A 505,688-nucleotide genomic window follows, 5' to 3' on the forward strand; every position below is an offset into this window, starting at 1 on the left:
CAATGCGTATGTGCTACGTCGATGTGCAGGCCAGAGGGGAACTTTCCTGGAATTTCTAATCTTTAGGGACCAGGAAGGGGGGGCACCCAGTACTTCTGGAAGCGAGGCCACACGCATCGTACCAGGGCAACACTTTCCAGGAGAAGGTCCCCAAACCGGTGGAAAGGGAAAGAGTCAAAAGAGGTGCAGAGTCTGCTATAAGAGGGGGATAAGGAAGAACACAATATACCAATGTGACACGTGTCCCGAAAAACCAGGGTTCTGTATAAAAGATTGTTTTAAAATGTATCATACATCCCTTGATTTTTAATTTACCCTGATGCACTCCGCACAGCTTACCCCCCTCATCTTTCCCTTCTGAGCCCTGCCGTATGCCCAGGCAGCTGATAACAGCCACATGTAGGGTATTGTCGTACCCAGGAGAACCCACATTACAATTTAAGGGGTGTATATCTCCGGTGGCGCATGCTGGGCACACTATATTGGACACTGAAATGGCATATACATATATAAAATTGCAAATCTCACACTGCACCATCTGCTGCGCATTATCTTTTACACAGTACCTGTGGGGTCAAAATGCTCACTACACCTCTAGATGAATGTCTTAAGGGGTGTAGTTTTTAAAATGGGGTCACTTCTCGGGGGTTTCAACTGTACTGGTACCTCAGGGGCTTCTGCACACATGACTTAGCACCAGAAAAGCTCCAGTAGGCCAAATGGTGGTCCTTTCCTTCTGAGCCCTCCCATGGGCCCAAAGGGCAGTTTATCACCACAAATGGGGTATTGCCGCACTAAGGACAAATTGGGCAACAAAATGGGGTATGTTGTTCCTTGTGAAAATAAGAAATTTTGATCAAAAATGACATCTTATTGGAAAAAATATCATTTTTTTCATTTCACAGCCCAATTCAAATAGGTGCTGTGAAAAAACTGTGCAGTCAAAATGATAACAAAAACCATAAATGAATTCCTTGAGGGGTGTAGTTTCCAAAATGGGGTCACTTCTGGTGGGTTTCCATTGCTTTGATACCTCTGGGGCTCTGCAAATGCAACATGGCACCCGAAAACCAATCCTGCAAAATCTGGACTCCAACAAACACATAGCGCTCCTTTCCGTCTGAGCCCTCCCATGGGCCCAAACGGCAGTTTATCACCACAAATGGGGTATTGCCGCACTAAGGACAAATTGGGCAACAAAATGGGGTATGTTGTTCCCTGTGAAAATAAGAAATTTTGATCAAAAATGACATCTTATTGGAAAAAATATCATTTTTTTCATTTCACAGCCCAATTCAAATAGGTGCTGTGAAAAACCTGTGCGGTCAAAATGATAACAAAAACCATAAATGAATTCCTTGAGGGGTGTAGTTTCCAAAATGGGGTCACTTCTGGTGGGTTTCCATTGTTTTGATACCTCAACGCCTCTTCAAACCTGGCATGCTGCCTAAAATATATTCTAATAAAAAAGAGGCCTCAAAATGCACTAGGTGCTTCTTTGCTTCTAGGGCTTGTGTTTTAGTCCACGAGCGCAGTAGGGCCACATGTGGGACATTTCTAAAAACTGCAGAATCTGGACAATACATATTTAGTAGTGTTTCTCTGGTAAAACCTTCTCTGTTACTAAAAAAAAATTGAATAAAATTGAAATTCAGCAGAAAAAATGAAATTTGCAAATTTCATTTCCAATTTGCTTTAATTCCTGTGAAATGCCTGAAGGGTTAAAAAACTTTCTATATGCTGTTTTGAATACTTTGAGGGGTCTAGTTTTTAAAATGGGGTGTTTTATGGGGGTTTATCATACATAGGCCCCTCAAATCCACTTCAGAACTGAACTGGCACCTTCAAAAAAAGGCTTTTGAAATTTTCTTAAGAATATGAGAAATTGCTGTTTATGTTCTAAACCTTGTAACGTCCAAGAAAAATAAAATAATGTTCAAAAAACGATGCCAATCTAAAGTAGACATATGGGAAATGTGAACTAGTAACTATTTTGGGTGGTATAACCGTCTGTTTTTCAAGCAGATGCATTTAAATTCTGAAAAATGCTATTTTTTGTAAATTTTCTCTAAATTTTGCAATTTTTCACAAATAAAGACTGAATATATCGACCAAATTTTACCACGAACATGAAGCCCAAAGTGTCACGAGAAAACAATCTCAGAATCGCTTGGATAGGTTTAAGCATTCCGACGTTATTACCACATAAAGTGAAATATGTCAGATTTGAAAAATGGGCTCTGAGCCTTAAGGCCCAAACTAGGCAGCGTCCTTAAGGGGTTAATATTGAGATCACTTAATTTACATACATAGAAAAGAGGAGGCCCCATAGAAAAAAAACATCAAAACGGGGCTACCCTACTGGTTCTCATTCACACTGCTATCACTATCCCAGAACATCTCTGCCTCCTTGACCCTATGTAGGAGAGAAGGGTGACAACATTCCCCATTCCCTAGTTTATTAAAATTACATTGTTTGGAGGAGTAAAGGGAGATCAAGTGTGGGTGCACTCTGGGGCATATGACTGCTGTGTAGGGGGACTATGGAGGCATGATACTGTATTGGGGCACTACGGGGTCATGATACTATGTGGGGGTGTTACGAGGCCATCATATTATGTGTGTGGAGCTTTACTGGGGCATTCTACTGTGTGGGGGCATTACTGGGGGATGGTACTGTGTTGGGGCACTATGGGGGCATAATACTGTGTGTTGGCACTTAGGGGGCATCATTACTGTGAGCTATCATCATTATAAAATAACCACAGGTTTATCCAATTAATTAACTCAGATAATGCAATAAATATCACACGGTGCCGTCCAGGGCAAAGTGAAGACTATGAAAAAACAATAAACAAAAAAAAGTATTCCTGGACAAAACCAGCACACTCGGAGTAGAAAAAGATTTAAAATTATTGATTTACTATAAATGAAATATCATAAGTTTATTGAATTTAAAAAAAAGAAAACGTTTGTATCTGTACTCTGCCCCTTCTAGATAGTGCCGCAAAAACACACACACACACACACACACAATGCTTCCTTTAGATGATTCCACACACAGTGCCCCCTCTAGATAGTGCCACAAACAGCTCCCCCTCTAGATAGTGCCACACACAAAGTGCTCCATCTAGACAGTGCCACACAAACAGAGCCCCCTCTAGATAGTTTCTCGCACACACAGTGCTAACTCTAAATATAGCCATACACACACAGAGCACCCTCTGGATAGTGCCACACACAGTGCCCCCCCCCCCTACATAGTGCATCACAGAAAAAGCGCCAAATGGTGGGGAAAGGAACTGATCATCCCCTTGCACCCACCAGCGCTAGTCAAATTGTTCAATTGCGTCTGCTTTCTAAATCCTGCTTCTCTGCCTTTTATCTTAACAATCGATTTGGAGAAGAGGTTGGTTCTCACCCCTGGGTCCATTGCCACCAATTGCCAATCTAAAACTGGCAGAGAAGCCGTGATTATTTATATTAGTATTTTTCTAATCAGGAGATGCTGGTAGAAAAATTGAAGAACAAGTATACCCTAAGTATGAGATGAGGAGGATAGGAAGAGAAGTAGGGGAAAATGTTGTCTCCAAATATTGGGATATGCTAAAACTGGACCCTAAATATGGTACCATGTTTCGTGCATATCCACGATTCGTTTATAAAGAAGAAAAATAATTAACAAATCAATTAGTGTGGGCCGATTTAAAACTACATAAAAACTCTAAACAGAACTTTTTAAGAACTCAAAAAATGTTTACTTTTCTATGTCTGGCATGTCAAAACGGCACCTCCATTGTAAAGGGTGGTATTTTTGTCAATGAAAGGTACTCAAATTAGTGTAAAAGGAAATTTTAAATGTAATTCAATAAATATTATATACATGCTAAAATGCCCATGTGGGAGATTGTGGGGGAGTGTACATTGAACAGACTTTGCAGTTTATTAACCCCTTCACGACTGCCATACGGCTATATACGTTCCAACTGCCGATGCCCTGTGTAGTTGTCACGTATATAAATGTTGGCAGCGTGCATCGGGGTTTAATGAGTGCAGAGCTGCTTCAGTGTGAGCGGCTCTGCACTAATCTATGTGCCGGCTCTCTCTACAAGTGCCGACACATCTTCCACTTAGTTTCATAAAACAAACGTGTTTTTTTAATGAAACTAAGTTAAGAAGTACAGCGCTGCTCACACTGAAGCAGTGATACACTTTTCTATATCTACCTGATTTCTCCCCTCGGCACCTTCCCCCTCCTCCTCCCTCGGTCCACGGCTTCTGCCCAGAGACAACGGAGCCAGTAAAGCTTGTTATCTGGGCAGATAAGGAGCTGATGATCACCATGACAGTCTAATCATGGTGATCATAGAAAAGTTTGTTTGCTTAACAAACTTTTAAAGTAGCCCTGAAATCTTAGCATTCTTCAGTCTCCCCCCACAGAGATCTAGAAGAGAGAAGAAGACTAATTGTCACAGAGCTGCAACAATATATATATACAGTGAAGGAAATAAGTATTTGATCCCTTGCTGATTTTGTAAGTTTGCCCACTGTCAAAGACATGAACAGTCTAGAATTTTTAGGCTAGGTTAATTTTACCAGTGAGAGATAGATTATATAAAAAAAAAAAAAAGAAAATCACATAGTCAAAATTATATATATTTATTCGCATTGTGCACAGAGAAATAAGTATTTGATCCCCTACCAACCATTAAGAGTTCATCCTCCTCCAGACCAGTTACACGCTCCAAATCAACTTGGTGCCTGCATTAAAGACAGCTGTCTTACATGGTCACCTGTATAAAAGACTCCTGTCCACAGACTCAATTAATCAGTCTGACTCTAACCTCTACAACATGGGCAAGACCAAAGAGCTTTCTAAGGATGTCAGGGACAAGATCATAGACCTGCACAAGGCTGGAATGGGCTACAAAACCATAAGTAAGACGCTGGGTGAGAAGGAGACAACTGTTGGTGCAAATGGAAGACATACAAAATGACTGTCAATCGACATCGATCTGGGGCTCCATGCAAAATCTTAATCCTGAGGAAGGTGAGAGCTCGGCCGAAAACTACACGGGGGGATCTTGTTAATGATCTCAAGGCAGCTGGGACCACAGTCACCAAGAAAACCATTGGTAACACATTACGCCGTAATGGATTAAAATCCTGCAGTGCCCGCAAGGTCCCCCTGCTCAAGAAGGCACATGTACAGGCCCGTCTGAAGTTTGCAAATGAACATCTGGATGATTCTGAGAGTGATTGGGAGAAGGTGCTGTGGTCAGATAAGACTAAAATTGAGCTCTTTGGCATTTACTCTACTCGCCGTGTTTGGAGGAAGAGAAATGCTGCCTGTGACCCAAAGAACACCATCCCCACTGTCAAGCATGGAGGTAGAAACATTATGTTTTGGGGGTGTTTCTCTGCTAAGGGCACAGGACTACTTCACCGCATCAATGGGAGAATGGATGGAGCCATGTACCGTCAAATCCAGAGTGACAACCTCCTTCCCTCCACCAGGACATTAAAAATGGCTCGTGGCTGGGTCTTCCAGCACGACAATGACCCGAAAAATACAGCCAAGGCAACAAAGGAGTGGCTCAAAAAGAAGCACATTAAGGTCATGGAGTGGCCTAGCCAGTCTCCAGACCTTAATCCCATCGAAAACTTATGGAGGGGGCTGAAGATCCGAGTTGCCAAACGACAGCCTCGAAATCTTAATGATTTACAGATGATCTGCAAAGAGGAGTGGGCCAAAATTCCATCTAACATGTGTGCAAACCCCATCATCAACTACAAAAAATGTCTGACTGCTGTGCTTGCCAAAAAGGGTTTTGCCACCAAGTATTACGTCTTGTTTGCCAAAGGGATCAAATACTTATTTCTCTGTGCACAATGCAAATAAATATATATAATTTTGACAATGTGATTTTCAGTTTTTAAAAAAAAATATAATCTATCTCTCACTGGTAAAATTAACCTAGCCTAAAAATTCTAGACTGTTCATGTCTTTGACAGTGGGCAAACTTACAAAATCAGCAAGGGATCAAATACTTATTTCCTTCACTGAATATATATATATATATATATATATATATATATATATATATATATAAAAATACTCACATATATAAATAGCTAAGATAAATATATACAAAAAAATACAAAAGTGTTTTTTATTTTTATTTTTTGTGATTTGTCTGCTCATAATAGAAATTAAAAGGATTGAATTAATTAAACTAATCTAGAAAATGAAAGCCTTGTAAAAAAAACAAAGTAAAAATTGTTCTGATATTCAAAGCGGTTCTTTAAATTATATTATCACTTAAAGAAGTGCATATCAGGAATTGAAGATTTGACCAGGACACAGGGGTATCAATGACTCTTGGTCATAAAAGCGTTAAACTACGCCTTAATGAACACCGGTCAGCAATTAGAATATTACAGCAAAAAATGAAAGAGGAGTAAAAAGAACTAAGGAAAGTTCTACATAAAGAAAAAAACAAACAACAAAAAACGTTTGGTGAGACAACCATTGCCAGACATTTCTTTGAGATGGCACATAAATATTTGATTTGAGATGGCCGGTATAAGAAAAAGTAGATGGAAGTGAGGATGAGCAGATAAAAAACACGGTTACTTCAAAGAGAAGTTTGTTGTATTTTTACATTTGACTCTTTGAGTCCTAAAGAGTTAATTGAAAACTGCAAATTCGGTGTGTATTTATAGGTACCTGTCCAACCATGTTGAACGAAAGGCTGGGTTCAAACCTGCGTTGCTACATTCTGTTGATCTGCTCCGATGCACAATGTTTATTAGGTTCCGTCGGCTTTCCGTCAGGGTGTCCCTAATTTTACCGGACACAATAGCGCAGCATGCTGCTCTAGTGACTCCGGTAAACTCCGGTAATCCCTGCCAGATCTCCGACGTAAGGCCCCTAACGCTGCTTCCGACGTAGTTGTGAATGAAGCCTAAGAAACATACACTATTGGATCTAGCGCTTGTGGAAAGACAGAGATACATTGTTTAATATTGAATATTTTGATAATATAAGTTGCAATATAACTATTATTATATAAATCTAACTATAATGATAGTCACATTACTAGCGGTGTTTTGTCGGGATGTTGATGCAACAGTCATGTTACATGGAAGGTTACATCATGGCGCTGCAATAAATGTGAAATTGTCACTGTATTCCTACAGATGTCCTGCCACTCGCTTGCACATGAACCAGATGTTTTGTTTATCTATTTAAATAGGGTTTTTTGCCATTAGAAAAAAAAGCCTAGCGATTAATTACACTTGTTATATAGTTACCGCCAAGGTTGGAAATAAGTGCAACATCTAAAATCTTCCACCGAAAACCAAAAGGCAAGAGTAAACAATTCCAAAAGCTGTAATTAAGCTTCAAGGATCCTGGACTTTCCCGGTGTATCACCAACTAGTCCATTGTTTCTCCCCTTAATTTAATTTGCTCCTACAGTTTAAAAACATATTGTCAGTATAATACTTTCATTTTTAACTATTCCAGTGATATATGATTATCTCCAGATTATATCCATAGTACTTTGGTATGTGCATTCTTATACATAGAGGACAGTATTATAATAGTTATATTCTTGTACATAGGGGCAGTATTATAGTAGTTATATTCTTGTTCATAGGGGGCAGTATTATAGTAGTTATATTCTTGTACATAGGGAGCAGTATTATAGTAGTTATATTCTTGTACATAGGTGGCAGTAATATAGTAGTTATATACTTGTACATAGGGGGCAGTATTATAGTAGTTATATTCTTATATATAGGAGCAGTATTATAGTAGTTATATTCTTATACATAGGAGCAGTATTATAGTAATTATATTCTTGTACATAGGAGTAGTATTATAGTAGTTATATTCTTGTACATAGTGGCAGTATTATAGTAGTTATATTCTTGTATATAGGAGCAGTATTATAGTAATTATATTCTTGTACATAGGAGGCAGTATTATGGTAGTTATATTCTTGTACATAGCAGTATTATAGTAGTTATATTCTTGCAGAAAGGGGGCAATATTATAGTAGTAATATTCTTGTACATAGGGAGAAGTATTATAGTAGTTATATTCTTGTACATAGGAGCAGTATTATAGTAATTATATTCTTGTACATAGGAGGCAGTATTATAGTAGTTATATTCTTGTACATAGCAGTATTATAGTAGTTATATTCTTGCAGAAAGGGGGCAATATTATAGTAGTAATATTCTTGTACATAGGGAGAAGTATTATAGTAGTTATATTCTTGTACATAGCAGTATTATAGTAGTTATATTCTTGCAGAAAGGGGGCAATATTATAGTAGTAATATTCTTGTACATAGGGAGAAGTATTATAGTAGTTATATTCTTGTACATAGGAGCAGTATTATAGTAGTTATATTATTGTACATAGGAGGCAGTATTATAGTAGTTATATTATTGTACATAGGGAGAAGTATTATAGTAGTTATATTCTTGTACATAGGGGCAATATTATAATAGTAATATTCTTGTACATAGTAGACCGTATTATAGTAGTTATATTCTTGTACATAGGGGGTAGTATTATAGTAGTTTTATTCTTGTATATAGGAGGCAGTATTATAGTAGTTATATTATTGTACATAGGAGGCAGTATTATAGTAGTTATATTCTTGTACATAGGAGGCAGTATTATAGTAGTTATATTATTGTACATAGGGAGAAGTATTATAGTAGTTATATTCTTGTACATAGGAGCAGAATTATAGTAATTATATTCTTGTACATAGGAGGTAGTATTATAGTAGTTATATTCTTGTATATAGGGGGCAGTATTGTAGTAGTTTTATTCTTGTATATAGGAGGCAGTATTATTGTAGTTATATTATTGTACATAGGCGGCAGGATTATAGTAGTTATATTCTTGTATATAGGGGGCAGAATTGTAGTAGTTTTATTCTTGTATATAGGAGGCAGTATTATAGTAGTTATATTATTGTACATAGGCGGCAGGATTATAGTAGTTATATTCTTGTACATAGGAGGCAGTATTATGTAGTTATATTCTTGTATATAGCAGGCAGTATTATAGTAGTTATATTATTGTACATAGGGAGAAGTATTATAGTAGTTATATTATTGTACATAGGGGCAGTATTATAGTAGTTATATTATTGTATATAGGGACCGTATTATTGTATTTATATTCTTGTACATAGGAGCAGTATTATAGTAGTTATATTCTTGTACATAGGAGGCAGTATTATAGTAGTTATATTCTTGTACATAAGGGCAGTATTATAGTAGTTATATTCTTATACATAGGAGCAGTATTATAGTAATTATATTCTTGTACATAGGAGTAGTATTATAGTAGTTATATTCTTGTACATAGGGGCAGTATTATAGTAGTTATATTCTTGTATATAGGAGCAGTATTATAGTAATTATATTCTTGTACATAGGAGGCAGTATTATGGTAGTTATATTCTTGTACATAGCAGTATTATAGTAGTTATATTCTTGCAGAAAGGGGGCAATATTATAGTAGTAACATTCTTGTACATAGGGAGAAGTATTATAGTAGTTATATTCTTGTACATAGGAGCAGTATTATAGTAATTATATTCTTGTACATAGGAGGCAGTATTATAGTAGTTATATTCTTGTACATAGCAGTATTATAGTAGTTATATTCTTGCAGAAAGGGGGCAATATTATAGTAGTAATATTCTTGTACATAGGGAGAAGTATTATAGTAGTTATATTCTTGTACATAGGAGCAGTATTATAGTAGTTATATTCTTGTACATAGGAGGCAGTATTATAGTAGTTATATTATTGTACATAGGAGGCAGTATTATAGTAGTTATATTATTGTACATAGGGAGAAGTATTATAGTAGTTATATTCTTGTACATAGGGGCAATATTATAATAGTAATATTCTTGTACATAGTAGACCGTATTATAGTAGTTATATTCTTGTACATAGGGGGTAGTATTATAGTAGTTTTATTCTTGTATATAGGAGGCAGTATTATAGTAGTTATATTATTGTACATAGGAGGCAGTATTATAGTAGTTATATTCTTGTACATAGGAGGCAGTATTATAGTAGTTATATTATTGTACATAGGGAGAAGTATTATAGTAGTTATATTCTTGTACATAGGAGCAGAATTATAGTAATTATATTCTTGTACATAGGAGGCAGTATTATAGTCGTTATATTCTTGTATATAGGGGGCAGTATTGTAGTAGTTTTATTCTTGTATATAGGAGGCAGTATTATTGTAGTTATATTATTGTACATAGGCGGCAGGATTATAGTAGTTATATTCTTGTATATAGGGGGCAGAATTGTAGTAGTTTTATTCTTGTATATAGGAGGCAGTATTATAGTAGTTATATTATTGTACATAGGCGGCAGGATTATAGTAGTTATATTCTTGTACATAGGAGGCAGTATTATGTAGTTATATTCTTGTATATAGCAGGCAGTATTATAGTAGTTATATTATTGTACATAGGGAGAAGTATTATAGTAGTTATATTATTGTACATAGGGGCAGTATTATAGTAGTTATATTATTGTATATAGGGACCGTATTATTGTATTTATATTCTTGTACATAGGAGCAGTATTATAGTAGTTATATTCTTGTACATAGGAGGCAGTATTATAGTAGTTATATTCTTGTACATAAGGGCAGTATTATAGTAGTTATATTCTTATACATAGGAGCAGTATTATAGTAATTATATTCTTGTACATAGGAGTAGTATTATAGTAGTTATATTCTTGTACATAGGGGCAGTATTATAGTAGTTATATTCTTGTATATAGGAGCAGTATTATAGTAATTATATTCTTGTACATAGGAGGCAGTATTATGGTAGTTATATTCTTGTACATAGCAGTATTATAGTAGTTATATTCTTGCAGAAAGGGGGCAATATTATAGTAGTAACATTCTTGTACATAGGGAGAAGTATTATAGTAGTTATATTCTTGTACATAGGAGCAGTATTATAGTAATTATATTCTTGTACATAGGAGGCAGTATTATAGTAGTTATATTCTTGTACATAGCAGTATTATAGTAGTTATATTCTTGCAGAAAGGGGGCAATATTATAGTAGTAATATTCTTGTACATAGGGAGAAGTATTATAGTAGTTATATTCTTTTACATAGGAGCAGTACTATAGTAGTTATATTCTTGTACATAGGAGGCAGTATTATAGTAGTTATATTATTGTACATAGGAGGCAGTATTATAGTAGTTATATTATTGTACATAGGGAGAAGTATTATAGTAGTTATATTCTTGTACATAGGGGCAATATTATAATAGTAATATTCTTGTACATAGTAGACCGTATTATAGTAGTTATATTCTTGTACATAGGGGGTAGTATTATAGTAGTTTTATTCTTGTATATAGGAGGCAGTATTATAGTAGTTATATTATTGTACATAGGAGGCAGTATTATAGTAGTTATATTCTTGTACATAGGAGGCAGTATTATAGTAGTTATATTATTGTACATAGGGAGAAGTATTATAGTAGTTATATTCTTGTACATAGGAGCAGAATTATAGTAATTATATTCTTGTACATAGGAGGCAGTATTATAGTCGTTATATTCTTGTATATAGGGGGCAGTATTGTAGTAGTTTTATTCTTGTATATAGGAGGCAGTATTATTGTAGTTATATTATTGTACATAGGCGGCAGGATTATAGTAGTTATATTCTTGTATATAGGGGGCAGAATTGTAGTAGTTTTATTCTTGTATATAGGAGGCAGTATTATAGTAGTTATATTATTGTACATAGGCGGCAGGATTATAGTAGTTATATTCTTGTACATAGGAGGCAGTATTATGTAGTTATATTCTTGTATATAGCAGGCAGTATTATAGTAGTTATATTATTGTACATAGGGAGAAGTATTATAGTAGTTATATTATTGTACATAGGGGCAGTATTATAGTAGTTATATTATTGTATATAGGGACCGTATTATTGTATTTATATTCTTGTACATAGGAGCAGTATTATAGTAGTTATATTCTTGTACATAGGAGGCAGTATTATAGTAGTTATATTCTTGTACATAAGGGCAGTATTATAGTAGTTATATTCTTGTACATAGGAGGCAGTATTATAGTAGTTATATTCTTGTGCATAGGAGGCAGTATTATAGTAGTTATATTATTGTACATAGGGAGAAGTATTATAGTAGTTATATTCTTGTACATAAGAGCAGTATTATAGTAGTTATATTCTTGAACATAGCGGGTGTAACGTCCGTGGTCGCTGACCACAAACTCCTTCCATCCAGTTGACGCCCTTCTCTCCAGAGATGTCTGCACATGCGGCCGTCATGTTCCACAGGGACCACAAGGGTGCGCTCGCGAGCTCAGTCCAGACAAGGAGCCAGGTTGCACACAGGTGGGAGATTGAGCTGATTGCTCCCAGAGCACCCTGGACTATAAGTCTTTCCATTTTGATTGATTTCATTTTTATTTCTAACAGCACGTAAAACGTTGTCTTTTTGCTTGAAGTGAGGAATTCTACAAATGACTTTTCTCGGGGAGCTGGGTTAAGTAACCTAGAGCGAAATTCTCTATGAATACAGTCCAATTTAATGGGAGGGACGATTTTCTATTTTGCCAATTTGGTTGACGATGTCTGCTATTTGCACTGTTTGCTCTTCAAGGACCAATTTTTAGTCAGCCAAATGGGTAAAGATGGTGTCCTGGGATTTATCTATAGCATCCACCCTATGGCTGAGAGTCTGGATTTCCTGCCATTGGGCCTCTCGGTCCTGCTTATGCATCTCCTCAATGCGGTGCCACCATTTGCTCTAGAATCTCTTTAGTGGGAATGGCCCCTAGGTGGTTTTCCAAATCCCATTCACCTGGGTCATCATCCGTATCTGCGCCCCATACTGCTTTATTAATAGTTTCTGAAGATACGCATTCAGATAAAAGAAGACTTACCTAGAGAGCAGGACCTAACTAAAAAGTACTGCACCCTATATCAAAACTTTAAACTCCAAAATATATTCAGACACTAGAACCCAAAATTAATCAGACCCCAGACAAGACCCATCAATTATTTCAGACTACAGACCAGACCACTAAATTCATCAGACCCCAGACTAGACCTCCAAAATTATTCAGACTCAATTTCAAACCCCTAAATATATAGACTAGACCTTTAAATGAATGTTATACTGCCACACACTGTGCCCTCTGAATATAAAACTTGCTCACACTGTGCCCTCTGAATACAATACTGCCACATACGGTGCCCTCTGAATACAATACTGCCACATACGGTGCCCTCTGAATATAATAGTATTACATGGTGCATCCTCAGTATCCTGCTTCTCCCGGGTTCTGTAAACCTACTGTTACTTTAACAGCTGCTGGGGAGAACTGGCCAATTACAGTGGGATCGACCGACGATCTAATGTCTAATGTTTTTGAGGGACTCCCGATTCTCCCCTAATGGCAGATGTCAAGGGACGTAAGAATCCTGTAAGTTGGATCCTTTGTTTCCATGGAAGATAAGTCGCTTTCAGAACGGTCAGACAGCGGCTTATTCCCCTCTCCCTAATAAAATAAACATGCATGCTCAGATGAGCCGAGCATGTATGTAGGGCAGTCAGTAGGAATAACTGTCGGCCAACCACACTTTAGATAGTTATTTAATGTTTATGGCCAGCTTTACACTCTTCCAGGCAGCTTCTCCATATGTTCAATTGACATATATTCAAGTATATACATGTATCTCATTCATACAGTGAAGTTCCCAAGACCCGAGAACCTGATAAATAAATTATCCCAACATGTAGCATTCCCCCAAAATCAGTTCTCAGCACAACATATATTACAGAATGAGAACACTATCGGAGCCATCTTGGTTCATCATAACTCATAGGAACATTCTAAAAAAAATCTAAAAAACAGATTGTCCCATGTCCTGTAATGGCGGCGCTCATTCCAACAGGAAGGACTGGTGACCTCAGCTCTGGGATTTTTTGTAGCTGACTTTGTATGGGACTATATATAATATTCTATTAATCTTGAGTTGGTTGCTCGTAACAAGAATTGTCTCCCTTGAACTGGAAAAACAAGATCCATTCACTACTACAGGCCCAGGTCTGGAGTTAAATGGCACACTAATGAAAAAGACCAGCACTTTACAGTTTAAAATTTCTTCACAAGCCATCGACCATTGTGTCCACAAACCTATGACACCGTTTTATCCGATAACGGCAGCAACCACTGCAATACTAGATGAGGCTGCATGAAAGGTGGAGACAATTCACTTTATGTCCTTCCCAAGAAGCTGAAGACAAAAACTTGTCCTATATGGTTTATAACTCGTTACTGCATACAACGCAAAGTCATAGACAAAAAATAATCTTCTCTGTGGTTTTATGGAATTGTTCTGTAAATAAATCCTGAATTCAATAACCTTCTGCTATTTACTATGTTATAAGTGCATATGAGATTACACCGACATCCCTTCATTAACATTTCACTTTTGTATTTGTTATATTTCTTTCCATTTTATTTGTAACTACAGTAAAAGTAATTTAATTCAGCACTTCATAGTCCAGAAATTCTGATAATCCACAATGCAACAAAAAACCCGTGCAGAATTAACAGAGGTTCACCTGATAACCCGGCATTTAGTGGGTTGTGTTAGATCTTCAGTCCATGATGTACCTTCAATAGCTCAATGGCCTCTCCAGAAGATGATAATGAAATATCTAATGTAAGCAATGGCATTAAAAAAAATATGTGCTATCTCTCTATTGTCAGCACATCAGTACCAGGGACTTTATTGCTACCTTCAAGAGTCACCATATGTTGCCACATATATATATTTGTATGTACTATGTGTACGTGTACTGGCATCTCATGGAATTTTTAATATATATATATATATGGTGTATATATATATATATATATATATATATATAGAATGTATACATATATTTATATATATATATAGATATATATATATATATATATATATATATATATATACACCAGTTAAATGACTTCTAACGCTAGTATTGTGACCTCACAGCATGTTATGGCAACTTATAGAACACTTTGACTTCACAGTATGAAATTTGTCAAGGTAGCTTGTAGAACCCTGGTGCTTTGACCTAACAAAAAAAAAATATGTCATAAGTGTAGTGATGACTTCATCACGTTCTATACCACATTTACGTCTCTTGAAGAAAATCACTGCCTTACAGACTCCCAAGGGTAAGGCAGTAGCTATGCGTTTCGTGATAAACGAAGCCAAAATGGATTGTGTAATGGAGAAACAGAAGAGGAGAAGAACCCAAAGAGAACGGGTTCTGATACAGAGGAGGGGAATTAATGAACAGCAGGAACCATTGTTCGCTTTAGGGCGAAATGACAATCAACCACCTGATATGGACAATGACACCTCAGAAATGGCGTCTAAAAGACAGAATTTGGAGAGATTAAGAAAGATCAAGAGACATGAAATGCTTACAGAGAAAAGGAAAATGGAGAACCTCATGGAATCTGACTCAGCAAACTCCGCCGATGAAGAACTTCAAATGACGATCCTTAACACCAGAAAGGAAATCAGAGAACTGATCGCTGATAGAAGGAGGACAAACAACGATAAAATCCTCCAAAAGCGGAGAAATATGATCAGCACAGAGTTAGAGCTGGAGGAGGTTTTCCCAGAAACACCAAGCCATGTCCCATTCTCCAGATCTGTAAGCCGAGAAACAGCAAACCTACAAAGTGAGGCAAGCCTGAAGAGAATCAAAAACAACAGAGACTGGGTTGTCCAATGTAGGAGGCGTCTCATATATGCAAGACCGATAGTGAATGGAAATGGTGCTTTAAGAAGGTCCAGATCATCAGCTATAAACATGTCCTTCACGAAGCCCAAACAAGACCCATGGGATGCTTCTAAACCCAAAAGTTCATTTGACAAAGATGCACCAGGTAAGATGGAAATAATTCAGTATAATAAGAGTGGAGGGGATGAGGTGGGGTCTACTCTTAATATTATGCATCATTATATAAAACATAAAATATAATATATTTTCATTCTTTGCTTTTCTTTCTACATTTTTTACAAGAATATAATTCAAGTAAGTCAGTTTATGACCTGGATTTAGTAATGAACCTTCTTTCATTTTAGCAGATGGAAGCTTTAAACTAACCTCTGACATAGCGGTGATGCCAGTAGAAGACCTTGGTTATGCCAGTAGCCGTACTCCATCCCCAAAAGAATTGGTCAACACAATGAAACCTATTGACCTTGACAATCTCAAATTTCTGAAAATCCTTGGAGAGGGGAACTACGGAAAAGTAGGTGGCCAAAACTTGTAATAAACTTCTTCTAGTCATTAGACACCACTTTTACACATCATAGAGTTTGGTCTGACCTGTTTTGGTCCTTCTCCAGGTCATCTTGGCATCAGATCCAGTCAGTGAAGAACTGCTGGCTGTTAAAATCATGGCCAAGAGTCAAACTGTGGACAAAATCTTTGCAGAGCTGGAAGTACTGGAAATTGCCGCTGGAAGCAGCTTTCTAACATCTATGCGGGCATCTATAGAGACACCAAGTGATTATATCATTGTAATGGACTATATGGCTGGAGGAGACCTATTTAACTTAATGGCAGAATGGATGCCGTTTGATATACAGAACACAAGGTAAATTTCTTATAGCTGAATCCTATAAATCTGCTGCATGTTACATTGTAGTCCTAGAGCAATGGACAAAAACAGGAGAAGATGAAGACATGAGGAGGACACTTCTTATGTTTTCTGAATGATTTTGTATGTAACCCTTGTTAAATCCTCTACTTTCTACTCCATAGATTGTTTGCGGCAGAGATGGTCTGCGGACTCCAATACTTGCATGAGCATGGCGTCATACATCGGTAATTACTTATATCTTTAGACATTAAAATATCACCGTTGGCTTCTTAGTTGTCATCTTACAGATCTTGTCATTACAGTCTTACCAGAAAGGGATATTTTTTTCTCAATTTTTAAAACATAATTTCCTATTGTTTAACCCCTTGACGCACCATGACGTACCGGCACATCATAATGCAGGGGGAGAAGTATGGAGCGAGCTCACAGGCTGAGCGCGCTCCACATGCTGCGGGTGTCGGCAGTGTTTTACAGCCAATACCCAGGAGTAACAGCCGGGATCGCAACCGCAGCATCTGAGGTGTTATAGAGAGGGGGCACCCCCCTTCAACAGCGCATCGGCGGCCCCATAGCACAATCGAGGGTCGCCAATGATTGTCATGGCAGCCCAGGAGGCCTAATGAAGGTGCCCTGGACTGCCTTTACTTCCGCCTCTGTTAAGCCCTGCTTATGGCTTAACAGAAGCCTGTAAAAATGACTATACACTGGAATACATTAGTATTGCACTGTATTGTGCCAGTGATCTAACAATCACAGCTTCAAGTCCCCTAGGGGGACTAATGAAATGTGTAAAAAAAAAAAAAAGTTAAATAAAGTTTTTAGTAGTGAAAAAAAATTCAAGAAATTAGAAGTTCCAAAAACTTTCCTTTTCCCATTTTTCTCTAAAGTAATGTAAAAAATAAAAAAATAAACAAAATTGGTATCGCTGTGTCCGTAAAAGTCTGAACTATAACAATATAGCATTATTTAATTAGCAAGGTGAACGCCGTAAAAAGAAAAAAATCTAAAACAACAGAATCGCTGTTTTTTGGTCGACTTAGCGATACATTTTTTTAATAAAAAGTGTTCAAAAAGTCGTATGTATCAAAAAATTGTACCAATAAAACCCACAGCTCGTGCCGTAAAAAATAAGCCCTCATATTGCTCAATCGAAGAAGAAATAAAGAAAATCATGGCTTACAGAATGTGGTGACACAAATAATTTTTTTTTCGAACAAATCGTTTTTACTTTGTAAAAGGAGTAAAACATTAAGAAAACGATATAAATTTAGTATCACCGTAATCATATTGACCAGCAGAAAAAGGCTAAATTATTGTTTTTGACGTACGGTGAAAGACCTAAAAACGAAACCCAAAAGAAAATGGAGGAATCACAGTTTTTTACAATTCCACACCACAAATAATTTTTTTTCCGTTCCCCAGTATTATACGGTACTTCAAACAGTGCCAGTAGAAACTACAACTTCTCCTGCAAAAACTAAGCACTCACACCACTCCATTGACGGAAAAATAAAAAAGTTATGGCTCATAGAAGGTGGGGAGTGAAAAACGAAAATCAAAAATCAAAAAATGGCTTGGACTTCAAAGGGGTTAAAATATCTTTCATGAATTATCCATAGAAATAAGTGTCTGCTCTTTCTCTCCGCAGTGACCTGAAGCCTGAAAATATTCTCCTCGATGACGTCGGACACATCAAAATCGCCGACTTTGGCTTATCAGCAGTGAATGTGTTTGGGGAGGACACAATATATGACTTTTTAGGCTCTACTGGTTACGTTGCTCCAGAGGTAAGGAACATTCCTGTCTGGATTACGCAGATAGTAGGATTGAGTAGTTATCTGATACTTACAACCTCTTATATATAACTTTCTAAATGACCCAATAGAATTCCTACCTATCTTTCTTATATCTAATCACAAACCAGTCCTCATAGCCCCCTGTGTGTAAAGCCCCTCACCAGTATATTCAGCCGATCTTCTATTTGATGTTTTACCAGGTGATGAACGGTGAACACTACAACCATCTGGTGGACTCCTTTTCCTTTGGCGTCATCTTATTTACAATGAGTGTAGGTGAGCAGCCATTCAATGGCTATGGCTCACTGGACGATTATGATCAATCACTAGAGGAGGATGTCCCTTCATTTCTACCTGGGATGTGTCCAGTTATCATAGAATTCATAGAAGGGGTAAGTAGAATTGGTAGAGGGGAAGAGGATTATAAAAAAGGAAAGAACATAAAAGTTGAACAGCTGGTAGACATTTCACCCAGAACAAGATGGTGTTAAATAAGATGTTTCCATTTATTTTGATTCTCAATTTCATACTTCCCCATATTCTCCTACAGATCCTTATAATATTATCATCAATAATACATGAATATAATGCTTTCTCTCACTTTTCAGCTCCTCAGTAAATCTCCATGCAGCCGGCTGGCAATAACATCGTCCATCAGATCTCACCCGTTCTTCCGCTCAATAGACTGGGGCGATGTGGAGTCCGGCAGGGCCCAGCCGCCATTTCAATGGGACTTTGTAAGTATAACACCAAGGGACATCCATAGTGTCAGAATAGCTCAGTAACGCACACATACACTGTAACCTTATCATTATATTAGCTTACGGTCTAGATCCTCACTTACTACACTTTCATAGCGACATGTTTTGTATTATATTTTCCAGATGTGGGTGTAATGAGAAATACATTTCACTTATTTGTAAGTAAAGGGTCTTCCACTTACAGTAAAATTTGTTATAGTACTTTACTTACACAACTTGAAAACCCCCAGTTATACAGTATATATGTAAAGAGCTGATTCTTAGACATGTATATTTTTCTTCTTACAGGAGTAGGCTGCTATAAATCAGCCCCATTCCAGTAACATCAAGGAATGAATTAGTCTTCTTCTACTGACAATAGAAGACCAAAAGGAAACAATAGTCAGACAAGGAAGCTGCTGAGACAAAAGACAGCTCCTTTTCCCGTTGACCATAGACACCCAAAAGGTTGCTGCTAAGATAGAAAGCAGCATCTTCACCTACCGACGATGGGCAGACAGAAGTAAGCTGCTGAAACAAATAAAGCAGCTCCTTTACCTACTGCCCATAGACAGACAGAAGGAAGCTGCTAAGATAAAAAGCAGCTCCTTCACCTACCAAAAATGGTCAGACAGAAGGAAGCTGCTGAGTCAACAAACAGCTCCTTCTCCTACTGACCATAGAGACTCAGAAGGAAGATGCTGAGATTAAAAAAAAGCAGCTCCTTCACATACCGACAATGGTCAGTCAGAAAAAAAGTTGTTAATAAAGAAAACAGCTCCTTCTGCTACTGACCATAGACACCCTGAAGGAAACTGCTGAGGTAGAAAGCAGCTCCTTTACCTACCGACAATGGGCAGAGAGAAGGAAGCTGCTGAGAGAGAAAACAGCTCCTTTACCCACTGCCCATAGACAGACAGAAGGAAGGTGCTGAGAGAAAAAACACAAAAAAGCAGCTCCTTCACCTATCATTCTTGGACAGACAGAAGGCCGAATGGTTGTAGGAAGAATTTATAGAGGAATCCAGGGAAAACTCCAACTAGACAGGTCACACTGCAAACATTCCTGCTCTTTTCCTCTCCATCACGTGTGATCCAGATCTGGACTTCCAAAGACAACATACAAGTTTATGCCAAGGCCTGAAGAGCGGAATCAACATCATCTGCTCCTTTTTTTTGGAAATGACTAACTCTAAAGTCTTTCCTTCTTTGCGTGATGATAACAACTTCCATGCATGAATAAAAATATAAACATCTCTGAAGGTTTTGGTGAAATTCTTTCCTTATACAGAACTTATTTTACAATTTTTTGTAATGATTATCATAAAAAGATACGATTTTGCGGGGGGAGCAAGATAAGATCAATATCCATTTTATTTTTGCAAAGTTGTGTCAAGTAAGGCAATGGAAACCACCAGTCTGGTCATTCCGGAACATGATCGACCATCTATGACCTCCTTCTCATGGTTGGCTATATTGAGGCCCTTTAATATATCATTATAAGACTTCTGTAGCTCAATATATGCTGGATGAGGCAGAAAGAACAAAAAGAAGGCAATGGGCGAGGGACATATTGGTATATAAATATTTTGCTTGTGCCTGCTCAGTGGCGTAACTACCGCCGTAGCAGCCGTAGCGGCTGCTACGGGGCCCGCGGCATTAGGGGGCCCGTGTCACCCGCCGGCACTGGCCCCCACAATGGCCGCAGGCTCCGCTAGCAGCCGCTATGGCTACTACAGCGTGACGCCACTGAACACTACGGCAGAGCAGGGAGGTATCTCCCCGCTCTGCCATTAAACAAAAGACATGTATCCCCTATCCACAGGATCTCCACAGGACAGGGGATACATGTGTGATCGCTGGCAGCGATAGGGAGAATGGGGGACTGAAAGTCCCCTGAAGTTCTCCATCACAAATCTCGGACTTCCGGGGTCTGTGTCGGCAGCTCCGTAGAAATGAATGGAGCGCCGGTCGCGCTTGTGCCGCATGTGTGACCAGCGTTCCTTTCATTTTTATTAAGCTGCCGACACAGACGCCGGAAGTCAGAACTTAGTCATGGAAAACTTCAAGAAACTTTCAGTCCCCCGTTCTCCCTATCAATGCCAGCGATCACACATGTATCCCCTATCCTGTGGATAGGGGATGCATGTTATTTGTAGGACACACTATAGGTCGCATTTTTTTTTGGGGGGGGGGCTGTATGGCGTTCCCTACAGGGGGGAGGGCTGTATGGCGTTCACTGCAGGGGGGGGCTGTATGGCGTTCCCTGCAGGGGGGGCGCTGTATGGCGTTCCCTGCAGGGGGGGTGCTGTATGGCGTTCCCTACAGGGGGTGGGCGCTGTATGGCATTCCCTGCAGGGGGGGCGCTGTATGGCGTTCCCTGCAGGGGGGGGCGCTGTATGGCGTTCCCTGCAGGGGGGTGCTGTATGGCGTTCCCTGCAGGGGGGGCGCTGTATGGCGTTCCCTACAGGGGGGCGCTGTATGGCGTTCCCTACAGGGGGGGCGCTGTGTGGTGTTCCCTGCAGGGGGGGCGCTGTATGGTGTTCCCTGCAGGGGGGGGGGCGCTGTATGGCGTTCCCTGCAGGGGGGGCTATATGGCGTTTCCTGCAGGGGGCGCTGTATGGCGTTCCATGCAGGGGGGGCTGTATGGCGTTCCCTACAGGGGGGCTGTATGGCGTTCTCTACAGTGGGGGCTGTACGGCGTTAGCGCCATACAGCCCCCTCTGTAGAGAACGCCATACAGTCCCCCTGTAGATAACGCCATACAGTCCCCCCTGTAGATAACGCCACACAGCCCCCCTTGTAGATAACGCCACACAGTCCCTCCTGTAGATAACGCCACACAACCCCCCCTGTAGATAACGCCACACAGTCCCTCCTGTAGATAACGCCACACAGTCCCCCCTGTAGATAACGTCACACAGTCCCACCTGTAGATAACGCCACACAGTCCCCCCAGTAGATAACGCCACACAGTCCCCCCTGTAGATAACGCCACACAGTCCCCCCTGTAGATAACGCCACACAGTCCCCCTGTAGATAACGCCACACAGTCCCCCCTGTAGATAACGCCACACAGTCCCCCCTGTAGATAACGCCATACAGTCTACAGGGGGGGCTGTATGGCGTTATCTACCGAGGGGGCTGTAAGGCGTTATCTACAGGGGGGGCGCTGTATGGCGTTATCTAAAGGGGGGTGCTGTATGGCGTCATCTACAGGGGGGGCTGTAAAAAAGGCACTATCTATAAGGGGGGGGGGTTGTGTGACACCCAGGGGAGGGGGGGCCCCAGTCAAAAGTTTGCTATGGGGCCCAATCTTTCCTAGTTACGCCCCTGTGCCTGCTGTTAGCAAGAAGCTGACTTCAGTATCCTCAGTCTGTTGTTTTGCTATACAATGTTCACATTACCATGTTATATATAGAGTACTAGCACCAGGCAGTGTGGTAAATGCGCCATTCACTGCCCAAATACAGAACGCCCATGATAGAGCCGTGTCATTCTCTTTTGTTCAAAAATGTTCAGGTTTTTGAAACACTTGGTGGCAGAGGTGTAACTTAAAGCTCCTGGGTCCCAATGCAAAATCTATATGAGGGCCCCTCTCGTACTAAGCGCTATTCATAATACTGGTGTTTTCTATGTGACCGATGCTTCTAAGGCCCGCAACTGCTACCACTGCACCTCTTCTAGCTACACCCATGGTTATTGGACAACTAATATGGCCATCATTATGGCCCCCATAGAGGTCGTCACCAAACTTTCCAAGTTCCTATAACATGTCTGCCTAGTTCTGCAGTGATACATCCGCCAATTCTATATACAGGTAGATTTAATAATCTTTATTAATATGGCGCCAACATATTTCGCAGCACTTTACAATTCAGATTTGCCAATCAGGCCACCAGATATAATTATGATAGACGAACTTGCCTACCGGCATGCATCTTTTGGCAACCCCCAAGCCAATTACCCTTCCTTCCCACAGGATGAACTGGATGTCGCTTAGAGCTACAAGAGCTCTGTGTGTCCTGGTAAAGAGAAGAGAATTATCTTACCCACCATTAATGGGTAAGATAATTCCAGATTAAGGAACTGGATGAAATAGCAGAATGCCCCCCAGTTACTGGTCTCTGCTGCAGGGAATTCATCAGCAACATCACTGCTGCAGGGTATTTGTTGCTTCGCACTAACATTAGCACTGTTCCTGAGGGTCCACACTGTGGCTATCACTGTATAAGGTAACACTATACTGTCGACCCTCAGGTTACAATATTTATTGGTTCTGGGACAACCATTGTAACTTGAGACCATAACTCTATGGAAAACTAGTAATTGGTTCCAAAGCCCCTAAAATGTCAACTAAAATTATTATTATTAATAATAATAATTAAAAAAATTAGATAAAGCAAATAACTAACACAGATAAAGTCAAAATAGCTGCTGGAAGCTGTTAATCGCGTTCTATGATGAGGACAGGAGTTTCTTCAGAGTCCTTTACAGCACAGTGTGCCAGAAAAATAATATGGAGCCGCCCTCACCTGGTGTCCAAAGGATCAACTCATCCTGGCACAGGTAAAGAGTCATACAGGACATGTAGTACTGTATTGTACTGTAGAGAGGCGCTCATGGCCAATGTGTCTGGCACTATATATGCATGCGCCTTTCATTGTACAGACAGCCCATTGTTAGTAATATTATATTGAGGGGCACACTTTGTAGGTGGCACTGTATGGGAGCAGAATCTGACTGGCCCTGTTGCCACTATATAACATGCCTCAGCTGCTGCAGGCCCTCATCTTGAATAATTTCATGTTATTCAATCAGTGATATGAATATTATTTATCTATCTATCTATCTATCTGTCTGTATGTCTGTCTGTCTGTCTGTCTGTCTGTCTGTCTATCTATCTATCTATCTATCTATCATCTATCCATCTATCATCTATCTATCTATCTAACTAATTTTTATCTATCTATCTAATTTGCTTGTAGGGACATAATCAAAAAATAATCTTAAAGAACATCTTAATAAAGAATATAAGATTCACCTTTTTTTTTAGACTTATCTGATAAAAGCAAAATTAATATCGATGAAGTTAATTTCATGTCAGTTATTTATTCTGAGGTTCCATACTTTTAATGTAAATTGCATGTACTTTTCTTGGACCGAACAATAATCCAGAATATGTAGCAATCCAGAAATGCTGGATTAAATACATTTTTAGGAGATAAAAGGAACACACATACCTTGCCCCATTTAAACTGTATTTTCACTATATTTCTCTTAACCAAAGAAAAGAAAATGCTCCTTGATATCATTCATAGAACAAGATATCAGTAAACTGAATGAGCCTTATTAATTGGACTTGTGGTGAACTCAGTCTAGTGTATGTCATGAGGAAATATGAGAGATCCAGTTGCGTAACTACCAGTGGCGGATTAAGTAGACGATGGGCCCTGTGCTCTTTCCCAAACATGGGCCCCCCTTCCGCACCGCCGCCCTTCAGCGCCGTAACTATTTTTAACACTACCTTTTTGGGCAGGCATTAACAAATGGGTGTTACGGATTCCGCTTGTCACAGGGCTGTGTCCCTACATACTGACAGTATCACACTGTGCAGGGACACATCCTCCTGACAAGGGGAATTGTCTATCAGTCCTGGACTGCAGAAAGACTTTTTGTGAAATACAAGGATTTCCTATAATAAACATGTCAGGAGAGGCGACAGATTCTCTATAAATCTAGTGACTCACATGTGACGACGTCTCAGATTCTAGTAGTTTTTTTCCTCTTTTCTTCTCCATCCGGTCCAGAGCACATGACGACTTCTCCCAGCCATGACTAATTTCTGCAGAATTTGCCACTCAGATGTCTGCGGCTCCTCACTTTTCCAACATTTCCACGCCTATAAATGAAAATAAAGTTATTATGGTGCCACATACTGTACCCCTAAATATAATAGCACCAAACACTTTGCAGCTGAATATAATAATACCAAACACTGTAAAACACCACATACACACAGCCCCCTGTACATAGCGCCACACACAGCCCCCTGTACATAGCGTCACACACAGCCCCCTGTACATAGCGCCACACACAGCCCCCTGTACATAGTGCCACACACAGCCCCCTGTAGATATTACACACCCCCATAGATAGCGTCACACACAGCCCCCTGTACATAGCGCCACACACAGCCCCCTGTACATAGTGCCACACACAGCCCCTGGATATTACACACCCCCATAGATAGCGCCACACACAGCCCCCTGTACATAGCGCCACACACAGCCCCCTGTACATAGTGCCACTTAGAGCCCCCTGTACATAGTGCCACACACAGCCCCTGTGGATATTACACACCCCCATAGATAGCGTCACACACAGCCCCCTGTACATATCACACATCCCCCCTTAGAGAGCGTTACACACAGCCCCCTATAGATATGAATATCCCCCCAAACGGAAATCTTTAGCAAAGTTTCTATCACCATTGAGATCAATGGTGATGCAAACGACAGTTAAGGTTTCTATTTGCCTTTCCATTGAGGTGTTAACCAGACGGAACCCCTCAATGGAAGGGCAGCGGTGCTGTGAAGATGGCCCATGTGCATGTGTGATACTGTTTGTTGGACCCTGTATCTAAGCCTAAGGTAGGCTTAGATACAGGGTGCAGCAGACAGTATTCCTATGCAGTATAAACTGGGGCCCTGTATCTAAGCCTAACACATGGTAGGCTTTAAAGGTTGTCCAGTCCCTAAACATTGATGGCCTATCTTCAGTATAGGCCATCAATAGCTGATGGGTTGGGGTCAGACACCCGGGACCCCCGCCAATCAGCTGTTTTGAATGGGTTGCAGCCGCTCGTACGTGTGCTGCTTCCCCTTCATTTCCATCACTTGCTCACACTGTAAATCGCTGACACGACCGTGTCGGCGATTAAGTGTGCGAAACTGACCGGAATGAAGGGGAAGTAGCGCTCGTACGAGCGGCTGCAACCCCTTCAAAACAGCGGATTGGCAGGGGTCCCGGGTGTCGGACCCCAACCCATCAGCTTCAGCAAGACACTAGAATTAAACTTACCTCCTCTTCGGCCGCAGGTCCTCACTCCATCAAGTGTCGTGACGTTATGCGCTGCACACAGCACACAACGCTATAACGTCAGAACCTCCGATGCGCTCTAGGAAGAGGAGGGGTAAGTACTGTCAGTTACTATAGTAACAGGGGCTCGTGTAGTTTATTACATAGGCCCCAGTTACTTTAGTAACTTTTCATTGATGTGTGAATGTGGCTGCCGCTAGCACCGGGGTCCCCTCCGGTGCTAGCGATGCCCCATCGGGCAAGAGGGGGGCCGTGCGATCATGTGTGGTTCGGCCGGCCATGGGCCCACCGGGAGCCTTGGGCTCCGGACGGCCGCCCGAACCGCCCTAATGATTATCCGCCACTGGTAACTACCACTGTATCAGCCATAGCGGAATGCTACGAGGCCCACGGCATGAGGGGGCCCATGCTGCCCACCGTCTCGGGCCCCCCTTATGTCGGTGGCTCTGCTAGCTGTCACTATGGCTGATACAGTGGTAGCAACGCCACATTTAATAGTATCTGCATCCTTAGGATGCAGATATTATTAATCACTATGGAAGAGCAGGGAGGTATCCAGCATGATGACGTCACTGAATCACGCTTTCCTATGCATGAATCCAGTCGGCGTTGAGGAGCAGCTCCATACGTCGCGGGAACGTGGCCTAGGTAAGTAGAACGTTTTTTGTTTTATTTGTTTTGGGGGCAATATATGGCACTATCTACAAGGGGGGCTGTATAGCACTATCTACAGGTGGGCTGCACAGCACTATCTACAAGGGGGGGCCGTATATAACTGTCTACAGGGGGTCTGTATAGCACAATCTACAGGGGGAGCTGTAAAGCACAATCTACAGGGGAGTACTATCTACAAAGGAGGGCTATGTGTAGCACCCAGGGGAGGGGAGAGGGGCAGTCAAAAGTTTGCTATGGGGCCCAGTGTTTCCTAATTACGCCCCTGGAGAGATCAATACATTGCCAAAAGGCTTAAGAAACAATGAAGAAGGTAAATGATGGCTGGCTTTTGTATCTCTAAGAGTCATTTATAAAATTATAAAACTGTGTAGAAAAAGTTCTGCTAAATATGGAATTTTGTCATGAACATGAAGGACAGTAAATGCTGCTAGGTTATTTCCATATTAAGTGAAGGGATTTTACCACTAAAGTAAGAACTAGAATATGCCATCACTTACTGATGGATAGAGGTCCAAGTGCCGGGACCCCCATAGATCTTTCCGGATTTTCCCTGTGCAGTGATGCTCCCATACAACCATTATTCAGGGAACTACAACACAGGAGGTGGATGGCATCAACTCTGGGCAGGTGAAAAAAAGCAGAATGTCCGTTCATTTTTTGGATTGGCAGGGACCCCGGAGAAAATACCCCCACCAATCAGAATTATAGCAAAATGCCATAACCATTATATGATGTTAATTGCTTTTTAAGCAAAGAATGTTACACTACAACATAGGTTTACCTTTCCTGAACCAATACGTTTATAGTAGGTAAGTGCATGAATAACAATTTCCTAACAAGGTCTTAATATTGAGATCACTTAATTTACATACATAGAAAAGAGGAGGCCCCATAGAAAAAAAACATCAAAAAGGGGCTACCCTACTGGTTCTCATTCACACTGCTATCACTATCCCAGGACATCTCTGCCTCCTTGAACCTATGTAGGAGAGAAGGGAGACAAGATTCCCCATTCTCTAGTTTATTAAAATTACATTGTTTTTCAGGAGTAAAGGGAGATCAAGTGTGGGGGCACTCTGGGGCATATGACTGCTGTGTAGGGGGACTATGGAGGCATGATACTGTATTGGGGCACTACGGGGGCATGATGCTATGTGGGGGTGTTACAAGGCCATCATATTATATGTGTGGAGCTTTACTGGGGCATTCTACTGTGTGGGGGCATTACTGGGGGATGGTACTGTGTTGGGGTACTATGGGTGCATAATACTGTGTGTTGGCACTTAGGGGGCATCATTACTGTGAGCTATCATCATTATAAAATAACCACAGGTTTATCCAATTAATTAACTCAGATAATGCAATAAATATTACACAGTGCCGTCCAGGGCAAAGTGAAGACTATGAAAAAACAATAAACAAAAAATAGTATTCCTGGACAAAACTAGCACACTCGGAGTAGAAAAAGATTTAAAATTATTGATTTACTATAAATGAAATATCATAAGTTTATTGAATTAAAAAAAAGAAAACGTTTGTATCTGTACACTGCCCCTTCTAGATAGTGCCGCCAACGCACACACACACACACACACACACACACACACACACACAAAAACACACAGTGCTTCCTTTAGATGATTCCACACACAGTGCCCCCTCTAGATAGTGCCACAAACAGCTCCCCCTCTAGATAGTGCCACACACAAAGTGCTCCATCTAGACAGTGCCACACACACAGCCCCCTCTAGATAGTTTCTCACACACACAGTGCTAACTCTAAATATAGCCATATACACACAGAGCCCCCTCTGGATAGTGCCACACACAGTGCCCCCCTCCTACATAGTGCATCACATAAAAAGCGCCAAATGGTGGGGAAAGGAACTGATCATTCCCTTGCACCTCACACTTTTTCTGATTTGGCTGCTCATAATAAAAATTAAAAGGATTGAATTAAGTAAACTAATCTAGAAAATGAAAGCCACATAAGTCTTGTAAAAAAAAACTAAGTAAAAACAGTTGTGATATTCAAAGCGGTTGCAAAGATATTATCATTTAAAGAAGTGCATATCAGAAATTGAAGATTTGACCAGGACACAGGGGTATCAATGACCCTTGGTCATAAAAGCGTTAAACTACGCCTAATGAACACCGGTCAGCAATTAGAAGATTAAAGCAAAAAATGAAAGAGGAGTAAAAAGTACTAAGGAAAGTTCTACATAAAGAAAAAGACAAACAACAAAAAATGTTTGGTGAGACAACCATTGCCAGACATTTCTTTGAGATGGCACATAAATATTTGATTTGAGATGGCCGGTATAAGAAAAAGTAGATGGAAGTGAAGATGAGCAGATAAAAAACACGGTTACTCCAAAGAGAAGTTTGTTGGATTTTTACACTTGACTCTTTGAGTCCTAAAGAGTTAATTGAAAACTGCAAATTCGGTGTGTATTTATAGGTTCCTGTCCAACCATGTTGAACGAAAGGCTGGGTTCAAACCTGCGCTGTTACATTCTGTTGATCTGCTCCGATGCACAATGGACAAAGCTGGTTGCCGACGGAACGAACCCATTGCCTTTATTAGGTTCCGTCGGCTTTCCGTCAGGGTGTCCCTAATTTTACCGGACACAATAGCGCAGCATACTGCTCTAGTGTCTCCGGTAAACTCCGGTAATCCCTGCCAGATTTCCGACGTAAGGCCCCTAACGCTGCTTCTGACGTAGATGTGAGTGAAGCCTAAGAAACATACACTATTAGATCGAGCGATTGTGGAAAGACAGAGATACATTGTTTAATATTGAATATTTTGATAATATAAGTTGCAATATAACTATTATTATATAGATGTAACTATAATGATAGTCACATTACTAGCGGTGTTTTGTCGGGATGTTGCTGCAACAGTCATGTTACATGGAAGGTTACATCATGGCGCTGCAATAAATGTGAAATTGTCACTGTATTCCTACAGATGTCCTGACACTCGCTTGCACATGAACCAGATGTTTTGTTTATCTATTTAAATAGGGTTTTCTGCCATTAGAAAAAAAGCCTAGCGATTAATTACACTTGTTATATAGTTACCGCCAAGGTTGGAAATAAGTGCAACATCTAAAATCTTCCACCGAAAACCAAAAGGCAAGAGTAAACAATTCCAAAAGCTGTAATTAAGCTTCAAGGATCCTGGACTTTCCCGGTGTATCACCAACTAGTCCTTATTGTTTCTCCCCTTAATTTAATTTGCTCCTACAGTTTAAAAACATATTGTCAGTATAATACTTTCATTTTTAACTATTCCAGTGATATATGATTATCTTCAGATTATATCCATAGTACTTTGGTATGTGCATTCTTATACATAGAGGACAGTATTATAATAGTTATATTCTTGTACATAGGGGCAGTATTATAGTAGTTATATTCTTGTACATAGGTGGCAGTAATATAGTAGTTATATACTTGTACATAGGGGGGCAGTATTATAGAAGTTATATTCTTGTACATAGGAGCAGTATTATAGTAATTATATTCTTATATATAGGAGCAGTATTATAGTAATTATATTCTTGTACATAGGAGTAGTATTATAGTAGTTATATTCTTGTACATAGGGGCAGTATTATAGTAGTTATATTCTTGTACATAGGAGCAGTATTATAGTAATTATATTCTTGTACATAGGAGGCAGTATTATGGTAGTTATATTCTTGTACATAGGGGGGCAGTATTATAGTAGTTATATTCTTATATATAGGAGCAGTATTATAGTAGTTATATACTTGTACATAGGGGGGCAGTATTATAGTAGTTATATTCTTATATATAGGAGCAGTATTATAGTAGTTATATTCTTATACATAGGAGCAGTATTATAGTAATTATATTCTTGTACATAGGAGTAGTATTATAGTAGTTATATTCTTGTACATAGGGGCAGTATTATAGTAGTTATATTCTTGTACATAGGAGCAGTATTATAGTAATTATATTCTTGTACATAGGAGGCAGTATTATGGTAGTTATATTCTTGTACATAGCAGTATTATAGTAGTTATATTCTTGCAGAAAGGGGGCAATATTATAGTGGTAATATTCTTGTACATAGGGAGAAGTATTATAGTAGTTATATTCTTGTACATAGGAGCAGCATTATAGTAATTATCTTCTTGTACATAGGAGGCAGTATTATAGTAGTTATATTCTTGTACATAGCAGTATTATAGTAGTTATATTCTTGCAGAAAGGGGGCAATATTATAGTAGTAATATTCTTGTACATAGGGAGAAGTATTATAGTAGTTATATTCTTGTACATAGGAGCAGTATTATAGTAGTTATATTCTTGTACATAGGGGGAAGTACTATAGTAGTTATATTATTGTACATAGGAGGCAGTATTATAGTAGTTATATTATTGTACATAGGAGGCAGTATTATAGTAGTTATATTATTGTACATAGGGAGAAGTATTATAGTAGTTATATTCTTGTACATAGGGGCAATATTATAGTAGTAATATTCTTGTACATAGTAGACCGTATTATAGTAGTTTTATTCTTGTATATAGGAGGCAGTATTATAGTAGTTATATTATTGTACATAGGAGGCAGTATTATAGTAGTTATATTCTTGTACATAGGAGGCAGTATTATAGTAGTTATATTATTGTACATAGGGAGAAGTATTATAGTAGTTATATTCTTGTACATAGGAGCAGAATTATAGTAATTATATTCTTGTACATAGGAGGCAGTATTATAGTCGTCATATTCTTGTATATAGGGGGCAGTATTGTAGTAGTTTTATTCTTGTATATAGGAGGCAGTATTATTGTAGTTATATTATTGTACATAGGCGGCAGGATTATAGTAGTTATATTCTTGTATATAGGGGGCAGAATTGTAGTCGTTTTATTCTTGTATATAGGAGGCAGTATTATAGTAGTTATATTATTGTACATAGGCGGCAGGATTATAGTAGTTATATTCTTGTACATAGGAGGCAGTATTATGTAGTTATATTCTTGTATATAGCAGGCAGTATTATAGTAGTTATATTATTGTACATAGGGAGAAGTATTATAGTAGTTATATTATTGTACATAGGGGCAGTATTATAGTAGTTATATTATTGTATATAGGGACCGTATTATTGTATTTATATTCTTGTACATAGGAGCAGTATTATAGTAGTTATATTCTTGTACATAGGAGGCAGTATTATAGTAGTTATATTCTTGTACATAAGGGCAGTATTATAGTAGTTATATTCTTGTACATAGGAGGCAGTATTATAGTAGTTATATTCTTGTGCATAGGAGGCAGTATTATAGTAGTTATATTATTGTACATAGGGAGAAGTATTATAGTAGTTATATTCTTGTACATAAGAGCAGTATTATAGTAGTTATATTCTTGAACATAGCGGGTGTAACGTCCGTGGTCGCTGACCACAAACTCCTTCCATCCAGTTGACGCCCTTCTCTCCAGAGATGTCTGCACATGCGGCCGTCATGTTCCACAGGGACCACAAGGGTGCGCTCGCGAGCTCAGTCCAGACAAGGAGCCAGGTTGCACACAGGTGGGAGATTGAGCTGATTGCTCCCAGAGCACCCTGGACTATAAGTCTTTCCATTTTGATTGATTTCATTTTTATTTCTAACAGCACGTAAAACGTTGTCTTTTTGCTTGAAGTGAGGAATTCTACAAATGACTTTTCTCGGGGAGCTGGGTTAAGTAACCTAGAGTGAAATTCTCTATGAATACAGTCCAATTTAATGGGAGGGACGATTTTCTATTTTGCCAATTTGGTTGACGATGTCTGCTATTTGCACTGTTTGCTCTTCAAGGACCAATTTTTAGTCAGCCAAATGGGTAAAGATGGTATCCTGGGATTTATCTATAGCATCCACCCTATGGCTGAGAGTCTGGATTTCCTGCCATTGGGCCTCTCGGTCCTGCTTATGCATCTCCTCAATGCGGTGCCACCATTTGCTCTAGAATCTCTTTAGTGGGAATGGCCCCTAGGTGGTTTTCCAAATCCCATTCACCTGGGTCATCATCCGTATCTGCGCCCCATACTGCTTTATTAATAGTTTCTGAAGATACTCATTCAGATAAAAGAAGACTTATCTAGAGAGCAGGACCTAACTAAAAAGTACTGCACCCCATAGCAAAACTTTAAACTCCAAAATATATTCAGACACTAGAACCCAAAATTAATCAGACCCCAGACAAGACCCATCAATTATTTCAGACTACAGACCAGACCACTAAATTCATCAGACCCCAGACTAGACCTCCAAAATTATTCAGACTCAATTTCAAACCCCTAAATATATAGACTAGACCTTTAAATGAATGTTATACTGCCACACACTGTGCCCTCTGAATATAAAACTTGCTCACACTGTGCCCTCTGAATACAATACTGCCACATACGGTGCCCTCTGAATATAATAGTATTACATGGTGCATCCTCAGTATCCTGCTTCTCCCGGGTTCTGTAAACCTACTGTTACTTTAACAGCTGCTGGGGAGAACCGGCCAATTACAGTGGGATCGACCGACGATCTAATGTCTAATGTTTATGAGGGACTCCCGATTCTCCCCTAATGGCAGATGTCAAGGGACGTAAGAATCCTGTATGTTGGATCCTTTGTTTCCATGGAAGATAAGTCGCTTTCAGAACGGTCAGACAGCGGCTTATTCCCCTCTCCCTAATAAAATAAACATGCATGCTCAGATGAGCCGAGCATGTATAAGGGGCAGTCAGTAGGAATAACTGTCGGTCTACCGCACTTTAGATAGTTATTTAATGTTTATGGCCAGCTTTACACTCCTCCAGGCAGCTTCTCCATATGTTCAATTGACATATATTCAAGTATATACATGTATCTCATTCATACAGTGAAGTTCCCAGGACCCGAGAACCTGATAAATAAATTATCCCAACATGTAGCATTCCCCCAAGATGAGTTCTCAGCACAACATATATTCTAGAATGAGAACACTATCGGAGCCATCTTGGTTCATCATAACTCATAGGAACATTCTAAAAAAAATCTAAAAAACAGATTGTCCCATGTCCTGTAATGGCGGCGCTCATTCCAACAGGAAGGACTGGTGACCTCAGCATGGGATTTTTTGTAGCTGACTTTGTATGGGACTATATATGATATTCTATTAATCTTGAGTTGGTTGCTCGTAACAAGTATTGTCTCCCTTGAACTGGAAAAACAAGATCCATTCACTACTACAGGCCCAGGTCTGGAGTTAAATGGCACACTAATGAAAAAGACCAGCACTTTACAGTTTAAAATTTCTTCACAAGCCATCGACCATTGTGTCCACAAACCTATGACACCGTTTTATCCGATAACGGCAGCAACCACTGCAATACTACATGAGGCTGCATGAAAGGTGGAGACAATTCACTTTATGTCCTTCCCAAGAAGCTGAAGACAAAAACTTGTCCTATATGGTTTGTAACTCGTTACTGCATACAACGCAAAGTCATAGACAAAAAATAATCTTCTCTGTGGTTTTATGGAATTGTTCTGTAAATAAATCCTGAATTCAATAACCTTCTGCTATTTACTATGTTATAAGTGCATATGAGATTACACCGACATCCCTTCATTAACATTTCACTTTTATATTTGTTATATTTCTTTCCATTTTATTTGTAACTACAGTAAAAGTAATTTAATTCAGCACTTCATAGTCCAGAAATTCTGATAATCCACAATGCAACAAAAAACCCCTGCAGAATTAACAGAGGTTCACCTGATAACCCGGCATTTAGTGGTTTGTGTTAGATCTTCACTCCATGATGTACCTTCAATAGCTCAATGGCCTCTCCAGAAGATGATAATGAAATACCTAATGTAAGCAATGGCATTAAAAAAAATACGTGCTATCTCTCTATTGTCAGCACATCAGTACCAGGGACTTTATTGCTACCTGCAAGAGCCACCATATTTTGCCATATATATATATATATATATATATATATATATATATATATATATATTTGTATGTACTATGTGTATGTGTACAAGCATCTCATGGAATGTCTGATAATTCAGAACATTAGAGGATGCTGGATTATTAGTTTTACTATACACTATTTTGAGTTGGGTATTAGGGTGCTCAAAATGTGATAAACATCTAATATTTATTCTTAATATATATATATATATATATATGTATATATATATATATATATATACACCAGTTAGATGACTTCTAACGCTAGTATTGTGACCTCACAGCATGTCATGGTAACTTATAGAACACTTTGACTTCACAGTATGAAATTTGTCAAGGTAGCTTGTAGAACCCTGGTGCTTTGACCTAACAAAAAAAAAAATGTCATAAGTGTAGTGATGACTTCATCACGTTCTATACCACATTTACGTCTCTTGAAGAAAATCACTGCCTTACAGACTCCCAAGGGTAAGGCAGTAGCTATGCGTTTCGTGATAAACGAAGCCAAAATGGATTGTGTAATGGAGGAACAGAAGAGGAGAAGAACCCAAAGAGAACGGGTTCTGATACAGAGGAGGGGAATTAATGAACAGCAGGAACCATTGTTCGCTTTAGGGCGAAATGACAATCAACCACCTGATATGGACAATGACGCCTCAGAAATGGCGTCTAAAAGACAGAATTTGGAGAGATTAAGAAAGATCAAGAGACATGAAATGCTTACAGAGAAAAGGAAAATGGAGAACCTCATGGAATCTGACTCAGCAAACTCCGCCGATGAAGGACTTCAAATGACGATCCTTAACACCAGAAAGGAAATCAGAGAACTGATCGCTGATAGAAGGAGGACAAACCACGATAAAATCCTCCAGCGGAGAAATATGATCAGCACAGAGTTAGAGCTGGAGGAGGTTTTCCCAGAAACACCAAGCCATGTCCCATTCTCCAGATCTGTAAGCCGAGAAACACCAAACCTACAAAGTGAGGCAAGCCAGAAGAGAATCAAAAACAACAGAGACTGGGTTGTCCAATGTAGGAGGCGTCTCATATATGCAAGACCGATAGTGAATGGAAATGGTGCTTTAAGAAGGTCCAGATCATCAGCTATAAACATGTCCTTCACGAAGCCCAAACAAGACCCATGGGATGCTTCTAAACCCAAAAGTTCATTTGACAAAGATGCACCAGGTAAGATGGAAATAATTCAATATAATAAGAGTGGAGGGGATGAGGTGGGGTCTACTCTTAATATTATGCATCATTATATAAAACATAATATAAAATATAATATATTTTCTTTCTTTGCTTTTCTTTCTACATTTTTTTGCAAGAATATAATTCAAGTAAGTCAGTTTATGACCTGGATTTAGTAATGAACCTTCTTACATTTCAGCAGAAGGAAGCTTTAAACTAACCTCCGACATAGCGGTGATGCCAGTAGAAGACCTTGGTTATGCCAGTAGCCGTACTCCATCCCCAAAAGAATTGGTCAACACAATGAAACCTATTGACCTTGACAATCTCAAATTTCAGAAAATCCTTGGAGAGGGGAACTACGGAAAAGTAGGTGGCCAAAACTTGTAATAAACTTCTTCTAGTCATTAGACACCACTTTTACACATCATAGAGTTTGGTCTGACCTGTTTTGGTCCTTCTCCAGGTCATCTTGGCATCACATCCAGTCAGTGAAGAACTGCTGGCTGTTAAAATCATGGCCAAGAGTCAAACTGTGGACAAAATCTTTGCAGAGCTGGAAGTACTGGAAATTGCCGCTGGAAGCCGCTTCCTAACATCTATGCGGGCATCTATAGAGACACCAAGTGATTATATCATTGTAATGGACTATATGGCTGGAGGAGACCTATTTAACTTAATGGCAGAATGGATGCCGTTTGATATACAGAACACAAGGTAAATTTCTTATAGCTGAATCCTATAAATCTGCTGCATGTAAATTGTAGTCCTAGAGCAATGGACAAAAACAGGAGAAGATGAAGACATGAGTAGGACACTTCTTATGTTTTCTGAATGATTTTGTATGTAACCCTTGTTAAATCCTCTACTTTCTACTCCATAGATTGTTTGCGGCAGAGATGGTCTGCGGACTCCAATACTTGCATGAGCATGGCGTCATACATCGGTAATTACTTATATCTTTAGACATTAAAATATCACCGTTGGCTCTTTAGTTGTCATCTTACAGATCTTGTCATTGCAGTCTTACCAGAAAGGGATATTTTTTTCTCAATTTTTAAAACATAATTTCCTATTGTTTAACCCCTTGACGCACCATGACGTACCGGCACATCATAATGCAGGGGGAAAAGTATGGAGCGAGCTCACAGGCTGAGCGCGCTCCACATGCTGCGGGTGTCGGCAGTGTTTTACAGCCAATACCCAGGAGTAACAGCCGGGATCGCAACCGCAGCATCTGAGGTGTTATAGAGAGGGGGCACCCCCCTTCAACAGCGCATCGGCGGCCCCATAGCACAATCGAGGGTCGCCAATGATTGTCATGGCAGCCCAGGAGGCCTAATGAAGGTGCCCTGGACTGCCTTTACTTCTGCCTCTGTTAAGCCCTGCTTATGGCTTAACAGAAGCCTGTAAAAATTACTATACACTGGAATACATTAGTATTGCAGTGTATTGTGCCAGTGATCTAACAATCACTGCTTCAAGTCCCCTAGGGGGACTAATGAAATGTGTAAAAAAAAAAAAAAGTTAAATAAAGTTTTTAGTAGTGAAAAAAAATTCAAAAAATTAGAAGTTCCAAAAACTTTCCTTTTCCCATTTTTCTCTAAAGTAATGTAAAAAATAAAAAAATAAACAAAATTGGTATCGCTGTGTCCGTAAAAGTCTGAACTATAACAATATAGCATTATTTAATTAGCAAGGTGAACGCCGTAAAAAGAAAAAAATCTAAAACAACAGAATCGCTGTTTTTTGGTCGACTTAGCGATACATTTTTTTAATAAAAAGTGTTCAAAAAGTCGTATGTATCAAAAAATTGTACCAATAAAACCCACAGCTCGTGCCGTAAAAAATAAGCCCTCATATCGCTCAATCGACAAAGAAATAAAGAAAATTATGGCTTACAGGATGTGGTGACACAAATAATTTTTTTTTCGAACAAATCGTTTTTTCTTTGTAAAAGGAGTAAAACATTAAGAAAACGATATAAATTTAGTATCACCGTAATCATATTGACCAGCAGAAAAAGGCTAAATTATTGTTTTTGACGTACGGTGAAAGACCTAAAAACGAAACCCAAAAGAAAATGGAGGAATCACAGTTTTTTACAATTCCACACCACAAATAATTTTTTTTCCGTTCCCCAGTATTATACGGTACTTCAAACAGTGCCAGTAGAAACTACAACTTCTCCTGCAAAAACTAAGCACTCACACCACTCCATTGACGGAAAAATAAAAAAGTTATGGCTCATAGAAGGTGGGGAGTGAAAAACGAAAATCAAAAATCAAAAAATGGCTTGGACTTCAAAGGGGTTAAAATATCTTTCATGAATTATCCATAGAAATAAGTGTCTGCTCTTTCTCTCCGCAGTGACCTGAAGCCTGAAAATATTCTCCTCGATGACGTCGGACACATCAAAATCGCCGACTTTGGCTTATCAGCAGTGAATGTGTTTGTGGAGGACACAATATATGACTTTTTAGGCTCTACTGGTTACGTTGCTCCAGAGGTAAGGAACATTCCTGTCTGGATTACGCAGATAGTAGGATTGAGTAGTTATCTGATACTTACAACCTCTTATATATAACTTTCTAAATGACCCAATAGAATTCCTACCTATCTTTCTTATATCTAATCACAAACCAGTCCTCATAGCCCCCTGTGTGTAAAGCCCCTCACCAGTATATTCAGCCGATCTTCTATTTGATGTTTTACCAGGTGATGAACGGTGAACACTACAACCATCTGGTGGACTCCTTTTCCTTTGGCGTCATCTTATTTACAATGAGCGTAGGTGAGCAGCCATTCAATGGCTATGGTTCACTGGACGATTACGATCAGTCACTAGAGGAGGATGTCCCTTCATTTCTACCTGGGATGTGTCCAGTTATCATAGAATTCATAGAAGGGGTAAGTAGAATTGGTAGAGGGGAAGAGGATTATAAAAAAGGAAAGAACATAAAAGTTGAACAGCTGGTAGACATTTCACCCAGAACAAGATGGTGTTAAATAAGATGTTTCCATTTATTTTGATTCTCAATTTCATACTTCCCCATATTCTCCTACAGATCCTTATAATATTATCATCAATAATACATGAGTATAATGCTTTCTCTCACTTTTCAGCTCCTCAGTAAATCTCCATGCAGCCGGCTGGCAATAACATCGTCCATCAGATCTCACCCGTTCTTCCGCTCAATAGACTGGGGCGATGTGGAGTCCGGCAGGGCCCAGCCGCCATTTCAATGGGACTTTGTAAGTATAACACCAAGGGACATCCATAGTGTCAGAATAGCTCAGTAACGCACACATGCACTGTAACCTTATCATTATATTAGCTTACGGTCTAGATCCTCACTTACTACACTTTCATAGCGACATGTTTTGTATTATATTTTCCAGATGTGGGTGTAATGATAAATACATTTCACTTATTTGTAAGTAAAGGGTCTTCCACTTACAGTAAAATTTGTTATAGTCCTTTACTTACACAACTTGAAAACCCCCAGTTATACAGTATATATGTAAAGAGCTGATTCTTAGACATGTATATTTTTCTTCTTACAGGAGTAGGCTGCTATAAATCAGCCCCATTCCAGTAACATCAAGGAATGAATTAGTCTTTACCGATTTGTGACAAATTTACAGAGATTCCACCACTGAACACAACGCCTTCTTCTACTGACAATAGAAGACCAAAAGGAAACAATGGTCAGACAAGGAAGCTGCTGAGACAAAAGACAGCTCCTTTTCCTGTTGACCATAGACACCCAAAAGGTAGCTGCTAAGATAGAAAGCAGCATCTTCACCTACCGACGATGGGCAGACAGAAGTAAGCTGCTGAAACAAAAAAAAACAGCTCCTTTACCTACTGCCCATAGACAGACAGAAGGAAGCTGCTAAGATAAAAAGCAGCTCCTTCACCTACCAAAAATGGTCAGACAGAAGGAAGCTGCGGAGTCAACAAACAGCTCCTTCTCCTACTGACCATAGAGACTCAGAAGGAAGATGCTGAGATTAAAAAAAAGCAGCTCCTTCACATACCGACAATGGTCAGTCAGAAAAAAAGTTGTTAAAAAAGAAAACAGCTTCTTCTGCTACTGACCATAGACACCCTGAAGGAACCTGCTGAGGTAGAAAGCAGCTCCTTTACCTACCGACAATGGGCAGAGATAAGGAAGCTGCTGAGAAAGAAAACAGCTCCTTTACCCACTGCCCATAGACAGACAGAAGGAAGCTGCAGAGAGAAAAAAAACAAAAAAGCAGCTCCTTCACCTATCATTCTTGGACAGACAGAAGGCCGAATGGTTGTAGGAAGAATTTATAGAGGAATCCAGGGAAAACTCCAACTAGACAGGTCACACTGCAAACATTCCTGCTCTTTTCCTCTCCATCACGTGTGATCCAGATCTGGACTTCCAAAGACAACATACAAGTTTATGCCAAGGCCTGAAGAGCGGAATCAACATCATCTGCTCCTTTTTTTTGGAAATGACTAACTCTAAAGTCTTTCCTTCTTTGCGTGATGATAACAACTTCCATGCATGAATAAAAATATAAACATCTCTGTTTTACAATTTTTTGTAATGATTATCATAAAAAGATAAGATTTTGCGGGGGGAGCAAGATAAGACCAATATCCATTTTATTTTTGCATAGTTGTGTCAAGTAAGGCAATGGAAACCACCAGTCTGGTCATTCCGGAACATGATCGACCATCTATGACCTCCTGCTCATGGTTGGCTATATTGAGGCCCTTTAATATATCATTATAAGACTTCTGTAGCTCAATATATGCTGGATGAGGCAGAAAGAACAAAAAGAAGGCAATGGGCAAGGGACATATTGGTATATAAATATTTTGCTTGTGCCTGCTCAGTGGCGCGGCATTAGGGGGCCCGTGTCAACCGCCGGCACGGGCCCCCACAATGGCCGCAGGCTCCGCTAGCAGCCGCTATGGCTACTACAGCGCGACGCCACTGAACACTACGGCAGAGCAGGGAGGTATCTCCCCGCTCTGCCATTAAACAAAAGACATGTATCCCCTATCCACAGGATCTCCACAGGACAGGGGATACATGTGTGATCGCTGGCAGCGATAGGGAGAATGGGGGACTGAAAGTCCCCTGAAGTTCTCCATCACAAACCTCGGACTTCCGGGGTCTGTGTCGGCAGCTCCGTAGAAATGAATGGAGCGCCGGTCGTGCTTGTGCGCATGCGTGACCAGCGTTCCTTTCATTTTTATTAAGCTGCCGACACAGACGCCGGAAGTCAGAGCTTAGTCATGGAAAACTTCAGGAAACTTTCAGTCCCCCGTTCTCCCTATCAATGCCAGCGATCACACATGTATCCCCTATCCTGTGGATAGGGGATGCATGTTATTTGTAGGACACACTATAGGTCGCATTTTTTTTTGGGGGGGGGGGCTGTATGGGGTTCCCTACAGGGGGGAGGGCTGTATGGCGTTCCCTGCAGGGGGGGCTGTATGGCGTTCCCTGCAGGGGGGGCGCTGTATGGCGTTCCCTGCAGGGGGGGGTGCTGTACGGCGTTCCCTACAGGGGGCGGGCGCTGTATGGCATTCCCTGCAGGGGGGGGCGCTGTATGGCGTTCCCTGCAGGGGGGGCGCTGTATGGCGTTCCCTGCAGGGGGGGGTGCTGTACGGCGTTCCCTACAGGGGGCGGGCGCTGTATGGCATTCCCTGCAGGGGGGGGGCGCTGTATGGCGTTCCCTGCAGGGGGGGCGCTGTATGGCGTTCCCTGCAGGGGGGGTGCTGTATGGCGTTCCCTGCAGGGGGGGGCGCTGTATGGCGTTCCCTACAGGGGGGGCGCTGTATGGCGTTACCTACAGGGCGGGCGCTGTATGGTGTTCCCTGCAGGGGGGGCGCTGTATGGTGTTCCCTGCAGGGGGGGGCGCTGTATGGCGTTCCCTGCAGGGGGGGCTATATGGCGTTCCCTGCAGGGGGCGCTGTATGGCGTTCCATGCAGGGGGGGCTGTATGGCGTTCCCTACAGGGGGGCTGTATGGCGTTCTCTACAGTGGGGGCTGTATGGCGTTAGCGCCATACAGCCCCCTCTGTAGAGAACGCCATACAGTCCCCCTGTAGATAACGCCATACAGTCCCCCCTGTAGATAACGCCACACAGCCCCCCTGTAGATAACGCCACACAGTCCCTCCTGTAGATAACGCCACACAGCCCCCCTGTAGATAATGCCACACAGTCCCTCCTGTAGATAACGCCACACAGTCCCCCCTGTAGATAACGCCACACAGTCCCACCTGTAGATAACGCCACACAGTCCCCCCTGTAGATAATGCCACACAGTCCCCCCTGTAGATAACGCCACACAGTCCCACCTGTAGATAACGCCACACAGTCTCCCCTGTAGATAACGCCACACAGTCCCCCCTGTAGATAACGCCACACAGTCCCCCCTGTAGATAACGCCACACAGTCCCCCCTGTAGATAACGCCATACAGTCTACAGGGGGGGCTGTATGGCGTTATCTACCGAGGGGGCTGTAAGGCGTTATCTACAGGGGGGGCGCTGTATGACGTTATCTAAAGGGGGTGCTGTATGGCGTCATCTACAGGGGGGGCTGTAAAAAAGGCACTATCTATAAGGGCGGGGGGGGTTGTGTGACACCCAGGGGAGGGGGGGTCCAGTCAAAAGTTTGCTATGGGGCCCAATCTTTCCTAGTTACGCCCCTGTGCCTGCTGTTAGCAAGAAGCTAACTTCAGTATCCTCAGTCTGTTGTTTTGCTATACAATGTTCACATTACCATGTTATATATAGAGTACTAGCACCAGGCAGTGTGGTAAATGTGCCATTCACTGCCCAAATACAGAACGCCCATGATAGAGCCGTGTCATTCTCTTTTGTTCAAAAATGTTCAGGTTTTTGAAACACTTGGTGGCAGAGGTGTAACTTAAAGCTCCTGGGTCCCAATGCAAAATCTATATGAGGGCCCCTCTCGTATTAAGTGCTATTCATAATACTGGTGTTTTCTATGTGACCGATGCCTCTAAGGCCCGCAACTGCTACCACTGCACCTCTTCTAGCTACACCCCTGGTTATTGGACAACTAATATGGCCATCATTATGGCCCCCATAGAGGTCGTCACCAAACTTTCCAAGTTCCTATAACATGTCTGCCTAGTTCTGCAGTGATACATCCGCCAGTTCTATATACAGGTAGATTTAATAATCTTTATTAATATGGCGCCAACATATTCCGGAGCACTTTACAATTCAGATTTGCCATTCAGGCCACCAGATATATTTATGATAGACGAACTTACCTACTGCCATGCATCTTTTGGCAACCCCCAAGCCCATTACCCTTCCTTCCCTCATGATGAACTGGACGTCGCTTAGAGCTACAAGAGCTCTGTATGTCCTGGTAAAGAGAAGGGAATTATCTTACCCACCATTAATGGGTAAGATAATTCCAGATTAAGGAACTGGAGGAAATAGCAGAATGCCCCCCAGTTACTGGTCTCTGCTGCAGGGACTTCATCAGCAACATCACTGCTGCAGGATATTTGTTGCTTCGCACTACCATTAACACTGTTCCTGAGGGTCCACACTGTGGCTGTCACAGTATAAGGTAACACTATACTGTGGACCCTCAAGTTACAATATTTATTGGTTCTGGGACAACCATTGTAACTTGAGACCATAACTCTATGGAAAACTAGTAATTGGTTCCAAAGCCCCTAAAATGTCAACTAAAATTATTATTATGATTAATAATAATAATAATAATAATAATAATAATAATAATAAAAATTAGATAAAGCAAATAACTAACAGATAAAGTCAGAAATAGCTGCTGGAAGCTGTTAATCACGTTCTATGATGAGGACAGGAGTTTATTCAGAGTCCTGTACAGCACAGTGTGCCAGAAAAATAACAAGGGGCCGCCCTCACCTGGTGTCCAAAGGAGCAACTCATCCTGGCACAGGTAAAGAGTCATACAGGACATGTAGTACTGTATTGTACTGTAGAGAGGCGCTCATGGCCAATGTGTCTGGCACTTAATATGCGCCTTTCATTGTACAGACAGCCCATTGTTAGTAATATTATATTGAGGGGCACACTTTGTAGGTGGCACTGTATGGGAGCAGAATCTGACTGGCCCTGTTGCCACTATATAGCATGCCTCAGCTGCTGCAGGCCCTCATCTTGAATAATTTCATATTATTCAATCAGTGATATAAATATTATTTCTTTATCTATCATCTATCTATCTATCTATCTATCTATCTCATATCTATCTATCTATCTATCTATCTATCTATCTATCTATCTATCTATCTATCTATCTATCTATCTATCTATCTATCTATCTATCTATCTATCTATCTATCTGTCTGTCTGTCTGTCTGTCTGTCTGTCTGTCTATCTGTCTATCTATCTATCTATCTATCTATCTATCCATCTATCTAATTTTTATCTATCTATCTAATTTGCTTGTAGGGACATAATTAAAAAATAATCTTAAAGAACATCTTAATAAAGAATATAAGATTCACCTTTTTTTTTAGACTTATCTGATAAAAGCAAAATTAATATCGATGAAGTTAATTTCATGTCAGTTATTTATTCTGAGGTTCCATACTTTTAAGGTAAATTGAATGTACTTTTCTTGGACCGAACAATAATCCAGAATATGTAGCAATCCAGAAATGCTGGATTAAATAAATTTTTAGGAGATAAAAGGAACACACATACCTTGCCCCATTTAAACTGTATTTTCACTATATTTCTCTTAACCAAAGAAAAGAAAATGCTCCTTGATATCATTCATAGAACAAGAGAAACTGAATGAGCCTTATTAATTGGACTTGTTGTGAAATCAGTCTTGTGTATGTCATGAGGAAATATGAGAGATCCAGTGGCGTAAGTACCAGTGGCGGATTAAGTAGACGATGGGCCCTGTGCTCTTTCCCAAACATGGGCCCCCCTTCCGCACCGCCACCCTTCAGCGCCGTAACTATTTTTAACACTACCTTTTTGGGCAGGCATTAACAAATGGGTGTTACGGATTCCCCTTGTCAAAGGGCTGTGTCCCTACATACTGACAGTATCACACTGTGCAGGGACACATCCTCCTGACAAGGGGAATTGTCTGTCAGTCCTGGACTGCAGAAAGACTTTTTGTCAAATACAAGGATTTCCTATAATAAACATGTCAGGAGAGGTGACAGATTCTCTATAAATCTAGTGACTCACAGGTGACGACGTCTCAGATTCTAGTAGTTATTTCCTCTTTTCTTCTCCATCCGGTCCAGAGCACATGACGACTTCTGCCGGCCATGACTGATTTCTGCAGAATTTGCCACTCAGATGTCTGCGGCTCCTCACTTTTCCAACATTTCCACGCCTAGAAATGAAAATAAATATATCATGGTGCCACATACTGTACCCCTAAATATAATAGCACCAAACACTTCGCACCTGAATATAATAATACCACACACTGTAAAACACCACATACACACAGCCCCCTGTACATAGCGCCACACACAGCCCCCCGTACATAGTGCCACACACAGCCCCCTGTACATAGTGCCACAAACAGCCCCTGTGGATATTACACACCCCCATAGATAGCGCCACACACAGCCCCCTGTACATATCACACATCCCCCCGTAGAGAGCGTTACACACAGCCCCCTATAGATACAAATGAATATCCCCCCAAATGGAAATCTTTAGCAAAGTTTCCATCACCATTGAGATCAATGGTGATGCAAACGGAAGTTAAGGTTTCCATTTGCCTTTCCGTTGAGGGGTTAACCAGACGGAACCCCTCAATGGAAGGGCAGCGGTGATGTGAAGAGGGCCCATGTGCATGTGTGATACTGTTTGTTGGACCCTGTATCTAAGCCTAAGGTAGGCTTAGATACAGGGTCCAGCAGACAGTATTCTTATGCAGTATAAGCTGGGGCCCTGTATCTAAGCCTAACACATGGTAGGCTTTAAAGGTTGTCCAGTCCCTAAACATTGATGGCCTATCTTCAGTATAGGCCATCAATAGCTGATGGGTTGGGGTCAAACACCCGGGACCCCCGCCAATCAGCTGTTTTGAATGGGTTGCAGCCGCTCGTATGAGTGCTGCTTCCCCTTCATTTCCATCACTTGCTCACACTATTAAACTTACCTCCTCTTCAGCCGGAATTTGGTCATGAACGTGAAGGACAGTAAATGCTGCTAGGTTATTTCCATACTAAGTGAAGGGATTTTACCACTAAAGTAAGAACTAGAATATGCCATCACTTACTGATGAATAGAGGTCCAATTGCCGGGACCCCCATAGATCTTTCTGGATTTTCCCTGTGCAGTGATGCACCCATACACCCATTATTCTGGGAACTACAACACAGGAGGTGGATGGCATCAACTCTGGGCAGGTGAAAAAAGGCAGAATGTCCGTTCATTTTTTGGATTGGCAGGGACCCCGGAGAAAATACCCCCACCAATCAGAATTATAGCAAAATGACATAACCATTATATGATGTTAATTGCTTTTTAAGCAAAGAATGTTACACTACAACATAGGTTTACCTTTCCTGAACCAATAAGTTTATAGTAGGTGAGTGCATGAATAACAATTTCCTAACAAGGTCTTAATATTGAGATCACTTAATTTACATACATAGAAAAGAGGAGGACCCATAGAAAAAAAACATCAAAAAGGGGCTACCCTACTGGTTCTCATTCACACTGCTATCACTATCCCAGAACATCTCTGCCTCCTTGACCCTATGTAGGTGAGAAGGGTGACAAGATTCCCCATTCCCTAGTTTATTAAAATTACATTGTTTGGAGGAGTAAAGGGAGATCAAGTGTGGGGGCACTCTGGGGCATATGACTGCTGTGTAGGGGGACTATGGAGGCATGATACTGTATTGGGGCACTACGGGGGCATGATACTATGTGGGGGTGTTACGAGGCCATCATATTATGTGTGTGGAGCTTTACTGGGGCATTCTACTGTGTGGGGGAATTACTGGGGGATGGTACTGTGTTGGGGCACTATGGGGGCATAATACTGTGTGTTGGCACTTAGGGGGCATCATTACTGTGAGCTATCATCATTATAAAATAACCACAGGTTTATTAACTCAGATAATGCAATAAATATTACACGGTGCCGTCCAGGGCAAAGTGAAGACTATGAAAAAACAATAAACAAAAAATTGTATTCCTGGACAAAACCAGCACACTCGGAGTAGAAAAAGATTTAAAATGATTGATTTACTATAAATGAAATATCATAAGTTTATTGAATTTAAAAAAAAGAAAACGTTTGTATCTGTACACTGCCCCTTCTAGATAGTGCCGCATACACACACACACACACACACACACACACACACACACACACACACACACACACACACAATGCTTCCTTTAGATGATTCCACACACAGTGCCCCCTCTAGATAGTGCCACAAACAGCTCCCTCTCTAGATAGTGCCACACACAAAGTGCTCCATCTAGACAGTGCCACACACACAGAGCCCCCTCTAGATAGTTTCTCACACACACAGTGCTAACTCTAAATATAGCCATACACACACAGAGCCCCCTCTGGATAGTGCCACACAGTGCCCCCCCCCCCTACATAGTGCATCACAGAAAAAGCGCCAAATGATGGGGAAAGGAACTGATCATTCCCTTGCACCCACCAGCGCTAGTCAAATTGTTCAATTGTGTCTGCTTTCTAAATCCTGCTTCTCTGCCTTTTATCTTAACAATCGATTTGGAGAAGAGGTTGGTTCTCACCCCTGGGTCCATTGCCACCAATTGCCAATCTAAAACTGGCAGAGAAGCCGTGATTATTTATATTAGTATTTTTCTAATCAGGAGATGCTGGTAGAAAAATTGAAGAACAAGTATACCCTAAGTATGAAATGAGGAGGATAGGAAGAGAAGTAAGGGCAAAATGTTTCTCCAAATATTGGGATATGCTAAAACTGGACCCTAAATATGGTACCATGTTTCGTGCATATCCACGATTCGTTTATAAAGAAGAAAAATATGTAACAAATCAATTAGTGTGGGCCGATTTAAAACGACATAAAAACTCTAAACAGAACTTTTTAAGAACTCATAAAATGTTTACTTTTCTATGTTTGGCATGTCAAAACGACACCTCCAATGTAAAGGGTGGTATTTTTGTCAATGAAAGGTACTCAAATTAGTGTAAAAGGAAATTTGACATGTAATTCAATAAATATTATATACATGCTAAAATGCCCATGTGGGAGCGTGTGGGGGAGTGTACATTGAACAGACTTTGCAGTTTATTAACCCCTTCACGACTGCCATACGGCTATATACGTTCCAACTGCCGATGCCCTGTGTAGTTGTCACGTATATAAATGTTGGCAGCGTGCATCGGGGTTTAATGAGTGCAGAGCTGCTTCAGTGTGAGCGGCTCTGCACTAATCTATGTGCCGGCTCTCTCTACAAGTGCCGACACATCTTCCACTTAGTTTCATAAAACAAACGTGTTTTTTTAATGAAACTAAGTTAAGAAGTACAGCGCTGCTCACACTGAAGCAGTGATACACTTTTCTATATCTACCTGATTTCTCCCCTCGGCACCTTCCCCCTCCTCCTCCCTCGGTCCACGGCTTCTGCCCAGAGACAACGGAGCCAGTAAAGCTTGTTATCTGGGCAGATAAGGAGCTGATGATCACCATGACAGTCTAATCATGGTGATCATAGAAAAGTTTGTTTGCTTAACAAACTTTTAAAGTAGCCCTTAAATCTTAGCATTCTTCACTCTCCCCTCACAGAGATCCAGAAGAGAGAAGAAGACTAATTGTCACAGAGCTGCAACAATATATATATCCAGTGAAGGAAATAAGTATTTGATCCCTTGCTGATTTTGTAAGTTTGCCCACTGTCAAAGACATGAACAGTCTTGAATTTTTAGGCTAGGTTAATTTTACCAGTGAGAGATAGATTATATAAAAAAAAAAAAGAAAATCACATAGTCAAAATTATATATATTTATTCGCATTGTGCACAGAGAAATAAGTATTTGATCCCCTACCAACCATTAAGAGTTCAGCCTCCTCCATACCAGTTACACGCTCCAAATCAACTTGGTGCCTGCATTAAAGACAGCTGTCTTACATGGTCACCTGTATAAAAGACTCCTGTCCACAGACTCAATTAATCAGTCTGACTCTAACCTCTACAACATGGGCAAGACCAAAGAGCTTTCTAAGGATGTCAGGGACAAGATCATAGACCTGCACAAGGCTGGAATGGGCTACAAAACCATAAGTAAGACGCTGGGTGAGAAGGAGACAACTGTTGGTGCAATAGTAAGAAAATGGAAGACATACAAAATGACAGTCAATGGACATCGATCTGGGGCTCCATGCAAAATCTCACCTCGTGGGGTATCCTTGATCCTGAGGAAGGTGAGAGCTCAGCCGAAAACTACACGGGGGGAACTTGTTAATGATCTCAAGGCAGCTGGGACCACAGTCACCAAGAAAACCATTGGTAACACATTACGCCGCAATGGATTAAAATCCTGCAGTGCCCGCAAGGTCCCCTGCTCAAGAAGGCACATGTACAGGCCCGTTTGACGTTTGCAAATGAACATCTGGATGATTCTGAGAGGGATTGGGAGAAGGTGCTGTGGTCAGATGAGACTAAAATTGAGCTCTTTGGCATTAACTCTACTCGCCGTGTTTGGAGGAAGAGAAATGCTGCCTATGACCCAAAGAACACCATCCCCACTGTCAAGCATGGAGGTGGAAACATTATGTTTTGGGGGTGTTTCTCTGCTAAGGGCACAGGACTACTTCACCACATCAATGGGAGAATGGATGGAGCCATGTACCGTCAAATCCAGAGTGACAACCTCCTTCCCTCCACCAGCACATTAAAAATGGCTCGTGGCTGGGTCTTCCAGCACGACAATGACCCGAAACATACAGCCAAGGCAACAAAGGAGTGGCTCAAAAAGAAGCACATTAAGGTCATGGAGTGGCCTAGCCAGTCTCCAGACCTTAATCCCATCGAAAACTTATGGAGGGGGCTAAAGATCCAATTTGCCAAACGACAGCCTCGAAATCTTAATGATTTACAGATGATCTGCAAAGAGGAGTGGGTCAAAATTCCATCTAACATGTGTGCAAACCCCATCATCAACTACAAAAAACGTCTGACTGCTGTGCTTGCCAACAAGGGTTTTGCCACCAAGTATTAAGTCTTGTTTGCCAAAGGGATCAAATACTTATTTCTCTGTGCACAATGCAAATAAATATATATAATTTTGACAATGTGATTTTCTGTTGTTTTTTTTTAATATAATCTATCTCTCACTGGTAAAATTAACCTAGCCTAAAAATTCTAGACTGTAAATGTCTTTGACAGTGGGCAAACTTACAAAATCAGCAAGGGATCAAATACTTATTTCCTTCACTGTGTGTGTGTGTATATATATATATATATATATATATATATATATATATATATATATATATATATATTTATATAAAAATACTCACATATATAAATAGCTAAGATAAATATATACAAAAAAATACAAAAGTGGTTTTTTTTCTCATTTTTTGTGATTTGTCTGCTCATAATAAAAATTAAAAGGATTGAATTAATTAAACTAATCTAAATAATGAAAGCCTTGTAAAAAAAAAAAAAAAAAAACAAAGTAAAAATAGTTGTGATATTCAAAGCGGTTCTTTAAATTATATTATCACTTAAAGAAGTGCATATCAGAAATTGAAAATTTGACCAGGACACAGGGGTATCAATGACCCTTGGTCATAAAAGCGTTAAACTACGCCTTAATGAACACCGGTCAGCAATTAGAAGATTACAGCAAAAAATGAAAGAGGAGTAAAAAGAACTAAGGAAAGTTCTACATAAAGAAAAAGACAAACAACAAAAAATGTTTGGTGAGACAACCATTGCCAGACATTTCTTTGAGATGGCACATAAATATTTGATTTGAGATGGCCGGTATAAGAAAAAGGAGATGGAAGTGAAGATGAGCAGATAAAAAACACGGTTACTTCAAAGAGAAGTTTGTTGGATTTTTACATTTGACTCTTTGAGTCCTATAGAGTTAATTGTAAACTGCAAATTCGGTGTGTATTTATAGGTTCCTGCCCAACCATGTTGAACGAAAGGCTGGGTTCAAACCTGCGTTGCTACATTCTGTTGATCTGCTCCGATGCACAATGTTTATTAGATTCCGTCGGCTTTCCGTCAGGGTGTCCCTAATTTTACCGGACACAATAACGCAGCATGCTGCTCTAGTGTCTCCGGTAAACTCCGGTAATCCCTGCCAGATCTCCGACGTAAGGCCCCTAACGCTGCTTCCGACGTAGTTGTGAATGAAGCCTAAGAAACATACACTATTGGATCTAGCGCTTGTGGAAAGACAGAGATACATTGTTTAATATTGAATATTTTGATAATATAAGTTGCAATATAACTATTATTATATAAATGTAACTATAATGATAGTCACATTACTAGCGGTGTTTTGTCGGGATGTTGCTGCAACAGTCATGTTACATGGAAGGTTACATCATGGCGCTGCAATAAATGTGAAATTGTCATTGTATTCCTACAGATGTCCTGACACTCGCTTGCACATGAACCAGATGTTTTGTTTATCTATTTAAATAGGGTTTTCTGCCATTAGAAAAAAAGCCTAGCGATTAATTACACTTGTTATATAGTTACCGCCAAGGTTGGAAATAAGTGCAACATCTAAAATCTTCCACCGAAAACCAAAAGGCAAGAGTAAACAATTCCAAAAGCTGTAATTAAGCTTCAAGGATCCTGGACTTTCCCGGTGTATCACCAACTAGTCCTTATTGTTTCTCCCCTTAATTTAATTTGCTCCTACAGTTTAAAAACATATTGTCAGTATAATACTTTCATTTTAACTATTCCAGTGATATATGATTATCTTCAGATTATATCCATAGTACTTTGGTATGTGCATTCTTATACATAGAGGACAGTATTATAATAGTTATATTCTAATACATAGGGGCAGTATTATAGTAGTTATATTCTTGTTCATAGGGGGCAGTATTATAATAGTTATATTCTTATACATAGGGGCAGTATTATAGTAGTTATATTCTTGTACATAGGTGGCAGTAATATAGTAGTTATATACTTGTACATAGGGGCAGTATTATAGTAGTTATATTCTTGTACATAGGGGCAGTATTATAGTAGTTATATTCTTGTACATAGGAGCAGTATTATAGTAATTATATTCTTGTACATAGGAGGCAGTATTATAGTAGTTATATTCTTGTACATAGGAGCAGTATTATAGTAATTATATTCTTGTACATAGGAGGCAGTATTATAGTAGTTACATTCTTGTACATAGCAGTATTATAGTAGTTATATTCTTGCAGAAAGGGGGCAATATTATAGTAGTAATATTCGTGTACATAGGGAGAAGTATTATAGTAGTTATATTCTTGTACATAGGAGCAGTATTATAGTAGTTATATTCTTGAACATAGCGGGTGTAACGTCCGTGGTCGCTGACCACAAACTCCTTCCATCCAGTTGACTCCCTTCTCTCCAGAGATGTCTGCACATGCGGCCGTCATGTTCCACAGGGACCACAAGGGTGCGCTCGCGAGCTCAGTCCAGACAAGGAGCCAGGTTGCACACAGGTGGGAGATTGAGCTGATTGCTCCCAGAGCACCCTGGACTATAAGTCTTTCCATTTTGATTGATTTCATTTTTATTTCTAACAGCACGTAAAACGTTGTCTTTTTGCTTGAAGTGAGGAATTCTACAAATGACTTTTCTCGGGGAGCTGGGTTAAGTAACCTAGAGCGCAATTCTCTATGAATACAGTCCAATATAATTGGAGGGACGATTTTCTATTTTGCCAATTTGGTTGACGATGTCTGCTATTTGCACTGTGTGCTCTTCAAGGACCAATTTTTAGTCAGCCAAATGGGTAAAGATGGTATCCTGGGATTTATCTATAGCATTTACCCTATGGCAGAGAGTCTGGATTTCCTGCCATTGGGCCTCTCGGTCCTGCTTATGCATCTCCTCAATGTGGCGCCACCATTTGCTCTAGAATCTCTTTAGTGGGAATGGCCCCTAGGTGGTTTTCCAAATCCCATTCACCTGGGTCATCATCCGTATCTGCGCCCCATACTGCTTTATTAATAGTTTCTGAAGATACGCATTCAGATAAAGGAAGACTTATCTAGAGAGCAGGACCTAACTAAAAAGTACTGCACCCCATAGCAAACCTTTAAACTCCAAAATATATTCAGACACTAGAACCCAAAATTAATCAGACCCCAGACAAGACCCATCAATTATTTCAGACTACAAACCAGACCACTAAATTCATCAGACCCCAGACTAGACCTCCAAAATTATTCAGACTCAATTTCAAACCCCTAAATATATAGACAAGACCTTTAAATGAATGTTATACTGCCACACACTGTGCCGTCTGAATATAAAACTTGCTCACACTGTGCCCTCTGAATACAATACTGCCACATACTCTGCCCTCTGAATTTAATAGTACTACAAGGTGCATCCTCAGTATCCTGCTTCTCCCGGGTTCTGTAAACCTATTGTTACTTTAACAGCTGTTGGGGAGAACCGGCCAATTACAGTGGGATCGACCGACGATCTAATGTCTAATGTTTATGTGGGACTCCTGATTCTCCCACAATGGCAGATGTCAAGCGACGTAAGAATCCTGTATGTTGGATCCTTTGTTTCCATGAACACTTTCAAAGCGGTCAGACAGCGGCTTATTCCCCTCTCCCTAATAAAATAAACATGCATGCTCAGATGAGCCGAGCATGTATATGGGGCAGTCAATAGGAATAACTGTCGGCCAACCACACTTTAGATAGTTATTTAATGTTTATGGCCAGCTTTACACTCTTCCAGGCAGCGTCTCCATATGTTCAATTGAAATATATTCAAGTATATACATGTATCTCATTCATACAGTGAAGTTCCCAGGACCCAAGAATCTGATAAATAAAGGATCCCAACATGTAGCATTCCCCCAAAATCAGTTCTCAGCACAACATATATTACAGAATGAGAACACTATCGGAGCCATCTTGGTTCATCATAACTCATAGGAACATTCTAAAAAAAATCTAAAAAACAGATTGTCCCATGTCCTGTAATGGCGGCGCTAATTCCAACAGGAAGGACTGGTGACCTCAGCTCTGGGATTTGTTGTAGGGACTTTTTATGGGACTATATATGATACTCTATCAATCTTGAGTTGGTTGCTCGTAACAAGAATTGTCTCCCTTGAACTGGAAAAACAAGGTCCATTCACTACTACAGGCCCAGGTCTGGAGTTAAATGGCACACTAATGAAAAAGACCAGCACTTTACAGTTTAAAATTTCTTCACAGGCCAGCGACCATTGTGTCCACAAACCTATGACACCGTTTTATCCGATAACGGCAGCAACCACTGCAATACTACATGAGGCTGCATGAAAGGTGGAGACAATTCACTTTATGTCCTTCCCAAGAAGCTGAAGACAAAAACTTGTCCTATATGGTTTATAACTCGTTACTGCATACAACGCAAAGTCATAGACAAAAAATAATCTTCTCTGTGGTTTTATGGAATTGTTCTGTAAATAAATGCTGAATTCAATAACCTTCTGCTATTTACTATGTTATAAGTGCATATGAGATTACACCGACATCCCTTTATTAACATTTCACTTTTATATTTGTTATATTTCTTCCCATTTTATTTGTAACTACAGTAAAAGTAATTTAATTCAGCACTTCATAGTCCAGAAATTCTGATAATCCACAATACAACAAAAAACCCCTGCAGAATTAACAGAGGTTCACCTGATAACCCGGCATTTAGTGGGTTGTGTTAGATCTTCACTCCATGATGTACCTTCAATAGCTCAATGGCCTCTCCAGAAGATGATAATGAAATATCTAACGTAAGCAATGGCATTAAAAAAAAAAAGTGCTATCTCTCTATTGTCAGCACATCAGTACCAGGGACTTTATTGCTACCTGCAAGAGCCACCATATGTTGCCACATATATATATATTTGTATGTACTATGTGTATGTGTACAAGCATCTCATGGAATGTCTGATAATTCAGAACATTAGAGGATGCTGGATTATTAGTTTTACTATACACTATTTTGAGTTGGGTATTAGGGTGCTCAAAATGTGATAAACATCTAATATTTATTCTTAATATATATATATATAGTATATATATATATATATATATATATATATATATATATATATATATAAAATGTATACATACATATATATGTATATATATATATATATATATATATATATATATATATATATATATATATATATATATACACCAGTTAAATGATGTCTAACGCTAGTATTGTGACCTCACAGCATGTCATGGCAACTTATAGAACACTTTGACTTCACAGTATGAAATTTGTCAAGTTAGCTTGTAGAACCCTGGTGCTTTGACCTAACAAAAAAAAAATATGTCATAAGTGTAGTGATGACTTCATCACGTTCTATACCACATTTACGTCTCTTGAAGAAAATCACTGCCTTACAGACTCCCAAGGGTAAGGCAGTAGCTATGCGTTTCGTGATAAACGAAGCCAAAATGGATTGTGTAATGGAGGAACAGAAGAGGAGAAGAACCCAAAGAGAACGGGTTCTGATACAGAGGAGGGGAATTAATGAACAGCAGGAACCATTGTTCGCTTTAGGGCGAAATGACAATCAACTACCTGATATAGACAATGACGCCTCAGAAATGGTGTCTAAAAGACAGAATTTGGAGAGATTAAGAAAGATCAAGAGACATGAAATGCTTACAGAGAAAAGGAAAATGGAGAACCTCATGGAATCTGACTCAGCAAACTCCGCCGATGAAGGACTTCAAATGACGATCCTTAACACCAGAAAGGAAATCAGAGAACTGATCGCTGATAGAAGGAGGACAAACAACGATAAAATCCTCCAAAAGCGGAGAAATATGATCAGCACAGAGTTAGAGCTGGAGGAGGTTTTCCCAGAAACACCAAGCCATGTCTCATTCTCCAGATCTGTAAGCCGAGAAACACCAAACCTACAAAGTGAGGCAAGCCAGAAGAGAATCAAAAACAACAGAGACTGGGTTGTCCAATGTAGGAGGCGTCTCATATATGCAAGACCGATAGTGAATGGAAATGGTGCTTTAAGAAGGTCCAGATCATCAGCTATAAACATGTCCTTCACGAAGCCCAAACAAGACCCATGGGATGCTTCTAAACCTAAAAGTTCATTTGACAAAGATGCACCAGGTAAGATGGAAATAATTCAATATAATAAGACTGGAGGGGATGAGGTGGGGTCTACTCTTAATATTATGCATCATTATATAAAACATAAAATATCATATATTTTCATTCTTTGCTTTTCTTTCTACATTTTTTACAAGAATATAATTAAAGTAAGTCAGTTTATGACCTGGATTTAGTAATGAACCTTCTTTCATTTTAGCAGATGGAAGCTTTAAACTAACCTCCGACATAGCGGTGATGCCAGTAGAAGACCTTGGTTATGCCAGTAGCCGTACTCCATCCCCAAAAGAATTGGTCAACACAATGAAACCTATTGACCTTGACAATCTCAAATTTCAGAAAATCCTTGGAGAGGGGAACTACGGAAAAGTAGGTGGCCAAAACTTGTAATAAACTTCTTCTAGTCATTAGACACCACTTTTACACATCATAGAGTTTGGTCTGACCTGTTTTGGTCCTTCTCCAGGTCATCTTGGCATCAGATCCAGTCAGTGAAGAACTGCTGGCTGTTAAAATCATGGCCAAGAGTCAAACTGTGGACAAAATCTTTGCAGAGCTGGAAGTACTGGAAATTGCCGCTGGAAGCCGCTTTCTAACATCTATGCGGGCATCTATAGAGACACCAAGTGATTATATCATTGTAATGGACTATATGGCTGGAGGAGACCTATTTAACTTAATGGCAGAATGGATGCCGTTTGATATACAGAACACAAGGTAAATTTCTTATAGCTGAATCCTATAAATCTGCTGCATGTTACATTGTAGTCCTAGAGCAATGGACAAAAACAGGAGAAGATGAAGACATGAGTAGGACACTTCTTATGTTTTCTGAATGATTTTGTATGTAACCCTTGTTAAATCCTCTACTTTCTACTCCATAGATTGTTTGCGGCAGAGATGGTCTGCGGACTCCAATACTTGCATGAGCATGGCGTCATACATCGGTAATTACTTATATCTTTAGACATTAAAATATCACCGTTGGCTCCTTAGTTGTCATCTTACAGATCTTGTCATTACAGTCTTACCAGAAAGGGATATTTTTTTTCTCAATTCTTAAAACATAATTTCCTATTGTTTAACCCCTTGACGCACCATGACGTACCGGCACATCATAATGCAGGGGGAGAAGTATGGAGCGAGCTCACAGGCTGTGCGCGCTCCATATGCTGCGGGTGTTGGCACTGTTTTACAGCCAATACCCAGGAGTAACAGCCGGGATCGCAACCGCAGCATCTGAGGTGTTATAGAGAGGGGGCACCCCCCTTCAACAGCGCATCGGCGGCCCCATAGCACAATCGAGGATCGCCAATGATTGTCATGGCAGCCCAGGAGGCCTAATGAAGGTGCCCTGGACTGCCTTTACTTCTGCCTCTGTTAAGCCCTGCTTATGGCTTAACAGAAGCCTGTAAAAATGACTATACACTGGAATACATTAGTATTGCAGTGTATTGTGCCAGTGATCTAACAATCACTGCTTCAAGTCCCCTAGGGGGACTAATGAAATGTGTAAAAAAAAAAAAAAGTTAAATAAAGTTTTTAGTAGTGAAAAAAAATTTAAAAAATTAGAAGTTCCAAAAACATTCCTTTTCCCATTTTTCTCTAAAGTAATGTAAAAAATAAAAAAATAAACAAAATTGGTATCGCTGTGTCCGTAAAAGTCTGAACTATAACAATATAGCATTATTTAATTAGCAAGGTGAACGCCGTAAAAAGAAAAAAATATAAAACAACAGAATCGCTGTTTTTTGGTCGACTTAGCGATACATTTTTTTAATAAAAAGTGTTCAAAAAGTCGTATGTATCAAAAAATTGTACCAATAAAACCCACAGCTCGTGCCGCAAAAAATAAGCCCTCATATTGCTCAATCGAAGAAGAAATAAAGAAAATCATGGCTTACAGAATGTGGTGACACAAATATATTTTTTTTCGAACAAATCGTTTTTTCTTTGTAAAAGGAGTGAAACATTAAGAAAACTATATAAATTTAGTATCACCGTAATCATATTGACCAGCAAATAAAGGCTAAATTATTATTTTTGACGTACGGTGAAAGACCTAAAAACGAAACCCAAAAGAAAATGGAGGAATCACAGTTTTTTACAATTCCACGCCACAAATAATTTTTTTTCCGTTCCCCAGTATTATACGGTACTTTAAACAGTGCCAGTAGAAACTACAACTTCTCCTGCAAAAACTAAGCACTCACACCACTCCATTGACGGAAAAATAAAAAAGTTATGGCTCATAGAAGGTGGGGAGTGAAAAACGAAAATCAAAAATCAAAAAATGGCTTGGACTTCAAAGGGGTTAAAATATCTTTCATGAATTATCCATAGAAATAACTGTCTGCTCTTTCTCTCCGCAGTGACCTGAAGCCTGAAAATATTCTCCTCGATGACATCGGACACATCAAAATCGCCGACTTTGGCTTATCAGCAGTGAATGTGTTTGGGGAGGACACAATATATGACTTTTTAGGCTCTACTGGTTACGTTGCTCCAGAGGTAAGGAACATTCCTGTCTGGATTACGCAGATGGTAGGATTGAGTAGTTATCTGATACTTACAACCTCTTATATATAACTTTCTAAATGACCCAATAGAATTCCTACCTATCTTTCTTATATCTAATCACAAACCAGTCCTCATAGCCCCCTGTGTGTAAAGCCCCTCACCAGTATATTCAGCCGATCTTCTATTTGATGTTTTACCAGGTGATGAACGGTGAACACTACAACCATCTGGTGGACTCCTTTTCCTTTGGCGTCATTTTATTTACAATGAGCGTAGGTGAGCAGCCATTCAATGGCTATGGCTCACTGGACGATTACGATCAGTCACTAGAGGAGGATGTCCCTTCATTTCTACCTGGGATGTGTCCAGTTATCATAGAATTCATAGAAGGGGTAAGTAGAATTGGTAGAGGGGAAGAGGATTATAAAAAAGGAAAGAACATAAAAGTTGAACAGCTGGTAGACATTTCACCCAGAACAAGATATCATCAATAATACATGAATATAATGCTTTCTTTCACTTTTCAGCTCCTCAGTAAATCTCCATGCAGCCGGCTGGCAATAACATCGTCCATCAGATCTCACCCGTTCTTCCGCTCAATAGACTGGGACGATGTGGAGTCCGGCAGGGCCCAGCCGCCATTTCAATGGGACTTTGTAAGTATAACACCAAGGGACATCCATAGTGTCAGAATAGCTCAGTAACGCACACATGCACTGTAACCTTATCATTATATTAGCTTACGGTCTAGATCCTCACTTACTACACTTTCATAGCGACATGTTTTGTATTATATTTTCCAGATGTGGGTGTAATGATAAATACATTTCACTTATTTGTAAGTAAAGGGTCTTCCACTTACAGTAAAATTTGTTATAGTACTTTACTTACACAACTTGAAAAACCCCAGTTATACAGTATATATGTAAAGAGCTGATTCTTAGACATGTATATTTTTCTTCTTACAGGAGTAAGTGGCTGCTATAAATCAGCCCCATTCCAGTAACATCAAGGAATGAATTAGTCTTTACCGATTTGTGACAAATTTACAGAGATTCCACCACTGAACACAACTCCTTCTTCTACTGACAATAGACAACCAAAAGGAAACAATGGTCAGACAAGGAAGCTGCTGAGACAAAAGACAGCTCCTTTTCCTGTTGACCATAGACACCCAAAAGGTTGCTGCTAAGATAGAAAGCAGCATCTTCACCTACCGACGATGGGCAGACAGAAGTAAGCTGCTGAAACAAATAAAACAGCTCCTTTACTTACTGCCCATAGACAGACAGAAGGAAGCTGCTAAGATAAAAAGCAGCTCCTTCACCTACCAAAAATGGTCAGACAGAAGGAAGCTGCTGAGTCAACAAACAGCTCCTTCTCCTACTGACCATAGAGACTCAGAAGGAAGATGCTGAGATTAAAAAAAAAGCAGCTCCTTCACATACCGACAATGGTCAGTCAGAAAAAAAGCTGTTAAAAAAGAAAACAGCTTCTTCTGCTTCTGACCATAGACACCCTGAAGGAAACTGCTGAGGTCGAAAGCAGCTCCTTTACCTACCGACAATGGGCAGAGAGAAGAAAGCTGCTGAGAAAGAAAACAGCTCCTTTACCCACTGCCCATAGACAGACAGAAGGAAGGTGCTGAGAGAAAAAAAACAAAAAAGCAGCTCCTTCACCTATCATTCTTGGACAGACAGAAGGCCGAATGGTTGTAGGAAGAATTTATAGAGGAATCCAGGGAAAACTCCAACTAGACAGGTCACACTGCAAACATTCCTGCTCTTTTCCTCTCCATCACGTGTGATCCAGATCTGGACTTCCAAAGACAACATACAAGTGTATGCCAAGGCCTGAAGAGCGGAATCAACATCATCTGCTCCTTTTTTTGGGAAATGACTAACTCTAAAGTCTTTCCTTCTTTGCGTGATGATAACAACTTCCATGCATGAATAAAAATCTAAACATCTCTGAAGGTTTTGGTGAAATTCTTTCCATATACAGAACTTATTTTACAATTTTTTTGTAATGATTATCATAAAAAGATACGATTTTGCGGGGGGGAGCAAGATAAGACCAATATCCATTTGATTTTTGCATAGTTGTGTCAAGTAAGGCAATGGAAACCACCAGTCTGGTCATTCTAGAACATGATCGACCATCTATGACCTCCTGCTCATGGTTGGCTATATTGAGGCCCTTTAATATATCATTATAAGACTTCTGTAGCTCAATATATGCTGGATGAGGCAGAAAGAACAAAAAGAAGGCAATGGGCGAGGGACATATTGGTATATAAGTGTTTTGCTTGTGCCTGCTGTTAGCAAGAAGCTAACTTCAGTATCCTCATTCTGTTGTTTTGCTATACAATGTTCACATTACCATGTTATATATAGAGTACTAGCGCCAGGCAGTGTGGTAAATGTGCCATTCACTGCCCAAATACAGAACGCCCATGATAGAGCCGTGTCATTCTCTTTTGTTCAAAAATGTTCAGGTTTTTGAAACACTTGGTGGCAGAGGTGTAACTTAAAGCTCCTGGGTCCCAATGCAAAATCTATATGAGGGCCCCTCTCGTACTAAGCGCTATTCATAATACTGGTGTTTTCTATGTGACCGATGCCTCTAAGGCCCGCAACTGCTACCACTGCACCTCTTCTAGCTACACCCCTGGTTATTGGACAACTAATATGGCCATCATTATGGCCCCCATAGAGGTCGTCACCAAACTTTCCAAGTTCCTACAACACGTCTGCCTAGTTCTGCAGTGATACATCAGCCAGTTCTATATACAGGCAGATCTAATAATCTTTATTAATATGGCGCCAACATATTCCGGAGCACTTTAGAATTCAGATTTGCCATTGAGGCCACCAGATATATTTATGATAGACGAACTTGCCTACCGGCATGCATCTTTTGGCAACCCCCAAGCCCATTACCCTTCCTTCCCTCATGATGAACTGGACGTCGCTTAGAGCTACAAGAGCTCTGTGTGTCCTGGTAAAGAGAAGAGAATTATCTTACCCACCATTAATGGGTAAGATAATTCCAGATTAAGGAACTGGAGGAAATAGCAGAATGCCCCCCAGTTACTGGTCTCTGCTGCAGGGACTTCATCACCAACATCACTGCTGCAGGATATTTGTTGCTTCGCACTACCATTAACACTGTTCCTGAGGGTCCACACTGTGGCTGTCACAGTATAAGGTAACACTATACTGTGGACCCTCAAGTTACAATATTTATTGGTTCTGGGACAACCATTGTAACTTGAGACCATAACTCTATGGAAAACTAGTAATTGGTTCCAAAGCCCTTAAAATGTCAACTAAAATTATTATTATGATTAATAATAATAATAATAATAATAATAAAAATTAGATAAAGCAAATAACTAACAGATAAAGTCAGAAATAGCTGCTAGAAGCTGTTAATCACGTTCTATGATGAGGACAGGAGTTTATTCAGAGTCCTGTACAGCACAATGTGCCAGAAAAATAACAAGGGGCCGCCCTCACCTGGTGTCCAAAGTAGCAACTAATTCTGTCACAGGTAAAGAGTCATACAGGACAGTGGCGTAATTACCGCTATAGCAGCCGCTGTAGCCGCTATGGCTGCTACAGCGCGACGCCACTGAAGGGGTTGTTTCCACAAAAGACATGCATCCCCTATCCACAGGATAGGGGATACATGTGTGATCGCTGGGATGTCCAGCAATAAGGAGAACGAGGGACTGAAAGTCCCTCGAAGTTCTCCATGACAAACCTCGGACTTCCGGGGTCTGTCTGCAGCTCCATATAAATGAATTGTGCACTGGTCGCGCTTGTGCGCATGCGTGACCAGCGCACCTTTCATTTTTATTGAACTGTGCAGACTCCGGAAGTCCAAGGTTAGTCATGGAGAACTTAGGGGGACTTTCGGTCCCCCGTTCTCCTTATCGCTGCCAGTGATCACACATGTATCCCCTATCCTGTGGATAGGGGATACATCTCTTTTGTAGGACAAACTATAGGCCGTTTTTTTTTGGGGGGAAGCGATATGGCGTTATCTACAGGGGGGGTCTGTATGGCGTTATCTACGGGGGGGGTTCTGTATGGTGTTATCTACAGGGCGGGTCTGTATGGCGTTATCTCCAGGGGGGTCTGTATGGCATTATCTACAGGGGGGGTCTGTATGGTGTTATCTACAGAGGGGGTCTGTATGGCGTTATCTACAGGGGGGTCTGTATGGCGTTACCTACAGGGGGGACTCTGTATGGTGTTATCTACAGGGGGGGGTCTGTATGGCATTATCTACAGGGGGGTCTCTGTATGGCGTTATCTACAGGGGGTCTGTATGGCATTATCTACAGGGGGGACTCTGTATAGCATTATCTACAGGGGGACTCTGTATGGCGTTATCTACAGGGGGGACTCTGTATGCCGTTATCTACAGGGGGGACACTGTATGGCGTTATCTACAGGGGGGACTCTGTATGGCGTTATCTACAGAGGGGACTCAGTATGACGTTATCTACAGGGGGGGGTCTGTATGGCATTATCTACAGGGGGGTCTGTATGGCGTTATCTACAGGGGGGGTCTGTATGGCGTTATCTACAGGGGGGGTCTGTATGGCGTTATCTACAGAGGTGGTCTGTATGGCGTTATCTACAGAGGTGGTCTGTATGGCGTTATCTACAGGGGGGTCTGTGTGTTGTCACTTAGGGGGCATCACTACTGTGATGGGGCACTAAGGAGCTATCATCATTAAAAAATAACCATAGGTTTATCCAATTAATTAACTCAGATAATGCAATAAATATCACACGGTGCCGTCCAGGGCAAAGTGAAGACTATGAAAAAACCAAAAACAAAAAATAGTATTCCTGGACAAAACCAGCACACTCAGAGTATAAAAAGATTTAAAATTATTGATTTACTATAAATTAAATATCAAAAGTTTATTAAATTTAAAAAAAAAAAAACGTTTGTATTTGTATCTCTACACTGCCCCTTCTAGATTGTGCCGCAAACACACACACACACACACACACACACTGCTTCCTTTAAATGATTCCACACACAGTGCCCCCTATAGATAGTGCCACAAACAGCTCCCCCTCTAGATAGAGCCACACACATAGTGCTCCATCTAGACAGTGCCACACACACAGAGTCCCCTCTAGATAGTTTCTCACACACACAGTACAAAATCTAAATATAGCCATGCACACACAGTGCCCCCCCCCCTACATAGTACCACACACAGTGACCCCTCTACATAGTGCCACATACATTGCTCAACTGTCCCTGTTACCACGTTGTCATCCAGGTCTGATCCTGCGGGACGACGCAGGCGGCACAATGACGTCATCGAGCTGCCTGCATCACAGAAAAAGCGCCAAATGGTGGGGAAGGGAACTGATCATTCCCTTGCACCCACCAGCGCTAGTCAAATTGTTCAATTGTGTCTACTTTCTAAATCCCGTTTCTCTGGCTTTTATCTTAACAATCAATTTGGAGAAGATAATGGTTCTCACCCCTGGGTCCATTGCCTCCCATTGCCTATCTAAAACTGGCAGAGAAGCCGTGATTATTTATATTAGTATTTTTCTAATCAGGAGACGCTGGTAGAAAAATTGAAGAACGAGTATACCCTAAGTATGAGATGAGGAGGATAGGAAGAGAAGTAGGGGAAAATGTTGTCTCCAAATATTGGGATATGCTAAAACTGGACCCTAAATATTGGACCATGTTTCGTGCATATCCACGATTCGTTTTTAAAGAAGAAAATTATGTAACAAATCAATTAGTGTGGGCCGATTTAAAACTACATAAAAACTCTAAACAGAACTTTTTAAGAACTCAAAAAATGTTTACTTTTCTATGTTTGGCATGTCAAAACGGCACCTCCATTGTAAAGGGTGGTATTTTTGTCAATGAAAGGTACTCAAATTAGTGTAAAAGGAAATTTTACATGTAATTCAATAAATATTATATACATGCTAAAATGCCCATGTTGGAGAGTGTGGGGGAGTGTACATTGAACAGACTTTGCGGTTTATTAACCCATTCACGACTGCCATACGGCTATATACGTTCCAACTGCCGATGCCCTGTGTAGTTGTCACGTATATGAGCGTTGGCAGCGTGCATCAGGGTTTAATGAGTGCAGAGCTGCTTCAGTGTGAGCGGCTCTGCACTAATCTATGTGCCGGCTCTCTCTACAAGTGCCGACACATCTTCCACTTAGTTTCATAACACAAACGTGTGTTTTTTTTATGAAGCTAAGTTTAGAAGTACAGCGCTGCTCACACTGAAGCAGTGCTGCACTTTTCTATCTCTCCCTGCTTTCTCCCCTGTGTGTCGGCACCTTCCCCGTCCTCCTCCCTCGGTCCACGGCTTCTCCCCAGAGACAACGGAGCCAGTAAAGCTCGTTATCTGGGCAGAAAAGGAGCAGATGATCACCATGACAGTCTAATCATGGTGATCATAGAAAAGTTTGTTTGCTTAACAAACTTTTAAAGCAGCTCTGAACTCTTAGCATTCTTCACAACGCAGATTCTGTGCGGCATTGATGCGGACAGTTGCGGAGGAAATCCGCCACGTGTGGGCATGCCCTAATTGTTACAGAGCTGCAACAGTGTGTGTATATATATATATATATATATATATATATATACCCACATATTTAAATAGCATAGATACATATATAAATAAAAAATTACAAAAGGTTTTTTTTTCTCATTTTTTGTGATTTGGCTGCTCATAATAAAAATTAAAAGGATGGAATTCATTAGACTAATCTAGAAAATGAAAGCCTCATAAGTCCTGTAAAAAAACAAATTAAAATAGTTAATAGTTGTGATATTCAAAGCGGTTGCAAAGATATTATCGTTTAAAGAAGTGCATATCAGAAATGGAAAATTTGACCAGGACACAGGGGTATCAATGACCCTTGGTTATAAAAGCGTTAAACTACGCCTAATGAACACCGGTCAGCAATTAGAAGATTAAAGCAAAAAATGAAAGAGGAGTAAAAAAATAACTAAGGAAAGTTCTACATAAAGAAAAAGACAAACAACAAAAAACGTTTGGTGAGACAACCATTGCCAGACATTTCTTTGAGATGGCACATAAATATTTGATTTGAGATGGCCGGTATAAGAAAAAGCAGATGGAAGTGAAGATGAGCAGATAAAAAACACGGTTACTTCAAAGAGAAGTTTGTTGGATTTTTACACTTGACTCTTTGAGTCCTAAAGAGTTAATTGAAAACTGCAAATTCGGTGTGTATTTATAGGTTCCTGTCCAACCATGTTGAACGAAAGGCTGGGTTCAAACCTGCGTTGTTATATTCTGTTGATCTGCTCCGATGCACAATAGACAAAGCCGGTTGCCGACGGTACGAACCCATTGACTTTATTAGGTTCCGTCGGCTTTCCGTCAGGGTGTCCCTAATTTTACCGGACACAATAGCGCAGCATGCTGCTCTAGTGACTCCGGTAAACTCCGGTAATCCCTGCCAGATCTCCGACCGTAAGGCCCCTAACGCTGCTTCCGACGTAGATGTGAATGAAGCCTAAGAAACATACACTATTGGATCGAGCGATTGTGGAAAGACAGAGATACATTGTTTAATATTGAATATTTTGATAATATAAGTTGCAATATAACTATTATTATATAAATCTAACTATAATGATAGTCACATTACTAGCGGTGTTTTGTCGGGATGTTGCTGCAACAGTCATGTTACATGGAAGGTTACATCATGGCGCTGCAATAAATGTGAAATTGTCATTGTATTCCTACAGATGTCCTGACACTCGCTTGCACATGAACCAAATGTTTTGTTTGTCTATTTAAATAGGGTTTTCTGCCATTAGAAAAAAAAGCCTAGCGATTAATTACACTTGTTATATAGTTACCGCCAAGGTTGGAAATAAGTGCAACATCTAAAATCTTCCACCGAAAACCAAAAGGCAAGAGTAAACAATTCCAAAAGCTGTAATTAAGCTTCAAGGATCCTGGACTTTCCCGGTGTATCACCAACTAGTCCTTATTGTTTCTCCCCTTAATTTAATTTGCTCCTACAGTTTAAAAACATATTGTCAGTATAATACTTTCATTTTTAACTATTCCAGTGATATATGATTATCTTCAGATTATATCCATAGTACTTTGATATTTGCATTCTTATACATAGAGGACAGTATTATAATAGTAATATTCTTATACATATAGGACAGTATTATAATAGTTATATTCTTGTACATAGGGGGAGTATTATAGTAGATATATTCTTGCACATATGAGGCAGTATTATAGTAGTTATATTCTTGTACATAGGAGCAGTATTATAGTAGCTATATTCTTGTACATATGGGCAATATTATAGTAGTAATATTCTTGTACATAGGAGCAGTATTATAGTAGTTATATTCTTGTATATAGGGGCAGTATTATAGTAGTTTTATTCTTGTACATAGGGGGAGTATTATAGTAGTTATATTCTTGTACATAGGAGCAGTATTATAGTAGTTATATTCTTGTACATAGGAGCAGTATTATAATAGTTATATTCTTGTACATAGGGGGAGTATTATAGTAGTTATATTCTTGTACATAGGAGCAGTATTATAGTAGTTATATTCTTGTACATATGGGCAATATTATAGTAGTAATATTATTGTACATAGGAGCAGTATTATAGTAGTTATATTCTTGTATATAGGGGGCAGTATTATAGTAGTTTTATTCTTGTACATATGGGCAATATTATAGTAGTAATATTCTTGCACATAGTAGACCGTATTATAGTAGTTATATTCTTGTATATAGGAGGCAGTATTATAGTAGTTTTATTCTTGTATATAGGTGGCAGTATTATAGTAGTTATATTATTGTACATAGGGAGAAGTATTATAGTAGTTATATTCTTGTACATAGGAGCAGTATTATAGTAGTTATATTCTTGTACATAGCGGGTGTAACGTCCATGGTCGCTGACCACGAACTCCTTCCATTCGGTCAACGCCCTTCTCTCCAGAGATGTCTGCACATGCGGCCGTCCTGTTCCACACTGACCACCAGGGTCTGTCCAGACAAGGAGCCAGGTCGCACACAGGTGGGAGGTTGAGCTGATTGCTCCCAGAGCACCTTGGACTATAAGAAAGGCTTTGCCCCTCCCAATAATGCCTGAGTCTTGTTGTCGTTATCCCAGTATGTCTATGCAAATGGTCTCCTAGTGTTTTCTAGTTCCCAGTGTTCCCCGTTCCTGCCACCTGTAACCTGTATCCCGTGCTATCCTGGTCAAGTGCCATGTTGAGCTGAAGTCGTCCTGTGCTGTGTACCATGCCTGTCCTGCTGCGCGACGCCTGGCGCCTGCCTGCTGCCTAGTTCCAGCCGAGCCTGTCTTGCTACTGTCTGAGCTACCACAGGTACACTTTATACGAACTATAGGCTGTGACCAGTGTCCTTTTGGCTAGCTGACATACCGTCAAGGCGGTACGGCGCAGTGGGTCCACATTCCCAATGGGACAGTAGGCTCAGGCCATGGACCCCGCTGGTCAATCCAAGACCATGACGACATCACAGGAAATGCGGGCGGATATGCTAGACCTCCGGTCTCGACAGGACCAACTTCTCCAGGCATTGAACATTATTGCACGTCGGCTGGAGGTGCAAGTTGCCGATACTTCAACTACACCTCCTGGCAGTACTGATCCTCCGACTGCACCTCCTGGTAGTGCTGATCCCCGATTTTCTTTGCCGCTTCCTGACCACTATGATGGAGACGCGAGTACCTGCCATGGATTTTTGAACCAGTGCCAGATCCACTTTAGCCTGTATGCAAGGGCATTCTCGTCTGATGGCACAAGGGTCGCGTTCATCGTCTCTCTCCTCACTGGCAGGGACCTTGCATGGGCGAACCCTATCTGGGAGAGACCAGAACCAGACACCTGTGACTTCCAGGTGTTCCTACGGACATTTCGCACGGTGTTTGAGGAGCCTGGACGAGTCTCGTCTGCAGCCGCCTCCTTGCTGAACCTACAACAGGGAGACACCTCCGTCAGCGAGTATGCCATCCACTTCCGCACCCCAACTGTTGTGGAACTGTTGTGGAACAATGAGGCCCTGGTGGCTACATTCTGGCAGGGACTGTCTCCTAGGATTAAGGATGAGCTGGCCGCCCAAGATCTACCATCTACCCTGGATGCCCTCATTCGTCTGGCTGCCCGGATTGATATAAGGAAGAAGCTCATCGGGAGGGAGGACTCCCTAGTCCGATTCCTACTTTGCAGCAACCCCTGCTGTCATCAGATGCTGATCCTCCTATGGAGTCTGTGAGGATGGCCCAGTTTAAGCTGTCTACCCAGGAGACACAACGCAGACGTACCTCGGGACTCTGTCTATATTGTGGCCTCGGAAATGATCTTGTGCGTCTGTATCCCCAAAAGCCCCAGAGCCTGGGGTAGTTGGGAGAGACAACACTGGGTAAAGAAGGACTTTCGTTTAAATTATCCATCCCCGTGACCATAGTGTCCGGCAAGAAAACGCATCGGGTCTCTGCGTATCTGGAATCTGGATCTGCTGCTAATTTCATTCGTAGAGACCTGGTGGATCTTCTCCAATTGCCTACAACGTCTCTGGAGAGGCCGTTGATAGTTGCATCTGTGAATGGACTACCTCTGCCAGACCCAATTGTAGCTGTGACCAAGGCGCTGAGGCTCCAAGTGGGAGCCCTCCATTCCGAGCTCCTTTCGTTCTTTGTCCTGGCTAAAGCTGTCAATCCTGTGGTGCTGGGTCTGCCCTGGCTCCGACTACATGCCCAGTCCCGGACTGGAATTCTGGAGAGGTTCCCCAGTGGGGTCCCGATTGTCTCAACCGCTGCCTGGTACAGAATCGTTTGGCTCAGCCTCCTCTGCCTCAGTCCTTGGCAGGATTGCCTGGTCATTATTCTGCATTCTCGGATGTCTTCAGCAAGAAAGAGGCATAGTCGCTGCCCCCACACTGGGCGTATGACAGTCCTATTGACCTAGTTCCTGGTGCATCCCTTCCCCCTTGTAGGGTATATCCTCTGTCCTTGCCAGAGACTCTGTCCATGTCTGCCTATGTTAAGGAGAACTTGGAGAGGGGCTTCATACAGAAATCTTCCTCCCCGGCAGGAGCCGGGTTCTTCTTCATCAAGAAAAAGGATGGTTCTCTGCATCCTTGCATCAACTACCGGGGTCTCAACCAGATCACGGTAAAAAATAGGTATCCGTTGCCTTTGATTTCTGAACTGTTTGATCGCATACGTGAAGCCAAGATTTTTTCAAAGCTAGACCTGCATGGGGCTTACAACCTAATCCGGATTCGCCGGGGTGACGACTGGAAGACGGCATTTAACACCCGTGACGGACACTATGAATATCTAGTAATGCCCTTCGGTCTGTGTAATGCTCCCGCGGTCTTCCAAGAGTTCGTTAATGACATCTTCTGTGACCTCCTGTATGTATGTGTTGTGGTCTATCTTGATGACATCTTGATTTTTTCTCAAGATCCAATGACTCATCGGAGACATGTCCGTCAAGTTTTGCTACGGTTAAGGGAGAATCGTCTGTATGCCAAGTTGGAGAAGTGCGTGTTTGAGAAAGATGCTCTACCCTTCCTGGGGTACATCATCTCGAATCAAGGTCTCAAGATGGATCCTGAAAAGGTAAAGGCCTTCCTGGAATGGCCATGCCCTCAAGTCTTGAGGGCCATACAGCGCTTCCTGGGATTCGCCAATTTCTACAGACAGTTCATTCCAAACTTTTCGTCACTGACATCTCCTATCTCTAACCTCACCAAGAAAGGCATGAACGCCAAGGTGTAGACTCCAGAGGCGGAAGCCGCATTTAATAGCCTGAAGAGTGGCTTCACATCAGCCTCGATCCTCCATCATAAAGATGTTTCTTGATAATTCTCGTTGGAGGTGGACGCCTCCTCTGTCGGTGCTGGTGCACTCCTGTTCCAGATAGGTTTCAAGGGCAAGTCAATGGTATGTGGCTATTACTCCAAGCTCTTCTCTTCCGCAGAACGCAACTACTCGATTGGGGATCGGGAGTAACTGGCCATCAAATTGGCTCTGGAGGAGTGGGGACATCTATTAGAGGTCACAGTTCATCCTATCTTGATATTTACGGACCACAAGAACGTCACTTATCTCCAGACGGCCCAACGACTGAATCTCCGTCAGGCCAGGTGGTCGCTGTTCTTTGCACGGTTCCAGTTTGCGCTCCACTACTATCCGGCCGACAAGAATGTGAGGACCGATGCCATGTCCAGGTTGTTTGAGACAGAGGACACTATGGAGTTTCCACAGAATATTATTAATCCATCCTGCATCATCCCTGTCAACCCTCTGCAAGTTAGAAACATTTCCCCGGGGAGGACTTTTGTGCGTCTGGCAGACAGAAGAAGAATCCTCCGCTGGGGACACAGTTCCAAACTGGCAGGTCACGCGGGTGTCCGTAAGACCCAAGACTTGATCGCTCGTCAGTTCTGGTGGCCCACGCTGCCCAAAGACATCACAGACTTTGTCTCCTCCTGCACGGTGTGCGCAGCAAATAAAGTTGCCCACTCCAAACCGGCGGGCCTGCTCCAGCCGCTGCATGTGCTTGATGCCCATGGCAATATATTGCTATGGACTTTCTCACGGACCTGCCTCCCTCTGCGGGATGCAGTGTGGTCTGGGTGGTGGTGGACCGATTTTCAAAGATGGCTCACTTCGTTCCGCTGACCGGTCTTCCTTCTGCATCTCGACTGGCCGCCTTCTTCATCCAACACATCTTCCGCCTGCATGGCTTGCCTATGTGTATTCTGTCTGATCGGGGGGTTTAGTTCACCTCGACGTACTGGGGAGCCCTCTGCGGTCTCCTCGGTGTGAAGTTGGACTTTTCCTCAGCCTACCATCCTCAGTCCAATGGTCAAGTCGATATGATCAACCAAATCATGGAGAACTACCTATGACACTTCATCTCCAAGCAGCATGATGACTGGGTGCAGCTTCTTCCTTGGGCTGAGTTCTCGTATATTAATCATACCAGCGAATCCACAAGTAATACACCATTCTTCATAGTTCACGGCCAACACCCACGTCTCCCTCTTCCGGTGTCCGTTATCTCCGAAGTGCCCGCAGCTGATTCTGCTTTTAGGGACTTCCTTCGGATCTGGTAGCAGACCCGATCCTGCATTCTGTTGGCGGTGGACCGCATGAAACGTAAGGCAGACACAAGGAGAAGAGAACCTCCCCAGTTTTCTCCAGGTACCAAGGTCTGGCTGTCCTCCAGAAATATCCGGCTGAGGGTGCCATCTTACAAGTTTGCTCCCAGGTTCCTTGGACCCTTCAAGATTTTTCAACAAATCAACCCTGTCTCCTACAAGCTTCGGCTGCCTCCTACCCTCAAGATCCCCAACTCCTTCTATGTCTCCCTGTTGAAGCCTGTAATCTTGAACCGCTACTCCAAGACTTCCACTCCTGCAGTGGCTCCCAGCGGTTCATCAGATACTTTTGAGGTTAAGGAGATACTGGACACTAAAAAAGTAAGAAGAAGAACCTTTTATTTAGTGGATTGTAGGGGTTTGGTCCGGAGGAGAGGTCCTGGGAGCCAGAAGAGAATCTCAATGCTCCTACCCTCATTAAGAAGTTTCTCTCTCGTTCTGGTCCCAAGAGGAGGGGGCATAAGAGGGGGGATACTGTAAGGTCCGTGGTCGCTGACCACAAACTCCTTCCATCCGGTCGACGCCCTTCTCTCCAGAGATGTCTGCACATGCGGCCGTCCTGTTCCACAGTGACCACGAGGGTGCGCTCGCGAGCTCGGTCCAGACAAGGAGACAGGTCACACACAGGTGGGAGATTGAGCTGATTGCTCCCAGAGCACCCTGGACTATAAGAAGGGCTGTGCCCCTTCCTATAATGCCTGAGCCTTGTTGTCGTTATCCTAATATGTCTATGCAAATGGTCTCCTAGTGTTTTCCAGTTCCCAGTGTTCCCCATTCCTGCTACATGTAACCTGTATCCCGTGCTATCCTGGTCAAGTGCCGTGTTGAGCTGAAGTCGTGCTGTGCTGTGTACCACGCCTGTCCTGTTGCTCCACGCCTGGCGCCTGCCTGCTGCCTAGTCCCAGACGAGCCTGTCTTGCTACTCTGAGCTACCACAGGTACACTATATGAACTATAGACTGTGACCTGGGTCCTGTTGGCCAGCTGCCATACTGTCAAGGCGGTACGGCCCAGTGGGTCCACATACCCAACATGACAGCGGGCAGTATTATAGTAGTTATATTCTTGTACATAGGTGGCAGTATTATAGTAGTTATCTTCTTGTACATAGAGGGCGGTGTTATAGTAGTTATATTCTTGTATATAGCGCAGTATTATAGTAGTTATATTCTTGTACATCGGGGGCAGTACTATAGTAGTTATATTCTTGTATATAGAGGGCAATATCATAGTAGTTATATTCTTGTGCATAGGGGACAGTATTATAGTAGTTATATTCTTGTCCATAGGAGAGGATAGACGTGTGCTTGTGAGCTCCCTGTTAGGACTATGCATGGCTTCTGACCCAGGTGGAGGGGAGGGGTCCTGGGCTGATGATCCTGGGAAAGCCCAGAGTCTGGAGTTTGGCCTGCAGCATGGAGATGGTGGAGGTGATGATCTGGAAATGGTGGCTGGTGAGTCAACTGAATCTCATGATGTTGGTGAATTGTGCACAAAAATGACAAAGAAAAATATCTTTAAAATGGAAATGCAAGTTCGCAAATTGAGAACTGAAATGAACCAAGAGACTGATCCAAAGGCAAAGCTGATGAAATGTGAGTGTCTGGATGTTTTCACACGTGAGCTGGTGATATTGAAGGAGAGATTGCAGAAAGAATCATGCACAGTACCCAAAATAAAGAACTGGGCAATTGAGAACAAAAGGGAGACCAGAGCCCAAACTGTGAAGAGAAAAAATATCATTGCAAAAAAAGACACTGACTATAAGACTGTGTATAATATTGTGGCACAGGGAAACCCTGGAAGATATGAGTGTGCGGTGGCTGGAGGATCACATCTCTCATCATGTGTGGGGTCTGTGCAATCAGTCAACAAAAATGCTGCCAAAGCTGCAGAGAAATGTGTGCCAGCTGACGAGGGGTTAACTGCAGTAGACTCTATGTGCAGTACTGATGAAGTGAATGCGAGTGGCACTCCTGGGAGTGAGCAAGAAAGTGCCTCATGTCCTGATATTATAAGTGATACCTCGCTCAGCGCGGTGATTGACAGTCTATCTGATGAACCAGCGGCACAGGCTGAGGTGGACATTGCAGACCCTGTTCTGGAGGTTCAGCCGTCCGCAGTGTCAGTGAATGGAGTGCAGGTTACACAGCGATCAGGAGCAGACACAGGAGGATCTGCAGTACAATCAGCTGAGGAGAGGTCCAGTCCTGACCCACCTGCTGACAGACCTCAGTACAGGAGACTGTTCTCCAGCATCACAAGACCGACTAACCCCCCACCTCAGAGGAGGAACGCGGTCAGAATCAGGTACTCGGGACCAGAGGAAAACCTCCCCTCCAGACTCCACATTGGGAAAGTTTTGTTGAAGGAGTTTATGAAGTTTAAAGCTTCTGAGGTGTTCGCTCTGATCCACGTTCCCTCCAGCAGGAATTATGACATCAGTTTCAGCTGCAATATAGTCTAGATTTATTCTGGAGTATTTATAACGATACAAAGGAGCACGCGATGTGGGAGCATCTACATGTCATCCAGCTGACTAAACCCCAGGTAGTCACCGCCACCGTCCTGTTCCAGTCTGAGGTGGTGGCTCTGGCAGATTTGCAGCACTGGTTGAGCAGATATTGTGAGGTGAAGAGACTGCCAACAAAGATCTATGATGAGGAGGAGATCTGGAATGGAGGATATTCTGTCAAGATCCAGCTGGTTCAGGAGAATGGAGTGACCAGACATCTGCCGCACTCCTTCTACCTGGGCTCGGAGAGAGGTGTATGTTACTACCCTGGTCAACCGCGACTGTGCCATAGATGTGGGGGCAGACACCTGGCATTCAACTGTTCCCGTATTAAGTGCTCACTATGTGCTCAGTTTGGGCATGTGAAGGACGATTGTACAGGACCTGTCATCTGTAACCTGTGCTTAGGACCTGGACATACATTCCGGGAGTGTCCACATGCAGAACATAATAAGTATTATAGATTGATAGGTATTACCCTCATACAATTTTATATATAATATGTTGGAGCAATGAGATTCACACTAGGTGTACACCACCGATTTATGATATATGTATAGTAACAGGAAAGGGAAAGAGGAAAGTAGTGTGATCAAATAATATTGAAAATAATAAATTCTTTATTAGTAAATAGTTAAAATAACAATGTTAGCTGAAAATTTGCCGTGTACTCTCTCTCATTTGACCGTGCTCAGCACTGTACATTGTATGCTGATCTGGTCTATGTGCAACTTGACAGACACGCAGTGACTGTCACTTTACTAGGTTCCTCCATCGCTGGGCTAACATTACAGCCCGATGAAGGAACCTTCAGCACAGCATTATAGAGAATTGTGTACCACTACAACCAACTCAAGTTAATGCTCTAGCAGTGTAATTTCCACAACACTTTGCTTTAGCATATACAACTGTGGGCTAATCAATATATCAATATACATCTAAGATTTAGGCTACTTGTCCCATTACTCGCATATTTCCCCAACGGAGTAAGAATAATTAAGACATTTATTTGTCTATAGTGTCAAGTGAGGGGTCATTGGCACTACAAATTTTCAGCTAACATTGTTATTTTAACTATTTACTAATAAAGAATTTATTATTTTCAATATTATTTGATCACACTACTTTCCTCTTTCCCTTTCCTGTTACTATACACAGAACATAATAAGGAGGAGACCTTTAAAGAAACCATGGAGGAAGACCAGGAGGATGTCTCCATATGTGTAGATACAACCCCAGAACCTGGAAACCCCAACGATCACGTGAGCCAAAGTACCAGAGACCCTGCTCCAGAGACGAATGTCCCATCTGTGGATGCTGCACAAGTGACACCAGCCACTGAAAATAGAGGTCATGCTAAAAGCAAAATATCCAGTCATTCTGTCACCAAAACATCTAAACATCTGCCCAACACCAGTAAGGAACCAGCTGATCCAGCCGCAGCGACCAGTAAAAAACCAGCTGGGCCAGCCGCAGCGACCAGTAAAGAACCAGATGATCTAGCCGCAGCGGCCAGTATCGATGAGGAGGGATTTCAGACGGTTAAAAGGAGAAGTAAAACAGATGATTCTTCTAGGAAAAAAATCACTACTGCAAAGAAATCACCGGAGTCTCCAGTGCTGGCGATAACTGGGGGACGTTACTGTGCGCTGGGGGAAGATGACCAGGAAGAAGAAGCAGAGATGGAGCAAGTCTCCTCACACAACCCAGATGACGAACCTCAGGATGAAGATGCTGACCCCCCAATGTCCACCAAAAGATGGGGTGTTACAGGACATAGCAGTGGAAGAAGGAAAAAAAGTAGGAAAGACATGTAACCAGGATGAGGCTGAAAATCACCTCCTATTAACGTGAACAGCGTGAAGAATAGGAGCAGGCGGCGGGCGATATTCCAGCGTCTGTCTGACGACAAAACCAATGTCATCTTTATACAAGAGACTTATCTACAGAGTAATGTCCCTGCTGTGTCCCTGCAGTCACCACATCTAGTGGGACAGTGAAACTCTCAGCTGCTGTATGGAGACTTCTAGCCCGAACTCCGTTTATATCATAGAGGTTCACTATATGTCATAAATGTGGTGACCGTGTACCCTCTGTGGTGTGCGCGATGCTGCCCGGTCACCAATAAAGAAGAACTCTCCTGTAATACTGTCTAGAATAATATCATGAAAAATAGTTGAAACAATCTATACTGGAGCAATATTCATATATTATGGTTTGTTTAATGATTGTGATGTTATTAAGAGACATACGTTTATTTTCTTTATCTGTTATGAGTGTATTGCAAAGGTATTGTAATAATTTGTTGCAAGTTTTCAAATAAAAAAGATAATTATAGTAGTTATATTCTTGTACATAGAGGGCATAATTATAGACGTTTTATTCCTGGACATAGGGGGAATTATTATATTGCTCATATTCTTTTGAATGAATTATTATAGTGGCTAGTAAAGTAAAACTGTTCTGCTCAATTGGTCTTGCTAACAAATTTTCGGACATGAGAGGACTCATGGAGGGTATATTGTAAAACCATGTGCATGTTTTTTATGTATGTTTTGTAGTTTGTGAAGGTTTACTGTATTAGTGTTAACTTCAATTGTGCTCCTAATGTTTCCTATCCAAAGCCAGGAATTGTTTATTGATGTTTGAGTGTCATCTATAATATTTACTGATAGAGAAGAAAGCCCCTCTTATAATTACTCAGCTATTATTATAAATTAATGTTAGAACTGTTTCTTTATTTTATTTTGGAAACTTGTGACAGGAAAGAGACGTCTTCCGTTAAATTATACATCATCATAACATTTATATTACAACTAGTGAAAGTCTGTAGTGGCGAGAAAACCACTTGTTTCCTGTTCTCAGAAAAATTGCAACTTAACAATGGAAATTACCAGTCAAGAAGAGCAAAAGTGAAATTTTATTCCCTATAAAATAACAATTCTAGTGCATCTTTTCTTAGAAATCTGTGTTGTGCTGTTTCTCTGTTATCCCTCCTGGAAATGAATGAATATATTCCCAACTATTTATATTCCCCTTGTTAATAAGGTGTGTCCCTACATACCCTGACACTGTCCAATCAATGCTGACACATCGTATTGACAAGGGTAACGGTAAAGACCAGTTGTCATTTTATTCATACATGTCAAATAGCTACATTTTCCAAATTTGCTGACAAATGATCAAAATTTGCAACAACCAATCAAACTAATTTAGTGTTTAAGTTGTATACAGACAACTAATAATTGATGAATAATCAATTTTTTTAGAGTACTCTATCTCTCATTTCAGGTGCCCTGTAAACTAGCTGATCGCAGAGTCTCCTGTTGTGTGGAGACCTACACTGTGGCCATTGAACTCATTTTGCTGTACCTTTCTCTGCATCAACACTCAAGGATAATAGTTTGAACTAGGCTGTCATCTGCGGCCCACTGACCACCGAAGCTCTCAAGACATCCTCGGGACAGCAGAGAGAAGGCTGAAGGAGGAGCACCACACACAAACCCCTTTTAGATAGCGCCCCACAAAGCACCCTGTAGATAGTGCCACCCACCTGTAGATAGCGACCCACACACCCCACCCTGTTGACAGAGCTACACCCCTCCTCCCTGTAGATAGCTCCCTCTAGGAGTGGAATCCCCAGCCAGAGCATTTCTGACGCTCTAGCCGGGGATTTCTCCCCTTAAGGTGCCCCTGAATTCACTGTCCATATATGTGGCACTATCTACAGAGGGCATTGTGGCAATATCTACAGAGGACACTGTAGAATTATCTACAGAGGGCACTGTGGCATTATCTAGGAGGTGGCACTATCTAGAGAGGGCACTGTGGCACTATCCACAGGGGGCACTGGCATTATCTACAGAGGGCACTGTGGCATTATCTACATAGGACATTGGCATTATCTACAAAGGGCACTGTGGCACCATAAACAGAGGGCACTGTGGCACCATCTACAGGGGGCACTGTGACACTATCTACAGAGTGCACTGTGGCATTATCTGTGTGGGGGTGGGCAGTATCTACAGAGGGTACTGTGGCAATATCTACAGAGGGTACTGTGGCAATATCTACAGAGGGCACTGTGGCACTATCTGAAAAGGGGCTGCCCAATTTTGATATTCTTGTGTCTACCAAATGCTGCCAACTGAGCAGCCAGGCTGCATTTAGCGACACTTAGACTGGAAAACTGCATTGTTAAAATAAGCACGTGTAGTAAACTCGAAAAATTTCGGCTACGTTTAAACCTAGCGGTATTAATATAGTAATGTAGTATTGTTATAGTAATGTAATATTATAGTAATGTAATGTATTATTATAGTAATGTAGTATTATTATAGTAATGTAGTAATGTTATAGTAATGTAGTATTATAGTAACGTAGTATTGTTATAGTAATGTAGTATTATAATAATGTAGTATTATTATAGTATTGTAGTATTATGTATTATAGTGATGTAGTATTATTATAGTAATGTAGTTGTAATGATGGGGGTAGGGAAACAGACAAGTGAGCCCTAATCTACCCGCCACTCAGTCCCTGCCTACTTGCAACGACCCGCCCTAGGCGACGGGGTACAACTGGGCGACGGTCCCTACGCTCAGTAAGTGCACGACAGACAAACAGACAAGTGTACACAAAGCTAAGGGAAATGGGGCAGTTGCCCACGGCAACACCGTGAGCAACTAGAGTGGTAAACGAGCCGAGTCAAACCAGGAGTGTACGAGGTACCAAACGCAGAGCAGGAGAGTAGTGAACAAGCCGAGTCAAACCAGGAGTGTACGATGGAGTCAGTCTCACAGACATAGAATCAGGTGCAGACTGATTACCTATGGGCATTGACACAGAAGCTGTGCCTGCCAGATCCTTTACAGTACCCCCCCTTTTATCAGGGGCCACCGGACCCTTTCTAGGTGGACCTGGCTTATTGGGGAAGCAAAGATGGAACCTCCTGAGCAATACCCCAGCGTGAACATCCCGGGCGGGTACCCAAGTCCTCTCCTCAGGCCCGTATCCTCTCCAATGGACCAGGAACTGGAGGGAGCCTTGGACCATCTTGCTGTCCAGAATCTTGGCCACCTCAAATTCCACCCCCTTAGGGGTGAGAACGGGGACAAGAGGTTTCCTTGAGGGAGCCAAGGACAGGGAGCAGCGTTTAAGGAGGGAGGCATGAAACACGTCGTGTACTCGAAAAGATGGGGGCAACTCCAGTCGGAAGGAGACAGGATTGAGGACTTCAATGACCTTGTACGGCCCTATAAACCGGGGAGCAAACTTCTCGGACGGGACCTTAAGGCACAAGTTCTTAGACGATAGCCACACCAGATCCCCAACCATAAACAAGGGGTTAGCAGAACGTCTTCTATCTGCCTGAGTTTTTTGTATGCTCTGGGACGCCTCTAGGTTCTTCTGAACCTGGGCCCAGACTGTGCACAGTTCCCGATGAACGACCTCTACCTCGGGAGTGTTGGAACTACCAGGTGAAACGGAGGAGAACCGTGGATTAAACCCAAAATTACAGAAAAAGGGGGAGACCCCTGACGAGTTACTGACCCGGTTATTAAGGGAAAATTCGGCGAGGGGAATGAATGAGACCCAATCATATTGACAGTCAGAGATAAAACACCTTAAATATTGTTCTAGAGACTGATTAGTCCTCTCAGTTTAGCCATTAGTTTCAGGATGGAAGGCAGAGGAGAAGGACAGATCAATCTCCAACTTTTTACAGAAGGCTCTCCAAAACAATGAAACAAATTGTACGCCTCTGTCCGAAACAATATTGACAGGGACCCCATGGAGACGCAGGATGTGTTTGACAAACAAGGTAGCTAACATCTTAGCATTGGGTAGCTTCTTGAGGGGCACAAAGTGGCACATCTTACTGAAGCGGTCTACTACAACCCACACCACCGACTTGCCTTGAGATGGAGGCAAATCGGTGATAAAATCCATGGAGATATGGGTCCAAGGTCTCTGGGGAATGTAGTAAGCCCGCTGGTCGGGACCTGGGAGTCTTGGACCTAGCACAAACCTCACAAGCGGCGACGTAGGCCTTAACGTCTTTAGGCAACCCAGGCCACCAATAGTTTCTGGCAATGAGGTGCTTGGTACCCAGGATGCCTGGATGACCAGATAGTGCGGAGTCATGATTTTCCCTAAGTACCCTTAGCCGGAATTGCAGGGGAACAAACAGCTTGTTCTCAGGAAGGTTCCCGGGAGCTGAACCTTGATCAGCCGCAATTTCAGAGACTAAATCAGAATCAATAGAGGAAATGATTATACCTGGAGGCAAAATACAAGCAGGATCTTCCTCCGAAGGAGGGCTGGCCATGAAGCTATGTGACAGTGCATCAGCCTTAATATTTTTAGACCCAGCCCTATAGGTAATCAAAAAGTTGAATCTGGTAAAAAATAACGCCCTTCGAGCTTGTCTCGGGTTTAGCCTCCGTGCAGATTCTAGGAAAACCAGATTCTTGTGGTCGGTAAGGACCGTTACCTGGAGACTAGCCCCCTCCAGGAAGTGGCGCGACTCTTCAAATGCCCATTTAATGGCTAAGAGTTCGCGGTTGCCAATATCACAGTTACTCTCAGTGGGCGAAAACTTCCTGGAGAAGTAGGCACAGGGACGGAGATGGGTGAGGGACCTGGTACCCTGGGACAAGACAGCCCCCACTCCCACCTCGGATGCGTCAACCTCCACGATAAATGGCTCCATTTGGTTAGGCTGAACCAGCACTGGGGCCGAGATAAAGCACTTCTTAAGGACCTCAAAAGCCTGGACAGCCTCAGGAGGCCAGTGGAGGAGATCAGCACCTTTGCGAGTGAGGTCCGTAAGAGGCTTAGCGATGACCGAGAAGTTAGCAATAAATCTCCTGTAATAATTAGCGAACCCCAAGAAACACTGTAACGCCTTCAGGGAGGCAGGTTGGACCCATTCCGCCACAGCCTGGACCTTGGTGGGGTCCATGCGGAATTCATGAGGAGTGAGGATTTGACCCAAAAATGGTATCTCCTGCACCCCAAACACACATTTTTCGGTCTTCGCAAACAGTTTGTTATCCCGAAGGACCTGGAGCACCTTCCTGACATGCTCAATGTGGGAGGACCAGTCCTTGGAAAACACAAGTATGTCATCAAGGTACACTACAAGAAATACCCCCAGGTAATCTCTTAAAATCTCATTTATGAAATTCTGGAAGACCGCGGGAGCATTACACAACCCAAAGGGCATGACGAGGTATTCGAAATGACCTTCGGGCGTGTTAAACGCAGTCTTCCACTCATCCCCCTCTTTGATGTGGATAAGGTTATACGCCCCCCGTAGATCAAACTTAGAGAACCATTGGGCCCCCTGAACCTGATTAAAGAGATCAGGAATCAAAGGAAGGGGATACTGGTTCCTTACAGTGACCTTATTCAAGTTACAGTAGTCAATGCATGGCCTAAGACCTCCATCCTTCTTCCCTTCGAAGAAGAAGCCGGCACCTAACGGAGAAGTAGAGGGGCGAATGTAACCCTTGGCCAGGCATTCCTGGATATACTCTCTCATGGCTTCACGTTCAGGACAAGAGAGATTAAATATCCTACCCTTAGGGAGCTTAGCTCCTGGTACCAAATCGATAGCGCAATCGTATTCTCTATGAGGAGGTAACACTTCGGAGGCCTCCTTAGAGAAAACATCAGCGAAGTCCTGAACAAACTCAGGTAGCGTGTTCACCTCCTCAGGGGGAGAAATAGAATTAGCAGAAAAACATGACGTCAAGCATTCATTACCCCATTTGGTAAGATCCCCAGTATTCCAGTCAAACGTGGGATTATGCAACTGCAACCAGGGAAGGCCTAAAGCCAAATCGGACGATAATCCCTGCATCAACAGTACAGAGCACTGCTCCAAATGCATGGAGCCAACAAGGAGTTAAAAAACAGGGGTATGCTGTGTAAAATAACCATTAGCAAGAGGAGTGGCGTCGATACCCACTACCGGGACAGGTTTAGGCAAATCATTCAAAGGCATAGCTAGAGAAATAGCAAATTCCACAGACATGATATTAGCAGAAGACCCTGAATCCACGAAGGCACTGCCGGTAGCAGACCTACCAGCAAAAGAGACCTGAAAGGGAAGCAAGATTTTATTACGTTTCATATTTACGGGAAATACCTGTGCGCCCAAGTGACCTCCCCGATGATCACTTAGGCGCGGAAGTTTTCCGGCTGCTTATTCTTACGCCTAGTACAGGTGTTCACTTGACGCTTGTCATCCCCACAATAGAAGCAGAGACCATTCTTCCTGCGGAACTCTCTACGTTGTTGGGGGGACACGGAGGCCCCGAGTTGTATAGGTACCTCCGAGTCTTCCGTGGAAGAGCGAAGCAACGGTACCTCGGGAGGCATCATGGGGGAGTCAGAGGGGAAAACACAAAAACGTTCAAGTTGTCGTTCCCTGAGACGTCGGTCAAGTCGTACCGCTAAAGCCATAACCTGGTCTAGGGAGTCAGAAGAGGGATAGCTAACTAGCAGGTCTTTCAGGGCGTTCGACAGACCCAACCTAAACTGGCACCTTAAGGCAGGGTCATTCCACCGAGAAGCTACGCACCACTTCCTAAAGTCAGAACAATACTCCTCAACAGGTCTCTTACCCTGACGCAAGGTCACCAGCTGACTCTCGGCAAAGGCAGTCCTGTCAGTCTCGTCATAAATGAGTCCGAGAGCAGAAAAGAAAAGATCAACGGAGGAAAGTTCAGGGGCGTCAGGAACCAAGGAGAAGGCCCATTCTTGGGGCCCTTCCTGGAGCCGGGACATAATTATACCCACCCACTGGCTCTCAGAACCTGAGGAGTTAGGCTTTAAGCGAAAATAGAGCCTACAACTCTCCCGAAAGGAGAGAAAAGTCTTCCGGTCCCCTGAGCACCAGTCAGGCAACTTGAGGTGGGGTTCAAGAGGTGAGGTGAGGGGCACTACCATGGTAGCGTCAGGCTGGTTGACCCTCTGAGCCAGGGCCTGGACCTGTAGGGAGAGACCCTGCATTTGCTGAGCCAGGGTCTCAAGGTGGTTTATAGTAGTGTGAGGGACCAGGGTAGCCTAGGTATATGGGCTTGTGATTATGTAATGATGGGGGTAGGGAAACAGACAAGTGAGCCCTAATCTACCCGCCACTCAGTCCCTGCCTACTTGCAACGACCCGCCCTAGGCGACGGGGTACAACTGGGCGACGGTCCCTACGCTCAGTAAGTGCACGACAGACAAACAGACAAGGGTACACAAAGCTAAGGGAAATGGGGCAGTTGCCCACGGCAACACCGTGAGCAACAAGAGTGGTAAACGAGCCGAGTCAAACCAGGAGTGTACGAGGTGCCAAACGCAGAGCAGGAGAGTAGTGAACAAGTCGAGTCAAACCAGGAGTGTACGAGGTACCAAACGCAGAGCAGGAGAGTAGTCAGTAAGCCAGGGTCAGTATGAAGCAGGGTCAAATAGTTCAGAAGCTGCAGCAGGGCCAGGAAACCAAACGAGAAGAATCACAAGCAAGGAGCAACAGGAAAGGCAGGTATAAATAGACAGAGGGCGGGAGCTAGCTCCGTCTGGCCAGGCTGTGATAGGCTCTCCCACTCCTAAGCCTGCCATCCTGAGTGGTGGAAGATGGAGTCAGTCTCACAGACATAGAAGCAGGTGCCTGGCCGATCCTTTACAGTAGTATTATTATAGTCATGTAATGTATTATTATTATAGTAATGTAGTTGTTATGATCTGTGGGTATGTGGACCCACTGAGCCATACCGCCGTAGCGGTATAGCAGCTGGCCAAACAGGGTACAAAGTCAATGTCTATAGTTCGGATAAAGGTACCTGTGGCAATTCAGACAGTAGCGATGGTTTAGGCTCGGATGGAACTCAGGCAGCAGGCAGACAACAGGTGCGGTGAAACACAGCGGGTGTAGTAGGCAACACAACACGACTCCAACTCTGTACAGCACAGGAACACGGTAGCACGGGATACAGGATACAGGTAGCAGGAACTGGAACACTGGGAACTGGAAAACACTCAAGGGACCATTTGCAAAGACTAACACAGGTAGCTGCAAACAACGCTCAGGCAATGAAGGAAGGGGCAGGGTCCTTCTTATAGTCTAGGATGATCTGGGAGTAATCAGCTCGATCTCACACATGTGTACGCTATGGCTCTTTAAGGCTGGACTGAACTCGCACTCGCACCCTAGTGTCACTGCGGGACAGGACGGATGCATGTGCTGTCATCTCTGGAGAGAAAGGCGTCGGTAGGATGAGAGGAGTTCATGGTCAGCGACCGCGGACGTTACAGTAGTATTGTTATAGTAATGTAGTAGTATAGTAATGTAGTATTATTATAGTAATGTAGTATTATTATAGTAATGTAGTATTATTATAGTAAATTAGTATTGTTATAGTAATGTAGTATTATAGTAATGTAGTAATATTATAGTAATGTAGTATTATAGTAATGTAGTATTGTTACAGTAATGTAGCATTATAGTAATAAAGTAATATTATAGTAATGTAGTATTATTTTAGTAATGTAGTATTGTTATAGTAATGTATTATTATTATAGCCAGTGGCATAACTACTGCGGTAGCAGCCGTAGCGGCTGCTACTGGGCCCACGGCTTGAAGGGGCCCGTGCCGCCAGTCGACACGACACCCCCCATATGCCCGGTGGCGCCGCTAGCAGCCGTTATGGCTGCTACAGCAGTAGCGCTGCTACTATGGGGCCCGCACCGCCTAGCCTCCAAGTATGGGCCGGGCAACACAGGCCCTCTCATGCTTGTAGGCGTTGCTAGCACCGGAGGGGGCCCCGGTGCTAGCGACAGCTAAATACATGCATTAGCGCTGAATGGCCGGGCATGTTCCGTGCCCGACCATTCAGCGCCTTACAATGACGCTGATTGACTAGCGGCGCGATGACGTCACGCTTCCATGCTTGAAAGACTCTGATTGATGGGGCAAGTCATTCTGCCCCGCCAATCAGCGTCATTGGACGACGCTCGTTCAGCTCCAGCAGACCTGCCACAGCGTGGGAACGGGATCATGTGAGTATGTAAAGTTTTTTGTTTTTTTCTCATAAAACTGTGAGTGCCATTATATATAGTGGGGGCTCTATCTACAGGGGGGTCGTCTATATGTGCGCCACTATACACAGGGGGGTCTATATGTTGTGCACTAGCTACAGGGGTGGTCTGTATATGGGGATGTGGGGCACAGTCTACAGGGGGTGTCTATATGTGGGGATGTGGGCCACTATATACAGAGGGGGTCTATATGTGGCCCACTATCTACAGGGGGGCCTATATGTGGGAATGTAGGGCACTATCTACGGGGGGTTTATATGTGGGGCACTATATACAGGGGCAGCTATATGTGAGACTATATAGGGTGGGCTATATGTAGAGCACTATCTACAGGGAAGCTTTTTTGTTAGGCCACTTTCTATAGGGGTGGGCTATATGTGGGAAACTATATACAGGGGTGGGTTACCTGTGGGGCACTAGCAACAGGGTGGCTATATGTAAGGCATTGTCTACAGGGGTGGGCTATATGTGGGACACTATACAAGGGAAGCTATATGTGAGACTATCTACAGGGGTGGGCTATATGTGAAGCACTGTCTATAGGGGAAGCTATATGTAGGGCAGCACGGTGGCACAGTGGTTAGAACTATTGCCTTGCAGCTCTGGAGTCCATATGTGGGCACTATCTAGAGAGGGTTGTATGTGGGACACTATCTAGAGGGGCTTCTATGTAGGTCACTATCTACAGGGGGCTATGGGGGCACTATCTACAGGGGGCACGGTGTGTGTGGGACACAGTGTATGGTACTATTATAATCAGGGACACAGTGTATGGCGCTATTATAGTTAGAGGAGCAGTTTATGGTGCTTTATTATATTTAGAGGTGTTGAGTATTTTAACTTCGTTTATAGGTGCAGAAATGTTTTAAAAATGTGAAGCTGAAGACATCTGAGCGGAAAACTGCAGAAAAGGGTCATGGCCGGTAGAAATCCATCATAGAAGTCTGGACCAGAGGGAGAAGAAAAGAACTAGAATCTGAGACATCATGGGTGAGTCACTAAATGTAAATGTTTATTCTGCCTCTAATCAGTAATGTAGTCACTGTATGATCTGCAGCGAGATGATGGTAGTATGATTTTTTTTTGGTGAAACAGCATCTCCCAGCATATCCTCACCATTGTTCGGGCCATGCTGGGAGCTGTAGTTTTACACCGTACAAACCTATACGGCAGGGGTTGCACTAAATTGAGCTGTATTTGTTCTGGTGTTGTATATATGATCTTGGTTCTGATTCTGTATGTAAGTACTGAGCTTGGTTCTGGTGCTGTATTTATGTACTGAGCTTGGTGCTAGTGCTGTATATATGTACTGAGCTTCGTTCTGGTGCTGTATTTATGCACTGAGCTTGGTTCTAGTGCTGTATATATGTACTGAGCTTTGTTCTGGTGCTGTATATATGTCAATGCTTGGTTCTAGTGCTGTATTTATGTACTGAGCTTGGTGCTAATGCTGTATATATGTACTGAGCTTTGTTCTGGTGCTGTATTTATGTACTGAGCTTGGTTCTAGTGCTGTATATATGTACTGAGCTTGGTTCTAGTGCTGTATATATGTACTGAGCTTTGTTCTGGTGCTGTATATATGTCAATGCTTGGTTCTAGTGGTGTATTTATGTACTTAGTGTAGCGTCCATTGCCGCGGGCCGTCGGGTTTACCGCAGCCATGGATCCGTGAGCACTGGTCCCCATCTCCTTCCTAGGAGACGCCAGCACTCACTTCCGCTCCGGTCTGCTGTGTCCCGTAGGGTGCGAGTGCACGCTCGTGCCCGGCCTTAAAGGGCCAGCGCGCGCATAAAGGAAATCATCATCATCATCAACTGCCAGGATTTCCTGGTCTATAAGAAGGCCCCAGGCCTTCTGATCCTTGCCTGAGCATTGTTAGTTTTCCCAGTCTGTCTTGCAAATGGTCCCTTAGTGTTTCCCGTTCCAGTTGTTACCCGTGCCTTGTTACCTGTTCCTGTTTCCCGTGCTGTGCCTCTAGTTTTGAGCCACGTCCAGAGGAATCTGCCACGTCCTGTGTCATCTGCCACATCCAGAGGAATCCGCTACGTCCTGTGTCATCTGCCATGTCCGGAGGAATCTGCCACGTCCAGAGGAATCCGCCACGTCCTGTGTCATCTGCCACGTCCGGAGGAATCCGCCACTTCTGGCGCAACCTGCGGAACCTGTGTCATCCGCCACATTTGGCGTTATCTGCTGCACCCATCTCCATCAGTGCCAGAGCTGCGGCCACTGTCTGGACTATCTAGGTACCCTTGTGCGGGACATTGTATTACTGGGGTTTCCTGTTGTTTGGCCAGCTGCCTCCCCGCTACGGCGGTACGGCCTAGTGGGTTCACTAACCCGCTTCGTGACACTTAGCTTGGTTCTAGTGCTGTATTTATGTACTGAGCTTGGTTGTGGTGCTGTATATATGTCAGAGCTTGGTTCTGGATCTCTAATATTATAGAATATAATTATAATAACGAAATTGCAGGGCAGATGGAATTGTTCTCAATTCATGGTATATTTAATGGGAATCTGTCAGGTAGTTTTAACCCCTTGAACCACCACCATGCGGTGATACATGACCTGACAATATTTCCAAATATTCCCTTGTATGTTTTTTTGAGATGCAGCAAAATCCTTCAAATCCACTTTTAAAACGGCACACACTATATGCTAATTACTCATTAGAGGGTCATGGGGCGGTGCCGCTATCCTGAAGAGTCACATAGTCCTGCCTCCAAACCCACCTTTCTATGTTTGAGTGACATCTCCCTGGCTGATACAACTTTCTCGGAAGCACCATTGCCTTGTGGCACTATACACATGGGGGAACTGTATGGCGCTATTTACAAGGGGAGGGCTGTGGCACAATCTACAGGGGTCCGTGTGTGGCACTTTCTACTAAGGGGGGCTGTGTGGCACTATATACAAGGGAGCTGTATAGTGCTATATACAGTGGGGGCATGTCGATATCAACAGGGGGGCTGTATGGCACTATCTACAAGGGGGAGGTGGGGGCACTATCTACCAATGTGGTGTGACACTGTCTATAGGTGGGGCTATATAGCACTGTCTACAGGGGGCTGTATGGCACATTCTACAGGGGGCACTATTTATAAGGGGGGCTGCTTGTAGTATTATAGTAATGTAGTGGGATTATAGTAATGTATTATTATAGTAATGTAGTATTTATTTATTTCAGTTACTTTTATTGCGCCAACATATTACGCAGCGCTGTACAGAGGTCCTCTTTTTTTTACTGTCCCCATTGGAGCTCACAATCTAAATTCCCTATTGGTATGTTTTTGGGGTGTGGGAGGAAACCGGGGTACCCAGAGGAACCCCACGCAAACACGGGAAGAACATACAAACTCCATGCAGATGTTGTCCTTAGTTGGATTTTGAACCCAGGACCCCAGCGCTGCAAGGCAATGGTGATAACCACTGAGCCACCGTGCTGCCCATTGTCATAGTAATGTAGTATTATACAAATGTAGTATTGTTATAGTGATGAAGTATTATAGTAATGTAGTGTTATTATAGTAATGTAGTATTATAGTAATGTAGTATTATTATAGTAATGTAGTAGTGTTATAGTAGTGTTGAATTATTATAGTAATGTAGTATTATAGTAATGTAGTATTGTTATAGTAATGTAGTATTATAGTAATGTAGTAATATTATAGTAATGTAGTATTATAGTAACGTAGTAATATTATAGTAATGTAGTATTGTTATAGTAATATAATATTATTATAGTAATGTAGTGTTATTATAGTAATGTAGTAACATTATAGTAATGTAGTATTGTTATAGTAATGTAATATTATTCTAGTAATGTAGTATTATAGTAATGTAGTATTGTTATAGTAATGTAGTATTGTTATAGTAATGTAATATTATTCTAGTAATGTAGTATTATAGTAATGTAGTATTGTTATAGTAATGTAGTATTATAATAATGTATTATTATAGTATTGTAATATTATTATAGTAATGTAGTGGGATTATAGTAATGTAATAATAAACTAATATTATAGTAATGTAGTATTATTATAGTAATGTAGTAGTGTTATAGTAATGTATTGTTATTATAGTAATGTAGTATTGTTATAGTAATGTAGTATTATAGTAATGTAATATTATAGTAGTGTAGTATTATTATAGTAATGTAGTAGTATTATAGTAATGTAGTAGTATTATAGTAATGTAGTATTATTATAGTAATGTAGTAGTGTTATAGTAATGTAGTGTTATAGTAATGTAATATTATAGTAATGTAGTATTATTATAGTAATGTAGTATTATAGTAATGTAGTAGTGTTATAGTAATCTAGTATTATAGTAATGTAATATTATAGTAGTGTAGTATTATTATAGTAATGTAGTAGTATTATAGTAATGTAGTATTATTATAGTAATGTAGTAGTGTTATAGTAATGTAGTGTTATAGTAATGTAATATTATAGTAATGTAGTATTATAGTAATGTAGTATTATAGTAATGTAGTAGTGTTATAGTAATGTATTGTTATTATAGTAATGTAGTATTATTATAGTAATGTAGTAGTGTTATAGTAATGTATTGTTATTATAGTAATGTAGTATTATAGTAATGTAGTATTATAGTAATGTAGTAGTGTTATAGTAATGTATTGTTATTATAGTAATGTAGTATTGTTATTGCATTTAAAATAACTAATTGATTAACAATAATTTTGGATTGAAATTAATGCGGCCCGACAACTTCCCATTTTTTCTATATGCGGCCCACTTACCCGGCCGAGTTTGAGACCCCTGAACTAGATGGACTTGTGTCTTTTTTCAAATTTACTATGTAACTATATAATCTAGCTTAAAGGGCTGTAACTATTGGATAACGTGGGGTGCAGACAACCCAAGTGAGGAGTCTACCACCTCCAGCAGTGAGATCTGGTACTGTTCATTTAGAGAGAAATTTTGAACTAAAGTACTCTCAAAGGAGGAGTGCCAAGTACTGAAAACCTGAAGGAAAATCTTAAGTAGCAATAGACTTACATAAGAAATAATTTGTCATATATTGAGCAATTTCACATACAGCACACAGAATTATCTATTATATTATATAGGACTTTCTCCAAATGTTTGCTGTGACTAATCATGTTGTTTAAAAAAATCAATGTACAGATTTTTTTTCATACATGAATAAATGGACACGGCCTGGGCAATGTGAATGCTACCTAATCTTCATAAAAAGTTCAGTCAGTTTGTAAATACATTACTTATCCTGTACTTATCCTCATACTGAGTTACAGCCTGTGTTAGACCTCCTTCACACAAATATTTTTTCTTCTTCTGGGTTTTACAATACATGTAAAGAATGCCATGCATTTTAAGCGTGCTTTTATAGCATTTTTTTACTTGCATTTTTAGTGGAGTTTTTTTTATTTTGTGACATTTTGTATAGTACAAGTGTTTTTTTCTCTTGTGTTTGAAGTCCTATGGAGAATAATGCCAGAAAAAAGGCTATGCATAGAGCATGCTGTGTTTTGATAAAAATGCCACTGACTCAATAACTAACACATTTTTATGTGTATGTAAGCTTTCTCATATTTCACATCTGGCCCCCGTGTTTCTGACCCCCCCAAAGGAGCGTGGAAAAAGAACCAAGAAAAACCCCACTGAAAACGCGTCAAAAGTAATGTGAAACTCCAGAGCTGCAGTCAAAATTCTTCAGAGTTCAGAACTGATATCTCCCATTTTCTCTGCTTGTTCAGTGCCTGCACAGAGCTTGGTCTGGTAATTTGCATCCTGCGAAGTGTCAACTTAGATTAGGCATTGTACAGTCATCTGATGTAGGAAATTCTAAATGTCCCCTTGCATTTCAGGACCTCAGCTAAGCTGTTAGGGGTGTGTCTGTCAAGAGGCTTGTTGACTGTATCGAGTAACAACCAGCAGAATTGTGAATGCAGCTCTGTGGTATAATACAGGCTGTAACTCAGGATCAGTCAAGATAAGTAATGTAATGTATGTACACAGTGACTCCACCAGCAGAATAGTCAGTGAAGCTGTGGAGTATAATACAGGCTGTAACTCAGGATCAGTACATGATAAGCAATGTAATGTATTTTACAGTGACTAAAAAGGCTATGTAAATCTTTGAAAGATATTCTTTTTTAAATAAAAATGTGTATCAGTGTGTTTGGAGCAACTTTCAAATTAGTTTTTATTAAAAATTATTTTTACTTTTTGACATACAGCTGCTTTGTATGCTGTATACAGAGCAGCTGTATCATTCGCTAAGACCTAAATCCGTCAGGTCTTGGGACTTATGGGTTCAGTGTCATACCTCCGACCCGCAGGCTCCACTTGTAATTGATCACATCAGTTATAAATTTGATAAGATGTGATGGATAAGAGGTGAATCCTGCATGTCAGAGACACACAGGACCCACTTTCACTAAACCCGTCTGTCCCGTGGACTTGACGGGTACAGGATTCAGCGAACGATACATCTGCTCTGTATACAGGATACAGAGCAGCTGTATCTCAAAAAGTAAAAATAATTTACAATAAAAACTCATTTCAAAGTTGCACCAAACACACTAACAGACATTTTTATTTAAAAAAAAAATTACTTTCAAAGGTTTACATATCCTTTAACTATTTATGTAGATTATAACCATATAAAAACTGTAGTTATGTTAAGCATGATAAGGACCATGCACTGTAATCGCTTTATAGAACATGCAATTGAGCAGGTCAGGTGCCTGTTTGTCTCTGACCCTGAAGAGTAGACGGAAGCGGTTTATTATTAAGAGAGAAGCGGTTTATTATTGCTTCTGACCTTACTTTTACACACTAAATAGACTTTTCGCTGTCTCTATTGGACCAGTGGTTGCGTCACAGATCACAAACCACTTGGTGTCCTCCTGCATGGCATAGCTGCTGGGTCATAGTAGACCCAGATCAGCTCTGTCTGTAACTAATGTCACCTTGCGGGGCTATGGATGTCCCAGCTACAGTGGAAAGCAGAATTTTAAGTCTGGATGTCCACCAGAGGTCTTTTATGACATCTTGGGGAACATATTGGATAAAAAAAAACATATGCAAAAATAAGTTAAGAAAAACACACAATGCCACTGTCAACTCAAAAAGTACCCATAGCACTCCCCGATCATCCAAAACTACATACAGTATGTCAAAATACCTAAAAACAAAACAGAGAACCCATTTGAATACTTTACAGTGTGAATTAACAAAATTAAAAATGGATGTAAAAAAAATACATTTTTGGACTTCCAGTTCCGGGCCGGCATGTGAGGACGTGCAGAGACAGAGCTCCGGCCTCCGCTCCAAGTATCCTTCTGTCTCATCATTTTGACAGATACAGACGACGGTGTGCAACTCACCTTATTGCTTCAGCAAAGTGTCGTGGGGTTAATGGACAGATTTATCTCTGTCATGGGCAAATCGAGGACCCAAACTAAGCGTCTGGCCGACCAGCAACCAATTTGATATCATATATCTCCAATCTCAAAATTTTAGCCAGGGTCTTAGATTGGCTTATGCACATTTCCAAACACAACCGACATCGGTAAATAAAGAAAAGTGGCAGAAGGTGAAACAGGATTATGAGCTGTGGATGGATAGGGATGTAAAATTAGAAAGATTGGCTATGGAAGCCAGACTTTTCCGTTTTGGAAATAAATGAGGTAGATTAATAACTAGATTGACAAAACCGACTTGGTCCTCTGGGTTTATAGCGAGAATGAGAGATTCTACGGGAAAAGCACATGTTCATCCTCATACTATCAATGACATATTGCAGGATTTTTATACTAAATTGTATGCCAGTCCTCTTACCAGCGGACCCCTTTTAGCTAACCCCTTCACTACATTAAGATGACTTACTCTTACGGCAGCTGAGAATGAGCTGCTAAATGCGCCTATAACTGTGGAAGAATTTCAAACTACTATCTCACGCCTTAAAGATCAGAAGGCACCAGGTCCGGATGGATATTCCAATGAATACTATAAAATATTGAAAGATCAGGTGATGCCTTGTTTAGTTTCAATATATAATGGTTACCTAACAGGTAACCCTATACCCGAATCCTCAAATACTGCTTATATTAAGGTTCTTCATAGCAGCGTCATACCATGCCATTTCATTAATAAATGCTGACATGAAGATAATGTCTAAAATTATGTCTGATAGGTTAGCTATCATTCTCCCGAAATTGATATCTCTCAGCCAGGTAGGATTCGTAAAAGGGCGCTCTGCAGTTTCCAACATCCGCAAACTTATTGGTGTCTTAGATGACATCAAGTTAAATTCCGCAGCACATCCGTCCCCAGCCCTCCTTTCTATCGATGCAGAAAAAGCTTTTGATATGGTGGACTGGAGATGGCTGGGGAAGGTATTACACTCCATGCAGGTTAGTGGGCCGTTTCGTTCTTATTTAAAAGCTATATACACTTGTCCTAAATCCAGGATATATACTCCAGGTTTTCTTTCTCCATCTATTTCTCTGTTTAAAGGCACACAACAGGGGTGCCCCTTTCGCCCTTGTTATTTAACATCGCTTTGGAGCCTTTTATTAGGGCACTAGATGGGGATCAACGTATTGAAGGTATAAGAGTGGGTTCGGAGGTAATCAAGGCGACGTGTTTTGCAGATGATGTCTTGTTATTCTTGTCTAATCCTGTAAGAGATCTTCCATATATTTTTGCATTGATCGAATTGTATGGACAACATTCAGGCTTCAAGGTTAATGTGGCCAAATGTGAACTTTTGGATTTATCGAACTGAATTCGTGCGGATGAATGGTCTGCGATGGGTATTCCCGTAACAATTGCTAAATCGTCTATTAAATATCTGGGAATACACATTGGAAGAACTCCTGAATCCCTTTAGATACTTAACTATCCTCCCCTGATAAAAAAAAAATTATTCTGAATTAAATAAGTGGAAATATCTACCATTGTCATTTCTAGGCAAGTGTCATTTGATTAAAATGATGAGCTTTCCCAAACTTTTATATCCTATGCAGATCATTCCTCTGTTGCTAAAGCATATTGCATTGAACTCGATTTTCTCGAACTTTATATGGTTTAACAAACAGGCCTAGAATAGCGTTCTGAAAGTTAATACTTCCAAAATCGGTAGGGGGACTTAATTTACCTGATGTACGTAGCTATAATCTGTCCTGCCTCTTTCGACATTGTATAGATTGGATACAACAATCTAATTATTATTCCAATTATACTCTGGAAGCTGGAATAGCACAACACTGGCATCTGTCATCTTTGTTACATACTGCTCTGTCTGGATTGCCAAAATACATAAAACATAGATTGTTATTTAGAGATACTATAATGACATGGAAAATAGTTTGAACATCACTCAACTTATCCTTTCGAGTGTCTAAACATATGTATTTATGGGGTCACCCGGAGTTTCCCCAGGGAAGGGACAATGCTCATTTTCGTACATGGCGTGGGTTAGGTATCACTACTGTTCGACATCTTACACATAACTCAGAAAGGAGATATATGACTTTTGTAAAAATGTCCTCCAGTCTGGACATACCACTACATCATTTGGCATATTGTCAATTCCTTTTTGCGATCCAAATTAGGGGACATCTCTCAGGAGTGTATAGGGAATGTCTTGGATCGTCTGATTGTACAATCCAATACAAAAAGTTCTCTGTTATATATCTTGCTATAAGAGAGAGCTTAGCTAAATTTGCTTCAGCTGATATGTTCAGACAGTGGAACAAATATAACAGATTCACAACTTTCCCTTAGAATATTAGAAGGTTAGGCTAAGGTTAAGAAGGCTGTCATTTGTGAACAGTGGAGAGAAACACATTTGAAATTTATACATAGAGCAATCTATGGATTTCATATACCTCGAAATCCGCAGACATTGGATAGGTTGATAGCATGCCCTAGGTGTGATTTACCGAAGTCAAACTTGTTTCATGGCATGTGGACCTGCCCACTTATAAAACCATACTGGGAGGACATCATATCGTTAATGAAGGATACATGGGACATAACATTGGAAAATTGCCCATTGCCTTTATTATTTAATTCATTTTCAGAATCTTGTCCTGGCCCTTTGGCAATACATGCCTTGTTACTTGTAGCCAAGAGGTGTGTACTTACACATTGGCTTACATCGCAAATACCGTCCGTCAATGAAGTTTTGGTACAAATGAAGAGATAAATTTTAATGGATAGATTGGAAACGGAGAGGGTGGCAGAAACGCAGACTACAAAATTCTTTCAAAAATGGAAGACATATATCTGTAAATATTTCCAAACAAGTGTTGTAGAATTGTTGACATCCTTTAGGCAAACTTCATGGTACAATACAGAGAACTTGGCAGCTACATTGGGAAGGTTGAAACAATGATATTTGGGGATGGAGAGTTTTTCACGGTCTGGAATGATTATTTTTGTTCTGACATATATGGTTTGATGTACGCTTGAGATCCATTTGCATTGGGGGGTGGGGGGGAATACTTTGGGTAAGGTTAAGTTGTATTTTTTTTGTCAAAATCATTATACTTTATTCATAAGGCAATATATAATTTTTTGCTATGTGACCCTAATGTGAGGTGTAATTATTGTATTATGCCCAGTCAAAGTGTATATATTGTAGAAATATATATTGTTTTCTATTTTCTCGAAAATCTAATTCAAAAATATTTTTAAAAAAACAAAAACACATTTTTGGTAATTTCTACCAAATTTACATGAATAAAATGAAAAAATAAAAAAATTATTCCTATAAAATTATTTAAAAAAAACCACAAGAACAATTAAAAAATTCCCCAAAACAACTACACAAAAATTATTTTGGTTGCCCAACAAAAAGTGTAAAACCTCTAAAAAGAGTCTGATCACTACAGACTAAAACATTCAGGTCATTAGACTGTACACCATACAGTCACAGTTTGCAATGTCCTGTCATAAAGTATATAAATACGCCGAATTGTCTCTTAGGAGGACCGGATACAATACTTACAATAATATCAGTCGTGCATTCATCACAGTACACACAAAATGCCACTCTCGATTCAAGCAGTCACATGACAGAACTCAAGGAGATTTCCACAACGCACAAGTTTATCCATAAAAATAAATTCCTGAATGTATTCTAGTTTTCACATGTGAGAATATACAATCAAATTACATTTCCCGTGTTCTTCAGCTCACTCTTCAGCTTTACTGTGTAGACTGGGACATTAACACAGCAGAATCATCTCAGTATCATTGGCGGGGGAGATTAATGACAGAGGACGGCTCAATTGTACTGCTGGAGGTCTAGATAAGGCAGGATAGTAACACTATACACACAGATAAGGCTCTGTATGCAACTCCCATGTCACTCCATGGTCTCTGGGGAAGGGTTGTACACAGGGGTGGGATTCAAATTTGTAACAACAGGTTCCATGTTTTTCGGACCAAGACATATGCGCCGCAGGGGAGGGGGGTCACAGTGTTTTGCGGTGTATCGCGCCATTGAAAATTATTCTAATAATAAAATAATAATAATAAAATAAAACAATTACGATATTCCAAATACCCCCTACATTAAAGTTGACTCTAAATAAAGAAATTCCCTGTCCAGAATGCTTTAGTGTGGATTGCCACACTATGTATATAATTACATAAGCGTACAGACCTACCCACACATTAAATTAAACTCACCCATTACGTATAGGCCTATATGCGCACATTCAATATCCTAAGCGTGCTCAGCCCATTTAGTTAGGCTGTGCACATGAGAAGGGTGGAGAACAGTGCGGCGTGCACAGTAAGCAACTCTCCCGGCTAATGCACAGATAGAGTGCCAGGAGCAAGCTCAGTACATATATACAGCACCAGAACCAAGTTCAGTACATATATACAGCACCAGAACAAAGCTCAGTACAAATATACAGCACCAGAACAAAGCTCAGTACATAAGTACAACACCAGAACCGAGCTCAGTACATAAATACAGCACCAGAACAAAGCTCGATACATAAATACAACACCATAACCAAGCTCAGTACATAAATGCAACACCAGAACCAAGCTCAGTACATATATACAACACCAGAACCAAGCTCAGTACATAAATACAGCACCAGAACCAAGCTCAGCACATAAAAAAAAGCACCAGAACAAAGCTCAGTACATAAATACAGCACCAGAACAAAACTCAGTACATAAATACAGCACCAGAACCGAGCTCAGTACATAAATACAGCACCAGAACAAAGCTCGATACATAAATACAACACCATAACCAAGCTCAGTACATAAATGCAACACCAGAACCAAGCTCAGTACATATATACAACACCAGAACCAAGCTCAGTACATAAATACAGCACCAGAACCAAGCTCAGCACATAAAAAAAAGCACCAGAACAAAGCTCAGTACATAAATACAGCACCAGAACAAAACTCAGTACATAAATACAGCACCAGAACCAAGCTCAGTACATAAATACAGCAGCAGAACCAAGATTAGTACATATATACAGCACCAGAACAAAGCTCAGTACATATATACAACACCAAAACCAAGCTTAGTACCTAAATACAACACAGGAACCAAGTTAAGTACATATATACAGCACCAGAACCAAGCTCAGTACATATATACAGCACCAGAACCAAGCTCAGTACATATATACAGCACCAGAACCAAGCTCAGTACATATATACAGCACCAGAACAAAGTAAGGAACTTATATACAGCACCAGAACAAAGCTCAGTACATATAAATATACAACACCAGAACAAAGCTCAGTATATATACTAGTCCTTCTCAATGAATTAGAATATCATCAAAAGTTAATTGATTTCAGTAATTCAATTCAAAAAGTGTCTCTCATATATTATATAGATTCATTACACACAGAGTGATCTATTTCCAACATTTTTTCTTGTAATGTTGATGATTATGGGAACAGTTCATGAAATCCCAAAATTTAAGTCACTCAGAAAATTATAATATTATATAAGCCCAATTTCAAAAAATGATTTTTAATGCCAAAATGTTGTCCTACTAAAAAGTATGTCCTTTATATGCCCTCAATACTTGGTCGGGGCTCCTTTTGCATGAATTACTGCATAAATGCGGTGTGGCATGGAGGCGATCAGCCTGTGGCACTGCTGAGGTATTATCAATGCGGCGTGGCATGGAGGCGATCAGCCTGTGGCACTGCTGAGGTGTTATGGAAGCCCAGGTTGCTTTGATAGCGGCCTTCAGCTCGTCTGCATTGTTGGGTCTGGTGTCTCATCTTCCTCTTGACAATACCCTATAGATTCTCTGTGGGGTTTAGGTCAGACGAGTTTGCTGGCCAATCAAGCGCAGTGATACTGTGATTATTACACCAGGTATTGGTAGTTTTGGCAGTGTGGGCAGGTGCCAAGTCCTGCTGGAAAATGAAATCAGCATCTCCATAAAGCTTGTCAGCAGAGGAAAGCAAGAAGTGCTGGGAAATGTCCTGCTAGACGTTACGCTGACTCTGGACTTGATATAACACAGTGGACCAACACCAGCAGATGACATGACTCCCCAAACCATCACTGACTGGAAACTTCACACTGGACCGCAAGCAACTTGGATTGATGCCTCTCCACCGTTCCTCCAGACTCTGGGACTGAGATTTCAAAATGAAATGCAAAATTTACTTTGTGAAGTTTCCACAGTCATTGATGAAGCAACCAGGGCTTCCATAACACTTCAGCAGTGCCACAGGCTGATCACCTCCATGCTACGCCGCAATGATAACACCTCAGCAGTGCCACAGGCTGATTGCCTCCACCATGCCACGCCGCATTGATAACACCTCAGCAGTGCCGCAGGCTAATAACCTCCATGCCACGCAGCATTGATAATTCCTCAGCAGTGCCACAGGCTGATCACCTCTATGCCACGCCGCATTGATAAAACCTCAGCAGTGCCACAGGCTGATCGCCTCCATGCCACGCCACATTGATGCAGTAACTCATGTAGAATCGGAGCCCCGACCAAGTATTGAGGGCAGATACTGGGGATACATGTGTGATCGCTGGCATTGATTGGGAGAACGGGGGACTGAAAGTCCCCTGAAGTTCTCCATCACAAACCTCGGACTTCCGGGTTCTGTGTCGGCAGCTCCGTAGAAATGAATGGAGCGCCGGTCGCGCTTGTGCACATGCGTGACCAGCGCTCCTTTCATTTTTATTGAGCTGCGCAGATGCTGGAAGTCAGAGGTTAGTCATGGAGAACTTGGGGGACTTTCGGTCCCCCGTTCTCCCTATCGCTGACAGCGATCACACATGTATCCCCTATCCTGTGGATAGGGGATACATGTCTTTTCACACTGTAGGTCGCATTTTTTTGGGGGGTTGAGGACGCTGTATGGCGTTCCCTACAGGGGGTGCTGTATGGCGTTCCCTACAGGGGGGGCTGTATGGCGTTCCCTACAGGGAGGGGGGCTGTATGGCGTTCCCTACAGGGGGGGCTGTATGGCGTTCCCTACAGGGGGGCTGTATGGCGTTCCCTACAGGGGGGGCTGTATGGCGTTCCCTACAGGGGGGCTGTATGGCGTTCCCTACAGGGGGGGCTGTATGGCATTCCCTACAGACCCCCCTGTAGGGAACGCCATACAGACCCCCTGTAGATAACGCCATACAGCCCCCCTGTAGATAGCGCCATACAGCCCCCCCCCCCCCTGTAGATAATGCCATACAGCTCCCTTTGTAGATATCTACAGAAGGGGCTGTATGGCGTTATGTACAGGGGGGACTGTGTGGCGTTATCTACAGAGGGGGCTGTATGGCACTATCTACAGAGGGGGCTGTAAAAAAGGCACTATCTACAAGGGGGGGGTTGTGTGACACCCAGGGGAGGGGGGCCCCAGTCAAAAGTTTGCTATGGGGCCCAGTCTTTCCTAGTTACGCCCCTGGCAGTAGGAGTTCAATTTCCCCACAACAGGGGAAATGAAGCATTACACTGTGCCCATTTATATCAATGGGTTCTCTGTGTAACACAGGACAGGTCCTTCAAAGAGAGAGAGAGACACGCTCTTTGTAACCGCTCTCCACTCTGACCCCCTGTAATCTGTGGAGAAGCCTGGCAGTAAGAGTTTAATTTCCCTGCAGCACCACCACAGGGAAAATTAAGCATTACACTGTGCCCATTTATATCAATAGGTTGTCTGTGTAAGAGAGAGAGAGAGAGACGCTTTGTAACCGATCTCCACTCTGACCAAGATTTGAGGATCTTGAAAAGGGACCCCCCCCCCCCCCCCCCCCACTCTATTAACTCAGAATTCCCTAAGAGGCCTAGTTCACACAGAGTTTTTTGCAGGTGGTAAAGATCTGCCTCAAAATTCCTTCAGGAACTTTAAGGCAGATTTTGACCTGCTTGCGCTTTTTTGCGGCGTTTTTTACCCGCAGCCATTGAAGGCCACGGGCAAAAAAAACAGGCGAAAAACGCTCAGAACCGGGCACCGCTGGTTTTTCTGCTTCTCATTAATTTCAATGAAAGGTCAGATGCAGACCCGCAGCAAGAAAGAACATTTCGCCTTTTTTTCCCGTTAGCGGCTAAAAGCCATCCGGGAAAAAAAACACCTCCTCCTCCTCACGTACATCAAGATGTCACATCACATGACTATGGCCACCAATCATGGCACGGCCCTATGCACCCAGATCTAAGAAACCCCTTTAATGAAATTTAAATTCATGATACTGTCCCTTTAAAAAAATATTTTTATACAAATAATGCACTACAATTTTTGAAATGTATAGGACTTTCCTCATCGCTTTCTTTTGGGATCTGTTTCCACTTTTTCCAAAACCTTAATAAATCGTCATTTGCCAGGATTCATGCCACGAATTACTGGAATTGCTATTCAAGCAATTTTCTACTCTATTTTAGTAGCTCATATGTGGAACTCCGCTGAAAGCTCACAAATTGGAGACTAAATGCATGTACTACATGTATTCCAGAGTAAAAAAAAATCACTATTCCCCTATTTTTTTCTTTTAGGGAAAATCCCAAGTGACGGCAATGTTCCCTCCTTGTTACAGGCAGCCATCGCAGCTGTACAGTGCGAGGACCCCATTAAGCAGCTCCTCATATCTCAGCTTCCTGCACTTGTGCAACTCAGGCAAAGAGTAGGTGGTACATTTAGGTCATATGGATTTTCTGATTTTCTGTGAATAATTAGGGGTGAGCTATAGAGAGTGCAGAGGTAGCAGCCGCATCTGGAACCCGGTGACATTATATTCCTCACCATGTTCAATATATCTGCTTGCTGTCAGTGAATAGGAGCATTCTTGTTTATATCCAGTGGCTAAAAACCTTGACTAAGGGATTATAGAGTTCTGATCATAAGCAGTGCAAACCCAACCAACAGGTCCCCAAATTATTTTCCTACCACCCCATCACCTATCGTCAGGAATAAAACACAGAGACCTTGGATTGGATTGACTTGGCCACAGCAGCCGATTTAATGACAAAGAAACAGGTCAATAATAAATATTCAAACAATATAATTTACAATCACACCACTGACATACTTTGCGTTAAAAAATTGACCTAGACGGAAATGAGGTGCTTCTAGCTAACTGAAGGATCTGGCACCAATCAGCCCATACCTCTTTTGTACCCCCAGTTGCTTCCCTACAGACTCAGGGGCAGCGTGACCAACTGCAGGTGGCTAAAGAATTACATCTGTTCCTCAGGATACCACTCAGAAGCATACTTCACAACTTTCCAGGATTACTAAATTTTCCCCTGTTAAGCTTCACCTCTAACCCCGCCCATACACACCCAGTTCAGCCCACACAGTATAATGCCCCCATAGCTGCTCCACACAGTATAATGCCCCTATTGTGGCCTCCTCATAGTATAATGCCCCCATAGCTGCCCCACACAGTATAATGCCCCCATAGCTGCTCCACACAGTATAATGCCCCTATTGTGGCCTCCTCATAGTATAATGCCCCCATAGCTGCCCCCACACAGTATAATGTCCCCATAGTGGCCACCACACAGTATAATGTCCCTATAGCTGCCCAACACACACAGTATAATTCCCTACTAGCTGCCCTTTATCCAGTATAATACCCCCATAGTGCCTAATGAAATTAATAAAATAAGTTATGAGCAATTTTAGATTTATGCTAATTAGTTTCTAAATGCCCAACTGGGCGTTTTTTAACTTTTGACCAAGTGGGCATTGTAAAGAGAAGTGTATGACACTGACCAATCAGTGACCAATCAGCTTCATACACTTCTCTCCATTCATGTCCATCTGTATTCACTGCACAGCGTGATCTCGCGAGATCACGCTGTGCTGTCACATACACCCACATTAACTTTACTGAAGTGTCTTGAGAGTGAATAGAGATCACCTCCAGCCAGGACGCGATGTCTATTCACAATACCGACACTTCGGTAATGTTTGTGTGGGACTTAATCATGCTGTGCTGTGTGATTAAGTCCCACAAAAACTTTAACGAAATGTCAGCAGTGTGAATAGACATCGCGTCCTGGCTGGAGGTGATCTCTATTCACTCTCATGACACTTCAGTAAAGTTAATGTAGGTGTATGTGACAGCACACGCTATGCTGAGTATAAATTGTCATGAATGGAGTGTATGATGCTGATTAGTTAAAAAACGCCCAGTTGTCTACTAAGAAACTAATTAGCATAAATCTAAAATTGCTCATAACTTGCTAAAAAATTATCGTTTTTCAAAATAAAAAACACTGTTGTCATCTACAATACAGCGCCGATCATATTATGTAGGAGATAGGGCACTTATAATCTGGTGACAGAGCCTCTTTAAACTCCGGTCGCTGACTGGCCTCCCCACCGATCCACCCCTAACTCCTCCTCCTCCTATCTTCCTTTTCATGTGGTTTTTCCCCAGGGTTTGCAGCCCAGTTCTAGCCTGTCTGTAAAAATCGAATACTTCTCGCTTCTTCTTGTTACAAATGTATCCAATTTAGACAATTCTCTGTGAGCGAAACACATCAGCAGCACAAATCCCTCTCCTGTCGTGATGGTTTGTTACAATGTATCAGTGTAAAAGTAAAGTAAGTAAAGCTCAGGCTGTTTAGCTCACAGATAACGTTCTAGACTGGATTATAATAGCAAACCTTTAGCTACGAGAAACAGTTAAAGCTTTTAGCCTGTAAACAAGACCTTTGTCATTCACTGACAGCAAGCAGACATTTTGAAAATGGTGAGGATTTAAAAAACAAAGTATATTAGGAAGTTGCAGAACTTTACATTATGCAATGATTCAGCTTTAGTTGCACCTAACAGAAAACTCCCTGTAACTATGGTTACACCTGAATTTTGGTGATTTCAGTGGAGTTTGGCTAGAAAGTAGCTGCCAGGTGGAGCTTCATGGTGCTGTATATATGGAGAAGCGTCACTCAGGTGTGTAAGTGCAGTTCTCTACTGGGAGGAGGGAATATTTACATTGAAGATACGTGGTAAGAGTAGTTCCGGTTTTATATGAATGGGATGAAATATGAGCAGCAATAAGTTATTACAGAGCGGTCTGTCTCATGTCCCACATCCTGCATCTGCTCTGACTATTCTACTTCCTCCAGCGATCACTATATAATTATTGCCTTGATTACTACTACGGCTTCTCTGATTGGCCCAGAAAGAACACCTCATGTCCTGAGCTATTTGTACAGCTCTGATTGGTGGAATAAGTGCGAATGTTACCTGTGGGTTTAGGGAAGGTCAATGACTGCTGGTAACCCGGAGCTTACAATTCTCATGCATTCTTTGGCTGCCTCGGTGACTTGAAATATGAGCAGTTCACAGGCGGCCTCTCTTGGAGGTATTACACATAAAAGTCTTTTTTAAGAGAATATTTTTTTTTAACTTCATACCACTAATAAATCCTCTGAATGACTTTATTGTACTTGCATCAAACTTTATTAGTTTACACCAGATGGAATATGATTGGACATTTTTTCTTTTTTAAGAGCGTTTCCACTTTAAATCAGAAACTTTGTCAAAAATGCTAAGCATTCAGTTCTTAGTAATATCTATTTTTGGGAACGTAAATGGGGGTTTTCATTAAGCTTTTCCAAATGACAAATCTTCAGTTAAGAAGAAATGCATTCCCCCCTGCCGTTCAGGGGTCTGGGAAAGCTGGATGACAACCTCTGTAGGGAGCTGAGAGACAACCAGCTTGGGCGTGGGGGGGGTGGTGGGACCACGGCTACTGAACACCAGCTTGTGGGGAGTGAGACCGCGGCTACCGAACACCAGCTTAGGGGGGTGAGACGGCGGCTACTGAACGTAAGCTTGGGGAGGTACTCCTAGGAGAAATATACAAGAAAAATTGGTTCGCTCACTACTCATTCGAAGTAAAGACGCCACATTCCATGATTATTCGGTTCACGGGCAAGAGAGCTACGTCAGGAGTAGGTAGAAATCCAAGGAAATTTTTTTAGAGGTCCAGCACACAATATGTTGTGAAAAAATACAAAACTGTTTATTTAAGTCAAAATTAAAACAAGAAATTAAAAAATCCCAGGAGAGAACACCTACACGTTTCAAACTTTTCAGTTCTTAATCATAGCTAATGTATTTTTTCACATCATATCGTGTGCTGGACCTCTAAAAACGTTTCCCTTGTACTCCTAGGAGAGACCACAGTTACTGAAAGGGGAGGGGGGTGCGGATAGGAGAGAGAGCTGCCAATTTTTGTTAACTTTTTCTTTTACAGATTGGTTACTGAATTCCGTCCATACGGCGCAGAGCACCAGGAGAGAGCAGCGCTTCATTATGTGCTTTGTGATGCTGAACACCAGGCGAGATTGCATTGTATGCTTGTGTACCTGTGTTCAGCGCCTCCAAGCGCACAATGAAGCTCCGCTCTCTTTACCTGTGTTCAGCGCCACCAAGCACACAACAGAACTGGACACCGGGAGAGGGAATTATGCCAGAAAACCATGCCCCATGTGTCGGGTGCGACTCCGGTGCCACAGGTTGCTAACCCCTGGCCTATGTCTTATTTGCCTGATTGGTGCGGGTCCCACCTCTGGAACACTCGCCTATCAGGAGAACATGGACGCTCACGTAACTGGAGAAGGGGTTTCACAAACAGAGCCCGATTCTTTCCATAACTCCCGTAGGCTTCAATGGAGGGGGCTGCACACAAGCGTGGCCACCTCTCCATTGGAGTGTATGAAGAATGTGGCAGCCGGAAATCATCAAACGAGGCTCTGCGGACCCCCACTGACCCAGTAGGCGAGGGTCCCAGAGGTGGGAACTGCACCTATCAGGCATTTATTGCAAGATGGGATTACCACTTTAAGCATCTCCATACATAATTCTCTATTTTTATGGAACTTCCCCTTCAAGAAGCTGATGCGCAAAATATGTGTTTAAAGTCAATTAATTAGTATGTCATTATATCTGATATTCACTCCTGTTGTACTTGACGCATTAGGAAATTCACATGACGATTGTAGTATTGCCAAGGGTGTTAATTTTGCATGTGAATGCTGCCAAGTAGTACACGATTACCAGCAAAACATAGACTTCAGTAATGATTGAAGGAGAATCAATGAAATCGGGCGTAACTACTGTAAATAGAAACTTTCCCAGTGTCACTTACTATGCAGTGCCTTAAAGGAACACTCCAGGTATAACTGTGTTATGTCTAGTTCAGAGCCTGAAGGGGCGGAGCATGACACATAGATTCAAAGAACATCAAAGAAAGAATCCCTGTGCCATGCTCCACCAACTCAGTCTTTGTAATAGGCATAGCACACTGTATTACTTTTGGTTGGAATGTTCCTTTAATTTATCTTTTGAATAGATCAATGGAAGGCCAACGGTGATGTGAACAGGCCCTAAGACCTCTTTACAAAACATCATATTAGAAGTTTAATTCTCCTTTAACAAAGAAAGGGGAAATAAAAAATAAAAAAGTCTGCCCTTTTATGTGTTTTTTTAATTAATTTTGTGCTCTCTTTGTTTTTATTTTTTTGTTTTGTGTTTTGATTCAATCTCTTGACCTAGAAAATAAATTGGTCTATTTCATGCCTGTTTGGAATCTAATATTGTCTTATCCCCCTTGGTTATCCGGAGGATATCAGCCAACAGGTGATAATAAATTATAAAACACACATGTTTTCTGCAGCACATGTGATCTAGTCCTGCGTCATCCACAAGCATATTGAAATATGTTCAAGAAGAAGGTTACCGGCCTATCGGACCTACCTGTAATATCACCAGACTCTGTGTATACAAAGCAGATTGTGTGACAAGACAAAGCTGAGCATTCAGTCTTACTCCAGGCTGCATTCCCCAGATATTCGTCAAATTCTTACTCATAACAGGTTGTATGAGTTCTGATGAATGAGATCACCTCACCGATCAGAAGTCAGAAAATGCCCCCTACTGGAATGAATATGGAAGCGCTCTGAGGCCAATGGTAAATTTTAACTCCACTCATACCTTGAAGCTCAGGTTTGAATGCAATTAAAGGGACTGTCTCATGATAGACATTGGTGGTATATTGCTAGGATATGCCACTAATGCCAATCAGCTCTGCCGGTGGGGTCCAACTGCTCTGACCCCCGCTAGAACAAAGTGGCTGGGGTTCCAGGAAAGCACTGTGCAAATTCATGTCCTGTCAGCTCTGCTCAGCAATTTCCAGGCAGCCGCATGAAGGGCCAATGTAGTCAACAAGAGCAATTAAGAGACAAAGTAGCAGGACGGTTTGCTAGCGCAACTTCCGTTTTGTTCAACCGATCAGACAACCCCTTTATCTCCACTCTCCAAGCAATATAACGTTAAACCTAGATGGCGACATGAAAATCATAGATGTAATGTGGCTTCAATTGTTGGAGATATAATTCTTGCAATTAGTAAAAAAAAAAATTGAGATGTGGCGTCACAACCACAACTTTACAGTGATTCACACACGAATAGCAAACTTTCGGAATATATTTACCTTTAGGATTTCTCTCTGTTTCCTCAGCTGCCCCAAATTATGGACTACACAATACTGCAGCAGGTAGCGATTGGCGCAGCCACTCACATCACGTGACGTGAGCATGCTGTATTTTTTTAAAAAAATCTTTGCATTCTGTGAAAGTCGTACAGTTGTCAACCGCACTGTGTGAATGGGATTTTATAGTTACTACAGTTACAATAGGGTGCTCAGATCTTGGACATGGCTGAAAATGTAAAGCAACTACCAGGCCAACTAAGCAAATGCTAACACACACATAGACAATTTATACATTTTGCATGGAGCTGCCTTTTAAAATATTTTTTGTACCCTTTTTGGGGTTAGATAGGAGTATATATTTATTTTGAAATGTGATAAAGTTTTTTGATAACATAAAATTAAAACATCAATCAAATTGTAAGATCACATCAATCCAAAGACAGCAAAGCAAAGTTTTATTCTTATGGCAGAGGAACCAGAGGAATGCATTAAATAACAGGCCCGTCCCATGGACAATAATAAGGATTCTTATTTATTGGAGAGGAAAGAAATCATTTTCCTGACCTCCATTCTTCATCCTTGTGACCTCTGATACACAGAAAATGTTCACACAATATCATTCAGTTCTTACTTTTACATTACAATTGCTTACAGGGCAATTGCATCTTACATGTCCCTGCTCGACTCCCTTAAAATAGCCCTGAAATGACTTTTTTTATGCAAATTTGCCAAAGCCCCACCACTTTTGAGGTCTGGTTTGCAGGAACAAAAGATGCTAAGCATATTTAGAGAAAAATTCTGGCCAACTTCATCCTAAAATTCTGCCCTTGAATGCCATTTTTTTTTAAAACAATCTGTCCTGATTAATTTCTTAATATAACTTTATAGCGGTTGAAGCGCTTTTTTTCTGACACGGATCTCAAAAATTCCCTGCATAGACTTGGATTTAGAAGATAACATTCTGGCTGCGTGCAGCTGCCACTAGAGGGAGATGAGGAGCTTACTGCATACTGTTTATACATTGAACTCAATGGTAACACAGTATACAGTAAGCTCCCTCTAGTGGTAACTGTAGGTAGCCAGCATGTTATGTGTTAAATGAATGTCTGTGCAAGGGATTTGGTGCTCTGTATCACAAAATCAGAACTCCGTCCTCTATAAAGATATATTATGAAAGTAATCAGCACCTGCCTACTCTGTGTTACAGTAACAGCACTAGTATTGCAAGTCATTTATAGAATACAACATATATAAAATATTTTCACTACTCATTACTGACACTTTATGAGTCAAATGACACACCTCACTTGGCGTGAAATTCTGCCATAGGTGTGTCATTCTGACCGATATTACTGCAACTCCCTCTAATTTTCTAAATCTTTATGTTATTTTATTGATTGACCTACTGTAACGTCCGTGGCTGCGGTCTGTCAGCTCCAGCCTCCCGCTGACAGCCGCAGCCACGAGTCGGCAAGCGCTGGCCCCAGCCTCCTCCTCAGGAGACGCCAGCGCTTGCATCCACTCACCTTCGCCGGAGCCCGCAGGGTGCGCACGCACGCTCGTCCCCGCTCTTAAAAGGGCAGCGCGCGCATGGACATCTTGAACGACCTTTGACCCGTGAGTACCCTGGGCTATAAGAGGTGTCCAGCCCCCTAGTTCGATGCCTGAGCGTTGTTAGTTTTCCCAGTCTGTCTTGCAAATGGTCCCTTAGTGTTTCCCGTTCCTGTTGTTACCCGTACCTTGTTCCCCGTTCCTGTTTCCGTGCTTTGCCCTAGTATCTAGTCGTGCCACGTCCAGAGGAATCTGCCACGTCCTGTGTCATCTGCCACGTCCAGAGGAATCTGCCACGTCCTGTGTCATCTGCCACGTCCTGTGTCATCTGCCACGCCCTGTGTCATCTGCCACGTCTGGAGGAATCCGCCACGTCCTGTGTCATCTGCCACGTCTGGAGGAATCCGCCACGTCTAGAGGAATCCGCCACGTCCTGTGTCATCTGCCACGTCCGGAGGAATCCGCCACGTCTGGCGCAACTTGCGGCTCCTGTGTCATCCGCCACGTTTGGCGCCATCTGCTGCACCCATCTCATCTGTGCCAGAGCTGCGGCCACCATCTGGTCTATTCAGGTACCCTTGTGCGGGACATTGTATTTCTGGGGTGTCCTGTTGTTTGGCCAGCTGCCTCCCCGCTGCGGCGGTACGGCCTAGTGGGTCCACTAACCAGCTTTGTGACAGTACGCTCAGGCCATGGACCCCGCTGGTCAACCTGCGACGTTGTCTACACAAGCCATGCTGGCTGAGATGGTGGATCTCCAGTCACGACAAGACCAGCTCCTCCTGTCGGTGAACGCCATAGCCCATCGGCTGCTTGCTCCGTCCACAGTCATCACCGCACCCGTTCCTGCGATTCCGCCTGCTACACTTCCTGTCTGTACCAGTGTTTCTTGCCGCTACCTCCACGCTATGACGGAGATCCGAGGTGCTGCAGGGGATTTTTGAATCAGTGCCTGATCCATTTCAGACTACATGCCAGGTCCTTCTGTTCGGATGAAGTCAGGATCGCCTTTATCATCTCTCTCCTTACCGGCAAAGCCCTGGCATGGGCCAATCCTCTGTGGGAACATCAGGGACCAGAGACCCGGGACTTGCAGTGCTTCTTACAGACCTTCCGCTCGATCTTTGAGGAACCTGGGAGAGTTTCTTCGGCTGCTGCATCCTTGCTGACCCTACACCAGGGAGACCTCTCCGTGGGCGAGTATGCCATTCAGTTCCGTATCCTGGCTGCTGAATTGACCTGGAACAACGAGGCTTTGGTGGCTACATTCTGGCAGGGACTGTCTTCAGGGATCAAGGACGAGCTGGCTGCTCACGATCTGCCATCTACCCTGGACGATCTTATCCTACTCGCCTCCCGTGTCGACATGAGGATCCGGGAACGTTCCCAAGAGGTTCTCCGGGGAAGAGAACTTCCCAGGCTGGATTTTGCAGTCCCGCAATCCTCCTCAGTCGTCCCACCAGAGGACCCGATGCAGAGTAATTATGTTAAATTGTCTACCCAGGAGAGACAACGCAGACGCACTTTTGGACTTTGTTTGTATTGCGGCCATGGAGGCCATGTTGTGCGTCTGTGCCCCCAGAGGCCGGAGAGACCCCATTGCCTGGGATTGGTTGGAGAGACAACACTAGGTGGAACAGAATCTAACAGAGGATTCGCTTCCAAACTGAATATTCCTGTGACCCTGGTATCCGGCGACAGGACGCATCAAGTCTCTGCCTATCTTGACTCTGGCTCTGCTGCAAATTTCATCCAGAAAGAGCTTGTGGATCATCTTCAGCTGCCCACAGTTCCTCTGGAGACATCTTTGGCTGTTGCCTCAGTTAATGGACTGCCTCTGCCTGATCCCATTACCTCTAGAACCAAGCCGTTGAAGCTCCAGGTTGGAGTACTTCATTCTGAATTTATTTCGTTCCTTGTTTTGCCCAAAGCCATCAATCATCCCAGTCCTGGACTGGAATTCTGGAGAGGTTCTCCAATGGGGCTCCAAGTGCCATGGTCGTTGTCTGCTGCAGATCCATCCTGTCAAGCCTTCTCTGCCTCAGTCGCTGTCGGGACTGCCTCCCCATTTTGCTCAGTATACAGATGTTTTCAGCAAAAAGGAGCCTGAGACGCTGCCTCCACATCGCACCTATGACTGCCCCATTGAACTGGTTCCTAATGCCTCTATTCCCCGTGGACGGGTATATCCTCTCTCCCTGCCTGAGTCTCTATCCATGTCGGCCTATATAAAGGAGAATCTGGAGGAAAATCTTCCTCCCCGGCCGGGGCCGGATTCTTCTTCGTTAAAAAGAAGGATGGATCCCTTCGTCCCTGCATTGACTACAGGGGCCTCAACCTGATCACAGTCAAGAACAAATACCCGTTGCCACTCATCTCTGAGCTATTTGATCGCATATGAGGGGGCAAAAAATTTTCTAAGCTAGACCTGCGTGGGGCTTACAATCTAGTCCGGATTCGCCGGGGTGACGAATCGAAGACGGCATTTAACACCCGGGACAGACACTACGAATACCTGGTGATGCCCTTCGGACTGTGTAACGCTCCCGCAGTGTTTCAGGAGTTCGTTAACGACATCTTCCGAGATCTACTCTATGTCTGTGTTGTTGTTTATCTCGATGATATTTTAATTTTCTCCCCAGATCAGACGACTCATCGGAGGCATGTTCGTCAGGTTCTACTACGATTGAGGGAGAATCATTTATACGCCAGACTGGAGAAGTGCGTCTTTGAGAAGAGTTCTCTGCCCTTCCTGGGCTACATCATCTCGGATCAAGGCCTCAAGATGGATCCTGAGAAAGTGAAGGCTGTCCTGGAGTGGCCACGTCCCCAAGGCTTAAGGGCCATACAGCGGTTCCTGGGATTCGCCAATTTCTACCGGCAGTTTATTCCTAACTTCTCTTCTCTGTCGTCTCCCATCTCGACCCTTACCAAGAAGGGTGTGAACGCCAAAGTGTGGACTCCAGAGGCAGAGTCTGCATTTAATAGCCTGAAGAGTGCCTTCACTTCAGCCTCGATCCTCCATCATCCTGACGTATCTCGGCAGTTCTCACTGGAAGTGGACGCTTCCTCGATCGGTGCAGGTGCACTCCTGTTCCAGAGGAGCTCCAAAGGAAAGGCAGTAGTATGTGGCTACTACTCTAGACTGTTTTCTTCTGCTGAGCGCAATTACTCCATTGGAGATCGGGAGCTGCTGGCCATCAAATTGGCTCTGGAGGAGTGGAGACATCTTCTGGAGGGCGCTGCTCACCCCATCCTGATCTTCACTGACCACAAGAACCTCACTTACCTTCAGTCCGCTCAAAGACTTAATCCTCGTCAAGCCAGGTGGTCGCTGTTCTTCACCCGTTTTCTGTTTGCGCTCCACTACCGTCCCGCAGACAAGAATGTGAGGGCCGATGCCCTGTCCAGATCGTTTGAGACGGAAGACACGGTGGAGTCCCTCCAGACCATCATAGACCCGTCCTGCATCGTCACTGCTAATCCTCTGCAGGTTAGAGACATCCCTCCTGGGAGGACTTTTGTTCGTTTGGCGGACAGGAGTAGAATTCTCCGCTGGGGACATAGTTCTAAACTTGCTGGGCACGCCGGTGTCCGTAAAACCCGAGACCTAATTGCTCATCACTTTTGGTGGTCCACGCTACCTAAGGATGTTCTGGACTTTGTCTCTGCTTGCACGGTGTGTGCCTCTAACAAAGTGACTAACTCCAAGCCTGCCGGCCTGCTTCAACCTCTGCCTGTACCTAATGCCCCCTGGCAGCCCATTGCGATGGACTTCGTCACAGACCTTCCCCCCTCAGCAGGATGTAACACTGTCTGGGTGGTGGTGGACCGGTTCTCTAAGATGGCTCATTTTATCCCGCTGACCGGCCTACCTTCTGCTCCTCGTCTGGCAAGTCTCTTCATTCAGCACATCTTCCGCTTGCATGGCTTGCCTCTTCACATTGTGTCCGACCGGGGGGGTTCAGTTTACCTCTAAGTTCTGGAGAGCCCTCTGTAAACTCCTGGATGTGAGATTGGACTTTTCCTCTGCCTATCACCCCCAATCCAATGGGCAAGTTGAGAGGATCAACCAGATCATGGAAAATTATCTCCGCCATTTCATCTCTTCACAGCACGATAACTGGGTACAGCTTCTACCATGGGCCGAATTTTCTTACAACAACCACACAAGTGAGTCCACCACTTCCACTCCGTTTCACATCGTGTACAGTCAACATCCCAGAGTTCCTCTCCCTGTGTCGACTTCATCTCAGGTTCCCGCTGCTGACTCTGCATATGGGGACTTCCTGCAAATCTGGCAACAGACCCGGTCCTCTATTTTGCTGGCAGTAGATCGCATGAAGCGAAAGGCAGATATTAAGAGAAAAGAGCCGCCTCAGTATCTTCCAGGGACTAAAGTCTGGCTGTCCTCTCGGAACATTCGCTTGAAGGTGCCTTCATACAAGTTCGCTTCCAGGTTCCTTGGACCATTCGAGGTCCTGCAGCAGATCAACCCTGTCGTCTACAAGCTTCGGCTGCCTCCTACCCTCAGGATTCCCAACTCCTTCCACGTCTCCCTCCTGAAGCCTGTGATCCTAAACCGCTATTCCAAGACTCCCAGCCCTGCGGTTGCTCCCAGCGGCTCCTCTGACATCTTTGAGGTAAAGGAGATCTTGGACACCAAGAGAGTAAGGGGAAAGACCTTGTATTTGGTGGATTGGAGGGGGTTTGGTCCCGAAGAGAGGTCCTGGGAGCCAGAGGAGAACCTCAATGCCCCTACTCTTCTAAAGAAGTTTCTCTCTCGCTCCGGTCCCAAGAAGAGGGGGGATACTGTAAAGTCCGTGGCTGCGGGCTGTCAGCACAAGCCTCCCGCTGACAGCCGCAGCCACAAGTCGGCAAGCGCTGGCCCCAGCCTCCTCCTCAGGAGACGCCAGCGCTTGCATCCACTCACCTTCGCTGGAGCCCGCATGCTCGTCCCCGCTCTTAAAGGGGCAGTGCGCGCACCGGACATCTTGAACGACCTTTGACCCGTGAGTTTCCTGGGCTATAAGAGGGGTCCAGCCCCCTAGTTCGATGCCTGAGCGTTGTTAGTTTTCCCAGTCTGTCTTGCAAATGGTCCCTTAGTGTTTCCCGTTCTTGTTGTTACCCGTACCTTGTTCCCCGTTCCTGTTTCCGTGCTTTGCCCTAGTATCTAGTCGTGCCACGTCCAGAGGAATCTGCCACGTCCTGTGTCATCTGCCATGTCCTGTGTCATATGCCACGTCCTGTGTCATCTGCCACGTCCTGTGTCATCTGCCACGTCCTGTGTCATCTGCCACGTCCTGTGTCATCTGCCACGTCTGGAGGAATCCGCCACGTCCTGTGTCATCTGCCACGTCCGGAGGAATCCGCCACGTCCTGTGTCATCTGCCACATCCGGAGGAATCCGCCACGTCTGGCGCAACTTGCGGCTCCTGTGTCATCCGCCACGTTTGGCGCCATCTGCTGCACCCATCTCATCTGTGCCAGAGCTGCGGCCACCATCTGGACTATTCAGGTACCCTTGTGCGGGACATTGTATTTCTGGGGTGTCCTGTTGTTTGGCCAGCTGCCTCCCCGCTCCGTCAGTACGGCCTAGTGGGTCCACTAACCCGCTTCGTGACACCTACATTATGACAATGTTCTTTTGTTTTAATACAGCAATAATCATACAAAAATGACTTCCTCATCTTTGTTTCTATTCCATATATGCTATTTTCTAATCTAAGAAAAAAAAAGCCTAAATATATGTCCATATTTGTAGTGAAAAATTATGTCATCACTGCCACCCCATACCATATATATATATATATATATATATATATATATATATATATATATATATATATATATATATATATATATATATATATATACAGTAAATAATGTGTATATTTGATATATAAGCTGATGCATTATACAATTATAATTTCAGAACTATATGAGAGTATTACTTGAAAGGAGTGCATTATAAGGCCCCCTGCACATGACCGTGCCCGTAATCACTGTCCGTGATTACGGGCTTGGCTGGCCGCTTACGACTGGGGACAGCCACCCGCATTAGCGGGCCCAGTTAGCATGGGAGTATGGGAGCACGGTCCGTAAAAAGCAAAACAAATATACATGTCCTATCTATTGCGGAGCCTTTCTACGGCACAGACACCTTCCTGTAAATATACGGGAAGGTGTCCATGGGCAATAGAAGTGAATGGGTCCGTAATTACGGATGAATTCTATGGTCGTATGCATGGGGCAAGGGGAATCTTTTTTACACACTATATGGTAGCATTACCTGAGCATTAATTGTCACGTGATTCATGACAATATGAGTATATTATTTATGCACTTTATGGTGGTATTAGACAGTCGAGTCACATTATTATGACCACCATCTAATATCCTGAGTAACGGACGTGTGCAGCATGGACAGCAGCTAGACGGGCTGTCAGTGACTCAATAAGGTGCTGGTAGGTTGTCTCCGGTATCTGGAGCCATGCTGACTGCAGTGCATCGCACATTTGCTGGAGGGTACGTGGGGGAGGATCCATAGAGCGAACAAGAGGATCGAGGTGGCCCCACAGATGATCAATTGGGTTCAAGTCTGGCGAATTAGGGGGCCAGGGAAGTACTTGGATGTCTTGGTCGTGCTCTTCCAACCAATGTCAGACATTTCTAGCTGTGTGGCATGTCGCATTGTCTTGGAAGATTTCATCTGCCCCGGAGAAGACAAACAGCACGTATGGGTGGACGTAATCTGCAACCAGTGGCGGATCATCATATAGGCAGTTCGGGCACCCGAACCGCACATCAATTTAAAAAACAGCATTGCAGCGCACTAGTGCCGCTAATGGGGAGGAGGGCGGTCTGGGAATAGGGGTGGGAATAGGGACGCTGCTAAAGGGCAGGGCCGTACCGTCCGGGCTGCTGCCTCGCTGAGGGGGTGGCGGTGCACCTGAAACCAGCAGCCGCCACCCTCTCATGCACTAATTGTACCTGCGTCTATAGAACACAGGTACAATAAGCGCTGAATGGCCGGGTACGTTCTGTGACCGACCATTCAGCACCTTACAATGACGATGATTGACAGTCATTCTGCCCTGCCAATCAACGACGCTAGCGGCGCGATCACGTAATCGCACTGCTTCCGTTGTTGAAGGGCGCTGATTGACGGGGCATGTCATTCTGCCCTGCCAATTAGCGCCTTTCAATGACGCAAGCGGCGCAATAGCATCATCACGCCACTTGCGTCGCTCAGCCCCAGCAGACCACCTCAGAAGTGAGCAGGCCTGCATTGACACAGGACGGCATGGGAACGAGATCACAGTGAGTATGTAACGTTTGTTGTTTTCAACAAAAAATTGTGGGTGGCATTATCTACGGGAGGGGGGAGCTATATGTGGGGCATAATCTAGAGGGGAGGTTTTATGTGGGACACAATCTATAAGGGGACTATATGTAGGGCACTATATACAGGGAGCGCTATATGTAGAGCGCTATCATTAGGGGGCTGCAAGTAGAACGATATCAACAGGGGGGCTATTTGTGGGGCACTATCTACAGAAGGCTCTATGGGGGCACTGTCTACAGGGGGCTCTATGGGGCACTATCTACAGGGAGCACTGTGCGCGCGTGTGTGTGTGTGTGTGTGTGTGTGTGTGTGTGTGTGTGTGTGTGGGACACGGTGTATGGTGCTATTATAATCAGGGACACAGTGTATGGTGTTATTATAATCGGGGACACCGTGTATGGTGCTATTATAATCATGGAAAGAGTGTATGGTGCTATTATAATCAGGGATGGTGTATGGCGTTATCATAATTAGAGGTGAAGTGTATGGTACTATTATACATAGGGACATATTGTGCGGCACCATGAAAACGTTATCTTTGTTTATGTGGCGTTGGGTTCGTGGACCCACTGGGCCGTACTGCCTTGGCGGTATGGCAGCTGGCCAACAGGGCGCAGGTTACAGTCTATAGTTCATATAGGGTACCTGTGGCAGCTCGGACGGTAAAAAGGCAGGCTCGGCTGGGACTAGGCAGCAGGTAGATGTCAGGCGTGGTGTAGCAGGAGAGGCGTGATATACAGCACAGCACGACTTCAGCTCAGCACGGCACTTGACCAGGATAGCACGAGATACAGGATACAGGAGCAGGGAACACTGGAAACTAGGAAACACTAGAAGACCATTTTCATAGACAAACTTAGGGTATATTACAACAACGCTCAGGCGTGGGAGCCCTTCTTATAGTCCAGGGGTGCTATGGGCTAATTAAACATGAAAGTCCGGTGTGCGCGCTGTCCCTACGGGACCCGGCCGAGGTGAGCGGAAGTGAGCGCTGGCGTCTCCTGAGGAGGAGACTGGGGCCAGCACTTGCAGATCCATGGCTGCGGGCATCAGGAGGTGAGTAAGCCTGAAGGCCCACGGCCATGGGCATGACAGTTTATAGATGCAGAAATGTTTGAAAAGTGAGAAGCTGAAGACATCTGAGCGGAATACTGCAGAAATGAGCTGTGGCCCGGAGAAGTCATCACAGAGGTCTGGACCGGACAGAGAAGAAAAGAGATAAAGAAGAACTAGAATCTGAAATGAAGTCACCGGTGAGTCACTTAATGTAAATGTTTATTCTGCCTCTAATCAGTACTATAGTCACTGTATGATCTGCAGCGAGATAATGGGTGGTATGGCATTTTTTGGGGGGGGGAAACCGCAACTCCCAGCATATCCTTACCATTGTTCGGATCATGCTGGGAGCTGTAGTTTTATCCGTACAAACCTATACGTCAGTGGTTGCACTAAATTGAGCTGTACACCGCATTCCAAATTATTATGCAAATGTTATTTTTCGCTGATTTTCCTAACTAGTCGATGCAAATGACAGTCAGTATAATCTTCAAGCCATCAACCGTTGGAGTATAATGCGAATTTTATTGAACAAATTTCCTAATGATAACAGATTTTTTTTAAGAAGTAAAAAACTCAAAATGCGCTGTTTCAAATTATTATGCACAACAGAGATCAAAACATTTTAAAGGTTGTAAAGAGAACTAAAATGGTAATTTGTTGAATTTGCAGCATCAGGAGGTCATATTTACAGAAATCAAAAGCTCTTTCAATCAAAAAAAAACTTAACAGGCCAAGTTACATGTTAACATAGGACCCCTTCTTTGATTTCACCTTCACAATTCTTGCATCCATTTAATTTGTGCGTATTTGGACAGTTTCTGCTTGAATATCTTTGAAGGATGTCAGAATAACCTCCCAGAGCTTCTGTTTTGATGTGATGCTCCAAAGGTTCTCAATAGGGTTGAGGTCAGGGGAACATGGGAGCCACACCATGAGTTTCTCTCCTTTTATGCCCATAGCAGCCAATGACACAGAGGTATTCTTTGCAGCATGAGATGGTGCATTGTCATGCATGAAGATAATTTTGCTACGTAAGGCACGGTTCTTCTTTTTGTACCACGGAAGAAAGTGGTAAGTCCTAAACTCTACGTACTTTGCAGAGGTCATTTTCACACCGTCAGGGACCCTAAAGGGGCCTACCAGCTCTCTCCCCATGATTCCAGCCCAAAACATGACTCCGTCACCTCCTTGATGACGTCGCAGCCTTGTTGGGACATGGTGGCCATTCACCAACCACTCACTACTCCATCCATCCAGGGTTGCACGGCACTCATCAGTAAACAACACGGTTTGAAAATTAGTCTTCATGTATTTCTGAGCCCACTTCAACCGTTTCTGCTTATGAGCATTGTTTAGGGGTGGCCGAATAATAGCTTTATGCACACTTGCAAACCTCTGGAGGATCCTACACCTTGAGGTTCGCGGGACTCCAGAAGCACCAGCGGCTTCAAATACCTGTTTGCTGCTTTGCAATGGCATTTTAGCAGCTGCTCTCCTAATCCTATTAATTTGTCTAGCAGAAACCTTCTCATTATGCCTTTACCTGAATGAACCCGTCTGTGCTCTGAATCAGCCACAAATCTTTTCACAGTACGATGATCACGCTTAAGTTTTCTTGAAATATCCAATGTTTTCATACCTTGTCCAAGGTATTGCACCATTTCACGCTTTTCGGCAGCAGAGAGATCCTTTTTCTTTCCCATATTGCTTGAAACCTGTGGCCTGCTTAATAATGTGGAACGTCCTTAAGTAGTTTTCCTTTGATTGGGCACACCTGGCAAACTAATTATCACAGGTGTCTGAGATTGATTACAATGATCCAAAGAGCCCTAAGGGTATGTGCACACGATGAGAGGCTTTTACGTCTGAAAAGACAGACTGTTTTCAGGAGAAAACAGCTGCCTCGTTTCACACGTAAAAGCTCCTCCTCGCATTATGCGAGGCGTCTGTGACGCTCGTAAATCTTGAGCTACTCTTCATTGACTTCAATGAAGAACGGCTCAAATTACGTTGCAAAGAAGTGTCCTGCACTTCTTTGCCGAGGCAGTCATTTTACAGCTGTCAAACGACGACGCGTAAATGACAGATCGTCTGCACAGTACGTCGGCAAACCCATTCAAATGAATGGGCAGATGTTTGCCAACGTATTGGAGCCCTATTTTCAGACGTAGATCGAGGCATAATACGCCTTGTTTACGTCTGAAAATAGGTCGTGTGAACACAGCCTTAGACACAATACCATCCATGAGCTTAATTGAAAAACAAATAATTAAATGTTTATGACACTTAAATCCATTGTGCATAATAATTTGGAACACGGTGTATTTGTGCTGGTGTTGTATTTATGTGTGAGCTCAGTTCTGGAGCTGTATTTATGTACTGAGCTTGGTTCTGGAGCTGTATTTATGTACTGAGCTTAGTTCTAGTGCTGTATTTATGTACTGAGCTTGGTCCTGGAGCTGTATTTATCTTGGTTCTGGTGTTGTATATATGTATTGAGGTTTGTTCTGGTGTTGTATATATGTACTGAGCTTTGTTCTGGTACTGTATATATGTAATGAGCTTGGTTCTGTAGCTGTATATATGTATTGAGCTTGCTTCTGGAGCCGTATATGTCAGAGCTTGGTTCTGGAGCTGTAATTATATAGAATATATTTATAATAACAAAATTGCAGGGCAGATGGAATGGTTTTCAGGGGTAGTTTTAACCCCTTCAACCACCACCATGCGGTGATACATGACCTGACAATTTTTACAAACATTCCCTTGTATGTTTTTTTCAGATGCAGCAAAATCTATAAAATGAACTTTTAAAACGGCGCACAGTGTATGCTAATTACTCATTAAAGGGTCATGGGACAGTGCCGCATAGTGCTGCCTCCAAACCCACCTTTCCATGCTTGATTAACATCCCTCTAGCTGTTATACATCACTACCAGTCTCCTCCAACTTTCTCGGATGCGCGATTGCCTTGTACTACTTGGTCACGCACCGTGCAGCGAGGTGTACTCTGCCCGGTTGCACCGTGCATGCCAGTACAAGGCAACGGCGCATCCGCAAGAGTTGGAGGAGGCTGCTAGTGATGTAGAACAGCCAGGGGGATGTCAATCAAAATCTGGGGGGCTGCCATTTCAATTTTCGCCTCAGCCAGCAGAAAAGCTATAATCTGACCTGGGGGAAGGACAGCATTTGCAGGGGCGGGATAGGGCTAGCAGACGTGCATCACAATAGGCACGTCTGCTAGTAGTAGAAGTTAGAACACGCCTCTCTGACGATGCACGCACCGCAAGAGACTAACAGGAAATCAGGGTGGTGGTCACGCGGTGAGGTTAGTGTGGTATTCGCCTCCTGCCCCAGCAAGCTGAACGGCCAACGCTAGGGAGGGATTCGAATAATTATATAGCCAGTGGGGGTCCATCTAAATCACTGCAGAGGACTCTATGGGGGATAATAATATCCCCGCATAGAGCACTCAGCAGTCAGACGCTCAACCGCCCCCTGCTGTATAATAAATACTGAGGGCTCTATTGGGGATGGGGGGATTACTCCCCCCTTCATAGAGTCCTCGGCAGTCACTTATATGGTTAGACCTCCCTTTCAGTATAATCCCCCCCTACCCATAGAGCCCTCAGTAGTTACTAATATATTGCAAGGGGAGATTGTCTGACTGACTGCTGGGGGCTCCATAGGGGGGGTCTGAGCGACAAACTACTGAGGTATCTATGGGAGGGATATCACCCCCAGAGACGTCTGACACTCAATCCCCCCTATAGAGCCCTCAGCAGTCAGTCAGACAATCTGACCTCCCCTTGCAATATAATCTCCCCATACAGCCCTCAGTACTTATTTTACTACAAGGGGAGGGGTGTCTGACTACTTAAAGGGGTTTTCCCACCAGAGACATTTATGACATATCCCCAGGATACGTCATAAATGTCAGATAGATGCGTGTCCCATCTCTGGGACCCGCACCTATCTCTAGAACGGGGCCCCCTAAACCCCGTTCTACATCTTTCTGCTCTCGCTGCCTCCCGGCTCTTTCCTGACTTCATGGTCGGGAGTTACGAAAACAGCGTAGCATGCTGAGCTACACTGTTTCCATAAGTCCCATAGAACTGAATGGTAATTACGGAAACAGCGTAGCTGGCAAGCTACGCTGCTTCCGTAACTGCCATTCACTACTATGAGAGTTACGATAAGTCCATGGTCAGGTAGTAGCCGAGAGGCAGTGATAACAGAAAGAGGTAGAACAGGGTTTAGGGGGCCCGGTTCTAGAGATAGGGGCAGGTCCCAGAGGTGAGACTTGCAGCTATTCGACAGGATCATAGTGGCTGTCATAGTGAAAAGTCAGAAGTTTTGATCAGTGGGGTCCGAGCACTGGGACCCCCATGGATCGCTAAAAGAAAGTGGCAGAAGCGCTCAGGTGACTGCTGTGCCGCTTCGTTTCTGCTCTGCTTTTCTCGGAAAGCCGAGCAACCAGTTTACGGAAATACACCGCCCCGAGGCATGCCGATCAGAAACGAAGCTGCGCAGCATTCAATCGTGTACTTCTGCCGCTTCACTTTAGTGATCAGTGGGGGTCTTAGTACTCGGACCCCCCACCGATTAAAAGTTCTGACATATCACTATGACATGTCAAAAGTTTGTTAAAAGTTTAGTTACACTTTAAAGAGAGGTGTTATAATTTTTTTATATTATTGTTATTATTATTTATTTTTCTTTAATAAAACAGTGTATCAGTGTGTTTGGTGGAACTTTCTAAATACTTTTTATTAAAAATTATTTTTACTTTCTGAGATACAGCTGCTTTATATCCTGAATACAGAGTAGCTGTATCTAGTGCTAAAACCTGTATCCATCAGGTCATTGACACAGTGTCAGCGGCTTGGGGGGTTGAATTGCATGTGAGAGGGAAGGAGGGGGGCCAAGTTGTGTCAACAGCCCAGGGGCCATGGTACACTTAATCTGCCACTGTCTGCAACGATGGATACCTAAATCCCCATGTGATAACGCTGTCGCCAGCAGCTTGTGTTCTTTCCGCAATGGTTGCAGGGTATTTGTTCTCTGATATTTCTCGCCTGACATGCCAACGTCCATCCGTTCAATAAAGCAGAAAATGTGACTCATCGGAGAAAGCAACCCTTTGCCGATCATCGGTGGTCCAATCCCGATACTGCCGTGCAAATTTAAGCCTTTTTTTCTGATGCAGCTTTGTTAGCATAGGAGCAGTGACCATCCGTCAGCTTCGGAGCCCCATACGCAGTAGGGTTCGCTGAACTGTTGTTTTAGACACACGTTTGGTAGCCCCCTGGTTGATTTTCACGGGGAGCTGCTCTACTGTAGAGTGTCGTTCGGCCCACGTGCACCTTCATAGCCGACGTTCACCTCTCACATCAATGGCACGTGGTGCTCTGCAGTTTCCACGTCAGTTATTCCCAATGGTGCCATTTGTCTACTCACGATACACATTCACCACAGCAGCACGTGAACAGTTCACAAACTGCGCTGTTTGAGCAATGCTGCCACCCTTGGCCTGAAAGTCAATAATCATCCCCTTTTACCCATGGCAGCAACGAGCAAAATGTGTTCAGACAGCCTTTAGCACACCTTATATACCCACTGAGCCAGTCCACGACACATCACTTCCTTCATGGGCTACGCACTGCCGACGTCTAAAGTAGGTGGTGGTCATGATAACGTGACTCGACTGTTTATTTACAGAATATATACTGGTATTATTTACTGTATGGCGGTATTATTTGGACACTGTATGGTGGTATTTTTTCCATGCTATATGGTTGTATTTTCATACTATATGCTGGTAATTATTTACCATATGGCAGTATTATTTATGCACTGTATGGTGGTATTTGCATACTATATTGTTGTATTAATTATGTGCCATATGATGGTATTGATTGGGCACAGTATGATGTATTATTTTTATGCACAGTATAACGGGATTTGAACGGTACTTTACTATGCTACTTGTTTAAAACAAATTTTTGCTGTGTGTCTTTGAGGAGTTGATATTAAAAAAAAAAGTCTGACATGTCTGGTGATGTCATGTGTCACATGACGCATTGTGAAGTTAAATTAAATATTAAAGCTAATCTCTACTTTGGGGGAAATTTACCTGCACTTTCTCTTGCAGCATAAAGTGGGGAGTGGGGTGGCCATCATAATTTATAAAAGTTTTCTTTAACTTTTCTGGATTTCTAAAAGTGGTAGTAAACAACGCCAGAGGCAACCTGACATTGTTCAGTAGTGAGCAGCAATATTGCCAGCTATAGTGCCTATGTACCATCCATTGTACAATGCTACCCATGTAACAGGGCCAACCAGTTCATTGTGTGAGTTGTTTGAACCAATAAAAATAGTTAATGGATGATACTTCTCAGCATCGATCCTATGCTGTTCCAACCACTCTCTCTTTTGCCATATAGTAGACCCAGCCACAATACCCAAACAACGGTGCCACCCAATATGATTATTTAATAGTAACTGCTTGTGACTTTGTAGCATTGACAACCATGGTGCCCAAATACAAGCATTACCAATAGTTCACATACAAGTTCCAGTCAAGGAGAGAATAAAAAAGACTAATTACGTTAAGGAACAGTAACTGGTTGTAGCCATCAAATCTATTGTTTTGTTTTTTTAATGAGTTTGGCTAATGTTCAATGAGAAAATGGATGTTTTTTCAGACTTTGACATCTTGAAAATCCCCGATGAATTTACCATACATTTTACAGTACTAACAAGAACCCCCTCATTAGTTTCTGCATCATTTGTGACCCCCTGCCGGCTCCTAGGCCCCTCACTCAAATATAATTAACCCATTCCCGACATTTGACGTATCCATACGTCATAGTCGGGTAGGGGAAGTATGGAACGGGCTCACAGAGTGAACCCGCTCCATACGATGCGGGTGCCGGCTGTATGATACAGCCGACACTTCAGAGTAACGGTCGCGATCCTGCTAGTTTAACCCGTTAAATGCCGTGGTCAATAGACCGCAGAATTTAAATTGTTAGAAAGAGGGGGGTGACCCCCTCTATCAGCTCATCGCTCCCCCCGCAATGCAATCGCGGAGGGGGTGATGGTTGCTATTGCTGCCTGGGGGCCTAATGAAGGCCCCCAAGTCCGCCATCTTTGTGCTCCTATTAAAGGGAATGTGTCGCTAGAAATGTTTTTTTATTTTTTTTCAGTTAAACAATTAGCATTTAAGTGATTACACATTGTTTTAATTTTTTCACAAGTCAGGAAATATTATAAATTAGATTCTAATTTATAACATTTCCATGTGCTGGCCACTAGAGGGAGCAGTTCCCAAAATTGCAGCATCGTCACTGTGGTAAAGCAACCTCATTGATTTATGCTGCAAATTTGGGGTGGAAACACTCTCCTCTAGTGTCCTCACACAATCCCCCCTCCCTTCTTCTGGCTAGTGCCAGGAGAAGGAAGAGTTTCAATGTCTTCAAACCTCCTACATCCATTTTCTGAGTGACTGCACAGTGTAGGAGGATTAGATACAGGGCTCAGCAGACAGTATAACACGAACATACACGAACATAATACACACATCACATACACGAACATAAATTACCTGCTCCTGCCGCCGCCGGTCTACGCTTCTATTCCTTGCGCCTTCGCTTCGTTGAACATATGGAAATGGCGCCGGATTTCGCTCTATGCACGAGCTTCGTTTTGGTCTGTGTGGGAGCGGCGCATGTGCCGTTCCCATACAGACGACGTATGCTTCTGTGAATGGAACGGCTCCCATTGGCATTCTCTATGGGGATGTTTGTGCCGTATTCCATCTCTGTATGTGTCGTTAATCGACACATACAGGGATGAAAAAAAATGGCAGCCCCCATAGAGAAGTAAAAGTAAAAAACGAGAACACAATTAAATTAAATTTAAAAAAAATAAATCATGACACCTTCCCTTTAAGGCCTGCCTCTGGCAGGGCTTAATAGAAGACTGTCAGAATCACGATATACTGCAATACATTAGTACATTAGTCGCCGATTGAAATCCCCTAGGGGGACTAATAAAAAAAGTAAACTTTAGTCAAATAAAGTTATTTTTTTTTGTAAAAAAAAATAACATTAAATTACTAAAAGTTCAAAAAACCCCCCTTTTCCCATTTCCCCCTAGAGCATAGTAAAAAAAAAAAAAAAATAAACATAATTGGTATCGCCGCATCCGTAAAGGTCTGAACTATTACAACATATCATTATTTAACCCGCACGTTGAACGCTGTAAAAAACAAACAAACAAACAAACATGTAAACGCCAGATTCTCTATTTTTTGGTCACCTCATCTCCTACAAAAAAATCAAATAAAAAGTGTTCAAAACATCGTATGTACCCCAAAATTGTATCATTAAAAACTACCGCTTATTCTTCAAAAAATAAGCCCTCATACCACTTAATCAACTGAAAAATAAAGAAGTTATGGCTCTCAGAATTTGGCAACACAAAATAATTTTAATTCTTTTTACACTTAGGTTTTTACTTGTAAAAGTAGTAAAATATAGAAAAAACTATATATATTTGGTATCGCCGTAATCGTATTGACCCACAGAATAAAGTTAACATGTTGTTTTAATTGCACAGTGAATTCCGTAAATATGAAGCTTAGATACAACGGTAATAGAGTGTAGCTCAAAACTTATTCTCAAATGCTACCTTTGGTCTCTGAAATAAACCCTTTGTCAACTAGTCTGCCTGGTATTTGTAGTAGTTCAGGTCACATTACTTTTATAAATCATTTTGATTTTAATATGAATTTTTCTCCCATCATGCGTCAGGATGGACACAGATTTCATACGCTATTTACGCTTGTAGGAGTTTTCTCCTGTGCTTATTGGCACTGCATGCTAAACTTTTCCCTTCACATAATTGGAAAATAAGTTAGTACCATAAAAGTGCTTGTCACTTTAATAGCCAATTCAGCCAAAGCCTGAAAAATAAAGGGCTTATGCTTGGCCGTATTATGGCCATGTACAAGAATATAACTACTATAATACTGCCCCCTATGTACAAGAAAATAACTACTATAATACTGTCCCCTTTGTACAGGAATATAACTACTATAATACTGCTCCTATGTACAAGAATATAACTACTATAATACTGCTCCTATGTACAAGAATATAACTACTATAATACTGCCTCCTATGTACAAGAATATAACTACTATAATACTGCTCCTATGTACAAGAATATAACTACTATAATACTGCCCCCTATATACAAGAATATAACTACTATAATACTGCCTCCTATGTACAAGAATATAGCTACTATAATACTGCCCCTATGTACAAGAATATAACTTCTATAATACTGCCCCTATGTACAAGAATATACCCACTATAATACTGCCCACTATGTACAAGAATATAACTACTAAAATACTGCCACCTATATACAAGAATATAACTACTATAATACTGCCTCCTATGTACAAGAATATAACTACTATAATATTGCCCCCTATATACAAGAATATAACTACTATAATACTGCTCCTATGTACAAGAATATAACTACTATAATACTGCCCCCTATATACAAGAATATAACTACTATAATACTGCCTCCTATGTACAAGAATATAGCTACTATAATACTGCCCCTATGTACAAGAATATAACTTCTATAATACTGCCCCTATGTACAAGAATATACCCACTATAATACTGCCCACTATGTACAAGAATATAACTACTAAAATACTGCCACCTATATACAAGAATATAACTACTATAATATTGCCCCTTTGTCCAAGAATATAACTACTATAAAACTGGCATCTATGTACAAGAATATAACTACTAGAATACTGCCCATATGTACAAGTATATAACGGCTATAATACTGCCCCCTATGTTCAAGAATATAACTACTAAAATACTGACCCCCTCTGCACAAGAATAGAACTACTATAATACTGCCTCCTATGTACAATATAACTACTATAATACTGCCCCTGTGTACAAGAATTTAACTAATATAAAACTGTTGCCTATGTACAAGAATATAACTATTATAATACTGCCCCCTACTATAATAATGCTCCCTATGTACAAGAATATAACTACTATCATACTGCTCCTATGTACAACAATATAACTACTATAATACTGTCCCCTTTGTACAAGAATATAACTACTATAATACTTCCCCCTATATACAAGAATATAACTACTATAATACTACCTCCTATGTACAAGAATATAACTACTATAATACTGCTCTTATGTACAAGAATATAACTACTATAATACTGCCACCTATGTACAAGAATATAACTACTATAATACTGCCCCTATGTATAAGAATATAACTACTATTATACTTCCCCCTATATACAAGAATATAACTACTATAATACTACCTCCTATGTACAAGAATATAACTACTATAATACTGCTCCTATGTACAACAATATAACTACTATAATACTGTCCCCTTTAGCAACAATATAACTACTATAAAAGCTACATTTATTTTGTATATTATATGAATGTGAAAATGATAATTAATTGGACAGACACTAAAGTTTAGATAGCAGCACCATCTGGAGGCAAGAGTGGTACTACAGGTTTTTTTTATTATATGTTCTATTATCTGGCCTGTGTTTTGAGAGGGTTGTTGTATTAAAAAAAATGTGATCAGAGTTCAGTTCTCCTTATGTAGATGTGTTTTCTACTTTAGACATAAGCTAGTTCACAAATTCCCCATTTCTATAAATATACATAATATATGTCTTTATGTCTTAGTTACAGATGTATTAGCGCCGTCCTAATATATAAAGTTGAGTACCAGAGTATTTGATTATACCCTTGGTAACAGTACTAATAGAGATCTCCACTTTATTAGGTCAAGCCGTACTTAAGTGTTGAGGGTTGAGAGTCTCTTGAAAAACATTTATCGAAAAATAATCTTTTTAACCTTGGTTACAGGAGTCTCACCAAATACTGGGGCACTCAGACCTGTACACAAACCTTCTAATAAGTACAACCTGAGAGGCCTAGATCCTGCTGAGTAAATATCATGATAAGCATGTGTCAATAATAAGTAAATACGTGATTGAGTGTTTGAGCCAATACAAGCAGTCCGTGGTGGGACAACCTTGGCACAGAGCTGTCAAAACGAACCTTATTTATTTAGACCTCCCGCCCCTGCTGTCCTGAGACTTTAGTGCCTCGCTCCATGCCAATAGTTTATGTCTAGTGGTTCTGTCCTCCAGTTTTCGATGTCTGGTCTCCAATCTACTGGTTTGACTCCATAGTCCCTGTTGTGCTAGAGTCACTTATGTCCAATGATTTAGTGGCCCAGTCGTGGTGTATAAGTGGTTTGATGTTCCAGTAAGTGGTGTCCACCAGTGACAGTTAAGCACCCTCACCCTAACGTCTTATGGTTTAAGGCTGTTTCCCAGTGTCTTAATGTCCCAGTCCACAGTGTCCAGTGATTCTCAATCTTGTGAGAACCTCTTAAATAATGTCCCCTCCCAGAGACCTACTACTCCCACCTCAACCCTAATGTACAAATTATGGCTCTTCTGGGGAAACCCTAAAAAAACCTCTAAGGAACCTGAGGTTTCCAGTAAGCCCTAGTTGAGAAACCAGTCTACTGGCTTAGCGCCAGCGTCGAGTGCCCACTTATTTATCTGGAAATTCACGCACTGGAATTTTAAGGAGACTTTGTGGGCAATTTAACAGACTTTCTACATCAGTTTTCTGGTGTAAAAAAGGCGCAAAAGGGCCCATTCATTGCAAACTTTAACCTTATTGCGCTACACTCGGTGCTTTTGTGGAAAGGAGGTGTGTCATCGGGAAAAGGGGGCGTGGCCCCCACGACCCAACAAATGGATCGTAATTTACCTTTAGAAAACTGGCGTAAATTATAGCAGAAATTGACGTTACCTCTTAGCTGACGTAGAGTTCACTCTATAGGACGTAGCAAGGTAGAGGCCCATGCTAGGACCCTATCTTACCACCCCCAAATGGACTAGCCCCCCCCTCCCCCCTTTCTATTGGACAGTTAAATAAAAAAATTATACTCACCGCTGCTCTTCTCCCAGGCTCCCTCATCACTCCAGTGCAGCTCATACAATGTAATGACGGCTGACAGCCTCAGGACATTGTATGCGACGCTGCGCTAAGGACATTGAAGTACTGCGGTGCACAGCATCAGGTCCTTAAATGAGCAGTGCCGGAATGATAAATGATGGAGCTGGAGAGAGGAGAAGAGGAGCGCTGTGGTGAGTGTTTTTTTGTTTTTTCTTGGCCGAAGGGTGCGGATATTATGGCACGTAGACGCGGTCGTTGCGCCACGTTGGCGCACGACCCACCTCAAAGAGGCAACACATTTATTAAGAGGCTATTGCCTCTTAATAAATGTGTCAAAGTTTACTCCAACTTTTCAGTCTGTTAAGCGTATGAAAAGCCAGTCTTAATAAATTCCCCCTTGATAGGGTTTGTCTTGTGGCTGCTTTTTGGAAAAGCTGGAGAACCTCATCTAACATATTCTAGCATCTCGTCTCTGGTAGGAAATAAATTCTCGTTCTAACAGGTACTTACATTGAAACCATCCAAACTTCCCACAAGAAGAGAATAGTTCACTATCACATCAGTTACAGGAATGTTTATTGAGTGACCTCGGCTTCCTGGCTCGCATATTTATTTTATTGGTCGGGTGACATAGTGTTATCTCCATAATGAACATACACTGGTGGAATTGTTCTTCTCAGATACAAAGGGGTTGATAAGAAAAATATGACTGCTTTTTTTCCAGAAACAGCGCCACATCTGTCTGCGGGCTGATATTGCCGATCAGCTGCATTCAAGTGAATGGGGCGGAGCTGCAATATCATGCTGTGCGCAGGTATGGCGCTTTTTCTGGGAAAAAAGCAGCCATATTTTTCTAATCCTGGACATCCCCTTTAAGGAAAAGCGCAAACTATTTATAGGATCCATATTCCTTTAATAATACTGGGATCTGATTGGCTTCCAGAGTTCATTTAACAACACAAAACAGTTCCATCAACCCAAAGTTGGAAATTGACTTTTCTGATAATTGGCACCACACAAGACTTTGTATAAACTTTAAATAAGCAGGAGTTTGAAATATTAGTCTTGGCGCCAGCTATATTTTGTTGCCAGACACAAGCAAATTATGATCATTGAGATCACTGGGCATTGAGATAAAACATCCGAAGGTGAGTGATGGGCAAGTTTGGCACTTCCATCCAAGTGGTTAAATCTATTTCAGAAGTTAAAGGTTTACTACGTTTAATTACTACGTCCATTTTTTTTTTTTTTTAAGCAGAAAATATGCTGATGATAACCAAACATACAGCAATGTGATCATACCCTCAGAGAGACAAAAGTATTCATATGGAGCTCTTTCTGACCATGATATGGAGGCGATAGCGATCACAACTAGTACCAGAGCCAATTCGAAACTATGATCTCTCGATCTAATGTTGCCATAAATGTAAGTTAGCTGACTCCTTATGTCACACAGGAATGGTGTACGTCCCCATTTATTCTGTAACCTGTGCATTAGCGTACAGACATGGTGTACAAAGTGGCCCCTTATTCTTGCCATACACATAAGATAGTGGTCTTCTTACCACTCGGATGACAGCTATCCCCCTTAATTCTCCAGCCTCCACCATGTTTATTTCTATAGGGAGAGGGGAATAGCCTGTTGTCAGACACCTCCCATTTCTTAAAGGAGCAAAGGATCAAATCTTTCCTTTTCTGCAACATCTGACAGCAGACACCAGTGGACAGTTAAAGTTAAAGGGGTTGTCCAGGCACAGACAACCGATGACCCATCCACAGGATAGGTCATCAGTATACGATCGAAGGGGGTCCGACACCTGGACCCTGCTCCGATTAGCTGCTCCGGCTGCCTATGGGCACCGGATGTCCATGCAGTTAGCAGATGGCTCCGGTCATGTAATAGTGGCTGAGCTGCAGTACTGCAGCTCGGCTCCTATTCAAGTGGATAGGAGCAGTGTTCCTGTTTTGCAGCATGCAGTGCACGGAACGGAGCAATCTGCTACTGGTTCCGAATACGTCATACCCTGCATAACATCTGGTGCCCATAGGCAGCCGGCGCAACTGATTGGTGTGGAGTCTGTGTATCGGACCCCCACCAATCATATACTGATGACCTATCCTGTGGATAGGTCATCAGTTGTCCGTGCCCCTAATAAATAACTCATATATAACTGAATTGTCTTAAGCATTATTAACTAATCTACATCTATTATGCCAGGTACACACATGGAATATTTATGCAGTTTTGATGCTTTTTTTTTTTTTTTTTTTTATAGCCAAAGCCAGGAGGAGCTGTAAAAAGTGTCTGGACTTTGCGGACGGCATCTTATCTGCTGTTCTCACCACTTGCATCACTCCTGATAGTGAAAATGGGCTCTCCTGTCTTAAAGAGACTCTGTCATCACATTAGAAGTGCCCTGTCTTCTACATAATGTGATTGGCGCTGTAATGTAGATAACAGCAGTGTTTTTTAGCTTTTGACCAAGTGGACGTTGTAAAGAGAAGTGCATGATGCTGACCAATCAGTGACCAATCAGCGTCATACACTGCTCTCCATTCATGTACTCAAACATTGTGATCTTGCTAGATCATGATGTTCTGTCACTTACTCACACATTAACTTTACTGAAGTGTCTTGAGAGTGAATAGACATCACCTCCAGCCAGGACGCGATGTCTGTTCACAATCCCGACACTTCGGTAACGTTTGTGTGTCACTTACTCACACAGCACATCGAGATCACGCTGTGCTGTCATTTAAAGCGAGATTACGCTTGCTGTCATTAAGTCCCACACAAACATCACCGAAGTGTCGGGATTGTGAATAGACATTGCGTCCTGGCTGGAAGTGACGTCTATTCACTCTCAAGACACTTCAGTAAAGTTAATGTGTGAGTAAGTGACAGCACATCGTGATCTCGCAAGATCACAATGTTTGAGTACATGACTGGAGAGAAGTGTATGACGCTGATTGGTCACTGACTGGTCAGCGTCATACACTTCTCTTTACAACGTCAACTTGGTCAAAAAGTAAAAACACGCCCAGTTGGGCATTAAGAAAGTAATTCGCATAAATCTAAAATAGGTCATAACTCAAAATTGATAGTTTTTCTAAATAAAAAAACACTGATGTGATCTACATTACAGCGCTGATCACATTATGTAGAAGATAGGGCACTTATAATGTGGTGACAGAGCCTCTTTAATGCCCTTACACCAGCCAATTATCGGACAAACGAGTGTTCACAGAATGCTCATGCCCGATCATTGCCCTGTGTAAACAGGACAACGATCAGCCGATCATATCGTTTATGCAGCTGAAAATATTATCGTTGTCAGCAGCACATCTCCCTATGTAAACATGAAGATGTGCTGCCAACATGATGGAACTGTATAGGGAAGGTAGTAATGAGCGCTCGTCCCCATACATAGCTCCTTGTGAAAGGAGCAAACGAGCGTCGATCAAGGAGCGGTCTTATTGATCGACGCTCATTTACACGGCCGTGTAAGAAGACACTTATATTCATAAATCTTAATAACTGTACAATGTAAAGCTCAGCCACTTTCTAATATACTTTGTGTATTAATTCTTCATCATTTTCAAGATTTCTTCTTGCTGTTGATGAATCCAAAAATTATTTTTTACATTTACTGCTTGAAAAATTCCAACCTGGTCAAGTCCTGCTTACAGAGCTGAGAGTTTGTTACAATGTATCAATGAGGGCAATCCTCTTTGATTGTGTCTCAACACAAATGTCTCTCCTGTACTAAGACTAAATTCACAGCACGTTTTCGCGCTTTTGTCTTTCTTCAGACGGATTATAATATATACTATGCGAATGTACTGTATAGTGTACATGTCTGATACTGACACCAACTCATTATAAAGAATAATGGCCCCATAAAGTATCTTTTTTTCTTTTTTTAAATGTAGAACCAAATAATGTAATCATTTATAAATCTTAGTACTTAAAAAAAAAAAAAGAAGCATATGTAAATCTTCCAATTATCTGCTAACAGGACAAACCTATGGGAATATGTGGACAGAGATTTACTGACACTGATACGTTGTAATAATTAACAAATCCATAGTTGTGAGCAGGACTATGTCAAGATAAAGAAAATACAAATGTTTCCATTCACTGGCAGCAAGCAGAGGTCTTAGACATTTTGTAGAATTGAAATAGAAGCCTATAAGAAAGTTGTAGAACTTTTCATTAAGCTTTATTTGCCTTTAAGATACTCCATTGACCACATATTCTGTCCTAAACACATTGAGTTAACTCCTACATTTTAGGAGATCCAAGCCAATTCGAATATTAATCCTCAGGCCTTTGAAGTTGACCTTAGACACATAAGCACACTGGAATCCCATGGAAACAATAGGGCTCTATTTGCTGAGGGGTCTGAGACTGTGAAGTTGGACAAATATTTTCATCCTTTCTTATTAAACTAATTAATCTCCTTTTAATGTACATGATTTCTCTTGCCCCCCAAGTCGAGTCCCTAAGGGTCTGGATCCAGTTCAAAAAAAGTATTGGAACTTTTGTGATATAAAGCCTGTGCCTTTTTTGTCCCCGCTACTAGGTAACATATACACAATAGATTTGGACGATTGCCAGTCTATCTCGCTGCTAGATACTGAAATTACCCAATAATCGTCTCTCCAGAGATCTCATTACGGACATGACCTGAGCCCGGCAATCACTGCGTACTGCAAATGTGTCAAAGGGAATCTTCATGCAGAATATCTCCCCTCCAGAAGGACAAAAAAAGTCTCTCTAGTGCCACCTATAGGGGACTGCCCTGTAAGTCAATGTGAGACTCTAGAGCAGGGGTCTCAAACTCGGCCGGGTAAGTGGGCCGCATATAGAAAAAATGGGAAGTTGACGGGCCGCATTACTTTCAAATTTGATACAATACAAAATTATTATTAATCAATTCGTTATTTGAACTACAATAACACTATATTACTATAATAATAATACATTACTATAATAATACCGCTAGGTTTAAAATTTGAGCTATTTCTCCACATGCTTATTTCAACAATGCAGTTTTCCAGTTTAAGTGTCGCTAAATGCAGTCCGGAGGCTCAGTTAGCAGCGTTTGGCAGACACACATGTCAAGATTGGGCAGCCCCTTTTTAGATAGTGCCACAGTGCCCATCGGTGGAAGCTGCCGCAGTGCCCTCGGTGGATGCTGCCGCAGTGCCCTCGGTGGATGCTGCCGCAGAGTCCTCGGTGGATGCTGCCGCAGAGTCCTCGGTGGATAAGGCCACAGTGCCCTCTGTAGATAAGGCCACAGTGCCCTCCGCAGATGCTCCCACAGTGATGTCAGGGTCTTGCCCAGAGCTGGAGTCCCGGAGCAGAGCCGCTTCTAGCACTCAAACTACAGTAGATTTGTGACTGCAGCTCTGGATTTGTTTGGAGTATGGGACCTGATGGTACAGTACAGTTGTGACTGCAGCACTGGATGTGACTGGAGTATAGGACATGATGTTACAGTAGAGTTATGACTGCAGCTCTGGATGTGGCTTGAGTATAACACATGATGTTACACTAGAGTTGTGACTGCAGCTCTGGATGTGACTGGAGTATAGCACATTATATAATAGTAGAGTTGTGACTGGAGCTCTGGATTTGTTTGGAGTATAAGACAAGATGTTTGCATCTGCATCTACTGATCTTGCAGTAGAGTTGTGAGTGTAGCTGTGGATGTCTCTGGAGTATAGTACATGATGTTACAGTAGAGTTGTGAATGCAGCTCTGGATGTAACTGGAGTAAATACATGATATAATAGTAGAGTTGTGAGTGCAGCCTGGGATTCCAGCTCTGCTCCTGACATCACTGTCCATATATGGACAGAGATGTCAGGGGCAACCCCAGAGCTGGTGTCCCAGGCAGAGCGCTAGTACGCTCTTCCTGGGACTCCAGCTGTGCTCCTGACATCACTGGGACTCCTGCTCTGGGGAAGACCCTGACACACTCTCCATATACGGACAGTGATGTCAGGGAATTCCACAGAGTCCCGGAGCAAAGCGTATACTAGCGCTCTGCCCGGGACTCCGCTCTGGGGAAGACCCTGACACACTGTCCATATATGGGCAGCGATGTCAGGGCATTCCACAGAGTCCCGGAGCAGAGCCTGTACTAGCGCTCTGCACGGGACTCCGGCTCTGGGGAAGCCCCAGACATCGTGTGTCCAAACATGGACAGCGATGTCAGGGAATTCCACAGAATCCCGGAGCAGAGCCGATACTAGCGCTCTGCCCGGGACTCCACTCTGGGGAAGACCCGGACACACTGTCCATATATGGGCAGCGACGTCAGGGAATTCCACAGAGTCCTGGAGCAGAGCCGATACTAGCGCTATGCCCGGGACTCCGCTCTGGGGAAGACCCTGACACTGTCCATATATGGGCAGCGATGTCAGGGAATTCCAGAGTCCCGGAGAAGAGCCGATACTAGCGCTCTGCCCGGGACTCTGCTCTGGGGAAGACCCTAACACACTGTCCATATATGGACAGCGATGTCAGGGAATTCCACAGAGTCCTGGAGCAGAGCCTGTACTAGCGCTCTGCCCGGGACTCCGGCTCTGGGGAAGCCCCAGACATCGCTGTTCATATGTGGACAGCAATGTCAGGGAATTCCAGAGTCTCGGAGCAGAGCCGATACTAGCGGCTGTGTCCCGCGGGCCGCAGATGACAGCCCCAGGGGCCGCATGCGGCCCGCAGGCCGCGTGCTTGAGACCCCTGCTCTAGAGCCTAGAGTCATCCATCTGAAGACAGCACTGTTTTATAGTTGTTGCTCCTCATATCTGAAACATTGCTGTCTACAGATGGGTGTCTCTGGTTTGGTGATTAATTCAAGTAATGTTTCAAGGCATTCTATAGGCTCAGACATTGACTTCCAGGGTAATTAACTATAGGTGGCACTAGACTAGAGAGACAGTTTTTTTCCTACTTGAGGAGAGCTATTTTGTATATTTTTTCCCAGAGAGCATTGCCACTAAGTCTGCCGGCATCCTGGATCTCCGCAAGGAGAATCGGTACAAAAGGGAATTTTTATAAAGACTGTTTACCTAGTTTTTCATATTTGTTTCCCCCTAATTGTTACTTTAGGAATGGTGAAATAAGTAGTAAAACATAATAAAATATATATAAATTTGGTATTGCAGTAATCATAACGACCCGTAGAATAAAGTTAGCATGTCATTTATACCGCATGGTAAAGACCGTAAAAATAAATCCCCCAAAAAATTGTGACATTGCTGGCTTTTTTTCCATTCCCCCAAAAAATATTAATAAAAGTTATTCAATATCATATGTACCCAAAAATGGTTTGTATAAAAACTATAATTCATCCCACAAGCTACAAGGTCTCATACAGCTTCATAGAGGGAAAAATAAGAAAAGTTATGACACCTGGAACATAGAAGGGACATTTTGTTTTACTGGTCCTTATAGAAGCACTCCCATGAAAAATTGTATTGCTTTGCCCTTTTGTAATGGGCATCTTGTACATGTATAGGCTTTTTATTTGCTCACCGAGCGTCTAGTTTCCAAAACACAGGCTCAGTTCTGCTCCCCCATGAGGTCACTTGATCTCTAATCTGGCTGGCCGATTCACACAGCCTCTTATGTGTGGACTGGAAGCCAGTTTCTCTATGTAAGTCTATGAGACTCACATTCTGAGTCCCGCCATATAATGACTGAATAACCCCACCATACGGTTACTGAATAATACCTCCACAACATGACCACATATTACCACCACATAATGACTGAATAATACCACCATACTGTTACTGAATAATACCTCCACATCATGGCCACATATTACCACCACATAGTGACTGAATAATACTACCATACTGTTACTGAATAATACCTCCACACCATAACCACATAGTGACTAAATAATACCCCTGTACTGTTACGGATTAGTACAGCTAAACCATGAACACATTAAATCACATAGTAATTAAATAATACCATCAAACAGTTACTGAATAAAAACCACTATACAAAGACCAATATTACCACCACATAGTAACCATATAGTGGTAGATACCAGTCCTACACAGGCGCTCTGCAGACCATATAAGTGATTACAGTACAATTAAATCCAGTGACTTACAGATGACGTCATCTTAGATTGGAGTCTTTGGAATTTCTCTTTATCCGGGTAAGAACGCCATAAGGACTTGTTCCAGCCACAACTTGTCTCTTCAGAATTTACATCACAGACATCTTTGGCTTCTTGATTTTCCAGCATTCTCAAACATTAATAGTGCTCCTCTTAATTCCCCACAAAGTAATAGTGGTCCCCAAACAGTAAAAGTACCACTACACGGTAGTAATGTCCCCTTTTGTGCTTCCCACACAGTAATAGTTCTCTTTTGTGCCCCATATATGTGCCTCCATATAGTAGTTTGTCGCCCCATATAGTATATAGATACCCTCATATAGTAGATAGGCCATCCGATAGTCGTTAGGCCCCCATATAGTAATTAGGCCCCAATATAGTATAAAGGTGCTCCCATTTAGCAGATCAGTACCCCGATATAGTAGATTGGTGCCCCCATATAGTAGATAGGCCCCAATATAGTAGTTAGATGCCCCTATATATTTGATAGGTGTCCCCATGTTGTAAATAGAGGCCTCCATATAGTAGTTAGAGCTACATATAGTAGATAGGCCCCCCTCCATTAATAGTGCTCCCTTTCATGCCAATGAACATTTTTTAAAAAGTAAACTCACCTACACCTGTTCCCACGACAAACTGCTGCGTCTTTGGCCTGCTGCCCGGCACAGACGGTGCGATGTAATGAGGTCTGAGTTGGACATTCTTAGCGTCCTCAGTAGCCTTACTAGAGTAAGTGATGGTGCAGGGAGCCAATGGCTCTCTGCTCCGTCATAAAAAACTAAGTGGCGTTTGCATGGCAGGCCCCTTCCTCTGCGCACGGTTGCGGTCACACCCCCTGCGACAGCGATTGTTATGCCTCTGGATAGTGTTAAGACCCACTTTCTTGGAAGATAAGACAAGAGATAATGAGTAATCCTTCCTCCTACATAAAAGTAAAGTATCAGTGCTACACTATATTCTGCAAGTAAGGTTAACCAGAGTTACTGCTGTTATTACTACCTTTATTGTTGCTGTTACAAGTCAGGTAAAACGGTCCCTCAAGGATTTGGATTCAGACTGTGTTGGCCACTCTGTGGCCTGGGACCGTACTCTTTTTGCACTACTGTTGCGCAGTGTGTTGTGTGACATGCATACTGCATGTTCGCATCTGTCGGCGGAGTCCTTGAAAGGTAGTGACGTAGTGGCCACGAGGACCCACAGAGGCGCAGCCAGTGTACTCCCATACTAAGTGATTGGACTAATACCACAAGTTGCGTGTAGGTGGGGTAAGCTGTGGTAGGGCGTAGCCTGTCAAAGATCCAGAACGGCACTGTTAGATGGGCAAAAGCCGACAGTCACTTTGGGGTACAACATGACCTTGGTGGACCCGCTGGCATATCTCACAGTCTACGGTGAGAACAGCTTTGTATTTCATTCAGTGTTTCGCATGACAAGTTTCGTGGCTCTGTTGTGAAGAGAATACAATTTATCTATTCAACCACAACTGACTCTTCTGCTGCATTCCTTAAAAAGGGGAGCCCCCAGTACACTGGCAGGGTACCCATGTTTAAACAATAAGTTGGATGTTACAGTACATAACATGACTACACATGATGGCTGCACGTGTGCTGGGACATCTGGTAAGGGATCATCTGCAACTACTTTTTTCCCCCATGTATTAAACCTAAAGATAAAAGAAAACAATTCATACATGAAAGCAGCAACCATTATCATAGACAGGGATCGCCGGCGCACAGCTGGGAGAGGTTTGTGGAGGAACCGGTCACATAAACCCAGTTCCCTGTTCTGATGTTTGATCAGCTGCTTTTCCGTGTATTCCTGGGATTTCCAAACATTGTCAGGGTATGTTCACACACAAACTCAAAAACGTCTGAAAAAACGGAGCTGTTTTCAAGGGAAAACAGCTCGTGATTTTCAGACGTTTTTTTTAGTAACTCGCGTTTTTCACTGCTTTTTTTTACGGCCGTTTTTTTAGAGTCAATGAAAAATGGCTACAAAAAACAGTTCAAGAAATCACATGCACTTATTTTTCGCTGGCATTTTTTTTATGCGGCCGTTTTTTAAAACGGGCGCATAAAAAACAGCCTGTCGGAACAGAACGCGTTTTCCCATTGAAATCAATGGGCAGATGTCTGGAGGCATTCTGCTTCCAATTTTTCGGCCCGAAAAATGCCCGAAAATAAGCCGTGTGAACATACCCTAAAGATCATAGAAACATGAAGGAAAGCAAAGAAACCACTTGAGGTAGTGATGAAACAACGGTGATTGATTACTCATTAGCGCCGCCCTACTGGTTGTTGCTTTTTGCCTGTCTCCCCTATGTTACCATCACCGATTGATATACCTTCTGACATTTAAACTTCCTCTCAGCCAATGAAAAGTGACATTTACATTAAATCAGAAAACCCATTTAAAGGAAATTAACGCAGAATTTGCTGTTAAATTGAAAAGTTCTAAAATTTTCTATTATACTTATACATAAAGATCTCTGCTTGCTGTGAATGTAAATAAGACAGTTCTTATTCACTGACCGCAAACAAGTATCTGAAAAATGATGAGGAATTGAAACAAAGTTTATTAGAAAGTTGTAGAACTTTGAATTTATATGATTAACCTTTATGGGGCATTTGATAAAAATTGGAGCAGCATTTTATTAGTCTGCATCGTATATTTGTCCCATTGAACTGAGCACATGATGTTTGATCCTGCAGTCATACTCCTTTCCTTCTGTCCCCTACTTCTAAGGCAGTCACATATATTTTGAGGCATAATTTTGGAGCGTTTTCTTAGCTTCAATGGAAAAAAAATCAGCTCATAAAACACTTAGGCTGGATTCACACGAGCATGTTTGGTCCGTAAAGGAGAGAACGTATTTCGGCCGCAAGTCCCGGACCGAACACACTGCAGGGAGCCGGGCTCCTAGCATCATAGTTATGTACGACGCTAGGAGTCCCTGCCTCTCCGTGGAACTACTGTCCCGTACTGAAAACATGATTACAGTACTGGACAGTTGTCCCGCAGCGAGGCAGGGACTCCTAGCGTCGTACATAACTATGATGCTAGGAGCTCGGCTCCCTGCAGTGTGTTCGGTCCGGGACATGCGGCCGAAATACGTTCCGTCCATTACGGACCGAACATGCTCGTGTGAACCCAGCCTTATCATGTGACGTCACTTCTTTTTCACAAAGCATACTTTTAAGTGGCATTTAATTCAGTGCCGTATGAACTACACAAGGTATTTCTCATTAAAATCAATGCAGACATATTTCAAGTGTGTCTCGTGACACATAATACGCATGTTTTATGCACCGAATTATGATTGAAATACGCGTGAATGTGGCCTAACAGAAAATGGGCAGGTTATAAAACATAGGATATAGATGGAATAGAATATGACTGCAGAATCAGACTACACAGCGTTTGTTGGCATTTTGTAACACATGGCGACACATAGGCCTGCATAGAAGCTGCATACACAAAACGGTAAAAAAAAATTAATCAAGACTTATTGCAATGCTGCTTTATTTTTTATGTTAGATGCATTGCAGCAACGGTTGTGAAGGTGGGCAGTAAAGTTCATGATCGCATCACCACATTTGCAGCCTCTTAATCAGCAAAACGATTGAGAGATCACTGTAGGCAGAAGATGGTGACATCACTAGATAAGAAAATCAGTGTTACGATGGAATTATCGTTGCAAGACTGAACTACATATGATGTGATATGTCGCGATGGATTGGTCCATTTCTAATTATAGGAGGGGAGAATAAGCCTCATCTGCTTCCTCTTATTGACAGAGGATACATCTGGTACTATGATGAGGCTTTGTGTAATGATACTGAGAAATCGAGATATTTACAGCCATATCCGCTTAACCCTTTCATCATCTGGCACTCATTTTTTTACATCAGAGGCTAAAAACTGTCCCAACCTAATCCTGCTCACACAGCTGAAGGCCTGTTAGGGTATGTTCACACGGCCTATTTACGGACGTAATTCGGGCGTTTTTGCCCCGAATTACGTCTGAAAATAGCGCCTCAATAGCGCTGACAAACATCTGCCCATTGAAAGCAATGGGCAGACGTTTGTCTGTTCACACGAGGCGTATATTTACGCGCCGCTGTCAAATGACGGCGCGTAAATAGACGCCCGCGTAGAAGAAGTGACCTGTCACTTCTTTGGCCGTAATTGGAGCCGCTATTCATTGACTCCAATGAATAGCAGCGCCAATTACGGCCGTAATTGACGCGGCGTTCAAGCGCCTGCACATGCCGGTACGGCTGAAATTACGGGGATGTTTTCAGGCTGAAACATCCCCGTAATTTCAGCCGTTACGGACCCCCGCCGTGTGAACATACCCTTACAATGTTACATAGTAGTGAAAAGGATTTAAGACTCCCATTTACACTGTGCAGCGCCCAGTGTAACGAAAAGTGACAACAGGAAATAATTAGGGTATGTTCACAAGCAAACGCAAAATACGTCTGAAATTACGGGGCTGTTTTCAGGCGAAAACAGCTCCTGAATTTCAGACGTTTTTGCAAGTACTGGCGTTTTTCGCGGCGTCCATTACGGACGTAATTGGAGCGGTTTTTCAATGAAGTCAATGAAAAACGGCTCCAAAAACGTCCCAAGAAGTGTCCTGAACTTCTTTGACGCGGGCGTCTTTTTACGCACAGTCTTTCGACAGCGACGCGTAAAATTACAACTCGTCTGAACAGAACATCGTAAAACCCATTGCAAGCAACGGGCAGATGTTTGCAGGAATAATGGAGCCGTCTTTTCAGGCGTAATTCGAGGCGTAAAACGCCTGAAAATAGGTGGTGTGCACATACCCTAAGGGTATGTGCACACACACTAATTACGTCCGTAATTGCCGGACGTATTTCGGCTGCAAGTACCGGACCGAACACAGTGCAGGGAGCCGGGCTCCTAGCATCATAGTTATGTACGACGCTAGGAGTCCCTGCCTCTCTGCAGGACAACTGTCCCGTACTGAAAACATGATTACAGTACGGGACAGTAGTTCCACGGAGAGGCAGGGACTCCTAGCATCGTACCTAAGTATGATGCTAGGAGCCCGGCTCCCTGCACTGTGTTCGGTCCGGGACTTGCGGCCGAAATACGTCCGTCAATTACGGACGTAATTAGTGTGTGTGCACATACCCTAATTGTTACACAGATTTCCAGGACTCATGAATAGCAAGACCGTCTAAACCAATCAAGCAGAATTACCGTTCAGGAATCTAGGAAAGCTCGGTGGCAACCTCAGCAGGAGCTGTATTAGCGGCTATACTAGTCACCCAGCTTTTCCAAGAACAGATATAACCGAGAAATAACTAAAAATAATCTATAACCATTTAGAGCCATAAGACGGTGGAACCTGGAGACATTTCTTTGTCCAGCAATATCCACAGATGGTGCTGAGGGTTATTTCCAATTTTTGACAAACTTAAGGCCGTCATTCCAATTTACTCCTTATTTCTCATCTTTGAGAGAACTGGTGTTTACAGGGGGAGTGTGACGGGATAATAGGAGATATTGCTGCTCCTGGCAGCCAATCTGGATATGTCATTTTATGTAATAGCAGGCAACGTTCAGCTCAAGTTTCCATGGCCTGAGCGGTGGCCTGACTCCCCGGCATCCAATCTGTGCAGTTATTTGTGGGAAGACAGAACTCAGCTATGCCAAGTGACTCCTTCTGGTGGAGTGTGAAAATGATAACGGGGCACAGACGTCAGAACCAGATGTGTGAGCAGAACACAGCAAGAAATAATACACTGACAGCAGAAATGATTAATAATAACATATGCATCTCTATCATACATCAGAGGTAGGCAACCTTTTTTGCACAGCGTGCCGATAAACTTAAAATCAGTGGTGAAGTACTCAGTGTATCATGCAAACGTGAAAGCCATAGAAGATAAACTGTTGCCACGTATGTGACATAAACCGATTCGTCAGTTCATTAAACTTACATACTTGTCCCTGACTTAGCAAAGATGATCCATCTGTGGTGCACACGAGGGGACTGACCCCTGCCATGCACTATCCAAATCACTGCTATTCGGGGGACGCAGCACACAAGCTGGAAATAGACTGTAAGGGTATGTTCACACCGCCTATTTTCAGACGTTTTTCGGGCCGAAAATACGCGGGCTGAACGCCTCCAAACAACTGCCCATCGATTTCAATAGGAAAAACAGCATTTCGTTCCCATGGGGGCTTTTACGCAACCGATTGTAAACAGCGCGTAAAAAAACGCTGCGTAAAAAAGAAGTGCATGTCACTTCTTGAGCCGTTGCAGGAGCAGTTTTTCATGGTCTCAATAGAACAGCTCCAAAAACGGCCGTAAAAAAACAAAATTTAAAAACCGCTTGATGCATAAAAACAGCTGAAAATCAGAGGCTGTTTTCCCTTGAAAACAACTCCGTATTCTACAGTCGTTTTTTGTTAAAGGGACTCTGTCACCACATTATAAGTGCCCTGTCACCTACATAATCTGATCAGCGCTGTAATGTAGGTGACAGTAATGCTTTTTATTTTTTTTAAAAACTATTTTTACCACTTTATTGGCGTTTTTAGCTTTATGCTAATGAGTTGCTTAATGCCCAACTGGGCGTGTTTTTACTTTAGACCAAGTGGGCGTTGTACAGGGGAGTGTATGACGCTGACCAATCAGCGTTATACACTCCTCTCCATTCATTTACTCAGCGCATAGGGATCCTGTTAGATCCTTATGTGCTATCTTAGGCTGGGTTTACACGAGCGTGTGCGTTCTGCGCACGCAAAAAAACATGGCGCTTTGCGTGCGCAAAAGGCACTTAACAGCTCCTTTTCGCGCAGCCGCCATCATTATGACACTCCATTTGGATGTTTGTAAACAGAACAGCACGTGGTGCTTTTCTGTTTACATTCAGTTTGACAGCTGTTGCGCGAATCACGCTCGTCCCACGGAAGTGCTTCCGTGTGACATGCGTGATATTCACGCACCCATTGACTTCAATGGGTGCGTGATGCGCGAAAAACGCTGAAATATAGGACATGTCGTGAGTTTTACGCAACGGACTCACACTGCGCAAAAATCACTGACAGTCTGCACTACCCCATAGACTAGAATAGGTCCGTACGACACACCTGAAAATCACTCGTGTTGCACGGACGTATAACACGCTCGTGTAAATGAGCCCTTATACGAACACATTAACAATACTGAAGTGTTTAAACAAACTGTGAATAGACATCCCGTGGAATGTCACTATCTCTGCACTTCGTTACTCTGTCTCTGGTAGTTACAGAAGAGGACGCGTAATCCCACGAGAGTACGCAGTAAATGACAGGTTACGAGATTACACTTCCTCTGCTGCAACTACCATAGAAACAGTAACGAAGTGCAGGGATTGTGAATAGACATCCCGTGGAATGTCTATTCACTGTCTAAACACTTCAGTATTGTTAATGTGTTAGTATAAGACCGCACATAAGGATCTAACAGGATCCCTATGCGCTGACTAAATCAATGGAGAGGAGTGCATGATGCCGATTGGTCAGCGTCATACACTCCTCTGTACAACGCCCACTTGGTCTAAAGTAAAAATATGCCTACTTGGGCATTAAGCAACTCATTAGCATAAATCAAAAAACCACTAATAAAGTGGTAAAAATAGATTGTTTATTTAAATATAAAGCACTGCTGTCACCTACATTATAGCGCCCATCTCCTTATGTACGAGACAGGGCACTTATAATGTGGTGACAGAGCCTCTTAAAAGCGTGTGAACATACCCGAAATAATGGAGGCATCATAATCATGGCCAACAATCTGCCTCCAATATGCATCTGGTAACAATCTGCACAAATACATTACTACAGTGTGGAGGAAAAAATGAAGCACTTTTTCATCAGACTTTCTTAGAAATAACCAAACACCTAAAATAATTACAAATTCTCCTACATATTTGTAGATGGGGGCAGTATTAGGCCTGATTCACACGAGCGTGTTCGGTCCGTGATATACGGTCCGTGTGTCGGCCGCATTTCCCGGACCAAACACACTGCAGGGAGTAGTTATATTCTTGTTCATAGGAGGCAGTATTATAGTAGTTATATTCTTGTATATAGGAGCAGTATTATAGTAGTAATAGTCTTGTATATAGGGGGCAGTATTATAGTAGTTATATTCTTGTACATAGGTGGTAATATTATAGTAGTTATATTCTTGTTCATAGGAGGCAGTATTATAGTAGTTATATTCTTGTACATAGGAGGCAGTATTATAGTAGTTATATTCTTGTACATAGGAGGCAGTATTATAGTAGTTATATTCTTGTACATAGGGGCAGTATTATAGTAGTTATATTCTTGTACATAGGAGGCAGTATTATAGTAGTTATATTCTTGTACATTGGAGGCAGTATTATAGTAGTTATATTCTTGTACATAGGGGCAGTATTATAGTAGTTATATTCTTGTACATAGGAGCAGTATTATAGTGGTTATATTCTTGTACATAGGAGCAGTATTATAGTGGTTATATTCTTGTACATAGGGGCAGTATTATAGTAGTTATATTCTTGTACATAGGGGGCAGTATTATAGTAGTTATATTCTTGCACATAGGAGGCAGTATTATAGTAGTTATATTCTTGTACATAGGAGGCAGTATTATACGGTAGTAGTTATATTCTTGTTCATAGGAGGCAGTATTATAGTAGTTATATTCTTGTATATAGGAGCAGTATTATAGTAGTAATATTCTTGTATATAGGGGGCAGTATTATAGTAGTTATATTCTTGTACATAGGTGGTAATATTATAGTAGTTATATTCTTGTTCATAGGAGGCAGTATTATAGTAGTTATATTCTTGTACATAGGAGGCAGTATTATAGTAGTTATATTCTTGTTCATAGGAGGCAGTATTATAGTAGTTATATTCTTGTACAATGGGAGGCAGTATTATAGTAGTTATATTCTTGTACATAGAGGGCAGTATTATAGTAGAGGTAGAAAGGAAGTTAAATCCAGCGCTTTGGTAGAGGTAAAACGGAAGGAATTTCCAAGTTTAATGAAGTTCCATTAAAAAGTCCATTGAAGTATGGTCCTGGTGTGTAGGTAATGGGAGGAATGATCCTGTAAAGCCTACGCGTTTCGGACGATAGCGACGTCCTTAGACACTACAGCCAAGTCTAAGGACGTCGCTATCGTCCGAAACGCGTAGGCTTTACAGGATCATTCCTCCCATTACCTACACACCAGGACCATACTTCAATGGACTTTTTAATGGAACTTCATTAAACTTGGAAATTCCTTCCGTTTTACCTCTACCAAAGCGCTGGATTTAACTTCCTTTCTACCTCTGCTCCTGCTACGTGTGCCGACACGAAAAAGATCCAGGCGCTGACAGCGACACTCACATTGTGTCAGGTGAGCTGGAGGATTCCTCCCTTTGTTTCCTACCAGTATTATAGTAGTTATATTCTTGTACATAGGGGGCAGTATTATAGTAGTTATATTCTTGTACATAGAGGGCAGTATTATAGTAGTTATATACTTGTACATAGAGGGCAGTGTTATAGTAGTCATACGGTTTCCTTTCCCTTTCTACAAGAATATAATAAATGACACATTAGGCAGGGGCTCTCTTAGTATTTGTATTGGGGCCCAAAAGCTTTATGCTACGAATGTAAATTTGTATTAGAGAATACCCCCTGGAGAATAAGCTTCTTAAATAAATGGTTAAACTACAAATAGTGAGGTTGGGAGTAAAAACTTGAAAATCCTCTGACAAAAGACAACAGGTTCTGCAAGATTAACTCTGTACATAGCGTAACGGCAGCCATTTGTGAATGAATGGACCATGTGGAGGAAGCCGTGCGTCATTCGTTTAGTGTCCGGATTAAAGCTCCAGCCCTACAAGAATAATGCAATGGTGCAGAAAGATGACGTGAGCAGATGGCGGCAAGGGTGAGCGGAATTCATTAGAATATATGAATAATTCATTAGGCCTGTGCCACCTGGTTTATAGTATAAGCAGCGACAAACACATATTTATATGATCAAATGAAACAAAATTTTATAGAATATTGGACTGTGGTCCATGATCTGGTCAATTTAAGAAAAATCTTTCCATGTATGAAGCTTTTTAGCTCATTAAAAATATTTGTATAATCTCATGTAAAGAAAATGTAGATCTTAAAAACAAATGTCACAATGACCATTTCCCCCTTTCTACGGCTGTGCGCATAAGGGTGGTCACTTTGCATATGTCTGCACAGAATAACTAGATCCCGGTGGTAGTGATGGCCACCAATGTGGCTGTGACTTCAGCTACTACTGCCCTACCGAGGCAATATGGTGGAAGCAGTATACAGAGATGTTCCTTAACTGTGTAGTTAAAAAAAAACCTCAGCGCAGCGTAAGGCTAGGTTCACACTCTTAGCAAAAAATGTCTGAAAATACAGAGCGGTTTTCAAGGGAAAACAGCTCCTGATTTTCAGCAGTTTTTTGTGCAAATCGTGTTTTTCACGGCCGTTTACAGAGCGTTTATGCTATAAAGTCAATGAAAACCGGCTCCAAAAACAGCTCAAGTGACATGCTCTTGTTTCACGCAACCGTTTTTGAAAACGGCCGTATAAAAAAAACGGAACGCCGTTTTTCCCATTGAAATCAATGGGCAGATGTTTGGAGGCATTCTGCTTCAGATTTTTCTGCCCCTTAAAACTACCGAAAATGAGCTGTGTGAACATACCCTAAAAGAGAATGTGCCGAGAGCAGGAAGAGGCGCTTAATATAATTATATATCTATTTTCATCATGTTTATTCTAGCTTTAAATTATAATTTTTTTACATATATGGCAGTATAGTGATTTTGTTAGGCTGTCACTATATAACATGAATTGCCAATGAGGATGCTGGAAATCAGAGTACTGAGCCCCCTCTCCCTTGGTCAGCATTGCTATGAACAAAGGGGTGCAATAGCATTAAAGTGTAGCTCGACTTACGAAGATCACCAGCTCTCCTGCCTAGTATTACCCATCACTGACACCCTGGCTATGGCAGCCACTAGGTCCAGTCTTTGGCTGAAATAATTATGTTTTTGGCTGTCAGGACATGCTGGGAGTTATAGTTTCACAACAGCTGGTGTGTCATAGGTTGCAGACCTCGGTACTAGGATCTGTGCAAATGGGAATCAGAACAGATCCCAATGACTCTTAATGGGTCAACAGCAATCAAATGGCAAGAGGTCAGCAGAGCAATAGACAAGTCTTTACTCCATTAGATGATTGAAGATTTAGAGAGGAGAAATGGATGTTCTACTCAGAACAACCAGATTCAATTTTTCCAATGCCGGTTAGGCTATGCAAGCAATGAGCTGATTGGTTGGTGACATAATAATATGTAGGGGTCAAGGATGCTCATCGTAGGTCTGGATGTCCAGCATTGAATAGTAAGCGACTGCCATCAGGTGAGAATACAACAGGCAAATGCTGCCATCTAGTGGTAACTTCTATTATTGATTTATTTCAATTCAGAAATTAAAGGGGAACTCGAGCAAACTGAAGTCTACCGTTGTAATTGTCCGTGCAGGAGTTTTAAGTCCAGGCAACTAACCAGCAACAAGTGCAGCCAACAGAATACAGCACCTGTGTGCACTTCCCCTCCCAAGGGTTTGTTTGGCTCGAAATCATTTCAATGCATGTCAGTATCGGGTACTTACTAAACACAGTCAAATGAAATGATATGGAGCCACCGTGCTGTACAAAGCATGGCAGAAAGTACTCGCAAGTCAAAACTAGTAGCGGGTGCAAAACACAGAAGAGGTGGAAAGCTTTCCATTATACTTTCTCTGTGTAGTTTAACTCCTGTTTTGGCTGCCAAATACGGACCAAAGTACGGCTGTGTGAAAGTGGCGTAAGGCGAGGATCACACTGGCAATGTTGATGCAGTTTTCTGCAATTTTTATTTATTTTTTTACCAAAGGCAAAAAAATCTGAACCACAATCTGCGTCAAAACTACATGATATTCAATAGGGATGCAAACCCCGCAACAGAAAGCCAAGTGTTGCGAATTCTGCGGCATAATTGCAACTCGAGGGAGGAGAGCGGAAAAAAAAAAAAAAAGACAAAAACAAACTTACCCAGAACGCCCTCCTTCCTGCAGTCCATCCTCCTGGGATGACGTTTCATCCCATGTGACCGCTGCAGCGTCACATGCCCTGCAACGTCATCTTAGGAGGCCGGACTATGCACAGAGAAGAGGGAGGGGGTAAATCATCAACTTTTTTTTACACCCCAATCACTGATCTTCGCAGCGGAAACTCCGTCCGAAATAGCGCAACACAATGTGGTGCGATTTTTTGGATGGAACGTGCAGCGGGTTCCAGGTGGAATACGCTGCGCAGTTCTCACACAGCGTATCCAACCGGTTAGAATCCGGCCTAAGTCCCAGTTTACATTGAGTTTTTTTTAGAGCTGATTTTGACAGAGGAAGCCGCTCAAAAAAAGATTAAAAAATATAACACATAACCGCCTCCCATTGATTTCAATGGGAGGCAGAGGTGATTATTTTTTTACCGAGCGGCTTTTAGCTGCTCTCGTGGAAAAAAAAAAAAAACTGCATGTTCTTTCTTGCTGCGGTTCTGCCTCTGACCTCCCATTGAAATCAATGGGAGGCAGAAAAATCATTTTTCATGGCGTATATTGCCTGCGGTGCTCAATGGCCCCGGACAAAAACTGCAGCAAGAAAGTGCAGGCAGAACAAATTCTGCCTTAAAATTCCTGACGGAATTTTGAGGCAGATTTTTTCTGCCTGCAAAATACTCCCTTGTGTGAACAGAGCCTAAGGGCAAACACAAGAAAGCAATATTACAGGTAGCATTAGGGCTTATTCAGACAAGCGTATTTCATGCCCGTGTGTCCAACGGTCTGCGCACAAACTCATCAGGGTATGTTCACACGGCCTATTTTCAGACGTAATTCGGGCGTTCTACGCCTCGAATTACGCCTGAAAGGACGGCTCCATTACGCCTGCAAACATCTGCCCATTGCTTGCAATGGGTTTTACGATGTTCTGTTCAGATGAGGTGTAATTTTACGCTTCGCTATCAAACTACGGCGTGTAAAAAGATGCCCGCGTCAAAGAAGTGCATGTCACTTCTTTGGAGCCGTTTTTTATTGACTCCATTGAAAAACAGCTCCAATTACGTCCGTAATGGACGCCGCGAAAAACGCGAGTACTTGCAAAAAAGTCTGAAATTCAGGAGCTGTTTTTGCCTGAAAACCGCTCCGTAATGTCAGAAGTTTTTGCTCACTGCGTGTGAACATACCCTCATAGTCAATGCGTCCATGGGGCTATTCACACGTCTGTTTCTTGTTGTTTTTTCCCCATGGACCAATGTGCGTTGGGGGAAAAAAAAAAAGAAAAAATAAAAAGATACAGCTGCATGCACTACTTTCTAGAATCGCCTATTCTAGTCAATGGGGATGCACAAAAACGGACGGAAAAAGAATAACGGCACTAGGAAGCAGCAGAGCCGTGGACGAGGAAAATGTATGACATGCAGAAGTAAAAATACGAACACACGGAACGCAGACTGATACAACACGGAAAAACACGAAAAAAACCACCAGAAAAAACCAACATTTCCATTGTTTGCAAACGCAAAAAAGACACGCTCGTCTGAACAAGCCCTTAGGCTGGGGGTCCACAGGGACTAATAGAATGCAATATTTTGCTATGCAATCTCACACTGTAAAATCACATGCAAGAAGTTTTCAATTTTATGCTATCACACAATGCAGAACATTGCATGCGTAAAAAATAAATAAAAGGCTCGTTATTTAACATACGATTGAAGAAAAAGGAAGAGGGAGAATCTCACAATGACTGGTGGTAGAAGGAGAGCTGAGAGATGGCAGGAGATTGTAGGGCTTGAGCTTGGCCGGTAGACCGGTACAGGAGCTAGTATGGCTGACAGGAAGTATCTTCCACCAGTCCTAGAAGGAGGAAGTGCAGAAAGGACCCCACCTAATACCCCCAAGTTTGCCACCTTTGTAAATACTTTCAGTATAAGTCACAAATACAGTATATTACAACCAGCAACAATTCAGTGTATACAAAATCATCAAGTGGTGTTCGCCTTTAAATCCCATTTTATTCTTTATGAAGGCACTGGTTCAGTAGTCAAGCCCTTATTTACTGTGGTCAGTTATTTTTTACATTCCTGATATCACAAGACCCAGATATTAATCTATAGCAGCGGTCTCTACCTTGTTGCTCTCCCGCTGATGTAAAACTACAGCTCCCAGAATGCCCAGTTGTAGTTTTGCCACAGTTAGAGACCACATAACTTTATAATCTTAAGGCTACATAACAAATCAACACATGGTATAACAGACGGCAGAAAGCAGACTAAACTTGGCTATAGCAAATGGTCTTAGACAGGTGGTAGAGGTTGGATGACCCTCGTGTCATATTGTGGGGTCCCCTACCTACAGGCTATGAGGGTGCTTAACTGAAGTAGCTGGAAGCCCTTTAATCAGATGTATGTAGCAGGGGAGCTGCAATGTTTATGCCCTTTATGTGCAAAAGACAAGGTCATTGCAGTAATGATAGCACCCCCAGGAGGGCGTCAAAACTTTTGCAAATGCAGAGACGATGGACACACATTTCATTCTATGTCTTAATCGGTCATTTAAACAGCATATTTGGTAGAAAACCTTATCAAACCACCAATTCAAGATTTTTACCAAGTGGAAATCATGCAACTAAATGCAAATTGTTGCGGCTTAATAAAGCAAAAGTTCAATTACTGTATATGGAGTAAATGTATACTAGCATTTATAAGCCAGCGACTGCCAGACCAATGCTGAGGGTTGTAGTTGAACAGCTGGAAAGCCACATGTTGCAGACCACAGCTGTAGATCTATGCGTTTCTGTACTTGCCTGTTTCCTTTACAAACAGCGCCACCTACAGTTACAAAATGAGAATACAAACAAGGTAATAGTCCCAGTTCAGTATCCCGGCTCATGTTCCTAGAAGCGTTCGATTGATAAAAGTACTGTATTAGTGAGCACTGGGCATCCAGTCACCTGTATTTAGCATTTACTGATCATAGGCGGCACAAGTCAGCGGTCTTGTTCTATAGGATTTTATCGTGGATATATGGCTCAAGACACCACGAGGCACATCGGGGTAGCGTTACTTTATAACAGCTCATATTGTTCATTGATCTCAATGGTGCAGACAGGAGGGGGTTAAACAACATTCTCTAGAATGATGGCGATACCCTGACCTCCGCCGATACAAGCCGAGCCCACTGCGTATTTACCACCACGACGTCTGAGGGGAAAAAAATCAAAATTAAAAAAAAAGTTTAAAAATACTAAATTTCACATAAATTCATTTTTATGGGTTCAAACAATGAAACACACCGCAGTTCATGAGTCAGATGAGCGATGATTCGGGATCCGGAAGCAGCCAGCGGGTGTCCTAGGGCGATTGCTCCACCATTGACATTAGTCTTCTCACGGTCCAGGCCTAACGCTTTCTCCACTGATAAGTACTGAGCAGCAAAAGCCTCATTTACCTGTGGATGGAAAATGTACTGGAATTTAAAACAGCAGAACCAACTCCAATTTGCAAAGTCCATACAGAAATTATGGAGGTGAACGGAGGATATAGAAAAAGAGGTGATCGCAGCGGTTCTGAGGTGCATAAAAGCAATAGGAATTTATGAAGCATTGTGCAGGAAAAGGTACATAAATCAGGAGGACACGCAGTTCCCATTGCCCTGACTGCAGCCTCTCTGCAAGTGTTCGGTTCAGTTCACACGTTGCATAAATACTACAGAATTTGTGGCGGAAAATTCCCAGCATAATAGAGTAGCAGCAAAGTGGATGAGATAGAACAAACCTCATCCACAGGCTGCGTAAATACTGAGGAGAAAAGAAACAGAAATTTACATGCGGTGCAGAATTTTATTCTGCAGGATGTCAATTATATTTGCTTAAAAGCGGCTTATTTGTTGCGGGTTTCCCCCACTGAATTCAATGGGAGGTAAAACCCAAAACAAACAGTATCTGCCGCAAAAAATCGCAACTCATAAAAAGAAAAAAAATAAATAAATATCTCATACTCCAGGCCGGCCTGCTGGGATGATGCATTATCCCATGTGACCGCTGCAGCCAACCACAGGCTGTAGCGGCGGTCGCATGGAACGAAACATCCCAGGAAGCTGGCCTGCTAAATACTGGAGTTTTCCCGCAGTGGACATTCCGAGTGAAAAACTGCACCAGTTTGGAGAGTTTTTTTCCCCAGCAATTCCCTGCGGTGGACAGGGCTTTTACGCAGAATATGTGCCCCATGTGAACTCAGCCTTAAACTTCCCTATTAACCACAAAAGAGGGGCAGGGGAGGGGCAGCTGAAGGAGAGAGCACAAAGACACAGACATGCTGCCCATAAGATGTCTATGGAAAAAGGGAAAAGCAGGTGCAGAGTGAGAAAAACACATGGACATGCTGCAGCTTCCTGGTAAGTGTTAGGGTATGTTCACACGCAGTGGTTTCAGACGTAATTCGGGCCGTTTACGCCTGAAAAAACGGCACCATTACGCCTCCAAACATCTGCCCATTGCTTGCAATGTGTTTTACGGTGTTCTGTTCCGACGAGGCTTAATTTTACACGTCGCTGTCAAAATACGGCACGTAAAAATGCGCCCACGAAAAAGACATGCATGACATTTCTTGGGACGTTTTTGGAGCAGTTTTTTTTATTCAGTCCATTGAAAAACCGCTCCAATAACGGCCGTAAAATACGCCGTGAAAAACGCGAGTTGATACAAAAACGTCTGAAAATCAGGAGTGGTTTTCGCTTGAAAACGGCTTCGGATTTTCAGACGTATTTTGCTAAGCGTGTGAACATACCCTTAGGGTCTCACCCCCAGTGCTGGATTCACAGCTACACCGCTGTATAATGTTCTCCAGGCTGCTGCTATATATGTGATGGATAGAAATGAGGAGGATTTTCCTCCTCTATACGGGTGCAGCGCTATCATGTCTTCTATACAGTTAGACTCCGGCCACTAGCTCAGAGACTACTCAGAGTTAGAGAGAGAGCCTGCAGAGGGGAAAACTGCTAAATAATGCAGAATACAACTAAAGTAATGGGCAGAAATCATGTTCTCATTTACACACAGTTTATTCTGAGAAGTCCCCAGAAAAGTTAGGTAGGTTTAAAGATATTTACTGGGGATCATTTTAGGAGGACATATTCATTACTCATTTCGAAATGGTCTAATATTAGTGCTCATATACCAATCTTTATACCAATTTCTTAGCTCAGGTCCCAGAATTTCATGTATTATGGATAAGTATAAATGTGAAACTACAGCAGCTGTAAGGCAACTCTGGCACCACCTGTCCCCAGGAGAAATAAAGGATAGGGTGGGTGTGGACACTGTCTGCAAGGTCCCATAGACCAAAAGCTGGACATATGGACCCACTGATTTCAGACAGATAGGCCAACAATTCAATGTGAATAGGGGAATTTTGATCCTTTGTTCCCCCGGGAGATAAGCTGCTGCTGGGGCATTATCACCTCTCCTTATAGAAAAAAACGTACCCTCAGCCGATGCCGTTTATGGGGGAGTCGGGAGAGATGTGTGACCGTTCTATAATGTCTACTAACAGCACAGGTAAATATAAACCTGCTCTTACCTCTACCAAATCCATGTCCTTCAGGGTCAGACCGGCTTTCTTTAGTGCTTCAGTAATAGCAGGAACAGGACCTAGAAAAATGACATCAGAGATGTAGGTGACATGGCACTTATTTCTCCTCACTTTCCTCCTATTACATGAACGTGGTGCAGCATGTACAGGTAATAAGGAGTCATTAAAGGGTTATTTTTTTTCCATTAATTCACCCCATATGAGAGATATATTATATAGAGTTGTGTCAATATTGCATCCCTATAAGATGCTATGGATGGAATTTATACAATGGCATATACAACAATGATGCTCAATATCACTCCTCCTCGTTATGTGGCATTAGGAAGTGGCAGTGTATGACATTTGTGGCCTACCCACCCCTGTTCTCTCTATCTGGGGCTTCCACCCATTATTTATGGCTTATCCTGTGGATATACCATAAACGTCTGACGTGAGAAAACTCCTATAACCTTATGGGGACAACAGAATTTTTCTATTTTTGAGGCCTTGCATCTCACCAGCCATAACTTTATTTATTTGTTGATCTAGTAGTAGGTGGTGTTTTTTTTTTACTAGTACCATTTTGGGGAACATATAAGTTAGAATTTAAATACTAGCAATTTGCTTTGCAAATATATACACGTTTTGTTAACTTTACAGTAAAAAAAAAAAAAAAAATCATCAACTAAATATTGTACTGTAATAGTATTGGAAAATGTGTGTATTACCATACATTATTGCCTATAAATATAAAACACCCAGGAATCTGCTGGAATATACCCAAGTTATGATTACTGGACAGCCCTGGCAACCTTACAACGAGCTGTCAGTATAAGGGTATGTTCACACAACCTATTTTCAGCCGTTTTTCGGGCCGTAAACGCCAAATATCTGATTGATTTCAATGGGTTTAAAAACGGTCACGTAAAAAATTGCCTTTTTGGGCCATTTTTGGAGCGGTTTTTCATGGTCTCAGTAGAAAAACAGCTCCAAAAACGTCCGTAAAAATGCATCAAACACCTGATGCTTCTGATGAAAACTGCTGTAAAATACGGAGCTGTTTTTCGTTTGCCGTGTGAACATAGCCCTAGGCCTAATGCACACGGCCGTATTACGGCTTCATTTTGTATGCAGACATAACAGGGCTGCTGCAGGAGGTACATAGGGCCTATACTGTACCTCCGTAGTCCTAGAGTTTTATTTGTGGCATGCTTTATCGGATTCTGTATGTACGGAGGCATTCTGCTCTAGTAGTATTACATCTAGAGGCGACCATCTCTGCAACACCTGATAAAGCCCGAGCAGGAACAAATGGAGGTCATGCGTCTCCATACAGCCTAAACCAGTCAGCGTCAGCAATAGCAATGGCCAGCCCCCTCTCACTTGGTTTTCACCTCAGATGCCATGATCAGTATTGAGGGGGTTAAACATTTGGGATTGTAGTTGTTTTCTCGGATTCCACCCATTACAGTAGGAGTGCGGCTGTCAATTGGTGATTTTGCAGGTTAAATTCTAAAAATATCACAACTGATTGTGGCAATTTTTGAGCCACCCCAAGGAAGTGTGCAGTCTCTTATGTGGCCGGCTTTACCCATGACAGAAGATATTTTCTTACCGATGCCCATGATCTTGGGGTCACATCCTGACACATGGTAAGCTACAATCCTAGCGAGTGGAGTCAGCTTGTGTTTGGCGGTGGCTTCCTCGCTGGCTACAATCACTACCCCAGCTCCATCGCAGATCCCCTGCAGAAAAGAAGATTATTACTACTTCCGTCCTCGCACAATAACCGCAGACATTTCACCCGTATTTACGGACCCGTAAAAAAAAAAAAAAAAAAAAAAAAAAGAGGGGGCAGGAAATGTCACAAGGGTCACATGATTGCTGAGACGCCATTTTCTCTGCTTCTCTTTATTCAAAAATTTAAATCGCCCGACGTCGCCTAGCAACGCTCCCGTAATCACGGGTGCACACACGTAGCCACCCGTAATTACGGAAGCCCCATAGACATCTATGGGCCTGCCCGTGCCGTAAATACGGCATGAAATAGGACATGTTCTATATTTTTCCAACGGCACGGGCACCTTCCCATACGCAAACAGGAAGGTACCCGTGGCCAATAGAAGTCTATGGGCCCGTAATTACGGTCGCGTGCATGGGGCCTTACTGTACATCTCGCCTATTTTGGTTACTTAACCGTTTAGTAACCAGTTTATTTTGGCCCTTAAAGAGGCCGCGATTTTTTAAGTTTTTTAAGCGTCGCTTTTCAAACGCCATACATTTTTTATTTCTCCGTAAGCCTAGCCGTAGGCCTTGTGTTTTGCGGCACAAGTTGCATTTTTCATTGGCACCATTTTTGGGTACATAATTTATTGATTAACTTTTATAAAAGTTTTTTTTGCCGGGGTGAAGAAAAAAATGTAAACATAAAATAAATCAATTCACCCTTTTTGCGTCCTAAGTTTACACCGTTTACCGCGTGGTATAAATAACATTCTAACACTATTCTGCGGGTTGCTATGATTACAGTGATACCAAATTTTTATCGTTTTTTTTTTATATATATTTTACTACTTTTGCACAATGAAATGTTTTGGTTTTTTTTCTTTTAAGTATTGTTTCGCTAGATTCTAAGACTCGGTGTCGATGGGGTGGCAGAGGGAGCGCCCTTCCTCTAAAACCAATTAGATGCCACGGTCGCTATTGACCTGGGGTATTGAAGGCGTTAAACGGACAGGATCAAATGTAACTTTAGACAGCCCAGCACGGCACACCCATGCCCCCTTTTCACGACGCTGTAGCATAAATACTCTGAATGACTGGTGTGAAGAGGCGTATGAGCGGTCATTAAGGTGTTAAAGAAATGCAAAGAAAGTCACAATCTGAACTTAAAGAGGACCTGCCAGCTCTCTTGAAATGTTTATTTTAGTAAATAATTGTATTTTCCATAAAAAAAACTATTCTGAAGAATCCTCTCCTAGAACTATGCGTTGTGCCGTTCCTCTGTCATTCCTCCTGGAAAGGTATGAATACATATACACCTGGGAGTTACCAGTTAGGGGTGAGTCCCTACAGTCTGACACTGTTAAAACTCTGATTAAACAAAGCAAAGCTGGTGCATTCTATTTCATCCAGAATACAAGCACTTACTAAAATAGACACGTCAGGAGAGACGACAGCTCCTCTTTAACCCCTTCCTGCCGCAGCCATTTTGCAGATTTTAATTTTCGTTTTTTTCCTCCCCACTTTCCAAAAGCCATAACTTTATTTTTTCGTCGATATAGTCCTAGGAGGGCTTGATTTTTGCAGGACAAAGTTAGTTTTTCGTAGCACCATTTATTGTGCCATATAATGTACTAGGAAACGGGGATTCCTACATTGTTTTTTGCGCTTCGTTTTTATAGAATTCACTGGGCAATTAACACATTTTAACTTTATTCTGTGGGTCAATACGATTACGGCGATACCAAATATATATAGTTTTTTCTATATTTTACAAGTAAAAACCTAAGTGTAAAAAATAAAATTAATTTTGTGTTGCCAAATTCTGAGAGCCATAACTTTTTTATTTTTCCGTCGATTAAGTTGTATGGGGGCTTATTTTTTGCGGGATAAGCTGTCGTTTTTAATAATACCATTTTGGGGTACATGCAACGTTTTGATCACTTTTGTGGGAGAGGAGGGGGACCAAGAAATAGCGATTCTGGCATTTACGCTTGTTTTTTTTTACGGCGTTCACCGTGCGGGTTAAATAATGATACACTGTAATAATTCAGACTTCCACGGATGCGGCGATACCAATTATGTTTATTTTTTTTTTACTAAGCTCTAGGGGGAAAATGGGTAAAGGTTTTTTTTTTTTTTACTTTTAATATTTTTTTTACATAGAAAACAAAACCTTTTTTACTCTTTTGCTTTTTTTTTTTTTTATTAGTCCCCCTAGGGGACTTCAACCAGTGATCGTTAGATCGCGTGGACTATATACTGCAATACTAATGTATTGCAGTATATCGTGATTCTGAGGGGCAGGGCTTAATAGGAGCACAAAGATGGCAGACCTGGGGGCCTTCATTAGGCCCCCAGGCAGCCATAGCAACCCCGCGATTGCATTGCGGAGGGCGCGATGAGCGATTAGAGGGGGTCGCCCCCCTCTTTCTATCGATTTTAAATGCCACAGTCACCATTGAACACGGCATTTAACAAGTTAAACGATCCCGCTCATTACTCTGAAGTGTCGGCTGTAACATACAGCAGACACCGGAATTGTATGGAGCGGGTTCACTCCGTGAGCCCGTTCCATACTTCCCCTACCCGACTAGGACGTATGGATACGTCAAATGTTGGGAAGGGGTTAAAGGGTCTTCTGTGTATATGTTAACAAAACCTTATCACTGTATAATGAGAAGTTCTAAAACTTTAATATTCTTTGGGGCTCATTTATCAAAACGGTCTAATAGAAAAACTGGCCTTGTTGTCCATAGATCAGCTTTCATTTAATAAACTGCTGTGGAGAAATGAAAGCTGCATCGTGATTGGTCGTTATGGGCAACAAGGCCAGAGTTTCTATTAGACAGTTTTGATAAATAAGGCTAATTGGCAGGGATTTATTAAACACTGAACGAGTGGCAAAAAAAGTAGCAAATTTTGGCGTTCGCCAAACTACAGCAGGGTTCCAGTCATTTGGCGGGGAAGCAGACTAGGAACATTCATTCTCAGGATTAGAGAGGCTCTGTCACCACATAAGTGGCCTATATTGTACATAATGTGATCGGCGCTGTAATGTAGATGACAGCAGTGTTTTTTATTAAGAAAAACGATTTTTTACGGAGTTTTGACCTATATTAGCTTTATGCTAATGAGTTTCCTAATGGACAACTGGGCGTGTTTTACTTTTTGGCCAAGTGGGCGTTGGAGAAAAGTGTATGACGCTGACCAATCAGTGACCAATCAGCGTCATACACTTCTCTCCATTCATTTACACAGCACTAGCGATATAGCTATATCACTATGTGCAGCCACATACACTAACATTACTGCAGTGTCCTGACAATGAATATACATCACTACCAGCCAGGACGGGATGTGTATTCAGAATCCTGACCACTTCTCTGCACTATTCTGTGATTTACAGCACAGTAGGCGTAGTCTCGCGAGATTACGCTGTAAGCTGTCATTTACAGTGAGATCTCGCTGTGCTGTGCATCACAGAGAAGTGGTCAGGATTCTGAATACACATCACGTCCTGGCTGGAGGTAATGTATATTCATTGTCAGGACACTGCAGTAGCGTTAGAGTGTGTTTATGTGGCAGCACATAGCGATATCGCTATGTGCTGTATAAATGAATGGAGAGAAGTATATGACCCTGATTGGTCACCGATTGGTCAGCGTCATACACTCCTCTCCACAACGCCCACTTGGCCATATAGTAAAACAATCCCAGTTGTCCATTGAGAAACTCATTAGCATAAAGCTAAAATAGGTCATAACTCCGTCAAAAATGATCGTTTTTCTAAATAAAAAACACTGCTGTAATCTACATTCCAGCGCCGATCACATCATGTACAAGATAGGCCACTTATAATGTGGTGACAGAGCCTCTTTAATGTGGGTCCTGGCAGTCGGACCCCCACTGATCATAAAGTATTATATAGATCGGAAATCCCTTTGAGCTTTGTTTACATAAGACCGAAAATGCCTATAACCCCTTAATGACCAGCCTATTTTGGACCTTAATGACAAAGCTATTTTTTACGTTTTTCAATCGTCGCATTCCAAGAGCTATAACCTTTTTATTTTTGCGTCGACATCGCTGTATAAGGTCGTTTTTTGCGGGACAAGTTGTATTTTTTAATAGCACCATTTTGGGGGACATTATTGATTAACTTTTATTAACTTTTTTTGTGGGGGGGGGGGAATAGAAAAAAAATCTGAAATTTCGCCACTCTTTTTTGCGTCCTAAATCTACGCCGTTTACCGTGTGGTATAAATAACACAATAACTTTATTCAGCGGGTTGTTACGATTGCAACGATACCAAATCTGTATAGGTTTTGTATGTTTTACTACTTGTACACAGTAAAAACGCTTTTTTTGCTAAATTATTTGTTTTTGTGTCTCCATATTTGAAGAGCCGTAACGTTTTTATTTTTTCGCCGATCCGGTTGTATGAGGCCTTTTTTTTTGCGGGACGACTTGTAGTTTTTATTGGTACCATTTTGGAGTAGATGCGACTTTTTGATCACTTTTTATCACACATTTTTTTTAAAGTCAGTATTCACAGAAAAAGCTATTTTTCCATAGTTTATTAATTTTTTTACGGCGTTCACCGTGCGTGTTAAATAATGTAATAGATTTATAGTTGGGGTCGTTACGGATGCGGCGATATCATATATGTGTAACTTTTTAACTTTATTTTGTTTTTTTAATCGTAAAGCATTTTGTAAGGGGAAAAGCTGGGTTTTTCAAAAAAAAATTTGTAATTAACTTTAAACTTTTTTTTCACTTTTTTACTAGTCCCATTAGGGGACTATAATATGCGATTCTGCGATCGCTATTATAATACACTGCAATACTTTTATATTGCAGTGTATTACTGCCTGTCCGTTTAACACAGACAGGCATCTGCTAGGTCATGCCTGCATGCCGCAGGCATTCACTCCAGGCAGACCTGGGGGCCTTTATTAGACCCCCAGCTGCCATTAGAGACACAGACACTCGGCGGGTGTTGGTGGGGGAGAGAGGGAGCTCCCTCCCTCTCTCCAAAACCACTCAGATGCTGTGCTCGCTATTGAGCACCGCATCTGAGGGGTTAAACGTGTGAGATCGATACTAATATCGATCTCACCCGGCAGAGCAGGGACGCTCCCAGCCCTCAGCTGCCTCTAGCAGCTGAGAGCAGGGAGATTTGACAGCTCCCTGCTCTGTTTACTTATTCCGATGCCGCGACGTAAAAAGTCTATGGCATCGGAATAAGGCCCGTTAGTGACCGACGTAGAAACACTATGGGCCGGTCACTAACGGGTTAATATCCTAGAAGCCTGAGAGCAATATAATAAACTATACAGTAACATAAGAGTAATAATAATAATTATAATATTAATCCTCACAGATGCATTTCCAGCGGTCACAACACCTTCTTTCTTGAATACTGTGGGTAGTTTTGCCATCTGTTCTTGGGTGGTCTGTGGTCTTGGGTGTTCATCCTGTTCCATTTTGGTGGGTCCCTTCTTTGACTTTAACTCAATAGGAGCCATCTCAGCTGTAAAGTATCCGGCATCCTGGGCTGAAGGAAAAAAAAAAAGTTGTAGATTATATTATAACCCAATACTAATTTCTAAACAGATCTCTAGGTTTAAAAAACATTTCTATCAACAGGAATTATGGTCCAAATCAACATTTATAAAGGTCTTTTCCATAGAACTTTTTGGAATAAGTTTAACGTGCACGACGGGATAAAGCTTCCAGGCGTATCTGTTAGACATAGGCTGTGACGGATTCCCTAGCAGTAGCATCCAACACCCATAGACTATAATGGTATCCGTTTAACGGATCTGTCATGAAAAACTATTGAAAAGCCCATAACGTATATGTTAAAATGTATAGCTGTGATGTATGCCATACAGAGGTATTCAGCGTCCATAGGCTCCCTTGTAAGGAGATTCTTTTTTGCGGGATCCAGTGGAATGTAAAAACGTAGCATACTACACTTTTCTAACCTTTTAAAAAAAAAAAAAGTTATACTCACATACCAGCCCGAAGGCTGCCAATAGAAACTCTTTTGGGGCTAATGGAGCCATTTAGCGTGCGTGCTAGAAGGTTTCGTGACAAACGCTGTACAGACATCACAACATTTATGTGAACACAGCCGAATATTCATTTCCCAACTAAATAAATTTGTAGGCAGGGGGCTCCCACTAACGGTCGCTGCAATCATTAAAGGTGTATTCCAGGACCGTAAAATTGATGGCCCATCCATAGGATAGACCATCGATAACTGATCCGATCATCTGGCACAGTGCTGTATATTTGGTTGTGGCTGTGCTTGGTCCTGCAGCTCAGTCCTGCAGCTCAGTCCTGCAGCTCAGTCCTGCAGCTCACTTCAATGCGATCTGCAGAACCAGCACAGGCAACAAGAAACAGGATGCACCGTTCCTGCTGCTGCCCATTTAACCAGCTCATCGGCAGGAACGCCAGGCATTAGACCCCACCGATAAGAGAATAAGCCATCAATATTACAGCCCAGGAAAATTGCTTTAAAGAGGCTCTGTCACCAGTTTATCAATTCCCTATCTCCTAACTAACCTAACAGGCGCTTTGCTGCTGAAAAATAGTGATATTTTTTAAATGTGGTAATGTAGCTCTAATAGCCAAATAGGAGGTGACTTTTTCACTCGGGGCGGTGTAATTTTTTGTGTATGACGCTGGCCAATCAGCATGCAGCTTCTCCCCCTTCCCTGCCCAGGAACACTATGTGGTCATATAGTATGCAGCTTCCACTCCTGACTGTGTTTTCAACTGGTGATATCTCCGGTTGTGTCACAGCTAGAACTGCAATCCTGGTGTCCTATGAAAGGTTAGACTCATGATTTATATAACACCAGAACCGCTGGTCCACAGCATGAGATATGGCTGTTTGAAGTGATCCCCCTTCATTCCAGCCTCAGTCTCTCACACTGTGTGAAGCAGCTTCATGCTGATAGGACAGCGTCAGAGGCTGTGAGGAAGCTCCATCTTACGCTGCTGTTACACCCACCTGTATAGTATAGCCTTATTTGCATATTTAGAATAAAAGCTCATAACTTTTAAAATAAGCGTTATGGGACACAATTTTCACTAGCATGATCAGTGTGACAGCGCCTATTAGATTAGCTAGGAGATTAGGTATTACTAAACTCGTGACAGATCTTCTTTAAGGCTGTCTGAAGAGAAGCAGGGGAATTCCTAATAAAATGAATGTAATTATCTCTTCAATCTCCACACGAGCCTAGAATACTAAAGATCAACTATGGTGCTTGGAAATATTCACACCAAGACACAGGCGGAGATGCTCCTCCACCTTATAGGAGACCTGTAGTTAGTTAATGTAGGCCCCTGTTTGGGAGCTCAATAGATTAATTTTACTCGGATCTCATATCTATTAATTATGTCTGCCTGCTGGAAAGCCCAGACAGACTATCAGGTCAGAGTTTTGCTAACCCGGCATCAACTATTTTTCCAGACGAAGTAAAATTTTACTGTATTGTGAAATGAATTAGCGCATAATTTTGGGCCTATTTGGACTAATTTCACGTTTATTGGAAATTGAAATGAACTGAAGCAAAAACTCACCGGCTTTCCACCTCTGCTGAGTCTGGAAGGAATATTTATCACAATCCTGTCTGGAGATGCCATATTTTTCTGCCAGATTTTCGGCAGTGATGGCCATGGGGGTCTTAATGAGAGAATCTGTAAGCCCGGCCCACAGGGTGTCTTCCATCTGAAATAAACAAAGTTTTACATTTTACAATATATTTTTATAATTTTTAGCATAGTGACCTTGAAGCCACCGTGTGTCTACTGTTACAGTTTTGCTGCTGATGGTACCAGGAATTTGATTTCCCCGCTGCAGCCCTTCTGTATTGAGTCTGGTTAACGGATACAGTAATAAGGCAATTGCCTCAGACTTGTAGGTGAACTTTTTAATTACATTTTTTTTCAAAAACCCGCAAAGCATGAATACTTTGAAGCATACTCCCGAAACAATAATATAAGCCTCGGGAGCTTTGCTTCCTTAGTACAGAGCACTCTTCCCTCATTGCCACAGTCAAAAAGTCGCTAGGGGGCCATCTGTATGAAACAAATATTCAGGTGAATAGGAGCCATTTACAGATCACCCTCTAGTGGTAGCAACAGTTTGCCAAGATTTTTACAAGTCTGCGTGTGGTGGAGAAGAGGACATGACGTCACTTTAGGATCGGTGAGGGTCCGACCTTTGGGACCACACGATACAGAGAATGACGGGGGCGCAGCGATAAATTAATCGCTGCGTCACCTAAGTTTACTGCAGGTAAAAACAGCGAAGGGGGACATAGCACTAAATCATTGCTCATTCTCAGGATTGGTGGGGTTACCAGAGTTTTAACTTCTTTATCAAGAAATGGTCTTCGCAGTGAGATAGGTCCTGGGAATATGCTCCGAAGACGCATTGCAATGCTCACCCAAATCTCTCAGCCCTGGCTACGATTGTGTAAGGATCGGAGAACATAGTGTGAACCAATAGCTACAGGGGCTCATTAATAGTGATCCCCAGTACTGGCCCTTCAAGCATAAGCTAACAGAAAAGGATGAAACATGGCGGCAGTTAAGCGTCCTGAGAAATAAATGGAGGTCACCGGACATGCCCTTAGTCCATACAGAAAAATGGAGTAGTCCATGGGCCTCACCATTCAACTATTCTGACACAGGGGCTTCCGGCACGGTATGTAGAGGAGATTTTGAACTGAAATATAATGACATGATACAATGAAAACTGGAAAAAGATAATCATTTCCCTACCTTAATATCTGCTCCCAACTTGGTACCAAATCGAATGTTCCGCACGGCATATGGGGCTTGGCTCATGCTCTCGGATCCTCCGCACAAAACAATTTCGGACTCCCTTAGAGCAATTTCCTGAGGTAAGAAACATAAAACAATGAACTAAAAGGATTGAGAGAGAGGACAGAGATAGATGGAGGGGGATACGGGATGGACTATTGGGGTTCTGTGGGACACCGGTGGTACGGCTGAGGGGCCCAGCACAAAATGGCTTAGTGATGAGTGTAACTTTGTAAAATAGTTTTTATTAAAGGCTAAGTACACCTTTGAGGGCACTATTTTCATTTATTTTTCTAATGAATAGTCTGATTAGGGTTACATTGTAAATATTTTTTTTTTATTAAAAATTCCTTTTATCTTGGAAAAGTCCTGCGATTCCCCCTCACCTGGTTAAGTCTAAGCTGGATAGGATAATGGTTAATGCCCGATTTCCTTATCTGAGACCATACAGTGTAGAGCTCTTCCTTCAAGTGTGGCAACCATGGCTCAGATATCTTGGGACGATCTCTTAGGTTCATTTTTCCTGGAGGACATTTGACCCTTTTTTCTGTATCCCCCCCTTTTTTCTTATATTTTCGGTGTATAGCAATATTTGGACTATATTTGTCTGTTACGATTCGACTTACCGGGAATGGCCCCGACTGTTTGCTCTGTTTGATGTATAGTTTGTCTTACTTGAAATCCTTCAATAAAAATCATTGAAACATAAAAATTCCTTTTACTTTTGGAGATACAGCTGTTCTGTATTCTCTATACAGAACGGCTGTATTGCTCGTATTACACTGAATCCGTCACTCCCGTGGACCTGACAGGTTCAGTGTCTGCAGGTCTTACGTGTCTGACACGCAGGATCTACCTGGAATCCATCACATCTAAGTTATGAACTTAGATTTCATAGTTTACAGGTGGATCCTGTGTGGACTCGCCAACACTAAACCCATCAGGTCCGCGGGATTGACGGATTCAGCGTAAAACGAGCAACACAGCTGTTCTGTATAGAGAATACAGAACAGCTGTATCTACAAAAGTAAAAGGAATTTTTTATAAAAAAAACATTTACAAAGTTACACTAATCACACTGAATATTTTTTTTTTAAAAACCTGAAAGGTGTACCCAGCAGTTAAGCCACAGCTATGCTCAGTGACTTCAACTTAGCTGCATCGTTTATTCGTTTTGAAAATCAGTAGTTCAAGCTGCTGTATCTCTCCCCATGCTTTACACTACATCTCTGCTTGTTCATATTGGCTGCTGTCTATAAGAGCAGGCCCATTTGGTACCCATTTACTTACCTGACACCCATTGATGATGGACTGGAAACCAGAGCCACAGAGTCTGTTGACTGTCAGTGCTGGGACAGGTATAGGTACCCCTGAACGGATAGCGACATGTCGGGTCAGGTATATGGCATCGGTCGCTGTCTACAACATCAAACACATTAGGGACCATAGCTTTACTAATCATACAATGCAAAAAATAATCAAAAAAAAAAACATTACATAATTAGGGTTGGTTCACACAGGGTGAATATGCCATGTAAAAGCACACAGCGTATCTGCCTTAAGCGCCGCAGGGAATTCCGGCCGAAAAACCGTACTAAGTTGCGGTGCTGTTTTTTGGCCGGAATGTCAGTTTTTCCTGAGTTGAGATTTTTGCAGCCGAATCGCAGCTTTTCCGACACAAAAATCACAACAGGTTATTTGTTGTAGGTTTTACCAGCAACAAACCCACAACACAAAAGCAGCGATTACGCAAATACAATTGACATGCTGTGGATTTAAAAAAAAAAAACGCACCGCAGATCAATTTGAGAGTTTTATTCCACTTCTCGTTTATGCAGCGCGTGGATGAGATCTGTTCACATCTCATCCACTCTGCTGCTACTGTATTATGCTGCGGATTATCCGCAACTAAATCAGTTGAGGAAAATCCGCAGTATTTACGTGGCCCATTTTATTATATGGACTTGATGTTGGAATGATTGGTTAGTTTCGACATAAAGCGATGACATCACTATACTTCATACCTGAGCAACATTGCCGAATATCACACTGTCAATGGCATCGGGGGTGACATTCCCAGCAGCAAGGGCAGCTTTCGCAGCTATTTCACCCAAGTCGGTTGCAGTGTGATCTTTCAGCACTCCCCCATAAGTGCCAAATGGCGTTCTTTTAGCCGCAACTACAAAAATACCTGTGAAAGCAAAAAGGGTTAAATCAAAGGCCATGTAAACCTTTGAATGGCATTTCTTTTAATTAAAAAAAAAAAAAAAAAGTCACTCTGATAGGTGGAACTTTATAAATATTTTTTACTAAAAATGCTTTACTTTTTGAGATATAGCTGCTCGGTATATTGGATACAAAGCAGCTGTACCTAAAAGCAAAATTTATTTTTAATAAGAACTATTTATAAAGTTGAACCAATCACACCGATACACGTTTTATTTAAATAAAGGGTTTCAAAGGGTTACATAGATAGATCAGTGGTCTGCAGCTCTCCAGCTGTTGTAAGACTACAACTCCCAGCATGCGCTGTCAGGGCGTGCTAAACGTCTTAGTTCATATTAATTTAAAAAAAATAAAAAAAAAAAGGGGGGGGGGTATTTCATTGAAGCAGAGTATTTAAGCAGAAGTGTGCTGATCTTGTGCACAGCAGCGACCTGTCCACTCATGCAATGATGTTACTGAGGACAGTGCTGTGATGGCTATGACAGGAAGAAAGCGGCAAATGGGAGTAAACGGCAAGGAAGAAACAAAGTTCCCAGCAGCACAGAGTATTTCAGCAGAAGTGTGCTGATCTTGTGCGAAGCAGCGACCTATCTACTAGTGATGTTACTGAGGACAGTGGTGTATATGATGGGGCAGGACTGTAGCTGGAGTAGAGACAAGTGGGAGGAACAAGGTCCCAGCAGCACAGTATTTTAGGAGAAGATTGCACTTGATCTTGTTGGAAGCAGTGACCTTTCCACTTATATGATTAAGTTAGTGGCTGCATGTGGCAGGGCAGAGGAATGATGGGAAGTCGCTCCAGGGGCAGATATTACACAGTATGGGAAGCTTCTAGCTTTGGCATTGCTAAAAATGTAATTCCACTTTTTGTGTCATGCCTAGTTCAGGGCCTGAGGGGCAGTGCCTGACACAGGAATCTCTCTCTCTTTGCTGTTACATACATTAGTTACACAGCACGGTTCAAAGAAAAGACACGACCACCAAGACCACGCAGGGGATAGGTGAAGGGTGGTAAGGGCTGTTTTGCCCCCCTTAGGCCCTGCACTGTGCATTACAGAGTGTATACATTTTAGCTGGAGTGTTCCTCTACCATGTAAATGTCTTCTGCCTGAAGCAAGACGCTGCGTAAACTTTGGAATAGCAATGCATGAGATTAATCTATGTAAGGCCCCATGCACACGAACGTGCTTTTGCGGCCGCAATTTCCCCGAAAATCCATGGGAGAATTGCGGCCCCATTCATTCCTATGGGGCCATGCACACGACCGTGGTTTCCACGGTCCGTGCATGGCCCCGAAGCCCGGACGGCAGAAAGAACGGGCAAATCTTATTAAGGCCGTGTTCTGCGGTCCGGGGCTCATTGAAAATAATGGCCGCGGCGCGATATGCGGGCGGCTCGCGGCTGACACTCCGTGGCCGGCCGACCCGAAAATTACGACCGTGCACATGGCTACGGTCGTGTGCATGAGGCCTAACTGACCTTTGTACATATTAGTATGGAAGCACTGGGATAAAGATTGTGAGATCCTATAGGGGGAGGGGTGTGTGTGTTATATATATATATATATATATATATATATATATATATATATATATAGACACACACACACAATTAGAATATCAAAAACTTAATTTATTTCAGTAATTCCATTCAAAAAGTGAAACTCATATTCTGTAGATTCATTTCACACAGAGGGATCTATTTCCAGCATTTTTGCTTTTAATGTTGACGATTATGGGAACAGTTAATGAAAACCCCAAATTTAGTGTCTCAGAAAATTTGAATATTATATAAGCCCGATTTCAAAAATTATTTTTAATACTGAAACGTTGTCCTACTGAAAAGTATGTACTGTATATGCCCTCAATACTTGGTCAGGGCTCCTGTTGCATGAATTACTGCATCAATGCGGCGTGGCATGGAGGCGATCAGCCTGTGGCACTTCTGAGGTGTTATTAATGCGGCGTGGCATGGAGGCGATCAGCCTGTGGCACTGCTGAGGTGTTATCAATGCGGCGTGGCATGGAGGTGATCAGCCTGTGGCACTTCTGAGGTGTTATGGAAGCCCAGGTTGATTTGATATCGGCCTTCAGCTTGTCTCCATTGTTGGGTCTGGTGTCTCATCTTCCTCTTGACAATACCCTATAGATTCTCTATGGGGTTTAGGTCAGGTGACTTTGCTGGCCAATCAAGCTGTGTGATATTCTGGTTATTACACGGGGTATTGGTAGTTTTGGCAGTGTGGGCAGGTGACAAGTCCTGCTGGAAAATGAAATCAGCATCTCCATAAAGCTTGTCAGCAGAGGGAAGCATGAAGTGCTCGAAAATTCCTGCTAGACGCTGCGCTGATTCTGGACTTGATATAACACAGTGGACCAACACCAGCAGATGACACGGCCCCCAAACCATCACTGACTGTGGAAACTTCACACTGGACCGCAAGAAACTTGGATTGACGCCTCTCCACTCTTCCTCCAGACTCTGGGACCGAGATTTCCAAATGAAATGCAAAATTTACTTTCATCCGAAAATAGGACTTTGGACACTGAGCAGCAGTGCTGGTCCACTGTGTTATATCAAGTCCAAAGTCAACGTTAAAGGAATCAACATTAACCCCTTTACGACGAATGACGGATATATCCGTCCTCTGATCGTGTGGGTACTGCCAGCGTACCCACGCGATCAGCGGCAGCAGCATGGCTGTTACACAGCCTGGCTCCTGCTGCAACTGCCGGAAGCGAAGCGCGCTCAGATTCCAGAAGTTTAACCCATTCAATTCAGCTGTCAATAGCGACAGCGACATCCGTGTTTGACAGAGGGAGGGAGCTCCCTCTGTCACCCCATCGGTGCCCCCGCAAAGAAATCGCGGGGCGCCGTCTGATTTCCATGGCAGCCGGGGGACTAACAAAGGCCCCCAGGTCTGCCTTCAGCAAATGCCTGTTAGGCCATGCCGGAGGCATGGCCTAATAGATTGCCTGTCAGTTTTAGGCCGTATTTACACGAGCGTGTGCGTTTTGCGCACGGCGAAAGGTACTTAACAGCTCCGTGTGTCAGCCCAGTATGATGCGTGGCTGCGTGATGTTTACGCAGCCGCCATCATTATGACACTCGGTTTGTATGTTTTTAAACAGAAAAGCACGTGGCGCTTTTCGGTTTTCATTCATACTTTTAACTGCTGTTGCGCGAATCACGCGCGTCACACAGAAGTGCTTCCGTGTGCTGTGCGTGATTTTCACGCACTAATTGACTGCAATGGGTGTGTGATGCGCGATCAACGCACAAATATAGGACATGTCGTGAGTTTTACGGACAGTCTTAATGGCCCCATAGACTAACATAGGTCCGTGCGAGGCACGTGAAAATCACACGCGTTGCACGGACGTATTACACGTTCGTCTAAATAAGCCCTTACACTGACAGGCAATAATGCTTTTGGTATACTAAGTAGATCGCATAGTGAAGTCCCCTGGTGGGACTAAAAAACAAAAACAAAAAAAAAAAAAAAAAAAAAACTATGTAAAGCAGTTAAATAAAGTTTGTGGGGAAAAAAAAACCAAAAACTTTTTTTTACCCAAAAAATAGTTTTATTTAGTTAAAGTGTCAAAACAAATAACACACATATATGGCATCCCTGTGATGTCTATTCATTGTCAGGACACTTCAGTAACGTTATAGTGTGTTTATGTGACTGCACATAGTGATCTAGCTAGATCACTATGCGCTGTTAAATGAATGGAGAGAAGTGTATGACGCTGATTAGTCACTGATTGGTCAGCGTCATACACTCCTCTGTACAACACCCAGTTGGTCAAGTAAAACACGCCCAGTTGTCCATTAAGAAATCCATTAGCATAAAGCTAATATAGGTCATAACTCCGTCAAAAATTATCGTTTTTCTAAATAAAAAACACAGCTGTAATCTACATTCCAGCGCCGATCAGACTTATGTAGGAGACTGTCACCACATTATAAGTGGCCTGTCTCTTTAACATGTTATTTACGCCGCATAGTAAACGGCGTAAATTTATAACGTGAAAATCAATGCTGGAATAGCTGCTTATTTTCAAATATCTCCTAAAATAAAATTAATAAATTAAGTTAATCGGCAACCACCGCATGGGTACAGCTCCTGTACCGCCACCATAACGGAGATGTACGTCACCTGGTTGGAATGACCCGCTCACCACAAGCTAGTAGTATGTTGTAGGGTGGGAAGAGGTTAAAGTCAACGAGCGGTCACATACACCGGTCTATGATCCATGTCAAATAGGAATGCGTGTGATACAGGCCCGTAATACGCCACTCATACAACTCTATGGGCCCATACTATACCATTTGAGTGCTGCAAACTTTTGAATGCAGCTTTGGAAGTAACTGGAGGATAATATACGCTACAACTGCGCACGTCAGAAGTGTTTGCAAAGTCACATCAATGCGGAAAATCTCACGGAATTCTATGCAGTTTTTGCTGCGCAGAAGTGACGCAATTTAGTGTTGCTACACTTCTGTTATGCCTAAAGGGACTTAAAAACGCATGGAGCACTATAAGACATGCCAAAAAAAAAACATAAAAGGTGGAACTGCCCTTTAAGAGCACTCATCGGCATTTGCATTGGGCAAAAGCTTGCCGTGAACCACCGGAATGGCAGCAGTACAGTTACCTCTGAGCAGGGCCATGTTGGAAGCGTGTTGCCGGGATAAGGTCAGTACGAGCGCGGCCTTTTCTCCTTCACAGCCTTATTATCACTAACACAGTCAAAGCCAAGGTCCTCCCGTCCCTGCCCGGTCACAAGCCACGCCTATCATAAAGCCCCGCCTCCTGTTTCAAGTCAAAGACCGCGCCCTACGACACCTTCCACAGTAGAACGACGCATTACAACATGCCAATCAAACCCCAAGTCCCGCCCCTTGTTACACGCCACACTACAGACCACGCCCCGTACGATACACGTTCCTGCGCATTTTCCGAACTACCCCCCGCCCAGTCTTAGAACAACCACTCCCTCCGGTATACTGCACCGCCCAGCACTGGTATAAAGCTCCGCCCCGCCCATAGCCCCTCCTTCTGGTTACCTTTACCCTAGTTACGTTTCTGTCCTGTCCTGGTTTCTGTCACAGATTCTTTCAAATACAACTCCCAGCATGCCTTTTGAAAATGAAAGAAGCAATCAGATTGGCTGCTATGAACAACTCCTCCATTTGTCCTTTACACCAATTCTGATGAATCGTCCCTTAAAGGGAAGGTGTTACGAAAAAATATTTTTTTATATAATATTGCTTTTAGTATGTCATTAAAATAAATTTTATTTATTTGTGTTTTTGTGTTGTACTTTTTACTTTTTTCTTTCTTTTACTTCACTATGGGGGCTGCCTTTTTTTTTTTCATCTCTGTATGTGTCGATTAACGACACATACAGAGATGGAATACGGCACATACATCCCCATAGAGAATGCGAACGGGAGCCGCTCCATTCACTATGGTGTACGCCGTCTGTGTGGGAACGGAGCATGCGCCGCTCCCACACAGACCAAAAGGACGGTCTTTGGTAGAGCGACATCCGGCGCCATTTTCATGTGGACCGGAAGCCGCGGCTGGACAGTAAGATGATTACTTCCGGTCGCGGCTTCCGGCCATATGTTGAAGGCAGCGCAGACGCAAGGACTAGGAGCGGCAGGGCGGAGGCGGCAGCGGCGACAGGAGCAGGTAAGTTATGTTTGTGTATGTGATGTTTGTATTATGTTCGTGTTTTACTGTGTGATTACCACTGTATCTAATCCTCCTACACTGTGCATTCGCTCAGAAAATGGCGGCACACAGTGTAGGAGTTTTGAACATTTCACTAGCCAGGATAAATGAGGGGGGATTGTGTGAGGACACTAGAGCAATGAGGTTGCTTTACCACATGCCAATGCTGACATTTTGGGAATTGCTCCCTCTAGTGACCAGCACATGGAAATGTTATAAATTAGTATCTAATTTATAATACTGTATTTCCTGACTTGTGAAAAAATTAAAACAATATGTAATCATTTATATACTAACTGTTTAACTGAAAAAAATAAAATTCTAGCGACACATTCCCTTTTACCCCTTCCCTCTTTGGCCACGTTTGACCTTCCTGACAGAGCCCCATTAGTTAGTGGCAGGGATCGGAGCTAGCTCCGATTCCTGCCATTACAGGTGGATGTCAGCTGTAACATACAGCTGACATCCAACGCTGATGACACTTGCTCAGCTCCTGAGCCGGCGCCATCTTGCCGGCGGCTACGGAAGCTGTTAAGGCTCTGCCGCCGTTCGGGTCCTGAACGGCTTTCGTGCTGGGCAGACCGAAAGGCCAGTATTAGGGTTCTGGTTGCTTCTGAGCCGGTGCCACGCATTTGGCGTATGGATACGGCAAAATGCGGGAAGCACTAGCTTTCCATGGCGTACCCATACGTCAAATGTCGGGAAGGGGTTAATTGAGAAGGCTGCAGTTTTGGGGGGGTCATGGCAATTATGATTGCCTTGGCTTGTGGGGTTGTCGCCCAATAAAATATGGGTGGACAAGGTCTTTGATGGTTCAGTTTAAATTTGGACTCATAGGCTTGAGTCTTTAGGACAAAGCCTTGTTACGGTCATTGGTTTTTATTAATTCATTATTTATTTATGGATTAATTTATTTATTGAATTTTAAATGTATGGTAACCCCTTAATAAATACTGCGGCCTTTTTTATCCAAATTATATTGTTTTGTGTCATTATTTATTATTCATATGACAATGTTGTCTATGATCCCATGAAAGGCTGGGGTGCCATTAGCAGCAGGGCCCCCTCTATATGGGTGACAATTGGTACTTATCTTTTCTGATTTCACTTGAAGGTCAGCTGTGTTGGCATGAGCAAGTTCTGGAATCTTCTGCAAACATCTGGAAGGAAGTTGTGGATCCAGCTGATTGGCCAGCGGTGCTTTCGGCGGGAATCTTCAGCTCTATTTATTCCAGTGCCGGAATGTCTGCTGGGTCATTTGAAAGACGTTTGGAGCAGCGTCCGCCCTCCCTCCCTGAAGTCATGGTATTATTTAGTGGGGTTGTCGCCCAATAAAACATGCATTAGGGTATTATTCACTTACTATGTGGTTAGGGTGTGGCAGTATAATTCATTAACAGTATGGGGGTATTATTCAGTCACTATGTGGTTATGGTGTGGAGGTATTAAACAGTAACAGTATGGAGGTATTATTCAGTCACTATGTGGTTATGGTGTGGAGGTATTAAACAGTAACAGTATGAGGTATTATTCAGTCACTATGTGGTAATGGTGTGGCAGTATTATTCAGTAACAGTATGGGAGTATTATACTGTCACTATGCGGTTATGGTGTGGGGGTATTATTCAGTAACAGTATGGGGGTATTATTCAGTCACTATGTGGTTATGGTGTGGCTGTATTATTCAGTAACAGTATGGGAGTTTTATTCCGTCACTATGTGGTTATGGTGTGGTGGTATTATTCAGTAACAGTATGGGGGTATTATTCAGTAACAGTATGGGAGTATTATTCAGTCACTATGTGGTTATGGTGTGGAGGTATTAAACAGTAACAGTATGGAGGTATTATTCAGTCACTATGTGGTTATGGTGTGGAGGTATTAAACAGTAACAGTATGAGGTATTATTCAGTCACTATGTGGTAATGGTGTGGCAGTATTATTCAGTAACAGTATGGGAGTATTATACTGTCACTATGCGGTTATGGTGTGGGGGTATTATTCAGTAACAGTATGGGGGTATTATTCAGTCACTATGTGGTTATGGTGTGGCTGTATTATTCAGTAACAGTATGGGAGTTTTATTCCGTCACTATGTGGTTATGGTGTGGTGGTATTATTCAGTAACAGTATGGGGGTATTATTCAGTCGCTGTGTGGTTATGGTGTGGTGGTATTATTCAGTAACAGTATGGGGGTATTATTCAGTCGCTGTGTGGTTATGGTGTGGTGGTATTATTCAGTAACAGCATGGAGGTATTATTCAGTCACTATGAGGTTATGGTGTGGAGGTATTATTCAGTCACTATGTGGTTATGGTGTGGAGGTATTAAACAGTAACAGTACAGGGGTATTATTCAGTCACTATGTGGTTATGGTGTGGCGGTATTATTCAGTCACTATGTGGTTATGGTGTGGAGGTATTATTCAGTAACAGTATGGGGGTATTATTCAGTCACTATGTGGTTATGGTGTGGCGGTATTATTCAGTCACTATGTGGTTATGGTGTGAAGGTATTATTCAGTCGCTGTGTGGTTATGGTGTGGCGGTATTATTCAGTAACAGTATGGGGGTATTATTCAGTCGCTGTGTGATTATGGTGTGGAGGTATTATTCAGTAACAGTATGGGGGTATTATTCAGTCGCTGTGTGATTATGGTGTGGAGGTATTATTCAGTAACAGTATGGGGGTATTATTCAGTCGCTGTGTGGTTATGGTGTGGCGGTATTATTCAGTAACAGTATGGTGGTATTATTCAGTCACTATGTGGTGGCACTATGTGATCATGGTGTGGAGATATTATTCAGTAACAGTATGGGGGTATTATTCAGTAACAGTATGGGGGTATTATTCAGTTACTATGTGGTTATGGTGTGGAGGTATTATTCAGTAACAGTATGGGGGTATTATTCAGTCACTATGTGGTTATGGTGTGGCGGTATTATTCAGTCACTATGTGGTTATGGTGTGAAGGTATTATTCAGTCGCTGTGTGGTTATGGTGTGGCGGTATTATTCAGTAACAGTATGGGGGTATTATTCAGTCGCTGTGTGATTATGGTGTGGAGGTATTATTCAGTAACAGTATGGGGGTATTATTCAGTCACTATGTGGTTATGGTGTGGCGGTATTATTCAGTCACTATGTGGTTATGGTGTGAAGGTATTATTCAGTCGCTGTGTGGTTATGGTGTGGCGGTATTATTCAGTAACAGTATGGGGGTATTATTCAGTCGCTGTGTGATTATGGTGTGGAGGTATTATTCAGTAACAGTATGGGGGTATTATTCAGTCGCTGTGTGATTATGGTGTGGAGGTATTATTCAGTAACAGTATGGGGGTATTATTCGGTCGCTGTGTGGTTATGGTGTGGCGGTATTATTCAGTAACAGTATGGTGGTATTATTCAGTCACTATGTGGTGGCACTATGTGATCATGGTGTGGAGATATTATTCAGTAACAGTATGGGGGTATTATTCAGTAACAGTATGGGGGTATTATTCAGTTACTATGTGGTTATGGTGTGGCGGTATTATTCAGTAACAATATGGGGGTATTATGCAGTCACTATGTGGTTATGGTGTGGCGGTATTATTTGGACCTTATATTGTGTTATTATTTGTAATATTGGTCTTATAATGGTGAGTTGTGTTCTGTAACAGTATGCAGGTAATATTTCATCTGGTATAGCGGTATGATTTAAAAACTATATGTATATACATAATTTTTTGGTGTGAGAGGGGGGGCATATTTGGGGCTTGCAATACTCCTGGATGCGCTAGAAATCAGCTATGCAGTTCTTTGCACAGCTCCTTCTGAATTGACTGCTTTATTGATACAGAATTTCATCATTTAGGCCACACTTTGTCTAAAACAGGTCCTGGCGGTAGCGGTGGTGGGGAGGTGGAGTGAGTGGTGAGTCGGAATCACCAATCATAAGAAAGTTAGCGTGGGAAAGCTACAGCGGGGTTGTAATTGGTGAGTCACTCCTAGCACACTGCACAAGCAATGATTTCAAAATGTCTCTGTAAATATTTTGGTCTGTCCGTGATTTTTAGCTCAGTTGTCCAGAAATGATTGAAGTAGAGGTTGGCAACCCTGCGCTCCCTTGAAGCTCCTCCTCCTCCTCACTGTGGGGGGTGCAGTGAGGAAGATCTGGGGGTTAAAAATCCCCGTTTTCACGATCGGTGGGGATCCCAGCCATCATAAAATTAACACCGATCCTTGTGATAGGTGATAATTTATGATTTTGGGAATAACCCTTTAATTGGCGGCATGATTTTATTCCGTCACTATGTGGTTATGGTGTGGTGGTATTATTCAGTAACAGTATGGGGGTATTATTCAGTCGCTGTGTGGTTATGGTGTGGTGGTATTATTCAGTAACAGTATGGGGTATTATTCAGTCGCTGTGTGGTTATGGTGTGGCAGTATAATTCATTAACAGTATGGGGGTATTATTCAGTCACTATGTGGTTATGGTGTGGAGGTATTATTCAGTAACAGTATGGGAGTATTATTCAGTCACTATGTGGTTATGGTGTGGAGGTATTAAACAGTAACAGTATGGAGGTATTATTCAGTCACTATGTGGTTATGGTGTGGAGGTATTAAACAGTAACAGTATGAGGTATTATTCAGTCACTATGTGGTAATGGTGTGGCAGTATTATTCAGTAACAGTATGGGAGTATTATACTGTCACTATGCGGTTATGGTGTGGGGGTATTATTCAGTAACAGTATGGGGGTATTATTCAGTCACTATGTGGTTATGGTGTGGCTGTATTATTCAGTAACAGTATGGGAGTTTTATTCCGTCACTATGTGGTTATGGTGTGGTGGTATTATTCAGTAACAGTATGGGGGTATTATTCAGTCGCTGTGTGGTTATGGTGTGGTGGTATTATTCAGTAACAGTATGGGGGTATTATTCAGTCGCTGTGTGGTTATGGTGTGGTGGTATTATTCAGTAACAGCATGGAGGTATTATTCAGTCACTATGTGGTTATGGTGTGGAGGTATTAAACAGTAACAGTATGGGGGTATTATTCAGTCACTATGTGGTTATGGTGTGGCGGTATTATTCAGTCACTATGTGGTTATGGTGTGAAGGTATTATTCAGTCGCTGTGTGGTTATGGTGTGGCGGTATTATTCAGTAACAGTATGGGGGTATTATTCAGTCGCTGTGTGATTATGGTGTGGAGGTATTATTCAGTAACAGTATGGGGGTATTATTCAGTCGCTGTGTGATTATGGTGTGGAGGTATTATTCAGTAACAGTATGGGGGTATTATTCAGTCGCTGTGTGGTTATGGTGTGGCGGTATTATTCAGTAACAGTATGGTGGTATTATTCAGTCACTATGTGGTGGCACTATGTGATCATGGTGTGGAGATATTATTCAGTAACAGTATGGGGGTATTATTCAGTAACAGTATGGGGGTATTATTCAGTTACTATGTGGTTATGGTGTGGCGGTATTATTCAGTAACAATATGGGGGTATTATGCAGTCACTATGTGGTTATGGTGTGGCGGTATTATTTGGACCTTATATTGTGTTATTATTTGTAATATTGGTCTTATAATGGTGAGTTGTGTTCTGTAACAGTATGCAGGTAATATTTCATCTGGTATAGCGGTATGATTTAAAAACTATATGTATATACATAATTTTTTGGTGTGAGAGGGGGGGCATATTTGGGGCTTGCAATACTCCTGGATGCGCTAGAAATCAGCTATGCAGTTCTTTGCACAGCTCCTTCTGAATTGACTGCTTTATTGATACAGAATTTCATCATTTAGGCCACACTTTGTCTAAAACAGGTCCTGGCGGTAGCGGTGGTGGGGAGGTGGAGTGAGTGGTGAGTCGGAATCACCAATCATAAGAAAGTTAGCGTGGGAAAGCTACAGCGGGGTTGTAATTGGTGAGTCACTCCTAGCACACTGCACAAGCAATGATTTCAAAATGTCTCTGTAAATATTTTGGTCTGTCCGTGATTTTTAGCTCAGTTGTCCAGAAATGATTGAAGTAGAGGTTGGCAACCCTGCGCTCCCTTGAAGCTCCTCCTCCTCCTCACTGTGGGGGGTGCAGTGAGGAAGATCTGGGGGTTAAAAATCCCCGTTTTCACGATCGGTGGGGATCCCAGCCATCATAAAATTAACACCGATCCTTGTGATAGGTGATAATTTATGATTTTGGGAATAACCCTTTAATTGGCGGCATGATTTTATTCCGTCACTATGTGGTTATGGTGTGGTGGTATTATTCAGTAACAGTATGGGGGTATTATTCAGTCGCTGTGTGGTTATGGTGTGGTGGTATTATTCAGTAACAGTATGGGGGTATTATTCAGTCGCTGTGTGGTTATGGTGTGGTGGTATTATTCAGTAACAGCATGGAGGTATTATTCAGTCACTATGAGGTTATGGTGTGGAGGTATTATTCAGTCACTATGTGGTTATGGTGTGGAGGTATTAAACAGTAACAGTATGGGGGTATTATTCAGTCACTATGTGGTTATGGTGTGGCGGTATTATTCAGTCACTATGTGGTTATGGTGTGAAGGTATTATTCAGTCGCTGTGTGGTTATGGTGTGGCGGTATTATTCAGTAACAGTATGGGGGTATTTTTCAGTCACTATGTGGTTATGGTGTGGAGGTATTATTCAGTAACAGTATGGGGGTATTATTTAGTCACTATGTGGCTATGGTGTGGCGGTATTATTCAGTAACAGTATGGGGGTATTATTCAGTCGCTGTGTGGTTATGGTGTGGAGGTATTATTCAGTAACAGTATGGGGGTATTATTCAGTCACTGTGTGGTTATGGTGTGGCGGTATTATTCAGTAACAGTATGGGGGTATTATTCAGTTACTATGTGGTTATGGTGTGGTGGTATTATTCAGTAACAATATGGGGGTATTATGCAGTCACTGAGTGGTTATGGTGTGGCGGTATTATTCAGTAACAGTATGGGGGTATTATACAGTCACTGAGTGGTTATGGTGTGGCGGTATTATTCAGCAACAGTATGGGGGTATTATACAGTCACTGAGTGGTTATGGTGTGGCGGTATTATTCAGTAACAGTATGGGGGTATTATACAGTCACTGAGTGGTTATGGTGTGGCGGTATTATTCAGTAACAGTATGGGGGTATTATTCAGTCGCTGTGTGGTTATGGTGTGGCGGTATTATTCAGTAACAATATGGGGGTATTATGCAGTCACTATGTGGTTATGGTGTGGTGGTATTATTCAGTAACAGTATGGGGGTATTATTCAGTTACTATGTGGTTATGGTGTGGTGGTATTATTCAGTAACAATATGGGGGTATTATGCAGTCACTGAGTGGTTATGGTGTGGCGGTATTATTCAGTAACAGTATGGGGGTATTATACAGTCACTGAGTGGTTATGGTGTGGCGGTATTATTCAGTAACAGTATGGGGGAATTATTCAGTCACTATGTGGTTATGGTGTGGAGGTATTATTCAGTAACAGTATGGGGGTATTATACAGTCACTGAGTGGTTATGGTGTGGCGGTATTATTCAGTAACAGTATGGGGGTATTATACAGTCACTGAGTGGTTATGGTGTGGCGGTATTATTCAGTAACAGTATGGGGGTATTATTCAGTCGCTGTGTGGTTATGGTGTGGCGGTATTATTCAGTAACAATATGGGGGTATTATGCAGTCACTATGTGTGTGATGGCAGGAAGGAGGTGAAGGGAAAGTGAGCCCTAATCTACCCACCGCCCTGTCCCTGCCTACTTGCAACGACCCGCCCTAGGCGACGAGGTACAACTGGGCGGCGGTCCCTACGCTGTCTAAGTGCACAGGAAAACAAACAGGGAACACGCAAGGGAAGGGGCAGTAGCCACGGAACGCCACGAGGAAACGGAGCGGCGAACGAACAGTCAGGACCAGGACGAAGTGAGTAACCCGAGCGGGCACGGAGACAGAAGCAAGCCAGGGGCAAAGCAAAGCAAAGCAAGTCAAGTCAAGGAGAACTGCAGCAAGGCAGAAGCACGGCAGAAGCAGGCTGGAGCAAGCAGCAGTGGGGCCAGGAATCCAAAAGAATAACAAGCAATGAGGAAGAGAAAACTGCAGGTATAAATGGACAGGGGGCGGAGCTAACTCTGACTGACCAGGCCGCGATAGGCTCTCCCACTCCTGAGCCTGCCACCCTGATTGGTGGGAGCCGGTGTCAGTCTAAGAGGTCTGGCCTCAGGTGTCGGCTGATTAACCCTGGGAGTCTCCACAGACGTAGTGCCTGGCAGATCCTTTACAGTACTCCCCCTTTTATGAGGGGCCACCGGACCCTTACTAAGAGGACCCGGTTTAGTGGGGAAGAGAAGGTGGAACCTCCTGACCAATACCCCAGCGTGAACATCTCGAGCAGGTACCCAAGTCCTCTCCTCCGGCCCGTATCCTCTCCAATGGACCAGGTACTGGAGGGAGCCCTGGATCATCCTACTGTCCACAATCTTGGCCACCTCGAATTCCACCCCCTCAGGGGTGAGAACGGGAACAGGAGGTTTCCTAGAGGGGGACCAGGACGGGGAGCAGCGTTTAAGGAGGGAAGCATGAAAGACGTCGTGTATGCGGAAGGATGGGGGCAGCTCCAGACGGAAGGATACAGGGTTGAGGACTTCAATGACCTTATAAGGCCCAATAAATCGGGGAGCAAACTTCCTGGACGGGACCTTAAGGCGCAAGTTCCTGGACGACAACCAGACCAAATCCCCGACGACAAACCGGGGGTTAGCAGAACGTCTACTATCCGCCTGAATCTTTTGTGCGCTCTGGGACGCCTCTAGGTTCTTCTGAACCTGGGCCCAGACAGTGCACAGTTCCCGATGAACATCCTCTACCTCAGGATTATTGGAACCACCAGGGGAGACGGAGGAGAACCTTGGGTTAAACCCGAAATTACAGAAAAACGGGGAGACCCCTGACGAGTTACTGACCCGGTTATTCAGGGAAAATTCAGCAAGGGGAAGGAATGAGACCCAATCGAATTGACAGTCAGAGATGAAACACCTTAAATATTGTTCCAGGGATTGGTTGGTCCTTTCCGTTTGGCCGTTAGTTTCGGGATGGAAGGCGGAGGAGAAGGACAGATCAATCTCCAACTTTTTACAAAAGGCTCTCCAAAATAAGGAAACAAATTGTACCCCTCTGTCCGAAACGATATTGACTGGGGCCCCATGGAGACGCAGGATGTGTTTCACAAACAAAGAAGCTAACGTCTTGGCGTTAGGTAGCTTCTTAAGGGGCACAAAGTGGCACATCTTGCTGAAGCGGTCGACTACCACCCACACCACCGACTTGCCCTGAGATGGAGGCAAATCGGTGATAAAATCCATGGAGATATGGGTCCAAGGTCTCTGGGGAATGGGCAAGGGACGTAGTAGGCCCGCAGGTCGGGACCTAGGGGTTTTGGACCTAGCGCAAACCTCACAAGCGGCGACGTAAGCCCTAACATCTTTAGGCAACCCAGGCCACCAATAGTTTCTGGTAATGAGGTGTTTGGTGCCCAAGATGCCAGGATGACCAGATAGAGCGGAGTCATGGTTTTCCCTGAGTACCCTCAGCCGGTATTGCAGGGGAACAAACAGTTTGTCCCCAGGGACGTTCCCGGGAGCTGCACCCTGATCAGCCGCGATATCAGAAGCTAAATCAGAATCCGTGGCAGAGACGATTATACCAGGGGGTAAAATACAAGCGGGATCCTTCTCGGAAGGAGGATTGGCCATGAAACTACGTGACAGAGCATCAGCCTTAATATTCTTGGACCCAGCCCTATAGGTAACCAAGAAATTAAATCTGGTAAAGAATAGTGCCCACCGAGCTTGTCTAGGATTAAGCCTCCGGGCCGATTCTAGGAAAACCAGATTCTTGTGATCCGTAAGGACCGTTACCTGGTGTCTGGCCCCCTCCAGGAAGTGCCGCCACTCTTCAAAAGCCCATTTAATGGCTAGAAGTTCACGGTTGCCAATATCATAGTTACTCTCCGTGGGCGAAAACTTCCTAGAGAAGTAAGCACAGGGGCGGAGATGGGTGAGGGAGCTGGTACCCTGGGACAAGACGGCCCCCACTCCCACCTCGGAAGCGTCAACCTCCACAATAAATGGCTCCTCTTGGTTGGGCTGAATCAGCACGGGGGCCGAGATAAAGCACTTCTTGAGAGTCTCAAAGGCCTGGACGGCCTCAGGGGGCCAATGGAGGACATCAGCACCCTTGCGGGTAAGGTCCGTAAGAGGCTTAGCGACGACCGAGAAGTTGGCAATAAATCTCCTGTAATAGTTGGCGAACCCTAAAAAACACTGTAACGCCTTAAGGGAGGCAGGTTGGACCCATTCCGCCACAGCTTGAACCTTGGCAGGGTCCATGCGGAATTCATGAGGAGTGAGGATTTGCCCTAAAAATGGTATCTCCTGTACCCCAAAGACACATTTTTCAGTCTTAGCAAACAGATTATTCTCCCGAAGGACCTGGAGCACCTTCCTGACATGCTCCACGTGAGAGGACCAGTCCTTGGAAAACACCAGTATGTCATCAAGGTACACAACAAGAAAATTACCCAGGTACTCTCTCAGGATTTCATTAATAAAATTCTGGAAGACAGCAGGGGCGTTACACAACCCAAAGGGCATGACCAGGTATTCGAAATGACCCTCGGGTGTGTTGAACGCAGTTTTCCACTCATCCCCCTCTTTGATGCGGATAAGGTTATATGCCCCCCGTAGATCGAACTTAGAAAACCATTGGGCTCCCTGAACCTGATTAAAAAGATCCGGAATCAAAGGAAGTGGGTACTGGTTCCTTACGGTGACCTTATTCAGGTTACGATAATCAATGCACGGCCTAAGACCACCATCCTTCTTCCCCACGAAGAAGAAGCCAGCACCTACAGGAGAAGTCGAGGGGCGAATGAAACCCTTGGCCAGGCATTCCTGGATATACACCCTCATGGCTTCACGTTCAGGACATGAAAGATTAAATATCCTACCTTTAGGAAGCTTGGCACCAGGCACCAAATCGATAGCGCAATCGTAATCTCTATGGGGGGGCAACACCTCGGAGGCCTCCTTAGAAAACACATCGGCGAAGTCCTGAACAAACTCAGGAAGCGTGTTTACCTCCTCCCGGGGAGAAATAGAGTTAACAGAAAGACATGACATAAGACATTCATTACCCCATTTGGTGAGATCCCCAGTATTCCAATCAAACGTGGGATTATGCAACTGCAACCAGGGAAGGCCTAAAACCAGATCAGACGATAATCCCTGCATCACCAGTACAGAGCACTGCTCCAAATGCATGGAGCCAACCAGGAGTTCAAAAACAGGAGTATGCTGAGTAAAATAACCATTAGCAAGGGGAGTTGAGTCGATACCTACTACAGGGATAGGATAAGGTAAATCAATACAAGGCATCTTTAGAGACATAGCAAATTCCACAGACATGATATTAGCAGATGAGCCAGAATCCACGAAAGCACTGCCCGTGGCAGACCGGCCAGCAAACGAGACCTGAAAGGGAAGCAAAATTTTATTGCGTTTCACATTAACGGGAAATACCTGTGCGCCCAAGTGACCTCCCCGATGATCACTTAGGCGCGGAAGTTTTCCGGCTTCTTATTCTTGCGCCTGGGACAGGTGTTCAGTAGATGCTTGTCGTCCCCACAGTAGAAGCAGAGACCGTTCATTCTGCGAAACTCCCTACGTTGTTGAGGGGACATGGAGGCCCCGAGTTGCATAGGTACCTCCGAGTCCTCCGTGGAGGGGCGAGGAGGCGGGACCTCGGGGGGGATCGCAGAAAAGTCAGAGGGGAGCACACTGAAGCGTTCTAGCTGACGTTCCCTGAGACGTCGGTCAAGTCGTACTGCTAGGGCCATAACCTGGTCAAGAGAGTCAGACGAGGGGTAGCTAACCAGCAGATCCTTCAGGGCGTCAGATAATCCTAACCTAAACTGGCACCTTAGGGCCGGATCGTTCCACTGAGAAGCTACGCACCACTTCCTAAAATCAGAACAGTATTCCTCAACCGGTCTCCTACCCTGACGTAAGGTCACCAACTGACTCTCGGCTAAAGCAGTCCTGTCAGTCTCGTCGTAAATGAGTCCGAGGGCAGAGAAAAAACGATCAACAGAGGAAAGTTCAGGGGCGTCAGGAGCCAAGGAGAAGGCCCACTCTTGGGGCCCTTCCTGGAGTCGGGATATGATGATACCCACCCGCTGGTTCTCGGAACCTGAGGAGTGGGGCTTAAGGCGGAAATATAGTCTGCAACTCTCCCGGAAGGAGAGAAACGTCTTACGGTCCCCTGAAAACCGGTCAGGTAACTTGAGGTCGGGTTCTAGAGGTGAGGTGGTGCGCCCAACCCTTTGGGCCAGGGCCTGGACCTGTAGGGAGAGGCCCTGCATCTGCTGGGTCAGGGTCTCAAGGGGGTCCATGATAGCGACAGCGTAGGAGAAATGGTAGACTAGGTAAGGGCTTGTTATTCTGTGATGGCAGGAAGGAGGTGAAGGGAAAGTGAGCCCTAATCTACCCACCGCCCTGTCCCTGCCTACTTGCAACGACCCGCCCTAGGCGACGAGGTACAACTGGGCGGCGGTCCCTACGCTGTCTAAGTGCACAGGAAAACAAACAGGGAACACGCAAGGGAAGGGGCAGTAGCCACGGAACGACACGAGGAAACGGAGCGGCGAACGAACATTCAGGACCAGGACGAAGTGAGTAACCCGAGCGGGCACGGAGACAGAAGCAAGCCAGGGGCAAAGCAAAGCAAAGCAAGTCAAGTCAAGGAGAACTGCAGCAAGGCAGAAGCACGGCAGAAGCAGGCTGGAGCAAGCAGCAGTGGGGCCAGGAATCCAAAAGAATAACAAGCAATGAGGAAGAGAAAACTGCAGGTATAAATGGACAGGGGGCGGAGCTAACTCTGACTGACCAGGCCGCGATAGGCTCTCCCACTCCTGAGCCTGCCACCCTGATTGGTGGGAGCCGGTGTCAGTCTAAGAGGTCTGGCCTCAGGTGTCGGCTGATTAACCCTGGGAGTCTCCACAGACGTAGTGCCTGGCAGATCCTTTACAATGTGGTTATGGTGTGGCGGTATTATTTGGACCTTATATAGTGTTATTATTTGTAATATTGGTCTTATAATGGTGAGTTGTGTTCTGTAACAGTATGCAGGTAATATTTCATCTGGTATAGTGGTATGATTTAAAAACTATATGTATATACATAATTTTTTGGTGTGAGAGGGGGGGCATATTTGGGGCTTGCAATACTCCTGGATGCGCTAGAAATCAGCTATGCAGTTCTTTGCACAGCTCCTTCTGAATTGACTGCTTTATTGATACAGAATTTCATCATTTAGGCCACACTTTGTCTAAAACAGGTCCTGGCGGTAGCGGTGGTGGGGAGGTGGAGTGAGTGGTGAGTCGGAATCACCAATCATAAGAAAGTTAGCGTGGGAAAGCTACAGCGGGGTTGTAATTGGTGAGTCACTCCTAGCACACTGCACAAGCAATGATTTCAAAATGTCTCTGTAAATATTTTGGTCTGTCCGTGATTTTTAGCTCAGTTGTCCAGAAATGATTGAAGTAGAGGTTGGCAACCCTGCGCTCCCTTGAAGCTCCTCCTCCTCCTCACTGTGGGGGGTGCAGTGAGGAAGATCTGGGGGTTAAAAATCCCCGTTTTCACGATCGGTGGGGATCCCAGCCATCATAAAATTAACACCGATCCTTGTGATAGGTGATAATTTATGATTTTGGGAATAACCCTTTAATTGGCGGAATGATTTTGCAGGTAAACAGCATTTTTACACGCAAAACTATCTGAGATAGTTAATGCCCGCTCAGTTTTGCGGGTGAAATTGCTGTTTACCTGACAAATTATGCAGCCAATTAACATTCTATTTGAAAACCTGTGTCACTATACCTTGGTCCACGTTTACTAGTGAGATTAGTGCAGTTTGTCGCAAAAGAAGCAAAACTCACGTGCAACAAATTTGCACAAAAAAATATAACTGAAAGTAATGAGTAAAGTGGTCGTGGTCTCTAGTGAGAGTAGGTGTCAAATTAATTTATTAAATAAGGAGAAAATGGCGCATATTTACGTACAAATGAACTAAATTTTGACCTTTTAATACATTGGGCGCAAGTTACAACTACCTCCTCCTCTTTGCCGTAAGATATGCCAGTCTTAGTAAATATGGGTCCTGGAGTTTTATTTACAAGGTCTCTGATTGCTGTCAGTGAAAGAAAACATTTTTCTACAAACCGCCTTTAGATTGTCAGCTCCTACAGACACAATGTTGTCCCAAAATACCACGATTTGACCGAACCATGTGCCCTAAAGTTAAGTATTATTATTCAGATTCAGAAATCCTTCCTTGAACTTCTCTTTATTTCAGTGCAGTTTGTTACAATGTATCAGTGCATATAAGTCAATTTCATAATAAATTTTCTCTGTCATTTTCAGGTCCCCCCCCCCCCCCGAAAAAATGGGGTGGTTTTGCATGATTACGCAAATTGCAGCAAAAGACTGCAACGACTTAAGGTACCATATATTCCCACTGTGCTATCAAGTCGCAGTTTATTGCAATAACTACCATGAAACTGGGGGATAATACCACGTTTTTTGGGAAATTACATCACAATTACTGCATTTTCACACAATTTCGCCTTAACCACAGGAATAACCCACAATCTAACCGCACCATTTAAATATAACTTAAGGGTATATTTACACAAATTTATTTGTCATGTGGATTTTGGCGCATATTCTGCACCGAAATCCAGGTGAAAGTCACTCGCACACTTCCTCCCATTAATTTCAATGAAAAATTCGGGAGTTCAAACTATGCCGAATTTTCCACCACAAAAAAAAAAGTAACCTGTAGAAAAGCCGGCTGATTTTCACATGCAAATTAATCCGTGTGTGTCAAAAATCTGTAAAGTGTGGATTTCTTTTAAATTCTGCGTCCGATTCTCCTGCCTCTAATTACGTTGTCTGAACATAGCCTAATGGCCGTTTCACATCAGCAGATATTTGCCAGTAAACAATTACCGATCAACCATGTAGTACTTTGTCGATCAGCACTCGGCTCCATTTACAAGTAGCAATCATTGTAATGTATGGGGATGAATGAGGACCTGTCATCTCTCCTGTGTGGTGTAGTATAGGGGATCTGTCATCTCTCCTGTGTGGTGTAGTATAGAGGATCTGTCCGCTCTCCTGTGTGGTGTAGTATAGAGGATCTATCAGCTCTCCTGTGTGCTGTAGTATAGAAGATCTGTCAGCTCTCCTGTGTGGTGTAGTATAGAGGATCTCTCAGCTCTCCTGTGTGGTGTAGTATAGAGGATCTCTCAGCTCTCCTGTGTGGTGTAGTATAGAGGATCTCTCAGCTCTCCTGTGTGGTGTAGAATAGAGGAGATATCAGCTCTCCTGTGTGGTGTAGTATAGAGGATCTCTCAGCTCTCCTGTGTGGTGTAGCATAGAGGATCTGTCAGCTCACCTGTGTGGTGTAGTGTAGAGGATCTGTCAGCTCTCCTGTGTGGTGTAGTATAGAGGACCTGTCCTCTCTCCTGTGTGGTGTAGTATAGAGGACCTGTCCTCTCTCCTGTGTGGTGTAGTATAGAGGATCTGTCAGCTCTCCTGTGTGGTGTAGTGTAGAGGATCTGTCAGCTCTCCTGTGTGGTGTGGTGTAGTATAGAGGACCTGTCCTCTCTCCTGTGTGGTGTAGTATAGAGGATCTGTCAGCTCTCCTGTGTGGTGTAGTATAGAGGATCTGTCCGCTCTCCTGTGTAGTGTAGTGTAATATAAAGGATCAGCCATCTCTCCTGTGTGGTGTAGTATAGAGGATCCGTCAGCTTTCCTGTGTGGTGTAGTATAGAGGATCTCTCAGCTCTCCTGTGTGGTGTAGTGTAGAGGATCTATAAGCTCTCCTGTGTGGTGTAGTGTAGAGTATCTGTCAGTTCTCCTGTGTAGTGTAGTATAGAGGATCTGCCATCTCTCCTGTGTGGTGTAGTATAGAGGATCTGTCAGCTCTCCTGTGTAGTGTAGTATAGAGGATCTGTCAGCGCTCCTGTGTGGTGTAGTATAGAGGATCTCTCAGCTCTCCTGTGTGGTGTAGTGTAGAGGATCTATCAGCTCTCCTGTGTGCTGTAGTATAGAAGATCTGTCAGCTCTCCTGTGTGGTGTAGTATAGAGGATCTCTCAGCTCTCCTGTGTGGTGTAGTATAGAGGATCTCTCAGCTCTCCTGTGTGGTGTAGTATAGAGGATCTCTCAGCTCTCCTGTGTGGTGTAGAATAGAGGAGATATCAGCTCTCCTGTGTGGTGTAGTATAGAGGAGCTGTCAGTTCTCTTGTGTGGTGTAGCATAGAGGATCTCTCAGCTCTCCTGTGTGGTGTAGCATAGAGGATCTGTCAGCTCACCTGTGTGGTGTAGTGTAGAGGATCTGTCAGCTCTCCTGTGTGGTGTAGTATAGAGGACCTGTCCTCTCTCCTGTGTGGTGTAGTATAGAGGACCTGTCCTCTCTCCTGTGTGGTGTAGTATAGAGGATCTGTCAGCTCTCCTGTGTGGTGTAGTGTAGAGGATCTGTCAGCTCTCCTGTGTGGTGTGGTGTAGTATAGAGGACCTGTCCTCTCTCCTGTGTGGTGTAGTATAGAGGATCTGTCAGCTCTCCTGTGTGGTGTAGTGTAGAGGATCTGTCAGCTCTCCTGTGTGGTGTGGTGTAGTATAGAGGACCTGTCCTCTCTCCTGTGTGGTGTAGTATAGAGGATCTGTCAGCTCTCCTGTGTGGTGTAGTATAGAGGATCTGTCCGCTCTCCTGTGTTGTGTAGTATAGAGGAGCTGTCAGTTCTCCTGTGTAGTGTGGTATAGAGGAGCTGTCAGCTCTCCTGTGTGGTGTAGTATAGAGGATCTGTCCGTTCTCCTGTGTGGTGTAGTATAGAGGAGCTGTCATCTCTCCTGTGTGGTGTAGTATAGAGGATGTCAGCTCTCCTGTGTGGTGGAGTATAGAGGAGCTGTCAGCTCTCCTGTGTGGTGTAGTATAGAGGAGCGGTCAGATTTCCTGTGCGGTGTAGTATAGAGGACCTATCAGCTCTCCTGTGTGGTGAAGTATAGAGGATCTGTCAGCTCTCCTGTGTGGTGTAGTATAGAGGATCTGTCAGCTCTCCTGTGTTGTGTAGTATAGAGGAGCTGTCAGTTCTCCTGTATAGTGTGGTATAGAGGAGCTGTCAGTTCTCCTGTGTAGTGTGGTATAGAGGAGCTGTCAGCTCTCCTGTGTGGTGTAGTATAGAGGATCTGTCAGCTCTCCTGTGTGGTGTAGTATAGAGGAGCGGTCATCTCTCCTGTGTGGTGTAGTCTAGAGGATGTCAGCTCTCCTGTGTGGTGGAGTATAGAGGAGCTGTCAGCTCTCCTGTGTGGTGTAGTATAGAGGAGCGGTCAGATTTCCTGTGTGGTGTAGTATAGAGGACCTGTCAGCTCTCCTGTGTGGTGTAGTATAGAGGATCTGTCAGCTCTCCTGTGTGGTGTAGTATAGAGGATCTGTCAGCTCTCCTGTGTTGTGTAGTATAGAGGAGCTGTCAGTTCTCCTGTGTAGTGTGGTATAGAGGAGCTGTCAGTTCTCCTGTGTAGTGTGGTATAGAGGAGCTGTCAGCTCTCCTGTGTGGTGTAGTATAGAGGATCTGTCCGTTCTCCTGTGTGGTGTAGTATGGAGGAGCGGTCATCTCTCCTGTGAGGTGTAGTATAGATGAGCTGTCAGCTCTCCTGTGTGGTGGAGTATAGAGGAGCTGTCAGCTCTACTGTGTGGTGGAGTATAGAGGAGCTGTCAGCTCTCCTGTGTGGTGTAGTATAGAGGAGCTGTCAGCTCTCCTGTGTGGTGTAGTATAGAGGAATTGTCAGCTCTCCTGTGTGGTGTAGTATAGAGGAGCTGTCAGCTCTCCTGTGTGGTGTAGTATAGAGGAGCTGTCAGCTCTCCTGTGTGGTGTAGTATAGAGGAGCAGTCAGCTCTCCTGTGTGGTGTAGTATAGAGGATCTCTCAGCTGTCCTGTGTGGTGTAGTATAGAGGATCTGTCAGCTCTCCTGTGTGGTGTAGTATAGAGGATCTGTCAGCTCTCCTGTGTGGTGTAGTATAGAGGATCTTTCAGCTCTCCTGTGTGGTGTAGTATAGAGGATCTCTCAGCTCTCCTGTGTGGTGTAGTATAGAGGATCTCTCAGCTTTCTTGTGTGGTGTAGTATAGAGGAGATGTCAGCTCTCCTGTGTGGTGTAGTATAGAGAACCTGTCAGCTCTCCTGTGTGGTGTAGTATAGAGGAGCGGTCAGATCTCCTGTGTGGTGTAGTATAGAGGACCTGTCAGCTCTCCTGTGTGGTGTAGTATAGAGGATCTGTCAGCTCTCCTGTGTGGTGTAGTATAGAGGATCTGTCCGCTCTCCTGTGTTGTGTAGTATAGAGGAGCTGTCAGTTCTCCTGTGTAGTGTGGTATAGAGGAGCTGTCAGCTCTCCTGTGTGGTGTAGTATAGAGGATCTGTCCGTTCTCCTGTGTGGTGTAGTATAGAGGAGTGGTCATCTTTCCTGTGTGGTGTAGTATAGAGGATGTCAGCTCTCCTGTGTGGTGGAGTATAGAGGAGCTGTCAGCTCTCCTGTGTGGTGTAGTATAGAGGAGCAGTCAGCTCTCCTGTGTGGTGTAGTATAGAGGATCTCTCAGCTGTCCTGTGTGGTGTAGTATAGAGGATCTGTCAGCTCCCCTCTGTGGTGTAGTATAGAGGATCTGTCAGCTCTCCTGTGTGTTGTAGTATAGAGGATCTTTCAGCTCTCCTGTGTGGTGTAGTATAGAGGATCTCTCAGCTCTCCTGTGTGGTGTAGTATAGAGGATCTCTCAGCTTTCTTGTGTGGTGTAGTATAGAGGAGATGTCAGCTCTCCTGTGTGGTGTAGTATAGAGAACCTGTCAGCTCTCCTGTGTGGTGTAGTATAGAGGAGCTGTCAGCTCTCCTGTGTGGTGTAGTATAGAGGATCTGTCAGCTCTCCTGTGTGGTGTAGTATAGAGGATCTGTCCGCTCTCCTGTGTTGTGTAGTATAGAGGAGCTGTCAGATCTCCTGTGTGGTGTAGTATAGAGGATCTGTCCGCTCTCCTGTGTTGTGTAGTATAGAGGAGCTGTCAGTTCTCCTGTGTTGTGTGGTATAGAGAACCTGTCAGATCTCCTGTGTGGTGTAGTATAGAGGACCTGTCAGCTCTCCTGTGTGGTGTAGTATAGAGAACCTGTCAGATCTCCTGTGTGGTGTAGTATAGAGGACCTGTCAGCTCTCCTGTGTGGTGTAGTATAGAGGATCTGTCAGCTCTCCTGTGTGGTGTAGTATAGAGGATCTGTCCGCTCTCCTGTGTTGTGTAGTATAGAGGAGCTGTCAGTTCTCCTGTGTTGTGTGGTATAGAGGAGCTGTCAGTTCTCCTGTGTAGTGTGGTATAGAGGAGCTGTCAGCTCTCCTGTGTGGTGTAGTATAGAGGATCTGTCCGTTCTCCTATGTGGTGTAGTATGGAGGAGCGGTCATCTCTCCTGTGAGGTGTAGTATAGATGAGCTGTCAGCTATCCTGTGTGGTGTAGTATAGAGGATGTCAGCTCTCCTGTGTGGTGGAGTATAGAGGAGCTGTCAGCTCTCCTGTGTGGTGGAGTATAGAGGAGCTGTCAGCTCTCCTGTGTGGTGTAGTATAGAGGAGCTGTCAGCTCTCCTGTGTGGTGTAGTATAGAGGAATTGTCAGCTCTCCTGTGTGGTGTAGTATAGAGGAGCTGTCAGCTCTCCTGTGTGGTGTAGTATAGAGGAGCTGTCAGCTCTCCTGTGTGGTGTAGTATAGAGGAATTGTCAGCTCTCCTGTGTGGTGTAGTATAGAGGAGCAGTCAGCTCTCCTGTGTGGTGTAGTATAGAGGAGCTGTCAACTCTCCTGTGTGGTGTAGAATAGAGGACCTGTCAGCTCTCCTGTGTGGTGTAGTATAGAGGATCTGTCAGCTCTCCTCTGTGGTGTAATACAGAGGATCTGTCAACTCTCCTGTGTGGTGTAGTATAGAGGATCTCTCAGCTCTCCTGTGTGGTGTAGTATAGAGGATCTTTCAGCTCTCCTGTGTGGTGTAGTATAGAGGATCTCTCAGCTCTCCTGTGTGGTGTAGTATAGAGGATCTGTCAGCTCTCCTGTGTGGTGTAGTATAGAGGATCTGTCAGTTCTCCTGTGTGGTGTAGTATAGAGGATCTTTCAGCTCTCCTGTGTGGTGTAGTATAGAGGATCTCTCAGCTCTCCTGTGTGGTGTAGTATAGAGGATCTCTCAGCTTTCTTGTGTGGTGTAGTATAGAGGAGATGTCAGCTCTCCTGTGTGGTGTAGTATAGAGGAGCGGTCAGATCTCCTGTGTGGTGTAGTATAGAGGACCTGTCAGCTCTCCTGTGTGGTGTAGTATAGAGGAGATGTCAGCTCTCCTGTGTGGTGTAGTATAGAGGAGCGGTCAGATCTCCTGTGTGGTGTAGTATAGAGGACCTGTCAGCTCTCCTGTGTGGTGTAGTATAGAGGATCTGTCAGCTCTCCTGTGTGGTGTAGTATAGAGGATCTGTCAGCTCTCCTGTGTTGTGTAGTATAGAGGAGCTGTCAGTTCTCCTGTGTAGTGTGGTATAGAGGAGCTGTCAGCTCTCCTGTGTGGTGTAGTATAGAGGATCTGTCCGTTCTCCTGTGTGGTGTAGTATAGAGGAGCGGTCATCTCTCCTGTGTGGTGTAGTATAGAGGATGTCAGCTCTCCTGTGTGGTGTAGTATAGAGGATCTGTCCGCTCTCCTGTGTTGTGTAGTATAGAGGAGCTGTCAGTTCTCCTGTGTAGTGTGGTATAGAGGAGCTGTCAGCTCTCCTGTGTGGTGTAGTATAGAGGATCTGTCCGTTCTCCTGTGTGGTGTAGTATAGAGGAGTGGTCATCTCTCCTGTGTGGTGTAGTATATAGGATGTCAGCTCTCCTGTGTGGTGGAGTATAGAGGAGCTGTCAGCTCTCCTGTGTGGTGTAGTATAGAGGATCTGTCCGTTCTCCTGTGTGGTGTAGTATAGAGGAGTGGTCATCTCTCCTGTGTGGTGTAGTATAGAGGATGTCAGCTCTCCTGTGTGGTGGAGTATAGAGGAGCTGTCAGCTCTCCTGTGTGGTGTAGTATAGAGGAGCGGTCAGATTTCCTGTGCGGTGTAGTATAGAGGACCTATCATCTCTCCTGTGTGGTGTAGTATAGAGGATCTGTCAGCTCTCCTGTGTGGTGTAGTATAGAGGATCTGTCAGCTCTCCTGTGTTGTGTAGTATAGAGGTGCTGTCAGTTCTCCTGTGTAGTGTGGTATAGAGGAGCTGTCAGCTCTCCTGTGTGGTGTAGTATAGAGGAGCGGTCATCTCTCCTGTGTGGTGTAGTATAGAGGATGTCAGCTCTCCTGTGTGGTGGAGTATAGAGGAGCTGTCAGCTCTCCTGTGTGGTGTAGTATAGAGGAGCGGTCAGATTTCCTGTGTGGTGTAGTATAGAGGACCTGTCAGCTCTCCTGTGTGGTGTAGTATAGAGGATCTGTCAGCTCTCCTGTGTGGTGTAGTATAGAGGATCTGTCAGCTCTCCTGTGTTGTGTAGTATAGAGGAGCTGTCAGTTCTCCTGTGTAGTGTGGTATAGAGGAGCTGTCAGTTCTCCTGTGTAGTGTGGTATAGAGGAGCTGTCAGCTCTCCTGTGTGGTGGAGTATAGAGGAGCTGTCAGCTCTCCTGTGTGGTGTAGTATAGAGGAGCTGTCAGCTCTCCTGTGTGGTGTAGTATAGAGGAATTGTCAGCTCTCCTGTGTGGTGTAGTATAGAGGAGCTGTCAGCTCTCCTGTGTGGTGTAGTATAGAGGAGCTGTCAGCTCTCCTGTGTGGTGTAGTATAGAGGAATTGTCAGCTCTCCTGTGTGGTGTAGTATAGAGGAGCAGTCAGCTCTCCTGTGTGGTGTAGTATAGAGGAGCTGTCAACTCTCCTGTGTGGTGTAGAATAGAGGACCTGTCAGCTCTCCTGTGTGGTGTAGTATAGAGGATCTGTCAGCTCTCCTCTGTGGTGTAATACAGAGGATCTGTCAACTCTCCTGTGTGGTGTAGTATAGAGGATCTCTCAGCTCTCCTGTGTGGTGTAGTATAGAGGATCTTTCAGCTCTCCTGTGTGGTGTAGTATAGAGGATCTCTCAGCTCTCCTGTGTGGTGTAGTATAGAGGATCTGTCAGCTCTCCTGTGTGGTGTAGTATAGAGGATCTTTCAGCTCTCCTGTGTGGTGTAGTATAGAGGATCTCTCAGCTCTCCTGTGTGGTGTAGTATAGAGGATCTCTCAGCTTTCTTGTGTGGTGTAGTATAGAGGAGATGTCAGCTCTCCTGTGTGGTGTAGTATAGAGAACCTGTCAGCTCTCCTGTGTGGTGTAGTATAGAGGAGCGGTCAGATCTCCTGTGTGGTGTAGTATAGAGGACCTGTCAGCTCTCCTGTGTGGTGTAGTATAGAGGATCTGTCAGCTCTCCTGTGTGGTGTAGTATAGAGGATCTGTCAGCTCTCCTGTGTTGTGTAGTATAGAGGAGCTGTCAGTTCTCCTGTGTGGTGTAGTATAGAGGAGCGGTCATCTCTCCTGTGTGGTGTAGTATAGAGGATGTCAGCTCTCCTGTGTGGTGGAGTATAGAGGATCTGTCAGTTCTCCTGTGTGGTGTAGTATAGAGGACCTATCAGCTCTCCTGTGTGGTGTAGTATAGAGGATCTGTCAGCTCTCCTGTGTGGTGTAGTATAGAGGATCTCTCCGTTCTCCTGTGTGGTGTAGTATGGAGGAGCGGTCATCTCTCCTGTGAGGTGTTATTCTGTGTGGTGTAGTATAGAGGATGTCAGCTCTCCTGTGTGGTGTAGTATAGAGGATCTGTCAGCTCTCCTGTGTTGTGTAGTATAGAGGAGCTGTCAGTTCTCCTGTGTAGTGTGGTATAGAGGAGCTGTCAGTTCTCCTGTGTAGTGTGGTATAGAGGAGCTGTCAGCTCTCCTGTGTGGTGGAGTATAGAGGAGCTGTCAGCTCTCCTGTGTGGTGTAGTATAGAGGAGCTGTCAGCTCTCCTGTGTGGTGTAGTATAGAGGAATTGTCAGCTCTCCTGTGTGGTGTAGTATAGAGGATCTCTCAGCTCTCCTGTGTGGTGGAGTATAGAGGAGCTGTCAGCTCTCCTGTGTGGTGTAGTATAGAGGAGCTGTCAGCTCTCCTGTGTGGTGTAGTATAGAGGAATTGTCAGCTCTCCTGTGTGGTGTAGTATAGAGGATCTCTCAGCTCTCCTGTGTGGTGGAGTATAGAGGAGCTGTCAGCTCTCCTGTGTGGTGTAGTATAGAGGAGCTGTCAGCTCTCCTGTGTGGTGTAGTATAGAGGAATTGTCAGCTCTCCTGTGTGGTGTAGTATAGAGGATGTCAGCTCTCCTGTGTGGTGGAGTATAGAGGAGCTGTCAGCTCTCCTGTGTGGTGTAGTATAGAGGAGCGGTCAGATCTCCTGTGTGGTGTAGTATAGAGGACCTGTCAGCTCTCCTGTGTGGTGTAGTATAGAGGATCTGTCAGCTCTCCTGTGTGGTGTAGTATAGAGGATCTGTCCGTTCTCCTGTGTGGTGTAGTATGGAGGAGCGGTCATCTCTCCTGTGAGGTGTTATCCTGTGTGGTGTAGTATAGAGGATCTGTCCGTTCTCCTGTGTGGTGTAGTATGGAGGAGCGGTCATCTCTCCTGTGAGGTGTTATCCTGTGTGGTGTAGTATAGAGGATGTCAGCTCTCCTGTGTGGTGGAGTATAGAGGAGCTGTCAGCTCTCCTGTGTGGTGTAGTATAGAGGAATTGTCAGCTCTCCTGTGTGGTGTAGTATAGAGGAGCTGTCAGCTCTCCTGTGTGGTGTAGTATAGAGGAGCTGTCAGCTCTCCTGTGTGGTGTAGTATAGAGGAGCAGTCAGCTCTCCTGTGTGGTGTAGTATAGAGGAGCTGTCAGCTCTCCTGTGTGGTGTAGAATAGAGGACCTGTCAGCTCTCCTGTGTGGTGTAGTATAGAGGATCTGTCAACTCTCCTGTGTGGTGTAGTATAGAGGATCTGTCAGATCTCCTGTGTAGTGTAGTATAGAGGATCTGTCAGCTCTCCTGTGTGGTGTAGTATAGAGGATCTGTCCGTTCTCCTGTGTGGTGTAGTATAGAGGAGCGGTCATCTCTCCTGTGTGGTGTAGTATAGAGGATGTCAGCTCTCCTGTGTGGTGGAGTATAGAGGAGCTGTCAGCTCTCCTGTGTGGTGTAGTATAGAGGAGCGGTCAGATCTCCTGTGTGGTGTAGTATAGAGGACCTGTCAGCTCTCCTGTGTGGTGTAGTATAGAGGATTTGTCAGCTCTCCTGAGTGGTGTAGTATAGAGGATCTGTCCGTTCTCCTGTGTGGTGTAGTATGGAGGAGCGGTCATCTCTCCTGTGAGGTGTAGTATAGATGAGCGGTCAGCTATCCTGTGTGGTGTAGTATAGAGGATGTCAGCTCTCCTGTGTGGTGTAGTATAGAGGAGCAGTCAGCTCTCCTGTGTGGTGTAGTATAGAGGAGCTGTCAGCTCTCCTGTGTGGTGTAGAATAGAGGACCTGTCAGCTCTCCTGTGTGGTGTAGTATAGAGGATCTGTCAGCTCTCCTCTGTGGTGTAATACAGAGGATCTGTCAGATCTCCTGTGTAGTGTAGTATAGAGGATCTGTCAGCTCTCCTGTGTGGTGTAGTATAGAGGATCTGTCAGCTCTCCTGTGTGGTGTAGTATAGAGGATCTGTCAGCTCTCCTGTGTGGTGTAGTATACAGGATCTGTCAGCTCTCCTGTGTGGTGTAGTATACAGGACCTGTCAGCTCTCCTGTGTGGTGTAGTATAGAGGACCTGTCAGCTCTCCTGTGTGGTGTAGTATAGATGATCTGTCAGCTCTCCTGTGTGGTGTAGTATAGAGGAGCGGTCAGCTCTCCTGTGTGGTGTAGTATAGGAGGAGCTGTCAGCTCTCCTGTGTGGTGTAGAATAGAGGACCTGTCAGCTCTCCTGTGTGGTGTAGTATAGAGGACCTGTCAGCTCTCCTGTGTGGTGTAGTATAGAGGACCTGTCAGCTCTCCTGTGTGGTGTAGTATAGATGATCTGTCAGCTCTCCTGTGTGGTGTAGTATAGAGAACCTGTCAGCTCTCCTGTGTGGTGTAGTATAGAGGAGCTGTCAGTTCTCCTGTGTGGTGTAGTATAGAGGAGCTGTCAGCTCTCCTGTGTGGTGTAGTATAGAGGAGCTGTCAGCTCTCCTGTGTGGTGTAGTATAGAGAACCTGTCCGCTCTCCTGTGTGGTGCAGTATAGAGGATCTGTCAGCTCTCCTGTGTGGTGTAGTATAAAGGATCTGTCAGCTCTTCTGTGTGCTGTAGTATAGATGATCTGTCAGCTCTCCTGTGTGGTGTAGTATAGAGGATCTGTCAGCTCTCCTCTGTGGTGTAATACAGAGGATCTGTCAGATCTCCTGTGTAGTGTAGTGTAGTATAGAGGATCTGTCAGCTCTCCTGTGTGGTGTAGTATAGAGGATCTGTCAGCTCTCCTGTGTGGTGTAGTATACAGGATCTGTCAGCTCTCCTGTGTGGTGTAGTATACAGGACCTGTCAGCTCTCCTGTGTGGTGTAGTATAGAGGATCTGTCAGCTCTCCTGTGTGGTGTAGTATAGATGATCTGTCAGCTCTCCTGTGTGGTGTAGTATAGAGGAGCGGTCAGCTCTCCTGTGTGGTGTAGTATAGAGGAGCTGTCAGCTCTCCTGTGTGGTGTAGAATAGAGGACCTGTCAGCTCTCCTGTGTGGTGTAGTATAGAGGACCTGTCAGCTCTCCTGTGTGGTGTAGTATAGAGGAGCTGTCAGCTCTCCTGTGTGGTGTAGTATAGAGGACCTGTCAGCTCTCCTGTGTGATGTAGTATAGAGAACCTGTCAGCTCTCCTGTGTGGTGTAGTATAGAGAACCTGTCCGCTCTCCTGTGTGGTGCAGTATAGAGGATCTGTCAGCTCTCCTGTGTGTAGTATAGGAGGAGCTGTCAGCTCTCCTGTGTGGTGTAGAATAGAGGACCTGTCAGCTCTCCTATTTGCTGCAGTAAAGAGGACCTGTAGGCTGTAGCTGCTGCAAGGGAGCAGCTAGCAGCATCAGGAGGGTCAACATGGCAATGGCGCTACTGGCCGCAGCGCGTCATGACGATGCACACGCACATCGCAGTGGTGGAAGTTTCTTCATGGTGAGGAGCCACCAGAGAGCTTGTTAGGCAATAAAGGGAGTGAGGTGGTGTTAGTGTGGGGCGAGTAAGCCACATGAGAGGCAGGAAACCCTGCGATAGCGAGCTACAAATAGAGTAGGCCTCCAGCCGATTTCTCTTGGATCTTGTTACTAAAGGTAGGAACCAACAGTGCCCTCCGGTAATTCTCTCTTCTTTGTTTATAGCCTGTACTAGTCATTGTTAACCCCCTGGATGCTCAGGTTGATCCTGCACGCGGACTAATGCCGGCCCTTGTCACCATCTACTGTTGCTGCCACTTGTTACACGGCAAGTTAAAGGTGTCGTACTGTACTGAAGAATTGAGTTGTTACCAGCCGGTTAGTCGTGTGTTGCTGGCAAGATTGAAAACAACAAAGCTTTCTCTTGTGGGCAGGTGGTCTTAAAAGGGCACCGCATTAATTAACAATGGACTTTGTTACACAATATCACAAGGCACTGTAGAATTTGTGCTGCTACCCAATTTGCACCTTCAGACGAGTCCACCAAGAGCGTGGCTTCCTCGAAAGAAAGCGATTAGCGCCAGGAAGTCCCAGAGGCACTTTAGGTCTTATGTTGTTCAACGGTCACTCACAGCGCAGCCAAGGGTGTAGCTCTATCATCAGTAATTTTGTGCAGTAGTGGGTAGCTCCCACCGGTACTGGCAAAGGCACAACGAGCTTCTGTGTGTGAGGACCGGTGCAACCACTCTCAGGAGGGACTTCTCCAGGGTTGATGGCGTCAATCTATGTTTGCACACACTGTCCTGAGATCGAGACAGTCATCGGTAACTGTTTTCCTGAAGTGTTCAGTAAAGTTTTTACCAAAGCTTTCTGCGTGTTTTTCCTGAGTTCAGAAGATTGTGGTTAATGATCCCTGAGGATAATGGCAGTAGGGGAAAAAAAAATCTGTCTCCCGGAGGCGGCAAGGATGAGGAACATTGTTTCTATATAGTTTGGATTGAAAAATAATCATAACATTTCCTTACAGGGCCCCACGGTTAAGTACTACGTCTCTGGATATGTAAATACACACATCATTTCAAGCCTTATGCATAAAACATAGAGAATTTATTTGTCCTTTTACATACTGTGCATTTCGACTCCTAGATAAGACATTGGGAACATTATATACATTGACATGTGAGTATATATTACAGTGCATTGTACACAGATTACACCTTATTATATATTTCCCTGGAGACACTGACAGATTCGTATGTGGACATACAGTGTAATACGATATCTGAGCTACTTCCTATGTCAAACGTGACCATACGACCACGCTGATTAAAAATGGCTGACCCTACCTCAATCCTGCCGGAGACGTTTGGTGCAGGAAGCTACTTTTGTGTGATTCGAGTGGCTTTGATTTAATTTATTTACGCATATTGCTGCTACTGTGACACCAAGGTGACACTTGAAGTTAAACCTTCATGCAACCCTTCATGTTCTGGACACAATGTGGCTCAGTACTGTTACTGGCACAAGTGGTATATAATAATTATGAAAAGTTACGCTAAACATTTATATAAAAGTAAAATCACATGTCATAAATAGAATAAACTTTACATTACTGTTATGATGGCAAATCTGTGGAACGATTTTGGCTCATGGCATGAAAGTGGAGTGTTTAATGCCATACAGGCCAGCAAGTGATTGGTCAGAAGTATTTAAAGGGGGAATCCATCCAAAATTGATCTTCTGATATGTCATAGATGTGTTGTTAAGAAGATAACTTCAATATAGCTTGGACCACCACCAATTTCCAGAATGAAGACGCCTCCGTTACTGGAAATCGGTGAGTGATGCAAAAGGGCTTTGGGTGCTCTATAGTTTTGGAATTAGCTTACAGACTTTATGTTGTGACCCATTCACACTTTTCTATGGTAAAAAACATACGTTTTGGGTGGATTTCCCCTTTAAAGTCAAAATCAAGCTACAACGGACACTCTTCCCAAGGGCTGAGATGGATACCATAACCCACATTCAGTAAGTCCAAGGACAAGTTGACCACTATAGGTGATAGGATGTCAATTTATTAATGGCTGCCCAGTATACTTTTTATATTATAGTATGCCCAGTGCTAATCTATATAATACAGAGGTGAAAATTTCACAATTGTCTAATTGTACAGATGTTACAGAGATGAATTTGCCCTTTAAAGTTTATTTCCAGAGGGGTTATATAAAACTGCTACAAGTATGCCACTCTCAAGAGGAGTTAGCTACTTCCTCCCTCACTGATGTCACCATTGAACTACACTTCCTAGCATACTTCCTTTTCAAATAAAAATCCTTGTAACCTTAAAGGACATTACAGTCTCTGGTTTGTCTGACACAACTTTTACACCATCCAGCTATGGATGACTGCAGAGGAGAACAGAAAAAAGGAGTTTGGCGGATGCTCCAGATGGCAGAAAGAACAGCCCCATGAAAGCTAGTATGGCTGCCAATCAGAATTGTCAGAAAGCTATTTCCTGTCCCAGAGAGACTGTTACTGATCAAGATTCAGGAGGACAGAAAAGGTTTTATTTTTGGCTGGCGCATTATCTCTCTGGGACTAATGGGTTATGATAAATCTCTAAATTAAGGATATGTACAATTTTACAAACAATTTTTTGCTAAAATACAAAATATAGCAACTATGACTTGGTACAAAATCTCTTACCGTTTTGTGTATGTAGCTTCAATGCAGATTTATGTGTCTTTATACAGACTACAAACACTGTGTTTAGCCTGATCCTGCAGTCATGTGTTACACCCTCCATTCTGCCTCCTCTTCTACTGACTGTAGGCTAGAAGAGGAAGCAGAGAGAGTGGAGTAACACATGACTGAGGGATCAGACTACTCACATGGTTTGTAGTCTGTAACCATGAATACACATAGATCTGCATAGGAGCTGTATACACAAAACGGTAGAAGATTTATCATTTTACATGCATTGTGCTCTTGTAGCTCAGGGAACCTGGGTTCAACTCCGACCAAGTAGTGTGTCTGGGGAAATTAGACCGTGAGCCCCTTTGGGGACAGGGACTGACGTAAATGGTGACAATCTCTGTACAGTGCTAGAGATAGGTTAGCGCTATATAAACATATATAAATAAATCAGAGTAACAAAAAATAGTTGTACAATTGCACATACCCTTTGAGATATAGTAGTAGGATTACATGCGGTACTGTGTAAAACCACATGGTTATAATCACCATGAATTGTGTCAAATAATAAACTCTGCTACATCTGTAACTGTTGCTTTAAATATCAAATATATATTTACAGCAAAATGTAGATAATTAAAGTCTACCTGTGTTTCACCAGAAATACTGTCCTGCATCCGATAAATAATATTTTCATGTTTCAGCCTGACACCAAAATTCTAACATTTGTCGAGTGGGTACAAAAAGTGGAGAAGTCAACGGCCCATTCATAGTCTCAAAAGCTTCTATTCCTCCATCATTTAGTTTTTGTGCATCTGGAGAATCACTGCACGATGTAAACATTTTATACCGTTTTTACAGGATTTTTTTTCTTTATAAAATAATAAAATTTTCATTGCAAAAAGGATAAAATAAAATCGGCTTCTGCGGAGATTGAAACTTTTTCTCTTCCTTAGGATGTGCTCTTGGTCGTTAGATTTTACATATCTATATTTTTTATTTTTTCCTAGATTATAATTTTGTTAAAAAATAAAGATGGTCTTTTTAAACTTTGTTGAGGAACTTGAGACTGAGGGAGTCGGGTATATGAACAGTGTCCAGGGTGATTAATGATGGGTTAAATGGGAATAAAACCGGGAACATGTACTTGGAGTCTAGCAGCAGCTGGGGAGGGTCTTTTCGGTCCTGTAACTGGGCCTAGGAAAAAATGGAAAATATGTAGAGATTACTAATGAGAAAAAGAATTATAATAAATGAAAATAAAATTAATTATTAATAATTCATTTAGAAGAAATCCAGGATGCAACTAATAGTAGGAACACTTCTCGTAAGTAATTTCAGCCCCACGTGCGGTATTAGGTCAGCTTCTGTATGCCCATTTAAAAAAATAAAAACCTGGTCAATGGTTGGAATTCCCATTAAAGTACATCCCACCATTAAATGAGACAACCCCTTTACATATGCCCTATTAGGGGTCCACGCGGGACCTCCCTCTATGAGCTAGATGCAATACTACATTCTCCCTGTAGTGGCCGCTGCAGGGGAACTAAGCAGATGCGGGATAGATGCTAGGAGTGAATTTCCCTCTTGTGGGGAGTATAACTGATCACCACTGGGATTTGTCATATATATTTTTTTGCTTTTTAACCTCCTGTGTTTCAAGCGATTACTTAGCATCTTACTGATTTTATCAGGTTATCGGCATATTCATCAGGGAGAAGGGTTTTAGTCTGCAAGCACACAAAATGAAGCGCCATAAGGGCTCATTCAGACGAGCGTAAAACTCGTCCGTGTGCTGTGCGTGACCCATTGATTTCAAATGGTCCATTCACATATGCAGGAGTTTTCACGCAGCGTGTCCATTGCGTGAACCACACTGCATGTCCTATATTGCTGCGTTTTCACGCACCTACGCGCCCATTGAAATCAATGGGTGCGTAAAAATCATGCACAGCACACGGATGCACATCCGTGTGCTGTGCGTGATTTGTGCATCAATTCCATTGAAAAAAAAGATCTCATTTAGCCTAAGAGCATTTAGTAGAGAACTTAATTTGTGCCGATTCATAGAAACACTCGTTCCCGATCATTGCCCTATGTAAACGAGCAAACGCTCGTTCATCAGCTAATCGCATCTTTTATGGGAACGAAAAAATGGTCGCTAGTCGGCAGCACATCTCCCTGTGTAAACAGGGAGATGTGTTGCCGTCATGATGCAAACGTATGGGGAAGAATGATCGTAGTAAAAAGATCTTCAGAGCGAGTATCCTCTAACGTTAGGAGCTTAGACTGTAAGGGCACGTCCGGACGTGGCAGAGTTTTTCCGCTGCAAATGTTGGTGCAGATTTGGGGCAATTTTGCAACGAATCTGCACCAACATTTGCATATTTGACAGGTAATTCAGACGTTGCAGAAAAGACAGCGGACTTGCCACAGATTTCAGTTTTTGCATTGCAAAGGCTGAAATCCGCAGTGAAATTCTGCACCGCAGTCTATGGTCCGCAGCAGAGTTTTGTATAAAACAACTGTAAAAAACATCCGCTGGAGAATTCCATTGCGGACTGTCCGCAGCAATTCCGCCACGTCTGGACGTGACCTAATAACCACTGGGAGTTTCCTAGAGATTTAATACCAGTATCCATTTCAAGACCGCAGTGAGCGTGGTCAGACCAAGAATATATATCCCAGCTGAGTATATACTATGAGACTTACCAATAAAAATATCTATACTTGTATAGTACCAACGGTAGATATAATTTTTCATTGCCCATATACCATGCCAGTTAGATTTGACAACCTCCTCCCTAATATCTTGCCTAATTGAGCCACGTGGCATACCGTAATAAAATTTCCTACATAAATTACGTAGCCAGATTGCTGTCCCTTTTCTATTAAGGTCTCAATAAAGGACAAGTTCACTTATGTATATGGGGAATCCTGAATCAGACAGTTGAAAGCTATGTACACCTTTGAAAACATTATTTTTTTTTGGTTTTTTTTTTTTATTGAAAATGTTCATCAGCGTGTTTGGTGCAACTTTCTAATTACTTTTTATTAACCCCTTGAGAACCAAGCTCATTTTGGCCTTCAGGACCAAACCCATTTTATTCAAATCTGACGTGTCAATTTATGTGGTAATAACTTGGGAATGCTTTGATGTATCCAAGTGATTCTGAGATTGTTTTTTCGTGACATATTGTACTTTATCTTAGTGGAAAAACTTGTTCGATAAATTCATTGCTTATTTGTGAAGAACAACAAAAGTAATACGACACATAAAAAAGTTACTATTTCACATTTCCCATATGTCTACTTTATGTTGGCATAATTTTTTGAACATTTTTTTATTTTTCTCACATTTTCCAGAAAATTTCAAAAGGCTATATTTTCAAGGACGAGTTCAGTTCTGAAGTGGCTTTGAGGAGCCCATATATTAGAAACCCCCATAAGTCACCCCATTTTGAAAACTGCACCCCTCAAAGTATTCAAAACAGCATTCAGAAAGTGTTTTGACCCTTTAGGCATTTCACAGGAATCAAAGCAATTTAGAGGTGAAATTTATCAATTTCATTTTTTTTGCCAGAATTAATTTGTAAAACATTTTTTTCTGTAACACAGAAGGTTTTACCCAAGAAATGCAACTCAATATTTATTGCCCAGATTCTGCAGTTTTTATAAATATCCCACATGTGGCCCTAGTGTGGTAATGAACTGAAGCACCGGCCTCAGAAGCAAAGGAGCACCTAGTGGATTTTGGGGCCTCCTTTTTATTAGAATATATTTTAGGCACCATGTCAGGTTTGAAGAGGTCTTGTAGTGCCAAAACAGTGGAAACCGCCCATAAGCGACCCCATTTTAGAAACTACACCCCTCAGGGAATTTATCTAGGGGTATAGTTAGCATTTTGACCCAACAGATTTTTTGCTAAATTTATTTGAATTAGTCTGTGAAAATGAAAATCTACTTTTTTTTCTGGAAAAATATAGAATTTTCTAATTGCTGCAAGGAATAAAGGAGAAAAAGCACCCCAAAAGTTGTAAAGCTATTTCTCCTGATTACGGAAATACCCCATGTGTGGTCATAAACTGATTTTTGGACCCACGGCAGTGCTCAGAAGGGAAGGAACGCCATTTGAATTTTGGAGCACAGATTTGACTGGAATGGTTTTCTGTGCCATGTTGCGTTTGCAATGCACTGGAGGGACATAAACAGTGGAGGCCCCCAAAAAGTGACCCCATTTTGGAAACTACACCCTCAAGTAATTTTTCTAGTGGTATAGTTTGCATTTTGACCCAACAGATTTTTCGATGAATTTATTGGAATTAGTCTATGAAGATGAAAATCTACTTATTTTCTGAAGAAACACAGAATTTTCTAATTATTACAAGGAATAAAGGAGAAAAAGCTCCCCAACATTTGTAAAGCAATTTCTCCTGATTACAGGAATACCCCATGTGTGGTATTAAACTGCTGTTTGGACCCACGGCAGGGCTACGGAGTGAAGGAGCGCCATTTGGATTTTGCAGCACAGATTTAGCTGAATTAGTTTCTGGGGGCCATGTTGCATTTTCAGAGCCCATGAAGTACCAGTACAGTAGAAATTCCCCAGGTGTGATCCCATTTTGGAGACTATACCCCTCAAAGAATTAAAATAGAGGTGTAGTGAGCATTTTGATCGCTCAGGGTTTTTTTTAGATTTTATTAGAATCGGGACCTAAAAATGAAAAAACTATTTTTTTCCCAATAATATGTAGTTTTAGCTCATAATTTTTCATTTCCACAAGGAATACAGGAGAAAAGACACCCCAAAATTTGTTACACAATTTCTCCTGAGTAGGGAAGTACCCCACATGTGGTTATAAACTGCTATTTGGACACACGGCAAGGGTCTAAAGGGAAAAAGCGCAATTTAGTTTTTGGAGTGGAGATTTTACAAAATTGTTTTTTGACGCCATGTTGCATTGTGTTGAGGTACCAGTACAGTGAAAACCCCCGAGAAGTGACCCCATTTGGCAAACTACACCCTTTTAAGGAATTTTATCATGAGGTGTAGTGAGCATTTTGACCCCACAAGTTTTGCAGAAATTAGTACACAATAGATGGTGAAGATTGAAAATTGCCATTTCCCACATATATGCTATTTCAGTGCCCAATGTGTTGTGCCCAGCTTGTGTCACTGGAGACACACACCCCATAAATTGTTAAGTGGGTTCTCCAGAGTACAGTAATACCCTATATGTGGTCATTTGGGCACACTGCCAGGCCTAGAAGGGGCGCGATTTGGCTTTTGGAGAGCACATTTTGCTTGGTAGTAGTTTTGTTTAGTGTTTTACTAGTGTTTGAGTTTATAATGTGGAGGCATATGTACATCAGGGTATATGTAAACTGGGCGGAGTACATCAGGGTATATGTAAGCTGGGCGGAGTACATCAGGGTATACGTAAACTGTGTGGAGTACATCAGGGTATATGTAAGCTGGGCGGAGTACATCAGGGTATATGTAAGCTGTGAGGAGTACATCAAGGTATATGTAAGCTGTGAGGAGTACATCAGGGTATATGTAAGCTGTGAGGAGTACATCAGGGTATATGTAAGCTGTGAGGAGTACATCAGGGTATATGTAAGCTGGGCGGAGTACATCAGGGTATATGTAAGCTGGGCGGAGTACATCAGGGTATATGTAAGCTGGGCGGAGTACATCACGGTATATGTCTGCTATGCGGAGTACATCAAGGTAGGATGATGTAATAATGGGGTAAATTAATAATAAAATTAATTATCCCTGGATAGTGAGTGACGGCCGCTTTGAACCAATCCTTCATGCACAGGCCGGATTTTTGGGTGCAGGAGTCGCACTTCTAAAGGGTGTCTGTGGTATTGTATAAAACATCCGCACCCCAGTATTGCCTAATCTTTGACTTCTTCACTAGCCCCATATGTAGCACAGACCCCAAAATGTCATAGTTTCCGCTGCATTTACAGGGTCTACCAGTGGGGGCTGCAAATGATGACGTGGGGTTTTAGGTGAAGAACTGCTGCACATATAAATTAGTCTGGGCCGTCGTTTTGCATTATTGCGTTCAGAGAGTCATAACGTTTTATTTTTCCGTTGACAAGTTTTTATCAGTATCATTTTGGGGTACATGCAATTTTTTTTGATCAGTTTTTAGTAAATTTTTTGTGAGGTGAGGAGACCAGAAAACAGAAATTCTCTCATTGTTTTTTATAAATTATTAACGGCGTTCTCTGTGCCGTATAAACAACATGTTTACTTTATTGTGCGGTTTTTGATACGATTACGGCAATACCAAATTTATATCGTTTTTATAGGTTTTACTACTTTTACACAATAAAAATGCTTTTTACTAAATGAAATAATGTTGTATTGTCACCATATCCTGAGAGCCATAACTTTTTTATTTTTTTGTCGACGGAGCGAAGTGAGGGCTTGTTTTTTGTGCGACAAGCTGTAGTTTTTATTGGTAGCTTTTTGGGGTATTTGCGACTTCTTGATCTATTTTTATTAAATTTTCTTGGAAACAACGTGACCAAAAAAGGAATTTCTGCCATTGTTTTTTATTTTATTACGGTGTTCAACGTGCTGGTTAAATAATGTGATATTTTTATAGTTCAGGCCGATACGAACGGGGCAATAAATATTATGTATATTTTTTTCATTTTTTCTAATTATAAAGGACATGATCATGGAAACAGGGTGGGTTTTTATTAGATGAATAATAATTATTATTTTTCATTAGATAAAACTTGTATGTGTTTATTTTTCTAAAACTTTTTTTTTTACACTTAGTAGGGGACTTGAAGATCTGATCTTCTGATCCCCTGTACATTACATTGCACTACTTATCTTACAACTGACAGTCAGTCAATTAGGTCCTGCCTAGTTGTCTTCCGTCCCTGGCCGACCAGGAAGTCGTGGCTACGCTTCCTGGTTGCCATAGCAACCATCGGCACCTAAAGATTATTTGCGGGGGGCCAACAGGGTGCACCTCTGTATCAATCACTTAAACGCCGCTGTCGCTATTGACAGCAGAATTTAAGGGGTTAAACGACGGCGATCGGAGAGAACAGTGATCGCCGCCGTTGCAGTGGGATGTCGGCTGTATACGCCCATTTGCGGGAAGGGGTTAATAAAAAGTTTTTTTTTGGTTTTTTTTTACATGTCTTTTTCTGATCTCCTCACGGATTTCACAGAAATGAGGAGATCAGAGAAAGTGACAGGAGCTTTCTCCTGTTTACGACGTCACAGACGGCTGTGATTGGTCAGTCTCTGAAGACTGACCAATCACAGCAATCGCCGGCATGCGGGCCTGCTGATTGGTCCCCAGGCCGGTAACAGAGACGGTTGGCTGTCAATAACAGCTGCCGTCGCTGTGTTATCACTATGTGATTTCACATAGTGACCAGTTATTCCTGCTCCGAAATAGTAAGGCGCAGGTCTGCTTCAATAAGCGGCGTGTGCTGTACTATTGCGGCGCAGGTACACAAGAGGTTAAACATTATTTTTACTTTTAGAGATACAGCTGCTTTGTATCCTGTATACAGAGCAGCTGTATCTTGCGCTGAGACCTGAATCCGTCTGGTCAGCGGCACTGACGGGTTCAGTGTTGGCGGGTTCTGCGTGTCTGCGACATGCAGAATCCATCTGTTATCGATCACATCTAAGTTATGAGCTTTGATGTGATTGGTAGCAGCTCGATCCTGGACCCCGATGATACTGGACCCGTCAGTCCCGCTGACCTGACGCATACAGGTTTCATCGCATGATACAGCTGCTCTATATACAGGATCCAAAGCAGCTGTATAAAAAGTCATTACAAAGTTGCACCAAAACCAATGATAGACATTTTTAACAAACAAAAAAACGTTTTCAAAAGGTGTACATAGCCTTTAAGAATAATCTACCTGCTGGTTCGGTCACTAGTCAACTACAAGAAAAATACAGATGTCAGATTTCTCCCCCGACCTCTCCAAACACATCACTGCCCATCCGAGTGTATATGTTTATTTCAGTGGTAGCCGATAATCTCCAGGATTGGCTGTGATAGAATGTCTGGGGCAGGGGCGTAACTAGGAAAGACTGGGCCCCATAGCAAACTTTTGACTGGGGCCCCCCCCTCCCCTGGGAGTCACACAAACCCCCCACCCCCTTGTAGATAGTGCCTTTTTTACAGTCCCCCCTGTAGATAACGCCATACAGCCCCCCTGTAGATAACGCCATACAGCCCCCCCCTGTAGATAACGCCATACAGCCACCCCCTGTAGATAACGCCATACAGCCCCCTTTGTAGATATCTACAGAGGGGGACTATATGGCGTTATCTACAGGGGGGACTGTATGGCGTTATCTACAGGGGGGGACTGTGTGGCGTTATCTACAGGGGGGGACTGTGTGGCGTTATCTACAGGGGGGACTGTGTGGCGTTCTCTACAGAGGGGGCTGTATGGCGCTAACGCCATATAGCCCCAACTGTAGAGAACGCCATACAGCCCCCCCTGTAGAGAACGCCATACAGCCCCCCCTGCAGGGAACGCCATACAGCCCCCCTGTAGATAACGCCACACAGTCCCTCCTGTAGATAACGCCACACAGTCCCCCCTGTAGATAACGCCACACAGTCCCCCTGTAGATAACGCCATACAGCGCCCCCCCCCTGCAGGGAACACCATACAGCGCCTCCCCCTGCAGGGAACGACATACAGCGCCCCCCCCCCGCAGGGAACGCCATACAGCGCCCCCCCCCCCCGCAGGGAACGCCATACAGCGCCCCCCCCCCGCAGGGAACGCCATACAGCGCCCCCCCCCCCTGCAGGGAACGCCATACAGCGCCCCCCCCCTTGCAGGGAACGCCATACAGCGTCCCGTCCCCCCCCCCCCTTGCAGGGAACGCCATACAGCGTCCCGTCCCAAAAAAAATGTGACCTACAGTGTTGTTGTGTCCTACAAATAACATGCATCCCCTCTCCACAGGATAGGGGATACATGTGCGATCGCTGGCATTGATAGGGAGAACGGGGGACTGAAAGTCCCCCCAAGTTCTCCATAACTAACCTCTGACTTCCGGCATCTGTGTCGGCAGCTCAATAAAAATGAAAGGAGCGCTGGTCACGCATGCGCGCAAGCACGACCGGCGCTCCATTCATTTCTACGGAGAGGCCGACACAGACACCGGAAGTCCGAGGTTTGTGATGGAGAACTTCAGGGGACTTTCAATGGATAGGGGATACATGTCTTTTGTTTAATGGCAGAGCGGGGAGATACCTCCCTGCTCTGCCGTAGTGTTCAGTGGCGTCCCGTTGTAGCAGCCATAGCGGCTGCTAGCGGAGCCTGCGGCCATGGTGTGGGCCCGTGCCGGCGGGCGACACGGGCCCCCTCATGGCGTGCGCCCCGTAGCAGCCGCTACGGCCGTAGTTACGCCACTGGTCTGGGGGACAGTTGGGAGGCCACAAATATATATTAGATGAATGTAAACAAAGGTTTATGACTCACCTGAATACTCCTTATGAAAGAGACCGTCACGCGTTCCTCAAACTCATTGACTGGCGTGTACAAGTTCAGAATTTTTACTATCTGTTACAGGAAGAAAAATATAAATATTCAGACTAGTATATGCACTGAACACTTTTACGCTATGTTCTATAAAAACAATATGTAGTTAATATTATTTTTTTTTTGCTTTGTGCCTCTTCCTCCATCTCCCACAGGGATAACCTACAATTAACATTAAAGGGTATGTAAACTTTTGCATCTAATTTGTTGTATTTCTCCAATTCAACTAAATTACAAAGTGCAGCAACTTTGCAGATAGTCTTGATTAAAAATCGATCGTTTTGTGTATACAGCTCCTATGCATTTCCATGAAAACAGACTACAAACAAACTATGTGGTCTGATTCTGCAGTCATGTGGTACTTCACTTCCTCTGTCCCATCTTCTACAGTCTGTAGGTTATCAAGAAGTGGGGGGGGGGGGGGTCAGATGAAAGAGATTAACACTGCAGGATCAGACTACATACAGGGTTTGCTTGTAGTCTGTATCCATGGAGACAAGCAGGTCTGCATAGGAGATTTTTAACCCTTTCACTCTGTATGAATTCAGAATCACCAAATATTTTTTTTCAGTTTTTCCATCGTCGTATTCAAAGAGCTATAACTTCTTTCTTTTTCCATCGACATAGCTGTATGAGGACTTCTTTTTTGAGGGATTAGTTGTATTTTGGGGTACATATAATTTTTTTTATTAACTTTTAGAAACTTTATTTTTGGGAAGAATAGAAAAAAAACAGCAATTCCGCCTTTGATCTATGCATTTTAAATTTTCGGCATAACACGCTACGATACCACTATGAAGATACCACATATGTAGAGGTTTTTTTTGTTTTACTACTTTTGCACAATAAAAACACTTTAAGAAAAATTATCTACTTTTGCATCGCCGCATTCCAAAAGCTGTAAATTTTTTATTTTTCCATCGATGTCACCATATGAGGCCTCGTTTTTTGCGAGACAAGATTACGTTTTCATTGGTACCATTATGGGGTACATGGGACTTATGGATTAACTTTTATTATTTTTGGGGGCTCAATGGAAAACATTTTAATTTTTATGTATTTTTTTACACCATTTATGGAAATTATTGTTGCTTTTTTTTTTAGGTAACGGTTCACCTTTATTAATTATTTTTATTTCACTTTAATTCATAATTTTTTTTGTCCCACTAAGGGACTTCATTATATGATGTTTTGATCGATTATACAATGCTTTGGTATACTATGTATACCAAAGCATTACTGCTTGTCATTGTAAAACTGACAGGCAATCTATTAGGCCATGTCTCTGGCGCAGCCTAATAGACATATAGCCAGGGCAGGACCGGGGGCCTTTGTTAGGCCACTGGCTGCCATGGCAGCCAATCGGTGGCCCAAGATTGCATATGCGACAGAGGGAGCTCCCTCTCTCTGTTATTCCGTTAGATGCCGCGCTCGCTATTGCCTGCAGCAAAACAGTCACGATTGAAGGAAACTGATCACTACCGTTAAAGCGGGAGCACGGCTCTCATGAGACAGCGGAGCACCTGCTCCAGCCTGCACGGGACACCCATGCAGGACTTAGACTAGACAGCCATGAAAAGACAGCCTAGCCTAAGTCCCGTTCATGACCACCAATACACCTTTACAAGGCGGTCACGAACAGGTTATTTAAGATAATTTGCAAAGTTGCTTCACTTTGTCTTTTGGATATATTGGAGCAATTATAAATTGGTGTCAAGATCACAGAGGTGCATGGTTCGTTACAGGTACCTTACATTACCGGAATTCGTCCGGTCAGCGTAACTGACTGGTTCAGGTCAGCGGTGCGGACGGGTGCATGTGATCGATAACAGATCGATCCTGCGTGTTGGACCCGCTGTTACTGAACTAGTCAGTGCCACTGACCTGACGGATTCAGGTCTCAGCGCACGATACAGCTGCTCTGTATACAGGATACAAAGCAGCTGTTTCTAAAAAAGTTACAATTATTTTAAGAAAAAATATTTAGAAAGTTGCACCAAACACACTGTTCTATATAAAAAATAAAAGTATTTTTTTTCAAAAGGTGTACATAGCCTTTAAGTACCAAACTGGGTTTAAGTTTTATATAGAAAGGACGAAATTTTTATTGCTTGGAACCGACTGACAAATAAAGCAATGGTGATAAGCCCCTTTTCCGCGTAGTTGTTACACGTATGGTCACCAATTATGCAGTGCCAGATCCTTCACTCACTTGCTGTGTGGTAAGAGCCGTGCACAGGGAGCAAATGGCCTCCGAATCCTCCTGCGTTTTCTTCTTCAGCTGCAGGAGTTGTGCTGCATGGATAAGCGGTTCCATGGTCTGTGCGGCTCCACTATTGTGGAGGTTCTTCCCCCGGAGCCACTCCTCCAGCTGACTGATGTTATACCTGCACAAGACAACACGAGATATGATCACAAACATTCAATATACCAGGCACCGGCCTAAAGCTGGACGTAGATGGAAAGATTCTTCAACCAATGTAAACAAGTATTGTCCCCCTGAATCAATAGGATTTTCTAATGTGTACTAAGCAGCTCTACTGTCCCTTAATGTCTGCTGTTGGAGTAACTTGCCTGTTTCCTTGTCTCCGATAGGAGATAAGCAGCGCCATATGTGTGTGGTACCCGCTTCTCCCTAAAAATTAAACATGCTTGTTCAGCCACCAGATTTCTTCTAGTTAGCAGGCGCTGAAGGGAACGGAGAGGTGGAGCCCCCTATATGGTCGAGGCCCCTTGCTTCTTTTGCCCCTGGTTGAACCTTGGCGTTGATCCCATATGTATTTTTCTTGGCCGATAAAATAAAAGCTACAATTGGATTTTTACTAATGACCGTGAAGACAAATGTTGAAGCCGACATGAATAGTATTCTGCCTGATGGAGCCGATTTCCATTGGTTGGATGCAATCGGTTTAGTCCCATAGACATGACAATTATTGTAAAGTCATTCGGCTCATTAATGATTATCTTGAATCTATAGAATTTTTAAATCGGCCATTGTTCTAACATTTTTTCCCCGTTTTTGTTATTTTGTTCTACTGAAAGGCCCATACATAAGGTCACTATCAGCATCTTAGCCAGCAGGTGGCGCTATGTTATACATTTAACTGTATAAACTTGTATTAAAGGTTTTCTGGTTTTATGTAAATTAAGTTTAATCGTATAATGAAAAGTTATGCAACTTTCTAATATACTTTATGTTTTACTTGCTAACCATCTAGAAGATCTCTTGCGGTCACTGAATAGGAACATTCTTGATTACATCTAGAGGCTAAAAGAATTGTATAGACCTCATACTTCTCACAGATGAGTTTGTTACAATTATATCCAGTCTAGACAATACTCTGTGTGCTAAACAGTCTGAACTTCATGTTGATAAATGTTACCTGCACTGATACAATGTAGCAAACTATCAGGACAGGAGAGATATTTATGCAGCTGATGTATTTAGCCCACAGAGGATTGTCTAGACTGGATTCAACTGCAGCAAACTCACTGCAAGCAAACAGAGGTCTTGTAAATGGGAAGGATTTAAAACAAAGAATGTTAGAAAGCTGTAGAACTTTCTACCATACAATAATTATGCTTCATTCAGATCAATCTGGAAAAACCCTTTAAAAGAAGTGTCTATGGACAGAGTATTATGAAGTTAGGACAGAAGAACACGAGGAATAAAATGGTGTGAACTGTGTAAGTCATTGGTTGTCGGCCATCATTACCGGAGCTGCATGCCAGTGCTCCAGGAGCAGACGTCCTTCCTCAGCAGGAGATTGTTCAGGGCTACTGCATTGATCATGTAGAAGAGCTGTTTGAAGACTTGTTGTATGATCTCTGGGTCCAGGCCGTGTTCACACATGATGCTGTTGAGTAAGTTCAGCTGACGAATCACAGCTTCCAGGCTGTACGAATTGTCACCTCCATCTACCATGCTGGACGACCTCTTCCGATAACCAGTTGGCTTCACCCCTGACAGACCTTGGATGCTTTCATTTTCCAACATGGCGGAAACTACAAAGGAAGGCAAGATAAATTAGTAGCGTACAGAGGATCCTACAACAAGGCTGTATACAGTTATGCTGGATAACAACATGGAAAGGACTGCAAGCTCTCAGTGGAGAAACTAGAATACATCTGGACTGAGTTGTGATGTGTGACTTCATGAACGAGCCCGTTCCATATAACCGGTCCCACAGCCCCCAGCTGATCGGCTGTTATTGGCAGTAGAAATCCTAGTAATACTGTATGGACCTCTGGGAAGCCTTTCCCTTCAAAGCTCAGCTGTTTGTGCCGCGGAGCACTCCAGAGTGGAGCTGCAGCCTGGTCACGACTACTCTGCCCTCATGCCTGCCAGCACACAATCTACTTCTACCCTTCCGCTGAGGTGCATATCCTAAGTGGTTTTCAAGAGAATCACGGCATGTTCGCTTTACATTCTAATTTTTCCTGTAAGCTTATGTTCATACATAGCACCCAATTAACTGAAGTGTAAAGCATGAGGGAAAGACAGAGAACTATGTTGAACCTTTCATGAGACATTAGGTGGATTTCAGACTGTCTGTCTAGGATAACCTGGCACCAGAGCGGTCTGGTTGTGCTTCCGTCCTGTGTACATAGAGGTCATCCAAGAGTCCATCCTATTTTCTTACCTATCATTGGCTGCAATAGGCCTTCAGCAATCTTTATGAGCTGCTGGTAGATCTGGATGGACAAATCACTGAGGACCTGGCGGTACTCTGTGAGGTCGAAGTTGCGGAGGCAGTGATCATTCTGCTTAGAAGAGTTGCTGGTCATAAAACCCTGGCGAAAAAAAAATAATGGGATTAACCTATTAAACGACGACGTGATAATTAGATTCATATGTTCAGGAAAGGGCAACATAGTGTGACTGTACGCTTCATGGTAACCGCTGTTGACCCATCGCCCTCTCTAGAAGTTGTAGAACCATCGAACTTTACTCATCAGAAGAGAGGGCACTCACCTCGTCCCCGCTGTATTGCTTCAGACAGTGAAGGAGACGACTGGAATTTGACAGCCAGAAGGACGTCATTTGGAAATCTTCGTTTTGTTTCTGTAAACCACAAAGAGCAAAGTCATAATATTACACAACGTACACATCTCAAATATTTTTGCAACTTAAAGAAATGATTGAAGTGTTGCGGTTTCTCAAAAATATACAAAAGGAAGCAATAAGCATCATAACAAAAATTAGCAACATGCCCAGGAGTTACCAGAGACAAAATTGTGCCGTTCTGTTATTCTTCCTGGAAATGTTTGAATACATTTTACAACCAGGTGTTAACATTTTCCTTGTCAACGAGACACGTCTCTATACACTCTGTCCAATTAGTGGTGACATAGTGAGACTGTTTAGGGACACATCAATTTATTCATACATTTCCAGGAGGAGTAATAGGAATGGCGCCAAGCAGAGTTCTAAGAAAAGATGCTCCAGAATTATTATGTCAGGAGAGCTGACAGGACCTCTTTAATGCCTATACATAGGTTGGGATTAATAGCTACACCTGAGCCTCATTTTTAATGGATCCATCAAAATAGATATGGATCCAATAAAACACACAAATATATACACACACACACACACACACATATATATATATATATATATATATACACACACACATATATATATATATATATATATATATATATATATATATATATATATATATATACACACACACACACACACACACACACACACACACACACACACACACACACACATATATATATATATATATATATATATATACACACACACACACATGGGAATCTCCTACATTTATGTCATATCCGCATATGTCATGTCATAAATGTTCGCTAGAGATGCGGGTACCACCTCTTGGAGTTACGAGATGGCTATGTTTTCCAGAATCAGCCCAGCACGCTTTGCTACATTGTTTCCGGAACTCCCATAAAAGTGAATGGCAATTCCGTGAACAGCGTAGCACAGCGAGCTACACCGTTTCCGTAGAGTTCAGGAAACAACGTAGCTCTGGGATATAATACAGTTTGTATAGTCCAAATGCCTACAACCTCCCTGTACACACTGGGCACCACATGCATCTCACAGTTATGACCATACCTTGAGCACTTTCTTAATGCCATTGATGGTGGAGGTGAGGAGAGAATGAACCTTCTGGTCATCATTAACGTAGTCTGCGTGTCTGATACACATAAAGAGGATGTACGCAGGCAGGCACGGCACGCTTGTAGATATCAATTGTGGCTTCAGATCTGAGAAAAGAAGAAAGGATCTGTGAGCGGATGTAATAATTATTTCCCTGTCAGACATTTAGTAGTCTACAACCTAAACAACAACCTCACACCAAGAGTGGCGTGTACTGGGGTCCCTTTTAATGTATAGACCTAAAAACGAACCAAAGATGGGACATGACCCTAAAGCAAGTAATGTACTCCAAAGATAAAAGTACAAAAAATCTTTATTATATATAGTAACAATAATAAATAATGAGAAAAGAGATCTGATACAATAAACACGGAGACATAAACAACAGGGTCAGATGAAAAAGACCAGAACCAACAGAATCAACCGTCCACTAGAGACCTAACACACGCTCAATTATAGGTAAGTAATTAGTAAACCCGGGGGTATGGGGAGGTTAGTCCCATACATAATGCCAAGTAATCAGCTAGATGAACAACGTGTAAAGTATGTCAGTATGAGTAGCCTGCACAGCATATGGTGCATGTATCAGTACGTGCGCAATCTATACAAAATAGTAGGTAGTACGTGACAAGTTTAAACTGGAAAACATATGCAAGTAGTATGAAGGCTCAAATAGCCAAGAGAAATATGACTGGCTGAAATAGCACAATACTGTGGAGGCTACAAAGGGCTGAAAAAACCTGTGCACATACCCAGAGACATGATGAGGAGCGTAGAGGATCAATGAAGTGGATGGGTGAATGAACGCCATTTAGTAGTCTACAGACTGATAATCTAATTTTGTCTATGTCCCATTTGCAGAATACAGACTAACAAAAACAGTGGTCTACAGTTTGCTGAGGAATCGGGGCCACTACCTAACTCTATTCACAAGTTGGTTAAAGGGGTTTCTAAATAGAGACAACCCATTTCAGATTAAAACCAGAGGGACAGATTTATTAAGACTGGTGAAAGCTGCAACTTTCCGCCTGCCATGCATCCCAATTGTGAGTTAATGACCGCGACTAATTGATAGTCACCGGTCTTTTCTCCCCACTGGGTCCCGTTCTCGGCTCATACGAGGTACTAAAGCCGGGCAGCGTCAGTACCTTGAATTTTTCTATTAGGTATGTACATATGGGGGCATTATACTGTGTACGGGAGGGAGGGGGGCATTATACTGTGTACGGGAGGGAGGGGGGCATTATAGCTACGCCATTAATCACTCACATCTCCTTGCTCAGTTTCTGGCTGTGGGCGGGGCTCTATGTGGGCGGGGCTCTATGTGAGCTTCGGACACCATGTCCTTCTCGGTTATATAATAGATGCAGCTTCTTTTGCATTAAACCAGAAAATCGATATCTGTTATCCTGAGTGTGTTTTAGTCAAGGAAATAAAATCCCTGGTGACCACAATGTACCATCCATGTCACAGGCAGGACAGTGTGGGGACCCCACCAAACAGATCATCCCTATCTTTGCTTCCTGGATCCTTGTAAGTTTGACATATCGGGAGGGGAATATTGGGGTTAACTGCAATCTTCTCTAAATTTCTAAGAAGTTAGCAGAGTTTGCTTTTAAAGGGGTCGTACAGGATTAGAAAAACTTTGCAGCTTTCTTTTAAAAATAGCGCCACACCTGCCCACAGGTTGTGTATGATATTGCAGCTCAGCCCCATTAACTACAATGAAGCTGAAGACACAACCTGTAGACTATGTACTGTTTTTGGAAAAATAGCAGCCATGTTTTTCTCATCCTGTACAAAAACATTCCTGACCTAAAATGAGGTTCCTGATGAGAAGAGGCTCATCCTCCTTGTAAAACTCCAACATTCCTTGGAAATCCTTCTCGATGCGCTGCACTGTCACCTGACGGCTCAGTTCCGGCCGCTTCCTCTCCGGTTGAATGATGTCTGCCGATCCTGCACACCATAAAGGACATATAGGGTTAGTAGGTTTCACAGACCGTTCTGGCACGCACCGATTGTGGACTTTAGGCTATGTCCACCTTTCAACCAATTTTCTTTATTGCCCGAATGCATCTAAAATTGAAAAAAATCTGTAACTTTGTCTATATCCTACTGTTTGGTGTATACAGCTCCTGTGCAGACCTATGTGTCTCCATGCATACTTACATCTGCCCCTTACTCCAAAGTACACTTGATAGATTAGCAAGAATTAGGGGACAGATGGAAAATAGTAACACAGTACTGGAGGATCAGACTACACAGAGGGTTGGCTTGCAGCCTTTAGTTGGACACACATAGATCTGCATAGGAGCTGTATACACAAATGGATGTTTTTAATCAAGACTATTTGTAAAGTTGCACTTTTTACATTACATGCATTGGAGTTATGCAGAAAATTGGTTATAAAGGCAGACGTACCATTTCGCTGAGCAGACATCTTGCATTACCTTCAGATTCTTGAACTTTCTTCAGATAAATCTTCAGTTGTTTTTTCAGCTTCTTCTCATTCTTCTCGGACTTCTCCAGCAATTCTTTCAGGTCCTGATGAAAAATGTGAGAATGTTACTTCTTCATCAGCTCTTATATTTTCTATTGGAGAATATGTCTGACTACAGTACATACACGACTCACGAGGACAATGGTAGAGTCCTGTAATAGGACTATTTATATCACATCCTGTATGAACAGGATTTCTGAACCATACATTGCCGGATTAAAGGACCTAAACGGTATTTTCTTCTGTAGTGTTCTACTTCTACATTGGACTATACTGTCCTGTGCTCTATACATAACACTACATAACACTATTTCAGACTGTTGCGGAGATGATGGTGGTCTTCTTATTCTTTAACTAGCTGTGCCCGCGACTTTGTACGCGCAGGCCACTGAAAAAGGTACCGATGCCGTTTTTTATAAGTATACCCCTAGCCTTGGACTATACTCAAAACAAAAGTGAAAAAAACACAAAGACAATAAACAAGCTTCAATTAAAAATAGTTTTCTTTCAGTAGTCAGGTTCACTGTCGGGTGCCGTTACATCGTTTTGGTGGGCTTAAATTTCTAAGGAGAATTATGGTGACGCCGACTTTTAAATAAATGTTGTGTGACGGAAGACCGGTGTAGTTTACATTGTTGTGAGGCAGCAGGTGGATGATAGCAGCGATCTGATTGGTTGCTATATCTCCTTATTATGTGTAAAAATCAACTTGTAGACAATTGTGGAGCTGTTGTCCATAACAACCAATCAGATTACAGGGTTTTTTTTCTGAGGCAGCTTGGACAATGGAAGCAGAAATCTGATTGGTTATTTTATCTCCCTTTTATGTGCAAGAACCAAAATAAACATTCCAAATGTTGGAACTTTTGTCCATAGCAACCAATCAGATTGTAGTTTACATTCTTGTGAGGCAGCAGGTGAATGATGGCAGCGATCTGATTGGTTGCTATATCCCCTTACTATTTGTAAAAATCAATGTACACAGATTTTGGAGCTGTTGTCCATAACAACCAATCAGATTACAGTTCTTTTATTCTGAGGCAGCTTGGACAATGAAAGCAGAAACCTAATTGGTAGTTATATGTGCCTCCGATGCATAAAAAAACAATATAGACGAAAGTTGGAGTTGTTGTCCTTAGCAACCAATCTGATCACAGCTGTAATTTGTCTGAGGCAGCTTGAAAAATTTGCAGCAATCAGATTGTTATATAAGGGAGAGGTTGCAACCAATCAGTATAGATGAAATTTGGAGCAGTTGCCCATAGCAACCTACTGGTGTCTATTTTTCCAAGACAATACAAAATAAAAGTAAAAGTATGATTGGTTGCCATGGTTTTGTTGTTGTTGTACTAATGCAATGTAAATGAAATTTTGAAAACATTAAATTCGCATATCTTCTGATTGAGTGAACCGATTGCGTTGAAATAAAAACGAAATGTTACTTCAAGTTGACCCCTATGTTTTTCTAAAAACTCTATCCGAATTGGGTCAGTAGTTTTTACATGATGCGTGAACAAACAAGACAAAAATTCCAAAAATGATCTTAATGCATTCTTTCACCTATCCTTCATCCCCCCAATTATTTTTTTTCGCAAGTATTTTCAATGTACAGAAACGCAAAGATTACAGTTTTATTATATGTAGAGATTAATGTCTAATGCACACGACCGTGTTTTTTGTTCACGAGCTAGCCGCAATTTTGAGGCCCCATGTACACAACGGTGATGTTCACTTATCCATGTGGGGGCCGTGATTCCGGGCTAAAACTAAGGACATGTCATTTGACTGTCCATATTTGTGGCATGGACTCGCCCATAGAAGTCTATAGGGCTGTGAAAATTGCGGACAGCATACGGGTTGCCACCCGTGTGTCGTCCGCAATTGCTCTATACGTTGCCCAGTGACGCCAGGGAATTTATGGGATTCAGCAATCATGTGACCTACTCAGTGGGTTCCAGCCTTCCTTTTTTTTGCGGATCCATGAATACTGATGACAACTGGATGCACTATGGAAGTTTTTTTTTTACAAATAGACCGCAAATACATGCAACGTATACATTGTTTTGCAAACCACAAAATCACTATCGTCGTGTGCATTAAGCCCAGCTTCTTCATATTCCCGGTCTGACTTAGAGGCCAAGACATTTTGCTGGATTAGGATTTGCCTCAGTAATTTAGATTCAGAATGCCGTGTATATTCATCTGAAGTGAAGATTGTACTCCCCCAATTCATATTTGTAATATTGATGTTCAATCCTTAGGTTAAGACATCAATATGTAATTGGTGGGGGTTTGAGTCCCATTACCGCTGCTCAGCATGCAAAAAGGGGCCATGGCACTCGCTGAAGCGCAGTGTCCCTTCATTGTTTGACCAGGCACAGCACAATACATTTGGTTGTGGCTGTGTCTGGTATTGCAGCTCAGTCCCATTCAAGTAAATGGGGCTGAACTGTAGTACCACACACAGCCACAACCAAATTTATGGTGCTGTGCCTGGGTAAACAATGAGAGCACCATGGCTTCTTCACGCAGCTGATTGACTGGATGGGACCCCCAGCAATTAAATTTTAATGGCCGATACTAAGAATAGGCCATCAATATTACTTTACCGCATCACTCCTTTAAGCCTAAAAAAACACAATCATTTTCTATTAAAGGTGGATAAAGCCATTTTGCAGTTGTCATCCATGCAATATTAGAGTGCCCCATATCTCGGCAATGTCACTAGCTTCCAGGGTAATAGTATAAATCATGGTACAAGAACAACAGCTGTCTCCACTGAATTGCATATGAATATAATCCCTTACCAGATTTTCATTAGTCAGCCGCGTGATTTCATACTGAAGTCCAAACTCCACCTGCGCCTCAGGGGACAGCTGCATGGCCTGGAGTAGAACTTGCTGCTGTTTCTCCAGCTCTTCTTTCAGTGCTTCGATTTGATCGGACAGCGCCTCCACCTCATCTTCATGCTGCTGGCTCTGAGCCTGTAGCTGGGCCTCCAGGAGCCTGTGAGATGAAGGCCACAACATCATTCACAAACTAGAATTCCACCCAAAAACATATTTTCCTAAGACAATTTCTAAGAAGTTTCAAATACTCATACTTGTTTTTAGCTCCAACATTCTGTAATAATTAATTTCTTAGTAAATCTTTGTAATAGATCTTCTGATACCAAGCTCCAAATCCTCTCTATTTAAAAGATAACATATGGTGGATACCTGCAGCCACCACTAGAGGGAGCTTATTGCATACTGTGTTATTATTGAATTCAATGTAAAAACAGTATATATTAAGCTCCCTCTAGTGGTGACGGTAGGCCCCAGCATGTTATGTTTTGAATAGAAGTCTATGCAAATGTTTTTCGAGCTCTGTGTATGAAAGATACAAAGCTATAAAGATATTTTAACCCTTTGTCGACACTTGATGTAGGGTTACATCATAGCCAGCAAGGGGAAGTATGGGAAGGGCTAATCGCCTGAGCCTGGTCCATAGTAAGCGGGTGTACAGCCAAAACATCACTGCAACGGGTGGGAGATAGCTACTATACCACTCGTTTAACCCCTCCAACAGCCCCCTCCCCCCGTGTCGGGATTGCAGGGTGCCGATGGCTGTCATGGCAGCATGGGGGCATAATGAAGACCCCAGGTCCGCCATCTTTCTGCAGGTAAAAAACAAGATACACATAAGTATTGCAGTATATTGTGCAAGCGATCCAATGATCGCTATTTCACATTCCATAGGGGGACTAGTCAAAAACAGAAATAAAAATTCAAAAAATCCACCAAAAGCTATGTACAGAAAAAAAAAGAAAAACCCAACCGCACCCATAACAAAGTCAGAACTATTACAAAATATCATTACCTAAACTGCACGGTGTACGCCGTAAAAAAAAAAAAAATCCTACATTTTTGGTCACCTCGTCTACCATAAAAAATAGACTTGAAAGTGATCAAAAAGTATTATGTACCCCAAAATACCAATACAGCACGTCCCGCAAAAAACAAGCCCTCATACCGATATTTTCTTTTTAAAAGTAGTAAAACGTTGAACATCGTAAAAACTAAACAAAAAAACAAAAGGAGAATTGTACATTTTTCCCAAGTCCTCCCCACAAAGAATTATTTTCTAGTTTCCCATTACATTACATGGTATAATAAATGGTGCAGTAAAAAACTACAACTCTTCCCGCAAAAATCAAGCCTTTATAAGGCAATATCAATGGAAAAATCAAGACAATTATGGCTTTTAGAAGATGAGGCGAAAAAACTGAAAAACAAAAACGGCTGCGACGGCAAGGGTCAGCACAAAATTTTAGATTAGTAAAAGATTTAGAGGGGTAATTTAAATTTAAAAAAATGTTCAATGGTGAACATTTAAGGCCCAATGCACACGACCGTAGTTTTCATCCGTAATTCCGGATTAGGTAATTACAAATGAAATTGCGGATCCATTAATTTCTAAAGGCCACAGACACTTTTCCGTATATTTACAGATGTGTTTCCTATTTTTGTCCGCAATTGCGGCACGGACTTGCCCACAGAAGTCTATGGGCGCTTCCGCAATTGTGGACGGCTACAGAAGTGCATCTGTATTTGCGGACAGTAAAATTTGTTATGGTCGTGTGTATGAAGCCTTAGGATGCATTAATAACAAGACTAATCAGCAATTAAAGGCATAGTAACTGGTTTCTTAAAAGTAATGTAGTAAAATTCTTGCTGATTATTGCGAAATGGTTTGTCATGTGGTATTAATGCGTTATTCTGGATGATCAGCGTATTGACTAAAATAAATCTCACATCTGGTGGCGCTGTTATATTGGAGTCTATTGAAAAAAACTGCAATTAGTTAAGAGGTGAAAAACGGTACTGCACCTATTAGGTGACAATACTTGAATTTATTTTACACAGCGTTAATTAATAGGAGGCAATCCTTTTCCTTTTAAAGACAGCAATAGAAGAGAACTTTATAAATGATAGAAGAAAAAGCAGTAGATGCAGTAAAGGAGAAGAAGAAGGGGACAGACAACCTGGCGACTTGCTTTAAGCCTTGATAAGCCAGGCCCAGCTCACCGTCTTCATTCAGATACCCCCAGTCCTCAGTCTTTCTAGAGAGAAAGGACAGGAAAAAAGGAAAAGAGAAAAAGATTGCAGAGAAAGACACGAAAACAAAATAAAAAAGTTCAGAAGAAAAGCAATTTTAATTTGTCAAGGCCACTCCCATCGGAAGCTCACGGGGAACACACTATAAAGATGCTATTCTCGCTCAGATATAGAACATAAGACATAATATCGGTCGTCAAATTACAGAATCAGACAGCATAAACAGCAAATATTTGCCTATTTTCTAAATTTCACATAATTCCTCCCTTTAAATTTCTCAGGAAGTTCTCAGCACTGGAGATATAGGACATAGAGTAGTGGTCATGTGGGCAGGGATTTTTCTTGACTTCCTATAAGTCCTCCTTTTGAATAAGATACAATCAGCCTCCACTCAACCTGAATTGGCTGATAACAGAGAACAGATTTCACTCACTGACACAGTAAGTGCACTCAGACTACAGTCCAGCAATGAATAGCTATATACTGTCCTGCTTCAGAATATCATGGTAGTCTGGTCTTAATCATCAATGACAAGAACAACCCATAACTTCATTAATCATTGGTCAACATTTTACGTTTTATGTATAGATGCAATCTACAGTACATTAAAAGTTGAGTCACTTTGTAAATATATTGCATTACTTATCTTAAAGTGATCCACAGTTACAGCCTGTATTATACTCCAGAGCTGCATTCACAATTCTGCTAGTTATTTAAACCATCACACCATCAGAAACTTGTTATTAGACAACCCCCCCTCCCCCAACAGCTTAGCTTCTAGAATGCAGGGAAATAGTTTTGCCTCCACTGTACAGTGCCAGGTGTAAACAGGACACTTCCCAGAATGCAGATCACTAGAGCAAGCTCTGTGTATACATTGAGAAAGCTGGAGATGCAGGAAGATTTCAGCTCTGAAGCCAGCAGAATTGTGAAAGCAGCTCTGGAGTATAATACAGGCTATAAGTATAAATAATGTAATGTATTAACAAAGTGGCAACTTTTTATATAGATCTGTTTATTATATAAACTGTAAAATGGGGTTCCAAGGTGGACATTAAAGGGGTTGTCCAGTTTAGAAAATCTATTTTGATATACCCTATTAGTGAATTCTGAGGTAGTAGAGGGGGGTACCACGTTCAGGATCAGCTCTTTGGCAGAGTATGTAGCGGATACAAAGTGCTCTGGAGGACCTGTCCTGCTGTAATGCTTAGTTTCCCCTGCAGTGGTGCTGCAGGATTTCCCCACAAATAATATATGATAGCTGGAGGTCAGGGACCCTTCTAAAAAGTAGGGATTGTCATTAGAGAGGCTCTGTCACCACATTATAAATGCCCTACCTTCTACATAATATGATCGGCGCTGTAGGGTAGATTACAGCAGTGTTTTTTATTTAGAAAAACGATCATTTTTGACGGAGTTATGACCTATTTTAGCTTTATGCTAATGAGTTTCTTAATGCCCAACTGGGTGTGTTTTATTTTTTGACCAAGTGGGCGTTGTAAAGAGAAGTGTATGACGCTGACCAATCAGCATCATACACTTCTCCCCATTCATTTACACAGCACATAGTTTTCTTACTAGATCATGATGTGCAGCCACATAAACACACATTAACGTTACTCAAGTGTCTTGAGAGTTAATAGACATCACTACCAACCAGGACGTGATGTCTATTCAGAATCCTGACACTTCGCTAATGTTTGTGTGTGATTTACAGAACCTCAAGCGTAATCTCGCAAGATTACGCTGTAAATGACAGCCCAGCGTGATCTCGATGTGCTGTGCTGTAAATCACACACAAACGTTAGCGAAGTGTCAGGATTCTGAATAGACATCACGTCCTGGTTGGTAGTGATGTCTATTAACTCTCAGGATACTTGAGTAACGTTAATATGTGAGTAAGTGGCTGCACATAGTGATCTAGTAAGAACACTATGTGCTGTGTAAATGAATGGAGAGAAGTGTATGACACTGATTGGTCAGCATCATACACTTCTCTCCCCAACGCCCACTTGGTCAAAAAGTAAAACACACCCAGTTGGGCATTAAGAAACTCATTATCATAAAGCTAAAATAGGTCATAACTCCGTCAAAAATGATCGTTTTTCTAAATAAAAAACACTGCTGTAATCTACATTACAGCGCCGATCACATTATGTAGAAGACAGGGCACTTATAATGTGGTGACAGAGCCTCTTTAAAGAGGCTCTGTCACCAGATTCTGAAACCCCTTTCTCCTATTTCATGTGATCGGCGCTGCAATGTAGATAACAGTAAAGTTTTTTGTTTTTTTAAACGTTCATTTTTGGCCAAGTTATGAGCTATTTTATATATATGCAAATGAGGTTTGAAATGGACAACTGGGCGTTTTTTTTTCGTTATGTCCAACTGGGCGTGTATTGTGTTTGTAACTGGGCGTGTTTACGTGTATGATGCTGACCAATCAGTGACCAGTCAGCATCATACACTCATCTCCATTGATTTACACAGCATCGATGTGCAGCCACATAAACAGAGATTAACGTTACTGCAGTGTCCTGATAATGAATACACATGAAATCCAGCCTGGACGTCATGTGTATTCAGAATCCTGACACTTCTGACTCTTTTCTGTGAGATTTGCAGCAAGGGAAACAAAATCTCGTTTATCTCCGAAATCTCGCGAGATTTCGTTTCCCGTGCTAGAAATCTCAAAGAAAAGATTCAGAAGTGTCAGGATTCTGAATACACATGACGTCCAGGCTGGATTTCATGTGTATTCATTATCAGGACACTTGATTAACATTAATCTCTGTTTATGTGGCTGCACATCGCTGCTGTGTAAATGAATGGAGATGAGTGTATGATGCTGACTGGTCACTGATTGGTCAGCATCATACACGTAAACACGCCCAGTTAAAAACACAATACACGCCCAGTTGAACATAACGGAAAAAAAACGCCCAGTTGTCCATTTCAAACCTCATTTGCATATATATATAAAATAGCTCATAACTTGGCCAAAAATGAACGTTTAAAAAAAAAAAAAAAAAAGTTACTGTTATCTACATTGCAGCGCCGATCACATGCAATAGGAGATAGGGATTTCAGAATCTGGTGACAGAGCCTCTTTAAGTATAATTACATGAGTAAATACCAAAGTGTCAGGTGTATTTTGGCAATGTTTCCCCCTAATGATTTGATCCAGGGTACAGCATCCCACAACTGATGGTAGAAGCGCTTTACCTATTTGTCTCGCAGACGCCGTGGTACGCCTCAATGGCATCATCTTGGTCCATCTCTTTGTTGCTGTTGGTCCAGTTTGCATCTGAATCCTGAATAAAATATGATTTAAAAAAGACCCTCAGTTAAAAATTTGTTCCAATAATGAGTTTGAGATATTTTGCAAACAATAACATCAGCAACCCATAATTCCTAAAGGTAAAACCATCCAAGGAATAGAATAGTGGTAGACTGGCGGTCCATCTCGCTGCGTAGTTGTGCTCCAGCCATCGTATACAAACTCATCACTTACCGCGTTCTTTTCAGAATCTTTCTTCTGCGCGGAGTTCACGATCTGAGTCCTGAGGATGAGAACCTCTTCCTTCCGCACCTCCAGCTCCTCAAGAGCGGACTTTAACTGGTTCAGGAGGAGGGTGTAGCCGCTGGATTCTTCATTGGGGTCTGTGTCGCCTGCTGAATCGGCAATGGCTTTTCTTAGTTCATTCAAATCGTTCTTCAGCTTCTTGTTTTCAGACTCCAGTTCTTGCCTCTGGAATAATAGTGAGATTGTAGATACGAGTCATTAGATGCCATCAGCCCTGGTTAGTGGGAGTAGAAGCACTACACGGGTTATGTCTATGAAGTAATTACATAAGGGCCCTAAATTTACATAGGGTCGTACTTCTTGACATCACCACTCCACCCTATCCTGAGGCCAGAATGGCCAAGCGCTGATGGTACCCCTTCTTCTAGGTTATCGGCTGGTTTCCATACTGCTTCTATTATTTTTGAGAGCTGCTTTCTCTGACATGCCTGCTTGTGGAGCTGCAAGTTCAGTGTTGGGTGGGCACTCCAAGTCTTATTCTATGACACAGAGACTTGTAGTATATACATTCCTAAATTACATATTAATGCTAAATCAATAGTTTAATCTATACGAATGACTTAATATGATTGTATTAATACTACGGCTGGGCAATTAAATAGAAAAATAAATCGGATTCGAAATTCAGCGCAATTAATAGACGTCATCTTGCGAATTTCGGATTTATCCATTATTTTCTCCCGGCTTAAACTGAATCTGCATCTTCAGGATACAGTTGAACCCGATGGTAGAGCAGGGGACCGTAAGGTCTCTGCTCTACCATTAAGTATGTATTGCTGGACACGAGGCAGTGACGGTACCGCGCCTGTCTGCGCCAAGCTGCACAGACCAGAGGAGCATCCTCCACTCGTCATTGGAACGGGGTTAGGCGAGTTTGTATATTATTATTTTTATCAGGCACTATTGGGGGCAGTTGTGGGGGCATTATGCAGTGTGGGGGCAGCTATGGGGGTCATTATACTGTGTGGGGTGCATCTATGGGGGCATTATACTGTGTGGGAGCAATATTAGGGGGTATATTATATACAGTAGTATACAGCAGGCTCAGTGGATAAATATTAATTCAATGGCATAGAATGCAAATAGGGGACGTAGTATGCAAAAAGGGGTGTGGCCTAAATAATCGTTATCGAGGTTACATGTTCAATTAATCGTGATTTTGATTTAGGTCATAATTGCCCAGCCCTAATTAATACCCTTGTTTGTTTTTTCTTCTAATTTTGCTCTATCTGCCTAATATGTTTAAGTATGACGACAGAAAGTGCAGCCATTTTGGTTGTGACATTTGCATTAGCTTCTCACAAAACAATGGTAAAAGGTCATTCTGTCAGCATGTTCAATTTATAACAAAGGAATAATATTACCATCAGTTTCTGAGAAGCTAATTCAAAGGTGACAAGCAATATGGCAGCCCTTCCCGTTGCAACGTTAGCAAAAATATCAGCCACAACAATATAAAAAAATGCAAATATCTCTGTAAGTAAATAAAACACAATTATCAATGCTGTTGATCTAACTTCAGATTTACTAATATATTGATCTAACTTCAGATTTACTAATATATGGCCAAGTTAACAGTTTGGGTGGAAATCCTTTTAACCATCCTGTAGGCTATTCTTCCTGTATAGGAAATGCTTGTCCATTAAGCGTCAGGTAAAGCATTCTATAATCTATATTCTGGCCAAGATATATTGACTGCTTTGCCTGTCTCCATGCCAAGCATCTTTGAGCAGGCTGAAATAGGTGTGCCTTCCCGACTGGAGAAGTGACAGCCCTGTCCTCTGGGGATTCCCTGAAACCAGGGAACCCTGGTTAGGAAACGCTGATCTAGACATAGGAGCTTTTTCTGTTTGAAAAGAAGTTGTGTCCCCCTGCTGAGACCTCCAGTGATCAGCTGTAATCTGTGGGGAAACCTGGCAATAAGTGTTCAATTTTCCTGCAGCGCCACCACAGGAGAAATTTAGCAATACACGGTGATTATTCATATCAATGGGTTGTCTGTGTAATGCAGGACAGGAGAAGTCCTCCAGAGAGAGAGACACTCTTTGTAACTGCTCTCTACTCTAGCCAAGAGATGAGGATCCCGAACAGAGGACCCCCCTTTATTAACTCAGAATTTCCTAATAGGGTAGATGAAAAAGTGTTTTCTAAACTGGACAACTCCTTTAAGTAGATCCGTGAACATAGAAACTTTAGGGTGGACGCAAGAGGAAAAGCGTGTGTACAGTATCTGCTTCATTACCTTCAGGTTGTTGTAGGCGATGTCTGTGTCACGGTCTGTGTCATTCACTGTCTCAATGACCTGGATACACAGAGGATAATATTACACTTGGCTGCATAATATATAAGGAAATTAGCATAGACATACAGATTACTAGAAAATAAGTACTTGTGTCTTCAGAGCATTTCCACCTTATTTTAGGTAGCCCCTTTATTTTGGAAATTGTTTGGAGGGGAACTTCCTTAATGTCAACTTTCTAGGGCATGTTAGTAGGTCGCTTTATTTAGTCTTAAAGGGGGTTCCAGGATGTTGCGGTTCTGACCCCGCTGGCCTAAGTCCATTTGTTCCTGCCTCCGAGCACCTACCCATGCCCTGAATCCATATGTCCAGTTTACTTTGAGACAGGGACAATGTGGTCATGTGACATCAGAAGGACATCGCCATTGGATAGCAGACAGCAAGAAACGAATCATGATGAGGAAAACATAAGTAGTTACAAAATCAAATCTCATCCTGTTTCAGGGCTAGGCACCGTTATTTGCCATTTTTAGCACTTAAAAACGGTCAAACGGTCTTGTCTGTTGGGCTAGCGATGTGATTATTGCAATATTTTTTTTGATCAGTGCAGGTTTTTTTATACACGTAATTTTTTCTTTTTTCGCATTTTGAGGCTTAAAGGATACATTTATTTTTTTAAAACAAAATGTTTTGTTTTAATTTTAGCTATTTTTTTTATGGTAATAAAATAGTGTTACCCTAAAATAAACTTTTTATTTATGATAGTCATTGTCTACCATAAATTTTGATACATTACAGGGGCCAAGGTATTTTTTGTGTATTTTTTTTTTTAACTTTTATGTTTTATCATTATGACCGGTCTATCAAAAGATCAGAATAGACCTTTGGGGGACTTTATTATTTCATTTATTCTTCTTTTAACTATTCTTTTCCTCTGTAACTAGCGCTGTGCAGCCTTGTGATAGTGACTATTGTCACTGTTTGGTCTGTGCTGGGTTTAGTTAGACCTCCTACTACTGGCATCCTGGTGATCATTTGACTAGTAAAATGGCCACCGGGACCAATACCTCTATTCTGTACACAATGCTCATTGAGCGCTCATCCAGGGTCCCTGGTAGTCTCGGACTGCCAGGCACCAGACATTCAGCTGCCCAATCGCTCGGGCAACAAGCTTAATCCCGCATCCAATATATAGAGTGGGCAGTCCTCAACCGGTTAAATTCCATGATGTTGCGAGAAATTGCCAAGAAAGATATACGAATGTCCAATGTTACCTGAGATTTTTTATTTTCTTGTTGTTCTTTCTTGTCCAGTTGGTTCTGCAGCTTCTTCCTCTCCAATTCGAGCTCCCTCACCCTCTTCTGGAGCTTCAGGAACAGAGTCATGTCCATGGCAGCCTTTTCTAGACCAACTTCCTGTAAGGATTTAGAAGTCAAAATTGAAAACACACGCACACGCACGGAAAGTTACCTCAATATTACAGAAAGTCGAAATAAGCATAGGTAGATACTATAAAATATAACATTTAATACATACCCCTAAAATCAGGTGTATAGACTCACAGGACAAACAGAAAAAATAAACGGTATGTGGAGACCTCCAGTATACAGTAACTACCTCCAGTATACAGTAACTTAGGGTGAGATAGGGATGGCTACGACGGTCTCCTCTTTCCACAGACCAACGCTGGCCTAGCGTCTACGTTTTCTCCATTTGAACGCTTTGAGCACAGACAGCCAACGATGATGCTGTTAAGATCTACACATTTTTCAGTAGACATTAACTCATGGTGTGCGGATTTTGGTATATTTCCTATGCATCTTTTTTCATTGCTGTGCATACTATTGTTTTACTGTTGGAGGATTCTTTAGGGGCTCTTCCAGTTACTGTATACTGTGGGTCTCTACATACCGTTTATTTTTTCTTATATTTTATAGTAGCTACCTATGCTTATTTCGACTTGATGTGTAGTCTTGCAGAACTATTCCTACCCCTGTGAACATGAACACATTTGTAAGGTGTATTGTAATGTTCTTACCTCCACCTCCATAACGGTATCCTCCGTGTCTCCAATTTCGGAGGTGGATATCGAGGGGTAGTTGGAATCAGACTCCAGGCTGCTTTGGTTAGATGGGTTTCTGCGATGTCCCGGTGATTGCTACAATACAGATAAAGACAGTAAATTGCCAATTTGGAGGAACTACTATGCTGTGTAGAAAGCCAATTTTAACTATAAAATGTCCGGTCTGATTAAAAGTGTTACTCAGGATTAGAAAAACATTACGGCTTTTTAAAAAAAAACTGCACCACACCTGTCCACAGGTTGCAGCTCAACCCTATTCACTTCAATGAAGCTAATCTGCAATACCAGACACAACCCATTGACAGTCGTGGTGCTGTTTCTGGAGGAAAGAAGCCATGTTTTTCTAATTCTAGACAAGCCCTTAAAGTACCCAATTAAAGGTGGACTTCCATTGTTCCACCATTTTAACATTTTTTATTTTAACAGAGTGGGGTGTACAGCTCCTCTGAACTAGTGATTCCCAACCTTCTTACCATGGGAGTACCCCAGAAAAATTAGTTTATAGGCAGAGCTTGCCATCCTTGCAGTAAAAAGTGAATGCTTTTGCGGTCTTCTGGGGAAGCCCTGACTGGGAATCACTGGTCTAGATAATGTTGGGATTATCTCTTATTTTATGAATTGCTCTATAGAAGAGGAGATTAGATCGCCTAAAACTTTCCTGTTGCAATTGCAAATTATGCTTGAAGGAGTCCCAGACAGAGAGGAGTCCCACTCTATGGGTCATGTGCAGCTTTAGAGCCAATCACATGATCAATAGGGTTAAATATTTGTTATGTGATAGCGACCATCTATTATATTTACCCTATGGACACCGGGAACCAGCAGCTGGACTCTTATGATCAACTCACTCAGTGGAGCTGTCTGAGATCGTTGACCTAGGTGGACGTCCATCAAGCTAATCGATTTAGCACCAATGTTTATAGTGGGATAACCCCTCTAGAAGGGTTATTCACTTTGAAAAATCCCTACTTCTTAGAGAAGTCCCTTGACAATAAGCTGATGACAAAGTCTCCTCCTGCCGGGAAAACCTCACAGTAAGTGTTACATTTCCCTACAGTGCCACCACAGGAGAAATTAAGCATTACACAGTGCCCATTCATATCAATGGGTTGTTTGTGTAATACAGGACAGGTCCTCCAGAGCAATAGACTTCTTGTAGCTGATCTGGTCAAAAAATAAGGATTCTGACCAGAGGATCCTCCTTCCCTATTAGGGTGTATGAAAATGGGCTTTCTAAATTCAACAACCCATGTAAGTAAATTGCCTCAGTCGCCCTGCCCCTTGACTTATGCATGATTTTAGTACTCTTCTGGTTGTGCATTGTCAAAGCCCTAACTGACCTTGATGATGGTGACCTCCTCCCGCAGGTTGTCATATCTCTGCTCCAGCCTGGTGTATTCCTTCACTAAGTTCTGGTAGCGTGCTCTCTCTTCTTCCAGATCCTTCTGGATTTCCTGATTTTCTTTGAGTGCACTCTGTGTAAGCTCATCTTAAATAGGAACAAGTCAGATAGAGTTCAAGGCTGATCATTTATAATGTCATAGAACCACACATCCATGTGACCTTCCCATCTGAGAGACATGGAAAATCTCTCGTACACTGCGACGTCCAACACAACAGAAAACCCAAACCAACCCGAAAACATCGAAAACAAACTGATGATTACTCCTTTACGTCCCTCTACAATATTTAGCCAAAGATCTACTTCTACTTTCCCGAGGTCAACACCGACTACAATTATTAACTGCATTGCTTCCTAGAGAGCCTGACAACTTCCCCCTTGCCTGCAGCAAGTGTACGGGAAGGGGGTTGTCAAATGTCCTCTTCTTCCTCCCTAACATAAATAAAAGGTTTGCAGAGTTCACCAGAACCCTTTAAACACTTTTGGATACAGTAGAGGCTGACATTTTTGTGCAATGTGCAAGAATTACAAAAATGCATTGTAGGAGTAAAGCTGAAGCTGATCATTGCTTGCAGGAGTTGACTGGACTACTGTATATCTCCACTAAATCCTGATTGAGTCCATGTCTCCAAGCTGGAGGACTGCAATGATGTTCAGTGTAAACAATAGACGGAATAGGTGACCTGAAAAAGCCTTTGGGATCGAACCTTTAAAAACTGCTGGATCACTAAGGTCTCTGGGCTAAGGGAAGTCGCTGCGAGTCCAGAGCTCTGTTCACATCTGTGTTGTAGCTTAGAACGGAAGCAAGGAGGCAGAGCTGGATCCATCATATGACAGATTCCTCTGGTGCCCGACAGACCCCACTGACATAGTAGAATCTGTCACGAGAAGAATAGCGCTACATACACTGCTTTTGTACCTGTCAAATCTGAATTTGCGACGGATGCTCTGAACAATGCAAAAGTCAACATAAGAAGCCTCAATATGCTGAAGAGGAAATGCCTCCTACTAACTATAATGGGAAAGAAAAAAGAATCCAATAAATTTGATACCTTCAGTGCGGATGAGGTTTCGTTTGTTAAGTTCTTCATTGTCTTCTTTTAACTGAGTGTTTTCGTCTTCTAGCTCAGAGATTCTCTGGGTAACAAACAATGAGAACAGTTAGTACACAAAAGTCCAAGACCGGAGTGGAAATATTCAACCTGCTGACGCTTTCTTGTTATGCGAATATTGAAATATCCTTAAATGAATGTCAACTTTTCAAACAATTTATTCCAATCTAGTAGTATAACTGATATAGAACAACTTTGTAATTTACTTTTAAAATTTAATTGTTTTATCCATGTAAATTTTGTGTGAAGTTACTGCCACTAGGTGTCTCCCTTCCTGTAATCTGCTGTCCACTCCCTGTTGTCAAGCAAAGTTTGTCCCTGGTTACAGAGCAGAATTGACGGGCTGCAGAAAGTGGGGATATGTCAATTCACTGCCAGCAATACAAGTCTATGGAGAGGGGATGGAGAGCAGGAGGAGGGAGCAGAGAGAGAGAGAGAGAGAGAGAGAGAGTGTAACTCAGCAACACAAGCTGCATGTAAGTCTATGGACGGAAAGGGGTGAGCAGGGAGAGGAAGCAGGAGCAAAGTGAGAAAGACGCAGGCTGCTGTTAAGATTTCTATGTCACCCCAGTGTTGGATTCTCAGCTACACTGCTCATTACTGGTTTATAATGTCCTCCATGCTGCTGCAGCTTCTATATATGTGATAGATAGAGAAGGGAGAGCAGGATTCTCATCCTCTGTATGTGCAGTTTATGGAAAACATGAAGCAATTAGACTCCGCTCACCAGCTTGGAGACAACAGAGTTAGAGAGAGAGCCTGCAGAGGGGAAAACTGCTAAATAATGCAGGATATAAAAGTCATATAATGGGCAGAAATAGTGCAAAGTCTCCTGAAAAGTTAGGTAAGCTTTAATGCTTTAAACTGTACACATCAATACAAAAACAGCTGCAGGTTTATGTTAGATGTAGTGCAGCAAGAAATACTTTTTTTTTTTCTGCCCTCTGCTGGTTTCTTTAAATATACATATTCTCTCATATGCTATGAAGTGGTAGGCTCTTCCTGGTGTGATGTGAGAGCTGTGCTGTATACCCTGAGCGAATCAGATCTCTCCCTGAGACTGCTACCCCTCCTCTCTTAGGCCTCATGCACACGGCCATGCCCGTAATCACAGCCCGCGATTGCGGGCACGGCCGGCCGCCGACGGCCGCAGCCCACATTTTCGGGCCGTTCTCCCATACAAAGTAAGGGGGCACGGCCCGTAAAAAACGAAAAGTAGGACATGCTCCATGATTCCCGGCACAGTTCTACGGCACAGACACCTATCCGTAGCGATATGGAAAGGTGTCCGCGGACAATAGAACCGGGCGGGTCAGTAATTGCGGACCGTATTACGGTCCACAATTACAGAGATTTTTTTACAGTCGTGTGCATGGGGCCTAACAGCAATCTCATAAACAATGAGGAAGAGAGAAAAGCTGGAGCTACAACCCTCTTCCAATTACTATATTACCCTAGATAGATTATTTGTTGACTGAGGAGGTTTGTGAACATTTACAGAGAGCCTGCAAATGGGGACTACAGGCTGCTCGAAAACGAAGTTGTAAAATCAGCAGATCTGTTTTTAAGGGGTTTTCTACTTTGGACAATCCATACTTGTTAGAAGGGTCTATTGACAAAAAGCTGATCAGAGTCTCCCTCTGCTGGGACCCCCAGCGATCAGCTGTATTCTGTGGGGAAACCTGGCAGTAAGTGTTCAATTTCTCTGCAGTGCCACCACAGGTGAAATTAAGAATTTCACAGTAACCATTCAAATCAATGGGTTGTCTGTTTAATACAGGACAGGTCCTCCAGAGCGAGAGACACTCTTTGTATCTGCCTCTCTGGCATAGAGATAACAGAGAGCCCTTCAGGGATAATTCCTGTAAGTAAGGGGCCACATAGTTATATCTGAAAATAATCAATACTCCTAACTGCGGTATTACCAAACAGCATACCTCCCAACTTTCAAAAAGAGGGCCAACCGATGCGGCGCGCGTAATGTTTTTTCTTTTAAGCCATGCCTCTAATCCCACCCATTTCCCGCCTATACACACCCGGTTCAGCCCACACAGTAACATGCTCCCATAGCGCTTCCCACACAGTATAATGCCAAATAGATGCCCCACACAGTATAAGGCCCTCTAGCTTCCGCCATACAGTATAATGCTCCATGGCTGCCACCATACAGTATAATGCCCCCATACAGTATAAAGCCAACACAGATGACCCCATACAGTATAATGCCCCCCTAGCTGCCCCTAGTGCCAGTGCCCATGTAGATAGTGCTCCTATATAGTACCACAGTGTCCATGTTGATAGTGCCACACCCCCCCTTGAAGACAGTGCCTCCCCCCTGTAGATAGCGCCATTGGTACTCCCTCTAGGAGCGCAATCCCCAACCAGAGCATAAGCCGGCTACTGATTGAGCGAAATCCCCGTTGCTGATGATCTGGCCGGGGATTCGGCTCCTAGTGGAAACTCCTGAGGTCACTGTCCATATATGTGGCTACTCCTTGAGCGGATTCCTTGTTGCCGACTCTTGGCGGGGATTCTGCTAAAGGAGGAGCCCCTGACGTCAATGTCCATATATGGACAGTGACCTCAGGAGTTTCCTCCAGGAGCCGAATCCCTGGCCAGATCATCGGCAACGGGTATTCCGTTCAATCAGTAGCCACTGACGTCACTGTCCATATATGGACAGTGACGTCAAGGGCTTCCCGAGCACAGCGCTTAAAGTAGCGCTGTGCCCGGGGAGCTCCTCCGCTTTGAACTAATTCTGAATCTGAAACAGGGAGCTGATAGTTCCCTGCTTCAGCATTGGGTTCAACTGTATCTGCGCCCTGAGGACGCAGATACAGTTCACAGCGGGATATACCCCCGGAATCCGGGACTGTCCTGCTGAATATGGGACGGTTGGGAAGTATGCCAACAGACCATAATAACGCACAGTCTTCCCATTATCCTGCAATGAATTATGGTCCCCGTTCTGGTGCATTGCTTGTGGCACCTGACTGTACTGAGAGTTGTAGTACAGTTAGTAGTAGTTAGACATGGACAGTCACCTGTTGCAGCTGCTGCTTCTCATTCATATACAAGTCCTCCGTGATCTTCCGCTCGTCTTTGCTCTTGGCCAGTTCCGCTCTCAGCGCTTCTATCTCCTCCTGTAAGCTGCTCAGCTGGTTGTCATCCTGCTGGTTCTGCCGCTGCTTCTCCAGCTGTTTCTGCAGCTTTTCCACTTCTGTAGTGCGCGTCAACGTTACGGAAGCAAGTTGTTCCTTCAGGTCTTTGTGCTCTTTGTTCTAAACAAAACAGACAGGGATCATTAGACACCAAGAGAGGAAGACGAGCATAATAGTCACGAGGCTAAATACTGCAAAATACAGACCTGGGAGGGCACACAATGCTTTGTGTGTCTGAAACCATTATTGCACCAGTTTCACACCTTTCCCATTGTGAATATCTTTGGTCTATTGCATAACAAAGCTCTTGTGGAGATCTGCCCCGCATTACTCGTATTCACTACAAAGGCTGACTACACGTATTAATATGTGGGGATCCACCAATGGAGAGTGCACAAAATAGCCACCCTTCAACAGGACTAGAGCGACGAGAGGTGAAAGTTTTTCTTTTCTAGCATTACATTTATGGAAGGAGTTGAGGGAGCATTTTTCGGTACTATAATACTGATGGTCTATAGTTAGAATACACCATAAATATCAGATAGGTCGGGGCCGATTTCCAAAAACCTCCACCAATTAGCTGACTTAAAGAGGCTCTGTCACCAGATTTTGCAACCCCTATCTGCTATTGCAGCAGATAGGCGCTGCAATGTAGATTACAGTAACGCTTTTATTTTTAAAAAACGAGCATTTTTGGCCAAGTTATGACTATTTTTGTAGTTATGCAAATGAGGCTTGCAAAAGTCCAAGTGGGAGTGTTTAAAAGTAAAAGTCCAAGTGGGCGTGTATTATGTGCGTACATCGGGGCGTTTTTAATACTTTTACTAGCTGGGCGCTCTGATGAGAAGTATCATCCACTTCTCTTCACAACGCCCAGCTTCTGGCAGATCACGCTGTGACGTCACTCACAGGTCCTGCATCGTGTCAGACGAGCGAGGACACATCGGCACCAGAGGCTACAGTTGATTCTGCAGCAGCATCAGCGTTTGCAGGTAAGTAGACATCGAGAACTGGATGATACTTCTCATCAGAACGCCCAGCTAGTAAAAGTAGTAAACACACCCCGATGTACGCACATAATACACGCCCACTTGGACTTTTACTTTTAAACACGCCCACTTGGACTTTTGCAAGCCTCATTTGCATAACTACAAAAATAGTCATAACTTGGCCAAAAATGCTCGTTTTTAAAAAATAAAAACGTTACTGTAATCTACATTGCAGCGCCGATCTGCTGCAATAGCAGATAGGGGTTGCAAAATCTGGTGACAGAGCCTCTTTAAAGAGAGAGCGATGCGTCCCTTTTATTGTTAACCAGGCACAGCTCTGTACATTTGGTAATGGCTGTTCCTGCTGTGTTAGAGGCAGAGAGAACTGCTTCATTTACAGTCTAGACGCAGAGTAATTCATATGGCTTTGGCTGAAATATGGGTACATTAAAATGTGAATTTAATTGCATGGGGCTAAAAGTAGTTCCCATTCCCATTACAAGTGTGTTTTGTTTTTTTCTGGAGGAACTGCATTTATTTTTACAACCATTTTAAAGGCATTTTATCACCCTAGATTATTTTTACTACTTAAAGCCAGATACTTATTCTTTTTTTCTAGTCTATTTTTATTTTCTGATGGTAGATTTTTTGTTTCTATTTTCTGTACATGATTATTGGGGCAGCCATCTTGCCTGAGCTGCTGTGAACAGCACTTAGAGTTCTGCTTTACAGCAGCCACATGGACCATAGGAAACAATAGTCTGGAGCTGACCCGTTGACTTCTATGGGAAAGTGTTCTAGGAACGCTCTGTGACCAGGAAGGGGGAGGAGGGGAGTTGTGTCCATCACTTATTGTCAATGGTAGATCCTGTGTTATCTACTGAATATATACATTTTGGTGTTACCTCTCATTGTATTGCTGCCTGTGATGATAATGAGAAGTGATCTCTACAGAATAGGAAGGGTAAAGCAGGGGCGTAGCTGGGGGGGGGGGGGGGGCAAGCGGGGCACGTGCCCCAGGCGCAGTTCAGAGGGGGGCGCCAGCGCCCCCTCCTCCTTCACTATAATTGTACCTGTGTCGCAAGGACACAGGTACAATTAGAAGCAATGAATGACCGGGCACGTTCCGTGCCCGGCCATTCAGGCGCCTTTCCACAAATGAAGCGACTGGTACGTTTTGTACCAGTGACGCTTCCGTCGATGAAAGGCGCTGACTGACTGACAGGGAAAGTCATCCTGCCCAGCCAATCAGCGCCTTTCATAGACGCTGTGTTCAACCCCCTGGAGACCTGCGCAGAAGAGAGCAGGTCTCCATGGCTGCCGGACGGCGTGGGAGCGGGAATAAGGTGAGTTTGAATATTTTTTTAAAAAATTATAATAGAACTGTGCGGCTGTATCTCCGGGGGGGGGGGGGTGTCTATCTACAGGGGGACTATATCTACAGGGCTGGGCTATATACAGGGGGACTATATCTACAGGGCTGGGCTATATACAGGGGGGCTATATCTACAGGGGGGCTATATCTACAGGGGGGCTATATCTACAGGGGGGCTATATTTACAGGGGGGCTATATCTACAGGGGGGCTATATCTACAGGGGGGCTATATCTACAGGGGGGGCTATTTCTACAGGGGGTGGGCTATGTACAGGGGGACTATATCTACAGGGGGACTATATCTACAGGGGGGCTATATATTGGGGTGGGCTATCTATGGAGCACCATATATAGGGGTGGGCTATAGCTACAGAGGGCTATATAGTATATAGCCCCCTGTAGATATAGCTCACCCCTGTAGATATAGTCCACCCCTGTAGATATAGCCCACCCCCTGTAGATATAGCCCACCCCCTGTAGATATAGCCCACTCCCTGTATATAGCCCCCCCTGTAGATATAGCCCACCCCTGTAGATATAGCCCACCCCTGTAGATATAGCCCAGCCCTGTAGATATAGCCCAGCCCTGTAGATATAGCCCACTCCCTGTATATAGCCCCCCTGTAGATATAGCCCACCCCTGTAGATATAGCCCACCCCTGTAGATATAGGCCAGCCCTGTAGATACAGCCCAGCCCTGTAGATACAGCCCAGCCCTGTAGATACAGCCCAGCCCTGTAGATACAGTCCAGCCCTGTAGATATAGCCCAGCCCTGTAGATATAGCCCAGCCCTGTAGATATAGCCCAGCCCTGTAGATATAGCCGCCTTGTAGATATAGCCCACCCCTGTGTATAGCCCCCCTGTAGATATGGTCCCCCTGTAGATATGGTCCCCCTGTATATAGTCCCCCTGTATATAGTATCCCCCAAATAGCTCCCCCTATAGTGCTTCACAGAAAGCCCACCCCTGTATATAGCCCCCTTGTACATATAGTCCACCCCTGTATATAGTGCTCCACAGATAGCCAACCCTTGTATATAGTATATACAGGGGTGGGCTATCTGTGGAGCACTATATTCAGGGGTGGACTATCTAGTGGAGCACTATATACAGGGGTGGACTATATGTACAAGGGGGGCTATATACAGGGGTAGGCTATCTGTGAAACACTATATACAGGGGTGGACTATATGTGGAACACTATATACAGGGGTCGGCTATATCTACAGGGGGCTATATACATGGTTGGGCTATCTGTAGAGTACTATATACAGGGGTGGGCTATATCTACAGGGGGCTATATACAGGTGTGGGCTATCTGTAGAGCACTATAGGGGGAGTTATTTGTGGGACACTATATACAGGGGTGGTCTATATGGGGGCACTATCTACAGGGGCTCTATGGCAGGCACTATCTACAGGGGCTCTATGGCAGGCACTATCTACAGGGGGCACAGTGTGTGTGTGTGTGCGTGACACGGTGTATGGTGCTATTATAATTAGAGGCGCAGTGTATGGCGCTATTCTATTTAGGGGCGTAGTGTGTGGTATAATGATAACTTTATATTTATTTATAGGTGCAGAAATGTTGGAAAAGTGAGAAGCTGAAGACATGTGAGTGGCAAACTGCAGAAATGGGCCGGGAGAAGTCATCATAGAGGTCTGGACCGGATGGAGAGAAAGAACTAGAATCTGAGACGTCACCGGTGAGTCACCTAATGTAAATGTTTATTCTGCCTCTAATCAGTAATGTAGTCACTGTACGATCTGCAGGGAGATGATGGTGGTATGATTATGATAGGATTTATTTTTGTGAAACGGCATCTCCCAGCATATCCTTATCATTGTTCGGGCCATGCTGGGAGCTGTAGTTTTATGCCGTACACACCTATACGGCAGGGGTTGCACTAAATTGAGCTGTATTTGTGCTGGTGTTGTATTTATGTACTGAGCTTGGTTCTGGGGCTGTATATATGTAGTGAGCTTGCTTCTGGGGCTGTATATATGTACTGAGCTTGGTTCTGGTGTTGTGTATAGAACCATATTGCTTGTAAAATCTACAAATGTTTTTATACTCGCGTTACATAAAAATAAATGACACGTCGATTGGTAGAGAAAACAAACACGGCGAGGGGAAAGGAGATGTCGGAAAGAGGTTGGTGGGGGGGGGGGCGCCAAACTGAATCTTTGCCCCAGGTGCTGGAGAACCTAGGTACGCCTCTGGGTAAAGTGAGTTTTACACTGGGCGATTAGCGGGCAGACAAGCGTTCATAGAACGCTCGTTGCCGATAATTGCACTGTGTTAATAGGGCAGCGATCGGCAGATGAACGAGCAAACGCTCTATCATCTGCTGAACGTATCATTTTTAAAAAGTTAAATATTATCGTCGTTGGCAGCATATCTCCCTGTAAACAGGGAGACGCGCTGCCGACATGATAATAACGTATGGGGACGAGCGATCGGAGTAACGACTGCTCGTCCCCATCCATGGCTCCGTGTGACAGGAGCAAACGAGCGCCAATCAACTATGTCTCGATCGGCACTCGCTGCATTGGCCGGTGTAAAATTGCCTTAAAGAGGCTCTGTCACCACATTATAAGTGCCCTATCTCCTACATAAGGAGATCGGCGCTGTAATGTAGGTGACAGCAGTGCTTTTTATTTTTAAAAAAACCAATCTATTTTCACCACGTTATTAGCAATTTTAGCTTTATGCTAATTAGTTTCTTAATGGACAACTGGGTGTGTTTTACTATTGACCAAGTGGGCGTTGTACAGAGGAGTGTATGACGCTGACCAATCAGCGTCATACACTTCTCTCCATTCATTTAGTCAGCGCATAGGGATCCTGCTAGATTGTGAGGCTCAGTGGCCAGTTGAGAACTGCAAGATTTCAGGATTATTTTTAAACATGGATAATAACATTAAAAAAAAACTAAAATTCTTAAAAATATGATTAATATAAGACATGAATCTAAACAATAGGTCATTTTCTGGTAACACATTCCCTTTAAGCAATTTAATGATACAATTTGCAACTCATCTCCTTATACAGATAAATACTATAATAACTGTTCACGCCACGTTTAAACCTGTCAGAGGTGTACATAGGCAGAATTTTCAAACTTACACCTTTGACAAAAATCTCCGACATATGGCACTGAATAGGCATACAATGTCATATGTTGCCCAAAGGGTCCCATTGTATTAAATGAATTCTGCGCAGGATAAATTTTTTAACTGGATTCCTCTGTATTGAATAGCGTAATAGACTACGCTATTCCACACAATAAAATAAAAATGTATGACGACGGATACATCCCTGGCGTATGGCAAAGGGGCACTCTTTTGGCATACGGGTGAATGGCACCCTATAGAGATGTTTGGCATATGCACCCCAGGTGCTTTCCCGGTTAATATGCCGAGCCTACGGTGCAAACGCAGTGTGAACATAGCCTAAAAGGCAAAGTTAAAAGAAAACAAATCCATTTTTTTTTTGCTTTGTGGATAAAAGCATCTTTTTTTAAAGTATTTTGGTGCCAAAAAAAAGCAGAGAGCTCAGCGTACCCTGCATACAACAAATGAGGTAGGTTATCCCCAGAGGACTGCTGCAATAGAAAATAATATCAGATACCAAGTCTGGGCGGTCAATCTTGCAAAGCCGGTTCCGCTGTGAAAAGAAGGACTGTAAATTGCTGCATATTCCATATATATATGAGAATGTACCGCACAATGTCACAAAGAGAGGGGGCAGCTGCTATTGTAAATCATAACCCAATGCGTTTCATTGCCCTCCAGTCCACAGGCTTTAAAGGGGTATGCTGGTTACAGCAAGTTACCCCCTATCCATAGGGTAAGGGGTAATTTGCTGATCGGTGGGTGTCCGACAGCTCGGACCCCCACCATTTACGATAACGGGGAGCACGAAGTTGCCCAAACCCCAAGTTTGAACCAAGCGGCAAGTCGCTCATGCGCACTGCCGCTCCATTCATTGTCTATGGGAGCGCCGTAGGTAGCCGAGTGCAGTGTTTGGCTTTTTCCGGCAGTGTTATCCGGCACAAGGAAGGAGCAGCAGCTGTGGACCATTATATTCTAATAGCCACATGTTTCTCCCAGGGCTGTGCCTGCTATAGCACAACCCTAAAAGGTGAGCCTATTTTATGCCCTATATTACCTACTCTTCTAGATTTTACTAGTACTGTAACCCTATTTACCTGTTCGTCAATCTTCCTCTGCAGCTGCACCACTTTATTCTCCATGCCCACACTCAGCTTCTTAAAGTGCTCTGCCGACCTGGCTTCAATCTTCAGCTGTTTCAGCTCCCGTCGGGCCATCATCCTGCGGTAATAGCACTGGATAACAATGGCTGCACAGCGGAACTTTACAAAATTCTTGCGGGCGATCCATCCTCTCAGATGTTTCTGAATGACTTTAGCTTTGTGCTGACACAGGAGCTGCAAAATCATAGAAAGTCACATGATTAAAGGACTGTAGCCATCACTTCAGCAAAGCATCATGGGAATGTATGTAGGGTGTTTATAATTTTTAAAATGCCAGAATAGAGCAAAAATTTGACATGAAGTCTCCTCAAGGCATACTCATACCTATTGCTACAAAAAAACAGTACTGTGCAGGGAACTCTGAAACAATCAGATGTCTCCCTACTACTGCTCCCTCTCCCCTCTCACAGCATGCAGTCTCACAGACACAGAGAGCAACTGCAGTTGTATCCTTCTCTTTTATGCCTACAGTACTTTGCTGACTTACTATTGACACATTGTTTAAGGTTTCTGAATATTTACAGAGAGCCTGCAGATAGCAGTAGAAGGTGGAATACAGGCTGCTAGAAGGCGAGTAAAATACCACTAAAAGATATACTGCAAAAGTCTACTGATTAAAGCATAAAAAATTATATATATATATATATATATATATATATATATATATATATATAAGATCCAAACATAGGAGCAGCACTGTGTCAATAGCCAGAAACGGTTGGTGCTAGCTTCAAAATATCAAGGAGTGACGAGCTCCTCATGCATATATCCAAGAAAAAGAGACTGGAAGCAGCACTCAGCAAAAAAATGTGAATTTATTCACCCAACACAGCAACGTTTCACTTCCTTCCGCTTGAAAATGCTTCCATAGAGGAAGTGAAACGTTGCTGTGTTGGGTGAATAAATTCACATTTTTTTGCTGAGTGCTGCTTCCAGTCTCTTTTTCTTGTATATATATATATATATATATATATATATATATATGTAAATATAAATGAAAGGTATGCTTACACTTTAAAAAAAAATTTGGTAGCTATTTTAATCACCCATGCAGTCATTTTCAGATTATTGTACCTTCACGTATATATCCCTCTACAATAAAATTCACCAATTATCTCAGGTTGGTGGAGGATGCGGGCAACTCTGTAAAGTGCCAGCTGTAGCATAGATCTGCCACATTATCACTTCCCTTTAAGTGAAAAGTGACTTGACCCCACGGCAGGGCACCACCCTGTTAATTTGGGCTGCATTGTCAAGTTGCAGTTAACAGCAATATAACTGGGGCTAGGAGTTGCATTGTCACTGAGCCGCCAACAGTATGAAATTCATGCCGACAGTTGGAGGAGACTGCAGTATGACCATCACCTTCAAAGTGGAGGCCACAAAGTTAACTAGCATAGGGCTATTCGATTAACAAACAGTCTGTAAGACAGTACCTCCCGATAAGCTCTTCTATCAAACATGCCCCTTGTAAAGGACTGGATAGTGATAGCTGATCTTCGGATTATCTGGTAGATGCGATAGATGCGTATCATGCGGTACTGTTTCTGGAGGCAGATGGCCGCTTTTGTTTTGCGGAGATGGTCGGTCAACCTGAAAGAAAAAAAATTCAGTTTAATAGTTGGTTGATTGAAAATGTCCCGGAGTCTATTTTTGTTAAATGCGACAACGGGAAGTGCAGCCCTATCGGTGGTCAGTATTGCTTCTTCTTGTATATAATTCTGTGTACCACGCTGGAATATCCTCGGCATCCCCTGGCATATAATTATATATGTATAGCTGGTAAAGCTATCCATCTTCTATATAGTGATATAGAACATGCTAGTTTAACCTGGTCATCTTTTAGTATAAAATTATATACAGTACTGGGCCTGTTTTGGTATATAATTATATATGTACAGTTGGTAAAGCGATACATCTTCTTGTATATAGTGATATGGACAATGCTGGTATAACCTAGGCATCTTTTAGTATAAAATTATATACAGTACTGTTCAAAAGTTTTAGGCACTTGTGGAAAAATGCTGAAAAGTAAGAATGGTCTAAAAATAAGAAGTGGTAATCGTATTTTATTTATCAATTAACAAAATACAACGTGAATGAACATAAAAGAAATCTAAATAAAATCAATATTTGGTGTTACCACCCTTTGCCTTCCAAACAGCATCAATTCTTCTAGGTACACTTGCAAAGTCATGGATTTTGTAGGATTAGTCAGGTGTATGATTAACCAACTATACCAAACAGGGGATAATGATAATCATTTTCACATGCAGATTGAAACACAGTCATTAACCGTAACAGAAACAGCTGTGTAGGAGGCTTAAAACTGGGTGAGGAACAGCCAAACTCTGCTATAAAGGTGAGGTTGTGGAAGACAGTTTTATGTCACAAGTCCACCATGGCAAGACTGCGCACAGCAACAAGACATAAGGTAGTTACCGTATTTTTCTGACTATAAGATGCACCCAGGTTTTAGACAACAGAAAACAGGAAAAAAATTATTTGTTAAAAAATAATTTATTCTGTTTCACCACATTCTGAGAGCCAAAACTTTTTTTATATTTTTTTTTTATCGATCGAGCGGTGTGTGGGCTTATTTTGTGGCAGGAAGAAATTATTTTATTTATTACATTGTCCTTGGGGAAAAATGGGAAAAGGTTTTTTTTTTTTACAATCCTAAAAATGTATCTAACATTTTTTGTTATTTTTTTACACATTTTATTAGGGGACTTGAACCAGTGGCCACTTGGTTACATGTGGAGTTACTGAAACAGCGTAACTACGCTGTTTCCCTAACTCCCATAGTAGTGAATGACAGTTACGGAAGCAGTGTAACATGCGAGCTACACTGTTTCCGTAACTACTGTTCAATTCTATGGGAGTTACGGAAACAGCGTAGCTCAGCGAGTTACGCTATTTCAGTAGCTCCACATGTAATCAAGTGGCCGGGAGAGCACAGAAAGCTAGAATAGGGTTTAGGGGGCCCCATTCTAGAGATAGGCGCGGGTCCCAGAGGTGGGACCTGCATCTATCTGACATTTATGACATATCCTGTGAAATTGCTGTTCCTGGCCGTTAGAGCAGCGTGTCAGAAGCGAACACCTGCAGTGTATGGAGCGGGCTCAGTACGTGAGCCCGCTCCATACATCACCCCCCTCCAGCTCCATGATGTGCCGGCACATCATGGGTCGGGAAGGGGCTAAGTAATGAAACGGTCATGGTGTCCCGCGATACCGGGTCCCTTGACTGCGGACTATAAGACGCGGGGACTTTTTAGCAAGATTTATTCTTGCTAAAAACTGTGTCTTATAGTCCGAAAAATACGGTATACTGCAAGAGCAAGGTATCTCTCATGCAAAGATTTCAAAGCACACTGGGTTCAAGGTGTGCTGTTCAAGCTCTTTTGAAGAAGCACAAAGAAACGTTTAACATTGAGGACCGTAGACCCAGTGGTCGACTGAGGAAGCAGACGACACATTCTTACTTGAACAACCTAAACAAACCTCACACCAAGCCTCCTGACGAAGCCGGTCTACAGGGCGAAACGCGCGTCGAGGCGTTCACTCATCCGTTCACTTTGGTACTTCTGCACCGCTTTCCATCATGTCCCAGGATATGTGCTGGCCTCTTTTTCTTATATATGCATATTAGCTAGAGTTAGGTTTAGTCCCCTGGCCACTTATGCCTTTATCCATTACTAGGGCTTTTCTAGTCTAGCTATTTATCATTGTTCATCAGTTAGGCAGCATTTTATTATATGTGGGGTCTTGGTTATCCTGTGCCCACGTTTATCTTCTCCTCTGTGGGTTTATTTTAGCGTGTGCTTTAGCCATTTTTGGATGGTTGACTCTGTGTACTCATGGTCTGTTCCATCTGACCCTGCTGTTTAAACTCTTCCGTGTATGGTTCCTTTTTTTATCCTGTATTATGTGATTATGTACTATATTCAATAAAGATTTTTTTACTCTTGTATATTATTGGTATACTACTTTTTGAGGCTCATGTCCCTTTTCTTTGGTTCGCTTTTAGGTTGTCTGACACATTCTTACTTCCCTTCAAATTGGAAAGATGTTCAGCAGTGCCATCAGCTCAGAACTGGCAGAAACCAGTGGGACCCAGGTACACCCATCTACTATTTGCAGAAGTCTGAGCAAAAATGGTCGTCATGGAAGAATTGCGACCAAAAAGCTATACCTTCGACGTGGAAACAAGGCCAAGCGACTCAACTATGCACGAAAACATAGGAACTGAAGAGCAGAAAAATAGCAGCAGGTGCTCTGGACAGATGAGTGAAAATGTGAAATCTTTGTCTGTAACAAAAGGCAGATTGTTCCCTGAAGGGCTGGAGAGCGGTACAATAATGAGTGTCTGCAGGCAACAGTGAAGAATGGTGGAGGTTTCTTGGAAGTTTGGGGCTGGATTTCAGCAAAAGGAGTTGGGGATTTGATCAGGAGTAATGGTGTCCTCAATGCTGAGAAATACAGGCAGATTCACGGATCCATCATTCAATACAATCATGGAGCCGTCTGATTGACTCCAAATTTATTCTGCATCAAGACAACGACCCTTAGGGTATGTGCACACGATAAGTGGCTTTTACGTCTGAAAAGACAGACTGTTTTCAGGAGAAAACAGCTCCGTCGTTTCAGACGTAAAAGCTCCTCCTCGCATTTTGCGAGGCGTCATTGACGCCCGTAATCTTGAGCTGTTCTTCATTGAATTCAATGAAAAACGGCTCAAATTACATTTAAAAGAAGTGTTCTGCACTTCTTTGACGAGGCAGTCATTTTACGCGTCGTCGTTTGACAGCTGTCAAACGACGACGCGTAAATGACAGGTCGTCGCCAAACCTCTTTCAAATGAATGGGCAGATGTTTGCCGACGTATTGTAGCCGTATTTTCAGACGTAAAACGAGGCATAATATGCCTCGTTTACGAAAGTGTAACTAGAATTGATGTGTTTTGAAGGCAAAGGGTGGTCACACTTATTTTTACTTTGAAGCATTTTTCCACAACTGCCTAAAACTTTTGCACAGTATTGTATGTACAGCTGGTATAAGTTATACGTGGATCTCCATAGTGATATGGACCATATACTTGTATAACCTGGGCATCTTCTGTATATAATTATATATGTACAGCTGGTATAAGTTATACATCTTCTTGCATATAGTGATATGGAGCACCCTGCTATAACCTGGCCATCTACTGGTATATAATTATACATGTACAGCTGGTATAACCTGGGCATCTTCTGTTTTTTTTAAATGTATATGAACAGCTGGTATAGGTTATATATCTTCTTGTATTTAGTAATATGGACTATGCTGGTATAACCTTGGCATCTTCTGGGATATAAATGTATATACAGCTGGTATGACACAACACCTCTGGATAATCTATGTTAAGTTAGGTGAATCTAATCATACCTGCGGGCAAGATATCCCCGTGTGTATCTCTGGATGGTAATGGCAGCAGCTTTCATCCTCTTATATTTCAGTCTCTGTAACCAGCCACGTACTGTCTTCTGAATCATAATGGTGGCGGCGCGGAACTTATCAGCACGCAGTTTCTCCAGATAAGCCACTTGCCCAGCACGGAAAAAGATCTTGGTGCGACCGAACTGGAACTTGTCTGGATCCTGAATAAACCACAATACACCGTTCAGAAGAATCATTCACATAGAGTCACATTTTCAGTAAGAATAAGTATAAGAGGAATTCCACTTTTAGACACCCCCATCTTATAATGCCCTCTAGTCTGATGTTCTGAGATTGCACCTGACAATGGCACCAGGACATGGCATGAGAGCGGAGCATTTATTATATATATATATATATATATATATATATATATACACACATACATATATTTATTGCTCCAACCTCTGGACGGTCATATTAATTTTTTTTTAGATTAATATGAGCAAGGCTTAGCAGCAATGGGCGTACGGCCCTAGGAGCTGTGGGGAGTGGGCTTTAATTTGACATGGCACTGTGCAATAAATAATATTTTTTTTTAAAGCAGGAGCGAACAACCTGTAGCCCAGGGGCCACATGAGGCCCACGATGCTGTTCTGTGCGGCACCCCAACTATTGGAACAAAGACAGCCGCATCCTTCGGATGCAGACAACTGTGTCATCATTGGACAGCAGCTCCGTTCTCTTTTCCCTACACTGATCATAGATAATAGTGCAGGTCAAGGAAGACACATGGAAGCACCCTCTGGTGGATGCTCGCATGTAACTTCCATGTCAGAGAGAAAAAGAGCGGTGTGCAGAGCGGGACCAGGGACAGGTAAGTACTAATGATGGGCACTGTGTGGCTGGCAGTGTTATGTGGGCACTATGCGGCTGACACTACAAAGGGGTACAGTGTGCTGGAATTGCGTGGCCAGAAACTGGGGAGTAGGAGACTCCCATTTTCCTTATAGTTGGGATTCCCAGACATCTATGGCATAGATTGTCACTATGCTGTAAATGTCTAAGATGGAAAAACCCCTTTACGTTTTATTGCGGCCATTGAGAGTGGTCGATTATGACAATATGGCCCTTGAACCAGAACTGGTTGTGCACGCCTGCTTTAAAGCATATAATTCATTGGGTTGTCCATCTGAGACACCCGCTTTTCCAAAGTTAGCTTACCCAATGGTGAGCTGATCATAGGGGGTCCATTTGTACCCAAGCAAGCGCGACCACATCTCATGAGTCTGGCACATGTCACTGCACAATTAGCAAGCGATATTACAGTCACTTGATCATTATCTTTATAAATCAGTGTGCAGCTGATTTATAAAGATAATGATCAAGTGACTAATATCGCTTGCTAATTATCTTCGTGCCCCGATCCCAGAAACAAGGACTCGCAACCCCGTACAGATAACAAGGTGCATTATTGTATCTATATGTTGTACATAAGACCTTTGAAGTAAATGCTTTCAGGGTTTTTGGTTGCACTAATTCTATATACGTCCACATATTGTAATAATACAGTAGCAAAGGACCAGGGGTAGTCCGTCACCTTTATAAGATTCTCCATCAGGTTTTTGCAGGTAATTTTTTTGTCAGATTGGGAAAGATCCCTCTTATTCATCAACACACGGTATCTATTGAAGAAGTCATGGTAGGTCCACCTAGAGAGAGACGGATTAACCTTAAAGTATAGCTCCACATCATTTAACAACAATTTAATTATCTCGTTCTGATCACAAGTTTCATCATGTCTTTTACTCGAGTTACATCCAGAGCTGTAGTTCTGCTGATTTCCTGTTAGCTCTCTGGTTGCAAGATTTCTAACCACAGAATTGGTTTAGTTTTTGGAGTGTTTTAGGGCATCATGGGTGATGTTTGCACCATGTACTGTGCAGTAGTGAGAGGTAGAACGTGAACTACATCTGCCACAATGCACTGCAGCAAAGATCTCTGCTAAACTAAGCTGGTCCGGAAGTTGTAGAGTTTATTTAGCTGTCCTTGTGCTGTCTGGGACATGGAGGAAACCCTGCAGTATAGCAGTACTGCAAGGTCTATTCCTGGACCCCTGTGAGCGTGACATTAATGGACTATTATTGACCAAGGCTGTGCCTGATTTTTTTAGGTTTACAGTGGAGGTTTTATTATGGGTAATATGGGTGTATTATGGGTAATCTGTGATTGTTGGCGTAATCTGCGACATACTATTCTGTGAAACAAAAAGGACAATAAAGCTTAGCAAATTATCAGTAGTCACAGGCAATTTGGGACGGAACGACTCGTCCTCATTTCGGCTTGGCTGAGCAGAATATTAGGTACTGCTGCAAAGTCTGGAACAGAGCGTTCAAATTGCGATATTTCTCTGCCTAGAAATACTCCAAGTACGAACCAAACCAGATGATTCCCCCGACACCCCACTACAACGTTTCAGAAGGTAAGGAAATGTCAAGGATATTTACGTAATGAATACAAGTGATTCCTGATGACCGGCTAATTGCTAGAACACAGTACCTGCGCAGCGCTAAGCCGGTTTATCAATATTATATGGGGAACCAGCTAGAACTAGGGAAGGCTGGAGAATGCCATGTAACAAGGTGGAAACACACACTTATTATACATCACTATATGGGTAAAGATAACATACACAACCTACTGTATATTACTATAAAGGCAAAAATAAATGCTTGGTGGAAAAGGTGGTGCAGAATCATGGACTTTAGTATTATATATATTATAAATATATTATTATATATCTAAGTATTATAGCTAAAAATGTATTCTGTCTTATCCTCTCATCACCATTGGAGATTACAACCTATTTTCCAGCTGTAGGGTGAAATGAACATGTGGAGGAGTAGAGTGAGAATGCTCCTGCCAGTACATAGGCTGTTCACCATCATTATAATATATAAATAGGTGATATGAAGATCACACCAGCAGGATCTCCCTGTACTGCATGGATTCATATTTTTTTTTTCCATTAGGGGTGATAATTGCATTCACTTGACTTTACTCTTGAAAGTTTTGAGATAACCCCTAAATAATTTAACTTGTATTGAGAAGTCGGACTATAGACTCAAAGGCACGGCACAATTTTAGAATATTCTTTTAATCCTGTTACATAGTTAATACGGCTGAAAAAAGACACATGTCCATCAAGTTCAACCAAGGGACGGGAAAAGGGAAGGAAAAATTTCTACACATAGGAGCTAATACTTTTTTGTTCTAGGAAATTATCAAACCCTTTTTTGCAGCCATCTACTGTCCCTGCTGTGACGGCTCCTGCGGTGACTATTCCATAGATTCACAGTTCTCACAGTAAAGAAGGCTTGTCGCCTCTGCAGGTTGAACCTTTTTTTCTCCAGACGGAGGGAGTGCCCCCTTGTTTTTTGAGGGGGTTTTACATGGAACAGGATTTCACCATATTTTTTGTATGTGCCATTAATATATTTATATAAGTTAATCATGTCCCCCCTTAGTCGTCTTTTTTCAAGACTAAATAGGTTTAGTTCTTTTAATCTTTCCTCATAACTTAGATTCTCCAGGCCCCTAATTAGCTTCGTTGCTCTTCTTTGTATTTTTTCCAACTCCAGGGCATCCTTTCTATGAACTGGAGCCCAGAACTGAACTGCATATTCTAGATGAGGCCTCACTAATGCTTTGTAAAGTGGTAATATTATATCCCTGTCCCGCGAGTCCATGCCTCTTTTAATACACCACAATATCCTGCTGGCCTTTGAAGCAGCTGATTGACACTGCATGCTGTTATTGAGTTTATGATTTACAAGAACACCCAGATCCTTCTCAACAAGTGACTCCGCCAGTATAGCGCCCCCTAGGACATATGAAGCATGCAGGTTGTTGGTACCCAGGTGCATAACTTTACATTTATCTACATTAAACTTCATCTGCCAAGTGGACGCCCAAACACTTAGTTTGTTTAAATCTGCCTGCAATTCATGAACATCTTCCATAGACAACTATATTACATAGCTTGGTGTCATCTGCAAAAATAGAAATAGTGCTATTAATCCCTTCCTCTATATCATTAATAAATAAGTTGAATAATAGTGGTCCCAGCACTGAACCCTGGGGTACACCACTTATAACCGGTGACCATTCAGAGAAGGAATCATTGACCACAACTCTCTGGATACGGTCCTTGAGCCAATTCTCAATCCAATTACAAACTATATTTTCTAAACCTATAGTCCTTAATTTACCCATTAGATGTCTATGAGGGACAGTGTCAAATGCCTTTGCAAAGTCCAAAAACACTAAATCCACAGCGGCCCCTCTGTCTAGGCTTCTGCTCACCTCTTCATAAAAACAGATTATTTCATTGGTGATTTAGCCTGGAGTCCAGACTAGAGAGAGATTTTTGTTTAGCTCAGTGACACAATGTACCAAATATATCAGCTCTGTAAGCAGGATATGTTTAGGAAGGATGCGTAACCTCTGAACGTAAAGAAATCTTTCTATTCCCATTGCCTATGTTATCTGGTAGTCATCGGTGTACCGTTTATTTATCTTTCTTAAAAAGTGTAAAAAAAAAAAACCTTTTCTAAACTGAAGTCACCAGACCGCTGTGGGTCCAGCTCCTGTAATCCACAGCCATCAGCTGTAATTGCTGGGGGTAGCTTTATATAGCCCAACATTTACATAACAGCTATGCCAATGAAAGGCTGTTCACATAATGCATGAATGCATGGACAGGCCAGGTCCGCTAGGGTTTACAGATCAAGGGACCCCCACCTATGATGTCCATATACCGTCTTTAAATTCACCCTCATGATGCCTGAGCATAGTTTTCATATTTATTTATTTTTTTCCTGAGCTCACTGTCGCCCCCTACTGATTAATACACTTTGTAATAGCAGCCAACAGGGGTGGGGGAAGGACAATGACAACTGCTCGGAGCACATTTCTGGCTCACAAAAGTGGTTGTCAGTTATCTGATATTTCTAAGGTTACCAAACATTACTGCCGAGTACAGCTCTGCTTTGAACGACAGGAAGAAGGAATTGGCCCCAAGAGAGGAGACGGTAGGATGGGCCACGTACCTGGATGGGTAGCCTGCAGCACTAATTCTGATTGTCTCCAGAACACCACAAGCTCTCAGTTGCTGCACGGCTCTATGTGGATCGAAGCTGTAATACAATAAATACTGCAATGAAGAGAATGCTTGCAAACCAATCTGCACATTGTGCCTATCACAGATATCTGCCAGTCACACTCCCAATACAGAAGTCAGAGTGATTACAAAGATTAATTCATGGTCATGTTTGGCAAGAAAAGGAGACATTGATTTTCAATGTAGCAAATTAATTATTGTTTTACATAGTATGTGCATTAGAACAAAGCAAGTGCCTCAGCTCCGGCTGTCAATCATCTGCCGATAAATTATTTCCTATACAGCACATTTTAATTGGAAATAATTGGCAGAAGAGAGGGGGGATCGTGCTGGAGACCCAAATTTAATTTTTAATTTAAACATTTAATCAGATAAAAGGAGATTAATTTGAATATATTTTTGGCAATCTTATACATGCTGTTTATGAGAGTACTGAATTTAGTAAACAAAGTAGGATGTATTTTCGACACTAAAATAAACCACTATACTGCCCCCTAAGGAAAAATGTTACTACTATAACACTGCCCCCTATGTACAGTATAACTAATATGATACTGCCTCTTATGTACAAGAATATAACTACTAGAACACTGCCCCATGTACAAGAATATAACTACTATAATACTGCCCCCTATGTACAAGAATATAACTACTATAATACTGCCCCTATGTACAAGAATATAACTACTATAATACTGCCCCCTATGTACAAGAATATAACTACTATAATACTGCCCCTATGTACAAGAATATAACTACTATAATACTGCTTCTATGTACAAGAATATAACTACTATAATACTGCCCCTATGTACAAGACTATAACTACTATAATAATGCTTCCTATGTACAAGAATATAACTACTATAATACTGCCCCCTATGTACAAGAATATAACTACTATAATACTACTCCTATGTACAAGAATATAACTACTATAATACTGCCCCCTATGTACAAGAATATAACTAATATAATACTGCCCCCTATGTACAAGAATATAACTACTATAATACTGCCCCTATGTACAAGAATAAAACTACTATAATACTGCTTCTATGTACAAGACTATAACTACTATAATACTGCCCCTATGTACATGAATAGAACTACTATAATACTGCCCCTATGTACATGAATATAACTAATATAATACTGCCCCCTATGTACAAGAATATAACTACTATAATACTGCCCCTATGTACAAGAATATAACTACTATAATACTGCCTCCTATATACAAGAAAACAACAACTATAATACTGCCCCCTATATACAAGAATAAAACTACTATAATACTGCCCCTATGTACAAGAATATAACTACTATAATACTGCACCCTATGTACAAGAATATAACTACTATAATACTGCCCCCTATGTACAAGAATATAACTACTATAATACTGCCCCTATGTACAAGAATATAACTACTATAATTCTGCCCCTATGTACAAGAATATAACTACTATAATACTGCTCCCTATGTACAAGAATATAACTACTATAATACTGCCTCCTATATACAAGAATATAACTACTATAATACTGCTCCTATGTACAAAAATATAACTACTATAATACTGCTCCTATGTACAAGAATATAACTACTATAATACTGACTCTATATACAAGAATATAACTACTATAATACTGCCCCCCATGTACAAGAATATAACTACTATAATACTGACTCCTATGTACAAGAATATAACTACTATAATACTGCTCCTATGTACAAGAATATAACTACTATAATACTGTCCCCTATGTACAAGAATATAATTACTATAATACTGCCCCTATATACAAGAATATAACTACTATAAGGGGGGATTCACACGAGCGTGTATTGGGTCCGTGCAGGCCGCGTGGTTTTCACGCGCCACACACAGACCAATACAAGTCTATGGGGCAGTACAGACAGCCCGTGCTTTTTGCGCAGCGTTAGTCAGCTGCGCAAAAAGCGCGACATGCTCAATATCTCCGCGTATTTCGCGCATCACGCACCCATTGAAGTCAATGGGTGCGTGAAAACCACGCAGGTCGCACGGAAGCACTTCCGTGCGAACCGACTGAAACAGCGCACCAGCTGTCAAAAGGATGAATGTAAACAGAAAAGCACCACGTGCTTTTCTGTTTCCAAACATCCAAACGGAGTGTCTTTGAGATGAGCGAACCCGGACAACCGAACCGAACTTCACCGGGTTCGGCCGAACTCGTTTTGGCCGAACCCGGCAAAAAAATTTCCGGTACGCGATGTCAGGAGATAGTCACTGTCCAGGGTGCTGAAAGAGTTAAACTGTTTCAGCACCATGGACAGTGACTTCCGATCCCAATATACATGAACCTGTAAAAAAAAAACGAAGTTCTGACTTACCGATAACTCCCGGCTTCTTCCTCCAGTCTGACCTCCCGGGATGACAATTCAGTCCAAGTGACAGCTCCAGCCAATCACAGGCCAAGCACAGGCTGCAGCGGTCACATGGACTGCCGCGTCATCCAGGGAGGTGGGGCCCGATGTCAAGAGAGGCGCGTCACCAAGGCAACGGCCGGGAGGGAAGTCCTCGGTAAGTACGAACTTTTTCTTTTTTTTTTTTTAACAGGTTTCTCGATGTTGTGTTCGGCATTCACTGTCGAGGGTGCTGAAAGAGTTACTGCCGATCAGTTAGCTCTTTCAGCACCTTGGACAGTGACGGGCGTCGACTAGCCTCATCTCTATGATGGCGGCTGCGCGAAAATCACGCAGCCGCGCATCATACACGGATGACACACGCAGCTGTCAAGTGGTTTTTGCCCGCGCAAAACGCCGCGTTTTTTGCGCGCGCAAAAACGCAACGTTCGCCTGAATCTGCCCTAATACTGCTCCCTATATACAAGAATATAACTAGAATAATACTGCCTCCTATGTACAAGAATATAACTACTATAATACTGCCTCCTATGTACAAGAATATAACTACTATAATACTGCCTCCTATGTACAAGAATATAACTACTATAATACTACCTCCTATGTATAAGAATATAACTACTATAATACTGCCTCCTATGTACAAGAATATAACTACTATAATACTGCCCCCTATGTACAAGAATATAACTACTATAATACTGCCCCCTATGTACAAAAATATAACTACTAGAATACTGCCTCCTATGTACAAGAATATAACTACTATAATACTGCCTCCTATGTACAAGAATATAACTACTATAATACTGCCCCCTATGTACAAGAATATAACTACTATAATACTGCTTCTATATACAAGAATATAACTACTATAATACTGCCTCCTATGTACAAGAATATAACTACTATAATACTGCCTCCTATGTACAAGAATATAACTACTATAATACTGCCCCCTATGTACAAGAATATAACTACTATAATACTGCTTCTATATACAAGAATATAACTACTATAATACTGCTCCTATATACAAGAATAGAACTACTATAATACTGCCCCCTATGTACAAGAATATAACTACTATAATAGTGCCCCCTATGTACAAGAATATAACTACTATAATACTGCCCCCTATATACAAGAATATGACTACTATAATACTGTCCCTATGTACAAGAATATAACTACTATAATACTGCCCCCTATGTACAAGAATATAACTACTATAATACTGCTTCTATATACAAGAATATAACTACTATAATACTGCTCCTATATACAAGAATAGAACTACTATAATACTGCCCCCTATGTACAAGAATATAACTACTATAATAGTGCCCCCTATGTACAAGAATATAACTACTATAATACTGCCCCCTATGTACAAAAATATAACTACTATAATACTGCCCCCTATGTAGAAGAATATAACTACTATAATACTGCCCCCTATGTAGAAGAATATAACTACTATAATACTGCTTCTATGTACAAGAATATAACTACTATAATACTGCCTCCTATGTACAAGAATAGAACTACTATAATACTGCCCCTACGTACAAGAATAGAACTACTATAATACTACCCCTATATACAAAAATAGAACTATTATAATACTGCATCCTACGTAAACGCTCGAAGATAGGGCATGTCCCTTCATTCTCCCGCGAGGTGCTTTTACCGCTCGCGGGAAAAAGACGCCTCCGCCTCCAATTGAAATCAATGGGAGGCATTTTCGGGCCGTTTTTTACGAGTTTTGCGGCGCGGTTTCCGCGTCAAAAGACTCTGTGTGAACGAGGTTTGTAAATGTTTACATTTTTCTTTTATTTTCTGCCTAAATTAACATCCATGACAGAAAATAGCAGCGTGTGAAATAACACATCTGTTTCTACTTCTGATTTTGTCCGTCCTTATGGAGCTCTACAAACAATGAGCGTGAATCCAATAGACCCGTCTGTGTTCGGAAGTGTTTATCACCCATTCAGATGATGCAGGTCCTTTTAATGCCAACTGCTCTTTACCAATCACATAAGCCTGATCTGTATCCACACAGGAGCCGCACTTATTTTACTCCTATACGGATGCAGCAGAGTGGAGTTTGTCAGGTGCACCGCGTTAAGTATGTTAATCTGCAAAACGTTGCGTTTGTCATCAGTGACTTTCCATAGGACTGAATTATGACGGACAAATTAAGTTTTGCTTGTCTGATATCTGCAGCCTTCAGATTTACTACGAAAAAGGGCACCAAACACAACTGGCGCCTGAATTGCAATACAGCTCCATTTACTTGACTTGGGCTAGGTTGCAATACCAGACACACCACCTGGTCAGTGACGCTGTATCGCAAAAACCGAAATGGGAAATGGCCAGTGGTTAGGCCCTCACCTCCGACAAGATCGGTTAGAAAAGGATTGCTAGCTTTTCAGAGAAGAGAGGGCTTACCTTCAGGTCTGGACAGTTGAGGGTAGGCCGTGTGAAGCAGCTGATAACAGGTTCCCAGGCACTATAGCCCAAATATCCAGCTCTGCACAGATATATTTCCACATTGACAATGAGCAGCGACACTCACAATGAGCCGACTGTCCCTTCCTGCATCTCATTACTTGTCTTATGGTCTGGTTCATAAGAATTCCAACATAGCAGAGCTGAATTAGTCATTTCACTCGTTGGGAATGTATCGTTTGTACACGGTGATAACTCTCTCCGTTTTGAACCTGAATTGTAATTTCCCCATGAGTTGTACCAAATGACAAACTCGGCTTTGCTACTTCCGTACAGAAAATCTTTACAAATGAATAGATTCTTAAAGGGTAACTAAACGTTTGACAAACTTTTGACGTCATAGTGACATGTCAGAAGTTTTGATTGGTGGGGGTCCAAGCACTGAGACCCTCGCTCAAACGAAGCGGTAGAAGCAATCGTGTGAGCGCTCAGCTGCTTCGTGTCTGTTCGGCTTTTTCCAGAAATGAATGTATCGGAGTACGGGCTCAATAAAAAGTCTATGAGCCCGTAGTCCGACACATCAGCTTTTCGGAAAAAGCCAAAATGGAAAACGAAGCTGCTGAGCGCTCACACGAGCACTTCTGCCGCTTCGTTTGAGCAATTGGTCAGAAGTTTGTCAAACGTTTAGTTACCCTTTAAATTTGTATTAAAACGGAGGTGACGATGGGGGTCATCTCTCTTGAACGATCAAAAGGGCTCAAGTGTAGGCACAACCCTATTCTTATATGTGTCCTAAGCAGAAAATGCTTCGAACACCATAACCTCTCTACCCTTGATGGGCACTTTGATGCACCTACAAGCTCCTCTCGACTAGGCCCATAAAAGTCTAGCTTCTTGAATCACAGGCTAGCGTAGCATACTGTGTATTCTTTAAAATTCGGGAACATAGTTCCTCTTCTGGGAACACAATGACGGATGGACAGGGCTTAGGGCAATGTTTCACACAGTCGGCTCAGCTGTGCCAGACACTATGTCCTAGAAGAATTATAACTTCCATAAACATTCAGCTGATTTAAAATCTACAAGTCCCACCATCATGTTACGCTCCAGTGCGGACTGATAGATGACCTTGGTAGCTGCTGGGGCTTATAGTTCCTATACAGGATATAGAGGCTGCTATTAATCTGTGACAGTACGTGAAGACTTATGCACTTAGCTCTCTGTACTATCAGAATGATGCAGAGCTGGGCGGCACGAGCGAGTGTAAATCTGTCTCTATGTTCCTGGTTTCATCTAACAATATGATATGATATCTCATCCACACACAGAAAGGGAGACTGGTGGATAAATGCAAAGAGACACAGCTCAGCTATTCCATGTAGAAAGACCTTTACGGTCCAACAATGACGCAAGCTAAGATGCTCTATAGGTGTAGTGTTATTAAGAACAATAAAGTGTTAAACTCTTTCAAAAATTGTTACAATTCACAATATTATGTGCACAATATGGGAAAAACATCAATATGGTAGGAGCGTCGAATAATAAGGAGCTTATGGGGGTCACGCCAACACCTCCTTTCCTCAACCAATAGACGATTTTTCTGGCCAGCAGGATCTATCTCGTTGACTCTGTAAGGATGTAAAGGGAACTTGGTGCTGTATCTGTATGGTTGCAGTCTACCGTGTGGTCATGTGTTCCAGAGTTACTGCCCATTAAAATACTCCAGAGCTGCACTCATCATTCTACACTGTGCACATACATTACGTATCTTGTACTGATCCGGAGTTACATCCTGTATTATACTCCAGAGCTGCACTCACTATTCTGCTGGTGGAGTCACTGTGTACATACATTACATTACTTATCCTGTACTGATCCTGAGTTACAGCCTGTATTATACTGCAGCGCTGCATTTACAATTCTGATGGAGGAGTCACTGTGTGAAAACATTACATTACATGACTTATCCTGTACTGTTCGTGAGTTATAGCCTGTATTATACTTCAGAGCTGCACTCACTATTCTGCTGGTTGAGTCACTGTGTACATACATTACATTACTTATCCTGTACTGATCCTGAGTTACAGCCTGTATTATACTGCAGAGCTGCATTTACAATTCTGATGGAGGAGTCAGTGTGTGAAAACATTACATTACTTATCCTGTACTGTTCCTGAGTTATAGCCTGTATTATACTTCAGAGCTGCAATCACTATTCTGCTGGTGGAGTCACTGTGTACATACATTACATTACTTATCCTGTACTGATCCTGAGTTACACCCTGTATTGTACTCCAGAGCTGCACTCACTATTCTGCTGGTGGAGCCACTGTGTACATACATTACTTATCTGGTACTAATCCTGAGTTACATACTGTATTATACTTCAGAGCTGCACTCATTATTCTGCTGGGGGATTCACTGTGTACATACATTACTTATCCTGTACGGATATACTCCAGAGGTGCATTCACAATTCTGCTGGTGGAGTCTGTGTACATAAATTAATTATCCTGTACAGAAACGTAGTTACATCCAATAATATACTTCAGAGCTGCAATCACTAATCTGCTGGTGGAGTCACTGTGTACATATATTACATTAGTTATCCTGTATTGATCCTGAGTTATAGCCTTTATTATACTGCAGAGCTGCACTCACTATTCTGCAGGCGTCAGAGCTAAAATCTTGCAACATTTCCTGCTGAAGCAATGTCTAGGCAGAGATTGCCCTAGTGATTGCATTGTGGGTAGTGACATCTGATGTAGAAGACATTAAGTGCCCCCTGCATTATAAAAGCTCTGCTGGCTGTTAGGGGTGAGTCTGACAATAAGCTTGTCGACTGTTCCCAACAACAACCAGCAGAAATACACAATCACGCTGTAAAATGGTGTTTCAAAGTGAACATATTCTTTAAGCATGGGGTAGTTTTCAGGTGTCATTCCTGCCGGTATTGGTACATTCTACATGAAATGAGTATGCCCGTCTTACCTGAATGCCAGCTTTTCATCATTGGGTTTAATGCAGCGCACGTAATGAGGTGTAGTTGCATTTAAAGTCTCCATCAGCAATTGCAGAGAGTTACGAAACTGAAAAAAGAATGAATATTAATTGTTACTCGATTACTTATACATCACCACTCACATCACTCCGTGTCTCAGAATTCCTATCTCTCACACACTAGAGCCCGGCTGTGCAGTCCGATCCTGCAGACATATGTTACTCTCTTCCATCTGCCCCCCTCTTCTTCTGTCTGTAGGGTATTAAGAGGAGAAGGCAGAGAGAGTGGAGTAATACAGGATGCAGGATCAGACAACACCGGGTTTGTAGTCTGTAACCATGGAGACACATAGGTCTACATAGGAGCTGTATACACTAAACGGCAGGAGATTTTTAAGCATCGCTATTTACAAACTTGCTTCATTTTTTCATTTGAGCTACACATGGTCAATAAAAATGTTTGCAAATGAACACATATCCATTAGTAATACTCTATTCAGATGTCACCTAGTTATCTAGGATATCGATAAGAAAATGCTAGATGACAATGGCAGCCATTACAGTGCCCCTAGAGGTTGCCACTCACATCCCCCATCTCTTCTATTGTCCATATTCACGGTCAATCATTTCATGTACTGGGTAGATTGGGATGAACAGTGCTATAGGTCCTGACCACACAACACAATGCGGCAACGCATGGACTTGTGGGGGACAATGCAGCAGTCTGGTGGTCATGATGGAGCCGGACCTCATAACAAGTTAGTGAATGGAGGTGGCGAGCACAGTACATGATGTCATTTCCCATCCCCATCCTGTAGTGGCCCTATGCTGAGCTCAGAATGACTGTTTAGTCGGGGGACTGGGCGATTTATTGTGTTTTTTTTGTTTTTGTTTAAGCATAACTATTGTTTGTCGGACAGCTATCATCCTTACTGAACGGCCATTTGAATTAAATAAGGAGAGGAGGTAAGCGTCACATGTAATATGTGGCACCGCTTATCACTTAGGCTTCGTTCCCATCTGCATCAGGGCTCCGTTCAGGCGTTCCGTCGGAGCTTCCCGTCAGAACGGAACTCTGACTGACGCAGATGTAAACAAAGCTATTAGAGTCAAACAAAGTACTGAAAAGATAAAATTCAACCTGCCAGGTCCTAGTTTCATCTAAAGCTCTATCCACACTGCGTTTTGGCCATCTGTTTGATGTATAGTTTGGGAAATACATCAGATGTATAGAACTATATGCCACACAGTTGCTTATGTTGCCCATAGACTTCCATTGTAAAAACAACGCAAACCACAAGGAATAATTTTTTTTTATATAAGAAAAGAGTAGAAACTTAATAAAAACACCATCTACAAGCCCGGCAGATACAAAGTCCACTACAATGTACAGATATATGTAAGCAGTATATACAGCGTGATGCTTACCTGATGTCCCACAGTTTTCTTATGTTCTTTATTGGCATTTTTAATGGCTGGTTTTGCTGGTCTGACATTAATTTTGGATTTTCCGCTTGGGGTTGGAGGGACAAGATCCTTGCCGTCTTGGAAAAGGTCAGCGACCAGTTGATACTATCAGAAAAATACACGCCAGGTTCATACATTTAAATATAAACATAGGTGTTTTCTGGGTTTATGTAAAAAAAAAGATGAATTACCGAGTAATAAAAAATTGTCTAACTTTATAATATACTTTTTATTTCAATTTCTCATAATTTCCAAGTTCTCTGCTTGCTGACAGTGAATGGAAAACCAATACAGACCGTATACTGAAAGTTTGCTACAATTGTATCCAGTATAGACAATCCTCTGCAAGCTGATAAGATTTCATGCATCAGTGCAGGTAATATTTAAAGTGTAGCTAAACTTTTGACAAACCTCTGACATGTCATAGTGACATATCAGAAGTTTGGATTGATGGGGGTCCGAGCACTGAGACCCCCACCAATCGCTAGAATGTAGCAGCTGAAGCCCTCGTGTGAGCGCTCAGCCGCTTCGTGTCTGTTCGGCATTTTCCGGAAAGCCAATGTCTCGGAGTACGGGCTCATAGACTTTTTATTGAGTCCGTACACCGATACATTTGTTTCCGGAAATAGTCGAACAGACACGAAGCGGCTGAACGCTCACACGAGGGCTTCAGCTGCTACGTTCTAGCGATTGGAGGGGGTCTCAGTGCTCGGAGCCCCACCAATCCAAACTTCTGGTATGTCACTATGACATGTCAGAAGTTTGTCAAAAGTTTAGCTACACTTTAAGGACAGGAGAGAGATTTGTGCTGCTGAAGTATTAGGTGTCTAATTCACTGACAGCAAGCACATATATTGAAAATAGTGAAAAATGTATATACATAGTGGGGGAATATTCTTACCTTACTGGCTTTCAGGATATTAATCTGCTCTTCATACACCGTATCACGATTTTTCTCCAAGAATCCATCACATTGGTATTCAACCTATATAAAATGTAATTTTTTTATTATTATATTATTATTATTATATCATTATCATTGCTTCACTTGTCCTGCCTCTGAGCTAACATGGGTTAGTACATAATGGTAAAGGACTGCAGCACTGAGATAGGAATGGCCACATGACAGCCCACATTCCTTCATTGGAAGTAATGAATACAATCTCATATTTTTAAAGATTCAAAAGAGAGCACAAACTGAAAAAAACCCAGTATATTGTTTAGAGTGAGGGCAATAGATTATAATCCTGTGTCTATGTGGTCACTCCAAAGTGAAAAATGTCATTTTTGCCTTCCATTTGTAAAGGTCAGTTTGCCTACAGCGCTCAATATTCAATATCATTTTGTTGGATAACTTGTTGCAAAAAGCTGAAATATTGTCTGTGACCTTCTCTATGTACAGCTGGCAGCCATAAACCGGGACTACAGGGAAACCTGATGGGACATATTTTGTAATTATATACAGACTCCAGCGAAGAAATGCGTCCAAAAGAGAGACCGTATAAAGCAGCACAAAAAAACTAAAATGTTTAGCCATCATAACGGCTTCCCTGCTCCTGAATGATCCGGCCTCCGATCCGGTTCCCCATTTTCCGCCCTCTAAAATGGCGGTCACATTTTCATACTTCGCTATGGAGAGCTTCTGAGACACGCTCCGACCACCTCTACTGCCCTCCGATGGAGCAGCGCTGATGACTGAGAGCGGAAAACGGGGGACCGTAAATAAAGGCTGGATCATTTAGGAGCAGGGCAGCAGGTATGTGGACTATACATTTGCAATATACAGTATAGTCACATCTTTTTTTATTTGGACTGAAGGCTCGCTTTCTGGCTGCTGCAGCCACTGCTACAGCAGTTGAAGAATTGAAGAACAATTTATAATTTATTTCAATGGGAGCTGTAGAAATGTAAATGAAGTGTGCTCCCCCTAGTGGTGCCTGCAGGCAGTCAGAATTTTATAATTTAAAGCGGTTTTCTGGCACTTTCATATTGACATGAGAGACAGGTAGAGCGTCATGACTTACTTTGTCAGCAAAGTGAATGATAATAAAAGAGATATTAGACATCCGAGGCTTCTTAAAGTGCTGACTGCTGCTGTGCCGGTCATACAACTTCTGAGCCCAGTTCTGGTCCGTGCCTTTGGGGACCTAAAAGGAAAAAAACTTGTGACTAGAATGCGCCACTAAAAGCTATAATAACCCAATATACATAAATTGTAGCAGTGCAGCTACTATGGGGCAGGATTTGGGCCCAGAATTATATATTTAAAAGGTCTGGGTTGCTGGAGTGGAAGAGAATAGTGGAGGTCCCACTCCGTCTCAAGGACAGTCCAGGGTTTGGGCTGTCTTAGGAGTCTCATTAGCTGCCAGCTGTTAAGGCTCCTTTAAGAAAGGTGTTATCTAATCACACAGTGCCCCCAGTCTGAGGAAGACGGGCATTGCCAGCCTGTGGGAGTCAAAGGTTCTGGTAAGAACATATGTTTGTTGTGAGGTGCTGGGCAGAAGGCCTTTCACCCTGATAGATAGGGAAGCTGTATGTTTAGTTAGAGGCTGGACGGCCTAGGGTTTATTTTTGAACTGTTTTGTAAAACAGCCTTTCATGTATGAAGACAATAAAGCTGGTTGCGGCCAGTCTCAAACCGAATCCACTGTCTTGGAGTGAAAATTCTTAGGTGTGCCAACCATCTTACCCTGGAGATGGCAATCCTGTGAGCAAACTTACCCCAAGTTGTCACATATATATATATATATATATATATATCAGGGGCGTAACTAGGAAAGACTGGGCCCCATGGCAAACTTTTGACTGGGGCCCCCCCCCTCCCCTGGGTGTCACACAACCCCCCCTTGTAGATAGTGCCTTTTTTACAGCCCCCCCTGTAGATAACGCCATACAGCCCCCCTGTAGATAACGCCATACAGCCCCCCTGTAGATAACGCCATACAGCCCCCCTGTAGATAACGCCATACAGCCCCCCTGTAGATAGCGCCAAACAGCCCCCTCTGTAGATAGCGCCATACAGCCCCCTCTGTAAATAGCGCCATACAGCCCCCCCTGTAGATAACGCCATACAGCCCCCCCTGTAGATAACGCCATACAGCCCCCTCTGTAGATAACGCCATACAGCCCCCCTGTAGATAGCGCCATACAGCCCCCTCTGTAGATAGCGCCATACAGCCCCCTCTGTAGATAGCGCCATACAGCCCCCTCTGTAGATAGCGCCATACAGCCCCCTCTGTAGATAGCGCCATACAGCCCCCTCTGTAGATAAATCACTGCCTATATGAACGATTAAAATAGAATTTTACTATAGAAATACCAAACTAAAATAGGGCTAAATAGCCAAAGTACTAATAGAGGCGTAAGCACGATTGACCAGCACAGGAGGGGGCATATGAGGGTACTGAGTAATGGGTGTACCACACACTGCAAACAGATGATTCCCCCTTGCTGTGTTATATAATAAACACCTGGTCGATCCGTGCCAGTAAGCGGTGTCCCTACGCGTTTCCGCACCACTCATTGTTCAGGGTGCTTCATCAGGGGTCACACTAATGTAATATTAACACATCTAAATGGCCGGGAGACACTTATTGCGTGTCTATATCATTCACCCGGCTCGTGCATGACACTAGTCAGCTGGTCGAACATGAGCCGAGTGAAATGCCGGACATAAGAAGTACTGGCCACTCCCCCCCCGGGAATGACGCAGCGGCGAGGCAGCCAATCCGCAACAAGCTACGCCGTGACGCGGCCCGAGTAGGGCAGGCCCTCGGACGCATACTGACATCCCGGGCAGGAGCAACCTAATGCGTCCCTGGTAACCAGGGATCTTCAGGCGGCTATAGAACCATCTGGTTTAGGATTTATAAGGACCATATCCGGTCGTGGTGGGAGATGCAGACGCTAGATACATATCTGAGAAACAAGATAGTGCCCAGGGGGTTACGCATTACCCTTATTCCTGCCGCAAGGGTTAGGTCTCCAGATCTCCTTAAAAAATGGGAAAAGGAATCCTTTGACTCTTCGCTCAGGTTCATGGTGATTTTACTGGAGGAAGAAAAAATTTTGCTGGCCCGTAGTTCGGTAGAATTGAAAGAAGGAATTTAATCGGTCACGAGATTTTCTAACAACCCAGACTATGAGAGAAAAAAAATAGTACTCCAGCAGGGTATTGAGAAATTCACCGGACATATAAAAGAAAGGAAGCACTTCCAATATGTTCGAGATACCGCTGATTTTAAGGAAGGAAAATTTTTCGATTATAGTGTGAAGAACATGGGGTGTTTTGAGTTGGAGACCGAGCAGTCCTCCTCGGAACAAGACCAATCACACTCTGACAATGCTAGAATTCCCAGCAGAAGACCTAGGGGTAGCCAACATTTAGGAGGAAAAAATCCAACCCGCACCTATCAAAGGGGCAGAGGCAGAGGAAAGGGCCCAAATAGGGATGGTTTTTTAACCAGAAACCATCCTATCTCAGAATACCTCCTAAGAGACAGGAGAGAAGTCTAGTGTCTGGCAACCATGAGGAAGATTTACAGATAATCATCCTCTCATCGTGTTTACTGACCACTGAGGAGACTAGCATTCTGAAGAAAGGTTTATCGTTTGTGCCCACGAATAGATTTGACCTGTTCATGTGGGTCAAGGATCTTAATCTATTCGTGCGCAAACTGAAATGGAAAAAATTCTTTAAAACCCATGACAGGCGAGAATGTCTGGAATTGGGGATTTCTGAGGAGGATCTACCGCACCTCAGAACACTTAATCAACTATGGGAAGAAGGTCAAAGAAGTATTGGTGATGGACCCTTCACCAATCTCAGGGAACCCTCCACTAGAAATGCACCTGTTAATGACAACACACCAATTGATGTATTTCTGGAGGTAGTGGTGGATCAACTCAGGAAAGTAGATACTTTCAATACCGTTAAATTTAACACCTCTAGAGAGGCGATGTCAGGTCTACAGGCACTTGAGCAGGATGACACAATTGTCATCAAACCCTCAGACAAAGGTGGCAATATTGTTGTGATGGATCGTAGCCATTACAGGATCATGTGCCACCGTATTCTGAGTGATACAGCCTGTTACAGAATATTACCTAGTGACCCTATGATGGTCTTTGCAAATCAATTGAAGATATTAATAAATCAAGGCAGATCCCTCAACCTGGTGAGCACTAATGAACAACGCTTTATTCTGGCTGATCACCCACAATATGCCACCTTTTATAGTCTGCCTAAAGTGCACAAAGGCACATCCCCTCTCAAAGGTCGCCCCATTGTCGATAACTTGACACAGAATATTAGTCTCTACATCGACCGGATCCTTAGTCCTTTTGTATCCGCCCTCCCTTCCATCATACGTTCGTGATACGATGGATGTACTCAGAAGGTTAGAGGGCATCAAATGCGACACTGGTGTCCATCTGGCCTCACTTGACGTTGAGGCCCTCTACAGCTCTATACCCCATGACTCTGGGTGCAGATCTGTGGAGGATTTTCTGAGTGAAAGGAAACTACAATTTCAGGCCCACAATGAGTTTGTGGTAAGTTTACTTCATTTTGTCCTCGAACACAACTTTTTTCTATTCAAAGGCAAAATCTTTCACCAGCTCAGGAGGGTAGCGATGGGGAGTCCCTGCGCACCCTCTTATGCCAACTTATACCTGGGCTGGTGGGAGAAGATGGTTGTATTTAGTGAGGCAATGGACATCGATGATCCTTCTCTGGCTAAGATTCATTGATGATATTTTGATTCTGTGGTCTGGAACGAAGGAGGAATTTAGTGAATTTGTAGCCATTCTCAAAGTTAATGAAATGGGGCTCTTCTTTACATCTGTCATTCATGACAGCAAAATGACCTTTTTGGATATTAATATATGTAAGACAGAACAGGGACACATACAAACAAATATCTTCAGGAAGGAGACAGCAACCAATAGCCTTCTAAGATGGGAGAGCTGGCATCCCGCGCCATTAAAAAAGGGGATACCAAAAGGTTAATACCTGCGGGCGCGTAGGAATTGCTCCACCATGACTGACTTTAAAATAGCTGCATCCGATTTACAAAATAGATTCCTTCGGAGGGGTTATCCTCGTGATGTCCTTGGATCAGCCTATCGAAATGCATTTAATTGCAGTAGGAGTGAACTTCTAAACCCAAGGGAGCACCCGACCGATGATCAAATACGCATTATAGGCACGTATGATTCATCTAATAGCGAAGTGATCAGGATCTTACAAACTTACTGGGGGATCCTTAGGGCTGACCCCGATATTGGCAATCTTGTGGGTATTAGACCACTGGTGACCTATAGGAGGGGTAGAAACATCAGGGACCGTGTGGTCCATAGCCATCTGCAGCCCACTCGTTCTACCACCTGGCTTACACATGAAATAAAGGGAACATTTAGATGTGGATCTTGCAAAGCCTGCGAGTCCATACTTTTTCGCAAAAATTTCTGTAGCCAGACCTGGTAGGTCGTTTGAGAATAGGTCCTTTATCAATTGCAGAACAAAGGGCATAGTCTACCTCATCTCCTGTGTCTGCGGACTGCAATATGTCGGCAAGACGATCAGAGAATTCAGGAGACGGATTAGGGACCACATAGGCGACATTCGTCGTAGTATGGATACTCCGGTGGCACGGCATGTCTGGGAATGCCATGGTGGCGACACCGATGTCATTAAATTCCAGGGGATCGAACACATACGTCCATCGCTTAGGGGGGGGGGACCTGGACAAGAGGTTTTTACAGAAAGAGGCCCAATGGATCTTCTGCATGCAGACCATGAAACCGGCGGGCCTGAACTAACAAATATCGTTTAATTGCTTCCTTTGACCCTTTCCCCTATCTGCTCTATCCTTGATTGACTTGTCGCCCTGTTATGCATTGTAGCCCAGTTATACCCTAATGCTTCCTATACATCCCTATACACTGATCTCTAATCTCCTCTATTGCTGGGGGACGCTACCCTCCGTTGATATGGACGCCTTACGAATGTCAACACATAGCTAGCCACCGCACGATTACATTGCCCTCACGATCATATTGCTTTTTGCTACTATCCTCGTTCTTGGCTAATTATTCTTCACCAGATGGTTCTATAGCCGCCTGAAGATCCCTGGTCACCAGGGACGCATTAGGTTGCTCCCGCCCGCGATGTCAATATGCGTCCAGGGGCCTGTCCTACTCGGGCCGCGTCACGGCGTAGCTTGTTGCGGATTGGCTGCCCGGCCGCTGTGTCATTCCCGGGGGGGAGTGGCCAGTACTTCTTATGTCCGGCATTTCACTCAGCTCGTGTTCGACCAGCTGACTAGTGTCGTGCACAAGCCGGGTGAATGATATAGATACGCAATAAGTGTCTCCCGGCCATTTAGATGTGTTAATATTACATTAGTGTGACCCCTGATGAAGCACCCTGAACAATGAGTGGTGCGGAAACGCGTAGGGACACCGCTTACTGGCACGGATCGACCAGGTGTTTATTATATAACACAGCAAGGGGGAATCATCTGTTTGCAGTGTGTGGTACACCCATTACTCAGTACCCTCATATCCCCCCTCCTGTGCTGGTCAATCGTGCTTACGCCTCTATTAGTACTGTGGCTATTTAGCCCTATTTTAGTTTGGTATTTCTATAATAAAATTCTATTTTAATAGTTCATATAGGCAGTGATATATTCAATCAATTCAAGTGAACGTACATCCTTATATATTGATGCAACAATTGTTGTGTAGTGTCAAACCCCTCTGTAGATAGCGCCATACAGCCCCCTCTGTAGAGAACGCCATTCAGCCCCCACTGTAGAGAACGCCATACAGCCCCCACTGTAGAGAACGCCATACAGCCCCCCCCTGTAGGAAACGCCATACAGCCCCCCCTGTAGGGAACAGAATACAGCCCCCCCTGTAGGGAACACCATACAGCCCCCCCCTGTAGGGAACACCATACAGCCCCCCCCTGTAGGGAACACCATACAGCCCCCCCCCCTGTAGGGAACGCCATACAGCCCCCCCTGTAGAGAACACCATACAGCCCCCCCCTGTAGAGAACACCATACAGCCCCCCCCCTGTAGAGAACACCATACAGCCCCCCCCTGTAGGGAACGCCATACAGCCCCCCTGTAGGGAACGCCATACAGCCCCCCTCCTGCAGGGAACGCCATACAGCCCCCCCTGTAGGGAACGCCATACAGCCCCCCCTGTAGGGAACGCCATACAGCCCCCCCTGTAGGGAACGCCATACAGCCCCCCCTGTAGGGAACGCCATACAGCCCCCCCTGTAGGGAACGCCATACAGCCCCCCCTGTAGGGAACGCCATACAGCCCCCCCTGTAGGGAACGCCATACAGCCCCCCCCCCTGTAGGGAACGGCATACAGCCCCCCCCCACCTGTAGGGAACGCCATACAGCGTCCCCAACCCCCCAAAAAAATGCGACCTACAGTGTGTCCTACAAAAGACATGTATCCCCTATCCACAGGATAGGGGATACATGTGTGATCGCTGGCAGCGATAAGGAGAACGGGGGACCGAAAGTCCCCTGAAGTTCTCCATGACTAACCTCTGACTTCCGCCGTCTGCGCAGCTCAATAAAAATGAAAGGAGCGCTGGTCACGCATGCGCACAAGCGCGACCGGTGCTCCATTCATTTCTACGGAGCTGCCGACACAGACCCCGGAAGTCCGAGGTTTGTGATGGAGAACTTCAGGGGACTTTCAATGGATAGGGGATACATGTCTTTTGTTTAATGGCAGAGCGGGGAGATACCTCCCTGCTCTGCCGTAGTGTTCAGTGGCGTCGCGCTGTAGCAGCCATAGCGGGCCCCGTAGCAGCCGTTACGGCGGTAGTTACGCCACTGATATATATATATATTTATTTGTAGAATGTTTCTATTGTAGGAACACGACTAATACAGGAAGCTGGGTAAACACAATGCAAGCACTATTTTAATTTCTCATTATTTACAACTTTTCCTTATACAATAATGAAGATCAATGTGCGCAAAACTAGAGACACCCTTAAAGGGGTTTTCCACTTTCTGACAACTGATGACCTATCCACTGGATAGGTCATCAGTATATCATCGGTGAGTGTCCGACACCCGGACCCCACACCGATTCGCCACTCCAGCTGCCGGAGGATGTTGCCGGAAGCAGATGGCTCCGACCACTGCATAGCGGCTGAGCTGCAGTATTGCAGCTCTGCTCCTATTTAAGTGAATAGGAGCAGAGCTGCAGTTCTGCCGAACAGCCGCTATGCAGTGGTCGGAGCTATCCGCTTCCGGCTCCAACTACTGCATCCCCTTCCAAACATCCGATGCACGGAGGAGGCCGGAGTTGCGGATCGGTGAGAGGTCTGGATGTCGGACAAGCACCGATCATATACTGGGGTCTGGCTATTGACTGCTGCTACAGATCGCTGTGCCAGCTTCTTTTTTTTTCTAAAAGGGGTCATGATATAACGCCTAAATGGTAGCGTTGTGGTAAAATCACTGTTACCGCAACACCCTACTATTACCCTATAGAAATACAAGTATCCATCACAATGATCAAAAACGGGCGGACTTGATTGCAAAATAAGGAAACATTTAGCTTGTGGTAATTCCAACATTAACACGATTAATCAGCAACCAAAGGAGTAGCGCCACCTAAGTGATCTTTTATGCACACTTTAGGCAAAAGTGCAGAGCATGGGGGCGGGGGGGGGGGTGTATGACACAAGGACTCGCTCTTCAGTTTTGTTATTCAGAGTAAACCAAACTGTGGAGACCCGAAAAACATTAGACTCTAGACAACTCACCTTACACTCCTCATCCAGAAGGTCCAGAATTCCAAGTTTGGCCTCAATCAGGTCAATGCAGGGCTGATTATCATAAAAATCAATGAGGGTCCATGGGATTTGTTCTTTCATGTATTCCTCTTGCTCCAGTTTAAACACATGCTGCAAAGAAATCACAGTTAGTACAGGGAATTTACCAAAAGTAGTAGACTATGCCAACTATACTCGAAAAAGGGTTGTCGCATGTTTTGGACCTATCAAACAAGTGGTATAGTATGATATCAAGAAGTCATTTTTAGGTCCAAAATTCTGTGCGGATTAATATTTATTATATCTTTATAGTAGTCAGAGCTTTCTAATACAGAGCTCCAAATCCTCTGCTTAAATGTAAAACATAACATGTTTTACATGCAGCTACCACTAGGGGGAGTTTACAGCATACGGTGTTATTATGGAATTTAATGAACAGTATGCAGTAAGCTCCTCGGCTCCCTCTAGTGGCGACTTCAGGCAGTCAGCGTCTTACAGTATGTTTTAAGTCTATGCAGGGGATTTGGAGCTCTGTATCAGAAAAACATAGCTCCGAACGCTATAAAGATATATTAAGAAATTAAAATCAGTGCAGGATTTTGAACCTATTTACATAAAAAAAAAGTGGTAGAAATTCACTTTAAAGAAGCATCTGCCCTATGAAGTATTTCTAGACATAATTCTACTGCATGTTTTATGGAAACATTGGGATTGTAATGTATCTTAATAAATATATGCTATTATCTCTTGTTGCAAAATATAGTGAAATTATTCTCCCTGTACGATAAGTCGATTTTTTTTTGTAAGATAAGTCCAATAATGCAGGGGCGTAGCTAGGGGGGGGGGGGGGCAGGCGAGGCATGTGCCCCGGGCACAACTAAGTGGTAGGGAAGGGGGGGGCACCGCAGAGCATCTGATCGCTGTGGATAGGCGCCCTGTATGTCGGACACCTGCAGCAGCATTTAGCATTAGGAGGAGCCAGGAGTTCAAACAAGGGGCGGCTGTGTGTGGAGCTATCTATACGGGGCTGTGTGTGGCGCTATCTACAAGTGGGGGGCTGTGTGTGGCGCTATCTACAGGTGGGGCTGTGTGTGGCGCTATCTACAAGAGGGGGGCTGTGTGGCACTATCTACAAGAGGGGGGCTGTGTGTGGCGCTATCTACAAGAGGGGGGCTGTGTTTGGCGCTATCTACAAGAGGGGGGCTGTGTGTGGCGCTATCTACAAGAGGGGGGCTGTGTGTGGCGCTATCTACAAGAGGGGGGCTGTGTGTGGCGCTATCTACAAGAGGGGGGCTGTGTGTGGCGCTATATACAGGGGGCTGTGTGTGGCGCTATATATATAGGAGGCTGTGTGTGGCGCTATATACAGGAGGCTGTGTGTGGCGCTATATACAAGGAGGCTGTGTGTGGTGCTGTCTACAAGGGCCTGTGTGTGGCCTCTTTAATTTATTGTTATGGTAACCCCCTTACAGAACTATATCGCTTGTAAAATGTAGAAATGCTTTTATGATCGAGTTACATTAAAAAAACTGTGAAAAAAATTGATTGGTAGAGAAAGCAAACATGGCGAAGGTGGAAGGAGATGTTGGGAGGGGGGGGGGCGCCAACTCGAATCTTTGCCCTGGGTGCAGGAGAACTTAGTTACGCCTCTGAATAACGAACCCAAAAATTTGATACGATCATATAAAAATCATTAGGAAATTTATAGAGCACATTTATTTCCTAATCATAACAGTAATTCACTTGTTAGAGCAGAAATTTGTTCTCCAAAGCTGCGCTTCCTACTGTAACCGGGGACAGGAAGTTACAACCTTAGTCAGCCATTTTGGGTAATATGGAGATGAGTTTTCTGGTCTCCCAGTCACCCATTTAAACCAGACTTTTTCCTGCTGTTTCCACATTTTTCTCCATGTCTGTCACCTTATGTATGTTACTCCCATGCCCTTATAACTTTTATGTCTCAAAAGGGAAAGACACACTTCTAGTGATGTAGAACAACCACAAAACAGTCCACATACATGTCCTGAGAGCTAGCAATGCAAACTCCTCTTCAAAGGGTTTACATTTATTTCAATGGAGGGAACATCCCTCAAAAATGTTGTATTTTAATAGTGCCCCTTGAGGCACAACGTCCGTGGGCAGCTCCATACAATATCAAGATAGGAGCCCGGCGCCAACTTACTGAGTTAAACTGCTGCTGAAGCTTCTCATTGGCATAGTTGATGCAGAACTGTTCAAAGCTGTTTATTTCGAATGTTTCGAAGCTGCAAATAGAGAGACAGAGATTCAATTCAGCCCTTTATTAATCTACATCTGGGAAAGCTGAGTGACAACCAACATTACAGCTCACAGAGGGTTGTCATCCAGCTTTCACAGACTACAGCTTTAGATAGACAGCAATATGCAAAGGCAGTAGTATTACTGCAGAACGAGAAAGCTTTGCCATTCAGGGTTTTGGGAAAGTAGGATGAAGTCCCCTGTGGAACATGTAATGGTGGCCATTGACTGAAGAGGACAGATGTGGGACTGATATCGACTGCTGGATTGTGGACGTTAGCGTGAAACGTCTGCAGGTTGAGACAGATCTGATAAATGTTCAATAAGATCAACGGCTTATATTTCATATTAGGGTATAAGGGCAGGACATGTATCTATGAGACCACCCCGAAAAAGGGTTTCCCGATGTTATTTAAATAAAACAGGTAAATTCCTCTAATTCAGCATTTGATAATCCGGAAAGTCTGATAATAAGGTTCTAGTCTGGACAGAGAGAATCAATTATGGAATTCCTCCAGGGGAAAAAAAGTTCATTACTGTATAATGAAAAGTTCTGCAACTTTCTAATATACACTGTGTTTCAATTCCTCACCATTTTTAAGATCTCGACTTGCTGTCAATGAATGGAAACCTTGTTTACATTCTTGCTCTAATTACTATAGCAGCCATAGATTTGAAAATGACTGTGGGCCTATGTATGAAACATCAGACATATTATAATAATTACATTTCTATAAAAAATAAAAAAAAAGAGAGCACCATCACAGCAGCAAATAAATGTGACCCCCCCCCCCAGCTTCCCTTCCCCCGTGACAGAATTTTAAACAGCCTTGCTATATACGAAAAAAAAAAGTTATAATCATCTGAAATGAGCGCGGGTGCTAGTCGCTTTCAGTGCTGGGGATATGAATTGTCCTATTAGAAGTGAGAGGAAAGCGCCATTCATCTGTTCTGAGACTCCATAATCTCGGAGGGCAATTAAGGAGACGCAGGGCGCCTGTCAGAGCAGCGGCGCAGCGTAGTACAGAAGATTTACATTATATGGTCATTTACAACACGAGGCCAAGCAACACAGCAGTGAAACAAACAACTAGACTTCTCCCCTACTGCTGCCCCACAAGACCCCACATATCATCTCATTACACAGCCACAACCTCTCTGCTGTGCGTCACTACATGTACTTACTGTCCATATCTTAATGTCTCCCTATTAGCCTCACCAATTTCCTTGCATTCATTTAAAGAGTATGTATACTTTAGCGGCCATTTTTTTTATTTTTTTATATTGCTCCAATGTATCTAAAATACAAAGTGAAGCAACTTTGCAAAAAGTAATGATTAAAAATCTCCAACCGTTTTGTGTATACAGCTCCTATGAAGACCTATGTGTCTTCCAACAAACCCTGTGTAGTCTGAACCTGCAGCCATGTCCACCTGCTCCTTCTTATTGGGAACCTACAAGCACTAGATGAGGCAGGTGGAATAGGGTAACACATGACTAGAGGATCAGACTACTGAGGGTTAGTTTGTAGTCTGTAACCATGGAAACGCATAGGTCTGTATTGGACCTCTATACAGAAAATGGTAGGATTTTTAATCAAAACTATTTGCAAAGAGTGAACAGACGACAGTTAACAATTATCGTTATGTGTATGTTGACAAATTAATTATTACAAATTAATACAACAATTCAGAACACTTCTACTTCTTAAAAGCAGAGGGTTTGCTACAGTAGTATCCAGGCTAGACAATCCTCTGAGCTAACCACAGCAGCACAAATCTCTCTACTGTACTGATAGATTTACTACAATGTATCAGCGCAGGTTAAATATGTCAGCCTGAATTCCAGCCTGCTTTCTTCACAGAGGTTTGTCTGGACTGGATACAATTGTAGCAAACACTCAGCTGTGAGAAGTATTCGGTCTGTATGTGTTTTCAGTTTCTGGATGTAAACAAAATTTTTCCTATTCATTGTAAGGAAGCAGAGATCTTGAAAATGGTGAGGAATTTAATCACAAGGTATATTAGAAAGTTGTAGAACTTTTCATTAGACAACCATTAAGCTTTATTTACATAAAACCTGAAAAACCTCTGAAAAACTAATTATCATTACTAGAACACAGCTCCACGGTCTCTTACCCGTATATATCCAGGACACCGATAAATGAGTGCTGTTTGCTGGTGGTGTGTAGAGCCTTGTTCACATGTTGCACTATCCAGTTGAATAACTGCGCGTAGATGTGCTTGGCCAGAGCATTCCTGGCATTGAGAGCTTGTTGGATTGACATGTTTTTAACGTAAGTTTCCGATGTGGTGACGAGTTTCCGGTGGCACAACCAGTGATCCATCTGGTCATGCTCCACGCCGAGCAACGTACAGAAGTTGTTAAGATACTTGTCTCCCTTCTAGTAAATGTGACAAAGAAACAGAAAAGATGAAATGACACAAAATATACCAGTAAAGCACAAAATCATAGGACATTTAAAAGAGACACAACCTATAATCAGCAGCTTATAATAGAGAGGCATCGTTATAATATCATTTATATATACATTATATAGTTCATCTATTTGTATCTCATTCTCATCTATATGCATGTAAAAGCGTCTGGAGGGTCTGAGCTCTGGAGATGTGTGTCATACAGCGCTGATCATTGGAGGGGGCAGGTAATTTTCTCTACTTTTATTTGCTTGCAGAGCGCTATAGTGCCTGCAGTACCGGGCACAACCACTACCAAATGTGTGGCGCTGTGCCTGGTAAACAATGAAGAGACCACAGCGCTGCTGGACTGCTGCAAGCCTTAGCTGATTGTGGGTGTCTCGGGACTCTGACCCCCACTGATTTATTAATGACCTATCCTAAAGTCCCAGAAAACCCCTTTAAACTTATTGTATCGATTTCTTGTCTATTTTGGTAATTTTTGGTTATTTCCCATGAAATAACAGTTATGGAGCACCTTTTCTTATAACTTTGAGTTGCACCCTTCCTGTGTTATTCCTCCTAGAAATGTAAAAATAAATTGACAACTGGGTGTTACCATTCCCCTTGTCAAAGGTGTCCCTACACAGTCTCACTCTGCCAGCACTGATTGGACATTGTCAGTGTCAGTCTGTATGGGGATACACCTGCAACTGGTAACACCCAGTTGCCAATTTATTCATAATATTCTTGGGGGAGTAACAGAGGAACAGCACAATGTAGATTCCGAAGATAAAAATGCTCCAGAATTGTTAATTCATAAGGAATACAATTATTTACTAAAACAGACATGTCAGGAGAGATGACCTGTCATCTATCTGTCCCAGTCACATAATGCTCACACAGCTGCTCAGTTTGTTACAAGACGGAGCTCTGATAACTGTAACGAGCCACGCACCTCTGTCATCATCACACAAACCAGATAGATTTTGATCATTCTGTTTTCAAGATCTCTGCCTGTTGTCGGTGAATGCGAATCTACTTTTTGAGGAGGAAAATCTGTCCAGGTCATGTGATGCTCACACAAGTGTACAGCTCATTACAAGACACCGCTCTGATAACTTTACTGTAATGAGCCAGGATAGATTTTCCTCCTCTGAAAGGAAAATAAATGTAGATACGCATTCACTGACAGCAGGCAGAGATCTTGAAAACTATGTGATGAAAATCTTCTTGGTCATATGATGATTACAAAGGTGTCTGGATCGTCACAGCTGCAGTATTCAGAACTGTGTCTTGTAATAAGCCCGTGTAATCACCACATGATCCGGATGGATTTTCATCCTCTGGATGTAGACAATAATGGTACCCATTCACTGACAACATGCAGGGGTCTTGACAACCACGAGGAATTTATCCAAAAATTATATAAAAACATACATGGGAAGCATGTTGGCTCAGTGGTTGCAGCACTGGGGTCCTGGGTATGAATCTAACCAAGAACAACATCTTAATGGAGTTTGTATGTTCTCCTGCGTTAGAAGGGGGTTTCCTCCTGTACCCCAAATATATACAGATAGGTAAAATTGATATTTAGATTGTAAGCCCCTATGGAGCCAGGTAGCGGCGTGAGTGCTGAAAATTTGTGTACAGTGCTGCAGAATATGTTGGCTATATAAATCAATTAAATCATACCTCCCAACCGCCCCAGATTCAGCGGGCCAGTCCTGGATTCCGGGCGGCTGGTGGTATGTCCCAATGCTTCTGCATCCTCAGATTGAACCCAATGCTGAAGCAGGGAACCATCAGCTCCTCTACTCGCCAAGGACTCCCCGGGCACAACGCTACTTTAAGTGCTATGCCTGGGGAAGCCCTTAACATCACTGTCCTTAAATGTCAGGGGCGGCTCCCGGAGCGGAATCCCAGGCCAGAGCATCGGCAACGCTCTGGCAGGGTATTCCGCTCCAGGAGTAGTTCCTGATGTCACTGTCCATATATGGACAGTGACGTCAGGGGTTCCCTCCAGGAGCGGAATCCCCGATCTATGCTCTGGCTGGGGATTCCGCTCCTACAGGGAGTCCCAATGGCGCTATCTTCAGGGGGAGGAGGTAGAACTATCTACATGGGCAATGTGGCACTATATAGAGGCACCATCTACATGGGGGCACTGGCACTAGGAGCATCTAAGGGGGCATTATACCATATAGGGCATTTTACTGTATGGCGGAAGCTATAAGGCATTATACTGTATAAGGGCAGCTATGGGGGCATTATACTGTATCGGAGAAGCTATAAGGACATTATACTGTATGGGGCAGCTGTGGGGGCATTATACGGTATAAGGGCAGCTATAGGGGCATTATGCTGTATAAGGGCTGCTATTGGGGCATTATACTGTATGGGGGAGGGCTATAAGGGCATTATACTGTATGGGGCAGCTGTGGTGGTATTATACTGTATAGGGGCAGCTATGGGGCACTATACTGTATGGGGCAGCTTTGGAGGCATTATGCTGTATGAGGGAAGCTATGGGGGGCATTTTACTGCATGTGGGCATCTGTGTGGGAATTATACTGTATGGGGCATCTGTGTGGGTGCATCTGTGGGGGCATTATACTGTATGCTGGCAGCTATGGGGGCATTATACTGTATAAGGGCAGCTATGGGGGCATTATACTGTATGGGGGAAGCTATAAGGGCATTATACTGTATGGGGCAGCTATGGGGGCATTATACTGCACAATGGCAGCTATGGGGGCTTTATGCTGTATGGAGCAATTATGGGGTAATATACTATATGGTAGCAGCTGTGTGGGCATTATACTGTATAGGTTAGCTATAAGGGCATTACACTGTATGGGCAGCTGTGGGGGCATTATACTGTAATGGAGCAGCTATGGGGGCATTATACTGTATAGGGGAAGCTACATGAGAGCTGACCACCCCAGGACTAATCACTGGTGGTTGCAGGGTAACACTTTGTTTATGGACCACAACAGGATGCGATGCCACTAGGTGGCAGCACAGGATTTCCATTGATGCATCCTAGCTCTCGCCTTACAGCTCCATGTGTCACCTGAGTACAGGTCACTTTACAGACTCGGGTCAATTCTGTGATACTTACAGCCGGAGAGATGGATGTATTGTAAAGTGGACAGCCCTTAATGAAATAAACTATGTGTATCTGCATCAATACAATGCACTATATCACAGGCTGGAGTCAATTCACTGCTTAATTGTTTCAGCAAGTGCCCTGATTATACTCATGGCAAATGGGGCAACTGCCCAGGGTCCACCACTAGGCTACTACATACTTGCAAGGGTTGGGGTATACCACAGGTCTAGAGCCCCTTCATCAATAGTCATGCATTTATTTATTTATTATATAGAGCCAACATGCCGTAGCGCTGTACAGAAGTAGTCATCTCACAATCTTCATATCCTATCTGTATGTGTTTGGAGTGCGTGAGGAAACCCACACAAATACGGGGAGAACATACAGATTCCACATATTGACCTTACTCCGATTCGAATCCAGGACACCTACAAGGCAACAGTGCTCTATACAGAGGGATTAACCATTCGTCGGTCACTTTGTTGTCAGTCATCAAGACGATGCGAAGGGTAAGTTGGCTGGTGATTTGAGCACAATGTGGCACTATTATCTATTACTGGAAATAAAATTTGAAAACAATTCTCCCCTTTTCTTATCCTGGACAACCCTCTTTCAATGGTTACTGTATGGCACTGTTATTATCAGGCACTATAAAGTGGACACTCCACAGCACGTTTATTATTAAGTACACCAGATGATTTGCACCTAAATGGAAGGGGGTCCGCTGTGCTGGGGGAGAGAATTCTAGCTGGGGTGGCGGAGTATTTAAACTAGGGCTGAGGAGGGAGGTCAATGTAGAAAAAAAAAGGGGTAGCCAGGTTAGAGAGGGGTCAGACTATATTGGTGGGGGGAGAAACAGAATGTGGGGAGAGGACTAGACAACAAGATAAGGAGATCCTTTCGTTACAAAACATCAGTGTAAATAAAAAGGCCTGATTAATGTCAAATCACATTTCTGATAATAAAAGTGAAAAACTGACAGGCAAGTTAAAGTGTATGTTCACAAATGCCAGAAGTCTAGCAAGCAAAATGGGGGAGCTGGAGGCCTTGATACTGGAAGAAAATATAGATATAGTTGGTGTTGCTGAAACATGGCTGGACTCTTCACATGACTGGGCTGTAAATCTACAGGGTTTTACACTTTTTCGGAAAGACAGGGCAAATAGGAAAGGCGGTGGTGTATGTCTGTATGTGAGAAGTGATATGAAGGCGGTGGTGTATGTCTGTATGTGAGAAGTGATATGAAGGCGGTGGTGTATGTGAGTAGTGATATGAAGGTGGTGGTGTATGTCTGTATGTGAGAAGCGATATGAAGGCGAGTGTGAAAGAGACAATAGTGGGTGAATACTGTGAGGAGGTTGAAACCTTGTGGGTGGAACTAGAAAGGGAGGTAAACACTGAAAAAATTACTTTTGGTGTAATCTATAGACCCCCCCAATATAACTGAGGAGATGGAAGTTCAGCTATATAAACAGATGGAGCGGGCTGCACCGGCGGGTACTGTTGTGATAATGGGAGATTTTAATTATCGGGATATTAATTGGGGTCATAGTTCGGCTTCAACTGCAAAGGGGAGACATTTCCTCAACCTGTTGCAGGAAAATTTTATGGGCCAGTTTGTGGAAGACCCGACTAGAGGTGAAGCTCTGTTGGATCTGGTCATTTCTAATAATGCAGATCTTGTTGGGAATGTCAATGTTCGTGAAAACCTCGGTAACAGTGATCACAATATAGTTACAATTTACCTATACTGTAAAAAACAAACGCAGGCTGGGAGGGCAAAAACATTTAATTTTAAGAAAGCCAATTTCCCCAGGATGAAGGCTGCAATTCAGGATATAGACTGGGAAGAACTAAGGTCAAATAATGAGACAAATGATAAATGGGAGATTTTCAAATCTACTTTGGGTTATTATAGTGCAAAATTTATTCCTATAGGTAACAAGTATAAACGACTAAAACTAAATCCCACATGGCTTACACCTTCTGTGAAAGGGGCAATACACGACAAAAAAAGGGCATTTAAAAAATACAAATCTGAGGGTACAGCTGTAGCCTTTGTAAAATATAAAGAGCTTAATAAAATCTGTAAAAATGGAATTAAATTAGCAAAAATACAAAATGAAAGGCGGGTGGCCAAGGATAGTAAAACAAATCCCAAAAAATTCTTCAAGTATATAAATGCAAAAAAGCCAAGGTCTGAACATGTAGGACCCCTAGATAGTGGTAATGGGGAGTTGGTCACTGGGGATCAAGAGAAGGCAGAGTTACTAAATGGGTTCTTTAGCTCTGTATATACAACAGAAGAAAGAGCAGCTGATGTAGCCGGTGCCAGTGCTGTTAATATATCAGTTGATATACTGAATTGGATGAATGTAGATATGGTCCAAGCTAAATTAAATAAAATAAATGTGAACAAGGCCCCGGGACCAGATGGGTTACACCCTAGAATTCTTAAAGAGCTTAGTTCAGTTATTTCTGTCCCCCTTTTCATAATATTCAGAGAATCTCTAGTGACTGGTATAGTGCCAAGGGACTGGCGCAGCGCAAATGTGGTGCCTATTTTCAAAAAGGGCTCTAGGTCTTCCCCGGGTAATTATAGACCAGTAAGCTTAACATCCATCGTGGGGAAAATGTTTGAGGGGCTATTGAGGGACTATATACAGGATTATGTGACAATAAATAGCATTATAAGTGACAGCCAGCACGGTTTTACTAAGGACAGAAGTTGTCAAACTAATCTAATCTGTTTTTATGAAGAGGTGAGCAGAAGTCTAGACAGAGGGGCCGCTGTGGATATAGTGTTTTTGGACTTTGCAAAGGCATTTGACACTGTCCCCCATAGACGCCTAATGGGTAAATTAAGGACTATAGGTTTAGAAAATATAGTTTGTAATTGGATTGAGAATTGGCTCAAGGACCGTATCCAGAGAGTTGTGGTCAATGATTCCTACTCTGAATGGTCACCGGTTATAAGTGGTGTACCCCAGGGTTCAGTGCTGGGACCCCTATTATTCAATTTATTTATTAATGATATAGAGGATGGGATTAATAGCACGATTTCTATTTTTGCAGATGACACCAAGCTATGTAATATAGTTCAGTCTATGGAAGATGTTCATGAATTGCAGGCAGATTTAAACAAACTAAGTGTTTGGGCGTCCACTTGGCAGATGAAGTTTAATGTAGATAAATGTAAAGTTATGCATCTGGGTACGAAAAACCTGCAAGCATCATATGTCCTAGGGGGAGCTACACTGGGGGAGTCACTTGTTGAGAAGGATCTGGGTGTACTTGTAAATCATAAACTCAATAACAGCATGCAGTGTCAATCAGCTGCTTCAAAGGCCAGCAGGATATTGTGGTGTATTAAAAGAGGCATGGACTAGCGGGACAGGGATGTAATATTACCACTTTACAAAGCATTAGTGAGGCCTCATCTAGAATATGCCGTTCAGTTCTGGGCTCCAGTTCATAGAAAGGATGCACTGGAGTTGGAAAAAATACAAAGAAGAGCAACGAAGCTAATTAGGGGCATGGAGAATCTAAGTTATGAGGAAAGATTGAAAGAATTAAACCTATTTAGCCTTGAAAAAAGACGACTAAGGGGGGACATGATTAACTTATATAAATATATTAATGGCACATACAAAAAATATGGTGAAATCCTGTTCCATGTAAAACCCCCTCAAAAAACAAGGGGGCACTCGCTCAGTCTGGAGAAAAAAAGGTTCAAACTGCGGAGGCGACAAGGCTTATTTACTGTGAGAACTGTGAATCTATGGAATAGTCACCGCAGGAGCCGTCACAGCAGGGACAGTAGATGGCTTTAAAAAAGGCTTAGATAATTTCCTAGAACAAAAAAATATTAGCTCCTATGTGTAGAAATTTTTCCTTCCCTTTTCCCGTCCCTTGGTTGAACTTGATGGACATGTGTCTTTTTTCAGCCGTACTAACTATGTAACCATTATATGGGCGCTGTATGACAATGTTATAGTGAAACATGGCATTTTTATTATTGGGCACTGTATGGCACTGTTATTTGCACTGTATGGCGCTGTAATTTTGGCATTGCACAGCAGCACTATTATTTGGACACTATATTGCATCGTTATTATTAAGAACTATATGAAATTATTATTGAGCACTATATATTTTTGCTTATAATCTTGGGTTTTCTGCAGGTCTGTGGCCAGATAACATCCTATAACAAAAACCAATACCATCTTTTTCTCTATTGAAGTCAATGGGGAAAAACATGGCATATCAGCTGCTTGATCTGGCCAGCCTGCTAGGGTACGGAGATGCCTGATCTATCAGCTGTCAGGACTGCCGGCCACTCATATTAGGCATCGCCCTCCTTATTGCCTCCTCCTGGCCTCATGTGCCAGTCATTGCTTATTCTACCTGGTTCTATTGCTGCCGTAATTCTGGGGAGCATCTTCTCGGTGTTCTGTGTGTTCAGACCCAGCAATGACATATCACCGAGTTTATCTTTGTACTTTAGTCATTTCTGCTTCTCAGTTTAGCTTCTTGCTGGTTTTGTATAGAGTGGATATTATCCTGCTGGATTCGGTACGTTCCTTTCTGGTTTACCTTTTACTTGTTCAGCTAGATTTGTTACATGCTTTCTGGTTTACCCTTTAGAGTCAGTTCACACAGAATCTTTTGGCGCGGATTTTAACGCGAAAAATGCATTTGAAATCGGCGCAAAAAATGGCAGTAATCGTCCCCCATTGATTTCAATGGGAGACAGAGGCGCTTTTTTTCCCGGGCGGCTTTCGGGCGCTCGTGGGATAAAGAAGCAGTATTTATTTTCTTGCGGCGGTTTCCATCTCTGACCTCCCATTGAATCCGTGGGAGCCAGAAAAAAACTGCGGCGCTCGTTTCCGCTGGTTTTTTTTTTTGCCCGTGATCCTTGCATTAGCTCAGTGGCCGCAGGTAAAAAACGCTGCGAATAACGCTGCGAAAGCCGTGGTAAGAAAGTGAAGGCAGTTCAAAATCTGCCTTAAAATTTCTGAAGGAATTCTGAGGCAGATTTTTTCTACCTGAAAAAAAAACTGTGTGAACTGGGCCTTACTTGTACTGCTGAAATGGTTACATGCTTTTTGGTTTACCTTTTACTTGTCCTGCTGGATTTATTACGAGCTTTCTGGTTCACCCTTTACTTTTACTGTTGGCTCTATTACGAGCTTTCTTGTTTACCCTTTACTTGTACTGTTGGATCTATTACGAGCTTTCTGGTTCACCCTTTACTTGTACTGTTGGATCTATTACGAGCTTTCTTGTTCACCCTTTACTTGTACTGTTGGATCTATTACGAGCTTTCTGGTTCACCCTTTACTTTTACTGTTGGATCTATTACGAGCTTTCTTGTTTACCCTTTACTTGTACTGTTGATCTATTACGAGCTTTCTGGTTTACCCTTTACTTGTACTGTTGGATCTATTACGAGCTTTCTGGTTCACCCTTTACTTGTACTGTTGGATCTATTACGAGCTTTCTGGTTCACCCTTTACTTGTACTGTTGGATCTATTACGAGCTTTCTTGTTTACCCTTTACTTGTACTGTTGGATCTATTACGAGCTTTCTTGTTTACCCTTTACTTGTACTGTTGGATCTATTACGAGCTTTCTGGTTCACCCTTTACTTGTACTGTTGGATCTATTACGAGCTTTCTTGTTTACCCTTTACTTGTACTGTTGGATCTATTACGAGCTTTCTTGTTTACCCTTTACTTGTACTGTTGGATCTACTATGTGCTTTCTGGTTACCCTTTTGCAGTTATTTTCCTGCTGGGTTTATTACATGCTTTCTGGTTTACCTTTTTCTTTTCAGGTACTACTGGTAGCCCCATTCAGTGGCTACCCAGTGGTCCTCCTGATATTCCGTAGCTTCTATCAGCGATCTCTGAGGGTGACAAGGAGGATCCAGATAGTGGGATTGCTCTTAATAGGGCGGCAGTCCCACTGTAGGTAGGGCTTCTTTACAGTTCAGGTCATTTGAAGGTTTTCCCTGCTGATCTCAGAGGTTGCTTACTAGGTAGCTTGCGCCAAGTCTGTCTGCAATATCTTTTAGAATTTAAAGGTACCGTGACAATAATGATATATTCCTTACCAACAAGCTGCTGGATTCGCCGTCCCGCTCTGATATGATCTCTATGTTTCCCAAATGCAGAATAGAAGCTATGATATTAAAAATACTCATCTGGTGTGACTCCTTCACTCCTGGTAAGATACAAACACAGTGAGGTTATGTAATATGGGAAAATATTGTATAGACAGCAGTAACAGTTCATGAAAATGAGGTTGTCACAGCCCCGCCCATTTTATTACAACAGCTAAATTGTTATAGAACTAGGCTTACTATATACTGATCTCCCTATCTTCTACAATGATACCTGCCACTTATGATCCAGACATTCCCCAAATGTTCTCGTTTTACGCCGTTTACCATATGGTATAAATAACGTATTAACTTTATTCAGCTGGTCATTTCAATTGTGGAGATACCAAATTTATAAAGGTTTTTATGTTTTACTACTTTTACACAATAAAACTTTTTTTTTCAAAATTATTTTGTTTTTGTGTGGCCATATTTTAAGAGCCATAACTTTTTTATTTTTATGCAGATGTAGCTGTTTGAGGGCTTATTTTTTTGCAGGACGACTTGTAGTTTTTATTGGTTCCATATTTTATTAGTACCATATCTTTTCTTTTGGGGTACATGTGACTTTTTGATAGCTTTTTATCACATTTTTTTGGAAGGCAGGATGAACAGAAAACAAATTCTGGAATGATTTTTTATTTTATTTTTTTACAGCTTTCCAGGTGTGGGTTAAATATTGTAATAGTTTTATAGTTGGAGTCGTTACGGACGCGGCAATACCAAATACGTGTAATTTTTTATTTTTAAAAAAGGTTTTTGTTTTTTCATACCAAGGTCTCTTGCACACGACCGTTGTGCCACTCGGCCGTTTTTGACGGCATCCGAGTGGCACCCGATAGTCTTCACAGACCCATTCACTTTAGCAGGTGAATTGGGTCCGTGAAAAATTATCAGTCTCCGATCGGAGGAAATATAGAACATGTCCTATCTTTCCTCGGATCACTGACGGGACTCGGACGGCACACTCGGTCGAGTGCATGAGACGTAAAGCATTTTGCAAGGAGAAAAAGTGGGTTTTTCCAATTATTTTTTTTAGAGATATTTATTATAAACATTAAACTTTTATTTAGTCCCACTACTGTGTGATATTTTGATCCCTTTTATAATACACTGCAATATTTCTGTAGTTCAGTGTATTATTGCCTGTCAGTGTAAAACAGACAGGCATTTATTAGGCCATGCCTTTGTTAGGCCCCCGGCTGCAATAAAAATCATAACCACCCCGCGAATGCATCGCAGGTGTGCCGGCGGGGTAAGAAAGGGAGCCACCTCACTCTAAAACCACTTAGATGCCACGATTGCTATTGAACGCGGTATCTAAGGGGCTAAAACAGGTGCCGGACTGTCTTTAGACAGCTTGACACCCACTCTAGCTGGCATGGGACTCCTGTGCCGGGCTTATGTCACAGCGCTGCCTTTTCACAGCGCTGTGGCATAAGTACCCTTAATGGTCAAAATGAAAACATGTATTGGCGGTCATTAAAGGGCTAATCAATTAGGATTATCATAATTTTGTGAATACAATTGTTTATAAGAAGGCAAAAGACGCAGTTAGAGTGGGGCTGTGGCTGTGTATTACAGCCGTATCCCCGCACTTGCTGTGCCCGCGCAATCAGTGTGATGTGGCAGGCACTGCACTAATTAGCACAAGGCGGGCGCTGTATTTTGGATTTGTACAATACAGATCCATATTATGACTGTGTATATGCCCCAGTCTCACGCACATGGTGGAGCAGTGTGCAGGAGACCGTATGACAGCACATGTACTACAGAGCCGCAGGGTTTTATGAAGTCGTATCCATACAAAAGTACAATAAACTCTTATAAACAGTGTTATGCCTGAGGGGGCGGAGCTTGAAGCAGGGATTCATTGAACACCAAAGTCATACAATGTGTCATGCACCGCCTTTAAATTTTCCTCAACACTTTTTTATTACCAAATTGTCCCCAAAGAAGAGCGTTAAATCTGCTGAAGAGCATATCCGTCTCTCTCAAAAAGAACAGCATCAAGCTGAACGGGCAGCTGCCAGAGCCTCTGATGAACATTTTACTAGTGCGACCAACATGTTATATCCCTGATCAGGACACTGCAGCTCAAACACACTGTGTCAGATGCCTCCAGCGATTCAACGAAAAAATGCATTTTCACAAGAGTCGTCCATCTGTTCTGTATTTCATGTCCCCCTTTGGCTTATAGCTTCGTATGCCGCTGAGATACAAGGTGACATTGTCACTTCTGAAGTGACGTGAGTCCATCGATGACATTATGTTAGCTGAAATCTACATATAATATTCAGTAACTTGCAAATTACTTTGCTTCACTTTTCCTGTACTGGTCTAGAGTTTCAGTATGAATTCTGCTCTAGTCACACCCAAAGCTAAATTCCCAAATTCTGCTAGTTAAATCTTAGCCTGCCTCACAGAGGACTGCTGCCTCATGCTGGTTATGTTGTTACAGAGTACTCCTCATGGGGGGTAATTGTCACATCTACACCAGAAATTGTGTATTAGCACTATGTAGAAAAACTCCATCTCCCCCTCTGCGCTGCGTCATAGCTTAGCTATTAGAGCGGTTTCTGCATTAGAGCAAATGTTTGCAAAAGTATACACACCCTATAAGGAAGGCACTTAAAAGGTTAAAAAACGCAATAGGGGAGATTTAATAAGCACAATGCACCAGAATTATTGTAGTGTTTTAGCCGATTTGATCAACTTCCTCAAAAAGTGTCTAGATAAAAGGGTGTGCGCCAATTTTTTATGAAAAATGATGTCATGTATGCCAGACACGAGGTTGTGTAAGGAAGAGAAGCGTGTCTAACATGTCTAGCAAGATGCACCAATTTAATCAAACAACATGCACCACAACTTTGGCGCAGTTATGCCCGTCTGGTCTATTGATCGAACTTTAATAAATCCCATTAAAAAGGGAACGTATACTTTACGAAGGTTCAAAATGTAAAAGATTAGGGTTGAGCCAGAGACATGAGACAGGAGCTAAGAGAATATTGAAAAATTGATTATAGAATGAGCTTCCATCATGCTGACAGTTTCCAATCAGCATTCCATGGTAAATGCACAATTGTAAGATGAACGCTTTGCTGAACGCTTTCTAATTAACGGGGCTTCATTATCAGGGTTATACATTTTCTTAAGTAGAAGAAAGTTTAAAGTCTAAGCTTTGTTTTGTTAAGAAAAAACAACAACGTAACAAACTGCAACCCTTTTAGGCTAATGGGTAAGAAATAATTGTTACGTCTTTACTCCTATTATAAAGACATCTTCACTTTGGATATGTCCCTGTATTAAATACCAAGGTGGTGAGAACCTGTACAGAGATCCCACTTCACATAGGGCAAACAAGCATTAACTCCTCTTGTCCTAAATGGTTAGGGTGTGGTGGTGGTGGTGGTGGCACCATTTCAACCTTGGCTATAAGGTCTAAGGCTGGGCAATTAATCAGAAAAAAACTAAACCGAAATGAAGCGCAGATAACAGATGTCATCTTGCACATTGCTTTTTTCGGTGTGGTTTCTTCCCGGTTTCAACTGTATCCCTGTCCCCAGGACGCATATACAGTGGAATCCAATGGTGGAACAGGGTGCCGTCAGCTCGGCACAGACAGGAGCGATGCAGTGATGTCATCATTGTGCCTGTATGTGCCAAGAGAAACAGAGCACAGACCGAAGGAGCAGAGGGATCTCTTTCACTGGTCGTGGGAACAAGGCTAAGAGAGTATTTTTAATTTTTTTTTATTAGGCACTATTGGAGCATTATACTGCATGGGGGCAGCTATGGGAGCATTATACTGGCTCTGGAAGGTAGCTATGGGGTCATTATACTGCATGCGGGCAGTGTACTATGGGAGGACGCACTATAGGGGCATTATACGGGTTTCGGGCAGCTTTGGGGGCATTATTGTAATGACAGGCTAGGGAGACAGACAGGTGGGCCCTAATCTACCCGCCACTCAGTTCCTGCCTACTTGCACAGCCCGTCCTAGGCGACGGCGTACAACTGGGCGACGGTCCCTACGCTCAATAAGTGCACGACAGACAAACAAGACAAGGGAACACAAAAGCAAATGAATGTGGGGCAGTTGCCCACGGCAACACCGTGAGCAACAGAGTAGTGGACGAGCCGAGTCAAACCAGGAGTGTACGTGGTAACAAATGCAGAGCAGGAGAGTAGTCAGTCAAGCCAGGGTCAATATGAAGCAGAGGTCAATAGTAACAGCAGGAACAGCAGAGCCAGGAAACGGAAGAATCACATGCAGAGGACAAGCAGCAATTGAAGGTATAAGTGGACCAAGGGCGGGCGCTAGAACTGTCTGGCCAGGCTGCGATAGGCTCTCCCACTCCTCAGCCTACCAGCCTGAGTGGTAGCAGATCGAGTCACACTAGCAGAGCTAGGAACAGATGCAGACTGATTAACCACGGCCGTCGACACAGAGGCTGTGTCAGGCAAATCCTTCACAATTATACTGTATGGGGGGGGGGGGGGGCTTTGGAGCATTATGGATCCTCTTCAGCGATGAGTCCCACTTTTTTTCTCGGACGCAATGATAGCCGTAGATTGGTTTGCAGACCACGTGGGCAACTCCATGAAGAAGCCTTCACAAGGGAACGTCACACCGCTCCTACTCTCGGGATTATGGTGTGGGGTGGCATAATGTACAGTAGCCGGAACCCTCTAGTCTTTATTTCAGGTACACTAGCAGCTCATGGTATGACCATTTCTCCAAAGTGTCCTAGAAGCCGTTTTTCAACAGGAGAACGCCGGGCCACATGTTACACGTGCTACTGTGATATAATTAGAGCTACACTTTAAATGTAAACGTAATTTTTTAATTACACACACACATTATATATATATATATATATATACACCATTTTAGATAGTAGCCATCGTGGCCAGCCAGCAGCTGCTGCAGGGGTATGTAATATTACATGGTGGTCATTCAGATGAATGGTTGTCTATGCAATACATGGACGCTTGAGTCTGCCAGAGTGTGAGTGCCTCTGTGATCTGGCTACCCTCTATGATTTCAATATGCTCTAATAGGGCACACGGACAGGTCTTGTCTTGAGACAACCACTAAATGGAGATCAGGATAGATGCATATCGTTTACACCTTAAACTCAATCATCACAAAAAAAACAAAAAGGCAGTAAGCGCCCCCTAGTGGTGGCTGTCATCCGCTCGTGGCAATGATGTAGCTGCATGGTGTATCTCACGATCATTAGACCCATATTATAAAATGTACATAGGGGAATGTAGAAGTTTGGTTAGATATATTTTAATTGCTATCAATGCAGAATCCCTCACTTTATGAGCAGGAGCAATTATACTTGTAATAAAGCAGAGGAGGAAATTAAATTGCCCACTATTTCCAGTCCGCAGGGATGGCCTGCTACAATTTTCTGCTAACTAAACACAAAATTGCGAGTTGTATTCTGCTGATGGTAGATTAGACGTGCCTAGGTTACTCCACAGATTACAGCTGATCGCGGGGGGCAGCAGCAGGACACCCTATGATGATGATATAGGGATATCCTAAGGAGACTCTAAATTAGAAATCCTCTGCTATGTAACCCTCTCTAGTCTTTTTGTCACTATTGAACCTTGCCATGTCCCTTTATGTGTCATTATCTGGAATATTCAGGTGTGAAACAAGGAAAGATTGAATCCATCTCACCAGCCAAGACACTGAAATCTTCCTGACAGAATCCTTTGAAATGCAATCCTTACCCAGAAGTGTAAATGCCTGCCTTGTCTTCTCAAAATCATCTGCGTCATCCACTCCGTCAATGACCGTGTCACCTCCCTGTGAGGTGTAAAAAAAATCCTCAGCTTGTGCTGAAAAAAATAAAAATAAAAAAAGTTTATAAAAGGAAACACAGCAGTGTCCAAACACAGAATGTAGTTCTCTACCATAATCTTAAAGGTGGTCATCTGGTCTTATGCATTCCCACAGGATATGCCCTACATGTCTGATAGATGTGGGTTCTAGCTTTGAAACTTGCACCCATTTTCAGTACAGGGTCACCAGTCCCGCTGGCTGTGCCATTCAGGCAGAGAATGAATGTAAAAATGGTCACCCATGTGCGTACCTCTCTCCATTCTGTTCTATGGGAGTTAAACACAGTTGAACAACCATTCTTGAGATTGGTGAGAGTAATGTTCACACGGAGTATTTTGGGGGAGGAATATCTGCCTCAAAATTCAGTTTGGAACTTTGAGGCAGATTTTCCTCTCCCTGCACGGCGATTTTCGCGCCGTTTTTCGCCTGCGGCCATTGAGCGCCGCGGGCATAAAACAGCGCGAAATACGCTTTCTCTGGGAAGCGCCCGGAGATAGGGCATGTCGCTTCTTTTTCCCGCGAGGCAGTTTTACTGCTCGCGGGAAAAAGACGCCGACGCCTCCCATTGAAATCAATGGGAGGCGTTCTCGGGCCGTTTTTGTCGAGTTTTGCGACGCGGTTTCCGCGTCAAAAAACTCGGCAAAATACTCTGTGTGAACATAGCCTTAGGCTATGTTCACACAGAGTATTTTGGGGGAGGAATATCTGCCTCAAAATTCCGTTTGGAACTTTGAGGCAGATTTTCCTCTCCCTGCACGCCAATTTTCGCGGCGATTTTCACGCCGTTTTTCGCCCGCGGCCATTGAGCGCTGCGGGCATAAAACAGAGCGAAATACGCTTTCTCTGCCTCCCATTGAAGTCAATGGGAGGTCAGAGGCGGAAGCTCCCGAAGATAGGGCATGTCGCTGCTTTTTCCCGCGAGGCAGTTTTACTGCTCGCAGGAAAAAGACGCCGACGCCTCCCATTGAAATCAATGGGAGGCGTTCTCGGGCCGTTTTTGCAGAGTTTTGCGACGCGGTTTCCGCGTCAAAAAACTCGGCAAAATACCCCGTGTGAACATAGCCTAAGAGCGGTTTAATGTGGGAATAATATTTTAATATTTGTGAAAGAAAAGTTCAAGTTTCAAGATATCTGCCTGATGTCAGTGAATGGAAATATACTTGTTTACATCAACAGGTGGAATACCCCTGGAACATAGATCCTAAATTAGGGTCAAACACTGTTAGGGTATGTTCACACGGCTATTGGGTTTGACCTCACTGGAGCCCAAGAAAAATCAGTATAAACTGCCGCCACCAAGCACATTCTAGATATCATGTTTCACATTGTAATTATTCGTTAAATTGCCTCCTATATACAATAATTTAACTACTATAATACTGCCTCCTATGTACAAGAATATAACTACTATAATACTGCCTCCTATGTACAAGAATATAACCACTATAATACTGCTCCCTATGTACAAGAATATAACTACTATAATACTGCCCCCTATGTACAAGAATATAACTGCTGTTATACTGCTCCCTATGTACAAGAATATAACTACTATAATACTGCCCCTATGTACAACTATATAACTACTATAATACTGCCCCTATATACAAGAATATAACTACTATAATACTGCCTCTATGTACAAGAATATAACTACTATAATACTGCCTCCTATATACTGGAATATATCTACTATAATACTGCCCTTATGTACAAGAATATAACTACTATAATACTTCTCCTATGTACAAGAATATAACTACTATAATACTGCCCCCTATGTACAAGAATATAACTACTATAATACTGCCCCCTATGTACAAGAATATAACTGCTGTTATACTGCCCCCTATGTACAAGAATATAACTACTATAATACTGCCCCTATGTACAACTATATAACTACTATAATACTGCCCCCTATATACAAGAATATAACTACTATAATACTGCCTCCTATATACAGGAATATATCTACTATAATACTGCCCTTATGTACAAGAATATAACTACTATAATACTGCGCCCTATGTACAAGAATATAACTACTATAATACTGCCCCCTATGTACAAGAATATAACTGCTGTTATACTGCTCCCTATGTACAAGAATATAACTACTATAATACTGCCCCTATGTACAACTATATAACTACTATAATACTGCCCCTATATACAAGAATATAACTACTATAATACTGCCTCTATGTACAAGAATATAACTACTATAATACTGCCTCCTATATACTGGAATATATCTACTATAATACTGCCCTTATGTACAAGAATATAACTACTATAATACTTCTCCTATGTACAAGAATATAACTACTATAATACTGCCCCCTATGTACAAGAATATAACTACTATAATACTGCCCCCTATGTACAAGAATATAACTGCTGTTATACTGCCCCCTATGTACAAGAATATAACTACTATAATACTGCCCCTATGTACAACTATATAACTACTATAATACTGCCCCCTATATACAAGAATATAACTACTATAATACTGCCTCCTATATACAGGAATATATCTACTATAATACTGCCCTTATGTACAAGAATATAACTACTATAATACTGCGCCTATATACAAGAATATAACTACTATAATACTGCCTCTATGTACAAGAATATAACTAGTATAATACTGGCCACTATGTACAAGAATATAACTACTAGAATACTGCCCCTATGTACAAGAATATAACTACTGTAATACTGCCCCCTATATACAAGAATAGAACTACTATAATACTGCCCCCTATGTATAAGAATATAACTACTATAATACTGCCTCCCATGTACAAGAATATAAATACTATAATACTGCTCCCTATGTACAATAATATAACTACTATAATAATGCTCCCTATGTACAAGAATATAACTACGATCATACTGCTCCTATGTACAACAATATAACTACTATAATACTGCCCCCTATATACACAAGAATATAACTACTATAATACTGCCCCTATATACAAGAATATAACTACTATAATACTGCCCCCTATGTACAAGACTATAACTACTATAATACTGCCCCTATATACAAGAATATAAATACTATAATACTGCCTCCTACGTACAAGTCTATAACTACTATAATACTGCCCCCTTTGTATAAGAATAGAACTAAATTATGATGTAAACTAAAATGGGGCTGAAGAATAAAAATATCTGACTCGAATGGCTCTTTAACCTGTCCTAATCTTTTGTTTACACGGTCTTAAAAACGGACTGTTGTCAAGCAGGTACTTCTGTTTAGGGGTACAACAACTCTTATACTGAAAATGTTATGGTTACAAAGTGTTTTAGGTAGGAAAGAGACATATACACTGAATGGCCACTTTATTAGTGACCTCCATCTAGTAGCACCTTTGACCTGCTTTGACCTTTGGAACTGCAACAATTTGTGCCAGAAATTCTAGTAGGTGATGAAACGGTTCTACAGGAATATTGGTCCATGTTGACAGGATCGCTTCTCGTAGTTGCCGCTAAAGTATCCCTCTGCCATAGGGTAAACAGCTGCCATGAATCTATTCATTTAGTCGGCCACAATGCTCAGGTAAGTCCTACTGTTCAGACGTCCATCCACAGATATCAGAGCACCCAGGGTGTGCCAAAAACACATTCCCACCGCCATGACTTCCCCTCCACCAGCCTGAACTGTTCACACCTGACAGGAATGGTTCATTGATTCACGCTGCTTGTGCCAAATTCTGATCCTCCCATCAGCATGGCACAGAAATCTTGATTCATCCGACCAGACAATGTTTTACCACTGCTCAGTGATTCATTTTTTGCGCACTTTTGCCCACTGGAGTCTTGCCTCTATTTTTCTCAGACAGTAATGGCACTCAAACTGGTCGTCTGCTGTTATATCCCATCCCTGATAATAAATGACGAGTTGCGCGTTTGGACGCCAGCGTTGTACTTGGCTACAATTTGTTTGACTGTGCGCCGTCTGTTCCTCAGAAGAATTCTTGATAAATGGAGAAAAAAAGTGGATACAATTTTCCAGCGCTGTCCAAATGTTGTGGAATTGAAGGATTCAATCCAAGGCAAGAAGTTTAAATAGATCTCGTAACGCGTAGCATTCTTGTCCATTAAACATATATCTTATTTAAACTTCTTGCCTTGGATTGAATCCTTCAATTCCACAACATTTGGACAGCGCTGGAGAATTTTATCCACTTTTTTCTCCATTTATCTCGATCTACTGAGCGAGCCCTGACAGCCCCTGCACGGATTTACCAGCTGCAGTCCATTGAGACCATACAGGCACTTCTGGGTATTGTGCTCCTAGCACAACACCACAAGGTTAGCACAACCGCCTACCCCCGACCCTTTGTCACTTTAAACAAGAGATGATGCACGATGTGCGCCGGGTGTTTTTTGTTTTTTTTCTCCTTGTCTATAGATAATCCGAAGAATTCTTGACATCCTCCTTTGACCCCTTTCGTCGATGAGTTTTTGACTTCCACAGGATCCCCTTTCGCTGAGTGTTTTTCCTCGATCACACCATTCTTTGTATACTCTCGACACCATTGCGCGAGAAAACCGCACAAGCTTGGCAGTTTTTGAAATACTGGCGCCGGGTAGTCTAGCACTGGTGACTATGTCTCGTTCGAAGTCGCTCAGACCGCTCAATTTTCCCATTCTAATGTGGATTTATGCTGAAACTGATCTATGGAAAACTTGCGCACTTGATTTTACGCTGCACTCTGGGAACACGTATCTAATTGTGCGTATATATGTATATAAACACTATAAATCATTTTTTGTTTTTCAATTAAATTTAATTTGAGTAAGATAAAATACTGCTCAGAGAACAGTGCAACTCCTGCAGATTCTCCTGATCTCTTCTCTGAGCTGCGGAGATAGACTTATGACTGTTTGTTTAATTCAAAGCTCCTCCAGAAGTTTCTCTCTCTCCCTTCAGTCACCAGAGACCAGGTTTAATTAACTTGGCTAGAGATGAATAATTGTATACTTTATTCTACATTCTATTTCGGCTCTTATCTTTAATGTAATTAAGGAGTTTATCTCATATTACATGGATTAATGTAGAGTGTAGGTGTGAAACGAAGACAGGAAAAACCTGACGCCTCGTATAAGTAGAGGTAATGATAGGAAAGAATTAGGTTTGATTAAATAGTTACATGGTTACTAAGGTCGGAAAAAAAAAAACAAAACAAGTGTGTCGATAAGTGGCACACTCATATAGGTTTTAAAGGTAACCAGGACAGGTTCTCCTTAGATTGACATCTGCCAGACCACTAACCAAACTCTAGGAGTGAATGGTTGGAGAATGGCACCCTTTGATATTTTTGACCCTGTAACCCCTTTAAAGAGTTAGATACCATGGGGGACACCTAAATCCAGTGGAGCCCACAATCCAATTTCCTTATCGCATACATGTGAAGCCAATTGACCTATCAGTATATTTTTAGAGTGGGAGGACTTACTAAGCTTAGGAGCAACATGGAAACTCCATGGAGATGTTCCCCCAGGCCTGATTTGAATCCAGGACCCCAGTGGTGCAAGGAAAGAGTGCAAACCACTAAGCCACCAGTCCACCATTTTTACTAGGTATAACTTCAAGGGAAAATGGTCAAGGCTGACTGCTATAACTCAGTTTGTGGTCTTTAGACAGGTGGATCTGGGTGGCAGTAGTGTAGATCTTTGACTAGAAGCATAAGGGCAGGACAGGATCTGATCAATGGAGCACAATCCATTTAGGGCTTTATGAACAGGGAAACAAAAAGTGCTCAGGATTGAAGAGGAAGGAGCCAGAAGGCAGGAACATGAGAGAAGAAGCCAAATCCAGCAACAAATACAGAACAAGACCCAGAACCAAGGAGGACCATATAAGTAATATCACAGATATAGCCCTAAAGTGGAGTTTAAACAACCAACATCCTAATGACATTATACGCCACCAACACTCTGAGGCTCTAGAAGATAAATATAGGCTGGGATTACCACTGAAACAAGAGCAGACGAGCAACACAAAGGAGTCTAGACTGCTAGGAAGCATGGTATGAGCTATAGCCTTCTAGATGATGCTAAGTGTCCAATCAGGTGTATAGTGGAGGGCCCCAACATATTCCCATTACCACACGTACCGTGCCATTTCCAGACTCTCTGATTAGTAATTTTGTTTTTTATTTGTGAAGGTGCATATAAAACTGTAGCAAACACAGCCTTGCACGCAAGGGAGGAGAAGATAATCCTGACTGTTACGCCATCTTTGTCTCCTTTAAAGGATGGGAGTTAGGGTAACAAATGGGGCCCTCCTATGTATCCCGCCTGTCCTTAGCTGCTGATACAATGTTGATGTGAGCCAATATGAGTGCTCTACCTCCAGATGATGGTCCTCCTTTTCATCTCCCATCCTCTGAATGTACTGTCTGGAGAGTTCAGTGGAGAAGAAAGGAGCGAAAACTGATGCTCAACATCAATGGGAAGGCACTAAAATGAGGATCATTAAAGAGGAATACTACCTCGAATTGCATGATTTACAAGTAGGAGCAGGCCGGGAAGTCAAAGTTACATAAACTGCAATCCACCACTAGGTGGAGCTATACAGCTGTATACTGCTCCTATTGACCTAAAAAGAAGTCGCATACAGATCAGCACCTAGTGGTGGCTACAGACAGGCAAGAACTGTGATCAGTAGTAAAGAATTGGTACAGCTCAGCCTTATTGAGTGTATTAGGAAAGTGCTCCAAAGTATTTAGGCAGCTGGATTCTTATAATGGTATGTGCACTTTAAGAGATTTATCCAGTTTAATGACACATTACAGTAAAGCATGGTTGGTCAATAGTAATTAATCGGGGCTTGACAACAAATAATAAAAACAATAATTATATACCTATCCCATAACTGTAATTTCCAATAATAAACAGTGTCGATTTAGTACATATATTACAGACATAATAAAATATAGTGAAATCTGCAAATTGGAATTATTTTTATAACTGGAAATTTTCTTCTATAGTCCGACTCCTAGCTTTACCCATTAACTGACTTATGGGGGTTTTCTCTCCTTAGACATCTATGGTATTAAGTGGATAAGACAAAAATGTCTGATAGGGGAGCGTCCTACCTCTGGGACCCTCACCTATTAGGGATCCCCAGACCCTTGGAACCCCATACTTGTCTAAGATGGGAAAACCCTTTTATTGGGCAGATTATAAAGTGCTGCAAGTTACTGAGCTGAAGATATCAACATCTAAAGCCAAATTATGCTTGGTTGGCAGAACATGAAAGTAAACTTTGCACATCGTCTTAATGAATAAACGTCCTGCAATTTAGTGTATACAGCTCTTATGCATACCTATGTATTTTCACAATTACAAACTACAAACAAACCCTCTGTAGTCTGATTCTGCAGACATGTGTAACATCAAATCTCTCTCTCTGCCCCTTTTTCTTGATAACCTAAATACAGTAAAAGAGGAGGCAGGGGGAAGGGAGTAACACATGAGTGCAAGATCAGACAACACAGGGTTTATTTGTAGTCTGTAGCCATAGAGACACAGGTCTGTATTAGGAGCTGGAGACACAAAACGATGGAACATTCTTAATCAAGACTATCTGCAAAGTTGATTATTTTTTTTCGATTAGACAGATAGAAGTAAGATAAATGGTTGCAAAAGTATACATATTATTTAAAAGCCATCTGCCATGTTTCAGGCCCCATGCACAAGACCGTAAAATCGCGGACCGTACTAAGGTCCACGGTTTTACGGACCCATTCTGTTCTATTGGTTGCGGGCACCTTTCCGTAGAACCGTGCCAGAAATGATGGAGCATGACCTATTTTTCGTATTTTACGGATTGTGCTCCTATACTTTGTATGGGAGCACGGCCCAAAAATGCGTGTGGCCGTCAGTGCCCGCAATCGTGGGCTGTGCTTACGGGCACGGTCGTGTGCATGGGGCCAGGGCATCTATTGGAAAATTAAGAGACCATTGGACATAACAATGGACTTGAATTTTCTCGGACATCTCATAGACTATGTCTAATGACCCTTTAAAACATATTAATATCAAACCATGGTGGCCCTATAAGATGTTCATTAGTGCTGTGATACAATTTAATATATACATATAAGGGTAAAGGGGATACAAAAAATTCTTTAGTAACAACACAGATGATAGTTAACTATAGTAATTATAATAAATACTACGGAATAGTTCAATAATTCACAACAAGCGGGTTGCTACCTCCTGGTGAACCGTTAAAGTGTTTTATTTGATAGTCGTTATTGATAGGGTGATCATGCATATTCTCATATAATTACATCGAATCTCACATCTGTGGGATATTATTATTCATTATGACAATCTAATGGATTTTACGGATTTTGTTTTTGCATCTAACAGACCATTTATGAGCAGAAAAAAGCCGAGCTGTGAAAAATGACTTACATAGTGATAAGTCTGCAAATTCGGGCAAACGTGAAGAGGCGCAGAGCTGGTAGAAGATGTGATAATTCCTCTCGTCCTCTGCCTGGTAACGTAACAGAAGAGTTAGTATCAAACAAACAGCAATTTACGTCTTAACGAGAAAACGATTATTTAATTATCTTATTAATTATTAGTATATAAATGTTATGTTAAAATATTGTAATATTAACTAATATTTTGTGTAACAGAGGAGGCATTTTCAATATTGATCATATATTCACCACTCTCACACATTAATTACAATTGAGTCAACCAACCTGCTGATCATGAAAAAAAGGTTGTCACAGCACCTCCTCTTTTGAAGGGAATGTCTTATGTATTTCATTTGTTGTATTAATTTGCTGTAGGAATTGACAGAAAAATGTAACAGATAACTACAGTCCCTAGAAACTGATTGAGCATTGCCCAGTCCCCCAAAGACCAGGGAGAGGCAGGGGAGCTCCATACAGAGCCTCATCTGAGTGTATATAATGTATAGTGTTACTATCCTGCCTTATCTAGACCTCCAGCTGTACAATAGAGCTGTCATTTACTCGCTTGCCCTCTAATGAGAATAAGAAAATTGACCGCTGGCGGCCTGCGTTCGCCTTCCCCCAGTGGCTGCCAGCATAGTTTACCTGTGCGCCAGCATCCTCCTCCACCCTGAGAGCGCCGGCATCTACTGCTCTCGTCCGCTGCTCCCTTCCGTAGGGTGCGTGCGCGCATGCACCCTGGTGTTTTCTTAAGGGGCCAACGTGCGCACCACTAGAATCATCCCTACCATATGCCTGTGCACTCTGTCCTATTTAAATCCGTCCTGCCCTCTATTCTGTGCCTGGGCGTTGTTGTGTCTACACATGTTCGTATAGCAAATGGTCCCTTACTTGTATCCTGTTCCCAGTATTCCCGTTTCCTGTATCCAGTGACTGTGTTTGTTCCTGAGCGATGTCTAGTGTTGGAGCAGAGTTCTTCCTCACTGCCATGCCAAGTGTCATCTGCCACGTGTCATCTGTGTTAAAGCGTCTGCTACGTCTCGTGTCCGTCAGGACTTTCATTCAGGTACTCTTGTGCTAAAGACTTTCATTTATTGTAGTTGGCCAGCTGCTACTCCGCTTTGGCGGAGCGGCCTAGCGGGTCAACATACCCCCAGAGTCGTGACAGTATGCTCAGGCCATGGAACCCACTGGTCAACCAAAGACCGAAGTTCAAATGATGCAAACGGACATGCGTGGCCGCCGGGCAAGTCAGGATAAACTACTACAGGTGGTAAATTCCATCATTAATATTTGGATCATCCTCCTGCAGCTCCTCTGGCTGCTTCCACCATCTGTTATCCCTCCTGTCTGCCTTGGTCCTGCAATTTCATCACCCCTACCTCCTCGCTATGACGGGAATCCCCAGACTTGTAGAGCGTTCATCGATCAGTGTACTACCCATTTCAGGTTATGTGCACACCTCCTCCCCTCTGATGAGGCCAAAGTTGCTTTTATTATTTCTCTCCTCTCCGGCAAAACTCTAGCATGGGCAAACCCCATCTTGGAATGAGAGGGCCCGGAATGGTCTGATCTGCCTTTATTTCTAGAAACTTTCCGTACGGCGTTCGAGTAACCGAGTTGAATATCTTATGCTGCTGCCTCGCTGCTGACCCTCAAACAAGGGGAATTGACTGTAGGGGAGTACGCCATCTCCTTCCATACACTGGTGGTAGAACTGGGTTGGAATAACGAGGCCTTGGTGGCTACTTTCTGGCAAGGACGGTCTCTACACATTAAGGATTATCCATTCCAGTAACCATTGTCTCTAGTGAGGAATCACACACCGACTCTGCCTATCTGAACTCCGGAGCGGCTGCAAATTTTATTCAGCAGGACCTAATAGATCGTCTCCATCTGGCCACGGTTCCTCTGGAGAGACCCCTGGCGGTCATCTCCGTGAATGGGCAACCACCGCTCGATCCTATTCTGTCCATCACGGAACCATTGAGACTACATGTCGGAATCCTCCACTCAGAACAGATTGCCTTCTTAGTCTTGCCAAAAGCTATCAACCCTATTCTGCTCGACCGGCCTTGGCTTCGTCTACATGCTCCGGTTCTCGACTGGAGTTCCGGAGAGGTCCTCCGATGGGGATCCAAGTGTCTTCACCCCTGCCTGCCACAGGTTCGTCCTGTTCTGCCTCCACTGCCTCAGTCACTCTCTGGACTACCCATACATTATGCCAGCTTTGCAGACGTCTTTAGCAAAAAGGAGGCAGAGGTTCTTCTTCCCCATCGTTCCTACGATTGTCCTATTGAACTGCTCCCTGACACCTCACCTCCTCTTGGGTGGGTCTATTCTCTCTCCTTGCCAGAAACTCAGGCCATGTTGGCTTACGTCAAGGAGAACCTTGAGAGGAGTTGCATCCGGAAATCATCTTCTCCGGCCAGAGCCGGATTCTTCTTCGTTAAAAAAAAATATGAATCACTTCGACCATGTATCGTTTACCGTGGTTTAAACCAAATCACTGTCAAAAACAAGTACCCCTTGCCGCTAATCTCAGAGCTCTTCGATCGAATTTGTGGAGCCAAGATTTTTACACAGCTGAATCTACGCGAGGCTTATAACCTGATCCAGACCCGTCCAGGTGATAAATGGAAGACTGCATTCAATGCCAGAGATAGTCATTATGAGTATTTTGTGATGCCCTTTGGGTCTGTATAACGCACCAGCTGTATTTCAGGAATTTGTGAATGACATCTTCCGGGATCTTCTGCATGTCTGTGGCGTGGTATATTTGGATGACATCCTGATCTATTTACCAGATCTGAGAACGCATTAGAAGCATGTTCGCCAAGTCCTGTCGCGGTTAAGGGGGAATCGCCTATAAGCACATTTTGAAAAGTGCATGTTCGAGAGGAACTCTCTGCCCTTCCTGGGCTACATTGTCTCCGATCGTGGACTCAAGATAGATCCAGAAAAGGTGAAGTATGTCTTAGAGTGTAAGAAAAGGTACAATGCACACCAGAAGTCGTTATCCAAAGATAGATTTTTAATATTAGTAATTATGCCAGTATAAGTGCGACCTTTCGGTCATGTCTCTGACCTTCATCAGACGCAGTAATAGGCGCTCTACACATGCGGCAAGGCGCCATACACTAAGCGCCATTACGCAGGACCCAGGATATCACAGTGCCTAATGAAGGTCAGAGACATGACCGAAACATCGCACTTATACTGGCATAATTACTAATATTAAAAATCTATCTTTGTATAACGACTTCTGGTGTGCATTGTGCTCCCCAATATATCATAGATCATTCCAGGATCATTGCCATGAATCCTTTGCAAATTAGAGATATTCCCCCTGGAAAGACTTTTGTTCGTCCTGCAGACAGGAAGAGGATTCTCCTCTGGGGACACAATTACAAACTGGCTGGGCACTCTGGAGTCCATAAGACATGGGACTTTATATCTCGTCATTACTGGTGGCCCATGCTACCTGGAGATGTTGTGGACTATGTTGCTTCTTGTATTAATTGTGCCCAAGTCAAGTCCTCTCATTCCAAGCCTGCTGGTCTACTTCAGCCTCTGCCCGTTCCTGATGGACATTCCTTCTGCTCCACGTATGGTAAATCTATTCATACAGCATATTTTTCGTCTGCACGGACTGCCCCTCCATATCATCTCTGATCGGGGTGTACAATTTAGTTCAAAATTCTGGATAGCTCGCTGTAAACTTCTCGACGTAAAACTGGACTTTTCTTCTGTGTATCACCATCAATCTAAGAGCCAGGCTGAAAGAATTAATCAAATACTAGAGAACGATCTTCGTCGTTTTGTTTCTGTTCAACACGACAATTGGGTGTATATAGCCAACACCCACGTGTTCCTCTCCCTCTGACAGCTACATCTCAAGTACCTGCAGCTAACTCTTCATCTGAAGACTTTCTTCATATCTGGCAGCAAGTCTTCTGCAGGCGGTAGACTGCATGAAGAGAAATGCAGCTAGAAAAAGAAAAAGCCCCCCTCAGTTTCTTCCTTCCCAGAATCAAAGTCTGGTTATCATCAAAGAATATTTTATTCGAAAATCCCCTCTTACAAATTTGCCCCCAGATTTCTTGGTCCCGTTCTCCGACACATCAACCCTGTGTCATATAAGCTACGGCTGTCTCCGACTCAAGATTCCCAAAAAAAGACATGAACATCAAGTTCCACCTTTCTCAATCAATTATATCATTCATTGCTAGATTTTAAAAAAATGGCATTGAAGATTATAATTAGAGAAGAATCTAGCCCTTTTTTAAGAGCGGTCATTGTTTCTGCCATTACTACCTCCTGGTGGTACTGTAAAGAACCCTTTCCTTTATTGATGTCTAAGGCCTCATGCACACATCCTTCACCATTTTCACATCCGTTTAAAACGGATCAGTGTGCCCGTTGTGACATCCGTGTGGTTTCCGTTGTCACTCCGCGTCTGTTCCGTTGTTCCATTTTAAACAGATGCTGTGCTTCTGTTTGTCTTCCGTTTTAAAACGGTCTGTAAAAATTAATCTTGTGTGTTGAATGCAGGGAACTTTGGCACGCCCTGCCGTTGTTTAGCAACGGACACGTGAAAAACGGACGGCACACGGATCACGTCCGTGTGCCGTCTGTTTTTTTGACGGACCCATAGACTTCAATGGGCACCACGGTCACTGAATGACGGACAAAAGTAGGACATGCACTACTTTTGACGGAACGAACGAACGGAACCGTTAAAACAACTGAAGTGTGCATGGCCCCATAGAAAGTAATGTGTCAGGGTGCGATCAGTTAAAAAAAACAGATAGCACCCTGAAGAAAACAACTGAAGTGGGCATGAGGCCTAAATCGCCTTTCCTCTACATGTAATATCGCCTGGTTCTTTCCTTTAAAAATACAAATCAAGTGCCAGTTCTTTGTGTTGAGTTACTGCTGCTTCGCTAACCTGTACCCAGAATTATCAAGTCCTTCTCGTTTTGTTATCCCCAATTTAATGTATATGCATTAATACCATTATTGCATCCTAGGTGCATTACATTTTATTTACAAAATTAAAATTAATCTGCCATGTTTTTGCCCATGCTGCCAGCTTATCTAGGTCTTTCTGTAATATTTATTTTTAAAAGATTTGCCAGTCCAGCAATGCTGGTTCTGCTGGTGCAGGGATATAATTTTTATTTTTAAATTTTTTTTTTTACTGCCGCCCCTGGATGATCCTGTAATTTTTTATTATCATTAACACAGATGTGACGATGACAGATTCTGCCAATAACATAAAACTGAACGCACTATGAAGGTTTTCCTCCGGAGTCGGCCTTGTGTATAACTCTTTCCCTGTCCTTGTTCTCATCATTGAATTTATAGAAAAAGAAAAAAAAAAATCAATCTGGCAAAAAAAAAAACACGAGATTATCTTTCCCAAACAGCAAGGTAGGGGACATTTGTCGCTCACTGGGGAAACGGTTTCAATCTTCAAATGTTTCTTTTCAGTCAAGATTCTGTCTATTTCATCACTTGGGCAGGTGAGGATAAAATGTGATTCAATTACTTTTAAGGCAAAGTTTCTAAAAGTTTTTTTTGCCAGGTAGAGGGAAATTAAACTGATGTCTATGTAGGAATCTATGTAGATATGAAAATATTCTATGTACAGCACTGAAATAAGCCAGGGCTATATAAATGAACAATAAAGTTATAATCGTTGTTGGATTTGGACAATCCCTTTTTGTTAGAAGGGTCCACCGATAAGCTGGTCACAGTCTAGGACCTGGAGCGATCAGCTGCTATCTTTAGCAGAACCTAACAGCAAGTGTTCAATTCCCCTGCAGCGCCACCACAGGGGAAATAAGGTATAACACAGTCCCCATTGAAATTTATAGACATATGTCAGTGTAATGCATGGACGTGTCGGGTCCTCCAGAGTAATAGATGCTCTTTGTAGACGCTCTCCTCTATGGCAAAAACATGAGGGTCCTATAGATTTATATAAGTAATACTAATGATAATAACAATTATTATTATTATTATTATTATTATTATTAATAAATCAATGAATTCAAGAGAATAAAATCCTATTTTCAAATTTGTCAAGATAGATACAACAGGTTTACTTAAATAATGTTTTTGCACTTTCATTTTTGCAGAATTATTGAAAAAAAATGTGTTGATTTTCCTAAGATAATACACTCTATTTTGACCGGAAATGTAAAAGAACAGCTTTAGAAGAGAGTCACAGTTTACAGCCTCCTGTTGAATCGAAGCATGTTTTGCTGTAGTGCATTGCTGGAGAAGTAATGTTTACACCAGACATAAAGGGGTCTTGCGTGCAAAAAAAAAGAGACATTGCTTACAATGTACTGCATCAGATAGCAGTGCTTTATGGGATCTAAAACGTGGGCTGTTTGTATGAAAGGACAGCTTTGAGTGTGAATGGAGTATAAATCATGTTACTTTAGTGGAGAAGATTATGCCACTATGCCTTTTGGTTAGAGCATTTTATAAAAACTGTTTGTAAACTCAGGATATGTAGGACACAAACCTGAAACACGACACGTGACTTCTCCAGCAAGTAGGTTCTCATATTGGCACCGATGATGTGATATCTCTTGTCAAATCCTATTTGGATGTATTTCCCGAACCTACTGCTGTTGTCATTTCGGGTGGTTTTGGCATTTCCAATGGCCTGTATGAGCAAAAATATTACAGGTGAGTTTAAATGTACAGTCAAGATAAAAATGTGGACAAGACATAATATAATAATTAAATTTGTCCAGTCTGTAAATGACGTTATATGATGTCTGGGCTAAATACAAATCTAGTAGAATGCATCCTATGTAAACAGCTCCACCTGCACCTCACCAAAAATTTTGATCAATGTAGTATAATGCTAATATACTCGCGTTCTGACATTTAGGACGCCATTCACATATAGCGGAAAATAAATGTGTGCAAATTTCAGGACGAGCTGCAGCTTTCCAAATCAGCAGCATGCTTATTGTGTAGAGGACTTGCCAGCGATTTTCACCACCAATTTCACCCTTTGCAGTGCGAAATCCTCAGCGGAAAAATGTCCATACTTTTTTTTCTTTTATAGCCAACAACTGCCTAAATATTTGCATCTATAAATGGTCAAAGAAATCTACGTGCATACAATTAAAATACAAGTTACAATGTTGTTATTTTGCTTTTTCTTCCATATCTAGATGGAAGATAAAGTAGGAGAGCAAAACTGTAAATGTATGTGTGCAAATCCTCAGACTCACAAATCCAAGTGCTGCCAATCTTAGATAGATAGATATGAGATAGATCAATATAAGAGAGAGAGAGAGAGCGCGAGACCGAGAGAGCGAGACCGAGCGAGAGAGCGCGAGACCGAGAGAGCGAGACCGAGCGAGAGAGCGAGACCGAGCGAGAGAGCGAGCGAGACCGAGCGAGAGAGCGAGCGAGACCGAGCGAGAGAGCGAGCGAGACCGAGCGAGAGAGCGAGCGAGACCGAGCGAGACCGAGCGAGACAGCGAACGAGAGAGAGCGAACGAGAGAGAGCGCGAGAGAGAGCGCGAGAGAGAGCGCGAGAGAGAGCGCGAGAGAGAGCGCGAGAGAGAGCGCGAGAGAGAGCGCGAGAGAGAGCGCGAGAGAGAGCGCGAGAGAGAGAGCGCGAGAGAGAGAGCGCGAGAGAGAGAGCGCGAGAGAGAGAGCGCGAGAGAGAGAGCGCGAGAGAGAGAGCGCGAGAGAGAGAGCGCGAGAGAGAGAGCGCGAGAGAGAGAGCGCGAGAGAGAGAGCGCGAGAGAGAGAGCGCGAGAGAGAGAGCGCGAGAGAGAGAGCGCGAGAGAGAGAGCGCGAGAGAGAGAGCGCGAGAGAGAGCGCGCGAGAGAGAGCGCGAGAGCGAGCGCGCGAGAGAGAGCGCGAGAGCGAGCGAGAGAGCGACAGAGCGACAGAGCGAGAGAGAGAGCGAGCGACAGAGCGAGCGACAGAGCGAGCGACAGAGCGAGAGACAGAGCGAGAGACAGAGCGAGAGACAGAGCGAGAGACAGAGCGAGAGACAGAGCGAGAGACAGAGCGAGCGACAGAGCGAGCGAGAGAGCGAGCGACAGAGCGAGCGACAGAGCGAGCGACAGAGCGAGCGACAGAGCGAGAGACAGAGCGAGAGACAGAGCGAGAGACAGAGCGAGAGACAGAGCGAGAGACAGAGCGAGAGACAGAGCGAGAGACAGAGCGAGAGACAGAGCGAGAGACAGAGCGAGAGACAGAGCGAGAGACAGAGCGAGAGACAGAGCGAGAGACAGAGCGAGAGACAGAGCGAGAGACAGAGCGAGCGACAGAGCGAGCGACAGAGCGAGCGACAGAGCGAGCGACAGAGCGAGAGATAGATAGATATGAGATAGATAGATATGAGATAGATAGATATGAGATAGATAGATAGATAGATAGATATGAGATAGATAGATATGAGATAGATAGATATGAGATAGATAGATATGAGATAGATAGATAGATAGATATGAGATAGATAGATATGAGATAGATAGATATGAGATAGATAGATATGAGATAGATAGATAGATAGATAGATAGATAGATAGATAGATAGATAGATAGATAGATAGATAGATAGATAGATAGATAGATAGATAGATAGATAGATAGATAGATAGATAGATATGAGATAGATATGAGATAGATATGAGATAGATAGATAGATAGATAGATAGATAGATAGATAGATAGATAGATAGATAGATAGATAGATAGATAGATAGATAGATAGATAGATAGATAGATAGATAGATAGATAGATAGATAGATAGATAGATAGATAGAATCACAGTGCAAAATGTATATACAGTTTTCACTGCAGGACATGCTATGCGTTCCTCTTGTGGCCCGGGGCAGAACTCGATACAAAGCTTTGCCTGTTCCAGGATGAGATTGAAGATTTTCACAGAAGTTTATTCAGGTCCTGGTAACCTGAGTATTTGCGCTTCTATCAGTCGTCTTTCCTGTGTGTGACCTATTAACAGACCAGATATATGAACCGAGGAGCAGCAATATCCGAGTATACAGACTCATGTGACAGGGATAACGCCACTTCTAACCGCATCCCTTACTAGTACTCACATGTATTGTAGTGTAGGCCTATTTATTACTAGGCACATAGTCATAGTGTTTATTACTAAACCCTGCAGCAGCCAGATGTTACATGCAATATAATGGGGAATGATAAATGACCATTCACACAGGGCATTACTAAGTAGCGATACGCCCTAACAGCACTCCCCTAGGCCGACGAGGACGGGAAATGGACAAAAAGGATTCTAGGTAACCAGATATTTACTGCATGGCAACTTTTTCTTGAACAAGATAACTTTGTTATATTTTATGCAACTTTCTGACCCGTGCCAGTACAGCCTTGTCATAGGAACATGTGTGGATCCAAATCACACTCCATATCAATGTTCACATGATAACTGCTCTGAATAGTGGCAATTGCTTTGTGAATATTGATGTAGATGGTGATTTAGATCCTCATGATGTCCCAGTGCAAGACAGACTGCCAGTGTACAGAGCAGGAAGTGTTGTCATAGGGAAAATAAAGGCATCAGGCCTGTAAACCCAATCATTTATAGCTCGCACAGGAAGAGAAAAAATAAATAAAGTGCATTTCTTCTATAAATTAAATCCTTACTGAGAAATTTGCAGGTAGTTCTGTTATACAACAGGTATATCAGCTCATGGGACAACCTTACCTGAACGAGTCAGTCATTCTAGATGTGTGGTGTACCCCCCAAAAAGCTCCATTGTTGGTCTGGAGATTCAGAAATATGACAGAGTGCATTTAAGAGAGTTGCGTGAATTGCTACTTATTGGAAAGCTTATTGCAACTCTTTTATTCTAAGGATGATGAGGGTCCTAAAACTCAGAACCCCACGATCATTAAGCGATCACTCAAGATGCCCATATACATAGATGAAGGTTAGCTGAACCGGCCAATTTTGCAGAAATGGCTGATTAATGTGTGTGGCCGGGCCGAGCCGGCATGTTTATGGGCAGTCGGGAGGAATAGCCGTTCAGCCTCATCTACGTTGTATGGGCAGCTTTACTTTAGTGGGAAAACCTCTTTAGTACTGGACCATTTTAATTCTCTTCAGATTTATAGGGTTCCACTAGACACCTGCGGGGACTGGTCTCTTTAAGGGAATACTTTTTTCACATAAGTGGTTATAGGTTGAACATATGGATTGTAAGGATAGTGACATTGGATAAAAGAAACCCTCAAAAACTATAAGGCCCCATGCACACGAACGTGTTTTTGCGGCTGAAATTGACACGCAAATCTGCGGGTGCATTGCGGTCCCATTCAATTCTATGGGTCCATGCACACGACCCTAGTTTCCACGGTCCGTGCATTGCCCAGGAGCCTGGACCGCAAAAAGATAGGACATGTCTTATTACAGATGTGTTTTGTGGTCCAGGCTCATAGAAATGAATGCACGCGGCCATGTGCACGGCCCGCGGGTGACACCGAAAATCACGGCTGTGCACACCACTATGGTCGTGTGCATGAGGCCTTAGAAGTAAAAATTTGCGCAGATAGAATAGGCAGCCATTTGTAAACTAATTAGAACAGAAATGAAAATTTCACGGCCTGTAGTTACTGGGAGCTCAGGAAGGTTCTTTATGATCCTGTACTTACAGTCACTCGCACGGTTTATAGAAGATGATCTCTTGCTGAATCAGAGAGCAATCACAGCAATGCATCACAATATTGCCTAATTACTTCATATAAATTCCTATTACAAGCGTTGCTTGTTGTATGGAAACGTGTCTGCCGCAAGCAAAATGCAATACTAAAATGTATCTGGAAAATAAAATAAGACTGCTAATGTAGACATTCCCTGCTCTCGGTTCAGGAATCTTGGCATTTCTAGACTGTCAGGTTCACACTCCCATTTTCTTGTATATGTATTACCTTATTATTCTTTTTTTTACAACAGACACCTGGACATAAGAAATCTCAAATCAGAACATGTCTTATTCACTATGGAAGAGTGTAGTGAGCATGCTCTATTGCATGTGCAGAGGTCAATGTGCAGGGAGAGTGAGGAGGAACTGAGCTGTCTCAAAAGTAAATAAGTTCATCAACTAAGATGTGATTGACATTAGGTGGATCCTGTGTGTGTCAGAAAGACACAGAACCCGCCCTCAGCCGAGCCGTCAGTTGAGCTGAACGGACAGAATCGGCTGAGAGAGAATGATACAGCTTCTATGCATACAGAATACATTAAAGCTGTATCGTAAAAAGTAAAAAAAAAATAATATATTATAATATAATAATAAATGTAATATATAATAAGTCGAGATGTCCCATAATAACTTTGGGATGTTTTGATTAGACTTTATAGACGGGCCCCTGCTCAGTAGAGATAGAGTTAATGATAGGAAAGGGTGGGAACGAATGACGCAGGCCCCCTCCACCAGTGTACAGCCAGTGGCGGATCATCATATCGGCGGTTCGGGCGACCGCCCGGGGCCCACGGCTCCCAGGGGGCCCATGGCCTCCCGAACCGCACATCATTTTAAAAAATCACATTACAGCGCGCTAATTTGGAGGAGGGGGGGTCTGGGAGGGAATAGGGCCGCTGCTAATGGGGAGGGCAGGGCCGCACCGTCTGCCCTGCTGCCTCTCTGAGGGGGCGGCGGCGCAACCGAAACCAGTCGCCATCACCCCGTCCTGCACTAATTGTACCTGCGCCTTACGACGCTGATTGGCAGGGCCAAATGAGTTGTCCCGCCAATCAGCACCTTTACACCTGTTGAAAGGGGCTAATTGGAGGGAAAGTCATTCTGCCTTGCCACTCAACGATGGTTGAGGCGCGATGACGTCATCGCACCGCTTCCATTGTTGAAGGGCGCTGATTGACAGGGATGTCATTCTGCCATGCCAATCAGCGCCTTTCAACGACGCAAGCGACGTGAAAGCGACATCGCGCCGCTTGCATCACTCAGCCCCAGCAGACCTGCTCAGAAGAAAGCAGGCCTGCATTGACACAGGACTGCGTGGGAACGGGATCACGGTGAGTATGTAAAGTTTGTTGTTTTCAACTAAAAAGTGTGGGGAGCATTATCTACAGGAGGGGGGAGCTATATGTGGGGCACAATCTACAGGGAAGGCTTTATGTGGGACACAATCTACAGGGGAACTAGATGTAGGGCGCTATATGTAAAGCCCAATCTACAGGGGGGCTATATGTGGGGCACAATCTACAGTGGTGGCTTTATGTGGAACACAATCTACAGGGGGACTATATGTAGGGCACTATATACAGGGAGCGCTATATGTAAAGCGCTATCTTCAGGGGGCTATATGTAGAGCGCTATCAACAGGGGGCACTATCTATGGGAGCACTATCTACAGGGGGCTCTTTGGGGGCACTATCTACAGGGGGCACTTTGGGGGCACTATCTACAGGGGGCTCTATGGGGCACTATCTACAGGGAGCACTGTGTGTGTGTGTGTGTGTGTGTGTGTGTGTGTGTGTGTGTGTGTGTGTGACACACAGTGTATGGTGCGAATATAATCAGGGACACAGTGTATGGCTTTATTATAAATAGAGGTGAAGTGTATGGGGCTATTATATATAGGGACATATTGTGCGGCACCACGATAATTTATCTTTGTTTATAGATGCAGAAATATTTGAAAAGTGGGAAGCTGAAGACATCTGAGCGTAAAACTGCGGAAATGTGTCGTGGTCAGGAGAAGTTATTATAGAGGTCTGGACCGGACGGAGAAGAAAAGAGAAAAAGAACAACTTAGAATCTGAAATGAAGTCACCGGTGAGTCACTTAATGTAAATGTTTTGTCTGCCTATAATCAGTAATGTAGTCACTGTATGATCTGCAGCGAGATGATGGGTGGTATGATATTTTTTTGTGGGAAACAGCAACTCCCAGCATATCCTTACCATTGTTCGGGCCATGCTGGGAGCCTGAACAATGGCAAGGATATGCTGGGAGTTTTATCCGTACAAACCTATAAGTCAGGGGTTGCACTAAATTTAGCTGTATTTGTGCTGGTGCTGTATTTATGTGCTGAGCTTGGTTCTGGAGTTGTATATATGTACTGAGCTTTGTTCTGGTGTTGTATATATGTACTGAGGTTGGTTCTCGTGCTGTATATATGTACTGAGCTTGGTTCTGGTGCTGTATACATGTACTGAGCTTGGTTCTGGTGTTGTATTTATGTGCTGAGCTTGGTTCTGGTGTTGTATATATATATTGAGCTTTGTTCTGGTGCTATATATACACATGTACGGAGGTTGGTTCTGGGGCTGTATAAAATGTATTGAGCTTGGTTCTGGAGCTGTAATTATATAGAATATAGTTTTAACCCCTTGAACCGCCACCATGCGGTGATACATAACCTGACAATATTTCCAAACATTCTCCAGTATGTTTTTTTCAAATGCAGCAATATCTATAAAATCAACTTTTAAAACGGCGCACACTATATGCTAATAACTCATTAAAGGGTCATGGGGCGGTTCTGCTATCCTGAAGAGTCACACAGTGCTGCCTCCAAACCCACCTTTCCATGCTTGATTGACATCCCCCGGCTGTTATACATCACTACTCCTCCAACTTTCTCGGATGCGCCATTGCCTTGTACTACTTGGGCACGCACCGTGCAGCGAGGTGTACTCTGCCCGGCTTCACAGCACATGCCAGTACAAGGCAACGGCACATCTGCAAGAGTTGGAGGAGGCTGCCAGTGATGTACAACAGCCACGGGGATGTAAATCAAAATCTCGGGAGCGCAATTTAAATTTTCGCCTCAGGCAGCAGAAAAGCTAGAATCGGCCCTGGGGGAGGGACAGCATTTGTAGGGGCGGGATAGGGCTAGCAGGCGTGCGTCACAATAGGCACGTCTGCTAGTGGTAGAAGTTAGAACACGCCTCTCTGATGATACACGCACCGCCAGAGACTAACAGGAAATCAGGGCGGTGGTCACGCGGTGAGGTTAGTGTGGTACTCGCCTCCTGTCCAAGCCAACTTTAAACTGATCGGCCAACGCTAGGGAGGGATTCAATTCATTATATAGCCAGTGGGGGTCCAAGTAACTCACTGCAGAGGACTCTATGGGGGATAATAATATCCCTCCATAGAGCTCTTAGCAGTCAGACTCTCAGCACCCCCTGCTGTATAATAAATACTGAGGGCTCTATGGGGGATGGGGGGGATTACTCCCCCCTTCGTAGAGTCTTCTGCAGTCACTTACATGGTTAGACCCCCCCTTTCAGTATAATCCCCCCCCCCCTTCCCTTAGAGCCCTCAGTAGTTACTAATATATTGCAAGCGGAGGTTGTCTGACTGACTGCTGGGGGCTCTATAGGGGGGGGGGGGTCTGAGCGACTAACTGCCGAGGTCTCTATGGGAGGGATATCCCCCCCCACGGAGACGTCAGAGTCAGACACTCAAACACCCCTATAGAGCCCTCAGCAGTCAGTCAGACAATTTGACCTCCCCTTGCAATATAATCTCCCCATACAGACCTCAGTAGTTATTTTACTACAAGGGGAGGGGTGTCTGACTACTTAAAGGCGTTGTCCCATTAGGGACATTGATGGCATACCCACAGGATATGTCATAAATGTCAGATAGATGCGGGTCCCACCTCTGGGGCCCACACCTATCTCTAGAACGGGGCCCCCAAACCCCCCGTTCTACCTCTTTCCGCTCTCGCTGCCTCCCGGCCACTTTCTGACTTTATGGTCGGGAGTTCGGAAAACAGCGTAGCACGCTGAGCTACACTGTTTCCGTAAGTCCCATAGAACTGTATGATAGCTACGGAAGCAGCCTAGCTCGCATGCTACGCTGCTTCCGTAGCTGCCATTCACTACTATGAGAGTTACGGAAAGTCCATGGTCAGGAAGTGGCCGAGATGCAGCGATAGCAGAAAGAGGTAGTACAGGGTTTAGGGGGCCCAATTCTAGAGATAGGTGCGGTTCCCAGAGGTGGGACTCGCATCTATCTGACAGGATCCACAGGATTGGTCATAAATTTCCCTCACGGGAAAACCCCTTTAAAGTGTAACTAAACTTCTAAAAAACTTCTGACATGTCATAGTGAAATGTCAGAAGTTTTAATCGGTGGGGGTCCGAGCACGGAGACCCCCATGGATCACTAAAACAAAGTGGCAGAAGTGCTCAGGTGAACGCTGTGCCGCTTCGTTTCTGATCTGCTTTTCTCGGAAAGCCGAGCAAGCGGTGTACGTACGTACACCACTCAGAGGAATGCCGATCAGAAACGAAGCGGCGCAGCATTCAATCGTGCGCTTCTGCCGCTTCACTTTAGCGATCGATGAGGGTCTCAGTGCTCTAACCCCCCACCGATTAAAAGTGCTGACATATCACTATGACATGTTAAAAGTTGTGTTACACTTTAAAGAGAGGTGTTATAATTTTTTTTATTATTATTGTTATTATTTTCTCTTTAATAAAACAGTGTATGGCTATGTTCACACGGAGTATTTTGGGGGAGGAATATCTGCCTCAAAATTCCGTTTGGAACTTTGAGGCAGATATTCCTCTCCCTGCACGCCGATTTTCGCGGCAATTATCGCGCCGTTTTTCGCCCGCGGCCATTGAGCTCCGCGGGCATAAAACAGCGAGATATACGCTTTCTCCTGCCTCCCATTGAAGTCAATGGGAGGTCGGAGGCGGAAGCGCCCGAAGATAGGGCATGTCGCTTCTTTTTCCCGCGAGGCAGTTTTACTGCTCGCGGGAAAAAGACGCCGACGCCTCCCATTGAAATCAATGGGAGGCGTTCTCGGGCCGTTTCTGCCGAGTTTTGCGACGCGGTTTCCGCGTCAAAAAACTCGGCAAAAGACCCCGTGTGAACATAGCCTATCAGTGTGTTTGGTGCAACTTTCTAAATACTTTTTATTAAAAATGATTTTTACTTTCTGAGATACAGCTGCTTTATATCCTGAATACAGAGTAGCTGTATCGAGTGCTAAAACCTGTATCCGTCAGGTCAGTGGAACTGACGGGTACAGTGTCAGCGGGTTGGGGGGGGGTTGAATTGCGTGTGAGGGGGAAGGAGGGGGGCCAAGTTGTGTCAACAGCCCAGGGCCCATGGTACACTTAATCCGCCACTGTGTACAGCAATGTCACAAATGACACGCCCGTAGACTGCATCAACTGGAAGAGTAGACTATAGATGAATGTACGTGACGTCAGTGGCAGAAGCAAATTAAAAATGGAAGCAATCATGTGACCGGCCGGGATATACGACAATCAGTAAAGTAAGTACATTGAATAATTACCTGTTTTTACAGGCTTAGATAATGTAATAATAGCTGCTATGTCCTGGAGGACCCCTTTAACGCTGTCTATAGAGAGGATTTGGAGCTTTGTGTCAGAAAAACTGAGCTCTAACTGCTACAAAGATGTATTAAAATATTATTTGGCACAGAATTTTTGGATCTCTTTAGGGGAAAAAAAATGTTGTTAAAGATGGAAATTAACTTTAAATGAACTGGTAATCTAGTGTTAAATTAGATATCAGTGGCATAAGAAAGAATGACTGATATATTTACCGAGCGGAGTCACACTTCAAACACTGCTTATAATTAAGTCTGCAATTTAATAATAGGCCCAGCTGCCCATTATCTGTGCTGCCAGACTCACCCCCTCCAGAATGCCACACCTATGATGATGGTTTATGATGCCAGGCTGAAGCATTCCCAGTAACCTAATGATGTATTTCTGTAATAGAACGTCATCTGTGCTGACATGTGGGTGTCATCCCTGGACAGCAGGCTCAGAAAAGTTGGGTCCAAGGCGTACACCTGGCACCCAGTCAGAGTTATACTCTTATGATCAGAAATTAAATGGACAGGTATTTGTAGGTTGATAGATCTTCTCAATATGTCATTCATTAAAGTAGTTGTCTAATGAAGACAAACTCTTTTTTAAAAAGAAGCCGACATAGTGATCAGTTGATTGTCATGGGTTTGGCTTTTCTAAAACCCAGCAATCAGCTGGTATGGGAAGCCCCATCTAGGCAAACAGCAGCCACTGCAGGTGAAATGTAGAATTACATGTCTATTCAATTGAATAGCCATCCCTGGATAAACCGGGTCTGCCAGAGTGGGAACAGCTTTTACAAAGGGTATCTTTGATATCCTATTAGGGTTTATAGACAGAATTTGTCTCATTAGGATAACCTCTTTAAAAAAAACAAACACAAAAACACCACAGAAGCCTCTAGATGGGCCTGCTTCCCTTGGCCAGGCTGTGTTTTTTTGATTTTTTTTACCACAGCGGCCAGATGTTATATGAATGGATGAGATATTTTATACAATTCACAGAACCGTTCAGTTTTTAAGATTTTTTTTTTCTCCATTTTTGGTTTTTCCCCCTCTATTCACATTAATAGGGAGAAAAATGCAACAGGGGAAAACAACCGGTTTTAGTTTTTTTATGCTGTACTGCCCTACAGCACAAGAAATCAAATTCACATATTAACAAACAATGTTCGAACTATAGGACACTAAATTGCAGCCACAAAAACATTTTATGTCAAAAAAGGACATTCTGTGTTACAAAATTATATTGTGTGTTCCAAAATGTTTTTGTTTATTAGGACTTCTAACTGATTCATGTGTTTCCAAAAATATTTTTTTATTAATACGAAAAGGTACAACACAGATACATGTGAAAAAAAATTTTAGGCAACGCATCCTCCTAGAATTCATATTTAAAGTCTCACCTCCATAATGGGACTGGACGCCAGGACTTTCTCTTCCACATTTGTTTCGCTGGAAGAACCCCCAACGGTGGCAAAGTACCGCATGGCATACTTGGCTGACACAGTTTTCCCAGCTCCAGACTCTCCACTTACAATGATGGACTGGTTCTTCTCATCCCTGGCAGACAAGAGTAGAGGAATAATATCAGCGGCTGTGGAGTTTATGATTGTACTTCAGCTCCTTTCATGCCACGTTCATTCGCTACATTTACCGTGTATGTTGGAAAAGCATAAACACGTACATAGGGTTTCATTAGCTTGACAGAGGCCAAAAGAGTGACCATTTGGCTTCCTTCGGGCCTGCATAAGTCATTATGTTTTTGTTTTTTTGAGGCATGGAGTAGTGGGATCCCCCAAAAATACATTTTAACATGGGAGTTTATGGATGACGTATGTCACTATGTGGCATAAGTCACAGACAGTGGCGGACACAGACTGCAAAAGGCCCCTGTGCAGATAATGTGCCAGGGCCCCCCCGCCCCCCCCCCCAATACCGACAAAGTTACCTAAACATATATATGCATATAAAAATAAACCTTACTAATAAAAATTATGAAGGAAGATTTATATTGTACATTTTATTACCAGTTTAGAACACAAGTAACACATTTTTTTCCGGGTTAAATTCTTATCTAAACTAAGTCCCTAAATGTGGGCAAAGAAAATGAAAAACCTATACTCACCTCCTCCGGCGCCTCCGTTCCCCCTCCGCAGCCCCTATCCCTTTCTGTGTTTACAAAGCTGCTGTGGTGACGCGCGGTCGATGGCACATGACCGCTGCAGCCAATCAATGCCCTCAACAGCGATTTGCTGTGGAACTACTGTCCTCAGCAGCACACCAATGAGGAGTTATTGGCAGCAGCGGTCACGTGCCATCGGCAGCGCGTCACCAGTGCAGCCTTGTACACTTGTAACACAGACCGAGACAGGAGGATGGGGGCTGCGGCGGGTGAACGGAGGCGAGGGAGGAGGTGAGTATAGTTTTTTTATTTTCTTTGCCCACATTTAGAGACTTAGGTTAAATTGAATCATTGAATATAACACAAAGCACTCATGCAACTGAGATGCAATAATTTAGATGATCTTATCATGCTTAGCTTACTGCACTGTTACCTATCAAGCAGGACTGAATCTCAATATGTCACATACGGAATGTAAAAGTATTGCCATGAGGAATCAATGAAAAAAAAGCAAAACATTTTTAAATAAATAATACTTACTATACAAAGCTAATAAACAATACTGTGTACTTAAACTTACACAACAAAGCCGAATCAAGGCAACTGAAAAGTAGTCAACCATACAATGTAGGCATAGAAAAACGTATGCAAAAGAGCAAAACTCAATCTGTTTAGGCAGATAACTGGGAATATTTGATCCTGTCATTTACTGGTCTGTCTGAGAGTTGATTGATTCACTTAAAACTCCTCCTTCTTGCCTTCCTTTCTGCAAATTCATCAATGATCTTATTCAAGTCAATCATTCTAGCACGTTCATTTTCTATGGACAACATAGCCAATCCGCTTAACCTTTCTTGTCCCATGGTAGACCGCAAGTAGTTCTTGATTAGTTTTAGTTTTGAGAACGAGCGTTCAGCACTAGCCACTGTTACTGGCAATGTCAAGAACAAAATATATGCTGTGCACACTTCTGGAAAACTTGTAGATAACACACTGTTTTCAACAATTAATAGCTTGGCTATTTCTTCTACAGTGGTCAGTTGTGCAATTTGTGATTTTAAGCACGTTCTGAAAGAAATGAGTTGTACAGGGAGAGCTGGTGAAAAGTCATTTTTGAAATGCTTCACAAGATTCTCTCCGTCATTCTGAAGTTCCTCATCAGTTGCTGACAAAAGTGAGCTGGGAAGGATTGCTTTAAATTTTTTCACTGTTGCATGAAGACTTTGGAATCTTTGTTTTAGTTGCATTATGATTGTGTCTAGACAGGAATTGTAGATGTTAACCTGGAAGTACCTCTCAGCATCGTTGAGCCGTTCATCTTGACACAACTCATCAAACTGTCGTTTTACACGTTTATTTCTTCTTTTTTCAAATATAACTCCTATGCCCCACTTTTCTGATAATTTTATGGCACTGTCTTTCGCTCCCTGATAGTCACTTCTGAACTTTTGAAAAACTTCAACTGCATTCTGAAGTAATTGTGTTGCTTTTTCTATATTTGTGTCTTTGGCTTGCAAACACTTTGAAATTGGTCCTACAACATCCAGAATCCTTGACTGCAGGACAACCATCATCACAAACTCAAAGGAGCTGATGTTCTTTTTTAGACTAGAGGCATCGTTGATGTCACTGGAATTTTTGTCTGACTTCAGGATGATTTTTGTCAGTGCCTTTAGTATATCCGTGTAACGGTACCTCAGTGCTGTGATGGAATCATTCCTGGAAGACCATCTAGTTGGACACAGTCTCTTCAGCGTAATGTTAGCAGTTTCAGATGCAGAAGATATTTCTGACAATAATGCCCATCTTTTGATACTGTTTCCAAAAAACTGGTACAATTTTTCGATTACATCATAAAATTTGTTTATTTCTGGGATGTATCGGACAGAATCGTTTAAAGCAAGGTTTAAATTGTGAGCTGCACAATGTATATACTGTGCACAAGGTTCCCTTTTAGAAATTCTTGCTTGCACGCCTGTATATATGCCACTCATGTTTGCTGCACCATCATACCCTTGTCCACGACATCTACTTATGTCAAGACCCTTATTTTCAATACTTAATACAATTTCTTTTTCAAGGCTTGCAGCGGTCTGATCCGTGATGGCATGAAATCCGAGGAAAACTTCATTTATCTTTAATGCTGTAACAGTATTCTGTTGATTTGTTTCAACTGTCACATAACGAAAAATCTGACTAAGTTGGTCAGTTTTAGAAATGTCTTGTGTTGTATCTATTATTATGGAAAAAAATGGAGAGCTCTTGATCTCATTAACAATATCCTGCTCTATCTTCTTTGACAATAAAGCAATTATCTCATCCTGTACTCTATGGCTAAGATACCGGACAGATCCCCTTGGCATTTCCAATAACTGCTGCAGAGTAGAGTCATACCTTGCTAGCAACTGAATAAAAGACAAAAAAACACCGCTGTTTGCTTGGCCTATCACTTCTGTGTGACCTCTGAAAGGAAGATTACACATTGCTAGTGTTAATGTCACATTAATCACTCTGCCAAGCACTTGCCTCCAGAAGTTTTTTTGCTTTCTAATTTCCCTTTCGTTTTCTTCATCTACAGTACCGTGACTGCGCCACTGCTGCATCAACATGCAAGCATGAATGTGCTGCATGGAGCTTTCATGATAATGCACTGCCTGTGTTAGATGGGACCAATTTCTCATACCATTCACCCATGCTGAATTGTAGGCACCACAGGTACGATCAGCAAAAAGCCAACATGGTTCACAGTAGGCACAGTCTAGTTTTGGAGAATAGCACAACCATGAACGTTGGAGCAATACTCCAGCTTGTGTTCTCTTAGTGTAAAATGTATGGGAAAAACAACGTCCTCCCTGTTTTTGGTCTCGTGGAAATGTTATGAGTGGCCTACAAGACCCCTGAGAAATGATGAATCTCTTTGTTTGACTGTCTGTAAGCTCTGATGGGAAATTACCACGGTCTGTTGGAAATTTATCAGCAATTGTATCATGACCTTCATCATCTACAAATGTTTCATCCAGATATTCTCTGGAAGGTTCCTCACTCTGACTCTCTATAGTAACTGCTTCACAGGATTCGTTATTCGACGCTGTCTCTGAGCACTCTGCATTTTCTGAAGCCTCAGTAGATATATTTGGTAAGTTTTCATTCTCCTCACCCTGGCCACTTGCCTGTGCACTGCTTTCACATTCTTCTATAAAGCTGATCTGACCACTGTCACCAGAAGTGCTGCTGCAGGGGGCTGGTATCTCACTCTGTTCTTTCTCACCCTGTTTAAGAAATGAACTAATTTTTGGTAGTTTAGCCGTCTGCGCTAACTCGTCCTTTCTTTGTCTGCGCTTTTGAGCACCACTTTTAGGTTTTGGGCCAGGCGCCATTCTGAAAAGTAGATGGTAATTTATGTTTACTATGTTATGAGTAAATATTATAGCCTATTTAACAAATATGATGTTATACCATGTTCACCTCTGCGTCAAGGTTTCCTTCATAAATGGAAACCATGGCACAGTGCCGGATTCATCAAATAACGGACACCAGCATTCCACCTCGGTGTCTGTCATTTTGACGGGAAAAATAACGCTGCATACAGCACTATTCTAGTAAAAATTACGGAATCTGCGATGGAGGCTCCGACACAGATGTGAGCACTGTGTTTGCACTTCATTCTTCATAGGTTGTCATGCCCTATATATAGCAGATTTGCTTTGCTGTGGATTTCATCTTTTGCAATGCAAAGGGGAAAAGCCATAAAAAATGCACATGGAACATGTAGCTGAACATTCCCTTTGTACTGGTGGGGGATGTACATTATCCACCATTTTTTCAGAAATGCTGCACTGGCATTGTTACAGGGGCATTCTGAATTGTATTTTTTAATGGCACCATTTTGGAGCCAAATATAGTTATACATCATGTATTGTATAACTTTTATATATATATATATACAGTATATATATATATTTTTTTTTTTTTTTTTGGGGGGGGATAATGGTTAAAAAAAAGTCCATTGTTTTGGGCTTTTTACGGGGTTTACCATAAAGTGTAAATAACATGTTGACTTTATTCTGCGCATCAGTATAATTACGGAAGTACCAAATTTATATACAGGTATTTTATTGTATGTTTTTTTTACTTTTGCACAATAAGAACTCTTTTAATTGTTTTTGTGTCGCCGCATTCAAAGACCCATAGCATTTTTATTTTACTGTTGACGGAGCTGTGTGAGGACTTGTTTTTTACAGGATAACTTGTAAATTAGTATTAGCACAAAAAAAATAAAAAATCTATAATGGTTCCATCGGAGTGTCCGTCATTTTACCTGACACAATAGCACAGCATGCTTAGTGAATAGGTTCCGTCGGGCACGGTCATGTAACGGAGATTGAATTCCGTTTTCTTGCTCCTCTGACGGAACAGGAAAACGGAATTCTGGACGCAAGTGTGAATCCAGTCTAAGGTCACACGTGGCAGCCATTGGGCGGGCGGATATATTTAGATCTCCATGCTTCAGCCAAGGGATCCCAAGCCTGGGAACTGCGGGGCATTTAATGACTGCAGCTTTGCTGCCCTGCTTACTGACTGACGTTAAGGCTTCTTCCTGCAGTGAGTGATCATCCAGTGCACACAAGACAGTGTAATAAATGACACTGTCTTGTGCACTGGAAAATGTACAACTACTGCAGTGTCAGTGCAATGATATTATTTACTATACATAAATATATATATACATACTGCCTCTCTCTCTCCATATACATACTGTCTGTCTGTAGCTGCTGTAAATATTGCAGCAGGGCTTCTCCACTCCACTAATGGCTCTCTGTGGCTGTGTGTCGCTGTCAGCTCTGCTCTGTCCACAAGTAGCCGAAGAACTGTGGAAGCGAGCAGCAGAGAGCAGAGCGCAAACTCCCCCCCCCTCTCCAGCTGAACTGCGCCTTGCCGGCGCCACATTTCACAAGAACTGAACTGTGGCAGAGCGCAAAACTCCCCCCCCCTCCAGTTCAACAGCTGATCGGCGCCCTGCCGGCGAGCAGCTATGTGTAATACACGCTGCTCGCTCTGGCAACTAATATGCCACGGGGGACTGAACTGTCGCAAAACTCCCCCCCCCCGAACAGCTATGTAATACACGCTGCGCCACGGGGGGGGGGGGGGTGCTGATGGGCCCGTAGCTTCTGTCCACGGGCCTCCGACTCAGTGATAGGCCCAGCTACTGTCCACGGGGGGCCCGCTGATGGGCTCGCAGCTACTGTCCACGGGCCTCTGTCTCAGTCCTCAGCATCGCGCAGCTGAGAACTGAGTCGGCCAGCAGAGGAACGGGCCCCCTTCCCACGCGGGGCCCTTGTGCAGCTGCACCGGCTGCACATGCGGTATGTCCGCCCCTGGTCACAGACATACGTTCAATAGCCTTTCATGACTTATATGTGAACGTATACAATTATAGTCTTTGGGTGACTGATCTGTTGAATACAGATGTCTAATAGTGGCATCCGTCACCAAGAGACTAATGGTATCCGTTTAACAGATGCGTCATGAACTCTCACGTTAATGACGTATCCATTGAACGGATACCATTATAGTCTATGGTGACGGATGCCACTGTTAGGCATTCGGCACAGCCTCTGTTTCAAAAGTAGCGCAACAACGTGATGTCACATAAGATGATGCATTGCATGTAAAGATGTCCGACCCTATGACACATCGTGCAACAGGGCCTAAGAACTTCAAGTAAATCCTCTGACCATGATAATCGAGTGGGTTTACCTGCACTTCTATGGAAAAAGCACATCAACACACTCAGGTCTGCTACATCTGAGAGTCCACGTCCCTAAACATAGTTTCAAATTAATATTCAATTCACAACTGTACTGATCCTCTGGCTGAGCCATACTATGACACAGCAACTGGTTAATGATCTCTGAACATTCATTCAACTCTTATACCGAGTAGCAAGAAGCGACAGGTCAGCATAAAGGGTGAACATTAACAAAATCCAATAAAAACTAACAAGTCTGTGTGAAATTCAGCTTTTTTTTAGTCTTCTGAATACGGAGTAATAAAATAAATGAGTCGGTTAAATGTACATGGATGCAGGAAGTTACCGCTATAGTCAGCCATTTTGAAATTATGGAGAAGAATCTTCTGGTCACCCACCTACATTCAAGTATACACAAACCCTCCCCTCCTCTCCTCATGTTGACCAGTCTTGTGTATGGTAAGGGGGTTTTACACTGGGCAATTATCGGGCAGACAAGCGTACATAGAATACTCGTTGCCGATAATTGCCCTGTGTAAACAGGGCAGATGAAGGGGCAAACGCTCGATCATCTGAAAATCGTATCGCTTTAAAAAAGTGAAATATTATCGTTGTCGGCAGCACATCTCCCTGTGTAAACCGGGAGATGCGCTGCCGACATAATAATGTATGGGGACGAGCGATCAGAGTAACGAGCACTCATCCCCATACATAGCTCCTTGTGACAGGAGCAAACGAGCGCCGATCAACGAGCTGTCTCGTTGATCGGCGCTTGCTGCACCGGCCAAAATTGGCAGATGTAATAGGGCCTTTACTCCCATAGTCACACACCTATGCCTTTAATTAGCAGGTGGTTTAGGATGTGTGTCAGACATTGATGTAAAATTTGGCAGAACATGTAAATCCACCGAGTTAGGTTTAGTAAATTCCTAACTTTTAATAAGTTCTCTGGCTCGATGCTGAATATAATGTATGTCCCTACTTCTAGCTTGTAGGTCATAAGACCTTATCCCATTAACAGAGAAATACAGAGTCATCACAAATCCATTTTTAGCTGCGGTCTCAGAGGAACCGGCTGTTAATTTACATTTACACCTTCGTTTCTCAGTAATTATCGGGCTACCTGGCAAGTACAACTGCTGCAGAACCTCCAGGGAGGCAGAGCTGTCAATCACAGCAATGAGCTTCCCTATGAATACATACATATCTGTGCAATCTCCAGTTATTTCCGAAAACAAAGGACACCAGTTCAGACTTGTTTGGGCAAAGGTCGTCATATGCTTCATAGATCTGAAGCGGCCGAGCCTGTAATTTCATGACCTTCCTAGCAGTAGGTTTAATAGGAGTACTTAAAAATGCTTTGATATAAAGAGGACCTGTCCGCTCTCCTGACAGGTCTGTTTTAGTACATATTGATATTCTCCATGAAATAACAATGCTAGAGCATCTGGTCTTAGAACTGGTGCAGTTCCTCCGTTACTCCTCCTGAAGATCTATGAATAAAGTGATAACAAGGGGTGTGTCCCTACACAGTGTGCCTGTCAGCACCGATTGGACAGGGTCAGATCGTGTAGGGACAGGTCCCTTTTAACAAAGGGAATATCACCCAGTTGTCAATTTATGCATGCATTTCCAGGAGGAACAGAGGAATGGCTCCAGCAATTTTATGTTATCGTAATGTAAGTATTTACTAAAACAGTAAGACTGTGAGACTCTACAGGTTCTCTTTAAAGCGTATGTCGACCTTTCAACATCATTTTACAGTTACATAAAGCCTTCATCAACATACAATGTTGAGTTACATTCCTTATCTTGCACGGATTCTTGCACTGATTCTGAGTAACAGCCTGTACTCCAGAGCTGTACTCACAATTTTGCTGGCTGTTATTGGTAACAGCAAGTTTGTTAACAGTCACATGCCTAGCAGCTTAGCGGAGTTCATATAATGTAATGGGACAGTTAGTTCTTCTACATCAGATTACTGTACAGTGCCTGGTATAAAGACAACACCACCTAGAAACACAAAAGCAAACTGTGCAGTCACAGAACAAGAATGGGAGGCTGGGTGACTAGAGTTATAGCTGCTGTATTGTGAATGCAGCTCTGGAGTATAATACAGGCTATAACTCAGGATCAGTACAAGATAGGTAATGTTATGTATGTACACAGTGAGTCCACCAGCAGAATAGTGAGTGCAGCTCTGTAATATAGATTTAACTCAGGATCAGTACAGGATAAGTAATGTATTTACAAAGAGTAACTCAACTTTTATGTAGACTGGATTTGTAGACTCACAGGTGGACATACCCTATAAAAGGTGTAGTGTTTTATTGCCTACGCCGAGACTTCCACACCCATTGAAAATTCACCTGGAAACAGTGTGAATACTCTGTCCTCCAGAGCCTGTTCATTCACAAGTATAGAATTTCTAGGAACGTTGAGGTAATCACAAAATGACTACACAGTCAAATCCAGACATCTGAACACAAAACTTTTGTTGCCTTTTTTTTAATTATTATATATTTTTGATGTTTGTGCCGAAGCAATGGAAAAAAAAACCCCACACATGATCCAGCTGGGAATCCCTGATCTATCGTTCCACTTATTGCAGTAACTCAGCGATAAACAGGCAGCACAGGGGAACGTGCAGTAATGTTTGTTTACTTAAAGAACGCACCGCAAACAATAACTGGGTAATCTGGCAACAAGGGCTGGGCGACCAGAGTCGACAGAGCAGAAATATATATTGCAAAAAATCTAAAATCTCGCAATTATTAAAGGGTAAGTACAAACTTAGTTTCAAGGCCACATAATATTAGTGGTGGTGGTGGTGGGTTCATGATCTAGAATGCTAGGGGTCACCATGGGAATAAAAGGAAATATTTGGAGATCTTTGGTTGGAGGCTTTGATGCTTAAAGCTTCTTTTGCTCATATAGTAAAACAAGAACACATCTACGCATTTCTTGCAACTAATGTTACGGGGGGGGGGGGGGGATGGAATTTCTCTTTAGTTTAGGAGTTTTCCGGCCATTTCAATCAATGAATCATCATTAGTATAGGCCATTAGTGGATGATCAGTGGGGGTCTGACCCACTGGGACCCCACTTGCATGGGCAGAACTGCAGTACTAGGAATACCTACACTTGTATGAACGACGCTAAGCCTGGATGAACAATGAAGGAGCCGCGGGCCCTCCAATGGTCGATCCTCTAATGATCATAACATTTATGATCTAACCTAAGAATAGGCCATCGATTGAGAAGCCTAAGAAACCCCTATAAATGCAGGTGTGCGCTTTACAGCCTGTACCCAATCACCGTCCACATAAGCAAATGGCTTAAAACTACAGACACAAAACATAGTGGTCCAGCCGGTCGACCAGAAACATCTAGTTCTCGTTAATGAACCGTTTTTCAGCTGGGCGTTACGTTTAGGCTGTTGCTTAGGTGACAACGCTCGCTCTCTACAGTCCATTCTTGCCACTTCCGTTGATTCGATGTTGCCACTTACATTAAGTGAATATAACACATATACATACTGCTTCCAAGAGAGAAAGATGTGGGACTGTACAAAGGATCGTATATTTATGGGTAATTTAAAAAAAAAAAAAAAAAAATATTCTGGTTGGAAGGGTGGGGGGTTGTTGCGGCAGTCCAAGAGGGGGATCCTACATTCATTTTTGCTCTTTATATCTTACTCAAGTTCAATCAAGTTTAAAAACATAAAAACCAAGCAATTTCATCATTTTGTGACCTCTACAATGAAGGAAGATTAATAATGTGTTCTTTTTCCGTGTGCAGATGAAAGACTCATTACTGAGGGAACAGCATTGTTTGGTATGTGACCATTGAAGTGCATTGGGGCAAAATAATTACAACCATCTGCATTCGTTTATAATTGGAGCGTCTGCATATCTGAATATTTCTGAGTAATAAAAGATCAGCGTAACTATCCGACTGGAATGTGTATATCGTCACCAAGAGCTGGTCCTGCCCTGAACACAGTCTTCATTGTTATATTACCTATATAAATAAAATAAAAAAGTAAACAGTCTATCTAATTCTAGGAAATATAAGTGACAACCAATATGGCCGCCATTACAACTCCAATATGGGCGATCACCCAACCTTCCAGCTCCCCGAACAGCAAATCGATAGAGAAATGGAGAATGCCTTATAGTGATATGTCTCTAGTAGATGGGTGTGCAAAAATATATACATTTGTTTAGTATTATTTTTTTCTCTTCTTCGCAAATGTCTAGGTACCCTTTAATTTCCTCAGCCTAGGTTTCATATGATTTAGATACTCTAATAGTGAAAAAATAAATCAGCTCCTAAGATAGGACGTTATACAAGCTTTCCCGAATACAGACCATTCAAAGACACCTCTGAATCTTGGTATACCTCCAACTTCCAACGTTAGATTGTTTTATTCATAAATATCCTTCCTGCTCTGGGGTCCTTTTTGTTCTATTCTGATACAGAACAGCAAATCCCTACCACTAGGGGGAGCTCACTGAAGATGGATTTATTATGGACTTCAATGGGAGCTGTATACATTTGTATGCAGTAACCTTAATTTGGTGGAGAACGCAGGCAGCTAAGATTTTGTAATTTTACTGTCTATGCAGATGAATTGGAGCTCTGTATCAGAAAAACAGGGATTTTAACCCCTATATAGATATATTTAATAGGCACACTGATAGAGTATTCCGTTCCGTAGATTAACAATTTTTACTGCCTGAAGATAGAACGATTAAAAATAAATTTATTAAATTGTTTCATTAAAATGAGCCATCTTAGCCCTAAATACAATGTGAACAGGCTCAGATAAGGTGGTCAGTAATGAGGAGAGGTGTGCTGATGTGATAGTATAGTTGCACACACCAAACACCTCCTCACCCCTAACGATATATTCTACTGGCACACCTCACTGACTGACAGACAATCCAACGCGTTTCAGTGCCACATATATAAGTGACACATCATCAGGGATTATCAATTCTTTTCGATGTAGTGTGTTCTTTCACTGTTAATTAAGCCGGCTAGCACAATTTTAAGACACACGATCGACGTAAATGTCTTGAGTTGGGCATAGTGGAGGATGACCTGCCAGACCTCAGAATATTGCAGGGATTATGGGAGGAAGGTCAAAGAGAAATTGGTGAAGGCCCATTTACAGATCTGAGGGCGCCTTCTACCAAATTTGCATCTTTAAATGATAATACACCCATAATACGTCATTTTTTTGACGTGGTTACTGCGGGTTGGTGCCTGGCCCAAGCCACGTCAGCACAGTGGGTGGGCCTAGGCCTGTCAAATAGACCGGAACTTTAGTGTCGTACACGCGCCGGGAGGTATAACAAGCACACAATTGTGCTAGCCGGCTTAATTAACAGTGAAAGAACACACTACATCGAAAAGAATTGATAATCCCTGATGATGTGTCACTTATATATGTGGCACTGAAACGCGTTGGATTGTCTGTCAGTCAGTGAGGTGTGCCAGTAGAATATATCGTTAGGGGTGAGGAGGTGTTTGGTGTGTGCAACTATACTATCACATCAGCACACCTCTCCTCATTACTGACCACCTTATCTGAGCCTGTTCACATTGTATTTAGGGCTAAGATGGCTCATTTTAATGAAACAATTTAATAAATTTATTTTTAACCTATATAGATATAGTAATAATTAAGCAGAACAGAATGTGGACTTAGATATGAAATGATGATAAAGTTAGAGTAGTGATTTTTAGATGTCTATGAAGACAATTCTAAAATGTCCATATTGTGCGAATATCTGTCGTGTATGTCCCGTTCCCAAGTGGAAAATCAGAAAGCACATCAAGAAATCCCTTAACCTTCGCGAAAATGGCTACAACACTGCTGAACAGCCACATTATCTGCTGCCTGCAGAAAAAGGATTTCCGTAACTTCACATTTTCTACCAGTGTACACGGCTGTGTTCATAATGTATCCCCCAGACACACATAAATTCTGATGAAACTTACATCTGAAGTGGTTACTTTGCAGATATTGTTCACTTCATCATTTGGGGTTCACATAAGGCGAACTGCTTACTGTAGGACTCTCACCTACACACAAATACATAGTAGTTTGACTGATGTGTATATATATATATATATATACTATGGTGTCTGACCATGTCCATAAGACCTGTCATAATCGCATCACTGGGGGTCCAACAGCGGGTACCCCCACCTATGCTGAATAAACAGGTCCTAGCAATGGTTTTCACATACAGTTCAGCGCTCATTCATGATCACCTCTCCAATGAAGGATTGGGAGTTCTGAAAACCCATGAGAATGAATGGGTTCTGCCACTGACTACAGCTGCCGTGGACGGTGAGGGTCTGGCAGCTGGGACCCCCACTGACGCTGTATGAACGTTTCCCAGAAGTAGTTGTCATGAACAAATGACCGCCCATATGTGACAACCTCTTTAATGAAAGGGATGTGAATTCTGAAGACCTACAAGCACTCCTGACAAGAACATATGTACCTGCCATTGTCAGGGATCTTATGACAAGTCATTTAGTGGGGCTTTGTCAGCTCTGGGACCCCTTAAGATGCAAGAATGCTTTGAAATCAATGCCAAGTATACGGTCAGATTAACATCTTAATAAAATAAATGTATTTATTTATACACACATACATACATACACACATACATACATACACACATACATACATACACACATACATACATACATACACACATACATAGATCAGCCATAACATTAAAACCACTGACAGGTGAAGTGAATAACAATGATTATCTGGTTAAAATGGCGCCTGACAAGGGGTGAGATATCAGGCAGCGAGTGATCAGTCAGTTCTTGAGGTTGATGTGTTGGAAGCAGAAAAATGGGCAAGTGTAAGAATCTGAGCGACTATGACAAGGCCCAAATTGTGATGTCTAGACAACTGGGTCAGAGAATCTCCAAAATGGCAGGACTTGTGGGATGTTCCTGGTATGCAGTGGTTAGTACCTACCAAAAGTGGTCAAAGAAAGAACAATCGTTGAACCAGCAACAGAGCGTTAGGATTGAAGGCAAAAAGGTGCCTGGTCTTATGAATCACGTTTCCTTTTACATCACGTGGACGGCCGCGTGCATGTGCGCCACTTCCTGGGGGAAGAGATGGCACCAGGATGCACTATGGGAAGAAAGCAAGCTGGCGGAGGCAGTGTGATGCTCTGGGCAATGTTCTGCTTGGGAACTTTGTGTCCTGGCATTTATGTGAATGTTATTTCGACAAGTACCATCTACCTAAACATTGTTGAAGCCAAGATTTACACAAATTTCTGGCGTAAATGATGGTAAATTCGTAAAGCCGAGGACGGCAACACCCTTTTCGCTTAGCTCGGTCCACTTTTTTTAAGTGGTGAGAGTGGAGGAAACGGCCGTTTGCGACATTTCTATGCCAGAAAACTTGCGTAGAAACATCCATACATTTCCTCCTATTTTTATAAAGGGAATTTGTAGCTCTGTATCGTTTAAAAAAAACAACCGGAGCTCTGACAACCATAAACATATAGTAAGAAACTAGAACAGAATTTTGGACCTAGTTAAATTAAAGAAAACAAAGCAGCGTTCAAGGGGGGACATTCACTTTAAGGCAGCTAGGTGTATGATTTAGAGAGTGAACAGCCCATGCACTGGCAGAAGATGAGGAGTAGCTTTTAAACCAGGGGACTCATTCGTGATTTCAGTTTTTTAAACGCTGAAACTCCACAGTCCGGCATTGATCACATGGGATATTTTTTATCTTTACCTAAGAAGCCATTTTAAATCTGTCAGGCATCTAGAAGACTCATGCTTACAAATACATTGTGTCATCCACACTTCACGTAGATCTCCAGCCAACTGGAAACTAGACTTTTTCCTTTTTTTTTTTAGTCAGCAGGGGGCGACAATGAGCGCAGGACAAAGCTTCTCCCTGAATTGAAAGATTACACAATCTGTGCTGCCTCCTGAGGCATGATGGGAATGACATTCAGAATAAAAAATATAGGATTTAGCAAAATCGACCAATCAAAACATCTTTACCATTTAACTTCACCTTAAAAAAATGTCTTCTGACATGACACAGCGACAGAAATCCCTGACTAGTTGCAATGGGCTCTGGACACTATACAGTAAACCATGCCCCTTCAATTACAAATCAGCGAGGATTCAAGCTCACTAATGACATTGTGGGACACTGTTTTAAAGATGGAATTACCTTCCAATGCTACGTGGACCCAGTTTAGTTTTAAAATCTTTATGTTTCAAAATAAATGCCCCCCCTCCCATCTGCGGCCAACGACCAAACAGTAAACTGAAAAAAACAAGATCTGCTCGGAGACGCGTTTCGCTTATAGTGGAGCGGCCGGGCTAATAGCACCTCACAGTGTGATAGATGCTCAGGGGACATTTATGTCTGTTTCAAAGTTCACATCAATTTTCCTGATTCACTTAAGACTTCAGATGTCTGCACTATATTCCTTCATTTCTTCACACCACTGTCAAGAATCTCCTCAGAAAAGTTAATTTGCTATATAGTTTGTTGGATGATCTCGTCTTATGGAAGTGTTATGTTTCCCAGTGGGCCTGACAACATCATATTAGTATATACCATGTGATTTTATTATTGCTTATGTACAAACATTAGTAAAAAAAAACATGAGTTTGTGGCCTATATGTTTATGGACTTAACCCCTTAGCGACATGCGCTATGCATGTATATATATATATATATATATATATATATTATACACATACACATACACACGCACATATACATAGTGTGTGTCTATATATAATTGTTATTATATATACACAGACATATATATACTAAGCTGTGATGGCGCAAGTTTAGGAGCTGAGCCCACACCATTGGCAGCGGGTGTCACCTATAAATTACAGATGACATCCTGCTGCAATAGCCTTATTAGATAATGACACACACACACATAGACACGTAGATAATGCCACAGTGCCCTCTGAAGATCATGCCACATTGCCCGCTGTAGATCGTGCGACTATGCCCTCTGTAGACCGTGCCACAGTGCCCTCTATAGATCGTGCCACAGTGCCCTCTATAGATCGTGCCACAGTGCCCTCAGTAGATCGTGCCACAGTGCCCTCAGTAGATCATGCCACACACAGCCCCTATAGATAGTGCCACACACACACACCTACAAGGTAAATAGCTGTATTGGGGCTCCCTTTAGAAGTGGAATCCCCAGCCAGAGCGTCGCCGATGCTTAGGCCGGGGATGCCTCTACTGGAGGAGCCCCTAATGTCTCTGTCCATAGAACGTGTAGTCAGGGGATACTCCTGGACCGGAATGTGATGTCAGGGGCAACGCCAGAGCCAGAGTCCCAGAGCAGAGCACTAGTATAGGCTCTGCTCCAGAACTCTGGGGAAGCCCCTGACATCACTGTCCATATATGGACAGTGATGTCAGGGGCAACCCGAGAGCCAGAGCCCCAGAGTGCTAGTAGCGCTCTTCCTGGGACTCCAGCTCTGATCCTGATATCACTGCCCATATATGGACAGTGATGTCAGGGGCTTCCTTAGAGCAGGAGTCCCTGAGCAGAGCGCTAGTATAAGCTCTGCTCTGGAACTCCAGCTCTGGGGAAGCACCTGACATCACTGTCCATATATGGACAGTGACATCAGGGGCTTCGTCATTTGCCGGCACACTCCTCCTTTGGCCTGCTTTTTCCTCTCCCGAGGGAGCTACGGTGCCCCGTGGGCCACAGATGACAGCCTCAGGGGCCGTATGCGGTGCGCGGGCCACGTGTTTGAGACCCCGTCTTAGATGCTGCGGTTAGTAGCGACCACGGCATCTGAGTGGCAATCGCAGGGTGAGGATCGGTTGCTATGTTAGCCGGGGGCTTAAGAATGGCCCCTAGGTCTACCGTCTTACTACACCCATTAGTACACATCCGGCATTGCATACTAGAATGCCTTTCAGCGTTACGCTGACAGGCACAATACAGAAGTCGCTATTGACCACGGCACCTAAAGGGTCAAAAGGCCGGGATCAGAGGTAACGCTGATTTGAGCTGTTAGAGCAGGAGTCCGCCTGTCATTAGACATGTCGGCACTCGCTCTAGCCGTTACAGGAGACCTGTGGTGGGCTTACGACACAGTGGCGTGAAAATTCTGTCTGCCGTTTAAAGGAGTATTGGCCGACGTTAAGTGATTAAGTCACTTCGGCGGGCTTGGTGAAACTGGTAATTAAACCTATCTCCAACCAAAACTCAAGGCGCACTATTTTGGTGTGGTTCTCACTGCCAGTTATAGGTGTTCTCACCCCGATTTGGCTTGTTCCTGTATTCTACTTATATTCCTAACTAAATCCCATTCCCCTTGCCGAAGTGGGGTGTCCCTACACAGTCTCACTCTGTCAGCACGGATTGGACAGTGTCAGTCTGTGTGGGGAAAAACCCCCAACTCGTAACAACCAATTGTATATTTATTTATACATTTCTAGGAGGAATAACAGGGGAACAGCACAACATAGATTTCTAAGAAAAGACGCTCCAGAATCGTTATTTCATGGGCAACATAATTATATACTAAAACAGACATATCAGGTGAGGTGACAGGTCCTCTTTAAGTTCCATGAAAAATCAATGTGATGAATACAATCTACTTTAAAGTCCAGTACAATGTTTCCTGCCTGATAAGGACAGCGGTTATGTAAGTCCAGCAGGCTGGGGATGATAACACGTGGAGAGATGAGTAACAAGACATGTCACTGGCAAATGACTGAAAAAAACATTCAAACACACAAAAGCCTCTTTTAATAATTAATATTATGCACCTCTCTGGGGAGATGGTTACTACTTTTTGTCCTGATTTCTAAAGGTTAAGCTCTGGACAGCTGCTGCTTCTTATTCCTTTGTCTTCAATGCAAATGTAGTTTTAGATCTGCTCCACACATAGCTGTAACAGGTTTTATATCCAGGGCGCCGAGCGGGACTTTAACTGGATTTATTCAATGCTATAAATCTTGTAGAGTTTTCGCCTCTGAATATTAATGCGAAATGTAATTAAAATATGTTTTCGGGAAAGCAGCCAAAGTGCTTAATTGTCAGCGCCGTCTTTCTAAACTTAGAATAAGGCACCGAAGTGACAACATGGTGACTGTTTATGCAACAAAGGCTCTGTTCACACTGCTCTTAGCAATTTGGCATATACGCCAAATGTGTCCATAGGCATCTATGGACCCTACGTATACCAAATGTGTCCATAGGCATCCATGGACCCTATGTATAGCAAATGTGTCCATTTGGCATACATCTGGACGGTATATGTCGGATTACTATGCTTTTAATACAACCGCATTCCGGAAATGGATTTCAAAAGGAGTCAATGGACGAGATATGTGAGTGTTTAGCATACAGTTGTATACGTCCAGGTCGTGCGTTCAGTGTGTACAGTACATTGGGCAGAGCCAAAAAGTCTAGGAAAGCGGAGAGACAACCCCCGAGCTATATGGGTTGTCACCCAGCTCTGCCAGAATCAGATATAACTAGGAAATAGCGGAATGAAATTTACAACATGACAAAAGAGGACTACTCCGTATTTTATATTTACTTGGGAGTTTTTGTTAAAGACATGGATACATATAGACATACCTGGCCATCTGCTTATATGCTTCTTCTGCCACTGCAAATATATGGGGGTCCATATCACCCATGTTTTGCCCGCTGTAGGCGTAAATGACATCTTCACCGTAGATTGGCAACGGTTCATAAGGATTGATGGCAACTAGCACAATGCCTATGGAGAAAACAAAGTAAGTTACGACCAAGACAAATCCTATAGTTTGGTATAAAAAGGTTCCATATAAGAGAGCTCCTCATACTTTTTATTACACACTGTGTTAAACTTTGGGCCCTGGCTGGGGGAGGGGAATCATGCCACCAGTCTATGTAGGTGGCCTCCATCACAGACCATGTTGGTATCCTGTCCATAAAGCTGGTGATGCATGGCGACTTTTACTGTGTGATGGGCTGGAATGCGGCTGTACAGCCCACTGACATGACACCTATCATTATAATATTTTTTTTCGTAAATAAGGAAGTGTCAATATATAAAACGTTATAATATATCTTATTAGGGTACAGTGGCATCTTCCTCACCCTGCAGCGGCCTTTGGTTCCCCATTTCCTGCCTGCAGGGTCTCTATAAAAGTTCACAAGTCTCCATAGTCACAAAACAATTTCTAAATAGTAAAACCATAAAATAGACAAGGAGTAGGGGAGGAGGGGGATGCAGCTGCACTTTTTTCTGTCTTTCAGTGAAAAGCATGATGGGAGAGGGGCGGGGAGGACAGCAGAGGGGAGACGGGATTGGCTCAGGGTACATAGCACAGTTCTTCCATCACACCAGAAAGAGCCCACCCACTCAGCAGATATAAAGACAGAACATGTGCATTTTTAGTCAAAGGGATGGAAAAAGACCCCAAAAACATAAGTTAGACACAGAATTTGTGGCTACACTGCATTTAGCATACATCTACAACTGCCTAATGAGTGATTATAATTATTTTTTTTGTAATAAGTACGCTTTAAGGTTGCATGAGGGTGCAAATGTAATGTACCTGCAACAGTACTAGTAAAAGCAATTCAAGAGTCGTGTATAGGTAACCCAAAACAGTGATCTTGCCATTCACATGGCAGAAATATCACAATCTCTCAACGCTGCCACAAAGTTTATGCAAAAGTTAAGTATAAAGGGGACCCCTAAGGACAAGTGGTATGCAAATAAATCCCCCCAAATTAGCACAGATATCAAGGCCTAAGGTCAAGATACCCAGAAGGGGTGTAAACCCCACTTACCGCAATATGTATAGATGTGGTTGGATTCTAAGAAGCGGACTTTAAGGTTATGGAGCACGGCTGGTTCATGGAGGTAACTGAGAGCGGTCAGGTCATTTTCTCCCACCAGAATGTCTGGATTACGCAAGTGAGGTAATGAGGCCGGTGCCACAGGGTACTCCAGAACCTGAGAGCAATTGCAACACTTAATATTAGAAAAACATGGAGAATACCAGTCACCTTTAGTCAAAAGTGGGAAGGCCGGACGGTTTATCTGCTGATGGGGTATGTTGAACTGTGTAGTTCTGTTAGTCAGTGTCACACGATACACTAGCTTAGCAGATAGTATCACATATAACACTGCGCATACCCAGACCATATCTATAGGACCCCATTGAGATATATGTCAAGAAAACTTTTTTTTAACGGTCTATGAATACAGTCTTAGAAGCAACAGCTCAGCAGACAGGATCACACAACGGTCAAAACTTTGTTATTAACAATAATGAAGAAACTGTATATTTCCTTTTTGATTTCCTATACGAACAATATATGTCCTTGGAACGGGGTCATACCCATCCGCCTGAATGCACTCTGCACATAATACCGTTGGTATTATTATCTATAGAGTGAATTTAAGGGGAGGCGGGCAGAACAGGAAGTCTGTGAGGTGCAGCTTCAGCCAATTGCTGCAGAGCAGGAACTTATGTCAGAGAATGGGGCATACAGCCCAGTAACCTGCAGTCATTTCGTTTTTTCCTTTGATATTAAAGGGGTTGTCCAGTTTGTGGGGTGTTTTTTATGTGGCTGTTTTATCCACAGGTTATCAGTACATATACGGTTGGGGTCCGACACAACAATTAGCTGTTCTGGCTGCCGGAAGCTATGCAGGGATTGGTACCGGAAACAGAAGGCTCTGACCACTGTATAGCAGCCATGCTGCAGTAACCTAGCACAGCCGCTATACAGTGGTCAGAGTTTTGTGCTTCTGGCACCGACCCCTGCATAGCTACCAGCACCCGAAACAGCTAATCGGTGCGGGGTCAGGGTGTTGGACCCCCTCCGATCAAATACTGACGACCTATCCTGTGGATAGGTCATCAGTATAAAAGACACCCCCATACCTGGACAACCCCTTTAAAAAGGACCTATACTGTACAAAGCAGCTTCGAAGTTTGCAAGAATTAATGGCCCTGGTGTGTTACGTGACACTAGTAGCTCCATTTTATTAATAACGAAAATTTGCCCGAAGTTTCACTTTTAAAGATTCTCCTAGTTTCTAAGTTACAGCAGGATTATACAGAGCCTACATAAAAAGTTCCTTTTCCATCCCCTGGGATGAACGACTCTGATTTATTTCTTGCAGTTTATTTCCAGGGTAGGAATAGCCGGAGTGTTTGACACCAGCCATGTATCAACAGCCCAGTCCTCCAACTGACAGCCTTCCAGTTCTGTTCTGCTCGTTTTAAGAAAATACAATCCGCCTCAAGGACGAGCGGAGACATCCTGACAACCCTATTAATGAATTATGATATACAGAGCGAACACAGGAGCGGTGTGTTATTAATCACCATTATAATGAGATTTTATTTGTACGGTGTATTTTACTTGAACAACTGAGGCTAATGGCAGTCACAAGTTTAAATTACACCTTCCACTAGGAATATCAATTCATTTTTATGTCCAATATTATGTTTTATATAACTTTATGCCGTATCTTTATAATGGTCAGATCTTAAAATCCCCTGTATTCTTTCACAAAGCCATAGAGGTACCTGCAGCTACCACTAGGGGGAGCTTACTGAAGATGAATTTATACAATCGCTCTTAAGCTCCCCCTAGTGGAGACTGCAGGCAGCTAGAATTTTATTATTTAACTGGTAGCATCTAACAGCTAGTAAAAAAAAGATGTCAGAGCTCAATAGCTGTTTTCAACCGTCTTGTATCAGGCCAAAATGACTGTCACATGGAACAAAAGGTGCTTTTCCTTTCAGGACGCTATGTAAAATAATGTCAACATATACATTTTTTTTTTTATTTCGCCTGAGGGGGGCCCAAGATGAATGTGCAGTCAGGATCCTCCCTTGTGTATTAAAAACTGAATATACTCCAATTCCCTAATATAACTCTAAAACCTCTCTCTCCCATAACAATGCATCCCTGCTCTCCCGGGTGGTCTCTGTACAAATGGCCTCCTGTGATGACATTTCGTCAGATGTTACCGCTGCAGTCTGTGATTGGCTGCAGCGGTTACATGTGACGAAACGTCATCATAGGCGGCCAATATAGAAATTGTAAGGATGCACTCCTAATTTATTCGTGCTGTTTAGGTTCGGGTTGAAATACCCATAACATGTATATAAAAACCTAAACAAAAAAGGCACTCCAGGAACACTTGAATTATAGGATTTTTAAAGAAATTATTCTTTATTTATTCAGAATTTAGTAATGTGTGGAAAAGCAAGCGATAAACTGAACGTTTCGGCCCAACCTGAGCCTTTCTCACAATCGCTGCATCAGATAAGGAGGATGTGTAGTAGGCGTCCTCCCGACGCTCCAATTAAGTCAGTGTGACTTAATTGGAGCGTCGGGAGGACGCCTACTACACATCCTCCTTATCTGATGCAGCGATTGTGAGAAAAGCTCAGGTTGGGCCGAAACGTTCAGTTTATCGCTTGCTTTTCCACAAATTACTAAATTCGGAATAAATAAAGAATAATTTCTTTAAAAATCCTATAATTCAAGTGTTCCTGGAGTGCCTTTTTTGTTTAGGTTTTTATATACATTTGTACAGAGACCAGCCGGGGTACCAGGAAAGCGTCTTTTTATTATTTTAATTTAGAAAATAATAGGGATTTCTTTTTTACGTTCAGATTTTGCTACCAGTATGCAGTTAATCCATAGCAAAATCTGCAACAATTGGCATTAGTTGGAGATTTTTACTCTGGATCAAATATGTGGCGATTCCACAATATAAATTGACATGCTGTGGATTTTAAATACGAACCGCAGGTCAATTTACGCACAATTTATTCTGAGCAGATTTTTTTTCTACAGCATGTGGATGAGATTTGTCCCATGTGAACATTCCCTTAAAGCAGTTCTAAACCAAGAACTGATAGACAACCGAAGAATTTATCTACATCAGTCGGCATTCTCGTGGAATTCTTGCCAAAAACATACATATTAACTTTCTCCTGAATCCTTCCATTTTTGTCTGACAGATGTCTGAAATGAGCGGAACGTCACAAGGAGACGAGCTTCACATGCCTAGATTCCAGAAGCAGAAAGATCAGTGGGGAGAGCTCCTGCTGCAGCCAGTTGCCTTACAGCAAAAGATAGATTTGCTAAACGTGGGAGGAATGGCCGATTTCCTGGGACACATATAGAGCAATACTTTATATACTCCTAGGGAATTAAGTTGACAATTGCTAAGAGTTTTTATTGTTCCTTTAAGTGAAGGCATTTGGGTCACAGAGAAGAGCTGCCACGGGGAGATCACATACCCCACCATGCCCTCCCCAACTCCATCACATAGTACATAAGCTTTAACCATTGACAGTGCCTGTTCCATCAATATAGAGAGGAGAGGACACTGGTGATGGCTATAAGAAATATAAAGACCATTGTGGTAATGATGACAATCTACTTACAGATTCATCTTCTAGCTTTAGCTGCAGAACTTTATCCCCTTCTTTATAATCCTTGATAATTTCGGCTGATCTCCAAACTTCCTCCTTATCAGGAATCCACACCCGGGTGTACTGCAAAACAAATGCAAAAAGGATTTTTGATGACTTTGAAGACCCTATATCTAGGACTAGATTATTATAATAGATTATAAAGATGCATCAGAATATAACTCAGTGCATTCCTATGGAAGCAACGCCGAACAAGGTCAGTGGGAGACCTTGTGTGATCATGTAGGTTGCCCATTACGGTTTTGGGAGGAGACAAATAGTAATACTACCCCAATAGTGCCTAAATAATACCATAATACAGAGCCAAATTACAAATAATAAAGTTCCTAAACAGTGGGTACATAATCGTGTCATACAAATAACACATAACATTGCCATAAAAATAGTGCTCAAATAATTACGCTATACATTCCTAAATAATACTTAATGACTTGTGTTTAGCTTATGGTGGGGTAGGATGGTATAGGCGTCTAAATGGTGGAAACCCCAGTGCAATTAACCCATTTGCCCATGCTATAATGTGGCCCTATAAAGAGGAGTCTGACCTATGACTGTGGTCTTCAAGTCCAGACCTAACAAATATCACAGTGTTGCAATTATTTTCTGTGAATTATAAAGAAATTACTAGATATCCAGCACATATTGCATGAATTAGGCCTCATGCACACGACAGTAGCCATGTGCACGGCCATGATTTCCGGGTCGGCCGGCCACGGAGTGACAGCCGTGAGCTGCCCGTAAATCGTGGGCTATGCACATGGCCGCGGCCATTATTTTCAATGAGGCCGGACCGCAGAACACGGCCGTAATAAGGCTTGCCCGTTCTTTCTGTAGTCCGGGCTCCGGGGCCATGCACGGACCGTGGTAACCACGGTCGTGTGCATGGCCCCATAGGAATGAATGGGGCCGCAATTCACACGTGGATTTTCGGGGGAATTGCGGCCGCAAAAGCACGTTCGTGTGCATGGGACCTTAAATACAAAGAAAAGAAAAAGAAGAAAAAAAAAAACTGGTACCAACCAATCCAAATCTTTCTATAAATTTTAGGCACGGTTCATGCAAACTATGGGCTATACACACAGATGTTGTTTGCAATCTATATAATTGAAAACATAAAGATCTGCATAGAAGCTGTATACACAAAACGGAAGGATACTTTAAATTAAGATCATTTGCAAATTTGCATTGTTTATTAGAGAGGCACTGGAGCAATAACAAATAACTGCAAAAGTTGCAAAAAAGAGCATGTTAGCCGCCACTTTTATCTGAATTACTACCCAGCCTAAGGCCATATTCACACAAATTTATTTCTCATCTGTGTGCTGTCCGTTTAGGGCAGCACACTGACCTACACAAGTCATTGGGGCTATTCACACAATTGTTTTAGAAACTCACAGCATTCCCTATTCTAGTACATATTTGCAGACCAGACTGGCCCATTGAACTTCACGAGTGCATTAAAAAAACCGGATATTACACAGACGACATCCATGTGCTGTCCGTTTTTCACGGATCAGATGCTAAACAAATGCAAAAGATAATAATTGTAAAATCAGGAAGTGCTTACAGAGAAAAACAGAAGAGATACATGGATGCGCATTAGCAGTATGTCGGCCGTACCCACCGATTTCGGCAGGACCGGCCGACCATTTAACCTGTATGGTGGCGTCTCGACTCTCTCCCGACAACAGATGTCAGGGGAGGGAAGAGTCGAGAATGTTGAGTTCCAACATATCCGATCCTTAGGATAGCTATCTCAAGTGTATGACCAGCTTAACCACTTCCTGACCAGAGGCTTTACCCCCTTCCTGACCAGGCCCATTTTCAAGTTTTAGCCATGTGCCAATTTAAAAGTAAATTGTTATTCTATTGCTCTTCCAATCTACATGTATTTGGTCTTGTTTTTCTCACAACATGTTGGGCTTCCATATTATATGAAAAAATAATAGATATATTTTACTTTTTTTAAAAATGTAAAAGGAAAAAAAGGGAAATAAATTATAAAAAATGTGCATATGTAATTTTGGGTGATTTTTTTTTTTACATCTGGTGCATGCCACTGTGTACACACCTGAATACATATTTGGCAACTTCTGCCGACTTTAACGATACCAAATATGTGCGCATTTCATACATGCTGGGCGCAAGGCGAAGCTTACAATGAATGTATAATGACGGGGGTGGGGAGACAGACAAGTGAGCCCTAATCTACCCGCCACTCAGTCCCTGCCTACTTGCAACGACCCGCCCTAGGCGACGGGGTACAACTGGGCGATGGTCCCTACGCTCAATAAGTGCACGACAGACAAACAGACAAGGGTTCAAGGAGCTAGGGGGAGAAAGGGGCAGTTGCCCACGGCAACACCGTGAGCAACAAGAGAAGTGAACAAGCCGAGTCAAACCAGGAGAGTACGAGGTGCCAAACGCAGAGCAGAAGAGTGGTAAACAAGCCGAGTAAAACCAGGAGTGTACGAGGTACCAAACGCAGAGCAGGAGAGTAGTCAGCAAGCCGGGGTCAATATGAAGCAAGGACAATGGTACAAGAAGCTGCAGCAGGGCCAGGAAACCAAACGAGAAGAATCACAAGCAAAGGAGGAACAGTAAAGGCAGGTATAAATAGACAGAGGGCGGGAGCTAGCTCCGTCTGGCCAGGCTGTGATAGGTTCTCCCACTCCTAAGCCTGGCTTTTGGCGAGCAAATTTTCCAAAGCTGGTTCCAAAGCGATCTTTGTGTATGCGACCAGTGTAGCGGCCAAAGTCGCAATGTAGCCCCAGCCTAAAACTGTACAATACATCAATATATATATGATATATGTCCTCGAACTTATTTTCTTTTACTTTATTGTTATGTTAACTCCCTTATGTAAATTTATTGCTTCTAATATGTACAAATGCTTTATGCTTTATGCTCGAGTTACAGAAAAAAAAAATTGTTAAAATAAAATTAGTCCTCATTGATTGAGAAAGCAAATCTGGCGGGGAGGCAGGAGATGTCGGGAAAGAGGTTTGGCGGGGGAGGCGCCAAACTGAATTTTCACCCGGGGTGCTGGAGAACCTAGCTACGCCTCTGGATTATTACTATAAATTACGCATTATAGTTGTAACTTGAGACTCCTGGGCCGACTCCGAACATGGCTTTTGTTCAGTAGAAAGACTTTTATCCAGTGTCTGCATTTCCTTACAGTTTGTCTGTCGCTCTGAGTGACGTCATACAATGCCTGCAGCTAAACTTTGAGAAGAAAAGCCATAAAAGACTAACAATGATGATAAAAAAAAAAGAATAAAAAAAAAAGACAGAGGCAGAAAAGGACATTGGGGATACATATCTGTCAATAAGGTCTCTCCATTTTTCAAGCGGTCAGTGAAATGCATATCGACCTCCAGAAAAAACAATCACGGCCTTATATTTCCTTATCTAAACATAATGCACGCGAAGGATCCCGGATGTACGGCGGTATCATAAAACATATCTAGTTATTCTGTAGATTTCACTACGGAGAAAAGCTGAGACAAAGAGGAAGCGCAGTCTTCAGTTACAACCTGTACTACAAAAAGCCCTGAGATTTCTAAAGAAGAGATACCGCGCACCAACTAACTCATATACCGCATGACGACGACATACCCGTGAAATACTGATCAAACTCTAACCTCTGTTAGATAGTTATACTAGTCTTGCGTTTCCCCAGGAAGCCACTCATCTCTCCTGCACATATCACCAAGGGGAATTATGGCCTAAAAGGTCTTTTAAAACGCAATTCCAGTTATAAAAATGCTCCACTTAAAAAACAAAATCAAATCATTACCATATTAGATTGTTTTTTTTGTCCACCGGGGGCAGTATTATTGTAGCTATATTATTGTATATAGGAGACACTATTATAGTAGTTATATTCTTGTACATAAGGGACACTATTATAGTCTTTATATTCTTGTACATAGAGGCAGTATTATAGTAGTTATATTCTTGTACATAGGAGGCAGTATCATAGTAGTTATATTCTTGTACATAGGGGGGCAGTATTATAGTAGTTATATTCTTGTATATAGGCGCAGTATCATAGTAGTTATATTCTTGTACATAGGGAGCAGTATTATAGTAGTTATATTCTTGTACATAGGGAGCAGTATTATAGTAGTTATATTCTTGTACATAGGTGGCAGTATTATAGTAGTTATTTCCTGATCGTTATGGCAGCACAACACAAAGGGGTTTTAGTCCCCTAGGTACAATTAAGCAGAGACAGGTTAATTAGCAATAAGCATTAAATACTTAAACAATCAAGGACTTCCCCTATAAGTATGTACCGGTGACCGGGCCCCAGCGTATTTTCTCTCTCTCTCTAGGTTCGGTTCGGAGACAGTTCCCTATCCTACCGAAGGAAAAGATTTTATCCGTGCTGTATACAAAGATGGGTGTCTGTTCCTCAGCCTCGAAGGTGTACCAAGATGGCGGACGTTCCTTGGTACACGGTGACGGGGCATTCGCCTCTCCCGAAAAGGTGGCATCAGGAAGAGGTTTGATTCCTTCCTAGTGCAACCCCGTCACCGAGGTCCGGGACGAGTTGCCGGACCACTTGCCTGTGCTCTTCCGGTGTCAGGAAGTGCTGCTCAGCGTTACAGAGGCATGAAGTGATATCATCCCCTGACTCCGCCTCCCAGATATGACCCAGGACGCGGCAGGCTTAAAATGCCGGAGTCTTTTGACAGGATGGCGCGCTCTGCCTCTGGTCCAGCACTCTGATTGCTAAGGTTGGTATGGCTGTCTGATTTATGGGTCGGCATGTTTTCTCTATGCTTTTTCATAGGCACGTATTGTTCTACCATACGCTTTGTCTCTGCTCTTATCTAGATGTCGGCCTCTAGAAGAGAAGGTAGGAAAAGGACCCACAAATCAAGACACAGACTTTGCCGGAAATGCCGTCAGCCCCTTCCTGATGATGTTTAGTCAGATCTCTCTGTATTGTGCTCCCCCCCAGTTAATTCCTCTCCCAGGGAGGACTCCAGGGGATTTATGAAGTGGTTCAAGCAACAGTTATCTGTAGCTTTTGAGGAAGCAAAGTCATCACACCATTCTAAAAGGGCCCGACACTCTTCCTCTCAACCTCCTCAGTACCAAGAGGTTTCCTCCTAAGAAGGGCCTTCAGACTCGAGGTGGTCTCTGATGCTATAGATTCCGACAACCCCGAGGAATATAATATCTTGAATAAAGATAAGCTCCATGATCTTCTCAAAGTGGTGAAAGATACATTGGAGACGGGGAAAAGAGGTTGAACACAAACCTAAAAAAAGGTCAGACTTTTTTATTTTCCCATTTCCAAAGGGAAACATTTTCCTAGTCATCCTGTCCTAACGGAATAGATGAAACGGGATTGGGATAGGCCAGAAAAGAAGGCAGATCTGGGCTCACGGTTCAGAAACCTTTACAGGCTGGATGAATCCTGCTCAAAGGAGTGGGAAAATGTGCCGAAGGTGTATTTACCAGTAGTGAAATTGGCAAAGAAAGCGGTTTTTCCATCTGATGAATCAGCATTACTGAAACACCCCATGGACCGCAATGCGGATTAGCTCTTTAAGAAAGTTTATACATCATCAGTGGGCTCATGCAAAGCCTCCTTGTCTTCAGTGTCAGTGGCTAGAGCACTCCAGGTCTGGTTGAGCCATTTATCAAGGAATATAGAGGAAGGAGTACCAAGGGCAGAAATTCTCCAGTCCCTCCCAGTAATGAAGGCAGCCTTCCTGTGTGACTCCCAATTGGATAACATAAAGTATGCATCTAGAGCCCTATCCCTTTCGAATGCAGCCAGAACAGCTCATTGGCTTAAATTGTGGTCAGGAGATAATCTTTTCAAAAATAACTTTTGTAGTCTCCTTTCCAGCCAGAATCCTTATTTGGTCCCCAGCTTACAGATATCTTGGAATCCTTAGGGGAAGGCAAAGGGGCCAGGTTTCCTGAACCTAATAGGAAGGATACATGGCGCTATTTTCGGGATCAAAAAAGAAGATCCGCAAAGTTTAAAAGAAGGTTTCCAGACAGTCAGCGCACATTTAGAGCAAAGCGGGGAAACCCTTCCTTCTTTCGGAAGAAAAACCCCAATCAAAAACTCAGTGATATATGACGCCAAGCCAATCCTACAGATAGGGGCGAGACTTCAGAGGTTCTCCTCTCGGGGGTCGGTGACATCATCCGACGAGTGGGTGACAACAACCATCAAGAGAGGATACTCGGAGTTCAAAATGTTGCCCCCAGACCACTTTGTTCTAAATGTGCATCACAATCCGATAGTCCATCAGCTTTTACAGGTTTTTCTTCAGAAAGCATCCTTGGAACATGTTCCAGTCTTAGAGAGGGGACAAGGAGTCTACTCCAGAGTGTTCCCGGTGCCCAAATCAGGCGGCAGTTGGAGACTGGTTATAGACCTGACTTTCATCAATCAATATCTGTTGAGGAGAACTTTCAAGATTGGGACCATCCGGTTGGTGACAAAGCTTCTGATGAGGAACGATGTTCTTGCAACGATCGAGCTTATGGACGCAAACTTGAATGTCCCTATTCTGTCCGCTCACAAAAAGTTCCTTCAAATAGCGGTCCAGACTGAGTGTGGAATAAAGCACTTCCAATTCACCTGCCTACCCTTCGGGATCTCATCAGCATCCCGGGTGTTCACAAAAATTGTAGTGGTCTTAACTGCAGCACTGAGGCTGAAGGAAATATGTGTGGTGGCTTACTTGGACGACTGGCTAATAAGAGCGCCATTAAAATCTCTACATCAAAAACATCTCCACGCCACACTGGAATTTCTTCACTTTCACGGGTTCCTGGTGAACTTCAGAAAGTCACAGCTCTCGCCATCACAGAATCTGAAATTTTTAAGGTTCATGGTGAATTCTCAGTCAATGACGGTCAAATTATCTCCAGACAGGATTGCTACAATACGGGGTTCAATTAGAACACCTCATTCACCATCCGAAGGTATTCGTTCGAGGGGCTATGAAAGTCCTAGGTCTAATGACCTCATCTATAGATGCGGTCCCCAGGGCCAAAGCCCATAATGAGGTCTTTGCTGCTTGACATCTTTACGTCCTGGGCACGAGAATTTCAAAAACCTGGATGCTCTCTCAAAGTTTCCAACTTCACACTTCAAGACCTCAGCTGGTGGTTAATACCAGACACTCTCCGGTCCGGCAAGTCACTCGTTCCCCCACCACAGAAAGTCCTCACAACGCATGCCTCCTCCTGGCATTGGGGTGCTAATGTAGATCACTTATGGGTTCAGAACAGATGGAGTCATAAGGAAATGTTACTATCCTCCAACATGAGGAAACATGAGAGCAGCAAGACTGTGGCTAATGATTTTTCAAGGTCATCTAAAAAAAAATCAGATCCTGGTCCAGTCGGACAACCTAGCAACTGTTTTTTTATATAAACAAGCCATGAGGAACGAGAAGTATCTCAAAGTCGGCTGAATGCAGATGACTTATGAGGTGGGCAGAACCACATTCTTCAGGAATTTCAGGCGTTCACACCAAAGGCTCGATGAACCACACTGCGGATTTCCTCAGCCGCAACACCCTCCATCCGGGGGAGTGGAGTCTCAACCCTCAAATCTTCAGCAGGTTGACTACCACATGGGGAATGCCAGACTTGGATGCGATGGCATCAAAAGAGAACAACAAGGTCCTCAGCTTGCGTTCTCTGTACCACACACACCATGCGGTTACGTTGGATGGCCTGTCTGTCAGCTGAAGGGGAAAATTAATTCATGTGTTTCCTCCCCTTCCCTTAATACCCAGAGTATTGAGAAAAGTGCCCGACCAAGGAGTGTAAGCCATTGCAATCCTGCCATTTTGGCCCCGCAGGACCTGGTTCTCCCTAGCGTGGTCTCTCTCGAAGGGCAGGTTCCTGAAACCACCGTTATTACCGGAACTACCGGTATTACCGGACCTCCTGTCCCAGAAAGGGGTGTATCACCGGAAACCCTCTCAGTCTACATCTGATGGAATTGGGGCTCTCATCCGAGGTCATTAACACCCTATTGTCAGCCAGACGTCCCTCAACTGTCAAAGTATACAACAGGGTTTGGACCCTTTTCGTCTCCTGGTGCTCGAGAAATTCAGCAAACCCAGTGTAAAGGATCTGCCAGGCACAGCTTCGGGGTTAACTCCCATAGTTAATCAGTCTGCACCTGAATCTACGTCTCTGAGACTGACTTCATCTTCCACCACTCAGGATGGCAGGCTTAGGAGTGGGAGAGCCTATCGCAGCCTGGCCTGACGGAGCTAGCTCCCGCCCTCTGTCTATTTATACCTGCCTTTCCTGTTCCTCCTTTGCTTGTGATTCTTCTCGTGTGGTTTCCTGGCCCAGCTACAGCTCCTAACTATTTGATCCTGCTCCATACTGACTCTGGCTTACTGACTACTCTCCTGCTCTGCGTTTGGTACCTCGTGCACTCCTGGTTTTACTTGGCTCGTTCACCACTCTGGTTGCTCACGGTGTTGCCATGGGCAACTGCCCCTTTCCCTTTGCTTTGTATTCCCTTGTATGTTTGTCTCGTGCACTTACTGAGCGTAGGGACCGCCGCCCAGTTGTACCCCGTCGCCTAGGGCGGGTCGTTGCAAGTAGGCAGGGACAGAGTGGCGGGTAGATTAGGGCTCACTTGTCCGTTTTCCTACCCCCGTCGTTACACCCAGCCTTTGAACATAATCCTTCAATTTCTTCAGGAGGGCTTCAATAAAGGGTTAAAACTAAATACCCTTAAAGTGCAGTTTACAGCAATCAATGCCCAACTGCAAAACGGTTTCTCTAACCAACAGTTGGTGAAGACCTTCAAGGCTTTAAGAAACCTTAGCCCAGATTCTCAAGTACCCTCTCCTTACTGGGATCTTTCAGTGGTTGCCTTGGCTCTAACAAAGTCTCCGTTTGAACCCATGCGAGAGCCGTCCATCAGATTTCTCCCCTTCAAGGCTTTCTTTCTGGTGGTCCTCTCCTTCAAAAGAACCCTATTTGAGAGATCTTGGAGATGGTCTTATACTACGTACCATGCCTCGGTTCTTGCCTAAAGTTCCTTCTTTCAAAAACATCAATCAACAAATATTGTTGCCAGTCCTTTTCCCTCATCCCTAAAGTGAAGATCAGGAGAATTGGCATACACTGAACGTGAGAAGAGCCGTTCTCACCTATATTCAAAGAACAAAGTATTTTAGAAAAGCAGAAAATTTGTTCTTCCAGCATGCCTGTCCTAACAAGGGTCAAAGAGCACGTAAAGCCACCCTAGCCAGGTGGATGAGGTCTACCATTGAGAAATGCCATCATCTTCGTGAGCTTCAATCTCCTCTAAAGATCAGGGCACATTCCACGGGCTCTACAGCTACCTCATGAGCAGAAGTCGGACAAATTCACATGGACCAAATCTGCAGAGCTGCTACATCTGAATCCACATCAACCTTTATCAAGCACTATAAGCTCGAATCACTAGCAGCAGAGGGGTGCTTGAAATGGCATCTGCTATCCCTCCCATATAGCTATTGCTTGGCAAGTCCCATATGTGTTGTGCTGCCAAGGACGATCAGGAAAAGGAAAATTTACGCAACAAAATTTTTATTCCCTGGAGTCCGTAGGCAGCACAAGTTTCCCTCCCTGGCAGAACTTATATCTATTGCTTCTTTAAAATACGCTGGGGCCCGGTCACCAGTACATACCTTATAGGGGAAGTCCTTGATTGTTTAATTATTTGAGGGTTATTGCTAATTAATCTGTCTCTGCTTAATTGTACCTAGGGGGCTAAAACCCATTTGTGTTGTGCTGCCTACGGACTCCAGGAAATAAAAATTTCGGTGAGTAAATTTTTGTTATTCTTGTACATAGGAGCAGTATTATAGTAGAAATATACTTGTACACAGGGGCAGTATTATAGTAGTTATATTCTTGCACATAGAGGGCAGTATTATAGTAGTTATATTCTTGTACCTAGGGGGCAGTATTATAGTAGTTATATTCTTGTACATAGGAGGCAGTATTATAGTAGTTATATTCTTGTACATAGGGGGCAGTATTATAGTAGTTATATTCTTGTACATAGGAGGCACTATTATAGTAGTTATATTCCTGTACATAGGAGGCAGTATTATAGTAGTTATATTCTTGTACATAGGGAGCAGTATTATAGTAGTTATATTCTTGTACATAAGGGACAGTAGTAGTTATATTCTTGTACATAGGAGGCAGTATTATAGTAGTTATATTCTTGTACATAGGGGGCAGTATTACACCGTGTTCCAAATTATTATGCACATTGGATTTGTGTCATAAACATTTAATTATTAGTTTTTCAATTAAACTCATGGATGGTATTGTGTCTTAGGGCTCTTTGGATCATTGTAATCAATCTCAGACGCCTGTGATAATTAGTTTTCCAGGTGTGCCCAATCAAAGGAAAACTACTTAAAGGAACAGTGTCATCACAAATTATTTTTTTATATGTTAAAGATGTTAGTGCTTTATTAAAAACGTTTATATTCATTTGTGTGTTTGTGTTTTACTTTTTCTTATTTTTACACTTTTTCTTCCCTATGGGGGCTGCCATTTTTTGTTCCATTTCTGTGTGTGTCGATTAACGACACATACAGACATGGAATACGGCAGCCACAGTCCCATAGGGACTGCGAACGGCTCCCGTCCCATTGACTGCAGTGTACGGCGTCTGTGTGGGAACTGCGCATGCGCCGCTCCCACACAGTCCTATTCGAAATTGGCGCCGTCCGGCGCCATTTTCCTGTGGACCGGAAGTCGCGGCCGGACAGTAATATTACTACTTCCGGTCGCGGCTTCCGGATTTGTGCACTTGCACCAGCGGCAGCAAACGGAGCGGACGGGCCGGAGGGAGCCGCGGCGGCAGGAGCAGGTAAGAGATTTCAATGTATGTTCGTGTTTGTGTGTGTTTACTACTGTATGTAAACCTACTACACTGTGGGTTAGCTCAAAAAATGGCGACACACAGTGTAGGAGGTTACATCGTTGAAACCCCTCGTTTATCCCGGCACTAGCCAGGATAAAGGAGGGGGGGATGCTGAGAGCTCACTAGAGCGAGGGCTTTTAACCCAATGTTGCAATGCTGCAATTTTGGGAACAGCTCCATCTAGTGACCAAAAATGGGTAGTATTATAAATTAGAAATAATTTATAATATTACATGGACTCGTGCAAAAAAATAAAAAAAATTTGAACAATGTTTAATCACCCACACACTAAATGTTTAATTTTTTAAAAAAAAACATGTTTTTCTGGCAACACATTCCCTTTAAGGACGTTCCACATTATTAAGCAGGCCACAGGTTTCAAACAATATGGGAAAGATAAAGGATCTCTCTGCTGCCGAAAAGCGTGAAATAGTGCAATACCTTGGACAAGGTATGAAAACATTGGATATTTCAAGAAAACTTAAGCGTGATCATTGTACTGTGAAAAGATTTGTTGCTGATTCAGAGCATAGACGGGTTCGTTCAGATAAAGGCATAATGAGGAAGGTTTCTGCCAGACAAATTAATAGGATTAGGAGAGCAGCTGCTAAAATGCCATTGCAAAGCAGCAAACAGGTATTTGAAGCCGCTGGTGCCTCTGGAGTCCCGCAAACCTCAAAGTGTAGGATCCTCCAGAGGTTTGCAAGTGTGCATAAAGCTATTATTCGGCAACCCCTAAACAATGCTCACAAGCAGAAACTGTTGCAGTGGGCTCAGAAATACAAGACGACTCATTTTCAAACCGTGTTGTTTACTGATGAGTGCCGTGCAACCCTGGATGGTCCAGATGGATGGAGTAGTGGATGGTTGGTGAATGGCCACCATGTCCCAACAAGGCTGCGACGTCAGCAAGGAGGTGGCGGAGTCATGTTTTGGGCTGGAATCATGGGGAGAGAGCTGGTAGTCCCCTTTAGGGTCCCTGACGGTGTGAAAATTACCTCTGCAAAGTACGTAGAGTTTATGACTGACCACTTTCTTCCGTGGTACAAAAAGAAGAACTGTGCCTTCCGTAGCAAAATTATCTTCATGCATGACAATGCACCATCTCATGCTGCAAAGAATACCTCTGTGTCATTGGCTGCTATGGGCATAAACGGAGAGAAACTCATGGTGTGGACCCCCATTTTCCCCTGACCTCAACCCCATTGAGAACCTTTGGAGCATCCTCAAGCAAAATATCTATGAGGGTGAGAGGCAGTTCACATCAAAACAGAAGCTCTGGGAGGCTATTCTGACATCCTGCAAAGATATTCAAGCAGAAACTGTCCAAATACTCACAAATTCAATGGATGCAAGAATTGTGAAGGTGATATCAAAGAAGGGGTCCTATGTTAACATGTAACTTGGCCTATTAAGTTTTTATTGATTGAAAGAGCTTTTGATTTCTGTAAATATGACCTCCTGATGCTGCAAATTCAACAAATTACCATTTTAGGTCTCTTTACAACCTTTAAAATGTTTTTATCTCTGTTGTGCATAATAATTTGAAACAGTGCATTTTGAGTTTTTTTACTTCTAAAAAAAAAATCTGTTATCATTAGAAGATTTGTTCAATAAAATTTGCAATATACTCCAACGGTTGATGGCTTGAAGATTATACTGACGGTCATTTGCATCGACTATTTAGGAAAATCAGCGAAAAATAACATTTGCATAATAATTTGGAATGCGGTGTATAGTAGTTATATTCTTGTACATAGGGGGCAGTATTATAGTTATATTCTTGTACATAGGGGGCAGTATTATAGTAGTTATATTCTTGTACATAGGGGGCAGTATTATAGTAGTTATATTCTTGTACATAGGAGGCAGTATTATAGTAGTTATATTCTTGTACATAGGAGGCAGTATTATAGTAGTTATATTCTTGTACATAGGAGGTAGTATTATAGTAGTTATATTCTCGTACATAGGGGGCAGTATTATAGTAGTTATATTCTTGTACATAGCGAGCAGTATTATAGTAGTTATATTCTTGTACATGGGGCAGTATTATAGTAGTTATATTCTTGTACATGGGGCAGTATTATAGTAGTTATATTCTTGTACATAGCGAGCAGTATTATAGTAGTTATATTCTTGTACATAGTGGGCAGTATTATAGTAGTTATATTCTTGTACATGGGAGGCAGTATTATAGTAGTTATATTCTTGTACATAGGGGGCAGTATTATAGTAGTTATATTCTTGTACATAGCGAGCAGTATTATAGTAGTTATATTCTTGTACATAGTGGGCAGTATTATAGTAGTTATATTCTTGTACATGGGAGGCAGTATTATAGTAGTTATATTCTTGTACATAGGGGGCAGTATTATAGTAGTTATATTCTTTAACATGGCGGGTATTATAGTAGTAATAGATGTTAAGATCAAAAGCTGAATGGGCATGCAGAACCAGAATTTATTACCCTGAATCAAATTGGAAACGTCAAACTGAAGAAAAAAAGCCAAGATGTAGGGCAGTCTACATAAATCAATAAAGAATAGAGTTCTCTGAAAATTGAATAGTGGACATTCTGATACTCACCAAGAAGTGACCATCAGTGATCAGCACAGCTGCTTCTATCCTACTGAACACTGCCCATAACAAACTGCAGGGAAAACTGGCACTGTAATTACCCATCTCTCTGCCAGAGAATTATCCGCAGTTACTAAGTGCTTTATTTAGCTGCTTTGTCATGGACATGGAAACAAGCAGCATCCAATTAGTATGGGATTTTATACTTATTACATGAGGCAAGACATGCCCACAGACACTGGAGTGAAGAGCTGCGGCTTCCTTCCCAATACAGAATTAAGAACAATATTTAAAGAGATATTTCACTTTAAACAAATGGCATATGCACAAACCTTGCAGTATATTTTATACGAAGAGCCCATCAGCAAGCATTGATTTTGGGGTCTGCTGAAGGCAGGGCCGGAGAAAGTATTCGTTTTTTTTATCTGCTGTATATTGTGCCAAATAATGATTAATTACGCTGATAAAGGAATCTACAAGGTTGTATCTATATCTCCATATTGCTGCCTGTACAGATGTCAGTGTTCAGGGACCAAGTATGAGCATGAAAATAGCTCTGTTAAAGGGTTTGTCTCAGCACTGATAATGGTGGAATATCGCTAGGATATGACATCAATAATTCCTTAGTGGAGAAGCAACCGATTGTGTTTACCAACAAGCTTCCTGACGGTTTCCAATTACAACACAGTAGAATTGTGAATGCAGCTCTGGAGCATAATACAGGCTGTAACTCAGCATCAGCAGAAAATAAGTAATGTATTTACAAACTTTGTACATAGAATAATTCTGTATATAAGGTGTAAAAAGGTGTAAGCTTGCCGAAAACAGTAAGGTTAGGGTGTTAGACTTTTTGTAGTCTTACTGATTGAGTTAAACTATTGAGTGACACCTGCAGTCCACACGATTGCAGGCAATTCAATGATTTATTTTGATTTTGAACGGAGCAGAGGCCGGGCAATAGCGGTACCGCTCCATTCAAATTCAACGGGGCTGACTAAAACAGCCCCATAGGCTGTGCTTGGCTGTTCTCGTCAGCCCCATAGACTTTCAATGGAGCAGCCCCGCGCATGCCCGGCCTCCGCTCTATTTATCTTCTCCTAGCCGCTGTCTTGCAGATGAAGGGAACGGAAATAAAGTCTCGGGAAACCGATCATAGTAAATGCAATATATATTCCGAAGGAAAACTTTGGCTTTAGAAGTTTCCGGATGTCTGCATGATAATAAACTCATCTACTAGTTTCTTCTTGCCACGATGAATAGATATTACGGTATATAAAAGCGCCCATAAAATTGATGTGATCGGTCAACGCGCCTCATTATCAAAGCATCGTCTCGCAATACGAGCTAAAGTGCTTGAAGTGAAATTATTCGAGATGGGTAAAAAACAATAATGAGGTATAATTAGATCTGGTAATACTGCCCTAGTCGGAATAGGTTGTCTTGCATTTTTATGTAGTATTTCCGGCTGGCTGTGAGAACAAGTCTAGTTCTCCACGGAATCTTAATCGCCTGTGGTTCACTGTAAAGTTGTGTGACGACCGTAGGATTTCTGACATGGTGATGGCAAGTCGTAACTTTTTACTCTTAAGGAAGCATGGAGGTCACAAATTATGCTAAATGATGCTAATCCCGTGATTTTACGCTGAACGCGTTCAGGACATGCGCATATACAGGTAGCAGAATCTTCTTTACCTGTGCATGCGCTAAAAGCTTTCAGTGCTGGCGCAGAAGAGCACACAGCCAGGGAGGTGGTCACGTGGCCAAATCAATTGAGTGGCGCGATCTTGAAAGCTATTGACGGAATAATCCCGCCATCCACTATTTACTAAGCTGTTCCAGGGGAAGAAGGGCGCACCGAAATTAAGCACAATGGTAAGTAATGGGGGAATTTACTGTTGCCGGTGTCAGAAGGGCATTTTAAAAATCTCTTTAGAAAGTGGCCAACCCCTTTAAGATAGCATTACTAAATCTGCCCCAGTTGTGCCTGGACTGTTCCTTTGTTAAGAGAGTGGAAAGAAAGGTAATTGTGTTCCAAAGGCCGTAGTCTTCATTTTCTGGTTTTAATAAAAGAAATTCAGAATGAATAGAACAATAATATTCAAAAACTATTGCAAGGGAAAAAAATATAAAAACAATTCCATTAAGATTGCCGCGTCCAATAGCCGGGGATGCCGCTACAGGAGAAGTGAGTGACTACACTGTCCATATATGGACACAGCGAAGTCACTCACTTCTGCAGCGGAATCCCCGACTCTATGGCCGGGGATGCCGCTACAGGACAAGTGAGTGACTACACTGTCCATATATGGACACAGCGATGTCACTCACTTCTGCAGCGGAATCCCTGACTCTATGGCCGGGGATGCCGCTACAGGAGAAGTGAGTGACTAGACTGTCCATATATGGACACAGCGAAGTCACGCACTTCTGCAGCGGAATCCCCGACTCTATGGCCGGGGACGCCGCTACAGGAGAAGTGAGTGACTACACTGTCCATATATGGACACAGCGAAGTCACGCACTTCTGCTGCGGAATCCCCGACTCTATGGCCGGGGATGCCGCTACAGGAGAAGTGAGTGACTACACTGTCCATATATATGGGTGGCATCGCCTGCAGGTGGCAGGGTGGCATCGCCTGCAGGTGGCAGGGTGGCATCACCTACAGGGGGCAGGGTGGCATCACCTACAGGGGGCAGGGTGGCATCACCTACAGGGGGCTGGGTGGCATCACCTACAGGGGACAGGGTGGCATCACCTACAGGGGGCTGGGTGGCATCACCTACAGGGGGCTGGGTGGCATCACCTACAGGGGGCTGGGTGGCATCACCTACAGGGGGCTGGGTGGCATCACCTACAGGGAGCTGGGTGGCATCGCCTGCAGGGGGCAGGGTGGCATCGCCTGCAGGGGGCAGGGTGGCATCGCCTGCAGGGGGCAGGGTGGCATCGCCTGCAGGGGGCTGTGTGGCATCGCCTGCAGGGGGCTGTGTGGCATCGCCTGCAGGGGGCTGTGTGGCATCGCCTGCAGGGGGCTGTGTGGCATCGCCTGCAGGGGGCTGTGTGGCATCGCCTGCAGGGGGCTGTGTGGCATCGCCTGCAGGGGGCTGTGTGGCATCGCCTGCAGGGGGCTGTGTGGCATCGCCTGCAGGGGGCTGTGTGGCATCGCCTGCAGGGGGCTGTGTGGCATCACCAACAGGGGGCTAGGTGGCAACACCAACAGGGGGCTAGGTGGCAACACCAACAGGGGGCTAGGTGGCATCACCTACAGGGGGCTGGGTGGCATTACCTACAGGGGGCTGGGTGGCATTACCTACCAGGGGGGCTGTGGCATTATCTACAAAGGGCTGTGTGTGGCATCAAATTGAAATGAAATTCATCCGATTTTAAAACGGACAGGGAAAAAAAGGATGCAAATCGGGTCCAAATCGGCCGGTAAAAACGGCAACTCGGCCCGGAACGGATGCAAACCGGCCGGGAAAATCGGCTGATTTTCCCGGCCGACACTCGGACCCTGTCGTGTGAATGAGGCCTAAAGCTTGATGGTACAGTGAGGCCATTGGCCAATCACATTCACTATTGCTCAGCAGTGGCTGTAAGGCCACATGATGGCCAATCAGCTGTCAGTTTGTAGAGTAAGTTACTATATTATGTATTCTAAAAAGGGCTGAAGGGGGGACCACGAATAAATATTAATGAGCAGTGATTTTGATTAAGACACAGAGAAAATTCAGAAGGATCATAGTGTAAGTGATATACAATGCCGAATATATCTATTACATCTTTCTAATAAAATGATTGGCGCCACAATTCTTCGTAAATTTTCCCCAAAAATGTACATGTTCTTCATGCTTTTTACATACTACAAAGTGACAAGAGGACAGGGAGTGGTTAAAAGGAGTCAGAAAAGGGCAATAGTTTTGGCACAAATTTTCAGTACACATGTACGCCAGCCGGAGAAATGTATCTAACATCTGTATTGCGCCATTTTCCACTAACTCTTAATTTCATACCACATGGTTGATAAATGCCCCCAAGTTTCCACAATAACGTTTGTCAATCCAGTGGTCTCCAACATGTATCTCTCCAGCTGTTATGACACTACAACCCCCAGCTTGCCCTGTCAAGGCATGCTGAGAATTGTATTTTCTCCAACAGCTGGAGGACCACAGGTCGGAGACCACTGCTCTATACTAGGATTTCACTACACACTTTTCCTTCTATCTTTTTCAAAGAAAACCGTACAAAGACCTTAAAATGCCCAGCATCTGTGTATGCAGTATCATGGGTCATCCATTATTTACTATAAAGTCTAATTCCTCCAAGCCTCTGGCTCATCCAATTTTAATGTTGACTCAAGTCAAGAGTATAAAAAATATATGAATACTTTGCATTGTACGTCCCTAAATACCCGACTTTACAGCATCAGGATGAAAAGAGACAATTTTAGCATTCAAGTTCTCGTTCACTTTGATTGGTGGAAGGAGCATAAAAAACAATAATAAAAAAGTTAAAAATTAAAAATAATAAAAAATAATAAGAATATCATAAAACCGAGGAAAGGACCCGGAGTCCAGACCTCCACCAGTCACTTTTACATGTCACATATCCAACTGATGTCAAAACAGTGGAAAAAGGCATCGCTCCACTGATGATAGAGATTACAATCGGTGTACATTGCGGCGGTATACGGTGGTGGTATATAAACGGTATAGAATTACTTTCTATAATATATAATAAATTATTTCATACCCGCAGCCAGATTTCAGAGTGACATTCTGGAGCTGACCGCTACCTGCTGGCACGTCCCCTGGTGCCAGGTAACTGACTTGGCGCTGGTCATGCAGGCGCTTCAAAACACAAATTGACAGAATGACACTTTCTGGCTCCGGTTACAAATGAAGACTGCTGTCAGATCGTTTTGTTCCTAATTACAGAGAACCAGAGTAATTCCCCAGCTAAGGTGAGAAGAACTGGGGAGAGAAGTGAGAAGAACTGGGTTATGGCAGTTGCCTGGACTGCGGCCACTGATTTTAATTTATCTCAATGTTCATCGCTCTGCGGGTTGTTGTATTATTAGGAGGACAAGGTCAATATGTGTGATATGAACTGTAAGAATACAAAATTACCATTTTTTAGACTTCCCAATAGCCAGGTTATCACTTTGCACTGTACACTTAAAGGGCATGTCCACTTTGGAATACCATTTTACAGTTTATATAGCGTTATAAAGTACATAAATAGTCGAGTCACTTTGTAAATACATTACTTATCTTGTACTGATCCGGAGTTACATCCTGTATTATACTTCACAGCTGCACTCACTATTCTGCTGGCGGAGTCACTGTGTACATACATTACATTACTTATCCTGTACTGATCCCGAGTTACATCCTGTATTATACTCCAGAGCTGCACTCCCTATTCTGCTGGTGGTCGCTGTGTACATACATTACTTATCTTGTACTGATCCGGAGTTACATCCTGTATTATACTTCACAGCTGCACTCACTATTCTGCTGGCGGAGTCACTGTGTACATACATTACATTACTTATCCTGTACTGACCCTGAGTTACATCCTGTATTATACTCCAGAGCTACACTCACTATTCTGCTGGCGCAGTCAGGGCGGATTCACACGAACAAGATATACGTCCGTGTAACGCACGTGTTTTTCACGCGCCTCACACGGACCTATATTAGTCTATGGGGCCGTGCAGACAGTCCGTGATTTTTATGCAGCGGGTGTCCGATGCGTAAAACTCACGACATGTCCAATATTTCTGCGTGTGTCGCGCATCACGCACCCATTGAAGTCAATGAGTGCGTGAAAATCACGCGCACCACACGGAAGCACTTCCGTGGGACGCGCGTGATTCGCGCAACAGCAGTAAAAAGTATGATTGAAAACAGAAAAGCACCATGTGCAAAGATACAAACAGAGTGTCCTAATGATGGCAGCTGCGCGAAAATCATGCAGCCGCGCATCATATGCTGATGACACACGGAGCTGTTAAGTGCCTTTTGCGTGCGCAAAACGCACACACTCGTGTAAATCCGCCCTTACTGTGTACATACATTACATTACTTATCTTGTACTGATCCTGAGTTACATCCTGTATTATACTCCACAGCTGCACTCACTATTCTGCTGGTGGAGTCACTGTGTACATACATTACTTATCCTATACTGATTCTGAGTTACATCCTGTATTATACTCCAGAACTGCACGCACTATTCTGCTGCTGGAGTCACTGTGTACATACATTACATATCTTGTACTGATCCTGAGTTACAGCCTGTATTATACTCCACAGCTGCACTCACTATTCTGCTGGTGGAGTCACTGTGTACATACCGTATATTACATTACTTATACTGTACTGATCCTGAGTTACATCCTGTATTATACTCCAGAGCTGCACTCACTATTCTGCTGGTGGAGTCACTGTGTACATACATTACTTATCCTATACTGATTCTGAGTTACATCCTGTATTATACTCCACAGCTGCACTCACTATTCTGCTGGCGGAGTCACTGTGTACATACATTACATTATTTATCTTGTTCACACGGCTTAGCAAAATAAGTCTGAAAATACAGAGCTGTTTTCATGCGAAACCAGCTCCTGATTTTCAGACGTTTTTGTAGCAACTCACGTTTTTATGGACGTTATTGGAGCTGTTTTTCAATGGAGTTAATGAAAAACGCCTCTCAAAACGTCCCAAGAAGTGACATGCACTTCTTTTTCACGGGCGTCTTTTTACGCGCCATATTTTAACAGCGACTAGTAAAATTACACCTCGTGGGAACAGAACACCGTAAAACCCATTGAAAGCAATGGGCAGATTCATATTCAATTAATCGTGATTTTGATTCAGGTCATAATCGTCCAGCCCTAATCCGGAGTTATATCCAGAGCTGCACTCACTATCCTGCTGTTGAAGTCACTGTGCACATATATTACTTATATTGTACAGATCCGGAGTTGCAGCTTGTATTCTAGACCAGAGCTCCATTTTTCTCATGGTCACTGGAAACAGTCAGCAAGTTTGACAACACACATTCCTAACAAGTTAGCTCCTATAATGCCGGGGGCAGTTAGTTTTCATTAGCTCAGTCTACATTAGATTACTGTACAGTGCCTGGCGATAAGATACCAGAATGCAAATCAGCAGCACAACCTCTGGGCAGTCACTGTACAAGTAGGCAATGCTGTAAGGGCTTGTCCACACACAACGGAATTGCTGCAGAAAATTTCCGTTGAAAGTCAAAGGCTTTCCGTTGCGGTAAATACGCACCATTTCCTTCGGTTTTTACGACAGAAAATAGTGCATAAATTGCTGCGTTTTCCCCAATGTTAGGAGATGGAGACATCCCTTCTGAAAAACGCAGGAGTTCTGCACACTTTCCGTAGCAGGAATTTACATGCTGCGGTCAGAAAAATACGCACCGCAGGTATAATTTGTCTCGGAAATTTTATGCAGCGGGTGGATGATATCGGTTAAATCTCATCCACTATGCTGCTACTGTAGTCTGCTGCGTCTGAAATTCCGTTCGGAAAAACTTGGCCATTCCGCAGTGTGTGGACGAGCCCTTAGAGTTCAGTGCTGAAATCTGCAGACTTGTGAGTGCAGCTCTGGAGTATAATACAGGCTGTAACTCAGGATCAGTTCAAAATTATTAATGTAATGGAATTAATCTACATAAAAAGTTTTGTCACCTTGTAAATATGTGTCCAAAGGCGAACAAACGTAAGGGTATGTTCACACTGCGCCGCTGTCAAAAGACGGCACGTAAAAAAGACGCCCGCGTCAAAGAAGTGCATGTCACTTCTTGGGACGTAATTGGAGCAGTTTTCCATTGACTCCATAGAAAAACAGCTCCAATTACGTCCGTAATGGACGCCGCGAAAAACGCGAGTACATGCAAAAACGTCTGAAATTCAGGAGCTGTTTTTGCCTGAAAACAGCTCCGTAATTTCAGGTGTATTGGACGGTGCCGTGTGAACATACCCTAAGTGTTCAATTTCCCTGCAGCGTGGCCACAGGTAAAACTAAGTATTACAATGTGCTGATTCATATCAATGGGTTGTCTGTGTAAGGGTATGTGCACATGCGTACAAAAAAAACGTCTGAAAATACGGAACTGTTTTCAAGGGAAAACAGCTCCTGATTTTCAGATTATTATTTTTTTTTAGCAAACTCACGTTTTTCGCAGCATTTTTTACCGCCATTTTTGGAGCGGTTTTTGTATAGTCAAAGAAAAACGGCTCAAGAAGTGACATGCACTTCTTTTTCGCTGCCGTTTTTCTACGTGTCAGTTTTTAAAAACGGCTGCGTAAAAAAGCGGCCCGTCGGAACACAACACCGTTTTTCCCATTGAAATCAATGCAGATGTTTGGAGGCGTTCTGCTTTGGATTTTTCGGCAGTTTACGGCCCAAAAAACGGCCAAAAATAAGCCGTGTGAACATACCCTAATACAGGACGAGACAGAAAGCGAGACAGGGTCAGACAGGACGAGAGAGACTCTTGGTAAGGGTATGTTCACACGGCTTAGCAAAATACGTCTGAAATTACGAAGCTGTTTTCGCCTGAAAACAGCTCCTGATTTTCAGACGTTTTTGTAACTACTCGCGTTTTTCGCAGCGTATTTTACGGACGTTATTGGAGCTGTTTTTCAATGGAATCAATGAAAAATGGCTCCAAAAACGTGCCAAGAAGTGACATGCACTTCTTTGACGCGGGCGTCTTTTTACACGCAGTCTTTTGACAGCGACGCATAAAATTACACCTCGTCTGAACAGAACATCGTAAGACCCATTGCAAGCAATGGGCAGATGTTTGTAGGCGTATTAGAGCAGTTTTTTTTCAGACGTAATTCTAGGCGTAAAATAACCGAATTAGGTCTGAAAATAGGCCGTGTGAACATACCCTTACTCTTCACTCTGGCCAAGAGATCAGGATCCTGTACAGAGGACCCTTCTCCATTCACTTAGAATTCCCTAAATAGGTTGTATGAAAATGTTTTTTCTAAACTGGACAACCCCTCTAAGACAAAACTCCTTGCCACACTAAATAAATAAAATGATGTAGTGTATCCAATGCGCCGCCGGCACTGCACCTAAATTATGAGTGACGGAGGGGCGATCCAGCGTGGTCACCTACATTAGTGGCAAATGACATCGGAGATATTGCTCAAGAAACAACGCAAGCAAAAAAAAATATTACGAATTCTGAGGGATGAACAATTACAATGGGAAACAGTAAATTGATGTCATTTCCTTTATGAAATATTTGTGTATCTTTCTCGAATTACACACTTGATCACTGCAGTTACTTGTGCTGCAGTGTAAAGCATAAGGGAAGCAAAGAACAGAAGCCTGAGATTCTGATGGACAGAAAGTAGATTTCAGACTAGCCCAGATACTGCAATTATGCTGTAGTCATTGGTCATAGGGGAGTCCAAATGGAGCAGCCAACAATGAAGAAAAGAAAATCGCAGGAAAGCATTATATTATCCACAGGAGACCACCCCATATAGATGTCAGAGGGGGAACTTGCAGAGATGATATATTAATACTTCATCCTAACCAGTGCAACTAGATCTACAAGACACATTCTTCTGTAACCTCTATCCTCTGCTGACCTGCACATTCTATTGTGTACGATCACCATGGAAACCACGTTACTATGTAGCGATCACTAACCGGGTCTGATCTGCTGGGAACCCTGTACTGACGTATGGTCATGTAAACAGCATTTATACCGGAGTGTAGAAGGATCACCATGTAACCAGGCGAGCGGAGCGTGTCAGATCAAGTCCTTTTAAAGTTTGTCAATAATAGAGCCAAGTGTGTCAGAGGCGAGGGTGTCAGATGCAGCAGAGGCGAGGGTGTCAGATGCAGCAGAGGCGAGGGTGTCAGATGCAGCAGAGGCGAGGGTGTCAGATGCAGCAGAGGCGAGGGTGTCAGATGCAGCAGAGGCGAGGGTGTCAGATGCAGCAGAGGCGAGGGTGTCAGATGCAGCAGAGGCGAGGGTGTCAGATGCAGCAGAGGCGAGGGTGTCAGATGCAGCAGAGGCGAGGGTGTCAGATGCAGCAGAGGCGAGGGTGTCAGATGCAGCAGAGGCGAGGGTGTCAGATGCAGCAGAGGCGAGGGTGTCAGATGCAGCAGAGGCGAGTTTGTCAGATGAGTTCCACGAAGAGGCATGGACTCCTAACCTCGTACATAACTATGAAGCTAGGTGCCCGGCTCCCTGCAGTGTGTTCGGTCCAGGACTTGCGCCCGAAATACGTTCCTTCCTTTACGGACCGAACATGCTCATGTGAACCCAGCCTAAGGGTATGTTCACACAGCAGCGTCCGTAACGGCCGAAATTACGGGGCTGTTTTCAGGAGAAAACAGCCCCGTCATTTCAGCCGTAACGGCATGTGCAGGCGCTTGAACGGCGCGTCCATTACGGACGTAATTGGCGCTGCTTTTCATTGGAGTCAATGCATAACGGCTCCAATTACGCCCCAAGAAGTGACAGGCCACTTCTTTGACGCGGGCGTCTATTTACGCGCCGTCATTTGACAGCGGCGCGTAAATATACGCCTCGTGTGAACAGACAAACGTAAGCCCATTGCTTTCAATGGGCAGATGTTTGTCAACGCATTCAAGCCGTAATTTCGGACGTAATTCGGGGGTTAATACGCCCGATTTACGTCCGTAATTCGTGTGTGTGAACATACCCTAATAGTCTATGGTTAAAAGTGGACAATGCCTTTAAGATTTGTCAAGTACCTTTTGGCGGAGAAGGCTTAAACCCCGTGGACTAAAAGCGAATAAATTCCCGTCCACACAAGACCCGTGTTCTATAGCCTGCAGATCAAACCTTTTAAGATCTATATTACTGAAATGCTGGATTTTACACGTCCGAGTTGTGGGGTGACTAGAAACATAAAAAGATCCTCCGTCAGAGTATATCTCCCTTTGGCGCAGTTAGAAGTTTTGTTCCTCTCCGGTACAGTGATTAATAGTTCTATACAGTCTATAAAGCAGCGGCTGCCATAAAGCTGACAAGTAACGGGTCATCGCGTCTTCCTCCTTCTGGACGTAAGAGAAGGGGATATTCCATATTCATTCTACAACCAGTGACTTACACAGAAGAGACGGAGCCCCATAGGAAAGATTAAACTGCGCCCCCTATTGGGGCTTGTCCACACGTAACGGATTTGCTGCAGTATTTCCGCATCACATAGCAGACAATACACTGCGGAAAATCCGTACTACTTCATGCGGAAAATAGTGCAGATTTTTGGTGCGTTTTTTTCCGGGTGCCGTGTGATTGTGATATTTCTACCTTCTGTGATGTAGCTCCGCCCCCTGTAAGAATTTCCACAGCAAATTACGCAGTACATCAGAAAAACGCAGGAAACCAGTCCACTTTCTACAATAATAATTGACTTGCTGCGGAACTAAAATTATGCACCGCAGGTAAATTTCCGGACTGATATTTTCTGCAGCGCGTGGAGGATATTTGTTAAATCTCACCCACTTTGCTGCTACTGGATTTCGCTGCGTATTTTCCATCCGGACGGAAAATACGCAGCAATTCCGGAACAAGTAGACAAGACCTATGTGCTGGGTTCACCAGTCAGGACAGGAGGGCCTGGTGTCTGTTCAATACCGAATAGCAAAGGCGGTGAGACCAACAAGGGACCGACCCTCTCTCTGCAAGGGGCTCTATGGTAGGTTTGCCCCAGACAGCGACGGTTATTGAATCGGAGGCTACGTATCTATAACGGAAGCCATATTTGTTGTCACCCAGCTTTCCTTCACACATTTTTGCATTTATTTATTTTTGTCGCATGTGAAAAAACACAATTTTTTGGTGTTTCCTATGGCGTTATTTGTGGTGTTTTTGCAAAATAGTATGTTTTAGTATCTGCATTTTTTTTATGTTTTTTTTTATGTTTCAATTCACGAGATTTAAAGATTCGTCCTTGCAACACACGACTTATTCTGAAAAAACATTTACAATTGGTCAGGCAAAAAAACAAAAAAACTGAATGGAAGTCTATGGAAGAAAAACGCCACTAACTGGCTAAAAAAAAACAGCAAACCTGTTGCCATTGCAAAAAAAACAAAAAACGCCACTAACCCAAAACAAAAGAAAAAAACCACCATTAATATGGTACGGTTTGCAGTGCATTTCATATTTCCCTATGGACTTCCGATAATCCAGAGTATCTAATAATCCGGCACCTCTCAGCTCCAATTGTTTTCAGATTAAATAAATGTTATTTTACATAATATTACTATAATAATAATATTTCATTCCAGTATTTTAGAATGATAGGTTTCCTACTCTACAGTATAGAAATAAAATATTCCTGATGCCGTCTAAATTTTGTCCGTCTCCTGTACTGCGGTTCATGGGGGCACATCATTGCTGCCGCCTACATTAGGCACGTCAGCTCTTCCGTTCTGCACGGGTGTCACTACTAATTGCCCACTAATTAGGTTTTATGCACAATCTATTGGATTTTGCTATTTATACATCTTGTGGTACTAATGCCAGGTGCAGCCCGGATCTCCGCCTCTGCTCCGTTCCACTTTCAGTGAAGGATCGGACAACCACACGGTCGGAAACGCTTATTGACTATGCAGAGCAGATTGTTTAACATAGAGCAAGACCACACGCCTACTATGATGGGTCCAGCAGTGAACGGATTCCCCTCACACAACCATAGTGTTTGCTGTCAGTCACCACTAGGGGGAGCTTACTGCAAACAGATTAAGGGTATGTGCACACGATAAGGGTATGTTCACACGATGAGAGGCATTTACGTGTGAAAAGACAGACTGTTAACAGCTGCCTCGTTTCACACGTAAATGCTCCTCCTCGTAATTTACGTGGCGTCTGAGACGCTCGTAAATCTTGAGCTGTGCTTCATTGAGTTCAATGAAGAACAGCTCAAATTACGTGGCAAAGAAGTGCCCTGCACTTCTTTGCCGAGGCAGTCCATTTACGCGTCGTCGTTTGACAGCTGTCAAACGACGACGCGTAAATGACAGGTCGTCTGAACAATACGTCGGCAAACCCATTCAAATGAATGGGCAGATGTTTGCCGACATATTGCAGCCCTATTTTCAGACGTAAAACGAGGCATAATACGCCTCGTTTACGTCTGAAAATAGGTCGTGTGAACCCAGCCTAACAGGCATTTACGTGTGAAAAGACAGACTGTTTTCAAGAGAAAACAGCTGCCTCGTTTCACACGTAAATGCTCCTCCTCGTAATATACGAGGCGTCTGTGACGCTCGTAAATCTTGAGCTGCTCTTCATTGAGTTCAATGAAGAACGGCTCAAATTACGTTGCAAAGAAGTGTCCTGCACTTCTTTGCCAAGGCAGTCCATTTACGAGTCGTCGTTTGACAGCTGTCAAACGACGACGCGTAAATGACAGGTCGTCTGCACAGTACGTCGGCAAACCCATTCAAATGAATGGGCAGATGTTTGCCGACGTATTGTAGCCCTATTTTCAGGCGTAAAACGAGGCATAATACGCCTCGTTTACGTCTGAAAATAGGTCGTGTGAACCAAGCCTAATACCGCTCGCATTGAGTTTAACACTAGCTAGATACATTTTTATGTAGTTAACTCCCCCTAGTGGCTGCTGCAGGTAGACAGAATTTGATCATTTAAAGAGAACCTTTCACCTGGCCAAAATTAGATTGCACTACAACATGGGAGCTTTATTCTCTTCAATGTTGGCTGCTGTTTAGCTCTGCTTCATTAGGGCACAGCTATGATCAATTACTCCAGCATAGCTGGACTATTGAAGTCTGAGGTAGTCTGATAACCACTTCTAACTGCTGCCCTGTCCCCCCCATTCTTTATACTGCAACTTTGCTTGTTCCGATTGGTTGCTGTGTATAAGCACCAGCTTAGCAGGGAGTCAGTATTAGCTCCTGTATTAAATATGTCTTACATTTCACAAATACCTAAGATAATATATGAGCCCAATAGACATTGCTTATCTTGTTCCCCTGTCACTTTTATAATGTCTTTGTATGAGTATTTCACATTTCTTTCCTGAAACCAGATAAGGATTTGATACACTTTCAACTGGTGACACGGATGGTCTAGCCCTGAAATATTTCATGTTGTGTTCTTTGAATGCAGCTGAATGCCGCCATGGGTTATCATCCAGCTTTCCTAGGGAGCTGAAAGTCTTTTTTTTTTTTTTTTTGGAGGGGGGGGGGGGGGGGCTTTATCATACTCCTAAACAGCAAATCCACCCAGTCGTGCACTAGAAGTGGCGGCCATATTGGCTGTCACCCAGCTTTCCCAGAAACAGATATAACAAAGAAACCTGACAATAGAATACTGCTGATACTCTCTATATCCTGCGGTCATAGTACATTAATAGTAGAAGTTGTAAATTGTTTTTTTTAAATAGATCCAGAATAGGAATATCTATGTCAGAGAGGAAGTACCGCAGGCCGACCTGTTCTACTAGATATATATAACCTCGGCCCTGGTGCGTTCTCTGTGTAGTTGTCCTTTAAACTCTTTAAACGAGGTGTGTTTAGTTTAGGAATGTGACTGCTTGTTCTCCGTCAATTCTGGATCTCATTTCATTCATCACCTGCTTCCTGGTTCTAGGTAATAATTACTGCTCCCTATAGGCTTAAATGGGTACTGCACTGTGGAGAAAAGGGTTAGATAGAGGCTGGTAAAATTCTTTAACATACACATACCTCCCAACATTTAAATCCTCATTCACAGGACATTATTAAGCTCTACCACCCCATTCTGCCTAAGAACGCCCACAAATCTACCAAAAAAGGCCCACTTAGGGGCATATTTGCATAAGCCCCACCCTCTCCAAGGTCGTTTCATTGGACACTCGAGCGAAAATTATCAATGGGCACTGTAGCCCCATAAACAAACTGTCTCTAGTCCTTGTGGCTGTTGTCTGCTACTGCAGCTCACTCCCATTCTTCAGTACTAGACACATACATAACGTTCTGCGAATTGGAGTCGGGGGAACCCACTGATGACAAAACGATGGCCAATCCAATGTGAAATCACAGAAAAACCCTTTAATTATCCAAGCGGTCCTGGGTATTTACATAAGCCATAATTATAATGGAAATAAAGGCACAATAAGATCCGTCAACAGCGGCTTTTTTATGGTTTCCATCTTGCAACAAGGTTTTTATACTACAAGACCCACAATAAAAATGAACTAAAAAATAACCAGATATATCAAAATGGCAATGAAGAAACATTACACAGACGGCAGAGCTTTGCTTTAGGACGTGAGACTATGCTTAATGAGTCCCTAATGGAAGATGTCAGGATGGGGTAAGAACAATACATGACTGGAATATAATAATGGAAACAGTCAGAGACCACGTAGTGAACGGATAAAATCCAGGAGGGAATCAGACTATAGACGATCAATATCCCCTGCGATAGAGTTGTTACTGTATTGTATCTGTATAGATTGGACACTTTTATGGATCCTTGGGAAAACGGCAGACATCTCCGCTCCCCATTCTTCTGCGCTAAAGATCAACAGTTAACCTCGCCTTACAAAGTTTCAACAAGAGGTGAGGACGGGAGAGAATATTGCAGCATTTTTCTCTGTAAAACCTATTTATAGCACTGTAGTTGAAGACTCCATTACACGTTTTCTATAACAGACGCTACAGACCTGTCCACGCCAAATAACCGAAATGTGCACTATATACAGTGAGAGTTCTATAAGGCAATAATAATAATAATAATAACACCCTCCGATGTAGACTCATAAAATAAAAATCCTCCGTGGGAATCAGACCAATATGGCGGTACAGTATGGCCCCATAGAGTGCAGTATTACAGGTGAGCTGGCATGGAGCCATTATATGCCTGTCTGCAGTGGCGTAACTACCGCGGTAGCAGCCGTAGCGGCTGCTACGGGGCCCGGAGCTTGAGGGGGCCCGTGCCGCCAGCCGACACTCCCACCCAAATGCCCGGTGGTGCCGCTAGCAGCCGTTATGGCTGCTACTTTGGTAGCGCCGCTACTGTGGGGCCCGCGACGCCGAGCCTTACACAGGCCCTCTCAAACCTGTAGGTGTCGCTAGCACCGGAGGGGGCCCCAGTGCTAGCGGCAGCCAAATACATGTATTAGCACTGAATGGCCGGGCATGTTCCGTGCCTGACCATCCAGTGCCTTACAATGACACTGATTGGCTAGCGGCGCGACGACATCATCGCGCCGCTTCCATGCTTGGAAGGTGCTGATTGGCGGAGAAAGTCATTCTGCCCCGCCAATCAGCGTCATTGGAGGATGCTTGTTCAGCTCCTGCAGACATGCTCAGAAGAGAGCATGTCTGCATCGCCAGTGAACAGCGTGGGAACGGGATCATGTGAGTATGGCAATTTTTTTTCCCTCATAAAAATGTGAATGGCATTATCTATAGTGGGGGGGGGGGGGGTCGTCTTTATGTGGGCTATTATATATAGGGGGTCTATATGTGGGGCAGTAGCTACAGGGGGGTCTATATGTGGGGCAGTAGCTACAGGGGGGTCTATATGTGGGGGTGTGGGCCATTATATACAGGGGGGTCTATATGTGGGGGTGTGGGCCACTATATACAGGGGGCTCTATATGTGGGCCATTATATACAGGGGGCTCTATATGTGGGCCATTATATACAGGGGGGTCTATATGTGGGCCACTATATACAGGGGGGACTATATGTGGGGCACTATATACACGGGTGGGCTATATGTAGAGCACTATCTATAGGGGAGCTATTTTTTTGGGTACTTTCTATAGGGGTGGGCTATGTGTGGGACACTATATACAGGGGTGGGTTACCTGTGGGGCACTATATACAGGGGGGGTCTATATGTGGGGCACTAGCTATAGGAGAGGTCTGTATGTGGGGATGTGGGCCACTATCTACAGGGGGGTCTATATGTAGTGCACAGTCTAAAGGGGTGGGCTATATGTGGGACACTATATACAGGGGGAGCTATATGTAGAGCACTAACTATAGGGGAAGATATATGTAGGGCAGCACAGTGGCTCAGTGGTTAGCACTATTGCCTTGCAGCTCTGGAGTCCATATGTGGGCACTATCTACAGGGGCTTCTATGTAGGTCACTATCTACAGGGGGCACGGTGTGTGTGTGTGTGTGTGTGTGTGTGTGTGTGTGTGTGACAGTTATATTTAGATGTGTTGAGAATTTTAACTTTGTTTATAGGTGCAGAAGTGAGAAGCTGAAGACATCTAAACGGAAAACTGCAGAAATGGGTCATGGCCGGGAGAAATCCATCATAGATGTCTGAACCGGAGGGAGAAGAAAAGAACTAGAATCTGAGACGTCACCGGTGAGTCACTTAATGTAAATGTTTATTCTGCCTCTAATCAGTATTGTAGTCACTGTATGATCTGCAGCGAGATGATGGTGATAGGATTTTTTTTGTGAAACCGCATCTCCCAGCATATCCTTACCATTGTTCCGGCCATGCTGGGAGCTGTAGTTTTACGCCGTACAAACCTATACGCAGTGGCGTAACTACCGCTATAGCAGCCGTAGCGACTTCTACAGGGCCTGCAGCATGAGGGGGCCCGTGGCACCCGCCGGCACGGCCCCCTCCCATGGCCGCAGGCTCCGCTAGCAGCCGCTATGGCTGCTACAGCGCGACACCACTGAAGGGGTTGTTCCTACAAAAGACATGCATCCCCTATCCACAGGATAGGGGATACATGTGGGATCGCTGGGACGCCCAGCGATGAGAACGGGGGACCGAAAGTCCCCCCTAAGTTCTCCATGACAAACCTCGGACTTCCGGGGTCTGTGTCGGCAGCTCCGTAGAAATGAATGGAGCGCCGGTCCCGCTTATGCGCATGCGTGACCAGCGCTCCTTTCATTTTTATTGAGCTGCGCAGACGCCGGAAGTCCGAGGTTAGTCATGGAGAACTTCGGGGGACTTTCGGTCCCCCGTTCTCCTTATCACACATGTATCCCCTATCCTGTGGATAGGGGATGCATGTCTTTTGTAGGACAAACTATAGGCAGTTTTTTTTGGGGGGGGGGGGGGGGCTATATGGCGTTATCTACAGAGGGGTTCTGTATGGTGTTATCTACAGAGGGGGCTGTATGGTGTTATCTACAGGGGGGGCTGTATGACGTTATCTACAGAGGGGGTCTGTATGGCGTCATCTACAGGGGGCTGTGTATGGTGCCATCTATAGGGGGTGCTGTGTGGTGGAATCTATAGGGAGGCACTATCTACAAAGGAGGGGGGGGTTGTGTGATACCCAGCAGAGGGGGGGCCCCAGTCAAAAGTTTGCTATGGGGCCCAGTCTTTCCTAGTTACGCCCCTGCCTGTCTGCATTGGGCCTAAGGGTAAGTCCAGACGTAGCGGATTTTTGTGCAGTTTTATGAGCAACAGAATTGGCATGCTGCGGATTATAAATGCCTCAAATCCAGCATAGATCACCTCCACATGTACTGTAAATCGTCACGGAGAATCCAAGACAAATCTGCAGCGTCTGAACTCACACATCACGTACTTGCTGCAGAATTTCCGTCCTGAAATCCGCACCGAAATTCCATAACAATGTACAGCACGATGTATGTGAATAGGGTTTTAACAAATCCCTGTTGGCTTATAGTGCAAAAAATCTGCAGTTGCGGATATTCAAATAAACAGTATGGGATGTTGCAGATATGCCGCACATTTTCACCACGGATTACGGATTTTGGTACGAATTTCTAGACAAGTTTAAGGCTGGATATACAGTGGATGTAAATGCTGCAGATTTTCCGAAGCGTTTCTGCAGCAAAATTCATAAGTGTCACGTGCGTTTTTTTCTGCGGATTTCACTCATTCTTATTTTAAAAGGGTGGACTACACAGCGAACAACCAGAAAAGAAGGAGCATGCTGTGGGGTTAAAAATCTACAATACGTTCGGATTTGCATCCGGAAAATGTTCAGCAGCAAATGGATGAGATTTGTTCAAATCTCATCCACGTGGCTGGTGCAGTAATCCACATTTTCCACATGGAAATTTCACACGGATAATCCGCAGCATTTCCATTCCCGTGTGAATCTAGCCTAACAGCCTAAGGCCTTATTCACACGAACGTTGAATACGTCCGTGTGACGGCCGTCACGCGGACGCATGTTTTTCAATGGGGCCATTCACAAGGCTGTTCCGTTCAAAAATAGAACATATCCTATTTTGTTCCGTTTTCGGGACCCGCACTGGGGCACCTCGGACGTGAAAAACGTCATGTTTTTCACGTCCGAGTGTGCCCACGCTTGTGTGAATCTAGCCTTATAAGTGCGTTGTGTGTGAACATGACCTAAGGCTGGGTTCACAAGTTAACGTCAAAAGTTTTTTTGTTTTTTTTGGTGCAAACCCCAGCAAAACGACAGCATTTTGCCACGATCTTGCAAAAATCACAAGAAAATAGCGCGGAAAAAAAAACAAACTAATTTTGACCGCGACGTGTAAACCCAGCCTAAAGCCGGGTTCCTATGTAGCGGAAATTCCACAGCATTTACAGTAGCAGCAAAGTGGGGATGAGATTTTGAAAATCTCATGCCCACGCTGCGGAAAAAAACTGCAGCGAAAATATCCACGAATTAACCCTAAAGCGAAATTTAAATCTGCAGCATGTCAATTTATTCTGCGTTTTTGTTGTGGTTTTCGCCATTGAATTCAATGGGGATGCAAAATCCGCAACAGAAAGCCAAGTGTTGCGACAGAATCGCAATGATTCCGCAGAAAAAATTGCGACTAAGATTTTTTTTTTAAATTCATACTTACCCAGAACTCCCTGCTTCTTCCTCCAGTCCGGCCTCCTAAGATGACGTTTCATCCCATGTTACCGCTACAGCCAATCACAGGCTGCAGTGGTCACATGGACTGTGTCATCATCCAGGGAGGCCCGGACCGGACGGCAAAGGAGGAACGCGTCACCATGACAATGGCCTAGGTAAGTATGGGAGTTTTATTTGCTTTTTTATTTCTACGCTGCTTTTTGCAGCGGAAATTTCGGCCGAGAAACCACAACACGATGTGGTGCGGTTGTTTCGGACTGAGTGTACTGCGGGTTCCATGTCGGATACGTTGCGTAGTTTTTATGCAGCGTATCCGACCCGTGGGAACCCGGCTTTAAGGTTAAAAAGTGCTGAGCAAAATTAAGAAGGCCGCACGATGCTTACAATAGTATTAATTGGCTAATTGTAAGGCATTGAAAGGAAAACCGAGCCTAATACAATGCTCTCGACCATTTAGTATCTCCCAGAGAACCGCCTACAAAAAAGACCCACCGAGCACTGCGGTATCACTAACTACTGTCACAATGCAACAGACGACCAACTATTAACAATTTAATAATTTACCGCTGATCATTTCTCTATTTAAATTAGGAGAATATTACGTCGGAATCCTTCCAATCGTAACGACGTGTTTCAACCCGCTATGGGGTGCCCGTATTTATAATGCATGGTTTCCCATGATGGGGGAGGAGGGTTTAAACAGCGCGCATGGCAGAGAAACTTAGTCTATATTCACTTTTACGTTGCAGTTGAGGTGCGACTACACTATAGCTTCCGGCAAAACGACGGGTCAGGTGCACAACAGACACAAACGGAAACCATGGGCACCGGATCAGTCACCATTGAAATCAATGGCTATGGAAACGGAAACTTCTGGTTTCCGTCGGTGTCAGTTTGTGTCTGCTCAGGGTCCCTACCGGACGGAAACCTCCGACGGAACGTCAGAACGGGACCTCAACGCAGATGTGAACGAAGCCTAAGTCGTTTGACCACCAGTCCCAACCATCCTAATCGCAAATATTGTGTGTGTTTTTAGTAAAGCTGACTGACAACAAATATGGACACTGACAATTTCGGCCGGAGTTCACACAGTTTTTCCAGACACCCGAATGACAACATTTTTGTTTACATTTCTCACTATTTTCAGGATCTCTGATGGCTGGCATTGGATGCAAACATTCTTGTTCACATTTAGAAGCCAAAAAAAAAAAAGATTTGACAAAAAGAGAAAAAAAATCTATCCTGACCGAGTTTTGTTCACACATCTGCGGTTTGGTTGCAATGTATCAGCGTACATGGAACTATTTATCAAACCATTGACAAATTGTTCGTGAGGTTATGATGGACATTTCCACGATACTTGCAGCCTGGGGCGGAGTTTTACCTCCCAGCCCAGTGAGAAGAGTCATTGTTGCCCAGCACGAAGCAGTACCACTGTAATAAAAACGTGTAAGTTTACATTAGGACCACTTAGAAATTGGCGAATCAGAGCGATCAGCCTGAAGTGACGCCAGGAGAGATTTGTGCTGCTGCGGTCTTTAACTTAGAGCATTGCCTAGACTGAAACACTGCAACAAATCCTCAGCTGTGTGCGTAGTAGGTCTGGTAAAGCAGAGAAGTTAAAAACTATGCAGAGTTGAATAACAAAGGGGGGGGGGGGGAATATATCAAACAATTTACGCCAGTTTTCAAGTCACAAAGCCGATATTTAGAGATGAGGCATAGGGCTTATTTACACGAGCATGTTAAATGTCTATGGGGGATGTGCGAGATCGTATCCCGCAGCGCTGAGCACGGATGCACCTCGGACGTGAAAAACGGCAGTTTTTCATGTCCGAGATGCGCAGCGCTCGTGTGAATCAGGCCTTAGAGGAAGGGGTGAGGCCATCAAAGCTCCCTTCAAAAAAGTGCACCTCTCTCAACCCGCACGCATTAATTTTAGACGTTCTACGTGACACGAACGCGTTTTGCATGGGTGTCAGGTGTTCAGGCATTAGGACGTTCCTGTCAGGCAGACTGTTGGTTACTCCAAACATAAAATAATGACCCACCCCAGCCCCCAATCATATTCTGCTCTACCCCGGCCTTATCTAGTTTTGCCCCTTTACTAAAAAATGTCTGTACTTTTAAGGTATGTTCACACGCAGTCAAAAACGTTTCAAAATACGGAGATGTTTTTGTGGCACTCGCGATTTTCGCTGCGTTTTTTACGGCCGTTTTTGGAGCTTTCTTCACTAAAGTCTATGGAAAACGGCTCCAAAAACGTACCCAGAAGTGTCCTGCACTTCTTTTTCGCGGCCGTTTTTTTACGCCGCGAAAAACGCTCCGTCGGAACAGAACGCCGTTTTCCCATTGAAATCAATGGGCAGATGTTTGGAGGCGTTCTGCTTCCGATTTTTTGGCCGTTTTTCAGGCATTTACGGCCCGAAAAACGGCCGAAAATAGGCCGTGTGAACATATCCTAATGATTATCTCACATATACAGAGGCTGCGTCTAAACTCAAGGGAGTGCCATGATAGGTTTGCTGTGCACAGGAGAATCAGGCCATATGCACACAAATGGGTGTTAAAATCTGCTGTGATTTGCATCCGTGCGGCACCCGTTTTCACGGCTTCCTCATAGACTTGCGTCTATTCATGGATTCGGGAAAACTTGCAAAAATAGGGCATGCCCCATAGACGTGCATTGGCAGCCGTCACATGGCCGATTATCCATGTCGTGTGAGTAAGGCCTTAGAGGATTAATTTTTGTAGTAAATGTTATTCATTAAACAAACTACAAAGCATGAAAAAATGAAGAAAAACTGTATTTTTTTCCATTTTCTGACCATTTTTCCCTAATAAGACCTGCACAATTAATTGATATTTGCTCCAATTTTAAATCCCATGTGTCCCGCTAAAAAAGACCAAGAAAAAGTTGACATACACCAAGAAGTAAAACATAACTAAATGTCCCCTTTAGGCCCAGGTCACACAGCCTGTTTTGGTGACGATTTTGATGTGGAGACCGAAATCTCTCTCCGCTATTTTCAATGGGAGGAAGATGCATTTTTTTCTCCTCAGAGCGGTTCCTATCCGCTCGCGGGGAAAAAAAAAGCATCATGCCCTATCTTGGAGCAGTTTCCGCCACTGACCCTCTATTGAAATTAACGTGAGGCGGTAACAAACCAAGCTGGTCAGTTGACGTGTTTTTTTTGCATTTGCTGAATTTAAAAAAAAAAAAAGCCCTATAAAAAATACCTTAAAAAAAGGTCTGCATTTAATAATCTGCCTAAAAAATCTGGAAGGAATTTTGAGTCACATTTTTTCTGCTTGGCAAAAAAACGCCATGTGCACATACCATTAGAATAGAGCATTGAGGTGAAATTTTGCTCTGGGCATCAAGGCCTGGCCATAAAAGGGTTAAGAGCGATACGTATAGACTCAACTTGACGGGCAGCTACATGCACTCACGTATTCAAATGCTTACAGTTAAGAACATATTATGCAAACTGACTAGGGATACATCATAAACTCATTTAGTCCTTGGCCACTGGTAAGATGAGCTCGGTGCAGAGTCCAGGCTGTATAAATGAATTGTATCGGACAATATCCGCCTTCAAACACGCAACGTCTGCACAAGAATCGGCTCCGTCCTATACACAATCCCTCACAGCCTGGAAACACCTTGTCAGCAACTCGTTCACTTTACTAAAAATTGAATCCCAGCTCTATAGGGAGATTTCATCAGCAGGGCAGGAACGGGTATTTATTACCAGGGCTGACGAAAAATGAAGAATGGGATGGGTGGAGTCCCCATGTGCGGTGACACCACACCCGGTGGGATGACAGCATGTTCTGGGTGCTATTAATATGACATAAAAGAGGAGGTTAGGTGCTCACCGTGACTCAGGTGCAGAACTGTGACACCCAGCACAACCGCCCGCGTTACTATATTCAGCACTGCCAAGGCATGAGGTTGGACGTAATCGGGAATCTTTAGGCCTTGTTCACACGGCGCTAAAAAAACAACGTGTAAATGTGTAAAAACCGCTAACGTTTTTGTAACACGATTTTTAAAATACAGGCGTTTTTGACGCGTTCGTCACGTCTTTTGTGCGCATTTTTTTGGCGCATAATTAGGACTCCCATTGACTATGGGAATTAGATGCGTTTTCGGCATGTTTTACGTGCCAAGAATTGACCTGATGCTTCTTTTTTTACAAGACGTGTTTTTTAAACGCGCGTGTAAAAAACTGCGTCGTATGGACTACAATGCGCTTTCCCATTGATGTTAATGGGAAGCTTAAAGCATGCATTTTCGGCGTGTTTTTCGAACCGTAAAACGCGCCAAAAACGCGCCGAATTCACACCATGTAAACAAGGCCTTACACTGAATTCATGCAGGAGGCTTATAATAAGTGCTACTCTCAAATACTCACTATTGACAATGTCATTTTGTGCAGGTTAAGGCCTAATTCACACGAACGTGTCCGTTTTGCGCGCTTTAAAAAACGCAGCATTTTTCCTGCGTTGCAGTTCCGTGTGACAGTATATGGTGCGTGTCTGCGTTTTTTACGCGCGTATGTCATCAATATGTCACGCGTATCACATCAGCAAAATAAAGTGAAGGAGGTGTTTTTCTATTTTTCATAATTTCTTTAGCATCTCTTGCATGAATCACGCACAGTACACGGATGTGCGTTCGCGTGCCATCCGTGATTTTCATGCACCCATTAATGCGCGAAAAACACACAAGTATAGTACATGCAGGACACCCGCTGCGTGAAAAAATACTTATTGTCTGAATTGCCCCATTGACTTGCATAGGTCCGTGCGACGTGCGTGATTTTCACACGCGTATCACGGACGTGAAATACGCTCGTGTAAATAAAGCCTAAGGGTAAGTTCTCACACGGCAGATTTGTTGCAGGATTTCGAACTTTCCCATTTATCTGTATGGGGTTTGCAGAAATACCTTCAAATGGTGCAGAGAAAAAAAAACATTCACATGTATAGAGCAGATTTTCAGTCACAGTAATGTCTGCAACAAATCTGTCGTGTGTGAACGAAGCCTGACAACGCTGGACGTAAGTGGATGGACATGACGAAATAGATATCTGAAGGGGGTTTCCATTTTTAAGTAAGCAAAGCTTCGCCCCTACCCGCTACTTGATATAATAGTGCGTCATGGGTGTAAGGTAGCTTGATCGTCTCGAACGGTTATGGACTGCGCAGATTTAATACACCCATTCAGTGTCTCGATATAAACCTAATCATGACACTATACAAGGGGGAGACAATCACTGTGGCGACCGCCTGGGTCCTGACAGGAACGGCCTATGGGCATACATATGTATGCCAGCATAATGTCATTTTTAAATCAAACTGTCGAATTCCCTTAAAAAATTTTTTTAAAAAAAGTATACAGACGTTTACCAGCCTGACGAGGCCAAAAGGACACTGTTTTGGCCTTTGTCGGGCTATTGGAGTCCTATGTCCACTTATATCATGTATGTACACGATAAACGTGATCTGAAGGGGCCTAAATAACAAGAGATGGAAACACCATATAGGCACTTGCACAGGGGCCAGCTGCTAAGGGGGACGCTGCCACCTAAAAAGCAGATAGCAGTTTTCTATGTCACAATTACTGGTGGATTGTCTGAGAAACAAAAGGGAGATACTCTATGACAAGGTGGGGGATGTTCCGTGATTGGAGACCAAGGGGCCCAAACACCGTTCTTTCACATGGGCCCTCTGCTGTAAACAACATATAGAAAATAAAGAAGAACAAGCCAGTTCAGGATGGTACTAGAAAGTATGCCGTCTATGGACAGGCTACCTCTGCTACGAAAATACTTGAGCTATTGGAAGTAACGTGGGAGGGGCATTGACACCTGGCAGGCATGTATGAGACGCATCTTAGAAACATGTCCGGCCGTGCAAAAAACAGGTACAGGAAGTCCGCAGAGCGTTCCTCCACCACAAGTCATACCTGTCCTTATCACACGTCTGACTTTTTGCTATAAAAACTTTAAAAAAATGCTTTATTATGTGACAATCCTAAAAAAAAATATTTTCATATGACTAGAACATGCTGCCACTTCTCTCTTTTCAGCAATGCTGTGAAGACTTAAGAATATCAGAGGGGTCATCCCATTACTTTATCATTATATTACAGGGCAGGGTTATAATGAGTTAATGTGAGGTCTAAGATACTGCTGGAGACTAGATAAGCAGGATTACACTACTGACAACAGCAGAGAGGGCAGTGTATACATATATTCTACTACAGCACTGCGGCTGTCAGGAAATGCTGGGAGTAGTAGTTTAGTAAAAGCTTGGAAACCATTCGTCTGGACAAACAATGGAGTCTGGACTATCTAAATTGGCAACTGGGGGCCAAAATCTAGTGTGTGAAATAGGTAAATGAGCAGCAGCGCCTTTCCCGGAGCTTTTATTAGCCATGGGCCTGACATACAGACAATTTTCCCATTTCATAAACTAGTGATAAATATCAATATTTTTATGATCAAACAGATTAAATATATCCATAGACTCAAGCTAAAGAAAATAAAAAATCCTGTATAACAGCTTCAAGCAGATTTGATGGTGTCATCGGACGCTCCACTTCTGATTGGTCCAAGCTTAGTGTGAGGCGCCACGCATTAATATATGTATAGCGCACGCTACGTTTTGCAATCCCCCTTCCCAATGAGTACTTGGGGGGGGGGGGTGGAGATTTAGCAGGTGCAAGATGCCCATGTGTATTATGGTGCCTCGTACCTAAATTAAATTTGTGCCAGACTCTCTATAAGGCCTTGCTCACACAGTGCAGATTTGCATGCATTTTTTTTTAAGCCAAAACTAGAATTGGAAACAGGAGAGTAGTCCTATAAGGCCTTCTTTATATATTTATTTTGTTTAGGTTCCATTCCTTGCTTCTCCTGTATACATGAGATGTGCTGCCGACAAATGAGCCTTTGCTCGCTTGTCAGCTAATCGCTGCCATGTCCATACAGGCCAATGATCGGGAACGGGCGATCGAAAGTTTGATCGTTCACCCGATTGTGTAAAAGGGCCTTTACTCTGCATAAAGGGGTCTGTCAATGATTTCAATAGGCGCTCCAGGTTCTCTAAAGCAAGCGGGTTACACTTTACTAACTTAGTATAACAAATTATTATAGGTTCTGTTAGAATTCACAGGGTCCATTACTGCAGCGGCGTCCGGGCTGTGTAGGGTCTGTATGCCAGGTCTGCATGATATGACTGGCATACATCCAGGGTATCTAAGGTTCCTTCCAGTACGTTTCCCAGTAAGGCGGTATTATTCTTACCGCCTTATATAATCCCCCCATGTCTTGTCAGCTTGGAAAATATGAATATAACATTCACGTATTACACAGATCTGGACAAAACATGTTTTGCCGCTAATATAAGATTCACCGTCTATAATTTCGTTGTCTCATTGCCGAATACAAAATTAGATGTGTGAAGAATTGCTTTCCCCAGACGTGGGAATATGTGTAGGCAAGAAAGGATCCAAACTCCAGAGGGATGCACTGACATGACGCGTTTCTGTAAATAAAAGATAAGGCCCTACTATTGCTAGAATTAATTTTGTTAAATTTTGTATCCATTAAAGGCAAAGAAAAAAATGCTGTAACATTCCCAGAGGCTTCTATAGCATGAAACACATTATTAAAGTGCGATATAAGAGGTTTATCTTGGATTTCTGCCGCGGATGTGCCGTTTCATGGCATCCGCATACAGATTAGCCCCATTCAATAGCGTTTATCCGCATGTGGAAATCCGCTAGCTTTTCCGAGCAGAATCTCTCGGATTTTGTTTTTAGTTGCGAGGAAATTTTCTGCAGTATATGAACGGAGTTTTGTATTTTGACAGATGGAAATTCAGGTGTAACTGCAGTTAAAGGGGTTTTCCGGTTTTATCGAAATAAAGTTTAATTACGTCATAAATGAAAAGTTCCATTTAAATACGCAGCCTGGTATAACAAAGAAGATTTAAGTGGAGCACGGGCAGGTTACGGATTTATGACTTGGGGTCTCGGATCTCGGATGAATGAAGATGTATAGGGTGGGGGGGTGTTTATTGCACATGTTATGGACTGATGCTGTTGATTATATGTTATAACAAAAATGGTGGAAAAACTGAAAGGTGAAGTTCACACTGAGTTTTTTTTATATGGAAACAGCGCCACAAAACACTCCAAAAAACGGCCGAAAATGCATCCCATTGATTTCAATGAGAGGCGGAGGCGTTTTTTCCGCACAAGCGGAGAAACCGGCTCGGGGGAAAAAGAAGGGACATGCCCTATATTCGGGCGTTTACGGCTCCGACCTCCCATTGACATCGATGGGAGGCAGAAAAAGCATATTTCGCTGTGTTTTATGCCCGCGGCGCTCAATGGCCGTGGGCGGAAAACGCAGCGAAAATCGGCGTGCAGGCAGGCCAAAATCTGCCTCAAAATTCCAAACGGAATTTTGAGTCAGATTTTCCTCCTGCAAAAAAAAACTGTTGAAACCCAGCCAAAAAGGAAGAAGGCACAGAGTATTTGTATGAACCTGTATTGTGTGCATGGTTCAAAGAGATAATACTTTGTATGTAAAACATGATATCTTGTATTTGTCATGGAGTGTTATTTCTATACTCTGTACTTCAATAAAAAAAGAATGTTAAACATTTTTTATTTTTTTTTAAATGGAAAGTTTTACAATGTTCTAATATACTTTGTGTTTCAATTCTTCATCATTTTCAAGAGCTCTGCTGTAGGTCTGTGAATGAGAACACACTTCTTTACATTCAGAGGAGGTAATCCTCCATACATAGCCAGTCCTTCTCCCAGCTGAGTAGATACAATTGTATCCAGTCTAGACAATGCTCTGTGAGCTAAATAGCCTGCACTCCAGACTGATACATTGTAGCAAACTACCAGAGATTTGCTGCTCTGCTGCAGAAGTTTTGAGCTCACAGAGCATTGCCTAGACTGGATACAATTGTATCCACTTCCCAGCTGAGGGCAGGACTAGCTGTATGGGTTTGCAGCATCTGAATGTAAACATATTATTCACAAAAAAAGTTCTTGAAAATATTGCGGACTTAAAACACAAAGTCTATTAAAAAGTTGTAGAACTTTTAGTTTTATACACTAACATTTACATTAAAAAAATAATGTAACCCCAATATCCAATCTCCTATGTCAAACACACAGGTGTTTGTGAGCGGCATACAGAGAGATGATGGATCGCATTGCAAAAATAAAAACAGGCCGCCACCACACCGTTTTCCCAAATTATAAGGGTCCAGCACTTGTACAAACCCCCTCGCAGAGAAGGGCAGTAGAATCCCCCAGTTGGAGATAAGAGGGAGCTTACTGCATTGAGTTTAAAGCGCACCTTTCAGGTAACTTTTCAGAATCACCTGTCATATGTGAGTACATGAGGAATAAAACTATATAAAACTGCATTTATCAAACCCCCCCCCCCCCCATCTTGGGCTCTCTCTCTAATTCTCAGTTTTCCCTGAATTCAGCTCCATGGGGTCAGAGCCTTACTGCTATCATGTCTCCTATACAATGCACACGTAAAGATGCCCCTGCTCCCTATCTCGATCATGCACAGAAGCAGCAGGATGGAGAAGATTATGCAGCAGGTAATGAGCAGTGTAGATGTAAATCCAGCACTTGGTTGAGATAAAACACGTACTAGAAGCTGCAGCAGCATCTGTGTGTGTGTCTGTGCTTCTGTCTCACTCACTCTGCAGTAGAGGATTCCTTCTCCCCCTCCCTGCTCTATAGACTTCTATGGGCAGCAGCTGTAACGTGATTCCTCAGTGGAGCTTAGAATCCACCTCCTCTCTCTACAAATTATATATATATATATATATATATATATACATACACATATACACACACACACATATGAGTGAAAGGGATTACCTGGGATGTGATTTTTTTTTATTTTTAGTAGGGTCTGGAAATGACATAAATAAACCACAAAAGCAATACTTACCTATCCCTGCCCTCGACTGACACTCAGGCAGCACTTCCGGTGGTTGCTTACATGCATGTGACCACTGCAGCCAATCAGAGGGCTGAGCGGTCCTATGTTGTATTTCTGACATTGTGCAGAAATACGATTTGTCACCAGTAAGCCCCGCTGAGCCCTCTGATTGGCTGCAGTGGTCACATGCTACCTGCATGTAAACAACCGCTTTTTTGTTTGTTTATTTATTTAATCTCCAGCCCCTAATAAAAAAAAAATCCCATCCTGTATTACCCATGTAAAAAAAAAAAAAATGGAGGCAGTGGGGGAAACAAGGAGTTTGATAAGCAGAGAAAGAGGCATTTTTCTGTAATAAGATATATTACAACGTTTTTTCCATAATCGCTTGTACTATTGATTTTTGGAAAGTTTTTTTAAATCAGAGGTAGACTTTAATGTATAAATGTATGCAGTAAGCTCTTAAGCTCCCTCTAGTGGTGGCTGCAGGCAGACAGAAATTAATAATTTAGTGCCAATGACTATGTAGGAAATTTGGAGCTCTGTATCAGAAAACCAGAGATCTGACTGTTATAAAGATATGTTAAGAAATTATTCAGCACAGAATTTTGGACCTAAAAGATGGATATTCATTTTAAAGGTAAAAATTTCTGACAGCAAAGTGAGGAGCAGGCAAATCTCCTACTATATAATCTTCTAGGAATTTGACTGGTACGTATTATTTTTTTACATGGAAACGGTTATTCTGCTCCATTTATCTGGAGGCTGCAGTGACAGCTGTGATATCAGACTCTTGGTCCATTGCCAAATCCACATGTTTCTTAACTAGTACTAGAAATTCTTCATCTGCTCCTGATCGCCTGAGACGATATGGCTAAATAACCTTATTAATGACTCAGTACCCGTACTACTATATTATATTTACTTGATAGCCATAGTTAACGAAGTTTAGGTCTAGTCACATGGAAATCCCTACATTCCCATACTACAGAGGCACGCTGCGCGCCGCCATATCGCACCGTCATAGAGGTATGAAGATCTCTGCCACATAGCATCTTATTGGCGATTTTAAAGAAAACGGAAATCTGATAAAATCAGAAGCATATGGCGGTGCTGTACGGTCCCCTACACTTCTTTGCGTTCCATATCACAACTCTGTTCAACTGGGGCGTGGTATGGAGCTGTAAAACAGCTGCGTGTATGAGACATTATTTTAACGAAAGTCTGATTAATAATGCCGTTTTATCAATTAGGGCATTAAATTCAGTTTAATTAATCCACAGGAATGCTGCAATAGATATGGGCCATTCAGATGAATGGTCGACCATGTAATGTATGGACAGCTGGGTCCGACTGAGCGGGAGCTACTCTTAAACGTGTATGTTTATTTCAATGGGGAGAGGGGAATAAGCCGCTGCCAGACTCCCCTGGCAGTGGGTCATACCTCGTAGGAACAAAGGAATGGGCATGTTGAAATCCAACAAACTCAACTTTTTTTTTTCCCTCAACATCTGCCGCCATGGAGAGTTGGGTGACACGACACATATTTCCGGCCAATCCAACAGCGGGTTCGGACATTTTTTGGCACCTTTACTAAGCAGCTCTGGTGACGTGTCCATTGTTCCAGGACTACATTATTTGGCTTTGCAGTTAGCAGCAAAAAAGTGTCTCGCTCTCTCTCTCTCTCTGGAGGACCCAGCACTTCTATGCATTACACAAACAGAATGTCCATGCAATGGCAGAAGTGGAACTTGAAGCTACTGGGCCCCAATGCAAAATCTGTAACAGGGCCCCGACTATCAAGAATAGTCTAAAGTACTGGTCTCCTCATATGGGGCAGAGGGATATTTTCCGGTCCTAGGTGCAACCTCTGCATCTCTTTGTTCAATACTTAATTTTCACTTTGGAGGCGCTACAGGGGAATTGAACACTTGCTGCTTTGTTCCCCCATAGATTCCAGCTGATTCAGAGACCTTCTAACAAAAAGTCATTGCCAAAAGCAGACAGGGTCAATGCTAAAAATGGAGCAATAAAATATTGCACAATAACGTTTTTCCTTTAAAATTAAGTAGAAACGTTATAAATAATAAATGATGCGTCGCCCTATTAACAGTTATTTCCTTCTTGTGCCGACTTCTCACTTCAGACCTTTGAGGAGCCGCTGCTCAGCTCAGCAGTAACACGACGGAGGTTATTGCAGGTAGAGGAACAACAAACGCCTGACTCTTGTTGGCTTTATTACAGAACCATCCATCCTTGGAAAAGCATAATAAGCATAACCTAGCGCAAAATCAAGGCACGGCGCCGGGGGCAGGGCACTGGGCTGGAAAGTTCTGCTAGAACGTAATAACATTTTACATTGGATAATTCCCTTTACAGCTGCAATCAGCAGAGCAGAGGACGAGCGCTCAGTAACTGGCCTATACACAGCCTTCAGGTGACGGGGGGTTCACGCCGAGCCAAGTACCTGATCATTAGTGCTGTACTGGTAAAAAAAAAAAAAAGTTACGTCTCAGCAGCATCCAGGTTTTTACTTTATCTCACACGTCAATGATGGAGAAGAATGTGCTTAGCAGGACAACAGCCGCAATGTCCCTGAAGAGCCGTCACTGCTGACTACTGTCCCTTATCTCTTTGTATATAAATTCCTCACCATTCTCAAGACCTCAGCTTGCGGTCAGTAAATGGAAACCATCATGGTTTATTTCTAGTGGATAAAACGCTGTCTTGGTCATGTGAGGATTGCACAGGTACAAAGCTCATTATTATGTATCAGAGCTCGGCATCACATGACCACGATAGATTTTCATGTTAGCAACAAAAAAAAAAAGTTGCTATAAGCTTCAACAGTTGGTAGCCACCACGTCTGGCGTTCAAAAAGTCAACGCTAGTCTCGCAAATCCTGGAATGGTTTCTGTATAATTTTCCTCAGCCTCTAGGCACCTACTCCTGCAGACTCTCCATCAACCACAGTGATTACAACCGGCCTCTGATTCCTGGATGGACATGGCTTCCATAGCTGCTGGGCCGGCTACCACAATAGTTACGCCCACGCCTTAGGCTACAACCACAGAGCGACTCGCAGCCCGGACACAGATGGTGACTATCCTGTGGCAAGAAATAAAGTAAAAGCAAGTAAAATGCAACACCTCGGTTATAGCCACATTACAGCACTTCATCCATTGAATTCTACAGGTCACAGTGCTGCACCCCAATCTTTTTTTATGATTATGCTCAACCCATAATTACCACATAAGAGCTCCAGTCTAATTATTATTTGTATATGTCGTCGAAAGAAGAACCCCAAAACTTTTCCTTGTTGTTTTATTGCTGGACTACTGATGTTAAAGTTGCAAGTGAGTGCACACAAAGCTTAACAACCGTATTATGAAGTTTGTAATATACTTTGTGTTTCAGTTCCTCACTATTTTCAAAATCCCTGCTTGCTGTCACTGAATGGTAACATTCTGGTTTACACCCAGATATTAAAAACCTATAGAGGCTAATACTTTTCACAACTAAGACTTTGCTACAATTGTATCCAATCTAGACATCCCTATGTGAGCTCAATATATCAGCAGCACAAATCACTCTCTCCTGTCTTGATAGTTTGATACATTGTCTCAGTTTAGGTATCAGCCTGAAGTCCTGATTGTTTAGCTCACAGACTGGATACAATTAAAGCAACCTCTCAGCTGTGAAAAGTATTAAGTCAGCATGGGTTTTAAGAATATGGGTGTAAATAAGAATGCTTCAATTCATGGCAGCAAATAGAGATATTGAAAATGGTGAGAAATTGAACAACAAAGTTTATTAGAAAGTTGTATAATGTTTCATTATAAAAAGATTAAGCTTTATTCGTATTAAATCATAAACCCCCCTCTACGCCATGGTGACTTCATAGCCTCTTGCCTGTGCTACATTCTGTGTGTGGCTAATAATATCGCTCAGTGGAATCTGTCATAATGTATGATACATTTCATGATATCTTATCACATCCGCTCCTACAGGTTTCTCTATATAATTCTATTTCATAGAAGCTACATTACCCATATTGTCATGTCATTTATTCAAGAGATCAGCTGTGTGCTAGTCTATGTCCCTGACCAGTAATAAACAGCAAGGAGCAGGCGCTACCGCCCATAGACAAAGCAGCGGAAGCCAATGTTTGGTTAGGGTAATATTCACACGGAGGATAAGGATATCATACACTGCACAGGCGAAGACTAGGGTTACAATATGGCGTCTGTCCTGCAGCAGCACCCAACAAGGACCTTCTGTGGGTTGTCCCAGTCATACTACTACAATCCCTTATCATGCCCCCAGTGGGTTCCCAAGTGTCAGACTCCATAGACAACAATACGAGCAGATGCAGCTGTGACAATAGACTTCCAGTAGTGCAATCACTAGGTCTAGAACAGTAGTCTTCGACCGACCGGTGGCCATCCAGCTGCCTGGTTTGTGCTTCAAAAAAGCCTCTATCTTTATTCTTACATTTCCCCAGCTTTCTCTTCCTCTCTGCTTTGTTATCAATGCCATGATGCGTCAGCACAGCATCACATGACCAGCTAAAGACCATACCATTTCTGCATGCTGGGGGACACCGATTATGATTTTCTCTATATTCTCCTATATAAGCTGATAAATCATAAGTATACAGACAGGGAGGCTGAACTATATTCCTCTACATTATACCTGTCTGATAGAAACCTGTCTAAGTATCAGCGATAGCTGATGATAGAAGTTTCTGCCACCCCCTTATGTAAAACTAGTGTGGTACAGGAACTGCTGAAGCCTGTGACGGGTGACACATAGATCTCCATAGACTCAAGAAGAGAAAGCGTGTCACGAGCCCGAATCACACTGCTGCTAAGCAACCGGCCCAGTCTGATATATAGCGATAGGAGCAGAAATAAAAATAACAGGTGAGCGACTGACACCTGGAACACCAGAATGGTACACATGGGAAAGTGTAGTTTTGGCCGGAGTGTCCATTTCTTTTGCTGGGTGCAAGCTCTTAGTGGGTGGAGCAGGACAGCGATTCTCTCTTTGAATATGTGTGTCACGCACCTCCCCCTGAGATCTTGCATTAGGCACAGAGGGGCAAATTTACTATTGTGATTGCGTTTTTTTTGCGCAAGAATGTTGTGCACCTTTGGCGCGCAATATGGCATTTCGAGTTAGACCTATTTATTATGAGAATGCAGCAAAAAGAACAGATGTTTGCGCTTCAGACTTTTTAATAGGGTCTAGAAGAGGGGGTGTGGATTTGCAGAAATGGGCATGACCTAAAATGTGCCACAATTTTGCCACAAAAAACTGCCTTAAAACTAAGCCAAAGAAGAGGTGCGACAAGGAATATTGTCTAACATGTCGAGCGAGATGCGTCAAATTTATAATACAGCATGCGCCACTTTGATAAATTTGGCGCATCTTCTAACTGCCGGGTCTAAGTTTACGCGATCGTAGTGCTAGACAGTAGTAGTTAGGGTATGTTCACACGACAGCGTCCGTAACGGCTGAAATTACGGGGATATTTTCAGGAGGAAACATCCCCGTAATTTCAGCCGTAACGGCATGTGCAGGCGCTTGAACGCCGCGTCAGTTACGGACGTAATTGGCGCTGCTATTCATTGGAGTCAATGAATAACGGCTCCAATTACGCCCCAAAAAGTGACAGGTCACTTCTTTGACGCAGGCGTCTATTTACGCGCCGTCATTTGACAGCAGCGCGTAAATTACGCCTCGTGTGAACAGACAAACGTCAGCCCATTGCTTTCAATGGGCAGATGTTTGTCAACGCTATCGAGGCGCATTTTTCGGACGTAATTCGGGGCAAAAACGCCCGAATTACGTCCGTATTTAGTGCGTGTGAACATACCCTAAATCTGACCTGTATGCAGTTTGTATGTTCCCCTGCGTTTGTATGGGTGTCCTCCAGGTTCTCTAATTTAAAGACCCTTTTACAAGGGCCAATGATCATATGAACGCTCATTCCCGGTCATTGCGTCTGTATAAACAGGGAAATAATCAGAAGATGAACGAGCAAACGATCATTGATTGGATCTTTTGTGGCCAATAAAATGGTCACATCTAACGGTGTGAACAGGGAGACGTGCAGCCGACATGATGCAAATGCATGGGGGCGGACAATCGTAGTAACCATTGCTCGAATCCATACATTAACTATCATTGCTGCTTGCGACAAAGCAAACGAGCGCCAATCAACGATACAGCACGTCGATCAGCACTCATTTTCACAGCCAAGATTGGGCCGTCTAAAAAGACCTTTACTCCAAAAACATACTAATAGGTTAATCTTCGTCCTAGGAAATTGGCCCCAGGGTTTCCGTTTGAGAAAGGGAAATTAGATTTTGAGGGGACAGGGACTAACGTGATGATAATCTCTGTACAGCGCTGAAGTATATGTTGGCACTTTATATGGAAATAAATTATTATTGGTTAGCCTTTCACTATTGCAGAATACTGACTTCTGTGGAAACATACGGGTACATAGAAAAAAAAACTCTACGGCCCAATGCACACAACCGAGCCGGTCCGTGAATACGGGCACGGCCGGCCGCGGACAGTTATCCGCATTTAAATATACAAGAAGGTGTCAGTTGGCCATAGAAATGAATGGGTCAGTAACTACGGACGAAATCTACGGTCGTGTGCATGGGGGCCTAACAGTGAATCGGGGATCAATGCAACGGGTAAACAATAAGCCGCCATTGAAACTATTGAACAGTGTGACTATCACCCTTACAGGCTCATAGGTTTTACAGGAACAGGATTATTTTCCCCAGAGCCGTGGGAAGTGTTATTTAAATAATAGCTTTGGTCTTTCTAGTCACTGACTCAGATTTTAATAACATCCACTATACCATGTGTGGAATTTTCCTGCTGGCTAATTACAAAGGAGCTGCAGCAAACTCCCGCTGAGCAAAATTTCACCTCGCCAACCATCGACACCGGCCTGCGGGGAGAGAGAAAGCATTACATTGACCGAGGAAACAATCTGTCCTCAACAAGGCCGCACTCTCACCTGCAGCCACTAGTGCTCCATCCATCTTATCAATCTTATTGATTTCCTTCACCACGGGAGATGAAGAAATCTGGGCAGCAAACACTGGCATGTTTTAAAGGGACCCTAACATGAGGAATATCAGCAGAACGCGTTAATGTTTACACACACACACTGGGGCAGAAGTACCACTGTGCAGAGTTTCCTGTGAAAGAAAATGGCGCAATTTTTATCAGATGTGCGCCATATTGACAAGAAAAAATGTGCACTGTCGTATAGGAGTTTGGAGCAAGACGTATTTATTGGGGCGCACCGGCAGGACGGTCACAAAAATGTCACTAAATAAAGATATTGCATATATAACATGCTACCTTTTAAGAACCTGTTCACCTTTTATAACCATTTACACACACACACACACACACATATATATATATAATGAATCTATACAATCTATATAAACATTACTTATCTTGTACTGATCCTGATTTAGTCTGTATTATACTTCAGAGCTGCATTCACAATTCTGCAAGCTTCAGAGCTGAAATCTCCCATCTTTCCCTGCTTGTTCACGATCTGCATTAAGCTTTCTTTGGCGATTTGTGTCATCTTTACTCCAGACATTGTACCGTAATCTGATGTCGAAAAAACTAAAACCAATAGCAACCCACAGAATTACAGTTCTGGGGTATAAAACAGGATGTAACTCAGGAGCAGTACAGGATAAGTAATGTAATGTATATACCCAGTGACTCAACCAGTAGAATAGGGAGTGCTGCTCTGGAGTACAATACAGGCTGTAACTCATGATAAGTACAAGATGGGTAATGTAATGTATGTACAAAATGACAACTTCCTATGTAGATTAATTTTATATCTAAATTTTAAACGGTGTTTAAAAGGTGGACATACCCTTTAAGGAACTGATCTGACCTGGCTGGCTAACAGAGACTCAATTTCCCTCATCACATCTTAACACCGCTCTGTCCTCAGTAGTTTCATCACATGAGTAGACAGAACACTGTGTCCCACAAGATTAGCACACTCCTCTTCTGATATGCTCTGTGCTGCTGTGATCATTAGTTACCCGGCTAAATAAAATAAATGAGCGCAACACTTAAATAAAAACCTACACACAAGGCCACGTCTCATCTATCAGGTATAAAAGAAAAAAAAAAAAAAGTAGCAGGTAAGACTCAAAATTAGAACTACAGAGTCAGAGCCCAAACTATTGATCATGGGTATAAGTGTGTATTTCCTAGCAGCTTCTCTGCACCCCAGCACTTTGAGGTTTCTTTAGATACGGTTCAGCTCTGCGCCCCGGTGGCTGACGCGCAGACTTCAGAAGCACAGCTTTCATCTCAATCATATTGATCAATAATGGAAATAATATTTTTATGCAGAGTTACATCAAACATTCGTTTGCCTAGAATCTTAACGTATAAATAAACATATGCCCGGCTTGGGGTTTCGTCACTATATGTTTTTTTCTCCGATCAATACGGGTCACTTGTATGAAGTATTGCTAAAAATTGGCACTTTTCTTACAGGGCCCATACTCTATATCCATCAAAATGTTACATGAAAAGCGCCATAGTTGCGGTATTTAAACTGGAGAGGCAATCTGCTAAATATGTCATGTTACATGAGAACAGAAGTATGCCCATTTCAAATGATAGGTGGTGTAGTTCGCTAACTGTCCATAATAAAATGGCGCAAGTGCTTATTTTTCAAATAATACTTGTACTATTTTATTGGCTTCCCCTTGAACAAAGTGACATTCAGTAAGAACTGCCCGAGAAAGGGGCCTGACATCTGCAACTGGATTATAATGTGGGCTAGGGAAAGAGAGGGATAGCCAATAGAGGCAGCTGCCTATAGTAGAAGTGTCTACTCTAGGAATACACTTATGTTCATTTATTGAAAGATTGAGATTGCACTTTCGGTCACCAAATGTTCTACAAAAAGTCTGAACGTGTAACACAAAAAAGTGCGCACAAGTATCTTCAAAAAGAGGTGCCCCCGTCCTATTACTATATCCTTTAAGGCACATTGCCCCATCAGGGACAAATGGCCACTGCTCGCCAAAGTTTAGGGTAACCAGTTTGTTGCCACCCTGGCGACTAAACATCCCCCTGAGTTCAAAGGTCTAGGCCTAAGGAAGAATCTCTCAAAATGGCGGATGAGGTACCTGAGGAGGGACCTCCCATGAGGGAACTATGGAATGTCCCTCATATAGAAGCCTAGCCAGATGTGTGTGTGACTAACCAATTATATGTCGGATCGCCGTCAACTTGCCAGACTAAACTGGCAGATCAGGGACGTAGTTTAAAAAAAAAAAAAAAGTTGTGAAAAATTTGGCAAATTGGTGAACGATTGGCTGATCATGCCATATATTGCAGCTCCAACTGAGATAGGCCAACTAAGAATCCAGCATGAAAAATTGCTTTTTTTTGTCAGATCATTACGGACGACTAACTTATGTGTATGGCCAGCTCAAGTCATTTGCGGGAGCCCAGTGGGTTACCACATTGGGGGTACTTTGCAAACTACCCAACCTAATGGTATCCATCAGGTTACCTGGATCACCTACAGGTTGCAATTAAGCCACCCTGCGTATACCCAGGTCTAAACCACCTTGTATATAATGTACCTGTCCATTACTAAAGGCCCCAATTATAGCCACTAACAAGAACAAATGTTACACAGGACCTTATATTCATGAATATCCCCAGAGAAAGGAAATCCTGGTGACATCACTAAGGCCGGGTTCACACGTAGTGTAAACACTGCAGATTTTGCGCAACAGATTTAATTGCAGTAGCAGCAAAGTGGATGAGATTTGTTCAAATCTAATCCACACAATGCGTAAAAAAAACACCGAAAAAACTTTCAGAAATTGACATGCGGTGCAGTTTTTTAATGCGCCGCATGTAAATTTATGCTGCGGAATCACTGCTTTTCTGTTGCAGGTTTTCCCCATTGAAATCAATGGGAAGGTAAAACCCGCAACAAATAGCAGATGTTGCGACGGAAAAGCTGCGGTTCCGCTGCTAAAAATCACAACTCAAAATTAAAAAAAAAAAAAAGAAGATTATACTTACCCAGAACTCTCTGCCTGTGGGTCCAGCCCGGCCCCCAGGGATGATGTTTCATCCCATGTGACTGAAACGTCATCCCAGGAGGCCGGACTGAATGACGTCAGAGAGAAGCGTTGCGATTGCTACAGGTGAAGACTTTTTTTAACCTGCTTTTTTCCGCAGCGAACATTCTGGCCGAAAAACTGCACCACGGTTTTTCGTCCGGAATTCCCTGTATTGTCCAGGGTGGATACGCGGTGTGCTTTTATTCTGCCTATACGCCTTGTGTGAACATACCCTGAAGAAGACTAAACCTTATTTTCATATTCAAAACCCATTTACACTTCATGGATACATTTTTTTCTGAAAACTGAAGATAAAGAATGTTCCAGCTTTGCACAAAACTTGGGAGTGTCCAGGGTTAAAGATGTATTCTCAGCAAAGTGGAATGTGTGACGGAACTTTAAGACATTCCGTACAAGCCTCCGGCAACCTGGCCCTATTGGGAGAGCCGTTTTCTGGATTGTGCAGTGACATTTGATGCAGAATCTTGTCGAAGTCCCTGCGTCCTGCAATGGATGAAGCGGCGCTTATACATTATATTATTGGTTCTCAAAAAGAAGTGACTGAGGAACCCTTACATATCCTTATAGAAGTAGGGGGCAATGGCTGCACCGGGGTGCTTAGACTTCTTTGCTTTAACGCTATGCTTAAAGGGAACCGGTCACCGACATCAATGCGCAAGCGCAGGATTTCGTGTGTGCTGGGAGGAGGCGAGGAGCGGTCAATCAAAAAGTAAGGAGGCGGGGTTAACTTGAAAAGGCTTGAGGAATGAAGATGTGACTTTTCTAACGAAGATATGACTTAAGGGCTTATTCAGACGAAAGTTGCGTTTTTGCGCGTGCAAAAAACGCGGCGTTTTGCGCGCGCAAAAAACACTTGACAGCTCCGTGTGTCATACGTGTATGATGCGCGGCTGCGTGATTTTCGCGCAGCCGCCATCATAGAGATGAGTCTAGTCGACGTCACTCACTGTCCAGGGTGCTGAAAGAGTTAACTGATCGGCAGTAACTCTTTCAGCACCCTCGACAGTGAATGCCGATCACAATATCGAGAAACCTGTTAAAAAAAAATAAAAAGTTCGTACTTACCGAGAACTTCCCTCCCGGCCGCTGCCTTGGTGACGCGTCCTTGGTGACGCGCCTCTCTTGACATCGGGCCCCACCTCCCTGGATGACGCCGCAGTCCATGTGACCGCTGCAGCCTGTGCTTGGCCTGTGATTGGTTGGAACTGTCACTTGGACTGAATTCTCATCCCGGGAGGTCAGACTGGAGGAAGAAGCCGGGAGTTTTATCGGTAAGTCAGAACTTCTTTTTTTTTTTACACGTTCATGTATATTGGGATCGGAAGTCACTGTCCAGGGTGCTGAAACAGTTTAACTCTTTCAGCACCCTGGACAGTGACTATCTCCTGACGTCGCGTACCGGAAATTTTTTTGTGAAGTTCGGTTATCCGGGTTCGCTCATCTCAAAGACACTCAGTTTGGATTTTGTGAACAGAAAAGCACGTGGTGCTTTTCTATTTACATTCATCCTTTTGACAGCTGGTGAGCGAAACAGGCAGTTCGCACGGAAGTGCTTCCGTGCGACCTGCGTGGTTTTCACGCACCCATTGACTTCAATGGGTGCGTGATGCGCGAAATACGTGGAGATATTGAACATGTCGCGCTTTTTGCGCAGCGGACAAACGCTGCGCAAAAAGCACGGACTGTCTGTACTGCCCCATAGACTTGTATTGGTCTGTGCGTGGCGCGTGAAAACCACGCGGCCCGCACAGACCCAATACACGTTCGTGTGAATCCCCCCTTATGCTCATTAGCATACGGTGCGGGAACACTAAAAAAATGGAATACGAAAAGGTACAGAGCCGACTTAGAAGATAATTATAGATTGCAGAAAAAAATTTTTTCACCCACTTCCACCAGGTATTGCTGGTTTAATAGGTGAAATGCTGGTGACAGGTTCCCTTTAAACTTTATAAGAGGATATTATACTTAAGGCCTTATTCACACGTAGGTGTCCGTTTGGGGGGGTGGGGGACGCTGCGTTTTGCGTGCACAAATGGTCCGTGTGGCATCAGCATATGGTGCGTGGCTGCGTGATTTTCGCGCAGCCGGCATCATTATGACACTCTGGTTTTATGTTTGTAAAGCACGTGGTGCTTTTCAGTTTTCATTCATTTATTTTACTACTGTAGCGCGCATCACGCGTGGCACCCACAAGTGCTTCCGTGCGCGATTTGCACGCACCCATAGGACATGTCGTGAGTTTTACGCAGCGGACATACGCTGCGTGAAATTCACTGACAGTCTGAACGGCCCCATTCACTAACATAGGTCCGTGCGAGGCGCCTGAAAATCACGTGCGTAGCACGGATGTAGAACACATTCGTGTGAATAAGGCCTTAGGATTTTTTGTATAAAACTTAAAGGGGAATTCTGGGCATAATAAGTTATCACCTATCCACTTGATAGATTGGTGTGGGGGGGGTTGTATGGAGCAGCGACTGAGCATGCGCCCTGCAGCCCCATTCAAAGTCAATGGCAGTGACGGAAACTGCTAAGTACAGCGCTGAGCAACTTCCATCGCAGAAATAGTGTTTGAATGGAGCAGCAGGACAGATGCTCGTCCCACACTCCATTAAATTTCTCCCGGCAAGCGGTATTGCTTGCTGCTACAAGGTGATAACTTGTTAGGGTATGTTCACACGCAGTGGTTTCAGACGTAATTCGGGCCGTTTACGCCGCGAATTACGCCTGAAAAAACGGCACCATTACGCCTCCAAACATCTGCCCATTGCTTGCAATGGGTTTTACGATGTTCTGTTCCCACGAGGTGTAATTTTATGCGTCGCTGTCAAAATACGGCGCGTAAAAAGACACACGCAAAAAAGTGCATGTCACTTCTTGGGACGTTTTTCATTGACTCCATTGAAAAACAGCTGCAATAACGGCCGTAAAATACGCCGCGAAAAAAGCGAGTTGATACAAAAACTTCTGAAAATCAGTAGCTGTTTTCGCTTGAAAACAGCTCCGTATTTTCAGATGTATTTTGCTAAGCATTTGAACATACCCTTACAACCGGAACACCCATTTAATCATCATTATATAATGAAAAGTTCAGCAACTTTCTAATATACTTTGGGGAAATTTACCAACACTGTGGTTTCATAGTGCACGTCTGAAAATTTGGTGCAACTTGGGCTGTGCGGCAAAAACTGAAATATATGCCAGCTAGTGGCTGACGTATAATTCCACAATAATTTACACCAAGTTCTGGCATAAATTATAGGAAATTTGTCGGGTCATGGATGGTCCTGCCCTACTGCTAATCTCCGCCCACTTTAGGAAAGTGTCAATAACAGCGCAAAATCAAAAATAGTCAAATGTTTGTGCAAAACGGACTTGCGTGAAAATTTTAGCTCATTAAATCTTCCCTTATATTTGGTTTCTTCACCATTTTCTAGATCTCTGCTTTCTGTCAGGGAATGAGGGCCTTTTTGTTTATGTATCACAGCTGAGATTGCTACAATTGTATCGATCCTCTACGAGTTTGGACTCCTGCCTGACACATGTTATAGGGCTTGTTGTTTAATTCCTGGACTCAAGGTGAGGTCTGTACATAGGAATAGTGATTTTACAAGCTGCAAAAAAACCACAGGTGTGTATAGCAGGGGGTAGATAAAATCCTTGGTCTAGCTCTAGCCTGTTTACCCCCATTGATATTTGCAGACACTGTAATAGGAAATATCTAGGTACAGCCCTGCCAGGACCTTCCTCAACAATGACATACCCATAGAACTACATTTCCCCGCACTCTTTGGTTTGAGGCCATGGCTATTCTTGTACAATATGTATTCTGCATTTCTCCATGGTACCAATAGGAGGCAGAAGCAGAATACGTCATACACTTATTACACATTCTTGAACAGTGTGAACATTTCATTTTTGGTACAGTTTAATTTGATATCAACTGGACTGAAGGTGAACTCCACCCAAAATATTAGTATAACTGTATGTAATTAGCATTACTATATAATATATTGCAGTTCAGAGCTAACCTTTCTCAGCATACCCTGCTTGTTCAGTGTCTGGATGGAGCTACTATGGTGATTTGAATTCTGGGAAATGTGGTCTTTATACCATGCACTGTTGAGTGACCAACAGTAAACTGCCCCCCCCCCCCCCCCCGCATTATAGGAGCTTAGCTCAGCTGACAGCAAACTTGATGGTTTCCAATAAAAACCTGCAGAATTGTGACTGCAGATCTGTAGTACAAAACAGGCTCAGGATCAAAAAAACAAAACACAGTCCCATCAAGTTCAACCTTTCCCAAATAAAAATGTATGTAATTCATTGCTAAATTATGCATGACCCTCAATGCCATTAGATAAACATCTAGCCCTCTATTAAGGGGCATAGCTATAGGGTCTGTAGAGGAGGGGTCTGTAGAGGAAACAGTCGCACCCAGGCCGGTTGCCACATTAGAAAACAGCAGTATTATAATTGCCACATGATGGGTATAGATGTGACATGATAGATATAATTGCCACTATCACCGATTTTGCCCCACTCGGACCCGAATATATTAATTGCTTTGCAGCTGCTGCTTGACATTGAGTACGGCAATTTAGCTTACTTGTAACCAGTATAACCAGGTATTTCTCTTGTTCCGTAATCCAGTATATAAGTTTTATTCCATGAGATAAGTAATATAATATATTTACATAGTTACTCAACTTATTATGTAGATTAATGATATAATAATTAATGATATATGCTTAAGCTGTAAAATGCTTTTCAAATGTGTAGGTACCCTTTAAATTTAGTCAGTACACTTTATTTTAACCCACCAATGAGTCTTCAGAATGGTCTTTGGAGCGACGCCTGGGGGAACGTCAGTTTAATCAGTTTTCTATTTAGGAATGCCAACTGCACACAAGTGAGTAAATGGGAATAATGGCTTATGTCGTTGTTCGGGACCAGTCTGGCTCGGGGCCTTCGGAAGCAGCATAGAGAACCACCATATTACCAAACAATCTGCTCAATGAATCATGCTGAAGGCTGACCCACTTACAGTTACCATGCAAAAAACAATTTTCAGCGTGCACTGGAATTTAAGTGTTGTGAAATACAAAATTCTTGTACATAGAAGGAAAAAAACCAAAATATAATCCGCATGGCATGTCAACAAGAATAGCTCTCCATCTGCTTCATTGACATGGCCCGTAGTGATACCGGAGGATTCAGCCAAGAAGGATTTAGGAAAATAAGAATTTACTGTTATATTGGTACCAAACAGAACATTAAAGGAGTTTTTAGGGCCTAAGGACATCATAGGGGGGTTCCCAAGTGGGACCCTCCTCGATGTGCGAGAACAGAGCAGCTCCAGCTTGCGGTGGAACCTGACTGGAAACTGCCCAAATAGGACATATGGATAGGGGTTGATCTGAGGGGTAAACACCCATAAGCCAGGGGGCAAAGAAATTTATAGCTAATATATTAAAAATAAGTGGTTTTGCAAATGAAATCAGGCCTTAGGGCCTGTTCATATCACCGTTCGCTTTCAGTTCCGGGGTTCCGTCAGAGGTTTCCGTCGGGTGAACCCCGCAACAGAAAGTGAAACCACAGCTTCCGTTTCAGTCACCTTTGATATCAATGGCGACGGAAACATCGCTAATGGTTTCTGTTCGTCACCATTCCGGCAGGTTTCCGTTTTAACAACGGAATCAATAGCGGAGTCGACTGCGCTATTGAATCAGTCGGAAAAACGGAAATCTGACGGAATGGTGACGAACGGAAACCATTAGCGACTGAAACGGAAGCTGTGGTTTCACTTTCCGTTGCGGGGTTCACCCGACGGAACCCTGGAACGAAAAGCGAACGGTGATATGAACAGGCCCTTATTTATAAAAAAAAAACTTAAAAAAAATGGATACCCCCTTCGAGTAAATACTTTATGCATTATTTTGGCCTTTTATGGGGAGTTTTTTGGACATTTAAAAAAAAAATTGCCTGTATATAGCCCAGCCCTGCCATGTTTGACTACTGCCATAGCTTGATCTTGATATTTAGCCGAACCTCAGGTAATTTTAAAGCATAAAGATTACAAGGATATCACAGACAAGACCCCGATTGCGTCAATTTTCGAAGATATTCTGTAAAAAAAGTGGACACATCACAACACCCCAATGAGAATTCTTATATTATTATTAAAGGGGTATTCCCATCTAAGATATTTATGCCATTTTTACGGAAATATGGGTAACCCAACACCCATCCCTCCTGGCGAGGCAGCGGCCACGTCCAGGCAGAAAAAGAATGGAGAGGTGGCCCGCTTGCTCGGCTGTTTCCGTAACCCATAAAAAAATCAACATGCGCAGCCATCTCTCCATTTATTCTCCACTTGGATGCGACCCCATTCTGGAGATAGATACGGATCCCAGCTCTAGAACCCGCACCTATCAGACATTTATGGCATATCCTATGGATATGCCATAAATGCCTTAGATGGGAAAAAAAACTTTAAAAAGGTTGTCCAGGTTGGGCGGGCTGTTTTTTATACTGACGACCTATCCACAGGATAGATCAACAGTATGTGATTGGAGGGGGTCCGACACCTGGTCTCTGTGCTGATCAGCTGTTCTGACTGCTTACGGGCACCGGATCTTACGCAGGGGTCGTGCCGGAAGCAGAAGGCTCCGACCGCTGTATAGCATCCATGTTGCAGCTCTGCTCCTATTCCCTTGAATAGGAGCAGAGCTGCAGTAACCCAGCACGGCCGCTATACAGTGGTCGGAGCCTTCGGTTTCCGGCACCAGTCACTGCATAGCTTCAGGCGCCCAAAGGCAGCCAGAACAGCGGATCAGTGCAGGGTCTGGGTGTCGGACCCCCACCGATTAGATACTGATACTCTATCCATAATATAGGTCATCAGTATAAAAAAAAACAGCCCCCAACCTGGACAACCCTTTTTAAGGAGAGAAGGAGCATAACATGTTAGTCGATCACTGGTTGGCACTGGTGAAGTAAATTCCTGCATAAGTGATCTGTGACAGATCAGGAAGACATAGGAGCGCTTAAGTGGCGCCGCTCATCTCTCTGTAATAGTCACGTTCTGCCATCAGAATATGATGGATTTTACAAATTTTATTTACAAGAAAGAAAAAACCCGATCTAACTGTTGGTGAAAACCCTGCAAGTACAATTCTGCTAGTATACGTTTTTAAAAACAAAAATATATATATTTTAAATTAAATCTTAAAATCTTTCTCAACGATCCCATCATGATATTGGCACATGTTCTTATCATAACCTGCACCAAACCACCGTCTACCATTGAACCAGTAAAGGCTGCTTGAGGCAAATGGTAAAACGTTACTAAAAGGCAATGTTGTCTAGACCATTAGAGAAGTCAACTCGACAGTAATGAATGATGACAGTTCCACTTTAATTAACCTTCGTGTCTGAGACTTCTTAAACACTAATGAGCTACGAGACAGTAACAGATGTCAGAGCAGCGGGCATTACCCACGTGGCGGTGGTGACCGCCCTGCTGGACCTGCAGGGAGTTCAAGTCACCTAAAGGAAGACACGGGCTGTTATAATGAGACAAACGTTGCGATTGATCCTCTATCAAGCGCAAATTCGGAAGACCGCATAATGGGGAAATTACAGAAGTGCGAGAAGGGAACTGCTGGGTTAAAGCTAGACAACAACTTCTGCCACGTAATGCTGATTTCCATATAGAGGACAGCGGGCAATAAATGGGGTATCAATCAAATAAAATGTGCAGCGAAACGTGCGTTTCAAAAAGTGACAAGCTCTATATATATATATATATGAAACATGTACACCATTTTTTAGTATTGTTCTAAGACAATTACGATTGTGCCAAATTTATTATCAACTTGCAACATTTGCAAAGTTGGGTGCCAACACCCTCTATTATGTTGTGCCAAATGTATAAGATGGTGTACTTCATTTTGATACATATGACGCAATTTATGTGGTCGAGTGCGGTTACACAGTCAAAGTCAAGTGCAGCTTCGCAGCCAAGGTCAAGTGTGGTTTCTATACAGGTTGTGTAAAGGTAGGAGGATCTTCAGAGGGAATTTGGGCCCCCTCTTAAAATTGTATCCTAGTTGCCCACAGCAACCAACCAGAGTTCCGCTTCCGTTTTGTAAACTGTACGAAACCAATGATACATGGATTCTGATTGGCTGCTATGGACAACACCGCTATCTTTGTTTCAATACATAGGTCCCTTTGTACTTCCTTGATATAGTCTTCATACAAATTCAGTTGCGGCAGCAGATTTTGCTTTTTGCAACAGGATCTTTATATGTATGGGCTTTGCCAGCTGTTAATTCATGCGGTAAAAGGAACGGCGTGATGCATTTTTTCGGCTGATCCTCTTTACAGCTCTGGCACACAACTGAGATCGGGCCGTGAAAAAGGATCAGTTCACACGTTGCGTAGATAGTGCAGATTTTTCACAACGGAATTAGTTCCGGAAAATCCGCAGAATAATACAGCAGCAGCAAAGTGGATGAGATTCGAACAAATCTCATCCACACGCTGCGTAAATGCTGAGCGGAAAAACAGCCCAGAAGTTGACCTGCGGTGCGTTTTTTTTTAGTCTGTAGTATGTCAATTGAATTTGCATAAACGCTGCTTTTTTGTTGCAGGTTCGGAGGTAAAACTCGCAACAAATAGCAGATGTTGCGTTTTATTGCGGCGAAAAAGCAGCAATTCGGCCGCAAACAACACAACTCAGAAATAAAATAAAAAATCCTATACTTACCCAGTATTCTGTGTTTCTTCATCCAGGCCAGCCTCCTGGGATGATGTTTCAGCCCATGTGACCGCTGCAGCCAATCACAGGCTGCAGTGTTCTCATGGGATGAAAAGTCACCACAGGGCTACAGAATGTCAGAAAGTCGGAGGAACGCATCGCAATGGCAAGTATATCCATTTAAAAAAAAAATAATAATTTGGTGCAAATTTATGAAGCGGACATTCTGTCCGAAAAGCTGCACCACAGTTTGGTGCGGTTTTTCGGCCGGAATTCCCTGCGGCGCACAGGGCAGATACGCTGTGTTCTTTTACCCAGCGTATTCGCCCTGTGTGAACGCAGCCTAAGGCCTTATTCAGACTAGCATGTCCGATTTGGGTCCGCAAAAAGACAGACCGTATTTAACCCATTTCAGTTCCATGTGCCATCAGTGTTTGTTTCGTGTGGCATCGGTTTTTAATGTCAGTGTTGGTACACATTTTTTTATTGATTGATTTCTTCCTCAAAATTTCTTTAGCTACTGTTGCGTGAAACACATCCGTGTGCTGTCCGTGATTTTCATGCACCCATGGACTTCAATGAGCGACGTGGTCCGCAAAAACAAGCCAGAATAGGACATCCAGTGAGTTTCACGCAACGGAAACACGCAGCGTGAAAAATCACAGACGTCTGAATAGCCCCCATTGAATTGCATACGTCCGTGCGCTGTCCGTTTTTTTAACCGACATCACACGGATGCATACAACGTTCACCTGAATAAGGCCTAATGGTGTATTCAAACATATTGCATTTTTTTATACGATTTGACCTCAACGTGTGAATACACCCTAACGCAGTGTAAACATAAATAAATAAACCTGCGGTGTAGAATTAAATTCCGCAGCATGTCGATTTAATGCTGCGTTTTTGTTGATTTTCTGTTACCGGTTTTCCCCATTGAATTCAATGGGGTTGCAAAACCCGAAACAGAAAGCCAAGTGTTGCGACTTTTGCTACGTAATCGCAGCGATTACGCCGCAAAAATCACAACTCCGGAAAAAAAAATTATACTTACCCAGAACACTTTTATTCCTGCGGTTTGACTACATGGGATGACTGTTCATCCCATGTGACCGCTGCAGCCAATTACAAGCTGGAGCGTCACATGGCCTGCAACGTCATCGTAGGAGGCGGGACTATGCGCAGAACCCGCAGCATAAATCAACATGATGCTGGATTGATAGTTGCCTCGCAGAACTCTTTCCAAATTACTTTTCTGCATTGTTATTCGCGGTGTGGGCATGAGACTTTCTAAATCTCATTCACTTTGCTGCTACTGTAAATGCTGCAAGAATTTCCGCACAAAGATCCATTGTGGAAATTCGCAGCGGTTCAATAAAAGGAAAAAAAGTGTCATGTGAGCTAGAGGGCTTGTAGACTGCGTGACCGGTGACCGACTGCAGCTCCACTGGATCTTTAAACGATTTTCCAGTACTATAAACAAAAAACTTTCCTTCTATAATGAAAAGTTCTGCAACAATTCCTTTACAGTTTTCAAGATCTCTTCTTGCTGTTAGTGAACGTAATCCAGAAAGGATTGAGAAGCAATGAGAATCTAAAAATCTACATGTGAACAGAGGTAGCCTGAAATCCAATATCATCAGAGGCTCAGACTGCTACCCTGTCCTATCCACATGCTTTACACTGCAGCAAGCAGAGCTGCAGTGTAAAGCATGTGGATAGGACAGGGCAGCAGTCTGAGCCTCTGATGAGACTGGATTTCAGACTACCTCAATCTCTAATAGGCAATATTCACTGACCATAACTAGCAGCCAACACTGAAGAAAATAAAAAGCAGCTAAGTATTATCCAAAGGTATAATAAACCGTAAGTAGTCATCCACATGTTTTACTGTAAACTACCGCCTTTCTTTCGATAGGTTTTTTTGGCCGCGTGGCTTCTACAGAAGCTGCAAACATTTTAATATTTGTCCTATAAAGTCACGGCCCTGAGCCATGAGGCACGCAATACATGAAATGTACATTGTATGGTACAGGGACTGTATTAGAATAATGAGTTGACTAAAAAGCCAATAACCACAAAGTCACCGGCTTAGAAAAGTGCTGAGGAGCTGGTTACACATGGGTACACTAAGGCCCCATGCCCACTTCAGTTTTTTCCTTCAGGGTGCTAGCCGTTTTTCTGACGGCTAGCACACTGACCCATTCACTTCAAATGGGGCCATGCACACTTCAGTTTTTTTGACGGTCCCGTTGCTCCGTTCCGATCCAAAGTAGAGCATGTCCTACTTTGGTCCGAGATTCCGTGACCGTGAGGCCCATGCAAGTCAATGGGGCCGTCAAAAAAACTGAAGGCACACGGAAGGCATCCGTGTGCCGTCCGTGCGTGACGGAGCCGTTGCCTAGCAACGGCCGGGGGGGGGCAGAAAAACATTACAGAAATATTACACTAATCGGCAGCCACTTGTCTCTATCAATCACTGATCGAGAAAAGAGGCTGCCGATTGAAAATAAAATAAAAAGCAGTTCATACTTACCCGGTCGTTGTCTTGGTGACGAGTCCCTCTTCTTCCTCCAGTCCGATCTTCCTGTATGACGCGGCAGCCTGTGATTGGCTGCAGAGGCGGTCACGTGGGATGAAGCGTCATCCCTGGAGGCCGGCCTTCTAACGTCATCCTGACGTGCGTGACTGCCACTACAGCCTGTGATTGGCTGCAGCGGCGACATGGATGAAACGTCATCGCTGGAGGCCGGACAGGAGGAAAGTAAGTATGAACTTTATTTTATTAAATTTTTTATTACATTAAAATTGTATTTTCCGAGCGCCGAGCATGGTACTGTCCAGGGTGCTGAAAGAGTTACCGCCGATCAGTGCAGCCCATTAACTCTTTCAGCACCCTGGACAGTACCATGCTCGGCGCTCGGAAACACCGAGTGCACCCGGCCGCTAAAACGGGCACACGGATCCGTCAAAAACGGCAGTGAAAACGGTGTTGTAAGTGTGCACGAGGCCTAAGGAGTGTAAATGTATCAGTCAGGTTTTCAGTACCGGAGATATGCGACATAAAGCAGTGATCAAGGGGCAGAGCGATTTCAGTTTTTCTAGACCATCAGTCATCCCATTAAAGAATGCAACACTATAGTCAGGCTCTCCGCAGTGTGAATTGGCTGATAACGTGGAACAATAGACTACAAGCAAATGGAGACAAGACAGATTTCGGGTGTAGTGTCTCTTTAAAATCAATGACTAACACTATGCTGCAAGTGTCTGGTCAGAGTCCCAGCTTCCAGGTAATAAATGACAGGAGCAGCATAGCAACACCAGTCCCTCAGGCACATCCACTATTATGAAGGGACAGTCACACAAGCTGCGTGTTTTGTGTAAACGTCTAATCAATTATCGTTCGTCAACAGGGAGTAATACGGCGAATAAACCTGTTCCGCAGCAAAATCGAAATCTCCCTAGGTGATCGTCAACACATCTCCACATCATTTATCAGCAGGTAGCGGCTATAAAGGGGCACGGGGCAGTGGATAGATTACCTATGATCCCTGGCACTTTAATCGAAACTACTTCACTACTTCCGCTTTCACTGTGTGCACCTGCCGAGCTGTGTCCCACCTGATCGCCGCCGCCTTTGTGGTCACAAGTATTCACAGCCACCCGAGCACATTCCCCAGTGATTCCACTAAAAAGGCTTTCACTACACATCTATGAGGGTATAGTCACACCATGCGTTCAGAAAACGCGTTTCGGCCTGGTCGAAAAACGCAAAGGGGATCCGCATTTGCAATGCGTTTTTTTACGGTAATTTAGTTCAGTTGTTGCGGTTAAATCTACTTTTCATACCTTTCAAAATGCAGCACCTGAAAAATCAATCGCAGACCGTTTCACAATTTAACAAAATGCAAAAATAAAAACAACAACGCACCTCAACGGCACCGTGTAAATATACGCTCAGGTAGCCAATGTGCTTATAATGTAAGTTCTGTCCATTGCTCCTCAGTTGCTCTTTAGCAATAGATTACAGGCTAAAATGTGATTATCATCTCTTATTTGGAGTAACTCACTATTTTAAATGTCATACATTAAACCTCAGCAAGAAGGAATCTTCACTTAAAGGGACCCCATTGATCCGAAGAATGAATGGGCCACAGCGCCGGTTTGCGACCCCTTCACTGTCATTCACTGCACAGCGGTGCTCCCGGCCCAGCTGCTGCGCTGGAGACTGCAGCATAGCTCCATAGGGTATAACAGGTCTTTATTTCTGTCTGTGTGTTCATTGGATTTTTTCCAAGGGTGCCCAGGAGGCCAATCCATGCCCTTGTAGTTTCTTGGTTTACGGGGAAATTGCTAGCAGCCCTATATACCCCGGCAGTTACACACTGTTTATTTAAATTTTAACTTCCTAAATACCTGACAGCTAAACTGTATTATAGTAGTTATATCCTTATATATATAGGAGGCAGTATTGTAGTAGTTATATCCTTATATATAGGGGCAGTATTATAGTAGTTATATTCTTGTATATAGGGAGCAGTATTATAGTAGTTATATTCCTGTACATAGGGGCAGTATTATAGTAGTTATATTCTTGTATATAGGAGCAGTATTATAGTAGTTATATTCTTGTACATAGGGAGCAGTATTATAGTAGTTATATTCTTGTACATAGGGAGCAGTATTATAGTAGTTATATTCTTGTACATAGGGGACAGTATTATAGTAGTTATATTCCTGTACATAGGGGCAGTATTATAGTAGTTATATCCTTATATATAGGAGGCAGTATTGTAGTAGTAATATTCTTGTACATAGGGGACAGTATTATAGTAGTTATATTCTTGTACATAGGGGGGCAGTATTATATAGTAGTAATATTCTTGTACATAGGGGGAAGTATTATAGTAGTAATATTCTTGTACATAGGGGGCAGTATTATAGTAGTTATATTCTTGTACATAGGGATCAGTATTATAGTAGTTATATTCTTGTATATAGGAGGCAGTATTATAGTAGTTATATTCTTGTACATAGGGGGCAGTATTATAGTCGTTATATTCTTGTACATAGGGGGCAGTATTATAGTAGTAATATTCTTGTACATAGGGGACAGTATTATAGTAGTTATATTCTTTTACATAGGGGTAGTATTATAGTAGTTATATTCTTGTATATAGGGGCAGTATTATAGTAGTTATATTCTTGTACATAGGGAGCAGTATTATAGTAGTTATATTCTTGTACATAGGGGTAGTATTGTAATAGTTATATACTTGTACATAGGAGGAGTATTATAGTAGTTATATTCTTGTACATAGGGGGCAGTATTATAGTAGTTATATCCTTGTACATAGGGGCAGTATTATAGTGGTTATATTCTTGTACATAGGAGGCAGTATTGTAGTAGTTATATTCTTGTACATAGGGGACAATATTATAGTAGTTATATTCTTGTATATAGTAGTATTATAGTAGTTATATTCTTGTACATAGGGGCAGTATTATAGTAGTTATATTCTTGTACATAGGGAGCAGTATTATAGTAGTTATATTCTTGTACATAGGGGGGCAGTATTATATAGTAGTAATATTCTTGTACATAGGAGGCAGTATTATAGTAGTTATATTCCTGTACATAGGGGCAGTATTATAGTAGTTATATCCTTATATATAGGAGGCAGTATTGTAGTAGTAATATTCTTGTACATAGGGGACAGTATTATAGTAGTTATATTCTTGTACATAGGGGGGCAGTATTATATAGTAGTAATATTCTTGTACATAGGGGGAAGTATTATAGTAGTAATATTCTTGTACATAGGGGGCAGTATTATAGTAGTTATATTCTTGTACATAGGGATCAGTATTATAGTAGTTATATTCTTGTACATAGGGGGCAGTATTATAGTCGTTATATTCTTGTACATAGGGGGCAGTATTATAGTAGTAATATTCTTGTACATAGGGGACAGTATTATAGTAGTTATATTCTTTTACATAGGGGTAGTATTATAGTAGTTATATTCTTGTATATAGGGGCAGTATTATAGTAGTTATATTCTTGTACATAGGGAGCAGTATTATAGTAGTTATATTCTTGTACATAGGGGTAGTATTGTAATAGTTATATACTTGTACATAGGAGGAGTATTATAGTAGTTATATTCTTGTACATAGGGGGCAGTATTATAGTAGTTATATCCTTGTACATAGGGGCAGTATTATAGTGGTTATATTCTTGTACATAGGAGGCAGTATTGTAGTAGTTATATTCTTGTACATAGGGGACAATATTATAGTAGTTATATTCTTGTACATAGGAGGAAGTATTATAGTAGTTATATTCTTGTATATAGGGGGTAGTATTATAGTAGTTATATTCTTGTACATAGGGGCAGTATTATAGTAGTTATATTATTGTTCATAGGGACAGTATTATAGTAGTTATATTCTTGTACACAGGGGACAGTATTATAGTAGTTATATTCTTGTACATAGGGGCAGTATTATAGTGGTTATATTCTTGTACATAGGGGGCAGTATTATAGTAGTTATATCCTTATATATAGGAGGCAGTATTGTAGTAGTAATATTCTTGTACATAGGGGACAGTATTATAGTAGTTATATTCTTGTACATAGGGGGGCAGTATTATATAGTAGTAATATTCTTGTACATAGGGGGAAGTATTATAGTAGTAATATTCTTGTACATAGGGGGCAGTATTATAGTAGTTATATTCTTGTACATAGGGATCAGTATTATAGTAGTTATATTCTTGTATATAGGAGGCAGTATTATAGTAGTTATATTCTTGTACATAGGGGGCAGTATTATAGTCGTTATATTCTTGTACATAGGGGGCAGTATTATAGTAGTAATATTCTTGTACATAGGGGACAGTATTATAGTAGTTATATTCTTTTACATAGGGGTAGTATTATAGTAGTTATATTCTTGTATATAGGGGCAGTATTATAGTAGTTATATTCTTGTACATAGGGAGCAGTATTATAGAAGTTATATTCTTGTACATAGGGGTAGTATTGTAATAGTTATATACTTGTACATAGGAGGAGTATTATAGTAGTTATATTCTTGTACATAGGGGGCAGTATTATAGTAGTTATATCCTTGTACATAGGGGCAGTATTATAGTGGTTATATTCTTGTACATAGGAGGCAGTATTGTAGTAGTTATATTCTTGTACATAGGGGACAATATTATAGTAGTTATATTCTTGTACATAGGAGGAAGTATTATAGTAGTTATATTCTTGTATATAGGGGGTAGTATTATAGTAGTTATATTCTTGTACATAGGAGGCAGTATTATAGTAGTTATATCCTTGTACATAGAGGGCAGTATTATAGTAGTTATATTATTGTTCATAGGGACAGTATTATAGTAGTTATATTCTTGTACACAGGGGACAGTATTATAGTAGTTATATTCTTGTACATAGGGGCAGTATTATAGTGGTTATATTCTTGTACATAGGGGGCAGTATTATAGTAGTTATATCCTTATATATAGGAGGCAGTATTGTAGTAGTTATATTCTTGTACATAGGGGACAGTATTATAGTAGTTATATTCTTGTACATAGGGGGCAGTATTATAGTAGTTATATCCTTGTACATAGAGGGCAGTATTATAGTAGTTATATTATTGTTCATAGGGACAGTATTATAGTAGTTATATTCTTGTACACAGGGGACAGTATTATAGTAGTTATATTCTTGTACATAGGGGGCAGTATTATAGTAGTTATATCCTTATATATAGGAGGCAGTATTATAGTAGTTATATTCTTGTACATAGGAGGCAGTATTATATTCGTTATATTCTTGTACATAGGAGGCAGTATTATATTCGTTATATTCTTGTACATAGGAGGAAGTATTATAGTAGTTATATTCTTGTACATAGGAGGCAGTATTATAGTAGTTATATTCTTATACATATGGGCAGTATTATAGTAGTTATATTCTTGTACATAGGAGGCAGTATTATAGTAGTTATATTCTTATACATAGGGGCAGTATTATAGTAGTTATATTCTTGTACATAGGAGCAGTATTATAGTAGTTATATTCTTGTACATAGGGGACATTATTATAGTAGTTATATTCTTGTACATAGGAGCAGTATTATAGTAGTTATATTCTTGTACATAGGAGGCAGTATTATGGTAGTTATATTCTTGTACATAGGGGGCAGTATTATAGTAGGTATATCCTTGTACATAGAGGGCAGTATTATAGTAGTTATATTCTTGTACATAGGGGACAGTATTATATTAGGTATATTCTTGTACATAGGGGCAGTATTATAGTAGTTATATTCTTGTATATAGAGGCAGTATTATAGTAGTTATATTCTTGTACATAGGGGACAGTATTATATTAGGTATATTCTTGTACATAGGGGCAGTATTATAGTAGTTATATTCTTGTATATAGGAGGCAGTATTATAGTAGTTATATTCTTGTACATAGGGATCAGTATTATAGTAGTTATATTCTTGTACATAGGGGGCAGTATTATAGTCGTTATATTCTTGTACATAGGGGGCAGTATTATAGTAGTAATATTCTTGTACATAGGGGACAGTATTATAGTAGTTATATTCTTTTACATAGGGGTAGTATTATAGTAGTTATATTCTTGTATATAGGGGCAGTATTATAGTAGTTATATTCTTGTACATAGGGAGCAGTATTATAGTAGTTATATTCTTGTACATAGGGGGAAGTATTATAGTAGTAATATTCTTGTACATAGGGGGCAGTATTATAGTAGTTATATTCTTGTACATAGGGATCAGTATTATAGTAGTTATATCCTTGTACATAGGGGCAGTATTATAGTGGTTATATTCTTGTACATAGGAGGCAGTATTGTAGTAGTTATATTCTTGTACATAGGGGACAATATTATAGTAGTTATATTCTTGTACATAGGAGGAAGTATTATAGTAGTTATATTCTTGTATATAGGGGGTAGTATTATAGTAGTTATATTCTTGTACATAGGGGCAGTATTATAGTAGTTATATTATTGTTCATAGGGACAGTATTATAGTAGTTATATTCTTGTACACAGGGGACAGTATTATAGTAGTTATATTCTTGTACATAGGGGCAGTATTATAGTGGTTATATTCTTGTACATAGGGGGCAGTATTATAGTAGTTATATCCTTATATATAGGAGGCAGTATTGTAGTAGTAATATTCTTGTACATAGGGGACAGTATTATAGTAGTTATATTCTTGTACATAGGGGGGCAGTATTATATAGTAGTAATATTCTTGTACATAGGGGGAAGTATTATAGTAGTAATATTCTTGTACATAGGGGGCAGTATTATAGTAGTTATATTCTTGTACATAGGGATCAGTATTATAGTAGTTATATTCTTGTATATAGGAGGCAGTATTATAGTAGTTATATTCTTGTACATAGGGGGCAGTATTATAGTCGTTATATTCTTGTACATAGGGGGCAGTATTATAGTAGTAATATTCTTGTACATAGGGGACAGTATTATAGTAGTTATATTCTTTTACATAGGGGTAGTATTATAGTAGTTATATTCTTGTATATAGGGGCAGTATTATAGTAGTTATATTCTTGTACATAGGGAGCAGTATTATAGAAGTTATATTCTTGTACATAGGGGTAGTATTGTAATAGTTATATACTTGTACATAGGAGGAGTATTATAGTAGTTATATTCTTGTACATAGGGGGCAGTATTATAGTAGTTATATCCTTGTACATAGGGGCAGTATTATAGTGGTTATATTCTTGTACATAGGAGGCAGTATTGTAGTAGTTATATTCTTGTACATAGGGGACAATATTATAGTAGTTATATTCTTGTACATAGGAGCAGTATTATAGTAGTTATATTCTTGTACATAGGAGGAAGTATTATAGTAGTTATATTCTTGTATATAGGGGGTAGTATTATAGTAGTTATATTCTTGTACATAGGAGGCAGTATTATAGTAGTTATATCCTTGTACATAGAGGGCAGTATTATAGTAGTTATATTATTGTTCATAGGGACAGTATTATAGTAGTTATATTCTTGTACACAGGGGACAGTATTATAGTAGTTATATTCTTGTACATAGGGGCAGTATTATAGTGGTTATATTCTTGTACATAGGGGGCAGTATTATAGTAGTTATATCCTTATATATAGGAGGCAGTATTGTAGTAGTTATATTCTTGTACATAGGGGACAGTATTATAGTAGTTATATTCTTGTACATAGGGGGCAGTATTATAGTAGTTATATCCTTGTACATAGAGGGCAGTATTATAGTAGTTATATTATTGTTCATAGGGACAGTATTATAGTAGTTATATTCTTGTACACAGGGGACAGTATTATAGTAGTTATATTCTTGTACATAGGGGGCAGTATTATAGTAGTTATATCCTTATATATAGGAGGCAGTATTATAGTAGTTATATTCTTGTACATAGGAGGCAGTATTATATTCGTTATATTCTTGTACATAGGAGGAAGTATTATAGTAGTTATATTCTTGTACATAGGAGGCAGTATTATAGTAGTTATATTCTTATACATATGGGCAGTATTAGGGTATGTTCACACGGCCAAATTTCAGACGTATACGAGGCGTATTATGCCTCGTTTTACGTCTGAAAATAGGGCTGCAATACGTCGGCAAACATCTGCCCATTCATTTGAATGGGTTTGCCGACGTACTGTGCAGACGACCTGTTATTTACGAGTCGTCGTTTGACAGCTGTCAAACGACGACCCGTAAATTCACTGCCTCGGCAAAGAAGTGCAGGGCACTTCTTTCAGACGTTTTTGGAGCTGTTTTCTCATAGACTCCAATGAAAACAGCTCCAAAAACGAGTTGGTAAAAAAATGAGTTGGTAAAAATGCGAGTTGGTAAAAAACGTCTGAAAAGCAGGGTCTGTTTTCCCTTGAAAACAGCTCTGGATTTTCAGACGTTTTGGTTGACTACGTGTGAACATACCCTAAGGGTATGTTCACACGGCCAAATTTCAGACGTATACGAGGCGTATTATGCCTCGTTTTACGTCTGAAAATATGTCTACAATACGTCGGCAAACATCTGCCCATTCATTTGAATGGGTTTGCCGACGTACTGTGCAGACGACCTGTTATTTACGCGTCGTCGTTTGACAGCTGTCAAACGACGACTCGTAAAAATACAGCCTCGTCAAAAGAAGTGCAGGACACTTCTTTCAGACGTTTTTGGAGCTGTTTTCTCATAGACTCCAATGAAAACAGCTCCAAAAACGAGTTGGTAAAAAAATGAGTTGGTAAAAATGCGAGTTGGTAAAAAACGTCTGAAAAGCAGGGTCTGTTTTCCCTTGAAAACAGCTCTGGATTTTCAGACGTTTTGGTTGACTACGTGTGAACATACCCTTATAGTAGTTATATTCTTGTACATAGGAGGCAGTATTAGGGTATGTTCACACGGCCAAATTTCAGACGTATACGAGGCGTATTATGCCTCGTTTTACGTCTGAAAATAGGGCTGCAATACGTCGGCAAACATCTGCCCATTCATTTGAATGGGTTTGCCGACGTACTGTGCAGACGACCTGTAATTTACGCGTCGTCGTTTGACAGCTGTCAAACGACGACTCGTAAATTTACTGCCTCGGCAAAGAAGTGCAGGGCACTTCTTTGCCACGTAATTTGAGCCGTTCTTCATTGAAATCAATGAAGCATGGCTCAAGGTTTACGAGCGTCTCAGACGGCTCGCAAATTACGAGGAGGAGCATTTAGGGTATGTTCACACGTAGTCAACCAAAACGTCTGAAAATCCAGAGCTGTTTTCAGGGGAAAACAGACCCTGCTTTTCAGACGTTTTTTACCAACTCGCATTTTTACCAACTCATTTTTTTACCAACTCGTTTTTGGAGCTGTTTTCATTGGAGTCTATGAGAAAACAGCTCCAAAAACGTCTGAAAGAAGTGTCCTGCACTTCTTTGCCGAGGCAGTGAATTTACGGGTCGTCGTTTGACAGCTGTCAAACGACGACTCGTAAATAACAGGTCGTCTGCACAGTACGTCGGCAAACCCATTCAAATGAATGGGCAGATGTTTGCCGACGTATTGCAGCCCTATTTTCAGACGTAAAACGAGGCATAATACGCCTCGTATACGTCTGAAATTTGGCCGTGTGAACATACCCTCAGGGTATGTTCACACGCTGAGAGGCAGTTACGTGTGAAAAGACAGACTGTTAACAGCTGCCTCGTTTCACACGTAAAAGCTCCTCCTCGTAATTTACGAGGCATCTGAGACGCTCGTAAACCTTGAGCCGTGCTTCATTGATTTCAATGAGGAACGGCTCAAATTACGTGGCAAAGAAGTGCCCTGCACTTCTTTGCCGAGGCAGTAAATTTACGGGTCGTCGTTTGACAGCTGTCAAACGACGACTCGTAAATAACAGGTCGTCTGCACAGTACGTCGGCAAACCCATTCAAATGAATGGGCAGATGTTTGCCGACGTATTGCAGCCCTATTTTCAGACGTAAAACGAGGCATTATACGCCTCGTATACGTCTGAAATTTGGCCGTGTGAACATACCCTCACGTGTGAAACGAGGCAGCTGTTAACAGTCTGTCTTTTCACACGTAACTGCCTCTCAGCGTGTGAACATACCCTTATAGTAGTTATATTCTTATACATAGGGGCAGTATTATAGTAGTTATATTCTTGTACATAGGAGCAGTATTATAGTAGTTATATTCTTGTACATAGGGGACATTATTATAGTAGTTATATTCTTGTACATAGGAGCAGTATTATAGTAGTTATATTCTTGTACATAGGAGGCAGTATTATGGTAGTTATATTCTTGTACATAGGGGGCAGTATTATAGTAGGTATATCCTTGTACATAGAGGGCAGTATTATAGTAGTTATATTCTTGTACATAGGGGACAGTATTATATTAGGTATATTCTTGTACATAGGGGCAGTATTATAGTAGTTATATTCTTGTATATAGAGGCAGTATTATAGTAGTTATATTCTTGTACATAGGGGACAGTATTATATTAGGTATATTCTTGTACATAGGGGCAGTATTATAGTAGTTATATTCTTGTATATAGGAGGCAGTATTATAGTAGTTATATTCTTGTATATAGGAGGCAGTATTATAGTAGTTATATTCTTGTACATAGGAGGCAGTATTATAGTGGTTATATTCTTGTACATAGGAGGCAGTATTATAGTAGTTATATTCTTGTACATAGGAGGCAGTATTATAGTAGTTATATTCTTGTACATAGGAGCAGTATTATAGTAGTTATATTATTGTACAAAGGGGGTAGTATTATAGTAGTTATATTCTTGTACATAGGAGGTTTCAGCAGATACATGTTATTCATTTCTGAATTAAAAGTTGTACAATTTTCCATTATTTTCTGTATTTAATATCTCTACTTGCTGTCAGTCCATAAGAACTTGCATGGTTTGCTCCCAGGAGATAGAAATTTGTTCTGGTCATATGATGGACACACAGGTGCATGGTTTGTTACAGGACACAGAAGTCTGCTAAATATACTGTAACGAGCCGTGCACCTGTGTGATCGCATGACCAAGACAGATTTTGATCCCCTAAAAGTAAACAAAGGAGGTTTCAATTGACTGACAGCAAGCAGAGATCTTGAAAAATGTAAGGAGTTGAAACATAAGGTATATTAGAGAATTGTATATCTTTTTATTACAGAATAAATAACCTTTGCTTGCTGAAACTAAAATGCTAGTTATACAAGAACATCTGAGACATAATTCATGACATAAATGCTGACTGTGGTGAATGAACTCCTATGGAAATAAAATAAATTCTCTAGTATTATATATTGCAAGAGTATGTTCACATGCGACAGATTCCTTGCAGAAATTTCTGAAACTGGAAAAAAAACATTCCATAAATCTGAATAGGGTTGTTTCTGCTGCATGCGCATTTCATTTTTACAATTCAGATGCATGGTACAGAATTTCTTACCCGCAGAAATTGTTCACATGGGGAGGAATTTTCTGCGCGCAGAATTAAAAACCACATCGCAGAAAAAAATGAAGTGACGTGTCACTTTTTGAAGCGGTTTCTAACCATGATGGGTAGCCAAAATCCGCTGCAGTTTAAACTGTAAAATTGCAGCAGAAATCACAGGGTTTCTGCCACGGATTCTCGGCCATATCCATGTTGGATTTTTCCACATGAAAAAAATCGTCCGTTTGACATCCTACGGATGTTCTCAGCGTATTTCCCACTTTTCAATGTAGGGCCTTGTTCACACAGTGTTGATTTGATGCCACTCAATATAGTAAGTGAAAAATGTTACGAGCTACTAAGAGGAGTCCGGGACGGGAGACATCCAGCGCATTGGGTACGTGAAGCCGAGGTCAGTACAACTCGCTTCACTGCGCCCGATGCCGCTTTCGACACTGATCTCAGTAATGTGTAAGTTATTATTAACTATTTCCCGAAGAGCCAGATTTGACGTGGACAGGTTTGGAACACTAAGCCCAGCAGAATAATGGCATGCTGGTGGCTTAGTGGCCAAAAAAACCTAGTGACAAGTTCCTACCTTTATATATTTCTTTTGTTTAGGTTCTGTTCTTGGTTTGGCTTAAAAAAACACATGCAGAACTTGCTTCAAATCTGGACTGTGTGAACAAGGCCTTGAAGGGGTGAAATCCGCCGCAAAATCCACAGATTTTGCTGTGGAGTCGCTGTGAAAATGCTGCGTATTCGCGTGTGCCTTTGGTTCTCCATCACACACATTTTTTCAATGCGTGTTTGGTGATATTTTCTATAGGTGTTCCTATAGAGAGACCAATGGGAAAAACACCTCACACCTAGAGAATGTTGTTGTCTAAATACAACGCCACAGACCCCAAAACCGCTACCAAAAAAACCCACAAACCAAATTGCCGCGTATGTAGGCATTCTTATACTCTGTTATAGACTTTAAAGTAACGTACGGCGGCGGCATTTTTGGGCAAAAAAACGCGGATAGAAATACCATTAAAAATGTGAGTAACCGCTGTGTGTGATCCGGCCTAGTCATGTTCATCAATCCGCAATGGTTTGTCTGTGGACGGCCGACGAGAGCCATCGATATAAGGAAGTATTAAAAGAGCAGACAATCTCCGTCCTAATCCCTAGGAATATCAATTGCTGAGGGGGAGCTCTAACATAATCTGAGTCAACACCACATTGGAAGATGCAGAAACTCGGAAACGGAGCTCATTACACGGTGCTCTAAATTAAAGCTCCTGGAAAATCGAAATTCCCTAGTGGAATGATAATATGGTTATAGCGCCTGTAAACCGCATTGCTACTGTGGCGGGATAAAATCCCTGAAATCCTTCAGCAGAGTGGATTAAACCGCACGGGCAACTTTTAGATGTAAGTAAAATTCCCTGCGATCTACCGGTTAATTTAAAATATCGTGTGACTGTGTAAAGATATGAGATAAACGCCCTAAAGGCCCTTTTACACAGTCAAACGGGTGTTCATACAAATACTTGTTCCTGATCATTGCAGTGTGTAAACAGGGCAACGATCAGCCGACGATCAGCATTCATCAGCTGATCGGATCTTTTATGCGGCCAATAAAACGGTCGCTAGTCGGCAGCGCATCTCCCTGTGTAAACAGGGAGATGCGCTGCCGATATGATTAAAATGTATGCGGATGAGCGATCGTAGTACCGAACGTTGGTCCCCATACATTACTCCTTGTGAAAGGAGCAAACGAGCGCCAATCAACCTGCGCTTATTTTTACGTGAATGTGCTACCGCTTGTCTATAATAGCTGAATGCTGTAATCCTGTAGCCCATTAATGTGTAGCTTGCAGCTTTTCACGATGATTAGGAGCAAATCTATTAATAGTTCTATTGAGGATTAGGATTTATGTAATATATTATATTTTTTATATTGGAATTCCTCAGCACTTTTAAGATCTCTGCTTGTCAGTGGTGAATGGAAACATTTTTGTTTACATCCAGAGGATGAAAACCTGTCCCTACCTAGTGTAGCAAACTCTCAGCCCCGAGAAATATTAGGCCTGTGTAGGTTTTTAGCCCGTGGATGTAAATTATGAATCATCCCGTTCAGTGACAGCAAGCAGAGATCTAAAAAAATTGTGAAAAATAGAAACGCCAAAAGGGCAGATTTATTGTTCATACGGCAGTCTTAGGGCGGATTCAGACGAACGTGTATTGCATCCGTGCCGGCAGCGTGGTTTTCACGCCGCTCGCGCGGACCTAGAGAAGTCTATGGGGCAGTGCAGACAGTCCGTGAGTTTTGCGCAGCATTAGTCCGCTGCGTAAAACTCGCGACATGTTCTATGTGTCTGCGTTTTTCGCACATCACGCACCCATTGAAGTCATTGGGTGCGTGAAAATCACGCGCGCCACACGGAAGCACTTCCGTGGGACAAGCGTTATTCGCGCAATAACAGTAAAAGAATGAATGTAAACAGAAAAGCACCACGTGCTTTTCTGTTTACAAACATCCAAACGAAGTGTCATAAAGATGGCGGCTGCGCGAAAAGCACACAGCCGCGCATCCATATGAACAGGGCACACGGAGCTGTCAAGTGCCTTTTGTGCACACAAAACTCTGCGGTTTTTGCGTGCGCAAAAACGGCACGTTCGTCTGAATCAGCCCTTAGGCTAAGGGTATGTTCACACGGCGGGGGTCCGTAACGGCTGAAATTACGGGGATGTTTCAGCCTGAAAACATCCCCGTAATTTCAGCCGTACCGGCATGTGCAGGCGCTTGAACGCCGCGTCAATTACGGCCGTAATTAGCGCTGCTATTCATTGGAGTCAATGAATAGCGGCTCCAATTACGGCCAAAGAAGTGACAGGTCACTTCTTCTACGCGGGCGTCTATTTACGCGCCGTCATTTGACAGCGGCGCGTAAATATACGCCTCGTGTGAACAGACAAACGTCTGCCCATTGCTTTCAATGGGCAGATGTTTGTCAGCGCTATTGAGGCGCTATTTTCAGACGTTATTCGGGGCAAAAACGCCCGAATTACGTCCGTAAATAGGCCGTGTGAACATACCCTAAGTTCACATGTAGTGCAAACTCTGCAGAATTTTCATCCAGAATTCCCGTACAGCAATTTCGTAGCCTATTACAGTAGCAGAAAAAAGATTGTCATTTCAACAAACCTCATCCACAAAAATACCCAGAAAAAAAAAAAAAAGTGTGGAAATTGACCTGCAGTGCGGATTCTCAATCTGCAGAATGTCAATTTTTCTCGCGAAAAACTATTCAGAATTGACACACAGAAAATAAATGGTCAGAGATTCTGAGGTGTTTACGATACGTCTTAGTCCGAACACCACAGGAGTAAGATGCGTCTAATATATTACGAGGCGCACGCATTTAAACAAATTTTCCACATTTTCTGCGGTCTATGCGCCAGAAAGTGAAAACCTACGACGGCTACGGGCGTATATTTCAACTATTATATATGCCATTTTCTAGCGTAAATTATAGTGAATTTGTAGGGCTGCGGATGACCCCACTCCCTTACGCTAAGCCCCACCCACTTTCAGAAAAAGAGGCGGGGTGGCGTAATACTGCAAAAAGCCGCAAATTATTGCACAAATATGGTGTGCGCAATAAAGCCCCATGTACATGACGTACTTTTTATCTGTAATTAGGGATGAAATTGCGAACCCATTCATTTCTATTGGCCACAGACACCTTTCCGTATATATGTGTCCGTGCCGTATAAATGATCCGCAAAATATAGAACGTGTCCTATTCTTATCCGAAATTGAGTTACGGACTCGTCCATACAAGTCTATAAGCGCTTCCGGAATTGCGGACAGATACGGATGTGTATTCGTAGCCATCGGATCCGTATTTGCGGACAGTAAAAGCCTTACGATCGTGTGCATGAGGCCTTATTTGTAACTTTTTTTTACGCCATAATACTGGCCTATAGCCGTTCTATCCCCCTAAAGTATATTAGAACCCCTTTTTAAGGCATTCCTTGAAATCTTTTGAAAACTGACTCCAAACTGGATCTCCGCAGATATTTTGTAACTCTCCAGTATAATGAACACGTGCAGCCAAGCTTCCATTATGGCTAACTATTGACAACCACAATAACAAGGCATTTTGTTATTCCATCTCCAAAAACAACATGGTGCAATCCACAATTACAGCAGAGACGGAGTTAAAATGGAAATTGGAATAAAAAAATAAATGTATAATATCATCAGAACTGGATACAATGGGGGATATTGTTTTAACTCTAGTGTAAAGGAAAGGTGGAGAAATTAGCCATAGCAACCAATCAGGTCGCTGCTTTCATTTATACAATGGCCTTAGGAAAATGAGAGCTGGAATTTGACTGGTTGAATCTGCTAAACTAGTTTTGGTAAGTGACCCCCAATATTAAAGGATATGTACACGTAACTATGACCTATTAGGCCAGTTTATGGCGGCTGTAATATGGCTGCATTTTAACGACCGCGTTACGCCCTCACAACATAACCGTACCTCCGGCAGCTCTACTGAATAAAGATCTCCATAGGCTTCTATGATAATCTAATGCACATAGCAAAGCTAGGCTGGTCACAAAACTGAGGTACCACAAGCTGCTCCAACTGTATGAGATGAGAATGCTCAGAAATAAATGACACAATTCAGCAGAGTCTGAGCCAAGGGGCTGCAACCTCCTGCTGTTGTGAAACTACAACTCCCAAAATACAGGCTGTCAGGGCAGGACGAGCTGGGAGTTGTAGTTTCACAATAGTAGGAGAGCCGCAGGTTACAGATCACTTGACAGGATACATATATTCAAAGAGTACGAGTGAGCCCAGTACAGACAGGTGACGCGTACGAGTGACCCCAGTACAGACAGGTGACGCCTACGAGTGACCCCAGTACAGACAGGTGACGCCTACGAGTGACCCCAGTACAGACAGGTGACGCCTACGAGTGACCCCAGTACAGACAGGTGACGCCTACGAGTGACCCCAGTACAGACAGGTGACGCCTACGAGTGACCCCAGTACAGACAGGTGACACCTACGAGTGACCCCAGTACAGACAGGTGACGCGAACGAGTGACCCCAGTACAGACAGGTGACGCGAACGAGTGCCCCCAGTACAGACAGGTGAAGCGAACGAGTGCCCCCAGTACAGACAGGTGACGCGAACGAGTGAGCCCAGTACAGACAGGTGACGCGAACGAGTGAGCCCAGTACAGACAGGTGACGCGAACGAGTGAGCCCAGTACAGACAGGTGACGCGAACGAGTGAGCCCAGTACAGACAGGTGACGCCTACGAGTGACCCCAGTACAGACAGGTGACGCCTACGAGTGACCCCAGTACAGACAGGTGACGCCTACGAGTGACCCCAGTACAGACAGGTGACGCCTACGAGTGACCCCAGTACAGACAGGTGACGCCTACGAGTGACCCCAGTACAGACAGGTGACGCCTACGAGTGACCCCAGTACAGACAGGTGACGCCTACGAGTGACCCCAGTACAGACAGGTGACGCCTACGAGTGACCCCAGTACAGACAGGTGACGCCTACGAGTGACCCCAGTACAGACAGGTGACACCTACGAGTGACCCCAGTACAGACAGGTGACGCGAACGAGTGACCCCAGTACAGACAGGTGACGCGAACGAGTGCCCCCAGTACAGACAGGTGACGCGAACGAGTGAGCCCAGTACAGACAGGTGACGCGAACGAGTGAGCCCAGTACAGACAGGTGACGCGAACGAGTGAGCCCAGTACAGACAGGTGACGCGAACGAGTGAGCCCAGTACAGACAGGTGACGCGAACGAGTGAGCCCAGTACAGACAGGTGACGCGAACGAGTGAGCCCAGTACAGACAGGTGACGCGAACGAGTGAGCCCAGTACAGACAGGTGACGCCTACGAGTGAGCCCAGTACAGACAGGTGACGCCTACGAGTGACCCCAGTACAGACAGGTGACGCCTACGAGTGACCCCAGTACAGACAGGTGACGCCTACGAGTGACCCCAGTACAGACAGGTGACGCGAACGAGTGACCCCAGTACAGACAGGTGACGCCTACGAGTGACCCCAGTACAGACAGGTGACGCCTACGAGTGACCCCAGTACAGACAGGTGACGCCTACGAGTGACCCCAGTACAGACAGGTGACACCTACGAGTGACCCCAGTACAGACAGGTGACGCGAACGAGTGACCCCAGTACAGACAGGTGACGCCTACGAGTGACCCCAGTACAGACAGGTGACGCGAACGAGTGCCCCCAGTACAGACAGGTGACGCGAACGAGTGCCCCCAGTACAGACAGGTGACGCGAACGAGTGAGCCCAGTACAGACAGGTGACGCGAACGAGTGAGCCCAGTACAGACAGGTGACGCGAACGAGTGAGCCCAGTACAGACAGGTGACGCGAACGAGTGAGCCCAGTACAGACAGGTGACGCGAACGAGTGAGCCCAGTACAGACAGGTGACGCGAACGAGTGAGCCCAGTACAGACAGGTGACGCGAACGAGTGAGCCCAGTACAGACAGGTGACGCGAACGAGTGAGCCCAGTACAGACAGGTGACGCGAACGAGTGAGCCCAGTACAGACAGGTGACGCGAACGAGTGAGCCCAGTACAGACAGGTGACGCGAACGAGTGAGCCCAGTACAGACAGGTGACGCGTACGAGTGAGCCCAGTACAGACAGGTGACGCGTACGAGTGAGCCCAGTACAGACAGGTGCCGCGTACGAGTGAGCCCAGTACAGACAGCTGACGCGTACGAGTGACCCCAGTATAGACAGGTGACGCGTACGAGTGAGCCCAGTACAGACAGGTGACGCGCACGAGTGAGCCCAGTACAGACAGGTGACATCTACGAGTGACCCCAGTATAGACAGGTGACATCTACGAGTGACCCCAGTATAGACAGGTGAAATGTATCAGTGACCCAAGTATAGACAGTTGGTACATATATGTCATGTCAGTATGGACAGGTGAAGCACAATGACCCTAAGATAACATGTATGACATCACCTCTACAGACAGTGTACCCAGCGCTATATCACCAGTACAGCCAGTTTACCCAGAGCTATATCACCAGTACAGCCAGTGTACCCAGCACTATATCACCAGTACAGCCAGTTTACCCAGAGCTATATCACCAGTACAGCCAGTGTAGCCAGCACTATATCACCAGTACAGCCAGTTTACCCAGAGCTATATCACCAGTACAGCCAGAGCTATATCACCAGTACAGCCAGTGTACCCAGCACTATATCACCAGTGTACCCAGCAGTATATCACCAGTACTGCCAGTGTACCCAGCACTATATCACCAGTACTGCCAGTGTACCCAGCACTATATCACCAGTACTGCCAGTGTACCCAGCACACTATCACCAGTACAGCCAGTGTACCCAGCACTATATCACCAGTGTACACAGCAGTATATCACCAGTACTGCCAGTGTACCCAGCACACTATCACCAGTACTGCCAGTGTACCCAGCACACTATCACCAGTACAGCCAGTGTACCCAGCGCTATATCACCAGTACTGCCAGTGTACCCAGCACACTATCACCAGTACTGCCAGTGTACCCAGCACACTATCACCAGTACTGCCAGTGTACCCAGAGCTAGATCACCAGTACAGCCAGTTTACCCAGCACTAGATCACCAGTACAGCCAGTTTACCCAGAGCTATATCACCAGTACAGCCAGTTTACCCAGCACTATATCACCAGTACAGCCAGTTTACGCAGCACTATATCACCAGTACAGCCAGTTTACGCAGCACTATATCACCAGTACAGCCAGTGTACCCAGCACTATATCACCAGTACTGCCAGTGTACCCAGCACACTATCACCAGTACTGCCAGTGTACCCAGCACACGATCACAAGTACAGCCAGTGTACCCAGCACTAGATCACCAGTGAACCCAACACTAGATCACCAGTGTTCCCAGCACTAGATCACCAGTGTACCCAGCACTAGATCACCAGTACAGCCAGTGTACCCAGCACTAGATCACGAGTACAGCCAGTGTACCCAGCACTAGATCACCAGTGTACCCAGCACTAGATCACCAGTACAGCCAGTGTACCCAGCACTAGATCACCAGTACAGCCAGTGTACCCAGCACTAGATCACCAGCACTGCCAGTGTACCCAGCACTAGATCACCAGTACTGCCAGTGTACCCAGCACTAGATCACCAGTACAGCCAGTGTACCCAGCACTAGATCACCAGAACACCCAGCACTAGATCACCAGTACACCCAGCACTAGATCACCAGTACACCCAGCACTAGATCACCAGTACACCCAGCACTAGATCACCAGTACACCCAGCACTAGATCACCAGTGTGTAACCAGTAAGGTCGGTGTGCTCGGCGCTGTCACCTGGACATAAAGTTGCTACGCCGGAGGACTCACCCGGGAGTAGAGCTCGTACACAGACATGTTGAGTCCCGGCGCAGATCACTGGGCGCTCTCCATACGGTGATCCTGGCTCCCGCCGCTGTCGGCGACCTTTACCTCCAAGTCCCGGCAATGAGTAATCCCCGTCCCCGGGCTCCTGCCGCCGCCTTCAGTCACTGGCTCCACCTTACGCCGCTCCCTGCACAGGTGTGGGAGGAGAGAAGCTCCCAGCCTACCGTACACAGCACACCCTGCAATCACACTACACATCACCGTACACAGCACACACTGCAATCACACTACACATCACCGTACACAGCACACACTGCAATCACACTACACATCACTGTACACCGTACACAGCACACACTGCAATCACACAGCACACACTACTGTACACAGCACACACTGCAATCACACAGCACAGACTACTGTACACAGCACACACTGCAATCACACTACACATCACCGTACACAGCACACACTGCAATCACACTACACATCACCGTACACAGCACACACTGCAATCACACTACACATCACTGTACACCGTACACAGCACACACTGCAATCACACAGCACACACTACTGTACACAGCACACACTGCAATCACACAGCACACACTACTGTACACAGCACACACTGCAATCACACTACACATCACCGTACACAGCACACACTGCAATCACACCACACATCACCGTACACAGCACACACTGCAATCACACAGCACACACTACTGTACACACTACTGTACACAGCAATCACACTACACAGCACACACTGCAATCACACTACACATCACCGTATACAGCACACACTGCAATCACACTACACATCACCGTACACAGCACACACTGCAATCACACTACACATCACCGTACACAGCACACACTGCAATCACACAGCACACACTGCAATCACACTACACATCACCGTACACAGCACACACTGCAATCACACTACATATCACCGTACACAGCACAAACTGCAATCACACTACATATCACAGTACACAGCACACACTGCAATCACACTACACACACACCACTGTGCACAGCACACACTGCAATCACACTACACACACACCACGGTACACAGCACACACTGCAATCACACTACACATCACCATACACAGCACACACTGCAATCATACTACACATCACCGTACCCCGCACACACACCACTGTGCACAGCACACACTGCAATCACACTCCACACTCCACCGTTGCAGTGTGTTGTACAGTGGTATGTGTGTGTTTTGTATGAAGTATTGTGCAGTGGGATTAGTGTGTGTGTGTGTGTGTGTGTGTGTGTGTGTGTGTGTGTGTGTGTGTGTGTGTGTGTGTGTGTATTTTAGGCCTCATACACTTGGCGGTATTACCCGCATGCAGCGTTTACTGTACCTCCATATGTCTCCAAGTTCCTATAAATAATTGCGTCATTATCCATCACTTCGCTCAGCGGTTTCTGTCACTGCCATAGAGTTTGAATGGAGTGGCAGCGCGCACAATTGCTACCCGCTTCATTAAATCTGTCCTTGCCATAATCGTTCTAGAGAGGGGTGGGGGTCCCAGTGGTCGAATCACCACCAATCTAACATTTATCTCCTATTCATTGGACAGCTAATATAAGTTTGTGACTGGAATAAAACCATTTAATGGCTCTAGGGGAATATTAACAATTGTCTGTGAGTAACGTAAAGGCGAAGAAATCACCTAGTTGAAAAAATGTGTAGGAACCAGTGATACAACTAATATACGGCGTAATGATATAAATGTAACGTTATACGCTGCACCTTTATGATCAAGTTTGCCGCTTCATTCTGTTTACAAATATTTTCAGCTTGTTGCGCCCTCTAGTGTCCTGTTTGATAAATGATCACTTCTCCTTTAATAATCAGTTTATAAAAGTGCAGCAGGCAAATGGATTTGTATTCCATACATTAGCGAATCCAATTAGAGGGGTATTCCGAACTTAGACATTTACACAGGGTATGCAATAAATGTGTGATGCCAACTCTGGCACCTGCATCTATATTGAGAATAAGGGTCATCCGAACCCCATTTTGCCTGGTAAAACGAGTGTTGGGTGTGACCCTTGTTCTCGATATAGGTGCAGGTCAAAGAGCTGGGACCCATAAATGTCTAAGTTGGGAATACCCCTTTAACCTTTTAAATTCAACACCATTCCTAAGCTGCCATTCACTGTAGTCCCCCTTTATGTTGCCATTGCAGTAGGGCAAACACAGAAACCCGAGGGCCCCTGTGCAAAAACATTATATGGGCCCCTTGCTCTAATATAGTCCAGCCCTCATAACTCTTGTACGGTGGCGGTGAGCCCCCTTACCTACTAGGACTTGTAGTACGTTCACCCCTACATTACAGCATGTCAGAGAAGATGGGGTTTGGATCCAGCACAGACGATTCAATAAAATGGAGGAAGTTTTTCCAAGTTTAATGGGCCAATATTTTGGCTAGTTAAAATCAGGAGTAAAGAGCACAGCGTGACATCCTGATAGTGTAGGGAAAAAAAAAAAGGGTGATAATGGTTGATAAGAAGCCTACGCGTTTCAGACGCTGCGAGCGTCCTTAATCATGGCTGAAGCATTACAGCATGTCACTACAGATGTCATGTCACCGCTACAGACATTAACTGGATCCTGCAATTACCTGGCACTTGAGATGGGGAACTAGTGACCGGGAACTGCTCCATTTAATACCATTTGGAGCCACTTGTAAGGTTGGGAAGAGAAAACAAAAAAGTTATTGCTATATTCTCCACCAATAGTATTTTGTCCACAAAAACATAAGGTCCATTAGTCATGTGACATAGTCACGTGTCCGTAACAGCTACTAACTTTAGTGCTATAGGTGTACATGGTCAGGTGATCACAGGATATTACATCACCATGGATTCCAATTTGTAAAAGGTTAGTAGTTCCTCCAGATATAGCGCCACAATTGTCCATGGCTGTGTCTGGGAATGCAGCAATTTATTTTTTTTTTACTTAAATACCACACACAGCCCATGGACAGGAGTGGCACATACATTGACTACTGTTAGAAGTGTCCCTTGACAATAAGCTGATGACAAAGTATCCCCCTTCTTGGCTCCCCAGCGATCAACTGTAATCTGTAGGGAATCCTGCTGGTAAGTGTTCAATTTCCCTGCAGCGCCACCACAGGTGAAATTAAGCATTTCACAGTGCCTATTCATATCAATGTGTTGTCTGTGTAATGCATGACGAGACAGATCCTCCAGATCGAGAGACACTCTTTGTAACTGCTATCACTTCTGGCCAAGAGATGAAGATCCTGAACAGGGGACCCCCCCCCTCTATTAACTTCAGAATTCCCTAATAGTGTGTATGAAAATGGGTTTTCAAAACTAGACAACTCCTTTAAGTACTTTTATTTAAATGAAGAATTTTCTTTTTCCTTTTTTTCTGAACAATAGGGTAATGTCTTTATGTAAAATATTTTTAGGTCACATTTCTGTATTTCTGTACTATGAATTAAAAATGTCACCGGGAAAAATATTGTAAACAGCAAAGAAAGCGATCAAGGAGTTTGATATAAAGAACGGTAGTGGAGTGTGAGGGGTGTGAAGGGAAGGTCTCGGACCTTTAGCATGAACTGTGGTCGGTCCGGGAAATATGTCAGAAACACGGTCCGTATATCACGTACCAAACACGGCTGTCTGAATAAGACCTTAGGGTATGTCCACACATAGCGGGAGAAATTCACTGCGGATCACGCAGCCAAATCACATGCGTTGAAGGGCTGAAATGCGCTGTAAAAATCTGCAGCATTCCCTCAATTTCATGATGATTTTTATAGTAAAATATGAGTACGCCTATATACACGTTTTGTTTTTTGTGGTTAGTGGAGTTGGTTTCAAAAAGCAGCATGCACTAGGTATGACGTTTTTTTACTGCCGTTTTTCTCCATTGGCTACTCTATAGGACTTAAACGACAGGAAAAAGTATAACACCGCTAAAGACGCATGTGAAAAACACCTGAAGCGAATACCGTTTTTTTACATATGTATTAAAACGCAGAAAAACAAGTCTGTGTGATGGAGGCCTAAAACTGCCCTGGAAAAATGAAAGGTGCCCTGTGATTGGTTGCTAGGAGGCCATTTTTTCTCATGGCAAATAATATGGTCGACTTTTCTCAAAACAGGAAAACTGTCTTTGTTGCCCATAGCAACCAATCACAACACAGCTTTGATTTTTCCAGAGCACTATAAGAAATTAAAGCTGAGCTCTGATTGGTTGCTATGGGCAACAAAGGCATTTTTTCTGTCAGACAGTTTTAATAAGTTTCCTATGTGAAAAAAAAAATCATATCTGCAAATTCAGCCACAACTAAGTATTTTGGTATCTTTTTTTATTGAGTTTTGTTAACGGCCCCTTTTTATTGCATGATAAATCTCAGAAATTAACATACAAACATTCATGTGAATTTTGTGGAAACCCGACTTATTCTACTCCAACAAAACATTACCGATGAGCAATTGTGTGACAAGCAATTACCTCAATAGCTTCGGGGCTCACATGTATTCAACAATAGCATCTCAATAAAATGGGGTTATGTGGGATCTACTGCTGGTTATGGACAACGAGTGGGGTCATTGTGGTAACCAGTCTTTGGGGCTAGAGATACGTGTCCTTCTCAGGGGATGCACATGCTCTGGCCGGACATAAGGCCTCGAGAGGATATCCCGCAGCTTCTGCTGGTAGGAGTTCTCGGCTTGTAGTCCGGATTCATACTCTCTCTGTTCTGCGTCTTTTTCAGCCTCCCGCTGTAGTTGATGATAAGCTACCTGAGAGAGAAGTTGCTGCTGGTACTGCTTGGCACTCTTCATTTGCCTATACAGAGGGTTATAAATAAGGAAAATAAAATATGAAAGGCGTTTTCAGAAACAGTACAGATAAATGTGGAAAATGTTAGAGTTAGAGTCATAACCGTACCCCTCTTCCTGCGGGATCTTGAAGTCCCTCTTAAAACATATATCATGTACAACACATATCAATGTTATTGCACAATGATGTCATCAGAGAACAAACCCATGAGAAAAAAAAAAATATCTCATGTTATAGTGCTGATACTTTCTTATGTGACGTCATCATATATGTAAACTTATGACATCAATGCCAATTAGGTGTGGGCCCAGGTATAACTTTCACATGGAGGTCCAGAAGCTTTGAAGCAGATCTCCTACCTTATTAAGGCTGATCTCTCTCAATCTAAGGGCTCATGCACATGGCCGTATTACGGATCCATTTTGTACAGAGCCGTAATAGGGCTGCAATAGAATTCCATGGGGCCTCTAGTGTAGCTCAGTATGCCACCGATTTCATATGGAGTTTTTTCCATATGAATCTGACAGAAAAAAATATTAATGCTCCATTAAGACTCTGTATGTAGATATTCTCTCCAAGAAGCATTAATTCTAGGGGAGAAAATCCCCGTACACACAGAGTCCGACGGAGACTGTACGGCAGTGCACAGAGTCTGTATGGCACCTACTAAGGAGTGGTATAGGCTCCATGCAATGTCATTAGGCTCTATGCCCATTAGCAGTTAAGAGTTTTTTCCAGGACTTTAATATTGATGGCCTATTCTTAGGATAGGCCATAAAACTTTGATTGGTGGGGTCCAACTCTCAGCACCTCCACGGGACAGCTGAATAAAGGGGTTATGACTGGTACTGCAGTACAATTTCATTCACTTGAATGGGTTTAAACTGCAGTGATCAGTAGAACTTGGCACATCAACAACTGTATGCAGAGGCATAACTTGAAGCTCCTGGGCCCCAATGCAAAATCTATAACAGGGCCCTCACCTACCATATATAATTTATAATACTACTGTCTTTTTATGTGACTGAGGGGCTTTTGGGCCCCATCAGGCTCCAGGGCCTAGGTGCCACTGCTACCCCTGCACACTTTATAGCTACGCCTCTGACTGTTCGTACAGCACTGTGCCTGGGTAAACAAGGAAGGAGAAGCGGTGCTTGCTAAAGCGCCGCTTCCCCTTAGTTTAGATGATCAGCGAAGGTGCCGTTAGGCGGACCCCCACCAATAAAATATTTATGGCCTATCTTAAGAATAGACTATCAATATCCAGGAAAACCTCTTTAACTGATAAACTTTTTCTCACTAGAGTCTTAGTTGCTTGTAGTTTACAATCATTCTATTTTTGCTGAAATGGAATTTGGCTCCCCATGCGCTTTAAAATAAGCTTGGATTATAAGAAGCAGCGGATTTGAACAAGCAGGGCCATGGTGTAAGGGTATGTTCAAATGCCCTATTTACGGACGTAATTCGGGCGTTTTACACCTTGAATTACGTCCGAAAATACGGCTCCAAACAACTGCCCATTGAAATGAATGGGGTTGTGATGTCCTGTGCACACAGGCTTTGTTTTTTACACGCCGCTGTCAAAAGACGGCGCGTAAAAAGACGCCCGCGTCAAAGAAGTGCATGTCACTTCTTGAGACGTAATTGGAGCAGTTTTTCATTGACTCCATTGAAAAACAGCTCCAATTACATCCGTAATTGATGCCGCGAAAAACGCGAGTACGAACAATTAAGTCTGAAATTCAGGAGCTGTTTTCGCCTGAAAACAGCTCCGTAATTTCAGGCATATTGGACACTGCCGTGTGAACATACCCTAAAGCAGGGGTCTCAAACTCGGCCGGGTAAGGGGGCCGCATATAGAAAAAATGTGCCGTTGACGGGCCGCATTACTTTCAAATTTGATACAATACAAAATTATTGTTAATCAATTAGTTATTTGAACTACTATAATAATACTACATTACTATAATACTACATTACTATAATACTACATTACTACAACACTACATTACTATAATAATAATAATAATAATAATAATAATAATAATAACAATACTACATTACTATAATAATACTACATTACTATAATAATACCGCTAGGTTTAAAATTTGAGATATTTCTCCACGTGCTTATTTCAACAATCCAGTTTTCCAGTTTAAGTGTCGCTAAATGCAGTCCGGCGGCTCAGTTGGCAGTGTTTGGCAGACACACATGTCAAGATTGGGCAGCTCCTATTTAGATAGTGCCACAGTGCCCTCTGTGGATGCTGCCGCAGTGCCCTCTGTAGATGCTGCCACAGAGTCCTCTGTAGATGCTGCCACAGAGTCCTCTGTAGATGCTGCCACAGAGTCCTCTGTAGATGCTGCCACAGTGCCCTCTGTAGATAATGCCACAGTGCCCTCTGTAGATAATGCAACTCACCCCTAGATAATGCCACAGTGCCCTCGGTAGATAATGCCACAGTGCCCTCTGTAGATGCTGCCGCAGTGCCCTCTGTAGATGCTGCCACAGAGTCCTCTGTAGATGCTGCCACAGAGTCCTCTGTAGATGCTGCCACAGAGTCCTCTGTAGATGCTGCCACAGTGCCCTCTGTAGATAATGCCACAGTGCCCTCTGTAGATAATGCAACTCACCCCTAGATAATGCCACAGTGCCCTCGGTAGATAATGCCACAGTGCCCTCTGTAGATAATGCAACACACCCCTAGATAATGCCACAGTGCCCTCTGTAGATAATGCCACAGTGCCCTCTGTCGATAATGCCACAGTGCCCTCTGTAGATAATGCCACAGTGCCCTCTGTGGATGCTGCCGCAGTGCCCTCTGTAGATGCTGCCACAGTGCCCTCTGTAGATAATGCCACAGTTCCCTCTGTAGATAATGCCACAGTGCCCTCTGTAGATAATGCCACAGTTCCCTCTGTAGATAATGCCACAGTGCCCTCTGTAGATAATGCAACACACCCCTAGATAATGCCACAGTGCCGTTTGTAGATAATGCAACACACCCCTAGATAATGCCACAGTGCCCTCTGTAGATAATGCCACAGTGCCCTCTGTAGATAATGCAACACACCCCTAGATAATGCCACAGTGTCTTTTGTACATGCTGCCACAGTGCCCTCTGTAGATGCTGCCACAGTGCCCTCTGCAGATGCTGCCACACTGCCCTCTCTGGATGCTGCCACCATGCCCTCTGTGGATGCTGCCACAGTGCCCTCTGTAGATGCTGCCACAGTGCCCTCTGTAGATGCTGCCACAGTGCCCTCTGTAGATGCTGCCACAGTGCCCTCTGTAGATGCTGCCACAGTGCCCTCCGTAGATGCTGCCACAGTGCCCTCCACAGATGCTGCCACAGTGCCCTCCGCAGATGCTGCCACAGTGCCCTCCGCAGATGCTGCCCCAGTGATGTCAGGGGCTTGCCCAGAGCTGGAGTCCAGGAGCAGAACCGCTTCTAGCACTCTGCCTGGGATTGCAGCTCTGCTCCTAACATCACCATATATGGACAGAGATGTCACGGGCAACCCCAGTGCTGGAGTCCCGGGCAGAGCGCTAGTAGGCTCTTCCTGGGACTCCAGCTGTGCTCCTGACATCACTGGGACTCCTGCTCTGGGGAAGCCCCTGACATCATTGTCGATGTATGGATAGCGATGTCAGAGGCTTCCCCAGAGTCCCAGAGCAGAGCCTATACTAGCGCTCTGCCCGGGACTCCGGCTCTGGGGAAGCCCCAGACATCGTGTGTCCAAACATGGACACCGATGTCAGGGAATGTCAGCCCTGGAGCAGAGCCGATACTAGCTCTGTGGACGACCCTGACACACTGTCCATATATGGACAGAAATGTCAGGGAATTCCACAGAGTCCCGGAGCAAAGCCTATGCTAGCGCTCTGCACGGGACTCCGGCTCTGGGGAAGCCCCAGACATCGCTGTTTATATGTGGGAATTCCAGAGTCTCGGAGCAGAGCTGATACTAGCGGCTCTGTGTCCCGCGGGCCGCAGATGACAGCCCCAGGGGCCGCATGCGGCCCGCGGGCTGCGTGCTTGAGACCCCTGCCCTAAAGAATAGGGGAGGAACCAAGCGGAAGCCTGAGCCTCTAATGAAACTGGTGGTGGACTTCAGACTACCTTAGACTCCAATAGACAATGCATCATAGCTGGAGTCAGTGTTCATTGCTGTGCTGTAATGCAGCAAAAAACAAAAGCAGCCGACACTAAGGCCCTGTTCACACGGAGTTTTTTGACACGTTTTTTGACGCGGAAAACGCGTCGGAAAACGCGCCAAAAACGACCCAAAATGACTCCCATTGATTTCAATGGGAGACGGAGGCGTTTTTTTACCGCGAGTAAAAAAAACGCCTCGCGGCAAAAAGAAGGGACATGACCCTTCTTGATGCGGTTTCCGCGTCCAAAACCGCATTGAAAGCAATGGGGACACGTCAAAAAACACCTCGAACTAGTGAGGTGTTTTCTGACGAGTATATTGCCGAGTGTTTTGCAGGAGTCGTCTCCTGCTGCTAGTCCAGCCCAGCAAGGGGCTGTCATTTCCTGTCTGCTCGTGGAGCCTGAAAAACATCGTGGACAGAACTCAGGGATACAGAAAACCGAAGTCCTGCATCCAAATCGAATACAAGTAAGTGCAATTGCTCCTATGTTCCATACATGCTATACATGTATGGAGCTGTGCATTTTTTTTTTTAGAATTTTTTTTTTAAATTTTTTTTTTAGATTTTTTTTTTAGATTTTTTTTTTACATTTTTTTATTTTTACATTTTTTTATTTTTAATTTTTTAATTTTGTTATGCAGTTGTTCATGTATGTCATCTCTTTTTTTTTTTTTTTTTAACATTTCAGGAACAGAAATGACGACAGCAGAGGTGTACCACCGAATGGACATTGATGTTGGGAAATTGATTCAAGAAGTAAGTATACTTTTTTTTTTTAATGTGGGCCTGTTCACATCAGCGTGGTTTCCGCTGAGGGGTTCCGTCGGTGCTTTCAGTCAGGGGAACCCCTCAACGGAAAGGCAAGTGTGAAGTGGTGACAGATCCGTTGCTAATGGTTTCTGTTTGTCCCCGTTGTGCAAAGGGTTCTGTCGTTTCGACGGAACCAATACCGCAGTGTAGGGAATCCCATTAGCAACGGATCCATCAGCATTGAAGTCAATGATGATGCAAACAGAAAACAATGTTTTTTTTAATGTGGGCCTGTTCACATCAGCGTGGTTTCTGCTGAGGGGTTCCGTCGGTGCTTTCAGTCAGGGGAACCCCTCAACGGAAAGGCAAGTGTGAAGTAAGTTCCGTTTGCATCACCATTCATTTCAATGGTGACAGATCCGTTGACAGAAGGATGTCAGGCTGGGTTCACACGACCATGTTACGTCCGTAATGTACGGAACGTATTTCAGCCGGAAGACCCGGACCGAAGACAGTGCAGGGAGCCGGGCTCCTAGCATCATAGTGATGTACGACGCTAGGAGTCCCTGCCTCGCTGCAGGACAACTGTCCCGTACTGAAAACATGATTACAGTACGGGACAGTAGTTCCACGCAGAGGCAGGGACTCCTAGCGTCGTACATCACTATGATGCTAGGAGCCCGGCTCCCTGCACTGTCTTCGGTCCGGGTCTTCCGGCCGAAATACGTTCCGTACATTATGTACGTAACATGGTTGTGTGAACCCAGCCTCATGCGTGTGAAAACCTCGGCAAAAACCGCCTGGAAAACCGCCTCAAAAACCACGTCAAAAACCACGTCAAAAACCACGTCAAAAACCACATCAAACATGAAAACCTCCAGGGTCAGTTTTTACAGGAGGAATTTTCCTCCTGCAAAAAACTCCGTGTGAACAGGGCCTAAGGAAAATAAATAGTAAAACCGTAAAAAATGTCAATGTGGCTTACCCTTAGGCCCTGTTCACACTGAGTATTTTGACAAGCTTTTTGGCACGGAAATCGCTCCACAAAACTCGTCAAAAACCGTCCGAAAATGCCTCCCATTGATTTCAATGGGAGGCGGGGGCCGTTTTCTCCCGCGAGCGGTAAAACCGCCTCGCAGGAGAAAGAAGGGACATGCCCTATCTTCGCGCGGTTACACCTCTAACCTCCCATTGACATCAATGGGAGGCAGAGAAAGCGTATTTCGCGGAGTTTTTTGCCCGTAGCGCTCAATGGGCGCGAGCGAAAAACACAGCGAAAAACGCCGTGCAGGAAGGTCAAAATCTGCCTCAAAATCCCAAACTGAATTTTGAGGCAGAATTTTCCTCCTGCAAAAAACTCTGTGTGAACATAGCCTTAGGCCTTATTCACACGAACGTGTGCGTTTTGCACACGCAAAAAAACGCAGCGTTTTGCGCACATTGCACTTTCGTGTGTCATCAGTGTTGGCTGCGTGGCTGCGCGATTTTCACGCATATGCCATGCTTATGACACGCGGTTTTGAAGTTTAGAAAAATAAATGAAGGAAGTGCTTTTATTTTTTCCTTCATTTCTTTATCTACTGTTGCGCCAATCACGCGCGACACACGGAAGTGCTTCCGTGTGCCGTGCGTGATAATCACGCACCTATTGACTTCAATGGGTGCGTGATGCGCGAAAAACGGCCAAGTATAGGACATGTCGTGAGTTTTACGCAGCGGACATACGCTGTGTGAAAATCACGGACTGCCTGAACGGCCCCATTCACTAACATAAGTCCGTGCGACGCGCGTGATTTTCACGCGCGTATCACGGACGTTAAGCACGTTCGTGTGAATAAGGCCTTACAGTTATGTAATACATGACCACTGCAGTAATTTTACTGTTTTTACAAAGTTGCAAAAGCAGAACCTGTAAGGCCATGTTCACATCTGCGTTAGGGCATTCTGTTGTTCTGCTCCGTTAGAAGAGCAGAACAAGGTAATGCCAGATGCAACGGTTCCTATTCAACACGGACACCGGTTGGCCGATGGAATCCATTGACTTTAATGGGTTCCGTCGGCTTTCCCTCGGGGTGTCCGTCGTTTTAATGGAAACAATAGCGAAGCATGCTGCGCTATTGTTTCCGGTAATTTCTGCTGGATCTGCGACAGTGGCCCCTACCGGAGGCCACAAAGCAGAGGTGAAAATCGCCTAAATAGTGTAATAGTAATATCCGGACAAAAAAAGGGACCATTATTGCTAATAACTATTACTCTCTCCATGATAAAATCATCCCCAATTTTTTCCCATCAGCTGTAGCCCTTACCGTGCATTTCTTTCCATTTCAAACTGTTTGTGTTCTGCGATCGCCTTTTCCAGAAGTTCTTTATCACGTGCAAGTTCTTCCTGTTCTTTGGCATTTTGCTCCACTAAAAAAAACATAGAAATAGAAGAAGAGCTCAGTGTATTGTGCGGTGTCGAAATACCCCCCAAAAAACCTGTTCTGTCACTGGAAAAAACATGGCACAGTCAAATGTTATCCAAGAAAAACAGTATACAAGGAAAACAACGTCACTGATGTCACCACCGCAGTGTTGTAACTGATCACATGACGTCACTCACCCAGCACATCTTATTCGTCCTCCTACTTTTGGCCGTTACATAATTGTGAATGAAGTTTTAACAATTCCTGTTCACTCAATTCTGTTGAAATGCGTATAAAAAACGGTGATATGATTGTGGTTTTACATTTTTTGCCCATAATCTAATAGTGTTTGCAGAGAATAAACTTTGTAATATATCTTGTTAAAGAAAAATACATCTTCATCCATCGAACAACTCTTCCCCTTATACCTGGTTTTAGTAGGGTCAGTAAGGTTTTATTCAGACGAACGAGTGTAAACTTGGACGTCCGAGTCGCACCAGTGCGGGACCCGTTTTCACAGATCCCACATAGACTACAGTCTATTGAGGGATCCGTGAAAACGGACAAAAATAGGACATGTCCTATTTTTGGACCGGCCCTTCACACGGTCCGTTAAAACAACGGCTGTGTGAACAGCCCCATTGAAATACAGGCAGCCGTGTGAGGGCCGATTAAAAAAAGTCACCTAAAATAATAGGTACCTACTCTTTATGTCTACAGCTTCTATGCGGAGGTATGTATCTCCATGGTTCCAAACCCTGTGCAGTCTGACCCTGCAGCAATACTCTTTCATTTATCCCCTACTTATTGCTAACCTACTAAATGTAAGTTAGTAATAGGCAGGGGTCAGATGGAACCACAAAAATTTGCATAGAAGCTGTATACACAAAACATAGTTCACATAAAAGCAGAAAACCCACTATATGTGTAACTAGCTAGCTACCAGTTTGTGCTCCAGTACCCAGTCATTTGCTCTACATATGTTATAAGTCAGTCATTTGCCCCGCTGCCACCTGTCTACCACCCTGACCAGTCCGTATTCTCATAGATTACCTGGAGATATTTAATCCTAAACCATTATCTATTCCGATACCTGATCTTATAGCAGCTGCCACTTGTCATATTATCAGACTGGTGCTATAATAGTTATACTCTTACCTTTCTTAACTCTCAGTTGTCCACAGGCACAACTTCTAAGATCATATTCTTCCCTTATAATCTCTCTACCATTACAAGCAGCCCACACTCCATGTCTAGGGTTCTGATACGGCCCGGTACCTCCTCTTGCCGAGTGCTCGACTTGGCAAGCTCCTCTGTTTGAGGAGCCATATTTAAAGGGAACCTGTCCCCAGCATTTTAGCTATAAAGCCAGCAATACCTGGTGAAAGTGGGTGAAAAATCATTGTCATCTAAGCTATAAATATGTTCTAAGTAAGCTCTGTAGCTTTAGTATTCCGTTTTTCAGTGGTCCCACGCCGTATGCAAATGAGCAGAAAAGAGTCAAATCTTCATCTGAAAAGAGTCAGGTTTTCATTCCTCCAGCGTCTCAGAGTGGACTCCACCTCCTTCTTTTTGATTGACAGCTCCTTAGCCAGTCAGGGCCGGACAGGTGCCGGTGGTGGGCGTGGTTAAGAAGCTGCATCCCAGAGGGAAAAATAATTACCATAAAAGGCGGGAAGAGTTTAAACGACTACATTTACTGACAGAGGAGGACTTCAGGAAAGAAGAGAACAGGAACGAACTCTGGACAGCTGCGGCCATTGAGGGGTCAGGCGAGTTAACAGGTAAGATGTTGATGACAGGATCCCTTTAATGTCCTCTTAAAATTAATCCTGCTCATATTGAGGAGGACATGTGAGCCAGGAGAGGTAAGTCTTAGGGCTTATTCAGACAAACGTATGATACGTCCGTGCAACGCGCGTGATTTTCACGCGACTCGAGCGGACCTATGTTAGGCAATGGGGACGTTCAGACTGTCTGTGAGTTTCACGCAGCGTGTGTCCGCTGCATAAAACTCATGACACGTCCTATATTTCTGCGTTTTTCGCGCATCACGCACCCATTGTAGTCAATGGGTGCGTGAAAATCACGCGCAGCACACAGAAGCACTTCCGTGGCACGCGCGTGATTCGTGCAACAGCAGTAAAAACTATGAATGAAAACAGAAAAGCAACACGTGCTTTTCTGTTTACAAACATACAGAGTGTCATAATGATGGCGGCTGCGCAAAAATCACGCAGCCACGCATCATATGCTGATGACACACGGAGCTGTTATGTACCTTTTGCGCGCGCAAAACGCAGCGTTTTTTGCACGCGCAAAGCGCACACACTCGTGTGAATCCGGCCTTATTCATGTGAGAGGTGGGGCATGTAGATATGGCGCAATAGCCTGCACAGTGTATGAGGCATGTGCCTGCACTCTATATGGAGGGGATAGGTTGGACTCTGTATAGGCAGCATATGGCTACACTTGGGGGGGCTTTTACTGTGTATAAGTGGCATGTGGCTGGCACTGTATTTTGGAGCTTTGTGGGGGCAGTTAAGTATCTCTGTCTGAGGTGCTGTAGCTCTGACTTTATTTGCACCCTGTATCTGGCACGCTTCAAATGTACCACAAGACGGCGGATACAAAAATTGGCTCCAGCATAGCGTGAGTTCAGGCGTGAGTTCGGCCGCTTGCATATCTTCTATTTACTTTAAAGAGGCTCTGTCACCAGATTCTCAAACCCCTATCTCCTATTGCATGTGATCGGCGCTGCAATGTAGATAACAGCAACGTTTATTGTTTTTTTTAAAACGTTCGTTTTTGGCCAAGTTATGAGCTATTTTATATATATGCAAATGAGGTTTGAAATGGACAACTGGGCGTGTTTTTTCCGTTATGTCCAACTGGGCGTGTATTGTGTTTTTAGCTGGGCGTGTTTACGTGTATGACGCTGACCAATCAGTGACCAGTCAGCCTCATACACTCCTCTACATTTATTTACACAGCAGCGATGTGCAGCCACATACACAGAGATTAACGTTAATCAAGTGTCCTGATAATGAATACACATGATCATCCAGCCTGGACGTCATGTGTATTCAGAATCCTGACACTTCTGAATCTTTTCTTTGAGATTTACAGCAAGGGAAACGAAATCTCGTTTATCTCCGAAATCTCGCGAGATTTCGTTTCCCATGCTAGAAATCTCAAAGAAAAGATTCAGAAGTGTCAGGATTCTGAATACACATGACGTCCAGGCTGGATTTCATGTGTATTCATTATTAGGACACTTGATTAACGTTAATCTCTGTGTATGTGGCTGCACATCGCTGCTGTGTAAATAAATGTAGAGGAGTGTATGAGGCTGACTGGTCACTGATTGGTCAGCGTCATACACGTAAACACGCCCAGCTAAAAACACAATACACGCCCAGTTGGACATAACGGAAAAAACACGCCCAGTTGTCCATTTCAAACCTCATTTGCATATATATAAAATAGCTCATAACTTGGCCAAAAATGAACGTTTTTAAAAAAACAAACACGTTACTGTTCTCTACATTGCAGCGCCGATCACATGCAATAGGAGATAGGGGTTTGAGAATCTGGTGACAGAGCCTCTTTAACTCCTTGGAGTCACAGACAATTTTCGTGTTTTCATTTTTGTTTTTCCATTGTTGCATTCCAAGAGCCATAACGTTTTTATTTTATGTCCATGTAGCCGAATAAGAGCTTTCTTTTCTAGTTTTTAATAATATCATATAATGTAGTAGTAAACTGGAAAAAAATCTTTGAGGGGTAGAATGGGAAAAAATGTGGGTTTTGTTTTTATGGCATTCACGGTGCGGTAAAAAGGACAAGTTACTTTCATTCTGCGGGTCAATACGATTACAGCGATACCAAATTAAAATATTTTTTTATGATGTATTGCTTTTAAAAAGAAAAAAACTATTTATTAAAAAATTATTTTTGTGTCACAATATTATGAGAGCCTTAACTTTTTTATTTTTTTGTCGATGTAGCAATGTGAGGGCTTGTTTTTATGTGGGGTGAGCTGTAGTTTTTACTGGTAGCATTTTGGGGTACATAGGACTTTTTGATCCTTTTTTGTACCTTTTTTGGGGAAAGCGAGGTGACCAAAAAACAGCAATGCTTTTTTTATTCTTGTCACGTTCACCCGGAGGGCGAAATAACGTGATATTTTATTATTTCAGATTTTTACGGATGTAGCAATATCAATTATGTTAAAAAAAATTTATTGCTTATATCATTTAATCACAATTAGGGTGCGGAGGATGCCCCCTCACTTTGTTTAAACGCTCAGATGCTGCGGTCGCTATTGACCGCGGCATCTCAGGAGTAAGGCCGGATTCACATGAGCGTGTGCGTTTTGCGCGCGCAAAAAATGCAGCGTTTTGCGCGCGCAAAAGGTCCGTGTGTCATCAGCATATGGTACGCGGCTGCGTGATTTTCGCACAGCCGGCATCATGATCACACTCTGGTTTTCTGTTTACAAACACAAAAACACGTGGTGCTTTTCTGTTTGCATTCATAGTTTTGACTACTGTAGCGCGCATCACGCGTGGCACCCGGAAGTGCTTCCATGTGCCGAGCGCGATTTGCACGCACCCATTGACTACAAATATAAGACATGTCGTGAGTTTTACGCAGAGGACACACGCTGCGTGAAAATCACCGACTGTCTGAACGGCCCCATTGACTAACATAGGTCCATGTGATTTTCACGCGCGTAGCGCGGACGTATTATACGTTCGTCTGAATAAGCCCTTAGACGGCCAGGATCGGAGGTGTCTCTGATCCTGGAAGTTATAGGCGGGTGTCAGCTGTTTGAGAAAGCTAACACCCTCAGCGTATGGTGTCGGCTTAGCTCTTGATCCTGCATCATCTTGGGGTAGCGTACATGCAACCTAACTGTACATCGGATGTCACCAAGAGAATTATGGAGAGTGACAGCACACGCAAATCCGCCTGCCCGTCGTCTGAGGACCCTATAATGTGGTGTGTTGACCATCATTGTCCTACTCTTAGAAGGTACAAAAAAATGTATATTCCTTACGCTTCTCTTCAATCTGCTGTCTTCTTGTCTCCATGACGTCTCTCATCAGGCGGTTCCTGGCCTCCTTCTCCAGCCTAAGCTGTTGTGCCCGCTTTGCCCAGGATTTCTCCAACTCAGCCTCAATCAATTTGTCCATTTCCTTTTCTTGTCTCTTCTCTTCCTCCAGCTGCTGTGCCAGGTACTGCCGGTATATCTGCTGCTCTCTCTGCAACTCCATCTAAAGCAAAGAGAGGTTTTATTTTTAATCATGTCATTTTTATGGAAACGTTAAATCTGGTCCATCTATATCGAGGCATCTGAAGTACATACAGAAACAAAGCGCGATAATCGTCCATCACCTGAACATATAGCCACGTTAAAGATTGTCAATAATACAATGTATAATATATAACAATGAATATAATATATATAGAAAATACTCATATATACATGAACGGAGATCGGGAACAGCGAAGTGTCAGGGAGTGGCTCAATAATAGAAAGCCAATACATGCATATCAACCTCTCACTCCACCTGATAGCCTATCTCCAGTAAGTGACAATGGAGCACAACCCGAGCGGTGACCCGGCAGCCACATGGGTCTATGGGGCAGTACACACAGTCCGTGCTTTTTGCGCAGCATTTGTCCGCTGCGTAAAAAGCGCGACATGTTCAATATCTCTGCGTATTTCGCGCATCACGCACCCATTGAAGTCAATGGGTGCGTGAAAACCACGCAGGTCGCACGGAAGCACTTCCGTGTGAACTGCCTGTTTCGCGCAACAGCTGTCAAAAGGATGAATGTAAACAGAAAAGCACCACGTGCTTTTCTGTTTACAAACATCCAAATGGAGTGTCTTTGAGAAGAGCGAACCCGGACAACCGACCCGAACTTCACCGGGTTTGGCCGAACTCGTTTTGGCCGAACCTGGCAAAAAAAATTTCCGGTACGCGACGTCAGGAGATAGTCACTGTCCAGGGTGCTGAACGAGTTAAATTGGTTCAGCACCCTGGACAGTGACTTTCGATCCCAATATACATAAACGTGTAAAAAAAAAAAGAAGTTCTGACTTACCGATAACTCCCGGCTTCTTCCTCCAGTCTGACCTCCCGGGATGACAATTCAGTCCAAGTGACAGCTCCAGCCAATCACAGGCTGCAGCGGTCACATGGACTGCCGCGTCATTTCCATGTCAAGAGAGGCGCGTCACCAAGGACGCGTCACCAAGGCAATGGCCGGGAAGTTCTCGGTAAGTACGAACCTCTTTTTTTTTTAAACAGGTTGCTCAATATGGTGATCGGAATTCACTGTCGAGGGTGCTGAAAGAGTTACTGCCGATCAGTTAACTCTTTCAGCACCCTGGACAGTGACTGACGTCGGCTAGCCTCATCTCTATGATGGCGGCTGCGCGAAAATCACGCAGCCGCGCATCATACTCGGATGACACACGGAGCTGTCAAGTGTTTTTTGCGCGCGCAAAACGCTGCGTGTTTTGCGCGCGCAAAAACGCAACGTTCGTCTGAATCAGCCCTTAGGCTGTGTGATTGAAGCAGTGCACTTGGAGCTCTATATCAGACTGGGTCTGCAAGTATCTAATATACTTTATAAAGTATAAAAATATACTTTATACTTTTTAAATCCTCACCATTTTCAAGTTCTCTGCTTGTTGTCAGTCGATAGAAAAATGAATTGTTTAGTTTCAGAGGCCTCCACTGTGCTAAACAAAACAACAGCACACATCTCACTCCTGATCTGGTCTCCAGGCTTAGGCTGGGTTCACACCTGCATCGGTGTTGCATTAGAAGAGCGGAACTATGGAAATACTGGCCGTGCCGGTTTCATTGTACAACGGATACCATCGGCCAATGGAACCCATTGACTTTATTCGGGATATCCGTGGTTTTACCAGAAACTGCCATTACCTGGATCTGTGACATAGGCCCCCAATGGAGCCTTCAACACAGATGTGAATGAGGCCTTAAAGCTCTTACCTAGACTGATACATTGTAACAAATTGTCAGCTGTGAGCAGGACTGGGTCTGTAAGGTTTTTAGCATCTGAATGTTATGTTTCCATTGATAGACAGCAAGCGGATCTTGAAAATAGTGAGGAATCGGAACAAAGTTTTTTAGAAAATGTCAGAAGTTTTCCTTATACAATGAACATACTTTATTTATATTAATAATAACCCCTTTAATAAATGAGCCCCATTCTACAGATGTTCCAGGTGACTCGTAACAAGATTTTACCTTGCGCAGACGTTTCTCCTCTGTATTATCTTGAGTGTCCTGCATTATCTGCTCCATGATCTTCATGTCCAGCGCTAGCTCCTCCTGCTGTTCTTGGGCCAAACGCTTCATCTTAAGGCGGACGGAATGATCCAACATATTCCTGACCTGTGACTGTTTCTTCTGTTTCTCCCGAAGGGCGCGTTCATCCTCGAGCTTCATCAGTTTCCGCCGCTCCACCTGTGGGTGATACAACATTATTATTGCAATTCCTGTACTTGGCCAGCATCAGCATCCAGCAGAGCCAGGTAGATGCCAGGACCCACTGCACTTTAGGGGGCCCCTGCTGCCCACCCTGTCACATCACCTCTCCACAAGTGCATCTATCTGCATGCAGTGAAATATGCGGGCCCTGCCCTTCCCACTACGTTACCGTGCCCACTGTTCTCCTCCACCCCTCCGTGTCGAGGCATTGATATTATGATGTACGGCGCTCGTAGAGAGCTGTTGCCATGCAAATGCTGGTGCCCTACTCCCCGCCAGGTTGGGAGCTGTGCTCCTACACTAAGCCCCAGCCACTGCTCCCTCTCTCTCTTTGGCGGCACTGACAACAAGAAGAGACCCGACACAGAAGCACAGAGGTACAACCAATAGGATGAGGAGGACAAAACAGTAGATGAACAGGGACGGTAGAGGACCACAGGTACTGCACATGCGCAAAACACATACAATGAGGGGACAGACACAGACAACGAGGGGAGGGGGAAGCACAGAGCAATTTAAAGGGTTTGGTAGCACCCCCTTGGAGTGAAGGGGGCCACAAGACTCTATTGCCCAAGGACTTTTACCCACCTGGAGCCGGCCTGGCTCCCCTCACTACACAACTTGATAGAAGAAAATGTTACCAGTAAGTGAGCTTCCTCTTCTTTCAGTCTCTTCTCCTCCATCCTTTGAGCCTCCACAGCGGCCCTCTGGGCTTGAAGTACATCTAACATCTCTCGATTCAGCTCCATTTGCCGCTGAGTCTTCTTCTCCTCGTGTTCTACTTTGGCCAATCGATCGTTCTCCCAGAGCTCGGCAAAGAGGATGTCCTCCTCCTTCCTCTGCCTCTCCAGTTCTTCTTTCAGTGCCAGCTGAGCCATCCTCTCGGTACACACTTCATTCTGATGCATCTTCGACTTTAGAGCACGCAATTCCTCACACTGCTCCCTAAAGAAGAACATGTGAGGGTAACAGCCCGTTTTTTTACATTTAGCTCTACTTTTGGGCGCTCCTTTACATATTATATTGTAACTTTGCAAATACTTTGTTTTATCTATTTTGTATTGATTGTGAGTCGCATCAAGTCTTATACTCTAGTCACATAGAAAGCTGGCTTCCATGGTACACGGTTACCATCTCAGAGACATAGGGTTATACTGTAGATTAAGGGCGAGTTGTGCTGCGTTAGGAGAAGGTGTCACAAGATGCCAAGACCATTGGTAATGTACTGATCGCATCGTTGATCGCAGCATTCTAAGGGTTAATCGGCAGAGATCAAAGGTTCCTCTGATCTCCACCAACCACCGGGGTTGCAGTTGTGCCTGCCAGATCAGCAGAATGAATATGTTTGTCCTGTGTGGGAAGTGCCTACTGCTCAGTACAAGCATATTCGTCCTGTGTCATCAAGCAGTTAATGGTGTCCAGTTTGCTTTTAAAGGGTTGTGGCAGTGACTGAAAACCAGTCCTATTCATGTCCAGCTGACACAGGTGCACAGCTCGCTACAGTGTATTAAAGCTCTAGACAAACAGAATGTTCCCCTTCACTAACAGCAAGCAGAGCTATAAAATAGAGAGGAATTGTTACATGGAATATATTCAAAATGAATAAGCTTTATTTACATAAAACCAGAAGACCCTTCTAAGTCATTTGGGGTGTCCGCTATTACGATGTACCTGAACTGCTGGTCACGTTTCTCTGCAACTATTGCCTGCCTTTCTTTCTCTCGTTTCTCTCTCAAACTCTTCGCCCGTTCTCTCATCTTAGCTTGTCTCTCCAGAGTGGTCTCCTCCATCGACTCCATCTCCTTTATGTGCTCCATCTCTTCTGTCTCCAATAGAGCCTTAAGTCTGATAGAAAACATTGGTTGATCTCAGCGGAATACACAGATATAAAATCAGATGATGGTCAGGGAGAGATGGAAAGTTCAGAGCGATTCTGATGTGCCAGGAATCAGACAGGCAAGGACCTCTTTAATCTTGGTATTGCACTACATTTAGTGTGTACGTCGGGAAAGCTCCTTGCGTACTCGCTAGACAAGTACGAAAGACTCCATTTATCCCGATAAAGGTCAAAGGAGTATCTTTTTGGCATCTGTCAGGCTGGTATTTGTCATTATACCTTTTATTTTTTAGGTATGCCATAGCATAGTAGACTACACTATTCCATAAAAAGTAATCACGTAGAGAAATATATGGGCTATAGTCTGTATGGCATACGTCACAGGTATACGTTTCACAGATAAGGGCCTGTTCACATCACCGTTCACTTTCCGTTCCGGGGTTCCGTCTGAGGTTTCCGTCGGGTGAATCCCGCGACGGAAAGTGAAACTGAAACCACAGCTTCCGTTTTAGTCACCATTGATGTCAATGGTGACGGAAACATCGCTAATGGTTTCCGTTCGTCACCATTCCGGCAGGTTTCCATTTTAACGACGGAATCAATAGCGGAGTCGACTGCGCTATTGACTCTGTCAGAAAAACGGAAATCTTCCGGAATGGGGACGAACGGAAACCATTAGCGATGTTTCCGTCACCATTGACATCAATGGTGACTGAAACGGAAGCTGTGCTGTCACTTTCACTTTCCGTTGCGCGGTTCACCCGACAGAAATCTCAGACGGAACCCCGGAACAGAAAGCGAACGGTGATGTAAACAGGCCCCAACACATACCATTATAGTCTATAGGTGACAGATATCACTGTTAGGACATCCGTCACCGCCTACGTTTAACATATATGTCAGCTGCTTTTCCCGCTGTATACATAGAACTTAGTGCAATAACGAGAGGTGATGGGGGCCTAAAGGGGTCCTGAGACTTGTATCCGGGCAGCTCAGATCTAGGGGTTTGTGGCTGTGGTCATATACACAAGCATTGCCATGTAGCAGTTTCCACGGCGTTCCTAGTCTTCAATGTTCACAGCGCCTCCAAAGACACTGCTGTATGGATGTATGTGTATAACCAAGCTAATAATCCAACATCACTCATCATTGGCAAGTAATATGGCACTGGCCGTACCACACAAGGAGGCCTTGTGATGCCTCTACATAGAGTAATTTAGATCTGCTCCATTTTCTCTTCCCCCTTCTCACCTTTGAGCAAAAGAAAAGCTTTTTTTTATCAACACTGAGTTTAGTCTAGCGGCATACTGGTAGTGCAAAATTAAAGGAAAGGTCATTGGTTGCGTGTTTATGGACATTGTGGCTGGCGCTGTTATGATGGCACAGTTCCTGGCAATGTTATGCAAGAACTGAGGCTGAAACGGAAAGGCTGGGTTCACACGACCTATTTTCAGACATAAACGAGGCGTATTATGCCTCGTTTTACGCCTGAAAATAGGGCTCCAATACGTCGGCAAACATCTGCCCATTCATTTGAATGGGTTTGCCGACGTACTGTGCAGACGACCAGTCATTTACGCGTCGTCGTTTGACAGCTGTCAAACGACGACGCGTAAATTGACTGCCTCGGCAAAGAAGTGCAGGACACTTATATACATTATATGCAGGACACTTCTTTGCCACGTAATTTGAGCCATTCTTCATTGAACTCAATGAAGAGCAGCTCAAGATTTACGAGCGTCACAGACGCCTCGTATATTACGAGGAGGAGCATTTACGTGTGAAACGAGGCAGCTGTTTTCTCTTGAAAACAGTCTGTCTTTTCACACGTAAATGCCTGCTATCGTGTGCACATACCCTTAGGGTATGTGCACACGATGAGAGGCTTTTATGGCTGAAATGACAGACTGTTTTCAGGAGAAAACAGCTGCCTCGTTTCAGCCGTAATTCCTCCTCCTCGCATTTTGCGAGGCTTCTCTGACAGCTGTAAATTTTGAGCTGCTCTTCATTGAGTTCAATGAAGAACGGCTCAAATTACGTCTGAAAGAAGTGTCCTGCATCTAATGTATATAAGTGTCCTGCATCTAATGTATATAAGTGTCCTGCACTTCTTTTGACGAGGCTGTATTTTTACGCGTCGTAGTTTGACAGCTGTCAAACGACGACGCGTAAATGACTGGTCGTCTGCACAGTACGTCGGCAAACCCATTCAAATGAATGGGCAGATGTTTGCCGACGTATTGGAGCCCTATTTTCAGACGTAAAACGAGGCATAATACGCCTCGTTTACGCCTGAAAATAGGTCGTGTGAACCCAGCCTTATGGGGCTTGGGTTGGCACTGTTTTACAGGTTACTGTGGCTGTTAGGGTATGTTCACACGCTAGCTGTCATTTACGGCTGAAATGACAGCCTGTTTTCATAAGAAAACAGCTGCTGCGTTTCAGCCGTAAAAGCAGCTCCTCGTAATATACGAGGCGTCTGTGACGCTCGTATATCTTGAGCTGTTCTTCATTGAGTTCAATGAAGAACGGCTCAAATTACGTAGCAAAGAAGTGCCCTGCACTTCTTTGCCGAGGCAGACAATTTACGACAGCTGTCAAACGACGACGCGTAAATTACAGGTCGTCTGCACAATACGTCGGCAAACCCATTCAAATGAATGGGCAGATGTTTGCCGACGTATTGTACCGCTATTTTCAGATGTAAAACGAGGCATAATACGCCTCGTTTACGTCTGAAAATAGGTCGTGTGAACCCAGCCTTAGGGTATATTCACACGCGGTGACCAAAACGTCTGAAAATATGGAGCTGTTTTCAGGCGAAAACAGCTCCTGATTTTCAGACGTTTTTTTAACTACTCGCGTTTTTCGCTGCGTTTTTTATGGCCGATTTTGGAGCTGTTTTTTAATGGAGTCAATGAAAAACACCTCCAAAAACGTCCCAAGAAGTGTCCTGCACTTCTTTTGACGAGCCGTCATTTTACGTGCCGTATTTTGACAGCGACGTGTAAAATAAAGGCTCGTGGGAACAGAACATCGAAATTCCCAGTGAAAGCAATGGGCAGATGTTTGTAGGCGTATTAGGGGTGTTTTTTCAGGCGTAATTCGAGGCGTAAAATGCCCGAATTACGTCTGAAAACACTGCGTGTGAACATACTCTTATGGTGAGCTGTGACAGTCACTGTTATGGGGAAACTGTGTCTGTCACTGTTAAGAGGGTACTGTGACTGCCATTGTTATAAGCGCACTATGGCTGTCATTGTTATGGGGTCACGGTGGCTGCCACTGTTATGAGGGTACTGTGGCAACCAATGTTGCCTTGATCTGTGAGTTATACAATGCTTATATACCGTTTTTTCTTAAGGGTATGTGTACACGATAACTGCAATTACGTCTGAAAGTACGGAGCTGATTTCAGAGAAAACAGCCTCTGATTTTCAGGCGTTTTTGAAGCTGAGGGTATGTTCACACGGCTTATTTACGGACGTAATTGCGGCTCGATAGCGTTGGCAAACATCTGCCCATTCATTAGAATGGGTCTTACGATGTTCTGTGCACACGGTCATAAAAAGACGCCCGCGTCAAAGAAGTGCCTGTCACTTCTTCCGACGTAATTGGAGCCGTTTTCCGTTGACTCGATGGAAAAGCAGCTCCAATTACGTCCGTAATGGACGCAGCAAAAAGCGCCTCAACATGCCATGACGGCTGAAATCAGCCCCGTAATTTCAGCCGTTACGGACGCTGCCGTGTGAACATACCCTGAAAATTAAATTTGGAGCTTCTTTTGAGGCTTCTTTTCAGACGTTTTTTGAGGCGTTTTTGGAGCTTTTTTCAATAGAGTCAATGAAAAACGGCTCCAATTACGTCCCAAGAAGTGTCCTGCACGTCTTTTGACGAGGCTGTATTTTTACGTGCCGTCTTTTGACAGCGACGCGTAAAATGACAGGTCGTCGGCACAGTACATCGTAAAGCCCATTGAAAGTAATGGGCAGATGTTTGCCGACGTACTGGAGCCGTTTTTTCAGACGTAATTCGAGGCGTAAAACGCCTCCATTACGTCTGAAAATAGGTCGTGTGAACCCAGCCTAACCTCTTCATTAATATCACCGGATAGCCTGTCACACACTTTTTGTGTATATGATACATACATGTATTATGCAGTGTGCTCACTGTTTTATGGCAGTAATGCCATCCTGTGTCTTCATACAGATCCTCGTTTTAGATCCTCAAAAGTGTTTTTATACATTTCTCTTTGTTATATTGTATCCAATAAAATTGATATTTTCCCATGTTGATTATATATAGTGTTTGGACTCCTTTTTTCTCATAGTTGTTTCATGATATATTGGAGTTTGCTATATGTATACTTACTAGAACGTTGGAGGTAATTAACACTATGTTGGCTGCACCTAACCAGTTACTTACCCTGCGAGACTTGTTTTGACAATGTAATGGGTAACAGTGGATGACCCTGTTATGGAGTTATGGTTCTGACATTGTGGATACTGTGGCTGGCACAATTATGAGGGTACTGTGGCTGCTACTGTAATGGATAACAATGGATGACCCTGTTATAGAGAGATTGCTTTGACATTGTGGATACTGTGGATGGCACTGTTATGAGGGCATAGTGACTGGCAATATTTTGCATGCACTCATGCTGGAACTTGATGGGGCATAGGCTGGCACTATCATTCAGGCATTGTGGTTGCCACTGTTCTGGGCTTACTGTGACTGTCACAGTGAGGAAACACTGAGGCTGCCACTAAAATGAAGTTACTATCACTGTCACTATTACGGGGGCACTATGTGGAATAAGTCACAGCACTTCACGGGGGGGCACTATTATGGGGGCGGTGTTCTGACACTTTTAAGGGTGTGCCATACCGCTTGCGCTCTGGTTCAGACTAATACAGTAGTTCTCACCTATCTCTTCGCACCTCGATCTGCATTCTGTAGTCTTCCATGGTCTCATTGACCTTCCTCAGGACCCTGTTGTGCAGTATCTTGTGGTCTGTGAGCCTCTCCCATTTACTTTTCACGTCTTTTAAGTCTATCTCTTTCGTGAAGGCCAGCATCTGCTCTCTGAGATCATCCTGACGTCTTCTCTCCAGGGTAATGTAGTCGTGTGGTCGGCTGGAAGGAAACTTGGCTTTCTGTATAGAGAAGAATAGTTTTTGGTGAGGCTTCACGGATACATTACGAGCTTGGGACTGTTCCCATAACAAAGGCGAATCGATAATAAACTTGTGATACAGTCTGACAAATGTAAACTGCTCTTTACCAATAGCGTACAATACAGGTCTACCGATTGCAGCGGATTAATACTTGTAAAACTATTCTGAATTTTCGTAATCTAAAGAGAATCCAAGGAGCAGCCATGACTGACTGTACTGATTGTGACCTGCCCCCTGGTTCATTTACTGTGACCTTAAAGGGGAAGTCCAGGATCAGAAAGACATGGCTGCTTTCTTCAAAAAAACACCACCACGCCTGTCTACAGGTTATGTTTGGTATTGCCAATGGAAAAAAAATAAAAAAATAAAAAATAAAAGAGATAATCCCTCTTGTTGGCGCTGTTCCTCTCTGGTGGTTGTGTTCATGGCGAGCCTCGCCGGTGGGTGAACACTAGCGATCGATTGTAAACAAACTCGGGTCCGTAACCACAGAATTTAATTGATAACAATTTATTGCACTGTTTTTAAATAATAAAATGTATAAAACCTACGCGTTTCGAGACCGGATCGGTCTCTTCCTCAGACTAAAAACACATGGAACGTACCCTGTCCTGACAGTTGCTTATATAGCTGGACAGAGTACCATAAGGAGGCTTTAGGGTCAAAGTTCACATTATGTTATATAAACATTGCTAAAAAGGCAAACATAATGTGAACTTTGACTACAGGGCCTCCTTATGGTACTCTGGGTTCACTATTTATATAGTGCCCAAAGAATACTACCATACAGTGCCAAACGATAACACCATACAGTGATCTAACAATACCAACATACAGTGCCAAACAATAACACCATACAGTGATCTAACAATATAAACAAACTGTAAAGGATCTGCCAGACACAGCTTCTGTGTCGACGCCGGGGGTTAATCAGTCTGCACCTGCTCCTAGGTCTGATAGAGTGACTCGATCTGCTACCACTCAGGCTGGTAGGCTCAGGAGTGGGAGAACCTATCACAGCCTGGCCAGACGGTTCTAGCTCCCGCCCTCGGTCTATTTATACCCTCATTTCCTGCTTGTCTTTGCCTGTGATTCTTTCCTGTTTCCTGGCTCTGCTGCTCCTGCTATTACTATTGACCTCTGCTTCATTTTGACCCTGGCTTTACTGACTACTCTCCTGCTCTGCGTTTGGTACCGCGTACACTCCTGGTTTGACTCGGCTCGTTCACTACTCTTGTTGCTCACGGTGTTGCCGTGGGCAACTGCCCCACTTTCCTTGCTTCTGTGTACCCCTGTCTGTTGTCTGTCGTGCACATATCGAGTGTAGGGACCATCGCCCAGTTGTACGCCGTCGCCTAGGACGGGCCGTGCAAGTAGGCAGGGACTGAGTGGCGGGTAGATTAGGGCTCACCTGTCTGTCTCCCTACCCCGACATTACACAAACAGTGCCAAACAAGAACACCATACAGTGATCCAACAATATCAACATACAGTGCCAAACAAGAACACCATAGTGTCAAACAATACCACCATACAGTGATCCAACAATATCAACATACAGTGCCATACAATACTACTATACAGTCCCAAACAATAACACCATACAGTGATCCAACAATATCAAGATACAGTGCCAAACAATAACACCATACAGTGCTCTAACAATACCACCATGCAGTGCCAAACAATATCACCGTACTGTGATCTAACAATGCCTCCATACTGTGGCAAACAATACCACCATACGGTGATCTAACAATATCAACATACAGTTCTAAACAATAACACCATACAATAATCTAACAATGCCGCCATACTGTCGTAAACAATAACACCATACAGTGATCCAACAAAATCAATATACAGTGCCAAACAATAACACCATACAGTGCCAAACAATACCACCATACTGTGATCTAACAATATCGACATACAGTGCCAAATAATAATACCATACAGTGATCTAACAATACCGCCATACTGTGGAAAACAATAACACCATACAGTGATCCAACAATATCAATATACAGTGCCAAACAATAACACCATACAGTGATCTAACAATAACACCATACAGAGCCAAACAAAACCACCATATAGTGATCTAACAATATCAACAAACAGTGCCAAACAAGAACACCATACAGTGATCCAACAATATCAACATACAGTGCCAAACAATACCACCATACAGTGATCTAACAATAACACCATACAGTGCCAAACAAAACCACCATATAGTGATCTAACAATAACACCATACAGTGCCAAACAAAACCACCATACAGTGATCTAACAATATCAACATACAGTGCCAAATAATAACACCATACAGCGATCTAACAATAGCACTATACATTGATATAATAATACCACCATACAGTGTCAAACATTAACACCATGCAGTGATCTAACAATAGCACTATACATTGATATAATAATACCGCCACACAGTGCCCAAGCAATACCACTATGCAGTGATCTAACAATACCGCAATGCACTGCCCAAACAATACCAACATACAGTGATTTAACAATACCGCCATACAGTGCTGAAATAATACCACTATACAGCAACTCGATAATACCACTATGCTGTGTACAAATAATACCTCAATGCACTGTCCATGTAACATTACCATGCCATGTCCCAAACAGCTGCCCTGGTTAAGATCAGGGTATTGGAAAAATTGCCCCACCTGTGATTTGGCCCTGGATAAATGTATATAAAAGCTACCCTTGTTGAATGTTATAAGAAGTATTAATTGGTAACTTACCACAGCCACATTGTGAGGCGCAGGACCAGTCACCTCCCTGCAGCGAGGCCGGCTCCTCTGACTTAGCAACATGGCGTCTCTCCTTCTTTAGGACGTCTAATGAAAAAATAGAGAAGATGATTGCGATACCAAACAATGAATAAGACAGCTCCTGCCGGGTAATATTGACTGGAAAGTGATGAGGTGGATTACTGACAACCCCCCAGCATTACAATGTGTCCAGCCTGGTTGTCACTTCCCCTCCCCCACACTGCAGTGCATTAAAGGGGTATCCCACACTTAGTATTATGTTTAGTGAAATAAAGCACCTTTTTCTAAACCTGTTTTGCATTGACACTTTTTTTTCTGTGACATTTATGTTTCATATCTCTCGTATTGTGCCTGCACCTTACTAAGTGTTTAGAGGTGGACACGCATGCGCCGTTTCACTGCTTCTCTGGTTTATCTGCTCATTTTAATTTTGTGCGGTCCTGAATGGGGCTAATCCGCGTGTGTATCCGTCTTGCAGCAAACTAAAAATCTGCAGCAGAAATCTGAGATGAGCCTTGTATTTCTACTGCGGACCCGGCCTATGGCAAATCCGACACGTCTGCACATTGCCTAAAGCTGGCCATACACTTTAGATAGCTGTCGGCTGAACAAATCGCCCATACACATGCCGAGCGTGCGTGTGGTTTCGATACGGGGAAGGGAGAAAGCTGCTGCCAGACTCCTTTCAAACAAAAGGATCAGCCATGTTGAAATTCATCAGCCTGATCCTTCTCTCCCCCGATATTTGAGGGGATGATGCCACACACATTAGCCCACCAAAGTCGGCGAGTTTGGCCAACATGCTTCTAATGTGTTTGGCCACCTAAAGGGTAAGTTCACTCAGGGTGGATACGCTGCGTAAAAGTACACAGCGTATCTGACCTGGAGGCCACAAGGAATTCCGGACAAAAAAATGCACCAAATTGTGGTGCAGTTTTTCAGCTGGAATGTCCACTGCGGAAAACAGAAGAGAAAAAAAAACAAAACGCTCATACTTAACCTCTGAAGTCCTGCAGACCATTCTCCTAGGATGATGTTTCATCCCATGTGACCAGCAGCGGTCACATGGGATGAAACTTCAAGAGGCTCTGTCACCAGATTATAAGTGCCCTATCTCTTACATAATCTGATCGGCGCTGTAATGTAGATAAGTGTTTTTTATTTTGAAAAACGATCATTTTTGAGCAAGTTATGAGCAATTTTAGATTTATGCTAATTCGTTTCTTAATGCCCAACTGGGCGTTTTTTAACTTTTGGCCAAGTGGGCGTTGTACAGAGGAGTGTATGACGCTGACCAATCAGTGACCAATCAGCGTCATACACTTCTCTCCATTTCAGCCCAGCTTTTTTCACTGCACAGCGTGATCTCGCGAGATCACGCTGTGCTGTCACATACTCCCACACTAACTTTACCAAAGTGTCTTGAGAGTGAATAGAGATCACCTCCAGCCAGGACGCGATGTCTATTCACACTCATGACCTGCCTAAGTAGAGTCGTGTGTTAACCTTATACCATACTATCCCCCCACCCCCCCTTTAGTAAAGACACATGACACCGAGGTTGGATGTGAAATGGCCACAGCAGCCGTTTATTAATTTCACAGTTTTATAAAAACAATTTAAATCCGAAACATTCGGATAACTAGTTAGGAATCCACCAGAGAATTCCTCCTAATAATTCACATGACCCAACATGGGTCAGAATCGTAAATACCAATTTAACGTTAACATTAACCCGAGCAGAGGAAGTCCTTGAAGCCCCTTCAGATAGTCCTTTTTAAAGAACACACCGAATTAGCCATCTGCAAACCACCAATTACCTCCAGCCGTAAACCAGCTCGGAAGCACCGTTCACCTCTGCAGATGGCTCCAACCACTAGAAGTCCACTTCAAGGGGATAACACCCGATGAAGCCCTCAAGTGATATACCGACCACTAGAAGTCCACTTCAAAGGGATAACACCCGATGAAGCCCTCAAGTGATATACCGACCACTAGAAGTCCACTTCAAAGGGATAACACCCGATGAAGCCTTCAAGTGATATACCTTCTACCAGAAGACCACTTCAAAGGGATAACACCCGATGAAGTCTTCAACCATGTACCTTTTTTGGGGGACGCATACCCCCGATGCGACCCCCCCACCATTTTGTACTGACTGGCCTCAAGGACTCCCCCCGCCAGCTGCCATGACAACAGAACCTACTCCGGAAAAAAGAAAAACATGTTAAATAAGCACACAAATAAAAAACCAACGCTCATAGACGGACGTACATAAGACCCAAGGAGTAACAAACCACGGGCGGGAGGGTGGGAGCTTACTGATTCTGTGTTACTCCTCCCGCTGCTTCCGGCTCAATGCCGAGAAACAGCGGGAAGCTCAGTAACGGCCCCCCGTCCCCCTTAACTCCTCCCCGTCCCCCCTCCAACTCCCTCCAACTCTCCCTCACCTAATTAACCCTTTCCCTACTAGGACGGTCATGTCGGCTTCCCTTAATCCCTGCAGGCTGCGTCCAGCCTCTTCTTGACCTGCCTAAGTAGAGTCGTGTGTTAACCTTATACCATACTATCCCCCCACCCCCCCTTTAGTAAAGACACATGACACCGAGGTTGGATGTGAAATGGCCACAGCAGCCGTTTATTAATTTCACAGTTTTATAAAAACAATTTAAATCCGAAACATTCGGATAACTAGTTAGGAATCCACCAGAGAATTCCTCCTAATAATTCACATGACCCAACATGGGTCAGAATCGTAAATACCAATTTAACGTTAACATTAACCCGAGCAGAGGAAGTCCTTGAAGCCCCTTCAGATAGTCCTTTTTAAAGAACACACCGAATTAGCCATCTGCAAACCACCAATTACCTCCAGCCGTAAACCAGCTCGGAAGCACCGTTCACCTCTGCAGATGGCTCCAACCACTAGAAGTCCACTTCAAGGGGATAACACCCGATGAAGCCCTCAAGTGATATACCGACCACTAGAAGTCCACTTCAAAGGGATAACACCCGATGAAGCCCTCAAGTGATATACCGAACACTAGAAGTCCACTTCAAAGGGATAACACCCGATGAAGCCTTCAAGTGATATACCTTCTACCAGAAGACCACTTCAAAGGGATAACACCCGATGAAGTCTTCAACCATGTACCTTTTTTGGGGGACGCATACCCCCGATGCGACCCCCCCACCATTTTGTACTGACTGGCCTCAAGGACTCCCCCCGCACAGCGAAACAGGCCTTGACCACCTTAAGCCTGTGAGTTCCTCCACACCACCACCGCCCTTTCTATGCCTTCTGCTATCGCCAAGCTCCAAAGATCAATGCCAACCTCGGTCAGATGAACCCCGTCACTCCTCCAGAAATTCCCCACTCCTGACTCCAAATCCCTATGCCTCACGCAAATGCCCCCGTTTCTTGCCACAAAACGGGACACCGCCCGGTTAACTTTAATGCGAGCCTTATTGACTCTCTCCACTGATCTTGCTAACCGCCAATGCTTTCTTGGGACTATGTCCGACCACACTATCACCAACTTGGGATAAGATACCCACAAACACAACATATCATGTTTGATATCCCGCACCAACTCACGAAAGGGGCGGACTCCTAAGTCATTCCCACCCACGTGCAACACTAAAACCTCCGGAACCCTATCAAGCCGCGCATATGTCTGGAATTCCGCCAACACCCTGCTCCATGACATACCTCTAAAACCCAGCCAATGCACAACCGCGTCCTGTCGCGGAATGCGCAACTGGCGACCATCCGGGCGGACGTCCGCCCTCAAAGCCCCCCAGTGCACGTACGAATGACCCATCAACCACACCAAACACGGAGGCGAATCTGAAACGGAAAACACAGTTAGGCACCACCATATAACATTTGTAAAGCGTAAACAACAAAATTATAACATATGGGGGCGGACATAGGACTTAAACCTTTTAGACTCCCAACGACCAATACGCCTCACCCCCTCATCATCCAACCCCCAGCGCCCCGCTTCCGTTGCTGCGCCAATCCTGAAGGAATGAGATGAATATGAGCCTGCCGCAACACCAACCGCCGTCAAACAATTTTTAAGTACAGCTCCAAACTGAAACCTGGACAAAACGACCCGTCCACATGACGTAACAAAGGCAACTCTGGAGACCCCCTGTTTTTCGTAAAACCCCGCATGCACTCTACTGGGCACATGACCAACCCCGGGAGAGCGAACAACTATCAGTTTACCCTTCCCTACTTGGTCAGATTTAGATCGACGCAACCATACCTCCAGCCGGTCTGCGAATAGGCTCACCTCCCCAGATCTCAGCCCCCCTGCCCGTTTGGTACCGCAACTTAAACCCAAACGCCACCGCAGATATGAACCGGTTCACCTTCGCTACTGAAAACCCCGCCTCACAGGCGTCCCTTAACCAGTACAAAAGTGCCACCAACCTGTCTCTATCCGTATTGACGTCACCCAACTCTCTTACCCACTCCTCCCACTGCCTCCAATAAGCAGCATAAGCACTCCACGTCGTGCGCGCCAAAGACCTTTGTACCAATTGTTCTACGGGACCGAGACCAGATCCCAAAGATGCTCCGGACAAGCCAAACCGAGACCTTCCGCTCCCGGTGCCAATTGCCGAAACCGGTCCCACTGCGAGCGAGAAAGAGCATCAGCGATACAATTCCGTACACCCGGGACATGCACCGCCACCACCCACGCGTTCAACGACAAACACACCAACACTAAATGTCGCAACAATTGAACTACCGGAGGAGAGGACGCCGTGATGTTATTAATGGCAAGCACCACCCCCATGTTGTCGCAGTAAAAACGGACCTTCTTATCCCTGAGCCTGTCCCCCCAAATGGTAGCCGCCACCACGATGGGAAACAGCTCGAGCAGGGCCAGATTCCGCGTGAGTCCACTGGACACCCAGCTAGCCGGCCATTGACCTGCGCACCACGGACCTCCCCCGTAAGCTCCAAAACCACCCGCCCCAGCCGCATCCGTGAAAATATTCAAATCACTCGTATCCTGCGCTGGGGCCATCCATAGCGAGCGACCATTGTACTGGCCCAAGAAGTCATCCCAAACCTGAAGATCAGCTCGGTGCTCCTCCTTGAGCCGCACAAAATGATGCGGCGCACGCACTCCCGCCGTTGCCGCCGCCAACCTCCTACCAAACACCCTCCCCATCGGCATAATCCGGCAGGCGAAATTCAACTTCCCCAGCAGCGACTGAAGCTCCCTCAGCGTCATTTTCTTCATTCTACAAGCCCGTCGAACCTCCAGCCTCAAAGCACCCAACTTATCCGCCGGGAGACGACACTCCATTGCCACCGAGTCTATTTCGATTCCCAAAAAACAAATCGTCGCTACCGGGCCCTCCGTTTTTCCCGGCGCCAAAGGAATCCCAAAATCCCTCGCCACCTTCTGTAGAGCATGAAGCAAATTACCGCAAACCGGCGAACCCCCCGGGCCAACGCACAAAAAATCATCTAAGTAATGGATCAACGAGTCGACCCCGGCTACTCCCCTCGTTACCCACTCCATGAAGCTACTAAACGCCTCGAAGTATGCACAAGAAAGGGAACACCCCATCGGAAGGCACCGATCCACGTAAAAAGCCCCATTCCAAAAACAACCCAACAGCCGTTGGCTTTCTGGATGGACCGGCAACAACCTGAACGCCGCCTCAATGTCAGTTTTTGCCAGCAGCGCCCCAGGACCCGCAGCCCGCACTAACCCCACCGCCTTATCGAATGAGGTATAAACTACGGAGCACAACTCGTGATCAATCCCGTCATTTACCGACGAACCCTTGGGATACGATAAATGTTGAATCAAACGAAATTTCCCGGGCTCGCGTTTAGGGACAATACCCAAAGGGGACACAACTAAATCTTTTACCGGCGACTCAACAAACGGCCCCGACATGTGGCCCAACGAAACTTCTTTTAACAACTTTTCCGACACGACTTTTGCATGCAAGTAAGCCGATTTTAAATTCCTCCGCGTAACCGGAACCTCATAAGGAGGCGGAGGAATAACAAAACCAACACGAAACCCTTCATAAAGCAACTTAGCCGCCGCCCTATCCGGATACTCATTTAGATAAGGGGCCATCTTTTCCACCCTCACCGGCGACACCCCCTTGACCAGCCGCGTGCTGGTTACCTGACCTCTTTTTTCGCAGACATTTTGCCGCCCCGTGTGATGCACCATCACACTCGGAACACACGTGCTTGAACTTGCACGTGGCCCCGAACTTGCACTGACCTTCATTAAATTGCCAGCAAAACCCCGCCTTTCCCCCGCCGCTTTGTCCAACCTGACTAGACTGGCCTCCCTGGCCGGCGCTCCCGGGAAAGGACTGCCTAACCGGAGCCGTAACCCGTAACCAGAGAGCAATATCCTTCTGGTCCCACCGAATCGCCGGCCGAACCGCCTTCCGCTGACGGAATTGCTCATCGTATCGCAGCCACGCTTGCCCCCCATACGCCCTATGAGCCTCCCCAATAGCATCAAAATAACAAAACAACGCCGAACAATTTTCCGGCGCCTTTTCCCCTATCACACTAGCCAATATGGCGAACGCCTGCGACCAATTAACGAACGTCTGCGGGATAAGCCTATACCGCCGCCGTTCCTCCTCGTCCTTTTTACTCTCATCCCGCTTGCTCTTATCCAAATTAAATTTAGCAAGCGGCAAGAGAGAAAAAATTTCAACATACTCGTCCTTCCAGATCCGCTCGCGCACCTCCTGCTTTAAATGCGCCCCCAACGGACCTTCAAAACAAACGTACACCTCCCCCCGAGCACGATCATCAATACGCACTCGATCGCCGTCCTTCTGCGCCTCGGTCTGTACCGACACCGCGACCGCCTCTCTAACCGCCGCCACCGGACGCGCCTGTAACGATTCCACGTCCCTGGGGCCTTCCCAAACTACCGCAGGGGACACTTCCGTTACTACCGGCGCCGCGGCCCTGTCCAGGCGCCCCACCAGCTCCCGTAAGCAACCCACTAAGTCTGCCAAACCCGCTCCGTCGCGTCCGCCCGCGCCACTACCGGCCCCCGATGCAATGCTAGCAGCCCCCCCGCCGACACCCGACATAAAAATCGCTGGATAAGACAATGATGGAGTTATACACTCACCGGGCTGCACAGGCGCTGTGTTCCCGTCAGCCGGACCATCCTGACCTCGACGATACACGTCCAGTTCACCTTCCTCCAATTCTTCTCTCGCCGACGACTGTCCATCCCAACGACATCTTCGGAACGGGGATGAGGACGCGCTGACCGATGGGCCGGCAACCTGCCGCCCGACCGCCGGGACCCAGACTTCCGACCGGACCTGTTGCCTCGACGTCGCTGCAGATCTAGGCGTCCGTCTAGACGATCCTGACGAAGCCTGCCCCCTGGCCGGAACATCACCATGCGGGGCGGCCGTACCTTGTACTCCACATCTTCCATCTGATGGGGGAGGGGTGACAGGGAGCCCAGCCTGCGACTCCCTGCTTACCGCCGGACCCCGTCGCGGCCTGGGATTCCTGCCAGGACGCAGGGCCTGGGAAGGGGCGGTCCTCCCAGCTGCCTGGCCTGCAGCGTCCGGGATCGGGCTCCCTCTGCGACGCCGTGTCCGCGGGACTGCCTCCGGGCTGAGGCGCTCTGGAGGTCGGGACCGCCGAGAGGGACGGGTCGACCCGGCCTGCGTCGCCGTCACCCCTGGCAACGCTCTCTGCCCGCCCAGCGCAGGAGCGGTTGTTGCCGACTCCCCCCCCGCCGCCATAGCCATGCTCGTGAGGGGGCCGGGGGAGGGGAGCCTGTCCTTTGCAACAGACCCCGAACGCCGTGCCCGACGTGGCGAAACGGCGTCCGGGATCCTCGTTATGGCAGCCACGGTCTCCTCTAGCCATCCGGGACCGTGGTGCACAGCAGCGGCACGCAGCCGCTCTAACATTAAGGCCTCTGCCCTAAAAGCACGGGCAACGGGGGAGCTTACTGATTCTGTGTTACTCCTCCCGCTGCTTCCGGCTCAATGCCGAGAAACAGCGGGAAGCTCAGTAACGGCCCCCCGTCCCCCTTAACTCCTCCCCGTCCCCCCTCCAACTCCCTCCAACTCTCCCTCACCTAATTAACCCTTTCCCTACTAGGACGGTCATGTCGGCTTCCCTTAATCCCTGCAGGCTGCGTCCAGCCTCTTCTCGACACTTTGGTAAAGTTTCTGTGGGACTTATTCACACAGCACAGCGTGATCTCGAGAAATCATACACTTCTCTTTACAACGCCCACTTGGAAAAAAGTTAAAAAACGCCCAGTTGTCTATTAAGAAACGAATTAGCATAAATATAATATTGCTCAAAAATAATAGTTTTTCCAAATAAAAAACACTGTTGTTACCTACATTACAGCGCCAATCATATTATGTAGGAGATAGGGCACTTATAATGTGGTGACAGAGACTCTTTCATCCCAGGTGGCCGGCCTAGACGAAGAAGCACAGAATTCTGGGTTAGTATAAAAAAAACAATTCTGAGTTTCCGATTTTTGCGGTGGAATCGCAGCTTTTCCGTTGCAAAAATGGCAACATCTGCTATTTGTTGCAGGTTTAACCTCGCATTGAATTCAATGGAGAAAACCCGCAACAAAAAAAAACAAAAAAAACAGCGATTCCGCAAATACAATTGACATGCTGCGGTTTATAAAAAACGCACCGCAGGTAAATTTCCGAGCGTTTTTTCTACTTATCATTAACGCAGCGTGTGGATGAGATCTGTTCAAATCTCATCCACTCTGCTGCTACTGTATTATGCTGCGGATTTTCCGCCACGAAATACGTTGCGGAAAATCCGCAGTATTTAGGCTATGTGTGAACTCACCCTAAGGGCACGGCCAGACGTGGCGGAATTGCTGTGGAATTCCGCTGCAGACAGTCCGCAGTGGAATTCTCCAGCGGCCGTTTTTACATTTGTTTCAATAAATTTTTAGGCAAGTTAGTTCAGACGTTGCGGAAAACTCCGCTGTGGACCATGGGCTGCGGTGCGGAATTTTCCCTCCGCAGCATGCACTGTCTGTTGCGAGAAGAAGCGGAATTTCACTGCGGATTTCAGCCTTTGCAATGGAAAAACTGAAATCTGTGGCAAGTCCGCTGTCTTTTCTGCAACGTCTGAATTTCCGTTAAATATGCAAATGTTGGTGCAGATTAATTGCGTAATTGCCCCAAATCTGCGCCAAAATTTGCAGCGGAAAAACTCTGCCACGTCTTTTTTCTTTAGCAACTTATACGTGAAAAACTGACAGCATACGGTGGTCGTCCATGTGCTGCCTGATGTTTTCACGCACCTATAGACTTTAATGGTCGAGTCTAATATTCAAAAACAGACCAGAATAGGAAATGTGGTGAGTCTCACGCAACGGACACACGCGCTGTGAAAAAACACGGATGCATTGCATTGATCAGTGTGCAGTTATTTAAACGGACAGCACACGGATATAATAAATATAATGGTGTGAATAAGGCCTTAGGATATATACAGCCGTGTGCGATTTGCTATAAACCAGATCCGCTGCAGAAATACAAGGCTCTTCTCAGATTTCTGCCGCGGATTTGCAGTTTGATGTGCGACTGATTCACACGCGGATCAATGGGGCTAATCCACATGTAGAAGGTTTTCCAAGCAGAATCCACATCAATAAATAAAATGTCACTTATTGATGCACAGACACAGATTTTTCACAAAATTCTTGCGGATTTCGGAGCAGAATCCGTGTGGAAATACACGTGAAATCCAGATCGTGTCAACGGGGCATAAGTAAGGTGGACGCACTGTAGGAAGGGGAGGCTGAAACTCTAGGGGGCGCTCTAATACATTTACATATATAATATCTTGTCACAAAAGTTTTTGTTTTAATGAATGTCAATACAAAACAGATCTTAATTATAGGATAACCCCTTTAAGTGCAGCATCTACCCCAATGCATAATCCTACACATTATTACATTCAATAATAATAATAATAATAATAATAATAATAATAATAATAATCTAATTCTAACAAATCAGTCACCTCCCAGCTGTTGTGGAACTACAAATCCCAGTATGTGCGATCAGAAGGACATGTTGGGAGCTGTAGTTCCACGCCATTATCCACACCACCAAAGCTCAGACATATAGTAATCCTACGAGAGTGGTCTCATTATTACCGTCACTACCGGGGACACCGATACTTTATTCTCAGTCCCGCTCCTTAGTCCATCTGAACCGCAGACTTAGCATTCGGTTGCCGGGTAACGCCGACTCCGGAAGTCACGAAATCTGTATCCTAGCAACCAAATGTAAACATGTGGGCGCTGAGGCTGCTGTACTAATAATCTAACAGCAGAGGGCGCTCTAGTAGCGCGGAGTAATACACAGCGGATATCAGTCACATGGAAACATTTCATGGCTGTAGAAAGAAGACATTTCTTATATTTTCCTCTCTATGGTCCTTATTTCTGTGACTTAAAGGGGTTGTCCACCTGGGACAGTAGTCTCCAATCTGTGCAGCTCCCAACATGATCTGACAACCTGCAGCATGCTGGGAGTTGTAGTTTTGCAACAGAGAGGCACAGGTTGGAGTCTACTGACTACTAGGACCACTATCTAATTTGTGGCAGCTCCAACAAATCCCATCCATTGAAGTGAATTGGAATCAATTCATAGAATATGACATGTGGATTGAATCGCCTATTATGTTTTTTTATGTTTTTCCAACCTGGAAACTCGATTCTCCCAATGCACATTCTGTGTGGCGGATAGTGGATTGATTCATAAATCAATAAAACTGGAACCAGGTGAAAACGTTTTTTCCTCTCTAGTAACCGTGGTTGCGCCATGCCATGCACCATAGAGGGGATCCCTTCCCTATGACGTCTATATTATCCTTACTTTTATTTTACAGCACCATTTATTCCAGTGCACTGTACGTATGAATTACATAACATGAGACAATAAAAATAGCAAGTGCCAGGGGCGTGGGCTATAGGGGGGGGGGGCAGAGGTAGAAGTGGCACCCGGGCCCTGGAGCCTGAGAGGGGCTAAAAGCCCCTCAGCAGCATAAGAAGACACCAGTATTATAAATGATATATGGTAGGTGGAGGTCCTGTTATAGATTTTGAATTGGGGCCCCGGAGCTTCAAGTAATGCCTCTGACAAGTACAATAACCATGAGTTTACTGCGTGACAGACCGGCGCAGAAGGACAGGACCCTGCCCACGAGGGCTCACAATCCACGAGTCTATATGTTCTCATATGGTCCATAGAGATAGAAGTTGCCCAGGAAAAGCCATGGTAGCATGGGCCCCACACCCGTTGATTAATAAAAATTTAGCAGGCCAGCCCCTTAGGATGACGTTTCATCCCAGGAGATCTGTGATTGGCTGCAGCGGCGGTCTTATGGGATGGAACGTCATCCCAGAAAACCGGACCTCTGACATCATCCAGGCCGGCCTCCTGGGAAGAAGTTTCATCCCATGTGACCACCGCTACAGCCTGTGATTGGCTGCAGCGGTCAGATGGGATGAAACATCACCCATAGGAGGCCAGTATAGAGGGAGAAACACAGACTTCTGGTTGTAGAAAAAAAGATTGTGTTGCCTTTTTTTTGTGGCTGAATCGCTTCGATTCCGCCGCAAAAAAACGCAGCAACTGCTATTGAATTCAATTGGGCAATACCCACAACAAATAATCAATATATACGCATATACAATTAACATACTGCAGAATAAAATTCCGCACCGCATGTCAATTTTTGACCGTTTTTTCTGCTCAGTATTTACGCAGCGTGTGGATGAGATTTGTTCTATCGCAGTCACTTTGCTGCTACTGCATTATGTTACGATTGGAGATAACTGTGATCGCCACCGTCTAACCCCTTAAATGCCGCTGTCCAGTGGCGTAACTACCGCGGTATCAGCCGCAGCGGCTGCTACAGGGCCGAGGGCTTGAGGGGGCCCGTGCCGCCAGCCGACACGCCCCACCGTATGCCCGGTGGCGCCGCTAGCAGCCGTTATGGCTGCTACAGCGGTAGCGCCACTACTATGGGGTCCGCGCCGCTGAGCCTCCAAGTATGGGCTGGGCGACACAGGCCCCCTCATGCCTGTAGGTGCCTTACAATGACGCTGATTGGCTAGCGGCGCGATGACATCATCGCACCGCTTCCATGCTTGGAAGGTGCTGCTTGACAGGGTAAGTCATTCTGCCCCGCCAATCAGCGTCATTGGACGACGCTCGTTCAGCTCCAGCAGACATGCTCAGAAGAGAGCATGTCTGCATCGCCAGTGAACAGCATGGGAACGGGATCATGTGAGTATGTAAAGTTTATATTTTTTTTCTCATAAAAATGTGAGTGGCATTATCTATAGTGGGGGGTCTATCTACAGGGGGGGTCGTCTTTATGTGGGCCATTATATACAGGGGGGTCTATATGTGGGCCACTATATACAGGGGGGTCTATATGTGGGGCACTAGCTACAGGGGAGGTCTGTATGTGGGGATGTGGGGCACAATCTACAGGGGGGTCTATATGTGGGGCACTATATGTGAGACACTATACAGGGTTGGGCTATATGTAGAGCACTATCTTTAGGGGAGCTATTTGTAAGAGTACTTTCTATAGGGGTGGGCTATATGTGGGACACTATATACAGGGGTGGGTTACCTGTGGGGCACTAGCAACAGGGTGGCTATATGTAGTGCACAGTCTACAGGGGTGGGCTATATGTGGGACACTATATACAGGGGGAGCTATATGTGAGACACTATGTACAGAGGTGGGCTATAAGTGGAGCACTATCTATAGGGCAAGCTATATGTAGGCCAGCACGGTGGCTCAGTGGTTAGCACTATTGCCTTGCAGCTCTGGAGTCCATATGTGGGCACTATCTACAGGGGCTTCTATGTAGGACACTATCTACAGGGGCTTCTATGTAGGACACTATCTACAGGGCCTTCTATGTAGGTCACTATCTACAGAGGCTCTATGGGGGTCACTATCTACAGGGGGCTATGGGGGCACTATCTACAGGGGGCACGGTATGTGTTTGACAGTGTAGGGTACTATTACAATCAGGGACACAGTGTATGGCGCTATTATAGTTAGAGGTGCAGTGTATGGTGCTTTATTATATTTAGAGGTGTTGAGAATTTTAACTTTGTTTATAGGTGCAGAAATTTTTAAAAGTGAGAAGCTGAAGACATCTGAGGGGAAAACTGCAGAAATTGGTCATGGCCGGTAGAAATCCAACATAGATATCTGGACCGGAGGGAGAAGAAAAGAACTAGAATCTGAGACGTCATAGGTGAGTCACTTAATGTAAATGTTTATTCTGCCTCTAATCAGTATTGTAGTCACTGTGTGATCTGCAGCGGGATGATTATGATATGATATTTTTTGTGAAACAGCATCTCCCAGCATATCCTTACCATTGTTCGGGCCATGCTGGGAGCTGTAGTTTTACGCCGTACAAACCTATACGGCAGGGGTTGCACTAAATTGAGCTGTATTTGTTCTGGTGTTGTATATATGTACTGATCTTGGTTCTGATGCTGTATGTAAGTACTGAGCTTGGTTCTGGTGCTGTATATACGTATGAGATTGGTTTTGGTGCTGTGTATATATGTAATGAGTTTGGTTCTGGTGCTGTATATATGTACTGAGCTTGGTTGTAGTGCTGTATTTATGTACTGAGGTTGGTTCTGGTGCTGTATTTATGTACTGAGGTTGGTTCTAGTGCTATATTTATGTACTGCAGGCAGACAGAACCCTTTTTCCTGACCACCCAAAAGTTAATAAAGAGTAAATTATTATTTTCGAATTTTATTACGCTACGTGTAGCAAGGAACAGACCACATATAACAGTTTAAAATTATCACTGCCAGAGACCGAAGTTACAATGAAGGCAACCAGCTGGAAAAACCAGCAAGGTATTGGACAGCCAAGAGTAAATGCCGGCTGACAGTCAGTCAGGAGGCAGCAAGCCACACTTAAAGTAAGGCAATAGATTCGGCTAGGCAGGAATTAAAACACTTAGAACCCCCCCCCCCCCCCCGACATGTTTCGCTAACTTGTAGCGTCCTCAGGGGTACATGGGGCTAATGGCGGCGCGGCGAGAAACTACTCCTCTTAAGGGAGTGTAAAGTGACGTGGGTGGGAGGTGGGTGTGAAAGCAGACAGCCAATGGAGCGAAGCAAGACACAACAGGCGTTGGAAAAGAGGATACAGCCAATAAGTGACCATGTATCACAGAGCCAATGGTAAATGTCAAGCAGCGCAGGCGCACATCCGAAACTCCAAAGACAGTCAAGAATAAGGGCGCCTGCGCAGTAGCGCAAGGAAAGGACTTAGAATAGTGCCGAGTAGGGAGAGAATGTGACAGATCGACGCAGGCGCAGTAGAAGTCCCTTTGGACTTAGTGCAAAAAATGATGTCAGGTCTGACATTAAGAGCGATTCAAGGCAACGCGCCTGCATCTGCGCAGTAGGGCAAGATTAGAACTTAGAAAGTATATAAAATACAGGAAGGACATAACAACTCGGCGGTAGCGCCGTAGGTGTTCCCCTGGACTTAGTGCAGGGATTGATGTGCATCCCCCGTCGATGTACGACAACGGCTGCACAGCCAAAACCGCGATGGCAATTGAGAGCAAAGCGCCTAAGCTAAGAGGCCAGGAATGAACTCAGATCACAGGGACAATACCAGATATACATAAGCGTCGTCAGTGTCCCTCCACACTTAGCAAAAAAAGCACAACACCAGCCCCGCCATGGTAAGGCAGTAGATGTCTATATATATGGCTTGGATGTAAAGCCACACACAGAAAACCCCCCATTTTCACCAGTACAACACTATAGAGAAAAAAATATAGTAAAAAAATTAAAAAAAATAATCTTTTATTACAATACAACAAATAATAAAAGCCGCCATATTAAAGAAATATATATGGTCAAATATTGAGATAGTAAGTCAAATAAACAATATATCAAAGCAAAGCCGCTCCGTTAGGAGGGGCCAGATAAGTATACATAAGGCGATTAAGGATGCCAGAAACCGACACATTATATATTATTGAGGTGGAGAATAAAAATGTCCATACGGAATGCAGGGAAAGGGACAACAAGATCACAAAAACGCACTGTATGTGAATCCCTCGTTAAGCCCCTGAGGAGTCATAGAGCCAAGACGGTGGATCCATCGTGCTTCCTCCTGTAGGAGCCTACGATCCAAGTTACCAGCCCTAGGTGCCAACTTTATCTGTATAATGGCCCAAAATTGGAGCAACTTGGGACTATCGGGATGAACCCTATGCATGTGTCTGGAGAGGGTGGTATCCTCCTTGAGGTTTATGGTACTAAGATGTCTAGACACTCTCCTCCTCAATTCCTGCAGAGTCTTGCCCACGTATAGCTTCGGGCAAGGGCATCTAGCTAAATACACAACCCCACTACTTTGACAGTTGAGAAACTGCTTAATGTTATACGACCTCCCATCCACTGGGTTAGTGAAGCTCTTAACCTTTGGCATCAGGGGGCAAAAGGAGCACCTACCACAGGGATGAAAACCCGTGACAGGTGATTTCAGCCAAGTGGATGAAGTATTGGAAGAGGTTGATGAGTAATGGCTATGCACCAGAAGGTCACGTAGATTTTTCCCTCTACGATAGGTGATAGCAGGGTTGGCAGGAATGACATCTTTTAAGTCAGGGTCAGCAGTGAGGATGGACCAGTGTCTTTTCAACACCCCAACCACCTGGGAGGAACACACATCAAAGGTGCCAATGCAACGGATGGCACTGGACGATGTTGGTAATGCAGATTTAGTACCTCTGTCAGAGAGTAAGTCAGATCTATGAGACGCCCTAGCCCTAGCATAGGCCCTATGTAGCCATTTTTTGGGATACCCTCGTGCCTGAAATTTTTGATAAAGTCCGTCGCACTCTCTCTGAAAAGATAACTCATCAGAGCAATTACGCTTAGCTCGCAAATATTGACCAATAGGTATCCCCCTTTTAAGGGCAGGAGGGTGATGGCTATCCCAGTGCAGGAAACTATTAGTAGCTGTAGCTTTACGGAATATATCAGTTTGGACACCCCCACCAGGGTCCAAGGAGATCTTAAGGTCGAGAAAATCAATCACCCGATCATTTATATCATAGGTGAATTTCATGCCGATAGAATTGTTGTTGAGCATAGACATGAAGTCAGTAAATGTGTTGACATCCCCATCCCACAGGATGAGAATGTCATCAATATATCTTCCCCAAAAGGAGATATGTGACGTGAAAGAAAGAAGGTCGTCAGAAAAAACGATGGTGTCTTCCCACCAACCAAGAAATAGGTTGGCGTAAGTAGGTGCACAAACAGTGCCCATGGCTGTGCCTTTTATCTGATGATAATATTTGGCATCAAAAGTGAAAAAATTATGAGTGAGCAGAAAACGTAATAGTGACAAAACAAAATTATTATGTCGTTGGAATTGGGTGCCTTTTGTGCTCAAAAAATATTTAACTGCTGTGAGACCTAAATCGTGTTGGATGTTGGTGTATAGTGACTCCACGTCTATGCTCGCCAACATGGTGGTAGAGGTGACATTGATCTCCTGGATCCTGGTGATGGTGTCCTTGGTGTCCTTAAGGTGGGACGACAGGGCAGAGGGGGACAGAATCTCATCTTCATAAAGGCTTATCCCCTGTGTAACGTTATCATTACCCGACACTATGGGTCTGCCAGGGATAGGGCGTTTATTTTTATGAACCTTTGGTAGTGCATAAAAGGTTGCTAGAGTGGGAGTGGGATTATAAAGACGTTTAAATTCGTCCAAGGTGATAAGGTCATTACTCTTAGCATCAATAAGGAGATCATATAGCTCTGACAGGTATCCGATAGTAGGGTTGCTTCTTAGAATAACATAAGTTACAGGATCGTCCAATAACCTATGGACCATATCAACATAGTCTACACGGTCCATGATTACAATATTGCCACCTTTATCGGAAGGTTTAAGTACCAAATCTGCATTGCCACATAGATCATCCAGTGCCAGCCTCTCATCACTATTAAGGTTACCAAAGGACATAGAACTATCACCTCTCAACTTCTTAAGATCTTTACAGACCATTTTAACAAACACATCGATATGTCCGTACTGGGAAAAGGGGGGAGTAAGCTTGGACCTAGGGCGCAACGAAGAAAAGGGACCCACCGCTTCAGTGGCTCCAAATTGGTTCTCATGAAGGAGGCTCTCAAGAGCCCTCAGGGTATTTTGTTCCTGACGATCCTGGCGAATTCCATCCTGTATAGAGCCCCTAAAATGTTTATGTAGGGCCAATTTTCTGGCAAAGAGGTTTATATATTTTGCCCATGTGAATTCATCAAAAGGAGGTGCAGGGGTATATGAGAGTCCCTTTTGCAACAGAGTCAACTGATAAGGGTTCAGTACATGTGAAGATAAATTAAATATCTGCATATTGTCATTACCAATGACTGGTATACTTGATGTTATTGCTTTTGCCCCCAATGCAGATTGGGTGGTCCTAAAAAAGGAAATGTAGTAGAAGGCCCCATAGTGGTATTGGTAGCGCCGTTCCCGCCATTCAGAGCCATACCTGGAGTGGGTAACTGGGAATTGCCCACCATGCTTGTGGCATTTTGGGCATATGTTGGAACAGGTATAGACAAGATAGATGACGAGTGGGAGACAGCAGGTGGACATGGTCTATTTCTGCTCAGGAATTCCGTAGGGGGCTGTTTTGGTAGGGTAGGTGTTCTCTTTGAAAAGCCAGGTTTTATATTCCTGACCTTTCGCTTAGTGCCTAATCTAGGGCTGTCAATGGTGGGTATAGACCAGACATGGGCAAACTACGGCCCGCGGGCCACACACGGCCCGTTAGGCTTTTTAATCCGGCCCGCCGAACTTGTCCAAGATATATCCGTCCTCAGCAGCTGCTAGTTCGCGCAGGAGGACCGTCCTGTGATCGCGCGGGTACTGACAGTTTACCCACGCGATCAGCGGCAGGAGCACGGCTGTTATACACAGCCTGGCTCCTGCTGCAACTGCCGGAATCGAAGCACGCGCCGATTCCGGCAGTTTAACCCATTAAATGCCGCTGTCAACAGTGACAGCGGCATTTAATGTGTTTGACAGAGGGGGGAACTCCCTCTGTCTCCCGATCGGCGCCCCCGCAAACAAATCGCGGGTCGCCGTCGGGTTTCCATGACAGCCGGGGGTCTAACAAAGACCCCCAGGTCTGTCTTCAGCATCTGCCTGTTAGGCGATGCCAGAGGCATGACCTAACAGGTTGCCTGTCAGTTTTACACTGACAGGCAATAATGCTTTGGTATACGAAGTATACCAAAGCATTATATATGCGATCGGCACATCGCATAGTGAAGTCCCCTGGTGGGACTAAAAAAAAAAAAGTAAAACCGTTAAATAAAGTTTGTGAAAAAAAAAATAAAAAAAATTACAGTCAAAGTCAAATAAAACTACTTTTTTGCCCCAAAAAGTGGTTTTATTTAATAAAACGGTCAAAACAAATCACACATACACATATATGGTATCCCCGCGATCATAACAACTTGACCAATAAAATGAACACATTAATTAAACCGCCGGATGAACGGCGTCCAAAGAAAACGCAAAAAACAACGGCAAAATTCTCTCTTTTCTCCCATTCCCCCCATAAAAAATAAAATAAAAGTTCATCTATAAGTCCTATGTACCCCAAAATAGTACTAATGAAAACTACACATTGTCCCGCAAAAATCAATCCCACGTACGGCCACATCGACGGAAAAATAAAAAAATTACGCCTCTTGGAACGCGGCGATGCAAAAACAAGTAATTTTTTTCTAAAAGGGTTTTTATTGTGCAAACGTAGAAAAAACATATAAAACCTTTACACATTTGGTATCCCTGTAATCGTGCCGACCCATAGAATAAAGTTAACATGTTATTTACGCTGCATAGTAAACGGCGTAAATTTATAACGTGAAAATTAATGCTGGAATAGCTGCTTATTTTCAATTCTCTCCTAAAATAAAGTTAATAAAAGTTAATCAATATGTTATAAGCATCTAAAAATGGTACAATTACAAAATACAACTCGTCCCGGAAAAAAACAAGCCCTTATACGGCTATGTCGACGGAATAAAAAAAGAGTTACGACTCTTGGAATGCGACCGTGGAAAAACAAAAAATAATCCTTGGTCATTAACGTGCAAAATGGCCCGGTCATTAAGGGGTTAATGTGGCGCGTATTTCTCTTTATTTCACTTTAATTTTCACTTCGTTTCACGTCACCATTAAGCCCTTCGGTTTTCAAAGAGTACAATATCAGCCGTCACTTTGCCACGAAGCATGCAAACTATGCTAGCAAGCAGTCAACACAAGAAGGGGCGGCTACTGCTCAGAGGTTGGCAGCTAATTTACAGAGTCAACAGAACTTTTTTCTTGATAAATCACAGTGCGTATGTTATTTTAATCTATTTACATTTCCTCCTCCCAGTATCTGCGAAATAGTATGTAAATGCCATATCTTGCATATTCCTTGAGACAAATTTATTAACTGATAAGGGCTATTTTTCACATTTGAAAGACAGTTAATAAATTGGGTTGTAGTGTTCTTACTGTGCTATGAGGTTTGCACACACTACATTTAATGCTTTAGTATATCCGGCCCAAACACTCCCTCCAAATGCTCCTGGCCCGGCCCCTCTGTCAAATTTTAGAACCCATTGTGGCCCGCGAGTCAAAAAGTTTGCCCACCCCTGGTATAGACAGTTCAGTACCAGAGGTATCCGACTCAGAAAAGTCAGTATACACAGTGGTCCGTTTAGGGATAGGGACAAAGCGTGTTTTGTACGTATATATTTGCCCTACATCAAAGTCCCTCCGGTCACGGATATATTTCCGATGTTTTCGTTCCTTAATTTCCCCCTGTAATTTTTCGATGTTTTTTTGCAATTTGGCCTCTAAGGCACCAAATTCAGGACAGGACTGAAAGACTTGTATATCCGCTATTTCCTTCTCAAGCTGAGCGCCAATTTTACTGTGACTCTGTTTTTCAAATTCTAACAGGTAGTGAAGCATCCGCAAAGAGCTTTCAGTAAGAAGGTCCTCCCACCCCTTCGTAAAAGCAGTATTATCACGGTATGAATTAGGAGTAATATTAATTCTTAAACCCCTATAGACAATTTTCTGTTGCACATAAGTCTCAAGACTGGCTATCTCCCAACATGATCGTACAAATTTTTGATAGGTTTTCTGCAAATCGGGGGGGCTCTAAGTGTTTTAATTCCTGCCTAGCCGAATCTATTGCCTTACTTTAAGTGTGGCTTGCTGCCTCCTGACTGACTGTCAGCCGGCATTTACTCTTGGCTGTCCAATACCTTGCTGGTTTTTCCAGCTGGTTGCCTTCATTGTAACTTCGGTCTCTGGCAGTGATAATTTTAAACTGTTATATGTGGTCTGTTCCTTGCTACACGTAGCTTAATAAAATGCGAAAATAATAATTTACTCTTTATTAACTTTTGGGTGGTCAGGAAAAAGGGTTCTGTCTGCCTGCAGGCATTCCTTCTATTGATTATATGTAATGTACCTGCTGACTACCCAGGGTCAAAATCTGTGTTTTTTTGTATTTATGTACTGAGCTTGGTTCTAGCGCTTTATTTATGTACTGAGCTTGGTTCTGGTACTGTATATATGTCAGAGCTTTGTTCTGGTGCTTGTATATATGTATTGATCTTGGTTGTGGTGCTGTATTTATGCACTGAGCTTGGTTGTGGTACTGTATATATGCCAGAGTTTGGTTCTGGATCTGTAGTTATATAGGATATATTTATAATAACAAAATTGCAGGGCAGATGGAATTGTTCTCAATTCATTGTATATTTAATGGGAATCTGTCAGGAAGTTTTAACCCCTTGAACCGCCACTATGCGGTGATACATGACCTGACAATATTTCCAAACATTCCCTTGCATGTTTTTTTCAGATGCAGCAAAATCCTTAAAATCCACTTTTAAAACGGCGCACGCTATATGCTAATTGCTCATTAGAGGGTCATGGGTCGGTGCCGCTATCCTGAAAAGTCACATAGTCCTGCCTCCAAACCCACCTTTCCATGTTTGAGTGACATCTCCTGGGCTGATACAAATTTCTCGGATGCGCCATTGCCTTGTGGCACTATACACAGGGGGGGGGGCTGTGTGGCACTATACACAAAGGGGGGCTGTGTGGCACTATACACAAGGGGGAGCTGCGTGGCACTATACACAAGGGGGAGCTGTATGGCACTATACACATGGGGGGGGGCTGTGGCTCTATCTACAGGGGACTGAGTGTGGCGCAATCTACAGGGGTCTGTGTGCTGCACTTTCTACTAAGGGGGGCTGTGAGCACTGTATACAAGGGAGTGGGGCTGTGTGGCACTATTTACAGTGGAATCTGTATAGCGCTATATACAGTGGGGGCTTTTTTGGCGATATCTACAGGGGGGCTGTATGGCACTATCTACAAGGGGGAGGTGGGGGCGCTATCTACAAATGGGGTGTTACTCTGTCTCTAGGTGGGGCTATATAGCACTGTCTACAGGGGGCTGTATGGCACATTCTACAGGGGGCACTATTTATAAGGGGGGCTGCTTGTGGCACCCGGGGAGGGGGCCCCAGTCAAGAGTTTGCTATGGGGCCCAGCCTTTCCTAGTTACGCCCCTGCCGCTGTAAATAGCGACAGTGGCATTTAAGTGATTGACACAGAGGGAGGGGGCTCCCTTTGTACCCGTTGGCCGCCCGTGAAAAATAGCGGGGTGCTGATGGTTGCTATGGCAACCAGGAAGCCTAGCAACGGCTTCCTGGTTGCCAGGTATGGGAGCCTTTTAGGTTACAATACACTGCACTACATAAGTACATACAGAAGTAGTGCAGTGTATTGTACTGTGAATCAGAAGATCAGATCTTCAAGTCCCCTAGTATGTGTAAAAACAAAAGTTAAAAAAAAGCAAAAAAAATGTTTTAAATACATAAATAAATAAAAGTAATAAAAACAATAATCACCCTGTTTCCCTGATCAACTCCTTTATAATTAGAAAAAATAAATAAAAATATATAGATAATAGGTATCGCCGCGTTCGTATCGGCCTGACCTATAAAAATATCATATTATTTATCCTGCACGGTGAACACCGTAAAAAAATAAAATAAAAAACAATGGGCAAATTTCCTTTTTAGGTCACGTTGTTTCCAAAAAAATTGAATAAACAGTGATCAAAAAGTCGCACGTTCCCCAACATGGTACCAATAAAAACTATAGTTTGTCACGCAAAAAACAAGCCCTCAAAAGGGCGGAGCCTGACCGCGGAGAGTGATGGCAGCTGGGATCTAGGATCACTGAAATAGCAAGGCACAACAACCGAAATGGTCAAAATTGGTAAGACCGACACAAGGGAACAACAGGGGATGCTGAAAACCCCCAAAGGTCAGGCCGATCTGGACAAATTGTTAAAAATGAAATAGCCTCAGAGTCAGGCCCGCCAACCTAAAATGGTGCCGCACACCATCCCAGAGACGGGAGGACGACTCTGAGGAGGACAGTGATCAAGAGACTGCTTCTGCATCTACAGCCTCGCGCACTGAGAAGGCCCCGATTTCTCGGGCTTACCTTAAGAAAACTATCTTGCAAGCACTTACGCATATGATGAAGGACCTCTCAGATATCAAGGCGACCGCGTGGAGCATTTGGAGTCTGTGGTTATGGACTCGGTCAGCTTCTGTGACTCATTGAGCCACAAGGTACAACAGCAAGAAGTTCAACTCAATCGTGCAATGACTCTCCTGGAGGATCAGGAAAATAGAAGCAGACGAAAGAACGTCAGATTCAAGGGCATACCTGAATCCTTTGCGTCTGAGGCATTACATGCGGTGGCTATGCAGATATTTTCGGACCTGCTGGGTCAAGAACGAGCTTGTGCTATTGTTATTGAACGGATTCACAGAGCATTGCGTCCAGCACCGAAAGGGTCGGATCCTTCTAGAGACGTTGTCTGTGGATTACTTAGCTTTGTGGCTACATCGGCCATTTTACAAGCTAACAGAGCACGTGCAGATATTATGTTGGAAGCTGTGAAGATTCAACTATTTCAGGATGTAGCGGCATCCACTCTGTCGAAGCGCAGAATGATGCGTCCCTTACTACTCAAACTCCAAGACATGCGGATCTCATCTAATTGGATGTATCCCTTTGATCTAGCCATATTGAAAAATGGTAAAAGAATCGTCATACATACACCGGAGGATTTGGAAGGTGCCTGGGAAAAACTGGTTATTGCTCCTCTGGATATTCCTTCTTGGATGCATGCTCATACTGACCTACGTCTGCCGAATCTACCACAGCTTACTCCATGGGCGACGGCGGGAAAGCTGAGATCTCCTAGGCCCAAGAAAGCTCAAGTAAGAGTTGAAGATAAGGACTATACTTGAGTATAATCTTCCTTCGTTGATATTTCATGTGGTTCATTTAATGTTTTTGCATTTTAGTTACGTAAAAGGAAGGGTATACCCCAGTTAATTGGGAATTCCCTCATATAATGCATATGATTTTCTTTTTCTTTTTCGTTTTGATTCTCTATTGTGCCTTAACAATCTGGAACAATGTGTATTTTGATATAGTGGTTCTAGGTCAGGTATCGGTTCAGGGTAAATGTTTCTCCGTTCCCCACGCTCTTTATCACAGTCTTGGTTCAGTAGTGGTTACCCTAATGATATATACATGTTGTGTTTTACCATGATGACTGGTGACGTGCAGTACCTGAGCCAGGCTCATTTGATTGCCCCAGGGTCTGAGAGTCGAGGGCTCCCTGATAGAGGTTCGATTCTTGGACTCTGGCTGCATTTTTTCTTTGTTATGTACATAAGTTATTTTTTCCCTGTGTGTCTTCCGTGTTTCCTTCCTTTCCCACCCTCTTCTACTCATGACAATCACTACAAAGAACCTGTAATGATGGGGTAGGGAGACAGACAGGTGAGCCCTAATCTACCCGCCACTCAGTCCCTGCCTACTTGCAACGGCCCGTCCTAGGCACCGTGAGCAACGAGAGTAGTGAACGAGCCGAGTCAAACCAGGAGTGTACGAGGTACCAAACGCAGAGCAGGAGAGTAGTGAACGAGCCGAGTCAAACCAGGAGTGTACGAGGTACCAAACGCAGAGCAGGAGAATTGTCAGTAAAGCCAGGGTCAAAATGAAGCAGAGGACAAATAGTTCAAGCAGCAGCAGCAGAGCCAGGAAACAGACAGAATCACAGGCAAAGGAGGAGCAGGAAATGCAGGTATAAATAGACAGAGGGCGGGAGCTAGCTCCGTCTTGCCAGGCTGTGATAGGCTCTACCACTCCTAAGCCTCCCAGCCTGACTGGTAGAAGATGGAGTCACTCTCACACTTAGGAGCAGGTGCAGACTGAATACCCACGGGCGTCGACACAGAAGCTGTGTCTGGCAGATCCTTTACAGTACCCCCTCTTTTAAGAGGGGCCACTGGACCCTTTCTAGGTGGACCTGGCTTATTGGGGAAGCGAAGATGGAACCTACTGAGAAATACCCCAGCGTGAACATCCCGGGCGGGTACCCAAGTCCTCTCCTCAGGCCCGTATCCTCTCCAATGGACCAGGTACTGGAGGGAGCCTTGGACCATCCTGCTGTCCACAATCTTGGCCACCTCGAATTCTACCCCTTCAGGGGTGAGAACAGGGACCGGAGGTTTCCTCGAGGGAGCCAAGGACGGGGAGCAGCGTTTAAGGAGGGAGGCATGAAACACGTTGTGTACTCGAAAAGACGGGGGTAACTCCAGTCGGAAGGAGACAGGGTTAAGGACTTCAATTACCTTGTACGGCCCTATATATCGGGGAGTAAATTTTTTGGACGGGACTTTAAGGCGCAAATTTTTAGAAGATAACCACACCAGATCCCCGACCACAAACAAGGGGTTAGCAGAACGTCTTCTGTCAGCCTGAGTCTTTTGTATGCTCTGGGACGCCTCTAGGTTCTTCTGAACCTGGGCCCAGACTGTGCACAGTTCCCGATGAATGACATCTACCTCGGGATTGTTGGAACTACCAGGTGAAATGGAGGAGAATCGTGGATTAAACCCAAAATTACAGAAAAAGGGGGAGACCCCTGACGAGTTACTGACCCGGTTATTAAGGGAAAATTCGGCGAGGGGAATGAAGGAGACCCAATCATATTGACAGTCAGAGATAAAACACCTTAAAGAGGCTCTGTCACCAGATTCTCAAACCCCTATCTCCTATTGCATGTGATCGGCGCTGCAATGTAGATAACAGTAAAGTTTTGTTTTTTTAAAACGTTCATTTTTGGCCAAGTTATGAGCTATTTTATATATATGCAAATGAGCTTTGAAATGGACAACTGGGCGTTTTTTTTCGTTATGTCCAACTGGGCGTGTATTGTGTTTTTAACTGGGCGTGTTTATGTGTATGACGCTGATCAATCGCGAAAGCGAAAATAACCAAGATCGAGCGTCTAGGATTTACTTGTCAATAACTCGCCTGGGAAACATCCAGAGAAGTCAAAGACAGTGCTTCTATACTAATTGCCAGGCGCTGAGACGAATGCCGCCAAGATCGAGCGTCTAGGACTTACGGTTCAAGAATTAGCCTCAGAAACACTCGCCTGGGAAACATGCAGAGAAGTCCAAGATAGTGTTTTTTAGACTGGCTGCCACGAGCTGAATCGAATGCAGCCAAGAGCGAGCGTCTGTGACTTACGGTTCAAGAGTTATTCACAGAAACATGGTTCTGAACATGCTGCCAATAGCTCGCCTGGGAAACATGCAGAGAAGTCCAAGATAGTGTTTTTAGACTGGCTGCCACGAGCTGAATCGAATGCAGCCAAGAGCGAGCGTCTGTGACTTACGGTTCAAGAGTTATTCACAGAAACATGGTTCTGAACATGCTGCCAATAGCTCGCCTGGGAAACATGCAGAGAAGTCCAAGATAGTGTTTTTTAGACTGGCTGCCACGAGCTGAATCGAATGCAGCCAAGAGCGAGCGTCTGTGACTTACGGTTCAAGAGTTATTCACAGAAACATGGTTCTGAACTTTACTGCCAGCCGCGAAAGCGAAAATAACCAAGATCGAGCGTCTAGGATTTACTTGTCAATAACTCGCCTGGGAAACATCCAGAGAAGTCAAAGACAGTGCTTCTATACTAATTGCCAGGCGCTGAGACGAATGCCGCCAAGATCGAGCGTCTAGGACTTACGGTTCAAGAATTAGCCTCAGAAACACTCGCCTGGGAAACATGCAGAGAAGTCCAAGATAGTGTTTTTTAGACTGGCTGCCACGAGCTGAATCGAATGCAGCCAAGAGCGAGCGTCTGTGACTTACGGTTCAAGAGTTATTCACAGAAACATGGTTCTGAACATGCTGCCAATAGCTCGCCTGGGAAACATGCAGAGAATTCCAAGATAGTGTTTTTTAGACTGGCTGCCACGAGCTGAATCGAATGCAGCCAAGAGCGAGCGTCTGTGACTTACGGTTCAAGAGTTATTCACAGAAACATGGTTCTGAACATGCTGCCAATAGCTCGCCTGGGAAACATGCAGAGAAGTCCAAGATAGTGTTTTTTAGACTGGCTGCCACGAGCTGAATCGAATGCAGCCAAGAGCGAGCGTCTGTGACTTACGGTTCAAGAGTTATTCACAGAAACATGGTTCTGAACATGCTGCCAATAGCTCGCCTGGGAAACATGCAGAGAAGTCCAAGATAGTGTTTTTTAGACTGGCTGCCACGAGCTGAATCGAATGCAGCCAAGAGCGAGCGTCTGTGACTTACGGTTCAAGAGTTATTCACAGAAACATGGTTCTGAACTTTACTGCCAGCCGCGAAAGCGAAAATAACCAAGATCGAGCGTCTAGGATTTACTTGTCAATAACTCGCCTGGGAAACATCCAGAGAAGTCAAAGACAGTGCTTCTATACTAATTGCCAGGCGCTGAGACGAATGCCGCCAAGATCGAGCGTCTAGGACTTACGGTTCAAGAATTAGCCTCAGAAACACTCGCCTGGGAAACATGCAGAGAAGTCCAAGATAGTGTTTTTTAGACTGGCTGCCACGAGCTGAATCGAATGCAGCCAAGAGCGAGCGTCTGTGACTTACGGTTCAAGAGTTATTCACAGAAACATGGTTCTGAACATGCTGCCAATAGCTCGCCTGGGAAACATGCAGAGAATTCCAAGATAGTGTTTTTTAGACTGGCTGCCACGAGCTGAATCGAATGCAGCCAAGAGCGAGCGTCTGTGACTTACGGTTCAAGAGTTATTCACAGAAACATGGTTCTGAACATGCTGCCAATAGCTCGCCTGGGAAACATGCAGAGAAGTCCAAGATAGTGTTTTTTAGACTGGCTGCCACGAGCTGAATCGAATGCAGCCAAGAGCGAGCGTCTGTGACTTACGGTTCAAGAGTTATTCACAGAAACATGGTTCTGAACATGCTGCCAATAGCTCGCCTGGGAAACATGCAGAGAAGTCCAAGATAGTGTTTTTTAGACTGGCTGCCACGAGCTGAATCGAATGCAGCCAAGAGCGAGCGTCTGTGACTTACGGTTCAAGAGTTATTCACAGAAACATGGTTCTGAACTTTACTGCCAGCCGCGAAAGCGAAAATAACCAAGATCGAGCGTCTAGGATTTACTTGTCAATAACTCGCCTGGGAAACATCCAGAGAAGTCAAAGACAGTGCTTCTATACTAATTGCCAGGCGCTGAGACGAATGCCGCCAAGATCGAGCGTCTAGGACTTACGGTTCAAGAATTAGCCTCAGAAACACTCGCCTGGGAAACATGCAGAGAAGTCCAAGATAGTGTTTTTTAGACTGGCTGCCACGAGCTGAATCGAATGCAGCCAAGAGCGAGCGTCTGTGACTTACGGTTCAAGAGTTATTCACAGAAACATGGTTCTGAACATGCTGCCAATAGCTCGCCTGGGAAACATGCAGAGAATTCCAAGATAGTGTTTTTTAGACTGGCTGCCACGAGCTGAATCGAATGCAGCCAAGAGCGAGCGTCTGTGACTTACGGTTCAAGAGTTATTCACAGAAACATGGTTCTGAACATGCTGCCAATAGCTCGCCTGGGAAACATGCAGAGAAGTCCAAGATAGTGTTTTTTAGACTGGCTGCCACGAGCTGAATCGAATGCAGCCAAGAGCGAGCGTCTGTGACTTACGGTTCAAGAGTTATTCACAGAAACATGGTTCTGAACATGCTGCCAATAGCTCGCCTGGGAAACATGCAGAGAAGTCCAAGATAGTGTTTTTTAGACTGGCTGCCACGAGCTGAATCGAATGCAGCCAAGAGCGAGCGTCTGTGACTTACGGTTCAAGAGTTATTCACAGAAACATGGTTCTGAACTTTACTGCCAGCCGCGAAAGCGAAAATAACCAAGATCGAGCGTCTAGGATTTACTTGTCAATAACTCGCCTGGGAAACATCCAGAGAAGTCAAAGACAGTGCTTCTATACTAATTGCCAGGCGCTGAGACGAATGCCGCCAAGATCGAGCGTCTAGGACTTACGGTTCAAGAATTAGCCTCAGAAACACTCGCCTGGGAAACATGCAGAGAAGTCCAAGATAGTGTTTTTTAGACTGGCTGCCACGAGCTGAATCGAATGCAGCCAAGAGCGAGCGTCTGTGACTTACGGTTCAAGAGTTATTCACAGAAACATGGTTCTGAACATGCTGCCAATAGCTCGCCTGGGAAACATGCAGAGAATTCCAAGATAGTGTTTTTTAGACTGGCTGCCACGAGCTGAATCGAATGCAGCCAAGAGCGAGCGTCTGTGACTTACGGTTCAAGAGTTATTCACAGAAACATGGTTCTGAACATGCTGCCAATAGCTCGCCTGGGAAACATGCAGAGAAGTCCAAGATAGTGTTTTTTAGACTGGCTGCCACGAGCTGAATCGAATGCAGCCAAGAGCGAGCGTCTGTGACTTACGGTTCAAGAGTTATTCACAGAAACATGGTTCTGAACATGCTGCCAATAGCTCGCCTGGGAAACATGCAGAGAAGTCCAAGATAGTGTTTTTTAGACTGGCTGCCACGAGCTGAATCGAATGCAGCCAAGAGCGAGCGTCTGTGACTTACGGTTCAAGAGTTATTCACAGAAACATGGTTCTGAACTTTACTGCCAGCCGCGAAAGCGAAAATAACCAAGATCGAGCGTCTAGGATTTACTTGTCAATAACTCGCCTGGGAAACATCCAGAGAAGTCAAAGACAGTGCTTCTATACTAATTGCCAGGCGCTGAGACGAATGCCGCCAAGATCGAGCGTCTAGGACTTACGGTTCAAGAATTAGCCTCAGAAACACTCGCCTGGGAAACATGCAGAGAAGTCCAAGATAGTGTTTTTTAGACTGGCTGCCACGAGCTGAATCGAATGCAGCCAAGAGCGAGCGTCTGTGACTTACGGTTCAAGAGTTATTCACAGAAACATGGTTCTGAACATGCTGCCAATAGCTCGCCTGGGAAACATGCAGAGAAGTCCAAGATAGTGTTTTTTAGACTGGCTGCCACGAGCTGAATCGAATGCAGCCAAGAGCGAGCGTCTGTGACTTACGGTTCAAGAGTTATTCACAGAAACATGGTTCTGAACTTTACTGCCAGCCGCGAAAGCGAAAATAACCAAGATCGAGCGTCTAGGATTTACTTGTCAATAACTCGCCTGGGAAACATCCAGAGAAGTCAAAGACAGTGCTTCTATACTAATTGCCAGGCGCTGAGACGAATGCCGCCAAGATCGAGCGTCTAGGACTTACGGTTCAAGAATTAGCCTCAGAAACATGGTTCTGAACATGCTGCCAATAGCTCGCCTGGGAAACATGCAGAGAAGTCCAAGATAGTGTTTTTTAGACTGGCTGCCACGAGCTGAATCGAATGCAGCCAAGAGCGAGCGTCTGTGACTTACGGTTCGAGAGTTATTCACAGAAACATGGTTCTGAACATGCTGCCAATAGCTCGCCTGGGAAACATGCAGAGAAGTCCAAGATAGTGTTTTTTAGACTGGCTGCCACGAGCTGAATCGAATGCAGCCAAGAGCGAGCGTCTGTGACTTACGGTTCGAGAGTTATTCACAGAAACATGGTTCTGAACATGCTGCCAATAGCTCGCCTGGGAAACATGCAGAGAAGTCCGAGATAGTGTTTTTTAGACTGGCTGCCACGAGCTGAATCGAATGCAGCCAAGAGCGAGCGTCTGTGACTTACGGTTCGAGAGTTATTCACAGAAACATGGTTCTGAACATGCTGCCAATAGCTCGCCTGGGAAACATGCAGAGAAGTCCAAGATAGTGTTTTTTAGACTGGCTGCCACGAGCTGAATCGAATGCAGCCAAGAGCGAGCGTCTGTGACTTACGGTTCAAGAGTTATTCACAGAAACATGGTTCTGAACTTTACTGCCAGCCGCGAAAGCGAAAATAACCAAGATCGAGCGTCTAGGATTTACTTGTCAATAACTCGCCTGGGAAACATCCAGAGAAGTCAAAGACAGTGCTTCTACACTAATTGCCAGGCGCTGAGACGAATGCCGCCAAGATTGAGCGTCTAGGACTTACGGTTCAAGAATTAGCCTCAGAAACATGGTTCTGAACATGCTGCCAATAGCTCGCCTGGGAAACATGCAGAGAAGTCCAAGATAGTGTTTTTTAGACTGGCTGCCACGAGCTGAATCGAATGCCGCCAAGATTGAGCGTCTAGGACTTACGGTTCAAGAATTAGCCTCAGAAACATGGTTCTGAACATGCTGCCAATAGCTCGCCTGGGAAACATGCAGAGAAGTCCAAGATAGTGTTTTTAAGACTGGCTGCCACGAGCTGAATCGAATGCAGCCAAGAGCGAGCGTCTGTGACTTACGGTTCAAGAGTTATTCACAGAAACATGGTTCTGAACTTTACTGCCAGCCGCGAAAGCGAAAATAACCAAGATCGAGCGTCTAGGATTTACTTGTCAATAACTCGCCTGGGAAACATCCAGAGAAGTCAAAGACAGTGCTTCTATACTAATTGCCAGGCGCTGAGACGAATGCCGCCAAGATCGAGCGTCTAGGACTTACGGTTCAAGAATTAGCCTCAGAAACATGGTTCTGAACATGCTGCCAATAGCTCGCCTGGGAAACATGCAGAGAAGTCCAAGATAGTGTTTTTTAGACTGGCTGCCACGAGCTGAATCGAATGCAGCCAAGAGCGAGCGTCTGTGACTTACGGTTCGAGAGTTATTCACAGAAACATGGTTCTGAACATGCTGCCAATAGCTCGCCTGGGAAACATGCAGAGAAGTCCAAGATAGTGTTTTTTAGACTGGCTGCCACGAGCTGAATCGAATGCAGCCAAGAGCGAGCGTCTGTGACTTACGGTTCGAGAGTTATTCACAGAAACATGGTTCTGAACATGCTGCCAATAGCTCGCCTGGGAAACATGCAGAGAAATCCAAGATAGTGTTTTTTAGACTGGCTGCCACGAGCTGAATCGAATGCAGCCAAGAGCGAGCGTCTGTGACTTACGGTTCAAGAGTTATTCACAGAAACATGGTTCTGAACTTTACTGCCAGCCGCGAAAGCGAAAATAACCAAGATCGAGCGTCTAGGATTTACTTGTCAATAACTCGCCTGGGAAACATCCAGAGAAGTCAAAGATAGTGCTTCTATACTAATTGCCAGGCACTGAGACGAATGCCGCCAAGATTGAGCGTCTAGGACTTACGGTTCAAGAATTAGCCTCAGAAACATGGTTCTGAACATGCTGCCAATAGCTCGCCTGGGAAACATGCAGAGAAGTCCAAGATAGTGTTTTTTAGACTGGCTGCCACGAGCTGAATCGAATGCAGCCAAGAGCGAGCATCTGTGACTTACGGTTCGAGAGTTATTCACAGAAACATGGTTCTGAACATGCTGCCAATAGCTCGCCTGGGAAACATGCAGAGAAGTCCAAGATAGTGTTTTTTAGACTGGCTGCCACGAGCTGAATCGAATGCCGCCAAGATTGAGCGTCTAGGACTTACGGTTCAAGAATTAGCCTCAGAAACATGGTTCTGAACATGCTGCCAATAGCTCGCCTGGGAAACATGCAGAGAAGTCCAAGATAGTGTTTTTAAGACTGGCTGCCACGAGCTGAATCGAATGCAGCCAAGAGCGAGCGTCTGTGACTTACGGTTCAAGAGTTATTCACAGAAACATGGTTCTGAACTTTACTGCCAGCCGCGAAAGCGAAAATAACCAAGATCGAGCGTCTAGGATTTACTTGTCAATAACTCGCCTGGGAAACATCCAGAGAAGTCAAAGACAGTGCTTCTATACTAATTGCCAGGCGCTGAGACGAATGCCGCCAAGAGCGAGCATCTGTGACTTACGGTTCGAGAGTTATTCACAGAAACATGGTTCTGAACATGCTGCCAATAGCTCGCCTGGGAAACATGCAGAGAAGTCCAAGATAGTGTTTTTTAGACTGGCTGCCACGAGCTGAATCGAATGCCGCCAAGATTGAGCGTCTAGGACTTACGGTTCAAGAATTAGCCTCAGAAACATGGTTCTGAACATGCTGCCAATAGCTCGCCTGGGAAACATGCAGAGAAGTCCAAGATAGTGTTTTTAAGACTGGCTGCCACGAGCTGAATCGAATGCAGCCAAGAGCGAGCGTCTGTGACTTACGGTTCAAGAGTTATTCACAGAAACATGGTTCTGAACTTTACTGCCAGCCGCGAAAGCGAAAATAACCAAGATCGAGCGTCTAGGATTTACTTGTCAATAACTCGCCTGGGAAACATCCAGAGAAGTCAAAGACAGTGCTTCTATACTAATTGCCAGGCGCTGAGACGAATGCCGCCAAGATCGAGCGTCTAGGACTTACGGTTCAAGAATTAGCCTCAGAAACATGGTTCTGAACATGCTGCCAATAGCTCGCCTGGGAAACATGCAGAGAAGTCCAAGATAGTGTTTTTTAGACTGGCTGCCACGAGCTGAATCGAATGCAGCCAAGAGCGAGCGTCTGTGACTTACGGTTCGAGAGTTATTCACAGAAACATGGTTCTGAACATGCTGCCAATAGCTCGCCTGGGAAACATGCAGAGAAGTCCAAGATAGTGTTTTTTAGACTGGCTGCCACGAGCTGAATCGAATGCAGCCAAGAGCGAGCGTCTGTGACTTACGGTTCGAGAGTTATTCACAGAAACATGGTTCTGAACATGCTGCCAATAGCTCGCCTGGGAAACATGCAGAGAAGTCCAAGATAGTGTTTTTTAGACTGGCTGCCACGAGCTGAATCGAATGCAGCCAAGAGCGAGCGTCTGTGACTTACGGTTCGAGAGTTATTCACAGAAACATGGTTCTGAACATGCTGCCAATAGCTCGCCTGGGAAACATGCAGAGAAATCCAAGATAGTGTTTTTTAGACTGGCTGCCACGAGCTGAATCGAATGCAGCCAAGAGCGAGCGTCTGTGACTTACGGTTCAAGAGTTATTCACAGAAACATGGTTCTGAACTTTACTGCCAGCCGCGAAAGCGAAAATAACCAAGATCGAGCGTCTAGGATTTACTTGTCAATAACTCGCCTGGGAAACATCCAGAGAAGTCAAAGATAGTGCTTCTATACTAATTGCCAGGCACTGAGACGAATGCCGCCAAGATTGAGCGTCTAGGACTTACGGTTCAAGAATTAGCCTCAGAAACATGGTTCTGAACATGCTGCCAATAGTTCGCCTGGGAAACATGCAGAGAAGTCCAAGATAGTGTTTTTTAGACTGGCTGCCACGAGCTGAATCGAATGCAGCCAAGAGCGAGCATCTGTGACTTACGGTTCGAGAGTTATTCACAGAAACATGGTTCTGAACATGCTGCCAATAGCTCGCCTGGGAAACATGCAGAGAAGTCCAAGATAGTGTTTTTTAGACTGGCTGCCACGAGCTGAATCGAATGCCGCCAAGATTGAGCGTCTAGGACTTACGGTTCAAGAATTAGCCTCAGAAACATGGTTCTGAACATGCTGCCAATAGCTCGCCTGGGAAACATGCAGAGAAGTCCAAGATAGTGTTTTTAAGACTGGCTGCCACGAGCTGAATCGAATGCAGCCAAGAGCGAGCGTCTGTGACTTACGGTTCGAGAGTTATTCACAGAAACATGGTTCTGAACATGCTGCCAATAGCTCGCCTGGGAAACATGCAGAGAAGTCCAAGATAGTGTTTTTTAGACTGGCTGCCACGAGCTGAATCGAATGCAGCCAAGAGCGAGCGTCTGTGACTTACGGTTCAAGAGTTATTCACAGAAACATGGTTCTGAACTTTACTGCCAGCCGCGAAAGCGAAAATAACCAAGATCGAGCGTCTAGGATTTATTTGTCAATAACTCGCCTGGGAAACATCCAGAGAAGTCAAAGACAGTGCTTCTACACTAATTGCCAGGCGCTGAGACGAATGCCGCCAAGATTGAGCGTCTAGGACTTACGGTTCAAGAATTAGCCTCAGAAACATGGTTCTGAACATGCTGCCAATAGCTCGCCTGGGAAACATGCAGAGAAGTCCAAGATAGTGTTTTTTAGACTGGCTGCCACGAGCTGAATCGAATGCAGCCAAGAGCGAGCGTCTGTGACTTACGGTTCGAGAGTTATTCACAGAAACATGGTTCTGAACATGCTGCCAATAGCTCGCCTGGGAAACATGCAGAGAAGTCCAAGATAGTGTTTTTTAGACTGGCTGCCACGAGCTGAATCGAATGCAGCCAAGAGCGAGCGTCTGTGACTTACGGTTCAAGAGTTATTCACAGAAACATGGTTCTGAACTTTACTGCCAGCCGCGAAAGCGAAAATAACCAAGATCGAGCGTCTAGGATTTACTTGTCAATAACTCGCCTGGGAAACATCCAGAGAAGTCAAAGACAGTGCTTCTATACTAATTGCCAGGCGCTGAGACGAATGCCGCCAAGATTGAGCGTCTAGGACTTACGGTTCAAGAATTAGCCTCAGAAACATGGTTCTGAACATGCTGCCAATAGCTCGCCTGGGAAACATGCAGAGAAGTCCAAGATAGTGTTTTTTAGACTGGCTGCCACGAGCTGAATCGAATGCAGCCAAGAGCGAGCATCTGTGACTTACGGTTCGAGAGTTATTCACAGAAACTTGGTTCTGAACATGCTGCCAATAGCTCGCCTGGGAAACATGCAGAGAAGTCCAAGATAGTGTTTTTTAGACTGGCTGCCACGAGCTGAATCGAATGCAGCCAAGAGCGAGCGTCTGTGACTTACGGTTCAAGAGTTATTCACAGAAACATGGTTCTGAACATGCTGCCAATAGCTCGCCTGGGAAACATGCAGAGAAGTCCAAGATAGTGTTTTTTAGACTGGCTGCCACGAGCTGAATCGAATGCAGCCAAGAGCGAGCGTCTGTGACTTACGGTTCGAGAGTTATTCACAGAAACATGGTTCTGAACATGCTGCCAATAGCTCGCCTGGGAAACATGCAGAGAAGTCCAAGATAGTGTTTTTTAGACTGGCTGCCACGAGCTGAATCGAATGCAGCCAAGAGCGAGCGTCTGTGAGCAGAGTTCACAGCAGCACAGAATATTTCAGGAGAGGAGCGTGCAGATGTTGAGGAGTGTATGACGCTGACTGGTCACTGATTGGTCAGCGTCATACACATAAACACGCCCAGTTAAAAACACAATACACGGGCAGTTGGACATAACGAAAAAAAAAACGCCCAGTTGTCCATTTCAAAGCTCATTTGCATATATATAAAATTGCTCACAACTTGGCCAAAAATGAACGTTTTAAAAAAAACAAACGTTGCTGTTATCTACATTGCACCGCCGATCACATGCAATAGGAGATAGGGGTTTGAGAATCTGGTGACAGAGCCTCTTTAAATATTGTTCTAGAGACTGATTGGTCCTCTCAGTTTGGCCATTAGTTTCAGGATGGAAGGCCGAGGAGATGGACAGATCAATCTCCAACTTTTTACAGAAGGCTCTCCAAAACAATATAACAAATTGTACCCCTCTGTCAGAAACAATATTGACAGGAACCCCATGGAGACGCAGGATGTGTTTGACAAACAAGGTAGCTAACGTCTTAGCATTGGGTAGTTTCTTGAGGGGCACAAAGTGGCACATCTTACTGAAACTGTCTACTACAACCCACACCACCGACTTGCCTTGAGATGGAGGAAAATCGGTGATAAAATCCATGGAGATATGGGTCCAAGGTCTCTGGGGAATGGGCAAAGAACATAGTAAGCCCGCTGGTCGGGACCTGGGAGTCTTGGATCTAGCACAAATTTCACAAGCGGCGACGTAGGCCTTAACGTCTTTAAGCAACCCAGGCCACCAATAGTTTCTGCCAATGAGATGCTTGGTACCCAGGATGCCTGGATGGCCGGATAGTGCAGAGTCATCATTTTCCCTGAGTACCCTTAGCCGAAATTGCAGGGGAACAAACAGCTTGTTCTCAGGAAGGTTCCCGGGAGCTGAAACTTGATCAGCCGCAATTTCGGAGACTAAATCAGAATCAACAGAGGAAATGATTATACCTGGAGGCAAAACACAAGCAGGATCTTCCTCCGAAGGAGGGCTGGCCATGAAGCTACGCGACAGTACATCAGCCTTAATATTTTTAGACCCAGCCCTATAGGTGACCAAAAAATTGAATCTAGTAAAAAATAACGCCCATCGAGCTTGTCTCGGGTTTAGCCTCCGGGCAGATTCTAGGAAAACCAGATTCTTGTGGTCGGTAAGGGCTGTTACCTGGTGCCTAGCCCCCTCCAGGAAGTGGCGCCACTCTTCAAATGCCCATTTAATGGCTAAGAGTTCGCGGTTGCCAATATCATAGTTACTCTCAGTGGGCGAGAACTTCCTGGAGAAGTAGGCACAGGGACGGAGATGGGTGAGGGACCTGGTACCCTGGGACAAGACAGCACCCACTCCCACCTCGGAAGCGTCAACCTCGACGATGAATGGCTCCATTTGGTTAGGCTGAATCAGCACTGGGGCCGAGATAAAGCACTTCTTAAGGACCTCAAAAGCCTGGACCACCTCTGGAGGCCAGTGGAGGAGATCAGCACCTTTGCGAGTAAGATCCGTAAGAGGCTTAGCAATGACCGAGAAGTTAGCCATAAATCTCCTGTAATAATTAGAGAACCCCAGGAAGCACTGTAACGCCTTCAGGGAGGCAGGTTGGACCCATTCAGCCACAGCCTGCAACTTGGCGGGGTCCAAGCGGAATTCATGAGGAGTGAGGATTTGACCCAAAAATGGTATCTCCTGCACCCCAAATACACATTTTTCGGTTATAGCAAACAGTTTGTTTTCCCGAAGGGCCTGGAGCACCTTCCTGACATGCTCAATGTGGGAGGACCAGTCCTTGGAAAACACAAGTATGTCATCAAGGTACACAACAAGAAATACCCCCAGGTAGTCTCTTAAAATCTCATTTATGAAATTCTGGAAGACCGCGGGAGCATTACACAACCCGAAGGGCATGACGAGGTATTCGAAATGACCTTCGGGCGTGTTAAACGTAGTCTTCCACTCATCCCCCTCTTTGATGCGGATAAGGTTATAAGCCCCCCGTAGATCAAACTTAGGGAACCATTTGGCCCCGTGAACCTGATTGAAGAGATCAGGAATCAAAGGAAGGGGATACTGGTTCCTTACAGTGACCTTATTCAAGTTTCGGTAGTCAATGCACGGCCTAAGACCACCATCCTTCTTCCCTACGAAGAAGAAGCCAGCACCTACCGGAGAAGTAGAGGGGAGAATGTAACCCTTGGCCAGGCATTCCTGGATATACTCTCTCATGGCTTCACGTTCGGGACAAGAGAGATTAAATATCCTACCCTTAGGGAGCTTAGCTCCTGGTACCAAATCGATTGCGCAATCGTATTCTCTATGAGGAGGTAACACTTTGGAGGCCTTTTTAGAAAAAACATCAGCGAAGTCCTGAACAAACTCAGGTAGAGTGTTCACCTCCTCAGGGAGAGAAATAGAATTAACAGAAAAACATGACGTCATGCATTCATTACCCCATTTGGTAAGATCCCCAGTATTCCAGTTAAACGTGGGATTATGCATCTGCAACCAGGGAAGGCCTAAAACCAAATCGGACGATAATCCCTGCATCACCAGTACAGAGCACTGCTCCAAATGCATGGAGCCAACAAGGAGTTAAAAAACAGGGGTATGCTGCGTAAAATAACCATTAGCAAGAGGAGTGGCGTCGATACCCACTACCGGGACAGGTTTAGGCAAATCAATCAATGGCATAGCTAGAGACATAGCAAATTCCACAGACATAATATTAGCAGAAGACCCTCTGAACCTACGAAGGCACTGCCGGCAGCAGACCTACCACCAAAAGAGACCTGAAAGGGAAGCAAGATTTTATTAGGTTTCATATTTACGGGAAATACCTGTGTGCCCAAGTGACCTCCCCGATGATCACTTAGGCGCGGAAGTTTTCCGGCTGCTTATTCTTACGCCTAGGACAGTTGTTCACTTGATGCTTGTCATCCCCACAGTAGAGGCAGAGACCATTCTTCCTGCGGAACTCTCTACGTTGTTGGGGAGACACGGAGGCCCCGAGTTGCATAGGTTCATTCGAGTCTTCCGTGGAAGAACGAAGCAACGGAACCTCGGGAGCCATCATGGGGGAGTCAGAGGAGAAAGCACAAAAACGTTCAAGTCGTCGTTACCTGAGACATCGGTCAAGACGTACCGCTAAAGCCATAACCTGATCTAGGGAGTCAGAAGAGGGATAGCTAACTAACAGGTCTTTCAGGGCGTTCGACAGACCCAATCTAAACTGGCACCTTAAGGCAGGGTCATTCCACCGAGAAGCTACACACCACTTCCTAAAGTCAGAACAGTACTCCTCAACAGGTCTCTTACCCTGACGTAAGGTCACCAGCTGACTCTCGGCAAATGCAGTCTTATCAGTCTAGTCATATATGAGCCCGAGAGCAGAAAAGAAAAGATCAACAGAGGAAAGTTCAGGGGCGTCAGGAGCCAAGGAGAAGGCCCATTCTTGGGGCCCGTCCTGGAGCCGGGACATAATTATACCCACTCGCTGGCTCTCAGAACCTGAGGAGTGGGGCTTTAAGTGGAAATAGAGCCTACAACTCTCCCGAAAGGAGAAAAAAGTCTTCCGGTCCCCTGAGAACCGGTCAGGCAACTTGAGGTGGGGTTCAAGAGGTGAGGTGGAGGGCACTACGAGGGTAGCATCATGCTGGTTGCCCCTCTGAGCCAGGGCTTGGACCTGTAGGGAGAGGCCCTGCATTTGCTGAGCCAGGGTCTCAAGGGGGTCCATGGTTGTGTCAGGGACCAGGGTAGAAAAGGTATATGGGCCTGTGATTATGTAATGACGGGGTAGGGAGACAGACAGGTGAGCCCTAATCTACCCGCCACTCAGTCCCTGCCTACTTGCAACGGCCCGTCCTAGGCGACGGCGTACAACTGGGCGACGGTCCCTACGCTCAATAAGTGTACGACAGACAAACAGACAAGGGTACACAGAAGTTAGGGAAATGGGGCAGTTGCCCACAGCAGCACCTTGAGCAACGAGAGTAGTGAACGAGCCGAGTCAAACCAGGAGTGTACGAGGTACCAAACGCAGAGCAGGAGAGTAGTGAACGAGCCGAGTCAAACCAGGAGTGTACGAGGTACCAAACGCAGAGCAGGAGAATTGTCAGTAAAGCCAGGGTCAAACTGAAGCAGAGGACAAATAGTTCAAGCAGCAGCAGCAGCAGAGCCAGGAAACAGACAGAATCACAGGCAAAGGAGGAGCAGGAAATTCAGGTATAAATAGACAGAGGGTGGGAGCTAGCTCCGTCTGGCCAGGCTGTGATAGGCTCTCCCACTCCTAAGCCTCCCAGCCTGACTGGTAGAAGATGGAGTCACTCTCTCAGACTTAGGAGCAGGTGCAGACTGAATACCCACGGGCGTCGACACAGAAGCTGTGTCTGGCAGATCCTTTACAGAACCACGGCTGTCCATGGTACCGATTCAACTTCCAAAAAGTTTCTTCATCAAAGTGAAACTTCTTTGTTCGTCCTTTTTGTGGAATCAGCGTAGGTCACGCTTGTCCTTTAAAATGCTATCACAGGGTTGGGGTTGCCAGATGTGGAGGTGTAGTACAGGGCCATTCATCTACAGAGATGGTTTGACTTGATATCGCCAGGGGACTTACATTGGTGCACGTCTGTAGAGACAGTGACTCTGGGGAGGGATTCCTTGCGATTGTTATGGCTACCTGATCAGAAGTTTATAAAATCCATTCAAAATCCTCTCTTGCAAGGTACTTTATCGGTTTGGAGTTCCTATAAGCAGTCAGCTCATACTTACCTAACTTCTTTGCCAATAACGCCAGCTTCTTTGATACCTTATACCAGGGGTCTCAAACTCAGCCGGGTAAGTGGGACGCGTATAGAAAAAAATAGGACGTTGACGGGCCGCATTACTTTCAAATTTGATACAATGCAAAATGATTGTTAATCAATTAGTTATTTGAACTACTATAACACTATATTACTATAATAATACCGCTAGGTTTAAAATTGTAGATATTTCTCCACGTGCTTATTTCAACAATCCAGCTTTCCAGTTTGTGTCGCTAAATGCAGATGCTGCCGCAGAGTCCTCTGTAGATGCTGCCGCAGAGTCCTCTGTAGATGCTGCCGCATAGTCCTCTGTAAATGCTGCCGCAGAGTCCTCCGTAGATGCTGCCGCAGTGCCCTCCGTAGATGCTGCCGCAGTGCCCTCCGTAGATGCTGCCGCAGTGCCCTCCGTAGATGCTGCCGCAGTGCCCTCCGTAGATGCTGCCGCAGTGCCCTCCGTTGATGCTGCCGCAGTGCCCTCCATAGATGCTGCCGCAGTGCCCTCCATTGATGCTGCCGCAGTGCCCTCCGTTGATGGTGCCGCAGTGCCCTCCGTTGATGGTGCCGCAGTGCCCTCCGTTGATGCTGCCTCAGTGCCCTCCAGTGAAGCTGCCACAGTGCCCTCCGTTGATGCTGCCACAGTGCCCTCCGCAGATGCTGCCACAGTGCTTTTAGGGGCTTGCCCAGAGCTGGAGTCCCGGAGCAGAGCCGCTTCTGCCACTCTGCCTGGGATTCCAGCTCTGCTCCTGACATCACTGTCCATATATGGACCGAGATGTCAGGGGCAACCCCAGAGCTGGAGTCCCGGGCAGAGCGCTGGTAGGCTCTTCCTGGGACTCCAGCTGTGCTCCTGACATCACTGGGACTCCTGCTCTGGGGAAGCCCCTGACATCATTGTCGATGTATGGACAGCGATGTCAGAGGCTTCCCCAGAGTCCCGGAGCAGAGTCGATAATAGTGTTCTGCCCGGGACTCCGCTCTGGGGAAGACCCTGACACACTGTCCATATATGGGCAGCGATGTCAGGGAATTCCACAGAGTCCCGGAGCAGAGCCTGTACTAGCGCTCTGCTCGGGACTCCGGCTCCGGGGAAGCCCCAGACATCGTGGACAGCGATGTCAGGGAATTCCACAGAGTCCCGGAGCAGAGCCTGTACTAGCGCTCTGCCCGGGACTCCGGCTCGGGGGAAGCCCCAGACATCGCTGTTCATATGTGGACAGCGATGTCAGGGAATTCCACAGAGTCCCGGAGCAGAGCCGATACTAGCGCTCTGCCCGGGACTCCGCTCTGGGGAAGACCCTGACACACTGTCCATATATGGGCAGCTATGTCAGGGAATTCCGCAGCGTCCCGGAGCAGAGCCTGTACTAGCGCTCTGCCCGGGACTTCGGCTCTGGGGAAGACCCTGACACACTGTCCATATATGGGCAGCTATGTCAGGGAATTCCACCGAGTCCCGGAGCAGAGCCTGTACTAGCGCTCTGCCCGGGACTCCAGCTCTGGGGAAGCCCCAGACATCGCTGTTCATATGTGGACAGCGATGTCAGGGAATTCCACAGGGTCCCGGAGCAGAGCCTTTACTAGCGCTCTGCCCGGGACTCCGGCTCTGGGGAAGACCCTGACACACTGTCCATATATGGGCAGCTATGTCAGGGAATTCCACCGAGTCCCGGAGCAGAGCCTGTACTAGCGCTCTGCCCGGGACTCCAGCTCTGGGGAAGCCCCAGACATCGCTGTTCATATGTGGACAACGATGTCAGGGAATTTCAGAGTCTCGGAGCACAGCCGATACTAGCGGCTCTGTGTCCCGCGGGACGCAGATGACAGCCCCAGGGGCCGCATGCGGCCCGCGGGCCGCGTGCTTGAGACCCCTGCCTTATACTATCAAATATATGGATTTTCCACCGGGTGACATATGGAATTTGTTCCGTCATGTGACAATTGCAGATTTGTTAGAGGATAATAAGGTTCCTTCCCACGACATGCTTCGATTTCTGGTGTCGCCTAATACTTTGAATTTCATGCAAATGGATCATGTTCAACATGTTTGTGCATCCTTCCTCTCCTCTCAAAAAGGGATCAGGAATTTAGGGGACATTGAAAAGCTACTTCTTGCCAAATCAGTGACGAAACGCAAATTATCCAAACTGTATTCTACGTTACTTTTGTGGAGGTTCACCCTCGACTCCCTCTTTTATTTTGTCTTGGGAAATCGAGCTAAATAGGAAGTTCACTGCGCAAGAGCAAAAATGGATTTTGAGATATTCACATGCGTTCTCCAGGTTTATTAAACTGCAAGAAAGTCATTATAAGTTGCTTACGAGGTGGTACAAGATGCCGGAGCGTATGTTTCATCTTGGTTTGTCTGATTCTAAATTGTGTTGGCGATGTCGGGGGGTCCACAGGAACATTATCTCACATATGGTGGTTCTGTCCGCTGGTCACAGATTTTTGGAGAGATGTGTGCCAGGAGATTAATGTGATTTGCGATTCTAGTATTTCCTTTTCTATAGAATTGATAGCTTTAGCATTACCTTCGCAGGAATTTAGACCTTCTAAAGCGCATTTAGCTATCCATTTAGTAGCGGCAGCCAAATAATTAATTCCACTTTGCTGGCTACAGACTTCTCCTCCGTCTAAAACACAATGGCTCGATAAGGTTCATCAGATTTGTAGTCTTGAGGAGTTGACCAGCTGGCAGGACCATAAGCATACTCAGTTTCTGCAGGTTTGTAAGCCTTGGCTAGATTATAGGTCCAGAGTGCTTTCATTTTTATGTATGTTACTAAGTGATAATCTACGCATAATGTTTTGTATTCTGTATACTCAGCCAGTTATGTTTCTATGACTATCCAACTGTATTGATCAGAATGCCTCCCCTTCTTTCCTCATCCCCCACTGTCCATACATTGAACCTTTTATTTTATGTTTGTATAAGTTTTGTGTACCTGTTTATTGTACTGATATGTCAAGTATCTTTATTTTCGGTACTGTAAATAAGCCATGTTAAAGATGTTTACAGGAATGTACGTAAATTCATCATGTTGCACGTGGTGTAAAGTTTATTTCTTCTTGAATGTACTCTTATTGAATAAAAACAGAATTGACAAAAAAAAACACAAAAAAAAAAAACAAGGCCTCACACAGCTCTGTCGACAAAAAAGTTAAAAAGTTATGTCTCTCAGGATAAGTTTGACACTAAAACATTATTTTATTTAGAAAAATGTGTTTTTATTGTGTAAAAATAGAAAAACATAAAAAACAACATAAATTTGGTATTGCCGTAATCGTATCAAACCGCAGAATAAAGCAAATATGTTGTTTATACTGCACAGAGAACGCCGTTAAATTTATAAAAAATAAGTTAGAGAATTTCTGTTTTTTGGTCTCCTCACCTCCCAAAAAATATTGAATAAAAACTCATCAAAAAAATCGCACGTACCACAGAATGATACTAATAAAAACTACAGCTCGTCAAAACGACGGCCCAGACTAATTTATACGTGCAGCAATTCTTCACCAAAAAACCCCACGTCATCATTTGCTAGCCCCCACTGGTAGATCCTCTAAATGCAGCGGAAACTATGACATTTTGGGGTCTTTGCTACATATGGGGCTAGTGCAGAAGTCAAAGATTGCTGGAGTGCGGATATTTTATACAATACCACGGACACCCTTTAGAAGTGCGACTCCTGCACCCAAAAATCTGGCCTGTGCAAAAAGGATTGGTTCAAAGCGGACGTCACTGTCCATGGATAATTAATTTTATTATTAATTTACCCCATTATTACATCATCCTATTATGACCTGATGCACTCCGCCCAGCTTACATATACCCTGATGTACTCCGCACAGCTTACATATACCCTGATGTACTCCACCGAGCTTACATATACCCTGATGTACGCCGCAGAGCTTACATATACCCTGATGTACTCCACCGAGCTTACATATGCCCTGATGTACTCCACCCAGCTTACATATACCCTGATGTACTCCGCCCAGCTTACATATACCCTGATGTACTCCGCCCAGCTTACATATACCCTGATGTACTCCTCACAGTATACATATACCCTGATGTACTCCTCACAGCTTACATATACCCTGATGTACTCCACATAGCTTACATATACCCTGATGTACTCCTCACAGCTTGCATATACCCTGATGTACTCCACATAGCTTACATATACCCTGATGTACTCCGCCCAGCTTACATATACCCTGATGTACTCCGCACAGATTACATATACCCTGATGTACTCCACCGAGCTTACATATACCCTGATGTACGCCGCAGAGCTTACATATACCCTGATGTACTCCACCGAGCTTACATATGCCCTGATGTACTCCACCCAGCTTACATATACCCTGATGTACTCCACATAGCTTACATATACCCTGATGTACTCCTCACAGCTTGCATATACCCTGATGTACTCCACATAGTTTACATATACCCTGATGTACTCCGCACAGCTTACATATACCCTGATGTACTCCGCCCAGCTTACATATGCCCTGATGTACTCCGCACAGCTTACATATACCCTGATGTACTCCGCCCAGCTTACATATACCCTGACGTACTCCTCACAGTTTACATATACCCTGATGTACTCCTCACAGCTTACATATACCCTAATGTACTCCGCACAGATTACATATACCCTGATGTACTCCACACAGCTTACATATACCCTGATGTACTCCGCACAGATTACATATACCCTGATGTACTCCGCACAGTTTACATATACCCTGATGTACTACGCACAGATTACATATACCCTGATGTACTCCTCACATCTTACATATACCCTGATGTACTCCGCACAGATTACATATACCCTGATGTACGCCGCACAGCTTACATATACCCTGATGTACTCCTCACAGTTTACATATACCCTGATGTACTCCACATAGCTTACATATACCCTGATGTACTCCTCACAGTTTACATATACCCTGATGTACTCCTCACATCTTACATATACCCTGATGTACTCTGCACAGCTTACATATACCCTGATGTACTCCTCACAGCTTACATGTACCCTGATGTACTCCGCCCA

General features: G+C 43.4%; 4 protein-coding genes across 5 annotated transcripts; 1 reads left to right on the forward strand and 3 right to left on the reverse strand.

Moving 5' to 3' along the window:
* The first annotated feature begins 55,851 nt into the window (after nt 1-55,851).
* On the forward strand, nt 55,852-61,118 carry LOC142747218 (serine/threonine-protein kinase Sgk1-like). Its single transcript, XM_075854965.1, has 8 exons — nt 55,852-56,629; nt 56,829-56,998; nt 57,096-57,346; nt 57,514-57,576; nt 59,002-59,140; nt 59,350-59,541; nt 59,677-59,805; nt 60,118-61,118. Exons 1-8 carry the CDS (start codon nt 55,921-55,923, stop codon nt 60,121-60,123), a joined length of 1,659 nt encoding a protein of 552 aa, XP_075711080.1. The 5' UTR covers nt 55,852-55,920; the 3' UTR covers nt 60,124-61,118.
* Nucleotides 61,119-152,836: 91,718 nt separating this feature from the next.
* ACAA2 (acetyl-CoA acyltransferase 2) lies at nt 152,837-173,481 on the reverse strand. Its single transcript, XM_075840967.1, has 10 exons — nt 173,344-173,481; nt 168,481-168,647; nt 167,747-167,875; nt 166,415-166,531; nt 165,209-165,356; nt 162,988-163,163; nt 157,496-157,625; nt 155,887-155,957; nt 153,603-153,757; nt 152,837-153,510 (listed from the first exon to the last, which is right to left on the reverse strand). The coding sequence occupies exons 1-10, from the start codon at nt 173,357-173,359 to the stop codon at nt 153,426-153,428; spliced, it is 1,194 nt and encodes a 397-aa protein (XP_075697082.1). The 5' UTR covers nt 173,360-173,481; the 3' UTR covers nt 152,837-153,425.
* Nucleotides 173,482-201,749: 28,268 nt separating this feature from the next.
* On the reverse strand, nt 201,750-432,297 carry MYO5B (myosin VB). Of its 2 annotated transcripts, XM_075840976.1 has the most exons (40): nt 430,619-431,242; nt 345,717-345,827; nt 342,085-342,250; nt 340,879-341,023; nt 322,748-322,904; nt 311,514-311,657; nt 304,962-305,043; nt 296,393-296,500; nt 290,594-290,703; nt 281,082-281,347; nt 278,849-278,930; nt 276,658-276,798; nt 268,869-268,991; nt 267,746-267,829; nt 266,806-266,949; nt 265,369-265,466; nt 257,441-257,527; nt 253,930-254,041; nt 252,339-252,550; nt 248,343-248,499; nt 246,841-247,080; nt 240,143-240,379; nt 237,039-237,123; nt 235,925-236,073; nt 234,540-234,659; nt 233,776-233,916; nt 232,505-232,564; nt 230,191-230,427; nt 229,902-229,990; nt 226,604-226,681; nt 224,385-224,583; nt 221,528-221,621; nt 220,890-221,033; nt 219,030-219,181; nt 217,902-217,991; nt 217,570-217,720; nt 216,643-216,931; nt 215,139-215,313; nt 212,867-212,947; nt 201,750-204,555 (listed from the first exon to the last, which is right to left on the reverse strand). In XM_075840976.1, the coding sequence occupies exons 1-40, from the start codon at nt 430,643-430,645 to the stop codon at nt 204,403-204,405; spliced, it is 5,520 nt and encodes a 1,839-aa protein (XP_075697091.1). In that variant the 5' UTR covers nt 430,646-431,242; the 3' UTR covers nt 201,750-204,402. The 2 variants fall into 2 exon arrangements, with proteins under 2 accessions (XP_075697091.1, XP_075697095.1); XM_075840980.1 differs by lacking the exons at nt 226,604-226,681; nt 430,619-431,242 and adding an exon at nt 432,011-432,297.
* Nucleotides 432,298-434,991: 2,694 nt separating this feature from the next.
* On the reverse strand, nt 434,992-470,474 carry CFAP53 (cilia and flagella associated protein 53). The gene is made up of 9 exons (XM_075854966.1): nt 470,356-470,474; nt 460,121-460,216; nt 457,093-457,322; nt 452,001-452,174; nt 450,971-451,274; nt 450,087-450,305; nt 447,857-448,073; nt 442,693-442,795; nt 434,992-435,480 (listed from the first exon to the last, which is right to left on the reverse strand). Exons 2-9 carry the CDS (start codon nt 460,190-460,192, stop codon nt 435,240-435,242), a joined length of 1,560 nt encoding a protein of 519 aa, XP_075711081.1. The 5' UTR covers nt 460,193-460,216; nt 470,356-470,474; the 3' UTR covers nt 434,992-435,239.
* Nucleotides 470,475-505,688: the final 35,214 nt, after the last annotated feature.

Source organism: Rhinoderma darwinii, chromosome 1 (assembly GCF_050947455.1).
Source record: "Rhinoderma darwinii isolate aRhiDar2 chromosome 1, aRhiDar2.hap1, whole genome shotgun sequence".
Lineage (NCBI taxonomy): Eukaryota > Metazoa > Chordata > Amphibia > Anura > Rhinodermatidae > Rhinoderma > Rhinoderma darwinii.

Coding starts and splice junctions, on each gene's coding strand:
- CFAP53 (XM_075854966.1), bottom strand. CDS start 460,192: ATGTTGCTAAGTCAGAGGAGCCGGCCTCGCTGCAGGGAGGTGACTGGT. Junction 448,074..450,086: donor AGGAGAAACGTCTGCGCAAG/GTAAAATCTTGT, acceptor TCTTTGCTTTAG/ATGGAGTTGCAGAGAGAGCA. Junction 435,481..442,692: donor GAAATGGAAAGAAATGCACG/GTAAGGGCTACA, acceptor CCCTCTGTATAG/GCAAATGAAGAGTGCCAAGC.
- LOC142747218 (XM_075854965.1), top strand. CDS start 55,921: ATGCGTTTCGTGATAAACGAAGCCAAAATGGATTGTGTAATGGAGGAA. Junction 56,630..56,828: donor ATTTGACAAAGATGCACCAG/GTAAGATGGAAA, acceptor CTTTCATTTTAG/CAGATGGAAGCTTTAAACTA. Junction 59,542..59,676: donor TCATAGAATTCATAGAAGGG/GTAAGTAGAATT, acceptor TTCACTTTTCAG/CTCCTCAGTAAATCTCCATG.
- MYO5B (XM_075840976.1), bottom strand. CDS start 430,645: ATGTCTGTGTACGAGCTCTACTCCCGG. Junction 237,124..240,142: donor AGAAGCAGCAGCTGCAACAG/GTGACTGTCCAT, acceptor TTTGTTACCCAG/AGAATCTCTGAGCTAGAAGA. Junction 221,622..224,384: donor GGCTGACTAATGAAAATCTG/GTAAGGGATTAT, acceptor ATTTTTCATCAG/GACCTGAAAGAATTGCTGGA.
- ACAA2 (XM_075840967.1), bottom strand. Junction 165,357..166,414: donor AGTTGGGAGCAGATATTAAG/GTAGGGAAATGA, acceptor TGTTTATTTCAG/ATGGAAGACACCCTGTGGGC. Junction 153,511..153,602: donor CATCTGACTCATGAACTGCG/GTGTGTTTCATT, acceptor TTTTCCCCTCAG/ACGTCGTGGTGGTAAATACG.